The 576,716-nt window shown below is 40.4% G+C and overlaps 4 protein-coding genes and 1 non-coding gene across 8 annotated transcripts in view; 4 read left to right on the top strand and 1 right to left on the bottom strand.

Moving 5' to 3' along the window:
• Positions 1–31,070, top strand: part of TBCA (tubulin folding cofactor A) — a 102,390-nt gene extending 71,320 nt beyond the window's left edge. The window contains exons 2-4 of the mRNA XM_060146132.1: positions 14,157–14,262; positions 28,551–28,637; positions 30,800–31,070. Of these exons, the coding sequence (XP_060002115.1) occupies positions 14,157–14,262; positions 28,551–28,637; positions 30,800–30,880 (274 nt within the window). The 3' untranslated portion in view covers positions 30,881–31,070. The remainder of the gene's footprint in view (positions 1–14,156; positions 14,263–28,550; positions 28,638–30,799) is intronic.
• A 34,152-nt stretch (positions 31,071–65,222) lies between these two features.
• OTP (orthopedia homeobox) lies at positions 65,223–73,171 on the top strand. The gene is made up of 3 exons (XM_060146130.1): positions 65,223–65,259; positions 66,566–66,975; positions 72,641–73,171. Exons 1-3 carry the CDS (start codon positions 65,223–65,225, stop codon positions 73,169–73,171), a joined length of 978 nt encoding a protein of 325 aa, XP_060002113.1.
• Positions 73,172–196,117: 122,946 nt separating this feature from the next.
• Positions 196,118–241,546, top strand: WDR41 (WD repeat domain 41). 2 transcript variants are annotated; one of them, XM_060143158.1, is made up of 13 exons: positions 196,118–196,356; positions 198,749–198,864; positions 209,705–209,753; positions 210,988–211,119; positions 214,062–214,124; positions 219,459–219,570; positions 222,543–222,605; positions 226,172–226,282; positions 232,163–232,347; positions 235,487–235,608; positions 236,442–236,530; positions 237,487–237,620; positions 240,472–241,546. In XM_060143158.1, exons 1-13 carry the CDS (start codon positions 196,306–196,308, stop codon positions 240,622–240,624), a joined length of 1,380 nt encoding a protein of 459 aa, XP_059999141.1. In that variant the 5' UTR covers positions 196,118–196,305; the 3' UTR covers positions 240,625–241,546. The 2 variants fall into 2 exon arrangements, with proteins under 2 accessions (XP_059999141.1, XP_059999142.1); XM_060143159.1 differs by lacking the exon at positions 237,487–237,620 and having other exon boundaries at positions 240,472–240,619.
• A 2,500-nt stretch (positions 241,547–244,046) lies between these two features.
• Positions 244,047–498,486, bottom strand: PDE8B (phosphodiesterase 8B). Of its 3 annotated transcripts, none has more exons than XM_060143155.1 (22): positions 498,148–498,486; positions 393,010–393,069; positions 379,254–379,444; positions 375,939–375,998; positions 373,830–373,887; positions 364,713–364,801; positions 357,886–357,964; positions 341,823–341,963; positions 340,183–340,271; positions 337,994–338,054; positions 276,629–276,671; positions 272,841–272,918; positions 271,292–271,368; positions 269,665–269,829; positions 267,100–267,145; positions 266,550–266,685; positions 265,449–265,647; positions 260,822–261,039; positions 253,255–253,375; positions 251,095–251,262; positions 248,571–248,700; positions 244,047–245,988 (listed from the first exon to the last, which is right to left on the bottom strand). In XM_060143155.1, exons 1-22 carry the CDS (start codon positions 498,484–498,486, stop codon positions 245,879–245,881), a joined length of 2,658 nt encoding a protein of 885 aa, XP_059999138.1. In that variant the 3' UTR covers positions 244,047–245,878. The 3 variants fall into 3 exon arrangements, with proteins under 3 accessions (XP_059999138.1, XP_059999139.1, XP_059999140.1); XM_060143156.1 differs by having other exon boundaries at positions 393,010–393,066; XM_060143157.1 differs by lacking the exons at positions 337,994–338,054; positions 340,183–340,271.
• LOC132518876 (U6 spliceosomal RNA) lies at positions 363,087–363,193 on the top strand. Its single transcript, XR_009540001.1, has one exon. It is a non-coding gene; the product is annotated as a U6 spliceosomal RNA (small nuclear RNA).
• Positions 498,487–576,716: the final 78,230 nt, after the last annotated feature.

The following is a 576,716-nucleotide window of genomic DNA, read 5'->3' as shown; positions in this document are numbered from 1 at the left end:
AAATTGTCAGAGTGTTTTTGTATGGAGATGAAGCAGCTGTGGGAGGTGCTATTGCTTTCTCATACAGACTCAAGCAGAAGCTATCCACAATAGTGTCTTTATAGCCCTTTTATTATTAGTACACACTTTTCAGTCTCACTGACTTTTAAGGGACTAGTTTAGAGGATTAGTGAAATAATTAGTTTTACATTTGTGTTTTTGAATTATTAATTCCTAAGACTTATTAATTTATTAATCACCAAGATCCACAAAATTGCACAAAAAATAGTGATATTGTATTTGGCATGCATCAGTTTAGCTGTTTACAAAATGTCTTTTTTTTTTTTTTTTTTTTTTTGTGGTACACGGGCCTCTCACTGTTGTGGCCTCTCCCGTTGTGGAGCACAGGCTCAGCGGCCATGGCTCACGGGCTTAGCCGCTCCGCGGCATGTGGGATCCTCCCGGACCGGGGCACGAACCCGTGTCCCCTGCATCGGCAGGCGGACTCTCAACCACTGTGCCACCAGGGAAGCCCAATGTCTTATTTATTAAAAGTAATAATGCATATATTTTACTTGAGTAGTGACTATAACTTGAACCATCTTCAATTTAATGGATTAATTAATGGGTACAGGAAGATGATAAGGTAACAAATACCATCAAACTAAACATTTAACTTTTCATTTAGGATACACAAGAAATTGATAACTGTTGCTTCCAGTGTTGGGACTGAGGGGCTCAGGGCAGGGAGTGTGTGTGTTGGGTTGCCTTTTCACTTTGTGCTCTTGTGTACGATTCAAGTTTTGAACCATGGGATGATTTTACATTTGGAACAGGTAAAGAAATTTAAATTTTGAAACTCATTTACTTTAAACATGAGATAGTATGATGTTTAAAAAGTATTGACACTTGAAGTTAGAAGTCATAATTTCAAATCCTAATTTCTCCATTTCCTGGCCAGCTGGCCTTAGATGAATCATTTCACCTCTTTGAAAATGGGGATGGTGATAGCTGCCCTGAATACCACTCAGGGTCATTGTGAGTTCATTTAGTGAACATATCTGTGAGGCACACACTGAAAGGTGCTCATAGGAGACACATTTCCAGTCCTCAGGGCATCTACTTTCAAGTGTAGAAGTCGACAAAATTATAACATATTTAACTTATAATTTCTATGATGGAAATAAACATGCTATAAAAATTCATAGGAAAGATCCATAGTGGCTGCTTGGGGAGTGGTAGAGTAGGGGCTAGAGTGGTCCTTATTGAAGACAAGGACATTTGAGTTAAGTTTTGAAGAATGGGTTGGGAGGATATGGGGGAGAAGATGAAAGAAGGAGAAGGCATTCCACCCAGAACAAGCAACATTTCCAGACCCATCTCATTTTATGTGTGTTTGTGTGTAGCACATTTTTGTTTTATTTATTTTAGGAGAGGATGCTGTAGCAGGTTCTTCCTTAATTTTGCTGACCCCCAAAATCTTGACTGTGATTATTAGTTGAAATTTGGAAATAGTGGAAAATTTCACTTGGAACTTTATAGTGACCACAAAAGAATTAGTAGAGAATGACTAAAACTCACTGAGTTTTAACTTATACATTTTTATATAGACCATAAACACTAAATCATCGGATTCTGATGTCAACCTCCAATTGTTTCTCACTAAGGAACTAGTGAGAATTCTTAATTAAGGCAACTAAAGCAATAAGCCTCTAATTTGCAGTTCACTTGGAGTTCCCAGATGAGATTTTTCTTTTCTTGCATCTTTCTTGGTATCTTTGTCCCCACATACTTTTGTAAAGACATAGTTTCTTCTGTGTGTCTGGGGTCTCATCACTAAACCCTTAGTCTTCAAAAGCCTAAAATTTACTCTAAATACAATGTTTCACTCTGATTTCTGTAAACTGCTTTCTTCCAATATGTTTAGCAGAAAAGCTTGTACCTGCTTTACTTGTTAATTCAAATAGCTTCTTTCCCTAATCTTGAATACTTTTTTCATCTTCACTGGGGAAGATAGGAATTTTAAATTGATTTGACAAGTTATAGAGTTCCAAGCTGTGAGTAGATATACTTTTCCTGCTGCCGTATTGTTTACTTTATAGAGCCATTAAACACCTCAACTCCATAATAGTTTATAGACATTAATATTTAACTATTTAATGCTCACTGTCCTGTAAGTCACAGTTTAGGGGCATTGATATTTTACTATTTAATATTTAACATCCAGTATGTTACAGAAGTACTTTGTAAATTGAAAATACGATATAGATAGAAGATAGTATTATTTATTATTGATATTAGCCTACAGTAAACACCATGATTATTAAAAATAAACACAGATTTTAAAAGTTTTCTGCCAGTTTAGTGTTTGTTGTTTGGTTTGTTGTTTTTAATTTTTTTCCTTGGGTCGTGCCATGCAGCTTGTGGGATCTTAGTTGAATGACCAGGGATTGAACCCAGGCCATGGCAGTGAAAGCCTGGAATCCTAACCACTAGGACACCAGGTGTCAGGGATTTTGCAAAAATTCATGTGAGATATTTCTTAATACAGTGGAAAACATAAAATTGGGTATTGTATTGTATAGGTAATTTCCTCTTTACATTGTATTTATTTGTGTGTGGGAAGGAAAAAAATGAGGCATCTCAATTTCTAAGTGATTTATCCGTTTAGAAGAAGTTAGTCCAAAGTAAGAAAGCATTATTTCTATACCTGCAGAACATTCTTCTGTTGTTAATGACTCTATCATTTCAGATCCTTTTAGCTTCGAAGAAAATAATAATAGAAAATCAAACTATATGTGACTTAAACTATAAGGATGTTTATTATCTTATACAATAGGAAATCTGGAGGTAGGGTGCATTCAGAGTTGGTTAAATCAGTAGTTTAATACCGTCACCAAAGATTCAAGTTCTCTGACTTCCCAGAGTTACCTGTCCTTTTAGGCTGGGTCTCCTCATGATCCCAAGGTGGCAGGTGTCACAGGTGATGTCTAGGGGAGAAAAGAAAATTGTACTTGCTATGTCACATTTAGGAAGAATGACAAACTTTTCAGAAGCCCCTAGCAAAAGCTACTTTAAAAATGCAAATTGAATATTTCAAACAAGTGAGGAAGACATAGTTTGCTCATAGGTCTATTATAAAAGTTGAAAATGAATAAATAGATTATAAATATATATCATTTAAAATATGGTATATATAGGATTACATTTCTTTCTCATTGGATCCCATGCTGCTCAAAGGATACTATTCTTATAAATCCAGGTTAAATTAGTTTTGTTTTTCATCAGTTGCTTCATATTACAACCATAACTATGTTGGGGGGTGGACTGTGGAGGGGGGTACTTTTCCTGGAGTTTCTAATTGTCTTTCATTCTTTCATTATTGGGAGAAAAAACACATAAATGATTTCTACCTTCTTACTCATTCTTCTTCTTAAAGATGTGTCTGTAAGACTCCATACTAAGATTCTCATTTAGATTGATTGTTTTCCAGGCCTACGACACAGTCAATACTGGGATTTTTTTTTTCCTTCATTAGACTGTTACATTACATTGACCATGGTTTCTTTTCTTGATATTCATCTTCATTTTGCTGGAATACATTCTTAAGTAAATTTGTCAGAAAGGAGGCAGAGTAGATGAACTTTTTGAATTTTTATACAAAAAAAAAAGTTCTCCTGGCCTATGACTTCTTTCATCACTTTTCTACATGACTTACTGTTTCTTTCAGATCTCAACACATATCCCATTCTCAAAGAGGCCTTCCCTGACCATCTTGTTTTAAATTGTGAATCCCCTGTATTACCAGCCCTTCTTCACTGCTTTTTCTCTTAGAGCACTTTTCACAATCTAACATGCTATAATATATTTTGCTTATTGTCTTTATTTTCCCACTAAAAATGCCATAGGGCAGAGATTTTTGTGGTTTTGTTCACTGGTATATCCTTGGTACATAAAATGTCTGGCACATAGTAGCCCCTCAGTAAATAATTGCTGAATGAATTAGTGAATTTTCCTCTCACTATTATAGTTATAAATCCAGGTTTTAAATTGTTTTCTCTCAGAAGTTTGAAGGGATTGCTCCCATGTCTTGTGGTATCTAGCGTTATTAATGTGAAAGATAAAACTTTTATAGGTGAACTATTTCTTCTCTGTTTGAAAGCTTTAGTGTTTTTGGGTCTCTGAAAATTCTCAACAATGTACATAGACGTGAGGTTTTTTGATTCCAGTTGGCACTTAGAAATCCCTTTCAGTTAAGATTTTTTTTTTTCCCATCTCTGGGAAAATTTATTTTTTTTTAATTGAAGTATAGTTGATTTACAATACTGTGTTAGTGTCACGTGTACAGCAAAGTGATTTGGTTATGTATATTCTTTTTTTCAATTCTTTTCCATTATAGTGTGTTACAAGATATTGAATATAGTTCCCTGTACTATACAGTAAATCCTCACTTATCTATTTTATGTATAGTAGTGTGTATCTGTTAATCCCACACTCCTAATTTATCTCTGCCCCCAAGGGAAAGTCTAGTTTTTAAAGAAAAATTCTTCCCCTGATTTTTTACTTTATCACTATCTACAACTCCTATTGGTTATCAGGTTTATCTTCTTTTCCCTTGATGTTCATTTCCCTTATTTTTCTCTTTTTAATTTTACATCTCTTTAATGTAGGCTTTGATATGCTTATTAATATTTCAGCAGTGAAATCTGGCATACTGTTTTCTTTGACTAAGATGAAATACTAAATAGTAGGCTAAAATAGGATAGATTGAATTAATATTTGCATTTTGTTTATGACTACTAATAATGAATGACTAAGGTAGCTTATCATATCAGTAGAAAAAGGAAGTATTCATCAATAAATGATCACTAGTTTACTGGAAAAGGATTTAGTCTAATTTCTCCTCAGACACTATATATTTTAAATATTATATAATAAGAAAATAATATACATCTATAAAATTTAGGAGTAGGGAGGTTCATCACAATATTATTTATATGGGGATGTCCAGATGTCTAACAGCATTTAATAAGCTGTCATACTGGTATTATGAAATGCTTTGCAGCCGCTAACAGCTATATTTTCAAAGAATATGTAATGAGATTGGAAATGGTACACTATCCCATTTATTTATTTATTTATTTATTTATATACAGTTGTCTCTTGAACAACATGGGTTTGAATTGCATAGGTCCACTTATACATGGATTTTTTTCCATAAAGATGTACTGCATTACTTTTTTTTTTTTTTTTTTGCGGTACGCGGGCCTCTCACTGTTGTGGCCTCTCCCGTTGCGGAGCACAGGCTCCGGATGCGCAGGGTCAGTGGCCATGGCTCACGGGCCTAGCCGCTCCGCGGCATGTGGGATCCCCCCGGACCAGGGCACGAACCCGTGTCCCCTGCATCGGCAGGCGGACTCCAAACCACTGCGCCACCAGGGAAGCCCCTGCATTACTATTTTTGATCCATGGTTCAAGGATGCAGAACCAGATACAAAGGGTCAACTATAAAGATATACATGGATTTTTGACTGTGAGGAGGATCAGCATCCCTAACCCCTGAGTTGTTCAAGGATCAATTGTGTGTATATAATATAAATTTTCGCACATGTTTAAAAAAAACTAGTGAAAAATATTCAAAATGTTAATACAGATTTCATAATCCCTTATATGAAACTGTTGGGCCCATATGTATTTCTGAATTCCAGGTGTTTTAGATTTTGGAACAATAATAAATGCATTTACATGGTAGTGTCTAAAGAAGTACTCTATAATCAAACACATTCATATTTCTGCAGTGAAACATGATTGTTCACATTAAGTAGAATACATAAAGTCTATAAATATTTTCATGTCAGTTGAGGTCACATTTTGCTGGTAAATGAGTTTATGCCAAACTTAATTTTTAAATTCCAATTTTTTTAAATGTTTTTGGAATTTTAGAATTATGTCCATTTTGGATCAGTAGTAGTTAGCTTGGGCAATGAGATTATGACTGATTTTAAAATTTTATTCTTTATAATCTTTCAAGTGTTCCTGTACTTATAGGAGCATATGCATATGTATGTTACAGAAAAATATTTTAGTAACAAATTTAAGAACTATGACTATATATACTTGAGTTAAGTTTTCTTATTAAATCTTAGCCTTTCCTAGAGAAAGGAAGAAGAGTCCAATTCACCAGAAGCTATTCATTCATAGATTTAACAAATACTTATCCAGTAACCATACTATTTTAATAAACATAGATAACCTTATAAGTTTTCAGGGAAGTTAATATTTCAAACATAATATAATACCATTTCACACTCTTCTTATTGTCAGAAATTTAGTAACTCATACAATTCCAGTTGTTCACCAGGATGCCAAAGAGAAGCAGGAAATTTCATATACTGCAGGTTGGGTATCAATTGATACAACCATTTTGGAAAGCAATTTGATAATATCTAGTAAAGCTGAAGTTGTGTATATACTCTCTAAAACCTCTTCCATGTCATGTGACTTGTCATCAGTACATTGATTTATACTGTTTGAAAGTGGAACTTTTTCAATTTCTCTTGCATCTTGCCTTAGCATTTTATTTATTGTAATTTTACACGCTGGTATTACTGGGTTCTCACTAACTGTGATTTTTTTCCTTTTGGGGGACAGTACGTTTGCTCTTCAGTAACTTGCTTCCTGAGCCTTTTCACAGTATGGCTTTTTATTTTTTTAAAACAAAAACTTTACTTATGCTTGTTTTGATATTCTAATAGTCATGTAAATATTCAGCACCTTTACTTGTCAAGTGTGATACGTAGTTGACTGTCTTGTCAATTTTGCTGAGGCGATGACTGCTATTTTCCATGGAGAAGTACATGGAGTAGGATGACTAGGATTACCAACCAGAACTGTCAGTGGATCTAGGCACAGAATTTCTCTCTTTCATTGTATAGTTTCTCAGAAATCACTGTAGTTTTCTTATTTCTCAAATTTTGTGGATCACCTTTGTTCCACTTCAGAATTGTCTCATGTATCTCTTTAAATTGAAAATGTTAAAAGGCAATAGTGAGATTTTTAGACTCAACTTTTCATTCAGCAAACGTTGAGTGTCTACCATGTGTTAATTACAGATCAGGAATACAGTATGAATACAACCTAATCCCATCTTCAAGGAACTTAAGACCTAGCAAGTAAGACTTGGTTTCAGTGTGGTGTGGTAAATGCTAAGATGGTTAAGTAGGGGTTGGATAGAGTTAAGTCGAGGTCTTCCAAGTCAGGGGTCAGCAACCCTTTTTTGTAAAGGGCCAGGTAGTGTATATTTTAGACTTTGTGAGCCATATTGTCACAACTACTCACCTCTGCTATCATTACGTGAAAGTAGCTATAGAGGATACATAAATGAATAAGTGTGGCTGTGTTCCAATAAAACTTTATTTATGGACACTGAAATTTGAATTCCATATGATTTTCACATGTCACAAAATATTTTTCTAATATTTTTAACCATTTAAAAATGTGGGGCTTCCCTGGTGGCGCAGTGGTTGAGAGTCCGCCTGCCGATGCAGGGGACACGGGTTCGTGTCCCGGTCTGGGAAGATCCCACATGCCGCGGAGCGGCTAGGCCCGTGAGCCATGGCCGCTGAGCCTGAGCGTCCAGAGCCTGTGCTCCGCAACGGGAGAGGCCACAACAGTGAGAGGCCCGCGTACCACAAAAAAAAAAAAAAAAGTGAAAACTATTTATAGCTCTCAGACCATACAAAGACAGATGGCAGACCAAATTCAGCTCACTGGCCATAGCTTGCCAACCCTTGTTCTAGGTCTTTGAATTACAGGATATTGTTAAATGTGCTTATTTCTGATAGCTTATCCAGTCCCAGCTACTTTCGTTTACTAGAGGAGTTTAGTAACCTGTCATCTTTAGAAATATTGAAAGTCTTATTGCTAATCCCGGTGGTTTCTGGTTATCCCTGATATTCTGAATACTAATTGTGATTCTATTAAGGTAATAAAAACAACAATAATAGTTCTACTGCATTAATGATATGCAAGTTTCCCAGCCCACAGGTTCTAAACTCAGTTGCCTACAGGGTCAAGGAAAAGGCTTGAGTGTTTGAGAAACAGGGAGTCGTGTGAGTTGGGGCACAGTGAACAGCAACACATGCCTCATCTAAAACAGTCAACAGCCACTACTTAGTTCCATCCAGTAGTAGGATGCAGCCCTTATATTCCCTGATAAAAAACATCTTAAGAGAAGCCAGAAAGCCAGACTTAAATCTCCCAGTTGTTAAATTTGGTAACAAATATGTTGTTGTTTTTTTAATTCTTTCTGTGAATAAAATGAAACCATCTTTAGGTCCCATTTAAGCAGGCTGGCAACTTGCCATCTCTGTCCTAGCATTTTCTGTGTCAAAGGAACTTTTACAGAAATATCTATAGTGATATGCATTAATGATTTTATTTTGAAATTTTAAGCCTCAGAGGATATTTTTATCTTAATACTGAAAATATTGTTAAAGCAGTTTTAAACTAGAAGTCAAATGCAAATTTCTATACATGATGTTCACATGTTCAACTCTCATTAAGTCCAGGTTTGAATGTATCCAGTACTACTTACAGCTTTCCCCTATAGCTGAATTTATGGTCACAAGCTTTTTTTCTTTTTCATTTTGTTAACAACTTTATTGTGATGTAATTCAAATACCCTATAAGTCACCCACTTAAAGTCTACAATTTGTTTGTTTTTAGTATATTCACAGAATTGTGCAGCTATCACCACAGTCATTTTTAGAACATTTTTATTACCCCAAACCCTTTAGCTATTACCCTCCACATTCCCCCATCCTAGGCAACCTCTAATTTACCTTCTGTCTCTATAGATTTACCTATACTGGATATATCCTATAAATAGAATCATACAATATGTGGCCTTTATGTCTGACTTCTTTCACTTAGCATAATGCTTTTAAGGTTCATCTAGATTGTAGCATGATTCAGTACTTCATTTCTTTGTATGCTGAATATTATTCCATTGTATGATATACCATATATTGTTTGTCCATTCATCAGTTGATGGACTTTTAACTTGTTTCCACATTTTTCCTATAATGTATGCATAATGCTGCTATGAACATTCATGTACAAGTTTTCATGTAGACATACGTTTTCATTTCTCTTGGGTATATACTTAGGAATGGAATTACCGAGATATATGGTAACTCTGTGTTTAAGCTTTTGAGGAATGACCAAGCTTCCAAAGCAGTTGCAACAGTTTACATTTCCACTAGCAGTGTTTGGTGGTTTCAGGTTTTCCACATTCTTGTCAGCAACACTTGTTATTATCTGACTTTTTGATTATAAACATCCTCATGGGTGTGAAGTGCTATCTCGCTATGGTTTTGATTTGTATTTCCCTGATGACTAATGATGTTGAGCATCTTTCCATGTTCTTGTTGGGCATTTGTATATCTTCTTCAGAGAAATGTCTATTCAGCTAGCCCATTTTAAATTGGATTTTTAAAACTTTTATTATTATTATTATTGAATTGTTCTTTATATATTCTAGATACAAGTTCCTTATCCAGTATATGATTTGCAGATATTTTCTCTCATTCTGCAGTTGTCTTTTCACTTGCCTGACAGCGTCTTTTTTTGGCTACTTGGACCCTCAGCAGTGAAAGTGCAGAGTCCTAACCCCTGGACCACCAGGGAATTCTCTGATAGTGTCTTTTTTTTTTTTTTTTTTTTTTTTTTTTTTGTGGTACGCAGGCCTCTCACTGTTGTGGCCTCTCCCGTTGTGGAGCACAGGCTCCGGCCATGGCTCACGGGCCCAGCCGCTCCGCGGCATGTGGGATCTTCCCAGACCGGGGCACGAACCCGTGTCCCCTGCATCGGCAGGTGGACTCTCAACCACTGCGCCACCAGGGAAGCCCTGATAGTGTCTTTTGAAGCACAGAATTTTAAAAATTTTGATGAAAGCCAATTTTTTTTTCTTTTTCTTGTGCTTTTGTTGTCATATCTAAAAAGTTATTGCCAAGTCCAAGGTCACCAAGATTTACCTCTGTTTTCTTCCAAAAGTTTTATAATTTTAGCTTTTTAGATCTTTGATCCATTTTGAGTTAATTTTTGTATATGGTGCAAGGTGGGAGGGGGTGGAAGTCATAGGCTTTTAACTTCAAAAATCAAACCAAAGGTAAAATATCTGAAAATACTAATAAAGAAATACACAAATAAGTGGCAAGAGATACATGAAACAAGATTGCCAAAATATTAATAATTGTTGACTGAGTGATGAGTACCTGGGGTTTATTATGCTATTTTCTCTACATGTTTTGTTTGAAAATATCCATATAAAATGTTCTTCTAAATATCAATTTTTTAAAAAATATCAATTTATTACAGTTTCTTACTATCTTTTTTTTGCGGTACACGGGCCTCTCACTGTTGTGGCCTCTCCCCCTGTGGAGCACAGGGTCCAGACGCGCAGGCTCAACGGCCATGGCTCATGGGCCCAGCCACTCCACGGCATGTGGGATCTTCCTGGACCGGGGCACGAACCCTTGTCCCCTGCATCGGCAGGCGGACTCTCAACCTCTGCGCCACCGGGGAAGCCCTCTTACTATCATTAATCGCAGGCTTGTCATTGTATCTTTAGCATGGCTTGGTGTTGGGCTGTTAGTTACTAGATGGCCATAAGTACAAATTCGGTTATAACTATGAAAATCTTATTTAAAATATTATGAGAAACTGTAAAATCAAGATATCAAATTAAGCTAAAACTTTTTTATCCCAAGGTTTCTTAATTCTTGATTTACCCCCAAATTTTATTCTATTTAGAATTTTATGAACAGTATATTTAAATGTGTTGTATGCAGATTTGTGTAAAGTTTATAGATTACTACAGTGTACTTCTCAAACTTGTGTTGAGAGGCAGCTGTTCTGGAGAATGCTGAGTGGGGGAAAGTTCATTTTTGCCTCAGGTAAGCTTGCAGTTGAACAAAATTAAATTGATTTTCTTACTACAAGATTTCTCAAGACCCTTTAATGTGCAAGTATGTATCATAAATTTTTAAGATTTGGCAAGCAGTGTTTTTTAAGCTTATTTGACTACTAATGTACTATGGAATAGTTTGTAAAACACTGGCCTGCATATTTAAAATCACGTTATGTCCGTACATAGACAGTTAAGTAGTTTGTTATCATTTGCTTATCATTACCTCGATGGCTGTTATTTCTTAAAATTTCTCCTTATGTCTATCCTTTTCTGTTGCTTTTTCTTATTTCTTTATTTTACTCTTATATATTTGTCTAACTACTAAAAGTGACCAGATTTTGAACTTACTATGTTTCTCTGTAGGTGTGGGGTTTGTAAGACTAAAAAATATTTTCAGTTAATTATGCATTTAAAATATAATAAGTTATGACTTTATTTGTACTTGTTATTTTTATAGCATTTGAAAAACTAGCAAAAGATAGCAATGTTTAGAGAATTACAACTATTAGGTATATTTTGGTATCTTTCTAATTGAATTTTGCTTTATTCCAGAAAATATAGCCAAAGGAATAACTAGCAGACTTTAAAATCATTCAAAATTGTGCCACTCAGAGATAATTATAAGCATCTAAATTTTTTTGATAAAAGTAATACTTATACATGGGGGAAAGAACCCTGGAACTTTATTGAGAGGCATAAAATGAAAGCCTCTCTATTTACCTCCCAGCTGACCATCCCTACCCCAAATCATTAGGGCTTTTCTCCTCAGGTAACCACAAATAATAGTTTCCCAGGTATCCTTTGTTATTTGTTTCTTGAATATCCTTTGTTGTTTGTTTATATTCAGGGCAACATAAAATTTATACCTATTTTGTTTTGTTTTTCACTTTGAGATATTTTAGGATAAGAATTTGAAGGTCACATATTATATTCTACCGTAAATACTGTGAACTTTTTGTCATGTTTCTTTCCATCTATGTCACTAGTGCAAGATCATGAAGGACAGGATGAGCCTTGCTTGCACAACTCAAAATTCCAAACTGGAACATTTTAGTATTTTAATATTTAGTATGCAGTTTATGTGGTGATTTAAATCCAAACTAAAGCTGACTTAAAAGCCTTCCAAGTAGTATGACAAAAGATTTTTTAGATTTGTGAACTTATGTTAAGTCCTATTAGACTATGAAAATTAAATTGTCTTTTGAAATACACTTAAAAATCTTTATTGCAAATGATTAGACAAAAGCCATGCTCTAATATGATTTTTAATTCCATCCCAGTAACATAGGTCTAGAAGTAAGTCAGCAAGCCAGATGGAAAAAGCTGCTTTTAATAGCTATGGGACTGTGAAAGTTTTTTTCTTCTGTTCCTTAGGAAATATGTACATAGGAATATTAGTGTTTTCTTGGACTGCACTTTTCTTTTACATTAAAACTTTGATTAATGAGAATTAGGGGAGATTGCACTATTATGGTTAATTGAATTTTGGTTATCTGAGGAATAATTAGTAGAACTTCGTATTGCTCTGTTCCTTATGGTTGAAAATCTTCCTGATCTCTGTCAATACCCTTTCTTGCTTTAGTAATTAAATACTTGTTTGTTTCCACTATTTGTCTGTGAGAGAACCATGTCTAAATTATATATCTCCGCCCGCAAAAAAATGCCCTCGGGCTTCCCTGGTGGCGCAGTGGTTGAGAGTCTGCCTGCCGATGCAAGGGATGCAAGGGATGCAAGGGATGCAAGGGATACGGGTTCGTGCCCCGGTCTGGGAAGATCCCACATGCCACGGAGCGGCTGGGCCCGTGAGCCATGGCCGCTGAGCCTGTGCGTCTGGAGCCTGTGCTCCGCAACGGGAGAGGCCACAACAGTGAGAGGCCCGCGTACCGCAAAAAATAATATAAAATAAAATAAATTATATATCCCGGTCCCTCGCACAGGAAGGTCAGACACAAAATTAAGTGCATAGTAAATACTTTTTAAACACTTTGGTTGTTGAAAATAACCTAGTCTTTCTTTGTTTTGGATTTGGCATGCAATATACTGACTTTTTTCTCAGTAAGCTGAGCTTTTACCGTTATGTTGTTTCAGATACATGTATAAAAGTTTGGATAACATATATCAGTTAAAAAAAGACATTAGAGCCACGAAAGGCCCCGAATAGCCAACAATATGGTACTGGCCCTAAAAACAGGCACACAGATGAATGGAACAGAATAGAGAGTCCAGAAATAAACCCACACTCAGATGGTCAATTAATCTATGATAAAGGAGACAAGAATATACAATGAGGAAAAGACAGTCTCCTCAATAAATGATATTGGGAAAACTGGACAGCTACATGCAAAAGAATGAAACTGGACCACTTTTTTACACCGTATTCAAAAATAAACTCAAAATGTGTTAAAGACTTAAATGCAAGACCTGAAATCATAAAACTCCTAGAAGAAAATATAGGCAGTAACCTCTTTGACATTGGTCTTAGCATTTTTTTTTTTTTTTTTTGGTTACTCCTCCTCAGCAACATGGATGGACCTGGAAGGTGTTAATGCTAAGTGAAATAAGTCAAACTGAGAAAATACTGAATGATTTCACTTACATATGGAGTCTAAAAAACAAAACAAAACAGAAACAGACTTGTAGGTACAGAGAACAAACTGGTGGTAGCCAGAGGGAAGATGGGGTGGGGACACAGACAAAATAGGTGAAGAAGATTAAGAGATACAACTTTGTGTGGTTACAGATAACGTATGGTTATTGTGGTGATAATTTCATAATGTATAAAAATATCAAATCACTATATTGTACACCTGAAACAAATATATTGTACACCTGAAACAAATATATTATTAATGCAATTTTAAGTAAATAAATAAATAAAGCAAACAATAAAGAAATGTTAGTATATAATAATTTTGAATGTTATTTTTACATTGTAAATACAGTTACTATAATGGAATGTTTTTAATTAAAAATTTAAGAATTCCATGCTTTGATAGATTGGCTTGCTTTAGGCAGGTATAAAACTTAAGGTCATGATGTTCATACATCTGTGGCTAATGTAGTTTTCTTCCCTTCCCTTCTCCTCCCCATCTAGTACATATGCTTTTTAAAGTATACTTTATATTTACAGAGTTTCTTTGTTTTTTTATGGTCTGTTGCTAGAGAGAAAGTTAATTCTCTGAAACAGTTTTTGGTTTATTTATAGATTGGTCAAAGAAAAAATGATGTATGAGAAAGAAGCAAAACAACAAGAAGAAAAGATTGAAAAAATGAAAGCTGAAGATGGTGAAAATTATGCTATTAAAAAGCAGGTAAAATTATATCTTAAATAATAACAGCTAACATTTACATAATACCATATTAACAATGGATTAACAGCCCTCTGAGAAGGTCCTACTAAAGGTCCTATTAAAATCTCCATTTAAAAATAAGGAAAGTTACCATCTAAAAATAAGGAAACTGGGGGCTTCCCTGGTGGCGCAGTGGTTGAGAGTCTGCCTGCCGAAACAGGGGACATGGGTTTGTGCCCCGGTCCAGGAGGATCCCACATGCCGCGGAGCGGCTGGGGCCGTGAGCCATGGCCACTGAGCCTGCGCGTCCGGAGCCTGTGCTTCGCAACGGGAGAGGCCACAACAGTGAGAGGCCCGCGTACTGCAAAAAAATAAATAAATAAAATTAAGGAAACCGAAACACAGGTTAAATAACTTGCCCATGGTCACACAACTCCTAAGTGGCATACCTGGGATTTGAACACAGGCATTCTGGCTCTGGAATTTGTGCTCTTAGCCATTAAGCAGTACTGCCTCTCCGGTTTTAAGTATTAAATATAAAATGGCCTAGTCTTATAATTAAATATACTTATATTTACAGATATTTTCCCCAAACTGATATGAAAACCACCAAAATTATACACACACACACACACACACACATATACACATTATGCATTTCAGTGGCTACTTCTGATTATCCTCATGACAAGTTTCAGTCTCCTTAGCATTGTATACATGGCTCTTCTTAATTTTGGTACCTCCTTATCATTCCAGCCTCATCTTTTGCCAGTCCCTATCTGGACCTCTTAGGTCCTGCCTTTTAGTTTCCTGAACAAGTCCTTTCTCCTTTACCTCTGAGATATTGCATATGTCTGGGATGTTCTTCCTACTGGTCCTACCTACCCTCTCCTTATTAATTCCTACTTATTCTTTAAACCTCCTCTACACTCCACCCTAACACTGAGTTAGGTGCCCCTCCTCTGTGGTTTCATAACACTTTATTTATTCTCATCATTACATCTAATTTATATTCACTCCTGGTTGACACTTCTTTTGTAATAGCTTGAGAAAATAGAGGCTGGCAAGGGAACTTATATTCCCACCACAAAATCTGTCAATCTACCTGCACCTGTACCCATACTACCCACCTTCCTTCCTGTTAGAGTGGATTATGTGCCTCAGCCCTTGTTACAACCATCAGTGACATTGTTATCACTTCTTTCTTACATAACCTCTCCTTGGAATGCTCTTTTATGTTGGCATCTTTGATAGAATGGTCACCAGGACCCTTAGACCATTTTTTCTCACTCTGCTTTGCTGAAACTCTCCCTCTCCCAGCTTGCTGTCTCTCTCCCATCTCTCTCTATGTGTCTCTTTATCTCTCTATCTTTAAAAAAATTTTTTTAACCTTAAGAGTTCTAGCTACAATTCCTCTGTAGGTAATTTCATACCATCCTTTAACTTTAAGTACCATCTTTATGCCCATTCATTTGTTTGCACAGAACATATTAATTGAACCCCTGGCTACTTGCCAAATGCTGTTCCAGGCACTCTTAGACATGGCATTAAAAGCAACAACAAAACAGAAAAACCCAAAATTCCTGCTAACTTGACATTCATTCTGGTGCCAGTATCTCCCAAATTTCTATCTCTGGGCCCAACCACTCCAATATGTATCAGTATATTCAACTGATCACCAATTTGACATATCCCTTGTGTGTTCAATACAAGAATCTTGGTCTTCCCTCAACCCAGCTCACCTCCCTGAAACAAGAAGCTAGTCTTTCTCTTGTTTCCCCCCTCTCAATAAATGGTACGTCTACTTATTCAGATACCCAAACCAAAACTTACGGGTCTTCTCTTGATCACCAAGTCCTCTTTCTTTTTCTTTACATTTCTTTCTCTACTGCCACTATCCTAGTCCAGTCCACTATCACTTCATGCCTGTACTACTGCAAAAGCCTCCTGGTTGATATCCTCTTTGTCTCTTGATAACTCTCCATTCCTTTCATACCACAGTAGCCAGGTTGATCTCTTTAAAAAGTATATCAGATTACTTATCCCTTTACTTAAAATCCAGTGTCCAGTGCATTTGGAATAAAATCCAGATAACACTAAGTAAAAGGAGAATATAAAATAACTTATACAGATTATATCTCAAGACTTATTTTTTAAATCAACTTTATGAACTCACAGTGGTTTTCATCACATAAATTATGTTACAGATGGTAATGCACACTTAACCCAGACTTTAGTTAAGTAAAATTAATCACTTAAAGTGGATTTTTCTTTTTTTTTCTTTTTTTTTTTTGCGGTACGCGGGCCTCTCACTGCTGCGGCCTCTCCCGTTGTAGAGCACAGGCTCCTGACGCACAGGCCCAGCGGCCATGGCTCACGGGCCCAGCCGCTCCGCGGCATGTGGGATCCTCCCAGACCGAGGCATGAACCCGCGTCCCCTGCATCAGCAGGCGGACTCTCAACCACTACGCCACCAGGGAAGCCCTAAAGTGGATTTTTCTGTAGGTAGTTGCTTTCTGTTGTGCACAAGGAATGCAGTGGCACTTGAAATGTCTCCTTCAGGTTATACAAAAGAGAACTTTCTTATTTTCTTGAGCTTCCAGGAGAGCCTCCCTTCCTCTATGTATGATCTAACAAAGGACATTCGTGTGTCAGATATTCTTAAATTGAGAGAGGATTTGTAAATAGGTGTGCAGATACAGTATGTCCCCCAAAATGTTGACTTTTGTAAACTAACTGCCCTTCATAAGGATTTACATATGGAATGTAACTTTTTGATTCTTAACTTTATGTTAAATGCTTTTTAAATATATACTTCCATAAATATTCATATCATTTTTGTATCTCTCTCACTTTAAGGTACTCTATTTTTTTCCCACATTTAGTGAGAAACATTATAACGTAATGTATCACTTATTTCACATAGGTCCTTCTTAGACCCCATCTGGTTTATTTTCCCACTTGTGTAGTTAGTGACCTTGTTTAGTTTTTTCTTTGCCTTTTTCTTTTCATCACCAATAATGTATTTTAAAATAGTCCTATAGCTAGAATATGAGTTGTAAGTTACTTGGAATGGGGAATGTGTTTCCTTTCTAAATAAAATTCTACAAATAATGTCACAGATTATCACAGAATCTGTTTTATTTCATTTGTATTTGTATATTATCTTTCAGTAAAATTACTACTTGATAGGTAAGGATTAACTCTTTATTGAATCCTATGTTCTAATTGTTACTTAAAGATATTAGCCACTCACATATATATGGAATCTAAAAAAAAAAAAATAGTTCTGAAGAACCTAGGGGCAGGACAGGAATAAAGACACAGATGTAGAGAATGGACTTGAGGACATGGGGGTGGGGGGGAGGGTAGGCAGGGGAGAAGTGAGAGAGTGGCATGGACATATATACACTACCAAATGTACAATAGATAGCTAGTGGAAGCAACCACAGGGACATAGCTCAGTGCTTTGTGCCCACCTAGAGGGGTGGGATAGAGAGGGTGGGAGGGAGGGAGGGAGACGCAAGAGGGAGGGGATATGGGGATATATGTATAGATGATTCACTTTGTTGTACAGCAGAAACTAATACATCATTGTAAAGCAATTATACTCCAATAAAGATGTTAAAAAATAAAAAAAATAAAGATATTAGCCACTTACTGGTTATATCATTGACTACATATGCAGATGTAAAAGGGGAAAAAATTTGTTCAAAAACCCTTTCTAAACTCAACCATGTTAAAATTCTTTTGTCACAGTGATCATGGTTTATAACATGATTTTCTAGATTCATAGTCAGCCTAGTACTTAAATTCAAGAATACCAACCCATGTCTAATTACAGAGCAATAAATTGTTTTGTTTTCTGATATTCTCAACCTGCAGTGTATACAGTTTTCAGTTGCAGTTTTGTTTCAGGGTCTCATGAAACCTTGTCTTCAGCCCAGTCTACATGCTTTTCTCAATTCCTTTTCCTGGCTTAGCTTTGCAGTGGCCAACCTTACATGTTTTTTCTTATGTGCAAGGGGAGTTGCATTGCCAGAAGCACTGCTCTTTTCCTAATTGCCTACTACTGTGAGGTCAGGAATTGTTTCATGACATTTGCTGATGCCCCTCGTAAAAAATATGGAAGCCAAGTGCCAGATTTTGTGGGTTCTCTACTCTTCTCCCTGTATTTCCTCCTCTTCTGAGCTAAATGCCATCCCCAGTCACTGTACACTACCTTGACTTTTCTCTCACTTGGTTCCATTTTGCTCTGGCTTTCCTAGATCTTCTGAACGAGCCCTAATATTTTATAACATACACATACAATGCTGTCTCTTGGTCCCTGTCAAACTTCTTACCTGAAATTGATTGCCAAAATTGTTCTCTCTTGCACTGGGCTTAATTTTGGTTGTTTTAAAATAAATAACTAGGCAGAAGTTTCAGGACCCTAATAAGCCAAAATAGCAGTCAAAGAGTTATTCTATAACACAGCATTCAAATGTTGACTCGATATTGATTTTAGCCTTCTGCTTATGATATTCCTCTTGTCCTCCAATATCCTCATCCCCCGATTAGGGATGGTTACAGAGGATTTTGCCCTCAACTGGTGAAGGTATTCTCGTCTTTTTTTGTTTTTTTTTAAAAGCCTATTCTGGAGCAGAAATGATTGGTAATAATGACAATCAAACATATCTCAGTTATTTTACATAAGGCATGATACATCTCTTACCTTCCAGAAGTAATATTAAAGGACAAACTGGTTCAATTTTCAACCAAGGTTTCTCACAAAAACCTTACATTTATTACATATAATTGCAGTATTGTGAAATTTTGCACCACATTTTTTGTGATTTACTTGAAACATGAGTTAACGTTTACAATTTGATATTTCTTTTTCCTAAAACTGAAGGGGCAATTTTTTCATTAAATATATGGAAAATAATAGGAGGTTTCAGTCTACAAAGAGGAATTTGACCAAGGGTCTCTTACAAGGCTGCAAGAAACACCAGAGTTTTTTAATCAATAACTAAAATTTTATTGTCTCTTGGTACATATAATCAGGTTTATAAATGGTGTTCTATTTATACACTTGCTTTTTTTGTTTTTTGTTACAGACTCACAGGGAATTGCAAAATATTTTCAGGGAAGTCTCATATACCCTTTACCATTCCTATTACAATGTAGCATCTTGCATAATTATATTACAGTATCGAAACCATGAAACTGACCTTGGTACACCACAGAGCTTATTTACATTTCACTAGTTATACATGTACTCATTGTGTGTGTGTATAATTCTATGCAATTCCATTGCATGTGTAGCATGTGTAACTACTGCACGATCATGATGGAGAACCATTCCGTCACAAGACTGCCTTTTGCTATCTCTTTATAGCCCCTGTCCTCTCCACCCCTTAAATCCTAAATAATTAACACTCTTTAAAGAATGTTATATAGCATGGAATGGAATCACACAGTATGTAACCTTTTGAAATTGACTTTTTCCACTTAACAATTTCTTGAGGTCCATCAAGGTCATTGAGTGTATCAATAATTTGTTCCTTACTATTGCTGAGTAGTGTTCCATGGGATGAATGTACCACATTTTAACCATCGAAGGACACTTGGATTGTTTCTAGGTTTTGGTTGATACAAAAAAAGCTGTTATGAACGTTCATATTCAATTTTTACATGAACATAAGTTTTCATTTTCTGGGATAAATGCCCAAGCAATTGCTGGGTCATATTAGTACATTTTTTGTTTTAAAAGAAACTACCAAACTCTTTTGGAGTGGCTGTACCATTTTATGTTCCTACCAATGATGTTTGAATGGTTTGACTTCTCCACATCCTCACCAGCATTTGGTGTTATCACTGTATTTAATTTTAGCATTTAACCATCACCTACATGATAAGTGTGTAGTGATAGCTGATTGCTCTTTTAATTTGGATTTCCCTAATAGCTAATAATGTTGAACGTCTCATTTGCTTATTGCCTGTCTGTATATCCTCTTCAGTGAAATGTTTGTTCATGTCTTCTGCCCAGTTTCTAAATAGATACTTTATTTTTTTACTTTTTGAATTTTGAGAATTTTTAATATTTTCTAGATAAACGCCCTTTGTTGGATATGTGGTTTGCAAATATTTTCTTTTAGTCTCTAATTTGTCTTTTTACCCTCTTAACACAATCTTTTACTGAGCAACAGTTTTTAACTTTGAGAACACCTTATTTACAGCTAATGCTTCCTTTTGTGAATCATACTTTTGACCTCAAGTCTAAGGCCTCCTTGCCTAGACCTAGGTCCTGAAGATTTTCTCTTTTTTTCTAAAAGTTGTATGGTTTTATGTCTTACATTCAAGGCTTTGGTTGATTTTGAGTTAATTTTTATGTAAGGTATGAGGTTTAATTAAAGGTTCATCTTTTTGCCTATGAGTGCCCAGTTGTTCCAGCAGCATTTGTTGAAAAGGTTATCCTTCCTCCAATGAAATGCTTTCATGCCTTTGTCAGAAACCTGTTGGACTTATTTGTGTGGGTCTATTTTGGGGTTCCGTTCTGGTCCATTAATGTGTCTAACCCTTTACCAGTACCACACTATCTTGATTACTATAGCTGTATAGTGAACCTTAACACAGGGAAGACTGAGCCCTCTCAGTTGCTTTTCTTTTCTTTCAAAATTGTTTTACCTATTGTAGTTTCTTGGCTTTTCCATAAAAATTTTAAAATAAGCTTTTCTGTATCTGTAAAACACTTTGCTAAGATTTTGATAGAAATTGCATTAAACGTATATAGATCAACTTGGGGAGATTTGATATCTTTACCACGTTGAGTATTCCAATCAGTGACCATGGTAAGTCTCTCCAGTTTATTTAGGTCTGACTTTCATAAGTATTTTGTAATTTTCAGCATACAGATCCTGTACATGTTTTGTTAGATTTAAACCTAAGTATTTCATTTTCTTTGAAGCTACTGTAAATGGTATTGTTTTTAGTTTCAGTTTCCAATGCTGTATTTGTTGTTAGGTATAAAAGTGCAGTCAATTTTTGTGTGTGGATCTTACAACCTGTGACCTTGCTGACCTCACATATGAGTTCTGGGAGTTTTTGGTAGATTCCTTCTGATTTTCTACATAGACAGTCATGTCATTTGCAGGTCATTTGCAAATAAGAACAGTTTTATTTCTTTTAAATCTGTATGTCTTTTATTTCTTTTCTTGCTTTGTTGCACTGGCTGGAACTTACAGTGCTATGTTGAATAGGAATGGTCAGAGTGGACATCCTTACCTTGTTCCCAGTCTTAGGGAGATAGTTTTTTATCATTACATAAATATTAGCTGTAGGGGTTTTGTAGATGGTCTTTTTCAAGTTGAGGAAATTCTTCTCTTTTCACAGTTTTGCTGAGTATTTTTGTCATGAATAGGTGTTGGATTTTGTCAAATGCTTCTTCTGTGTGATTTCGTAAGATCACATGATTTTTCTTCTTTGGCCTGTTGATACTGTGAATTACATGGATTAATTTTCAAATATTGAACCAGCCTTGATTGTGTTATATAATTCTCTCTTTTTTTTTTAAACATCTTTATTGGAGTATAATTGCTTTGCAATGGTGTGTTAGTTTCTGCATTATAACAAAGTGAATCAGCTATATATATACATATATCCCCATATCCCCTCCCTCTTGCGTCTCCCTCCCACCCTCCCTATCCCACCCCTCTAGGTAGTCACAAAGCACCAGCTGATCTCCCTGTGCTATGCAGCTGCTTCCTACTAGCTATCTATTTTACATTTGGTAGTGTATATATGTCCATGTCACTCTCTCACTTCGTCCCAGCTTACCCTTCCACCTCCCTGTGTTCTCAAGTCCATTCTCTACGTCTGCATCTTTATTCCTGTCCTGCCCTTAGGTTCTTCAGAACCATTTTTTTTTTTAGATTCCATATATATATGTGTTAGCATACAGTATTTGTTTTTCTCTTTCTGACTTACTTCACTCTGTATGACAGACTCTACGTCCATCCACCTCGCTACAAATAACTCAGTTTTGTTTCTTTTTATGGCTGAGTAATATTCTATTGTATATATGTGCCACATCTTTTTTATCCATTCATCTGTAGATGGACATTTAGGTTGCTTCCATGTCCTGGCTATTGTAAATAGAGCTGCAATGAATATTGTGGTACATGACTCTTTTTTTTTTTTTTTTTGCGGTACACGGGCCACTCACTGCTGTGGCGTCTCCCTCTGCGGAGCACAGGCTCCAGACGCACAGGCCCAGCGGCCATGGCTCACGGGCCCAGCCGCTCCACGGCACGTGGAATCCTCCCAGACCGGGGCACGAACCTGCGCCCCCTGCATCAGCAGGTGGACTCCCAACCACTGCACCACCAGGGAAGCCTGGTACATGACTCTTTTTGAATTATGGTTTTCGCAGGGTATATGCCCAGTAGTGGGATTGCTGGGTCGTATGGCAGTTCTATTTTTAGTTTTTTAAGGAACCTCCATACTGTTCTCCATAGTGGCTGTATCAATTTACATTCCCACCAACAGTGCAAGAGGGTTCCCTTTTCTCCACACCCTCTCCAGCATTTGTTGTTAGTAGATTTTCTGATGATGCCCATTCTAACTGGTGTGAGGTGATACCTCACTGTAGTTTTGATTTGCATTTCTCTAATAATTAGTGATGTTGAGCAGCTTTTCATGTGCTTCTTGGCCATCTGTATGTCTTCTTTGGAGAAATGTCTATTTAGGTCTTCTGCCCATTTTTGGATTGGGTTGTTTGTTTTTTTGTTATTGAGCTGCATGAGCTGCTTATAAATTTTGGAGATTAATCCTTTGTCAGTTGCTTCATTTGCAAATATTTTCTCCCATTCTGAGGTTGTCTTTTTGTCTTGTTTATGGTTTCCTTTGCTGTGCAAAAGCTTTTAAGTTTCATTAGGTCCCATTTGTTTATTTTTGTTTTTATTTCCATTTCTCTAGGAGGTGGGTCAAAAAAGATGTTGCTGTGATTTATGTCATAGAGTGTTCTGCCTGTGTTTTCCTCTAAGAGTTTTATAGTGTCTGGCGTTACATTTAGGTCTTTAATCCATTTTGACTTTATTTGTATAATTCTCTTAATTGCTGAATTAGATTTGCTAATATTTTGTTGAGGACTTTTGCATCTAAGTTTATGGGAGATAATGGTCTGCAGTTTACTTTTTTTTATACTGTATTTGTTAGGTTGGGAAGTGTTCTCTCTTTTTTTTTCTTGAAAGATTTATGTAAAATTGGTGTTGTGTTTAAATATTTGATAAGGTTGTCCAGTGGAAGCATCTGTGCTTGAAGAGTTCTTTTTCAAGAACTTTTTAATTACAGATCCAATTTCTTTAATAATTATAGAACTGTTCAGTTTATCAGTTGCATTTTGGTGGTTTGTAGTTTTCAAGGAATTGGCCCATTTCTTCTAAGTGGTTGAATTTATGAGCATTATGAACAATATTATAAAATCACTTTCAGTATTTTTCTCCTTTTGTTGGTTGTGGGGTCTGTGTTGACATTCTGTATTTTGTTACTGATACTGGTGATTTGTGCCTTCTTACTCTGTATTTGTCAGTCTTAACTAGAGGTTTATCAATTGTTTTTCCAAAATAAAGCTCTTCATTTCACTGCTTTTTTTTCCTCTGTTCTTTTCCTGTTTTTAATTTCATTGATTTCTGATTGTGTATTTATTCTTTCCTTTCTTCTGCTTGTTTTAGGTTTCTTTTGCTCTTCTTTTTCTAGGTTCATGAAGGAAAAACTTAGGTTTTTAATTTGAGATCTTTCCTCTTTCCTAATCTAAGCAGTTAGTGTTCTAAATTTCCCTCTCAGCACTGCTTTAGCTGAATCTCACAAAAGTTGACATTTTGTATTTTCATTTTCATTTATCTATGTATTTCTCTGTTCCCTTTGAGACTTCCTTGTTGACCCATCAGTTATTTAGAAGAATGTTTAATTTCTAAGTGTTGAGTCCTGCTATCTTTCTATTATTGATTTCTAATTTTATTCCATTATAGTCAGACATGTTCTGTGTGTTATTTCGATACTTTTAAATTTGTTGAGGTTTTTGTTTGTTTTGTGTTTTGATCCAGGATATAGTGTACTGCAGAGAATGTTTCATGAGTGCTTGAAAAGTGTTTGTATTAATCTTTCATAGGTAGAGTGTTCTATAAATGTCAGTTAGATCTTTTGGTTGATGGTGTTACTCAGTTCTTTTATATCTTTGCTGATTTCTTTCCTCTAGTGCCTCTGTCAGTTGCTAAGAGTAGTGTATTGAAATCCTCAACTGTATTTGTGGATTTGTTTGTCTCTCCTTTTAGCTTTATCATTTCTTGTTTTATGTATTTTGAAGCTCTTTTGTTTAGTGTGTACACATTTAGGATCACTGTGTTTTCTTGGTGGATTGATCTTTTTTTTTTTTTTTTTTTTTTTTTGCGGTACGCGGGCCTCTCACTGTTGCGGCCTCTCCCGTTGCGGAGCACAGGCTCCGGACGCGCAGCCTCAGCGGCCATGGCTCACGGGGCCCAGCCGCTCCGCAGCATGTGGGATCTTCCCAGACCGGGGCACAAACCCGTGTCCCCTGCATCGGCAGGCAGACTCTCAACCACCGTGCCACCAGGGAAGCCCTGGTGGATTGATCATTTTAATATCCCTCTGTGCCCCTCATAATTTTTTTGCTCTTAAGTCTATTTTATCCAATATTAATATAGCCAGTACTGCTCTTTTTTTAATGTTTGCATGATGTATTGTTTTTCCATCCTTTTTTTTTTTTAACCTGTATTTCATTATTTTGAAATGAGTTTCTTGTAGACTGGTTTTTAGCTGGTAAATTTAGACCATTCATATTTAAGTAATTATTGATGTGTCAGGGCTTAGAGCCCAGATTATTTTTGACTCATAGAATTCTTCTTACATCCTTAACCATCCATCAATAACCACAAAACACAAGTCAAATGAATTTCTTTCTTTCTTTTTCTTTTTTTCTTCATGGCATGGTGACTGGGTCCTAAGAGAAGTGTTTCCCAAAAGTGATCAATCCAAGCGGCCCATGTGGAAGCTACAAGGCTTCTTAAGACCCAGCTTCAGGTCTTCAGTCCCAGAATGCCATTTCTGCCACATTCTGTTGGTCACACAGTGCCAGACCAAATTCAGTGTGGGAGGCGACTGCACAAGGGTAGGAATACAAGGCGGTGAGGATCATTGGAAGCTGTCTTGGATACTGACTGCCACTACCACTAATTCACATGCTAGGGTTGAAATCAGAATCATGGACTGTAACTCACCTGTTAACTAGCTAATCACTTTGGGACTCAACTTTATCATTCGTAGGCTGAGGAGGCTGGACTAGATGACCACTTATGTCTCTTCTGACTTTATAATTCTATATTTCTCAAAGTATCTTTATATCTTTTTTCCCCAGCTTTATTGAGGTATAATTCAAATTGTATATATTTAAGGTATGTAGCTTGATGGTTTGATATACATATACATTGTGAAATAAATATTCACCATGTTCAAGCTACTTAACATATCCATCACCTCACAGTTACTGTTTTCTTTCTTTCTTTCATCAAATGGATTTCTTAACTTGTTTATTATCACATTACCATTTTGCCACCATGTAAAAGGAAAGACTTAACCATTGTTCCAGTAATCTCTGAGCTACTCTAAATCTCAGCTTGACAAACTAATGCAGTTACCATGGGTTCCAGAAGCAGCCAGTATCTAATATTAGAGCGTTTATAGATTATTATAGGTATAGCCAGGCCTGGGTGTGATCTGGATCACGAAAGAAGCTGGAAACCTTATCCCAGTTGATCAGTACCAAAAGGACTTGACATTGGCTAGATTATTTCACACTTCTTTCTGAAAAAATAAAGATCTGCCAATAAGGCTTTTCCTTTCCAATGTATGTATGTTTTGATTATTAAAAAAATTGATCATATTTTAGGTCAGTAGTTTATTCATTGCTATAATGAGCCTTGCTACGCCTCCCCCAACATCAGTTTTACCTGAATAACTTGCCCCCAAAAAATCATAACGTGTTTTAAAAACAGTAAGATATCAGTAGGACTGCATCCTGTTGTGTTCTCCTGAGCTCCTTGTACCTGCATATCTGTGCCAAGATTCTTACTTAACCTCAGTCCTGTCATAGTAAGCACTAGAATGAACTGACAGTTTATCCAGATATTTTAAACAGAGGCCCCATTCATTCGAATGACTCCTTCCCAAGGGGAACACTTTGAATGATAATACTTTTTTAGTTTATTCAGGTATTTTGAAGGGTGTCTTTACTGTATAATCACACCTTATATACTGTCTTTTTAAATTATTCCTGACAGTTGTAATTCATTGTAGGAAGGTAAAGTATATGATTTATGGCCTTGATTAAGGTGTGGTTTATGGATTCCAAATCATAGTTACCACTGTACTGTATGCCTTTGGCTCCCTGTGGCATGATCTTCTTGAAGCAGTGTTAAGTGCTTATTTTCATGTTTATTCTCCTGTATGGATTGGAGGATGAGACCTCTTTTTCGTCTTTATATCCCCTATACCTGGCATCCTGCAAATATATAGTAAGCTTATTGTATGAAATGAGGCTGGTGTATGGGACAGACGGAGCTTTAGCCCTACTTAAGTCAGAGTCCTGTTTTGATAGACTAATTGAGGAGTTTTGCTCTATAATAATGGATAGAACAATAATGACTAGAAATTATTTTGGACATCATTGTTTAAAGTTCATTTCAGTGACAACACTAAAGCTTGCCAAACAAATTTTACAAGTGTACATTTTGGCTTATCATGTGTTTGACCAAATTCTTTATATTCATTTCATCTTGTTTAATTCCTGTAAGCTATTTTCAAGTGGAGTCCATAGGGGAGGAAATATGAATCGCTTACCCAATGAAACATCCCTGTCACTGATTTTTCACATGTATTCAAACTAACCAGTTACACAAAAATAAATTAGTGGCAATGATTGAATATTTAGGCATAGGATGAATAGCTGTAAAATAAAGTCATGATCCTGTGTTTGAAATTTTCAACATGTGCCTTATTAGTAAAAGAATTACAAGTTCAGCAATAGATTTCACCTGAGAAAAGAGATGTGGATAGGGAGCATCCTTGTATATTATAATTTTGATTTTTATTTACATTGTGAACTATGACAAAACTTTTGGGAAAAGGAAGAGGTAGTGGGATTTATTAACGTTTCTATTAGAATGTAGTATGATTACCATTAAATTATGTCTTTTGTTTTTATGTGAGCTAGGTAATAAAGCTTCTAGGTTAAAGTTTAGATTTTGCACTCACGTAACCAAAGGTGTTTGACCAAACATTACTTTTTGGAAATAAATGTTTTAATGATCACTGTGTCTCTTTCTGAGACTAGTTTAAGGAAATAAAGCTTCCTACTTCCTTAGGAAGTAGACTTATTTGAGGTCTGACATCTGACACTAATGTATTTACCCTCTTATTGATTGGGTTTCCCAGTCATCTCTTTGATTTTTTTTCTTTTTCTATGATTTGATATGTTACAGTCCTTCTTCAAACGATGGATTTTTAAGTCTAGAAATATCCTCCAAAATAAAGATTCCCGTTTTTAATTCTGTAGTGTCTGTCTTCAGGAGGAATAGACAGAAGTAGAAGTTCACATTCAGAGGGGTGCCAGGTTGGTAATTTGGATCAAACTGCATGGGGAGAATAATCTCTCTCCTAAAATGAAGCACAAGGATAAGTAATAACTTTTTATGCATGATAAGCATCAAAAATATGAGCCTGCTGGTCTTTGCTTTTCATTTTTCTTTACCTCTGTCTTTCAGTGAGAACCTCCTGCAGTGTGCACACGATGTGATCAATAACTCAATAACTTTTTTCATGCAGTAATTATCTCCGTGTGATATTATCTGAACACTGTTTTTCTTTATTACTGAAAAGATGCAGGAGATATTTATATAACCAGCTGATCCCATTTTGGATAAAGGTGCTTTTTGACAGCAGGAGAAATAGTTTATTTTAAATAGCCCTTTTAAATAAATGCTCTATGAAAAGCTTTTTGAGTTAATTTTTGCTTAGCATGAGAGGGTGATTACCAAAGAGGTTTAGATGTAAAACTTGTACTTTGTATATTTTACATTATGATAGTCATTCTTTCTAACTTATAATAAACACAATTAAAATTAAAATATTGAAGAATTTAACATAACAGTAATTTTTTTCTGATTCCTCTAAATCATTTTATATATTTTCAGAGGTATGAGCTAAATGCATAAGTTCTACCATTTCTGCATGTCTCACAGAGATTCTCATTATAGGCAGAGATCCTGCAAGAGTCCCGGATGATGATCCCAGATTGCCAGCGCAGGTTGGAAGCTGCATATGCTGATCTTCTGCAGTTATTAGTAAGTAATACTTATCTGTCTTATGTTTCAATTTTTTTTCAATCTAATACACGAAAGGCCAAAATTTTAAATGTTTAACACTGAAAGCTAGTTGGTGACATTTTGTTTACTTGCTCAGTGTACCAGTTTATTTTTAAATAATTAATGGAGTTTAAGTGGTGTTTTAAGTTATACCTCCCGTAAAAGTACTGTGTCTAATGTGTTTATTTATTTAAACTTAATTAATTAAATATATTTGAGTTATCATGGTAGGTATTCATAGTACTAATACTGTCCAGCAATATCTTGAATGATTTGGTTTTCACACATAAAGATCTTTTTTGACACATTAAAGGTGAGTAGTCTGTTTGAAATTTTAAAAGATCCAAATGTTTCAAATGAATTTGGGCTGTTTTAAAAAGGATTTGGAATTCTTTCCAATTCAAACCTAAATCGATTTGAGAGAGTAAAGAAAACCCTGTACAGTAATATTTAGGCAGTGCTCTCATATTAACTTGGAGCTGTATAACACTCTTATCATACTTGCTGGTATAAATGTCTTGTGATACAGTGGCAGAATCATTTTAAAAAGCGTTCTAAGAAAAATGCAAAGTCATCTTTTTTATTTCTTAATAGAGATAAAAGCATAACACTATATACCAGCCGATTATTATTGCTGTTTGATGATAATTTGATGAATTCTATCATTTCCTTTATTAACCTCATTTTATGTTTCTAGTTCTTGAGCTAATATTAATTACCAGCTACATAGCTGTCTCCTGATTCATAGTTTTCCCTATGTAACAAAAGTAGTGTGAGGCTTTTTCAGTATGATCATGTATATGTATTCTTGGAAAGAGAGTGAGATTTGTTTTCCCACCAAAATAATATTAGGACTAAATCTGTAGAAAAACAGAGAGAAATACTTACATTTTACTTTACTTTTGACACAGAATTCATATTTATCTATAGGAACCTTTTAAAGGCAGGAAAACTCTCTTTAAAGCCAAAAATGAAGCTATGGTTAAAAGACAGATGAAATAAAAGATAGATGAAAGCAGGAAATAATTACTCTATTAAAATATTACCCAAAACAAAAGCATCATTTGTATTTCCTGAAAATTGAAATGCTTTTTTGTCTCATGAATGTAGTAGCTGAGAAAGTAATAGAAACTGCTTGAAAAAAATAATACTGTCTTTGGATGATATACTTGTGTGTGAGGATATATTCAGCAGCATCTGTACCCTCGAAGAGCTTATATTTTCTGACAGAGAACAAAGACATAGTTTAGGTGTAATACAGAAGTTTCAGAAATTCTTACTTGTAGTCTGAATTAAGCAAATCCTCAGTCTTTTTTGCTTTAAAATTTCATATTAAATACATATACACACACTTTATTCCCTCTGCCCTGTAACTGTTTGTATATATCCATCTTTTATTGCCTTGAATTGCTATCGCTTTATTTATTTATTAAAAAATCAAAATTTGCTATGCACAGTAACTTAGATGATATTATTTCATTTCTCTGTTACTGTTACAATATGTTAGTAAAAGTTTTCTGTGTAAAATACCAAGGAAAGACTCAATCTTTGAATCTTTAATCAGAAAATGAAAGCTGTCAGGCTGTTTCCTTGTAGTAGTGTATATAATACTCAATACCAAGCAGACAGTTCACTTTTCTGATTCAAAGATTGTACTTAACTCTGGTGTGACACCAGTAGCCGCCTTTGTCATTGTGAGTAGTTGGAGGATTATTTTGGTCTGAATGTCATTGTATATGTAACACACTAGTAAATAATTTTTTACTTTTAGTGCATTACTAATAATAACTCCATTTGTATGGTGATGTGTTGACCAAGTGAGAATACAGTGTTTTAAAATTTTTTCTGAGGTTTTAATTTAATTACTTAATGCCAGTACCTTTAGATGACCATGTTTTTCACTTATTGTATGAGTATATACAATGAAACAAAACCAAACCTGTTATTTCTTCCCTTACCTGTAATGAAAGAACAGAATTGTTCTTCAGAAATCTGTGGAATTATACTATATTTAGGTGAGGCTTGGGATCCTTTTTGTTTTAATTTTTGAGCTGCTTATGTTGATGGTTTGTAATATCTGAGTAATTAAAGTACTGAAGTTCGAGAAGGATAAACCTAATTTTTATTATATTTAATTTCAGGAGAGTGAAAAAGACTTGGGAGAAGCTGAGGAATATAAGGAGGCACGTTTAGTACTGGATTCGGTGAAGTTAGAAGCCTGAAGGTTTTCTATACAGGGTGTTTTTTTGCATTAAGTCCTGGGATCCATTCCACAATTCATTATTTTTGACCACTGCTATGTGTCCAAGTAGTATGAGAATGTGATTCTTTTTATGCAGTGCATATGTTTTTCTTTGCCTGATTTAATGTGTCAAATAAATGAGTTCATCTAATAAAATTGCTTCTTTCGTACTTTACAGCGTATTTTAATGAACCTTTTATCATTAAGTCATAGCCATTTTTGACAGAGAATTAAAATCTGTTAGGTCCTATTTAAAGTCTAGATAGTTTGCTGCTTAAGCGTGGATTAAGTTAAAAATAGGTTACTTTTTTTTTAAGATAAAAATCCAAATTTTGAATATTTTATTCTGAGGAGGATACAACTCCCAGGTAAGAGAGTAAGAACCTCTCTGTGGATACAGCCTTACATATTTATTTCTTCACAGTGAAAGTCCAACATTTCCATCACTATGAACTAATGAGAAACATATAAATCTTTTTACAGAAAGTCAGATTTATACAGAAAACACCAACCATTTAGATCTTCAAGAATAAGATTCTTATGAACAATAAAGAATTGAATTGTATTTTAAAGGAATAATGGCTGTTGCCAGTGGTGTGCTGGGAAATGTTTAGTGGCTTTTCAAAATGGGAAGGGAACCTCTGGTTTGTAGCTTTTGCTGATTTCTGTAGTGTAAATACTCCCACTGTGACTGATTTCAAGTGACTAACGTGACATCAGCCAAACAGAGCTGGGAAGATACAAGTCAGCTATAGCATGCACTGGCCATAGCCAAACCTGGATTGTCTGGATTGACAAGAAAAAAGGGTATTGTTGCATCACAAGCTTTTTCCCAGTACTACTGTAAATCCATAACCTAATCATTTGAGTTTATTTCCCAAAAATAAATGACAACTTTAGTTTTCTTATATTTCTAGAAAATGTATATGAGCCTTATGTCACCTACCTAACATGAGTCATGATCTAATGAACCAAACTAGTAATAATAACATTTAAACTTTAAAGCTCATAATTGAAAAAATAAGAGAACTTGAATTTTTGCTGCTATAAAACACATACTTGTAGTATGGTGGGTCTGATTTTGGAAATTGCAAATGATCACTAGAAACTATAACATTTCTTGAATCTGTCAAAAAGATCAAAGAGAAAAATAATACTATTCTTTCCTAATGTTATTTCTGAAGGCTACTCTGTTTTAAAGCACAGAATGTATCATTTATAAAATAAAACACATTCAGAAAATTACTTCATCAGAGAATAACATATCTGAAGCATTTCTAAATTGAAATGTCATCATTTAAAAACATATTAAAAGGATAGGGAGGGTGGGAGGGAGACGGAGGAGGGAGGAGATATGGGGATATGTGTATATGTATAGCTGATTCAGTTTGTTATAGAACAGAAACTAACACACCATTGTAAAGCAATTATACTCCAATAAAGATCTTTAAAAAAATAAAACATACTACATGCCATTTTTAAAGTATTTGAGGTAGAAGAGGGGACAAATGAGGAAATAAAAATTATAATTACAATGTAAAGTTTTATACTAAGGTTCACTCTTAGAGATTTGAGTACCAGGAGAATTGAACTCTTCAGATTTAGATTATTTTGTGGTTGGTATTAAGAACAGAACAGGTGGGCCTTTTCTGGTTTGGGGCTTATTTTTTTGTTTTGGCATATTGAGTTTTTAAATATTTTATTATTTTAATGTAAAATATCTCATTTCATCCTTCTGCCAAATACACAAATATCATATATATTCATAGCAAATGGTTTCCTTATCAGCTAAAACTTGAAAAGAACATATCTCCCTCCTGAGAAGAGTAATACTGAAGGGTAAGTTTTGCAGCCATGACCCAGATCTTGGTTACTGAAAAAATTATTGTCTTGCCAAAAAGCCTAATAAAGAAGAAATCAACAAGGTAGATGAAAAGAAGTATATCGTTAGAGAATTCCTATCTCAACTACTATAGATTTTATACTGGCTCTCTCCAGGGATTGATGAGAAGCAGCAAGAAGTTTAACATTCTGGGAAGGCTTATTCCTGAGAATTTTGACACATTCCACTTGTTTTTGTGGCCAAGAGGCACATTAAGAACAGTTATAATCAATTTAGCATTAATTTGTTTTTAAGCTTTTATTTAGAACCTTACATTGTGTAACAATAAGTAGAAATTCCCTAAAGTAATGTTGCCCTTTTTCTCCCTGTACCAATACCTGACCCCCATTAACATACAGCAGTTGCTCAATTAACATTTGTAGAATAAGTGAAAAGCAAAAACATGTCTAACTTCTAGAGTGAGACAAAGAATGCTGTGAAGGATTCCATCTCATCACAAACAAAATACATTTAATACAATGCTTTTCAAACTGTTTTGACCACAAAGCACAATAAGAAACACATATTTGATTGTGACCCAGTGCATATATATATGGGGGTCCATATATACATAAAATAAAAAGCATCCTTAATATGTACAATTCCTCAGATGTTTTCTGTTCTCTTTCATCTGATCATGACCACCTGCTATTGGGTTGTGAAAAACACTACCTTAATATAATAATTAAAGTAATATTTATAAAATTTATATATTATTCTCATATATATAAACTCATTTTATATAGATATATATGCCATATAGATATAGATATATATAAACTTCTTTGATATATAGCTATCAACTTCTTAGGTCTCAGAGCAGTTGTCTCAGTGAATGTGTGCAAATTTACACACATTGCAGGCATGAAGTGTCATGGTAATATGTAATTATTCAACATTTGTTAGGTGCCCTTAGTCCTTGCACAGACCAATACAATGGCATCCATAGATTAGACAGGCAAAACGAAGACAAGTGGCAGAATCAAGTAGTAAACCTAATTTTTCTGTGTTTCTTTGTATAGCAAAGGTCACATCATTTCTAAGTAAGTAAGAATGTACATAGGATAAACAGACATAACATATGGAATGAGTAAAGTGACCAAATCCAGGCTGATTTTAATGCCATTGAGAGGATTCCCAAGTTTCAGCATTTTCACTTGGACATGTCTAATAGGGATTCAGTCCTAGTAAATCAAAGTACTCTCCCAAAGTCCTGGAGCTTTCTGGCTGTGTTTTTGGGACATTCACATTTTAGATGAGTATTAACATCTCAAGAACTAGATTGTCCTTCCTTTATCCTATTTTGTACCATCTGGATAAGTCATGTAAACAGCTACTTGGGAGGATTAAAAAAAAAAGTGATAAGCACGTGTTTATGAGTAATGAAAGCTGGTTATAGCAATATATTGAAATGTTCATTTCACTTTTCATGAATTTCTGGTGAGGAACAATCAAAGCCTAATATTTAAAAATTGTCTCTATGCCTGTACCTGTGCACTGAATCACTTCCAAATTGAGCAGTCAAACCTGGTTAATCTAAATTACTTTGCAAACTTCATTACATTACTTGGCTTTTAAAAAATCCTATCAAATTTAATAAGGACATATCCTACAGCTGGTTATCACTTTAATCTTATTATTTGGTCATTTAAATAAACCAAGGACAGATTAATCCTTTCCTTGATGGTGAGTTGGGGCCTTTAAATGTCAGTGTAAACTTGATAGTATGTGAGCAAGGGCTGTGAAGCATTTGACATTAAAGGGTTAATCAGATAATTTCGTCCTTGAGACTCGTTTGAGTGCTTTAGCTGGAAAGAAATTGAATGGTTTAGAAATGGTGCAGTATGAAACAAGTTTTAAGTATTAGAGTACTTGAAATTTTCAAGAGTGCTTCTACATTGCACTTCACTATTAGTCTTATTGCTCTTATGAGAGGTATTTGTTCATGTATTAGACTGTTGCACAGAAAGCTATGATTAATTTATGTTACAGTAGATCTACACCCTTATATTTTTTGTGCTTTGTGTTGACTGTTGGATAGGTGACAAGGTGCTTTCAAAGTCTTGGGGGCAATATATGTCACCAAAGATTAATATTTTTAATGCTCAAAAAGACTTTTCAAATTAATAAGAAAAAATTCCTAGTACAAAAGATAAAGGATGAAAACACAGAGTTCACAGAAGAATAAGTGCGAATGAATGGGGTTTTTTAAAAGATGAATACCTGTTGACTAGGTATGATAAAGTACTAGCCAATGAGCTTAGATAAAAGGATGAAATAAATAAATTGAAAAGAGGCATTATTTACATGATATGCAGTTGATATGTATTGATACTAAGAAAACACAAGGACGTGATCTGTAAAATAATTAGAAGTATTGAGGAAATTAAAGTGGGTAGCTGCAAAATGAATATGTAAAACTGTAATGGGTTGAATTATGTGCTCCAAAAAGATACGTTGAAATCCTAACCCCCAGTACCTCAGAATATGACCTTATTTGGAAATAGGGTCCTTGCAGATTTCATCAGTTAAGATGAGGTCACACTAGTGAGTAGGGTAGGCCCTTAATCTAGTATGACCGATGTGCTAATAAGACAGCTTTAAGAAACAGCGAGAAGGCCACATGACAACATAGGCAGAGGGTGGAGTTATGCAGCTGCAAGCCAAGGAATAGCAAGGTGGCACCAGAAGATACGAGAAAGGCATGGAATCTCCCTTAGATTCCTGGAGAGACTGTGGCTCCACCAACCGCTTGATTCAGACTTCTAGCCTCCAGAGCTATGAGATGATAAATTCTGTTGTTTTAAGGCACTTAGTTTGTGCTACCTTGTTACAGCAGTCTTAAAAAATAAATACATAGAACCCAAAAGCTTTTCTATATGCCAGCAATAACTAAACATAATGGAAAAATAAATCCCTAAGAAGAGTCATAGAAGATGACATTTTAAAAAATGACTTGTACTACATATGGAAAGTTGATATTGTCAAAATGAGGTTTCTCCATATGTCCATCTGTAAATTCAATGAAATAAAATACAACATGGTTTGGAGAGAGGAGGGGAATGTTAGGAAATGATCCTAAAATGCAATTAAAAAAATTTTAACAGGAAAGAATATCTGGGAGGGGGATATGAAAAAATAGTAAATGAGGGAAAACTAGCTCTGCTCAATATTAAAATTTATCAAGTTGTGATAATTAAATGTATGGTAAAAAATAGAAAATCAAAGAGAATAGAGTCCAGAAGCAAGCCCAAATATATATATATATATATATATAAATTTAGTATATGATAAAGGATATTTCAGACTTATCAGAAAGATAGATTATTCAATAAATCGTATTGGGATAACCAGCTAATCATTTGAAGGAAAAATAAAGCTGGATTTCTATTTCACCTCTCACACCAAAGTAAATTTCAACAGAGTCAAAAATTTTGATATAAAAAAAAATTGGTGAAACTAATAGATTAACAGAATTTTTAATTGATACTATGCAGTAAGAGTATAGGGAAATAGACAATCTAATACGCTGTTGGTGAGAACATTTTAAAGATGGCAATTCTCCACAAATTAATATATAAATGTAATGTCACAATTATCAAAATAGAGAAAAATAAATGGTGAGACTATGCAAGAAAATCTTGAAAATTGAGAATTGCTAAGGGGTAGAGGGGATAAGTGTAGCAGGTAGTGCAGTTGGATGTTGAAACTTAAAATTACTGCATTTAAAACAGTGAAACCAGCATACCATTAAACTGTCAGTCAGGGGCTTCCCTGGTGTCGCAGTGGTTGAGAGTTCGCCTGCCGATGCAGGGGACACGGGTTCGTGCCCTGGTCCAGGAAGATCCCACATGCCGCGGAGCGGCTGGGCCCGTGAGCCATGGCCGCTGAACCTGCGCGTCCGGAGCCTGTGCTCCACAATGGGAGAGGCCACAGCAGTGAGAGGCCCGCGTACAGCAAAAAAAAAAAAATCTACATTAAACTGTCAGTCAGTAGAATAGACTAGAAAACCCAAACCTACCCTAAGTATGTGTATCAATACATAAGTACCTGATAGAGGTGGCATCTCGAGTTAGTGGTAAAAGGATGGATAATATATATATGGAATTAAGAAAGTCTGAGAAAAATAAAAATTGATTTCTATCTCATTCCACACAACAAAATACAGCTTAAATAGATTAAAGAATTAAACTTACGTATCAAGCATTTCTTGAGCCTGTACTATTAGGCACTATTTTGAAGCTAGGATGCCATGGTGAGCAAGACAGACAAAGATCTCTTCTCTTGAGGAGCATACAACTCATGGATACTGACAATAAGTAAACAAGAAAATAGCAGTAATGTGTTCTGTGCATAGAATTAACATTAAATGATGCGCTAGAGAACAATTGGGTGATCAGGGAGGGCTTCCTGAGAGGTGACATTTGAGCTGAGCTCTATATCAGAAAATCGTATTCCAAGCAAAAAGGAACAACTAGTGTGAAACCCAAGACAAAAAGGTGCTAGGTGTATTCTAAGAAAAGAACTAGTGGGGCAGGAGCCAAGTGAGTGATGGGGAAAGTAGTAGAAAAACTTGTGGGGCTTTGTAAGCTAAGGAAAGAAATTAAGGTTTTGTTCTAACGAGAGTTCACCACGATTTTAACCCAGGGAGTAACATGTTTTAATTAGTATTGTTTAAAGATCTTGTTGTTCTGTAGAGACTGAGTCATACCAAGCAAACCAGCTTCTCCCCGGACTTCCCAAGTGTGCAGATCTCCCAGCAGGCTGCTAACAGCGCCCCCAGCTGGGCAGATTCCAGGGAGAAGAGCACAGCTGGCGTCTTCTCCTCCCCACTGAGGGATGTGGCTGTCAGCCCCACAGCCTCCCTTCCCCATCAGAAAGCCCCGAGGAGATGTAAAGCAGGGCCTCTCTAGGTGCTCTCACCAGTGGCCTCCTTTTTGAAGATTTAAGGTGTGAGTATCCTAGACGTGGTCACTCAGCCTTGGGTTGGCCTTGGGAGGTCTGTGGCCTACTCTCCAGAGACTTAGCTCAGCCTCGCAGGGCAGCTGACACCACTGCACCGATTCCTCCACCCTCCCCTCCCTCCAGACCCTTGGCAGAACATAGTTTAGTGTTCAGGTTAATTCCAGTTAGGGGTTGCTCTCTTCTGAATATCCACCTTTCACATCCACTTTCACCAAAGACAGAGATGTGGACATCCCAGGAGTGGTGGGAAAATTATGATTTAGAGCCAAAGCTGCATGCTTCTGTCAGGGGAAAAGCTACATTGAAAATGAAAGTATTGCATTGTTTATAAGTAGGGAATTTAGCAAACTGTGCGGAGAGGAAATAGCTGGGCCTCTAGACAAAATAAGAGCAGTAGCCGCACGCTGATTTGTAACACGGGCACAGAATTAGAACCTATTCTTCATCCATTCATGACAGCCATGCACTCAGCACCTGCTGGGTGCCAGGCACCACGCTAGGCTCTGGGAACGCAGAGTTGAGAAGCTCATGATCCGCTAACTAATCCTTACAGTGTAGGGGACCAAGTGCTGTTATAAAGATCAATGTGATGTTGAGATTTATAATAAGAAATACATATTCAAAAACAAAGTCATAGAGAAAGAGATCAGATTTGTGGTTACCAGAGACGAAGGAGGGTGGGAGGTAGGGGTGGGGGAAGGGACAATTGGATAAGGACAGTCAAAGGTACAAGCTTCTAGTTTATAAGATAAATGAGTGGTGGTGATGTAATATACAGCATGATTAATATAACTAACATTGCTGTATGTTATATATGAAAGTTGAGAGTATATCCTGGGAGTTCTCATCACAAGAAAAAAATGTTTCTATTTCTTTAATTTTGTACTTGTATGAGATGATGGATATTTACTGGGTTTAGTGTGATGGTCACTTCATGAAGTATGTAAATCTCATGCTGTATATCATAAACATATACAGTGTTATGTGTCAGTTATATCTCAATAAAACTGGAAGGAAAAAAACAATCATTGTTCTACCAAAAAAAGAAAGGTAGGAGGGAAAGGGGAGAGAGAGAAGGGAAGGAAGGAGGGAGGGAGGGAGGAAAAGAAAGAGAGAAGGAGAGAGAGAAAGAAAAAGAAAGAAAGAAAGAAAGAAAGAAAGAAAGAAAGAAAGAAAGAAAGAAAGAAAGAAAGAAAAGAAAAAGAAAGAGAGAGAAAGAAAAGGAAAGAAAAAGAAAAGAAAGAGAAAAGAAAGAAAGAAAAAGAAAGGAAGGAGAGAGGGAGGAAGAAAGGAGGGAAGGAAGAAAGAAAAAGATTTATTTGGTCTTCCTCCTGTTTCTGGCACAGAGCTCCTGAAACCCTTGAAATTTCCTAAGTGATAAGAGCGATAATATTCATAACAAGCCCCTTTCAATCACACCTGAGTTTGTGTTACTGCAGTGATTTTTGGAAAGCACAGACGGATGGGGCTGGTTGCCAGAGGAGCCAACTGTATGATTGGACGGTTGGAAATTTAGTCCCACCCCCTGACTTCCAGGGTGGTGAGAGGGGCTGAATGATTTAGTCAATGATGCCTGTGTAAGGAAGCCTCCATAAAAACTCAATAGGAGGAAAAAAAAAAAAAAACAATAGGAGAGCGTTCTGAGCGCTTCCGGGTTGGTGAGCTCTTAGAGGTTGGGGAGAAGGCATGGAAGCTCTGAGCACTTTTCCCATACCTTGCCCTATGCATCTCTTCCATCTGGCTGTTCTTGAGTTAGATCGTTTTACAATAAACCAGTAATGTGGTAAGTAAAATATTTCTCTTAGTTTTATGAGCCACTCTAGCAAATTAATAACTCAAGGAAGGGGTTATTGGAACCTCCAATCTACAGTCAATTGGCAATAACCTGGGCTTGCAGTTGACCTCTGAAGTTCTGGGGTGGGGGAAGTCTTATAAGACTGAGCCCATAACCTGTGGGATATAATGTTATCTCCAGGTAGATAGTAACAGAATTGAGTTGAATTGTAGGACACCCAGCTGGTATCAAGAACTTCTTGGTGGTATGTGTGGGGGAACCCACACATCGAAACTGATGCCAGAATCGGAGTCATAGAAGGTCTTATTGGAGCCCAGAGGAAGGGACAAACAGAAACCTTTTAGTCTGGATTTTGTTTACTACACCACAACTATCCAAGTCATCTCAAGCAGGAAATAAAATGAAAAAACTGAAGAGAGTTTTCAGAAGAGCCCTGGATCACATAGCATGTGTTCAGCTGCCAGTAACAGAACACCTGACCAATACTGATTGAAGCAATAAAGGTGATCAAGAGTCCCAAACAACTAGAAGTCTGGGGGTAGACGGTTCAGAGCTCAGAACAGCACAGCTCAGTGATGTGATTTAGGGCTCAGGCCGTCTCGATCTTTCTGGCTTTATCATTTTCAGCTGGTAGGTACTGTCTTCCCTCTGGTACCAGGATGGGTGCTGTCACCCTGGTAAGCAAGTCATTTAAATTTCCTGGGTCTCCATTTCTCCTCTATCAAAATGAGAGATGTGATTAGATGATGAGTAAGGTGCCCCTCCCTTTTTTTTCTTGGCTGTTAACTTTTTAAATTTAATTTTTATTTTATATTGGAGTATAGTTAATTTACAATGTTGTGTTAGTTTCAGGTGTACAGCTGATTCAATTATTTATACACATATATCCATTCTTTTTCAGATTCTTTCCCCATATACGTTATTACAGAACATTGAGTAGAGTTCCCTGTGCTATATAGTAAGTCCTTGTTGGTTATGTATTTTATATATAGTAGTGTGTGTATGTTTAATCCCAGACTCCTAATTTATCCCTCCCCCCACATTTCCCCTTTGGTAACATACATTTGTTTCTGTGTCTGAGTCTGTTTCTGTTTTGTAAATAAGTTCATTTGTATCATTTTTTTTAGATTCCACATATAAGTGATATCATATGATATTTGTCTTTCTCTTTCTGACTTACTTCACTTAGTATGATAATCTCTAGGTCCATCCATGTTGCTGCAAATGGCATTATTTCATTCTTCTTCACGGCTGAGGAATATTCCATTGTGTATATATACCACATCATCTTTATCCATTCATCTGTCAACGGACATTTAGGTTGCTTCCATGTCTTGGCTATTGTAAATAGTGCTGCAGGGCTTCCCTGGTGGTGCAGTGGTTAAGAATCCGCCTGCCAATGCAGAGGACGCGGGTTCAAGCCCTGGTCTGGGAAGATCCCACATGCTGTGGAGCAACAAAGCCCGTGTACCACAACTACTGAGCCTGTGCTCTAGAACCCATGAGCCACAACTACTGAGCCCACATGCCACAACTACTGAGCCCGCACGCCTAGAGCCGGTGCTCTGCAACAAGAGAAGCCACCACAATGAGAAGCCCGTGCACCGCAACAAAGAGTAGCCCCCACTTGCCGCAACTAGAGAAAGCCTGCGCACAGCAGCTAAGACCCAACACAGCCAAAAATAAAATGAATAAAATAAATAAATTTTTAAAATATAGTGTTGCAATGAACATTGGGGTGCATGTATCTTTTAGAATTACGGTTTTCTCTGGGTATATGCCTAAGAGTGGGATTGCTGGGTCATATGGTAGTTCTATTTTTAGTTTTTTAAGGAACCTCCATACTGTTCTCCACAGTGGCTGTACCAGTTTGCATTCCCACTAACAGTATAGGAGGGTTCCCTTTCCTCCACACCCTCTCCAGCATTTATTGTTTGTAGACTTTTTGATGATGGCCATCCTAACTGGTGTGAGGTGATACCTCATTGTAGTTTTGATTTGCATTACTCTAATAATTAGTGATGTTGAGCATCTTTTCATGTGCTTTTCGGCCATCTGTATGCCTTTGGAGAAATGTCTATTAAGGTCTTCTGACCAGTTAATAAAAAAACGGTCAAAGGCTGAGCTAGAGAGATAGAAAGTTATGGAGAAGCAGGAAATGAGGCAGAAGTGACATGGCTCTTGGTAGGAGTAGGCCAGAGCTTATAAAAACAAAGGTTAGAGGGCTTCCCTGGTGGCGCAGTGGTTGAGAGTCCACCTGATGATGCAGGGGACACGGGTTCGTGCCCCGGTCCGGGAAGATCCCACATGCCGCGGAGCAGCTGAGCTCGTGAGCCATGGTCCCTGAGCCTGCGCGTCCGGAGCCTGTGCTCCGCAACGGAAGAGGCCACAACAGTGAGAGGCCCGCGTACCGCAAAAAAACAAACAAAAAAACCCCCCACAAAGGTTAGAAATACTGTTTGCAAAAACACTCATTGTAGTATCATCATGGATGGACGTAGGCAAGGTAGAATGCATTGGTTAGAGGTAGCTTCCTCATACAGCCAGGAGTCTGGAGGTACAGTGAAGGTCTGAGACAGCCACTCAAGGAAGCCTCCCGGGGTCCAGGCTCCCTGTCACTTCCTGTTCCACCAGCCTTTACCTGTGGCTTTTGTTCATGTGATGACAAGATCCACCTGCCTACAGGCACCGAGTCCAAGTCCCAAGCAGGAAGAAAGAGAAGGTGAAATGACAGAAGGCAAATTCCAGCTGACATTTCCCCTTTTTATCTGGGAGACAGTAGCTTTCCTGGAAGTCCTACCTTATAGATTTCTGCTTACATTTCATTGACCAGAACTGGGCCACTTGGGTTTACCGCAAGAAGCAAGAGTTCTGGGAGAGGTAATTGTTCTAGCATTTACATTGCTGCCTCAAGCAACACTGAGGTTCTACTGGTAAGGACGAACCCATATGTGAATGAATTCTATTTAGCAGTGTCCACCAGACAGGGAAAAAGAAAATATGAGCTTGTCTCCTTCCACTAGTTGAGACAAACCATATAAAGGATTTAGCACAATGCTTAGCTTAGAGTATGTGTTCAAAAGAAAAAAAACGTTTGCTGCTGCTTCTGCTGCTACTCCTACTACTAACGTCAATAAAACGTATTACTTCACCATCTTGATTTTTCAGTCCCATTCATTCAACAAATGTTTATTGGACTCTTACAATGTTCAGCCTTTAGGAGCTGGGGGTCGAGAAAGGGAATAAAATCTGATTCCTGCCTTCTAAGAGCTTACATCTGTGTAGCTAAATGCACGATAAATTGAGGGAAAAAGAAAAGCTTCAGCAGAGACAGCCTTGGAAGTTATTGGAAGTGGATGGAACTTGTGATCACACGGGTCCACGTGAATCCCTCCTTTCACAGATGAGGAAAGTGGGAGCCCCCAGGGACATGATGGGCTGACTGCAGTCACCCTGCCCTCTGCACAGATAATCAGGCCTGAACCCAAGCCTCCTGATGCCCAAGCTGTTGCCCCTTCTATCACACTGCCCTGTTGGAAGTGATTTGAAAATGCAAAGCTGGATAAAGAGACTAGAATAACCTGCCCTTGCCCTTTGTGGGGGAGGGCGGGGGGGATGGCCATGCCATCTCACAGAAGCGTAGCCCTTGGCCCATGAGGAAGCATGACCAGCGGGAAATTAACTGAACTCCCAGGATTGTGATGATGTGTGTGTGCTGGCATGAAAATGAAGCTCCCTCTGAGCTGCAGATAGGAGAATTCCTCTGGGTCAAGACTTTTATTCACTCTGTGGTTTTTAATTAGCAATCCTGATTTTCCCAAGGATTGCATTAGATCAGCAAATGCTTCTTGCACAACTCTCTACCCACTGATCTACTACTGGACAGCCCAGGTCACAAAAATGTAGAAAAAGAAGGGAAATTTGGGATCCTGGTGCAAGATGAGATGAGGGAAAGAGCCATGAAATGTCATTCACAAATATTTTAAAGATGTTAAATGCACTCTGTTCACTACAATGACCACTATATTTGTTTAATTAAAGAATACTTTGTCCTGCTTGGCATAAAGTATAGCACTAGCTTTTGCGGGGGTTGTTTTTCGCTGTTGTTGTTGTTGCTTAAATGATGAAGTTAATGAAAATCACAGACTGTCTGCCTGCAGAAACAAAATAAAGTCACATCTGGAAACAACTGCACTAGTAATTCAATGGCATTTAATGTGACTAATATCAAAAGAGTAGGCTTTTCTCCCCCCTAGCACTAGGGATGCAAAATTCAAGCTTCTGAGTGGGTCTATTATAATAGTTTTGAGTCAGTGGGTGTTTAGAAGTCATTCTGATACTTATGAAGAAAAACCCCCAGTGAGCCACAGAAGGGAAAAAAAAATGGACAAGATCTGCGCAGTTTGAATTTTGAAAACTGGCATAAATTTGACAGTTTTCTTTTTCCTAAGCATCCAGTGTTTCAGTTCAATGAAATAAAGGCCTCTTGTTTCCCATACCAATCAAGTGACCTCCTGCCTCGCTGTAATTACTGGTAAACTTCAATATGCAAGCTAAAAGACCACCTAATTAAAAAGTGTAATTAATTTACATAGATCATTCAAAATGGCTAGATTAGATAGCTTATGGAGATAATGTAAAACTCTTTGAGATGCTTTTATTGGCTTCTTTCCCTGCTGTTCCTCAGGTTCTGAGAATTTTAATGGGAATGAGTTTATCAAAGTGGGAAGGGCTTCGAGGTGATGGTTTTAGCTAATCACTGCTAAACGTTTAAAGCTGTGCAATTATTTTTATCAATTACCCAAGTATAAAACAACCAAAAAAGACGGCCTTATCATCCTGTTTGGTGTTGAGTGCCCTAATGTTATTAGTGAATATTTATTAAGTGCCTATTGAGTGCTAGATGCCACTCAAAACACACAGTTATTTTAGAGCTTGTCATGATTAGCAATGACTCCCCTCTCTGGGCTAGACAGCACTTTGATTCTTCTGATCACAGTGACATGGCTGCAGGACCCAAAAGAAAGATACTGGCCAAAGGGTTTCTCTCTCCCTTTACTCACAATTCACAATGCCAAGAAATGTCCTCTATCATCTACTCTTCAGTATAAACAGTGTTGGACTCCAGAGCTTGAGCAGGCCCCTGGGTGACAAGCAGGCAGCTGTTCCAATGGTGCGATAGATAGGAGAGTTCTTCTTTCCATGGTGCAGAAAGTGTGGCCCTGAGGTGATATCCAGTTGTAAACTTCTCTCCTTTTACCTGAGTTACAAAGGAAGAAGTTTCTCCCCAATTTATGTATGGAGGCAATATATCAGAAAATTAATCCTGCAGGGGACTTCCCTGGTGGCGTGGTGGTTGAGAATCCGCCTGCCAATGCAGGGGACACAGGTTCAAGAGCTGGTCCGGGAAGATCCCACATGCCACAGAGCAAATAAGCCCATGCGCCACAACTACTGATCCTGTGCTCTAGAGCCCACGAGCCACAACTACTGAGCCCGTGTGCCACAACTACTGAAGCCCACGTGCCTAGAGCCCGTGCTCTGCCACGAGAGGAGCCACCACAATGAGAAGCCCGCGCACTGCAACACAGAGTAGCCCCCACTTGCCACAACCAGAGAAAGCCCGCGCGCAGCAACGAAGACCAAACACAGCCAAAAATAAATAAATAAAATAAATAAATTTATATTAAAAAAAAATTAATCCAGCAGGGCTTCTAAACAAAGATGCTGCAGACAATAGATCTGTTAATACAGCCTGTTCTGTGGGGGAGAAGTCCAGGGACCTTGGCAGCACCTTGCCAAAGGACAATAGATACATCATCACCCTTTTAAAATTTCATCTGCTTCTCCTAGGAAGGAAAAATTGTCATGGCGTCAGATGATCTTGGCCTAACTCTACAGAGTTAACCTGAGTGCATCTCATAGCAAGAGCAAATGCCAATATTTTTCTCAATATACTTCACATGGTATGTCATTGTGAGATGAACTGTATTAAGTCCTTAGTATTTGGGGGCTTTGAGCCATTTGACAAGGAATCTTCCCCTCTCCATGAGATAAGATGTTGTATTATTCTTGTTGGGACCTGAATTCTATAGCTTGACTGCTTATGTTGATTAAATGTGTAGCTCCTAAAATTTCACCTTTCTGTTCTGTGTAAACATAATCCAAGTTCCACTTCTCTTTCCACCTCCCTCAGTTTCCTCATTATTATGCTTCAGATAATTGCATCATAATTAAGCATCTCAAGACTTTGACACAATCAGTTAGAATAATAGCAAACATTATTTAAAATAGAGGTTCTCAAACATTGCTGCACGTAAAAATTTCCTGCGAAGTTTTGGGGAAAAAAATCCATATGCCTAAGCTGCCTCCCAGACCAATTAAATCAGAATCTCTAGGAGGAAGGACCCAGGTAACAAGATTATTTCTTGTGTGACTGAGCAATGAAAGCTTCTTGTTGGGGCTTCCCTGGTGGTGCAGTGGTTGAGAGGTCGCCTGCCGATGCAGGGGACACGGGTTCGTGCCCCTGTCTGGGAAGATCCCAAATGCCGCAGAGTGGCTGGGCCCGTGAGCCATGGCCGCTGAGCCTGAGCGTCCGGAGCCTGTGCTCCGCAACGGAAGACGCCACAACAGTGAGAGGCTGCGGACCGCAAAAAAAACAAAAAAAAAAAACAAAAAAAAAACTTCTTGTTATATGCCTCTGAGTTTTGAGGTGGTTGGTTACGAAACATTATTGTGATTGCAGCTCTGTGATACACCTACTCATTTGTTCCTTTATTCTTGAAATACTGATTGAGCACCTACTATGTCCCAGGGGCTTGCTAGTACTAGGGATACAGTGGAAAACAAGAATGGCCAAGATCCTTGCCCTAGTGCAGTTTATGATCTTGTGCTAAACAAAAAACAAATGATCAAACACATAACTATATAAAATCATTTCAGGTATCAGTTAGAGCTGTGGTGACAAATACTTCCACAGCAATGTGAGATCAAGAAAAACAAAGTGTATCCACACCCCGTATCTTACTCAGGATAAATTCCAAATAGATTAAAGACTTCAATTTTAAAAATGAAGAAACCATGGGAGACCCAGAAGCCAAAGAAGAAAAGATTGATAAACCAGACTACATAATACTATTGATAGAAACAAGTATAGTTGATTTACAATGTCGTGTTAGTTTCAGATGTACAGCAAAGTGATTCAGATATATATATATATTTCAGATATATATATATTTTTTCAGATTCTTTTCCCATATAAGTTATTACAGGATACTGAGTATAGTTCCCTGTGCTATACAGTAGGTCCTTGTTGTTTATCTGTTTTATATATAGTAATGTGCATGGGATGGTTCTTCAATATAAGAAAAAACACTCCACATGTAATAATAGAAATGCATACTGAAACTGCACTGAGACACCATTATTCACTCATCAGATTGGCAACAATCCAGGAATTTGATAACGTGCTGGTTGGCCAGGGTGTGGGAAAATAGGCCTTGTCATATATTGCTGGTAGAAGTACAAATTGGCCCAACTTCTATGGATGGCAATGTGCTATAAACACTTTGTCCCTGTGCTTCCTTCCACTTCTAGGAATTTATTCTACAGATACATTTCCATGTGTATGAAATGATGTGGTATTTTTAATGGCAACAGATTGGAAATACCTAAATGTTCATCAATAGGGGATGGGTTAAATGAATTACGGCACATCCATGCAAGGGAATACTATGTAGCTGCAGAAAAGAATGAGAAGACTCTTCATATACTGATGTGGAAAGACATCTAAATTATGCTGTTAAGTAAAAATAAAATACAAGGTGTGAAATAGTGTATATAGGTACGCTACCATTTGATAAAAAAGCACATAAAAAGATAAATACATGATAGATACATACATAAATAGGCAGTGAGTGAAAAAAGTTTAAAGGAATATAGAGACGTACATACAAATATTTGTATATGCTTAAACTATGTTAGGGAGCATACACAAAAGACAAGTAATTTTTGTTGCCTGTGGGAAGAGGAACTGGGTAGCTTTGGGACATGAGCAAAAAAGAGACTTTTCACTGTTTGCCTTTCTCTAATTTTAGAATTCTAAGCCATATATTTATCTACAAAATTAAATTTTTTTAAATACTAAAAATGCAGTATAAATGTGTTTGTAATTAAATACATTTAAAATTTGAAAGAAAATGTTTAGAGGACAGACTGTGCAGCATAGACAGGACTGATGAGACAGACTCTTCAGGGAAGGACTTGCTGCAGGGGTGACATTTGGTAAAGAGCTGAATGAAGTGAGGGAGTGAGCTCTGGGACTGCTTGGGGGGGGGCGGTGGTAGAAAGCATTTCAGGCAGAAAAAAAGCCAATGCAGAGGCCCTGAGGGGGATGCCTGGGATTCGGAGCAGCAGAGGAGAGGCCGGTGTGTCTAGAGTGAAGTGAGAGGGGAGAGTGTTTGGAGATGTGGTCTGAAAGGGGCCACAGCTCTAGCACGCGGTCCTTGTAAGTTATGGCAGGGGGCTGGAGTTGATTGTGTGTGATGGGAAGACATTAGAGGTTTTGAGCAGAAGGGTGACCTAATCAGCCTTCCATCCCCCTCTAGGCCAGGAGTAGCCTGAAGGGAGGCAAGGGAAGAGGTAGGGAGAGGAGGAAGGAGGCTACTCAAGGTGTATGGTGCTGGCTTGGACTTATGGTGGTGAGAAATGGGCAGATTTGGGGATATATTTTGAAAGTAGAGCCGAGATTTGCGCTGCATTGGATGATTTGAGAATGACTTCAATTCTTTTGGCTTGAGCAACTGGGTGAATACTTAGTGAGTACCTATTGAATTCTGAGCACAAAACAGACATGGCCCTGCCCTCATGGAGTACAATGGGAGAGACAGACAATAAACCAGCATGTACTTAGAAAACTCAATAATGACACTGGAAGAGAGCGTCAAGGCTTTAACAGGGAGCTGAGATGGAGGGTAACCACAGAGAGGAAAGGGTGAATTTATTTTATTTTATTTTTATTTATTTTTTTAAATTGAAGTATAGTTGATTTATGATGTTGTGTTAATTTCTGCTGTACAGCAAAGTGATTCAGTTATACATAAATATACATTCTTTTTCATGTCCTTTTCCATTATGGGTTATCATAGGATATTGAATATAGTTCTCTGTGCTATACAGTAGGGCCTTGTTTATCCATTCCATATATAATAGCTTACATCTGCTAACCCCAACTTCCCACTCCATCCCTCCCCCAGGAAAGGGCCAATTTAGAGGGTTAAGGAGATCTGAAATCTGAGAAGCAGCTATGTGAAGGATGGGGGAGGAACATTCAGGGCAAAGGGAGCAGCAGGTGGAAAGGCCTTGAACTAGAAGGAAAATGGCTTTATAAATTTTCACAAGGCCAACAGGGCTGGTGTGTACCAAGGGGCAGTAGGGAGATGGGTGATGATGCTTACTGCCTAGGATACGGAGGAGTTTTAGTGTGTGTGTGTGTGTGTTTATTTCTGAAAAGCAATGGGGATTAAAGTTTTGTGATTTGATACACCTGGCCTCAGAATTCTGGAAACAAAGGAGGCAGACATGGTTTCCTGCCAAGATGTGACCTAAACAGATTTGGTGCTGGTTACTGTATTATTCCACCAGCACACTCCTTTCTTTCCTTCTAAAACTGGGTCCCCAGTCTTTTCTTTTCTTTTTTTTTTTGGTTTCAGATACATTTTTTTAACATCTTTATTGGAGAATAATTGCTTTACAATGGTGTGCTAGTTTCTGCTTTATAACAAAGTGAATCAGCTATACATATACATATATCCCCATATCTCCTCCCTCTTGCGTCTCCCTCCCACCCTCCCTATCCCACTCCTCTAGGTGGTCACAAAGCACAGAACTGATCTCCCTGTGCTATGCGGCTGCTTCCCACTAGCTATCTATTTTACGTTTGGTAGTGTATATATGTCCGTGCCACTCTCTCACTTCATCCCAGCTTACCCTTCCCCCTCCCTGTATCCTCAAGTCCATTCTCTACGTCTGCGTCTTTATTCCTGTCCTGCCCCTAGGTTCTTCATGACCTTTTTTTTTTTAGATTCCATATATACATGTTAGCGTATGGTATTTGTTTTTCTCTTTCTGACTTACTTCATTCTATATCCCAGTCTTTTCTTGAGATGAACAACTTTCCCTATCTCCAGATCCTCTGGTGCCCCAGAAAGACAGAGAACCTGCAGTTCTTTGATAGCCCAGATCAGCTGGTGTCCTGGGCCCCCTTTCATGGCAACTTTTCTTGGCTGCCGGTCAGCCCACTCTTCACCGTGCCCTCTTGAGGTGGAGCGAAATTTGGTGGCTGTGCATAGGGGAAAAAGAATAGGGAAAACAAAATATTAAAATCAAGAGTTCCCAGCCTCAGGCTGACTGAGTGGTGACAGGAAGCGGCCTGAGCACCTGGGCGCAGTGCTGTGTGGGGCGGCCCCCTCGTCTATCACGTCACCAAATTTCAGAAGGGGAAGAAGAACGACTTAATGGTGCACTGATGAGCTGATCAATATTCTCAACTTACCTCTTTAGCTCCAGGGCCCAAATTGAAAACGGGACTGCGAGAATCTCCCAGGACTGCCTTGGGGCACATCCCTGCCCCTGAGGAGCAGCGGCTTCTTGATAAGGAGGTTTGGGGCACCCGCCCAGGCGCTCCCACTGCTTGGGCGCTTATAGATCTGTCCACAGCTCCTTCAGGTGCCAAAGGCATTGGGCCTGGTTAGACTTTTACCCCTCGTGGACACCCCCAAACCTCTACCCTGGATTAGGCCCAATCCTATTGTTTCCAGAATCACTGTGGTCAGTAATACAACTTCTCAGAAAGAATATGGGAGATTTGAACACGAATGGATGGGAATTAAAAGGGTAAATGACCAGTGCTTAGGACTCCTTCCACAGCAGGGAGCCTGTGTTCGACCCCTGGTTGGGGAACTAAGATCGCACAAGTCCACGCAGCAAAAACAAAAACAAAAAAATGGTAAATGACAAACATAGCAATAGCTATCACAGAAATAGCCTTACTATAGGTGTTCTACATTAAGCCCCTTAAGTCTCAGTGTCATGAGATGAGTACTATGACTACCCCCATTTTACAGATCATTTAGGGAAGCTCTGCAAGTAGAGATTCTTTTAATGAGACTATATTTAATGCTTGATGGAAATTTCTTCCTGATACTAGAGGTTTCTATGAAATAAATTGGGGTTAATACAGGAGAGTGGAAACAGACCTGGGGGTTTGAAACTGGACCCCCAGCCCTAATTCTCCACTAGCCGCTCTGAGACCTTGGCTCGTCTGGGCCTCAGTTTCTCATCTTTAAAGATAGAAATGTTAGGGCTTCCCTGGTGGTGCAGTGGTTGAGAGTCTGCCTGCCGATGCAGGGGACGCGGGTTCGTGCCCCGGTCCAGGAAGATCCCACATGCCGCGGAGCGGCTGGGCCTGTGAGCCATGGCCACTGAGCCTGCGCATCCGGAGCCTGTGCTCCACAACGGGAGAGGCCACAACAGTGAGAGGCCAGCATACAGCAAAAAAAAAAAAAAAAAAAAAAGATAGAAATGTTAGGCACTAATCCCTAAGGACTCTTGTGGTTCTGACAGCATAGGACACTTCTTACAGCATCCTCTATTTTGTCTACATTAAATTCCAGTGCCCTGTCCAAACACTGAGTCCCCCACCACGGATGAATCACATGGGCCCACTTTCCAGGACTTTAACCTGAGCGTGGAGCTGGAGAGGGAGAGCCCGACTTCATTCGCAACAGCTGTGCTGGGCTCGTCAACGACAGGGCCTCTGTGACACCTCACCATCGGTCTCATTCTGGACTGCTCTACGCAAAGCTGGCCTGGTTAACCCCACCCTGAATGAGGGGCATGAATTCCAATAGTAATGAACTCTCCTTCATAATCCAGATTGCTTCATAAGGGTAATTTGATTCGGGAAATCTGATTCTCAACTGCTATTGACCATCTAGGCCATTCATTCATTCTTTTCATTCATTTATTCATTCATTCAACATTTTTTTCAACATTATTATGTATCAGGCACTATACAGGGCTCCAGGGATACTGAGGGAAGAGGACAAAGTTTCAGCCCTCACGGTGCTGGAATTCTACTCAGGAAAGAGGCAATAACCACATAAGCAGGTAGCACCATTTCAGGTAGTGATAAGTGCTATGCTGAAAAACTAAAGCAGGGTAAGGTATGAAGGATAAAGAACGATGGATATTTTGACTCTCTGGGGGGACTTCTTCAGGTTTGGAGAGGGGATTTGGGGAAGACTTCTCTACAGAGGTAACATTTAAGCAGAGACTTGAATGAAGAGAGAGACCTAACCAGGTGAAGGTTTCAGGAAGAAGGAACAAATAAGGTACGATGGCCCTGAGGTGGGAACAAGGATGGCAAACCTGAGGAACCAGAGGCTAATATGTGTGCCTCTGGGTAGTGAGCGTCCCTCTGGGGATGGGGGCAGGGGCCTGCCTTCCTAATTGGACTGGTCAGAGGTTGCAAATTACAAGTATGAGCTGCAGGGAAGGAATCTCATACAGTGTGGCTTTAAAAAGACAGGCTTACCCCTAACATTTGCAGGATCTGGAGCGAGAGCCCAAATAGGAGACCAAATACTATATGTCTAAGTATTTTAAAATTATCAGTCAAGCTAACAAACTTTTCCGTGAAATATGTTCTATCTTCTTATCTTGACAAATATATCTTCATAACAACCTATGAGTTCAAGTTCAGGTTTATAGTTTTTGGAGTCCTAGCCCCCAAGCTCTGGGCTTGCCCTGTCCTCCCTTCCTACTCACCAGCTGCATCCAGTGCAGCAAGGGGCCTCCCACATGCACAAGTGGTCACCCTCACCCCATTGTCCAAGCTCCGGCAGCATCCCACCACAAACAGCTGCCCCTCAGGCCCAGGGCTGAGCATACTGCAGATGGACTGGCATAGGAAGAGGCCCACACAAGACCTGGAAGCAGGAGCAGGACTGTTGGGCAAGGAATTCTTTAGCTCCAGGTGGTCCAGAGGGAGTAGAGCAGGCTCTGCATGGGCTGCAGCTGGAGAGGGTCCAAGGGGGCCATTTAAAGCCAAGGTCCAAGGCAGGGGACATCTTCTTGGCCAGGTACAAGGGTGATACTGTAGGTAGATCCTGAATGATTATTGTTTTTTTAAAAAAGGCATGCTTCATGCTGGGATCAAGCTGGGAACCAGGGAATGAGGGATGTGGTCAAGGTGTCAGAGAAGGCTAGACCTTTGGGACAAGAGTGAGGAAGAGTTGATAGATATCTTGGACTTTTTAACCTGAGAAGTTTACAAGTTTCTTATATTCTCTGTGTTTATTTCTTCTTTGTTCTCTTGACACCTGTAGGAAACTCTTTGAAAGTTCTATTCACTTTTGGTTAAGGGAACCCGGGGAAAGGTCTCCATCTTTGCTTGAGCCAGAATATTTGTTTTTGTTTTTGTTTTTGTTTTTGTTTTGCGGTACGTGGGCCTCTCACTGTTGTGGCCTCTCCCGTTGCGGATCACAGGCTCCGGACGCGCAGGCCCAGCGGCCATGGCTCACGGGCCCAGCCGCTCTGCGGCATGTGGGATCTTCCCAGACCGGGGCACGAACCCGCGTCCCCTGCATCGGCAGGCGGACTCTCAACCACTGCGCCACCAGGGAAGCCCGAACCAGAATATTTAAGGGAGCAGCACCACCTGGAGGGATGACAGGAACTCAAGTGGAAGACCCTAAAGAAGAAGGTGAAGCTTGTGTGGGTCTCCCAGCCCCTCACCTCCACGCACACTCCTGAAAACGTTCTTTCCAGCGCTTACCTTGGAGATGCTAAGAAAAGGGACCCTTGAGTGCAATGAGACTACTAGAGGCTCCCAGTGTCTGCTCTTCCTTTCTCTCTCTCAGTAACAGAACCCCAGTGTTACCTGGAACACGAGTGTCCAGTATAAAGACTCTGTTTCCCACCCTTCCTTGTAGCGAGGTCTGATCATTTGACGAAGTTCTAGTCAATGGGATTGAGTAGAAGTGATGTGCACAACTTCAAGCTGTTCTTTTAAAGGAAAGAGGTTCCTCTCCTCTTCTTCCTTCTCCCTTCTTGCTGGCTGGAATGCGACACGGTGGTGGGCCATCCTGAACAACATCGACAAGGGGACACCCTAGCAGTCAGAATAAGAAAGAAGGAACTGGGTCTATGACACCATAGACCTATCAGGGCAGTCTTTGCTTTCTTACATCTGGACTATTAAATGAGAGAGAAATAAACTTCTATCTTATTTAAGGCACTGTTGGTTTCGCTGTTGTTGTTTGTCTCTTTTATAGTCGCTGAATCCTCATCCCAACAAAGATAGTACTTTTACCACCTTTGGGAGGAAACAAATTTCACAAGTCTAATCTCCCCTGTATAAAGGACTTCCTTTTATTTGTCTTGAAGGCTGTGGGTTGTCTCCTAATTCATGTTTATTCTCTTGTAATTCTTCCTGAATTATATAGACTTTGATCACATCACCCCTCAGCACATGTCTTTCTAGTTGACATTCTTTGAGTTTTAGTCTGACCTCATGGAGAATGCCTCTGCATTTCCTAAAATTCAATGACTTCCATTTTATTATCTGCTTTCAGTAAAATGGTACCATGGGCTATTGTTTTGGGGCTGGGAATCTGGCCCAGAATCGACAAATGATTACTGAATTGAATTAAGTTGAATTGAACTTCAAAAAGCAGTTTCTCTTTAAAGAAACAAAATGAACTAAGTTCAAGTTTCCAGACTCCATAGCCCAGATTTTCATATGCTATCTCAAGTAGACAACATGAGGCCATGGAAGGAATTAGGACATGGAGAAAATTCCTCTACAGGAACACTCTTCATCTTCTGCCCCCATCCCACCTCCATTTCCTGGCTAATTCCTATATACCCTTCATGTCTCAGCTTAAATAGCACTTCCCAGGCTCCTAGACCAGGTTGCTTTCCTCTGTGTTAGTATCTCATAGCCTCTGATACTTGCTCTTTATTATATAGATCATGTTTGTATTTATTACTCTGCTGGCTATCATTTTTGGTCAACTGTAAAGGCATGACTACACCCATTGTGTCCATAGGTCCCAGCCCAGTGCTTGGCTCCCAGTCAGTGCTCAATAACAATTTGGGGGACTTCCCTGGTGGCGCAGTGGTTAAGAATCCGCCTGCCAATGCAGGGGACACGGGTTCGAGCCCTGGTCCAGGAAGATCCCGCATGCCGCAGAGCAACTAAGCCCGTGCGCCACAACTACTAAGCCTGCGCTCTAGAGCCCAAAAGCCACAACTACTGAGCCCACATGCCACAACTACTGAGCCTGCAAGCCACAACTACTGGAGCCTGTGCTCCGCAACAAGAGAAGCCACTGCAATGAGAAGCCCGCGCACCACAACAAAGAGCAGTCCCCGCTCGCCGCAGCTAGAGAAAGCCCACACGCAACAACGAAGAACCAACAACAGACAAAAATTAATTAATTAATTAATTTAAAAATAAATAAATAACAATTTGGTAAGTGAATGATTGAATGAACAGCCAATGAATGAATAGATGAGCGATGAATAACATTATCCTGACTCCTCTCATACCCTATATCTAGAAGCAAATCCTAGGCTCTTCCTAAGAAAAACGTTTAGATTCCAACCACTTACCACTTTCTCTACTGCTCTCATTCTGGTCCAAGCAACCATCATTTCTCCCTTGGATTATTGCATTAGGCTCCTAACTGGACTCTCTACTTCCACTTCCCTTCTCTCCTCCCCTCCAAAACACACACCAATCTTTCAGTACAAATTCAGAGGAAGTGTGAGGATGAGGGGCAGGTCACAAGTGAAGGCCATGTTGAAGACAGCGGTTATGTGCCTCCCAGAGCAGGAAACCCATAGAGCCACCTTTTTAATGTTTTAACTACTTCAGGTAAAGACTACAGTTCTTGGTCTCCATTGAGATAGATTTTGGTCAATGCATTGTAAGAAGAGGTGATAGATACATTTTTCAGCCATACCCTTTCTAAGGGTATGAACCTTCCTCTTCATCTCCCTTTCCAGCTGCCTGAAATACAGAGGTGATGGCAGGAGCTGGAGCAGCCATCTTAGACCACAAGATGAGAGCCAAATGTTGAGGAAGACAGGACAGCAATAAAGAAGGCTGGGTTCTCAGTCTTTTGGAGCTGCTTTGGAAAGTGAGCCTTGGATATCAGCCTTGGAAAGTGAGAGAGAAATAAAATTCCATCTTGTCTAAGCTATTGTAATTTGGGATGGCTGTTACAGTAGCCTAATATGTATCCTAATACATCTTCCTTTCCCTAATGCAGCTGCTTCATGAGAGTGAAAAAAAGATTATGTTAGGAAAGTGTATATGGAAAAGTCAGTATCCCTTCTAATGGGTAACTTGGGGACCTCTTGAAAATTAAGGGAGAGGTGGAGAATAAACCCTTGCTCTGAAGCAGCCAGATGAGAACTATCTTCTGCCCAGAAAAGACTCTCTGGTTCCATATGTTAGCATCTTGGGAAAGTGTGGGAGGGCGGAGAAGGCAGCTCTGCTGCTTGGTTTCAGGCCCTAATGTGTAAAATGCCTTTGGGGAGTGAATAAGAGAATTAGCTTAAGCTCTGGATTCTGGGGCTTTAGTGGGCTTAAGACAGAGTTTTAATCACCCGTCACTCCCTGTGGTCCCAGTGTGTGAATTTTAATCACATTCACTTGCATCACCACCCAGGACCAGGTCTGTGTATTTATGACCCACCATTGTGTGAGGCTGCTGCCCTCCCCAGCCAGAGTGTCAGCTGCCCAGGACCTGCATCTGGGACGGCAAGATGCTACCCACAAGAGCTGCCCACCGACAAGGTAGTTTTCCTGAAAATTCTCTCCAACATGAAAACATTGTGTGTAAGTGTGGATTAATATCAACCTATATTTGAGTCAGATGGAAGATGTGAATTTGTTATAAATTTGTTAAACTGCACACATCTGCTAACCAGTTGTTTTCTTGGAACTTACTGGTCTGGCAATTCAGTTTTGATTCTTGACCCAGCTTCTCCCTAGGTTCAGATTTATTGATAGAACTCCTCTGGATACCTGTCTTATTTCTTCTCCAAAAGTCTTAATCACAAATATTAAGGATTCACCTGCATACCACTCTTTCACAAACTGGGGCAATTGGGGTGCCTGAACCCCCCAAGTTGTTTGCAAATATATGCCTTTTAATGGGAGGAGGTGCATAGCTTTAATCAGATTCTCAAAGGGATCTGTGACCTAAGAAAAAATTTTCTTTTAAATGCAAGAGTTACGATCAGAGCTAGGGAGCTGATTAGGAAAGTAGTAATTTTGGATACGCCCAAATCCTCCTCTCTCAAGCTTCCCACTCCCACCAGAGAGATATGGAAGTCGTTTATCTAGGCAATTTGCCCTGCCTTGCATTCCCCTTTTAAAATGGGAACATTCTATAAAGGGTATTACATTAACTCCTAACACCTAAGAAAGTTAATTTATCAAATTACTTTCTTCCTCAGGATCCCAGGTTCCTGGGTAGAAAAAGAATATTGATTGAGAAGGTGGGAGGGTCAGAGCACATTAACACAAGCTACTTCTCGGGTTTACCTCTGCCTCTCACAAGGTGTAAATGCCTGATGGCCACAGTCCACCAAGGCTGAAAAACTCAGTGCAGAGAATGCTGGACTGTAAGCCCCACTAGGCCAAGGTTGCATCTCTCTGTCCACTTCTCACTCCCCAAGGCCCATCACCGTGCCTAGCTCATAGCAGGCGCTCAGCAAATATTGGTTAGATGAATAAGGAAAGTGCCTCAGCTGCCTAATTAGTCGCTTTGTGTGGATAATGTGTTTCCTTGTCCAACTGAGAATGGTTCTAAATGATAAAACTGAATCAAGAAGGTTAACAATCTAATTAGAAATAAGTACTGAAGTATCACCGCATCCAGACATTGGAAACATGCATGTGTACACACCTTGATGTAAAGAAGGAATTCAGAGACTGTCCTAAACCTAATAAACCAGAAAGGTCAGAGCTACCCATTTAAGAAATCTTTGGAATAACTTATTCAAATCTTTTTTTTTTTTCCTGTGAGGCGCTTAAAGCAGAGTTGGTACCTTTTCAGTACTTTAATAAAGTTTGGAAACAATACGGAGAGACTGAGAACCCCAAGGCCCTTCCTCGCCAGGACTCTAAAGTCAGTGAAGACGCGGCGTTTGCCGCGTGCAGACGCGCCCATGGTGATGCCCTCCTGCCCCGGCACACACGAAGTCACGTCCACCCGAGAGGCTTCTACCTGCCCCCACAGGTTTCCTGGACGGCCCTTCGGCCTCCGCTGCAGCCAAGGGCTCCTCGCTCCGACCGGTTCCTCCAGCGACCGTTGTCCTCGGAGCAGTTGGCGCAAACCCGGCTCCCGACGCCGATCGGGCCGGGCAGCCGGGGCCTCGGAGCAGCCGGCCGCCCCCTCAACTTGCACGGCCGCCTCTGTCCGCCCCGGCCGGCCCGACGGCGCGGCGGACCCGAGAGGAGGCCGCGCGGCCGGCGCTGCGCCCCCTGGGGGCCGGGCGGGACCGGCCCGGGTGCCCCTCCGGGACTGCGGGACCGCGGGACGGAGGCCGGTTTGGCGGCGGCCACCTCGGGCGAGCGGGCCGGGCCTGCAGAGGAGTTGGGCTATTTTGTAACTGCACCATCCACCCAAGCCTCATTACCACCTCTTAATGAGACCCCTTTACTCCGTGACGTGCAACCGCTCCATCTCATTAAGGAAATCGCTCTTCAATGCTGATTATTTTATTTGCAGCCATAATTATATTTCTTTCAGCTAAATCACGGTTTAATCGAGCCCACATGGAGGGCAGCAGCACTAATTACGGCGGGGGATGCGGTGGCGGCGGTGGCGGGCGCCGGCCGGCTTGGGGGAGCGGGTAGGGGGTGCCCGGGCGGCGGGCGCGGCCGGGGGTCTGCGGGCGGGGAGGGGCGCGGGCGAGGGGCGGGGGCCCGGGCTCAAACACAACAACTTATTACTTCTAATTCCCCAACTGTCACCAAATCACCTGCACGAAACAAGAATCTAATTTGTTAAGCTGGCATGTCTGCAGATGGAAGATCGATCTTCTCTGTAGATTTCTCTAATTGAGTGAATATAGACGCCCGGAATTAGCCGCACTCGGGCCGCAGGGAGGGGGCAAGGGAAGGGGCGGGTAGAGAGAAATGGGGGGGGAGGGAGAAGAAAGAAGAGAGGAAGGGGAACAGAGAAAAGGGGAGAAAGAGAAAGGGGAGAAAAAGTGCAAGAGGCGACTGAAGGATGGAGGCAAAGAGTAAGAGAGAAAGAGAGGAAGGAATGGGAAGACGAAAAGGTAAAAAAAGAGAAAGAAGAAAAAGAGAAAGAAGGAAGCTAGAATAAAGGAAAGAGAAAAGGGGGAGTAAAAGGAAAGAGGAAAAAGGAAGCAAAAGGAGGAGGAAGGGCAGGACGGTAAAGGAGGGAGAAGACCGGGGAAAAGAAAATTCTACTTGAAGAAGGCTCACTCCCCGTAGAATTATATCTCCCTCCCCCAAACCTTCCCCCACCAAAGTGTAAAATAGCTAGAGAAGGCTTTCGCCGTGTCCCTCTTAGGTTGGGACTAGCTGCTTGTGAAAAGAAAAAGGTTGGGACGGTGGAGCAGGGCGGGGAGAGAGTGGGGAGGGGGCGGGCCCCGGCGGCTCCAAGAAATGGCTCACGGAATTACATTTGTTTTTCTTGTGATTTTATTAAAAGTCACTCCTCATCTCCAGAATGCGTGAAAATATCTACTTTCCACTCAGATACACCGCATTAACTTGTTGGAGGCGAATTTGTTTGTTTGTCTATTTTATTTATTTGCTAGATAAGATTGATGCAGTCTTATTAGCGCTATATCTAGTTATAGAAAGAGATAAGGATGAGATGTTTTTCTTTTTATTCCAATTACTAGCCTTGTCACCTAACTGAATAACTGATATATGATTATTTATCCTGAGTAAATAGAAATCAGAAAAGCAGAGAACTTAACACATTTAAACAAAATCTCTATGTCACTTATTATATGCCGTGTGGCTGATTGGGGCCACTAAAATTACAGGGCTAAAGGCAAAAAAGAGGAGATACGGAGTCAGCGGGCGGGTACTGATCCGTCATTGTTTTGTGCCGAGCTTTCGGCGTTGAGGGCCGCGGATGCTAGTTGTTAGAAGGCAAAGATTGAAAAAAATAAGCAAGGGAGCGGTTCCAGCACCCAAGAAGAGTCATCAGGTGGACTGCATGGCTGTAGTTTGCAAACTCGAATGTATGGGAAACTGTTTACTGCAGCGGAAAAAAAAATTATGTTGACTCGTGTATCGCCACAGGCTTCTGGGAAGGGTAGGAAATCAGACTCCTTGGGAGCGAGTTTTCGGCCCCTCCGCCAGCGCCGGTACAAGCCCGCCGTTCGCGTGAGCAGGCAGTGGACACACACTGCCCACACAAACGCGCACACAAGTACACGTGTCAAACACACGCAGCCCCCGCTCCCTACGCCAAAAAAAAAAAAATGAAGCCTGGAGTGTGGGTCCTTGGCTTTTAGCTCCCAGGCTGGGGAGCCAGGGTCCCGTAAGCAAGGAGTTTTTTCGGCCACAGGCTCCGCGGCGACATCAGTGGGACAACCCTGGCTGGAGCGGCCCGGAGTCCCGGCACTCCTCGCCCGGAGAGGACTGGAGAGTGCACTTGGGGGCTGGGCCCAGGCCTGTTTGGCTAGGGGTTAGAAGCGCTCACTCGGCCCCTGGGGAGCTGCGGCCCAAAGGCGAGCCAAGGGTGCTTTCGCAGTGGCCGGGCCGGAGTCCTCAGCCAAAGCCTCTGTGGTTATGGTCTCTTTTGCTGGGGACCTCAAGAGTGTTCTTTTAGGCAGAGAAGTGTGGAAGCGCCTGTCACCTCTTCCCAGAGACTTGACTGCCCTCCCAGATCCTTTCCCTTCCACTCACCCCATCCTCTCATCGACTCCCCCCAGATGAGACATCAAGCCATTCCAAACTTCAGTGTGGCCAGAAGTGGACCACTGACCCCTTTCCGGGAAGAGGGTGGGGCGGTGACGGTGAGGGCTGGCAGAGCAACGGTTCCAGGCACCCGGGGATGTGAAAGCTGTGGGAGAAAGTGGTCACCATTGTTTCAAGCAATGAGAGCTTCCTGGGTTTTTTTCCTCGAGTATTTGCCCCTACTCTTTATTCTGTTTGAGGTTTTAAGGTAGGCCTGAGGAACACGATCTGATTTGCCATTGCGTTTGGGTTATTGCATATCTAGAAAAGTAAACAGGAGTGTTCAAGTCACTTGATTTGTTTTCTGTAAGCAAATAATACCCAAAAGCATGGCTGTAATTTACCACGAATTAAAATTGATTCTTTTCATCAGGCAAGAAAATAGGAAAATGTGAGATCGTTAATTATTGAGGGAGGCGCTCCTCATTAAATGGAACAATGTTACAATTCAGCATTTAATAGCAGGAATGTGAATAATAACGCGCCATATTTCATCCCACTGTCTGCAAAAAAGAGAGAGAGAGAGAGACAGAGAGAGAGCAGTTTACAAACAGCTCAGGCAGCCGAAAGTTACGTTTAATCAACACCCAAGGCTTCTGTAAGTGGAAAAAGCAATTAGGGCACTGGGCACACTACCCAATTCTTCTGGAGCATCTGGTATATATTTTTATTCTCTCTGTGTCTCTACAAAGGATTTGCAATGAACGCAGAAATACAAGTAGAGAGGAAAATCAGAATTACAAACCTAATCAGCATAAACCCATCATTAAAGCACTTGCTGCATGGATCTCCCATACCATCCCACCTCTCGATCCAGCCACTGCTATGTTTCTAAATCTTGCTCTGGACCAGGATGGCAAAGCAGGATGAAAGGAACCGATTTTGTAGTTGCTGTGTTTGTAGTTTACATAATCAGCCTTCAAGGTTTTGTTTTGTTTTGTTTTGTTTTAAAAATATATATCTCCCAGAAAGCCGCCTTCTTTCAAAACTGCAAAGTTCTCTGGCTCTGTCTGGGCGCGCGGCCCGGCGGCAGTGGAAACGGATTGCCTGGCCTTTAAATGCTCTTTGTGCTTCGTTAAAAAGTAGAAGGGGGAAAAAAGAGAAAGAAAAAAATGATTTCCCTGAGCATTGCCCCTTGGCAGGCTCTTGTACAAAATTCAATCTCTATTTTTTATGAGAAGTAAACTGTCTAAATAAATTTTATTAGGGGCAACCAATATATTTTCTAGTAGTTCCCTTTGTTCCGCTTCTACGTGTGTGTAACAATCTAAAACCTATTTATTGAGGAAAAATCACTGGATCCGTCATAGAAAATCCTTCTACTTTGCTTTGAAGTGATTTCTGAAGACATTCTTGTCATTCCGAAGATTTGGGGGCCATTGCGCTGAAGCCTCGCCTTGTTAGGGACTCCAGTTCCCATGATCGCGTGGGAAATGCCTTAAATTATCAACAGCAATGGGCCTGACCGGCACTTTCCCGGCTGCCCGAGGAACGTGGGAAGATGACGAGGAATAAAACTCTGTTAAATACATCTCAGGCGCTGCCCAGGTGGATTCAGACATTGGCCAAAATGAGCTGCAGAGAGGGAACCGGGCGCGCGGGCGAGGATTTTACGTCCAGACTATTGTCATTTTCCTCGCCACACCTGCTGGTAGCCGGCTCCTGACTCGCGGTCCAGCTCCAGCTTGCGCTCGACGCCCCCATAACAGCCCCGTCACCCCCTCCCAACTCTCAGATTTCTCTCTTTTTTTCTCTTTCCTTTTTCCCTCTCCCCCCACCCCTACCCCCAGATGCTTATGCTCTCAAGTCTCGGAAGAAATGATTTAGTTTGTTTATACTGCTATAAAAATCAAGACCAATAGAAAAGTCATAAAATGAAGCGAGCTATCAATCACGCCGCAACATTGTTATTCAGCGGTTACTAACAGAGATGGATAATCCTTTGATTTCGTCCCATTGTTATTACTCTGATGTCTTCACATTAACTATTACACATTTATTTATCGACTTGAAAGATGCAACAAAACAGAATATACGAGCGTGTGCGTGTGGGAGAATGCTGCACGGTCCGCGGCTGTTCTGGGGGCGGCTGTGGGATGAGGACACGAGCGCTTGTGTGCACACACGTGTAGGCCCCGCACCCGTCTCCTTCTCTCTCCAGGTGGCGGCCTCTCCTCCCTCTCTCCAGACAGGGTGCCGAGCCAAGGCTGTACCGCCTTCCGCGGACCTGCCGGTTTGAAGGATTAGGGTGTTGCTGCCAGGCCTCCAGTCTCTAACTCTGACACTTCTCCCCACCTCTGCCCCTGCGTTCTGGTCTTAGATATCCCCAAGCCCCACCACGGTGGGCACAAACCCCCTTCGAGTCCCCGGGAACTTGCAGCCAGGTGCGCGTTCTGGAACCACGTCCAGGGAGCACGCCGCCCCGCCCAGGGCCGCTATCCTGCCTCGTGCAGCGCTCACCGCGAGCCGTAGCTTCTAGATTTGGGGCTTTGTTTGGGGAAAGGAAAGCTTTTATTGGAGGGACTCTATCTGCTTTAGGTCTAGGTATTCTCCTCCCAAGCAAAGCCTTTCTCGCTAGGACACTAAGAGCTTGCCGAACACCCTCAAGGCTCCCAAACTAGCCGCCGCCGCCGCTCGGACTCCGCCGAACCGCAGCCCCCGTCCCACTTAGACCGCTTTTGCAGCAGCTTCGGCGGCCGCTGAAGCTCGGCCAAGCGCGCAGCTTCGGCGGAAGCGGTCTCCGCTGCTCGGAAAGAACGGCTGTGGCTGATTCCCGACACTCACACGTGTGTGTGGATGTGCGCGCGCGCGCGCACGTGTGTGTGTGCATGGGAGGAGGGGAGTGGGCTGCAGGAGAGAAGAGGAAGGGAAACTGCCCCAGAGTTCGGCTTGCCGCCTCCTTTGTCTCCTTGCTCGGTCCCTGTCACATACACATAGCTAAGGACACACACACACACACACACACACACACACACACACACACTTCCTCTCGCATCTGCTCTCAGGCAGCATTTCCAATGTTTTGTGTAAGTCAATTGGACGGCGAACAAAAAAAGCCATTTGCTCGGTATTATTTAAAACAGACTTCATAGGGCCACCCTTTTGTGGAAGCTTTATTTGCACTAAATGACTGATCTTAATTGCATCACTCTCGAATTAAAAATCAATGTTAATCAAGTTGAGAGTAGTAAACATCAGTTTTCATTGTGCCTGGGAAGAGGGCATTTTTCTTGTGTTGCAAATAAAAATAGAAGTCAAATAACTTTAAAAGGGCATTATGTTCTGCTACAAATACAATTGAAACGGATTGTTTAGGAGCAGATCAGAAATGGTACAGAATTTTGCACTTAATTTCCTCAGTTATCATTTACAATAAGAACCTCCGGTCTTGACAGCCAAGTCTAAACAGTAGTAAATTAGTACAAATTTATACTGATTTTACTCTAATAATCGTAATAAAAGCTTATAGATTTGGCACTAATTACATAAATGCCTAATGATCTTGAAAATTACTCTGGTTAGAAATATATTACTAATCTAAACTTTGTTGTTGGCTGGCTCTGAAAAATCAGAACATTAGAAATGGTTCGCTTCACTTGTGCAAAGCACTTTAAATTGTTCAAGTAGTTTAACACATTCGAGAGGAAAATAAAGAGCATTTAACTTTATTTACAGCCTAAGGTGGAGTTGGAAGCCGAGCTGAACTCAGAAACTTTGACCAAAGGAGCGGGCTGTGGGCCAGGATGCAAGCGTGGGCCAGGCGGAGCAGCAGAAGCCGGGCTCGAAACGTGCAAAGTGCAAGAATCGGCACCGCGCACGGGTCCTTGAAGCAGACGTCGGGGCCTGGCAGCGCCGGGGGAGTCGACTGCTGTTTTGCTCTCTAGGCCCTGCCGGCGGGGCTGGGACTCTGTAGGCCCGGGGTCCCAGCCAGGGCGTCTGGACCCTAGGCGCAGGCCTGCTGGGCGGCAGCGAAGTCTAGGCGCGGTCTGGAGGGCGCGGCGTGCCCTTGTTGTGCTCGGGATCGGCAGGCCTGCGCCAGCGGCAGGCCAGTGTTGCCCAGCGCGCTGGTGGGGGCTACTCTCGGGTCACCAGGGGGTCATGCCCTGCTCTGTCCCCTGCCCTGCCTCTTTCCCAGGAAGACCCTAGCTCAAAGAGACAGAGCTGCGCCTTTGGAGCGAGCAGGGCGGAACAAGGAGAAGGAAAGGTGTGCCTGGAGGAAATCCCTGGGAAGAACTATCGGAGGTCGGGCCGAGAAGCCCAGGGCGAGGGCAAGGCGGCCGCCGCTGCTTTAGCAGCTGCTCGGGGCTGGAGCCGCCAGGGCTGCCGCTGCCGCCGCCTCCTCGGGCGGGCGCGGGCGGGCGGGCGGGCGGAGTGGGGGACTCTCCGGGCGCTGACATTTGCAGGCTGCCCTCCTGATTGGTCCCCTCGCCGAGCTGCTCACGGGTTCATTCAACTGTTAAGCACCTCCCCGTCTCTCTAAAGGACATTATAATGCAAGAAGCCCCCTTTTTAACCACAAACCGAATTTTCTTTCATTTAGGTGATCTATATATATCTATATCGTATAGCTTATAGCTTATATCTATTTTAAATAACTTAAAACCGCTAAAATTTGGGGGGGAACAGCTTTCACCCTGGAGCGGTGCGCGATGCTGTCTCACGCCGACCTCCTGGACGCCAGGCTAGGTGAGTGCGCGTCTCTCGCCCAGGCAGCCAGGAGAAGCCCCGGCAGGAAATTGTCAATTTGTTCCTTATTTTACCTTAATGTGCCCTAAATGGACTAATTTCTTTAAAAGTAATTGTGCTGCATTAAAGTTTAATTTGATTTAACATCGTCTTTTTAAAAAATCTATGGAATACGTAGATCCAGAGGAGTTGGGAAATGTTGTTACTTTTTGTTTTTCTTATTTTCTCTCTTTCCCCCTCCCCCTTATTATTTTTTTTAAGGGAACGACCTACCCCGTGATAATTTGTTTGGAGGCATTTTTCTTTCTCTCTTTTCACCTCCTATTTGCGTTAATTTGAGATTTCTTTCTTCTCTTTTTCCCTCTCTTCCTCTCTCCCCACTACCTCTTTCTCTCTTCCTCGTCTGAGTATGGTTGAATTTGTAAAAATCGGTCTTGAAGGAGAAGCCGCTGCAGTAGAAGCGGATTTGCTAAGTGTGCTCATTGAGAAAGGAGAAAAGCCAGATTCATCCTCACGGGCATCCGGCCTGCAAAGGGACTCGTCATTGCCAGTGGCCGAGAGGAATGCGCCTTTTATTTCTCCGGAAAGAAAAGTTGAATTCTCTAAAGCTTGATTCACTGTTATGTCTAGAGAGTTTACTTGAGTTTCCTTAAAGCTGTCTGGGTTACTGGACTCAGGATTTCCGGTTTGGGAATCTTTGGTGATGGATGTGACTCCATTTTCCAAACACTTTCTCAGATTTGAGGGGGAGGCGGAGCTGATTTGGGTTGATTTCGGGAGGTGGAAAGCTTGGAGACTAATTCATCTTCCGAGAAAGTGAGACGGAATCAACTGAGGGCCGGAGGTAGAGTTCGTCAGGCTGCCTGAGCGCAGGTGGGGCAGCAACGAAGGAATCGTTTAATTTTTCTTCTTTCTTTTCTTTTCTTTTCTTTTTTCCCTCCTGGTCGAAGGATATGCTCTCGGGTTGCTGGGGCACCAGGGGTACGGTTCATGAAAGGGACTCCGAGGCATGTTTCATTGCCGGGACTGGGAGTGTTTCATTGTGGGAGAGAAGAAAGCATGTGCTGTTTACTATGTTTACTATGGGACCCCGCGGCGGAGAGAGGGGAAAGGGCCGGGAGACGGTATTACAGCCTGGCTGTCCAAATCCTGGGGAACCCAGCTGAGCATCCCGGGAGATTGCTCCGTAGGGCGACCGCGGGCTCAGAGGGAGCCGAGGATGGGGCTGAAAAAGGACCGCGCGGGGAGAACAGTCCCTCCTGGCATGGCCAGGACAGTAGTGACCACCATCCTTTTGCCTCCTCAGGTATGAAAGATGCTGCCGAGCTTCTGGGCCACCGGGAGGCGGTGAAGTGTAGGCTGGGCGTGGGGGGCTCCGACCCCGGGGGCCATCCGGGGGACCTAGCGCCCAACTCCGACCCAGTCGAGGGAGCCACTCTGCTGCCCGGGGAGGACATCACCACAGTGGGCTCTACGCCGGCCTCTCTGGCGGTGAGCTCAAAGGACCCGGACAAGCAGCCGGGGCCCCAAGGTGGCCCGAACCCCAGCCAAGCAGGTCAGCAGCAGGGCCAACAGAAGCAGAAGCGCCACCGGACGCGCTTCACCCCGGCGCAGCTCAACGAGTTGGAGAGGAGCTTCGCCAAGACTCACTACCCCGACATCTTCATGCGCGAGGAGCTGGCGCTCCGTATCGGGCTGACGGAGTCCCGAGTGCAGGTACGCTGGGCTTGGGCACCAGGGCAGAAGACAAGGAGGGGGCGGGTGGACTTGGGCAAAGGAAGCAGGGTCTTTCCTTCCCTTGCAGGGATCCTGGGCTGCGCTTCCTCTACCTATGCTTTCCTGGGTCAAGTTAGCTCCTCTGCCCGCAAACTGGCCCCATCGATGGACAGACAGTGCCCCCATCTCCTGCCAGTATAGCCACATCCCCGCAGAAACTCCTCAAAAGCGAAGCCGGCGTCGTTCAATTACTAGGTCTCTTCCTTCCTCCTGAGAAGGGAACCTCCGGGTCTCCCACCTTCTGTGTCTCCCAGGCGGCTAAGTCCAGCACGCGATTACACTCCAGCTCTCGTAACTGACAAGCATTTCATTACCCCCTAATGAGTTTGTGTTAAGAGTCTGGATAAATGGGAGAATGCAACAATTATACAGAAAACATGAAAAAGGAGTAAACAAGGCGAAATGGGCACATTTCATAAAAGATCTACACCTGGGTTTTACGGTGTAGCTTTATTCTCCTGCTTATCACACTCCTACCGCTCTCAGGCAAAACACCCCTAGCCTTTTACAAAGGCTTTGAACTTGGCGGCCTACCAATGCGCTGGGAGAGGCTGAAGCGATCCCCCACAGACTATGAGTCCTGGTTTTCCCTAAGGTAACTTGGGGAGTGGGGAGGGCTTTCTTGTAGATCTCCGATTTGAAGAAAGGACATTTGGGGCAGGAAAGATTGACCGGCAGTAGACAAAATCATTACTGACCCCTTGTTCTCATCCAACGCCGATCCAAGTTGTAAGTTACATGTGACTTAGAAAACCACACCTGTAAGTTTTTTGAAAATCGGGGAATAAAAGTATAAGTCCAATGCATCTCGGATTTTTTCTGCTTTTTAGAAGAATGAAAACATTATGTCAAATATTTTATGTACAGGTGCTGGAGGTGAAAGTCCAAGGCGCGCGCTTAGTCTTGAGCTATCCAGGGTTCTGAAACCTTCCTTTCCTGTCTTGGACGTGGTATTTTCTGTTCCTTACCCTGGGTGTTGATCTCAGCTCTAGCTGCTTTTACAAATTTTAACTATCTTCGCTTTACAAATTTTAAACATCAAAGTTTAAAGATCTCAGTTACTTTACATTTGATCTAAGAAGAGACAAGAGTGTCCTTAATCACAGTGTTGAGTTTTTCTGTCTCCGTTCTGCTTTTTAAAGATAGTCTAACCTGGAAAAATAGCATATGCTTCTGTTTTAAATAGAAAAAAATGTCATTAGGGACTTAAAGTGGTCAAATTAATATAGTAATATTCAGGGTATAATATAGATTAACATTTTTACTCAGTGTAAGTCTGGGTGGTTTCCTTAGTGAACTCTGGAAGCCCTGAATCATGGGCCATTGAAATTAAGCAACAAAGGCATGTTAATTGCATTGTGCAGAAATATATTACTAGTGCTCTTAATTTTTTTTTTACCTCACACCTCTTTTAAATCTTTTGAAATTGAGTTCAAATCTTAACAGAAATATACAATTTCAATATTTCCATTACCGTTCATAATAGTACTGGCTTGTTAAAATCCTGTCGGTTCAAAACTCATAAATTTTTTGTCACTCAAGAGAAATGCTATATAATAATTTTTATTTTAAAGACTAAAATGCTATTGCTTAACCTGCTTACTAGTAATTAGTTGGAATTAAAATAGAACTTAGAACCACAAATAAAATATAATTGGACAACTGACTTTGTGAAAAAAGAAAATGAGGTCTATTAAACTTTATTAGGTCTTCCAAAGGTTAATGGCAGTGATTCTTTTAATATAAAAAGTTGTAAATGAAATAAAACACAAACTATGTAATAGAAACAGTTATTTTCAAGAAGTACACAGAAGAATAATCAAGAAGAATAGATACAAAGTACATTAATTGTTCTAACATAATGTTCAACCAAAGATAATAGCTTGATGCTGCTGATAGGAACAATTTAATAGAATGGCAATTTCAATATTTTTAAAAATAATGTTCCATAGTTTAAAAAGTAATCAGATCAACATAACCTTCTTAATTAACATTTCAAAATGATTAACATTATGTAATGTAATGCAAAAATAATTTATGTAAAATGTATTTACTTCACAATTCATTGTATCGTTGCTCCTTGACCAAATTCAAATTAAATAGTAATTGGTTTATGTTCTTATATGATGAGTACTTCATAGTTTTCTTTATAGTTAACAGATTGCCACACATTCTTTTCAGTACATGGGGCCACTGCACTGATTAAAAATGATCTAAACATTTAATTTATTGCAATTGTATGTTTTTAAAGATACTTTTTGATTCTAGACTAAATGATCTCAAATACTTATTTTTATCTATATCTGGCATATATCATACTTTTAAGTATTTATTAAAGCACCTCTACTCACACGGAGGCCAATTCCATGTCTGATATCGCTCCTCTTTTCTGGCTAGTATAATAAAACCATTCCTTTTATAGCATGCCATTATTAGAAACCAATTTCAGAATTATTTATAACCTGGAATGGCTTATTAAGCAGCAATGCGAGAATCATGCAAATTACGCGATCAAATGCAATATAATAAGCATAATCATTAGTCTCTAGCACGGATTAATTAACTTTCAATATTTTATTTACATAAAAACCAAATCAGTGAAATAACTTCTGCACAGCCAGTCTTGCCTTTCAATATTTTATACGAACAAAAATAATGTGCTGTAATTCCATTGACCGTGTCCCCCAGAATGGCCCTGTCACCTGCCACATCTTAATAGGGGGACAAGCCAAGAGTATTTTCTAGTTTTCTAATGGAATGAGAAATTGCATTTTCTTCCTCTCCCAGCACTATTAAAGTGTAATGAATTCGGCCCAGAGTTCACGGCTGGCTGATCGAAATGAACCTGAGATCTGGGCTTTAATACAGCTCCCCAGATTTCCTCCCAAATCTTCACATTAATCATTTGCTGGATTCCAATGAGATCTTCATAAAGCATTTACTTCGAGGGGGAAAAAAGTAATATTCTCTCTTTCTCCCTCTCTCTATTTCTGAGCCATTTATAGGTGGGGAATTAAACGGGCTATATATTTTAAAATACATTTACAGTATGTCTATATTACTGTAACAGCAGATATCATGAAAGTGGATTTTTAAATTCCAACCTCCATTAGATTCTCACTGTTGTATTAAGCATTTTCTGAGAAGAGCTGCATTTCAAACTGAGTACAAATTTGGCCATGGCTGCGGTTAATATATTTCCTGGAGTTGTCATCTCTGTATTCTCAAAATCTCCCTTAGGTTTTACCTGCATTTTAATCTGTCATGCTCTAGTTTTCAAGTGGAAACATTCACATTTTTAAAACATATGCATCATAGCTTGGAAGGGAGGTGCTCAGACCCCATGCAGGTTTTTTTCCCAACCCCAGTAAGCCATGAAACATAAAAAATTTTGTAGCCATTATTTGACTACTAACCCTCAAACATAATTGAGCACGATTTTTCCATTATTTCTATAATATTTAGTTCTTCAACAGCTGTTCTTTTCCGCTTGGGCCTGAGATTCAGAAACCTTTCTGGCAGGCGTGTTTTTTACTGAGATTCTTCGGGGCAATTTCTCCCCCCTTTCTTCTGCTTTTTTCCCCAGTCCCCCACCCCGTGCCCGCCCCAAACATTCAAACATTTCGGGATTCACTGACATTAGCAGGGTGCTAGGAACCGGTATTCATAGATATCTTTAAAAATGTATCCGGGTGCGGAGTGTGAGGTGTGGGGACCGTCTGGACACAGACACCGTCCCTTGTCTAGGGCTCCATCCGGTCCAGCCTTGGATGGGTAATGCAAAGCGACCTCTGGCAGCAGGTCTCCTCGCTATGCTTTCCTGGGCTCCTGCGGGCTGCTCTCCGCAGAAGGCCGCTAACAGCTCAATCCGCGGCCTGCCGCATTGATCCCAGCCTCCACCTAGGGTTCTGCTGCCTCATTAATCCGCCGCGCCACCAGCTCAAGGGGCTTTAGCAGGGAAAGGACCCAACATCTTTACCCAATCCGGACACTGGAGTAGGCGGAAACATGGGAAGTGGGGTAGAAACCAGAGAAAGATAAGGTGGTGGGCGATGGGGTAGAAAGGCCAGGGCCAGCCCAAAAGCGGGAGAGGATTCTAGATTGCAATGCCTTTCACATGGGTAAATAGAGAGTGCACGGGTGTGAACAAACCATTGTGCATAGCCGGTTTACCGGGAAAGGCGGTCAGGTACTCATACTCATGATGCTTTAGTTTGCGGAATAAACACTGAATAGCTTGGATTAACGCATTATCTTTTGGCCATGAATATGGTGGTCAAATTGCGTTGGCCAAATTATGAGAAAATTCAATCAGTACCTGAGCTGTGTCCCACATCATTTATATTTATGCATAGTAAGCCTCCAACTGACTACTGTTAAACTGTAAGCCTGCCAAGTGGGCATGCTGGCATTTTTTTTAAAATAAAAAGATCAAATTTAAATATGGGGCAAAGGGATGTTATCTTGGTCAGGCAGTTTACTTGATATATTTCAGGAAGAACCCTTCCTTCCCCTGTGGTGGTGAATTTGACATTCATAGACAAATTTGTCTGGTAAGGTCTGAACTTCCAGGGTCACTGTTAAGAAAGAACTAATAGGCTCACTTTGGAGTATACTTTATAAAACACATCTCCTTTAAAAAGACATCTGGGTTTGTTTAAGCAAAATTAAATTTGATTCATACCTATTGTGAGCTTTACACTTGACTTCTTTTAGTTTGTAGTGATCAGAAAATTTGCTTTTAGTTTATAGATGAAACGAGGGGTGGGGTGGGGCTGAGGGAATTGGAGGCCTGGTTATTTGGGATCCTCAGTAAGTTCCTGAAAATAATAGATTTGAAGGCCCTGAGGCTTAGGGCTCCGGCAGCAGGTTCCAGCACACTTGCACAGCCCAGATAAAGGTACCCTTAGAGGGGCTTGAGAGCAAGGCACGGATTTGTGGCAGCAGTACCAGTCGTCACGAATCAGAAGTCACGGTGGCGGCCCAAACAACACTGTAACTCAGTGGCGCTCGCTTTCCCACACGGATCACTATATTAACCTCTCTGCTCTGTCATCCATGGCGTTAGGGGTTCTCCTTTGTCTTTCGATTTTGGAACTGGCTATGTCATCCACGGCCCTTCATCAATTTCCAAAGTTACAGCGTTTCAGAAAATTCTATACCCCATCATTGTTATAAGGCACGCTATTAAGCCACATGGGTACGCAAGTTTATCTTCATTTGTACACCTGTGGGTCCAGCCTTGACACATGCCTGCCTGCAGACCTGTGCATCTAAGCAGCGAACAGAAGGTGCCAGCGTGCAGGGGCGTGGTGAATACTGCGCATGGTGTATGTTTGCACCGTGTGTAAGCGCTCCGGGGCACGATCACTCAGGACCCCGGGAGCTGGCGCCCGGTGGATGCAAGGGGCGCCGGTTGATTCCAGCTGGTGGAAAACCAGGGTCACCGGCTGGGTGCGGGGGGCGTGCCGGGCCGATGGCACTTGTTCGGCCTGGAGCTGAGTGGGTGGACCTGACGCGGGTTTCTAGGGCTCAAGCCCCCGCCCCTCCTGGCCCGCCCGCCGGCTAACAGCGCCCTGTGTGTCTCCCGCCCTGCCCGCTTCAGGTCTGGTTCCAGAACCGGCGAGCTAAGTGGAAGAAGCGCAAGAAGACCACCAACGTGTTCCGTGCGCCGGGGACGCTGCTGCCCACGCCAGGCCTGCCTCAGTTCCCGTCGGCCGCCGCCGCCGCCGCCGCCGCCATGGGCGACAGCCTGTGCTCTTTCCATGCCAACGACACCCGCTGGGCGGCAGCCGCCATGCCGGGAGTGTCGCAGCTGCCGCTACCGCCGGCGCTGGGCAGGCAGCAAGCCATGGCACAGTCGCTGTCCCAGTGCAGCCTGGCGGCCGGTCCGCCGCCCAACTCCATGGGCCTGTCCAACAGCTTGGCGGGCTCCAACGGCGCGGGGCTGCAGTCGCACCTCTACCAGCCTGCCTTTCCCGGCATGGTGCCCGCCTCCCTCCCCGGCCCCAGCAATGTCTCCGGCTCGCCCCAGCTCTGCAGCTCCCCGGACAGCAGCGACGTGTGGCGGGGCACGAGCATCGCCTCCCTCCGCCGCAAGGCGCTAGAGCACACAGTCTCCATGAGCTTCACTTAATGCAGCCGCGCCCGGCCCGCTCCGCCCCCGGCACCGCCCCCAGGTCCGCCCCGAGGCCCTAGCGGCTAGCGCCCGGGCGCCCCGCCCCCGGCCCCGGCCCCCAGCTCCTTCTCCCTCCAGGCCTCTGCCACCTCTCGCTTGGTCCTTTCCCTTGTCCTCCACTCTCCCGGGCTCACCCCAAGCCCCAGACCGCGAGGCCACCCCTCCGCCTGATTTCGCTCTCCCCAGCCTCCCCAAAGACCTCCTCCCCGTCTCACGCAGCTCCTCCCTCCTCCCGGTCTCTAGCGCCTCACCCCACCCTTTCCCGCTACCCCCGGCCTTGCCGCTCGCACTCTTCGTGCTCGCGCCCTCCTCACGGCCTTCTGACTGGCTGCATTCCCATCCACACCTTCTACACGACGCCTGCGGCCCCCTCGCCCACCGCCTCCCGTCCGGTCCCTTCTTTGCCCGCACCTCACGCCCCTCCTCCCGCGCCCTGCAAAGAGCATCCTTCCCGTCATTTTACTTACCAGGGAGTAGACTCAGGATCTGAAATTAGACACCAGTGGACTGGTTTGTGGGCAGAAACACACACACTCGCACTCTCGCTCACTCTCAGACACTACACACACGCGCGCACACACACATACACAGTGCACCTAGGTCACACACGGACGTGTTCAAGGGACAGCACAATGTTAGGGATTTTTGTCTTAAAGGAGGACAAGCATCTACTACCAACCGCCTCATCTGAGGACCCAACAGATTACAATTTGATTTATCCTTGTATTCTTGCTCCGAACTCCTTTCTTTCTTTCCTCTCCCACCACCCGTTCCTTGCCCTGTGTACTCAGTCACATCCATGCAGCCCTGTACTGGCTTGCAAAAGAACGCTTTTATCTTTCTTTTATTTTCTTAAGCACAACTGTGTGCGGGTATTGAGGGAAGGCTTCTCAGGAGGAACATAACAGTGGATTGGGTGGCTGGAGTAGACTAAAGCAGTCATGTGATGAAGAGGTGATCTTACCAATTTTGATAAGTCTTTATAAGGAAGATTAAAATAAACGTAAGAAAATTTTCCTTTTGTAAAAACAAGCCACATATCTTTTCTGGATCCTTCAGGACTGGGGTTTGTTTGCTTCCTTTTTCCGTTTCTCCTTCCTCGCTGCTCTGTGCCCTTGGTTGTTTTGTGGTCGTCCTGTCGTTCCTCGTGCCCCTCGGCCACCCCCCCCACCCCCCGCCCCGGCCCCTGCTGGCCGCCGATGGGTGCACTCGGACATCTACAACCCTGCAACTTTGTACAGAGAAAACACAATCAGCTCTTTCTGCATGTGCTGGTCAAATCCAAACCCAGAGAACAGAAGCGCTTTCGAAGAATGAACAAACATGTGAAATAGGATGTTTTGTGTAGATAAAGCATTCTTGTTACATACTGGTCAATTTGTGATATGTTTTAACTTATTGTCTGTGCTTATTTATGGAATCTGGTTTTCTTAATAAATGTTTGAGCTAATATAAAGCATATTATTTGACTTTTCCGGACAAGTTTATATCAACTTAAATGTAAATGGATAAAATAAAATCATTTTCAGTATGTGATATGGAGAATAATGGGTTTTGGTGTGACTTGGAATGGCGGAAGGGTCTCGTGGTGGGGGAAGGGAAGAGAACTCTTCCAGGAGGTTCTCAACTCGCGCTCAGTCGGCAGGATCCCCACTTTTGGGACGCGTCCGCTTTTCAGTAGGCTTGGGTTCAGTTCCCTGGTTGCCCAGCAGCCTAGGCAGCACGCACCCACACGGCGTCCGGCACCTCAGGCCCGGCTTGGAGTCGCGCGGCCCGCAGGCCGGAAGTGAAAAGCCGCGCAGTGATTTCCTCACGCGAGTTCGAGGCCTCGCGAGGCTTCGGGTCGACCCCAGTGCCTCCCGAGCCCGAGATGGGCCTACAGGCGGAGCTTCCCGTACCAAACGCAGGGCGCGAGAGTTGATATGCTTCTGGCGTGAACTGTTTCCCTCGGACAAAGGAGCTGACGGCAACCCTCGCCGGGCTGCGTCCGGAAGGACCACCGTGAAGGAAGCGTGGAGACCGGGAGCTCTGCCGTCTGGCGTCGCCCAGAGCCGCGTGTGACCCCAGGTACGCTGTGGACGAGAGAGGCCCGGGGCTCCTCCGTTGGCGCCTAGGCCTCGAGGCCGTCCGAAAGAGGCGGCCCGGCCCCTTTGCTTCGGCGGATCCAAGTGGGGGCAAACGGCATGGCGGGAGAAGGGTGTCCAGGGCGACCTGGATGCGGGTCGGAGCTTCTCAGGCTTTCCCCTGCGAAACTGCTCTGGTTTTCTCAGGGTCCAACTTTGGGTCGAGCTAACCTCAAATTTAGCCACGTGCTCAGTTCAAACTAAGTGGTAGTGAAAAATGGCTTTTTTTTTTTCTGTAGAATGAGCTGGAAGGTTGCAGGTGTGTTTTAAACTTGGAGGCGAGTCGGTATCACGGGCTTTCTTTGGAAGACTAACCAAAATCAATCTTGTGGTGTGAAATTTAATGGTTATTATAGGTATTAGAATGTACCTTTTCCCATGGGAAGATTTCTCAATTGGTTGCCACAGAATGGAAGCCCTAAAAACACCCTTGTCCTAGAATACCATTTCATACCATTGGGAGCTGTTGTAGTTGTTACTCAACTGTATAAGGAACTGTTGTAATTGTTACTAAACTAAGAGAACACAGTGGAATCTCCTGGAAGGTGAGGACAAAAACGCATGATTTTCTATGATAATGAAAAATCATTTGTTCATGTTACCTTAGGAATTTTAATTAGAGATATTCAATAAAATTGGTGAGTGGGTTCACAGACTATTTCAGTTCTACATTTTCTAAGGGTATATTTAATATAATGTTAAAATATTAAAGAGGATAAAAACAGGCTCATTTGGGATTTCATATAAAAATGGAACATTTCTATGTTTTAGAACTCACCCTAGATTTTAATTTGGCAGCATAATAACCAAATTTCTAAAATATCTGTAGATGAAAAATACTTTTCCTTGTTTTTACATTTTGTCATATTCTCCCTTGGCTTAGATTAGTGCTCTTTTTTTTAAAAACTTGAAGTTGTGGAAAGTGTAATCTCAAGTCCCATTTAAGAGATCAGTACAAATCACAGATTGCTTCACCAGTGAGCATGGAAGGTTGTTTACAAGGATGCTAATTTTACAGCTTTTTTATGCTGCTATAAAACATAACTTTATGATGTAGGAATGCAATAAAGGATGCTGAGTGGGATCTTTAAAAATCGTATTTCTGAAAGGCAAGGGAAATGGGATCTTTCATTTAAAAAAAATGGGCCAACTCAGAACACTGATGAGAAGTTGCAAATCAACTGAAGTGATAGATGCTTTCAAAGATACTTATATTTCATAATATAGTGGTTATTTATCAATATTATAATGAAAGTGTACAGAGTTTTTCACTTGACCTGACTCTGGAATAATATTTGTTTCTATGGCAATAGATTTTTGTATTAAGAATTCTGAACATTTTAATGTCATATATGCCATTAGCATAAGGGAAGGCAACCTGGTCTAAATTGTTAAGGTTGACAGTTTAGCAAAGATAAAAAGCAGTGAGAATCACAATCACAAGCCTGAAAGATTTCTGTATTTTGAGGGAGAAAAAAAATAGCAACAGAGTGATGCTTCATATTATTTTTTTACTCCTTATCAGCAGCAATTCTGACTCAAAACTATTAAAGTCATAAAAATAATTACATTTAATAAGGTAATAAGGTAATAAAGACAATAATGATGAATAATATCAGAATACAGGGTAGGTAAGTACAACATGTTAGATGTCCTGCATCTAATGAATTGTGCTTTTTGCTGAGTAGTCTTTTTGGCATTGAATACTGTCACCACCACATGCTAGCTAGAAAAAGTCAAAGTCTATTATGATGTAACTATATGATTGATTTATTTGAGTACACATTTTCATCCTTGTATCTTTATTTTCTCCTCAATATTGGTACTAAATATCATACATGGCATGCAAAGGATGTCATAGTGATGTTGCACTTAGTTTACCTTTTGTTGATGGTGGAAGAAATAGGTTATAGGAATTTAACCTACTAAAGATGATGTTAGGTATTGAATAGAAAATAGGATGCAGAGCAATTTGGGTAAATCAAGGTAGTCGTAAATGGAAAATATAGAGGAAGTTCTAACTTTGGGGCAGTTTATGTTTGATGTTGTCAATGACTGCTTACCCTGAAACTGAAAATGTTTTTAATTTGTGTTGTGGACTTTACATATTAATTTTTAGGATAAAGAAAAAAGTTAGCCCACAAAGATGTGTCTTCTAGTAATGGCAGTAGTTAACCTGTCAGTTGAAAGAATGTAACCTTTCTTTTCTCCCTTTCATGACATAAAGGTAATCTCATCTGAGGGCATTTATGTGAAGAAGTAACAGCATGGCATAGTGAAACTACTGGCTCATTAATCCTGGCATCTACTTCCTACAGGCTTCCTTGATTAGTTAGATTCATTCATCGGGCCTTTCGGAGTTTTTGATTTGTCACCATTGGCTAGGTTCACTGACTTCAGGCTAAATTGAGCCAGAAGCAATGTTTATTAGTAATTTTGTAGTACAGGCTACCCTAATAATTCAGCCCAAATATCTCATCTGAAGAATATCCATTCACCCTCGCTTTTAATGTGGGTTGCAGCTGTGTTCATAAGGAATTGAAAGAACACAAGTGATTGGGCATGTATTTTCTAAATTAGTAATATGATGGCTAATAGCTGTAAACCCATCTTCGTATCCAATGCAGAAATTATGATTCATTTTTAAAATGAAAGCAGCAACAAAGGCGGGCACCCCCTGCCTGGCTCTGTGCTAACTCTCATCAGTGCAGAGCATTTGGTACAGGAACCATGGCCTATTTACATGTGATCATTACAGAGAGAACAATGCTTTTCGCTTTTCCTCATGCATGCTCTATCAAAACAATGCATGGATTTATAAGACTTACTAGAAAACGCTTTTAAGGAATTTCAGGCATGAGCTACACAGAGGGCCCTCTTTTGATTTTGACGATGTCATAATCAGTCTTTAAGGGGGCATAATTAGTTGTTTGTGCAGTTAAGCTGCATCTTCCATCCACATGGTCAAATATCCCATATATCCAAGTTTCCATCTTTAAAGCCACCTTGGATTTGAGATACACTTGCTGCAGTTGCTCCTGCTGCCACAATTCTTCTTAATTCTGAGTTGAAGTAATTCACAAGTACCAGGAAATATATAATTAACCCACATGACACATGTAGAATATGTTCTTTATATCTTTCATTGAAATATCACAGGACTTTACATGCTTTTATTCACAGTCCTTATTGAATCTATTTAAGATGAACCCAAACAATGTCTGGTTAAGAACCCCTAGAAGCCCTTAGTAGTGAAAAGATTATATGTGATTCTTATGAAATTAGAAATACTAAATTGTAAAACACAAAACATAGGTATACTGAAATTAAATAAGTTCTTTCTAGATTTTCTAGTTGCAGAATTCTGAATGAGTTCAGTGAAGCTGAATTGGTCTCTCTTTTTGCTGCCCTTGCTTTATTAGTTATCACATGCTTAGTCTGCCTAGTTAGGCAGCTACTCCAACACTGATTTCAGAAATAACGTTTTCTGATGGTATTTATTACTTTTCCTCCAGTATGTTACATTTGAACCCCATTTTTCAGTTTGTAGAGAACATTATCTCATTACATCATCATGGCATCTTTATGAAGTAGATATTGTAATCTGTATTTTACAGATGAAGAAATTGAGACTCATAGAGGTTAAGTAACTTGCCCAATGTCACATACCTAGTAAGTGGGAGAGATCATTCTTTTAAGGTGGTCTTCAGATCTTTTAGCAATAATATTGTGTATGTAACATGTAGATGCTGCTCTTATTCTTAAGGGAAGAAACTAAATAACTTACCTTACTTAGAAGTTTAACAATCCACCCTTGTAATTTCAACAGGACAGATGCTTTTTGATGGGACATGATAACTGCATTAAAATTAAACATGGTTTCAAGAGTCTAGAAACACTCATTTCCTTCTGAACTTTACCCTCTCTTTAGTGGTTAATTCAAGATAGTTCTAGTGTGCCACTGAGAAGGCTCTTTATTGTGTGAGCAATCTTTATCAATGGAATTGTCTCCTTGTGATATGATCTCTGGGCTGAGATGGTAAGAAACTTGGGAACTAGCTCTGGGAGTTCTTTGAGGTGGATGGCATTGTACATGGAGAGAGGATGGTTTGACTGTTCACAAGGGAGAGGATCCTTGAATCCCTTGGCCCTTCAGATGTGTTTCTTGTCTGTCCCTGCAAGATTTTATGGGAGGTCTTTTGATGTTGCTTCTATATAATATTAAGTAGTCACAACACAAGATAAGCTATTTCCCATTTTCCTGTTCTTCACATATTAGAAACCCTCAATCATAGAATTATAAAATCTTAACATTTGAAGGGATCTTTGAAGTCACCTCATTCAAATTCCCTGACCGCAGTTGTTCCTTTTTTCTTTCTCACCAAGGGGACTGACAGATTCTGGTTGAACACAAAACCTCTATTATTGGCCCAACTGCCAAGAAGTACTTCCTTTTATTGAGCCTAGTTGGCCTCATGCTCTTCCTTCTATAGTCTTGCCTCAGCGGGGACTTTATATTACACCTCTTAGTGCTAAAATGATTTTTCTTTTTAGTCTTTTTTTAGTATATCAGTCAGTATAACACCAGGCTATGCTGCGGTACCAGATAAACCTCTTCTCTCTGGCTTAACATAACCAAGCTTTGTTTCTTGCTTACACAGATTCCACTGTAAGTGAAGTGATTCTCCTGGACACCTTCCCTTCATGTGTGACTCAGTGATCCAAGCTGTTTTCATTTTGTGGCTTGACCACTTAATTGTGGGGTTTCCATCATCTTTGGGGAAGGAAAAGAAAGAACTGGAAGGTGTGAATTGACTCTAATGCATTGGCCCAGAAACTTGGGCTCAAGGTCCAATAAACAAGAAATACTTAGGTGGCTTCCTGTAATTGCAAGAGGGCTGGCAAATGTAGGGGAGCACATGGATGGTCAGTGAGTAGAAAATATCTCTGCCACGATCTTATTTTCCCTATGATAAACACCTCTAGTTCCCTTATTTGACGCGTTTTTCATACTTATAAGTCAACAACTGTTTTTTTGTGTGTGCTTATTGGCAAGGCATGGAGGTGGGGGTGCTAGAGAAATTGATGATGTCCAGGCTCTTGAGGAAGCTACCGTGTAATTAAGGGGACAAGACAAATATATTTTGAAAAGAAAAATATACAAGGCAGCTTTTAATGGTTTGATCAAGTGTTAAGTACTGTGATCCATATCATAAATGAAGTGGAAATTCAAAGAAGAAGGAACTCATTGGAGATAGAATTTCTGGGCAAGGCTTCCTGAAGGAACTGGGCCTTAGAGGATAGCAGTGTCATCCTTAGGATTTTTTTGTCCGCTTTAGTGGAATTGTTTTGACCTTTCCTGTGACTCTTATTTTTAAATCAGTAAACTATGTTTGGTATGTTTATATTATTACTAAATTCTTCACTTGCCTTCTTAAATTTGAAGCCATTGATCAGATTCAGGCCTCTAATGACCAGGACAAGTCATGGTGGACCATCTGCTATACTCATATTAGTAGCCATTCATAATCTTATATAGTGTTATTGGAGTATCACTGATACTCTCTAATTGGATAAGTTGTAGCAATATAATTCCCCAACACCTAGCATAGACTCTGGAACATAGTAGGTGCTCAGTAGATGTTTATTAAGTTGAATTTCAGATGTGTTGGTGTTAAGGCTCCCAACTTATTGCACTTGCTGCTTGTCTGTTATATCTCAGGGAGTAGTTAGCACTTTTAAAATATCATATATTAAAGGGCTTACATTAAGGTGAAAAATAAATGAATTACTCCTGACAACAAGCAAAATAATATATTCATTGCCACCAAAAGAGACCATGCTCATCCTATGGTGAGCTCATTGCTCACTTGGAGTAAACTAGTCACCCATGGGAGGCTAATTACCTTTTCCAAAGAACTGGGGAACCACGTAGCATCTTCAAAAAGATAATTTAGTAAATGATGCTCAGGTATATTGGAAGAGTTAATATGCCACTCTTAGAAACTCCAGTGACTGGATTGTTTCCTACAATAGAGGGAGGATCACATGCTTGCCAGGAAACCAGCCATCTTAAATTTCCCTGTTGGAAGACTTAAGAGCTTCATTTTCATTTTAAACTTAGTGGCTTCTCTGAGAACTGATTGTATGCCATGAGACATTTCAGGTTTGAAGAGTTATGATGAGAATTTTCTCCTTAGGCAGAAGAACTCCAAAGGAGGACCGTCAGGTTCTGGTAGGGGTTGCTCGTTAGGAGATTGCTGCTTCTCAGGGAGATAGTTTTTTTTTTTTTTTTTCTCTTTGAGTTACAGAATAACAATCTTTGTCCTGTTCCTACTCTGTTATAGTTGGGGACCTTGAAGAAATGCAGCGTGGTTTGGAAAACATAGTTGTAATCCTTGGTCAGCCAATATCTGACTGTATGGTCTTGGTCCAGTCACTTAACAGCTGTGTGGTTCTGATTCCTCCTATAATATCTGAAGTTCTTTCCCAGTGCTAACCATTTCTAATACATAATGTTATAACTCTGTATGGCTGACGGGTGTGGGGCAAGTCAATTTAAAAATACCTGTTAATCAGAGTCCTAGGCTGGTTTTTGTCTAATCTGTTTCTTTTCAAGGTATTGTCCTTTTATCTGGCAGGAGGGGATCTGAATCTGAGTCAAGTCAGCATTGTGTTAAAGGGAGTGAAAAGGTAAGCACAAAAATCTCAGTGTTCTGCTGAAGAGTACTGCCACTGACAGTAACCTCCTTGTAATAGGACCAGGGAAGAGGTTGGGGCTGCAGTGGAATTATTTTCCAGAGTGGGAAAGGAAGATTGGAACATGGAAGAATTTAACTTTCTATAGACAAATATGGCTGTGCAAAGGAATCCTCATCCCTGTCCTTAAATCATTAGTGCCATGGGGTTTGTATATCATCCAATAAAGTATGGTTATCCCATGCACTTAATTGAAAAGGAGAAATGAGAAAAAAGACAACCAAGACATAGTCTCCTATAGGAAGCACTCTGTGTTGTTTTGGTTGGATTGATTGGATTCAGATAGTGCTAGTGTCTTATGTAAAGTTAGCAATGCAACTGGACAACTACTTAGAAGCTAGTGTGATACAGTGTCAGCATATTTATTCAATTGCCAAGGAAATGCCTCGTGTTTATAACCACATGAGAGAATGAAAAGAATGGGCAGCCTAGAACTGTTCAGGTGAGCAAATGTACATAGGCCAGGAAGTATCTCTGTTCATAACCTTTTTTTATGTATGGATGAAGGCAAATAATTCAAGTCCGGGGGAAACTGGTAAAGTATGTTGAGCTTTTTGGGAACCTTTGGCCTTCTTCCCTCCTCTGATACTTTTAGAGTCAGGACCTTGTCTTTCAAATCCTTTTCCCCATTCAGAATAGGAAATTAGCTGGTAACATTTACATTTTGACTGACTAGATTAAAGCAATATGCTAATTCATTCATTCAAAACCCTTTAATTTTATTGTAGAAAAAATGTCTTTATCTTAATCCATCTAAAAAAACTTAAGCATGAGGAGACAAATGAGCATGTTGTTGGAGATCGTTTCCCCTGGGCATTCTGCAATTTAAGGAAGTTATACCACACCTGAGACTGGCCCCCCAGATAAATCTACTTTAGTTTTTTAGGGCTGCTCCAGGAGTTGGAGAAAAAGGAGTAAAGAAAAATAGTCTTCATTTGGGAGGCAGGAACACAGGTGTTTTTTAAGTTATTCTTCAAATGGCATATATACTCTTTGTTGGACTTATTTCCCAATAAGAAGATGACGACAAAAGTATCAGTTGTAATTTTCTCCCTCCCTCAGTATCCCATCTTCAAACATCAGTTTTTTTAGAGTTGCCAAGATTTTACAGATTCCCTTAGAGATTGACTGCCTAAAAGCTTCTAAGTACACAGAGGCACCTTCTACATTGTTGGCTTCTCTTAGGTGAGCTCCAGTGTCACTTGAGCTCCAGTGTCACTTCAGTCATTTACCTGTCTCCTGGCTTTAAAGAAGTCCTCTTCCCTCACCTGTCCCTTGAAAAAAAAAACCCCTCACCTCTTTCTCTTCCTTAATTTCTCGGCTTTGAAATCCCCAGAGTCCATTTTTTATTGTGTAATATTCTGCCCTGAGTTTCCTTCTTCCTTCCCTATGGTAATCCTCTTGTTTCTTCTAGACAGGCAGTACGCATGCTCCTGCCCCCAAATTTCTTCTGTCTTAGGGACATGTGGAGTTGGGGTCAAGGCTGGGGAGAAGCAACAGCTGGACATGTTGCCCAATTACCTCAGGTAATTGGAGTGGGGAGAGGAAGGAAAATGGAAGCTTCATTGAGTGTAATACAGGAAAGTATGACTTGGAGCATAGGGTAGGTTGAGATAGTGAAACCTGGGTTTGCCAAGAATCAGATCCAGGACTTTTGCCTCTTAACCTGTGTGTATTGATGATTAGTTTAGCTATTTCCTGGCCTGAATGCATGGTTCCTGACACTTACTAAGTGGCAAAAAATATTTGTTGAATAAATAACACTGAGGTGGTAATGAGGAGAAAACACCACACTGACTTTGATTTTAGGTATGGAAAAGTGAGAGAGGAGTCAAATGATTTTCAGCATAAAAGTGAAAAATCATATTGATGTGAGCTGCTTATCTAATTATCATGAGTCACTGAAGCAGTTATACGTCCAATAAAATACTTCTAAATGAACTTCGAGTTCTCTTTTGTGACAGTGGTAAAGTCTACTAGATGTTAGGTAGGCTGTATCAAGGCAGGAAGGTCAGTCCCTAGTCATTTAATCTTATTATTGCTGGTTAAATTATTCACACAGATTATGTGAATGACCAATCGTCATTTAACATCATCTTCAACATCTCCAAGAGACAGGAAACTCACCACCTTTTATGGATCCCATTTCTTCTAAAGCATTCTTATATCAAACTAAGAACATCCCCTGTAGGGATTATCCTTCATGTCCCACAAAACAAGTCTGCATCCTTTATTACTTGACAGGTCTGCACATGTTTAAAGACAGCTTTTCTATTCCCCTTCCTTTCCTAAAATCTATGGAAAGATTAGAGGCTGTGGTCAGAGGTGCTAGGGTTTCCCAAGTTATCAAAAAACTTGCTTAGCCGTCTTTATTAAATAGAAGACAGATTTTATCCATAAGGAGTATCAGGGCATCTTTATTCTTTTTCCTATCCCAGACATTTAAAGCAGGGTTTTTTTTTTGTTTTTTTAAATCATCATTTCTCAGTCTCTAGGGATGGGGTTTAGGAATCTCATTTTGAAGTTTGAGAACCGCTGTTTCAGTCGCTGAAGCTATCCAGGTGAATTAAGTGTAATTGATGCTAATCTCAGGAATGGGTCACACCTAGAAAGCAATGTTGAGCCTTTCTGGCCTCTCACCTAACAGCCTTGGAACAATCTTAAGTCTTTTACTGATTAAATATTAACATTGACCTGCATTAGGTCTCTTCTTCTCATTTACAAGCTCACTCTTTTCCCTCTTTCCCTCAGTCGTAGATTTCTCAATTCTAGTTACACCTTTCCCCCACAGCACACAACTTGAGTTCTTTTCAGTCTCCTTATCCTTCTTATGCTGCTGGTATAGGATAGTCATCTGCTCCCAACATTCAAGTTTTATGAGATTATTCCTATGCTCTATCATTTAGAGCTCATTGCTCTTCAACGTTATTTTGTTTTTCTAAAGCTTTATTTGTATACAAACATTAATGCAACTCAACATGAATGAAATCCACTTATTATCTCTTCCTCCGTCTGATTATTTTCATTGGTTTGTGATGCCTTTCATTACTTACATGTGTGCATTTAGTTTTTTAATATTTGTGACCAAAAAAAATAGATGATATTTTGTATTCTGCTTCTGTGTATTTTTCATATTGGGTTATATCTTCCTACTTATAGGTTTGATGACTATAGTATTATAGTCATTTTCTGATGATAAATATTACCTGTTTATTGTAAGAATTGTTAAGTATAAACACATATTTATTCATTCAAAATATATTTGAATGCCTGATTCTGTAGCCCCATCACCCAGTTAAGCACTATTAAGATTTGATGTATGAATGTGTAGGGGTGTGTGTGTGTGTGTGTGTGTGTGTGTGTGTGTGTGTGTGTAGATGAGAGAGAGAGAAAGAGGATTTTTTAAAGATATATTTTGGCCGCTCCGGGTCTTCATTGCAGCACGTGGGATCCTTCTTTTTTTTTTTTTTTAGTTGCAGCATGTGGACTTCTTAGTTGCGGCATGCAAACTCTTAGTTGTGGCATGCATGTGGGATCTAGTTCCCTGACCAGGGTTGAACCCAGGCCCCCTGCATTGGGAGCATGGAGTCTTATCCACTGCACCGCCAGGGAAGTCCCCAAAGAAGCTTTTAGATAAGGTTTTAAATTGGATCCATATGTAAATTTGGGGCTATACTTTGGTCATTTAGAGTGGGTATATGAGGGATGTAGTGAGGGTTCAGGAGTATATCAACTATGATTTGAAGCAGTTATATACACACTGAGATTCTCCTCCAGCTATGTCATAGCTGTTTGAGGAAAACGACTGTCTTACCACTTACTGTTTATCCAGTGCCTGATCTGAAATTAGCTATACTTTCTCCCCAGAGTTTCTTCAGTTCCCTGCAGATCTCAAAAACAGTTATACATCAAACCCTGTGGACCTGGTCAGATGTGCTGTTACATTAATTATAATGCAGATCATGGTTGTGGATTCTGTATGCAGATGTGCATAAAAAGCCTGCAGATATGCACAAAGGAAAAGCTGTTGAAAAGGCTTGAATACATTGCACTGGGGCCAGGCATATTTATCACAGGGTTGTCACTAAGAATCCTGATGGATTTATTTCATGACCTGGGCAGTGTCAAGTGCATAAAGAGCGGAGATTCAACTGAGCTAATAGAAAAAAAAAAGTATATATATCCAGTTCCTCCTCCTACCCCCCCCCCAAAACAGAGTATGTTTAAACATTTTTTTGAAGTTTTAAATGGTGATTTAAAGGTAACCAATTAGTTTTTACTATGGGGACTTAATTTTAAAACTGAAACTTATTAAAATGATAATCTGGTATCTTCATTGCTGACAATATTGGGGAATCACAAACTCATCATTGACTTGGTTTATATAGCATTGACTGTGAAAGGGTGTTACTGTAGAATTTAATGTTTTTAAATTATAAAAAATTTCAAACATATACAAATGTAGAGAGAACAGTGAACTCCCATATATCCATCACCCAGATATAATAATTAAGATTTTTATTCCATCTGCTTCATTCATTCTTCATCTTTTTACTCTGTTTTGTATATTAAAGCATATTTCAAGCATTGCACATATTTAAATATGCATCTCTAAAAATATGAACAGGTAAGCCATTTACACCAAAAAAAGTTTTAAGTAATTTTTTGTATCATCTAGTCTATGATCACATTTGACTATCTGAAAAATGTCTTTCTAGAGTTAGTTTGTTAGAATCAGGTCCAAACAAGGTCTATACATTATAGTTGGCTCTATTTACTTCTTTTTAACAATTCAGTAATATTTAGTGATTTTATAGAGTTGGGCAACCATCACCACGAACCAGGTTTAGAGTATTTCCACACCCCCCAAAATTTCTTCTAGACCATTTGTAGTCATTCACTCCTTCAACTTCCAGCCCCAGGAAACCACTGCTTTCTTTTTGTATAAATTGTCTTTTTCTGGGCATTTCATACCTTAAGTCTTAAAATCTAAAGTAGTTTTCTCCTCTCTCTTTTTCCCCTGCCATCCACTTACTGTTCTGTAGAATGCCCTGTGTCTTGTCTTTTTGCTTTGTTCTAGTGTCATTTATCCCTCTCCCTCTCCATGTTTCTTGTAAATGGAATTTAGCTCCAGAGCATCTTTATACAATAGAACTTATTCAGTGATGGAACTGTCCTGTACCTGCACTTTCTAATGGCTGCATGTGGCTTTTGAGCATTTGCGATTGAGAATTTTTAATTTTACTTTTTAAATTTAGCTACATGTAGCTAGTGATTGTCATATTAGTGCAGCTGTAGAGGCTTAATCAGATTTAGGTTCAATTTTTTAGGGCATGAATATTTCATAGGTGGTGCTGTATGCTTCATATTGGATCATACCAGGAGGCACACAGTGTTTACTTGTCTTTCAGTAATGCAGTGGTTGACCAGTGGGTTCAGGTGGTGACAGCCTGACCTCCATTGTACAGTTCCCCATCAACGTTTTATCTAATGGTTTTGTCCATTTATGAATATTGCCTGAAGCAATTAGTTCACCAGGGCTTACAAAATGGTGATTTCCTAATTCTGTCATTCTTCGCACATTTATGAGCTGGAATTCCTTCATCAACTACAGTTATTTGGTTATCCTAAAATATATTTTTACAGAAAAGGCAAGATAAATGCCTAATTTTTTTGCCTTTTAACTGTCAGTCTTCAGAATAAGTCATGTATGCCCTAGTTGTTTCCAGTAGTGTTCAATGAGATTTTTTTTTAGTATCATTATGAACTTTAGGTTTATATATTCAGTGTTTTTTAATCAGTTGTATTTATATATATTTTGATGCTCAGAGTATCCGATCTTTGGCCAGTAGGAGCTCTTTATGTTGGCTCATATGTTCTTTTTTTGTGTGTGTTTTTTTTGTTTTTGTTTTTGTGGTACGCGGGCCTCTCACTGTTGTGGCCTCTCCCATTGCGGAGCACAGGCTCCGGACGTGCAACAGCGGCCATGGCTTACGGGCCTAGCCGCACTGTAGCATGTGGGATATTCCCAGACCGGGGCACGAACCCGTGTCCCCTGCATTGGCAGGCAGACTCTCAACCGCTGCGCCACCAGGGAAGCCCTCATATGTTCTTTTGATAAAACCATAGAGAACACTAATCATTATGGAAATACAAATCAGAACCATAGTGAGATACCACCTCATACCCATCACGATGGCTACTATGTAAAAAACAAAACAAAATAACAAGTATTGGCCAGGATGTGGAAAAATTGGAACCTTGTATACTGTAGTTGAGAATGTGAAATGGTACAGCTGCTATGGAAAACAGTACAGTAATTCCTCAAAAACATTACTGAATGGTCCAGCAATTCCTTTTCTGAATATATACCCAAAGGAGTTGAAAGTAGGGACTTGAGGAGATGTCTGTTTACTCATGTTCATAGCAGCATTATTTGCAGTAGACAGAAGATGGAAGCAATCTTTTGTGTCCGTTGATGAATGAATGGATAAATAGAATGTGGTATATACATACAATGGAATATTATTTAGGTTTTAAGAGGAAGGAAATTCTGATACTTGCTACATCTTGGATGAACCTTGAGAACATTATGCTAAGTGGAATAAGCCAGTCACAGAAGGACTAGTACTGTATGATTTCACTTATGTTAGGTACCTAGAGTAGTCAGATTCATAGATATAGAAAGTATTGGGTTGGCTAAAAGGTTCGTTCGGTTTTCTCCATAAGATGGCTCTAGTAGCGCTTAGTTGTCTTTAACTTCATTCAAAACAATTTTGTTAGATTGTATGTGACAACTGTCATACCAGTGTGCATTAAAAAAAGACATTAAAGTTGGTGAATTTTTGTGTAGCCATTTTAATATTGAAGATGGAAGAAAAAAAGGAAAATTTTTGGCGTATTGTGATTTATTATTTCAAGAAAGGTAAAAACACAACTGAAATGCAAAAAGATTTGTGCAGTGTATGGAGAAGGTGCTGTGACTGATGGAACATGTCAAAAGGTGTTTGCGAAGTTTCGTGCTGGAGATTTCTCACTGGATGATGCTCCACGGTCAGGTAGAACAGTTGAGGTTGATAGCAATCAAACCGAGACATTAATTAAGAACAATCAATGTTATACCACGCGGGATATAGCCGACATACTCAAAATATCCATATCGGGCATTGAAAATCATTTGTACCAGCTTGGTTATGTTAATCGCTTTGATGTTTGGGTTCCACGTAAGTTAAGTGAAAAAAACCTTGACCATATTTCTGTATGAAATTCTCTACTTAAAAATAATGAAAACGTTCCGTTTTTAAAACAAATTGTGATGAGCAATGAAAAATGGATACTGTTCAATAATGTGGAATGGAAGAGATCATGGGGCAAGCGAAATGAACCACCACCAACCACACCAAAGGCCGGTCCTCATCCAAAGAAGGTGATGTTGTGTATATAGTGGGATTGGAAGGGAGTCCTCTATTATTTCCCTCCTTCTGGAAAACCATACGATTAATTCCAACAAGTACTGCTCCCAGTTAGACCAACTGAAAGCAGCACTCGATGAAAAGTGTCCAGAATTAGTCAACAGAAAACGCATAATCTTCCATCAGTATAACGCAAGACCGCATGTTTCTTTGATGACCAGGCAAAAACTGTTACAGCTTGGCTGGGAAGTTCTGATTCATCCTCTGTATTCATCAGACATTGCACCTTCGGATTTCCATTTATTTCGGTCTTTATATAATTCTCTTAATGGAAAAAATTTCCATTCCCTGGAAGACTGTAAAAGGCACCTGGAACAGTTGTTTGCTCAAAAAGATAAAATGTTTTGGGAGGATGGAATTATGAAGTTGCCTGAAAAAATGGCAGAAGGTGGTAGAACTAAAGGGTAAATACGTTGTTCCATAAAGTTCTTGGTGAAAATGAAAAATGTGTCTTTTATTTTTACTTAAAAATCGAAGGGGACTTCCTTGGTGGCGTAGTGGTTAAGAATCCACCTGGCAATGCAGGGAACATGGGCTCGATCCCTGGTCTGGGAAGATCCCACATGCCGTGGAGCAGCTAAGCCCATGTGCCACAACTACTGAGCCTGTGCTCTAGGACCCATGAGCCACAACTACTGAGCCCATGTGCCACAACTACTGAAGGCTGTGCACCTAGATCCCGTGCTCTGCAACAAGAGAAGCCACTGCAATGAGAAGCCCGCGCACCGCAATGAAGAGTAGCCCCCACTCGCCGCAACTAGAGAAAGCCTGTGTGCGGCAATTAAGACCTAACGCAACTAAAAATAAATAAATATTTAAAAAAAAACCACCCCAGAAATGAAGGCACTTTTTGGCCAACCCAATAGAATGGTGGTTACCAGGGCTATGAGAAGAATGGAAGTTATTATTAAATGGGTATTGGGTTTCAGCTTTGCAAGATGAAAAGAGTTCTGTGGGTGGATGGTGGTGATGGTAGCACAACAATACTTTTTTTTTTTTTTTGGCTGTGTTGGGTCTCTGTTGTGGTGTGTGGGCTTCTCATTGCGGTGGCTTCTCTTGTTGCAGAGCACAGGCTCTAGGCATGTGGGCTTCAGTAGTTGTGGCACGAGGGCTTAGTAGTTGTGGCACACGGGCTCTAGAGTGCAGGCTCAGTAGTTGTGATGCATGGGCTTAGTTGCTCCACAGCACATGGGAGCTTCCCAGACCAGGGATCAAACCCGTGTCCCCTGCATTGGCAGGCTGATTCTTAACCTCTGCGCCACCAGGGAAGTCCCAACAATGTGAATATACTTAATGCTGCTGAACTGTACACTTAAAAATGGTTAAGATGGTAAATTTTGTTATTTGTATTTCACCATAATTTTCTTTGAAAAAGTGGTTTCATGAAGTTTTAAATGGGCAAAAGCATGGTTGGAGTGCATTTAATTGAGAAGGGAAGGAGAATTGGAGAATCTAGATAAAAATAATTTGAAACCTTAAAATATATACGAAATCAAAAAGCATTTAAAAATTCATTTATATGCTACTTAAAATTAAGCATTGTTAGTTTTATATATTTTCTTCATATATGTGTATATTGTTAAAGAAATTCATGTCATTAAAAAATCCATAGGAAACATTTTCCCCCTTAGTATTCTTTTACATTTTAAACACATTTAAACCAAACTTATCTTGGAGTGTCAGATCTGGAAGAGTCATGTAGAGCATCTAATTTAATCTCATTTTTCTGCTCATTGGTGGGTGGAGCTGGGGCTTGTCCCTCTGGTGGGCAGGGCCTGCTCAGAGAGAGTTTAATCCGCTTGTCTGCAGATGGGTGGGGCTGTGTTCCTGCCCTCTTGGTTGTTTGGCCTGAGGTGACCCAGCACGGGGCCTACAGGCTGTTTGGTGGGTCTAATGGCGGCCTCTGGGAGGGCTCATGCCAATGGGTGCTTCCCAGGACTGCTGTTGCCAGTGTCTTTGTCCCTGCAGTGAGCCACAGCCGCCCCCCACCTCTGCAGGAGACCCTCCAATACTAGCAGGTAGATCTGGCACATTGTCTCTTGGGGTCACTGCTTTTTTCTCCCCGGGTCCTGGTGCACATGAGACTGTGTGCGCCCTCCAAGAGTGGAGTTTCTGTTTCTCCCAGTCCTGTGGAAGTCCTGTGATGAAACCCTGCTGGCCTTCAAAGGTTTGATCTCTGGGGACTCCTCCTCCTGTTGCCGAGCCCACAGGCTGGGAAGCCTGACGTGGGGCTCAGAACTTTCACTCCTGTGGGATAACTTCCGTGGTATAATTGTTTTCCAGTTTGAGGATCACCCACCTGGTGAGTATGGGATTTGATTTTATCACCATTGTGCCCCTCCTATCAGCTCGTTGTGGCATCTTCTTTGGATGTAGGGTATCTTTTTTGGTAGGTTCCAGTGTTTTTTTGTCGAGGGCTGTTCAGCAGTTAGTTGGGATTTTGTTTTTTTCTTAAGAAGGGGATGAGCTCACATCCTTCTACCCTTTCTATCTATCTAATTAATCTCATTTTTAAGAAGAGACATGGAGTCCAGGAGGTTGTGTTTGTTCAAGGTTATGCAGCTAAGTGGTGGTACAGCTGTCAGAATACCTATCCAGTCTGATGTTCTTATCACTGCACCATAGCTGTTTCTAGTTGCCCCCTTGAAAACTGGTTCTCCCTCTTGGTTTCCTTATCTCTGTCAGTATTGTCATTACTGCTCTAGCTATAAGGCTTGAAATACGGGGGTAATCATTAACTCCTATTCTCTTCTCTCCTCTGTCTCATATCCAGTAAATTAAGTCCTGTGGAATTTTTCTTTGTAGCATTTATCACATCCTCTATTCTCTCACTTTTAGTGATGCTGTAATTGATCAATGGGTTCAAGTGGTGACAACCTTACCTTCATTGTTTAGTTCCTTATTAACTTTTTATCTGACTGTTTCATCCATTGATGAATATTGCTCTTATCCTAATTCAGAGCCTTATTCCTTCTTGCTTGTCCTGAGCTTTTTGGCTTTCTCTCCATCTGCACTACTACTTGGTTTTTCTTCTTAATATATCTTTCTGATCCTGCTTCCTTCTTACTCAGAAACTTTTCTGTGGCCTTAGCAGAAGGCTGTGGTCTGCAGACTTTATTTTGTGACTGCAAAGTGCTTTTTGTTTTTGTTTTTAATTTGAATACTTTCAGGCAAAGCATAGCCTCACCCCAGTTAGCATGATTCTATTGCTTTTATCAGCTCACTTCACTCATTTGCACTTCCTATTTGTTTCTGTAGCCATTTTGAGTTTGCCACCCTTCCTGATGTTTAGCATGGTCTTCAATGCCCAGAATAATGTCTGCAGTGTATTTTACCAATTTTATTTCCTACTACTCCCCTATAGGAAACCTTTATCCATTTTTCTTATACTGTTGTTCCTTTTCTTCTCTCTTATCCTTATCCAAATACCTTGAAAATCGGCTCCTATCGTACTTATGACCAGTTTCTAGCACTGTGTGTGGAATTAATGGATGAACGAGTTTTTCTGGCACTGGTTAGTCTCATAAAATCTCTCTTTGAGAAACTCAGAGACAGGGAGACTATGGGAGACTCTAGGACAGACTGGTATATAAACAGCTAACTATAACAGTAAATAGAAAAGGACAGTTGTAAAGAGTAATGAATTCTGCTTGGGAGGGCACATATGGTAATTTCTACCTGGGAGAGCCATATTATGTAGCATTCCCTGACTACTCCAAATCATTGACTTCTTTTCTTGTCCTCTGACTATACCCTTCATTAACATGTGTTTTAGTTCTTTATGTCTCTAAAACTAGATTATAATCTCCTTGAGAACAATGATTGTATTTTATACTTCTGTATCCTTCCCTGTTCATAATAGGTACTCAAATTTTTGTTGAAAGTATATCAGTCAAGGGGTTTTATGATAAGAAACAGAAAACTTTCTTACTGTTTTAAGTGAAAAGATTTCCTAGAAGGATAATGGAGGCTCACAGACATGATAGGAGGCTAGAGGAGTAGGCTTGGAAAATGGGCAGGAACCAAGAGGGCCCCAGAATGTAGGCAGCCATAACTGTCTGTCCAGCTAGATGCTGTCGTCTCTGGATACTGCAGTTCTCACTGCATTCCTCCATAAGTCAATCCTAACTGAACTTTTGACTTTGGGTCAGTTCTCCCAAACTTAAGAGTTCTGAACAGTTCTACCTTTCAGAGAGTAGAGAAAGGAAGGATCTGTTCCCTTCGGCACCTCAGACCAAAATATCTCACAGACTATCCAAAATAGATTCCCCCAAATAGGAAAAATAGGAACAGGATTGATGGTGGACAGCCACCCCACCCCCTGCCCATATTCCCACTCCCAGGGGGAAAAACCAACAACAAATATTCAATACTAATGGATGAAGAATGTATGTAACCTTTGCCTCGGGAAGTTTGGAGAGAGAGTGTGGCAGAGAAGTGAATTATGGTGAGGACCCTTGGGCATGTCAGGTACGGAGAAGGGGGTCAGTAATAAAGACTCTGAGAACTTAGGGTAGACAGTGGTAAGGAGCAGACCGAGTTTGTACTAACATGGGGGAAACGAAGTTAGACAGGTAGGATGAGGATCCCGAGGACAATCTGCATCATTTTATTTAGGGCTAGTTCTAGTCAGTAGCGTGTCTTTGGTGGCTCATCCAGGAAGTAAAACGTGGCTCCTCCAGTTGGAGAGGCTAGATTTTTTTTAAGTACCTAATACATCCATATGGTAAAGAATTAAAACATGGGGCTTCCCTGGTGGCGCAGTGGTTGAGCGTCCGCCTGCCGATGCAGGGGACACGGATTCGTGCCCCGGTCCGGGAGGATCCCACATGCCGCGGAGCGGCTGGGCCCGTGAGCCATGGCCGCTGGGCCTGCGCGTCCGGAGCCTGTGCTCCGCAACGGGAGAGGCCACAACAGTGAGAGGCACGCGTACCGCAAAAACAAACAAACAAACAAACAAACAAAAAAACACGAAAGGATCTGTAGTGTAATAAAAAGCCTTCCTTTCACCCTCTACATTCCCCTAAACTTGCAATCTAAATTGTATGAAAAATTAAACATTAATATTATGCACAGTTTCTCTGCTTTATTGACATGCTTGCAATTCTTTCTGATGAGGATTTTAAAAAGATAAAATAGCATTATATCATTTTCATCCCCTGGAAATCAGCAATTGACTGACTCCCAGCAGTTGGAAAATAAAATGATTTCCAACTTTCAAACCCAGTTTAGTTTGGGGTTCATCTCAGGTAGTATGTCTTGGCAAAATTAAAATTCTGTGAAGTGTCAAGATTTCATCCTAAAATTTTCCTTCTGATAAAAAAAATATTTTAGGCAATAATACCATCCCCACTCTGTTATCAGTTCCATGCCTCATTTTTCGTTCACTTATAATTCCTTTGATTTCAAAGGGAACGTTTCCCCTAGCCACCCTTAGGAACTTTCAGAACTCCAGTGTTTGAGTTTTGCTTGAACCCCTTTTTTGACAACGTCTTTGTTGAATTTACCCTTGCCTTGGGTGATAACCAGATACACACTGTTTAAGGCCTTTTTTTTTCATATGTAGGTAGATAATACATAGAGGAAATTTTATGTAGTAAAAGTCACGCTTTTTAGATGTACAGTTCTGAGTTTTGACAAACATATACAGTCCTGTAACTACCACCACAGTCAAAATACAGAACATTTATGTCATCTTCAAAAGTACCCTCATGTCCCTTTTAGTCAGTTCTCCTCTCAATCCCTGATCTATTTATTGTCCTTATACATTTTATCTTTTCTAGAATATCAAATAAGTGGAATCATGTAGTATGTAACCTTTGCATTTGGCTAATTTCACTTAGCATAAAGGTTTTGAGATTTATCCATATTGTGGCATATATTAGTATTCTCTTGCTTTTTATTGCTAGGTAATATTCCATTGTATAGATGTACCAAGGGCCATTATTTTTAGTGTCTTATTTAGAAGAGTGATTTGAGCTGATTGGTAAGGTTTGAGTACGTAGGTCAGTAATTTCAGTTCATCCATGGTCAAGCCCAGGTTATTCTATCAAATTTCAGCAGTATATTCTGGCATAAGAATCTTAACTTTTTTTAGTATTAGGCTATGTAGAAGACATCACTTGAGTTATACTCAGAGGCCTGAGGAAGAAGCATGCCATGAGAGAATGTTACAGGGCAATAAGTGAGCATAACCACTAGACTCTTGAGTTCCTTGAGGAACTTGTCTTGCTCTTTTCTATACCTTTCACTCTCCAGTGCTATTTTAGGCCTTCCACAGTTATTTGTTAAGTAAGGTGAATTTATAAATGCCGTCAGATTGTGATTTTAATGTACTTTGCCCCTGAAGCATAGTGCCCTTAAAACCACCGTACACTTAAAAGAATTATGCTCTATCCCCACCCCCAATGGCTGTAAAGAAAGAGGGCAAGCCTCTTACATTCTGTTACATTAGTGTTTCTGTTCTTTTCATCACAAAGTGCCAAAGTCCTTTTTATCCTTCACCCCTCTTCCCACCATGGGACCCTGTGTCTTGGAAGATTTTATCTATCATATAGCATTTATTAAATAATTTACTCATTTGGAAAATCAGTCAAGGATAGCTACCTAGCTAGCTGTGTATGTGACAGTAAAAGAGCTTCTGATTAGCAAGAGATAACCACTGTTAACTGCGTAGAGTACACATAATTCCTGCCAAGAGCAAATAAATTTATCTTTTAGTTAACTTCATTAAGGAAACATGTGCAACAGGCTTTAGTCTTTTTAGAAGTATTAGTAATAGCTAAGGACACTCATTACTACAGTTACATGTCTAAAAAGGTCTGGAGACTTCCAGGTTTGGAATTACTATGTGATTTCTTTTTCAGGAATACCCGATCTAAATATTAACCATGTGCTTTGAGAACTGGACCTGTGTCTTACTTAAGGCCATGGGAGTTCCAAAGACCTAAGGACAGACTTTGGCATTATGCTTCAGCCTTCATCAGCAACATTAGCATTTGAACCATAATTGTCTGTGCAAATCTAGGTTGGGCCTTAGGGAACAGAAAAAAATACTACATCAGCCTGCATTTTTCCTTGTTAATGTCAGGAAACTTAACCCAAACTAAGGAAAAAAGGCAATTTATTGAAATATAATTCTAAAGGCTAGATTGACTTCAGATGTTACTTGATTGGAGCTCAAGCATTGTTTGGAAAACCTAGTTCTTCCTTTTGTATCTCTCAGCTCTGACACTGCTATTTGGGTTACATTCTCAGTCAGATTCTTCCTTGTGGTTCTAGGTTGCCTGTAGCAGCTCCTGTCTGAGTTTTTCCAGGTTCAAACCAGGTGGAAAAGAGAGAGGCTCTTCCCAAAATTTCCCAGAAAGAATTTGAGTCTCCTTGCCTCTGACTGAAATATGTGGTCATTTTATATAAGTGACTATGCTCAGGGAAATCATGCACTGATTGTCTAGGCTCAGGCTAATAAATCTAGGTCTGAAGCTCTGTCCAGACATAGGGACTGGGAACTGGGGTGGGGCATTCAGCAGAGACAACCTGGGATATAGTTATCAAAGGAAGCAGGAATAGATGTATGGTAGCCCAGTACCAAATGTCTATGCACTAGCATTTATACATTGCTTGTCGTTTCCTATTTGCTAGGCACTGAGTTAGATACTTTCACAAATGTAGTTTCATTTAATTCCATTCTCACAATGCCTCTGTGAGGTAGTTATTTCTCTCTCTGCTTTAAGTTAAGAAGATAATCTCAGGTTAAGTCATTACCCAGTTTCATATCAGTGGCTATTGCTGGAACCAGGATTTTAGCCGAAGTCTTTCTGAATCCAGCTGCAGTGCATTTCCAACACTTCCTCTCTGGTGTTCAAAAAACATCCTGAGCAACAGCTGCAGCATCACTGGAAAATGATTGTAGTCTCTCTAATTATTTTGAAGATTGAAACACTCATCTGGTTGTGTTTGTAAAATGATGAATTATATTATTTCTAGTTTACTCCTTGTGTAGGCTCATAAGGACTGCTTTCATTTATCCAATAAATATTTGTTGAGTGCTTATTATGAGTCAGATACTGTTCTAGGAACTGAGGATAAAGCCGTGAATCAAACAAGTACCTCGTCTCAAGGAGCTTATATTCTGGTGTAGACAAAACACATAAAGGGATGTATAAATTCAGATGGTCATGAGGCTTCCCTTTTTATTTAGATTACTGAAGGGGCATTAGCCCTCACAGGCATTTATTTGCTGGGGCAGGCAGAGCCATGGAATTTCATAGTTTGCCAAGTATTGACTCTTGATAAAACTACTCATTGAGGGAATTCCCTGGTGGCGCAGTGGTTAAGAATCTGCCTGCCAATGCAGGGGACACGGGTTCGAGCCCTGGTCCAGGAAGATCCTACATACCTCAGAGCAACTAAGCCCGTGTGCCACAACTACTGAGCCTGCGCTCTAGAGCCCGCGAGCCACAACTGCTGAGCCTGTGTGCCACAACTACTGAAGCCCATGCGCCTAGAGCCCATGCTGTGCAGCAAGAGAAGCCACTGCAATGAGAAGTCCGCGCACCGCAACAAAGAGTAGTCCCCGCTCACCACAACTAGAGAAAGCCCTCACTCATCAATGAAGACCCAATGCAGCCAAAAATAAATAATAAATAAAATTATAAAACAACAACAAAAAACTACTCATTGAGGCCAGTCTCAGATCAGGGCCAGAAGCAAACTAGAAAACTAAATGAAGTTAACTGTTTAAAATCAGTCAAGCTATAAGGAAAGCCAAATGAATTAAACATTTATTTATATTGAGAACACATTTTCCTCAATTTTGGATTGTTTTTAGAAGGAGTTTGTCACTCTGCCCCCAACCTCTACCTTCCCTCCATACACATAGATTTGTAGACTCTTGAGAGCAGTGGTCCTCAAAAGGTAGTCTGCAGATATATGGGGGTCCCCTTTTAGGAGGTTTGGGAGGCTAAAACCATTTTCATCATAAGACTAAGATGTGATTAACCTTTTTCACTGTGTTGACATTTGGTCTGATGGCGCAAAAGCAATGGTAGATAAAACTATTCATGTTTTAGAGTGAATCAATACAATGACACCAGACTGTACTAGTAGTCATTATATTCTTACAGTAAAAAAAAAAAAAAAAGAAAAAAAGTTTCACTTAAGAACATTTTGATCGATAAAAATTGTCTCAACTCTTGAATAAATGTCTTTTTAATATTCTGGGTGATGAAATGGGAAATGTGCATAAAACACTTTTGCCTGCATACCGAAGTACAGTGGTTCTTGAGGAAAAGCATTTGTGCGATTGTTTGAGTTGTGAGCTGATCTAGCTACCTTCTTCATGGGATACTATTTTTACTTGCAAGAACAACTGACAAACTGTGGCTATTCGGAGTTGGCTGTTTGACAGATATTTTCTCAAAAATGAACAAAGTGATATTTCAAGGAAAACAACTGAAAGTATTTGTTAACAGTGATAAAAATTTGACCTCTCAAGTGAAAACTAGAAGTTTGGAAGACTTGTATTGATATTAGCCACTGTGAGCTTGACAGTGTCCCAGTATTTTTAAAAATTAATTAATTAATTAATTTATTTATTTTGGCTGCATTGGGTCTTCGTTGCTGTGCGCGGACTTTCTCTAGTTGTGGCGAGCAGGGGCTAGTCTTCATTGTGGTGCGCGGTCTTCTCATTGCGGTGGCTTCTCTTATTGCGGAGCATGGGCTCTAGGCGCGTGGGCTTCAGTAGTTGTGGCGCGGGTGCTCAGTAGTTGTGGCACACGGGCTTTGTTGCTCTGCGGCATGTGGGATCTTCGCGGACCAGGGATTGAACCCGTGTCCCCTGCGTTAGCAGGCGGATTCTTAACCACTGTGCCACCAGGGAAGTCCGACAGTGTCCCAGTATTTAAAGAGTTTTCTCATGAGATTGGTATATGTGTTTTTTAAATACTGTATAATGAAATGTGTCAACATTTGAAAGGTCTACGTAAGTTAGTGAACTAACGTTTTCCAAATAACCAATACATGGTGGTACAAAATCATGCAACTTGGAAGATCCATCCAAAGTGCAAGATAAACCAGTATATTTTTAATGTAAGAAAGTATGAAAATTTCATTGATATGGTTTCAGATTCTGTATTGCAACTAACATTTTTTTAAAATAGATCTTTATTGGAGTATAATTGCTTCACAATACCATGTTAGTTTCTGTTGCACAACAAAGCGAATCAGCCATATGCATACACGTGTCCCCATATCCCCTTCCCTTGACCCTCCCTCCCATCCTCCCTATCCCACCCCTCTAGGTCATCGCAAAGCACTGAGCCGATCTCCCTGCTATGTTGCTGCTTCCCACCAGCCAACTATTTTACATTTGGTAGTGTATATATGTCGATGCTACTCTCACTTCGCCCTAGCTTTGCCCTCCCACCCCATGCCATCAAGTCCATTCTCCAAGAAACTATCACTTGACACATTTTGGTTTTTTATCAAAGCAGCATATCCACAATTATCTAAAATGACTATTAAAATAACCTCTTTTCCAGCTGCATATCTGTCTGGGGCTGAATTTTCTCTATAAGTATACTTCAGTCAAAACAACATATCGTGACAAATTGAAGGCAGGTTCATTTATGAGAATTCAGCCATCTTCTATTAAGACAGTCTTTTCATTAAATTTTTTTGGAGGGAATACATTTACAGTTGACCCTTCAACAACACGAGTTTGAACTATGTGGGTCCCTTTATATGCAGATTTTAAAAAATAGTAAATACTATAGTACTACACTATCCATGGTTGGTTGAATCCTCAGATGTGGAACCGAGGATCTGGAGGGCCAACTATAAGTTATACTCAGATTTTTGACTGTGCAGAGGGTCAGTGCCCCTAACCTCATGCTGTTTGAGGATCAGCTATATCTTTAATAACCTATGTTATTTATGTTAACATGCAGTGGGTTTACTTTTGTTTCAAAATGAATCAATATTTTAAACTTTTTTCAGTTTTAATTTCTAATAGCACAGCTTTTGATATAACTTGTAAACAAATGCTGTTTGAGGTCCTCAGTAATTTTTAAGGGACCAAGAAAGTTTGAAAACTCAAACATTGAGAACTGCAATCTTAAGGGCTGTTTTTTATTCTAGGGATCAAAAGATGTCTCTCAGTTCTCTACTTTTTCTTCGTAGTGAACGTAACCAAAGAGTTCCCCACAAAAGTGAAAATTTATTATGGAATTATGTTATGTGGTAGAATTTGCAGATCCTCTCAATCAGAGTCTTAATTTCTAATAATTGAAACCTTGGAATAGAAATCAGTGGAGCTTCTTATTAAAATTAGAGGATTTGGGGGCTTCCCTGGTGGCGCAGTGGTTGAGAGTCCACCTGCCGACGCAGGGGACACGGGTTCGTGCCCCGGTCCGGGAAGATCCCACATGCCGTGGAGCGGCTGGGCCCGTGGGCCATGACCGCTGAGCCTGCGTGTCTGGAGCCTGTGCTCCACAACGGTAGAGGCCGCAACAGTGAGAGGCCCGCGTAACGCAAAAAAAAAAATTAGAGGATTTGGTTTCAGAATTAGGCTGAGGTCTGTCTGGATAGGGAGCAAACATAGGGCCAAGAAATATCCCTGGTATACACTTCAACAAATGACTCCTGCTTCTAGAGCCCCTCCTTTGCAGGTGAAATTACCTTTTTACCTCAAGCTCCCTCCTTTAGGTCCCTTCCCCTAGCCATTGGTGCCAGAATCAGTACGATACAGTAGGAGACTCCCTAAACTCCCTGGCAGGTGGCAGGAGAGTGGGAAACCATAGCTGAAAGACAGGTGTTTTTGGTTTAAACTGTGAATGCTCTTTTCTATAGGAAATGTAACACCAGTTATAGCTAGCTTCTATGATGAACTTACACATGGATGGGATAGGCTTCTGTGGGCTTCCCCCGGAGCCTTAGGTGCCCTGAGTTCCAAATAAAATGTTTAGGATATAACTTGCTTCCTAAATTGGGAACTGCTTCTACTTTAAAAATTATACATCTTAAATCAGGATAAATGTTATTTTATTATAAGGACAGATAAAATTAAGGATGGTCTTAACAGTGGTAGAAAAGGGTCATTTTGCTCTTTATGAGACTGCATGATGAGATTTGACTCATAGGCTATGAAATGAAGCCCACAGGCAGTACTTAAACACAACAGAGGTAATAATCAAGAAGTACCTGAATTCCCACATTTTATAAAATGGCATCATATTCCTCAGGGCTGCTGGCATTCAAAGAAAAAAATAGACATTCCACAAAATTGTCTATTTTCTAGTTAAACTGAGGTCTTATAACTGTAGCTGAAAAGCTAAGTTGTAATTTTGAGGACACCATGGATGAAAGAGAAAAAACTACTATCACTAGTAACAGATGTGAAATTACATTAGATAAATATAATCATTAGTTTCAGTCTCACCCTGGTTAATTTGTTTGTGGAAATGTGCAACCCATTATTCATTAGATAATTTTTCACACATTGATTAGGAAGCCATGTCGAATTGTGACCCTGCACATTTGGACCTACCTATCTTGCAATGAAGTATACTGCTTACAGTAGTGGAAATGGGGGACAAAATGTTTATCTCAGGCTGATTTTGTGCCAATAAATAAAGTAAATCTATAGCCAGTGAAGTGTGAACAACATTTCTCTGCTGTATAATATGGTTTTGGGGGCAATTTGACATGCTACAAGGGGAAACAAGGGTCTTGAACATAAAGGTAATAAAAGCAAATCATGCTGGTAACTGTTATTGAAGTCCTGTATTTTTCTATACTTGGGCAGCTTTAAGGTGTGAAAAATAACGCACATAAAATTATAAAAATATTGAGGCAACTTTCCCCCATATTTATAAACATTCTCTCTTATAGCTGAACTTGATTTTATTGGTCATGCACTCTATACCTGTGACAAATCTTTTCTGTTTTCTATTTGATCTAATTTAGTACACAAATTCAGATAACTTTAATGTATTTATAGCAAATACAACACAAAGATCTTAAATTTAAAATAGACTTGATTAGCATTCAATAAGACCCCATCTGAATTTTACTCTTCACTATTCAGGTAACTACTTACAATAGTCAAAAATCTCTCAAATTAAAAATTATATTCTCTGCTCTGCAAAAAGCTTCAGGGAGAAACCCCCGTTTTCTCATCTTGTACCTTTCTTACCATTCTAAGCCCTGCAGATCTTCTTGCCAGTTTGGACCTCAGATGTCTTTTAAATTAAGATGAAAGTAACACATTTTTTCCACATAATGCAGGCTGTATTCAAGTAATTAATGGTTAATTAACAGCAGGTTTTTTTCTGTAGGTCAGATAGTGAAGGGCTATGCTATATTACCATAGAAAGGAGGTTAGGTTAGGTTATTTGGTTTCTAGAAGGTGCCTCTGGTCTCCTTGGTCTAAAATAAAATCATAGCCAGGGAAACCTGCAGATTCAAAGGAGAAATGGTTACTGGTGTCACAGAAACAGTGTTTTGCTGTCCAGGAGTGTTATTTCCTTGACAAATTCTGTGTACCATTGTTAGAATTAAAAAAATTCTCTGACCACAGATATTTTAATAATGTGTGCTGACATGAAGTATATTTATTTATAGTCAGTGACTTGATTCATGTGAAGAATTCTACAAATATATGTATGCATATATATATGTATATATTTATGGCTTATTTTGAGATTATCCCTCTCTCCTGCCTTTTTAAATTTGGACAGGGTTTCTGTCTATTGTAGATTAATTTTTAAAAATCTAAATTTAACCATACTTACATTATATATAACATAATATGAACAAAAGAAAAGATTCTGTTCTAATTTCATATTTGAATGCCAAACTAGCAGAAGTATAAGTGTTTGTGAGAGCCAATATAACGGAGAGACCATGGGTGATAAAGAGTAAGTGTTAGTTTGAGAATTAGGTCTTTATTCTCATCCTTGCTGCTTTAAGTTCTGAAGCTTTTCTGGTTTTGGTAGACTAGGTGAGCTCTAAGTCTTCCAGCTTTAATATTTCATGCATATTATATTTTTTATAAAATAGCATCATACTATATACATGGATGAATAAATTTTATGACTCAGATAATAGTCTACTTTTATATAACCTGCTTTGTTTACATTTAATATAAACATTTTTCTATGTCCTTATGTATTCTTTTATATCATTTATAATGGACATCATTTATAATGGCTGTATCATATTCCATTATATGAATTTACTGTGATTCATTTAACCATATCTCTGTTACTGGACACAATCAAAGCCATCATATCTTTCTTGTAATGCTGCCATAGTTTATTAATTGGTCTCCCTTTTTTTGCTTTTGCCCCTTACAGTTTGTAATCACTAACTAGATAGATCCTTTTCTTTTTAGTGGAAATCAAATACAACTCTCCAACCATCCTTAGAATAAAATCCGAAATCATTACCTGGCCTATAGAGCACTGTGTAATCTGGCACTTACCTACTTCTGGAACCTTATTTCTACACTCTGCCTTGCTCACTGCACTTCACCCACTGTTTTCTTGGCTGTTTTCTACTTCTGACATTATTCCTCCCTCCCTCCCTTTCTCCCTCCCTCCCTGTCATTAGTAGGTAAACTCCCTGAGGGTATGACTGCATCAGTTTTGTTCATTTTTAAAATCCCCAGCACCAAGAAGTATGCCTAGTTTACAGAAGGCACTTGAAAAATATTTGTTGAATGACTGAAGGTTTTGTTCAGCATTTTTCTGTTATAAATGTAGTAGGATAAGGAAAGTTATTGTTTTGTCAATTGTCTTTGTTTGGATAAACATCTTGATTGGCCTCTTTAGATGGAAAGTGTGGCCCTGAGGAAATGGATTGAAAGAAAAAAAACAGAGCTACAAGTACCTTGAAAAAAAATGAATAATAATTTGGGGGGTAGCAGAGAGGAGATGAAGAGGATAGGAAGATGAGTGTGGAGAGAGGGGGACAAACTAAGGACCAAGGCTGAAGCATGAGTAGGCAGAAATGACTGAGGGAATTTTTTAAAGTACAGGGGTATTTCATATTTGTTTTTAAGTTATGCACCAATGTAAGCCTTCTCCCATTAACCCCAGAATCTTCCCAGCACACAGCTACCTCGTGGCAGTGTTTTGTTGGGGGAAATCAAGAAAAGCCATGTCTTATGTTTTAGTCAAAACCCAGGTGTTGATAAAGGAACAGTTTGTACAGTAGAATGAGAGTTCAGCAGAATCAGAAATGAAGCCAGAAGTTACAGGGAGGCCACTGGATTGCTCACTGCAAGTAGGAAGGGGAATTGAATAGATCTTATCTAGCTTAGAAGAGTGAGTTACAAAAAAAACACGGTGGTAAATATCTTTGTAGCTAATTCTTTATATGGTAAACATACCCATGGTTTACTTAGGGTAAATTTCTAAAAGTGGAATCACTAGATCAAAGTGTGTCGCCATTTTTAAGGCTTTTGTTATGTGATCATATTGCCTTCCAGAAAAATGGTACCAACTTAAAATCTGAAACGTTTTATGAAACAAGAATTATTTTAAAAAACAACACCATTAGAGACCTACTAGTCTGTCTATAATTTTAAAAATGGAAAATAAGAGTTGTTGAGGATGTGGAATAATTGGAGCTCTCATATATTGTGGGTGACATTGTGAAGTGATGTACCTCCTTTGGAAAATAGTTTGACAGTTTCTCAAAAAGCTAACATAGTTACCGTATGACTCCAGCAGTCGCACTCCGAGGTGTATACCCAAGAGAAATAAAAACATACATCCACACAAAAACTTGTACAGAGATGTTCAGAGCAGCATTAATTATATTATCCCCAAAGTAGAAACAATCCGAATGTATCCAATAACTGATGAATGGATAAATAAAATGGGTATATCTATACAATGGCATGTTATTTGGCAATAAAAATAAATGAACTGATACATCTTATAACATGGGTGAACCTTGAAAACATTACCCAAGTGAAAGAAGAGAGTCACAACAGCCTGCATACTGTACAGTTACATTTTTGTGAAATGTCCAGAATGAGCATTGGTTATTCAGTAGCATGTTGTTTAATCTTCACATATTTGTTAATTTTCCAGTTTTTTTCTTGTAATTGATTTCTAGTTACATACTGTTGTGTTCAAAAAAGACACTTGATATGATTTCAGTCTTCTTAAATTTTTTAAGACTTTTGTGGCCTAAACAGTTTTTAATTTTGATGAAGTCCAATTTATCTATTTTTCTTTTGTTACTCATGCTTTTGGTATCATATCTAAGATTCCTTTGCCAAATCCAAGGTTATAAAGATTTATCCTATGTTTTCTTCTAGGCATTTAAAAGTTTTAGCTCTTATATTTAGGTTTCTCATACATTTAAAAAAAATTATTTATTTTTGGCTGAGTTGGGTCTTTGTTGCTGTTAGCGGGCTTTCTCTAGTTGCGGCGAGCAGGGGCTACTCTTTGTTGCAGTGCATGGGCTTCTCATTACAGTGGCTTCTCTTGCTCTGGAGCACGGGCTCTAGTCGTGCGGGCTCAGTAGTTGTGGCGTGCGGGCTCAGTAGTTGTGGCACGCGGGCTCAGTAGTTGTGGCTTGCAGGCTCTAGAGCACAGGCTCAGTAGTTGTGGTGCGTGGGCTTAGTTGCTCAGCGGCATATGGGATCTTCCCGGACCAGGGCTCAAACCCATGTCCCCTGCATTGGCAAGCGGATTCTTAACCACTGTGCCATGAGGGAAGCCCAGTTTCTCATACATTTTAAGTTACTTTTAGTGTATAGTGTGAGGTAAGGGTCCAACTTTCATTCTTTTGCATATGGCTATCCAGTTGTCTTGGTGTCATTTGTGAAAAGATTATTTTTTCCTCATTGAATGGTCTTGGCACTCTTGTTGAAAATTAGTTGTCCGTAGATGTGGGTTTTTATTTTTGGGCTCTCAATTCTGATTAATGTGAAATGAGTCTTTGTTTTATTAATTTGCATCTCTTGATTACTACTGAGATTGGGCAACTTCTTGTATCTTATTGGTGATACTTATTTCCTGCTTTGAAAATAGTGCCCACTTTTCTTTCTTTTTTGTGGGTGGTGTGGTGTGAAATGGGGATATTGATTTGTAGGGAATATTTTTATATCGTGGTACCAATTGTTTGTTGGTTTTATGGGTTGCAAATTAATCCTTCCAGTTTTGGACCATTGCTGACTGACCTGCAGGTGACACATGACTCTAGTTGGGCCAATATAGTTCTTCCCCTGGGAATACAGAAGAAACTTAGAACACAGAGAGAGCCAGGGATTGTGTTTGTGGCTAGGCTCTGGAAAAAAAGATCATCTCCTGAAGTCTCCAGGAGACTGGATGTCCTGGTCCCTTTACTTCCAATGTCAGCTCTTCCTTTATGTGTGTGAAATATCCCAGAATCCTTTCAATACTCACTTATGTAAAAAAAATTATGCAGTCTGGGGTCGATTTCTTTTTGCTTCTAACCACAAAAACAAATTAAAAAAACCAACTTGAATACAACTCCCAAATTTCTGGCTTGGGTAATTGGTCTGATAGTGGTGCCATTAAACAAAATAGGGATTATAGGAGAGGAGGAGGGAGTAATGTTTGAGGAAAGGTGATTGTTGCAGTTTTGGACATGTTGAGTTGTGATACCGGTAGAGTATCCAAGTCAGGAAGAGTGTGGGGTGTGAAAAGAAAAAGGACTAAGAACAGAAATCTACCTAACACTAACTCTTAAAGGATAGGAAGAGGAAGAATAGGCAGTAAAGTGATCAGAGTTGAGGTAGCCAGAGCTCTAGGAGGAGAACTCATAGAATCTAGGGGTGAGAAGAGCATCAAGAGGGAGGGAATAGTTAAACAGAACGAATAAAAGGCCTGAGTTTCAAGGAGGGAGTAGTTAATAACGGGTCAAGTAAGATTCGGTGGTGAGGGGTCATAAGTGACCTTGGCCTGGTCAGGGGTTGGAAACTATACTGGAGAAAGTCAAGGTGTAAATGGCATGTTAGGATGTTGAAAGTGAGGGTAGAATATTATTTTGGAGAACTTGATGTGAAGGGAAGCAGAGAGAGAAGATAATATCTAGAAGGGCATATGAGGTTGGAGAGGGGGTGATTAAAGATGTGGTAGACTGTACATGTTTACATTTGAAGGAAGAGACCAAAAGGAGAAGTAAGAAAGATAGGCAAAACAGAATATGACTTCCAGGAGACAGGAGGGAATGGGGCAGAACACAGGTTCTTCTCAGAAGGAAAGAGAATAAGGATGTGTTCTGTCACACAGCAAATAATTATACACTGTTTAAGACATGCTATGACGTATGTACAAAGAGATGAGAGGTTATAAAGGAGAGGGCTACTAAATCTTTGTCTGTGGTATCTGGAAGACTTCATCCATTTGATGAAGTTCATTTTGATCTGAGACAACTGACTGCCTATCTGTGTAGCCTGAATACACAGGGAACCACAGACATGAGCTTTGTCACTTCATTGTCCTTGGGATCAAGGATATTGTATACTTGATGCAGTTTTTTAGGCACTTCTTACTCTACTACATTAAAATGTGGCAGGTGGTACGGAAAAGAAATCTTGCTAACTTTTTTCCATATCTCTATACACCGTTCCATGTGAATAGTCTCAGTTCGTCAGCAGGGTTACCCTGTGAATCGAGAAGTTTCTCTTGCAATGCCTCCCAGCCTTTTTATACATCATGACATACAGGGAAAAAAAGGATAGTATTTATCCTGCACACTGGTGTGAACGACTTCTCACAACTGGTACCAGGGGCGCCTGCCTGACTGCTAGCCTAAGGGCTGCAATATCTTGAACACACCTGAACACACTTATAACTCATTTGATGTGCAGTGGCATACCAATTGAGATCTCTGCTCAGTTCTCCCACACTTTAAAGTGTGGTGCATTCTCCCACACTTAAAATTTTTTTCAGTTTCTGCTATATGATAAAAGACTTTTCCCTCCTACCATTAAAATCCTTACCCAAACTATTCAACGTGTAATATGGAAGGGTGCTTAATATGCTAAAAATCTCATGGTTTGCTATTTCCTTATATATCTCCTTCATAAATGTATATAATATCTTAAAGAACCATCTACATTCAAATATATTTTATAAGTCTCTAAATTATCTCATTGTGAAGTTTCTGTTTCTCACTATATCAAATCTGGTATAGGTGTCATAGCTTATTCTTTGACTTTTTTTTCTTTCAGAAACTATAGTTATTTCTTTCACAAGTTAGAGTAGTGTAATGCTGGGAGAAAATATGTTCATTATATCAGACATTATACTGCAGTGTATACTTACTATACTTAAGTTTATTAATATATTTAAATAAGTTAATAAATTAATAAAATCATTCATATATCCTAGTAGGAAATAAGTTATCTTTATTTTTTAATTTCCTAAATGCATTTTAGGCCATTCTTCCATGGACAGAAGCTTTTATTAAATGTTATTTTTTTTTATTTTTATTATTTTTTTATTTTTATTTTTTTTGTGGTACGTGGGCCTCTCACTGTTGTGGCATCTCCCGTTGTGGAGCACAGGCTCCAGACGCGCAGGCTCAGCGGCCATGGCTCACGGGCCCAGCCGATCCGCGGCATGTGGGATCTTCCCGGACCGGGTCACGAACCCGCGTCCCCTGCATCGGCAGGTGGACTCCCATCCACTGCGCCACCAGGGAAGCCCCTAAATGTTATTTTTGTAATTAAAAAAATTCTCATTTCCAGTTGTGCATAATTTTAAGTTTTGTCTCTGGAGATTAAGAAGTATCATTAACTGTATATGCCATTTGTATTTAGAAAAGTTGTAGGAAGATAAGAACTTGGCCTTTCTCATTTAAAGTGTAACAAGAAAAACATAGGAATGTATCATGTAAGGAAGTGTTGAGTTGTATGGGAAATTGTGTTTTAAGACCTACTGTAGATCTATGTCGGTGTCTGTGAAAGAGAGGATAATTAGTGCCTGCACTCTCAGTCATATCAGACTAAAGGTAATGGGGTGTAAGAAATGGTTCATTAGGCCCTCTCAAGTACTTTTACTGTGTCCATACTATTTATACCAGCAGAAAAAATTCAGTCTTTAAAATCAAGTCAAAGCATTAGCCTTAGATTTTTCAATATGAGAAATAACATTGAGTAATGATCCCTTAAAGTCAAATGAAAAAATGTACATAAAAAACCTACTCTTAAAAAAGAAACATAAAAAAACCCAAAAACCTACTCAGTGTTCATCAGCTTATATGTCACCCACACTGAATACTTGCAATATCTGACCTCCTCCCTTCTTGACTGCTGGCTCTACTACACCTGCTGTATCTCTGGGAATTTGGAATGGAGGAAGAGGTGAAGTCAGAAACCAGTTTGCTTAACACAATCACTGTCCACATAGGAATTTTAATTGAAAAGGAGCTTTGTTGCAAAATGTCTCTTTACCTGGGGTGGATGGGGAATAGATGGGGGAAGTAAGCAATAATGAGGCCTTGGTTCTCACTCCTAGAAAAATTGCCTGTGATGCTAGATATGAAATTTGAGTCAAATAACATAGATTATAGGGTCTTCCCACAACTTGTTCAAATGTTGCTCAGAGAGGTTTTGAGGGAGAGGTATTGGAAAGGGGAAGGGTGGATAGTGTGTTTGATGCTGCCTAGACCACATCTAGTTCTGATGGAAATTTCTGAGGTCAGTCTCTTATAAACCTTTCCCCGCTCTGATTCTTCCTAATTCCCATAAAACTGCTGAGCTGCACTTCTGAGCTTTGGAGTCAGTGCTGGGTGGGCATTAGCTATAGTTGGAAATTCTATGCCCGCTTGCAGAACAATTCTTCAGCCTCCAGAAAGAAGGAGGCACCATGAAGAGTTGGTGGAGGAAGATCTACCACAGTTAGCAATTTGGGGTAAGTTGTATATTTGATTGTTATGTAAGTCCCTTCTGCAATTTTAGAAAATTGAGATAAAGTTGAATAATCTGTAATTTCTCTATTGAGTGGGGCCTATGAGTGTTCTGGTAATGTTCTGAAGATTAGGAGAATCTTGCAGTAGATAAGGACAGGTCCAGAACTTGACTTGTGCCTGGTTTAGTTTTTTAAGGTCCCATTAGTTTCTAGAAACCTCTAAGGCTTAGAGGTAGGTGGATAAAAGTAGTAGAAACAGCTCTATCCTGGGTAAGAAAGGACCTCTGATTGTAAGCTCTTTGAGGGCAGTGACATCTGAACAGTGGCTTTGTGGTACCACAAGCAATTATGGTACCACATGCTTTTTTGGTTTGATTGGTATAGGAGAGGAAGATTAGTAGAGAGGAAGAAAAAGCACAGCAAATATAAGGGAACTGCTCACTCTTCTGTGCACACAAAAAGACCCTAGTTTATACATCACTTTTCGGGCTGGATTGATCTAATGGAAGAGATATGCAATGAAGATCAAATACTTATGGTAACTGAAAAACTCAATTGCCAGCAGATATTTTGGTCAAATAAGTGCCAAGCAACTAGCTTGAGGAATTTTTAAATAAAGTTGACTACTTTGAGAAATTTTGCCTTGCTTGAAATAAATGTTTCTGAAATGGTTAAGTGTCAGAATAGCAGGAAAGATGTTTCTTGATAGGCAAAAAAGAGCTTTCAGTACTTTTGATGATTGACTACCTATTACTTCATCCTCTTTAGGACTGGCTTTGTCTTCATTTACCCTCAAACTATGTCAGGAAATTAGGAAATGGTTAGGTAAAAATTGTCAGTGGGAAATATCCATAATTACTCAATGTTACTTTTTAGATGTTAAGAGTTCCAAATTGGATTAAAAGTCTATAATATGAAACAAGAAAATAAAACTCGCTTGAACTAACATATTTAATAGTTATAGCTGTTGTAAAGCAGCAATACCTACTGAATACTCTTATATAATTTTTTTCCCTGCTTTATTGAGATATAATTGACATTTAACATTGTGTGAGTTTAAGGTATATAGCATGTTGATTTGATACATGTATATATTGAAAAATGATTAACACAATAAGGTTGGTTAACACATCCATCACCTCACATAATTATCATTTTTTGTGGTAAGAACTGTTGATTTACTCTCTTAGTAAATTTCAAGTATACAACACAGTATCATTAACTATAGTCACTATGCTGCACATTAGCTCTTAGAACTCATTTTTATACCTGGAAGTTTGTACCCTTTGACCTCCTTCACCCCTTTCCCCTATCCCCCCACCCCACAGTTACTAATCTACTCTCTGTTTCTATGAGTTTGAATTTTTTAGATTCTACATATAAATGAGATCATACAGTATTTGTCTTTCTTTCTCAACTTATTTCACTTGGCATAACACCCTCAAGTTTCATCTATGTTGTCACAAATGGCAGGACTTCCTTATTTTTTTCTTTTTTTTTGAAAATGATTTTATCAGTTTTTTAAAAGAGATTTATTAAAAAAAATTTTTAAATTAAATTTTATTTTTTTATACAGCAGGTCCTTATTAGTCATCCATTTTATACACATCAGTGTATGTATGTCAATCCCAATCACCCAATTCAGCACACCACCATCCCCACCACTTCCCCCCCCTTGGTGTCCATACGTTTGTTCTCTACATCTGTGTCTCAATTTCTGCCCTGCAAACTGGTTCATCTGTATCATTTTTCTAGCTTCCACATATATGCGTTAATATACGATATTTGGTTTTCTCTTTCTGACTTCACTCTGTAGGACAGTCTCTAGATCCATCCACATCTTTACAGATGACCCAATTTCATTCCTTTTTATGGCTGAGTAATGTTCCATTGTATATATGTACCACATCTTCTTTATCCATTCATCTGTCGATGGGCATTTAGGTTGCTTCCAGGACCTGGCTATTGTAAATAGTGCTGCAATGAACATTGGGATGCATGTGTCTTTTTGAATTATGGTTTTCTCTGGGTATATGCCCAGTAGTGGGATTGCTGGATCATATGGTAATTCTTTTTTTTTTTACAATTGAATGCTTTTTCTTTTTTTACCATCTTTATTAGAGTACAATTGCTTTACAATGGTGTGTCAGTTTCTGCTTTATAACAAAGTGAATCAGTTATACATATACATATGTCCCTATATCTCTTCCCTCTTGCATCTCCCTCCCTCCCACCCTCCCTGTCCCACCCCTCTAAGTGGTCACAAAGCACCGAGCTGATTCCCTGTGCTATGCGGCTGCTTCCCACTAGCTATCTATTTTACATTTGGTAGTGTATATATGTCCATGCCACTCTCTCACTTTGTCCCAGCTTACCCTTCCTCCTCCCTGTATCCTCAAGTCCATTCTCTAGTAGGTCTGCATCTTTATTCCTGTCTTGCCCCTAGGTTCTTCCGACCATATTCTTTTTTTTTTTTTTAGATTCCATGTATATGTGTTAGCATATGGTATTTGTTTTTCTCTTTATGACTTACTTCACTCTGTATGAGAGTCTCTAGGTCCATCCACCTCACTACAAATAACTCAGTTTCATCCCTTTTTATGGCTGAGTAATATTCCATTGTATATATGTGCCACATCTTTTTTTTAAGATATATTGTTTTTATTTTATTTTTATTGTATTTTTTTAACATCTTTATTGGAGTATAATTGCTTTACAATGGTGTGTTAGTTTCAGCTTTATAACAAAGTGAATCAGTTATACCTATACATATGTTCCCATATCTCTTCCCTCTTGCATCTCCCTCCCTCCCACCCTCCCTATCCCACCCCTCTAGGTGGTCACAAACCACCGAGCTGATCTCCCTGTGCTATGCGGCTGCTTCCCACTAGCTGTTTTACGTTTGGTAGTGTATATATGTCCATGCCACTCTCTCACTTTGTCACAGCTTACCCTTCCCCCTCCCCATATCCTCAAGTCCATTCTCTAGTAGGTCTGTGTCTTTATTCCCATCTTACCCCTAGGTTCTTCATGACCTTTTTTTTTCCCCCTTAGATTTCATATATATGTGTTAACATACGGTATTTGTTTTTCTCTTTCTGACTTACTTCACTCTGTATGACAGACTCCAGGTCCATCCACCTCACTACAAATATCTTAATTTCGTTTCTTTTTATGGCTGAGTAATAGTCCATTGTATATATGTGCCACATCTTCTTTATCCATTCATCTGTTGAAGGATACTTAGGTTGCTTCCAAGTCCTTGCTATTGTAAATGGAGCTGCAATGAACATTTTGGTACATGACTCTTTTAGAATTATGGTTTTCTCAGGGTATATGCCCAGTAGTGGGATTGCTGGGTCGTATCGTAGTTCTATTTATAGTTTTTTAAGGAACCTCCATACTGTTCTCCATAGTGGCTGTATCAGTTTACATTCCCACCAACAGTGCAAGAGGGTTCCCTTTACTCCACACCCTCTCCAGCATTTATTGTTTGTAGATTTTCTGATGATGCCCATTCTGACTGGTGTGAGGTGATACCTCATTATAGTTTTGATTTGCATTTCTCTAATAATTAGTGATGTTGAGCAGCTTTTCATGTACTTCTTGACCATCTGTATGTCGTCTTCGGAGAAATGTCTATTTAGGTCTTCTGCCCATTTTTGGATGGGATGTTTGTTTTTTTAATATTGAGCTGCATAAGCTGTTTATATATTTTGGAGATTAATCCTTTGTCCGTTGATTCATTTGTAAATATTTTCTCCCATTCTGAGGGTTGTCTTTTCGTCTTGTTTATGGTTTCCTTTGCTGTGCAAAAGCTTTTAAGTTTCATTAGGTCCCATTTGTTTATTTTTCTTTTAATTTCCATTACTCTTGGAGGTGGGTCAAAAAAGATCTTGTGGTGATTTATGTCAAAGAGTGTTCTTCCTATGTTTTCCTCTAAGAGTTTTATAGTGTCTGGTGTTACATTTAGGTCTCGAATCCATTTTGAGTTTATTTTTGTGTATGGTGTTAGGGAGTGTTCTAATTTCATTCTTTTACATGCAGCTTTCCAGTTTTCCCAGCACCACTTACTGAAGAGACTGTCTTTTCTCCATTGTGTATCCTTGCCTCCTTTATCAAAAATAAGGTGACCATAGGTGCGTGGGTTTATCTCTGGGCTCTCTATCTTGTTCCATTGATCTATGTTTCTGTTTTTGTGCCAGTACCATATTGTCTTGATTACTGTAGCTTTGTAGTATAGTCTGAAGTCAGGGAGTCTGATTCCTTCAGCTCTGTTTTTTTCCCTGAAGACTGCTTTGGCTATTCAGGGTCTTTTGTGTCTCTATACAAATTTTAAGATTTTTGTGCTCTAGTTCTGTAAAAAATGCCATTGGTAATTTGATAGGGATTGCATTGAATTTGTAGATTGCTTTGGGTAGTATAGTCATTTTCACAATATTGATTCTTCCAGTCCAAGAACATGGTATATCTCTCCATCTGTTGGTGTCATCTTTAATTTCTTTCATCAGTGTCTTATAGTTTTCTGCGTACAGGTCTTTTGTCTCCCTAGGTAGGTTTATTCCTAGGTATTTTATTCTTTTTGTTGCAGTGGTAAATGGGAGTGTTTCCTTAATTTCTCTTTCAGATTTTTCATCATTAGTGTACAGGAATGCAAGAGATATCTGTACATTAATTTTGTATCCTGCAACTTTACCAAATTCATTGATTAGCTCTAGTAGTTTTCTGGTGGCATCTTTAGGATTCTCTATGTATAGTATCATGTCATCTGCAGACAGTGACAGTTTTACTTCTTCTTTTCCAATTTGTATTACTTGTATATGTTTTTTTTTCTCTGATTGCCGTGGCTAACACTTCCAAAACTATGTTGAATAATAGTGGTGAGAGTGGACATCCTTGTCTTGTCCTGATCTTAGAGGAAATGCTTTCAGTTTTTCACCATTGAGAATGATGGTTGCTGTGGGTTTCTCTTATATGGCCTTTACTGTGTTGAGGTAGGTTCCCTCTGTGCCCACTTTCTGGAGAGTTTTTATCATACATGGGTGTTGAATTTTGTCAAAAGCTTTTTCTGCATCTGTTGAGATGATCATATGATTTTTATCCTTCAATTTGTTAATATGGTGTATCACATTGATTGATTTGCGTATATTGAAGAATCCTTGCATCCCAGGGATAAATCCCACTTGATCATGGTGTGTGATCCTGTTAATGTGTTGTTGGATTCTGTTTGCTAGTATTTTGTTGAGGATTTTTGCATCTATATTCATCAGTGATATTGGTCTGTAATTTTCTTTTTTTGTAGTATCTTTGTCTGGTTTTTGTATGGGGGTGTTGGTGGCCTCATAGAATGAGTTTGGGAGTGTTCCTTCCTCCGCAATTGTTTGGAAGAGTTTGAGAAGGATTGGTGTTAGCTCTTCTCAAAATGTTTGATAGAATTCACCTGTGAAGCCATCTGGTCCTGGACTTTTGTTTGTTGGAAGATTTTTAATCACAGTTTCAGTTTCATTCCTTGTGATTGGTCTATTCATCTTTTCTGTTTCTTCCTGGTTCAGTCTTGGAAGGTTATACCTTTCTAGGAATTTGTCCATTTCTTCCAGGTTGTCCATTTTATTGGCATAGAGTTGCTTGTAGTAGTCTCTTAGGATGCTTTATATTTCTTTGGTGTCTGTTGTAACTTATCCTTTTTCATTTCTAATTTTATTAATTTGAGTCCTCTCCCTCTTTTTCTTGATGAGTCTGGCTAATGGTTTATCAATTTTGTTTATCTTCTCAAAGAACGAGTGTTTAGTTTTATTGATCCTTGCTATTGTTTTCTATTTCATTTATTTCTGCTCTGATCTTTTTGATTTCTTTCCTCTGGTAACTTTGGGTTTTGTTTGTTCTTCTTTCTCTAGTTCCTTTAAGTGTAAGGTTAGATTGTTTATTTGAGATTTTTCTTGTTTCTTGAGGTAGGCTTGTATAGCTATAAACCTCCCTCTTAGAACTGCTTTTGGTGCATCCCATAGGTTTTGTATCGTCATGTTTTCATTGTCATTTGTCTCTAGGTATTTTTTGATTTCCTCTTTGATTTCTCCAGTGATCTCTTGGTTATTTAGTAACGTATTGTCTAGCCTCCATGTGTTTGTGTTTTTTACGTTTTTTTCCCTGTAATTCATTTCTAATCTCATAGCATTGTGGTCAGAAAAGATGCTTGATATGATTTCAATTTTCTTAAATTTACTGTGGCTTGATTTGTGACCCAAGATGTGATCTGTTCTGGAGAATGTTCTCTGCACACTCGAGAGGAAAGTGTAATCTGCTGTTTCTGGATGGAATGTCCTATAAATCAATTAAATCTATCTGGTCAATGTGTCATTTAAAGCTTCTGTTTCCTTATTAATTTTCTGTTTGGAAGATCTGTCCATTGGTGTCGGTGAGGTGTTAAAGTCCCCCACTATCATTGTGTTACTCGATTTCCTCTTTTATAGCTGTTAGCAGTTGCCTTATGTATTGAGGTGCTCCTGTGTTGGGTGCATATATATTTATAATTGTTATATCTTCTTCTTGGATTGATCCCTTGATCATTATGTAGTGTCCTTCCTTGTCTCTTGTAACATTCTTTATTTTAAAGTCTATTTTATCTGATATGAGTATAGCTACTCCAGCTTTCTTTTGATTTCCATTTGCATGGAATATCTTTTTCCATCCCCTCACTTTCAGTCTGTATGTGTCCCTAGGTCTGAAGTGGGTCTATTGTAGACAGCCTATAGGTGGGTCTTGTTTTTGTATTCATTCAGCAAGCCCATGTCTTTTGGTTGGAGGATTTAAGCCATTCACGTTTAAGGTAATTATCGATATGTATGTTCTTGTGACCATTTTCTTAATTGTTTTGGGTTTGTTTTTGTAGGTCCTTTTCTTCTCTTGTGTTTCCCACTTAGAGAAGTTCCTTTAGCATTTGTTGTAGAGCTGGTTTGGTGGTGCTGAATTCTCTTAGCTTTTGCTTATCTGTAAAGCTTTTGATTTCTCCATGGAATCTGAATGAGATCCTTGCTGGGTAGAGTAATCTTGGTTATAGGTTCTTCTCTTTCATCACTTTAAGTATATCATGGCCCTCCCTTCTGGCTTGTAGAGTTTCTGCTGAGAAATCAGCTGTTAACCTTATGGGAGTTCCCTTGTATGTCATTTGTCATTTTTCCCTTGCTGCTTTCAATAAAATTTCTTTGTGTTTAATTTTTGCCAATTTGATTACTGTGTGTCTTGGCATGTTGCTCCTTGGGTTTATACTGTATGGGACTCTCTGCGCTTCATGGACTTGCGTGGCTATTTCCTTTCCCATGTTAGGGAAGTTTTCAACTATAATCTCTTCACATATTTTCTTGGGTCCTTTCTCTCTCTCTTCTCTTTCTGGGACCCCTATAATACGAATGTTGTTACGTTTAATGTTGTCCCAGAGGTCTCTTAGGCTGTCTTCATTTCTTTTCATTCTTTTTTCTTTATTCTGTTCCACAGCAGTGAATTCTACCATTCTGTCTTCCAGGTCACTTATGCGTTCTTCTGCCTCAGTTATTCTATTGATTCCTTCTAGTGTATTTTTCATTTCAGTTATTGTATTGTTTATCTCTTTTTGTTTGTTCTTTAATTCTTGTAGGTCTTTGTTAAACATTTCTTGCATCTTCTCGATCTTTGCCTCCATTCTTTTTCCGAGGTCCTGGATCATCTTCACTATCATTATTCTGAATTCTTTTTCTGGAAGGTTGCCTATCTCCACGTCATTTAGTTGTTTTTCTGGTTTTTTTTGTTTTTTTTTTTTTGCAGTACACGGGCCTTTCACTGTTGTGGCCTCTCCCGTTGCGGAACACAGGCTCTGGACGCGCAGGCTCAGTGGCCATGGCTCACAGGCCCAGCCGCTCTGTGGCATGTGGGATCTTCCCGGACCAGGATACAAACCCGTGACCCCTGCATCGGCAGGCGGACTCTCAACCACTGCGCCACCAGGGAAGCCCTTTCTGGGGTTTTGTCTTGTTCCTTCATCTGGTACATAGTCCTCTGCCTTTTCATCTTGTCTATCTTTCTGTGAATGTGCCATTTGTTCCATAGGCTGCAGGATTGTAGTTCTTCTTGCTTCTGCTCAGGACTTCCTTCTTTTTATGGCTGAATAATATTCCATTGTGTATATATACCACAGTTTCTTTTTTTAATATAAATTTATTTATTTTTACTTATTTTTTTGGCTGTGTTAGGTCTTTGCTTCTATATGTGGGCCTAGTTGTGGTGAGCGGGGGCTACTTTTCGTTGTGGTGCATGGGCTTCCCATTGCGGTGGCTTCTCTTGTTGTGGAACACGGGCTGTAGCTGTGCGGGCTTCAGTAGTTGTGGCATGTGGGCTCAGTAGTTGTGTCCCACGGGCTCTAGAGAGCAGGCTCAGTAGTTGTGGTGCACAGGCTTAGTTGTTCCGAAGCATGTGGGCTCTTGCCGGACCAGGGCTCGAACACGTGTCCCCTGCATTGGCAGGCGGATTCTTAACCGCTGCGCCGCCAGGGAAGCCCTGTGCCACATTTTCTTTATACATTCACTCGTCGGCAGACACTTAGGTCATTTTCATGTCTTGACTATTGTTCATAATGCTGTAATGGACATGGAGGTGTAGATATGTCTTTGAGATATTGATTTAATTTCTATCAGATATATATCCAGATGTGGAATTGCTGACCACATTGTAGTTTTGTTTTTAATTTTTTTGAGAAACTTCCATACTGTTTGCCATAGTGGCTGTACCAATTTACATTCCCACCAACCGTGTACAAGGGTTTCCTTTTTTCTACATCCTTACCAACTCTTTTTATCTCGTCATTTTAATGACAGCCATTTTAACGGGTGTGAGGTGATATGTCACTGCGGTTTTGATTTGCATTTCCCTTATGCTCAGTGATGTTGAGCACCTTTTCATTTAAATACTGAATACTCTTGGGATCTTTTTAAATTGCTGTTAATTCACATAGCTAGAGCAGATACATGTTAAAAAGTTTTGAACACGAGATTTAGAGTCAAAAGACTTGGATTCATATTTCAGCATTACTGCTTCCTAGCCATGTCTCTTAATTTCTGAGTACTTCACTCATCTGTGAAATGGGTAGAATAACATTAAAAAATAGTATGTCTCACAATGGAAGTACACTGTTAGTTCTAAAGTGCTGTACAAACAGTAATAGGAATACTGGTTGATGTTATTATCATTAAGAGAGCATTATAAAGTGAACCTTCTCATTCCCTTTTTAGCCTGTCTTCCTTGACAATTTTTCACATTTTGGAAGTTTCAAGATGCACTTAACCTTAAAATATTAATACAGTGAGCCTAGAGAAACTTGGTTTTAGACCTTCCATGGCTGCTTGCATAATTGTGTGGCCCAGAAGCGTACCATTTTTCTTGCTTATTCAGATCTTAAGAATGCAAATATTAACCCAGTTTTTTCCACTGGAAAAACACTTTACCCTCCTTCACTGAGAATTGGGATTTAAACACATTAACGGCAATTAGTACTTGAGCAAAGAATTCAGGTTTTGATAAAAACTATGGTTGACATTTGCTCATGGAAGAGAGAGTGAAAAATGATCCATAAAGCTTCTATTAACTTCAAAAGCGGCAACATCTGCTGCAATCCGCAAAGCTTCAGGGTCTATCATGGAGGAAGAGAGTGCTGTCTGCAAGCTAAGGATACAGTCAGCAGTTGTGTCCACAGTCTTTCTAGCATGGCATTAAAACATCAGTTACAGCAAAAACTTGGAGAAGTCTTATAAAGAAAGATGTGAACAGTGTTATGCTCTAGACTGATTGAGGAAACTTGGAAGTGCAGCCATCTGAAACAGGTGCTGCCAAATGCATTTATTTCACAAATGTTATTTCAGTTTCTCCTCTTCTTCCTCCTTCTCTTCCCAATCCTCTTCCTCCCTTTCCTCTCCTCCTACTCCTCATCCTCCTTCTTCTGGCCTCCTACCACAAATATTTGCATAATTCATTGTAGGAGTTTGTATCCTATAACTCCTTAGGACTGTTTGCTGATAGAGTCACTATCTATCTATTTTTGGCTGTGTTGGGTCTTCGTTGCTGTGTTCAGGCTTTCTCTGGTTGCGGCGAGCAGAGGCTACTGTTTGTTGCGGTGCGTGGGCTTCTCGTTGCTGGGGCTCCTCTTGTTGCAGAGCACGGGCTGTAGGTACGTGGGCTTCAGAAGTTGTGGCTCATGGGCTCTAGAGTGCAGGCTCAGTAGTTGTGGTGCACGGGCTTAGTTGCTCTGCGGTATGCAGGATCTTCCCAGACCAGGGCTTGAACCCATTTCTCCTGCATTGGCAGGCAGATTTCTTTTTTTTTTTCCTGATTACATTTCTTTTTTTTTTTTAACATCTTTATTGGAGTATAATTGCTTTACAATGGTGTGTTAGTTTCTGCTGTATAACGAAGTGAATCAGCTATACATATACGTACATCCCCATATCTCCTCCCTCTTGCGTCTCCCTCCCACCCTTCCCTATCCCACCCCTCTAGGTGGTCACAAAGCACCGAGCTGATCTCCCTGTGCTCTGTGGCTGCTTCCCACTAGCTATCTATTTTACATTTGGTAGTGTATATATGTCCATGTCACTCTCTCACTTCATCCCAGCTTACCCTTCCCCCTCCCCATGTCCTCAAGTCCATTCTCTATGTGTGCGTCTTTATTCCTGTCCTGCCCCTAGGTTCTTCAGAACCATTTTTTTTTAAGTTTGCGTATATATGTGTTAGCATACGGTGTTTGTTTTTCTCTTTCTGACTTCACTCTGTATGATGGTCTCTAGGTCCATCCATCTCTCTACAAATAACTCAATTTGGTTTTTTTTATGGCTGAGTAATATTCCATTGTATATATGTGCCACATGTTCTTTATCTGTTCATCTGCCGATGGATACTTAGATTTCTTCCATGTCCTGGCTATTGTAAATAGTGCTTCAATGAACATTGTGGTACATGACTTTTTGAATTATGGTTTTCTCACAGTATATGCCCAGTAGTGGGATTGCTGGGTTGTATGGTAGTTCTACTTTTAGTTTTTTGAGGAAACCTCCATACTGTTCTCCATAGTGGCTGTATCAATTTACATTCCCACCAACAGTGCAAGAGGGTTCCCTTTTCTCCACACCCTGTCCAGCATTTACTGTTTGTAGATTTTTTTTTCTTTTTTTTGCAGTATGCAGGCCTCTCACTGTTGTGGCCTCTCCTTTTGCGGAGCACAGGCTCCGAACGCACAGGCCCAGCAGCCATGGCTCACGGGTCCAGCCGCTCCGCGGCATGTGGGATCTTCCCAGACCGGGGCACGAACCCATGTCCCCTGCATCGGCAGGTGGACTCTCAACCACTGCGCCACCAGGGAAGTCCTGTTTGTAGATTTTTTGATGATGGCCATTCTGACTGGTGTGAGGTGATACCTCATTGTAGTTTTGATTTGCATTTCTCTAACGATTACTGATGTTGAGCATCCTTTCATGCGTTTGTTGGCAACCTGTATATCTTATTTGGAGAAATGTCTATTTAGGTCTTCTGCCCATTTTTGGATTGGGTTGTTTGTTTTTTTGTTATTGAGCTGCATGAGCTGCTTGTATATTTTGGAGATTAATCCTTTGTCAGTTGCTTTATTCGCAAACATTTTCTCCCTTTCTGAGGGTTGTCTTTTTGTGTTTTTTATGGTTTCCTTTGCTGTGGCAGGCAGATTCTTAACCACTGCACCACCAGGGATGTCCCTAGAATCACTATTTAAAAAACAAAAAACCCTTTTCCAAACAACGCTGTGGTTTTCTCGGTTACGTAAGTCTCTGTCCCAAAATTCAGGGGAATTCCAGACCATTTTGCAATTAGTTAAGGACTATATTCCCTTATTTTTATTAATTTTATGTAAAGTGGGATTTGTCAGTGGAGCATTCATTGACACTGACTTCAATTTATTCTGATGAAACTGACTGACATCTGTGTGTGCTGTTCATCAGTCATAATTTAAACCATTCTTAATTGCATTAAATGTAAATTAAGACATTCAATTTCAGCCATTATTTTTCATAAAACACTGTGAACTGAGTTTTAGTGGGTCATGAGAGCTTACATTCAAGATAAATAGGGTAAATTCAAAACTTACCATTGATGTTCATATTTCACCCTTTGTCGACCATTTCTTTTGTTGCTTACTAGATTGGAACAATTAAGTAGCTCTCTGAAGAGATGGATGGCTAAGGGAGATGTAGCTGAAGTTTTTAACAAATGATTTTATCATTTTTAGAGCTTGCTTCTGTTTTAAATATGTGATTTTTAAAAATCCTTAACTGTTTATCTAAAGTAAATTATAATTTGAAATGAAAGTGCCAAACTAGTTTCTGTGATTTGGAACTTGTACCTTTAAGTCCTTGGATTTTAGGAATATAGGATTATATTTTCTTTAAAAAATTGCTTAGCTATGCTTATATAAAATTTCAGCTCTATGGATTAGATATACTAATGTAAAATTAGCAACATCTGTGATATGTTACATACCATATGACATAATAAAGCATAACCTCCTCTCTCCCACTACTTGACAAGTAGTGTTTTTTCCATGTAGTTATTCTGGTTTCATTTGTAAGTAACTGTCCTCAGTGCCTAAAATTCTCCCCATTGAATGAGAACAATAATCTTTTAGTCATTTAGTGATTAAGAGTGACTATGATAATCATTAACAGTAGATAATAATAGGTATTTGCATGATAAAATCCATTGATAATATGTACCCCTAAAGAAACATTCAAATAGTACAGCCCATGTTGGAGAGCCTGAGAGAAATCAGGCCCAAGTGAAAATCATGCTGTTAGCAAGTATTAATTTCTAACAGACTACAGTATCAAATAGCTGTGGCTGAGAGATTGGATTTGGCTAGGTTCCTGTTGCTTATTTTTATCTAGAGAGAGATGGGAACACTTTTATGGGTGGTGGTTTTGTTTCATTTGTTTTGTTTGTTTTTTTATATGTTTGTCTCTACCTGTATTACTACACACTGGATTATTCTGAGATAGAAAAGAAGTTCCCAAGATCTTCTGGATCTGCCCATATACTGAGGCTATATTGTACTGTGCAATGAGCTCCCCCTCAGGATATATAGATTTATTTAAGAGAACATTCTGCTGCTGCTTACCCCACTCGATGGTGTAAGATTTCCTTCAGTAACAAACTAGCTAGAACTTTGCCATGTCATTAAACCCCTTTACTTTCCAAATAAAAGTTGGTCAACAAAGAGGAGGAAACTGTTACACTTGCTTAAGTCACTCATGTAGTAAAATTTTATATGACTATTATATACGACATTTACATTCCCATGTTAGTTCAACTGATGGAGAATGAAGTGTTGCAATAAGTCTGGAGATGGGTAGTGATGCAATCATCCTACCAGTTTCTTGCTATTAATATATGTCTCTTATTCATTTTTAAAGATAGCATAAATGAGAGTACTGAATATAAATAGCTTTTGTAAGTCATTCAGGTCAGTGAAGCATGTCAGTGTTTGCAACCTGAGTTCCATGAGAGCGCCGGCTGGTTGATAGGCACACCATATACTTTTCTCATAAATGAAAAACACAAACAGTATTCACAGTGTTTAATAAATATTATAAAATAATACAATGTGAGTTTCCATAGAAAAAACTAGTTGCATATACTTAATAGTGTGACCTTAGCATGTCATCTTTAGAATATATAAAGCCCATATAGAAAGGCATTGTATAATTTACTTCTCCGGATGTAACATTAACAAACATTTTATTATGATTTATTTTTTGGCTCCTTGAAAGATGAAGTAAGTTCTTTAGTATTAGCATTGCTAATGATTTTAATGAGGCATTAAAATGTTGCAGTATTGTAGGAACATTTTTCTTTTTTTAAACATTATTTCATTAATATTTCACAGGAATTTTAATGTTAAATTGATGAAAGAACCTGAGAGCATAATCCACAACATGTCAAAGTGCTCAGATAGTGGGAAAGAACCAGAGAAAGGCAGAGCACAGTGATGTGGGGAGGTCTGATGAGATGCCTCTGCCTGGAAACACTCCATGACATTACAGTCTATTATTGCTGAAATGAAGACAAACAATTTTATTTTCTTTCTCAGGGTTTTTCTGCCACAGTCCACAGAAATCTAGTACACATAACATATACTGTTTGTATTCCAGATTAGGCATGGGGAAGCCAAACACACGAAGAGGAGCTTTTCTAGGAGAGCACAGTCTGTTGATTGACTTCTGTATTAGAGTAACGTTCCTTGTTGAACGTTTACAGTTTGAATCCTTTCTGCTACATGCTATTTAATAATTTCTAGTGTTTTCATGGCATGTGAGAGTATGCAGAATGCTTTCATGGGTATTACATTGTTTAATCCTCACAAAGACCCTTGTGAACTATGGGAATGTTAGGGGAAATCATCTTCTCGCCCAAATCATAGTGCCAGTGCAAGGAGTTGTTATTTGGGTAATTTACAGTTACTACTAAGTGACCATTCTTCAAAGTATATGGACCAGAGGAAATAGAGGCCAGAAGTTTTGTCCCCAGCTAGCAGAGTTATCATATGAATCCATAATTCTGGGAAGAATGACTAGCTTTATTTTAGACGTTTGAGGAAGCTTAAACAGCAGATGAACCAGGGACTAAGCAACCTTTGCAGCTGTACAGTGGAAATCCTGGCGCAAAGTGGAACTGTTCTTGAATAAATTCTTCAATGTCAGGCAGAAATAGCCCTTGTCATGGTTTGGCCTCAGCAGCTGCTTTTTATGCCTGGATCAGAGCATGGCAGAATCATATTCTGGCTGGACAGTGTCACTCTCTTGTACATTTCATTATCTGTAAGCCTGATCTTGCCCTTAAGCAGCCCTTGAGGCTACACTTTAAACCTTCCTACACCCAGTATGTGAACACTTTAATCACCTCTTGCTTTAGAGGAAGTGTGTATTGGATCTTTAACGTGGTCTGTAAGTCATCATAGCTGATCTAGACTCAACTCACTTGGGGGTTATAGGACCAGAAAAACAACCAAAAAAGGATCTCTGGCTTATGGAACTAACTCTTTTTTAATGTCCTATGCAGTGATTTTCAAAGTATGGTCTATGGGCCCTCCATACCTAAATCACTAGGGTGGGAATAGGGGTGAGAAGGGTGAGGTACTTATTAAAATGCAGATTCTTGGGCCCAAATCTACTGTGTCAGGCTCTCCAGAGGGAAATTTGGGGAATCTTTTTTTTAAACAATATTCTTAGGTGATTCAGAATAGCAGTAGTTCCAAGCCTTGAATTTTCTTTTTTTTTTTTTTGATAGGTGGTTTAGGGTTCCTGTATCATATTTACTTTAGTACATAATCTGTAAAGATGCCACTTGTAAGTGATTAAAAATAGTTCCATTCATGAAATATTTATACTGTTATTTGGAATGAGAGGTTTACACTAACTCTGCAATGTTGCCATGTTTATGGGTCAAGCAGCTCTGTGAGGATGAAAAGTGGCTGTCCTTTTTCAATCCCGGCATAAACCAGCCATCTTGCAAATGCATGGACAGTAGTTAGTTGGTCATAGTGGACAAGGTGGGAGTGCAAATCTCTTTTCCAGTGGCTCAATAACACCTAACCAAGAACGCTAGAAGGTGTACAGAAAAGACTAAAAGGTGAAATGCAAGTCAGTCAGTTATGTTGTTCGTTAACTAATATAAAAGCTTCATTGAGGGGGAGATGACTTAATACCTTGACTAAAATTAAATTTTGGTATTATCTGTGGATTTCAATTATTCATGCTATTCTAATACTTCAAAGCATGAAAAATCTAGAGCTGCTTATTGCTTGTTCTAGTAGAGCCACCAATAAGTATGTGGAAGCCAGTATCAGAGTAAATAGAGCAATGGTCTCTTGTCTCTCTACCTCATTTGTTTTCAGCATTTTAATAGGACTCAAATTTTCAACATGTCTGGCCCAAAATATGAAATCCGGTTGATGTACTACCATATTGGACTCACCTCTGAATGTTGGAACTTATTTTTTTCCCATTGACATGAGCTGACAGAAGTGTCTTATTCCATCACATGGAGTGCTATTTAATTCTAGTGACTTCTGGTGCCCCTCAGATCATGCTGACTGTCAGGAATACCATACCCCCAGGCCTAAACACGTGCATAGACTTTGATTGCAGTCAGTTCATGCACCCTGAGGTATAACAGGTCTGTGTGTCAGAAGTGTGTTAGAAGAAGTACACAACATATAAACAGGAAAACAAGTCACTTATTATCGTGACATAAACAAATTTTGATGTCTACTTTCAAAAGCATATTCTTTAAGCCCCTATGTCCCCCACCCCACTACCAACTAAACACACACACACAACCCCAACATGCTGATTTAACAAATCCCTACTTACAGAAAAAAAAAAAAAGGCAGCAGAGGCCCAAAAATACTGAAAAGGAAACCCTCTAATGAAATATGTCTTGGCCTGCTTTAATGCCCTTTCAAAGTGGACAGTTTGATTCAGTGGGGATTTTTATTTGTCATAGATTTTGTTGGTACTCATCACTGCAACTAATATGTATACATTTAGAGTCATCCAAAGAGTTATGTAGTATCAATATAAGCAGAGACGCAGAGAGACCTACAGGACATACAGGAAAGTGAATAGAGAACAGGTGCTTTTATTTATTTATTTTTGGCTCTGTTGGGTCTTCGTTGCTGCGCACGGGCTTTCTCTAGTTGTAGCAAAGGGGGGCTACTCTTCGTTGCGGTGCATGGGCTTCTCATTGTGGTGGCTTCTTTTGTTGCGGAGCACGGGCTCTAGGCGCATGGGCTTCAGCAGTTGTGGCACGCTGGCTCTAGAGCGCAGGCTCAGTAGTTGTGGTGCACAGGCTTAGTTGCTCCGCAGCATGTGGGATCTTCCCGGACCAGGACTTGAACCCGTGTCCCCTGCGTTGGCAGACGGATTCTTTTTTTGTTGGTTTGTTTGGTTGATTGGTTGTTTTTTATTGGAATGGGAAAGTTTCCAAAAGAAATTCAGGGTCCAAAATTCCTTAAAAGATTCCTTGGTCTAAGCAAATTTTTGTTTGTTTCTTTATTTTTTCACACACACTGTATTTTATTTTTACAAGAGATAAATAAACTGACACCAAGCATTGTAAATGGATGACCACAACAAAAGCAACAATGGTTGCAATTACCAAACATGAAACACACTCATACTATGTCATAATATTGACATTCAGTCCAGGAATCCTCCACTGTAACAGCTCCTTTACTTTGCAGTGAAAATTGATTTGTATATTTTTTGGCAGACGGATTCTTAACCACTGTGCCACCAGGGAAGACTCTGATACCTTTAAATAAACAAAAATAAAGGTTAATAAATAGAAAAATATCTTCTTAATAATAAGCAGATGAGCTAGATGGCCACTAAAGCTCCTTGTGGTGCTAACGTTCTATGATTCTGTGGTTTGTTGGTTAAGAACTTAAGCTTTGGAAGGACTACCAGGGTTTGAATTTCAACTCTTCCACTGGTGAACTGTGTAAGGCTGGTAAGTTACTTAACCTCTCTGTGTTTATTTCCTCATCTAAATCTGAGTTTTATGTCGAAACTCTCTGGGCATGAGGCCCTGGACTAGAGCCACAGCAGTAGGAGTTGAAAGGACTATTCAGATGTGAATGATGTGTTAAAAAGGAAAGAAACTGGTGGTAGGTTAATTATAGAGGACTAAAAAAGAGAGAAAAGTCAATGATTACTTCAGAGTTTCCACTCTGAGGATGACAGGTAGTTTGAAGGAAGGTATGCTGAGATAAGTTGTGAGCCAGTTGAGCTTGAGTAGATGGCAGTTCATTTAACAGAGCATTGTCCTGGACCCAAGTAGAACCTGAAGACTGAAGTACAAATCAAAGGTCAGGACTGGAGACAAAGATTTTGAGGTCGCTGGCATAGTGTTGGTGATTGAAGCCATTAGAATGAATGCTCCCACTAGGGGGGAATAAGTGTAGAAAGAGGAGAGATGAGTGCTAAGAGTGGAAGCTTGGTTTGATACCTCTCCACTGGAGAGAGAGGCAGTAAAATGGTTTCAGCCAGCAAGGGAGACAAAGTAGTTAGGCTATTTAGAATGTGAGATGATTGAACTTGGAGGCTTTTGAAAGTTGAAAAAGTAGTGACAACACTATGTAGATCATCTGAACAGTATCCATGAAGCCTTAATGGGCTATTCTACACACAGAATATGAATTTATTGTGAAAGAATGCAATTTGATGGTTAAATTATTATATCGGTTGTCCAGTGGTTCAAGTGCAAGGATTTGAAGCAGCAGACTTGCGAAATAAGGACATCAGGATTTGGTAGGTCTCTTTTAGGGGATGAGTAAAGTTCCCAAAGGAAGGAAGTGGGAAGGAGAAAAAAGTCATTAGGTAGTAGGTGCTGTCTTTGCACTGTACAAGTATTAACTTGTTTAACTTATTTAAACTTTACAATTGCCCCAGAAGGTAGGTGTTAATATGTACATTTTTATAGATAGGAACAGTTAGGTACATAGTGATTGAGTAGCTCACCCAGTGAAATATAATTAGAAAGAGGAGTAATTAGGACTCTAATCAAGACTTCATTATTCCAAAATATGTGTTCTTTCATACAATTTATTGAAAAATTTCAACTGCATTGTCTTGAATGGCAGAAGAAATGTGAATATGCAGGGGCATCAGAAGCAGTCTACTGAAAGTGGGAACTTTTTGAATTCTTGTGGTTTAAAAATTCATGTAAATTTTGCATTCTATTCCTTACATTATCTGTGCTGATTTTAATATAAAAATAATGTTTTAAATTACTTAATTTCCCTATCCAATAAGATGTACCCCCTTTTTTTAGTGGCTTCAGGTATTCCATGGCACAGTGCCCAGTACCTCCTGAGGGTGCACAGCACTATATCCTAATTAACTTTTAGCGCCTGGAGCATAGTAGGCATTCAATAAAGAGTTGGTGAATTAATGTATCCAAGTTTCAGTGAAAGTAGCTGAATATACTGAGAAGGCATCTCATGGTATGGTTTCAAAGATTTGTCAGAGATGGGTGGAGTTTATATCATTTGAATTACCACGTGATCAGGTGAAGGAATCTAGGGATATTATACATATAAGGGATCTGAATAGTATGTGTAGAGGAGTGTTGGTTTGGTGATCTTGGCTGTAGATCTGTCTTAGATGATAATAAGGTCTAGCATGTGGTTTTGCAGATGGGAGTCAGAGTAAGAAATCGGAAACTCCAAAGTGAGATTTCTGAGTGTTTGAGGGTCCAGTCACCTGTGTGTGGTGATTGAAGAAGTGGAGATTTAGGAAGTCAACCAGGCATTAATGATGAAGTCTGATAGCTTTAAAATTTCATCAAATTAGAGACTGCTACCATGTTGTAGTCATGTATTTATCATTCGTTCATTCAGCAAAAACATATTGAGCACTTATGTCAGGCACAGGGCTAGGTAAAGTGATGGTTATAAAAATAAAATAGGGGGCTTCCCTGGTGGTGCAGTGGATAAGAATCCACCTGCCAATGCAGGGGACACGGGTTCGATCCCTGGTCTGGGAAGATCCCACATGCCTCAGAGTAACTAAGCCCGTGCACCACAACTACTGAGCCTGTGCTCTGGAGCCTGCAAACCACAGCTACTGAGCCTGAGTGCCACAACTGCTGAAGCCTGCGTGCCTATAGCCTGTGCTCTGCAACGAGAGAAGCCACCACAATGAGAAGCCAGCACACCGCAACAAAGAGTAGCCCCCGCTTGCCGTGTGCAGCAACCAAGACCCACGCAGCCATAAATAAGTAAATAAATTTATTAAAAAAAATAAAATAGAAGTGGTATTTGCTCTTAAGGAGCTTATAGTCTGTTGCAGGAAATGAGAGAATATCTATTATAAAGGTAAAGAGCAATAATAACAGTAAAAAATGCACAAATCAGATATCAGTAAGAAGTTCAAGGAAGGAGAAATTAGTTCTTGGGGGAATCAAGAATTGCTCATTTGAGCTGAGTCTTGAAGGATGAATATGATTTGGTAAGTTATAGATGTACTACCAATGTGTTTGCTAGCCTCTTGGCATGAATTATTCTCACCTAAGCCAGAGCAAGTAACCTGTAGATTTAGAAGGCAAAATTCACGTACGTGTGTGTGTGTGTGTGTGTGTGTGTGTGTGTGTGTGTGTGTTTTAAACTGCGTATCCGAAACAGCCTTCGGTGGTCAAGATGCCTAGGCAAAAAGACACATAGGCCAAGATGTTATATTTTGTCTCTAAATTGTCTTTTCCTATAACAATTATCATACCATTTTGTGTTTTCTTAAAAGGAAAAAATTTGGACATACACAATTTTCTGTTGAAGACATCGTTAAGTAGCAGAATTTATTAGCAACTATAATTGAACCAAAGGACATACCAACTGATTGTTAGTTCCCTGCCACCAAATGAAGATATATTATCAGTATTTGTGTTAAATATTCCATTTTAACAGTACAGATACATATTCATTAGCAGGCAGAATAACCTTAGAGTTTGTACTTTGCAAATGCTTGTTATTTTATGAACTCAGAGCAGGTTTTAAAACTTTGTATTTCCTCCTGCATGTAATCTCATAGTCTGTCATTCTCATGTAGAAAACTCACTTCTCTATTTAGCCTGTGGTTGGTGAGAGACGTTTACAGGGCCCCTCTGCCCTTGAGCTGTTCCATTAGTGCATGGAAAGCACCTTGCAGCCTGTGACAAGCGCAGCAGATCGGCACTAAATCAAAAATCAGTGCCAGCCAGGGATCTAAGCCACCATGAAGGTCACAGCCGTCAACTGCATGCCATCTCAATCCAAACAAAACACATTGGATACAGGGGGATTTTCACAACTCACAGTAGGTGACAGAGATTTCATGTTAGAGTAATCCATAGCAATGAGACTGGGAACTGACCTTTTAAATACTTTTGAGTATTTAATCAAACTTTGAAAAAGCTGGAGATAATTTTTGGTAATAGTTTACATTTCCCAGCATGGTGTTACTGTAATCAGGATTTTGATGGAAAAATTCTTTTTTGTTTTTGCTATTCATGTGTGCTTTTAAGAAACAAAATCATCAGAAACTTTATATAAAACTAGTTTTCATTTGCTTTCTTGAAGTATGTGCCTTTTTTTTTTTTTTTTTGCGGTACGCGGGCCTCTCACTGCCGTGGCCTCTCACGCTGCGGAGCACAGGCTCCGGACGTACAGGCCCAGCCGCTCCGCGGCACGTAGGATCCTCCCGGACTGGGGCACGAACCCGTGTCCCCTGCATCGGCAGCCGGACTCCCAACCACTGCGCCACCAGGGAAGCCCAAGTATGTGCCTTTGATCCAGTATGAGAGAAGCAATTGTTGTGTTAAATTACCCAGTTTTGCTTATTTTGAGAGTTTATAATTAGCATTTATATTAGATAGGAAGTATTAGGACTAGTCTGAACTTCAGTACAACTTTACTTTCAGCATCCCAGTTCAACTGAATTTGAGACTAAATATTAATAGGATTTCTGTACTGTCCACGGAAGATTTTGAATAATATAAACATTATTTAAATGTTATGGGTCAAATTCCCTTTTCACCTCTAACTCCAAAAAAAATATCCAAGAGGAAAAATGTTTCAAAATTAAATTATAAATCTTTTACCTATTTGATGGGTTTTCTTTTATGGCATTCTGAGAAATAATTGCCTTGGTTAATAAGAATAATTGGATAGCCTAGCAGATCAAGCCAGATTTTGCTAAATTACCTTGGAAAATGCCTATGCTTTACAAAAATGAAAAGTTTATATGCAAAAATTATTTTCACAATGGAACTAGCATATTACTGTGATCTAATTGAATTATATCCACTACTATGGGGGTGGGGCAAGGCAAAAGCTTAGTTCTTCTCCCTTTGATGAAATAACTGACAAGGGGTTAACATTAGGGATATATACATTAGCTTAACAAATGTGCTTTTGTGAATGATATTCAACAAAGCAGTGGATACAGAGAGCAGAGGAAAAAATGAAATACTATTTATAGTCTGATCAGGTTCACGGTGACCAAGACTATTTTGAGAATATGCCATTTTAGAAACAAGTTACTGGGCCCAGCCAACTCTACCATTGAGTAAATTCATGGTTAATTTACACTAGCTGGTGAAGTTTCATGAAACTGAAATCAAAGCAATCCAGCAGGAGTGTATGTAATGGAAGAATGCCATCTGCTGGTGAACCCTATCAAATCCATATTTAATTAGGAAAACCTGAGGACACAAGCGCTGCAGATGAGGAAGATTTAAAGTTTGTGGAAGCATCTTTTTGTTGTTGAGAAATCTGCTCTCATTAAGCTGATGCATACCTTTGATATACATTATTCATTTTAAATTAACTTGATTACTAATTTCACGGAATCGCTTGTCAGGAAAGCCTTGAAAGGAAATGGGCGCAAAGGGTTTTTTTCCCTTTTTGCCAATTTACAAAGTTTTTGTATTCATCATTCATCAGTAGTCAGCCAGTGAGTCTGTTCTGTTTAAAAGCTCTGGCTTTTCACTTAATGCATCCCATCTGTTTCTGAAATAAATTGCAATAATCCGTGTTTAATTTTAATCAGTGTATTACTAAATATGCAAATTATATTAAAAGCCGTGGTTTGAAAATGCTTTCATTTGTAAATATGGTAGCTTAAAACAGGAAGCATATCTAAAAGCCATTTAGCTACAGTAGCCTAACTCTAACACTGTAGCTGATTTATAAAGCAGATCACAAGTTGATCTTTCTCCCACAAGGGGATATGTAAAACTGTTGCATATCAGATTTTGTTAACATCTGATGGGCTAGTGCTAACAGTGTAAGAGACTCATATATCAGCAACCATGTCTTTTACATTTAAATTAAGGTAATCTTATTCCATTCTACATCTCTCTAATTTTTTTTCTTTTACACAACACATGAATTTGTGTGATTGGTTATGAATCACAGTTAAAGCAATTTGAGCAAGCCTTTCAATCAATCTTAAATTTTTAGTGTCTAAATTACTTGTGATTTGCATAATTAATTGTGGAAGGGATCCTTTGGGAGTCTCTGTTTTCCCCCTTTTCCTTTCCTACCTTGTGTCTCATTCACCGACTAGACAGAGTGGGAATGATAGTGGAGTTTTTTCAGGCCTGCTATATGACTTAGTTAAGAATGCAGAAATTCTCTGTTAAAAGCTCAGTCTGATCTGTCTGGACTAAGGGGTAAATTCTGAAAATTAAGTCTGGTGTCTGCAAAACAGCTCACTAACATTGCTGTTACTGCATTGTGTACGTACTTTACCAAGCAGTTACCTTAAAGGAGAATTTTGTAACACTTTCTTATGTACAGGTCATAAGTGTATAGGAATGTATATACAATATAATCATGTTCATGTCATTTAGTCATGTTCAGGTCATAAGTGTATAGGAATGTATATACAATATAATCATGTTCATGTCATTTAATTGTTGTACCAGTTTGGGGACATCAACTAGAGTGCAGACTAATCCTGGTAAGCTGCAACAAAGTTTCAGGAATTTTGCCAGCCTGTTGTTAAACACAGTGATTATTAAAATCACATAAACTTACATTAAAATAAGCTATACTAAAAACAAAGGTAATATGTGCTCAAACATCACTTCCCAATTATTGTGCTACATTTTGTTGTTATCTATGCCCTTAAGGTTATTTACATCTATTATATATGTATGGTAAAAATACTAGATAATGATGTGCTACTGGGCATTTCTTCCCAACTCCACATTTAGTAACTTCAAATTGGTATTTTGTAATTGGCTGTAGTGGGAGTATTCACAATAGAGAAATTGGCAAATACTACAAATCAAGACCGCCCCCCCCCCAATAGAACTGTTAACCATTTACCAGCATACCACTATCTTTAATTATAGTACACAGCAACTCAATGCATGTTGTGTTATTTATTCTTGACCTCTTCTAAGAGAGTAACAATACTTTTCACAGACGTTTACAAAAAACAATATATATATATATATATTTGATAAACGTTTGACTCTCTAGGAAACCTTAGCTCTAATTCTTGTTAAACTTTAAAAATTAAGTTTTTCCTTATAGTGTAATAGATAATTTGGAAAATACAGAAAAATATTTTTCAGTGACTTCATTATTTTGAAAGGAGGAAAGTTATCACATATTCATAATTTACTTAGTAGTTTGTGTCTTCCATATTAATTTACCAGACAGTTTATTGCTGAGTTTCAGGGGCTGCCAAGCTGTCCTGAGACTGAATGTGTTAGAAAACTGGTTTGTGGAATAAACTCACTGCAACAGTATAAATAGTAGAGTCATGCCAAGGACCATTTTTGTTAAAAATGTTTATTTCTCTATGTAGATGATTTATTAATCATACTTCAGGATGCTTAATAATCAGTATAAACAAATACCTCAGCTTGTGATACAAGGTCATTTCCTTTTTTTTTTTTGTGGTATGCGGGCGTCTCACTGTTGTGGCCTCTCCCGTTGCGGAGCACAGGCTCCAGACGCACAGGCTCAGCGGCCATGGGTCACGGTCCTAGCCGCTCCGCGGCATGCAGGATCTTCCCGGACAGGGGCATGAACCCATGTCCCCTGCATCGGCAGGCGGACTTCCAACTACTGTGCCACCAGGGAAGCCCTCTTTTTTTTTTTTTTTTTTTTTTGCTACACCATGCAGCATAGTTCCTGGACCAGACCAGGGCTTGAACCTGTGGCCCCTGCACTGGGAGAATGGAGTCTTAACCACTGGACTGCTAGTTTTCTATTGGGTTTTATGCCTTTTTCTTATTGATTTATGGTGATTCTTTATATATTCTGGGTACAACTTTTTTTGGTCACTTAGTGGGTATTACAAGTAACTCTCCCAGTATGTGCTTCATCTATTTACTCTTTCTGTGGTGTTTTTTGAAAACAGAAGGTTTTTTTCCCCTATGGTGTGCAGTGCTACTTCTGTCAAAAATGAAGTCTGTTTCTGGGCTGTCTTATTCTGCTGGTTATTTTGTCTGTTTGTGTTGCCAACTCCACTGTCTTAACTGTCTTAGCTTTATAAGTATACCATCTCATATCCGGTAAGGTAAATCTCCTCATTTTGTTTTTCCTCCTTAAAAATGTCTTGGTTCTCTTTATACAACTTTTAGAATCAGCCTGTTTCCACAAGAAATCTTGTTAAGATTTTGATTGGAATAGCATTGAGTCTTTATATCTTTATGAACTTAAGTCTTCCAATCCATGAGTATAAGATATAGCTCTATATAGTAGTTCTTTAGTATCAACAAAATTTTATAATTTCTCCATAAGAATCTTAGACATTGTTTAGAGTTATAGTAGGTACATTATATTTCTTTTTAAAAATTTTATTGAAGTTAGTTAATTTACAATGTTGTGTTAATTTCTGCTGTACAGCAAAGTGATTCAGTTATACATATAGGTACATTGTTTTTTATATTTTTTCCATTATGGTTTATTACAGGATACTGAATATAGTGCCCTGTGCTACAGTAAGACCAAGTTGTTTATCCATTCTATATATAATAGTTAGCATCTGCTAATCCCAAACTCCCAATCCATCCGTCTCCTACCAGGCCTCCCCCTTGGCAACCACAAGTCTGTTCTCTTTGTTTGTGAGTCTGTCTCTGTTTTGTAGATAAGGTCATTTGTGTCATATTTTGGATTCCACGTAAAAGTGATATCATATGGTATCTGTCTTTCTCTTTCTGACTTACTTCACTTTGTATGATTATCTCTAGGTTCATCCATGTTGCTGCAATGGCATTATTTCATTCTTTTTTATGTCTGAGTAGTATTCTGTTGTGTATATGCACCACATTTTCTTTATCCATTCATCTGTTGATGGACATTTAGGTTGTTTCCATGTTTTGGCTGTTGTGAGTGGTGCTTCTATGAACATAGTGGTGCATGTATCTTTTTGAATTATAGTTTTGTCTGGATATATGCCCAGGAGTGGGATTGCTGGATCATATGGCAACTCTATTTTTAGTTTTTTGAGGAACCTCATACTGTTTTCCATAGTGGCTGCACCAGCCTACATTCCCACCAACAGTGTAGGAGGGTTCCCTTTTCTCCACACCCTCTCCAGGGTTTGTTATTTGTAGACTTTTAAATGATGGCCATTCTGACTGGTGTGAGAGTGATACCTTATTGTAGTTTTGATTTGCATTGCTCTAATAATTAGCGATGTTGAGCATCTTTTCGTGTGCCTGTTGGCCATCTGTATGTCTTCTTTGGAGAAGTGTCTGTTTAGGTCTTCTCCCAGTTTTTTTTTTTTTTTTTTTTTCCCAGTTTTTGATAAGGTTGGTTGTTTTGTTGTTGAGTTGTATGAGCTGTTTGTGTATTTTGGAGATTAATCCCTTGTTGGTTGTATCATTTGCAAATAATTTATCCCAGTCTGTAGGTTGTCTTTTCATTTTGTTTATGGTTTCCTTTGCTGTACAAAAGCTTGTAAGTTTCATTAGGTTCCCATTTGTTTATTTTTGCTTTTATTTCTATTGCTTTGGGAGACTGACCTCAGAAAACACTGGTACGATTTATGTCAGAGAATGTTTTGCCTATGCTCTCTTCTAGGAGTTTATGGTGTCATGTCTTCTGTTTAAGTCTTTAAGCCATTTTGAGTTTATTTTTGTGTATGAAGTGAGGGTGTGTTCTAACTTCATTGATTTACATGCAGCTGTCCAACTTTCCCAACATCACTTGCTGAAGAGATTGTCTTTTCTCCACTGTATATTCTTGCCTCTGATGGAGAGGCAAGAATTGTCAAAGATTAATTGACCGTAGGTGTGTGGGTTTATTTCTGGGTTCTGTATTCTGTTCCACTGATCTATATGTTTGTTTTTGGGCACATTATATTTCTTGATGCTATTGTATTTAATTAATGTCTTTTTTTAAAGATAATTGTAAATTCATATACAGTTGTAAGAAATAATACAGAGGGGTCTTGTGAACACTTTGTCCATTTTCCCCCAATGGTAACCTTTTGCAAAACTATGATATAATATTACAACCAAGAGATTAATGTAAGCCACTGATTTTATTCAAATTTCCTCAGTTTTAATTGTATTTGCATGTGTGTGTGTGTATGTGTGGGTGTGTAAATTCAGTGTATCCATTACCACTGTTGAAGATACTCAATATTTCCAACACCACAAGGATCCTTCCTCTTGCCTTTTTATAACTGCACCACCTTTCTCCCTCCCCTTGCCACTTTTTACCATCTGGTAATCACTAATCTGTCCTCCATTTCTAAAATTTTGTCATTTCAAAAATGTTATGTAAATAGAATGTACGTTATGTAATCTTTTGGGGATTGGTTTTTTTTTAAATTCAGCATAATTCCCTGGAGACTCATCCAAGCTGTGTGTATCAATAGTCTGTTAATTTTGATTGCTTAGTAGTATTCATGCTATGTATATATCACAATTTCTTTAATCATTCACCCATTGACTCCAGTTTTTTAGCAATTACAAGTAAAACTGCTTATAAACATTCACATTCAGGTCCTTGCATGAAAATAATGTTCATTTCTCTGGCATAAATGCCCAGGAGTACAGTTAGTGGCTTTATGATTGTTGCATGTTTAGTTTAAAAAAAAAACAACTGTCCAACTGTTTTTTAAAGTGGTTGTACCATTTCACGTTCTCAGCAGTAATGTATGCATGAACTACTTTCTCTGCCTCCTTGCCAGCATTTGATGATGTTATTTCTTATTTTAGTTATTATGATTTGTGTGTAGTAGTATCTCATTTTGGTTTTAATATAAATTTCTCTAATGGTTAATGATCATGAACATCTTTTCATGTGCTTATTTTTCATCTGTATGCCCTCTTCAGTTAAATGTCTGTTCATCTTTTGCTCATTTTCTAATTGTATTGTTTCTTTTTTACTGTTGAATTTTAAGAGTGCTTTATATAGTCTAGATATGAGTCCTTTGTTAGATATGTGGTTTGCAAATATTTTCTCCTGGTCTGTAGTTTGTCTTTTCATCTTCTTCACATGGGCTTTCACAGAGCAAAAGTTTTTAATTTCAGTGAGGCCCAATTTATCAGTTTTTTTTTAATGGATCATGTATTTGGTGTCAATTCTGAGAACTATTGGCTTAGCCCCAGATCCTGATAATTTTCTCCTTTGTGTTCTTCTAAAAGGTTTACGTTTTATGTTTGTCTGTGATCCATTTTGAGTCAATTTTTGTGTAAGGTGTGGAACTTAGGTCGAGGTTCTCTCTCTCTCTCTCTTTTTAGCTTGTGGATGTGCAATTGTTCTGGCATAATTTATTGAAAAGGCTATCCTTCCTTTATTGAATTGGTTTTGTGCCTTTGTCGAAAGTCAGTATAGCATGTTTGTGTGGGTCTGTTTCCGAGTCTTTTATTCTGCTCCACTGATTTATGTGTCTGTCCCTCGGCCCATATCACACTGTCTTGATTACTCTGCTATATAGTAAACCTTAATATAGACAGAGTACTTTCTCCCACTTCTTTGTTCTCATTCTTTTTTGTCAAGATTGTTTTAGTTCTTCTGAGGCCTGTGCCTTTCCATGTAGATTTTAGAATAATCTTGCCTGTGAAAAAATCTTACTAGTTTTTTGGTATGAATTGCATTAAACTATAGTCCAATTTGGAGAGATTTGACATGCTTATGACTATATTGAGTCTTCCAATTCATGAACATGCTATTTCTCTCAATTTAAGTTTTCTTTGACTTTTTAAAATGGGTATTTTGTAATTTTTAGCATTTTTAGCATATAGATCCTGTATATGTTAAGTGTATATGTAAGTATTTAATTTTCCTTGGAGTGATTATAAATTGTATTGTGTTTTTTTGTTTTTGTTTTTTTGCTGCGTTGGGTCTTTGTTGCTGCCTGTGGGCTTCTCTAGTTGCAGTTAGCGAGGACTACTCTTCGTGGCAGTGCACGGGCTTCTCATTGCGGTGGCTTCTCTTGTTGCAGAGCATGGGCTCTAGGCGCACGGGCTTCAGTAGTTTTGGCACACGGGCTCAGTACTTGTGGCTCGTGGGCTCTAGAGCGCAGGCTTAGTAGTTGTGGCGCACGGGCTTAGTTGCTCTGCAGCATGTGGGATCTTCCTGGACCAGGGATCGAACCCATGTCCCCTGCATTGGCAGGTGGATTCTTAACCACTGTGCCACCAGGGAAGTCCCTGTATTGTGTTTTTTTTTTTTTTTTTTTTTTTGCGGTACGCGGGCCTCTCACCGTTGTGGCCTCTCCCGTTGTGGAGCACAGGCTCCGGACGCGCAGGCTCAGCGGCCACGGCTCACGGGCCCAGCCGCTCCACAGCATGTGGGATCCTCCCAGACCGGGGCACGAACCCGTATCCCCTGCATCGGCAGGCGGACTCTCGGACCACTGCGCCACCAGGGAAGCCCTGTATTGTGTTTTTAATTTCAGTATTGGTATGTTCATTGTTAGTATAATTGATCCTGTGTGTCCTTTCATATTTATTTAAATTACTGATATAGTTTTATTTTTAATTTTATTTAGTGATTTTTATTTGTTCTACCTTTTGTATATTTCTTTCTTTTTTCTCCTCTGAATCAATTGCATATTTTTTTCTCGTTCAATTTCTCCCCTATTAGGAAATTTTATACTCTATTATTTTTATTTTGGTAGTCACTCTAGAATTAGCTTTTGAATTCTAACTTATAAAAATCTAACATTAATTACTATCTTTACCCCTTTTCTTAAACATACAGAGTCCTTAGAATATTTTAACTGTTATCACAGCACTCCTGACTTGCATGCTTTGATTTATATGCTGTTGTTGTCATGTATTATAATTTTATCTTTTTTGTTTAGTTCCACAAAACATTAATATTGCTACTTTATAAGTATCGGTGTTTGCTTAAATTTAATCACATATCTACCGTTTTCCTTGCATGTAAGACCTTCCATTTGAGATTACTTTCCTCTGTCTGAAGAATGTACTTTTGAATATAACTTATCCTCTGTCATTCTCATTTCATGCATGTAAGACTTTCTCAGTCTGTATTACATATCTCTTAACCTTTCTTTTATATTTTCTGTTTCCTTGTCCAGATATGTAGATACATGATTCTGCAGCATTCTGGACAAATTATTGAAATATATCTTCTAGCTCACTAACTCTTTAGTTCTTAATCTACTATAGAACTTACTCATTGAGTTTTAAATTTCAATTATTATATATTTGTTTATTTTTCAACAGTTTAGTTATAATTTATTTTCTCTTGGTTTTTACTCATTTTAATTCTTTTATTTTACTAAGGATACTAAAATATATATATTCTGTGATTGATATTCTGATATCTGAAGTTTTCATACATTTGATTCTGTTGTCAGTTATATCTGCTGTTTCTTACAGTGCCTTGTTTTCTTGTGTGTTTTGTGAATTTTGGTGACTGGGAGTTGATATTTGGTAGAATAGTGGGAATTCTTTAAGACCTACCTTGAAGGTGGGTTGCTTCAAAGAGGATTTATATTTGCTTCTGTTGTATGTCTGGGACCACTTTAAATTCCTGGCTTGAAGCTTTTCAGACCACCTAGGTAGTATGAATTCAGGATGCAGACCATGAGAAAGTTGTTGTGGATATTAATACTCGGGATTTTTTTTTCCACTTTCATTTATTTTACACTAAGGTCAGGAGATTTTCCCTGCATTTCTCTTTGGAGGCGTGGAGGAAGGGGATTGGGATCATTTTTAGTGTAACTTTACACAGGAGGTGTAGTGCTTTGTGGTCTCATCTTTATTGGAGGAATCATTTATTATGCTTTATACCTTGTGCACACCCTGATCTTTTTCTTCTCTCTCTCAACTCCTAACAGGCTGTGAAAATCTCAGCTCAGGGTCGTTTAATTAGGCATATACAGTCATCCTTTGATGTCCTCAGGGGATTGGTTTTAGGACCCCCCCTTGAGGATACCAAAATCTGAAAGTGCCCAAGTCCCTTGTATCAAACAGTGTAGTATTTACATAGAACCTACTCACATTCTCCTGTATACTTTAAATCATCTCCAGATTACTTGTAATACCTAACACAATGTATATGCTATATGAATAGTTGTAAATACAATGTAAATGCTATGTAAATAGTTGTGTGTTTGGCAAATTCAAGTTTTGCTTTTTGGAACTTTCTGGGATTTTTTTTCCTTGAATTTTTTTTTTTTTTTTTTTTTTGCGGTACGCGGGCCTCTCACTGTTGTGGCCTCTCCCATTGCAGAGCACAGGCTCCGGACGCACAGGCTCAGTGGCCATGGCTCATGGGCCTAGCCGCTCCGCGGCATGTGGGATCTTCCCGGACTGGGGCACGAACCCGCGTCCCCTGCATCGGCAGGCGGACTCTCAACCACTGCGCCACCAGGGAAGCCCCTGAATATTTTTTATCAGAGTTTGCTTGAGTCTGCGGATGTGGAACCTGAAGATATGGAGGGCTGACTGTACTGTCAAGAGAAGAGTAGATTTCAGTGCTACATCTACTCTCTTGATTCCCATGTTTACTTAGTTTTTGACTTCTGAATATTCTTTAATATCTTGCCAGGTCATTGATTCCTCTAAAAAGGAGGTTTTAATACTTTATCAGAATTTTAATGTTTACATTAGGAGGTCAGACAGGTATCTAGCCCACCATACTTCCAGAAATGAAAGTTCATTTTTCTTTTTCTTTTTTTTTTTTTTGTGGTACGCAGGCCTCTTACTGTTGTGGCCTCTCCCATTGCGGAGCCCAGAGCACAGGCTCCGGACGCACAGGCTCAGCGGCCATGGCTCACGGGCCCAGGCGCTCCGCGGCATGTGGGATCTTCTCGGACCGGGGCACGAACCCGTGTCTCCTGCATCGGCAGGCAGACTCTCAACCACTGCACCACCAGGGAAGCCCTCATTTTTCTTTTGAAGGTAATTAAAGTGAAGGTTATAGTCATCCTTAATAGTGTTCACAATGACTTAAAATCATTGCTGTACCTAACATAGTTTATTTAGTTACATGCCCTTAGTTTTGACCCAAAGTATCTATGTGTTATATTGATACTGAGTGTGAGGGAGATATCCTCTATAGATGAAGTCACAAAAGTAAATATTAAGCCAAATGAGAACATTTGACTGTTACCGCTTCTCTCCCATTCTTGCACATTTTTTTTTCTTGGCTGCATTGTGTGGCATGAGAGATCTTAGTTCCCCGACAAGGGATCAAACCCATGCCCCCTGCAGTGGAAGCGTGGAGTCTTAACCACTGGACCACCAGGGAAGTTCCTCACAATTTTTCATCATAAAGTATGAGATGTTTTTTGAAAACAGTGCAATGAAGTTGTTATTTTCATTGTATTATCAGGGTACTGTAAGACTTGAAGCTCGTAATGACTGAGTAGTAATAGCTGGATTATATTACATTGAATTGATATATTACTTATTTTAGTTGTTAGTATTAAGGTTGGTTTCAATGTGTTTTTGTTGTTGTTATAAATACTGTGGTTATGAACTTCGTTGATATGAGTTTTTTGCTCTCTCCCTCTTTTTTTTTTCTTGTAAGAACATTCTTAAAAGTAGGATTTCTGGGGCTTCCCTGGTGGCGCAGTGGTTGAGAGTCTGCCTGCCGATGCAGGGGACACGGGTTCGTGCCCTGGTCCGGGAAGATCCCACATGCTGCGGAGCAGCTGGGCCCGCGAGCCATGGCCGCTGAGCCTGCGCGTCCGGAACCTGTGCCCCGCAATGGGAGAGGCCACAACAGTGAGAGGCCCGCATACCGCAAAAAAAAAAAAAAAAAAAAAAGTAGGATTTCTGGGTAATAGAGTATAGAAATCTTTAATTATTAAGACATACAGGTGGCCAACAGTCACATGAAAAGATGTTCAACATTGCTAATTATTAGAAAAATGCAAATCAAAACCACAATGAGGTATCACCTCACACCAGTCAGAATAACCATCATCAAAAAGTCTACAATTAGGGACTTCCCTGGTGGTGCAGTGGTTAAGAATCTGCCTGCCAGTGCAGGGGACACAGGTTGAATCCCTGGTCCGGGAAGATCCCACATGCCATGGAGCAACTAAGCCTGTGCACCATAACTACTGAGCCTGCGCTCTAGAGCCTGTGAGCCACAGCTACTGAGCCCGTGTGCCACAACTACTGGAGCCCACACACCTAGAGCCCGTGCTCCACAGCAAGAGAAGCCACTGCAATGAGAAGCCCACGCACCACATCAAAGTGTAGCCCCCGCTCGCTGCAAGTAGAGAAAGCCTACTCACAGCAGCAAAGATCCAACACAGCCAAAATTAAAAATAAATAAGTTTATTTAAAAAAAATCTACAAATAATAAATGCTGGAGAGGATGTGGAGAAAAGGGGACCCTCCTACCCAGTTGGTGGGAATGTAAATTGGTACAGCCACTATGAAGAGCAGTATGGAGTTTCCTTAAAAAACTAAAAACAGAGTTACCATATATCCTACAGTCCCACACCTGGGTATATATCAGGGAAAAACTCTAACTTGAAAAGACATATACACCCCAGTGTTCACAGCAGCACTATTTACAGCAGCCAAGACATGAAAGCAATCTAAATGTCCATCAACAGATGAATGGATAAAGAAGATGTTGTACATATTATACAATGGAATATTATTCAGACATAAAAAGGATTGAAATAATGAAATAATGCCATACGCAGCAACATGAATGGACCTAGTGATTATCATGCTAACTGAAGTAAGTCAGACACAGAAAGACAAATATCATACATACATATCACTCATATGTGGCATCTAAAAAAATGTTGCAAATGAACTTATTTACAAAACAGAAATAGACTCACAGATATAAAAAACAAACTTATGGTTACCAAAGGGGAAAGTGGGAGAGGGATAAATTAGGAATTTGGTATTAATAGATATACACTACTATATATAAAATAGATAACCAACATGGACCTACTGTATAGCACAGGGAACTATATTCAATATTTTGTAGTAACTAATAATGGAATCTGAAAAGAATACATACCTATAGCATATATCTATGTGTATCTGAATCACTTTTCTATATACCTGAAACACTGTCAGTCAACTCTACTTCAATAAAAAAATTAAAATTACAAAAAAGTCTCATCTAGGTATGTTAACTTGAGATATTGTATTCCTCAAGTTTAGTGTAATAACCCTTAGAGAATCACCAAAAACTTGATAAAGGTTGTGGTTGTAGTGGTAACCTCAGGATCTTTACCAGTAGAGGTCTTGAAACAATTTTTTTTTTCAGGACTTTGACTCCTCTTACATCTGCCAATTTGTAACAAGATTTTTTCCTTTTAGTTGTCAAACTGTCTCCTTCATTAGCTGAAGCCCATAGGCCTTAAATGTGAGACAGGTTTGTACAACTTGATTGTATTGCAACAGTTTGAATGTAGACGTGAAACTGTTTGAAATGTCACAGGGTCATTAGCTCTTAGCAGTGTATTTAACAGGCATTATTGGCTTATTTGGGCCCGGACAGCATGGCCTCTAAATGTCTAGCCACTCTTGAAAAGTTGTAATAGTTGAGATTTAAAAATTGAGTTTCTTTGACCATTTCCCCGAGGCAGCTTGAGGCAACAAGACCAGTTCGGGATCTTGGTGCTGCTGCTGCTGTACCTGCGGAGAGATGTCAGCAGAATTACCAAAGCAAGACTCATTCCATGGGGTCCTGCCAGCTGCTACAGGGACATCCACCCCTGCCCCCGCTTTCTTTTACGTATATGGAGAATTCTGTCGGGAGTGATGAGATACCTTAACTATTTCCCTTTCAGCTGGGTATCTTCCTATTTTCCTCCTCACTGGATTACGGGAGGCTAGGAGTGAATCTAGGTACTCTGTGTAAAGGTCTAGTTATGTAGAGGAAAAGAACCTTGTTTTCTCTCTGGGAGGAGAAAATTAATCAGAATATCATAAATATTCTTATCGACAGGTTTGACCATTTTTAAGTCTTATTGGATCTAAATTGGGTTTCTGAGGACATTCTGAATATTATCATTGTTACCATTCGTGCCATTATTATTATATTATTATATTGGTGTATTTTAGAAACGCTTCTGTTTCTAGGGGTCTGCAAGTATAAACTTCTTCCTTCATGATGATCATTTCTCTGTCTTCGTGTCTTACCATACCTGATTAAAACAAATACCTGGTACATTTTTAGAATACGGCGATTAATAATGGTTTCTCCCAAGGAACCTACATTCTAGAGGGGGAGGACAGAAAAAAAAAAGATGTAGGTAAGGCTAATTGGTATTCAGCAAAATGTCTGTACTGATTATAGCCAACATTCATTTTGATTGGTCAGTGCCCATACAAGATGTTCAAGATTTTGAATAGCATCTCTATTAGGTAAACCCTAATCCCATTTTTCTTATCAATTAAGTTTCTGTAGAGAGTCAGAGATGAGGCAGGAACTAAAACCGTAGTCTTGGAACTTAAAGTCCAATGTTCTTTCTCTTTTAAAGTATAATTCTGAACTATGTAACTCTTAAGCTTTTTTGACTTTGTTTATAATTCCCTTTTTCTTCCCTTCTCTGACTTTAGAACTGTTATTTTTAGTTCAACTACTACACTTTCCATGGAGACTTCTCTGGTGTCCCCAGGTAAATTTCAGTACTTTTTTTTTGTACTTGTTTATGTATCTTTTAAACTCCTTATTTCATTTTGCTTCATTTATATCTATGTCTCTTTTATTACTCTCTAAGCTCTTTGAGGTCAAGAAAGATATTTATATTATTATCCTCAGTACCTAGTACAGCACTGTGCACATATAATAGGATCTCAATAAATGCTGAAATGAAATGACTGATTAATCATCAGGAGACTTTTGGAAGGGCTTGCTCTTTCGAACCTGAGTCCTATTCCTCATGCTAGCATAAACTTATATGTGTACATAGTGACTCAGGTAACCACTGTGGGAACTACTTGACTGGTGGGATGTGGCAGAAAATAAAGTCTTTGTTATTAGGCCTCTGGACTAGTCATCCTTGCCTCTGAGCTGTGCCTACATGGAGGTGTTTTACACATTACAGACATAACTGACATCAAAGCAAACGTAATGCAATAGCTTTCCAAGAGAAAAAGCTTTGTTGTTAGGGTCTGACATTACTTTTGACATTCTAAATATCAGGGTTTATGAGAAACATCAATAATAATAACCACACTTTGCATGGGTATAGCACCTTTCTCCCCAGGCTCTGAGTGTTTCATAAGCATGAAGCATTCTGTGCAGAAGGGGAAGCTGGAGTGGGAGAATCTGGCCCCAGAGATTTAAGAGCTAAAATTCCTCTCTACAGTGAGCAGGGAACATAAGGGGAACAATTTAGGATAGGAAATGAAGAGACAAAAACAGCAAACTCAGTATCAGTGGATCCATGAATAGCTCTGGTATTTGCCCTAAATAGTAAAAGTACTAGATAAAGTTTAATTGTAACTGCTGGCTTCACAAACTCATCCAATATATTCAGAACTAAATATTTTGTCTTAATTTGTACATATTTTATAAATACAGTGAAAACATTCCTTTTTGTCTGGGGAGTAAAGACACTGAAAACACCACTGCCGCCACAGTGCATCATTTATTGTTTTTCGACTTTGGTCCTGAGGGCAGGACCTATGCCTCACATACTTCTCCATATCCTTACCTTATGCATTTAATGCATAAATTTATTGAAAAAGGGAACCATATTACTGTAAGTTCTAAATAAGTATTTGAATTCACATCTTCTACCTGAATAACATATTTATAAATCTTGGATTGCTTGATGAACTAGATGTAAGCAGAAAGACCCACTTCTCCAGCCAGAAATACAAATGTGATCATATCTTTTCTATTTCTTTAATTACTTGACTCCTCTTCTATATCCCTTAGCTGTATTAGGCAGAAGTCCAGAATCTCCCTCTTAGGACACCATTGGGCCATAAAATTATTGGGGCTTACTCAGGTCCAGAGTTGTTGGAGCTGCTTCCAAAAATGAGATGGTGAGCAGTGGGACATTTTGATCAGTTCACTGTAGGTCTCTGATTTACCTTGCCTCTGTTTCCAGAGGTAGATTTTTTCCCCCAAAATATTTAGGAATTTTCAAGTTATCTTTTAAAATATTGACATTTAGCTTAGTTGCAGTGTGGTCAGAGAACATCTCTGTATGATATCAGTCATACTCTGTATGATTTCATTTCTTTGAAATTTGTTGGGATTTGCTTTGTTGCACATTTTCAGACATTTTTGAAACTGTTATTTATGCTTTTGAAAATATGGCCAAGAAAGGAGCCATATCAGGGATACAGATACAAGCAAACTCAATTTTCACTTTTGCATTGACAGGGAAGGAAAATCTAGGTTTATTGGATTATGATTGCAGTTACATGAATCACACAGTGCCATATGTGTGTGTGTGTGTGTATATGTGTGTGTGTGTATCTGAATCTGAAACGTGATTTTATCTGTGATATAAAAGGGACCTTTTTAATGGGGTTTTACTGTAATTTGATTAGACTAGAGAAAATAATAAGAGAGCCATAGCTTATGTAAGTTGGGATGAAAAAGCAGGAAGGATATCTGAAGTAATTATTCAGGTTTTAAAAATATATTGAGGGACTTCCGTGGTGGCACAGTGGTTAAGAATCTGCCTGCCAATGCAGGGGACACGGGTTCAAGCCCTGGTCCAGGATGATCCCACATGCTGTAGAGCAACTAAGCCTGTGAGCCACAACTACTGAGCCTGCGTGTCACAACTACTGAAGCCTGCATGCCTAGAGCCTGTGCTCCACAACAAGAGAAGCCACCATGATGAGAAACCCGTGCACCACAATGAAGAGTAGCCCCCACTCGCCACAACTAAAGAAAGCCTGCGTGCAGCAACAAAGACCCAACACAGCCAAAAAAAAAAAATTATATATATATATATATATATATATATATATATATATATATATATATGGGGAGATACTGGGATAAGGGTTGGGGAGGTGTGCCTGAAGTTAATGACTTATGTGTAAGACCCTTGTAAGTAAAGTACAAGTTCAGAATAGAAGTTTGTAAAAAGCAAGAAAAATAGGATTGTTGAATAATGTTTTGTAGTGAAGTAGAAATAAATATTTAAAATAAATATTTTAAATGGAATAACTATAAGAAGACATTTTTGAGATAAATAAGGAAATTTAAATATTGATTGGCTATTAGATGTTGTTAAGGAATCATTGTTAATTTTGTAGGTATGACCATATTGTAGTGATGTAAGAAATTGTCCTTGTTTTTCAGATATAAACATAGAAGTATTGGGGGTTGAAATGACATAGACATGTCAGGGATTTACTTTAGAATTTTTGGTAACAAAGAAAGAAGAAAAGGAGAGGTAAAGTACATGTGCCAAAATGTTAAAAGCTATTCAGTTTGATCGATAGGTTACATGACAGTGAAATTAAAAAATTGTAATACAATTTTTTAAAGAAAAAACATATTCCTGGAAAAGCACGGTATCACCTGAAAGTTAAAAATTTAAGTGTTTTTGTGATGGATAAAATTTTTATATATAAGATTTAAAAAATGACTAGAGGCTAGAAAATGAACCAGAGAATGCTGAAGACGGAGCTGGCAGTTGTTAAAGTGCAATGAGCACTGGCTTCAGACCACCTCTAACGAGCTCCACCCCATTTGGCAGGATCATTTACCAATCTGGGCCTCAGGGTTTTTTTGTTTTTAAGATGAGACATTGGCCTAAATGAGCTCAAAGTCTTTTTCAGTTCATTTCATCTGTGGTTCTCAATGTACTACATTTCTGCCTCTTCTTAAAAATTTGATGTTTCCTTTTTTTTGGCAACTCTCCTAGGAAGAGTTGGTCTCTCTGTGCTCACTGTGTAGAATTATTTTTATAGCTCTTACTCTGTTGTACTGCATATCCCTTCCCCCAAGACTGTGAGATCCTCAAGGTAGGGATTTTCTGTTTCATTTTCGTATCTTTAGTATCTAGGACACAATCTGGCATGGAAAGGGACATAATACATATTTGTTGAATGAATGAATGGATGAATGAAGGAATAGGTGAATGAAGGAAAGCAAACTGAAATAATTTTGTGGCATTTAATTTCATGGGACATAATGAAAAGAATATGAATCCTTCTTTACTATTAAGTTTAGAAAGTTTTGGCTCTTCAGTGGAGTACATTTACATTGCCCACTCACTCTCTATGTTGCCTCCTTACTCCACCCTCCTCAACAATCCTCAGTAGTATGTTGTCTCTTCTTTTTTTTTTATAAATTTATTTATTTATTTTTGGCTGTGTTGGGTCTTCGTTTCTGTGCGAAGGCTTTCTCTAGTTGCGGTGAGCGGGGGCCACTCTTCATCACGGTGTGCGGGCCTCTCACTATTGTGGCCTCTCCTGCTGCGGAGCACAGGCTCCAGACACGCAGGCTCAGTAGTTGTGGCTCACGGGCCCAGTCGCTCCGCGGCATGAGGGATCTTCCCAGACCAGGGCTCGAACCCTTGTCCCCTGCATTGGCAGGTAGATTTTCAACCACTGCACCACCAGGGAAGCCCTATGTTGTCTCTTGAAAGATTCATTTGATCAGAAAACATTGTGTCCTCCCCTCATTACCTAAACTCCTATAGCTATAGTTCTAAAACTGAGGCTGAGAGGCCAGTAAGTTGGGAAGCCATTGGATTTGTGGTGCATCTTCCTTGAGGGTTGATTTTACTCAAATATTAAGAGAAATGTAATGTAAGTGGTAAATAATCTGGAGCAATATTTTATATTAAAAAACATGACTGTATTGTGGGGTAGAATGTTCAGTTAACACAAAATTCTAAGATACATCTTGAGCTTGTGGAGAGCCTTTTCGGCTATTAATGTCCTTCCTACCCCAATTCCTGGGTAAGTGTTTTATTCTTTTTATGGTACTTTGGTAGAAAATGCCTCAGTTGCACTAACCTAAAAAACCCTATATAAAAACCCTAGAGTAATAATAAGAGAAAACAAGTTATTTATTCTATTTTTAAATGGCCATATTTTCTTTAGAAATAACCTGATTGTTTTGTCCTTGTGTATGAGTACAGGTACCCTGCTGTTTTAAACTATGAGATGTAACTTATAAAAAGTGTAAGAAAACAAGTTTATTAAAATCTTAGCATATATTTTTTTGAAATAGCAAATGAGTTGAAACAATTGTCAATTCCTCAGATAATTAGATGCCCCATTGCTCTTTAATAAAAGGATTGCATATTCAAATTCTTAGTTCTTTCAGGTCTTTTTTTTCCTCCTGTTTTCTTAGGTTTCAAATGAATGGGCATTTAGTGAGTCAGTGGAGTCAATATTTAATGTTCGTAATTCTTACTGAACTGTAATTTGATCTTTATTCTCCCTCCCTCCCTTCCTTCATTTTTTTGGGCTGCGTTGGGTCTTAGTTGCGGCACACGGGATCTCTTTGTTGAGGCACGTGGGATCTTTTCTTGTGGCATGTGGGTTTTCTCTCTCTAGTTGTGGCACACGGGCTCCAGGGTGTGTGGGCTCTGTAGTGGTGAGCGGGTTCCAGAGCGCGTGGGCTCTGTAGTTTGTGGCACGCAGGCTCTCTTGTTGAGATGTGCGAGCTCAGTAGTTGTGTGTGTGGGCTTAGTTGCCCCATGGCACGTGGGATCTTAGTTCCCCGACCAGAGATCGAATTCGCATCCCCTGCATTGGAAGGCGGATTCTTTTTATAAATTTTATTTATTTATTTATTTATTTATTTATTTATTTATTTATTTATCTATTTATTTATGCGTTGGGTTTACGTTGCTGCGCATGGGCTTTCTCTGGTTGCGGTAAGTGGGGGCTACTCTTCATTGCAGTGCACGGGCTTCTCACTGTGGTGGCTTCTCATTGTGGAGCATGGGCTCTAGGCACGCAGGCTCAGTAGTTGTGGCTTGTGGGCTCTAGAGCGCAGGCTCAGTAGTTGTAGCGCATGGGCTTAGCTGCTCCACGGCGTGTGGGATCTTCCCGGACCAGGGATCGAACCCATGTCCCCTGCATTGGCAGGCACATTCTTAACCACTGTGCCACCAGGGAAGTCCCAAAGGTGGATTCTTTACCACTGGACCACCAGGGAAGTCCTTTGATCTTTATTCTTTATATTCAGTTTTTTTTTTCTGGTATATATGTGGGTATATTCAAATCTGTTTCTTACCATTTGCAAGACGGTTGAACTAAGAAAGAACCTGGTACTCCAGAGGGCTTATAGTGACACTAAATTTAAATATTCCTAATTCAACACAGTTTAAAAAAAAGTTACTAAGCACTGAATAATGCCAGGCACTATAATAAGCATGGCACTGGTATAGCTTTCTGAATATGGTAGGTAATCAATGAAAGCTTACTAACTAGGAATAGTAATAATAATGAAGAAAGTACTTAAACCTGCCTTTACTCCATCTGCAAAATATAGTTGTTTCTCTTCATAAAAGTTATAAAGCAGAGTAATAAATTAGATACTTTCCAAGCACTTGATAAATATAAAGTTTGTGCTTTAAAGAGATAAATGTTATTTAGATTATTCTAAAAAGTAGAAAATATTCCATTTTATTTTTCAGATGCATGAGTTGTTTACCATTATTTACTTTTCTGATTTTCCTTTTCTTAGCTGACTACTACAGTTGTTTATATTTTTTCTCAAATGAGTGCCCTGATCTGTTACCTTCATTTCCTCACCATGCATCACACATTCCCTTATAGTCTTTACTGAAACCACACTTTCAAAATCTCTAGTGGCTTCCTTCTAGTCGAAACGATTACCCTTTGCTCAGACACCTCATAATCCATAATCTTTTCCCAGCGTTTAATTTTTCTGATCAACCCCTTTGGGAAACTCTGTTTTACTTTGGCTTTTATGGTGCTGTGTTCCTTGGCCTTCTGTCTCTTGGATGGTTCTTTCTGTTTCTTTTAAAGACTGATTTCTTTCCCTCTGGCATTCTCTAGGACTTTTCTTGGGACTTGTTCTCTGGAATTAGCTGCTGTCTCAAAGGTCCAGTTTTTAGTTCTGTTTTCCTCAACTCTGTAGCTCTTACTCCAGCATCCATCCACTAGAACTACAGTCTATCTGTACATCTGCTAGAGGGCATCTTCATACATTGCCTCAAATGCCAAAAGATGTGTAATTGATTGCATCTCAGGCCTACTTCTCCTCCTGACTTCTCACCTTTAATGTTTTAGTCACCTGTAGGTCATGAAGTTCTGTTGATTCTTCTGCAAAAATAACTCTTGTAAGTATCTCAAACTTAGTAAGAACCAGATGACTTATCCACAGTTACTGAGCTAGAAGGTGGGGCCAGGAATCAAGCTGAAGTCTTAAAATCTGAAGGACCAGAAGCCTATTTCTTATAAGGCCCACGGTGCCTAATCTGAAATCTTTGGTACCAGATGAATTTCAGAATTTAGAATTTTTTAGAGTTTATAAAATAGTAATGTACATATGCTATTTATAATACTCTTTGGGGGCAGCACAGTAGACATGGTCAAAAACATTAGTGTTTCTGCAGTGAAATGTGTGAATATTCACATGGAATGTGCTAAAACAAGACTAAAAAAGCCTCACATCAACTTAGGTTAGGTTTTGCCACAAAATATGGTCAAATGAAGTTTTGCCACCAAATGAGTTATACATATTTTTCTTTTTTGAGAGCTTTTTGGATTTTGGAATTATGGATAAGGGATTATGGACCTGGAAGATTAATGACTTGGAATTAATGTTTCCATTTTTGATATATCATTTTCATTGGGCAGATGGGCAGTTTCTCCCTTAATTGTCTGGGGAACAGTTATTTTGTACCCTAAAGGGAACTTTAGGAGACAGAGGGGAGTCTAGGGGCAATACTAGTTTGTTTGGGCTAGACTCATAAGGTAGCTGGAGTCTCCTGGCATGTAAAACTCCCACAGGTTAGGGACTGAGGACTAGAAACTTAGTTGGTTTAATGAGTTCCAGCCAGTAAGATGTCCTGGAGTCATGGGAACTTATAAGAATGAAGGATGTATGTTTTCAGGTAGTTATCAGGACTCAAATGGAGAGTTGCCCAGGCCATGTGTTCTTTTTTTAAGCTCTCCTCCCCCCTCTTCACCTCTGTCTACCTCACCTCACTTCGCTTTATCATGTTTGCATACTAGAGGTCTTTAATGTGCCTTTGTAGTGAGGAAGTAAGAAAAGATATCAAGTGATGAAATTGAATAGGTAATGGATTACAGCCTCAGTTCTAGGTTTGCGCATAATTTAGTCTCCGGTGAAAAAGGAGATTCAGTGAATTATTGCAAAGGTCTCTTTCACTTCTCAAATGCTGTGACTATGTCTTGTCATTCCATCCATAAATTTTTCCTCATAGTCAGCCCATATGCCTTACCAGAATCCTTACCTCAAATTCCTAAATTTTGGTAGGTTATACCAGGCTGAGAATTTAGTTAGGTGGGAGCAGTGAAATAAGGGCATATAGAAACAGGAAGGGTTTGAGCTGATGAGGAGAGGACAGCCTTGTGCATTTTTTCTCAGTACAGAATGGTTATAACAACTAATCATTTTTCTTCTATATAGATAGATGAGCAGAAATAAGTTATGACAGTGATAAGTATATAGACTTATATATAGTAAGTTCTACATTAAGAATATAAAATGGAAAACTAAGTAATTATCTAATTATTTGGGACAATATAAGTTAGCAAAATATCATGACCCAGAGAAGGATTTTTTCCTTTCGTTTTTTTTTTTGAAGTATAGTTGATTTACAATGTTAATTTCTGCTATAGAGCGAAGTGACTCAGTTTATACTCATGTATACATTCTTTTTAATATTCTTTTCCATTATCGTTTAAGGAGATTGGATATAGTTCCCTGTGCTATACAGTAGAACCTTGTTGTTTATCCATTCTAAATAGTTTGCACCTACTAATCCCAAACTCCCAGTCCATCCCTCCCCCAATCCCTCTCCCTTGGCAGCCACAAGTCTGTTCTCTATGTCTGTGAGTCTGTTTCTGTTTTGTAGATAGGTTCATTTGTGCCATATTTTAGATTCCACATATAAGTGACATCATATGGTGTTCGTCTTTCTCTATCTGACATACTTCATTTAGTATGATAATCTCTAGTTGCATCCATATTGCTGCAAATATTATTTTGTTCTTTTTTATGGCTGAGTCGTATTCCATTGTATATATGTACCACATCTTTTTTATCCATTCATCTTTTGTTGGACATTTAGGTTGTTTCCATGTCTTGGCTATTATGAATAGTGCTGCTGTGAACATAGGGGTGCATGTATCTTTTTGAATTATAGTTTTGTCTGGATATATGCCCAGGAGTGGAATTGCTGGATCATATGGTAATTGTATTATTAGTTTTCTGAGGAACCTACATATTCTTTTCCATAGTGGGTGCAGCAACTTACATTCCCACCAACAGTGTACGTGAGTTCCCCTTTCTCCACACCCTCTCTAGCATTTGTTATTTGTAGACTTTTTACTGATGGCCATTCTGACCCTCGTGAGGTGGTACATCATTGTAGTTTTGATTTGCATTTCTCTAATAATTGGTGTCATTGAGCATCTCATGTGCCTACTGCCCATCCTTATGTCTTCTTTGGAGAAATGTCTCTTTAGGTCTTCTGCCCAGTTTTTGATTGGGTTTTTTTTTGTTTTTCATTTTTCTTTTGCACAGGCTTGTCTAGTTGTGGTGTGTGGGCTCTAGAGCGAATAGGCTCAGTAGTTGGTGGTACATGGGCTTAGTTGTGGCATATGGGATCTTAGTTCCCTGACCAGGGATCGAACCCGGGCCCCCTGCATTGGGAGTGCGGAGTCCTACCCACTGGACCACCAGGGGAGTCCCTTGTTTGGTTTTTTTTTTTGTTGATTTGTATGAGCTGTTTGTATATCTTGGAGGTTATTCCCATGTCGGTCACATCATTTGCAAATATTTTCTCCTATTCCATAGGTTGTATTTTTGTTTTTGTTTTAATGGTTTCCTCTGCTATGCAAAAGCTTGGGCTTTTTAAAATATTTATTTTATATTGGAGCATAGTTAATTAACAGTGTTGTGTTAATTTCATACGTACAGCAAAGTGATTCAGTTATACATACACATGTATCTATTCTTTTTCAAATTCTTTTCTCATTTAGGTTATTATAGAATATTGAGCAGAATTCCCTTTGCTATACAGAGGTCCTTGTTGGTTATCTGTTTAAAATACAGTAGTGTGTACATGTCAATCCCAAACTCCCAATCTTTCCCTCTCCCCCCACCCTTCCCCCCTGGTAACAGTAAGTTCAAACTCTTAAGTCTGTGAGTCTGTTTCTGTTTTGTAGATAAGTTCACCTGTATCATTTTTAAAAATATGATAATCTCCAGGTCCATCCATATTGCTGTAAATGGCATTATTTCATTCTTTTTAATGGCTGAGTAATACTCCTCTGTATACATGTACCATATCTTCTTTATCCATTCATCTGTCAATGGACATTTAGGTTGCTTCCATGTCTTGGCTATTGTAAACAGCGCTGCAATGAACATTGGGATGCATGTATCTTTTTGAACCATGTTTTTCTCTGGATATATGCCCCGGAGTGGGATTGCTGGGTCATATGGTAGCTCTGTTTTTAGTTTTTTAAGGAACCTCCATACCGTTTTCCATAGTGGCTGCACCAGTTTACATTCCCATGAACAGTGTAGGAGGGTTCCCTTTTCTCCACACCCTCTCCAGCATTTATTGTTGGTAGACTTTGATGATGGCCATTCTGACTGGTGTGAGTTGATATTTCAGTGTGGTTTTTTTTTTTTTTTTTGTGGTACGCGGGCCTCTCACTGCTGTGGCCTCTCCCGTTGTGGAGCACAGGCTCCGGACGCGCAGGCTCAGCGGCCGTGGCTCACGGGCCCAGCCGCTCCACGGCATGTGGGATCTTCCCGGACCGGGGCACGAACCCATGTCCCCTGCATCGGCAGGCAGACTTGCAACCACTGCGCCACCAGGGAAGCCCTTCAGTGTGGTTTTGATTTGCCTTTCTTTAATAATTAGCGACGTTGAGCATCTTTTCATGTGTCTACTGGCCATCTGTGTATCTTCCCTGGAGAAATGTCTATTTAGGTCTTCTGCTCATTTTTTGATTGGTTTGTTTGTTTTTTTGGTATTGAGCCACATGAGCTGTTTGTGTATTTTGGAAATTAAGCCCTTGTCAGTCGCATTTCTTGCAAATATTTTCTCTCATTCCATAGGTGGACTTTTCGTTTTGTCTATATAGTTTCCTTTGCTGTGCAAAAGCTTTTGAGTTTGATTAGGTCCCATTTGTTTATTTTTGTTTTTATTTCTATTGCCTTGGAAGACTGACCTAAGAAAACATTGGTATGATTTATGTCAGAGAATGTTTTGCCTATGCTCTCTTCTGGGAGTTTATGGTGTCATGTCTTCTGTTTAAGTCGTTAAGCCATTTTGAGTTTATTTTTGTGTATGGTGTGAGGGTGTGTTCTAACTTTACTGATTTACATGTAGCTCTCCAACTTTCCCAGCACCACTTGCTGAAGAGATGATTTTTTCCCTCATTTTATATTCTTGCCTCCTTTGTCAAAGATTAATTGACCATAGGTGTGTGGGTGTATTTCTGAGCTCTGTATTCTGCTCCATTGATTCGTATGTCTGTTTTTATACCGGTACCACATTGTTTTGATTACTGTAGCTTTGTAGTATTGTCTGAAGTCTGGGAGAGTTATGCCTCCTGCTTTGTTTTGTTTTTTCCCCCTCAGAATTGCTTTGGCAATTCTGGGTCTTTTATGGTTCCATATACATTTTTGGGTTATTTGTTCTAGTTCTGTGAAAAATGCCATGGGTAATTTGATAGGGATCGCATTAAATCTGTAGGTGGCTTTGGGTAGTATTGCCATGTTAGCAGTATTCTTCCAGTCCAAGAGCATGGGACATCTTTCCATTCTTTGAATCCTCTTTAATTTCCTTTATTAATGTTTTATAGTTCTTAGCATATAAGTCCAAAGAAAGATTTTTGTTGAAATAATTCTATTTGTTCAATTCTCCTGAGAACTGCTGGATTTTTAATGAAATTACAGCAGTGTGTCAGGTACTTTATATAATCCCCATGCTTTATATAATCTTACATAATTATATTAACAAACTTATGAAGAAATAGAACTGTTGCCATATTACAGATGAGGAAGCTGAGATTCAAAGAGTAATCTCAAAGAGTACAAAGAGTTAAGTAATGTGTTTCAATTCACAGTGAGTGTCAGAGCTGGATTAATACCCAAGTTTGTCAGACTCTGAACTCCATTCATTATCAAACCAAGTTGTCTGCCTTTAAAAAAAAAAAGTAAATAAAGACTGGTTGGGTCTTGCTGTGTTAAATAGTACCAAGCATAGTCTGAACCCACCTACCCACAAGCAGTTCTTTTGAACAGATATAGTATACTTCATAATGATTGGGAACAGGTAGGTTTCAGGTGTGAAAGGAAGTTCATTTCCAAGGTGGATCAGCAGCAGAGGAGGAGCAGGAGGGGCGAACGTGAGGAAAGTCTCGATTATATGGGAATATGTATAGTAAATATAGTGATAGAGATGGTCATTCTGTGTGCACTAGTGTGTAAAACACCTCCTGCTTATTCAGTTGAGTTTCTGGGCTTTGAGCTCAGTTTCATCTGTTGGCATTGCATGTGTGATTTTTAGCAAATTTATTTCTTGGTGATTTGTTTTTCTCATGTGGAAAATTAAACTAACCATATTTACCTCTGACTGCCTCACAGAGAAAGTGTGAAAATTAATGGGTTAATGCTGGAAGAGCACTTAAAGATCTTTAGACAAAAGTGCTGTTACCAATTCTAGCATAGAATCATTTGGACTCTAGAATAATGCATCTAAAGAGATTACTAAGATATTGTCAATGCACATTTATTAGAGTAGATGTTTTTTCACGTTGTATCTGTGGTTCCTAATTTAACAAAGCTAATTTTATTTAGTCAGTCCATTCTAAATGGGCCTGGAACCCAGTCAGAGAGTGATCATACACCAAAAGGGCGAGATAGATAATTATCCATGTTTTCTCATGTGACTGTTAGTTCTCTATGCAGTTTTTCCCAGTGAGCCTATGCATGGGCCCTCTGAAAACAACACTGTAAGTGATTTAAAGGAAAGTCATGAAGAGGCCTAAAGTTTTAAAGTTGTTTTTATTTTACTAAAAAAATACAAAATTTTAATGTACTGGAAGAGTGTATCGAAGTAATATATTACATTGAAAAAATAATGTTCTTTAATATTTTCAGTGAGTAATCAGGGTCTTAGATGAATTAATCTTCTGGAATTTTGAATATAAACACTTTCTTTTGTGTATCTGTGTGTGTTAGCAGAAAAGATTTCATGGTTTTTGTTACCATTAAAGTTATATGTAAACTCATGAAAAAAATTTAATTGCATACCTAGAATTGGAAAAATTTTGGCATGGGCTTTACATTTAACATAAAAATGCAAATTCATTTAATAAAGATGAAAATTATAGGTTAAAAAGTCTTTTAAATTATCTAATCTAGATGCAAACTAGGCTGTTTGTATCAATATTGTTTTAGAAAAAAATTTTAAATCTGGCATGTCTTCACAAGAATCTATTTTCAAGTTGAATCTTAATTCTCAATAAATATAATTTTGTTTGACTTGCTTAGTACATTAAGTTAGAGATAATTTTTTCTTTTTTTTAATTGAAGTATAGTTGATTTACAGTGTTTCAGGCGTACAGCAGAGTGATTATTTTACATATATGTGTGTGTGTGCGTGTATATATATTCTTTTTCAGAGTCCTTTCCATTATAGGTTATTCCAAGATATTGAACTTTTTTGTGGTATGCAGGCCTCTCACTGTTGTGGCCTCTCCCGTTGCGGAGCACAGGCTCCGGACGCGCAGGCTCAGCGGCCATGGCTCACGGGCCTAGCTGCTCCGCGGCATGTGGGATCTTCCCGGACAGGGGCACAAACCCGTGTCCCCTGCATCAGCAGGCGGACTCTCAACCACTGTGCCACCAGGGAAGCCCTGAAGTTAGAGATAATTTGATACAGCAGTGGGTAGATTAAATTTGGAAAGAACAAAGACTAAGTCTTGGAGTTAATTGCAGCCTGAACCTTCAACTTAATTATGTTGATTATTTAGTAAATAAAGTATATATAAAAATTTCATATCCTTAGAAAGTGATACCGTAGAATTGATATGATGTCTGCTACTCAATTATAGTTTGATAAATTTCGTATCACGTACTTTCAAAATAACTTTTATGGAAGGTTGTGGTGTTAAAAACTTATATATGCATGTATATAGAGCTGCAATTTAAACAAGTTTATTTTGCTGAATGTAAATAACTGGGAAGCACATTTTAATAAAAATTATTTTCATTTTAGTATTCATTACAGTAATTTACTGTTAAATTACATTGATCCCATGCCTGACATTATATTTATTGAATACACAAATTCCATTATTTAATATTAGCTGAAAAGCATGCCTGTTCACACCTACTCCTAGCATTTAGCTAAAGATTTCAAAGGTGTTTTTCAGTTTAAGAAAAGTAGTGTTCTTGCTTTGAATTCAGAGAAACTGAGTCTAAGAAAATTAATAATATTTCAGAGGTTACAGAGAATTAGTGACAGTTGCTAATAAAGTTCTCTTTCTCACTGAGATTATTCATTTGGGATTGAATTTATATTGTGCATACATATTTATTTAAACTTATGTTATTGGATTCTTACAGATGAAGTAGTATCCCTGAAAAAAAAATTTACATTTTGTTCTTTCAGGAAGTTTTGGTTTATGAACTATTTTATTTTGAAAAATGCTTTCTCTTAATCAAAACACAAATTCATAAGTACTTCAGAATTGAGAACCTACTCAAAGTGAAGAATAAACAGATTAAGAAAATAGTATTTTTCATATCCATATTTATCATTGGAGTAAAGGGAATTTCTTGTTAAAGTAGATTCTGATCTGTGCCATATGAAAACAAATGACTTAGGAAAATCAAAGCTATAATGCCATCTGGGGGCTTTTAGGGACATCACAGTTCACTAGAACTAAGAATCCTACAGGGTAATTTACAGTTACCTCCATTTGTCTTTCAGAAGCATAATTATCATTTATTTTTCCCTTTTCCTTGATTTTTGTAGTAATTACACAGAATAATGGCTCAAAATATCTTATTTTCTATAATCTACCTTACCAAGATGTTTCTTTCCTGTATGTAGCCAGGCAATGTTTTTTTCTTCTCAAGAGGCAGGATATGTACAACATAAAATGTCTAAAATTTTACATTACATTATGACGTGCAATAGGATTATAGGGTGAAAGCAAATAAGAACAAACTTAACAAAAAGGCATATAGTAATATGCATCTATGGCAGTGAAAATATGTCCTTTTTGGGTTAACCTTAAAAACCCATAGAAGGGTTAGTCACACTGACAGAGCGACCTTAGAGTAAAGGTAGCATTTGAGAAGTGATTGCAATGCAATACCCATTTTTTTTTTAAATTTATTTTTGGCTACATTGGGTCTTCGTTGCTGCGTGTGGGCTTTCTCTAGTTGCCGTGAGTGGGGGCTACTCTTCATTGTGGTCCGTGGGCTTCTCATTGCTGTGGCTTCTCTTGTCGCAGAACACAAGCTCTAGGCATACAGGCTGGGTAGTTGTGGCTCACGGGCTCTAAAGTGCAGGCTCAGTAATTGTGGCACACGGGCTTAGTTGCTCCACAGCATGTGGGATCTTCCTGGACCAGGGATTGAATCCGTGTCCCCTGCATTGGCAGGCGGATTCTTAACCACTGTGCCACCAGGGAAGTCCCAGCAAAACCCATTTTTGAGGAAGTTCATTCGCATCGATCAATTAGTAGTCCTAACTGAATGCCAATTTTTTGCTGAATATTGTTAAGAAAAAAGATTTTGCTGTCAGGAGGTAGTATATATAATACACATGAGGTAAAAACACGTAAGACCTGCCAGTGTCTTTATTTATAGAATTTTTGTTTGTTTATTAATAAATGTTTATGTTTTTACAATTCCATGAGTGATTTTTGCTATCTGATGCTTTAACTATGTCTTTCCCATTTGGGTGGTTTTTAAATCCCTGTTGCTGTAAACAGTATCAAATTTAATTTGAATCTCATTATTCTATTTGTCAACTTATTCACATCTTTTCTTGTTTCTGCTAATTACCTATTAGCCTGATATATAGTAGATGTTCAATAAATGAGAATAGATGTCAATTTTGGAGTTTTTCTAATTGTCCCAACAGAAAATATGTATTATAAAGGAAAAGAAAAAAGTTGAAATAGACAGTGGCTAGATTTGTGGGATGATGGATTTGGTCCATTGTTTGCAGCCTGACTCTGTGGCTATTTTATGCACATGTTCAGAGGACTCAAAGAAGTCTGGTTGTTGCAGGGGCATTTAAAACAAGGAGAATAAATTTGTGATGAAATTTGATCCATGTTTTAGTCAACTGGTTATGATTGCATCTGCAGAAGCTCTGGTTAGAGTTGATGAGATTTGTAATATTTAAAAATGAACATCTGTAAGTTATTTGTAGAGTATTTGAACTGTATTACATTACTGTGGCAGAGGCTAGTAGTAGTTCCTCAGTATTCATCTTTGTCATCAGAAATAGAATTTTTAAAAATTTATTTTTATTGAAGTATAGTTGAATTATAATGTGTTAATTTCTGCTGTACAGCAAAGTGACTCAGTTATACATATAAACATTCTTTTTCATATTCTTTTCCATTATCGTTCATCACAGGATATTGAATATAGTTCCCTGTGCTATACAGTAGGACCTTGTTGTTTATCCATTCTGTATGTACCAGTTTGCATCTGCTAATCCCAAACTCCCAATCCAACCCTCTCCCACCTTCCTCCCCCTTGATAACCACCAGTAGAAATAGAATTTTAATTGGGCATTTGACTACCCCAAATAGAGGCTGTATTCCTTAGCTTCCCTTGCAGCTGCCTGTATTCCTGTGACTAAGTTCTAGCCTATGGATTGTCAATAGAAATACCTTGTGGCAACTTCTGGAAAACGTTAAAAAAATTTTTTTTCCACATCTTTATTGGAGTATAATTGCTTTACAATGGTGTGTTAGTTTTTGCTTTATAACAAAGTGAATCAGCTGTACATATACATATATCCCCATATCTCTTCCCTCTTGCACCTCCCTCCCTCCCACCCTCCCTATCCCACCCCTCTAGGTGGTCACAAAGCACCGAGCTGATCTCCCTGTGCTATGTGGCTGCTTCCCACTAGCTATCCGTTTTACATTTGGTAGTGTATATATGTCCATGCCACTCTCTCACTTTGTCCCAGCTTACCCTTCCCCCTCCCCGTGTCGTCAAGTCCATTCTCTAGTAGGTCTGCGTCTTTATTCCTGTCCTGCCCCTAGGTTCTTCATGACCTTTTTATTTTTTTTTTTAGATTCCATATATATGTGTTAGCATACGGTATTTGTTTTTCTCTTTCTGACTTCTCTCTGTATGACAGAGTCTAGGTCCATCCACCTCACTACAAATAACTCACTCAATTTCGTTTCTTTTTATGGCTGAGTAATATTCCATTGTAAATATGTGCCACAATTCTTTATCCATTCATCTGTTGATGGACACTTAGGATGCTTCCATGTTCTGGCTATCGTAAATAGAGCTGCAGTGAACATTGTGCTACATGACTCTTTTTGAATTATGGTTTTCTCAGGGTATATGCCCAGTAGTGGGATTGCTGGTTCATATGGTAGTTTCTATTTTTAGTTTTTTAAGGAACCTCCATACTGGTCTCCATAGTGGCTGTATCAATCTACATTCCCACCAACAGTGCAAGAGGGTTCCCTTTTCTCCACACCCTCTCCAGCATTTATTGTTTCTAGATTTTTTGATGATGGCCGTTCTGACTGGTGTGAGATGATATCTCATTGTAGTTTTGATCTGCATTTCTCTAATGATTAATGATGAGCATTCTTTCATGTGTTTCTTGGAAATCTGTATATCTTCTTTGGAGAAATGTCTGTTTAGGTGTTTTGCCCATTTTTGGATTGGGTTGTTTGTTTTTTTAATATTGAGCTGCATGAGCTGCTTGTATATTTTGGAGATTAATCCTCTGTCAGTTACTTCATTTGCAAATATTTTCTCCCATTCTGAGCATTTTCTTTTCGTCTTGTTTATGGTTTCCTTTGCTGTGCAAAAGCTTTGAAGTTTCATTAGGTCCCATTTGTTTAGTTTTGTTTTTATTTCCATTTCTCTAGGAGATGGGTCAAAAGGGATCTTGCTGTGATTTATGTTGTAGAGTGTTCTGCCTATGTTTTCTTCTAAGAGTTTGATAGTGTCTCGCCTTACATTTAGGTGTTTAATCCATTTTGAGTTTATTTTTGTGTATGCTGTTAGGGAGTGTTCTAATTTCATTCTTTTACATGTAGCTGTCCAGTTTTCCCAGCACCACTTATTGAAGAGGCTGTCTTTTCTCCATTGTATATTCTTGCCTCCCTTATCAAAAATAAGGTGACCATATGTGTGTGGGTTTATGTCTGGGCTTTCTATCCTGTTCCATTGATCTATATTTCTGTTTTTGTGCCAGTACCATACTGTCTTGATTACTGTAGCTTTGTAGTATAGTCTGAAGTCAGGGAGCCTGATTCCTCCAGCTCCATTTTTCTTTCTCAAGATTGCTTTCGCTATTCGGGGTCTTCTGTGTTTCCATAAAAATTGAGAAATTTTTTGTTCTAGTTCTGTGAAAAATGCCAGTGGTAGTTTGATAGGCATTGCATTGAATCTATAGATTGCTTTCAGTAGTATAGTCATTTTTACAGTGTTGATTCTTCCAATCCAAGAACATGGTATATCTCTCCATCTGGTTGTATCACCTTTAATTTCTTTCATCAGTGTCTTATAGTTTTCTGCATACGGGTCTTTTGTTTCCTTAGGTAGGTTTATTCCTAGGAATTTTATTCTTTTTGTTGCAGTGGTAAATGGGAGTGTTTCCTTAATTTCTCTTTCAGATTTTTCATCATTAGTGTATAGCAATGCAGGAGATTTCTGTGAATTAATTTTGTATCCCGCTGCTTTACCAAATTCATTGATTAGCTCTAGTAGTTTTCTGGTAACATCTTTAGGATTCTCTATATATAGTATCATGTCATCTGCAAACAGCGACAGCTTTACTTCTTTTCCAATTTGGATTCCTTTTATTTCTTTTTCTTCTCTGATTGCTGTGGCTAAAACTTCCAAAGCAATGTTGAATAATAATGGTGAGAGTGGGCAACCCTGTCTTGTTCCTGATCTTGGTGGAAATGGTTTCAGTTTTTCACCATTGAGGACGATGTTGGCTGTGGGTTTGTCATATGTGTCCTTTATTATGTTGAGGTAAGTTCCCTCTATGCCTACTTCTGGAGGGTTTTTATCATAAACGGGTGTGGAATTTTGTCAAAAGCTTTTTCTGCATCTATTGAGATTATCATGTGGTTTTTATCCTTCAGTTTGTTAATACAGTGTATCACATTGATTGATTTGCGTATATTGAAGAGTCCTTGCATTGCATTCCTTCGGATAAACCCCACTTGATCATGGTGTATGATCCTTTTGTGCTGTTGAATTCTGTTTGCTAGTATTTTGTTGAGGATATTTGCATCTATGTTCATCAGTGATATTGCCTGCAGTTTTCTTCTTTGTGACATCTTTGTATGGTTTTAGTATCAGCGTGATGGTGGCCTCGTCGAATGAGTTTGGGAGTGTTCCTCCCTGTGCTATTTTTTGGAAGAGTTTGAGAAGGATAGGTGTTAGCTCTTCTCTAAATGTTTGATGGAATTGCCCCCTGCAGCCATCTGGTTCTGGGCTTTTGTTTGTTGGAAGATTTTTAATCACAGTTTCAATTTCAGTGCTTATGATTGGTCTGTTTATATTTTCTATTTCTTCCTGGTTCAGTCTTGGAAGGTTGTGCTTTTCTAAGAATTTGTCCATTTCTTCCAGGTTGTTTGTTTTATTGGCATATAGTTGCCTGTCGTAATCTCTCATGATCCTTTGTATTTCTACAGTGTCAGTTGTGACTTCTTTTTCATTTCTAATTCTGTTGATTTGAGTCTTCTCCCTTTTTTTCTTGATCAGTCTGGCTAATGGTTTATCAATTTTGTTTATCTTCTCAAAGAATCAGCTTATAGTTTTATTGATCTTTGCTACTGTTTCCTACATTTCTTTTTCATTTATTTCTGCTCTGATCTTTATGGTTTCTTTCCTTCTGCTAAATTTGGTTTTTTTTTGTTCTTCTTTCTGTAATTGCTTTAGTTGTAAGGTTGTTTGAGATGTTTTTTGTTTCTTAAGGTTGGATTGTATTGCTATAAACTTCCCTTTTAGAACTGCTTTTGCTGCATCCCATAGGTTTTGGGTCATCGTGTTTCCATTTTCATTTGTTTCTAGGTATTTTTTGATTTCCTCTTTGATTTCTTCATTGATCTCTTGTTTATTAAGTAGTGTATTGTTTAGCATCCATGTGTTTGTATTTTTTATAGATTTTTTCCTGTAATTGATATCTGGTCTTATAGCGTTGTGGTTGGAAAAGATACTTGATACGATTTCAGTTTTCTTAAGTGTACCAAGGCTTGATTTGTGACCCAAGATATGATCTGTCCTGGAGAATGTTACACGAGCACTTGAGAAGAAAGTGTATTCTGTTGGTTTTGGATGGAATGTCCTATAAATATTAATTGTCCATCTTGTTTAATGTATCATTTAAAGCTTGTGTTTCCTTATTTATTTTCATTTTGGGTGATCTGTCCATTGGTGAAAGTGGGATGTTGAAGTTCCCTACTATTACTGTGTTACTGTTGATTTCCCCTTTTATGTCTGTTAGCATATACAGCAGCTTATGTATTGAGGTGCTCCTAAGTTGGGTGCATAAATATTTACAATAGTTATATCTTTTTCTTGGATTGATCCCTTGATCATTATGTAGTGTCCTTCTTTGTCTCTTGTATTAGTTTTTGTTTTAAAGTCTGTTTTGTCTGATATGAGAATTGCTACTCCAGCTTTTTTTTTTTGTGGTGTGCGGGCCTCTCACTGTTGTGGCCTCTCCCATTGCGGAGCACAGGCTCTTGACGCGCAGGCTCAGCGGCCATGGCTCACAGGCCCAGCCGCTCCGCGGCATGTGGGATCTTCCCGGACTGGGGCACGAACCCGTGTTTCCCTGCATTGGCAGGCAGACTCTCAACCACTGCGCCACCAGGGAAGCCCTCCAGCTTTCTTTTGATTTCCATTTGCATGGAATATCTTTTTCCATCTCCTCACTTCCTGGCTGTATGTGTCCCTAAGTCTAAAGTGGGTCTCTTGTAGACAGCATATATGTGGGTCTTGTTTTTGTATCCATTTAGCTAGTCTATGTTTTTTGGTTGGAGCATTTAACATTTACATTTAAGGTAATTATCGATGTGTATGGTCCTCTTACCATTTTCTTAATTGTTTGGGGTTTGTTATTGTAGGTCTTTTCCTTCTCCTGTGTTTCCTAGAGCCTAGAGAAGTTCCTTTAGCATTTGTTGTAAAGCTGGTTTGGTGGTGCTGAACTCTCTTAGCTTTTGCTTTTACGGTACAGGTTTTAATTTCTCCGTTGAATTTGAATGAGATCCTTGCTGGGTAGAGTAATCTTGGTTGTAGGTTTTTCCCTTTCATCACTTTAAATATGTCCTGCCACTCCATTCTGGCTTGCAGAGTTTCTGCCGAAAGGTCAGCTGTTAACCTTATGGGGATTCTCTTGTATGTTATTTGTTGTTTTTCCCTTGATGCTTTTAATATATTTTCTTTGTATTTAATTTTTGATAGTTTGATTAATATGTGTTTTGGCATGTTTCTCCTTGGCTTTATCCTGTATGGGACTCTCTGCCCTTCCTGAACTTGATTAACTATTTCCTTTCCCATATTAGGGACGTTTTCAACTATAATCTCTTCAAATATTTTCTCAGTCCCTTTCTTTTTCTCTTCTTCTTCTGGAACCCCTATGATTTGAATGTTGGTGTGTTTGATGTTTCCCAGAGGTCTCTGAGACCGTCCTCAGTTCTTTTCATTCTTTTTCTGTATTTTGTTCTGCAGTAGTTATTTCCACTATTTTATCTTCCAGGTCACTTATCTGTTCTTCTACCTCAGTTATTCTGCTATTGATTCCTTCTAGAGAATTTTTAATTTCATTTATTGTGTTGTTCATCATTGTTTGCTCTTTAGTTCTTCCAGGTCCTTGTTAAACGTTTCTTGTATTTTCTCCGTTCTGTTTCCAAGATTTTGGATCATCTTTACTCTCATTATTCTGAATTCTTTTTCAGGTAGTCTGCCTATTTCATCTTCATTTGCTTGGTCTGGTGGGTTTTTACCTTGCTCCTTCATCTGCTGTGTGTTCTCTGTCTTCTCATTTTGCTTATCTTACTGTGTTTGGGGTCTCCTTTTCACAGGCTACAGGTTTGTAGTTCCCGTTGTTTTTGGTGCCTGCCTCCAGTGGCTAAGGTTGGTTCAAGTGGGCTGTGTACGCTTCCTGTTGGAGGGGACTAGTGCCTGTGTTCTGGTGGATGAGGCTGGATCTTGTCTTTCTGGTGGGCAGGTCTGTGTCTGGTGGTGTTTTGGGGTGTCTGTGACCTTTTTATGATTTTAGGCAGCCTCTTTGCTAATGAGTGGGGTTGTGTTCCTGTCTTGGTAGTTGTTTGGCATGGGGTGTCCAGCACTGGAGCTTGCTGGTTGTTGAGTGGAGCTGGGTCTTGGTGTTGAGATGGAGATCTCAGGTAGATTTTCGCTTTTTGATATTACATGGAGCTGGGAGGTCACTGGTGGACCAGTGTTCTGAACTCAGCTCTCCCACCTCAGAGGCACAGGTCTGACACCCGGTTGGAGCACCAAGACCTTTTTGGGTGGTCTGCATTCTTCTGCCAACGTTCAGTAGGTGTTTTGTAGGGATTGTTACACGTGTAGATGTAGTTATGATGTATTTGTGGGGAGGAAGGTGATCTCCATGTCTGCTCTTCCGCCATCTTGAAGCTCCTCCTTGGTAAACATTCTTAAGAGACAGGTGGCACACACCATTTGCCTCCTCTTCTTCATCCCTTTATCTTTCCTGCTGCCTGGAGCAAAGATGCTGCTGTCTTGGGCTGCAAGGTAGATGCCACACAGAGTACATCTATATGGAAGGAGCCAGGGTCTGTGGAGTGCCATAACAGCTCTAGACCACTTACCTGGGAGAGAAATCAACTTCTATTATGGTACAGTTACTTTGGGATTTCTACAACTTGTAGCTGAATTTAATACCAAGTAACAAAATTGTCATGGAAAGTACAGATTCACTTGATGATTGCAGTAACTGAAAGTGTATTCATGTTTTCAAATTGATTTTTGTATAGCACATCCATGTATTTATCTACTGCATTAGTTTAGTCCATTCTTGTAATACCATCATCATGATAGTATGGTAAATACTACAAATAATACACATAAGAAAAATATTCAACCTAAAACTAAAAATGCAGATTAAAACAATAAAATATCCTGTATCTATTAGTAACTTAACAAAAACCTTTTTAAAAAAGGCAATTGGTACACCAAGTTATTGCTTGTGGCAACATAAATTGGAAAACATTTTGTAAATATGTGTTAGGTGCCATAAGAATGTGTTTGCCTTTTGATCCAACTGTTCCTGGGAAAGTGTTCTAGGGAAATAATTGTAAACACTGAAAATGTTATGCACACAAAGATACTCATTGAGGCATTATTAATAATGGTGACAGATTGTAGATGATCTAAATGCCCAACAATAGGGATTGGTTAAATGATATATGATAGTATATATCCGACAAATTGTCAAATGACCATTGAAAATGAGGATTACTTATTCAACAGGTTATATTTGTTGGCACACAGTGCCATGTCAATAAATATTTGTTGAATGTGAATGTCTGCTACATTACAGGGTTTGTTCACGTTGTACAATGATGGGCAAAATAGACAGACATGGTCTTGGTTCTCTTGGAGCTTATAGTCTTGTGGGAAAGACAGATGATGAAATAATTACACTATGGGGACTTCCCTTGTGGTCCAGTGGTTAAGACTCCACACTTCCACTGCAGGGAGCATGGTTTTGATCTCTGGTTGGGGAACTAAGATCCCGCATCCCGCATGCCTCATGTGGCGTGACCAAAAAATTAAAATAAAATAAAAAAAAGAAATAGTTACATTATGTTTAGTGCTATGTAGGAAAGGAACATGGTTCTATGAAAGCAAATAACATAACGTGACGTAGTAGACTGAGGTGTTAAGATAGGCATCATTAGGGCTTCTGTGCTGGCGCAGTGGTTAAGAATCCACCTGCCAATGCAGGGGACACGGGTTTGAGCCCTGGTCTGGGAAGATCCCACATGCTTTGGAGCAGCTAAGCCTGTGCACCACAACTACTGAGCCTGTGCTCTAGAGCCCATGAGCCACAATTACTGAGCCCATGTGCCACAACTACTGAAGCCCACACATCTAGAGCCCATGCTCCACAACAAGAGAAACCACCACATTGAGAAGCCCATGCACTGCAACGAAGAGTAGCTTCTGCTTGCCACAACTAGAGAAAAGCCTGCACACAGCAACGAAGACCAAATGCAGCCAAAAATAAAATAAATAAAATAAATAAATTTATTATAAAAAAGAGGATAGGCATCATTAAAGATGTGACCTTTGAATTGAGATCTGCAGAATGGGAAGATGTTAACCAGGAGAATGGATAGAAACATTATGTAGTAATAACATGGAAAATGTTTAGGTTGTAGTAACTGGAAAACACAGGGTACAAAAATGAATCTACAGTGTGATTATGGGCAGTAGTGTACAGAAAAAAAGACTGGAAGGAGTACATCAAAATGCTAAGAATGATTTAAATGATGGTAGGATTATGTGATTTTTTTCCCCCTCATAAATTTTCTCAATTTTCTACATGGTGCTGTAATTACTTTTATGAAATTTTTTTAAAAAAAGCTATTTTTCCATTATATTAACATATAAAACTAATAGCATAACACATGTCGGGAAGCTTTGACTCTTACAGTACAAGAAAGAAAAAAAAGCTTTTGTAGAACAAAATAAAGAAAAATGTTTGATTAAGCAATCCTTGATGAAGAAAGGTTTCTGTGGGCGTGTGCAAAGGAGTTTAATAGTGGAGAGGGGAAGGTTTTCTATCATTCAGAGGGTCTTTCCTAATCAAAGGAGCTAGAAAAATGAATTAGGCTCGTGAACATCTAAAAACCATATGTAAAATCTGGCAAATACTATGTGGAAATGATTAACAGTGTTTGGAAATTGTTCTGTTAAAGTATGTTTAAGTTTTTATGAAGGAAAAAAGCATAAGTAGCCCTTTTAAAGGACTAGTTTGGAAAAACTGGGCAACTTCTTTATGTCATCTCTGTTATCGTTTGCAAAATACTTTTTATACCTTCACTGAATGCAAGGAGGAAGGAAGCAGAGGGATGAATGGGGAATAGTAATTTAGTTCCCAGGGAAACGTTTTGTTAATTGGAAAAAGGGGCAGGATCAGGATCTGTGGCTATGGCAGTGTGTCTAGACAGCTATGAATTTTTCTGCTGTTATTTTCTAATCTTGAAAGAAGGAGGTTGCATTACAGATTTTGAGAGCTAATTTAGTTATATGGTGAATGCTGACCACTAGCAACATAAGAAAGGCAATGCCAGTGAAGAATTCAGGTTATCACTGGCAGATGCACAGATCTGTAGAGTGCCAAGCAGTAATAAGACACTGGAATCTATGAATTAAGCTCAGGAATCTTTATAAGATTTCCTTAAACAGGGGACAGCAGAAGAAAATGTAGAGAAGTACATATGCCATGTAGTTCACATGTAGTTGCTCACTCCAAGAATATAGAGGTGGAACAAATCCATGTATACTGAAAATATGACAGAGACTTAAGAGTGTTTTAGCTAGCATCTTTGGAATAAAAGCATAATTATTATTTATTTATTTTTTTGTGGTACGCGGGCCTCTCACTGTTGTGGCCTCTCCTGTTGTGGAGCACAGGCTCCGGACGCACAGGCTCAGCGGCCATGGCTCATGGGCCCAGCCGCTCCGTGGCATGTGGGATCTTCCCGGACCGGGGCATGAACCTGTGTCCCCTGCATCGGCAGCCGGGCTCTCAACCACTGCGCCACCAGGGAAGCCCTCATAATTATTTAAATTTGGCCTTCAGGCTGCAGTCAAGTACGAAAAAGCATAAGCCTTTTTATTCTGTCTTAATCAGAAAGTATCCACTGCTACTTAAGATTCCCTGAGGGCTAGAAACAGGGCTTGGCATCTAGTAAGAATATTATATGTGAGTGTTCAATATGATAATGTACTTATATATTAATTACTGATTTCTATTTTCAGAATTTAAAAACCCATTCTGCTACTAGGGAAGTTGAGGTCTCCACCCCAGTTTTATGTCCCAAAGACTTCTACTTGTTCTCCCTCTCATCTTAACAGCTCCCAACATGCACACTCACACACACAGATACACAGACATACACACAATTACAAACCTTCGCTTTTCTTAACTTTAGGTTCATATTGTAGTCATTTGGGGAATATCAAAAAATCTGATGCCCAAGCTGCTCCCTATGCCAGTTACATCAGATTCTGGGTGGGATACAAGCATCAATATATTTTAAAAACTTTTCAGGTAATTCTAGTGTGCAGCAAAGTTGGGAATCACTGTTCTAGATAAACAACTAAACTAGCAAAATTATAAATTCATTTTAGTTTTTCCCCCTTCAGTCTTGCTAAAGGCATAATACTGTTGTTCTGTATCAATAGTTACTGGCTGTGTATGTGCAATGGAATATTGTATTCATTGATTGATTAACTGCTTAAATCCCTAAGGATGGTAAAAGTGGAATAGGTGGTAAAGTAAGTATAATATACATTATGTATTACTGATTTATGAAGTGTCTTAAATGTGCTTATCTGTAGTATTAATAATTAGGATGGCTTCTGGGTAAGAATCCAAACTTAAGTAATGCTTGTTGGTAACCTAAATGGAGATTTAGTATCTCAGAAGTTTTATGTACCAGAATTCTAAACAATTACAGTGATAGTAACAATAAAGCAATTAAGCTCATCTCTTCTTGCACTTTCTAGCTGCTGACAGTGAACTAACCTAAGCTGACCTTTACTAATAGAACTGCAGTTGTAATGGAACTGTGGATGGATGTTTGAACAGATTCATATTGTTAAAGATTGCTCCATGGGTTACATGGAGAGAAAATAAAAATTCTTTGCTTGTGTTGTTCAGAGAATTAATATGATATACTATTGACTGACTATGGTTGATTAATAAGTCATTAAATAAGAGTCTGAAACTAATGCAGACAGTGGAATACCTTATGGTGGATTTCTGTCATCACCAATACACTCATTACAAACACTGTAATTATGAATGAAAAGCCATTAGAGATAGAGACTGAGAACTCAATTTAAAATTCTGCTGCATTCTGCTTAATTCCATAAAATATACAATGGACTCTTTAGTGGGAATGCAACACCCTTAGCTGAACAATTCCTTGTTTGAATGAGAGCACAGGATATATTGATGCAATGGAGCGTGTTGAAAAGAGGTCAGCTGGAGAAAATGAACTAACTGGTTGTGTTTGTTGGAGGGGAAAGTAAGAGCTTTAAATAAGAATTGTGACCTAAAGGATCTTTCAGTGGGAAGTTCTAAAAGTTATAAGTGATGCTTTGTTTAGTGTAAATCCTAATTAGTAGGGGTTTGGTTTTTAAAATTTTAATTTAAAGTCTTGAGTCAGAAAAACCTGGGTTTGAATCCTAGCTCCATCGCTTAACAGGCAGTGTAACCATGATTAAGTTACTTCACATCTTTGAGACTTAGTTTCATTATCTGTTAAATGAAGCTATTTTTCCTGCCAACTTCACAGGTGGTTATGAGGAAAAATTAGGGTAGTGGAAAGAGATTGAAACCTGAAAATGCTAAGTAAGTGCATGGCAAACATTACTGATGTCTTATGCACCAGCCATTTTCTTCACTGTTTCTGGCAGAACCTTAATTTTATTTAGGAATTGACCCATCTCCCATGGGGTAAATCGTGATCCAGTCTGGTGATGCCAGTCCCATACTAGTGATAGGGTTAGAAAGGGGAAACAGACCCAGTCCTGATCAGTGAGATATGAAGGGGAAGTTTCTCAGGAGGTTCTATTAGAGACTCACTTTCTTATGTTGGCAGAGTAGCAAGATTCAGTGACAACTTCAGGTAGCCAATAGATATCTTAATGACTTGAATTTTAAAAATAGCTTTATTGAGATACAAATCACATATATTAACCCATTTAAAGTGTACAATTCAATGCTTTTTAATATCTTTACAGATACATGCAACTGTTACCACAGTCAATTTTAGAATGTTTTTATCACCTCGAGAATAAACTTTGTATCTTTTAGTTACTGTTGCTCTGACCCCCTTCCCCCAGCCCTAAGCAATCGCTAACCTACTTTCTGTCTCTATAAATTTCTCTATTCTGGACTTTCATATGAATGGAATTATGTGGTATGTATGTAGTTTTTTTGTGACTGACTTCTTTCAACTTAGCATAATGTTTTCAAGGTTCATCCGTGTTGTAGCATGTATCAGTACTTAATTTCCTTTTATGTCTGAGCAATATTCTATTTTAATGGATATACCATATTTTGTTTATTCGTTTGATGATAACCATTCTGACCAGTGTGATGTGGTACCTTATTATAGTTTTGATTTGCATTGCTCTTATCATTAGAGATGTTAAGCATCTTTTCATGTGCCTGTTGGCTATCTCTATATCTTCTTTGGAGAAATGTTTTTGATATTGAGCTGTAAGAGCTGTTTGTGTATTTTGGATATTAATACCTTGTCAGTTGCATCGTTTGCAAATACTTTCTCCCATTCCATAGGTTTTCTTTTCATCTTGTTGATAGTTTCCTTTGCTGTGCAAAAGCTTGAAAGTTTGATTAGGTCCCATTTGTTAATTTTTGCTTTTATTTCTATTGCCTTGGGAGACTGACCTAAGAAAACATTGGTACGATTTATGTCAGAGAATGTTTTGCCTATGTTCTCTTCTAGAAGTTTTTATGGTGTCCTGTCTTATATTTAAGCCTTTAAGACACTTTTAGTTTATTTTTGTGTATGTTGTGAGGGAGTGTTCTAACTTCATTGATTTACATGCGGCTGTGCAGCTTTTCCAACATCACACATATCTAGAAAGATATTACTAAGAGTGATGTCAAAGAGCATACTGTCTATGTTTTCTTCTAGGAGCTTTATAGTTTCAGGTCTTACTTCATGTCTTTAACCCATTTTGAGTTAATTTTTGTGTATATGTTCTGAGATAGTGGTCTATCTTTTTTTTTTTTGCATGAAGCTTTCCAGTTTTCCCAACACCATTTTTTCTTTCTTTCTTTTCTTTTTTGGCGCACCACACAGCATGCGAGATCTTAGTTCCTTGACCAGGGATTGAACCTGCGCTCCCTGAAATGGAAGTGCAGTGTCTTAACCACTGGAGTGCCACGGAAGTCCCCCCAACACCACTTATTGAAGAGACTGTTTCTTCTCCATTGTATGTTCTTTGTTGTAAATGAATCATCCATGTAGGCATGAGTTTATTTCTGGGCTCTCAGTTCTGTTCCATCGATCTATATATAAAACCATTATATTTTGATTACTATGGTTTTGCCATATAGTTTGAGATCAAGGTGTGTGATACTTTCAGCTTTGCTCTTTTTTTCAGGTTGCTTTTGTTCTTCAGGGTCTTCTGTGGTTCCATATACATTTTATAATTTTTTGTTCCATTTCTGTGAAAAATGTCTTTAGGATTTTTATAGGAATTGCATTGAATCTCTAGATTGCTTTAGGCAATATGGACACTTTAACAGTGTTAATTCTTCCGATCCATGAGCACAGAATATCTTTCCATTTATTTTTGTCTTCTGTTTCTTTCAACAAAGTCTCATAGTTTTCAGTGTATAAGTCTTTCACCTCCTTGGTTAAATGTATTATTACTAGGTGTTTTATTCTTTTTGTTATAATTATAAATGGGATTGTTTCTTAATTTCTCTTTCTAATAACTCATTGTTAGTATATAGAAACAACAGATTTTTGTGTATTGGTTTCTTGCAGCTTTCCTTATTCATTTATTATTTCTAATAGTTTTTGGTGGAGTCTTTAGGGTTTTCTATATATGAAATCATGTTTTCTGTGGGTATTGACAGTTCTATTATTTTCTTTCCAATTTGGATGCCTTTTGTTTATTTTTTTTTCTTGCCTAATTGCTCTGGCTAGGACTTCTAATACTGTTGAGAGTTTTTATCATGAAAGAATGTTGAATTGTGTCAAGTGCTTTTCTACATTTATTGAGATGATTGTGAGTTTTATCACTCATTCTATTAATGTGGCATATCACATTTATTGATTTGTGAACGTTGAACCATCCTTGCATCCTTGGAAGAATTCCCACTTGATCATGGTGTGTGTTCCTTTTATTGTGCTGTTGAATTTGGTTTGTTAATATTTTGATGAGAATTTTTGCATCTGTGGCAATCAGGGATGCTGGTCTGTAGTTTTCTTGCAGTGACTTTATCTGGCTTTGGTGTCAGGGTGATGCCGACCTCATAAAATGAGTTTGTGAATGTTTCCTCCTCTTCAGTTTTTTGGAAGAGTTTGAGAAAGATTGCTATCAATTTTTCTTCAACTCTTAGATAGAATTCACCAGTGAAACCATTTGGTCCTGGGCTTTTCTTTGTTGGGAGGTTTCTAGGACTTTTCCTATTTATTCTAGATTATCCAATTTGTTGGCATATAATTGTTCATAGCAGTCTCTTGTGATCCTTTGTATTAATGTGGTATCAATTTTAATAGTTTCTCTTTTACTTCTGATTTTCTGTGACTCCTATTTTTTTATTAGTCTAGATAAAGGTTGTTAATTTTATTTCTTTTCCAAAAACCAACTCTTAGTTACATAGATCTTTTCTATTGTTTTTCTGGTCTCTGTTTCATTAATCTCTGTTCTATCTTTGTTATTTCCTTCCTTTTACTAAATTTGGGCTTAGTTTATTCTTTTTTTGTCTAGTTCTTTGAGGTATAAAGTTAGGCTGTTTATTTGAGATCTTTTTTTCTTTTTTTTAAATTTTTATTTTATTGGGGTGTAGTTGATTTACAGTGTTGTTGTTAAGTTTCAGGTGTACAGCAAAGTGATTTAGTTATATATATACTTATATCTATTCTTTTTACAGATTCTTTTCCCGTACAGGTTATTACAGAGTACTGAGTAGAGTTCCTTGTGCTATACAGTAGGTCCTTGTTAATTATCTGTTTTATGTATCATAGTGTATATATGTTAATCCCAACCTCCTAATTTGTCCTTCCCCCACCACCTTTCCTCTTTGCTAACTATAAGTTTGTTTTCTAAGTCTGTGAGTTTGTTTCTGTTTTGTAAATAAGTTCATTTGTATCCTTTTTGTAGATTCCACGTATAAGTGATATCATATGATATTTGTCTTTCTCTGACTTAATTCGTTTAATATGATAATCTCTAGTTGCATCCATGTAGCTGCAAATGGCACTGTCTCATTCTTTTTTTATGGCTGAGTAATATTCCATTGTATAATATGTACCACATCTTCTTTATCCATTCATCTGTCGATGGATATTTAGGTTGCTTCCATGTCTTGGCTGTTGTAAATAGTGCTGCTCTGAACATTGGGGTGCATGTGTCTTTTCGAGTTAGAATTTTCTCCCGATATGTGCCCAGGAGTGGGATTGCTGGATCATATGGTAACTGTATTTTTTGTTTTTTAAGGAACCTCCATACTGTTTAACATAGTGGCTGTACCAGTTTACATTCCCACCAACAGTGTAAGAGTGTTCCCTTTTCTCCACAGCCTCTCCAGCATTTATTGTTTGTAGACTTTTAAAAATAATTTTTTAAAATTAATTAAATTATTTTTGGCTGTGTTGGGTCTTCTTTGCTGCGTGTGGGCTTTCTTTACTTGTAGCGAGCAGGGGTTACTGTTTGTTGAGGTGTGCAGGCTTCTCATTGAAGTGGCTTCTCATTGCAGAGCACAGGATCTAGGTGCATGGGCTTCAGTAGTTGTGGCACGTGGGCTCAGTAGTTGTGGCTCGCGGGCTCTAGAGCACAGGCTCAGTAGTTGTGGCTCACGGGCTTAGTTGTTCCGTGGCATGTGGGATCTTCGTAGACCAGGGCTCGAACCCGAGTCCCCTGCATTGGCAGGCAGATTCTTAACCACTGTGCCTGTAGACTTTTTATGTGGCTGTTCTGACAGTTGTGAGGTGATACCTCATTGTAGTTTTGATTTACATTTCTGTAATCGTTAGCAATGTTGAGCATCTTTTCACGTGCTTTTTGGCCATCTGTATGTCTTCCTGGATAAATGTCTGTTTAGATCTTCTGCCCATTTTTTAATTGCAGTGTTTGTGGTTGTTTGTTTGTTTGTTTGTTTTGATATTGAGCTGTATGAGCTGCTTGTATATTTTGGAGGTTAATCCCTTGTTTATTGCATCATTTGCAAGTATTTTCTCCCAATTTGTAGGTTTTTTTTTTGTTTTGTTTATGGTTTCCTTTGCTGTGCAAAAGCTTTTAAGTTTAATTCAGTCCCATTTGTTTATTTTTGTTTTTATTTTCATTGATCGAGGAGGTGGATCCAAAAATATATTGCTGCGATTTATGTCAAAGAGTGTTCTGTTTTCTTCTAAGAGTTTTATAGTTTCTGGTCTTATTACATTTAGGTCTTTAATCCATTTTGAGTTTATTTTTTGTGTATGGTGTTAGAGAATATTCTAATTTCATTCTTTTACATGTAGCTGTCTAGTTTTCCTAGCACCACTTATTGAAGAGCCTGTCTTTTTCTCCATTGTATATTCTCGCCTTGTTTGTCATAGATTAATTATAGGTGCATGGGTTTATTTCTGGGCTTTCTATCCTGTTCCATTGATCTATAAGTCTGCCTTTGCACCAGTACCATACTGTTTTGATTACTGTAGCTTTATAGTATCATCATCTTTCTTTTTTAAATATTTGTGTTTACTACTATAAAGTTCCCTTTTAGAACAGCTTTTGCTCCATTTCATAAGTTTTGGTTTGATGCTTGTTTTTTCATTTGCTTCCAGATATTTTTAAATTTCATTTTTGCTTTCTTTGTTGACCTATTTTTTATTCAGGTGTGTGTTGTTTAATTTCCACATATTTGTGAAGTTTGCAGTTTATATCCTGTTCTTGTTTCTAGTTTCATAGTATCGTGGTCAGAAAAGATACTTAGTATGATTTTTTTTTTTTTCCAGTACGCGGGCCTCTCACTATTGTGGCCTCTCCCATTGCGGAGCATAGGCTCTGGATGCGCAGGCTCAGCGGCCATGGTTCACGGGCCCAGCCACTCTGCGGCATGTGGGATCTTCCCGGACAGGGGCACGAACCCGTGCCCCCTGCATCAGCAGGCGGACTCTCAACCACTGCGCCACCAGGGAAACCAGGTATGATTTTTAAAAAAAAAAAATTTATTTATTTTTGGCTGCTTTGGTTCTTCATTGCTGTGCGTGACTTTCTCTACTTGCGGTGAGCGGGTGCTACTCTTTGTTGTGGTGCGTGGGCTTCTCATTGTGGTGGCTTGTCTTATGGAGCATGGGCTCTAGGTACGCAGACTTCAGTAATTGCGGCACATGGGCTCAGTAATTGTGGCTCGGGGGCTCTAGAGTGCAGGTTCAGTAGTTGTGGCACACAGGCTTACTTGCTCCACGGCATGTGGGATCTTCCCAGACCAGTGCTCAAACCCGTGTCCCCTTCATTGGCAGGCAGATTCTATTTTTAATATAAATCTATTTACTTATTTATTTATTTAATTTATTTATGGCTGCATTGGGTCTTTGTTGCTGTGCACAGGCTTTCTCTAGTTGCATTGAGTGGGGGATACTCTTCGTTGTGGTGCACAGGCTTCTCAATGCGGTAGCTTGTTGCAGAGCCTGGGCTCTAGGTGTGTGCTACGCGGGCTCAGTAGTTGTGGCTTGTGGGCTCTATAGTGCAGGCTCAGTAGTGACGCGTGGACTTAGTTGATCCATGGCATGTGGGATTTTCCCGGACCAGGGCTTGAACCCATGTCCCCTGAGTTTGCAGGCGGATTCTTAACCACTGTGCCACCTGGGAAACCCACTTGGTATGATTTTAATCATATTTGCAATTTCAGTGTTAAATTTGCCAAGACTTGTTTTGTGACCTAACGTATGATCTATCCTGGAGAATGTTTTGTGTACACTTGAGAAGAATGTGTATTCAACTGCTGTTGGATGGAATGTTCTGTATATGTCTGTTATGCCTATTGATAAACTATAATTCAGGTCCAGTGTTTCCTTGTTGATTTGTTAACTGGATGACGTGTTGAAAGTGGGGTATTGAAATCCCTTACTGTTATTGTATGTATAGTTGTATAATTTCTCCCTTAAGATCTGTTAGTATTTGCTTAATATATTTAAGTTCTCCAATTTGTGTGCATACATATTCATAATTGTTATATCCTCTTGATGAATTGATCCCTTTATTATTATATAATGACCTTCTTTGTCTCTTGTTAGTTTTTGACTTAAAACCTGTTTCATCTGATATAAGTATGACTACTCTTGCTCTCTTTTGGTTTCCTGTTGCATTGACTATCTTTTTCTGTCTTCACTTTGAGTCTGCGTGTCTTTAAAGCTGAAGTGAGTCTTTTGTTGGCTGAATATACTTGCGTTTGTTTGTTTCCTAAAAATCTGTTTAGCCACTCTATGCCTTTCGAGTGGAGAACTTAGTCCATTTACATTTAAAGTAATTATTGATAGGAAAGAACTTACAAATGCCTTTTCCTTTCTTCCTTTTTGCTGTCTTTGTGATTTTCCGTACATCTTTTTCTTTGATTTCCTTCTCTTTATCATTGTGTATCTACTGTAGGTTTTTGTTTTGTGGTTACCATGAGGCTTACATAAAACATCCTATAGGTATAACAGTCTTTTTTAAACTGATAATAACTTAACTTCAACAGCACACAGAACTTTACCCTTTTACTACCCCCACATTTTGTTTCTGGTGTCACAATTTACATCATTTTATATTATGCTTCCATTAACAAATTATAATAGCTATAGTTGTTTTTAGTACTTTTGTCTTTTGTTTAGAGTCAAGTGATTAACACACTACCATATTACAGTAGTGTGCTGAATTTGACTATATATTTATCTTTACCAGTGTGTTTTATACTTTTCTCTGTTTTTCTGTTACTAATTAGTGAAATTACGAAAACTAATTTCCTGTTTCATTTCAACTTGAAGAACTCCTTTCAGCATTTTTGGTAAGGCAGATATAGTGGTGATGAACTCCCTCAGACTTTGCATGAATGGGAAAGTCTTTATTTTTCCTTCGTTTCTGGAGGACAGCTTTCCCAGACCCTTGCTCTGTATACTTGTGCTTCACACTTGTTTCCTCTTGGGTTGGGGGGATTTTTCAGATTGTATGCCATGCTCTATCCTGCAAAGCCAGGCTGTGTGCTATCAGTGTTCTGTTTACTTTCTCTAGGGCAATGCTGATTGTTCAAGTTTGTGTGCTTTCTCCCAATCCTGCAGTCAGGCTGGCTTTCTGTACATTATCACTAAAAAGGCTCCCACCACCATCAGGAACATATGTAGATAGCCAGTCATGAGGTGTGAGTGAGCATTGGGAGGGCCTTTCGGCCAGTTGGGGGATCTACAGGTGAGGCCTCCCCAGCGGCTCCTTGGCAGGCTTCCTGATCAAGTTTGTGGAGCAGTTAATAGGATCCATGTTCCTGGTGCTGTCCTCCCAGCCACTCCCCAGCCCCTAGTTGCACAGCACACGTCAGTATTTTACCCTCTTGTATGTATTCAATCTTGGATTTTTTTTTTTGCTTCAGCAGTATACTGGAGCTTCTCTGCTGGACTCCCAGACTTCCACAAAGGTACTCTCCTCCATGGGTGATTGTCTGAGTCACTGTTCTTTGGGGGAAAGATGTTAGAAAACTCTTTATTCTGCCATGCTGATGATGTCATTGCCTATTTTTATTTTTTATTGTGGTAAAGTACACATAATATAATACTTAACTATCTGAGCCATTTTGAAATGTACAGTGCAGTAGTGTTAAGTTCCTTCACATTGTTGTGTAACCAATCTTGGGAACTCTGATAATTTTAAAATAAGATTCCATTAAAACTTACTCCTTGAGTTTACTCAGTACTAATTTGTATGTCATCGTCTGTTACCCTTCATTTACTTCTTACTAACATGCAGGAATCTCCTCAGGGCTAATCTAAAGTCTACTATAACTTCCTTGAGATCAGGTACTATAATGTTCAATTTAAAAAATTGTGAGTATCCTTCTCAGTTCCTAACAGTGTCTCACAATGTATTCTATTTCCTTTGTCCTTCCTTATAAATTTTAGAAGCAGCTTGCCCATCTGTAGGAAATATTCCTGGGATTTTCATTAGTATTTGCCACCTGGGCCTGGAAGGTTTTTTTCAGAACATTTTAAACTATGAATTCAGCATTATTAATGTTTACAGGACTACTTATGTTATTTATTTGAGCTAGAGTGAGTTTGGGTAGTTTGTGATATTTGAGAAATTAGTCTACTGTGTTGAAGTTGTTAAATTTATGTTTGTAGAATTGTTTATAATATTCTTTTATTTTTTTAATGTCTATCCTTTTAATGTTTATAGGGTTTATAGTGATATCCCCTTTTTCATTCCTTTATTGCTAATTTGTGGGGTTTTTCTTCTTTTTTTTTTTTTTTGGTCAGTTTTGCTAGAGGTTTATCAATTTTATTGATCTTTTAAAAAACTCCAGATTTTGGTTTTATTGATTTTCTCCATTCAAATTCACTTTTTTCTCTGTCATCTTTATTCTGCTTTTGAGTTCATCCAGTGAGTTTTAAATTTTGATTACTGTATTTTTAATTCTAAAATTTCCATTTGGTTCTTCCATTTTATATATTGTGTTTCTTTGTGATACTTTCCATTTTAACATTTGTTTCAGGAGTGTTCAGAGTTGCCATTTGAGCAGTTTTATAATAGTTCTTCAGAGTCGTTGTCAGATAATTCCAGTGTTTGTATCATCTTGTCATTGTCATCTTTGAATATGTTTTCCCACGTGGGTTGAGGTTTTTGTATTTTTTCATATGCCAAGTAATTTCAGATTGAATTTCTGCACCTTTGTTGTATGACACTAAGAAGCTGTGTTAAAAGTCCTCTAGGGAATGTTGGTATTTTTATTTTAGTAAGCAGTTAACCTGGCATGTTCCAGCCTTTCTCCTGTGACTGTGGTTCCAATGTTGGTTCAGTTTTAAAGCCTTAGCTGTAGTATTTGAATTTGTACCCTGTGTGCCACTGAGTAGTTAGCCTTGGACCTGAGTGAAATTTTATGTTAGCTTAGTTCTCAGTGTCTTTAGTATGCTAATTAGGATAAGATCCATGCATATTCAGGTGAGAGGAGTGAGCTCAGGAGTTAATATAAAATTTTATGTGGCTCTTTTCCCCTTTCCACTATGTTTTTCAGTGCTTTCTGGTTCTTTGGGGCTCCTGCTTTTGGATCTCTGATTAGAAACCACGTATTTCCACAGTTGTTCCACCTCTGGTGCCAATTGATGGGAGGTACACAGAGGGAGAAAAAAAGATACAGGCTTTGGATCTACTATCTTGCTGCCTTAACTCCATCAAATGAAGAGGAAGTGTTTGTTTTCCTTTAGAGTTTTGGCTCCTGCAGTCTCCTGTTGTTAGCCTCTGTTGCTGCTGCCACCATTGCTATTGGCTATCTTGGAGTCTATGGTATGAGAGAATGGAGAAAAAGGAGCAAACCCTTCTACACCCCAGGGATGCTTCCATTTTCTCTGAACTTTAAGGGTTCCTTTTCTGACTCTTCTAGCCAGAAATTGAGAGCTTTTCCTGTATCTTTCTCTGTCTCCCTGACTGTGCTCATTTCTAGATTTGAAGCTGCATTGGATTTAGGCTGGGGGTGGGAGTTACTGGAGGAAAAAGAAATGCTGAGTTGGTAGTGTTTTGAATTTTCTTTTCCCCCCTACTTTTTCTCTGATCCTCAAATAGCTGCAGTATCCAAGTTTTATAGTGTTCACTTGGAGAGAAAGGGTATTGTGTGTTTAATCCATCTTACCCAAAATTGGACCCCTATTATGTTTTCTGAGAATTTATGTTCTGGGTATATACTCTTCATCAGATACTGATTTATAAGTATTTCCTTCAGTTTATGGCTTATCTTTTAATTCTCTTAACAGTGTTTTCTGAAGAGCAGAAATATTAATTTTGATGAAGTACAGTGTCATGCTTTTGAAGCCATAACTAAGAAATCATTGCCTAATTCAGGGTCACAAAATTTTTTTCTATGTTTTATTCTAGAACTTTTATAGTTTTAGGTTTTACATTTATGTCTGTGATACATGTTTAATTTTGTATATGGAGTGAGATGCAGATTGAAGTTTATTTATTTGGGTATGTATGTCAAAATTTTAACAGCACTTATTGAAAAGAAATCTTTTCTCCATTGACTGGCTTTATACCTTTGTAAAAAATTGGTTTCCGTGTGTGTGTGTGTGTGTGTGTGTGTGTGTGTGTGTAGTTCTATTTCTGGATTCCAAATTCTGTTACATTGTACTGTTTGTTTTTTCCCCCGGTAAAATAAACATTACATACTATTTATCATTTTAGCCATTTGTAAGTGTACAATTCAGTGGCATTAAATACATTCACAATGTAGTATAATGATCACCGTTATCTATACCTCAAGCTTTTAAAATTTTTTTTTACCATTCTCAACATAAATTCTGTATCCATTAAACAATAACTCTCAATTCTCCCTTCCCAGCCCCTGGTACCAGCCCCTGATACCAGCCGCTGGTAACTTTTATTCCACTTTGTCTCTATATGAATGTGTCTATTCTAAGTACTTCATATAAATAGAATCATACAATATTTGTCCTTCTGTGTCTGGCTTATATCAATGTAATGTTTTCAAAGTACATCATGTTGTAGAAATACAAACATTTCATTCCTTCTTATGGCTGAGTACTATTCCATTGCATGCCTATACTTAGAGGTCAATGAGCTTCTTGGATTTGTAGATTTATGTCTTTCATCAAAATTGGGACATTTTCAGCCATTATTTCTTCAAATATTCTTTCTACGCTTTTCTCTTTTTCTTTACCTTCTGGGACTGTTACAGTTTGTATGTTGATCCACTTGACAGTGTTCTGCAGGTCCCTTAGGCTCTGTTTACTTTTCTTTATCCTTTTTTCTTTCTGTTCCTCAAAGTTACTAATTTCAATTGTCCTATCTTCACTGCTTCTTTCTTCTGTCTGGTAAAATCTGCTTTTGAACCTCTCCAGTGAATTTTCCACTTCAGTTGTATTTTTCAGCCTCAGAATTTCTTTTGATTCCTTTTTATGTCTCTTGTTTTTATTGATATTCTCATTTTGTTCATATATTGTTTTCCTGTTTTTGACCGTGTCTTCCTTTTGCTCTTTGAGCCTCTGTAAAACAGTTTCGTTGTTTTTTTTAAGACAGTTTTTAAAAAGTCTTTGTCTAGTAAGTCAAATGTCTGGGCTTCCTCAGGGTCAGTTTCTGTCAGTTAATTTTGTTCCTTGGAATGAGCCATAGTTTCCTGATATTTTGTATGCCTGTGATTGTTTTTTAAACTGCACATTTGAATTTTTCAATATGTTAACTCTGGAAATCAGATTTTCCCTCTTACCGGGAATTTTTTGTCTTTTTTAATTCTTCAAAGGTGTTTCTGTGGTGGGGATTAGCTTGAGATGAAAGCTTCAAGGTCTCTTCAGGTCTTTTTTGAGCCTCTGTCTTTCCCTGGGCATGTGTGGTAGTTTACTAAACTCCTCTCAAATGGGGAAATGTCTCAAAAGGGGGAAAAGGTCAGGTGAAAAAAACTCAAATGTGTGCTGTTCCTTTAAATCTCCTGGAGGCAGTTTCTGTCAAGGTGGGTTGAAACAGTGGTGGCCAGACTCTGTGCTAGCCAAAATTTCCCATGGAAGTTACAAACTTTTGAATTTTATTTATTTTTTATACAGCAGGTTCTTATTAGTCATCCATTGTATACACATCAGTGTATGCATGTCAATCCCAATCTCCCAATTCATCACACCCTCACCCCCCCGCCACTTTCCCCCCTTGGTGTCCATACATTTGTTCTCTACATTTGTGTCTCAATTTCTGCCCTGCAAACTGGTTCTTCTGTATCATTTTTCTAGTTTCACATATATGTGTTAATATACGATATTTAATTTTCTCTTTCTGACCTATTTCACTCTGTATGACAGTCTCTAGATCCATCCACGTCTCTACAAATGACCCAATTTCGTTTCTTTTTAGGGCTGAGTAAATATTCCATTTTATATATCTACCACATTTTTTTTATCCATTTGTCTGTTGATGGATGTTTAGGTTGCTTCCATGACCTGGCTATTGTAAATAGTGCTGCAATGAACGTTGGGGTGCATGTGTCTTTTTGATTTATGGTTTTCTCTGGGTATATGCCCGGTAGTGGGATTGCTGGGTAATATGGTAATTCTATTTTCAGTGTTTTAAGGAATCTCCACACTGTTCTCTGTAGTGACTGTATCAGTTTACATTCCCACCAACGGTGCAAGAGGGTTCCCTTTTCTCCACACCCTCTCCAGCATTTGTTGTTTGTAGATTTTCTGATGATGCTCATTCTACTGGTGTGAGGTGATACCTCATTGTAGTTTTGATTTGCATTTCTCTAATGATGAGTGATGTTGAGCATCTTTTCATGTGCTTCTTTGCCATCTGTATGTCTTCTTTGGAGAAATGTCTATTTAAGTCGTCTGTCCACTTTTTGATTGGGTTTGTTTTTTTAATATTGAGCTACATGAGCTGCTTATATATTTGGAAGATAAGCCCTTTGTCCGTTGATTCGTTTGAAAATATTTTCTCCCATGCTGAGGTTTGTCTTTTTGTCCTGTTTATGGTTTCCTTTGCTGTGCAAAATCTTTGAAGTTTCATTAGGTCCCATTTATTTTTCTTTTAATTTCCATTACTCTAGGAGGTGGATCAAAAAAGAGCTTGCCATGATTTATGTCAAAGAGTGTTCTTCCTTTGTTTTTCTCTAAGAATTTTATAGTGTCTGGTCTTATATTTAGGTTTTGAATCCATTTTGCGTTATTTATTTATTTATTTATTCATTCATTCATTCATGCATGCAGTACGCGGGCCTCTTACTGTTGTGGCCTCTCCTGTTGCGGAGCACAGGTTCCAGACGTGCAGGCCCAGCGGCCATGGCTTATGGGCCCAGCCGGTCTGTGGCATGTGGGATCTTCCCAGACCGGGGCACGAACCCGTGTCCCCTGTATCGGCAGGTGGACTCTCAACCACTGTGCCACCAGGGAAGCCCATTTTGAGTTTATTTTTGTGTATGGTGTTAGGGAGTGTTCTAATCGCATTCTTTTACATGTAGCTTTCCAGTTTTCCCAGCACCACTTATTGAAGAGGCTGTCTTTTTTTCATTGTTTATCCTTGCCTCCTTTATCAAAAATAAGGTGACCATAGGTGCGTGGGTTTATCTCTGGGCTCTCTATCTTGTTCCATTGATCTATGTTTCTGTTTTTGTGCCAGTACCATATTGTCTTGATTACTGTAGCTTTGTAGTATAGTCTGAAGTCAGGGAGCCTGATTCCTTCAGCTCCGTTTTTTTTCCCCTCAAGACTGCTTTGGCTATTCGGGGTCTTTTGTGTCTCTATACAAATTTTAAGATTTTTTGTTCTAGTTCCGTAAAAACTGCCAGTGGTAGTTTGATAGGCATTGCATTGAATCTAGATTGCTTTGGGTAATATAGTCATTTTTACAGTGTTGATTTTTCCAATCCAAGAACATGGTATATCTCTCCATCTGGTTGTATCACCTTTAATTTCTTTCATCAGTGTCTTATAGTTTTCTGCATACGGGTCTTTTGTTTCCTTAGGTAGGTTTATTCCTAGGAATTTTATTCTTTTTGTTGCAGTGGTAAATGGGAGTGTTTCCTTAATTTCTCTTTCAGATTTTTCATCATTAGTGTATAGCAATGCAGGAGATTTCTGTGAATTAATTTTGTATCCCGCTGCTTTACCAAATTCATTGATTAGCTCTAGTAGTTTTCTGGTAACATCTTTAGGATTCTCTATATATAGTATCATGTCATCTGCAAACAGCGACAGCTTTACTTCTTCTTTTCCAATTTGTATTACTTGTGTATGTTTTTTTTTCTCTGATTGCCGTGGCTAACACTTCCAAAACTATGTTGAATAATAGTGGTGAGAGTGGACATCCTTGTCTTGTCCTGATCTTAGAGGAAATGCTTTCAGTTTTTCACCATTGAGAATGGTGTTTGCTGTGGGTTTCTCTTATATGGCCTTTACTGTGTTGAGGTAGGTTCCCTCTGTGCCCACTTTCTGGAGAGTTTTTATCATACATGGGTGTTGAATTTTGTCAAAAGCTTTTTCTGCATCTGTTGAGATGATCATATGATTTTTATCCTTCAATTTGTTTGTATGGTGTATCACATTGATTGATTTGCGTATATTGAAGAATCCTTGCTTCCCAGGGACAAATCCCACTTGATCATGGTGTGTGATCCTTTTAATGTGTTGTTGGATTCTGTTTGCTAGTATTTTGTTGAGGATTTTTGCATCTATATTCATTAGTGATATTGGTCTGTAATTTTCTTTTTCTGTAGTATTTTTGTCTGGTTTTAGTATCAGAGTGAGGGTGGCCTCATAGAATGAGTTTGGGAGTGTTTTTTCCTCTGCAGTTTTTTGGAAGAGTTTGAGAAGAATGGGTGTTAGCTCTTCTCAAAATGTTTGATAGAATTCACCTGTGAAGCCATCTGGTCCTGGACTTTTGTTTGTTGGAAGATTATTAATCACAGTTTCAATTTCATTACTTGTGATTGGTCTATTCATGTTTTCTGTTTCTTCCTGGTTCAGTCTTGGAAGGTTATACCTTTCTAGGAATTTGTCCATTTCTTCCAGGTTGTCCATTTTGTTGGCATAGAGTTGCTTGTTGTAGTCTCTTAGGATGCTTTCTGTTTCTACAGTATCTATTGTAACTTCTCCTTTTTCATTTGAGTCCTCTTTCTTGATAAGTCTGGCTAAAGGGCTATCAATTTTGTTTATCTTCTCAAAGAACCAACTTTTAGTTTTATTGATATTGGCTATTGTTTTCTTTGTTTCTATTTCATTTATTTCTGCTCTGATCTTTATGATTTCTACTAACTTTGGGTTTTGTTTGTTCTTCTTTCTCTAGTTCCTTTAGGTGTAAGGTTAGATTTTTATTTGAGATTTGTCTTGTTTCTTGAGGTAGGCTTGTATTGCTATGAATTTCCCTGTTAGAACTGCTTTTGCTGCATCCCATAGGTTTTGGATTGTTGTGTTTTCATTGTCATTTGTCTGTAGGTATTGTTTGATTTCCTCAGTGATCCCTTGGTTATTTAGTAACGTATTGTTTAGCCTCCATGTGTCTGTGTTTTTTACATTTTTTTCCCTGTAATTGATTTCTAATCTCAGAGTGTTGTAGTAAGAAAAGGTGCTTGATATGGTTTCAGTTTTCTTAAATTTACTGCAGCTTAATTTGTGAACCAAGATGTGATCTATCCTGGAGAATGTTCTGTGCGCACTTGAGAAGAAAGTGTAATCTGCTGTTTTTGGATGTGTCCTATAAATACCAATTAAATCTTTTTGGTCTATTGTGCCCTTTAAAGCTTGTGTTTCCTAATTAATTTTCTGTTTGGATGATCTGTCCATTAGTGTAAGTGAGGTGTTAAAATCCCCCACTCTCATTGTGTTACTGTCGATTTCCTCTTTTATAGCTGTTAGCAGGTGCCCTATGTATTGAGGTGCTCCTGTGTTGGGTGCAAATATATTTATAATTGTTATGTCTTCATCTTGGATTGATCCCTTGATCATTATGTAGTGTCCTTCCTTGTCTCTTGTAACATTCTTTATTTTAATGTCTATTTTATCTGATATGAGTATTGCTACTCCAGCTTTCTTTTGATTTACTTTTGCATGGAATATCTTTTTCCATTCCCTCACTTTCGGTCTCTGTCCCTAGGTGTGAAGTGGGTCTCTTGTAGACAGTATGTATATGGATCTTTTTTTTGTATACATTCAGCGAGCCTGTGTCTTTTGGTTGGAGCATTTAATCCATTCACGTTTAAGGTAATTATCTGTATGTATCTTTTTATTACCATTTTCTTAATTGTTACGGGTTTGTTTTTGTAGGTTCTTTTTTTGTCTTGTGTTTCCCACTTATAGAAGTTCCTGTAGCATTTGTTGTACAGCTGGTTTGGTGGTGCTGAATTCTCTTAGCTTATGCTTGTCTGTAAAGCTTTTTATTTCTCCATCGAATCTGACTGAGATCCCTGCCAGGTAGAGTAATCTTGGTTGTAGCTTCTTCCATTTTATCACTTTAAATACGTCATGCCACTCGCTTTTGGCTTGTAGAGTTTCTGCTGAGAAATCAGCTGTTAACCTTATGGGAGTTCCCTTATATGTTATTTGTCGTTTTTCCCTTGCTGCTTTCAATAATTTTTTTTTGTCTTTAATTTTTGTCAATTGGTTATGTGTGTTTTGGCGTTTCTCCTTTGGTTAACCAGCCTGGGACTCTCTGCGCTTCCTGGACTTGGGTGGCCATTTCCTTTTCCATGTTAGGGAAGTTTTTCACTATAATCTCTTCAAATATTTTCTCTCTCTCTTCTCCTTCTGGGACCCTCTCCTTCTGTCCCCTTCTGGGACATTGTTGTGTTTAATGTTGTCCCAGAGGTCTTAGGCTGTCTTCATTTCTTTTTATTCTTTTTTCTTTATTCTGTTCTACAGCAGTGAATTCCACCATTCTGTCTTCCAGGTCACTTATCCGTTCTTCTGCCTCAGTTATTCTGCTATTGATTCCTTCTAGTGTAGTTTTCATTTAAGTTATTGTATTGTTCACCTGTGTTTGTTTGTTCTTTAATTCTTTTAGGTGTTTGTTGTTTAATTTTTGTAAGTCTTTGTTAAACATTTCTTGCATCTTCTCTATCTTTGCCTCCATTGTTTTTCTGAGGTCCTGTATCATTTTCACTCTCATTATTCTGAATTCTTTTTCTGGAAGGCTGCCTATCTCCACTTCCTTTAGTCGTTTTTCTGGGCTTTTATTTTGTTCCTTCTTCTGGTACATAGCCCTCTCCTTTTTCATCCTTTCTGTCTTTCTGTGAATGTGGTTTTTGTTCCACAGGCTGCAGGTTTGTAGTTCTTCTTGCTTCTGCTGTCCGCCCTTTCGCTGCAGGCTTTTTAATAGATTTCAGAGTTCCAAAATAGTTCACACAGTTTCTACCAGTATAGTTGTCTAGGTGGAGAGATGGATTCTTAGTGCTTCCCACTCTTTCAGCTTTCTAAGGTTACTCTGATATACTCTTTTATAAAGTTTTTCTCAGCTGTTCTAAAAGGAAGCAAGGGAGGAATTGTTCTTCCCTGGACTAGTGCTTTAATGATCAGAAGAATGTTCCTTAGATCACAGTAATGAGGCAGTGGACAAACCCTCAAAGAATGTGGTAAATCAGAAGAATAAAATTTAGGCTACCAGGGAAGCCATGTTGCCTCACTTGAAGATTGTCCATCCAGGACTAAAATTTTGGTGTTCTTGGGTTGTTGTTTAACTTATCTTATATCCCCCTTTTCCTAGGGCTAGTCTGTTTTGGTCTTGTCTTCAAATGTGTGCAGACTCCAATTTGGGAATAGCACACTGAAGGCAACCTTCTTCTGACCCTTGGGAGTGTTCCTTCATCAGGTGCACTCAAAATGAATACAGAGAATCATGGGAGATCCTAGTTCTCTAAGAACTGTCAGTTAGATTGGGTAGCTGCGCATAACTAACATACCTTAGAGTGTATGGCCTTCTCTTATTGGTGTGCAGTACATTCTGCCTTGATCTTAAAGTGCAGCAATTTTATATGATTTCTTTTTGCATCTCTAGTGAATCTGTGACCAGTAATGTTTATTGAGTTCATGCATTGGTTGGGATACTTGTGGTAGGTTCTCTATAAGAATTTATTGCTACACCTTTATTTGAACCTAACAATCACATACGGAAATATATATATGAACTTTTACCGACATATGTAGTCCCTAGACCAGTGATTCTCAACCCTTGCTACTCTTGAGAATAACCTGAGGAACTTTCCCCAAACCCTGATTTCTATGTTCTAACCATAGACATTATTTTAATAAATCTGGGGTGGAAACCAGGAATATATATTTTTCAGAAGCTACCCAGTAATTCTGATATGCAACCAGAGTAGAGAACCACAGCCCTTTGAGTACCTGTGGAAATCTAGTAGTCAAAATAGAGAATATGAGCAAATATAGAAAGAAGAACAAACAAAACCAAAGTTAGTAGAAGGAAAGAAATGAAAGAGATCAGAGAAAAAAATAAATGAAATGAAGACTAAAAAGGAATAGAGAATACTAATGAAACTAAAAGCTGGTCATTTGAAAGATAAACAAAATTGATAAACCTTTAGCTAGACTTACAAGAAAAAAAGGGAGAAGGCCCAAATCAGTAAAATCGGAAATGAAAATGGATAATGCCATGTGCAGCAACATGGATGGACCTAGAGATTATCATACTAAGTGAAGTAAGTCAGAAAAACAAATACCATATGATATCACTTACACGTGGAATCTAAAATATGATACAAATGAACTTATCTATAAAATAGAGACTTACATATATAGAGAACAGACTTGTGGTTGCCAAGGGGGAGAGGGGTTGGGGAGGGATGGATTGGGAGCTTGGGATTAGTAGATGCAAACTATTATGTGTAGAATGGATAAACAACAAGGTTTGACTGTATAGCATAGGGAATTATATTCAATATCCTGTGATAAACCATAATGGAAAAGAATATGAAAAAGTGTGTGTGTGTGTATAAAACTGAATCACTCTGGTGTACAGTAAAAATTACCACAGCATTGTAAATCAACTATACCTCAATAAAATAAAAAAATGAATAAGAGGTTATAACCAACACCACAGAAATACAAAGCATCATAGGAGACTACTATGAGCACCAATTTATACAACAATAAAATGGACAATGTAGAAGAAATGGACACGTTCTTAGAAAGGTACAATCTCCCTGGACTGAACCAGGAAGAAATAGAAAATATGAACAGAACCATTACCAGTACTGAAATTGATTCAGTAAACTCCCAACAAAGAAAAGTCCAGGACCAGATGGCTTCACAGGTGAATTCTACCAAACATTTAAAGAATAGGTTTTGAAACTATTCAAAAAAATTGCAGTGTAAGGAACACTTCCAAACTCATTCTATGAGGCCACCATCACCCTCATACCAAAACCAAAGATATCACAAAAGGAGAAAATTACAGGCTAATATCACTGATGAAAATAGACACAAAAATACTCAACCAAATGTTAGCAAATTGAGTGCAACAGCACATTAAAATGATCATACACCATGATCAAGTGGTATTTATCCCAGGGATGCAAGTATTTTTCAGTATCCACAAGTCAATCAATGTGATACACCACATTAACAAATAGAGTAAAAGCCATATGATCATCTCAATAGATGCAGAAAAAGCTTTTGCTAAAATTCAACGTCCATTTATGATAAAAATTCTCCTAAACATGGGCCTAGAGGGAACATACCTCAACATAATAAAGGCCATATATGACAAACCCACAGCTAACATCATACTCAACCATGAAAAGCTGAAAGTATTCCCCCTAAGATCAGGAACAAGACAAGGATGCCCACTCTTGCCACTTGTAGTCAAAATAGTTTTGTAAGTCCTAGCCACAGCAATCAGAGAAGAAAAAGAAAGAAAAGGAGTCCAGATGGGAAAGGAAGAAGTAAAACTGTGCCTGTTTGCAGAGGACATGATACTATACATAGAAAATCCTAAAGATGCCACCAGAAAACTACGAGAGCTCATCAGTGAATTTGGTAAAGTTGCCTGATACAAAATTAATATACAGAAATATGTTGCATTTCTATAAACTAACAATGAACTATCAGGAAGAGAAATTAAGGAAATAATCCCATTTACCATCACATCATAAAGAATAAAATACCTAGAAATAAACCTATCTAAGGAGGCAAAAGACCTGTATTCTGAAAACTATAAGATGCTGATGAAAGAACTTGAAGACAGCACACACGGATGGAAAGATATACCGTGTTCTTGGATTGGAAGAATGAATATTATTAAAATGAGCCTACTTTCCAAGTCAATCTACAGACTGAATGCAATCCCTATCAAATTACTAATGGCATTTTTCACAGAACTTGAACAAAAAATTTTAAAATTTGTATGGGAACACAAAAGACTGCAAATAGCCAAAACAATCTTAAAAAAGAAGAATGGAGCTGGAGAAATTACCCTTCCTGACTTCAGACTATACTACAAGCTGCAGTCATCAGAACAGTATGGTACAGACACAAAAATAGACACATAGATCAATGGAATAGGGTAGAAAGCCCAGAAATAAACCCATGCACTTATGGTCAATTAATCTACAACAAAGGAGGCAAGAATATACAGTGGAGAAAAGACTGTCTCTTCAATAAGTGGTGCTGGGAAAACTGGACAGCTACATGTAAAAGAATGAAATTAGAACATTCTCTAACACCATATACAAAAATAAAAATGGATTACAAACTTAAATGTAAGACTGGATACTATAAAACTCTTAGAGGAAAACACAGGCAGAGCACTCTTTGACATAAATCATAGCAGTATTTTTTGGGATCTGTTTCCTAGAGTAATGGAAACAAAAGCAATAATAAACCGGACCTAATTAAACTTAAAAGCCTTTGTACAGCAAAGGAAACTATAAACAAAATGAAAATGCAACCTACGGAATGGGAGAAATATTTGCAAATGATGTGACCGAGAAGGGATTAATTTCCAAAATATAGAAACAGCTCATACAGCTCATTATCATAAAACTCAAACAACCCAATCAAAACCTAAATAGACATTTCTATAGAGAAGACATACTGATGGCCAAGAGGCACATGAAAAGATGCTCAACATTGCTAATGATTAGAGAAATGCAAATCAGAACTACAATGAGGTATTCCCTCATAGCAGTTAGAATGGCCATCATCCAAGTCTACAAATAATAAATGCTGGAGAGGATGGGGAGAAAAGGGAACCCTCCTACACTGTTGGTGAGAATGTAAATTGGTGCGGCCACTATGGATACAGTATGGAGGTTCCTTAAAAAACTAAAAATAGAGCTACCATATGATCCAGCAACCCCACTCCTGGGCATATATCCAGAGAAAACTCTTAACTTGAACACATGCACCCCAATGTTCATAGCAGCACTATTTACAACAGCCACAACATGGAAGCAATCTAAATGTCCATGGACAGATGAGTGGATAAAGAAGATATGGTATGTATACACAATGAAATACTACTTAGCCATAAAAAATGAAATAATGCCATTTCCAGCAACATGGATGGACCTAGAGATTATCATACTAAGTAAGTCAGAGAAAGACAAATATATCACTTATATGTGGAATCTAAAAAAATGATACAAACTTATTTACAAAAGAGAAATAGACTCACAGACATAGAAAACTAACAGTTGCCAAAGGGGAAAGGGGGAGGGAGGGACAAATTAGGAGTTTCGGATTAACAGATATACACCATTATATATAAAATATTGAATAAACAACAAAAACCTGAACAGCACAGGTAACTATGTTCAATATCTTGTATAAAGGAAAAAAATCTGAGAAGGAATATATATGTATAACTGAATCACTTTGCTGTACACCTGAAACATTGTAAATAAACTATACTTCAACAAAAAAAGTCAAAAAAAGAGGATGTGTAGTGCCTTCTATTCTTTAGGGAGATTATGTGAAACAGTATAGCATACAGTTAAGAGCACTAATTTTGGAGCTAGGATATTTGGTTTCAGCGTGTGTAGCCACTTTCTAGCTGTTATCCGTAGACAAACTACCCAGTCTTTCAGAGGTCAGTTTCTTTATAAAATAGGGAGTATAGGCAGTATAGGGTTACAGTTAGGATTTATGTAAAGTCTTAGCACAGTACCTGTACTACAGCACACAATAAATACTGGCCAGATTTATTCTGGTGTACACACGTGCCACTGGGATTAGCCCGGATGAAAAAGCCTACTGAAGTTCACTTTCTCCAGGCAGCTCTTTAGGAAACCGCCGGGAGATGGAAAGGCTTCCTGGTCCCCAAGCTTGCCAAGTGAAAGATGCAAAAGCCATCTAAAAAGGGAGGGGACTATTTATTCTTGGCAGCACTTGAGCAACGACGGGCTCCAGTTGCTGCGTTCCGCGTGTCCACAAGGGGCCGCTCGAACTACCCAGGCTCTGTGCGCAAATCAGGCGACGCCCCGCGCGTGCTCACTCGGTGCCGCGCGGGCCTCTGAACCTCCGCGGACACCCTAGCTTTCGGCTGCTGCTGCTCCCCTGGCGGCTCCCCTTAACCAAACCTCTTGCGGGTGGGTACGGCAGCTCTCTGGGGACAAAAGTCTTCCCTCTTCGTTGCGCTCTGCTTCGTACTTCGTATTTTGGGCAAATCTGAGAAGGCAGGTATTAGCGCCTCCATTGAGCTGCTACCAGAGAGGTAGGAGAAAGGCTGAGCCTGGCGCGGAGTGCGGGCTGACTGGGGCCTAGGCCCGCGAAACGCCGTCGCTGCCCGGATGTTGCGATGGCTGATCGGGGGAGGCCGAGAACCTCAGGGACTGGCCGAGGTAAACCCCGGGGTGGACCCTGCCTGCCAACGCAGAGGCTTTGCTTGCCGTAGCTGCGGCTTGTGTGAGCCGGAGAGCTGACGGGATGAGGAAGACCCGGCGGAGGCGGGGCCTGCGGGTTGCGAGGGCGGGGTCGGCGGGGTCGGGTTTCGGGGGCTCTTTCCCTGAGAGGTAAATCCATGTTCCACTAGGTGTGGAAACTGAAACTGACGTAGTTCAGCAACAGGCTCAAGGAGCCTTAACTGGTCTCCCCACGTAAACCAGTCTCACTTCAACAGAAAAAGTATCCGGTTTGGTAGAGACTAAGAAACGGTGACTGCAGATTTACACTTCTGGTTTGTTTGATATGGTGTCGCTTCCCAACATCAACTGATGCTTGCTCATGGAATATGAAATTAATTTGATTATTTATATAAAACCAAAAAAGATAATTATTTTAAAAAATAATTTGCTTAAAAGTAAAATAAATTATGTTTTAGCTGCTATTTTGGGTTCCATAGTCACACTTTCTTCATGGGCCTGAATAACTGACCAGACTAATGAGATTTACATTTGAAATGTTGCGAATAAAATAATTTTGGAACCTGAAAAGTGTCGAGGTCTGGAATTTATTTCATATGCCACTGAAGAATAGAATTTATGTTGAATTCCCTTTTATTTTTAATAGAAAATAGTTGTTTTGATTGTTAAAAAAAAACTTGGGTGGTTGTAAGCTAAGCAACGTTATTTCTCCGTTTTAACTTCCTCATATTTTTGCAGTTGAGGCTTATTGTCTAATTTTTAAGAAGTATTTCTTATTTAAAATTAGGCTTATTTCAGATAGGCTTGAATTCTAAAGATTATGAAAGAATTGTGGAAAAGTGATTAGTTCATTTGTGATATATATGACAATTATGTGTTAACCCGATTATTTGATAAGTTGTAGAATTTGATTAACTAATTCTGCCGTGCTTGGCAAGCTTTCATTTGGGGGAAGTGGTATACAGTTTTCAGATTTCTTGCCTTTACTTTTCTCATCAGAACCACTGCTAGAAGGGAGATGGGATAAATAAAAAATTACTGCTTTGAAGGTGAATTAAAAAAAATTCATGCGTGTTAAATTGTACATTTGTTCATGTAAAAGTACTTCCGTTTTAGAACTGCTGTGAATCTGTACATTATCAGAACCAAAGATTTTCCCCTAATTTTAAGCAGTGTTTGTCTGCTGGGATGATTTTGCCCCTTAGAGGACATTTGGCAATGTCCAGAGATATTTTTGATTGTCACGATTTGGGGGTGGGGGGAGAGGTTGGATTTCTATTGGCATCTAGTGTGTAGAAGCCAGGGATGATGTTGAGCATCCTTCAATGCACAGGAAAGCCCTCAACAAAAAAATTACCTAGTCCAAAATGTCAGTAGTGTCAAGTTTGAGAAACTGCAGTTCAGAGGTTAAGAACACAGGTTTTTTTAATCTGAAATAGTACTGGGTTTGACTATAGAAATGGGGTTGATAAGATCTACCTTACAGAATTATTGGGTGAGTTATAAGCCATATGTGCTTTACCCAGTGTGTGGCATATGGACTGCCGCCCACCTGTTTGCAAATAGGGATGAAGGTGTGTAGGTTTAGGACTGAGCTTAATACTCTGTAAATGTTACCAGTTATCTTTATCAATGCTACTGTCTGAAGTTGAATTTATTGAATTCATTGACTGAATTATTTCATTTCTTCCTTTATTTATTCAGTAAACATGTGTTGAGTGCCTGTAATGGCGTAGGCACTGTTTTAGTCTATATTTTACCCCTTTGACCTTCAGTTTTGTTTCTGCCAAGTTTTAATTGGCAAACACCCATCCTAAAATATTGTGTTGGTTTGGCCCATTGATTTTTTTTTTTTTTTTTTTTTTTGTGGTACGCGGGCCTCTCAGTGTTGTGGCCTCTCCTGTCGCGGAACACAGGCTCTGGACGTGCAGACTCAGCGGCCATGGCTCACGGGCCCAGCCGCTCCGCAGCATGTGGGGTCCTCCCAGACTGGGGCACGAACCCGTGTCCCCTGCATCTGCAGGCGGACTCTCAATCACTGCACCACCAGGGAAGCCCCTGGCCCATTGATTTTTTAGGTCAGGTTTATTGAGGTGTAATTTCCATGAAACAAAATACACCCTTTAAAAATTTATTTTGAGTTCAAAATTTAAAATTTATGATGTGGATTTGTGGTAAGAGAAATGTTTTATGTTAAATTGGCAGTTACTTGATGTTAGGGGAAATAATATATAGTATTAGAACATAATATCTTACAGTTTTTTAAAACTTGTGTTCTTAGATGCATACCATGTGTTTTATTCGAATGTGGTCTTTTATCATAAATCATTTTATCTCTTTTTTTCTCTCTTTTTTTTCTCCCCATTACAAGCAATCTCCTTTACAGACAATAGGTGAAGAACAAACCCAGAACCCCTACACTGAACTGCTTGTACTGAAAGCTCATCATGATATTGTACGGTTTCTGGTACAGTTAGATGATTACAGGTAAGAAACTCTAGTTTTCCAATTGACTACTGTTTGGAAAGAGTTTTTAGGGAATTGTATGTTAAAAACAACTTCAAAATTAATCCAGCTTTTCTAAAAATTTCAAAACTGATCATTAATAACATTTAGTAGAAATTGACCTCTGCCTCTTGATGAAATATGTGTCTGAAGTCTTTTTGCCCAAAAGTTGGGATATCATTTCTGGTGATCTTATTTTTGTTTGTTTGTTTTTTTTTGGTCTTTTTGAATACTCACAAATATTTTCATTAGTTTAAAGGAAGTGTATGACTTTAAAATGTTGATGGGAGTTTTAACTATGTTAAGGTGAAGCTAAATTTGAGAACCAATATGGGAAATGTTTAAATATTAGGTACCTTCCAGGAATGTACTGTTTTTAGTGGAAGGTAAGGTAAGGATTTAATCTGAATTTTTTGTTATTTGTGAAACCCTTTAAAATGTACATTATTCTGTACTTCCTTGCTAACATGTATAATGTTGTGTTTAATATATTTGCAAATAGAGATGAAGGTGTGTAGGTCTTAGAACTGTAGATTTAGCTTATTATTGATCTGTATATCTGTTTTATTAAGACTTTGTTCAATTATACAGTTATCCTTTGTAGCCTTAATAACAATTACACAATTAATTGTGTAACTGTATAATATTTATCTTCCTCTCTAGATGAGAGTGAGGGCCATGTTTTTTTTTTATTCACCACAGTATCTTTAGTACCTGGTACAGTGCCTTACATGTAGCAGGTTATTAATAGTTGTTAAATGAATGAATGATTCCCTCAACTATTAAGTGTACATGTTGCATGCCATCCTAACTCTCTAACTCCACTTCTCTTGTCCTTATCAGTTATTCCCCTATCATCTCTTAATTTTCTCTTTTGCCTTTGATACTGTCTTCTTTTCCTTCCATTTTTGACTCAATGGGTGACTGCTACTGTGATTTTTTCTAATTCTCACTATCACTATCATTTTTGACTCAATGGGTGACTGCTACTGTGATTATTTCTAATTCTCACTATCACTCACTATCACTGTTTTTTAACCTTGTCTTCTCTTTGCTCTTTTTATGTTTCTGGTATTTAGTTGCTTTTCCCATGTGCAGTGCAATTCTGGCACTACCTGGAGTTAGGTTGAATTTTAAAGGTTAAGGGCACAGTCATGTACAACAGTCCCTTCACCTCAGTCACAGCTGCAATCTCCAGGGTTCCCAGGCCACCTGCACTTCTGACCAATTAACTACAAATTTCTACTACCCCCTCAGGTTTGATAATCCTCTAGAATGACTAACAGAATTCAGGAAAGCACTATACTTATGATTACAGTTTTATTATAAAGGATATGATCGGGATTAGCCAAATGTAGAGATGCATAGGGTAAGGTCTAGGAGGGTCCCAAATGTAAGGCTTCTGTGTCCTCAGGACACATCACCCTTTCAGCACATCAATGCAGATCACCAGTGAGGAAGCTCACTCAAGCTCTGGGTGTCAAGAGTTTTTATTGGGGTTTCATTACATGGGAATGATTGTTTCACTTATTTGCCTCATGATTGAACTCAATTTCCAGCCCTTCTCTCCCTGCCATCCCCTCCTTGCTCCCCCAGGTTGGGAGGTCAGGATGATACCCCATGGCTCAAAGCCCCAACCCTCTAATTGCATGGTTCATATTCCCCACATGGCCAGTCCCCATCCTTAAATTGTCTAGGGGTCCACCATGAATCATCTCATTAGCATAAACTCAGGTGAGCTCTGAGGGGCCCGGCTCTCTTTTAGAAACCAGGGACAAGTCCAGCCAAATTATTATGAAAATATGCTCCTCAACTTTTGCTTGAAAGGATTTGCCTTTTTTTGGTATTACTAGCCTATTAACACAATTTTCTTGTTGTGATGTGAGCCAACCAAATTATAGCATGTCAGCCATAGTATAATAATCTTCACCCTTTTTGGTAATACTTACTGTTGCCATGTCCTGAGAGACATTTACTTATTTATTTAGTCAGTCATCTTTGAAACTAAACATTTTTGGAAAGATAGGACATTTGGACTACTAAAGTTTTCTGGTACCGTCTTTTACCATTGTAAGATGCTAAAACGTAAGTTAAAAAAACCAAAATGATTTCTTAGACCATAATCCCTAATATTTGGGCTTTAAGGAGTCCTCAAATAGTTTTGTCTAAGAAAGCTAAATACAAAATATACAGTATACTTTCAGGATGTGGTCTTTAAATTTTTTTTTAATAGATTAACTGTTAAGATTCCATGTTGATTGCTATCTGTCCTTTAAAATATCTTCTTGATTATTCTTACTACATAGTTAGAAGAATCTGCAGAAAAGGCCATCTTGTAGAGTAATGATCATTGTACAGGTACTGATATTTGATTACATTTTCCCAAAGTAGTGCTTGTGTATACTGCAGTTATTCAATGATACAGTAAATGTTACGTAAACAGTAAAAAGCTGTAGGTGAGTATATCAGTAATCTGTTGTCCTTGTCAAATATCAGCCCAAATTTAGTAGTTTAAAACAAACACTATTTATTTATTTCACTATTCTGTGGGATGGCATTTGGGTTAGGCTCAGCTGGGTGGGTTCTTTTGTCTCTGCTGGGATCAGCGGATCTTGGTTAGGTTCGCTTATGCTTTTGTGGTCACCAGGTAGATGGGGTTGGCAGGTTTACAGTGGTCTCAGCTGGGATGACTGGGGTCTCTCTCCATGTGGTTACTCAAGTGCTAGTTCCCATAGGGATGGAGTTCAAATACCAGCAAAAGGGCAAGCCCCAGTGTAAAACTCTTTTCAAGTCTGTTTTCATCATGTTTGATGTTGTCTCATGGGCTAAAGCAAGTCAGGAGCTGGAGTGAATTCAGTAAGTTGATAAATAAACTCTACCTCTTGATGGGAGAAGCAACTAAATCCTACTGCAAGTGGTGGTGGAAATAGGGAGATTGGTGGCCATGTTTGCTGTATACCACAGTGAATCTAAATGTCTAGAATAGATTTTTTTAAAAAGCCTACTTTTTGGCTTTTGCTGTCAAGTGAACATATTACTACATGAACCACATTTAATTCTTTGTACTGAAGTCATGACTTTGTCAAAAGTTACATATAATTAGGTATGAAGTTTTTTACTCAGTTGCAGACCTGAAGAACTTTCAATCTGTTTTGTTTTAAAAGATTTAATTCTGTAGTGTACTAGAAAAACAAAACAAAACTGAAAGAGTCATTATTGGTAAGAAATACATTTAAAAATATACAAATGATGTAACTATTATAAATAGTAGAGCTCAGTGTTTTCATTCTTGATTTGATAGTTTAGATAATTCAGATATCTTTTTACTGTTACATATGTATATTATATATGCATTGTCAAATTATAGAAATATCTTTCCAGTTTTTAAATAAATATTGTTATACTTTTCATGTTTTTATTTAGTTTTTATAGACATCACATTCTGGGTTTTTGGTCAGCTGTTGTAATCCAGGTTTCACGCTTCAGGTCTTTAGATAATATCATTTTATTGAGAATTTTGCTGAAGGATTTTCTTGTTTTCTCAGTGGCTCAGCTAAAAGCAGTGAGTGGAAAATTTTCTCAGGTTGGTTTTTGAAGATACCAAATAAATCCTGTATAACCTAACAGACAGCAGCCTTTTCTTATCTTCTTTAGTATTTTTTGAACATAAAGTGAGGGTCATATTGATTGGGAGATCACTAAAGAAGGCTAAGCCTCAGCAAGAGTCATCCAAAAAGTGGACTGTGCTAAAAATTGCATGTAATACTTTAGCATTTGACACATTAAACTAAACTGAGTTCATAACACATTTTAAGAATAGTTTTCTCTGTTGCTCATTTGACCATCCCTTGCTCCTCCAGGAAACAGACAAGGTTATGTAGGATGGTGATCATGACTGGAAAAGAATCAGATGACCCATGAAATGCCAGACTGAAGAAAAAAAATGTACTTTAGGTTGACTGGTGAAGCTGTACATTCACAAGAATCTAGACAAACTCAGTACAGTTTGATAATTCACTAACAGCAAACAGTATGTTATATCTTTAAGACAATGTTCTAAAGCTAAGAATATCTTTTTCACTAACACTTAGAGAATAGAAATCGGTAATCAAGATCATTTAGATCCTCCTAATACCTGGTTTCCCTGGGAAGTAGACAGTAAAATGGAATTAAGCATGCAAAAGGTTTATTAGAGAGAAATACCATTGAAGGGAAAAGGGAAGAAGCAGGATTGGACAAGGGGAGCTGTCTCAAACTGTGATGCAGATTTGACAAAGTCTCTGTAAGCCCAATGTGGAGCTCTGGAGGAAAGAGTGCTCTTTAGATGAGTCCTGCATTAGGGAAATAACTAGGAGTGTTTGCCTGCAATGCTTAGACATTGGCTGAGGGCCATCCAAGAACGTGCCCTGGCTTCCACCAACTTGCTTATATCCCAGGGGCTGGGGGCCAACTGAGATAGTTTGACTTCAACTTGAAAGCTGAAATGGACCCTGAAGTCAACAGCTGGAGGCAGATAACCATATTCCTCATAGCTGGGCAGCAAGTCCTCTCTTGAAGGGGTATCTGCAAGTCAAGATCTATACTGCCTTTCTATACAAACTCTATCTTGAGATCAGTAATGTTGGATGAGAGGACATTTTCTTTATAGAAGAATTCAAGTTAGGAAGAATCATGGAATTGGAATATTATAATTTCGCAACCTCTAATATAATAACAAATTTAGGCAATGGTTATTGATAGCTGTTAACATCACACACACACAAAAAGATTGCTGGAAATTGTATTTCTTGTTGGGGTACATAAACTGCTTATGAAGTGGTCTTACCAAAAAGTCAAATTCAAATATGATTAAGTCTTTAGATCTCTCAATTTACTAGAAACGCAGGGGACAGAGGTGTATATCAAATGACAACATAAGAAGGTAGCTAGCAAAATCCAGAACTCTGTAAGACAAATGTTTAATTGCAAGGAAAAACATACATGAAGAAAGAATCAATAGAACAAGAGAGACTTTAGAGATCAGTTGCAGCGTATGAACCTTACTTAGATCCTGCTTCTAATACACTTAAAAAACATTGTGAGACAGGGAAATTTGATTACACTGTGGTGACATTAAGAAATTAAATGTTAACTTTAGTTGTGATGTAAATATATATTGAAATATTTATTGATGAAATGAAATACGGTGACTGGGATTTGCTTCAGAATAATCTGCAAAGGGGGGATTGGCTGTGGTACAGATGAAACAGTATTGGTCATGAGTTGATAATTATTGAAGACATGTTACCTGGAGATTTTTCTTATACTGTTTTTACTTTTATATATACTTAAATTCTTCATAATGAAAAGTTTAAAAATGATATATATTTGATATAGAGAAAAAAACACCAATTTAAAAGGTATTTTTGTTTCAGTGTAAAATAAAATTTTTTCTTAGATATTATTAGATGCAGGAATCAAACAGTTGGACATGAACCCATCAGCTTAATAAAGTAATAACTATCAAAAAGCTGGATTAAAGGATGTAGCTTTGATGTATTATTAGATGCAGGAATCACACAGATGGACATGAACCCATCAGCTTAATAAAGTAATAACTAGCAAAAAGCTGGACTAAAGGTTGTAGCTTTGATATACAACCACAGTGGGTTTCCTGATTTTCACCCTGAGTTACGTAGACGTCACTGAATCACGGGTACTGCTGGACATCTGCAAGCCTCCCACTTGGATGTAAGTTTACCTCAAAAATAAGAGCAGACCAGAATGTTGCCTCTTTATGAACAGTCAAGTCTCAGAGAAAACCCAGAAGGGTCTGAACTGAGCATACTCAATTCATTCTCTTAAACTCATTTATTACATCAGTGGGACAGAGAGAGGCCAAGGAACTTTCTCTAGTAGAAGTTTTTCAACTTTACTACATTGTAAAAACTATACTGTTTTAGTTGCCTCATGATTAGAAAGTACTTGTCGATTTGGTGGGAAGTTAGTTAACCATGGGGACTTCTGTATTGCCATGATAATACTCTATTATTTTTCCAGTGCTTTATGGTTATGTAAATATTGAATACAGGAAAGTTTATGTTCAGGTTTATGGATTATATTTTTTATGTCCTTTAAGGTTATGTTTGAATCTGTAGCACCTTTGACTTAATTGAAATAAATTCTTTTGAATAAGGACTATTAAATAAGCATGTAGGTAATGGACATAGGAATTACATGTGGAAATATTTTATTTTATACAAATCTTTGTGAACCTTTGCTGTACTTTAAGCCCACAGTTGGCAAGAATGAGAGTGCTTTCTCTGAGCTGTCCAAAGGAAGGTGTTTAAAGGAAATGATTTCTATAAACTGAAATGAGTATAACTGAGAATTCTCAATGGATTCATAATTTGGACCCTGTAGCATTCCATAGTAATGTAGACTGTGAGCTTTTCAAGGGCAAGAACTATCTCATTGATCTTTACCCTCAGGATCAAGCATATAGATATATAAAGTTAATGCTTAATATATAGTTAATGCTTAATATTTCTTGAATGAGTGGATCATTGACTCTCACAATTCTCATAATGAGGGGAAGAGAGGATGGAACATTCTAGAAGCTCTGCTATAGGTCTTCATTAAATCACACTTCATGTTTTTAAACTTTTTTCATGCGTATAGTTTTTGCTTATTTAATTAAATGTCACTAAATTAAATGTACAGTCTCAATGAGTATTTTTAAAGAGTTGGTTTCAAGTTGAGAAAACTTGAAGGTTATGCATAAGAGTGGGATAGGAGGGGCTTCCCTGGTGGTGCAGTGATTAAGAATCCACCTGCCAATGCAGGGGAGACGGGTTCGAGCCCTGGTCTGGGAAGATCCCACATGCTGTGGAGCAAGTAAGCCCATGCGCCACAACTACTGAGCCTGCACTCTAGAGCCCGCGAGCTATAACTACTGAGCCTGTGTGCCGCAACTGCTGAAGCCCACATGCCCAGAGCCCGTGCTCCGCAACAAGAGAAGCCACCGCAATGAGAAGCCCACGCACCGTAACGAAGAGTGGCCCCCGCTCACCACAACTAGAGAAAGCCTGTGCACAGCAACAGAGACCCAACATAGCCAAAAATAAATAAAATAAAATAAATTTATAAAAAAAAAGAATGGGACAGGAAAATGAAAAAATAAAAGGAATTTATTTTTGTATGTGGTGAGATTCTGGGCTTCACATATTTTGAATTTCTAGTTTTGTTTTGACAGTATGTTGGTATATTAGTCATGATTAAAGGGGAAAGTGAGGTTACATTAATACTATTAATCTATTTTACAGAGCCCTTTTTTTTTTTTTTTTTTGGGCGGTACGCGGGCCTCTCACTGTTGTGGCCTCTCCCGTTGCGGAGCACAGGCTCCAGATGCGCAGGCTCAGCGGCCATGGCTCACGGGCCTAGCTGCTCTGCCGCATGTGGGATCTTCCTGGACCGGGGCACAAACCCGTGTCCCGTGCATCAGCAGGCGGACTGTCAACCACTGCACCACCAGGGAAGCCCTACAGAGCCCTTTTAACACTTAAGTGTTTGCTTATTCATTTATTTACTGAAAAAGCATTTCTTCAGTCCTTTAAACCTGCTAGACATAATCAGAAATTTGTTGGACTAGAAAGTGCCATATTAGAAAGATCAATAAATACAATTACTAAAATTCATTGATTATAAAAAGCTTATATTTTCCTATTGTAACATCTTAAAATTTGGATACATCGTATAATTGATGGTGTCTTTCATTAATAATTGACATCATTTTTTCCTTAATAGTACATAAAATAATAGTATGTCTTATATTTGATGAAATATAGTACATTTCTAAACAATCACTAAGTTTTAAGATCTTGAAGCAAGAACAACATGTAATTGATCTTGGCAGTTCCCTGACACATGACATGAAATCTCACTACATTTTGTGTTAATCAGTAAAGAAGGATTTCTCTTAAAATCTTATCTTTAGATTTGAATCTTTGGATTCTATTAATTTAGAATGTTTAAAAGTTTGTTTTGTATATTATTATATGACAGTATAGCCACTATTCTTCCTTCCATTGACTAGATTAAACCTTATTAATATCTTAATTCCTTCTTTTTTATGGTTCATTACTTCTTTTAATCAATTACAGTATATCTTACTGTTAGGGATTCTTGAGTTGAATTTTCATTTCTAAAAATTTGGAGATGGTTGGAGTGTGTGCTTGACTGATGAGGATAAACTGATTAAGATAAACTGATATAGTGCTGCTAGTTTTCAGTTATTCATCCTAGGAGAATGGATAATTTGCAAATGATCTCCCACCCTTTTATTAGTTTATGATTGGTACTAATATGTAGCAAAGTCATACTGGTTTACATTTTAAAGCTTCATGTTTCCTCTTTAGAGCAGGTAATAAGAAATACTGGAATGGCAAAAAAAAAAAAAAAAAACCCAAACAATAGAATATATGAGAATTGAAAAGCTTGAATAATATACACACTGGGTAATTGACCTCTGAACAATTAAAAACAAAAAGGGCTGTGATTTCATGCATTACTATTGAGCATTGTTTAGATTTAACTTTTGTTCACCACTGATTGAATTAAAGTTTGAGGTGAAATGCTCTGTATCTCATTTCTAAACTCTCAACCGTTCAGTCATCTCTCATTGTGAAGTCATGAGATTCAGACATGATAAAACAATAATGAGAAGTTAACAATCAGGGTTAGAAAAAAGTATGTATTTTAAACCTGCACTCTTCTAAAAGAGAGAAAAGCAATTATAAGAGTTTCAAGAATCAATAGAAATTGATGTTTTATACCAAAGAAATCTTAAGACCTTGAGTTCTGCCCTGCCCACCATCATGATACAAATAAAAAGAAATCAATAGGCCTAGAAACATAAGCTATTAAAGATTTACATCCAGTGACTATTTTTGATACTCAAGGCATTGTTTAGTGTTTTGATTCAGAAAATCTATGTAATTAAGCATAAGAAAGTACATTTTAAAATATAAAATGATTGTTTTCTTTTTAGTCTCTATATCTTTTATATTTCATTTTGAAAATAAAATAAATGTTAGGTATGGATTTTAAAATAATTCTTTATATGATTTCTGTCTAGTTAACTAAGACGTTTTAAAGGTCCTTTCTGTTAAAAAGATACGTAGCTCTTTATTAAAAAATTACTAACGGACTTTGTCAGACTGTATTAGGCCAGTTTCCCATCTCCTGGATAATCTCTTAGCTCATGCAGTAGAAAATGTAAGCAAAGGATTTTGAAACGAGTGCTGGGTATGGGAATTGTCAGAGCCAGTGAAGACAATAGCTATGTGTGAGGCTTTGAGCATGAGAAATTTGAACTTGAAGCTCAGTTTGGAGTGTTAAGGAAAGTGTTACATGACTGAAGTAGTGAGATTATATGGATATCTATAGGGTAAAATTCAATAGAACACATACTCTAAGGAACAAAGTAATTCTTGTATCCTAATGTATCACTTCTCTGCTTTTCTCCTAATGACACACATAAGGCTTACAATGATAACTTTAATGAAGCTGTTCAAGGCATGCCCAGATTTTTGTGAAAACACACTAACAGTCTTGCAAGGAAGTAACACGTTTTCTAAATGCCATAGCTGCTAACAGAGTACCATTTATTAGTGGTTGTTAACCATCACTGCATGCAGTTCATAGCTGGCTCTCTACAATACCACTTCTTTCTCTCCTATTCAGAAAAGCAAACCTTGAATTCAAGTGAATGAAAGTGATATTATGGGAACAACTGAATTGATTTTGATTCCTTAAAGAATGATTTACAGCTCTGCAGTGACCTAAATGGGAAGGGAATGTAAAGAAGAGTGGATATATGTTTAACTGATTCACTTTGCTGTACTGCAGAAGCTAATAAACATTGTAAAGCAACTATATACTCCAATTAAAAAATCATTTACAAACTTGTGTACTACATTATTAATAACAAATTACTTGACATGCTTACAATGTGATTGCTGTACACCACTGTGTTGGGACACTGCTTGAGAGTAGTGTTTGATTTTATTATAATGCAGGCACTATGGATGAATAATCCTGTACAAGTGATTTTTCTTGATAGTGTTTGTGTCATGGTTATCTTCTACTCTACAAAATATAGATGATTGTTCCTTGACATGTAGTGAATGGGTGGTAAAGAGGGGAGAGAAGCTATAATTTAGTTCATCACAGCTCTTTTCTCTTGCCATGAAGCAACTTACCTTTACCTCTTTTCATTTCAAGAATTTTCGCTGAAAAAAACAAAACAAAACAAAAACCAAACCTTCCAAACCAAAGAACACAGTATTTATGTGGAAAGACCACAGAGCTGAGGGGAGCAAAGGAGAGAAACTGGCTTTAAATAGTAGAGTTAAAATATCTAAATATCTTTACCTAGAAAGTAAGGAATCTAAGGACATGATTCCTTTGTTCCACTCCTAGAGTATCATTTCCTGTCACTGTAGCTTTTCCTCAGCTTGGTTTCATGTCACTTAAGTCAGGGTTTAATCATGATTTTAAAGCAAGGAAGGACTTTAAAGATCATTGATCTCCCTTATTCTTAGTCTAGCAGTTTATTCATTTTAACTTTCTGAATGGTCTTACTTATCTTTGGATTCTCAGTACCTGGCACAAAACTTAGAAGGTATTCTGTAAATATTTGTTAAATTAGTTTAAAGAACTTAATCTGTATTGATATTAGTAAGTCAAAATACTATTAATAAGGTCTGATGGTATCTTTGTAATCTTAGCACTTAAATGTCATCAGTGATTTTTTTTTTCTTGACCTTTTTTCTCTAACCAGATTTGCATCTGCTGGTGATGATGGAATTATAGTTGTGTGGAATGCCCAGGTGTGTATTGTTGCTATGTGGATTGTGTAATAAAGACATGACTGTATAGTTGAGTATGCGTTCATAAACATTATCTGGAGATACACCTGCGTATCAGTAGGTTGAGACTAGTTAATGCTCGAAAGGGCTGCTTAGGATGAATGCGTTTAAAATGAGGACCAATGTTCCATAATAGAGTTTTTTTATTTAATATTTTTTCCGATAAACAAATGCTAGGTTATGAAAATAAAAGTTTTAATCTTAATTAAACAAAATTTATCAGCAACTATGCACTGATTCTGAAAATGAATCAGATGTTGACTTTTGTGGAAGACAATTTTTCTGTCAGAATCGTTTGATAGCATAATATAGCATTCTTATCATGTTTGACTATAATAGTAATATAATAAAAGGTTTATTTTTTCAAAAATATTTAAGGCTTTACCAGATTTCTCTAGGACTTCTCTTCTTATCCTTGGATTCTCAAATTATTCTCTTTTGAAGCATTTATCTTCTTGCCCTTGTTTGGATTGTTATCTGGTCTGACTCAGTCAAGATCCTCATTTTTCGGTGGCTTTGCCTGTGATTAAAGCAGTTTTTTTAACATTATGTTCATCACGTGCATCATGAAATCCTGCAACCTTGGAGAGATTTGCAATTTATCTTATACTTACATTGCATTTCTGTATGTTTACTACTTGGGAAATCAGTGAGAAACTGATAGATGAAGACGTTGGATGGATGGGAATAGCTGTTGATGTTAGAGAGAAGTAGAGTCCATACTGACTTTACGAGTGGTTGATACATTACTGGATATATATATCCAATTGTTGTTACTGTTATGCTGACTTTTATTTTCTTCCACAGCGTTATAACTGTGAAGACTTAGATAACAGATGCTTGCATAATGAAGACTCCTTATTTTTTTCCTGCTGATTAAGTTACAGATATTTTTATGCTTAATTTACAGTTATAATCTTAAAACCATATGGAAAGAATACTCTTTTAAACTTCCTGTAACAATCTGCTAAAAATTAGTATTTTCTATTAGAAAATAATTAAAATTAATTATAGCTACTCTCTTAGCACCTAATGTTTAGATACTGTTTGATTGTTTAAAGTTAAATTATAAAATCTAAGTAATTTCAGATGGAATGTATATATTTTCTACCTGGTGATTTTTCTAAATGTTGTCATTTAAGATTATTTAAGTTATGAAATATGAAGTACTATTAACATTTTATTGATATTTCAGACAGGAGAAAAACTTTTGGAACTCAATGGACACACTCAAAAGATAACAGCTATTATTACATTTCCTTCTTTGGAAGCTTGTGAAGAAAAAAATCAACTGATCTTGACAGCCTCTGCTGACAGAACAGTTATTATATCCTTATAGAACCAAGTGGCATAGCTATGGTGATTCAAGGGACCAGTACATATGTTATTAGTCTTTATCCTCTTGGGGTCTGTCTGTACATTCTGTTTTAGCAAAAATGATTTTGTTCTAGCCTTCATAAGACACTTAAAAGTATTAGGCGTCTGAAAAGTATTAGACTGGAAATTGCAAGTTAAGGCTTATTGTTGTTGGAAACTTCATAACTAAAGCTGTTTTTCTCAGAGTTACTATTATATCAAATTACATAAAACAGGAAATGGGAGAATGTGGGCTTAAAATATTTTTCATCTCAGATTGCTTTTCAATTTAGAGAAACAAAGATGAGTTGAACTGGAGAATAATTCACATTTTTTTTTCTGTTCATTGTACAGCAAAAGAAACTTAATGGCCCCAACCCATAAGAACTTTTTGAGGATATGAGTCTGGCAGAAAAGCGCATTACCATCTGCTCAGCGTTTAATATATGTAGTATTTTATTTTATTTTTATTTTTGGCTGAGTTGGGTCTTCGTTGCCACATGCAGGCTTTCTCTAGTTGTGGTGAGCAGGGGCTACTCTTTGTTGTGGTGCATGGGCTTCTCATTGCGGTGGCTTCTCTTGCTGTGGAGGACGGGCTATAGGTGCATGGGCTTCAGTAGTTGCAGCACACAGGCTCAGTAGTTGTGGCACACAGGCTTAGCTGCTCTGCGGCATGTGAGATTTTCCCAGACCAGGGATCAAACCCATGTCCCCTGCATTGGCAGGCAGATCCTTTGTTTTTAATATTTATGTTTCCTTTGCCTTTTTTTAAAAAAATTATTTGATTTATTTTTGGTTGCATTGGGTCTTTGTTGCTGCGCGCGGGCTTTCTCTAGTTGCGGTGAGCGGGGGCTACTCTTTGTTGCGGTGCGTGGACTTCTCATTGCTGTGGCTTCTCTTGTTGCGGAGCATGGGCTCTAGGCGCGTGGGCTTCAGTAGTTGTGGCTCATGGGCTCTAGAGCACAGGCTCAGTAGTGGCACACGGGCTTAGTTGCTCCACGGCATGTGGAATCTTCCTGGACCAGTGATTGAATCCGTGTCTCCTGCATTGGCAGGCGGATTCTTAACCACTGCACCACCAGGAAGCCCCATATTTAGTATTTTCAAACAATTAAAAAATGTAAATGATCTTTCCTCCCCATACTTTCAATTGAAAATTTAAGATGTAGTAGCCATAGTAAAGTGTTATAAATTGCTTATATGTGCCAGGCATTGTTCTATTTTACATTTATTAACCCATTTAATCCTTATAATAAGTATTTCTATTATTTTCATTTATAAATAAGAAAAGAAAGGCACAGAGAGGTTAAGTAACTTGCCCAAGGTCATGCAGCCAGTATAGGGCAGAAGGCAACAGACTGACTGCAGAGTCAGAGCTCTGAATCACTATGTAATACTGCTTTCATAAAATATTTTTCTTAAATAAATAAATTTTTCTTAAATAAATTTAGCCCTTTTATATTTGTTTGTGGAATTGGGTCTGTGAAAGCCATAGCTAAATGCTATGGATAGCTAATCTTTCATTACTTTTTTTTTTTAAGGAATCATAGATTAGCTTTAAAAAGTCTATGTTTATCTGAGAATTCTCTTTAAATAGCTTCAAGCATTACTGAAGTTAAGTTTTGGAGTAAGTCCAAAGGTATAGGTGTTTCTTAGGCTTCTGTAGAACCAAGACATAGTTTATGACACACTTTAAATGAGCTCATCAGCTGAAGTGATTTCTAGACAGAGTGCCAATAGGTGAAAGAATTTGAAGAAAAGGTTTAAGTGGAGATAAATGATATTTTATGGTGATTACAATATTGCATAAACAGGGGCATAATATGCACTCATATGTTTAGGTCAGAGTAGCTTTACTACTGTTGCTCTGTTGAGGCAAGTGTTATTTTATGGACTAAAGGTCTCTTTTTGGGGTTTGTTTTCAGCATCAGTATAATCTCTGCAAAAATAGAATATCAAATACTTTTTATTAGACTGTTCCTAAGGTACTATGATACTATTTAGAGCCAATTATTAAAATTACTATTACAGTGCAGACGTGAGTAGCTGGGACAATATCAGTATAAACTTTAACTGTAAATGATAGTATAGAGTTATTTCCTTCGCTGAATGACGTTTTTTGTTAAAAATAATTTCAGGTTGTTTTGTTGGCAGTTTCTTTTATTCATATCAATTCTAAATTTACCCTGCTTGGGTCTCTGCTGTTAACTAACTTCATTAATTAAATGCTGAGGGTAGACTTTATTTCTTTGTCAAGTGATGGTCTTAAGAATCCATATATATGTACATATTTATTTGTATGTAAATGTGTTCTCAGATATGATATAAAATGTATATCTTACCATAGGAAATGGTATGAAAAATTTGAAAATCATTATGCTCCTTAAGTCAAACTAACCTTGGACATTTTATGAGAGGTCCTGTAATTATTTTAAATATGTATATAGTTAATAGGAATACACTGTTACTGTCTTCTTTCAATCAAGATAACAGTAGTAAATGATGCCAGGCACATTGAAGGAGCTTTCAGTAAATGTTAATTAATGGATGTGATAGTTTTTAGTATAAATATTTTATGTTCAATGTTTATTAGATTACGGTAGATTGTTTTGGAGAATAAAACTTAAATTTTATATAGTTGCAATATTTAATGCCTGTAAACATTCAGTATTCAGACCATTCATTCTGTTGGTATTTTCAAATGGTTTGATAGTAAAATTTACCTCAGACTTATTTTACATTATAAGTCTGCTATGCTAAGTTGATGAATTGATTTTTGTGGTAGTATAAACATGAAATATTTCATGCTTTATATATTTTCTATGTAAATGTGTAATATTTGTGATTTATTAGAAAAATTATAATTAAGGTTTAAAAATTCTGCTGAGAAATTATTTCTTAACATAAATTTAGGTATGGGACTGTGATACTGGCAGACAAGTTCAGAAAGTGTCATGCTTCCAGTCTACTGTAAAGGTAAAATTTTTTTTTTTTTTTAAGGTAAAATCTTAATCAGATACTTTACGGTAATAATCTTTTTGTTTCAGAAAAAATTGTTTAATGACTTAGCTGAAATTACTTTTGTAGGTTTCAAAAATTACTTCTTCCACACATACACAGTCATTTGATTCTTCTAACACTAGATTTTGGGGAGTATATATATTAAATGCTAGAATTTTGAATTTTAAATTAGAGCAAGAGGTGAATCTCTATAGTAAGATAAGGAAAAAGGTAGTAGTACCTAGTATGTTTTTAGTAGGTAATTCTAGGAAGAGATATTACTTTCAAAGTGACTACAGCAATAGCTAGTCTCTTTTTTGTTTGTTTGTTTTAGCTTTGAACTAAAACATGGAGTTATTTGTCCCTCACCATCTATCTTCCATAAAATGATAAGGGTAAGATATAGCAATTACTTAGTTCCAGAACAAAATCTTTTGTGGCTAATTGGCTGCTACTGTTAGGTTCATTCATTTTATAAACAAATATTAATCGGAGCTTATTACTTGATAGGAACTCTGCTACATGTTGGAGAAACAAACTTGGATAAGACTTGGCTACATTGATTTCTGTAGAAGAAATTACCTTAAATGTTCTCAGAAAGTACACTGTTTTTCAATAATGTCAACAAGTTTGGGGAAATATACTAGTAAACTGAAATAGTGTTTCCTCATTTGCTTTGAAGATTACTGATCTCTGTATTGGAGCTAACACTTTCAATGTAAAAAAAAAATCAGTGTGCCAATAGTCAAAGTATTTCATTTTTTTCCCTAAAAGGCAGCATCTCTGGTAGCCATCTTATGCTACTATGCTATTCTGATTATCAATTTAGAAAAGTTTCTGGGAAAGAAAGTGCCATTTACTATATACTGGTATCCAGTTTTACAATGGACTGTCTTTGAAGTCAATAAAATATTGACCTGATCAAAATCTCTACGCTTTATGTGAAAAGATGCTCCTATTAAATCCCTCAAAAAATAGTCTTGCTTATTTGACTGAGGTAATTAGGATTCAGATGAAAATATATGCATTGAAGGAACAGGGAAGGAGAAAAAATTTAGTGTATTTGGGGGAAATTCCTTTGGTGAGCTGTTTCATGAACTGGTCAATAAAAAGTATCTTATTTCGGGGCTTCCCTGGTGGCACAGTGGTTGAGAGTCCGCCTGCCGATGCAGGGGTCGCGGGTTCGTGTCCCGGTTCGGGAAGCCTGTGCTCCGTAACGGGAGAGGCCACAGCAGTGAGAGGCCCGCGTACCGCAAAAAAAAAAAAAAAAAAAAAAAAAGTATCTTATTTCGGTATGGTGAAAGGACTTCCTCTTTCTTTTTTAATGAGCAGCCTCCTTTCCCTTGAAAGTACTTCTTAAAGGGGTTTTACTGTACTGTTAATCAGCTAGATAGTTGTGTTTATTCCCACTGTGATCCTGTTTCGCATTAAAAAAAATCGTTAAATACAGCATTTCATTCATTTTAGTTCAGTGGTTCAATTGTTCTTGAACTGATAGTTTATCAGAGAATTTCAGATCCTTAATAAATATACGAAATACTATTATTTATTTTTTGAACTAGTAAAGTTTCTTTATAAGAGATGATATTAGCAAGGAGGTGCTGAAATTGGCATTTCTATTGTCATTGAGAGTATAATCAAAATGATCTTCCTGGAAGGCAGTTGGCTTTATGAATGAATCTTAAAAAATTATTATATGAATTGACCCAGTGATTCTACTCCTAGAAAACTCTTTAAAGAAATGATAAAAACTTGGGCAGCGATTTATGAACAGAAATATATATTACAAATATATTTTATAAATGGATGATTGACAGTATCCTAAATGTCTTATAGGAAAATAGTTAAATTATGGTAGACATATATGCTAAAAATGGTTTCAGAAGAACACATAGCTTTTGGAAAATGCTAATGATAAGATGTTAAATAACAAAAGCAGTATAGTATCCTCAACAAAACACTAGCAAACCAAATCCAACAATATATAATAAGGATTATGTACCATCATCAAGTGAGATTTATCCTAGGAATATGAGTTTAGTTTAACATCTGAAAAATCAATCAATGTAATATACCATACATGGTAAGAATAAAGGATGGAAAACATGATCATCTCAATAGATGCAGAGAAAGCATTTGACAGACTCCAACATCCTGTCATGATAAAATACTCAACAGACTAGCAGTAGACGAGAGCCTCCTCAACCTGATAAAGGGTATCTAGGGAAACACAGCACCTAACATCATATTAATGGTGAAAGACTGACTGAATACTTTCCTCCTGAGTTCAGGAACAAGACAAGGATGTCTGCATTTGGCATTTCTCTTCAACATTGCACTGAAGGTTCTGAACCAGGGCAGTTAGACAATAAAAATGAAATAAAAATCATCCATAGGGGCTTCCCTGGTGGTGCAGTGGTTAAGAATCTGCCTGCCAATGTAGGGGACATGGGTTCGATCCCTAGTCCGGGAAGATCCCACATGCTGCAGAGCAACTAAGCCCGTGGGCCACAACTACCGAGCCCGTGCTCTAGAGCCTGCAAGCCACAACTACTGAGCCCAAGTGCCACAGTTACTGAAGCCCGCGTGCTTAGAGCCTGTGCTCCACAACAAGAGAAGCCACTGCAAGGAGAAGCCCGTGCACGGCAACAGAGTAGCCCCCACTTGCCACAACTAGAGAAAGCCTGCGCGCAGCCCCGAAGACCCAACGCAGCCAAAAATAGATATAAATAAATAAATAAATTTAATTTTAAAAAAGCATCCATATTAGAAATGAAGAAATAAAACTGTTTCTATTCACAAGTGACATGCTCTTCTATATAGATCATCCTAAATCCATAACAAAACTATTAGAACTAATAAACGGATATAGCAAGATTTCAGGATACAATCTCAATATACAAAAAATTAACTGTATTTCTTTAAACTAGCAATGAGCATTCCAGAAATAAAGAAAATTTATTTGCAATAGCATCCAAAAAATAAAATAGAAATAAATTTAAAGAAGAGCTATGAGACTTGTATACCAAAAACTACAAAACATTGTTGAAAGACACTAATGAAAATATGAATAAATGGAAAGAAATTCATGGATCAGATTTAATATTGTTAAGATTGCAACGTTACCCAAATGATCAACACTGGACAGAATCTCAGCAGGCTTTTTTCCCCTCAGAAATTGACAAGCTGATCCTAAAATTCATGTAGAAGTAAAGGGACCCCATAATAGCTAAAACAGTTGTGAAAAGAAAGAACAAAGTTTCAAGATTGAAACTTACAAATTTCAAAATTTACTACAAAGCTATAGTAATCAAGACAGTGGCACTGGCATAAAGGTAGATGTACAGATCAGTGGAATAGAACTGAGAGTCCAGAAATAAAACCTCACATATGTGGTCAATAGATTTTTGACAAGGGTGTCAAGACCCTCCAATAAGAGAAAGAATAGTCTCTTCAGCAACTAATACTGGATCTAGATATCTACATACAAAATAATGAAATTGGATCCCTACCTCATGCTGTAACCAAAAATTAGTTCAAAATGGGTCAAAGACCAAGATATAAGAGCTGAAACTATAAAACTCTTAGAAGGAATATGAGTAAATCTTTGTGTCCTCGGGTGATACAAAGTGTCGCCTTTGTGTCCTAGATGTGATAGCAAAAGTATAGCAACAAAAGAAAAAAATGATAAATTGGACTTCATCAAAATGAAAAGCTTTTATACCTCAAAGGATACCATGAAGAAAGTGAAAAGACAACCAATAGGATGGGAGAAAATACTTGCAAACCATATATCTGATAAGGAACTTGTATCTTGATTATATAAAAAGAGCTTTTACAAATTAACAATAAAAAAGACAACCCAATTAAAAACAAAGAATTTGAAAGACATTTCTCTGAAGAAGGTGAGCAAATGGCCAATAAGCACATGAAAAGAAGCTCAACATATTAGTCATTAGAGAAATGCAGTTCAAAACATAATGTGACACTATTTCACATGCACTAGGTGGTTAATATCTAAAAGACAGATAATAACAAATATTGGTAAAGATGTGGAGAAATTAGAACCCTCTTACATTGTTGGAGGGACTGTAAAATGGTACAGCCACCTTGGTAAATAGTTTGATAGTTCATCAAAATGTTAAATAGAGTCATTTGACCCAGCAATCTCACTCCTAGGTATTCCCAAGAGAAATAAAAATGTCCACACAAAAACATGTACATGAATGTTCATAACAACATTACTCATACTAGCCTAATGGTGGAAACAACTTAAATGTCAATGAACTGATGAATGGATAAAATGTGTATAACCATACAGTGGAATATTATTTGGCAATGAAAAGGAATATAGTACTGATATTAAAAAATCAGAGATTAGACACAGTAGGACGTCTTGAAGTACAAACTGCACTGATTATTTTTAACCCTTTTTATTCCAGCAGTTTAAAAAGCAACCCCATCCTCAGCCCAGGGAAGATTACCAGAACCTTTTCCTTTTTATTTTTTAATACATATTCTCTCTTGCCCTTGTGTTCACTCAGAGTTAATGGGTGGGGAGAGAACTATGAAAGGTGTGGACTTTAAAGTACTGTTAAAGGTAAAGGACTTCTACCAACCTTGAAATAATTTCCTGAGTCAAGAATTAGGAGGTTTGAATTTGAAAGATACATAAAAACTAAGGTCATATTTTCAGTTTTATTTAAAAAGCAGTTTACGTTAAGCTTGTGTATTAGTTGTCTATTACTGAGTAACAAATTACCTCAAAAGTTAGTTGTTTAAAACAATATCTCAGTGTTGGTGGTCAGGAATAGAGAGCAGTTTAGCTGGATGGTTCTGTCTCAGTGTCTCTCCTGAGGTTGCTGTCACCTTCAGGTGACTGGGGTTGGAGGTGTTAGGGGGTCAGATGCTAGGTGAGTTAGTGTTGGTTGGTGTCCAGAGGCCTCACTTCCTTGCCTCACTTCCTTGAGGGTAAAAAAAAGATGCCAGCCACAATTAAAAAAAAAAAAAAAGATGGATCCTTCTCCATGCGGCTGCTTGTGTGTTTTCAGAACTGTAGAGTGAGTGATCTGAGAGAGCAAGGAGGTAGCCACCATGTCTTTTATGACTTAGTCCTTTAAGTCACACACCATTCCTTCTGCCTCATTCTGTTCATTGGAAGCCAGTGACTTAGCAGAGCCCACATTCAAGGGGAAGAGAATCAAGCTCCATCTCTTGAAGGGAAAGGGTATCAACTTGTGGACATATTTTAAAACCACCGATGAATGCTTGAATTTCTAAACTGATAACTATTTCACATGAATTTTGCAGTGTTTAGCTCTTCTTCAGAGACTAGATGTTTGGCTTTCTGGTGGGAATGACCTCTGTGTGTGGAACCGAAAATTAGATCTCCTGTGTAAGACTAGTCACCTTTCTGATACAGGTAAAAACAAATCAAGGTAATTGTGAACCATGATAGACTCTAAAAAGACACAGTGAATCTTCAAAGAGACTTTCCATGAATACAAAGGAAATATAGATTTTCTTTTTAATTCTGAATATAAGATGTAGCCGTATTTCTCCAATTCAGGTTAAGGGTTGTGTAAAATATATTTCCATCTCAAGTTGAAAGGAAAAGATCCCCCTTCCTTTGGCTTCCCCTTCCTTTCTAACAGAATTTCTCAAAAGTGATCAAGAAAAACCCTTTCATATATGCTTCTGGGCCATGTCTTAAACTGAGTTTGATGAGCATGTTGACACCTGGAAGCAGATCTTTATGACTTTACAATAGCATTTTCTTTCTTTATTTGTAGGGTCATCAGACTTTGAATAGATTCCTAAGGATGACCTCATTTTACAGTTGGTTTTACTAAAGAAACTTCACTCACGTGCAAACTTACTAATAAAATTCTATTTTCTCAGAATTCTGTTGACATATACTTTTGGTTTTAATAGAAGAAAAATCAGTTTTGACTTATATTGATATCAAGGAACTTAAAAAATAAAAATTTATTCAGAGTAAAAATATTTAAGTATAAATGAGTAAATTTAAATGACAGTAACCTTGAAGTCATGTGATACACTATTATTTTTGTTTCTAAAAGTAGTGAAATGAACCCATGGACATCCTAGAAAGAATACAGGCATACCCTGTTTTATTGCACTTCGCTTTATTGGGCTTTGTAGATACTGCATTTTTTACAAATTGAATGTTTGTGACAGCTCTGAGTCATGCAAGTCTATTGGCACCATTTTTCCAACAGCATTTGTTCACTTTGTGTTTCTGTCACATTTTGGTAATTCTTGAAATATTTCAAACCCTCCACCAGCAAAAAGATTATGATTGGCTGAAGGCTCAGACAGTGGTTAGTATTGTTTTAGCAATGAAGTATTTTTAAATTAAGGTACTAATATGTACATTGTCTTCTAGACATAATACTTTTGCACATTTAATAGATGACAGTATAGTGTAAACATAACTTTTATGTGCACTGGGAAACCAAAAAATTTGTGTGACTTGCTTTATTGTGAGAATTGCTTGATTTTGGTGGTCAGGAACCAAACCTGAAATATCTGCAAGGTATGCCTTTGTTATTAAACTTCATTTACACTTCATTATTGGAACTAGTTTATCTCCACATGGGTATTATAAAATACCAGAAAAATAATATGATGTCTTAGCAAAACTAAATCCATACCTTACTAGGATTTACAGTTTAACTTCTCAATTCAGTGTTCAATCACTAGTAATCTTGTTTGAATCTAGAGTGTATTTTCGTGTTTACTATTATCATGAGTTATATCTCTTTATTTACATATACATTTTCCTTCCTATTTCTTATACTAGCCTGTGGGTATCTGTGAATTTTTATTTCATGAATTATTAGTAATTATGTTGTGAAATATTGAAATCAGGGCTAAAAACACCTTTTGTATGTTAATGGAAATAACCACCTATTATTGCAGTCCCCATTCCTGTTAGGAGTTATCTTTGAGTACTGTACATTAAGTAGTCAAAGTTTGCCCTGTTTATCAGTGTTTCAAGATATAGCAGAAATCTTTGAGGAAATCAGTTAGAAAGCTTTGAAAAGGCCTTAGGTTGCCACTGGTGAGCTTTTCATGATTTGGATTTAGCAGTACTCTTAGACCCTTATCTTATAAAGCTCCTTTCAGTAAGCCTTGCTTGATTTATGGACTGGCAGGGCTTTTAGAACAGTTATTACGTATTTGGAAATAAGCAAAGATAATCTTAGTCAGTCTGATGCAATGGAAGGAGGCTTGGACTAGAAAACAGGACATCCATGCCCTTTCCAGCAATATGTTCTGTGATTCTGTGTAATAAGTTGCTACTTCTGGATTAATGAGTTTCTAGTATTTTTATTTCATAAATAATTTAATAAACATTTTTTTAAACAAGCTGTTTTCTGCATCTGGAATTCTCCTCTGCTACCCCTTCCCCTGCTCTCTCTCTTCTACTTCTTGTACCACTCCTCCTCCCCTTTCTCCTCCACCACACCATCATCCCCCCGTCTTAAACATGGGAAAATAGAAACATACTGTTAAAACAGTATGTGGAGAAAAGATTTTGGCCAGAAATACTCCCCAAGTGGGAAGGTAAAGTAAATGAGTAGAATACTTTCCAAATTTGTGTATATGTTATAAATTACATATATATAAAATTACATATATTTTATAATGGAGAAGTGAACTTTTAATAAACAGGGTTTTTTGCCAACACATGTGGTGGTTCTAAATCTAATACATGAATATTTTTTGCTGACAGAAGTAATGTAACATATTTTATAGAAAGTAACGTAACATATCTTATAGAAGTTATGGTTACCCTAAAATCATTTCATGATTCAGCTATAAAAAGATACTTAGAATTGTATGCTTAATAAATGAAATGTGATGGAATGTTGAATCTGATTATTCTAGTAATAGAAGGAGTTTTGTAAATGTGTTGATTGATTATAAACATATTATTTGAAGGCCACTTTCCTAGCTGTTGACGGTTGGCTCACTCATTTACTGCCAGGGAGCCCACCCAGGCTTCTTAAATTTACATTGAGGAGCATGCCAATTTTATATCTCATTTGAGCTAGCCATCTTGTAAATGGTGATGATGATTATCTTAAGGGTTCCCTGGTAAATAAGTTCACCACAATAGTAAAAATATTCAAAGAGCATTTCCTACTCTTAAATCAATAATGTCTTCCAGAGGTCTCACCTACTTTTCACAAAATCATTTTCCATATGTAAGCAAGCACGGAAGTGTGATGTAGCAAATTGTGTGTGCTTTATAGTTACCATCCCCTTTATAGGAATGACCAACATAAATCTGAGAATGTTTTTGTTTTTGATGTAATCCATGAAGAAAATAATTTAACCTTCGTTTTATATGTTTTTGTGAAGGGATCAGTGCTTTGATTGAAATACCTAAGAACTGTGTTGTGGCAGCAGTTGGCAAAGAACTGAGTGAGTATGACTCTTTTTTTCTTTTATTTCTTCTTCTTTTTAAAAATTTTAAACTAGCCTTGTATACACATTTCAGAAAGACTAATTCAAGGGACATCTTTCCCGTCCCAGTCTTGGCCTCCTGGGATTGTCGAAGTGATGTGGAACCCAAGACATTTTCAAGATCTTAGGTCAGTTTTTTACCACACTTGGTCTAACATAGCCAAGTGGGCAAGGTAACCCCATTCCTCTGATGCTAGATAAGGCCATTTACATTCCACAGTCCTCTCTGTTGCTGATCCACACTCACACACTTACTTAGCAAAAACTTTAGCCACATAAAACAACTATCAACATTCTGGAAACTAAAAGCTTGAGTTGGGAGTGTTGGAGGAGGATTATTTGGGGAGTTCACTAAGATAGGAACTGTGGAGGTTTTGCCTCAGGAAGCCAGAATGGGGCCCATTTTCTTGTGGGGGAGTTTATGCCATTTCCCTCAGACTAGTGGGACAGCAGAAGGAGGGATAGCAACAGGAATTTTGTAAATGTATTAACTGATTATAAACATGCAGTTTGAAGGACACTTTCTTAGCTGTTGACTGTTGGCTAACTCATTTACTGACAGGAGCCTGCAGTAAAAAAAAACCTTCTATGTTCATTACCTTATGGATGAAATTTGGGTGCTGAGAAGTGATAGAGTAAGCACACTTCTTAAAAGCTGCTTTTTTCTTGAAGAATTTTTGTAGCCCAGAGGGCATTTGCTATTACTTGTGCTGCTGCTTCTAGAGACCAGCCTTGAGATTTGCTATGACCATCAGTTGGCATGTTTGCAGATACCAGTGAGCCATGAGTTAATTGTTCACCATTTATAAACTGTTGTCTGCAGGCTCTACTGCTTTGCAGTCACATTTCTCTTTCTTCAACTGAACTTTCTGTGTGTAATCATGTCTGAGAAGTAATTTTCTAGACCCTATGCTTATTCTTTCTTTACATAAAGTAATTTCTAAAGATATAATTCTGTGTTTAGTTTTTTTTTCTTTTTCCTTCCTTGCAGAAATTCAGTTTTCCCATGTTCTTTATTGACCTGGAAAGACGTCTAGCTTTTCCCTGCCTTTTTCCTCTGTGTCAATCACTTGTGTTTTGCTGGTTTTACTCTAACTCAGTGGTTCTTACATTTTAGTGTGCGTGAGAATGACTTGAGGACTTGTTAAAAACACAGATTACTGGGCCTTACTCCCAGAGTTCCTAATTCACTAATTCTGGAGTGGGGCCTGAGCTTCTGCGTTCTAACAGGTTCTCTGGTAGTGCTGAGGTTGCTGGTGTGGGACCATACTTTGAGGATGGCTGCTGTAAATATTTTGATCCACTTCTTTCCATCTCAGTACTGTTGCTCTATTCAGGTACTCATCTCCTTTTTTGCCTGCTCTGTTGTGATAGTCCCCTAACTTGTCTTCCTTCCTCTACTGCTTCTCAAATGCCTTCTCCTCTAGTTTAGTGCTTCCCAGATACATTTTCTAGTAGATGCTAGAGGGATCTATCTAAAATACAGGCTTCAAGACGATACAGATGCACTTATTTGCAAAGCAGGAATAGAGACACAGAGGTAGAGAATGGATGTATGTATACGGAGCAGGGGGCGGGGGATGAATTGGGAGATTGGGATTGAAATATATACACTATTGATGCTATGTATAAAGTAGATAACTAATGAGAATCTACTGTGTAGCACAGGGAACTCTACTCAGCTCTGTGGTGACCTAAATGGGAAGGAAATCCAAAAAAGAGGGGATATATGTATACGTATAGTTGTTTCACTGTGCTGTATAGCAGAAACTAAAACAACATTGTAAAACAACTATACTCCAGTAAAAATTAATTTAAAAAAAAAATGCAAGCTTCAAAGCTTCAGTGGCTTCCGATTGCCTACATCAGTTGTTTCTGAACTCTCAAATTTCTGATTAGTACAAAAGGTCAAACTTGTGGAGATCAACATAGAGTTGCCAGTTTTTATTTTGTTTAGTGAAAACATTAAAAATCCCAAACCAGAAACCAAACTACCATTTACCACCCTGATTTTATAAAAATAAGTTTTAAACAACAAAATATGAAGAACATGATCTCAGAAAAAAAGAATAGGACTTTAAATTGAATACATTTAGTTTTATAAAAAAAACTTATGTAGTCCTTATTTTTTCTCATTTTTGCTCCAGATGAAAGAAATCTTTGCCCTAGGGACCCATGTAAGGACACGAGTAGCCTACAAGTCCAGATTTTTCAACATATCAAATCATGCCCTCCATTATTTCCCTCCTGCTTCCTTTGAGTCCTGTATCACTTGCTTGTTAACACTGAATTGCTTGGGATTCCCCAACCTCTATGCCTTCATTTCTGTTGTCACCGTGTATTGGACTTGTCCTCCTACTTATTGTCCTCTTCGATCTGGCTAATTTCTAAAATAAGAGATTTTTATTGAATGAATTAGTGAATTCATTGAAATAGTAATAAAAGCAACACTAATGCCTCAACGGAAGTTAGAATATTAGCTAAAAAAAAGGAAGAAATGAAAGTTGGTTTTATTCTGAAAATAATTTATAAAAAATACAAATATTCTTTAAAACGAGGTTCTGCATTTTACTTAGTCTTATAAAATAAATATGTTGTGCCATTTTTCCTTATAAAAATAAGTTTTATTCCTTTAAATGTGCTATCTTTTCTAAGACTAAGCTTGTGCCCATGTACTTGGTTTTAAATGTTCCATACCAATTTCTCTTTTTCTAATGTGAGGGTTCCCCTCAACAGGAAATAGAATTTCTGTGTGCACTAGCTGCAGTGACTTTGAGGCTTTTATTATCAATAGCTAAGCAAGGCTATCAGCTCTGAGTACTCATCCTGGTTCAGAAGTCCAGGATTTTTCTATTAATCCTTTTTTAGAATTGACTATTGCTTCTCTTTTTTTTTTTTTTTTTGGTGGTACGCGGGCCTCTCACTGTTGTGGCCTCTCCTGTTGCGGAGCACAGGCTCCAGACGCGCAGGCTCAGCGGCCATGGCTCACGGGCCCAGCTGCTCCGCGGCATGTGGGATCTTCCCGGACCGGGTCACGAGCCCGCGTCCCCTGCATCGGCAGGCGGACTCTCAACCACTGCGCCACCAGGGAAGCCCTATTGCTTCTCTTTTATCTTCTGATCTAATTCATATTTGTTTTATTTCCTCGAAGTTATTACATATGTGACCCTTGTGAATACTTGTCTATAGAGACTATATTTATGGACTCATTGAGCAGTTTCACATTATCTTTTGTACTTTGCATGTTTTTGTTCAGAGGCTTCACGGTTGGTAGTGGGTTTAGAAGAGTTTTAATAAAGGAACAGAGCTCTGAGGACACACTCACTTGGGATTTTAGGAGATCATTTCAAACATCTCAAGCATTTGAAAGAAATATTTTAAAGTAGTATGAACAAGGCTGTCTTTGGAGATGGGTTTTTCAGTATTTTAGGTATTTCTCACTTAATGAAATGCTAGTTTTTGAGCAGAAATATAACTTTAATCTTTGACCATTTTAATAAAATTATATCTGTCTTTTCATTTAGTAATTTTCAGGCTGGTAGCACCCACAGAGGGATCACTAGGATGGGATATTCTTCAAGTTAAGCGCCTCCTTGATCACCAGGATAATATTCTCTCACTGGTTAATGTCAATGGTAAGGTCATTGTGTACGTGTTGATATTATGTAAAAATTTTTTAACTTTTTAACCTGTTTTGAACTTTAGTCTTGTTTTGTTCTAGAATTCTGGAATTACCATGATGAAAATAATGCTATTAATTAGTAGGGATTGGCAGTCTTTTATTTTCTGAGGTTTAAACCAGTGGAATTCATCAAGTTTCATAGATTGTTAGGTCTTAGATTTAGGCACAAGGGGAAGAATAGAGTTGGGCAGAGAAAAGGGATGACAGAGGAGAGAGCATACTTACCTCAGGTGCTGCTTGGTAGCTGTGGGATGATTGTTGTAGGCTATCAGTACTAATGCTTGGTAGCATTTTGACTTTTTTGTGTGTGTGTGTGGTATGCGGGCCTCTCACTGCTGTGGCCTCTCCCATTGCGGAACACAGGCTCCGGACACACAGGCTCAGTGGCCATGGCTCACAGGCCCAGCCGCCCCGCGGCATGTGGGATCTTCCCGGACCGGGGCATGAACCCGTGTCCCCTGCATCGGCAGGCGGACTCTCAACCACTGCGCCACTAGGGAAGCCCAACATTTTGACTTTTTTGGCAAATGGTCCTGGCTAGTTTCTCTTTGGAAGATCACACAGTACAAATTATATAGCACTCTACTTACAGTAGAATGAGCTGGATTCAAGCCAGTTGTAATTATGATTGAAGAGTCAGAGAATAACACCAAACTAAAGGTCTGCAGAAAATGGGTCATATCTGCCCTTCCTCATGGATGTGTGTGTTGGTTGTTTTTTTTTCTTTTTTTTTACTTTTTGGCCGCATGGCACGTGGGATCTTAGTTCCCCGACCAGGGATTGAACCGCCCCCCCCCTGCAGTGGAAGCACACAGTCCTAACCGCTGGACTGCCGGGGAAGTCCTGCCAGACTTTCTATTTGGCTTTATAATGATTTTAATGAGTTAGCTCCTGTGAGCCGAACCTGACATCAGATGACAGGATAGGATCACAAACCACAAATCCTGGGATTTAGCTACTTCACTTTCAAATAAAGTGACACCTTATATCATCAGAGCTTTCCTGGGTGATCTGTGTTCTGAGGTCAGATGGGAGGACTCCTGGGTGGCTTCAGTTTGATAGTCTGGAGGACACTATAAGAGGGTCCTGTAAGGATGCCATGAATATGATGTTGTAAGGGGACTGGACTGCACCCCCTGATCTGAGATCTGGGTTGGCTGTTTTTGAGCAATACTTTGTAGAAACATGAGGCAGAGGGAAAGGGGAACAGACAGCACTAAGTGTAGTCTCCGTTTGTATGCTGTTCAGTCACATTTTCAGATACATCAGTGAGAATGTCCCTTCCAGTTCCAAAATTTTCCTCTCCAATAGCCATTTGCTTGTTCAACCCAGCTGCAAGTCTTTCTGACGACTATATTATTAGAAATAATAATATTAGGAGCACCACTTTATTTTTCTCTGGGGGCTCCTTTTCTTCTAGCCATGATGGCAGCACAAAAGGCAGGTTCTTATTTGGAAGTCCCTCTGACACTGAGCCAGAGAAGCTCCAAGGCCCTAAAGCTGTTGAGAAAAGCACAGCAGTGTTTTGGCCATTACAGTGGTCATGCCTAGTTGTCCCATTTTAGAAGTGAAGTATTGGTACCAGGACCTGGCATGTTTCCTTAATGAAGGTGATGGGATGTTCCTGAGGTAGCCTTAACCTCATGGCACTTCTTTTGCTGTGTGATGTACAGAGAAGCTTATAACAGTTTAACCAAGAAAGCTTTCTTCAAGTATTTCTTTGCTAGCTTTTTAAGGGAAGGAAAATGGAAAGCTAAAGCAAAAAAAAAAATTGTTAATAAAAATTACAGAAAACCCCTAGTGCTTTTTAGTTTATAAATTCCATGATTATAAAATTACACTACAGACTATAAGTAAGCCAAAAGCATATTTAAGAATCACATATGGACAAGTAGTCTGGTAAAATTTGAGAATGATATTGTGACAGTCTTACCTCGTATATAGACGCATCTGCCATGCTGCAGGTTTTGGCAATCCTGAAATGATTATGTTGTACAAGTCCCAGTTCCACTTTCAGCCCTGCTTCTTTATCCCCACCAATTACCAATGAAAGATGTGGCCAGTTACTGGGTTTATAACTCACAGGAAAAGTGCATTTTCATTGAGGTGGCCCTAGGGCAACCTTAGAATGGTACAACAGAGAACTCCTACAAATGTGGATAATGAATACCAGGTTTGCCAGTGAGGTCTGAATGCCTGTGCAGAGATTTTCTAAGACAGACATACAAGATAACCTTGCTTATCTCTTCTGGCAAAAGGCTCTGGGTGCTGCTTCTTTATTTTATTCCTTTTCTTGTTTTGTACTGACAGCATGGTATGGTAGTCACAAAGTATTAGTACTTCTGAGGGATGGGTAGACAGGTATCAGGTGAGATTTTCATACTAAGTGACTTTTGATAATTGCATAGGATGAAAATCCATCCCTATATATAAAACACATCGAGGTTGTTTGGTGTGAAACATTTTGAATGACTAGTTTGGGATAATTTACATAGCAAACTATACTGACTCGGGTCAGTGCCAGCATTTTATTTTTAGTGAAAAATTCTAACTGGGCTCAGGTACTTTGCTATTACAAAGATGAATTACAGACACTTGGAGGAGATCAGAGCAGGCAGCTGTGTGGTCTCAGTAGGTTAACTCTATTATAATGACGCATGCAGAATTGGAATCTAGAAGGATCTTCACTTGTTACCGTCTCTGGTTCTTTTGTAGTTTGAGTGAGATTGGAAAGAGGAGGGAAAGGGATGGAAAAGAAGGTCATGGAAAGATTACTACTGTCTTAACGTTCCCACTATTAGAACTAGGAGCCTGTTTCTCTCCACAGATGAGAAATGAACTTAATTCTTCACAGAGAGAATTCTATAGAGTCTGTTAATAAACTATATAGAAATTGGACTTGGAACCAAGACAAAATAATATTTACCTGTATGATTGGTGGTAATTCTTTATTTCTATGAGATTGTTCATCTAGTTATTAGAGATTTCTGTCCTGCTGGTTTATTTGATAAATGGGATAATTAAATCGTAATTACTCATCCATGTATTCCTAAATTACAAGTAACTGGATGTTTTAATACCATTAATATGGAATAATACCAGGGGCTCAAAATAATACCAGGGACTCAAAGATAACATTTGATGTCTTTTTAAAATGGCTACACATTATTTAATTTGATTTTTACAATCAGCTTCATTTAATGCCTGAGAAATCCAAGATAGAAAAAGATTAAATGACTTTCTGAAGACCAACCACATGGCTAGTAACAGGCAGAGCCAAAATTAAAACTAGAGTTTCTAGACTCACAGTGCATTGTTCTGTTCCTCCTAAATATAAAGGAATTAAAATAAATTGCATTTCTTTAAGATAGTTTTTAGTCTCAGCAGTTGTACATTTTCTATTAAATGTATAATTTGTCAACTGTCTTAGTTGGCCCACTAATTTCATTTTTATTAAAGGCTTTAAAAACTTGTTATTGTGCAAATAATACATATGAGGAAACAGAAACATAAAAATGTAAAAATGAAAATGAAAATCATCCTACCATACAGCATTAAGTACAGGTTCATATCCTTCTAAGTGTTTTTCTGGGTGTATATATGTATGTATATGTGTATACATATGGTGTGCTTTTTGTAACAGTATGTCATGAATATATTTCTGTATTAATATAACATACTTTTACAACTTAGTTTTCAATAACAGCATAACTATTTCATTTCGTGGATGTTATTTATTTATTCGATCCCCAGTTGGATGTTTTAGGATACCTTTAGATTTTTAATACTATGTGTAACAGCCTTGTCACATATGTCTTTTATGTACTTTCCTCAGGATAAATTCCTAGAAGTGGAATTGTTAGATCCGGGTTTACAACTTTTTAAGGTTTTGATGTATATTACCAAGGATTGCAAAGATTACACCAGTTTATACTAGGGCATGAATAGTACGTGAGTGTGCTGATTCCTTATGCTTTTGCCGGCATCGGGTGCTTTCGTGTTTTATAATCTTTCCCGATTTGCAAGTCAGTAAATAGTATCTCATTGCTTTTAGATGTCTTTGATTATTAGGGAATTGAACGTCTTTTCACATGTTTACTGGCCATTTGTATTTCTTGTTTTGCCAGTTCAGGTCCTTTGCCCATTTTTCTGCTGGAGTGCTTATCTTGTTCTTAGTGATTTCTAAGAAGTGCTTATGTATCAAGTATAATCAACCTATTTCGACATCTAAATTGCAGACTTTTCCCAGAGTTTTGTCATTTAAATGTATGATTTGGGGGGACTTCCCTGGCGGTCCAGTGGTTAAGACTTCCCTTTCCAATGCAAGGGGTGTGGGTTTGATCCCTGGTCAGGGAGATTAAGATCCCACCCACATGCCTTGAGGCCAAAAAACCAAAACATAAAACAGAAGCAATTTTGTAACAAATTCAATAAAAACTTAAAAAATGGTCCACATCAAAAAAATCTTTAAAAAAAAAAGTATGATTTTGTGCTAAGCAGGTGTTTATTCATATCTCTTTCCCCAGCCTCCACTCTGTCTCCTTGAGAAGCCTTTTAGCACTCCATATTCATAAAACATTCACCTTTATTTTCCTCAGTTCTTTAAATACCTTTAATGTTTTAATCTGTTTGAAACTTATTTTGGTATATGTGAAATAACAGAAAATATATATATTGGTCGTTGCCCCCAGTTCCTGGCACAGAGTTCCTTAAAACTCTTGTAATTGCCCAAGAGATAAGAGCACAAGGAACATCTTTTGTTCTAATATTTGGTCTAATATTTCCTGACAGAGCTCCTTGGAATTTCCTGGGTGATAGGAGTGTCTTTTGTTCTAATGAGGCTACTCTTTCTTGATGGGCTCCTGGATGGGGGCTGGTCACCAGAAAGACCAAGCCATTATTAGAAGCTTAGAATTTTTGGCCACTGGCCACGCACCCCCGCGCAATTCTCCAGAGAGGGGAGAGGGGCTGGACGTGAAGTTAGTCATCGATCATGCCTATGTGATGAAGTTTCCATAAAAATCCCAACTGTACGGGGTTCAGAGAGCTTCTGAGTTGCCAAACACGTGGAGGTGCTGGGAGAGCAGCATGCTCAGAGAGGGCATGCGTGCTCTGCGATCCTTCCCACATACCTTGCCCTGTGCATCTCCTCCATCTGGATGTTCATCTGTATCCTTTATCATATCCTTGTATAATAAAGTAAGTAAACTTTTCCTGAGTTCTGTGAGCCATTCTAGCAAATTAACTGAACCTGATGAGGGGATGTGGGACTCTTCGATTTATAGCCAGTTTGTCAGAAACACAGGTAACAACCTGGATTTGCAGTTAGTATCTGAAGTGGGAGAAGTCTTGCAGGACTGAGTCCTTAACTTGGGGGATCTGACACTATCTCCAGGTAGACAGTGTCAAAGTTGAGTTGAATTGTAGGGACACTCAGCTGGTGTCGCAGAATTGCCTGGTGTGGGAAAACCCCACGCATCTGGTGTCAGGCATGTGGTGAGTGTGGGAGTAAAGGAGAAACAGAAGTGTAGCTTCTCTTCACTGTGTATGATCCAAGGTAAGGTTCTTTTGTTTTTATTCCCCAAATACTTAACCAAATAGTCCAGCATGAGGTATTTCTTTCTTCGCTGAATTGAAATGCAATCATTATCACATACTAAATTTCTAAGTAAGCTTGAGTCTATTTCTGATAATCTTCCTGTTTGGCTTGTCTAGTTACCTCACTGTTCTAAACATTGTGATTTTATAGAGCAATACTACTAGGCAGTTCATTCATTTTTATGTTTAGCTTAGGTAAATGGTCAATAATGAGACATCTATGAACTCTGCCTAGATTTGAGTTTTGTAACTGGCTCCCATGTTGGAGAGCTCATCATCTGGGATATCCTGGACTGGACTGTGCAGGCCTGTGAACGCAACTTCTGGGACCCATCTCCACAGCTGGACACTCAGCAAGAAATAAAACTCTGTCAAAAGCCAAATGACGTTTCTATTCATCATTTCACATGGGATGAAGAGGTAAAAAAAAAACAAAATTGAGAAAAATATCTATAATCTTGTCTCTTTTAATAAACCGTTTCTACTTTTAAAAATTTAATCTCATGATCCTATAGAAAGTTATCATTCCGTGTGTTCACGTTGTGCTCTAAAATGTTTTGATATTTTTCAAAGATTGCATCACTTGCTTTAAAAAAGAATTTTAATCTTAGCTCTTATCTTTGAGGCAAGGAAGTGATTAAATGGCCACAGATTTAAAAACCCTATTGAAATTTTGAGTTGGAGTAAATATTCCCACAGGATTTGAGGATAATGCTTAAAATTGTTCTAAGAAACACTTTGAGAAAGAATCCTTTTGAAGATTCTGGTGCATTTCCTGGAGCAGTAAAGGAAATTAAAAATTTCAGGAATGCCTTACTTTTAGTCTGCTGGCATCATGGGGCAAGATGATTGTGTGAGAATTATTGACTTCAATCCTTTAGGCCTTGGCAGTGATGCTCTTGAAGCACTTTACATCCTTTTTTGCAGTAGTAGATTAGTACCAATGGATTTCTGAATCTTGGCTCTGATCTGAACATCTCTTCTTTTAGCTTCAGGGGCTCAGAAAATATGTTTAAAATGGGGGTTCCTTTTCTAAATATAATCACAAGAAATGTTTGAGTTATAAACTTTGAGGAGAGGGGTTAGAGGAGGCTTTTACCTCACTTTATTTTGTGCCTTCCTGTACTGTTTAAATCTTCTAATTGTATGTGTTTTGTTATTTTTATTTAAAAATTCAGTAATAGTGTTCTGGATGGGGAGAGCATGGTCTGTTTTTTTGTTTTTGTTTTGGCTTTCTTTGCACCTCTCTTACCTTAAAAACAAAACAAAACTAAAACAGAGTAGGGTAAGAATAGGTTAAAGAACACTGTTATACCTAAAGATTAAGTTTCTTTATATCCCAATTTTATTTTTTTTTAAAAAAGTGAATATGATAGAAGACAGTAGTCTCAGAAAAGATGGAAACTATCTCTAAGAGTTGTAGCCCTAAAAATTTTATATGTATATATATTTTTATCTTTCTTTTTAAAAAAATTATTTATTTAGTTTTGGCTGTTTTGGGTCTTCTTGTTGCGTGCAGGCTTTTCTCTAGTTGCGGCGAGCAGGGGCTACTCTTCAGTTGTGGTGCGCGGGCTTCTCATCGCGGTGGCTTCTCTTGTTGCCGAGCACGGGCTCCAGGCGTGCGGGCTCAGTTGCTGTGGCTCAGCCTGCTCCGGAGTGCAGGCTCAGCAGTTGTGGCGCACGGGCTTAGTTGCTCCGCGGCATGTGGGATCTTCCCTGACCAGGGATCGAACCTGTGTCCCCTGTATTGGCAGGCAGATTCTTAACCACTGTGCCACCAGGGAAGTCCATATATATATATATATATATATATATATATATATATATATATATATTTTTTTTTTTTTTTTTTTTTTTTTTTTTGCGGTACGCGGGCCTCTCACTGCTGTGGCCTCTCCCGTCGCGGAGCACAGGCTCCGGACGCGCAGGCTCAGCGGCCATGGCTCACGGGCCCAGCCGCTCCGCAGCACGTGGGATCTTCCCGGACCGGGGCACGAACCCGTGTTCCCCGCATCGGCAGGTGGACTCCCAACCACTGCAACACCAGGGAAGCCCCATATATATTTTTAATTTGATACCTTTTTCTCACTTTTGTAAAAGTGTTTAAAGTTTTGCATTTTGTACTCTTTAATCTTAAAATTTTCGATTGGTGTTATTAACTGCTATAAATGCTTAATAAAGCATTAATAAAGCACTCACTTTTCCCTAATTTTCTTTGTTTTATCGGAGTTTTTTTCTTTCTGCAGGCGGGCCATTCATTGTTGATGACAAGTGGTTGATAGAGTGATTCTGTTGAGTAAAGGCTGCCCCAAAGCTTATTAATTCTCTAGTTGTGTTGATAATTTTCTTTGTGACTTTGGATAAATCATTTAAACTCTGCACAGATTTCCTGGTCCATATAACTAGTTTCTGAGGTTTCTCTGCATTGAATGTCACCCAGGACACTAGATTTTAGCAAGTTGGCTAGCTGTTCTCATTAATGCTCATGGCACTGGTCTTCAGCTTGCATTGCTACATGCAGAATACCAATCCTGAGGGTCAAGGGGATCATTCCAGATTTAAACTCTGGTAAGCCTTGGGGGGCATGTTTTGGTCGAGATGCTGTAGGTCTGAGTTGGCGTTGTAGCCTTTGAGGCTGCATGAGAAGTATTCTTTGGTGAGAACAGGTAGGCAAAAAAAAAAGGAGTTTTGAAAGGTCTTTCTACTGGCATACCAACTGAGTAAGAATGAATGATTCTAAGACAAGAGCTACCAGAAGTCTAGTGACTTGCAAAATAATTTTGGAAGCTAGGTGGTATGGTATGAGGCAAGAGTAAGGGACTGGAGTAACATGACCTGGATTCTAATATCAAACTCTCACGTCTTAATTTTTGTGTGATATTAATCTTTTTTTATTTTGACTTATTATTCTGGAAAATAGCTTTTCCTGCATTAATGAGATGTTGTGAGGTTGAAGTAAGGTAAGTATTGGTGAAAGTACTTTCAAAAGATTAAAGCTGCTTTAGTAAAAAGGTGTTTCTAATACTACATTTGGAAAAATGTTTTTGTGAAGCCACTGTATATATGCCACTATAGTATATGCTTTTTTGTATCCTTTATAGGTCTTGTGATGCTTAAGATGTGGAGTGCAAGTAATTTTGCTCACATTTTTCAGGCAAAAGAAGCTAAGTAGTTTTCCCAAGGATATAGTATTACGTGGATGAAAACCTAGGTTGTACCTCAGCAGCTCCACCTCCACTGCAGGCCAGTCTGTCAGCCACAGCTCCTTTCTCTGTCACATTTCAACGAGGAAGAAAGCGATGCTGTGGGGTATAATATACAACGCTTTCTCTGTATTAGCAGTTGTGTCCTTCCACCTTCTAAATGCTGAGCTTTCCTTTGTGCTTTGATATTTTTGGATTTCAGAGGGCAGTACAATAATTTGGGCTGAAGGCTAGGAATAGGGAAGGTAACAATGGCTTTCTGATCTCACACCAGGCCTGGAAATCTATTACACCAGGTAGTGGTAAGTACTAGTTTTATGCCCATTACTGAACTTCTCCCCCTCTCCCCCCGCCAGAATGTATTTGTTGCAGTTGGAAGGGGTTTATACGTCTATAACCTTCAAATGAAGCGTGTGATTGCCTGCCAGAAAACTGCACATGACTCCAATGTCCTGCACGTTGCCAAACTTCCAAACAGGTACAAGTTTCCGTCAGTTCTGTAACAGGTGAAAGAAATGCATAGTTCCCAGGGCCACCAGTGTAATTTTTCAAGGGGCAAAGTCACCTGGCTCCGTGGCTTGACCTGTTATGTTCTTTTGGAAATGGAGAATACCCCATGGCTATCTTAACAGAAGAGTTGGTGGCATTATATTATGAAATTTACAAGAAGCAAGGTTCAAGTGAATTACATTGAATTTCATTATAAGAAGAGATAATTTAAAATTCGGTATTTATTTTAAAAGATAAAAGACTTTTGGGCACTGACTGTGTACTAATTTTTCTTTTTATATTTTCCACAAACCCACCTTTTTGGTGGTGGTGTTTGATTACGGCTTCAATTAAATGGTAGTCTCCTGTTGGCTAAGGCTGCCAACTGAGGGCTTTCCCCTCAGGGTAGATTTGGCTTTTGAGTTTCTAGGGATGAATTATATGAAGGAAATAGAATTATTTTCTATGCAGGATACTTTTAGAGTGAGAGGCGCCCTGAGAAGAGATACCGTGAGAGGAAGGAATGAGACTTCTCAGGATATTGTGAAACTGTAATTCGTAACCTGTTTCCTGAATGCATTTTTAAAAATGGAAATGATACATATTTATAACATTTGAACCAATGTAACAGTATAATGTGTGCCTTTCTTGAGGAGTGCTTTTACTTTGCATTGTAAAGCCATATTGATAAATTGTGATTTTTATTGGCTCCTGCCAAGAGCTGAATAAAAGCAGTTGCGGGCTCCACTGATTTCTTTCACTGCAAATTTAGCATAGGCCTTCCATGGTGCTCTTTTTATCACTGATTTTCTCTTCTGACAGGCAGTTAATCTCATGCTCAGAAGATGGAAGTGTACGCATTTGGGAGTTACGAGAAAAACAGCAGCTTGCAGCTGAACCTGTACCAACAGGTGAGTATCTTTTCTCAAAAAGGTAGTCTTGCTTTTTTTTTTTTCTCATATGCAAGACAGAAGAAAGGCAGTGGTATGTAACCACAAAATAATATACAGTGTGCTCCAAATAAGCATCATATGTTTACATGAAGCATTTGGTAATTGGGATCTAGGATTCACATTTAAATATTGCTTTACTGTAGAACTACCTGTTTATTTCAGTTCAAGTCAACTAGGATTTTTTTTGTTTTGAGGGGAAACTATTATTCCTGGTAATCTGACTAAATGGCCTAATGAACTATTTACTCATTTATATTGTCTGTAATTATGTCTGGTATACAGACAGAATTTGTATCATCAGGTGTCAAAGTTCTTTCAGCCTTAAAGCATTATCATTAACATAGAACTCAATTTATTTATAAACATTTTTGTATTTATATCATCTCATGAACTCTTTGATTTTCAGGTGTTTGATTTGAAAAACAAAATCCCTGTTAGTTAGCAGCCTTTGCATAAGAAATCAGATGCTGGTACCCCTGGAATTTCTTCTGGTTATTTGAAGTCATAGGGCATTGCTCTGGGACATCCCTATGTTGCTTTTTGCCTACCCTTTATTGATAAATCTGAGTTGTGACCTCCCCCACCCCCGCCGCACCTCATTGCCATTCAGGCCTTTCATTTCTCTCCTCTTTGATTCCCATTGCCTTTTCCTCACGTTAACACACCTTCACCAGTGCGTGAGTAGGGACAATAAAAAGAGATGAGCAACAAACCTGGGTAGCTAAGAGGAAACAAAGTAACATATTTAAAAAACCCTAGTATAGTACCTGGTACCATCTGCTCACTAAGCCCTTGACTAAAATAAGTGGGGAACACTTTTTGCATTTAAGTTTTGTTTTTCTGATCTTAGATTATTATTATAAGAAAAGAGCACAGTAATTTCGAAAATGACTGAAATGGCTGTGTTTTTCTAGGTTTTTTTAACATGTGGGGATTTGGAAGAGTAAATAAACAAGCCAGCCACCCTGTTAAAAAACAACAAGAAAATGCCACTTCATGTTCACTAGAGCTTATTGGCGATTTAATTGGACACTCATCATCTGTGGAGGTATTATTTTTAATAGGCATATAAATGTCCAGGGAATTCCTGCTTTTTGCATCTCACTGCTCTTCTTTCATTTGGTCTCATAAAGACCTAAACTTTCTCTTATCTGTAGGTTTTTGTGGAATCTAAACATGGAATGGGATAGGTTATATAGTATGTGCCATTAGGAGCTCTCTTTACAGAGAAATGATTTGAAGAAGGGATGTCTTGCTTCTAAAAAATCGCTTAATTACTATTACTTATGAGATGTAGATAGCTGACAATAAGGATGGTGTGAATAATGTTGAATATGTAACAGTAGTAAATAGAGGGTACATGGAGGGTTGTGTTTATGTATGTAGAGGTAAAGCCTTATAGAATCTAATTCCAGGGAAGTTTATCAAATTCATGAACAGTACTGTTTTTACCTCCCTTTGGAGGATAATAATTTGTTAGCGTTAGTAAAACCCAGTGTCTTGACTGTCATTGTGCATATATGAAAATAATAGTTGAGAATTATAGGATGCATAAAGTTCTAACTTGTTATAAATATATTCAAATACTTTAATATTTACTATAGGCATTATTGCCTGTAATGAAGAAGGAATAAGACCAGTCGAGGTAAAGAAATGATTGGAACTGGTAACAGTATAAGCAGAGCCCTAAGTCTCCCTCCCTTCCCCCCTCCCTCCCTCCCTCTGTGCTGGTCTTAGTTGTGGCATGCGGGATCTTTGTTGTGGCATACGGGCACCTAGTTGCAGTATGCGGGATCTAGTTCCCGCGTGCTGCAGGCCCCCTGCACTGGGAGCATGGAGTCCTAACCACTCGATCACCAGGGAAGCCCCATGAGTTTCTTAAATTGTTCTTCCCTGTTTCATAGCCAGGGAGGAACAAATTGTTTTTCATTTGAAAGTGCATTTATACTTAGAAGCAACAGCACAACACTTGTTATTAGCATTTCCTGTATTTCAGGCACTACACTAGACATTGGCGTTTACAAAGAGATATAATATAAAAATATTATGGTCCTGGATATGAGCTGAACCTTGATGCTTAGGTAGGATTAAGATAGTCTTACGACCATAAGCTCCCTGATTTTGGGTACTTACATCTTACTCATTTTTGCCTTCCTCTGCCAGGTAGCCCAGTTGTTTTCATTTTGTTTTTTAACTTTGGGAGTTGTGCAGATGGAATGTGGTAGACAGGAGGGCAAAGATAGAATCTACTTGGTGGCAAGGAGCAGGTTGGCTAGGCTGGAGGACTGTGTTCCGATGAATGGACACAGTAGGAGATAAAGCTGGGAAAGTAGTTTGGGGTCAGATTACTGAATGTAAGGCTAAGGAGTTTGGACTTTTTAAAAAAATTCATACATACATACACAAAAAGTTTATGTATTTATTTTGGCTGTGTTGGGTCTTTGCACACGGGCTTTCTCTAGTTGCGGCGAGCAGGGGCTACTCTTCGATGCGGTGCGTTGCGGTGGCTTCTCGTTGTGGAGCACAGGCTCTAGGCGTGTGGGCTTCAGTAGTTGTGGCGCACAGGCTTAGTTGCTCTACGGCATGTGGTATCTTCTCGGACCAGGGCTCGAGCCTGTGTCCCCTGCATTGGCAGGTGGATTCTTAACCACTGCACCACCAGGGAAGTCCCTGGACTTTATGTTTTAAATAGTAGGAACCTATTAAAGGTTTTTAAATGGTGTGGCACATTTGTCATTGTATGGAAGTGTTCAATTCTTAGAAATTTTCCTGAGTGGAAGTGTTGACATTTAATTACTTTTTAAAAAAATCTTGGCTCTTTCTTGAATTTTCTCATTCCTTTTTTCTTTTGATCCTTACTCTCTAAGCCTAGTCCTATCTACCTGTATTTATTGAATTCTAACTTTTCCATCTCCTGAGGAGTTTTGCTCTGCTAGGTCTCCACCCCTCACTCCTACATCATCAGCTGAGCCCTTCTCCTACTATCTTCAGAAATGTATGAGTTATGTCTTAGAAAACTTGCATCCTATTTCTCTCCTATATTTCACTCTTTCCCTCAAAGAGCTCATCCTTTTCATTTATCTCCTCTCTACTCCATAGGATGCATGCTGCCTTCTCATCAACATTCCATTTTCCTATTCTTACCTTCCAGCCTGTTCCTTCACTGGGCATGACCTTCCTTTTATTTGGAGAGTTTTATGTTTTTGAAGCTTTTTCTGACAACTTCATTCATTATTGATCTATGCCTCCTTTTTCTGCATTTCTGTGGCAAATCATAGCCTGAACTATGCTATTTAGTACCTGATTACATCATTTTTAATTGGTACCCTTATTGTTTCAACTATGATTTGGTTTTCGCAACTGAATTAGGACCTTTTTAAGGGTAGGGACTATAAGCATATAGATGACACTCAGTAAATGCTTAAGGATTGATTATGTCTCTTTTTATAGAGAGCTAAAGCCATTGTTTCTCTTGGAGAATTTGGAATTCAGACATTTTATTGGTGGCCATTTTTGCATAAATAAGGCCAGTAAAAATGATTAAGTAAAGCAGGTTTGTTGGGACTTCTGACAAAAATCTTAAAACCAATACTTGAGGAATTAATTAGATAATGGTAAAATTTAGACGATACTTTGGGACTTCATGTACTTTACAAAAATAGCTGTTATTTATAGTTCTGTAGTTGAGTAGTATTTACTAGTCTAGCATTTGTATATTTGTATGTGATTATCACTCACACTTAAAAATAACATTTCTCATGAAAGATACAGAGTTTTACGGTCAGATCCAAAGAAGTCTCCAAGGTACACATTTTAACAAGCACCTGTCTTAATCTAGTTAGTATTAGCCTCTTCTCCTTGAAGTTCCTATAATCAGTAATTAAAATTTTTTTTTACAGATGTTTCTGTACTTTGAAGATCATGGACTAGTGACATGTTCTGCTGATCATCTCATTATTTTGTGGAAAAATGGAGAACGAGAATCTGGATTGCGCAGCTTAAAGTTATTTCAAAAATTAGAGGAGAATGGTGACTTATATCTTGCTGTCTAGTTTAAGGAATTTGAACACCTGTGCATGAACCTTGAACAGCAAATATAGGGGTAATACTCTGAAAACCATTACCATATTAATCACTTAAATTTCGTAATTTTTTTTTCTTGTTACTCCATAAAATTCCAATTGTTTGAATTCTTTTTTCTGGGGCTGCAAACCAGCAACAAGTTGCTTCTCAGGTATTAGTACTTTCACCAAAGAATATAGCACAAGTTTTTCATTTGACTTTTCACATAACAGTTACCTGAAACCATTGAAGGAATGGGTCTAATTTCAGCAGTGAATTTTCAGAAAGTGAAGTTTTCAGAGTTCATCACATATACCTGTTGAAGCAGAATTAAATTATACCACAGTGTCCTCACAGAGATAAATTTTTTATGCTTTGAAAAAACTCTACACCAGAAATTATATGAGTTTATGTTTAATGAGGAGAAGAGTACTTGGAACCTCTCACTCTCTCTAATGTAACTATATTGCCTCTAATTAAATTTTTATTCATCAAAAGGGATTAGATTTTTAAAATATTACATGTAATTAATTTCTTTCATTTAGCCTTTTTGGATTTTGAAATACCTGACTTTGTTCTCCAAAGTTGTTAGTATTTTAACTATACCTGTCATTCTTTTAAAGATTTATTCAAGGAACCTACTTTTATGGAAATAAATATACATGATCATTATAGACGATATTTTGGGAGAAAAATGAAAAATCCGGTGAAGAGTAAATAGGTAGGATGTAGCATATCTTGAACTTAAACCTTGAGATATCCAGAAAACTGATGCCTCCCTGTAGGAAATGAAGATTCCATAATAATTGTACTTTGTGCTGCTATTGAAGTGGTGAGTGCTGTGTTTTAAGCTTCTTAATTTGAACCTAGACCCTGGGAGGAGGTAGAAATAGAAATAACAGTATTTTTTTATTCTTTGGTTTTCTTTAGAGCCTGTTTGATTAAGAATTCTTGTGATAAATTTAAATATATCCTTTCTCCTACAAATCCCCCTGGTCTTTAGTAACTCTCAGTATTCTAAATATGAAGCAAACCTGAGTCTCTCACTGTTTTAACTACAGCTTTTTTTTTTTGGTGCCAACTAATTTGTTTAAATCCTTTTTTTTTTTAAATTCTAGCTACTAAAATCCCTATAAACACAAATCAGGAGGAATCTTATTACAGTGTATTTTTTCCCCCTAGCCTGAGCAGCTATTGACTAGATTCTTGGTAATAGACCAGCAGCAGCCCCTCATATATGCCAGAGATGAGAGCTAGATCAGTAAAGTTACAGTGTTTTCAAAGTGCCTGATTCATCTTACCATTGGCTCAAATATGAAATGCTTGAGACAGGCATCACTTATGAGTTTCTTGCAGACCACTGAGATTTAATCATCTTCATCACCCCATCAGCCTTAGAGCATTCTTTCTCCCTTTTGGTACTAAAGAATAAAAATTAAAAAGTGTTCCATACATTAAAAAATGGGTGGGTTTAATTCTGGAGTTAATCTTAAACTGCTGATGAAAGAATTGTATTGAAGTAAACACCAGGTGGCTGATGTGTCAGAGGACTAATCCTTCTCAAAGAACACTTTCTGGATTTATTTTTTCATCACACACACCCTAATGGAATCTTTGTAAATTGTTGTCACTAGTGTCACTAGTTTTACCTTTGACAGTTGTTGTTTCCTCAACTACCTACAAAGTCTGGAAGAGCTATGGTCATCTATGCCAGACCAGTGCCATAATGTTATAAATAAGGAAGCTGAAGCCCAGTCAGGTAAGGCCTTCCAGTTAGTTAGCTCAATTCTCATTAGCATCAGTAAACGAATTTAAAAACAGAAATTGAACATGACTGGAATGAGAGAGAAGGGTTGTATGATTACCCCTTGAGCAAAACCAGATAATGTTCATAGTCATTGTTTCTGTTTTAATTCACAATGAAAATACCTTTATGGAGAAATATAATAAAATTTATGTAACCACCATTACATAATAGAAGAATGTGAATAGAAAAATTAGCACTGCCTCTTAGCCGACAGATTGTTGTTATCGTGGCATACGTATCTGAGCAGTCATACTGAGGCATTGCTAATCTTTTATCCTGAAATTGGAACGTGGGTAGGATTCCTAAACCAGGCAGACATGCATTTTGGGCTGAGTGCATCAGATTATTGATCAGAGTCATTGTTAGGCTTTTAATTTTCTTCCATAGATGGACTTTCTCTTATTACCAGCTAGCTTTTTCTTTGGAGATTCTACTATTAGGTCATGAGTTTTAAAGTTTTCTTGAATTGTATAAGATAGTCAATGAATTATAAAAGGAATTCATAGATTCTTAACTGCTTTTTTCCCTAATTTGTTCTGGATTAGTATTATGTAATAGTAATCTATTCACGTGAATGAGACAAACCACAGGTGAGTTGGGGGAGCAAATAGTACTGATGAAAGTACCACTGTGAGTCCCTCTGTTATTAAAATCTAGAGGAAAACCTCCAACCCATTCATGGGAACTTGATGGTTTTTGCTTTCATGAATGCCCTAAGGTCAGAGATGGAGTAAAACAGTGAGATGGGAAAATCTAGCAGAGACTCAGACTTTGATGGCTGCTTACTAGTTGTATGCAGAGTGCTGCAAAAAGTTGAACTTTCAAACTAGAAGACTACAACTATAACTGAGGTCGATAAATATTATGTGCATTTTTTCCATTTCCCTAGCTTAGCTTTCAGTGCTGTTATATTTGCAACACCAGAAGTAATACTATGCAGTGGGCCTTGTCATTTTTATTTAAAAATACCCTTATTACCTCATTCTCTGGCTTACTCACATAACACAATCAAGAGCCTAAACTTGAGGGACATTGTATTTATCTTTCTCAAGTTGAGTGCGTTCTGATTAATAGATGAGGCTTGTTCTTTGTCCACAAGACTAAGCAGTCCTAACTCTGAAGGTAAGCATATTTTAAAATCTTAAATTGGAAGTAAAGAATAACCTAATTAAATTATAGGGTTATTCTGGTCCCGGTAACAGTGTTTTATAACTAACTTCTGGTTAAGTAGTAGTAGTAATGTGACTTCTCTCTAGTTAGATCATGTTATATTTTCCTAAATTAATAGGGTTCCCCTCAACACAGACTTATGCTCAGTATGAGAGACAATTATAATAGTTTATACTCACTCATCTGATACACATACCATCTGAAAGACTATTTGGAGGAATGCACTATTTAGTTAGCAACTCAGTAGAAGATTACACCATAGTAGATTACACTGATAAAGAGCAGAGCTATGCTAAAGCTTTAGTACCTGGCAGTGTTAATATGAAATTAATTTGAAATTATACTGAGTCAGTTTTAACAAACATTCACATAGAAAAATGTCAGACATCTGATGAATGTCACTTACCAAATGGAACCAAAAGCGAGATGGTCAAGAAAAGATTGTCGTTGCTTCAGGCAAGCTTCTGAAGCCTAGGCAAATTATTTAGCTCCTTAAAATGGGATTCTGACATCCTGAATTTAATGTGTTCTGAAAACAAAGCGTGTGACTCATGAAATAAAGAACACTAAACCGAAATATTGAAATTATGAAAAATTTAGGCCAAAGAGGTAAAATAAAAACAGCTGTTAGGAATGAAAAATGGCTGTAGGAATTTAGTTACAAGTACTTCACAAAAACATTTTCATCACATTTACTTAGTGCAGCATTACAATACAAAGCTAGCTGCTGTCCTGACCAAGCAAGTTCTCTTACCATCTAACAAAAATAATTTAGGTACATTTCTTTGCATGGAATTGTCATATATGTTTCCATTTGTTGGTACAAAACATAGAAAAAAACATTGGCATGTTTTGTAGTGATAAGTAATTTTTGCCCCCATGTACTAGGTCCACGTGTTCTGCATTCCAATTTTCATTTGAAAAAAGTAACTAACTACTGGTTCAGTTAATTTAGTCTCTGTTTATACCTCTTAGAAATGCAGCATGAAGTACAGAGAATTTGAAAGAAAAACAAAGATTTTGTTTACAGAATCTCTAATTTATAATACATAGAGAAGGGTTGGCTGGTAAAAGAGAAAAGAAAATCTCAAGTCTGACTTCATGTAGACCACAGAAAGTTGTGAAAAGAGCTGTATAAAAATATGCACTTGTGCTTTAGAAGCTTTTAGCATACAATTAATAGCTTAAAATAGTATTTACTGCTTCCCCATATGCTATTTTCTGATATATTTACACACCTTGCAATCTTTTTTTCATCATTAAAGCAAAATGGCATGATCTTAAATATAGATAGGTTAAAAACATCTGAACCTTGAAACTTCCTCTGTCTCCTCAGTACTCGGCACAACGTACTCCATGGACTTAAACCCTGAAAATTTAGATTGCTTTAATAAAAATTTTAAACAGCAAATGTATATAAATTTTTTTTTAAAAAAAAGCTTGTCCAAGGGCATTCAGATTAATGGCTTGTATATAATACCTACTGTAGTGCCTTGTAACTGCCTCTGTAAACCAGAAATAAAGGGAGAAAGCTCTTGGATTCCCCACAGACAAGATGTCACTTCCTTCCCCATCATGGTTGACTTTCTGTTAAGATGAATCCCTTTTGTAGGAGAGAGGACTACACAGGCTGCTGATACCAGTCTAGAGAAGGCACTCACCAGGCCAAGACAGACTATGTTCTAACTTGGGTGTTACACCATTGATCAGAACCACCTAGCCATGGAGGCTCTGAAGCTAACTAGTTTATCAGCAGTTTCGTCCTAGTTGTTTTGCTCACTTTATATGGGTTTCTTTTCTTAGATATTCTTATGAGCCTTTTAGATTGATGCTCTTGAGGAAAATAGTCAAGCTAAACAGTGATGGTGACTTTCATGGTAAAAGATGAGCTAAACCACTAGCTAAGCTACATGGTCCATCATCCACAGAGATGGTGGGCTCGTGGGCACCAAGTCTTTGCTGCATGTCTCCTGCTCGTTACAGTGAATCAGCTGCAGGGTTTGATGAGGGCAGACAGGATGACAGCAGGGCAAAGGATTTTGCCATGTGTTTGTTCTGTCACTAAGTGATTGTTCAAAATTTTTCTTCATGGAACATAATTTTCTAAAAATGAAATTTGGGAAGTTGAATGATTAAAAGTCAGATATTAAACATTAGCTCCTTAACCTACACCTGTCATTTTCATTATGAAGGAAAGCCTCTTGTTTACACTACTGTGATTCACAGTGCCCTTTGTAGATCAAGAGGTCACCTTCTCTGTCTTGGCTTTAGCTGTCAGATGGAAGCCTCAGACTTTTGCACTTTAGGTCATCTAACGTCTTCCAGTGTTTGTAGTTATCGGCCAAATGTTGCATCAGGGTTGGCAGGTGTGCAAAGGCTGCAAGGATATAAGAGAATAAAAAGAAGCCTGTTAAATTAGATTCCAGGAGCATTTATAAGGTTGGGGCTCTGTGGGACAAATTTGGGATCACAATTGGAGGAGAGGTACCCTAGGTTAGGCCTAAGGTGAACACAGAAGCATGAGAAGGATGAGTTACTAAACACTGGTTTCTGAAATATGAACAGGTCCTTTTAACTAAAAATTGATAACAACAAAAGATCAGAAAGAGAAATTAAAGAAACAATCCCATTTACCATCACATCAAAAAGAATAAAATACCTTGGAATAAACCTACCTAAGGAGGCAAAAAACCTGTACCCTGAAAACTATAAGATGTTGATGAAAGAAATCAAGGATGACACAAACACATGGAAGGATACCATGTTCTTGGATTGGAAGAATAAATATTGTGAAAATGACTATACTACCCAAGGCAATCTACAGATTCAGTGCAATCCCTATCAAGATACCGATGACATTTTTCACAGAACTGGAATGAAAATTTTTTTAATTTGTAAGGAAACACAAAAGACCCTGAATAGCTAAAGCAATCCTGAGGAAGAAAATCAGAGCTGGAGAAATCAGGCTCCCTGGCTTCAGACTATACTTCAAAGCTACAGTAATCAAAGTGGTATGGTACTGGCACAAAAACAGAAGTATAGATCAATGGAACAGGACAGAAAGCCCAGAAATAAACCCATGCATCTATGGTCAATTAATCTACAACAAAGGAAGCAAGAATATACAATGGAGAAAAGATAGTCTCTTCAATAAGTGGTGCTGGGGAAACTGGACAACTACATGTAAAAGAATGAAACTAGAACATTCTGTAACACCATACACAAACTCGAAATGGATTGAAGACCTAAATGTAAGGCTGGCTACTATAAAACTCTTAGAGGAAAACATAGGCAGGACACTCTTCACCATAAATCACAGCAGTATCTTTTTGGATCCACCTTGTACCTAGAGTAATGAAAATAAAAACAAAAATAAACAAATGGGACCTAATTAAACTTAAAAGCTTTCGCACAGCAAAGGAAACCATAGACAAAACGAAAATACAACCCACAGAATGGGAGAAAATATTTGCAAATGAAGCAACCAACAAGGGATTAATCTCCAAAATACACCAACAGTTCATGCAGCTCTGTATCAAAAAAAAAAAAAATCAAAAAATAGGCAGAACATCTAAATAGACATTTCTCCAAAGAAGACATACGGATGGCCAAAAGCACATGAAAAGATGTTCAACGTCACTCAATGAGAAATGCAAATCAAAACCACAATGAGGTATCACCTCAAACCAGTCAGAATGGCCATCATTAAAAAGTCTACAAATAACAAATGCCAGAGAGGGTGTGGAGAAAAGGGAACCCTCTTACACTGCTGGTGCGAATGTAAATTGGTGCAGCCACTATGGAAAATGGTATGGAGGTTCCTTAAAAAACTAAAAATAGAGCTACCATATGACCCAGCAATCCCACTCTTAGGCGTATACCCAGAGAAGACTGTAATTCAAAAAGATACATGCACCCCAGTGTTCACTGCAGCACTCTTTACAGTAGCCAAGACATGGAAGCAACCTAAATGTCCCTTGACAGATGAATGGATGAAGAAGATGTGGTGTATATATATATATATATATATATATATATATATATATATATATATATATATACACACACATACATATACATACATATACAATGGAATATTACTCAGCCATGAAAAAGAGTGAGATAATGCCATTTTCAGCAACATGGATGGACCTAGAGATTATCATACTAAGTGAAGTACGTCAGAAAGAGAAAGACAAATATCATATGATATCACTTATATGTGGAATCTGAAAAAAAGGATACAATTCAACTTATTTACAAAACAAATAGACTCACAGACTTTGAAAACAAATTTATGGTTACCAAAGGGGAAACACGGGGGGAGGGACAAATTAGGAGTTTGGGGTTAACATATATACACTAAATAGATAATCAACAAGAATCTACTGTATAGCACAAGGAACTCTACTCAATGTTCTGTAATAACCTATATGGGAAAAGGATCTGAAAAAGAATGGATATATGTATAACTGAATCACTTAGCTATACACCTGAAAGTAACCCAACATTGTAAATCAACTATACTCGGATATAAAATAAAAATTAAATTCAAAAAAATTAAAAAGGATCTCAAAAAAATGAAAAGCTGTTTATCAACTGATATTATGAAAAGAATCTGTGATTCAGAGTAGACTTAGTATATTTTATGTTCTCTCTAGAATTTCCTCCAACGACAGAATAAAACTCCTGTAAGCTTTGGAAACATGTCCTTGGAAGAGTTGAACACCTGTTTATCCAGTTACCAAACATCCACTGAGTCTTCCATACACATGGTTTGTGCTGAGGACACACAAAGTGTTCATGCACCCCCACCACACCTGGCCACAAGCAGCTGACTTTTTCTTTTAAGTTACATTTCATTTACACCTTTAGGCCCAGCCTCTGTCATTAAAGGTAACCATCATAATGTATAGCAAAATATTCTGTTTGTGGGTAACAAAACAGGAACTGTCTTACCATCCCAAGCATCAAACATGTCTGTTATGAAGTAGTCAATAAAGGAGATCTGGGACTTGGGGATGCTACAGGTATTCCGGTCGAATACTGGCATCACTACAGGTAGCCCCTGTCTCTTCTCTTCATCAGTCTGTAAGAAATAACACAGGGCTGTAGGGCACATAAGGAGCTGTCACAGTAACATCTAGTTTGTCAGAACCACTCTGTGAAAATGGGTCATAATACAGTTGTATCTGTGAAGAAATTGGCTTGGCAAGGTCCTGAGGCTTATATAAGACAACCACCTGATGAGCTCCAGTGACTGGATTCAGGTCTTCTGACTCTCAAATGTGTTATGCTATCTTACAGCACCTCCTGAAGCACTTATCTCAGGATTTGTAGCCCCTTTTCTGAGATCTGTTTTCATGATGGCAAGGTCAAGACTATTTTCAAAGTAACACTAATAATACTAAGTGGCGTTTATACTGAGGGTACAGGAGCGATGGTGTGTTTAAAACTGCTGACGCCTTAGCGTGAATCAAAGAACTGGCACCAAGCTGTACAAATAGTCATTGTATTATTCACTGTCATATGCTTGCACTTAAAAAGAAAGCCAGTTTCACTTAAGAATGTCTTCATTAAAGTAGTAAGAATTATTAATCTTATTTAAACTTGACCTTTGAAAATACGTCTTTTTAATATTGTGTGTGACAAAATCGGAAGTACATACAAAGCCCTTGTGCTGCACATCAACGTATTATGGTAGTCTGGATGAAAAGCAGTTAGGCAGTTGAGCTGAACTAGCTTCTTTTTTTCATGAAATAACTAACTATGTTTTACTCAAAAGAATGACAAACTGAGATTTTTCAGATTGGGGTATTTGGTCATGCAATTCTCAAGATATGTGTAAATCTGAGTATTTTGCACATTAGAGTGTATGTTTTATGCATAAGGTCATAATTCACTGGGCTGAAATTGAGATCCACATTTACTGGTAGTATGCTGAACCGGAGGCTGGCTGATCAGAGACCTCATTTGTAACCTGATTTTTAGGTCACATTGTCTTGTGAACATTAGTACTTTCCTTTCTGGGAAAAGGACACCTAAACAGGGAGATTACCTTAAAGAACTTAAAAGTGGTTCTTTCCCGTTCCCCATTCACATACTTTGAGAATAACTAGGAGTAGGATTTTAAGTCTTCTCTGTGGGTCCTGGGAAGCCCCGATAATGGCCTCCTACCAGTTTTTGGCTCAGCTTGCTCATTTCAGGTCAGTAGATTAGGCAGCCTTAAAATAGCCACTGCTGTTCAAGGAGTAGTTTGGGTTTTTTCCCCTCTCTTTCTGGCAAGCTCAGAACTGCTTGTCCTATTTTTCTTTATTCATGGGGTCTCTTCCCATCCTTGAAAGCTGCACCTAACTTACTGGGTCCTCGGCTGCCCTTTGCCCCTGCCAACCCTTTTAGACATTATCAGCTATTCTTTTATTCTGCCTCAGCGGTATGTTCCAGCCATATAGGCACACAACCCTCCCCCCCCGCCCCCCGTCCCCAAATGCATTACTTGTAGCTACTTGTGACATGTTTGTCTATCACAAATAATAAACATTAGTCCTTAGAGCCTCTTCTTTGAAAGTAGGCCTCTTTTAAATGGCATCTTGTGGTCTACTACGTTATTCTCCTTTAATTCCTCTTCACACTGCCAAAGTTGCTGTTTTCCTTATATAAAAATTTTGGTTTTCCTCCCTACTAATTTTGCTCATAACCCTTTGTTCTCCCAGAACTCTCCCAGAATGTCCTTTCCCATTTCTAAATTTTGAAATCCTTCAAAAACAAAAACAAAAACACCAGCTCTAACACCTTTTCCACAAAGCCCTTTTATCTAGAAAAAAAAACTCTTTCTGAACTCTTAGGACTTAACATATACCTCCTTTAGAAGTGTTTTCATTTTTTTGTTTGTTTTTTTTTTTTGCGGTACGCGGGCCTCTCACTGTTGTGGCCTCTCCCGTTGCGGAGCACAGGCTCCGGACGCGCAGGCTCAGCGGCCATGGCTCATGGGCCCAGCTGCTTCGCGACATGTGGGATCTTCCCGGACCGGGGCACGAACCTGTGTCCCCTGCATCGGCAGGTGGACTCTCAACCACTGCACCACCAGGGAAGCCCTTTCATTTATTTTTAATTTACCAATGTATGGACCTGTTTATGTCTGTCTCCCTCCCCTACTGTATTATGAGCTACCCATGGTGCAGTCTGTTCCCCAGACTGCACCATGGAGATGATAATCTAGTGAATGAATGGAGGATTTCCCAGTTTTTGTGGAAATTCAGGACCTAAAAATTTGAGGATGAAAAGATACTTCCAAAGGCTCAGTTTACCCCCCTTCCCTAGAGAGAGTTTAGTTAGTGCCCAGGCACATCATAGTCTCTTGAGGGACCAGATTTCTGTTCCAGGCAAGGGTGAGCCATTGCTTTCCAGGGAGGAGTCATTTATTTACTGTGACCTGGGGCCATTCCCAGAAGGGAGGTGGAGCTTCCCTAGAGAGGCAGCACACCTGTGCAAAGTACTCCTCGGAGATCCTTCCAGCCCATTCGATACATAGGTCCAGGGGGCGGCATGGATTGGCCACGTCAGCACACTTAATCATCATGCGCTTAATCAGGATTTGATTTTCAGGAAAGTTCTTCCCAGTAGGGTTGCATTCACAGTCACTGCCTTCAATCTGGAAAACAGATAGTCACATCAGGGTGGTTTCAATATGATGGTGAAGCCCACAAGGGCCAGCTGACCAGATATTAGATGGCAGTCACCCAGGCAAACTTAGGCATGAGACTTGATGAAGGAGGCCTTCCCATCCTTAATTCCATATATGTTACATTGATATATTCTTGGGGACGGGGAGCAGTCAAACAATACAAACACACAGAGCTTAAAAGGCCGAAGTCCCTATCATCACCCATCCACAACCTCACTTTCATCCTCTTCCCCAGAGGTAGCTGCTACAAAGCAGGTTTTGTTTTGTTTTTAATGATTTGGTGTGTAATCTTAAGGAAGGAGAGCTTTTCTCCCAGTTTTATCAGGAAATGTGTAAAAGCACAAATTCCACTTTCTTAATACATTAAAGATGGGGAAATGCCACATACATGTGACCCTTCAATTATTTCTTGATTTCTTTCTACTTAATATGCCTGACAGCTCCCTCTCTCCTGTGACCTTCTGTCCCACCCCCAGTTACCCACCTCCTCCCACTTTGTTCTTTCTCTTCAGGTATGTGTCCACTCATGCTTTCCAGGCTGCTCTTCTGGCTGGGTGGTAGGGAGGGTGAGACATGTAAGTGTTGGGGGTACTAGGAGCAGAAAGCGGGCCAGGGCAGGAGCAGGTATATTCAGCCATGTTAAAAAGACTGGTTGTACACTAATACCTACCTAGTGATGGATGTCAGCGGTCCAGAGCCAAGTGGACAGGTCTGTGAGTAGGCTTATGTAAATGCGACAACAGGTCAATTATACAAAACCTAGAAGACTACGATTCCCTGATTTCAAAGATACCATGGAACTGACTGTGTAAACATCTAATTAGCTCTCCAGAGCTCTGCCAAGCTGAAGGACTGTATGACATTTAAGGATTTTTTTGTTTTGGGACTGGACCTATTAAACCATCAATGGGCAGAATTATATTCTGAAGGTTGGTATTTTGATTACTTACCATTGGGAAGATACTGCTTGCTATAGTTACTGCAGTACATAAATCTCAACAGAGTTGGGGGCTTACTTGGATAGATGACCTTCCTAACTCTAAATTCTATGATTCTGTTTAATTTCCCCCTCTTAAATCCCCAGATCCTTGCTCCCATAAGTCCTCTGTGGAAGGAGAGGGTCCTGGCATTGTGCTGTGGAATCCCTGGGGGATGGAGCAGAACACAGGTGAGGTGGACACTGTTCCTCCATCCAGGCTGGTCATGTGATGGGTCCTACACAGATAGTTTCCTTACTGATCATCAAGTTACATCTAAGACAACCATTCCTCATTCATCCACATATGCAACCCTCATACAGGAATGAGTGAAAAGCTTTTCTAACTTTATGGGGCTATGAACAGCCTTACAGTATAAGAGGGCAGTTGATCTCATTTTAAACAGTAAGAGATGTGAACTTATGTCCATGTTCTTAAAACCCAAGTTTGTAGGGACCTTAAGGCAGGTCTAAGGCACATCAGTAAATTTTAAAAAGGAGAAAGACTTGTATTTTTGTTTTCAACTAGTCACTCCCAATTTAACTTTCTATAGTCTTTAGATACTGACAGGCTTTTAATGCACATCAGCAGGATTATAGTTTTTTAAAACATCTAATTTTGAGGTCTCCCAAGAGCTCAAAGACCAGAGAACTAGAAAGGCTCTGAAACCCCTAAAATGACACCATTTATTCCAGTCTCTGCTGTCTGCAGGCTCCTTTCATCATAGACTTTGGGCCTACTTTTGTCACTGCTGGCTTTATCTCAGTCAGGGCCTTTCTTTCAAGGAGCTCAGAGTTACTGTGGACACTCTCAATCTATTCTTGTCCTTAGGGAAAACAAGTGACCAGTACTTTCAGCCTTCTTTACCAACTCCAAGCAAATAACCATCTTGCATTCAAGATGGAGAGAAAATGCTTTGAGGCCAGAGTAGGCTCTAATGGAAATACATTCTGGTGTATCTTATTACATGGGAAATGCTTACCTCAGCTGCCATTGGCTTGTTGATGCTGTTCACAAATTTGTTCACATGTTCAAAGTGTTTTGTCATCTCTGTTGCTAAAACCATATCAATAATAGCCTGGCGCAGTGTTCGATAATGGTTCCTAAAATAACCAGAAGACAAAGCGCCTTGTTCACATCATGTCCCGAATTAGAACTGTTCTACCATTTCACCACACTTCCCACAATCTAGGAGGAAGCTAGGGGCACAGAGTTAATGAGTGAAGATCACAAAAAAGTTTACCTGCTCATCTTCCTACTCAGCCAGGACTTGGTGACACTATTCCATTTTCCCCAGTGACAGCTGACCTTCGTATGATTTATGAGTATATAAAAAAAAAGTGTCCCAAGGGTACTTATTTCACAAGGTGATTCCCTTCTACCTTCCCTTGGCAATATCAAAATAGTGAAGTGAAAGGAAATGACAAGTTCTTTCCCTACAAGGCTAGTACAGCAACCTGGTGAGCTGTCCCATGGCATTCAGTGCAGACACAGTGATTCCTGTTACAGAGAAGTGTCATTATTTCTTTTGATGATGGCATTGGAAGAAAGTTTTCCAAATAATGAGCTGTTCTCTAGATTGCAATTAGATAGAAGTTATAATGGAAGGAGCAATAACCCTGCTCAAAATCACCCAGTTCCTATCATCTTTTTCTAACTTCAAGAGCCAGAATGGGGAACTGAATAAAATTGGCTATTGGCAAGAATTCTTCCTATGAAAGTTTTAAAAACAATACTTGATACTGATGAAGCCTTCAGTTGAAGGTGGAATAACTGGTCTCCATATTTTCTCAGGTTTCTGGAGACCAAACAGATGGCTTCGGGTTCATGTTGACAAGTCATCCTTGAGGCTTGAGTGAGCTCTGAGCTCCCTGTATACTGCCTTTTCTCAGGGGTCTGCACTCCAGCCTGGTTGTTGCTATGTAGGAAATACTCATAGCTTGATGGCAGGGTGGTGGCTGGCAAGAGGAATTGCTCCTATCTGTTCACATTTGGCCAACTCACCAGAGGGGGAAACCTGCCCTACCCTGTGGACTCCAGGAGCTCTGCTGGGAGCATGGAACACTGTCTCCTCATGAGTTAGGATTTTAAGTGACCGAAAATTGAGCTGGGGAAAGATGGGTAAGGATACATTTTCCTCAGGTTACACCAAAGACAGGATGTCCTTTTGAGAGGATAAAAATATCTGCTATATTTGTTAGTAGTATAATCAATATTTATAGAGTGCTTTGCAGTGTATAAAACATTTTCATGAACTCACTGAAGACCAGATGGAGTTTAAAAAGATGAACAGTCTAAGCAGAGAATGGAGGAGGGCTGGCTGCACATCAAAGAAATCTATGTGGTCAACGTTTGTGTACATCTTTATGAAGATGTTCTTGCAGCACCTGTGAACATTTAGCAGGCAGTGCTCGCCTTGTGAAGCAGCTCAGGGTAAAGGCACGGCCACCAAAGTAGGAGTGAGAGCGACGTGACGCTGGGAGGGAAACCCCAAAGAGGCCGCAGCTGCAGGAGGCCAGAGTCCTGGCCGCTGTTGGCCTTCCCTGAGGGCTTCGACCAGGCCCTGCAGGCTGCACAGCAGCTGAGCGCCACCCGCCTCACAGACCCCGTCCTGCCTCACGTTGCCAACCCAGTTGCCCTGTTGCCAGAATGAGCTGAAGTGTGAAAATTGCTCAGCAGGACCAGGCATAGCACGGGCCTCTTCTCTTGTGGTTTCACTTGCCAAGACCACTATCTTGATAATTCTGAGCTCTTCCCACAAGTGTTCATCTAGGGGTATCTACCCCAGCCATGTGGCTGACAGGGTCTTGGTGCTCCGGCCTGGTGTCAGGCCTGAGCCACTGAAGTGGGAGAGGCGAGTTCAGGAAACTGGACCACCAGGGACCTCCCAGCCCCACGTAGTATCAATCAGCGAGAGTTCTCTCAGAGATCTGTGTCTCAACGCTATGACCCAGTTCCACCCAACAGCCAGCAATCTCCAGTGCTGGATGCCCCATGCCAAACAACTAGTGAGACAGGAATGCAACCCCACCCATTAGCAGAGAGGCTGCCTAAAATCATATTAAGTTCACAGACAATCCAAAACACACCATTGGATGCGGCCCTGCCCAACAGAAAGACAAGATCCAGCCCCACCCACCAGAACACAGGCACTGGTCCCCTCCACCAGGAAGCCTACACAAGCCACTGAACCAGCATCACCCACTGGGGGCAGACACCAAAAGCAACAGGAACTATGAACCTTCAGCCTGCGCAAAGAAGGCCCCAAACACAGTAAGGTACACAGAATAAGCAGACAGAAATATGCAGCAGATGAAGGAGCAAGGTAAAACCCACCAGACCAAACAAATGAAGAGGAAATATGCAGTCTACCTGAAAAAGAATTCAGAGTAATGATAGTAAAGATGATCCAAAATCTTGGAAATAGAATGGAGAAAATATAAGAAATGTTTAACAAGGACCTGGAAGAACTAAAGAGCAAACAAACAATGATGAGCAACACAATAAATGAAATTAAAAATTCTCCAGAAGGAATCAATAGCAGAATAACTGAGGCAGAAGAACGGATAAGTGACCTGGAAGATAAAATAGCGGAAATAACTACCGCAGAGCAGAATAAAGAAAAAAAAGAATGAAAAGAATTGAGGACAGACTCAGAGACCTATGGGACAACATTAAACGCACCAACATTCGAATTATAGGGGTCCCAGAAGAAGAAGAGAAAAAGAAAGGGTCGGAGAAAATATTTGAAGAGATTATAGTTGAAAACTTCCCTAACATGGGAAAGGAAATAGTCAAGTCCAGGAAGCACAGAGAGTCCCATACAGGATAAATCCAAGGAGAAATACGCCAAGACACATATTAAACTATCAAAAATTAAATACAAAGAAAAAATGTTACAAGCAGCAAGGGAAAAGCAACAGATAACATACAAAGGAATTCCCATAAAGTTATCAGCTGATTTTTCAGTGGAAACTCTGCAGGCCAGAAGGGAGTGGCAGGATATACTTAAAAGTGATGAAAGGGAAAAACCTACAACCAAGATTACTCTACCCAACAAGGATCTCATTCAGATTCGATGGAGAAATTAAAACCTCTACAGACAAGCAAATTTAAGATAATTCAGCACTACCAAACCAGCTTTACAACAAATGCTAAAGGAACGTCTCTTGGCAGGAAACACAAGAGAAGGAAAAGGCCTACAAAAACTAACCGAATACAATTAAGAAAATGGTAATAGGAACATACATATCGATAATTACCTTAAATGTAAATAGATTAAATGCTCCAACCAAAGGACACAGACTGGCTGAATGGTTACAAAAACAAGACCCATATATATGCTGTCTACAAGAGACCCACTTCAGACTTAGGGACACATAAAGACTGAAAGTGAGGGGACGGAAAAAGATATTCCATGCAAATGGAAGTCAAAAGAAAGTTGGAGTAGCAATTCTCATATCAGACAAAAATAGACTTTAAAATACAGACTATTACAAGAGGCAAAGAAGGCCACTACATAATGATGAAGGGATCAATCAAAGAAGAAAATATAACAGTTGTAAATATTTATGCACCCAACATAGGAGCACCTCAGTACATAAGGCAAATACTAACAGCCATAAAAGGGGAAATCGAGAGTAACACAATCATAGTAGGGGACTTTAACATCCCACTTTCACCAATGGACAGATCATCCAAAATGAAAGTAAATAAAGAAACACAAGCTTTAAATGATACATTAAACAAGATGGACTTAATTGATATTTATAGGACATTCCATCCAAAACCAACAGAATACACTTTCTTCTCAAGTGCTTATGAACATTCCCCAGGATAGATCATATCTTGGGTCACAAATCAAGCCTTGGTAAATTTAAGAAAATTGAAATCTAATCAAGTATCTTTTCCGACTGCAACGCTATGAGACTAAATATCAATTATAGGAAAACTGTAAAAGATACAAACACTTGGAGGATAAACAATGTGCTACTAAATAACCAAGAGATCACTGAAGAAATCAAAGAGGAAATCAAAAAATACCTAGAAACAAATGACAATGAAAACACAATGACCCAAAACCTATGGGATGCAGCAAAAGTAGTTCTAAGAGGGAAGTTTATAGCAATACAATCCTACATCAAGAAACAAAATCTCAAATAAACAACCTAACCTTACACCTAAAGCAATTAGAGGAACAAGAACAACCCCCCCCCAAAGTTAGCAGAAGGAAAGAAATCATAAAGATCGGATCAGAAATAAATGAAAAAGAAATGAAGGAGATGATAGCAAAGATCAATAAAACTAAAGGCTGTTTTATTGAGAAGATAAACAAAATTGATAAGCCATTAGCCAGACTCATCAAGAAAAAAAGGGAGAAGACTCAAATCAACAGAATTAGAAATGAAAAAGAAGTAACAACTGACACTGCAGAAATACAAAGGATCATGAGAGATTACTACAAGCAACTATATGCTAATAAAATGGACAAACTGGAAGCAATGGACAAATTCTTAGGAAAGCACAACCTTCCGAGATTGAACAAGGAAGAAATAGAATATATAAACAGACCAATCACAAGCCCTGACACTGAAACTGTGATTAAAAATCTTCCAACAAACAATAGCCCAGAACCAGATGGCTTCACAGGCCAATTCTATCGAACATTTAGAGAAGAGCTAACACCTGTCCTTCTCAAACTCTTCCAAAATATAGCACAGGAACACTCCCAAACTCATTCTACGAGGCCACCATCACCCTGATACCAAAACTAGACAAAGATGTCACCAAGAAAACTACAGGCCAATATCACTGATGAACATAGATGCAAAAATCCTCAACAAAATACTAGCAAACAGAATCCAACAGCACATTAAAAGGATCATACACCGTGATCAAGTGGGGTTTATCCCAGGAATGCAAGGATTCTTCAGTATATGCAAATCAATCAATGTGGTACACCATATTATCAAATTCAAGGATAAAAACCATATGATCATCTCAATAGATGCAGGCAAAGCTTCTGACAAAATTCAACACTGATTTATGATAAAAACGCTCCAGAAAGTAGGCATAGAGGGAACCTACCTCAACATAATAAAGGACAATATATGAAAGGCCCACAGCCAAATTCGTTCTCAATGGTGAAAAACTGAAACCATTTCCTCTAAGATCAGGAGCAAGACAAGGTTGTCCACCTTCACCACTATTATTCCACATAGTTTTGGAAGTTTTAGCCATGGCTATCAGAGAATAAAAAGAAAGAAAAGGAATCCAAATCGGAAAAGAAGTAGTAAAACTGTCACAGTTAGCAGATGACATGATACCTACCATACACAGAGAATCCTAAAGATGCTACCAGAAAACTACTATAGGTAATGAATGATTTGGTAAAGTAGCAGGATACAAAATTTATGCACAGAAATCTCTTGCATTCCTATACACTAATGATGAGAAATTGAAAGAGAAATTAAGAAACACTCCCATTTACCATTGCAACAAAAAGAAAATACTTAGGAATAAACCCACCTAAGGAGACAAAAGACCTTTATGAAGAAAACTATAAGACACTGATGAAAGAAATTAAAGATGTTACAAATAGATGGAGAGATATACCATGTTCTTGGATTGGAAGAATCAACATTGTGAAAATGACTATAGTACCCAAAGCAATCTACAGATTCAATGCAATGCCTATCAAACTACCACTGGCATTTTTCACAGAACTAGAACAAAAAATTTCACAATTTGTATGGAAACACAAAAGACCTCAAACAGCCAAAGCAATCTTGAGAAAGAAAAACGGAGCTGGAAGAATCAGGCTTCCTGACTTCAGACTATACTACAAAGCTACAGTAATTAAGACAGTATGGTACTGGCACAAAAACAGAAATATAGATCAATGGACCAGGATAGAAAGCCCAGAGAGAAACCTATGCACATATGTTCACCTTATCTTTGATAAAGGAGGCAAGAATATACAATGGAGAAAAGACAGCCCCTTCAAGAAGTGGTGCTGGGAAAACTGGACAGCTACACATAAAAGAATGAAATTAGAACACTCCCTAACACCATACAGAAAAATAAACTCAAAATAAATTAAAGACCTAAATGTAAGGCCAGACACTATAAAACTCTTAGAGGAAAACAGGCAGAACACTCTATGACATAAATCACAGCAAGATCCTTTTTGACCCACCTCTTAGAGAAATGGAAATAAAAATAAATGGGACTTAATGAAACTTAAAAGCTTTTGCACAGAAAAGGAAACCATAAACAAGACGAAAAGACAACCCTCAGAATGGAAGAAAATATTTGCAAGCGAAGCAACTGACAAAGGATTAATCTCCAAAATATACAAGCAGCTCATGCAGCTCAATATCAAAAAACAAACAACCCAATCCAAAAATGGGCATTAGACCTAAATAGACATTTCTCCAAAGATGTACAGATTGCCAACAAACACACGAGAGGATGCTCAACATCACTAATCATTAGTGAAATGCAAATCAAAACTACAATAAATTTTGTCACAATGGCTATCATCAAAAAATCTACAAACAATAAATGCTGGAGAGGGTGCGGAGAAAAGCGAACCCTCTTGCACTGTTGGTGGGAATGTAAATTGATATGGCCACTATGGAGAACAGTATGGAGGTTCTTTAAAAAACTAAAAATAGAACTACCATATGAGCGAGCAACCCCACTACCGGGCATATACCCAGAGAAAACCATAATTCAAAATGAGACATACCACAGTGTTCATTGCAGTACTATTTACAATAGCCAGGACATGGAAGCAACTTAAGTGTCCATTGACAGACGAATGGATAAAGAAGATGTGGCACATATATACAATGGAATATTACTCAGCCATAAAAAGAAATGAAATTGAGTTATTTGTAGCGAGGTGGATGGACCTAGAGTCTGTCATATATTGTGAAGTAAGTCAGAAAGAGAAAAACAAATACCGTATGGTAACACATACATATGGAATCTAAAATAAAATTTAAAAAAAGGTCATGAAGAACCTAGTGGCAAGACAGGAATAAAGATGCAGACCTACTAGAGAATGGACTTGAGGACACTGGGAGGGGGAAGGGGAAGCTGGGATGAAGTGAGAGAGTGGCATGGACATATATACACTACCAAACGTAAAATAGATAGCTAGTGGGAAGCAGCCGCATAGCACAGAGCGATCAGCTCGGTGCCTTGTGACCACCTGGAGGGGTGCGATAGGGAGGGTGGAAGGGAGTCGCAAGAGGGAGGGGATATGGGGATACATGTATACATATAGCTGATTCACTTTGTTATATAGCAGAAAGTAACACAACATTGTAAAGCAATTATACTCCAAGAAAGATGTTTAAAAAAAAAAAAGATGAACAGTCTAAAAAGTACAGTTCAGTTTATAAGGTTATTATTTTACTGTCGATAAAATGGTACAGCCTTCCCCCTAAGAGGAAGCTAAGTACTTGGAGAAGTTAGGGAAAACTGAGTTTCCCACTTACATTTTACAAACCTGAGCACAAGAGCCCGAGCACACAAACCTGTCAATATTCTTGAAAATGTTGCATTTGCTGTCCTTGACCGTGAGCTGGAAGGCCAGGGCTGTGTGGTGACTCTCCAAGACAGCAGTGTCATTATAGAGCACGGCGAGTTCACTGCCTGCGTTGCACAGGAAAGAGTTGGTCCTTCCTGGGTGATCCACGTCATGGACTGTGGCAGCAATCAGGGCAGCCACCTCATCTAGCTGATCGAGGCTTCCCTGGGGTCAGGGGGAGGCAAGGTTGAGCATTACCCACTGGATGTAGGAGACCTACACTCATCCCAGTCTCTCTGGAGGGGATGAGCCAGGGGGTCCTTCTCTGACTTCCTAGAAGTTAAGAGGCCACCTAGGGTATATCACATCACCTTGCCGTACTGTGGATTATCTGGAGGGAAACAGAAATCTGAGTAGCAGTTATAATGGATACCTAAATTCTTTCTCCAGAGTTCATCCACTCTAGTTCTTCTGCAGGAGGATGCCAAACAGGCCTTTTCAAATGTATGCTGTGTGGCATACTGCCATGACTCTCTTCTGTGAGTGGATAGAGAAAAAAGTGGCCTAGGATCACAAGTGTTACTTTATTTGCCTACTTCTGAAAAGATTTTGAGAGTATGGCAGTAAATGGCACAGATACAACAAAACTCTTCACACAAAGATAAAAGGATTACAGCCAAGCAACACAAGAGGATCAAGGGCAAGAAGAATTTTCCCAGGAAAACTGAGGGTAAGGGGGCTGTTACAGTGAAGAACACAATTCAGCTCTGGGCTAGCAGGTGGGAAAGGCTAAAAGGGAGACCCTCTTTCTAACGTTGTCATTATGTAGTTAAAGAACACAAACCAGAGCATCAGGGGATACAAATGTTTTTTCAGCTCACAGCTTTAGGAGGAAGTTGTCAAATGGGCTACTGTTATATAAGAGACACTGTACTTTATGAATTCATTCCTTTAGTTATCATTTATTGGATGCTTACTGGGTGCCAGTTGTCAGGCAGAGTGCTGGAGTTACAGTGATGAATTATACTGGCATAGCCTGCACTAATGGAGTTGGTAGTTTACTGGAGAGGGCACAAATAAGGAAACACACAAACAAAATTAACTTACTGTGAGATGGGTTAAGAAGGGAAGTACAGGTGGTTTGAGAGTGTAACCATGAGGCTTGATCTAGTTTAGGGCAGTGCTGTCCGTTCAACTTTTCTGTGGTGATGGAAATGTCTGTACGTGGGCTGTCCAATATCGTAATCCCTAGTCACAGCTCCTGGACACTTGAAATGTGCGTGCAATTGAGGAACTGAATGTTTCATTTTATTTAATTTTAATTAAATGTAAGTAGCCACATGTGGCAAATGGCTACTTATGGACAATGCAGGTCCAGAGGGTGGGCAAGAATGGGTTCTCTAAGTAAGTGATTTTTATGCTGGAACCTGAAGGATAAGCAGGAATTAGCCAGGCAAAAAATGGCAAGGGAGAGAAATCCAGGCAGAAACATCAGCCTATATGATGCTCCTGATGTGAAACAAACGAAGTGGCTTATTCAGGAAACTTAAAGAGCATCATTGTGGCTGAAGGGTAGTGAGTGAGGGGGAAACTGGTCCCCAGGATGAGGCTGGAGGGGTGGGCATGATTTTTGGTTTTCCTGAGTTGCTTTCCTAGGCTGTGGGAGAAAAAATTGCAAGCTGCTTCTCAGATGCTAATAGGTAAGGAACAGTGAATCTGAAGCTCAGCCCTGAAAACTTTCCTGAAAGCTGTCCCTACCAGAAGGAGGCCATTTCCATTTCCAATCCTGACCTCCTGGAGCTGGTGGGCAATCCTGGCTTGCCTCTAGTCCACATGAACCGGTTTCCTGAGGGGGGACAGCAGTTGCTGCCATTCTTTTCAGCTCTTCTCAGAGACTGATTTTGTAATGCCCAGGGCAAGCAAACATGCCTAGCCCCCTTTTGCTGCTGGTTAGGAGAGGCCATGGTAACCCACAGGTACAGTCAGAATCCAGAGCTGCCCTGACTTGGCCTCCACTCTCGCTGATTCTACCTGTGCAGTGAGGACCCATGAGGGCCAAACTTTGGAGTATGTTCAATCTTGTTTGGAGTATGGGGCCAATTTATTTTTAAATTCTTCAATGACATAGATTCAAGTAAGTGGAATAGACAACAAATAGCACTAGACGAGACATGTCTTTCCTTCCAACTTACACTGATTTAGACCTGGAGCTTTTACAAAGATACCAATAAAGGGCCATGCCCTGTAGTTTTGGTGGGCACTGTCTAATAATGCAATGTCTGATAAGAAATGCAGGGAGGCAGGGAAAGCAGATCCGGCTGCTCACTAGCAGATGGGAGAAGCAAGGCTCTTCCCATGGCAGGGAGGGACTGTCTGTGGAAGAAAACTTCCCCACCAAACCCACGGCAGAAGTTCCCCAAAGCCTTGGAGGTGCAGGCATTTCTGTATAGTTTTTTCCTCCTTTAACCAGCAGGAATAGATTTGGATCACACTGAAGCAGACTGGCCAGAATGGACTCCATTCTAGATTAGCCTTTCAAACAGTTCCTTTTCTAGGACAAATAGTCACTCAGAGAATAACAAAAGAATTCTGGCTGTCCTGATCTCTCCACTTGCAGTGGTTCTTGGGAACTGGTAAGAGTGGGAAGGGGATAGGGTGTGCAACAAATTGAAGGGGAATGTCGCTCTGGACATGTTATCTATATGGCTGGGTTGAGGATGTGGAGCTATGCCATAGTGACATTAAGAATTGTAGCCTTATAAAGAAATTAGGGGTGACAGATGACATGGATATTTGGTAAAAACATTTTTCTGACTCTCTTTGTCAGTGGCAGCAGGTCTGGTGAAAGACACCTCAGGAATAAATCCCACTCGAAGCGCCTCGTGGTGGACTAACTAGTGATCTTGGGCTGCTACTAAACCTCTGACCTCAGGAGTCCCTTCCAGCCCAATTCTCCAGGGTTCTTTGCAGCTCTAAATTTTCTGATTCTGTGGCCTCTTAGAAAATGTCTTTTGGATTATAAGCATATTGTATCTAGTCTTCGACTTGTTTGTGTTGCTGCTATTTGAGAATTCAATCAGACTCTGAATGTGCTAGCAGAACAAACAATTTAAAGAAAATTTCTTATTTTAGGGGAGGGAGAGGAAAGGAGATAATAAAGTGACTAAGCATTCCATAATTTTTCAAGCATTTAATCTATATTTTTCTAGCGTGCTTCTGCTTAAGTGGGGTTCATCTTTAACTCAAGGCTGCAATGCCTATAGGTCACTTTGGTCTCAGCGTTAATGCCCAGGTCCTGTCCTCATTTGGCAGTGTGCAACCTAAGCTGTATATAATATCTCATGTAACGTAAAATGGAGGAATGTGAACCTGGAGTAGGAATCTGGAAGTATCTTAGCCCCTCAAAGAAAAGCACTATAGAAACATAGGCTGTTATCACCTGTGATATCACCTTTTTTAAAAGTAGGAGACAAAAATCTTCAAAACCATCATTCTTTTTTTTTTTTTTTTTGTGGTACACGGGCCTCTCACTGTTGTGGCCTCTCCCGTTGCGGAGCACAGGCTCTGCACACGCAGGCTCAGCGGCCATGGCTCACTGGCCCAGCCGCTCCGCGGCATGTGGGATCTTCCCAGACCGGGGCATGAACCCGTGTCCCCTGCATCAGCAGGCAGACTCTCAACCACTGCGCCACCAGGGAAGCCCAAACCATCATTCTTGAATGACACTCTGCTTTCTTGCTGATGAAAGTAAATGCCAGGATCAGTCTTTGGCAAAACTGAGAAGGGAACATTCGCCCTCCCCATTTTGGTGCCGTTTCTGCTCTGTCTACCTATCCCACTACCACTTGTCTCCTTAAGTACCTAGGGTCTTAAGACTAAGTCAGAAAATGACTGAATGTTAAGCATTTGCAGATTGATGTGAACCTGTCTCTATACAGCACTTGTCCCAAGGGTATCTATATTCTAAGCTTCACTTCTAATTGTAGCCAAGGAATTACAAGCTTCACTGTGAAAGTGATGGTAGTTGGGGAAGAGGGGAGATGGGGATCTTTTGCCAGCTATCCGTGGGGTATACATAGGACTGCCCTACAAATCAGCACCTGTAATGACAGTATTGACTTCTAAGACTAAGGAACTTGGAACTCTTGCAGAATTATACAAGTCATTAATATACAGATACACACATTCATACCTACACAAAACACACATGTATATGTATGTAAATCAGTAGGATGCTGAACGGCTCACTACTGTCTGGATTGTAATATACCAATGACAAAATTCTGATCCTAAAATTTAACCTCCAGACCTAGTAACCATTTGCTCTAATAATTAAGTTCTGTCCTCTAACCCAAAGGGCTCCTAGTGAACATTTGGAGAATGGGTTCATGGATCAGCCAGACATGTAAAAGAGTCTCTACAGTGGCATAAATTATTATTTTAAGCATTTGTGGGAAGGGAGGGCTAGGAGGAAATGCCATGTCTTTACAACACCAAAAGGACCAGTTTGGTAGCTCAAAAACTCTGTCAAAATTGGTTCCAAAATAGTTGTTTGCCTAACATATCTATTAAGATTGAGTTCTTAGATCTCTAAAATCTATGCAGGTAACTAGATTGTGATATCAAAATTCTACCTTCACTCTTTCTTTTCCGAGGAAGAAGGCAGTGGCGTGCAGGACATCAGCGGCATGAGTGGAGTTGTGGTAAGCGTTGGAGGAGTGGTAGTTGGATTCAATCACTTGGAGCCAGGCCCGAAGGGTAGTTTCAGAACAGTGTAAAAATTCACATACTCCAAACCGGGAAAAGACTTTTAAGCCCAGGTAAACCAATGGCCTGGAAAACAGGGGGAAAAAACTCTGATTCATTGTATTCACCGCTCCAGAAGCTGCTTTCTTTGAAGCTACTGGGAAATTGAGTCATTTCTTTCCTGATGCTTCATAGGCACAGGGGTATAAAAATATGTCGTCTCCAAATTAGAAGGTGATAGAGCATCTCCTCCTCACTAGCCACTTCTTTAAAACTAGGTGCCTCACGGTGGTTAATCCAAAGGACTTCTAGACTGTCTTAAGTCATCTGCCCTTCAGTGGCTCTAACAACCGAGAGGTCCCTGACAGTCCCTGTCTCTGCTTCCACGTAACCTTTGTACTTCCTGTGTCCCCTGAGGAAGTTACTGAGCTTAAGGACAAAAGGAATGGCTTGTGTGGGTTCAGCAAAGTCATGTCATTTAGAATTAAGTTACTTATTTATAGTTATCATTCATATCCAACATCCCTGGAAGAAAATGGACTTCTGTAATAGAAGAGGACTTTCTGTGTTATCTAATCTTTCCCCTGCCTATAGGATGGATCAAAAGAAAAGTCTACAGTGCTCTCAAACTCATTTTGTAAGGTGGGACTTGAACAAGTTTGGGGCTAGGAATACTTCGAACTCTTGGCTCACTGGCGCAAAGGAATGACCTGGGTAGATCTGAAGAAGACACTCAGTATTTCTTCATCCTGGGTATCACCAGGCTGATCCCACATCTTAGCCTCCAATACTCTCTTCTCCATAAAGGAGCTCACTCAAGGGGCCACAGTCTCTCTGCGCATTTGACACTCCTCCAGCATGGCATGAAAAGCAGAACCTGGGAGGTCACTTGTGGCAAGGACTCACATCTCCCTCAAAGTTTCCAGATGTGAAAGTCTTGAGTGTGTCCATCAATCCTCCCCCTGCCTACAGCCAGAGAAGCCACATACCTTTTGTGTGTCACAGCTTCCAATTCAAATATGTTGAACTCCCAGCTTTCCTCATTATCAAGTAATTGAGCGATAGAAGGGGGGACATCGTTGATGGTTACCGGCATCCCAAGGTGACTGTGACTCTGGGGCACATCTGAGCAAACAGATGGGGCAGGAAGGGTGGGTAACTGTGGAATCTTGAGTGCTGCTAAGCATTTGTCATCTTCATGGTTGCTACTAGAAAGAAAGTCTTGAACTTCCAGGGGTAAGAAGATTTTTCCCTTCAGGGTTCTCTTACATTATTAAACTTCAGGACCCCCCAACAGAAAAATAATTCAGTTTAACTGTTTAAATATAGAGAGATTTGCAATTCTTATTCTGACAGCGCTCAGAGAAGTAATTTATATTAGGAGACCTGGTTTCAAATGTAGACCATAGAGATGCTTAAACTCCAATGAGACGAATAGAAAGTATCACCAAGGCCCTTCCCAAACAATAATCACAACACTGAGGAAGACAAAAGGCCAGAGACAGGTTATCAGTGACAAGTGGATAGAGGACAACTTACTCTTAGTGAACACATACTCGTTTCCTGACAACCTTCTCAAGCCATCCTGGAATAAAGAAAGATGCTATGAGAAGCATGCTTTATATGCCATTATCATTGCTCTCTCATTTCTTTTATTAGCCAAAGAGATCTGAATCCTGAATAACCCAGTCAATCTGGAACTCCAAGTTGAAGCTCAAAATCAAGTGAGAACAATGGCTACAAAACAGTGGATACTCTCCTTTCCAAGGCTGTTAGCCCCAGGAGATGGAGAATTGAGAATTAAGTGGCTATGACTGCATTCAAGTCTCACACCTGAACTGTGAGTTAGCTCTGTTCTCATGCCATCTTTCTCTTGTTGCATATTGAAGCCACATAATGAAATCACAGAAGTGATCTTGCTTCGGGTGCCTGTTAATTTGAAAGGACCCCAATTACCCTCACAAGGACTGTGTTATTCTTGTGTTCTTAGATTTGCATCCTGGGGAACCAGAGCTATGGGCCACATCTGGGGGATGATTTAATGTAAAGCCTTTAAAAGGTTGGGCTAATTTTTGACTAACATCTAAATTAACTCTTTTCCAGCTGTAGTTTCTGTCTTATAACATGAGCTTCACTGTTAGCCTTTAAAGGAAGTTTCTGGATTTGAGGTCTTTGGAAGGGCAGCATAAGGGAGTGAACAGAATTTCGATGTTCTGCCATTTAGTAGGCTCGTGAACTTTAGTCCCCAGCTGTTCTTGCATCTCATTTTCCTGCCCTCTACCTTCTACCCCCGAGTACCTAATTATTTAGACCTCTGCTTAAAAGCCATTTGTAATTGCTTATTTGTCATCCTCAGAAAGTATGTGCTAAGGTTTAAAGTATTAATGAAGGGCTCTCCTGAAGTCACACTCTGGATATTTAGGCCAAGAGCTTAATTTTCAAAACTGGATAAATTGATAAGTAACAATGGCCATAACCTTCCTGCCTCTAAGGCAGGTATCACAAGGAACTCCTCTGTTCTTAATCTTTCTTTCTTCTCTTCCCTAATGCTACATAAAAAAGGGGGAATCTTGTACTGGTTCCTCACACCATTTCCTGGAGAGGAAGCCCAACATGGTATGGCAGCAGGGGAAAGGAGGGCAGATAACTGGTTCTAGGAACCAGAATGGTTCTGCAGCTCTGCAGTGGCCAGCCTCCTGACAGACCCTTGGCAGTGTTCTATTTTTTTTTTAATTGCAGTATTTTTGATTTACAATGTTGTGTTAATTACAGGTACACAGCAAAGTGATTTGGAGATATATATATATACCTTTTCAGATTCTTTTCCATTATTACAAGATATTGAATATAGTTCCCTGTGCTATACAGTAGGTTCTTGTTATTTACCTATTTTATATATAGTAGTGTATATCTGTTAATCCCAAACTCCTAATTTACCCACCCTCCCCCCAACATTTCCCCTTTGGTAACCATAAGTTTGTTTTCTATGTCTGTGAGTCTATTTTTGTTTTGTAAATAAGTTCATTTGTATCACTTTTTAAGATTCCACATATAATTGATATATCTGTCTTTCTCTGTCTGACTTACTTCACTTAGTATGGTTATCTCTAAGTCCATTCATGTTGCTGCAGATGGCAAACACACACACACCTTGCCAGTGTTCTTTAGAACTAAAGTCTACACTGCATTCGGATCGGGCAACCAAGGCCAGCCGAGGGGCTCAAAAGGATCAGGAGGTCACTCAAATTACAGGCTCACCAGAAGCCTTTAGTAGGAACAAGGAGGATGGACCAGAAAGCCAGTCAACACTCAGCATTTGGTGGCAGGACTAGACAGAAAACTTCAAAGTAAAACTCTTCGATGACTCTTGGACTTTGTTTTTCTCCCAAAGAATTCTTCCAGCTTCAGTCTCCAATAGGGAGCACAAATGAATAATTTGAATTTTCTCATTTTTCTTCACTTGCTGATTGATTATGATTACAGCCAAATAGATCACAGCAAAAACACTAGAAGAGGATGACTCCTTAGAAATAAGCTACTTGTAGTGGTTACAAATGGTGGTATTGGAGTGCCAGCATGGGGCGGCTCCTCCTCCCCTCCCCATACTGAGCCACAGCAGCTCCACTCTGCTTTTATTGATTGTAAAGGGAACTCTATATAAAGGTTTTATTTAAAGAAAGAATTCTCTATATAAAGGTTTTATTTAAAGAAAGAATTATTTAAAGAAAGAATTCTACAGCTAAGATTTTGGAAACTAGTGCTGTCATCTAAGTACCAACGCTTTCATTATATAAAGAGCCTGAGGTCCAAGGAATCCTAGCCATAACCCTCAATGGAATACTGTACCAGGTCAAGGGAAAGAAGTACAAAAGGGCTCCATTGTGATATTTAGCCTTCAATCAACTATTTACTCCTTACTGTAGTACAAATTCAGAGGACAAATTAGTCATTTGTGCTCCTGCAACTGCTTCTGGTTATGCTGATGTTAGCCCATACAGCACGTATTTCTACACCTAAAGGTAACAGTTTATATGTTACATGTTACATGTTCTCTGGAGTGCACTTAACATTGTCCTGCATTTCTGGGTTTTCCTCATCACTCACAGTCATCAGGCCTCCCACGAGATCACTGGTGTGGGGATCTTCATCTTTGGTACCCAGCTGAGGGGAGTACAGTTCTGTGGTCCGTAAAATTTCTAAAACTCTGTCCAAGGCTTCTGCTACTGTGACAGGACTGTTTTCTTGGGCTGCATTGATTATATTTATAACCTAAGGAAGTAAAGAGAGAGAAAGAATCAATTTGAGGACATTAGGATTCTTCTTTTCAAAACTCACTCATGTGCCTAGAATCCAAAAGAAATCAGATGATAACACATCTTACTGTTCAAAATGACCAGTGCTTTCACGGCACCACCCTCTTTATACTGAAGCATGCTTCTCATCCCACCCTATCCCAGTGTTTCTCTTACTTCAGGGACTACATTTTCTCAGGCTCCTTTGCTGATCCTTCTCCTTTAGCTCTCTTCTACAGGTTGCAGTTCCTCAGACTAGTGCTGGACCTTCCTCTCACTCCACAGTCCTTTCAGAGATGAGCTCTTTCATTTCCAGGACTTTGGACACATACGATCCACATGCCCAGGACTCTCAAATTTATATCCCAGCCCTGAACTCCTTTTTGACTTCCAGATTTATATATTCAGTTGCCTGCTTGACATGTCTATTGGAATATCTTACTTACATATCCAAAACTAAACTCACACCTTGCTCTCCTCTTCCCAAAGCAAAGCAAGCAAGTAAACCAAACAGAAAATGAAAGACAAGAGCTGTACTCCTCTGGTTTCTACATTGCCGTGAAAAAAAGATATTACTCTTGTGCTCAGACCAAAACCCTGGGAGGCCCTGGTTGACATATCACTTTCCCTCAATTCTCTCCCTACCTGACAGTATAATTCATCATCAAGACGAACTGAATTTACCCCCAAATATTTCCTGATCTACTCATTTCTCTCCACCTCCACTGCTCTAATTCTAGTACAGCTAACACAATTTCTTGCTTAGAATTCTGGAAAAGGTCCCTAACTGTCCTCTCCTCTTTCACTCTTGCCATCTCCAGTCCATTCTCTGCATGGCAGCTTGGTGTTATTTTCAATAAACGTATCTGGTCATGTCACTCCCCTACTTTAAACTCTTCAGTGGTTTCCGTTGCACATGAACTAAAATATAAACTTATTACAGCTCTATTGGCCAGAATGAACTGAGCCCGGCACAACTCCATGTCACCATTTCTCCCCTCTGCTCTCCAAGCTCCAGTCACACCTGACTTTCTTTCAGGTCCTCGTTTGCTCCATTCCCTCCTTTTCCCACCTCGGTGCTCATGCCTTGCTGTGCCTGCTGCCTAGAATCCTCTTCTCCTAACATCTTTGTATCCTTCAGGTCTTACTTCAAACATTACTTCCTCTACAGAGAGACCCTCCCTGACCAGCCCTCTCACCCAACCAAACTAGGGCCCTAACCTAATTTTCCCTCATAGAAACCTGTTGTTTTCCTTTACGGCAGTTATTGCAATTTATAACTACGTATTTATTATGTGTTTGTTTAATATCTGTTTCCTTTACTAGACTGTAAACTCCATGATATAGGTATTAGTACGCCATTCATCACGTTATCTCCAGAATATAGCCTAGTGTTCAGTGGCCCTGATTGCAGAGTCGGGGCAGCAGCTGCTACTCACCTTTGTGATGGGAGCCTCGATGGTCATGGAATGGATCCTTGCCATGGATGGGTAGCGACGATTCTGTAGGCTTGGTGCTGGAGAGAAGTCAAGAAAGTTGTATCTGGTTCTAGTGGCTCAGCTGCGCTGAAGTGCAGCAAAGGAACCCTGCACGGACTTGGGGGCCTGATTCCCACAGGACTGCTGTCCTCCACTGCTCCCCATAAAGCAATGAATTCACCCATCTCTTAGTCCTAAAAGGCTGAGAGCTCAGCCACTACTTGCCAGGGACTGGAAAGGGTGGTCTGGCCTGGAACATTGATGACAGGAAGGCTTTATGAGTCTCAGGTCCACAGGGGGATTTCAGAGAAGGTTGATGGGATCCGGAGGCCTCATCCCAACAGCCTAATGATCCCCCAGGAGTTACTTTCCCGTAAGTCACTAAAGCCCAACTTGGGCAGTTCCGTCACTTTCAGTCCTCAGCCACAGGCCGGGTAACTGGATGACTGTAGTGTAGGAGGGGAGGCACGATCCGTGGCCAGGGTGGGGTGGGCAGAAGAATGAGCCCCTCTTATTCTGAGTTAGGGCCGGGCACTCCTAAGACTTTAGGTTCTTAGCACCAGGAGCCCACGGTGGGTCTAGCTCTCATCTGTAAAAACTGAGCTAATCCCGTTGAAATTCCTTCACCCATTATCCTCTCCATCTAAAATGTCCTATCTTTACATGTGGTTCAAAATCCAAAAGGTAGAAACTTTATTTGAAAAGCATTGTTCTCCTCAGATCTTCCTACCCCTCCCTGAGAGGCAGGCAGGAGGGAATAGAACTCGCATGTTATAGAGCTGATAACTTAATGTAGCTGATGTCAGCAGAGCCTGCCTGCCGGTCAGCCATCTTTGTAGCCATCTCCACTGCCATAGCAGCCACCATTGCTGACCTTCTATACTCTTCAGCCTTCACTTCTCCCATGCTCTGGAGAGAGAATGGATGATCCCATCTCAAACTCTATTCTGAAAACTGAACTAATCCAGTTGAAATGCCCTCATCCATTATCCTCTAAAATGGATACCCTCTTCATCTATCTACACCCTCAGCCCATCGGGAAAAATTTCAGTCCATTTTCTTCCTTCACGTTCTTGGTCCCAATCCCTTGCATGCCTTGTGGTCTATCCATCTTCCTCTATGAATTATACATCTTATCCCTAGAGTCTTTGGTCCTTGCTAGTTCAGCCACTTCTCTCAGGCTCAGGTTTCCCATTGTGACCTGAAGGACCTGAAGGATAGCAGCTAAGAGTGACCTAGCTATTGAAACTGAGCTGCTCTAGTGGTTATGTGGCCTAACACACGTTAGGCCATAAAGGAACAAGCATGGAGTCATTTCACAGAAAAGGCAAAGACTATATAAAAAGTAAAAAAAGAATAAAAAGGCCTAAAATTTTTTCCATCTACAGGAAAAAAGCCAGTTTAGTTGTAATCCTATTCCTTGGGGTTTTGTTTATATGCTGAGGAATTCTTAAATATATTCCTGTGTCATTTTCTACACTTTAAAGTCAAGGAAATCTGAAAAACTTACCATCACTGCCTCGAGATGATATTGATTTCACATCAATGGACTCTTTCCTCCTGTTCTTGTGTCTGAATGAATGAGACTCTAAGGATTTCAGAGTAGTAATTGAGAGTGATTAGTTTTCAAGCTTATTCACAGGCAAAGTTTAGACATATTTTTTCCCTCATTCTCCAAAGAAAACGAGGTTACTTTTTAAGCACTGTAAAATATTTTTAAGAAATAGTGAGCCACTGTCTCTTCAAATCATCAACACACACAGAATTATCAGTCATATTAATTGTAAAATGACATCTTTTCCTTGTGGTACCACATTACATTGTAATGGAGCTTATTATTAAGGGTTACTTAGTCCCATTAATAAATATCTTCTTGAAAATAAACATTAAAACTTGGGGGAAGGCTTCCCTGGTGGCGCAGTGGTTGAGAGTCCGCCTGCCGATGCAGGGAACGCGGGTTCGTGCCCCGGTCCGGGAAGATCCCACATGCCGCGGAGCGGCTGGGCCCGTGAGCCATGGCCGCTGAGCCTGCGCGTCCGGAGCCTGTGCTCCGCAGCGGGAGAGGCCACAATAGTGAAGAGGCCCGCGTACGGGAAAAAAACAAAAACAAAAAACAAAAAAACAAACGGGGGGAAATTTTGAGGGATTCATTTTGACATGAAGGACAATACATTTCCATGGGTGGGGAAGGCTTCTATGGGGATATTTGAGGAAATAAAATACTAGTCAAGTTCACAGAGAGTAGAGTTTGAGAAACTAATTTGGACCAAGTTTAGGTCCCTCTGTAAAAGACCTCTTGATGGTTTTCTAGGTTCTCCTGAGGATATGATTTCATCAAATGATGCAGACTGTTGATCCCAGGAATGAAGAGAAGAAAAAGCAGTTTTCTAATCCGAACAAATTCCAACAATTTAACTCTCACTTTTGTCCTTGTTTTCTGAGGGAAAAAAAATCTGTGTAAGTCTTTGCAGACTTTGAATTTAATGCTTAAAATGTGCTGTCACATTAATGTGAGATCTAATCAAACGGTGCATGCTACCAGTGAGGACCAAAGGATAAAAATGTCAGGGCAGCAGAGGTGGCTTCAGAAAATTGCATTTTCAGGGCATTTGCTTCTTGTAGGAGTAACCCATGAGCAAGGAGAGAAACTTAGCCATAACACAGAATTTCTCCTCACTGTGCAGAAAGGAGGCAGATGTGCAGGTTTCAGCAGGGGGATGCTTTTCTTAGACACTGATAAATGATCATATTCCAAGAAAGAAAAGAAGATGCAATGCTTTTTAAAGAACTGTCTACTGACACCAAAAAAAGTGCAAGAGAGCATAGTAACTAAGATAACCAGTTCCAGAGCCAAATTGCCAAAACTCCAATCTCCACTATGCCATCTAATACTGTGCAACTTTGGGAACGTTCCTTCTCTGTGTCTCAGTATCCACACCTGCAAAGTGGGGATAGTTATAGCACCGCATTCATAGGCTGTTGTGAGATGTAAACAAGTTAATTCATAGATAGCACTTAGAACAGTGCCTGCTACATAGTAAATATAAAGTTCATGTTTGCCTATTATTAATTACATTTGTTCATCTGCATGTATACCTCTTTTTAAGCAAATGTGGGATCATGTTATAATATTATTCTACTACTTGCTATCACTTTATAGTATGTCTTAGATATTTCTTTAGCTCACCTTTTTAACCATTTACTTTAATGTCATTAAACATCTGATTCAATTTTAAAAAGGTTAAATCAGTAATGAAACTTGAATTATATTTATATAGCATAAAGTGGAAGGCAGAACTATTATAAAGTTAATCTGAACAACATAGCCAGCCATAAGACCTTGTCTTAAATACCTAACTTAAACTATTTTACTACCCCTTTGCCTAATTTTCTTTCAGACCCTGACTTAATAATTTTCCTAGCCTTGGATTTGAGTTTCAGTACTTCTTTATAAGATACCTATAAAATTATATTGTTAAGATCATATTATATCTTTCAAACCCTGAGGAAATAATAGTGGTCACTTGCAAGACATTGGATTTAGCCTATTACATTTAGGAATGTAATAATCATACACATTCCTAACAGTTGTTTACCAGATAACAAATTAAATCTAACTTATTAAATATTTAAGATTAAATTCAGGATTAAAGAGCACAAGAATTCCTCAAAATGTAGTTTCCAAATAAAACTAAACTAGGGAGGCTATAGCCCAGGCTGGCTGGTTGAATTCTAAATCATTCACTAGAAATAATTATTCAAAGATGGATAATGCTTATTCTTTCTTTTATCTCAGCTAAAATTAAGAAAATCTATAGCAATAGAAAAGACTAAAAGTTTGGAGAAATTATTTATTCAATAAAGGCCATTTAAATCAAAGAATTCATTTATTCATTCTCTCAAAAGATGTTGTGGAATGAACTTTAAAACCAGAGAAAAGAAGGATAAGAGAGATTCAAATAGCTATACTCAATGGCAAAAAAGGATACAGTGTCATCAATTAAAAAAAAAATAGCTACCACTTACTGAGCATCTACTATGCACCAGACATTGTGCCTTACTATTTATTTTAAATATAGTAATTATCTTACATAATCATTACAATTCTGAAAGCTACATAGTGCAATCCCCATTTTACTGATGAGGAAATTTAAACTTGGAGAGATTATGTGGGTAGCTTAAGGTCCAAGAGTTAATAAATGGTGGAACTTATGCTTTCCAAGATGGGATGGTTTCAGTTAATCAATGTTCTGTATTTATTGAGTGTCTATTATGTGCAAGGCAATACTGGGCACTGTAAAGGATATGAAAATGCTTATAACAGTTTTTGACACTCAGAAGCTCTTAAGTAAGTTAAAATAATACTCTCACTAGGTTAAAGAAATAAACTAAAACATCTGTGAAAGAGACAGAGAAAAAGTGTAGAGGGAAGAGGAGAAGGATACCAAACAGTTAAACGCCAGGTACTGCTAGACATTATATACATTTTCTCCTTTAATTCTCATAGGCATTGTTAATTCATTTTACAAATGAAGAAACTGAAGCTCAGAAAGAGCAAATGAAATCTTTCTGAGTAGGTAAAAATATGGTCCATTTTAGAATCCAGGAAAGGCACTAAAGTAAGTAGCCCAGGGTCCAACTTTATGCCTCAGTGGCTGGGAAAGCCACCAACAAGGGAGAGAATGTGTGGTGTGTGTGCAGGAACGAGAATTTTAAATCTTTGGTAGCAGACTGATTTTCCCCTCTAACGATCAAAGAATTCTAGACCTTTCAAATGTAGAAGTCATTAGCAGCCTCCTCTTTTTATGGCAGAGGAAACCAGGAGTCAGGCAGTGAGAGTCTTGCTCAAGGTATGATGTGAGGATGTGGGCAGCTGAAATGGTGATTTGCTGCTCCTGACTGCCTGGCGAGGGCCCATTCACATCTTCTAATTGTATGTAGTCACTGACTGCTGCAAAGAAAGCGAAGACTAACTATGGTATAATAATGTGTGTCCCCTGGACTTTCAGGCCACTCTCTATTTTCAGTTTATCTTGCTCTCCATGGTTTCTAGTCAGCAAAAGAAACCAGGATGAAGAAGGCATTCAGTAGAAAAGGTTGCCGTGAATGAAGATTCAAAGCTTTTTAAGGGATCCTGCTTTTAACCTCGCTCTCAGACCTTTCAGTATCAGCACTCAGATATCAGCAATCCAAGTTCTGGGGTGGTGACTGTCAATCCAGACTTCTTCAGAGTGATTCATAGACTTGAACCCACAAATTCCACCTGAGTATGTATGAGTGAAATTGAAGTATTCTCACCTGTTTGAGAATTATCTCCTGAGTCACGATGAACCTTGTGAATCTAAAGTTGTTCAGAAGTTTGGTAAAGCAAGAAAAAGAGATTTAAAATATGGTATTAGTTACATTTCCAGCCAAACAATTTCATTAAAAACTCTGAAAAATTCAAGAAAACAAGAAGTTGCACAGATAATATGAACAGATGAAAGATGGACACCAGCTGATAATACGACAAATTCTCTGTTACATCCAGACACTTATAGAATGCTTGAGCCTGACAGCAGGGAGATACCCAAGGGATACACTTTCTAAGCAAGACGTCTAGATCTCCAGTCAGCTGTTCTCATTTTGACAGTCTGCAGAAATGCAGAAAGACAAAAAACCAAAATTTAAAACAAAATTTAAGATTTTTATATGTACTCTGTTTATATTTCAGACATGCTATACATTTTTCCTGTAATATAAAAGCAATCTAAATTTAAGCCTAGGATATTAAAAAACTTTCCCCCAAAGCTCTTCAAATGCACTTCAGTTATAGACAGTCAATTTACTAAATGTTTCTTCATAAAGTCTGAACTTTAGATTCAATTTTGCACCTAGTTCTTTCTCGGTATCAATTTTTTTGGGCTAATGCTCAGTACATATCTGTCAAATGTTTAGTGCAGTTATTAACATTAGAAATAATAAATATGCTTTCTTTGGGGGTTCTGTATTTCTGGTGTTTATAACTAAGACACTGTTACTGGGGCACACCTAGCTTTATCATGATTATAATCATACTGCTTTGCTGCTAAATCCACCTACTTCCAGTTTCTCAAACCATCACACATTTGTAAGCACTGAATGAATGGAATAAATTAACCTGAAAAACAAGACAGATGAGTATGTAGGACTGTTTATGGGGGGAAGATTAGTATGTTTAGCAGCATCAGCTGTAACAGCCAGAAGTCCCATATATTTCAGATACAGTAAAATGTTCCAGCTTGATTGAACCATTGAAAAATCATCATGTAAAACTGAAGTGTTAAAATAGGGGTTTTGTATGAATTATTCTGCACAGTTCATTCCACATAATTACAGAAAAAATTACACAGCCAGCCTGTGTGAGATCTTGGCCTTATATGTGACTAAGGGCTGTGGCTTATTTATCCCGTAACTATGGGAACTTTTTATTTCTTCTGTGAACAACTGTTTTATGTTTTTTCTTTACAAATAAAGATCATTTGCTACAAAGCTACTGAGTGCAGTATGAATTTCTGATAACCAAATGAATACAACTTTTTCTCAGTCAGCTTCAGCTCAAAAGCAAGTGATCTTTAAATGCTTAGCTTTTCTCTTTGACTCACAATACATCTCTCCTTTAGGAACAAAGCCCCATGGCCACTTTCTTGTCTTTCGTTGACTTCTGCAGGCCAGCTGATTGAACTGTGGGCCTCCTAGGAGGTCAGTGTAGGCTTTGTGCTCCATCTAGTCTTGACGGAACTAGATGAAGCCCAAGGTCCAGCAGATGCACAGTCCAACCCTGCCTTTGGGTCGGAAATGTGCACCTGCCCCTGAAGGGAGAAGAGGGGACAGGGAGGAGGGGAGAGGAGAGGTACCGGGTCTGTCTGCTGAGGTGGCTCTGGACTTTCTCCACACAGGATGTTGCATTCAGCGATTTCTGAGCTGAGCACGCTGCATCCCCATAAACCTGTGGCCCTCAATTGGCTCATCTGTCTCTGATGGGCTCTTCGTTAGGGACAGCAGCAGAAACTGGAAGTACTCCTCAAACAACCAATCACCACTTGCTTTGCACGCAGAGGTTCTGCAGGGCTGTGTCAGGTCATAATTCCCTTCACAATCCTCTGTGGTAAGAGCAGTGCCTGAGGACAGTTTGCCCATCACACCCCAGCAGTGCTAGGTTTTTACTGAAGCTTCCAACTCAGGTTATCTTCCTGCCTCTCCCAGATACCTCCTTTTACAACCAAAGATTCATGTGAATGAAAACAATTCTTTTAGAATTACAATTTTCTTCTTGGAAGGCTAAACCCACCCATCATTTATAACTTGGTATGAATGCTTTTATTAAAATTATTTCCTCAGGGCTTCCCTGGTGGCGCAGTGGTTGAGAGTCCGCCTGCCGATGCAGGGGACACGGGTTCGTGCCCCGGTCCGGGAAGATCCCACATGGCGTGGAGCGGCTGGGCCCGTGAGCCATGGCCGCTGAGCCTGCGCGTCCGGAGCCTGCGCTCCATCCGCAATGGGAGAGGCCACAGCAGTGTTTTTTTACCGCAAAAAAAAACAAAACAAAAAAACCCAAAATTATTTCCTCATAATTCTCAGTCAGGTTCACTGAAGAAATACAGAGAACGAGTGGTCCTGTAGTTTGGCACTCTCTGGTGGGCAGCCAGGAGAGGCCTGTGGGCAGGAACAGAGGAGGAACCACTTCTCCTGTGACCAAAGCAGCCATCTCTTACATGTCTGCACGGTGCTAGCAGCTCTACATTTACAATCTAGTCATTACAGCACCCTTGAAAGGAGGAAAGGTTGTCATTCCTTCTGACAGATGCAGAAGCTGAGGTTTCGAGAAGTTGAGGGGCTTGTCTGAACCACACAGCTAGCACGCAGCAGATCCCAATTTCAAACCCAGCTCTCTCCATCTAAAACCACTTCTCTTTGTCACGTTGCTCTCTATAGTCAGGCCCCAGAAGGGAAGCCCCGGTGCAAGCTTGTTAAACTGGGGTCTGAGGACAATATCCCTGGGTTCAGTGAAGGGCATGTGTCTGAATACAATTTTCTGTGTAATTTTGGGGAGGGTTTCAATCTCTGCTATCGATAGGTTTTGTCACATGCATGCTAAAGCAAAGAAAAGAAATCGTAATTCAATGGTTACACGTCAGCCAATCTCTCCAGAGTGTAGTGTTTTTGTTTTCCCTTTTGTAATGGAAATGCATACAGTAATGACTAAGAATTCTGATATCATGTGTCCCCCAGGCTTCAGCACTAAGGTTCTGCAATGTGAATACTGCTGGCCTTGCCTGTGCCACTCTTGCCAGAGCTCAAAGCTGGAATTTCTTAGCAAGGCCTTGGAAGCTTATAGCCTGTTTTTGGGGAAAAAAAAATCATAATTCCAATCTTTTAATTCCTTAAAATACTATAGGTTCCCACAAGTGTTACTGTCCTTGTGCTAAATGCTTTGTGTACAGATACCTGATTATGCTTGGCTCAAAAGCACTACGAATTCTGGGTGTGTGTGTGTACACGTGCGTGTATGTGTGATTTCAGGGTCATTTGATTGTTTTCCTCTTAAAGAATAATCATTTTAAGACGATATTTTCTTTACACATCCACCAGAATGTCTAAAAAGGAAATTCTGTCAAGTATGTGGAACAAGTAGAACTCTCACATGTTGGAGGGTGTATAAAGTGTACAGACACTACGAAAAAGGTCTGGTAGTTTATTACAAAATTAAACATATGCCTACACTATGACCCAACAAATAACATACAAGGGAATCCCCATAAGGTTAACAGCTGATCTTTCAGCAGAAACTCTGCAAGCCAGAAGAGACTGGCAGGACATATTTAAAGTGATGAAAGAGAAAAACCTACAACCAAGATTACTCTACCGAGCAAGGATCTCATTCAGATTCGAGGAGAAATTAAAACCTTTACAGACAAGCAAAAGTTAAGAGAGTTCAGCAGCACCAAACCAGCTTTACAACAAATGCTAAAGGAACGTCTCTAGGCAGGAAACACAAGAGAAGGAAAAGACCTACAATAACAAACCCCAAACAATTAAGAAAATGGTAACATAGGAAGACACATATCGATAACTACCTTAAACATAAATGGATTAAATGCTCCAACCAAAAGACACACACTGGCTGAATGGATACAAAAACAAGACCTGTATATATGCTGTCTACAAGAGACCCACTTCAGACCTAGGGACACATACAGACTGAAAGTGAGGGGATGAAAAAGATATTCCATGCAAATGGAAATCAAAAGAAAGCTGGAGTAGCAATTCTCATATCAGCCAAAATAGACTTTAAAACAAAGACTATTACAAGAGACAAAGAAGGACACTACATAATGATGAAGGGAATCAATCCAAGAAGAAGATATAACAATTGTAAATATTTATGCACCCAACATAGCACACGATAAATAAGGCGAATGCTAACAGCCATAAAAGGGGAAATCAAGAGTAACACAATCATAGTATGAGACTTTAACACCCCACTTTCACCAATGGACAGATCATCCAAAATGAAAATAAATAAGGAAACACAAGCTTTAAATGATACATTAAACAAGATGGACTTAATAGATATTTATGGGACATTCCATCCAAAAACAACAGAATACACTTTCTTCTCAAGTGCTCATGGAACATTCTCCAGGATAGATCATATCCTGGGTCACAAATCAAGCCTTGGTAAATTTAAGAAAATTGAAATCGTATCAAGTATCTTTTCTGACCACAATGCTATGAGACTAGATATCAATTACAGGAAAAAATCTGGAAAAAATACAAACACACGGAGGCTAAACAATACACTACTTAATAAGCAAGAGATCACTGAGGATCTCTTGCTATGAGATCTATATATGCTATGAGACTAGATATCAATTACAGGAAAAAATCTGGAAAAAATACAAACACACGGAGGCTAAACAATACACTACTTAATAAGCAAGAGATCACTGAGGACATAAAAAAATACCTAGAAACAAATGACAATGGAGACACAACAACCCAAAACCTATGGGATGTAGCAAAAGCAGTTCTAAGAGGGAAGTTTATAGCAATACAACCCTACCTCAAGAAACAAGAAATGTCTCAAATAAACAACCTAACCTTACACCTAAAGCAATTAGAGAAGAACAAAAGAACCCCTAAAGTTAGCAGAAGGAAAGAAATCATAAAGATCAGATCAGAAATAAATGAAAAAGAAATGAAGGAAACAATAGCAAAGATCAATAAAACTAAAAGCTGGTTCTTTGAGAAGATAAACAAAATTGATAAACCATTAGCCAGACTCATCAAGAAAAAAATGGAGAAGACTCAAATCAATAGAATTAGATGAAAAAGCAGAAGTAACAACTGATACTGCAGAAATACAAAGGATCATGAGAGATTACTACAAGCAACTATATGCCAATAAAATGGACAACCTGGAAGAAATGGACAAATTCTTAGAAAAGTACAACCTTTCGAGACTGAACCAAGAAGAAATAGAAAATATAAACAGACCAATCACAAGCACTGAAATTGAGACTGTGATCAAAAATCTTCCAGCAAACAAAAGCCCAGAACCAGATGGCTTCACAGGCGAATACTATCAAACATTTAGAGAAGAGCTAACACCTATCCTTCTCAAACTCTTCCAAAATATAGCAGAGGGAGGAATACTGCCAAACTCATTCAACGAGGCCACCGTCACTCTGATACCAAAACCAGAGAAAGATGTTCACAAAAGAAGAGAACTACAGGCCAATATCACTGATGAACATAGATGCAAATAGCCTCAACAAAATACTAGCAAACAGAATCCAACAGCACATTAAAAGGATCATACACCATGATCAAGTGGGGTTTATCCCAGGAATGCAAGGATTCTTCAATATATGCAAATCAATTAATGTGATACACCATACTAACAAACTGAAGGATAAAACCCATATGATCATCTCAATAGATGCAGAAAAAGCTTTCAACAAAATTCAACACCAATTTATGATAATCCTCGAGAAAGTAGGCATAGAGGGAACTTACCTCAACATAATAAAGGCCATATTTTACAAACCCACAACCAACATCATTCTCAATGGTGAAAAACAGAAACCATTTCCACTAAGACCAGGAACAAGACAAGGTTGCCCACTCTCACCACTAATATTCAACATAGTTTTGGAACTTTTAGCCATGGCAATCAGAGAAGAAAAAAAAAAAAGAAATCCAAATTGGAAAAGAAGAAGTAAAGCTGTCACTGTTTGCAGATGACCTGATACTATACATAGAGAATCCTAAAGATGTTACCAGAAAACTGCTAGAGCTCATCAATGAATTTGGTAAAGTAGCAGGATACAAAATTAATACACAGAAATCTCTTGCATTCCTCTACACTAATGATGAAAAATCTGAAAGATAAATTAAGGAAACACTCCCATTTACTATTGCAACAAAAAGAATAAAATACCTAGGAATAAACCTACCTAAGGAGACAAAAGACCTCTATGCAGAAAACTATAAGACACTGATGAAAGATATTAAAGATGATAAATACAGATGGAGAGATATACCATGTTCTTGGATTGGAAGAATCAACATTGTAAAAATGACTACAGTACCCAAAGCAATCTACAGATTCAATGCAATCCCCATCAAACTAAACAATGGCATTTTTCACAGAACTAGAACAAAAAATTTCACAATTTGTATGGAAACACAAAAGACCCCAAATAGCCAAAGCAATCATGAGAAAGAAAAATGGAGCTGTTGGAATCAGGCTTCCGGACTTCAGACCATACTACAAAGCTACAGTAATCAAGACAGTATGGTACTGGCACAAAAACAGAAATATAGATCAATGGAACAGGATAGAAAGCCCAGAGAGAAACCTATGCATATATGTTCACCTCATCTTTGATAAAGGAGGCAAGAATATACAACAGAGAAAAGACAGCCTCTTCAATAAGTGGTGCTGGGAAAACTGGACAGCTACATGTAAAAGAATGAAATTAGAACACTCCCTAACACCATACACAAAAATAAACTCAAAATGGATTAAAGGCCTAAATGTAAGGCCACACACTATAAAACTCTTAAAAGAAAACATAGGCAGAACACTCTGACATAAATCACAGCAAGATCCTTTTTGACCTACCTGCTAGAGAAATGGAAATAAAAACAAAAATAAACAAATGGGACCTAATGAAGCTTAAAAGCTTTTGCACAGCAAAGGAAACTATAAACAAGATGAAGAGATAACCCTCAGAATGGGAGAAAATATTTGCAAGTGAAGCAACTGACAAAGGATTAATCTCCAAAATATACAAGCAGTTCATGCAGCTCAATATCAAAAAAAAAACCCAATCCAAAAATGGGCAGAAGACCTAAATAGACATTTCTCCAAATAAGATATACAGATTGCCAACAAACACATGAAAGGGTGCTCAACATCACTAATCATTAGAGAAATGCAAATCAAAACTATAATGAGGTATCACCTCACACCAGTCAGAATGGCCATCATCAAAAAATCTACAATTAATAAATTCTGGAGAGGGTGTGGAGAAAAGGGAACCCTCTTGCTCTGTTGGTGGGAATGTAAATTGATACAGGCACTATGGAGAACCATATGGTGGTTCCTTACAAAACTAAAAATAGAACTACTATACGACCCAGTAATCCCACTACTGGGCATATACCCTGAGAAAACCATAATTCAAAAAGAGTCATGTACCACAATGTTCACTGAAGCACTATTTACAATAGCCAGGACATGGAAGCAACCTAAGTGTCCATCGACAGATGAATGGATAAAGAAGATGTGGCACATATATACAATGGAATATTACTCAGCTATAAAAAGAAATGAAATTGAGTTATTTGTAGTGAGGTAGATGGACCTAGAGTCTGTTATACAGAGTGAAGTAAGTCAGAAAGAGAAAAACAAATCCCGTATGCTCACACATATATATGGAATAAAAAAAAAAATTGGTTCTGAAGAACCTAGGGGCAGGACAGAAATAAAGACGCAGACGTTGCGAATGGACTTGAGGACACAGGGAGGGGGAAGGGTAAGCTGGGATGTAGTGAGAGAGTGGCATGGACTTATATATACACTACCAAATGTAAAATAGGTAGCTAGTGGGAAGCAGCCACATAGCACAGGGAGATCAGCTCGGTGCTTTGTGTCCACCTAGAGGGGTGGGATAGGGAGGGTGGGAGGGAGACGCAAGAGGGAGGAGATATGGTGATATATGTATAGCTGATTCAATTTGTTATAAAGCAGAAACTAACCACCATTGTAAAGCAATTATACTCCAGTAAAGATGTTAAAAAAAAATGAGTCAAGGCAAGGATCACAACAATAACAAGCTAACAAGCAAATAAATACTAGATACCTCCTTCAACATTCATTTCAGAATCACCTTGGGAGAGTGTGAAAAGCATTTGGTAGAAATATCTGAATCTGCTTTTGTCATTACGGAATGACAGTCATACGAGGCATCAGTCGTAATTAAAATCACCAGGTTCCCAGTATGTGAGCCTGGGGGTCATCCGTGATGCTTTCTTTTCTCTCATCCTCATGACTAGTCCATCATCAAATCCTGTAAAATCTCACCTCTAAACACCTCTGGGATTACCCATTTCTCTCCTCTGTCAGAGTACAAGGCTACCATCAGCTCTCGTCTAACTCTAACCTCAGCAATAACCCTCACAACCTAATCCATTCTCAACTGTTCAATGAGTGTAATCTTGCAAAACTGTACATTTAATCCTGTCATTCTCCTGCTTAAAACTCACACTTCCCAATCAGTCTCAGGGTCAGCCCCATTTGACAACCTGGCTATGAGGCTGTGCTCACCCTGGCCCCTGCCAGCTCCCCAGATGCACCACTGACCCCTGCTACTCTGTCCTGGGCTTTCAGCTTGCAGGCCACACTGCCATCCCTCTCATTTTTCCATGTTCTTTACTACCTCAGAGCCTTTGCACATGTGACTCTTGCTCAGAAAGCTTCCCAACCCATTCTCTTCCTTTTGCCTATTTATCCTGCAGATCTTAGCTGAACGGTGGTTTCTCAGGGAAGCTTTCCCGGGTATTTCCTGCCCATCCCAGTCCCTCACGAGGTTAAGTCCTAGTGTCCTATGTTCTCAATGGACTTTTCCTTTATTGCGTTTTTTTTACAGTTCATAACTTTGTTCTTATTTGATTGTTTGTTATCCTTCCCAACTGTAAGTCCTACTTTTAGCAGGAGCTGTGTCTCACTTGATTACCTTTGTATACTGAGTGCTAACATACTACTTGCACATAGAAGTTCAGTAAATATGAGTCCATAAGAACTGAGGTTAACCAGGTTCTTTACCTTATAGCTTGTGGTGAAAACACTGTTGTTAATGATTTGACCATCATATTGGTCTTTGTTGATTATACTTAATACGGATGGCTCTAAAGCATTTCATGGTAGAATACTGATAAGGAAGTTTTCCATAAAATGAGTGTTTTTTTTAAAAAAAGCAAATACAGTAGTGATTTAAAAAAAAATCCATGTGCTCTGATAGCGTCAAATCTATGACAAGCAAAAGAGCTGGTGTGATGGTGAGAAATCAAGGCTATCAAACACCTGAGTGCACCCTCGTCCCTGAACCAGTTGCTGCGCCTCTGAGAGATTCTTTGTTAAGTTTCTCATCGTAATCAATGCAGTGATAAAACCCAGTAGATATTATTTAAAAAACAAAATGATTGTTCATATCTGTACATACATTTGTAAAGGAATGATAAGTGACTTTGAAGTATTTCTTGATTATACAGAAGAGTGCTGGCTTTGATCAGAGTTTTCAACCTTTGGCTTTGTGTTGTTTGCTTGTTTTTTGCGTCTTCCCCACCCCAAATATGATGAAAAGGGGTAAAAACCTGGTTAAGATGAAGAAAAGCACTATTCTCTTAAATAATCAGTGTAAGAAATCTTTAAGGGTGAACATTCTTGACCAAAAACTTCATGACAAAACAACGCTTTCACGTATAATGACATGACTTCAGTAATGCAGTGGAGTTTGAACGCTGGATGAGAAACTTGATTATGGGAACTGAGTCATTCGAGACCCTCCCTTCATTTACATGCAAGGAAAATGATAGTGTGAGTGGTCTAATACAGAATTTCTTTGATCATCTTTCTTTACTGAAGATACTCTGATGAGTATTTCCTCAGAAGGTATGAATATCTGATGCATAGATCAAAGATCCTTTCTATCTGCTCTATTTTCAAAAACCACTTGAAGATACACTTCTCAAAATTCCCAAACAGCAAACAAACACCAACAGTGTTCTCCAAACACTGAAAGCAAACGCCTCATGCAACATTCTGGATCCCTGTCCTCAACGGTTACCTTTACATAAGCTCCCAAAGCCATGGACAAGTTGTTGTCGTTGTTCTCACGTACTCTGAGTCTGGTTTCTCAAAATACTATAGCACCGAGACAGAGGAGAAGTTGCCTGGATACCAATTGATGCTCCGTGTCAGATCTCCGCACTTCAGTTAATTTTATGAGCCTTACAGACTCAAAGTAACATCATCTCTGCTCTTTTATCTTGATGGTAATTTAAAATGTTACTTATATCAAAGCAACATGCATTGGTTTGATATAAATGAAAATGCATATGAATATTTAAGATTACACAAGATTAAAAAGAAGGATCTCAAGCTGTTTTTTTTTTTTTGTTAATTTGCTGAAAATAAATATCTCCTGTGCTGTTAGGTATTTTCTTGGAAAAACTTAAACAACCTTTTGTGCAGTCTCCGATCTAGCATGTTCAGATATGGCTGGTATCCCTTGGTCAAAACTTCTCTTACTTCTCTCACTAGTGTCCACTGGCCCTACATTCAACAGGCACTTGCAAAAGCCTTTACACAGAGAAGGACTCTCATGATGTAGCCCAGTGATAATCATTTTTCTATGCTTATCTCATGGGAAAACACCTAATGCAAGCGACCATTCAGGCTTAGATGTTTTATCTTTTATCCCTTGTCCAGCTTCTCTTTTAATTGCTTTCAAATACCTACCACGTAAGGACCACTTTGCTTCATACCTGGTAAATACTGAGTTTTCTAATATGGAAATATGATAGTGATTCTCAAACTTCTGCCTAGAATTGGATCTCTAACAATTTCCCAGGTGAGGCCAGGGCTGCAGGTCTGGGGACCACGCTGCCATTCCTGATGCCTCCCCACTCAGAATGCTCTGTACCAGCAGCACTGGCAACACCTGGAGCTTGTTAGCTTGTTAACTCCACCCACTCCCAGGCTCACTCCAGACTCTGAATCAGAATCTGCATTTTAACATGTAATCTCTAAGTGATTTGATTACACATTACAGTTTGAGAAACACTGATTCAAGCTGAAAAATCATAGGATTGCCAACAGATCTTCTGATAGCTCCATTTTTAGTTGTGTAAACGTATGAACTTCACTGAGTCTCAGTTTCCTTATGGGTAAATGGGGACCAATGCCTACTTTTTAGGATCTAAGAGGATTAAAGGAATGTGTACAAAATGCCTAGCCTACTAGCTCTCAGCCTGGTCTTTTATGTCAGAGTCACATAGAAGGCTGGTTAAAACCACACTGCTGGGACTTCCCTGGCGGTCCAGTGGTTAAGACTCCGTGCTTCCGCTGCAGGGGGTACGGGTTTGATCCCTGGTTGGAGAACTAAAATCCCACATGCCGTGAGGTGCAGCCAAAAAAGAAGAAAAATCACACACACAACACACACACACACACACACACACACACACACACACACACACACACAACCACACATCTGTTGTGCTGGGCCCCCATAATTTCTGTTTCAGTAGGTGTAGGTCAGGGCCTGAGAAGTTGCATTTCTAACAAGTTCTGTAAGGCTGAGGCTGCTGATCCAGTGGCCATACTTTGAGAACCACTGGCCTAGCAAATGGTGGGTGCCCAGATAATGCTGGTCCCCTCGGCCTGCTCTTTCGTAGATGTATCCTGTTTGTTGAGAATATGGATGCAGCACGCTTGCTTTTTCAGGATGGATTTTAGTTTACAGAAATCATTTCCTTTAAGGTAGACACATAAGCAGCACATCTGTGTTTCTCACTTCTGTGCCATCATGCCTCTAGCCTGTGTCCCCTCACTGCTCAGTGACAAAGGGAAACATAGATCAAACTTATATATAAACTTATATGAAAGAAATTTCATTTTGCTTAACGTTTCTTGCTCTCAAAGAACTATCCATGACTGATGGCACTTTTGCTAAATGTTCTATTGTGTAAACTCAGAGGCCTGCTAGGTTTTGTCAAGAGAATGAGGGAACTGCAATGATCTAACATTTTCTCACTCCTGTTACCCCAGCACTCAACAGAGATTCATTAAACTGCTTAATGACAGCCAGACTTTGCTTGCACTGAGATTAGCGTAAGATAGAAGCAATCAGCAGGACCTTTGCTTAATAAATCAGGCCCTTTGAAAGCTACCCAGAGGTGGGACAGCACAAAGGAAAAATTAGCAATGAGAGGACAGAATTGTAAAACAGCGTTATCATTGTGTGTCCTGAGGTTCTGAAAATGCTGTTCATTAGAATCTTTGCTTACATTTTGTGAACAATCACCCCCAGGAGAAAAAGGGCATCTCTAATTGATACCTCATCTTCTAATTCAATTCAAGAAATATTTATTGGGCCTGTGAGACAAAGGTGGTTAGGACCTAGTCCCTGCTCTCAAGGGATTTACTAATAGGGGACAAAAAACAAGTCCTGTCACAATGAACTTATTCACTCTGTGTTGAGCGTGTACTATGTGTCTAGGTAATGTTCCAGACACTGGGGATGTGACAGAAAACAAAACAGATAGTTTCAGGAAGCTGGTTCAAAAGTGCCAACATAGCATTTCACAAAGGGTATGATGCTGAGGGGTTAAAAGGTAAGTTAAGGGCATTCCAAAATTTGATGCTAAATAACCTGGAATCATATATTCAAGTCATTTGTCCTTTAATGTTTTTCCAAGCCTTCTGGGTTTATCAAGGAGAAAGCCTCAGGTTGGTGGGTTTTTAACACCTACCACTTTCCAAGGAGAGGGGGCTCAGTCTCCAAACTTTCAACCAACAGCCATAGCTTTCTAGATTTACTAACACTGTGGGGTTTTTTCCTACTACATCTGTTTTACTGTTAACCTTTCATTATGGCTAACTATTGTGGTATTCCATTTTATGGTAGCAATTACTGTGGTGATATAAAGTTTTAAAAGTGACTCCTTCTTGGAAGAGGTAAAACTGTCACTCTACGCAGATGACACGATATTATATATAGAAAACCCTAAGGACTCCACACAAAAACTACTAGATCTAATAAATGAATTCAGCAAAGTAGCAGGATACAAGATTAACATTAAAAAATCAGTTGCATTTCTTTACACTAACAATGAAATGTCAGAAAGGGAATGTAAAAAAAACAATACCTTTTAAAATAGCAACAAAAAATAAAATACCTAGGAATAAACCTGACCAAGGAGGTGAAAGACTTATATGCTGAGAACCATAAAACATTAATAAAGGAAATTAAAGACAATTCAAAGAAATGGAAAGATATTCCATGCTCTTGGATTGGAAGAATTAACATTGTTAAAATGGCCACACTACCCAAAGCAATCTACAGATTTAATACGATCCCTATCAAATTACCCATGGTATTTTTCACAGAACTAGAACAAATAATCCAAAAATTTATATGGAATCATAAAAGACCCAGAATTGCCAAAGCAATCCTGAGGAAAAAAACAAAGCAGGAGGCATAACTCTCCTGGACTTCAGACAATACTACAAAGCTACAGTAATCAAAACAGTGTGATACTGGTATAAAAACAGACATACGAATCAATGGAGCAGAATACAAAGCTCAGAAATACACCCACACACCTATGGTCAATTAATCTTTGAAAAAGGAGGCAAGAATATAAAATGGGGGAAAAAATCATCTCTTCAGCAAGTGGTGCTGGGAAAGTTGGACAGATGCATGTAAATCAGTAAAGTTAGAACACACCCTCACACCATGCACAAAAATAAACTCAAAATGGCTTAAAGACTTAAACATAAGACATGACATCATAAACTCCTAGAAGAGAGCATAGGCAAAATATTCTCTGACATAAATTGTACCAATGTTTTCTTAGGTCAACTCCTAAGGCAACAGAAATAAAAACAAAAATAATCAAATGGGACCCAATCAAATTTACAAGCTTTTACACAGCAAAGGAAACCTTAAAAAAAAAAAAAAAGAAAGAAAAGAAAGAAAAGACAACCTACGGAATGGAAGAAAATATTTGCAAATGATGCGACTGACAAAGGCTTAACTCCAAAATATACAAACAGCTCATACAACTCAACAACAAAAAAACAAACAACCCAATTGAAAAATGGGCAAAGACCTTAATAGACATTTCTCCCAAGAAGACATACAGATGGCCAGTAGGTACTTGAAAAATGCTCAACATCACTAATTATTAGAGAAATGAAAATCAAAAACTACAATGAGGTACCACCTCACAGTGGTCAGAATGGCCATCATTAAAAAGTCTGCAAATAACAAACGCTGGAGAGGGTGTGGAGAAAAGGGAACCCTTCTACACTGTTGGTGGGAATGTAAGTTGGTGCAGCCACTGTGGAAAACAGTATGGAGGTTCCTCAGAAAACTAAAAATAGAATTACCATATGACCCAGCAATCCCGCTCCTGGGCATATACCCAGAGAAAACTTTAATTCAAAAAGATACATGCACCCCTATTTTAATAGAAGCACTATTCATGATAGCCAAAACGTGGAAACAACCTAAATGTCGACAGATGAATGGATAAAGAAGATGTGGTACATATATACAATAGAATACTACTCAGCCATAAAAAAGAATGAAATAATGCCATTTGCAGCAACATGGATGCAACTAGAGATTATCATACTAAGTGAAGTAAGTCAGAAAGACATATACCATATGATATTACTTATATGTGGAATCTAAAATATGGTACAGATGAACCTATCTACAAAACAGAAACAGACTCACAGACATAGAGAACAGACCTGTGGTTGCCAAGGTGGAGGTGGGGGAGGGATGGATTGGGAGTGTGGGATTAGCAGATGTAAACTATTATATATAGTATGGATAAACAACAAGGTCCTACTGGATAGCACAGGGAACTATATTCAATATCCTGTGATAAACCATAATGGAAAAGAAGATAAAAAAGAATGTCTCTATGTGTATAACTGAGTCACTTTGCTGTACAGCAGAGATTGGCACAGCATTGTAAATCAACTAGACTTCAATAAAAAAAATATTTTTTAAAGTGACTCCTTCTCAAGAAAAATTAAATATGAATAGGTCAGGTGGTGCCTGAATATGGAAATAATCAAAGTCTAGGAGTGAAGTAGGGGAAACAGTCATAAGTGATGTGCCCATCCTCGGCCCCTGAAATGCCCTGGCTTCAGCAGGGAGGAATCAGGCCTGGTTGGAGGATGAGGTTTGGTGGGAGAGATTGAGAAGCATGGGTAGGGCTTGTGGATGCGGACAGGGCAGGTAAATAGCACATACTGACAATGATAATGACTCAGTCACCTCCGGCTCTGGCATTGATCACACTGGACAGGGGTAGCGCCACACCAGGGTTTAGCTGCAGAAGGCTTTCTTTGAATTAACTCTCCCAAAATATAAAACAGGTAAAGCAGAGTGACTTCAGTTGGAACAGCAGGGGGTGGGTAGAGGTCTGGAGCTCCTCATACCTGGCCCCTTTCTTCTGCTGAAGAAGCGGAGGACTTCCTTTAACAGAGAATGAAAGCAGACCCAGACAAAACCCTGGTTTTAGAGGTGAGTGATCTGCTACTCAGGCTGATGGTGCTGGGGAAGGGCTAGGCAGCACTGCGTCAGCTGGAGAGGCGGTAGGAGTCACCCTGACCAGCGAGCAGCTAGTGGATCTGGCAGGCCAGTCCCCTTCGGAGTGTAGTTTCCTCGTGTGTCAGATGGGTGGGCCTATGCTCAGCAGTGTGTGACACAGTTCCCAGCAGCCATTGCTGTCTCCTAATTCTCTGCACAGCTCTGCACTGCCTACGTCTCCCACTTCTGTGTCACTGCATGGAACACTACAGCCATTTCCGGTCCTAAGCTGCACGTCTAGGGGCTGATGCCACCTGTTAAGAAATACTAGTAAGTGAGACCATTAACTTAATTTGGTCTGAAAACGCTCCTTTAGGAATGAAGGCACAGAAGGGTATTAAACACCACCTCTCCACCCTGATTAAGGGTAACCAGATGGATGAATCAAGCAGCATTTATAATTTTTAAAAAGTATACAACTTCCATATGGCATGGACAGTTTTCTCCCTTCCAAACACAATAAAAACGCCAATTAAATCCAAGCAGGAGCAACATTACTGGAAGGCTGTAATTGTAACTTTTCCTTCGAGTCATTAGTGGCTATGAGTGGAGTTCTGTGATGACAGGCCAGCTGCAGGAGGATATTACAGAGAGATTTCATTTTCTGGGGTGGCCTCGCTGATGGAAGGGAGATAGGAACAGATGGCATCAAATCGAGTCATGAGATACATTCTCACTCTAAACAGAGTGTTATTTCCTCTATCCTAGCTTTCAGTTTTACAGACTCCGGTACTATTAATGCTTAAAATGTACAAGAAAAACATATCTGAAATTCCTGTCTGAAAAGCAGCTGGACACCCACATAGATTTAAATTTTAAATACTTTTTGTTACAGTCTTGGTCCTGTCCAGGTAACAAATTATTTGGGATCATTTGGACTGGTCTACCTGTCTAACCTGACCCTCTGTGCCTGGGGCTGTTCATGTGGAACCTTCATCACCAGAAGGTTCTCACAGCAGCACAAATACCCTTGGGCCCCCAGGCTTCCTCAAGAGATGAAACTACCCACCGTGACACTCACTGTGCAGGTGGGCCTGCTTCAGGACAGAAGGCACTGCAGTCCAAGTGTAGGGGACAGTTCGTCACCGTATCAAGAAATCTGTCAGTAGAGGGGCCTTAGAGACACAGCTGGAGCTTCCTTAGTGACTACATCAGAGGCAACAGCACAGCATCTAAAACATCACCTATGTGGCAACTATTTTGAAAGCTCCTAGTAAGGAAACAGCTTTGTCCACTGAGAACAGTTTCAGTGTCAAAAAATCCATATCAAGAGAGCAACCTCTCAAGAATAAGACACCTAGAGTTGAGGTGTATGTGGGAGAGACTGTCTGGTTCAGTCCACAGCCTATAGGCAGTTAAAACAGCTATTGACACGTCATAGAGGGAGGCACTCAGGCCAAGTGGTGAGGTTTACCCAAGGGCACAGAACTGGAAAGAGATAGGGTGAAGGACAGAACAACTGTGCACGCTGCCTTCTCATCAATCTTCAGCACTCAGAAATGGCAAATACTTAGGTAAATACTACAGAAAAGTTTCTCTTAATTTCTTTAGTACGCGTGTTTAAGGCAAAATCATACCATTGTCTTATGGGGTTTATAATGTATATAGATGTAATATATATGAAAACTACAGCATATAGAATAGGAAGGAGAGGGGTAAGTGGAACTTATAGTTGCTAGGTTGCTATGTTTCTCATGCATGGTATAATATTAGCTTAAGTAGCTTGTGTAAAGTTAAGGATATATATGATAATTCCTAGAGCAACTATCAAAAAATGAAAAGAGATTTAACAAAAAGCCAATAGATAAAACAGCACTTAAAAAATTATCCAAATAATCTAAAAGAAGACCTGTATAAGGAACAGAGAAATAAAAACAAAACAGAAGGACAAACAAAAAGAAAATGATAAAATGGTAGACCTGAATCCAACCATATGAATAATTACATCAAATGTTAATGGATTAAACACTCCAATTAAAATAGAGATTGTCAGAATTGATAAAAAGTCAAAATCTAACTATATGCTGTCTATAAGAAATGTATCTTAAATAGACATACACATTGAAAGTAAATGGATGGGAAAAGATACATCATTCAAACTAATAAACGTAAGGCTGGAGTATTATTAATACATTAATATATATTATATTATAATATAATATATATTATATTAATATATATTAATATTATATTATATTAATATATATTAATATATTATATTAATATATCAATATATTATATTAATATATATTAATATATAATATATTAATATATATTATATTAATATATATTAATATAAAAATATAATAGATTTGAAGATAAAGAGTATTATCAGATATAAAGAGGAGGGACTTCCCTGGTGGCACAGTGGTTAAGAATCCGCCTGCCAATGCAGGGGACATGGGTTCAAGCACTGGTCTGGGAAGATCCCACATGCTGCAGAGCAACTAAGCCCGTGTGCCACAACTACTGAGCTTGTGCTCTAGAGCCCACAAGCCACAACTACTGAGCCCTCGCACCACAACTACTGAAGCCTGCACGCCTAGAGCCCAATCTCTGCAACAAGAGAAGCCACCGCAACGAGAAGCCTGTGCACCACAACGAAGAGTAGCCCCCGCTCATGGCAACTAGAGAAAGCCCGAGCACAGCAACGAAGACCCAACACAGCCAAAAATAAATAAATAAATAAATTTATTAAAAAAGATATAAAGAGGAACTTTTCATAATGATAAAAGGGTCAATTCATCAGAAAGATATAATAATCATAAATGTATATTACTTAACAATGGAGCTTCAAAACACATGAAATAAGAATTGATAGAATTAAAGAAAGAGACGAGCCCATAATGACAGTTGAGGATCTTAACACTGTTCTTTCAGAACCTGAAAGAACTAGACAAAATTAGTAAAAATATATAAAATATGAAGAAAACAATCAACCTCTTTGACCTAATTGGCATTTATAGAACACTACGCAACAGAAGAATACACATTGTTTTCAAATGAACTTGAAATGTTGACTAAGATGGACATTTATCTGACCATAAAAACAAGTTTCAAACAACTTAAATGGATTCAAATCACAAAAAGTATATTCTCTGACCACATAGAGTTAAATTAAAAACAAATAATAGAAAAGTATCTGTAAAATCCCCAGATATTTGGAAACTAAAAAGCATACTTCTGGATAGCCCATGGACCAAAGTAGAAATCAAAAGGGAAATTGGAAAGCATTTTGAACTAAATGAAAATGAAAATACGCAGTGCAAGAAAGAGTTCAGAGAGCAGGTCTGAGGTTGTAATCTTCAGAGGAGTCTGTTTTCAGGGTTGGCCATTGGCTGGTGTCTGTGAACTTGACTTTTGGAATGTTCCCTACAATGATAAGACTGTTTAGCCCATTTGGGGTATGACACCTGCTTTCCTTCTGGGAGATAGGAATTTTGATATTTGTGGCTGGCTCTTGTGTTACTGGGACCAGCTCCCAGTAAAAGCCTTGGACTTTGAGTACAGGGGTGAAAATACTGCACACACATTGTTACATTCTGCTGCTACAGAAAGGAGCTTATTCTGTGTGACATCATCTGGGGAAAGGAAGGGCAGAACACTGGAAGCATATGCCTGTTTTCCTCCAGACTCTGCCTGATATCTTTTCCCTTTTATGATTGTTGTAATAAACTATAGCCATGAGTACAACTGCCTCTGTGTCCCTGAGTCTTTTTAGTGAATCTCCAAACATATGGGTGGTCTTGGGACCTCCCAAACAACAACATATCAAAATTTTGGGATGCACTAAAGCAATACTTAGAGGGAAATTTATAGCAGTAAATATTTATGTTAGAAAAAATAACCTCAGCTTCTATCTTAAAAAATCAGAAAAAGAACAGCAAGTAAACCTGAAGTAAGCAGAAGAAAGGAAATAATAAAGATCAAAGCAGCAATCAATAGAATAGAACACACACACACACACAAATAGATAAAATCAGTGAAACCGAAAGTTTCAGGCCCAGATGAGGAATTCTATGAAACATTTAGGGAATAAATAACGCCAATTCTCAACCTCTTCCAGAAAAACAAAGAGGAGGAAATATTTCCCCACTTATTCTATGAGGCCAACATTACACTGGTTCCAAAACTAGACAAAGACATTACAAGAAAAGAAAACTAGAAACTAATATCCCACATGAACATAGATGCAAAAATTCTTAACATGTTAGCAAATCAAATCTAACAATGTGTAAAAAGGATAATACAACAAATGGCATTTATGCCAAGAAGTGAAGGTTGATTTAACATTTGAAAGTCAATAAAATTCTCCATATTAACAGACTAAATGGGAAAAGAAGGCATCTCAATAGATTTAAAAAAAAAAGGCAAAACACTTGACAAAACCCAATATCCACTCCTGATTAAAAAAAAAAACAACTCTCAGCAGACTAATAATAGAAAGAAATTTCCTTGATCTAGTAAGTATTAGATACAAAAAACTTATAGTTAACATCATATTTAATGATGCTCTCCCCCCAGAATTAGCTATGAGGCAATAATGTCTGCTTTATCACTTCTATTCAACACTGTGATGAGGGCTCGATTCACTGCTATAAGGCAAGAAAAAGAAATGAAATGTATCCAGAACACCCTCTGATGTAAGTTGTAGCAATATTTTTTAATCCCTGTCTCCTCAGGCAAAGAAAACAAAAGGAAAAATAAACAAATGGAACCTAATTAAACGTAAAAGCTTTCGTGCAGCGAAAGAAACCACTGACAAAATGAAAAGACTGAATGGGAGAAAATAATTGCAAATAATATGACTGGTAAGAGGTTAATATCCAAAATATATAAACAGCTCATACAACTCAATATGACAAATATAAACAATCCAATTTAGTGGGCAAAAGACCTGAACAAACATTTTTCCAAAGAAGATACACAGATGGCCAACAGGCATATGAAAAGATGCTCAACATCACTAATCATCAAGGAAATGCAAATCAAAACCACAGTGAGATAACACTTCACATCTGTCAGAATGGTTAATCGTCAAAAAGCCTGCAAACAACACATGTTGGTAAGGATGTGGAGAAAATGGAATGAACCCTAGTACGCTACGGTTGTCGGTGGGAACGTAAATTAGTGCAGCCACTGTGGAAAACAGTATGGAGATTCATCAGAAAATTAAAAATAGAACTATCATATGATCCAGCAATTCCACTCCTGTGTATTTACCTGAAGAAAACAAAAACACTAATTTGAAGAGATATATGCACCCCAATGTTCATAGCAGCTTTATTTATAAAGCTTCCAAGATATGGAAGCAGTCTATGTCCATCAACAGATGAATGGATAAAGAAAATGTGGTGTATATATATATATATATATATATATATATATATATATACACACACACACACACACACACACATATATACATACATACATACCTACTATGGAATATTAGTCATAAAAAGAATGAAATTCTGCCATTTGCAAAAACATGGATGGACTTGGAGGGTATTATGCTTAGTGAAATAAGTCAGAGAAAAATACTGTATGTAATCACTTATACACGGAATCTAAAAAGTAAAACGAATGAATATAACAAAACAGAAACAGAGAGAGAGCAGCCAAGATGGTGTAATAGAAGGATCCTGAGCTCACCTCCTCTACAAGCACACCAAAATCACAACAATCTGCATAATAACCATCATTGAAAAAGTCTGAAACCTACCAGAAAAGATCTTCCACAACTAAAGACAAGAGAAGGAACCACAGTGAGACCAATAGGAGGGGTGGACTCGGGATAATCAAGTCCCATACCTCACCTCCCCCTGCCCCCGCCCTGCGTGGTGACCCACAGACTGGAGAATGATTATATTAGACAGGTTCTCCCACAGAAGTGAGAGTTCTGAGTCCCATGTCATGCCCCCGAGCCCAGGAGTCCGGTACTGGGAAGAGGAGCCCCCAGAGCATTTGGCCTTGAAGGCCAGCAGGGCTTGATTGCAGGAGCTCCACAGGATCAGGGGAAATAGCAACTCCACTCTTAAAGAGTGCACACAAAATCTCATGTTGCACCAGGACCAAGGGCAAAAGCAGTAATTTCATAGAGGCCTGGGCCAGACCTACCTGCTGGTCTTGGAGGGTCTCCTGGGGAGGCAGGGGACAGCTGTGGCTCAGCCAGGGGACACAGATACTGGTGGCAGGTATATTGGGAGTATTCATCTGCATAGACTCTCTTGGAGGCCGACATCTTGCTTGGGTCCTTAGCACCAAGTCATGGCCCAACCCAACAGCATGTAGGCTCCAGTGTTGGGATGCCTCGGGACAAACAACTAACTGGGTGGGGACACAGCCCCACCCATAAGCAGGCAGGCTGCCTAAAGACTTCTGAGCCCTCTAGACATGCCCCTAGACATGGCCCTGCCCACCAGAGGGCCAAGAACCAGCTCCAGCCACCAGTGGGCAGGCACCAGCCCCTCTCACAAGGAAGCCTGCACAAGCCTCTAGACCAGTCTCACCCACGAGGGGGCAGACATCAGAAGCAATAAAACTATGGTCCTGCAGCCTGCAGACGAATCTGCAAATGCAGGCCAGACACTACCCTGGGACCAGCTGGCCCCTGGCCTTGGTGATGAGAGGAGAGTGCACTGCGGGGATGCACAGGATGTCTCCTACAGAGGGACGCTTCTCCGAGGTCGAGAAATGTAACCAACCTACCACATACACAAAAATAGAAATAAAAATTTAAACAAAATGAGACAACAGAGGAATATGTTTCAGAAGAAGGAACAAGACAAAACCCCAGAAGAAAGTGACATGGAGATAGGCAATCTATCCAAGAAAGAGTTCAGAATAATGACAGTAAAGATGAGGCAATCTTTCCATGAAAGAGTTCAGAGTAATGACAGTAAAGATGATCAGAGAACTTGGGAGAAGAATGGATACACAGAGTGAGAAATCTGAAATTTTTAACAAAGAATTAGAAAATATAAAGAACAACCAAACAGAATTGAAGAATACAATAACAGAAATGAAAAAAACACAAGATGGAATCAATAGTTGGTTAAATGAAGCAGAAGAACGAATCAGTGAGCTGGAAGACAGAAGAGTAGAAATCACTACCACAGAGCAGAAAAAGGAAAAAAGAATGAAAAGAAATGAGGACATTTTAAGAGACCTCTGGGATGACATCAAGTGCCCTAACATCCACATTATAGGGGCTCCAGGAGAAGAGAGAGAGAAAGGGCCCGAGGTAGTATTTTAAGAGATAATAGCTGAAAACTTCCCTAACCTGTGAAAGGAAACAGTCACCCAAGTCCAGGAAGTGTAGAGTCCCATACAAGATTAACCCACAGAGGAACACACCAAGACACACCGTAATCAAAATGACAAAGACAAAGAGAGAACATTAAAAGCAACAAGGGAGGGACCTCCCTGGTGGTCCAGTGGGTAAGACTCCACACTCCCAATGCAGGGGGCCCAGGTTTGACCCCTGGCCACAACTACGAGCCCACATGCTGCAACTAAAGATCCCGCATGCCCCAACTAAGACCTGGCGCAGCCTAAATAAATAAATATTAAAAAAAATAAAAGCAACAAGGGAAAAGCAACAAAAAACATACAAGAGAACTCCCATAAGGCTATCAGCTGACTTTTCAGCAAAAACTCTGCAGGCCAGAAGAGAGTGGCATGATACACTTAAGCTGATGAAAGAGAAAAATCTACAAACAAGAACACTCGACCTATATCCATTTACAATGCTTGGTGTCAGTTTATTTATCTCTTGTAAAAATAAAATACAGTGTGTGTGTGTGTGTGAAAAAAAAAAAAAAGAAACCAGCAAATTCCCCAAGGCAAAAAAACAGGTCAAAGAAGTAGGCTCATCTCTCCTGAGTTCCCTTCTCCCCAGCCTCTTGGCCTCTCAATTTCTGGTTGTCTCAGCAGCTCTGTGATGACTTCAAACTTAGAACTTTGTGTTTTATCTGGCTTCTCTCATTGTTCTTAGAGGGGGTATCCTTGTACTGCCATGTGCACAACACAACCTGTGGTAGAAACCCTGGCATGACTAACAAACATTTTTACTCAGCTTTTCTGATTGGTATTTGCAGTGTTAAGACCCCTTTTTAATCAATAAAAGGTGATTTTATGATCTTTTAATTATAATTTGGATGAATATTATATTGCACAAGGTAATGGTGAACATATATTGTCTAAGTGTATAAACAAGAGTCTAGAAAACTTACAGATTTCAAATATGATATATCCTTGCATTTGTAAAATTCCAATCCGTATGTATATAAAACCATTCTAGTTACAGAACTAATTTCATGAAAACAAATTTTTAGTAAAAAGCCACATATAGACTTTCTATTTTGGGTTATTATTATTAAAACTATATTATCATTGAAAAAAAAAAAAGAATACTCGACCTAGCAAGGCTCTTATTCAGGTTTGATGGAGAAATCAAAAGCTTTACAGACAAGCAAAAGCTAAAAGAATTCAACAGTACCAAACCAGCTTTACAACAAATGCTAAAGAACTTCTCTAGGTGGAAAAGAAAAGGCCGCAACTAGAAACAAGAAAATTACAAAATGGGAAAGCTTACTGGTAAAGGCAAATATACAATAAAGGTAGGAAATCATCCACATACAAAGTTAGTAGGGAGGTTAAAAGACAAAAGTAGTAAAATCATTTGTATCCACAACAAGCAGTTAACAATTAGATGTAAAATATATCAAAAACAGTAATCATGAGGGGAGGAGAGTACAAATACAGGGTATCTAAAATGCATTTGAAACTAAGAGATCAGCAACTTCAAACAAGCATACATATATATACTGCTATACAAAAACCTCACGGTAACTGCAAAATAAAATCTATAATAGACATACACACAAAAGAGAAAAAGGAATCCAAACATAACAGTAAAGATAGTCATCAAATCACAAGAGAACAAAGGAAGAAAGGGGGAAAAACACTCTATAAAAACAAATCCAAAACAATCAATAAAATAGCAATAGAAACATACATACTGATAATTACCTGAAATGTAAACAGACTAAATGCTCCAACCCAAAGACAGAGACTTCCTGAATGGATACAAAAACAGGACCCGTATATATGCTGCCTACAAGAGATTCACTTCAGATCTAGAGACACATACGGACTGAAACTGAGGGTTTCAGGTATTCCACACAAATGGAAATCAAAAGAAAGCTGGAATAGCAATACTTATATCAGACAAAATATACTTGAAAATAAAGACTGTCACAAGAGCCAAAGAAGGACACTACATAATGATCAAAGGATCAATCCAAGAAGAAGATAATACAAATGTAAATATATACGCAACCCAACAAAGGAGCACCTCAATATACAAGGCAATTGTTAACAGACATAAAAGGAGAAATTTTTTTTTAAAAAAGGAGAAATTGACAGTAACACAATAATAGTGGGGGACTTTTAACACCCCACTTACCTCAATGAATGGGTCATCCAGACAGAAAATCAATAAGGAAACACAGGCCTTAAATGACACATTGGACCAGATGGACTTAATTGATATTGCTTCCATCCGAAAGCAGCAGAATACACATTCTTTTCAAGTGCACATGGGACATTCTCCAGGATAGATCACATCCTGGGCCACAAAGCAAGCCTCAGTAAATTTAAGAAAACTGAAATCACATCAAGCATCTTTTCCACCCACAACACTATGAGGTTAGAAATGAACTACAAGAAAAACACTGCATAAAAACACAAACATGTGGAGTCTAAACAATATGCTACTAAACAACTAATGGATCACTGAAGAAATCAAAGAGGAAATAAAAAAATACCTAGAGACAAATGATAATGAAAACACAACTATCCAAAACCTATGGAATGCAGCAAAATCAGTTCTAAGAGGGAAGTTTATAGTGATACAAGCTTACCTCAGGAAACAAGAAAAATCTCAAATAAACCATTTGACCTCACACCTAAAGCAACCAGAAAAAGAAGAACAAACAAAACCCAAAGTTAGTAGAAGGAAAGACATCATAAAGATCAGAGCAAAAATAAATGAAATAGAGACTAAAAAATAATAGGAAATAATAGAAAAGGTCAATGAAACTAAAAGCTGTTTCTCTGAAAAGATAAACAAAACTGGTAAACCTCTAGCCAGAGCCATCAAGGAAAAAAGGCAAAGGGCCCAAATCAATAAAATCAGAAATAAAAAAGAAATTATAACTGACACCACTGAAATACAAAGGATCACAAGAGACTACTATGAGCAAATATACACCAATAAAATGGACAATCTAGAAGAAATGGACAAATTCTTAGAAAGGTTTAATCTCCCAAGACCAAATCAGGAAAACATAGAAAATATGAACAGACCAATTACCAGTACTGGAATTGAATTAATAATTTTAACCTCCCAGCAAACAAAAGTCCAGGACCAGATGGCTTCACAGGTGAATTCTACCAAACATTTAGAGAAGAGTTAACATCTATCCTTCTAAAACCATTCCAAAAAATTGCAGAGGGAGGAATACTTCCAAACTCATTCTATGAGGTCACCATCACCCTGATACCAAAAACAGACAGAGATATCACAAAAAAGAAAAGTACAAGCCAATATCCCTGATGAACATAGATGCAAAAATCCTCAACAAAATAGTAGCAAAACAAATCCAACAATACATTAAAAGGATCATACACCATGATCAAGCAGGATTTATCCCAGGGATGCAAGGATTTTTCAATATCCACAAAGCAATCAATGTGATACACCACATTAACCAACTGAAGAATAAAAACCATATGATCATCTCAATAGATGCAGAAAAAGCTTTTGATAAAATCCAACATCGACTGATGATAAAAACTCTCCAGAAAGTAGGCACAGAGGGATCATACCTCAACATAATAAAGGCCATACATGACAGATCCACAGTTAACATCATACTCAATGGTGAAGAGCTGAAAATATTCTGTCTATGATCAGGAACAAGACAAGGATGCCCACTCTCATCACTTTTAGTCAACATAGTTTTGGAAGTCCTAGCCACAGCAATCAGAGAAAAGAAAGGAAATAAAGGGAATCCAAAATGGAAAAGAAATAAAACTGTCACTGTTTGCAGATGACATGATGCTCTACATAGAAAATCCTAAAGATGCTACCAGAAAACTACTAGAGCTCATCAACGAATTTGATAAAGTCACTGGATACAAAATTAATATACAGGAATCTGTTGCATTTCTATACACTAACAATGAACTAACAGAAAGAGAAATTAAGGAAACAATCCCATTTACCATCACATCAAAAAGAATAAAATACCTAGAAATAAACCTACCTAAGGAGGCAAAAGACCTGTACTCTGAAAACTATAAGGTGCTGCTGAAAGAAATTGAAGGTGACACAAACAGATGGAAAGATACAACAAGTTCTTGGATTGGAAGAATTAATATCATTAAAATGACCATTCTATACAAGGCATTCTACAGATTCAATGCAATCTCTATTAAATTAACAATGGGATTTTTCACAGAACTGGAACCAAAATTTTAAAAATATGTATGGAAACACAAGAGACCCCAAATAAGCCAAAACAATTTTGAGAAAAAAGAACAGAGCTGGAGAAAGCTTGCTTCCAGACTTCAGACTATACTACAAAGCTATAGTCATCAAAACAGTATGGTACTGGCACAAGAACAGACATATAGATCAATGCAATAGGACAGAGAACTCAGAAATAAATCCACACGCTTATGGTCAATCTATGACAAAGGATGCAAGAATATACAATGGAGAAAAGACAGTGTCTTCAATAAGTGGTTCTGGGAAAATTGGACTACTACATGTAAAAGAATCAATCTAGAACATTCTCTAACACTATATACAAAAATAAATTCAAAATGGATGAAAAACCTAAATGTAAGACTGGATACTATATAGTCACAATAAAAGCTTTTGCACAGCAAAGGAAACCGTAAACAAAATGAAAAAACAACCTACAGACTGGGAGAAAATATTTGCAAATGATGCAACCAACAAGGGCTTAATTTCCAAAATACACAAACAACTCAATAATAAAAAAACAAACAATGCAATCAAAAAATGGACAGAAGACTTAGATAGACATTTCTCCAAAGAAGACATACAGATGGCCAACAGGGACATGAAAAGGTGCTCAACATTTCTAGTTATTAGAGAAATGAAAATCAAAACTACAATGAGGTACCACCTCACACCGGTCAGAATGGCCATCATTAAAAAGTCTATAAACAACAAATGCCGAAGAGGGTGTAGAGAAAAGGGAACCCTCCTACACTGTTGGTGGGAATGTAAATTGGTGCAGCCACTATGGAAAACAGTATGGAGTTTCTTCAAAAAACTAAAAATAGAGTTGCCATATGATTCAATAATCCTACTCCTGGGCATATATCCAGAGAAAACTCTAATTTGAAAAGAGACATGCACCCCTATGTTCACAGCAGCACTATTCACAGTATCCAAGACATGGAAGGAACCTAAATGTCCATCGACAGATGAATGGATAGAGAAGATGTGGTACGTATATACAAAGGAATATTACTCAGCCATTAAAAAGAATGAGATAATGTCATTTGCAGCAACATGGATGGGCCTAGAGATTATCATACTAAGTGATGTAAGTCAGAAAGAGAAAGACAAATAGTATATATCACTTATATGTGAAATCTAAAATATGACACAAATAAACTCATTTATGAAACAGAAACAGACTCACAGACATAGAAAACAAAGTTCTGTTTACCAAAGGGGAAAGGGGGTGGGGGAGGGATAAATTAGGAGTTTGGGATTAGGAGATACAAACTACTATATATAAAATAGATAAACAACAAGGTCCTACTGTATAGCACAGGGAACTCTATTCAATATCCTGTAATAAACCATAATGGAAAAGAAGATGAAAAAGAATATATATATGTATAACTGAATATATAAATGTATACATATATATGTATCACTTTGCTGTATACCAGAAACTAATACAACATTGTAAATCAACTATAATTCAATGCAAAAAAAAGAGAAATTTACGAATTGTTTATTTCTGAAATTTTCCATTTAATATTTTTGGACTATGGTTGACTGCAGGTAACTGTAACCATGGAAAGTGAAACCATGGATAAGGGGGACTACTGTATTGTGCTTCATCATTTTCAGGTGTAGTGGGTCACTGTGGAATCACCCTGGATTCCTCTCTCCTCTGCATATCTACCAGCCCCCAGATCCTCAGCCCAGCACACCCCATCCTCCTTGCTTCTCTTGTCCAGCAGAGGCCTCCCTCTGGTGCCCCATGACCTCCCTTCCCACCTCTGAATTTGTGGTTGTCCATGAATGCCCGGGCCAAAGCCCTGGCCACCTATTTGGAGCCATCTTTTGCTCCCCTTTCTGTCTCACCCCCCACAATACCTCATTTGTCAGAGAATACGGATAATTCTTTGATCAAAACAACTCTTATGCCCATCTTTTCTCCATGCGTCTTTAAGATGGAGTCTACCCATGCTCCTTTACTTTTCTTTGTGTTCCTATATCTGAGTATTGTTTACTTGACTTAATAAAACTAGAATAGAACAGAGGGTGTTTTTTTCCTTCTGGGTATCTCATCAAGTCCCTTTCCAGTGATTAACTTGTAAGATATGATGCTGGTAACTTAAGTATGAATAACTTCAGATAACCTAATTTAATCTGAGTGTTATCAGTCACCTACCTTGCACTGCATAAAGCCCTTCAAGGAAGGAGGAATCAGGATGGAGAAGAAACTGAAAGCTGCTTGGGGTGATAAGTGTAGCTGGACAGAAACTGACCAAGGGCTGGGCTGTGTGATGCATCAGGAAGTACAGCCACGGCCCAGAAAGGCCAGAGGCCACTATGAAGGGGACAAGTAGATTCCTATATCTGCCTTTGAATATGTAACTGGCACTTTGGAACCAGAACAAAAAAGGGCGCCAAGAAGCTGAGCCTTCTAGAGTGTAGGCTCTAGGGGGAAATCATGTCACAGGAGTGACAAGGGGCCAAGTTCTGGAACGGTATCACCCTGACAGCCCTTACAGGCAACAGAGAGCCACTGGAAGTTTTTAAGGTAGAACTGAATGATCCGAGTGGCATCTTGGGAAGATGAATCTGGCAGGGGGTGCAGGATGGTTAGGGAGAGAAGGAGTAGCTTCAACTCAGTGGAGAAAGTGAATGTCCTTTTGGAGGAAGAAGAGAGCTGGACCTGAAAGACCGTCCTGAAATTGTGCTTTCTTCTCTAAAGGCTGCTGCATTTTCTTCTCTAAATACAGCTGCTGCTGTATTTCTTTTATAAAGGTCAAGACTTCTTCAGGGAATCAAATTATTTTCACACGTGAGGAACCCAATCCTCCCGTGGGGGAACATTAGTCGCAAAGGCCACACCAGCTTCACTGGCCCCTGCCGATGAGCTGGAGGTGACAATCGCGTTGTAGAGGGACAGCCAAGGGGGCCAGCTCATGAATGAAAAGACACACAGATGACCCACTTAGGTCTGTGACCAGTGTTGTCACAACCTCAGCAAAACGTAAAACTCCCTAGGCCACCACTGGTATTTCCAGAATTAAAGGTCAGGGTGCTGCCAACAAGACTAGCTGGAAAGTGTGCTTTGGGCCAGAGGTGAAATCACCACAGACAGGGTAGCTCTTCTGCACAGTGCACTCCACAAGGGGTGACACCCACTCTCTGCACCACCGAACCAAGAGGAACACAGACCTCATCCCAGAAAGTACATCAGAACTCTGGCTCACCTTCAGCAGCTGCATAAGGAGGAGATTCATTCTGAACAAAATGAGGCAAGTTCTTTTCCTGTCCTCCTTTCCCTTCCCTTTTAGGAAAGACACTTGTTTTGTGTTTTCTTGGGAAGTCAAATTTCAACACCCCCTCTTCTTTGTAAGTTCACAAATAGCAGTCAATATTGTCTAAAAAACCACTTTTGAAAGGTCTTTTTTCCCTAGCAGTTTACTCTCCTGCTCCAATAGAAGCTGATGAGTCAGGAGGCCCCAGAGGGCCTGGATTCCCCTGGTCCCCAGCAGCTTCCGGCCTGCTCTGGGCCTGACGCTGCACGCCTGCACTGAAGGACCCTTGCTGGCCACCAGGAGACTGCCAGTCGCGAGCAAAGCCTAGAACCCTGAAGCCCCCAAGTCTTGATTAGATATTTGAAAGATGATATAGTTTTAACATCACTTTAAATTCCTAATACAGAAAACAACTCTGGAGCAATCACTGAAACAATTCCCTCTGAGTATTAACTGATTTATCTAAAGGTAAGGTAAGGCAACGTGTACAGGTGCTGGCCCAGCCTCCCCACTTCCCACCAACTGGCCTGGAAAGGCTGTGTTTCTGCAGCAATCCGGTCCCCAAGCACAGGTGCTGAGGTTCTCAGGCCCAGAAGGAGAGGCAGGACCGTGGTGAGGGGTAACGACCTCCTCTGAAGCAGAAAGCTCCCCGCCTGAGCCTTGCCCATCGGCACAGGTCACCTCCCTGGGGCAGCAGCTCCTGAGAGCTGAGACCCACCCTGTAGCACGTGTCTCAGGCTCCTCCCGGGGGAGTACGAGACCTTCAGCACCACTGTGTGATCCTGGAACGTGATCTGCACGGTACCCCTTACTTGGACGCTTACATGGAGCCCTGTGCTCTGTGGCTAATGGGGGCAGCCTCAGCAGGGGGCCCACAGTGACCAGGAAACAAGACTTGGAGTTTCAGCCCTGTAGAGCCATAAGATCCACGAGCTACTGAAAACGACTTTTTAAAACAATAGTCATTGTCATGGCCTAAAGGGTACTGGGTGAATTTCTCACATTTACATTGAAACAGAAAACTAAATGAATCCCATACACACCATTACTTCCCCTACCAGATCTCCTAGCCATGAAACATTAATGTGGAAGAGAAATGGGAAAAAAAGAATACTATCAGTTGAAACAGATAACAGGGCTTGGGACATAGACCGCGGAATTAATTTCTATTGCGTATGTCCCAAGTCTGCCTATAATAAGGAAGTCAAGTGCCTTTGGGGCAGGCCCTGCAGAAAGAGAAGCTCCTGTGCCTGGGACCAACCCTAGGTGGGGGGACTACTGCCCAGAACATCACCTGTCCATTCTGGGAGGACCCCTGTCCCTGCTCCGTGTACCAGGCTCTAGAACAGGTGCTTGCTGTGAAGACAGGTAGGGTCTCTACCTCCATAGTGCTCTCAAGCCAGCAGGGACAGTGATTTTCTCCATCAGCCTTCTCTAGGGCCAATGCCTGTCTGAGAAGCTCTTCCTGCTGACTTGCTGGAACTCAGCATCGGTGCTGTGCCCTGCGCTCCCTAGTCCATCTGAAGCCTGTGGACGAGCCCACGCAGGAACCTCACTGCTACCCAGACACCGAGGCTTCCTTCCCACAGGATGCAAACAGCCATTCCACAGACATTTTCTGTGTGCCCAGGCCCAGGAGGGACATACAAAGATGATGAAGACTTGGTCCCACCCCTGGCAGTTCCACTGTGGCCTGGCCCTCCCTGTGTGAATTACACAGAGGCCATCCTCTTCGCCTGCCCTTCCATGATCCTCTGGTCAAACCACACTCCTATCCCCCTATAAAACGTCCAGCAGGAAACTTCCCTAGATGCACCTAACCAGTCACACCAGATCCAAACCACTCTGTAGCCTGGTGGTTCTTGACCTTGACAAGTACGTTAAAGTTCCCTGCAGAGCTCTTAGAAACCCTCATGCCCAGTCTATACCCCAGACCCATTCCATCAGAGCCCCTGGGGTTCAGGCATCACTGTATTTTGTTTTTTTTAACTCTGCAGGTAATTCCAACATGCAGCCAAGGCTGAGAACCACTGCATTAATCTCACTTTTCCACGTTCCTCACCGTTTAGTATGAGTGCTTACAGGTGCTGCCGTTCTCCAGTGCTGGTGGGTAACTGTAACATTCCTCCTGTAGGGATGTCCATGGTCCGGCGTTCCTTACGGATTACCCTCTGCTTGTTCTGAACCTGCCAATGCTCTGTGCTTAGGCACTTAAATTCACTTTGATAGTTCTAATGATCAGAAACCTGACCAACCTCTCCTAGACTCAAAGCCGCCTGGGAGCAGGCTGCACCTGTGGTTCTTCTGCATTGTACCGTAGCTCTGGTTCGTGCTCAGAATGAAAGAACTCACCTAGCACCTGTGGTATATAAATGGCACCGGGCTGAGAGGGGCCGTTCACTTCCTCCTCTCTTGCCCCTGGGTACGTATGTCATACCTGTCAGTCCCCCGTCCACAGCCATCTTGTTTGATGAAAGTAATAAGGAAAAGTTTTATTTACCCCACTCCTCACATTGTGATTCTAAGTTTCGGGATGGGGTGGTCATGGAGAAGATGAGTAAATGCATGCTTTCTTCAGTCTCCTGGAGCTGGGCTCTGAAATCACAACCAGAAGCTCAGCCTTCAGCAAACCAGAGTCGATTTCTGCAAGAGTCAGATTTCTCCAAAATGGGGCAGAGCAAATCTAATGGAAAACAGGCCAAATTCTTCCTCCTCCTTGCTTCTCTTTCCAGCAATGGCACTACAGGAGGGCATACTCACTGGAATCTTCTTCTTAGAAATTATTTAAAAGAGGCACCACAGCCGTGAAGGTCCAGAAGCTGGAATAAAATCCTCAGAGAAAAACTCTGCTTTGACTATAGTTGAAACAAATGATCTTTTAGGCAAAGGAGCTGATGGCATTATGGTCGGGTATTAAGTTTGTTTTTGTTTTTAATTTATTTGGCTGCGCTGGTCTTAGTTGCGGCATGCAGGATCACTGTTGCCATGTGGGATCTTTTAGTTGTGGCATGTCAACTCTTAGTTGTGGCACGCGGGATCCAGTTCCCTGACCAGGGATTGAACCCAGGCCCCCTGCACTGGGAACACGGAGTCTTAGACACCGGACCACCAGGGAAGTCCCGGGTATCAAGTTTTGATTGGCTGCATACGTCCAAAATATGATGGGAAAATGAATTCTGAAGCACTGCAGTTAGAACTGACAACATTACTACATGCCTAACAAGTATCCAGTCCTGGAGCTCCAATAACCTTCACAAGCAGTGGAGATACCAGGTTCCAGCTTTTCCTAAGAGAGTCCCAAGGCTCCTCCGTGGACAATTTGCTACCTTACCTTCTCATTCTACATGGACCCCCAAACTGCCCTGATGTAACTTCCTTTCATGACACATCAAATGCACACATAAACTTGATTTCATCGGTACACGGCAGGTGGATTGCGGCACAGAACACATGGTATAATCTACTTCGATCTAAACACCCATCAGGATGGCTCCAGACCCTGAAGCACCTAGAAGAGGGTATGGACTGTCAGATGAAGCCACACAAAGGCAGGTGGGCAGCTGAGAGGCTGCCTCAGCACCACCTGCCCTGGCCTACAGCACATCAAGGGGGCAGGCCAAACCTGACCATTCTCGCTTCTCTTGCCTCTGGTTATCTTTTTGCTTCTGCATGGGCTGCTTCTCCCACAAGGATAAATTCTATCCAGTCTCAGTCAACACCTCCTCCATGAAGCTGTCCCCCCAGGTTACCAGGTAAGAGTAGCCTTTCTCTCGTGTGACTGCCCATATTATGCACTTGTATTTCTTTTATAACCTTATTGCTGACTCCTCTAGGGTGTGCATCCTGGTTCTGTCACATATCACCTATGTGCAACCACTCCGAGTCTCAGTTTCCTCATTTGTAAAATGGGGATCATCATATCTACCCTCATGAGTTGCGGTGAGGATTACAGGAGTTAATGTATGAAAAACACTGGCAGAGTAAGGGATACAAAGTCTTCCATGCACGATATACCTTATTATGACTCTTAAAACATAAGATCCTTGACAAGCTCCACGGATCAAGAATTTAATGAGTGAGTTCAGCAGCATCAGCGGGAGATCGGAAGGCAGGACACTGGGACGGGAGCTGCCCTTGATGAGCGGGGTCTAGTATGGGAAGTGCTAAATGCACTGAGTAGAGAGGAGGAGAAAATGGCCAGGCGAAGAGCACAGAGGAAAAACTTGACCTGGGCCAGGTGAGCAAGAGTCCTTCAGGAGGACAGGAGAAAGGAAGAGCAGGCTAAACAGAGAGAGCAGTGAGTGCCACGCCCAGGGGCATGAAAAAGCCTGGTGTGCTTAGGGAACTAACGAGAGCCTGGTGTGGCGGGAACAAAGTGGCGGTGAAAGAGGTGGAGAGCACGCAGGAGCACAGAGCGCTTTGTTTGCTCCTAAAAGATTCCTGATGATTGTAGTTTAGCCCATGAGAAGCCACTGGGGAGCCCTTTAGAACGAGGACTGTGGACTGGTTGGGATGATAACCACGGCGTGTGGTAAAGGTTTGACAACTGGCTTGCTGAAAAATGTATACATACCCATACCTACGTTTATTATAAATTTTACTGATAAAAAGCAGAGGTAAGTAAACTGGTCCAGGGGCTAGTCATCTGGTTTTGTCAATATAATCTTATAGCACAGCCTTGCCCATTCATTTACATATCACCTATGGCTGTTTTCCAGTGGCAGAGCTGAGAATGAGTAGTGGCAACAGAGACTAGGGTCTAAAATATTTACCATCTGGCCCTTTAAGGAAAAAAATTGCCGACTTTCTATAAAGGATGTGCAGCACACAGTTTCTAAATAATACTAAAATATAAAATACTCTTCTCCATAAGTTCTTTTAGTCAGTTGATTCTCACAAAATACTTTTTAAAAATTAATTAATTAATCTATCTATCTATCTATCTTTGGTTGCGTTGGGTCTTCGTTGCTGAGTGGGGCTTTCTCTGGTTGCTGTGAGCGGGGCTACTCTTCATTGTGGTGCACAGGCTTCTCATTGTGGTGGCTTCTCTTGCTGCGGAGCACTGGCTCTAGGCGTGAGGGTTCAGTAGTTGTGGCACGTGGGCTTCAGTAGTTGTGGCTCGTGGGCTCTAGAGCGCAGGCTCAGAAGTTGTGGTGCACGGGCTTAGTTGCTCCGCGGCATGTGGGATCTTCCCGGACCAGGGCTCGAACCCATGTCCCCTGCATTGGCAGGTGGGTTATTAACCACTGCGCCACCAGGGAAGTCCTCACAAAATACTTTTGTTGACTTTTTTGCTGAATTCTTGTCTGGGTAGCCTAACTATGGTTGCAATGGATAAATGAGTGGCGTTTCGACACGAATGGGAGTGGATACTTTCACATTGAGCAGGAAGATGAAGGTAAAATACCAGGTGCGTAGGAATCCCGCTTACTCATCAGTGATGTGAATAACTTCTTTGTTGATGCATGTAATAGTTTTTGAATACTGGAGGGATATTTCTTCAATTTTTTTTGAGCTATTCACAATGAAACTGCTACAGACTTGACGCATATTTAAATTTACTCTGTATTATTAACATTTTCTCTCTTACTTTCTTAAATCTAGAAAATCATCCAAAAAATAAATCCTGGAAATTTTTAGGTTCAAGATGGTGACATAGGAGGGTCCTGAAATCACAGACACACCAAATCTACAACAACATAGGAAACAATTCCCTCTGAAAGAAATCCAGAAGCTAGCTGAGCAACTCCTACACAAACAGCGAATGAGAAAAATCCCACACTGAAGTGGGGAGGAGAGGTTGAGAAACCATCTTGTCATAAACCCCACCGCAGCATGGCAACACACAATCAGGTGGAAATTCCCAGCTTCTCTTAAGAAGGGTTTGGACACATCTGGCACCCCAACTCTTAAGGTTTCCACCTGAGATATGGAACGCCCAAACATCTAGCTTTGAAAGCTAACAGGGCTTGCGTCCATGGGAGCTGAAGGCTACAGGAAGCTAATAGTTCTTAAAGGGCTCATGTGGACTCACCACGGCTAAACCCCAGGGCCCCGTGCAGAGACAGCAAACTGAAATTCACCCAGGCTTTCTGTGAAAGAGGCCTATTTGTTTACCTTAAAGCTTTTTTTTTTTTTGCTGTACGCGGGCCTCTCACTGTTGTGGCCTCTCCCGTTGCGGAGCACAGGCTCCGGACGCGCAGGCTTAGCGGCCATGGCTCACGGGCCCAGCCGCTCCGCGGCATGTGGGATCCTCCCGGACCGGGGCACGAACCTGTGTCCCCTGCATCGGCAGGCAGACTCTCAACCACTGCACCACCAGGGAAGCCCTACCTTAAAGCTTTGACCTGAAGGGCAGGCTTCTAATTTAACACACATCTAGGGACAAACTGCAATGCCATCCAGAGATTGGGAGGCCACAGATGCCATTTCTGCACTCTCCCTTTGCCTCATGCTGCTGGTAGCTCCCTGAAAGGAGCTTGTGCACATACATGGCACCCTGATTTTTGTGGCTGCCAGCTAGGAGTCACCCCTTGATTGCCTGGCTCTGGTGGCCAGCAGGGCTTCTTTCCCAGGTTCCACAGGACTGCAACAAACAGAAAGATAGTTCTCAATAGGCTATCCCCCAAGGGCATGGCACAGAGGCAGCACAGAGCAATACCCAGTCCTACCCTTTAAGAGCTATATTTCCATACTTTAAGAGCTGCTGCCTGAGGATCCCGCTTCCAGTCAGCCTCCATCCAGGTTCTGACGGGATCCTCTCCTTTGGGACACTGACAGGTCTTGGCACACCTTCAACTACTAGGAGCCACTAAAACAAAGTAGGCTGCCTGGACAATCACAAAGGTATGAGAGACAACCAAGAGCTAGGGCAGGGCAGAATAATAAGTTTCATCAAACTTTTTTTTTCTAACACACAGAAACCAATACAGAGCATCAAGTAAAATGAAGAAACAGAGGAACATGTTCCAAATGAAAGAACAAGATAAAACCTAAGAAAAAGACCTTAATTAAGTGGAGATAAGTGATTTACCTAAGAAAGATTTCAAAATAACAGTCATAAATGTGTTTACTGAGATCAGGAGAACAATGTCTGAACACAGTGAGAATTTCAAGAAAGAGAGAATATAAAGAAGTACCAAACAGAAATCACAGAACTGAAGAATAGATAACTGCACTGAAAAGTCCAAAAGAGGAGTTTCAACAGCAGCCTAGATGGAGCAGAAGAAAGGATCAGTGAACTCAAAGAGAGGGCAGTGGAATTCACCCACTCAGAGCAGCAAAAAGAAAAAAGAATGAAAAGGAGTGAAGATAGTTTAAGGGACTTAAGGCACAACCAATATTTGCGTTATAGGAATCCCAGAAAGAGAAGAGAGAAAGGGGCAGAAAACTTAGTTGAAGAAATAATGGCTGAAAACTTCACTAACTTAGAGAAGGAAACAGATATCCAGATCCATGAAGCCCCGAAAGTTCTAAAGAAGATGAATCCAAACAGACCTACACCAAGACCCATTATAATTAAATTGTCAAAAGTTAAAGACAAGGGGTCAATCTTAAAAGCAGCAAGAGAAAAACAACTCATTTTGTACAGGGGAACTCCCATAAGACTGAAAGCAAATTTTTCATCAGAAACTTTGCAGGCCAAAAGGGAGAGGCATGATATATTCAAAGTGCTGAAAGAAAAAAAGTGTCAATCGAGAATTCTCTACCTGGCAAAGCTGTCCTTCAGAATTGAAGGAGACATAAAGAGTTTTACACACAAGCAAAAGTTGAAGGAGTTCATAACCACCAGACTGGGCTTAGAATAAATGTTAAAGACACTTCTTTAAGGTGAAACAAAAAATCACTAATTAGTAACAGGAAAACAAAGTATAAATCTCAAAAAAACTAATGTTGTAAAGGTGATAGATTAATCACTTATAAAAGACAAAAGTAGTAAAAAATAACTATAATACAAAAATTCATTAATAAATACAGAAGATAAAAGGACGCTAAACAGCCACATGCAAAAGAATAAACCTTGACCACTATTTTACACCATACACAAAAGTCAACTCAAAATGGATTGAGGACTTGAACTTCAGACCTGAAACCATAAAACTCCTAGAAGAAAACAGGAAGTAAGCTCCTTGACACCGGCCTTGGTGATGATTTTTTAAAAATCTGACACCAAAAGCAAAAGCAACAAAAGCATAAGTAAACAAGAGGGACTGCAGCAAACTAAAAGCTTCTGCACAGCAAAGGAAACCACCAACAAAATGAAATGACAACCTACTGTGTGGGAGAAAATATTTGCAAGTCATATCTGATAAAAGGCTAATATCCAAAATAGATAAAGAACACATATAACTTAATAGCAAAAACCCAAATAATCCAGTTTAAAAATGGGCAGAGGGCTTCCCTGGTGGCGCAGTGGTTGAGAGTCCGCCTGCCAATGCAGGGGACACGGGTTCGTGCCCCGGTCCGGGAGGATCCCAAATGCCACGGAGCGGCTGGGCCCGTGAGCCATGGCTGCTGAGCCTGCGCGTCCGGAGCCTGTGCTCCACAACGGGAGAGGCCACAACAGTGAGAGACCCGCGTACCGCAAAAGAAAAAAAAAAATGGGCAGAGGATCTGACTAGACATTTTTGCAAAGAAGATATACAGATGGCCAACAGGTACACAAATAGGTGCTCAACATCACTAATCATCAGGGAAATGCAAACCAAAACCACTACGAGATATAATCTCACATCTGTAAGGATGGCTGTTATCAAAAAGTAACGGAACAACAAGTGTTGGTGAGAATATGGAGAAAAGGGAACACTTATGTACTGTTGATGGGAATGTAACTAGGTACAGCCAGTAAGGAAAACAGTATGGAGATTTCTCAAAAAGTTAAAAATAGAACTACCATATAATCTAACAATTCCACTTCTGGGTATTTATCCAAAGGAAATGAAATCACTAACTAGAAAATATATATGCATCTCCATGTTCATTGCAGCATTAGCTACAATAGCAGTACATGGAAACAACCTAAGTGTCCACCGATGGATGAATGGATAAAAAACGGTGGTATATATACACAATGGAATATTATTCAGCGAGAAAAAGGAATGAAATCTTGCCATTTTCAACAACACGGATGGGCTTTGAGGGCATTATACTAAGTGAAATAAGTCAGACAGAGAAAGAGAAATACTGTAAGATCTCTCTTCTATGTGGAATTTAAAAAACAAAACAAAACAAGCTTATACTACAGAGCCAGTGGTGGGGGTTGGGGGTCAAAAAGTAAAAAGAAAATAAAGAGGAAAAAAAATCTTGTTCTCTTTGTCAAGTATATTCGAGGGTCCTATACCTAGTTTCTTCACATGTAAGACAGAAATGTTAATCATAACGTTAGTACAGATGGTACCTGACTTACTATGGTTTGACTTATGATTTTTCAACTTTACAATGGTGCAAAAGTGATACACTTTCAGTAGAAACTGTAGTTCGAATTTTGAATTTTGATCTTTTCCCAGGCTAGCAATACATAGTATGATACTCTCTCGTGATGCTGCAGGCAGCAGTGAGCCTCACAATCACCATGGTAAACAACCGATACTCTGAGAACCATTCTGTACCCATAAAACCATTTTGTTTTTCAGTTTCAGTACGTATTCAATAAGTTACATGAGATATTCAATATCTGATTATAAATTATGCTTTGTGTTGGATAATTTTGCCCAGCTGTAGGCTAATATAAGTGTTCTGAGCATGTTTAAGATAAGCTAGGATAAGCGACAATGTTTGGTAGGCTAGGAGTATTAAATGTCTTTTCAACTTATGATGGATTTATTGGGACGTAACCCCATTATAAGTCAAGGAAGATCTGCAATAATAATGAGAGTTCTTATTTATTGAATATTTACCATGAGTCAGACACTGCACTAGGCACTTCCCATGAATTATCTCATTTGATCCTCATATAAGCCCAAAGAGTGAGGGGCTCATTATGTCCTTGTTAAACAGATGAGAAAATTGGGGTACAGAGAATGTGATTAGGTTACTCATGGATGCCCAGACAGTGAGTGGTAGAGCCAAAGTGACCACAGTGTAATAGGATAGGCACTGGTTTGGGATCAGAGCCTTGGATTCCAACCTCGATTATCTCATTAATTCCATGACCTTGGAAGTCATCCAATATCTCTGGGTTTCAGGGTTTTATTGTTGTTTGCTTGTAAATGAGGATGTTGGAAAGCATGGACTTTATTTAAGCCCTTTCTATCTCTGACATTTGGAATACAAAAATAAATAAAATAAAACAAAACATAACTTTTTGCTTTAAGTAATAATAATAATGTATTGGGTGATTATAGAATATGGGAAAGAAAATAGAGTCAATGAGATCATTAAAAAATAGATTAAAACCCATTGAATAAAATAGGAATCCATGAGTCCATACTCACATAAACTAACAAATAAATTGAAAGTCTGATGATTAACATGATATTTACAAAATCCCAAAGTAACTTCCCATAAAATATTCATTAACTATAAAGAGGAGAAAAGTAACTTTACCGTGGAGAAGCCTGAGAGATACTATCTGAATCTAGTGATCAAAATTAACATCATCAGTAATGGAGCAAATTCAAATCTCATGCCTTTCAGTAGTCAACATCACTTCTGGAATATTCTTAGCAAAGATGTATAACTTAAATCTAATCACGAGGAAACATTAGTAAACCCAAACTGAGGGATATTATACAAATAGTTGGACTCGTTATTCTCAAAACTGTCAAGATTGTGAAAGTTAAGGAAAGACTGAGGAACTACTCCAGTCTGAAGGAGATCAAGAGACATGACTGATTCTAAACTAGACTCTCTTTCTACAAAAGACTTTAGTGGGGAAATAAGTAAAACTCAAATGGAGTCTGAGAGTTAAATGGTAGTAATGTATGGCTGTTAATTTCCCGGTTCTGATGATGGTCTTCTGGTTATGTATAAAAGGGTCTTTGTTTGTAGAAAATACAAATAAAGGTATTCAGAGTCAATGGTGCATCATGTTACCAACTTACTTTCAAATAGTCAAGGAAAAAAAGAGGTTCTTTTTACCATTCTTACAACTTTTCTGCAAGTTTGAGAAAGAGAGATGGAAGGAAAGAGAAAGAGACAGACAGGCAGGCAGACCAGGGCTAGGATCACCTATATGAAGTTGACAGCACTGAAGTTCATGGTCTAAGCAATGCTGCTGAGTCCAGGAACTGCCTAAGTCATCCTGCCCAGTCTCTGAGCTAATCCTGATTAAGACCATGATGCATGTACCAGGAGCATAATTCTACAGTGGATTCTTGTTTCCCCTCTATTTACCTGCTCAGCCCACAGCCTGCTTGACTAGAACTTGGAAACACTTCCCAGCTGTAGCCAGGCCCCTATACCCACGGAAGTACCCAAACCCTGCTCTCCAGAATTTCTACCTAGCGGCTGGGTCTTGTTCAGAAGTGGGTGGGGCACCCAGAGCCCCAAAGTTAGCAGCCACCTGACTCTAAGTATCTTTACTATCTGCAAATATAGGCTGACCTGCCCCACCCACCATATCTCCCCCAGAATGTCTCTGCGAGTCTGGATCAAGCTTGAGTGTGCAACAGCTTTTTACCCTGTCATTTGCTGAGGTCCCAACAGCCTTCCCAAACTCCCCTTTCTTGGCCAAAATGGAAGGAATGGGTGATACCTCTGAAGAAGAATTTAGGGGATGTACAAGGAGGAAGAAGAAGGCAAATAAGGAAAGGGTTGGGAGGGATGACTGGGGCAGTAGCATGCTGTGCAAACCAAAGGAGTTTCACAGAGAGCAGGGGTTCACCAAGGTAAGGAAGTACAATGAAAAAGTCTTTGGACCTGATCCTTGGGAGGTCACTGGTGAGCTCTGAGAGGGCATCGTCCATAGAGTCTGAGGCAGAAGTCAAGTGATGAGATGTTGGATATCAGGGGTAAAGGCAGCAAAGAAGTTTTTCAAGGAAAGGCAGAGGTGAGATAGTTTTGCAAGATTTAAACAATGAAGTATTGGGGGCATATGGAGAACCCACACCATGTTTGGTAGGCTTTCAGAAGAAACTATGAACTAAAAATAAAAATATGGGAAAGAGTGGTTGGGGTACTTGGTCATGGGATAGGATTAAGCGGACAGGTAAAAGATTTGACTTGGAAAGTGGAGACTGTATGAGACCCAAAAAAGGGGTAGAGGGGGATAGAAAGAATATATAAAGATAGTAATATTTTTAAAAGATGCAAACTGTGACATCAAAAACATAAAATTAAAAACTTAGGGCTTTAGAATGCATTTAAACTTCAGTGTATCAACTTAAAACAGACTGTTATAAGATGCTTTATGCAAGCCTCACGGTAACCACAAGGCTAACCGAACAGTAGATATATAAAAGATAAACAGAAAGGAATCTACTTATACCACCATGAAAAGCAACAATTCACAAAGGAAGAGACCAAAAGAAGAAGAAACAAATGAATAATAAAACAGCATAAAAACAATGAACAAAATGGTGGTAGGTCCATACTTATCAATAATTACTTTAAATGTAATGGACTAAATTCTCCAATCAAAAGACAAAGTGGCTGAATGGATAAAAAACAAGACCCAACTATACACTGTCTACAAAAGATTCACTTCAGTTTTAAGAACACAGTCTGAAAGTGAAAGGATGGAAAAAGATACTCCATGCAAATGGAAACCAAAAGAAACCTGGGGTAGCTATACTTATATCTGACAAAATAGACTTTAAGACAAAAAGTGTAATAAGAGACAAAGAAGGTCATTATATAATGATAAAGGGGTCAATCCAACAAGAGGATATAACATTTGTAAATATTTGTGCACCTAAGAAGGAGCACGTAAATACATAAAGCAAATATTAACAGACCTAAAGGGAGAAATTGACAGCAATACAAGAATAGTAGGGGACTTGAATACCACACTTTCATCAATGGATAGATCACCCAGATAACCAATAAGGAGACAATAGACTTAAACTATGCATTAGGCCAGATGGACTTCAGATATTCACAGAACATTCCGTCCAAAAGCAGCAGGATACATATTCTTTTTAAGTGCACGTAGAACATTCTCCAGGACATATCATACATTAGGCTACAAAACAAGTCTTAATACATTTAAGACGACTGAAATCAAATCAAGCATCTTTTCCAACCATAATTGTATGAAATTAGAAATTAATTACAAAAAAAATTGAGGGCTTCCCTGGTGGCGCAGTGGTTGAGAGTCTGCCTGCCGATGCAGGGGACACGGGTTCGTGCCCCGGTCCAGGAGGATACCACGTGCCGCGGAGCGGCTGGGCCCGTGAGCCATGGCTGCTGAGCCTGCACGTCCGTGCTCCACAACGGGAGAGGCCACGACAGTGAGAGGCCCGCGTACCGCAAAAAAAAAAAAAAAAAAGAAAACTGGAAAATTCACAAATATATGGAGATTAAATACCATCTACTGAACAACCAATGGTCAAAGAAAAAAAGGGAATTTAAAAATATCTTGAGACAAATAAAAGTGGAAATACAACATACCAAAACTCATGGGATGCAGAAAAAGCACTTCTAAGAGGCAAGTTCATAAACACCTACATTAAGAAACTAGAAAAATCTCAAACAACTTATCTTTATACCTCAAGGAAATAGAACAAACTAAGCTCAAAGTTAGTAGAAGGCAGGAAATAAAGATCTGAGCAGAAATAAATGAAATAGAGACTATGACAATAGAAAAGATCAATGAAACTAAGAACTGTTTGCTTTTTAAAGAGATAAAATAGTCAAATCTTTAGCTAGACTCAACAAGAAAAGAAGAGAGAGGACTCAAAATCAGAAATGAAGGAGATACTGCAGAAATACAAAGGATCATAAGAGACTACTATAAACAATTATATGCCAAAAAATTGGACAACCTAGAAGAAATGAATACATTCCTAGAAACACACAACTTACCAAGACTGTATCATGAAGAAATAGAAAATCTGAGCAGACAAATTACTAGGGAGGAGATTTAATCAGTAAGTCAAAAACCTCCCAACAAAGAAAAGCCCAGGAGCAGATAGCTTCATTGGTGAATTTTAGCAAACATTTAAAGAAAATTTAGTGCCAGCCCTTCTCAAACTTCCAAAAATTCGAGGAGGAAGGAGCACTCCCAAACTCATTTTACGAGGCCATCACTACCCTGATACCAAAGCCAGACAAAGACACTAACAAAAAAACTACAGGCCAACATGTGTGATGAACATAGATGCAAAAATTCTCAAAATATTATCAAAGCAAATTCCACAGTATATTTAAAGGATTACATACCATGATAAAGTGAAATTTATCACTGGGACGCAAGGATGGTTCAACATGTGCAAATCAATGAATGTGATACACCACATAAACAAAAGATAAAAATCATATGATCATCTCAATAGATGCAGAAAAAGTGCTTGACAAAATTCAACATCCATTCATGATAAAAGCTCTCAATAACTTTTCAGAAAGATGACACCAAAAGTGAAGAAGGAAGACCCTGTCTCTTCCAAAGCTAAGACTCTGAAGGCTAAGAAAGCAGTGCTAAAAGTCATTCCCAGCCACAAAAGAACAATACACGTCACCCAGCTTCCAGTGCCTAAAACACTGTAGCTCTGAAAGCAGCTCAGATATCCTTGGAAGAACACCTCCAGGAGAAACAAGCTTTTACTATATCATTATCAACTTCCCCCTGACCACCCAGTGAGCCATGAGGAAGATAGAAGACAACACCACATTCGTGTTTATTGCAGTTTTCAAGGCCGAAAAACACCAGATCAAACAGGCTGTGAAGAAATTCCATGACACTGACATAGCCAAGATCAACGCCCTGATCTGGCCTGATGAAGCGAAGAAGGCATTTGTTTGACTGGCTCCGAACTTTTGTTGCCAACAAAACTGGGATCATCTAAACTGAATCCAGACTAATTCTAAATATAAAATTTTTCACCATGAAAAAACTCTTAAAAAAGTGGGTATAGAGGGAATGTACCTCAACATAATATAGGCCATATATGACAAGCCCACAGCAAACGTCATACTCAGTGGCGAGAAACTGAAAGCTTTTCCTCTATGACTGGAAACAAGACAAGGATGTCCACACTTGCCACTTTTATTCAACACACTACTGGAAGTTCAAGCCAGACAAATTAGCAAAGAAAAAGAAAAGTCATCAATTTGGAAAGAAAGAAGTAAAACGGTCTCCATTTTCAGATGCCATGATCTTATATGTAGAAAAGCCTAAAAGATTTCTAACCTAATTTGTTAGAATAAACAAATTCAGTAAAGTTGAAGGATACAAAATCAATATACAAAATCAGTTGTGTTTCTGTACATTAATGATGAAATATCAGAAAGAGAAAAATTTAAAAATCCCATTTACTGTTGCATTAAAATACAAAGAAATAAATTAAACCAAGGAGTTAGAAGGCTTGTACCCTGAGAACTATAAAACACTGATGAAAGAGATTGAGGAAGGCACAATTAAGTGGAAAGATATTCCATGCTCATGAACTGGAAGACTTAATACTGTTAAAATGTCCTTTGTACCCAAAGCAATCTACAGATTCGATGCGATCCCTATAAAATTCCAATGGCATTTTTCACAGAAATATAACAAACAATTCTAAAATTTGTATCGAACCACAAAAGACCCTGAGTAGCCAGAGAAACCTTGAGAAAGAAGAACAATGCTGGAGGCATCATGCTTCCTGATTTCAAGCTGTATTACAAAGGTAGAGTATTCAAAACAGTATGGTATTGGCATAAAAACAGACACATAGATAAATGGAGCAGAAAGCCCAGAAATAAACCTATACATATATGGGCAATTTATGTACAACAAGGGATCCAAGAACACACAATGGGGAAAAGATAGTCTCTTCAATAAATGGTACTGGAAAACTGGATAGTCACATACAAAAGAATGAAACTAGACCACTGTCTTACACCACACATAAAAATCAAATCAAAATAGATTAAATACTTGAACGTAAGATCTGAAATGACAGAATTCCTAAAAGAAAACATAGGGGACAAGCTCCTTGATCCTAGGAATGACGTTTTGAATTTGACATCAAAAGCAACAAGCAAAAAAAAAAAACAAGTGGAACTACATCAAACTAAAAAGCTTCTGCATAGCAAAGGAAACCACCAACAAAATGAAAAGGCAACCTATTGAATGGGAGAAAATATTTGCAAATCATGATTCTGATAAGGGAGTTAATATCTACAAATACATAAAGAACTCATACAACTCAATAGCAAAATTCTCCCCACAAAACCTGATTAAAAAATGAGTGGAAGGGGCTTTCCTGGTGGCGCAGTGGTTGGGAGTCCGCCTGCCGATGCAGGGGACACGGGTTCGTGCCCCGGTCCGGGAGGATCCCACATGCCGCGGAGCGGCTGGGCCTGTGAGCCATGGCTGCTGAGCCTGCGCGTCCGGAGCCTGTGCTCCGCAACGGGAGAGGCCACCGCAGTGAGAGGCCTGCGTACCGCCAAAAAAAAAAAAAAAAAAAAGAGTGGAAGATATGAACAGACATTTTTTCCAAAGAATACTCACAGATGGCCACCCAGTACACAAAGAGGTGCTCAACGTCACTAATCATCAGGTAAATGCAAATCAAAACCACAACAAGATATCAACTCATACCTATTAGAATGGCTATTATCAAAACTACAAGAAATATCAAGTGTTGGCAAGGATGAAAAGGGAACCCTTGTGCACTGCTGGTGAGAGTGTAAACTGGTACAACCACTGTGGAAAACAGTATGGAGACTCCTCAAAATATTAAAAATGAACTATCATATGATCCAGCAATTCCACTTCTGGGTATTTATCCAAAGGAAATGAAATCACTATCTTGAAAAGAGAGATGCACCCTCATGTTCACTGAAGCATTATTTACAATAGTCAAGACATAGAAGCAACCTATGTGTCCATTGATGAATGAATGGATAAAGAAAATGCAGTTTATATATACAATGCATTATTATTCAGCTATAAAAAGGGAAATCCTGCCAGTTGCAATAACACGGACCTTGACGGTGTTTCATGATAGGTGAAATAAGTCAGAGAAAGACAAATACTATAAGATATCACTTATATGTGGAATCTAAAAACAAAAAACCCGAGCTCATAGATACAGAGAACATATTGGTGGTTGCCAGAGGTGGGGGATTGAGAGGTGGATGAAATGGGTAAAGGTGATCAAAAGATACAAGCTTTCAGTTATGAGATAAATAAGTCCTGGGGATGTATGTACAGCATGGTGACTATAATTAACAATACTGTATCGTGTATTTGAAAGGTGCTAAGATGGTAGAGCTTAAATTTTCTCAGCAAAAGAAAAAAATATTTCTAACTGTGTTGTGATGGATGTTAACTAAACTTACTGTGTTGATCATTTTGCAATGTACATGTATCAAATCACTATGCTGTACATTTAAAACGAATACTGTGTTCTATGTCAATAATTCTTCAGTTTTAAAAAGTCTGAGCCAAAAATAATAAAAGTCTGAGCCAACGCAGGTAAATTGTGATCTAGACTAAGTCACAAATGTGGATTTAAATTTTTTGATTTTTATCCATGTAAACCATGCCTTGCCTGAATATTTTTCCTACAATGAATTTCTCTGTTCAGAATTTTCCATGGGTTTATGATATTGTAGAAAGAATTTTAAGATGTGAGCAGCTAACAAATACGTAAATATTAAATTAAACAATGTTTGGAGGGGGAGGGGGTTCTCTGTTTTCACCACAATAATATTAAGAGCGCTTAAAATAATAAACTGTGTTTTACTAAAAAAAAAAAAAAAGAGTCCAGGGCTTCCCTGGTGGTGCAGTGGTTGAGAGTCCGCCTGCCGATGCAGGGGACACGGGTTTGTGCCCCGGTCCGGGAGGATCCCACATGCCGTGGAGTGGCTGGGCCCGTGAGCCATGGCCGCTGAGCCTGCGCGTCCGGAGCCTGTGCTCCGCAACGGGAGGGGCCACAACGGTGAGAGGCCGCGTACCGCGCAAAAAAAAAAAAAAAAAAAAGTCCGAATTTGTAGCATTTGCTGATTTCCTCGATCTGATTTCCACCATGGCTCTTTGAAGCTACCAACATGTCACTGAACATGCGGGGTTGGGAAGATGCGTGTGCAGCACAACTTTATATTGTATTTCCACCATGCAGATAAAACAAAAGTTAAGTAACCTCAACAGCATAGTTAACAGTAAAATGTAGTAACACGGTAAGTTGTAGATTTTGAGTCCTTATTACCTATTTAAAACTTTATATAATTGTGTGCTTCTATAATTTAATTTTAATAATGCCTCACAAAACTCCAGAAAATTAAACAGTCAGCTCTCAAGAGCCTGCAGCAGTTAGGAGGCTAGTGCAGGACAACCAGAGGCCGCCATGGGATGAAATGAAGTGGGACGGGGCTGGAGAAAAGGCCATGAAGTCAAGCGTTGTTAGGAAGACAATCTTCAGAACTAAGTGGCTCTGAGGATGCAGGGGGATCAGGAAAGCAAGGTTGCTGAAGGTGGTTCCCAGGTTTGGGGGGCGCGAGGCGAGGTTGAGTGGAATGGGTGGTCCCATTAGCCAAGCCACGGATTTCCGCCGATATGGGGTAAAACATGGTGACCTCATTCTCATCCACCCTTGTGTCTTCCACTGGGCCAAAGTGCTGGAAGGGAATTGCTGCTTAATGAATAGAGGAACGAATGCCCAGCTTACGCTGAGCACGTGTCCCAGCCTGAAAAGTTCTCAATGTGAACTGAATTAATGCCTTCTGAGGAGACAGACACCAACTGCTGCTTTGGAAAAAGAAAACTTTCCTATCAATTGCTAATTCCCATAAATTGCATAAAAATAGGTAAATAAGTAAAACTTTAACCTAGATCAGCTCTAAGGTAAGATAAAATCTTCTTGTGCTGAATTATTTTAAGTCTCCACAGTGAACAGAATATCTTTCAATAGTCTGAATGACACAAATCATACAAAAATACAACCTTTGGAATTTTAGTTAAATTTGGGGGGTGGGGAACTCCTCCTTCCCAAAGGCCAACATAGAATCTCCTCCTTAAATCCTAGTTGTCTTAAACGTGTCAGAGATAAAGAGCTAACGTTAATTTTTAAGAAACCGCTCAGCTATGTCTGTTTATCAGCAAACCTATTTTACTTTTCTTAAGTCAAACGAATTTTTCTTCACGTTTAGGCCTCCCGTCCTGAGGCTCACCTGAGTGGGGCCTCGCCATCGGGGCATCCTGTTACAGGTGAGCAGGCAGGAAAGGTTTCACACAGAGGGAACCGTGATTTCCGGCTCAGGACTTTGAGTGCCTTCCCCTGTGTTTTTCCCATTCTCTGCCTCCTAGCTGTCCCCACCACAGGTCAGGTGCCTTACAAATACCTACACCATGGCGGAGAGAACAGGAGAAGAGACCAGCCGGGACAGAGGAATCCCACCCCCGTGCAGGGCAGACAACCCCAGGTCTGCTGCCCCGCTAGCCACGAGCGGCAGAGCACGTGTGTCTACCTGAAACGAGGCAGCCTCCTTTCCCACGGGGCTCAGGGTAGGTACACGCGCCCAGAATGTTCTCAGTCAGTCCCCTCCCTTGTCGGCTAGGTGGCTCTCTCAGCTTCAGACGTGTGGGGTCTCATGAAGTTTGTCGTGCCCAGCTACAACAGCTGCCAGCAGCGCCAGGCCTGCGGTCGCCTCTCTCTCCTGTGAGCCGAGACTTTCTCACACATGTAATCGCATCGCTGAATTCTCAGCGTGCGGGCCTGTTCCCTGCTGGGACCTCCTAGTTGTCTTACGCTCAGACACCCCGCAGGTACTCCATTCCCATCTGCTCGGGGTTTGGCTGTTCAAACATGGTTTCTCAGGAAAAATTGTGGTTTTGCAATATTGGAGCCCTTTCTTTAAATAGCTCCGTGTAAATATGTACTAAAGCTAAATGGAAAAATGTTGTTTACTTAGTGGTTTTACCAAATCTATCAACAAATATTTGGGGCACCTACTGTGAGTAAGGTACATATGTACAAACTCAGTACCGTGGTAGTACACTGATTAGATAAAATACATCTCTAAACATGAACAGCCACTTTCAGTGCAAACTGAAGTCATGTTTTCAGTGGCAGTGCCCTTTTTCTCCCTCTTCAGGAAGTCACACTTGGACGTGAGCCTTGGGAGAACACAGCAAATACTCTTTGCAATGGCATGTGATATGTATATTGGCTACATACAGATGAAAACTCTACATGTAATAATAATTTGGGACTAGACAGAGCTGTATCTTTGATTTCTTATGCCTTCCAAAGGTTACTGTATTAGGGAATAAAAATTAGCTTTCAAAATATCTTCCTGTTATCTACTGGGTACACACAGTGGCCGGAAGTGAGAACTTACCCAAAGCAGCATAAGATTAACAGTGGAATGGACGATGCAGAAAAACAGTGTCACCGTCACCTTCACTGGTGGGGAGAGAGATGGCGGGCAGGCTTGGGGAGATTCTTGGAGGGAAAAGAAGCTGGACTGAGTCCTGAAGGACGAGGAAGCTGCAAAGGGTCTACATTATTCAAAAACATGCGACATAGATAATCTAGACAATAATCATTTTAAGATGACATATATTACATATTTGGGGGGGAGAAATGGGCTAGACAATCTTCCCAACGACTCTGTAATTATGTGTACTTATGGGCAGGAGAAGCACATCTTTGAGCACATTTGGATTATTTGATATATTTTCCATGTAATGCAATATTAAGTAAAAGTGAGGATAAAATTGACACGCTAACAAAATCCAAGTTGAATTAGTTAGATGCTGAGGTTCTAGATAGACCAGAAACCTGCAGAATGTATTTTTAGGATGCAGAATTATAATGGTGTTAGAAATACAAAGTGGCATCAGTAATAAATGTATTGAGGCTACAGAAAAAATTCTCCCCACCTTGTTTCTATGGATACTTTTTATATGTTAACACAAGAAATAAAAAAAACAAAACGAAACAAAACCCCCATGGGACACATCTCAAATATTGGGAATTTAGGATACACTGAAACTTGTTTTTATCACCAGGGATCAGCAATGAAAAGAAACCAGCAAGTGATTCTACCCATCTTTCTCTCCTGGTTGCCTGCAACAGCCATGCTCTTCCTGTTTTACCGAGAATGCAGTGGGATGAGGCTCTCTGAGCATTAAGGCCCCTATTTTGTGCACGCTGGGGGGAGGCCCCCAAATCATGAAGAGGGCTATCAGCCAAGCCACCTGCTGGGAAGGAAAAGATGAGGGGGAGCTGACCCTGGCAAACGTGGGGAGAGTCGAGGCCTAGGGGCAGCGAGACTCACACAAGAGAAGGCCGGTCTGGGGCGGGACTACAAGGGCCACAGGGGCAGTGGGTGGGAGGGCGTGGTGCCCAGAGCTCCCACTGTCCACCCGATAGCTCTAGAAAGTGACAGCTAACTTTCTGCTGTCAGCTGGAGAACTAATGGAAGGCGCCCCCCACACCTCCCTGAACAAAAATGGTCCCTGAACGTCTGCTTAAGCACCCATCATGGAAGAGGAAAGCACTCCTACGGGCCTGGGTTACAGCCTCCTCTCCTGGGAGGCTCAGTAAGTCTGCAACCGACTCACTGACAGAAGCTAGACTGTGTGTGTAGCTCTTTGAGCCCCTCTATTGCCTGCGAAAGGGTGCAAAGAGCTGGATTCGGGGTAAGATTTGGCCTGGAAGGCAAGGGCTAGACCCCCAACAGAAATAATGTGAGAGCCACAAATGCAAGCCACATACGTAATTTTAAGTATTCTAGTAGCTGCATTAAGGTGACAAGAAACAGGTGAAATTAATATTTTAAGTACAATATGTGCGAGATGTTATCATTTCAACATGTTATCAACATGAGACTGAGATGTTTTTAATAAGCTAATTTACATTCTTTTTCAGACTAAGTCTCTGAGATCTAGCACGTGGTTCACGCTTGGAGCACATCGCCATTTGTTGAGCCACATTTCCATCTGGGACGTGCAGGTCTAGGGCACAAGCTGGGCATGCCTGGGGCAGAGCTGGGGGTCCTCTGCAACACAACATTCTGAGCAGCCTGGGTCAGGGGCCTCATGCTCAGGAGGGGAAAGCTGGAGGGCCAGAAGTGAAAACAAGCATTCCTGACTATATTAAACCAGGAACAGCCTCTGCTCATGAACCAATATTCCAAATTCACATTATCAGGGTCTTGAAGTCATTCATCTTATCCAGTATCTCATAAACTTCAGAGTGAATTAGAAGCACCTGGAAGGCTTATTAAACAGACTGCCCAGGACCACCCCCCAAATTTCTGATTCTGTAGTCTGGTTTTGTAATTCTAACAAATTCCTGGGGCCACTGCTGCTCCAGGGAACCACACTTGGAGAACCACTGATCTAGTCTAACCTCTGGCCAATGAGTGACCTCCCTAGACAGCTTTTCCCACTGAAAGCTCACGCTACTGCTATTTGATTACCTCCCATGGTGGTGAACTCACTACCTGCTAAGGCTACAAACTTTGGTCAGTTCTAATAATTCTTTCCTATATTGAGCCTAATCGGATCCCTTAAAACTTTCTACTGCTTTTGCCTTCAGGACCCAGTCCCTCCTTCTCTACTTGAAGCCTTCACAAAACTAAAGACCTGTTCCTTCCCCTTTCTTATTCCCTGACACTCTATGTCCTTGTATCTTGTTTTAGGCACTTCTGACAGGTTTTGTCTTAAGCATTATTATTACAGTAAAGTTCTATTTTCCCCTAATCTTTACAACAATTTCAAGATTAAATAGTTTACTATAAAACAAAATACAGTCATTCCTTGTTATTCATGGGGGATTGGTTCTAGGACCACCCTCCTAGTTGTCCTCTGCTCTCATGGATATCAAAATCCACGCACCCAAGTCCCTTGTACAAAATGGCATAGTAGTATGAACCCTAAAAAGCTTATCTCAAAGCAAAGTTTCATTACTGCAAATTTGGCCAACTCAGCCTTTATTTCTGCCTCTTCTATCCCCAAATAAGTTACAAGCGTGAAACTGCTTTTAAAGCAGTGACTTCCAAATGCCTGTCCCCATACTGATGTCAGGCTGTGACGACGCTTACGTAGGTTTTCACTGATAGAAACAAGGTTTCAACTAAGGCAAACTGATTCATGTTAAATAGCTATTCTTCATTCAGAGATTATGTCCTTCCTGTTTCTCAGGGCTGAAACAACCTTCCTGTCATGAGGGTGAGGTGGTGGTCAATGAAATTCCAAAGACAGGAACCCCTGTTGTCTAGCTCTGGAAAGCCCTGTGCAAAATCTAGGTCAGATTCGTCTCAGTCTGCTCTCAACCAGCTTTTGTCCTGGAACGCTGATTAGTCAGAAAGCAGACCACTTCCTCTGAGCCTGGCTATGACCTTCTCCTGCTATAGCCCCATTGACCAAGGGAATATTTTCGGGAGCTGCTCATTGGGTGGGCTGTGCTTCCTGACTTCACAAGAGAACGACTTCCTCTTACTGGACACGAGACACGTGCATCTCCCTGAAGCTTCTCTGTGGCCTGTGTGTCACCCCCCACCCCCCACCATGAGAACAGAGACCAGATGATACAGTACGATGGACACCACCAGCTGCAACCCCACACTCGCTCCAGGGCTCCAAGCCTGCCACTGGCTGCTGGCTTTTGAGAGTGCTGTGCTCCCCATATTCTAATGGCCAAGGCTTGGAGAAGTGAGAATGGGGGCCGTACTGCAACTGGGCTGGGGATGGGCACTATGGGGGTGGCAGTGGGGAGATCCCCTCTCCTTGGACCAGGCCAGCTTAGGAGGAGCTGGTTTAAAGCTGGGATCCTGGAAGCCTCCTTCCCCTGTGTGAGTCCAACTCCTGGACCGTGCTTGTAGATGTCTGAAATTCGAGTTTCAGCCATGCATTTGGATTTCGACCTGGACCTCATGAAAAGGCAAAGCCTCAGGGGAACTAAGTTCTCACACTGGTATAAAGGGGTTGTGACAGGCTCTGAACCAGGGTGCAGGAGATGCCAGGAAGGCAAAGGGTGTTCAAAGAAGTATGTGCATGCATGGAGGCGGGGGAGGCCTTCCAGAGGGCGGGGCAGATGGTCTCTGACCTAAGAAAGTGGGAAATTCAAGAAAGAAAATTATCTTTTAGAAATGAGGTTGGCAATTTTTTCTGTAAAGGGCCAGAGTACATATTTTAGGCTTTGCTGGCCCCATGGTCTCTGTTGTACCTGCTCAACCCCGCTGTTGTAGAATGAAAGCAGCCTCAGGTGCTACGTAAAAAAGAATGTGGCTGTGAGCCAATAAAACTTTACTTACAAAAACAGACCACATTTGGCCTGTAGGTTGTAGCTTGTTGCCCTTTGTCCTAGATGACACCTAAAAAAATCCTAGCCAGCCTCCTTCAGTCCTGCGTTCTGTGCTTCCGCAGCACCTGTTTCACACCTCCCAACACTGTGCTCTAGAAATGTGTCCTGTTTATTTGTCTGTGGCCCCATAGCTTCTGGGGCAGAGACTTCGTGTCCCTGGCGCCAGCACAGAACAGGTGTTTAATGCATATCTGGGGAGAAAATGTGTGAGTGCTGCAGGGGGTGACAGTGTTTACAGCAGACTAACCTCGCAGGGCATTTCCAGCCTTTTGGCAAAAAGCTACAGGGTTCACATAGGAAAAAAGATCTTTGCTGATGAAAAGCACCACCAGCAGACAGCAGCCTGGCTTCCAATTTCATTCCTTGTTAAAATGCAAACCCATGGGTGGATTTTGACTTCAGGGCTAAACCCCAAAGCCGCGCCACTACAACCACCTGCAGACGGGCTGCTCCCACCCTCTAGGGAGCGCTTCCCATCACAGACCCATCACCATTCACTTCAGCCTCCTTTAATGAGAAGGAAAAACAGTGTGTCTGGCCAGAGATATAAAAATTCTTTGTTATTGGAAAATCTAAGTGTCTCTCTAGGCCAGTGCAGCACGATTAGGTGACGTCAATGGCTCAGGATATCTGAGCCCTGCGTTTCCACCCTTCTCAGAACAGCAGCTAATTTACGGCAATAAAGACATTTCTATTTAGAGCCCCAGAAAAGAGGAGGTGGCCCCTCTTCTTCTGCATCCCTGAGTCCTGTGCTAAGGACTTGCCCGCTCTCCCTGTGAAGCAGGAAGAGTGTACAGGTGGCAGGAGGCCAGGACCGAGACATTCAAGTCCACTCCAGCTCACCAACAGCTTGAGGGCCTACTACGCACCAGGCAGCATGGGCACACAAAGACAAGCACAGCCCAGGGACCCTGCTGGAGAGGAGAGGGCAGTGAGGCCCACAAGTAGCCATCACGATGGTGGGTGTGATACACAGCAAAGAAGGTACTTTGGAGGCTCGAGGAGGGAGATGGAACTTGATGTTTCTTGGGCTGGACCATGGAGGGCTGCTAGAATTTGGGCACATGGAGCTGCAGGGAAATGGTGACAGGAGACGGGGTCCATTCACTAAACAGCAAAGCGGGGCAGGAGGAGGAGGAAGGCTAGGCTGGTGGGGGAGGCTCTGCTTGGTTTTGGACGTGGACTATACTCGACTCATTTCTGGATGGGCGTGAACAAGCCCAAGTGGGCCTGGGTCCTGCATTGTGGCTTCACAGCTCATAGCAGTTGGTTTGCACTGCTTGGGTTCACTAGTTTGTCTCTAAAAAGCCATCAGAATGTCATGTGATTCTCCCGCTACCCATGCCACCTCTCACATGGACTTCATTCTTCCTCCTGTGATGTCTAAACTTTGCTGTTGGGAGATTTTTTTTCCTGTGAAAGTCAGTTCCCCTCCTTTCCCAGAGGTCTCCAAGGACTTGCCTCTCTGCATGAGTTTATGTTATTAAGTGAAAATTTCCTGATTCCAGACGAAACACTCAGTGCTGAAGGAGGCGTTTTATGTTGAACTAAATCTTACAAAAAAGTACATGATTCCTTTTGCTATTCTAGAATATTTTTCCAATAGTCTTAAGAAAGAAGAACAAAGCTGGAGGCATCACACTCCCCAATTTCAAACTATGTTACAAATCTATAGTAATCAAGACAGTATGGTATTGGCATAAAAACAGACACATATTTATCTGCATAGATAGTTCAATGTATCTAATGATGTAGATCAATAGAGAGTCCAGACATAAACTCACATATATATGGTCAATTAATTTATGACAAAGGAGCCAAGAATATGTAAGGTGGAAAGAATAGTTTCTTCAGTAAATGGTGTTGGATTAAATAGCTACATGGAGGGTTTCCCTGGTGGTGCAGTGGTTGGGAGTCCACCTACCAATGCAGAGGACACAGGTTCCATCCTTGGTCCGGGAAGATCCCACATGCCGCAGAGCAACTAAGCCCGTGTGCCACAACTACTGATCCTGCACTCTAGAGCCTGCAAGTCACAACTACTGAGCCCACGGGCCACAACTACTGAAGCCTGCACGCCTAGAGCCCGTGCTCCACAACAAGAGAAGCCACCGCAATGAGAAGCCCGCGCACCACAACAAAGAGTAGCCCCCACTCGCCGCAACTACCGCAACTAGAGAAAGCCCGTGTGCAGCAACAAAGACCTGATGCAGCCAAAAATAAATAAATTAATAAATTTTAAAAAAATAGTCACATGGAAAAGAATGAAACTGGATCACTATCTTACACTATACACAAAAATCTACTCAAAATGGATTAAAGTCTTGAACTTAAAATCTGAAATCATGAAATTCCTAGAAGAAACCATAAGGGATAAGCTCCTTGATGTTGGTCTTGCAGTGATTTTCTGACACCAAAAGCAAAGGCAACGAAACCAAATATAAACAACTGGGACTACATAAAACTAAAATGCTTTGCATAGCAAAGAAAACCACCAACAAAATGAAAGGATATCCTACCAAATAGGAGAAAATATTTGCATATCATATGTCTGATAAGGGAGTTAGCATCTAAAAAAATATAAAGAACTCATACAACTCAACAGCAAAAAAACAAACAATAAAAAAATGGGTGGAGGATCTACATAGATAGTTTTCTAAAGAAGACAAATAGATGGCCAACAGGTATACAAATAGGTGTTCAACATCACTAGTTTTCAGGGAAATACAAATCAAAACCACAGTGAGATATAGACTCACACCTGTTAACATGGCTATTATCAAAAAGTAAAAAAAATAACAAGTGTTGTCAAGGATGTAGACAAAAGGGAACCCTTGTGCACTGTTGGTGGGAATGTAAACTGGTGCAGCCACTATGGGAAACAGCATGGAAGTTCTTCAAAAAGTTAAAAATGGAACTACCATATGATCCAGAAATTCCACTTTTGGGTATTTATCGAAAGGAAATAAAATCACTAACTTTAAAATATATATGCAACCCCATACTCACTGCAGCATTATTTACAATAGCCAAGACATGGAAACAACCATGGATGGTTGAATGGATAAAGAAAATGTGGTATATACACATACAGTGAAATATTATTTAGCCATAAGAAAGAAGGAAATCTTGCCATTTGCAACAACATGGATGGCCCTTGAGGACATTACGGTAAGTGAAATAAATCAGATAGAGAGAGGCAAATACCATATGTTATCACTAATATGTGGAATCTAAAAAAACCCTCAAACTCATACACACAGACAACAGATCGGTGGTTGCCAGAGGTGGGGGTGGGGGGGTTAGGTAAAAGGGATGCAGGAGACTTCCCTGGTGGCACAGTGGTTAAGAATCCGCTCACCAACGCAGGGGACACGGGTTCGAGCCCTGGTCCGGGAAGATCCCACATGCCGTGGAGCAACTAAGCCCGTGTGCCACAACTGCTAAGCCTGCGCTCTAGAGCCTGCGAGCCACAACTACTGAAGCCCGCATGCCTAGAGCCCATGCTCTGCAACAAGAGAAGCCACCACAATGAGAAACCCACGCACCGCAACAAAGAGTAGCCCCCGCTCGCCACGACTAGAGAAAGCCCGCGCACAGCAACAAAGACCCAAGGCAGCCAAAAATAAATAAATAAATAAATAAATAAATAAATAAATAAATTTTTAAAAAGGGATGCAGGAGGTCAAAAAGTACAAACTTTCAGTTATAATGAATAAGTCCTGAGGATGTACTGTACAGCATGGACTATAGTCAATAATGCTATGCTGCATATTTGAAATTTGCTAAGAGTAGATATTAAAAGTTCTCAAAAAAAAATTTGTAACTACATATGGTGATGGATGTTAACTAGACTTACCGTGGTGATCATTTCACAGTCTATACAAATACTGAGTCATTATTTTTTTAAAAAAGTAGATGGACATGGATACCTTCGATGGGCTGAGGCACCAGCTGGAAGCTCACTGCACTGAGTCTCCTCCCCTCTGGAGCTGCCTTCTCACTGGGAGGAGCCCAGGCACCTTGGGTCTGCCATGGCCCAGCTTATTTCCTTGCCTGGCCAGGCTTCCTCCTGATCCCACACCACTTCCCAAGCCTCTGACATGTTACACTAAAATGGATTATGCCCTGAAGCCCTTCATGTCCCTGAGAGACACTGTCCCTTCTTTTAAAATCTTCATCTAAGTCAAAGACCATGTTTCATAGATATTCAAAAATAGATCACTGGAGGTACACACACACACACACACACACACACAATGGAATACTACTCAGCCATAAGAAAGAATGACATTTTGCCATTTGCAACAACATGGATGGACTTGGAGGGTATCATCCTCCGTGAAATAAGTCAGACAGAGAAAGACTGTATAATATCACTTATATGTGGAATCTAAAAAATAAAACAAATGAATGAACAAAAAAGAAACAGACTCAGATATAGAGAACTAGTGGTTACCAGAGGGGAGAGGGAAAGGGGGAGAGGAAAAATTGGGTAGGGAATTAAGAGGTGTAAACTACTATGTCTAAAATGAATAAGCTACACAGATATATAGTATAACACAGGGAATATAGACAATATTTTATAATAACTATAAATGGACTATAACCTTTAAAAATTGCGAATAACTATGTTGCACTTCTGAAACATATAATATAGCACATCAATTATACCTAAATAAAATAGATTTGTATTAAAAATAGATCATTGGTAATTATGTTTGTTGAATACTTTTTAATCAACAAACTTTACAGCATGAAGTGACAATACACACAATCCAGTACTAAAGTATAAACCAAAAAGAAAAAATATCACAGATCCTTTTTGACCCACCTCCTAGAGAAATGGAAATAAAAATAAACAAATGGGACCTAATGAAACTTAAAAGCTTTTGCACAGCAAAGGAAACCATAAACAAGATGAAAAGACAACCCTCAGGATGGGAGAAAACATTTGCAAACGAATCAACGGACAAAGGATTAATCTCCAAAATATATAAGCAGCTCATGCAGCTCAATATCAAAAAGACAAACAGCCCAATCCAAAAATGGGCAGAAGACCTAAACAGACATTTCTCCAAAGAAGATATACAGATTGCCAACAAACACATGAAAGGATGCTCAACATCACTAATTATTAGAGAAATGCAAATCAAAACTACAGTGAGGTATCACCTCACACTGGTCAGAATGGCCATCATCAAAAAATCTACAAACAATAAATGCTGGAGAAGGTGTGGAGAAAAGGGAACCCTCTTGCACTGTTGGTGGGAATGTAAATTGATACAGCCACTATGGAGAACAGTATGGAGGTTCCTTAAAAAACTAAAAATAGAACTACCATGTGACCCAGCAATCCCACTACTGGGCATATATCCCGAGAAAACCATAATTCAAAGAGTCATGTATCACAGTGTTAACTGAGGCACTATTTACAATAGCCAGGACATGGAAGCAACCTAAAGTGTCCATCGACAGATGAATGGATAAAGGAGATGTGGCACATATATACAATGAAATATTATTCAGCCTTAAAAAGAAATGAAATTGAGTTATTTGTAGTGAGGTGGATGGACCTAGAGTCTGTCATACAGAGTGAAGTAAGTCAGAAAGAGAAAAACAAATACCGTGTGCTAACACACATATATGGAATCTAAAAAAAAAAAGGTTCTGATGAATCTAGGTGCAGGATTGGAATAAAGACACAGATGTAGATAATGGACTTGAGGACATGGGGAGGGGGAAGGGGAATCTGGGATGAAGTGAGAGAGTAGCATTGACATATACACACTACCAAATGTAAAATAGATAGCTAGTGGGAAGCTGCTGCAGAGCACAGGGAGATCAGCTTTGTGACCACCTAGAGGGGTGGGATAGCGAGGGTGGGAGGGAGACGCAAGAGAGAGGGGATATGGAGATATATGTATACATTTAGCTGATTCACTTTGTTATACAGCAGAAACTAACACAACATTGTAAAGCAATTATACTCCAATAAGGATGTGAAAAAAAAAAAAAGTATCAATACCGTTGTTCTCTGTGATAAAACTACCTAAAAAAGTTCTTAAATACAGCAACTTACTAAAATTCTGTTACTTCAGAAAACACTCAAATATATTGTTCTACATGATATAATGGTTTAAAAAAATCATAGTACTCATTATAAATGATTTTTGTTTTTGACATGAATTTATTGGGGTGAAATGCTCAAATGCACATATAATTTTCACTTAAGAAATTAAGGTAGCAAATTAGAACATTTTTTATTTGGAGGAAAAATTTTATGCTCTCATAAAATATATTGGTCCTGAGCTGCACAGTCACAAGCTAAATCATTTTTTCTTTTACTATTTGTCTAAGGGCCTAATTTTGCCATAAAGCTTCTTAATTGGCAACTACGGTAAGATACGGAGAAAGACAAGTAGAGAACCGTGGTGAGAATGTAACGAACGCATGGTCAAGCCGAAAAAGTAAATGAAACAAACTCAATACCATACCTGCTTATTTTTGTCAGTGGTACAACACAGTTTCTTGAGGGAGACAAAATGCCTAATTTTCCTAATAACATAAATAATCAGTTATTAGTGAGTCAGATATGAGCTGATTCAACAAATTAGCAAATGAAAACGTCAACAGAATCTTCTTCAAGTAAAACTCCAGGGTCCATTCTGGGGCAGATTTTAAATTCTGACAAAACACAGTCTATAAAAGATGCATTTTTTTTTCACACACAGCCCACACATGGCTTCAGAAACTGGGCTTCCCTTTTAATCACAGCTGGCTCAGAAACACTTTCCTAATGGGTACTTCATTTTCTAACCAACTCCTGAGGCCTGGCTCCTAGATAGCATCAGTGACAGGATGAAATGCTACTCCAGACTTTAAGTTAAAATGGGATTTAATTCTGCCGACACTCATACTTTTACAGCTTATATAGAAGGCAAAGACTCATTTGGACAATGACCAAAGTTCATGGTTGTTGTTTTTACATTTAATATTCCACATTCTTTCACAGCCCGGTCATCATAAATGATGGCATTTTTTCAGGCACAGAAAAACCCTCTTGTTTTAAGATCATGGACAGAATCCCAAAACAGCCTGGGGTGTTGCTCATTACCACAAGGACACCAGGGAAGGACAACAGGTGCCTTAGTCCTGCACAACGATCAGCTCAAGGTAGATTTTCCACTGAGTGAAGCTAGAATTACAGAGGACTACGTTAGATTTTATAGTAATGAATCTCTTCTCTCTGTGTCTCTGCTTCTGTCTCTCTGTCTCTGTCTGTCTTCCTCTTTGGTTCAGTTTTCTCTGGAGGACTCTGAAGAGTCCTGGTTATTCTGTAGTGAGCATCACTAAATAGGAAGAGGTAAATTTTTCCTACTTTTAGTTAAGAATTTCCTTTGACAGCTCACTGGGGGAAAATATTGGGGGAAAAAAATAACACTGTCTCTGGGCTCTAGAACTTCTTGCTCTTATCTGTCACATCAGAAAAATCAGAAAAACTCAATCTGACAGAAATAACCAAACAATAACTCGGTCTCCTCCACCTTGTTACCTAATAATTCTGGTCACACACACACACAGTGAATCTTAGCTTGAGAAGACGGTCTAAGGATGATGGTTGGAAACGATAATGTGATGGCCATCGTGGCCTCAGAGCTCTGACCGCTGGTGGAAATGGCCACACGGAAGCCTGTGCGCTCAGGAGGGATTTGGGGGCCTCTCTCTGTGTGCTCGAAACCCCTGGTCAGGGCTACCAGTGTCCCCACCACGCGGAGTGAAGCAAAGTAGCAGGAAACATGAGACAGTGGATTCTGAACGGAGGGGGGAACAATTTTGAAACTAACAGATAAGTAAAATTGGAGCGGAAACAACCTACAGACACTTTGCTGACTACAGAACGTTTTCTAACCACACAATAAGAGTCACAGACAGGGCTCTCTTTGCTGGTTATTCGCACCATAACTGCTCCTTTTCTATTTCCAAAACATCACCCAACAGCGTGTGTCCCTTGTAAACCTGTACCATGACGCTGGCTGCTTGACCTTCAGGCTTGTTTACAAAGGCTCCTCAGTGATGTACTGTTAGGGGGTCCTGTTTGGCTCCATAAACCTTCTCACAAAATGTAACTGGGAGAAGGAAAGGGAATTGAGCATTTTCCTTATCTCTCTGCAAATGAACAGGCTCCTCCGGTAACCTGAGATTCACATGGAATCAGATGTCTCAGCTTCTGGTCAGACACCTTTTTCTCCTAACCATGACCGCCAGGGTTCTGTCTTCCTTGAGGAACAAGCCCCAAGGACTGGAGAGAATCATCACAGAGCCGGTGCCTCAAGGAGAGAAGCTCGGCCCCCAGGTGGGGCTGAGGCAGCGAGCCCTGCTGTTCTGTGGTCTTTGTGATGACGGGGAAAGGCCTAGAAACTGAGCTCCTTGCGGCGTGGGGACAGTGGACCCACAGACCATCAGGCGGAAGTGGACAGTCGGGGCGATGCTTCATAAAGCCCACAAGCAGAAGTAGAGCCTGTGTTGTTTTGGGGCTGCTGCTGACCACACGGAGGTGTCCTCGGCAGGTACTATGTACAGACCCAATCCTACTATTTGTGGGTCTAACACACTTGCATTTCCATATACAAACCCAACGCCCACAGGGGCCCCTCAAAACAAGAGTTTAAGAGTTGGCGCTCACCCTCCTTGGCCAATCACTGGAGTGATCTTCACATGCTGTTGGATGCTGTCGCCGGATTTCCGTCTGGCATAGTAAACCCCCTGCCACTCCTACATAAAGAGAGCTCTTAAAATCCTTCTGTCCAGGCATTCGGTGGCTCCTACAGAGGGTCTCATCAAGTTCAGCCATGAAGTTCCCACATGCTTTTGTTACATTCCACAAAATACCGCTCCAGAGTTGCACCCACCACGATGGTGACTACGTAAGGCTCATGGTCACAGTGCACGGAGCCCACCAGAGCAATGAGCCCACCACCAGGGGCTGCCCCTCCTGGTTCTGGGACACTTGAGCAGTGGATGCCATTCCTGCTCTCAGCCCTGTGGGTGTAGGGGCACCAGGTCAAGGGGTTCTTCTGAGGTCTTTCTCGAGATCTTTACAACAACCTGTGAGCTTGATATTATCACCCTTCATTTGCAGATAGGTAAACAGAGGCTCAGAGATGCTGACTAATGTGCCCACGTGAGAAAGTGAAAAATGTGGTTATAAATTTATCTCTTAACTTTCCTTGAAGCCCATCATCCTTCTAGTATCCTATCGGGCCTCCAGCCAAGCCTTCTCTGGGCTTAATCTGGCTCCTGGCAGTTTCCATGGATGGGGAGTGTGAAGGGGAGTGTGAAGACTTGCTGTGGCCCGACCCTGAGGAACCGGCTAGGATAAAGAGCCCGGTGACCTCAAGGCGGGGGGCCTGTGGCACCTCCACTATTTCTGGGAGGAAGTGGTTGAATTAGACCTGAGACTCTTTGCAGCCTTTTTCTGCCCGCACACTCACACAGGATGGCTAACTGGTATGCATGTTGGGGTCACTAGATGTGTGGCAGTACTCTCCAGGCAGATTTTTTGGAGGACTTGACAATGTCCTGTTTCCTTTTCAGTCTCACTGCCCTAATGTTCTTTTCTTTTACTAATCTTGGCCATGATATATAAGCCAAACATTTTATTTCTATAAAATGGTCCCCCATTAAATAAATACAATGCTTATCTAACTACTTCACATCAGAGAAAGCATCTGAATGATTAAAAGAAAGGCAGTTCCAGCTATGAGAGCAATGCTCCTCTGGAAAGGAAGGCTTGTGGAGAGATGCCCACTGCACCTGCACCACTGCCTTCATCTGCTGGGATGCAGTGGAGGTCGCTGGACAAACTGAACTGTGATGGGTAAAGAGAGCAGAAAAAGGAAAACTGACCAAAAACTGGGCCTGTAAGACACGTAAATACTGATATTAAATGCTCTTGGTCCCCCAAACACTGGATAAACTAAAAAATATAGAACAGCTCTCCTCAGAGATAGATATGAAATTCCAGCCATGACAGGTGAGATTCATTCATGTGAAGGAAGAAATTTCCTTACACAAGATCACCAGATTCTATACCATCGGGATAAGCACGAGGTTCGCTTGCTATCCAAAATTAACTCAGAAGTTAACTCATCTTGCAAACATAAAGGATTTTTCACTTAATTGCAACGTTATTAAAGAAGCCAACGTTAAAGACATGACATAAAAACTCACAGAAGAAAAAATGCATTGGGGAAGGGTTTGTGGACTGCTTTGGTTTCACCCACCTTGCCCTTCTCTTTTTTCTTTCTTTTTTTTTTTTTTTACCTTGCCCTTCTTGATGCAGGTGTTGATGGTGTCAAGAAGGTCCGCCCGGTTCTTGTCACTTTTGGGCAGCTCGGCGAGTTCTTTCCCCAGGAGCTCACCTTTGTGGTAGCCCATCATCCTTTCGAAGGCTGGGTTGACATACTGTGAACGGGAAGCGGTTAAAGGTCAGGGCAACGTGCTGTGTGCCTCGCAGGAACGCTTGTTGGGACACAGAGGAAACGTGCCCTGGACGAGCGCTCTCCGATGGGGGTGCTGACCCGACCCCCCAGCCCCAAATGCCCCCGGAATAGGTGCTTCCCTCCTGAGCAGCAATGCGTTCATTCAACTGCCATCCCAGCACCCCGGGCCCTCTGGGAAATCAGAAGACATTCTTCAGCAGAAAAAGAGCAAGAAGCTTTTATCTGCTAGTGCCAGCCTCCAGTGGGCCTTACTCATCACCTACCACCCATGAAATAAGAAAAAACTCAGAAAAAAAGAATAAAAATTAACTAGAACTCCATTCAACAGATTGTGGCTTCTATTTGTCACCTCTCTACAAAGAAGCAATTCGATCTCTCGCACCTAGATATTATTAATAGATAATTGCCACTGTCTATTAACCAATGCTCTAGCTTGGGGCCGCTTCTAGTCTAACTGAAGAATAAATTAAGTTAAAAGCCTTGGGCAGGGGCTTCCCTGGTGGTGCAGTGGTTGAGAGTCCGCCTGCCGAAGCAGGGGACACGGGTTCGTGCCCCAGTCCGGGAAGATCCCACATGCCGCGGAGCGGCTGGGCCCGTGAGCCATGGCCGCTGAGCCTGCGCGTCCGGAGCCTGTGCTCTGCAACAGGAGAGGCCACAACAGTGAGAGGCCCGCGTACTGCAAAAACCTCCCCGCCCCGGCCCCCCAGCTTGGTACATGCTGGGACCAGCAGACTCAGAGGTTTCTTTCCAAAATTCTGCCCAGGGCCCTGGAATTTAGAGCTATCACCTTGGCTGGTTCCTGGCTGCTATCCCCACCCTCCAATTTCTTCTCAAAGAACAGAGTCACCAGATGAGCAGCTGAGTGGAGGGGACAAGTGACGAAGAATATGGGGAAAACATGAGCGCACTGTATCTAGGTCACAGATTTCTTTGGGCATAATTGATATCCATCTGCTGTTTCAGAAACGGTCTTGCAAACTGTAATCACTCTTGCCCTCCACGGGGATGACAGCAGTGAGGAACTGAGTGATGCAGGGACATCTGGGGAGCTACTCTCTGGCGAACACAGCTTCTGCTAGTACAATTACCCCTGGGAAGTGGACGAGTCGGGAAGTTGCTCTGGGGCCCTTGGCACCAGGCCTTATGGAGGTCGCTGAAGAGGAGGAGGCGGTGACACTGTCTTCACTGATCTCCTACCACTTCACGTGGTGATCACGGTCCTCCCTGGGCTGGGCAGCAGGACCCCTGCTCATCAGTTCAGCCCCACAGCGCCCTGGCCCAGCCCTGCACGCAGCTGAGCAGTGCGCGCTTGTCTCCCACGTGTGGGCATCCGCCCAGTTGCTCTCTGCTTAGAAAGCCCTTCCCCATCTGCTGGTCACGTCAACTCCAATTTTTCCCTCCCCTCCTCCAGCAAGCTGTCCTTGAGCCCCTGCCCAGTCTGAGTTTGTGCCACTCCTACAACTCCCACTCTCTCCGGTGCAGGCTTCTGGTGACTTATTACGCTGAATCTATATTTTTCTCTCTCTCTCTCCCCCACGAGACATGAAAATCCTCAAGGGCAAAGGCTACTTCGGATTTTCTTTGGATACTCAGAACTGTTTAGTAAATATCTGAGGAATGGATAACTTGAGAATGTATTATTTTCCTTATTTGTTGGCTAAATTCTCATACATTTTCACATGTGTTTATTCTGCTTTTGCTACTAGGTTGCAAATATGGGTAGAAATCATAGCTCTACTTTCATGCCAGGTGACCTCACAATGCAGCAGATACTCCAGGACATGGATTATGGAGCCAAGGCACCCAAGTTCAAATCCTGGCTCTGCCCATTACTAGCTACATGACTTGTGGGCAGGTTGCTTACCTTCCCTGGTCCTCAATTTCCTCATGTGTAAAATGACTACGACAGTGGTACCTGGTTCATAGAATTGTTTTAACAAATAAATGAGTATGTATAAAATGTTTAGTACTGGGACTTCCCTGGTGGCACAGTGGTTAAGAATCCACCTGCCGGGAGACCATCAAGATGGCAGAAGAGTAAGATGTGGAGATCACCTTCCTCCCCACAAATACATCAGATATATCTACATGTGGAACAACTCCTACAGAACATCTACTGAATGCTGGCAGAAGACCTTAGACCTCCCAAAAGGCAAGAAACTCCCCACGTACCTGGGTAGGGCAAAAGAAAAAAGAAAAAACAGAGACAAAAGAATAGGGACGGGACCTGCACCAGTGGGAGGGAGCTGTGAAGGAAAGGTTTCCACACACTAGGAAGCCCCTTCACTGGTGGAGACGGGGAGTGGCGGGCGGGGGGGAAGCTTCAGAGCCACAGAGGGGAGCACAGCAACAGGGGTGCAGAGGGCAAAGCTGAGAGATTCCCACACAGAGGATCGGTGCTGACCAGCACTCACCAGCCCAAGAGGCTTGTCTGCTCAGCCACTGGGGAGGGCGGAGGCGGGGAGCTGAGGCTTTTAAGTTTCATTAGATCCCATTTGTTTATTTTTGTTTTTATTTCCATTACTCTAGGAAGTGGATCAAAAAAGATCTTGCTGTGATTCATGTCAAAGAGTGTTCTGCTTATGTTTTCCTCTCAGAGTTTTATAGTGTCCAGTCTTACATTTAGGTCTTGAATCCATTTTGAGTTTATTTTTGTGTATGGTGTTAGGGAGTGTTCTAATTGCATTCTTTTACACGTAGCTGTCCAGTTTTCCCAGCACCACTTATTGAATAGACTGTCTTTGCTCCATTGTATATCCTTGCCTCCTTTCTCATACATTAGTTGACCATAGGTGCGTGGGTTTCTCTCTGGGCTCTCTATCCTGTTCCATTGATCTATGTTTCTGTTTTTGTGCCAGTACCATATTGTCTTGATTACTGTAGCTTTGTAGTATAGTCTGAAGTCAGGGAATCTGATTCTTCCAGCTCCGTTTTTCTCCCTCAAGACTGCTTTGGCTATTCGGGGTCTTCTGTGTCTCCATACAAATTTTAAGGCTTTTTGTTCTAGTTCCATAAAAAATGCCATTGGTAATTTGATAGGGATTGCATTGAATCTGTAGATTGCTTTGGGTAGTATAGTCATTTTCACAATATTGATTCTTCTAATCCAAGAACATGCTATATCTCTCCATCTCGTGGTATCATCTTTAATTTCTTTCATCAGTGTCTTATACTTTTCTGCATACACGACTTTTGTCTCCCTAGATAGGTTTATTCCTAGGTATTTTATTCCTTTTGTTGCAATGGTAAATGGGAGTGTTTCCTTAATTTCTCTTTCAGATTTTTCATCATTAGTGTATAGGATTGCAAGAGATTTCTGTGCATTAATTTTGTATCCTGCAACTTTACCAAATTCATTGAGTAGCTCTAGTAGTTTTCTGGTGGCATTTTTAGGATTCTCTATGTAGAGCATCATGTCATCTGAAAACAGTGACAGTTTTACTTCTTCTTTTCCGATTTGTATTCCTTTTTTTTTTTTTTCTTCTCTGACTGCCATGGCTAGGACTTCCAAAACTATGTTGAATAATAGTGGTGAGAGTGGACATCCTTGTCTTGTTCCTGATCTTAGGGGAAATGCTTTCAGTCTTTCACCATTGAGAATGATGTTTGCTGTGGGTTTGTCGTATATGGCCTTTATTATGTTGAGGTAGGTTCCCTCTATGCCCACTTTCTGGAGAGTTTTTATCATAAATTGGTGTTGAATTTTCTCAAAAGGCTTTTCTGCGTCTATTGAGATGATCATATGGTTGTTATTCAATTTGTTAACAGGGTTTATCACATTGATTCACTTGCGTATATTGAACAATCCTTGCATCCCTGGGATAAATCCCACTTCCTCATGGTGTATGATCCTTTTAATGTGCTGTTGGATTCTGTTTGCCTTTTAATGTGCTGTTGGATTCTGTTTGCCAGTATTTGGTTGAGGATTATTGCATCTATATTCATCAGTGATATTGGTCTGCAATTTTCTTTTTTTATAGTATCTTTGTCTGCTTTGGGTATCATGGTGATGGTGTCCTCATAGAATCAGTTTGGGAGTGCTTCCTCCTCTGCAATTTTTTGGAAAAGTTTGAGAAGGATGGGTGTTAGCTCTTCTCTACTTGTTTGATAGAATCCTCCTGTGAAGCCATCTGGTCCTAGACTTTTGTTTGCTGGAAGATTTTTAATCACAGTTTCAATTTCATTACTTGTGATTGGTCTGTTCACATTTTCTATTTCTTCCGGGTTCAGTCTTGGAAGGTTACACCTTTCTAAGAATTTGTCCATTTATTACAGCTTGTCCATTTTATTGGCATAGATTTGCTTGTAGTACTCTCTTAGGATGCTTTGTATTTCTGCAGTGTCAGTTTTTACTTCTCCTTTTTCATTTCTAATTCTATTGATTTGAGTCTTCTCCCTTTTTTTCTTGATGAGTCTGGCTAATGGTTTATCAATTTTGTTTATCTTCTCAAAGAACCAGCTTTTGGTTTTATTGATCTTTGCTATTGTTTTCTTTGTTTCTATTTCATTTATTTCTGCTCTGATCTTTATGATTTCTTTCCTTCTGCTAACTTTGGGTTTTGTTTGTTCTTCTTTCTCTAGTTCCTTTAGGTGTCAGGTTAGATTGTTTATTTGAGATTTTTCTTGTTTCGTGAGGTAGGCTTATATAGCTATAAACTTCCCTCTTAGAAGTGCTTTTGCTGCATTCCATAGGTTTTGGATCGTTGTGTTTTCACTGTCATTTGTTTCTAGGTATTTTTTGATTTCCTCAGTAATCTCTTGGTTATTTAGTAACGTATTGCTTAGCCTCCATGTGTTTCTGTTTTTTACGTTTTTTCCCCTGTAATTCATTTCTAATCTCACAGCGTTGTGGTCAGAAAAGATGCTTGATATGATTTCAATTTTCTTAAATTTACTGAGGCTTGATTTGTGACCCAAGATGTGATCTGTTCTGGAGAATGTTCTCTGCGCACTTGAGAAGAAAGTGCAATCTGCTGTTTTTGGATGGAATGTCCTATAAATACCAATTAAATCTATTCTGTCATTTAAAGCTTGTGTTTCTTTATTTATTTTCATTTTGGAAGATCAGTCCATTGGTGTCAGTGAGGTGTTAAAGTCCCCCACTATTATTGTGTCACTATCGATTTCCTCCTTTATAACTGTTAGCAGTTGCCTTATGTATTGAGGTGCTACTATGTTGGGTGCATATATATTTATAATTGTTATATCTTCTTCTTGGATTGATCCCTTGATCATTATGTAGTGTCCTTCCTTGTCTCTTGTAACATTCTTTATTTTAAAGTCTATTTTATCTGATATGAGTATAGCTACTCCAGCTTTCTTTTGGTGTCCATTTGCATGGAATATCTTTTTCCATCCCCTCACTTTCAGTCTGTATGTGTCCCTAGTTCTGAAGTGGGTCTCTTGTAGACAGCATATAGATGGGTCTTGTTTTTGTATCCATTCAGCAAGCATGTGTCTTTTGGTTGGAGGATTTAAGCCATTCACGTTTAAGGTAATTATCGATATGTATGTTCCTGTGACCATTTTCTTAATTGTTTTGGGTTTGTTTTTGTAGGTCCTTTTCTTCTCTTGTGTTTCCCACCTAGAGAAGTTCCTTTAGCATTTACTGTAGAGCTGGTTTGGTGGTGCAGAATTCTCTTAGCTTTTGGTTATCTGTAAAGCTTTTGATTTCTCCATCGAATCTGAATGAGATTCTTACCTGGTAGAGTAATCTTGGTTGTAGGTTCTTCCCTTTCATCACTTTAAGTATATCATGCCACTCCCTTCTGGCTTGTAGAGTTTCTGCTGAGAAATCAGCTGTTAACCTTATGGGAGTTCCCTTGTATGTTATTTGTCATTTTTCCCTTGCTGCTTTCAATAATATTTCTTTGTCTTTAATTTTTGCCAATTTGATTACTATGTGTCTTGGTGTGTTGCTCCTTGGGTTTATCCTGTATGGGACTCTCTCCACTTCATGGACTTGGGTGGCTATTTCCTTTCCCATGTTAGGGAAGTTTTTGACTATAATCTCTCCAAATATTTTCTTGGGTCCTTTCTCTCTCTTGTCTCCTTCTGGGACCCCTATAACGTGAATGTTCTTGCGTTTAATGTTGTCCCAGAGGTCTCTTAGGCTGTCTTCATTTCTTTTCATTCTTTTTTCTTTATTCTGTTCTGTAGCAGTGAATTCCACCATTCTGTGTTCCAGGTCCCTTATCCGTTCTTCTGCCTCAGTTATTCTACTGATTCCTTCTAGTGTATTTTTCCTTTCAGTTATTGTATTGTTTATCTCTGTTTGTTTGTTCTTTAATTCTTGTAGGTCTTTCTTAAACATTTCTTGCATCTTCTCGATCTTTGCCTCCATTGTTTTTTCGAGGTCCTGGATCATCTTCACTATCATTATTCTGAATTCTTTTTCTGGAAGGTTGCCTATCTCCACTTCATTTAGTTGTTTTCCTGGGGTTTTATCTTGTTCCTTCATCTGGTACATAGCCCTCTGCCTTTTCATCTTGTCTGTCTTTCTGTGAATGTGGTTTTTGTTCCACAGGCTGCAGGATAGTAGTCCTTCTTGCTTCTGCTGTCTGCCCTCTGGTGGATGAGGCTATCTAAGAGGCTTGTGTAAGTTTCCTGATCCAGAGGGACTGGTGGTGGGCAGAGCATACTGTTGCTCTGGTGGGCAGAGCTCAGTAAAACTTTAATCCGCTTGACTGTTGATGGGTGGGGCTGGGTTCCCTCCCTGTTGGTTGTTTGGCCTGAGGCAACCCAATACTGGAGCCTACCTGGGCTCTTTGGTGGGGCTAATGACAGACTCTGGGAGCGCTCTCGCCAAGGAGTACTTCCCAGAACTTCTGCTGCCAGTGTCCTTGTCCCCACGGTGAGCCACAGCCCCCCCTCCCCTGCCTCTTCAGGAGACCCTCCAACACTAGCAGGTAGGTCTGCTTCGGTCTCCCCTGGTGTCACTGTTCCTTCCCCTGGGTCCCGATGTGCACACTACTTTGTGTGTGCCCTCCAAGCGTGGAGTCTCTGTTTCCCCCAGTCCTGTCGAAGTCCTGCAATCAATTCCCACTAGGATTCGAAGTCTGATTCTCTGGGAATTCCTCCTCCTGTTGCTGGACCCCCAGGTTGTGAAGCCCGACATGGGGCTCAGAACCTTCACTCCAGTGGGTGGACTTCTGTGGTATAAGTGTTCTCCAGTCTGTGAGTCACCCACCCAGCAGTTATGGGATTTGATTTTGCTGTGATTGTGACCCTCCTACCTTCTCATTGTGGCTTCTCCTTTGTCTTTCGATGTGGGGTATCTTTTTTAGTGAGTTCCAGTGTCTTCCTGTCGATGACTGTCCAGCAGCTAGTTGTGATTCTGGTGTTCTCACAAGTTGGAGTGAGCGCACGTCCTTCTACTCTGCCATCTTCTTTTTCATTTATTTCTGATTTGATCTTTATGATTTCTTTCCTTCTGCTAACTTTGGGTTTTTTCTTCCTCTTTCTCCAGTTGCTTTAGGTGTAAGATTAGCCTGTTTATTTGAGTTCCTCCTCTCTTTGGGAGAAACGATATATATGTTTTTCTCCTTTTGCTCTTTTTATGAGTGTGTATGTGTATGTTTCTGTGTGTGATTTTGTCTGTATAGCTTTGCTTTTACCATTTGTCCTAGGGTTCTCTCTGTCCGTTTTTTCTTTTTTTTTTTTAGTATAATTTTTAGCGCTTGGTGAATTTGTTTTTTTGGTTTGGTTGTGCTCTTTGTTACTTCTTTTTTTTTTTTTTACTACTTTTAAATACTTTTTTATTTTTAATAATTATTTTAATAACTTTAATTAATTAATCTATCTATTTATTTATTTATCCCTTTTATTCTGAGCCGTCTGGATGACAGGGTCTTGGTGCTCCAGCCGGGTGTCAGGCCTGTGCCTCGAAGGTGGGAGAGCCGAGTTCAGGTCCACCAAAGGCCTACCAGCTCGACTTAATATTAAATGGAGAAAATCTCCCAGAGATCTCCATGTCAACGCTAAGACCCAGATCCACTCAACAACCAGCAAGCTACAGTGCTGGACACCCTACGCCAAACAATTAGGAGGACAGGAAAACTACCCCACCCACTAGCAGAAAGGCTGTCTAAAGTCATAATAAGGTCACAGACACTCCAAAACACACCACTGGACGTGGACCTGCCCACCAGAAAGACAGGATCCAGCCTCATCCATCAGAACACAGGCACTAGTTCCTTCCACCAGGATGCCTACAGAACCCACTGCAAAAACCTCACCCACTGGGGGCAGACACCGAAAACAACGGGAACTACAAACCTACAGCCTGCAAAATGGAGACCCCAAACACAGTAAATTAAGCAAAATGAGAAGACAGAGAAAAACACAGCAGACGAAGGAGCAAGGTAAAAACCTACCAGATCAAACAAATGAAGAAGAAATAGGCAGTCTACCTGAAAAAGAATTCAGAGTAATGATTGTAAAGATGATCCAAAATCTTGGAAATAGAATGGAAAAATACAAGAAACATTTAAGAAGGACCTAGAAGAACTAAAGAGCAAACAAACAATGACGAACAACACAATAAATGAAATTAAAAATTCTCTAAAAGGAATAAATAGCAGAATAACCAGGGCAGAAGAACAGATAAGTGACCTAGAGGATAAAACAGTGGAAATAACTACCACAGAGCAGAATAAAGAAAAAAGAATGAAAAGAATTGAGGAAAGCCTCAGAGACCTCTGGGACAACATTAAATGCACCAACATCCGAATTATAGGGGTCTCAGAAGAAGAAGAGAAAAAGAAAGGGACTGAGAAAATATTTGAATAGATTATAGTGGAAAACTTCCCTATTATGGGAAAGGAAATAGTTAATCAAGTCCAGGAAGTGCAGAGAGTCCCATACAGGATAAATCCAAGGAGAAACACAGCAATACACACATTAATCAAACTATCAAAAATTAAATACAAAGAAAAAATATTAAAAGCAGCAAGGGAAAAACAACAAATAACATACAAGGGAATCACCATAAGGTTAACAGCTGATCTTTCAGCAGAAACTCTGCAAGCCAGAAGGGAGTGGCAGGACATATTTAAAGTGATGAAAGGGAAATACTTACAACCAAGATTACTCTACCCAGCAAGGATCTCATTCAGATTTGAGAGAGAAAGTAAAATGTTTAGAGACAAGCAAAAGCTAAGAGAATTCAGCACCACCAAACCAGCTTTACAGCAAATGCTAAAGGAGGTTCTCTAGTCAGGAAACACAAGGAAAGGAAAAGACCTACAAAAACAAACCCAGGACTTCCCTGGTGGCGCAGTGGTTGAGAGTCTGCCTGCCAATGCAGGGGACACGGGTTTGTGCCACAGTCTGGGAGGATCCCACATTCCACGGAGCGGCTGGGCCTGTGAGCCGTGGCCGCTGGACCTGCACGTCTGGAGCCTGTGCTCCACAATGGGAGAGGCCGCGGCAGTGAGAGGCCTGCGTACCACATAAAAAAACAAAAACAATTAAGAAAATGGTAATAGGAACATAGATAACGGTAATTACCTTAAATGTAAATGGATTAAATGCTCCAACCAAAAGACACAGACTGGCTGAATGGGTACAAAAACAAGACCCATATATATGCTGTCTACAAGAGACCCACTTCAGACATAGGGACACATACAGACTGAAAGTGAGGGGATGGAAAAGGATATTCCATGCAAATGGAAATCAAAAGAAAGCTGGAGTAGCAATTCTCATATCAGACAAAATAGAAATTAAAACAAAGACTATTACAAGAGACAAAGAAGGACATTACATAATGATTGAGGGATCAATCCTAGATTAAGATATGACAATTGTAAATACTTATGCACCCAACATAGGAGAACCTCAATACATAGGGCAAATGCTAAAAGCCATAAAAGGGGAAATCGACAGTAACACAATCATAGTAGGGGACTTTAATACCCCACTTTCACCAATGGACAGATCACCCAAAAAGAAAATAAATAAGGAAACACAAGCTTTAAATGATACATTAAACAAGATGGACTTAATGACATTTATAGGACATTCTATCTAAAAAGAACAGAATACACTTTCTTCTCAAGTGCTCATGGAACATTCTCCAGGATAGATCATATCTTGGGTCACAAATCAAGCCTTGGTACATTTAAGAAAATTGAAAACATATCAAGTATCTTTTCCAACCACAACGCTATGAGACTAGATATCAATTACAGGAAAATATCTGTAAAAAATACAAACACATCGAGGCTAAACGATACACTACTTAATAATCAAGAGGTCACTGAAGAAATCAAAGAGGAAATCAAAAAATACCTAGAAACAAATGACAGCACAAACATGACGACCCAAAACCTATGGGATGCATCAAAAGCAGTTCTAAGAGGGAAGTTTATAGCAATACTTCCTACCCTATGAAACAAGAAACATCTCAAATAAACAATCTAACCTTACACTGAAAGCAACTGGAGGAAGAAGAACAAAAAACCCCAAAATTAGCAGAGGGAAAGAAATCATAAAGATTGGATCAGAAATAAATGAAAAAGAAATGAAGGAAGCAATAGCAAAGATCAATGAAACAAAAAGCTGGTTCTTTGAGAAAATAAACAAAATTGATAAACCATTAACCAGACTCATCAAGAAAAAAAGGGAGAAGACTCAAATCAATAGAATTAGAAATGAAAAAGGAAGTAACAACTGACACTGCAGAAATACAAAGGACCACAAGAGATTACTACAAGCAACTATATGCCAATAAAATGGACAACATGGAAGAAATTGTCAAATACTTAGGAAAGCAAAGCCTTCCGTGACTGAACCAGGAAGAAATAGAAAATATAAGCAGACCAATCACAAGCACTGAAATTGAGACTGTGATTAAAAATCTTCCAACAAACAAAAGCCCAGGACCAGAGGGCTTCACAGGCGAATTCTATTAAACATTTAGAGAAGAGCTAACACCTATCCTTCTCAAACTCTTCCAAAGTATAGCAGAGGGGGGAACACTGCCAAACTCATTCGACGAGGCTGCCATCACCCTGATACCAAAACCAGACAAAGATGTCACAAAGAAAGAAAACTATAGGCCAATATCACTGATGAACACAGGTGCAAAATCCTCAACAAAATACTAGCAAACAGAATCCAACAGCACATTAAAAGGATCATACACCATGATCAACTGGGGTTTATCGCAGGAATGCAAGGATTCTTCAATATACACAAATCAATCAATGTGATACACCATATTAACAAATTGAAGGAGAAAAACCATATGATCATCTCAACAGATGCAGCGAAAGCTTTTGAGAAAATTCAACACCCATTTATGATAAAAACCATCCAGAAAGTAGGCAGAGGGAACTTACCTCAACATCATAAAGCTCATATATGACAAACCCACAGCCAACGTTGTCCTCAATGGTGAAAAACTGAAACCATTTCCACTAAGATCAGGAACAAGACAAGGTTGCCCATTCTCACCACTATTATTCAACATTGTTTTGGAAGTGTTAGCCACAGCAATCAGAGAAGAAAAAGAAATAAAAGTAACCCAAATCATAAAGGAAGAAGTAAAGCTATCACTGCTTGTAGATGACATGATACTATATATAAAGAATCCGAAAGATGCTACCAGAAAACTACTAGAGCTAATCAATGAATTTGGTAATGTAGCAGGGTACAAAATTAATGCACAGAAATCTCTTGCATTCCTATACACTAATGATGAAAAATCTGAAAAGAGAACTTAAGGAAACACTCCCATTTACTATTGCAACTAAAAGAATAAAATATCTTGGAATAAACCTACCAAAGGAGACAAAAGCCCTGTATGCAGAAAACTATAAGACACTGATGAAAGAAATTAATGATGATACAATCAGATGGAGAGATATGCCATGTTCTTGGATTGGAAGAATCAATATTGTGAAAATGACTATACTACCCAAAGCAATCTACAGATTCAATGCAATTCCTATCAAAGTACCACTGGCATTTTTCACAGAACTAGAACAAAAAATTTCACAATTTGTATGGAAACACAAAAGACCCCGAATAGCCAAAGCAATCTTGAGAAAGAAAAATGGAGCTGGAGGAATCAGGCTCCCGGACTTCAGACTACACTACAGAGCTACAGTAATTAAGACAGTATGGTACTGCCACAAAAACAGAAATACAGATCAATGGAACAGGATAGAAAGCCCAGAGAAAAAAACCCATGCACATATGGTCACCTTATTTTTGATAAAGGAGGGAAGAATATACAATGGAGAAAAGACAGCCTCTTCACTAAGTGGTGCTGGGAAAACTGGACAGCTACATGTAAAAGAATGAAATTAGAACTCCCTAACACCATACACAAAAATAAACTCAAAATGGATTAAAGACCTACATGTAAGGCCAGACACCATCAAACTCTTAGAGGAAAACATAGGCAGAACACTCTATGACATAAATCACAGCAAAATCCTTTTTGACCTACCTCCTAGAGAAGTGGAAATAAAAACAAAAATTAAAAAATGGGACCTAATGAAACTTAAAAGCTTTTTAGAGCAAAGAAAACCATAAACAAGATGAAAAGACAACCCTCAGGATGGGAGAAGATATTTGCAAATGAAGCAACTGACAAAGGATTAATCTCCAAAATATACAAGCAGCTCATGCAGCTCAGTATCAAAAACACAAACAACCCAATCCAAAAATGGGCAGAAGACCTAAATAGACATTTCTCCAAAGAAGATATACAGATTGCCAACAAACACATGAAAGAACGCTCAACATCACTTATCATTAGAGAAATGCAAATCAAAACTACAATGAGGTATCACCTCACACCAGTCAGAATGGCCATCATCAAAAAATCTACAAACAATAAATGCTGGAGAGAGTGTGGAGAAAAGGGAACCCTCTTGCACTGTTGGTGGGAATGTAAATTGATACAGCCACTATGGAGAACAGTATGGAGGTTCCTTAAAAAACTAAAAATAGAACTGCCATATGACCTAGCAATCCCACTACTGGGCATATACCCTGAGAAAACCATAATTCTAAAAGAGTCATGTACCACAATGTTCATTGCAGCGCTATTTACAATAGCCAGGACATGGAAGCAACCTAAGTGTCCTTCAACAGATGAATGGATAAAGAAATTGTGGCACATATATACAATGGAGTATTACTGATTCATAAAAGAAACGGAATTGAGTTATATATAGTGAGGTGGATGGACTTTGAGTCTGTCATACAGAGTGAAGTAAGTCAGAAAGAGAAAAACAAATACCATATGCTAACACATACATATGGAATCAGAAAAGAAAATGGTTGTGAAGGCCCTAGGAGCAGGATGAGAATAAATACGCAGACCTACTAGAGAATGGACTTGAGGACACAGGGAGGGGGAAGGGTAAGCTGGGACAAAGTGAGAGAGTGGCATGGACATATATACACTACCAAATGTAAAATCAATAGTTAGTGGGAAGCAGCCACATAGCACAGGGATATAGGTCAGCTTGGTGCTTTGTGACCACCTAGAGGGGTGGGAAAGGGAGGGTGGGAGGGAGGGAGATACAAGAGTGAAGAGGTATGGGGATATATGTATATGTATAGCTGATTCACTTTGTTATACAGCAGAAACTAACACACTATTGTAAAGCAATTATACTCCAATAAAGATGTTAAAAAAATAAATTAAAAAATAGAAAAGTAAAAAAAAGAATCCGCCTGCCAATGCAGAGGACATGGGTTCGAGCCCTAGTCCAGGAAGATCCCACATGCCGCGGAGCAACTAAGCTTGTGCACCACAACTACTGAGCCTGTGCACCTAGAGCCCGTGCTCTGCAACAAAGACATGCCATCGCAATGAGAATCCCGCGCACCGCAACAAAGGGCAGCCCCGCTCAACCGCAACTGGAGAAAGCCTGTGCGCAGCAACGAAGACCTAAGGCAGCCAAAATAAAAAAATTTTTTTTAATTAAAAAAAAATGCTTAGTACTGCCTCTGGCACATGGTAAGCACCATGTAAGTGTTTTAAAGCAAACAGATAGGTAGTTTCAATGGATGGATGGGTAGGTAGCTATTGTTCCTAAATGTTAAGTGCTACTGCCCGACCTCTGACCATCTGCACTAAGGGGCACGTTCCCTGTGAAGCGGCACTGCCCCGAGAAGGACTCTGGTATTGAGTAGGAACATACATGATGGATCTCATTCATGATGACTCATCTTAAAATCTATAGCACAAAGGCCTTTTAAATTTCCCCCTTACATATAATATCCTCTATTCAAGTTCTTCCTCCTTGTTCTTGAGTTTTATATTCAGAAAGCAGGTAGGTTTTTAAAGGGGTCTGAGAGGGCGCCCCAAGAAAAAGCCTGCAGTCAGGTCAGTTTCCCTTTTAATACAGGGATTCCCCTTCCCAGGCACCCACTGTCCTCAATCCCTGCTTCTTCCTCTTCAAGGTAAAGGCCGGCAGGTGATTCATGTGACACCATCGCCACATCACGTCTCCTAGAGATACAGGTTTCTAACCACCAGGAGCTAACTGTAGAAGGAAGGACTCAGTTGCCTGTTAAAGGACTGTATGCAAGATTACAAGGCTGGTAGAGAGCAGAGACGCCCCTCTCCTCATCACTAAAATCACAACCCGGCTTCCCCGTAAAAGAGGGAGGTGCGAATTATCTCCTTTTCCCTGGATATCTCCCTGGTATACAAGTACATATGAATAAATTTCTGGGTTTTTCTTGTTAAAAAAAAAAGAGAGAGAGAGAAGTGCAAAGCAAACGTGTTTCAAGAACAGAATTGACTGTTCAAGTCCAGGTAGAAGTGGGAGAGCTGTGGGGTTTGTGCTCAGTCTGTAACAGAAACATGTCTGATTTCACTGTGGTTCAGGGCAGATCTGTGGGCAGGTGGGCCAGTAATAGGCAGCAACATGAGGAAGCCTTCAGACCCAGGTCATGGGACAGCCAGAAAAACAAATTCTAACAATATAGCCCAACACGGAACCAGGTAGGAAGGCTTTGGAGTCAGAAAGACATGGCTGGATGTTTTGGTTCCAGTATTTATTATTGAGGCTTTCCTTGGATAAGTTCCTTGGCCTTCCTGGGCCTCTGTATTATCAGGCCCTATGTCTCTTTCATAGCGTTCCTGAATGCAAATGAGATAATCTCATGAGCGTGTTGATGACAGGGCCTGGGCACGGTGGGCTACTGATGTCATTGACCCCGTGTGAGGGCAGGGTGTCTGTGTGTGCAATGGGGGTTTCACAGGAGCACATGTGTGAGGCCCTGTTATGGGGCCACTTTGTGTTGGACACTGTCTTTGGTCTCTTCAGATGGTAGCAAATGGTCCTCACGCTCGGTGCCACTATGCAAACCAAGGGCAGTCAAGTCAGTGCCCATCAGTGGAAGGTCTACATTTCAGAGTATTTTTAAAGTGTAAACGTCTTACCTTCCAACAAATAATAAGATAACTTTAATTCAATAAAGGTTTGTCTGCTATACACATTTCCTTAGGAAGATGACTTTAGTATTATATAAGAGTGCTTTATAACTGGAATACCAACTGTAGGCAGATAACTGAGGACTGTTCACAACATTTTGTTCCCAAGGCGTGTGTAAGCAGTTACTCTACAATTCTGACATACTTCTGTATAAACAGTGCCTTCCTGCATAGTCTAAAGAATTTACCTCATCTCTGTGAAAGAAACCGCAGGCTCCAATCTCAACTAATTTTTATTCTTCTTGAGTATCTAATTCTTAGCTTAAGAATATCAGTTTTCCTTGCATACTCTGATGTTCCTTTCTCCAAAGAAAATGTGCTGAAATGTGAGAATTACAGCAAAGTGCTTGAAAAAGGATAGCGCAAACTAGAAAGGCTTTATTTTGACACCTAAAGATACAAAGTTTCCCCATACCTGAATCACGTGGTCATCGCTTGTGATTTCTATGGCTTCATGACAGTGGTCTAATGCTGTAAACACTGAATTACAGGCCCTGAAAGTTGCAAAAGATTGATGTTAGTTCTGCTGGAAAACCATAAGCATTTCATCTGTTCATTTATCAAAGTAAACAGTTCCTCAGGTTCATTAAAACCAAGTACCTTCCGATATGTTTTGGGGAAAAAAAAAAGAAACCTAGCCTTTCAAACTAAATGAATAAACAATAGCATGCATTTCTATGCATATCATACAGAGAGAAGAATGTAATCTGGCAAAATCATCATGGATTGTGGAATGAGCTCCGTATGTGCTGGATGAAACCTTCACACTGACACAAGAGAACAAAGGTGCAGCAGATGGTCTCATAGGCCCCTATGTTCTATGTCAATGACATTCTTCTGTTCCATTCACGGCCGCAGTCATGGAGAAGTCCCATCCCCATCAATTAGAAAAATCTAATTAAGCCCAAATTAGATCTGAGGTATTCTGGCCTTTTGCAACAGACACAGAAATATTTTTTTCTTTTCTTACTTTTACGACCTAGATAAGCAAGCCTTTACGGTACTTGCTACACCCACCAGCCTGATGAAAGGCAAATACGGCTGAATTCCCCTTGCCTGGTTCATTTTACAGCTCTCCTGGTGGGCACTATTCTTGATGACCTTCCTTGTATATCTGGAATACTTGAAATCATTTCTCAATTTCTTGGGCAACATTTTAACTACCTTCCAAATTTAGAGCAACTCCAAATACAGTAAGTTATTTACTATCTAACCCAGCAAGTATGTGGCTACTTACTAGAGCTTTGTTATTTGTACTGGCTGTTTAAAGAATCCCAGTGAAGGCTTTCTTATACATTACCGAAAAAATGTTAATCTACTGGATTGATGTTCCTTCTTGTAAAACGAACTCTTATAATGTTATTCATTTTTCCCTCTCATAAGGCATCTAACTTTGCCATTCTATTTTGAACTGTTTACAAGGGAGAGGGCAGAAGAAACTGGGTGAAACTTGGTTCGGTATTTGGCCAGTTATGGGACCTTGGGCAATGTTTTCTCTCTGCTGGCCCTCAGTTTCCTCATCTATAAAATGAAGATAACACATCTTACAGGTTGCTGTAAGAATCAAAACAGTTTATGTGAGGCGTGTCTCAAAATACTTGGGATGATATAAGAATTCAAGACATAGTACTTGTTATTTGTAAGATCTCAGAATAATATTTTTTGTTCTCTAAAGCTTTCAAAGGCTGTTGGTGAGAAGAAAAGTAAATTATAACCTATCTTTTCTCATGAGTGTATCTGAAATATCAAACCAAGAACTGCTTTCAATAATAGCAAGGCAGCCTGCACAGAAAGGGAAGGATTTTAGCCCATTGACGGGTAGTGCTCCTGTCGCTGCAGAGATGAAGACACAGGTGTGGGAGGGTAAGTAAAGTAAGTAATCATGATGCAGGTGAGTGGAGGAGAACATAACCCTAACCCCACTGATATTTCTGATGGGTGTGGGATGTTTTCTTATTTAAATGGCTCCAGTCTAGGGGTCTCAAAAAACTAAAAATAGAACTACCATATGACCCAGCAATTTCACTCCTGGGTATACATCCGAAAAAAACAAACACACTAATTCAAAAACATACATATACCCCAATATTCATAGCAGCATTGGTCACAATAGCCAAGATATGGAAGCAAACCAGGTGTCCATCGACAGATGAATGGATAAAGGTGTGATATATATATATATACAATGGAATACTACTCAGCCATAAAAAAGAACAAAATTTTGCCGTTTGCAGCAACATGGATGGACTTGGAGGGTATTATGCTAAGTGAAATAAGTAGACAGAGAAAGACAAATACTGTATGATATCATTTACATGTGGAATCTAAAAAAAAAAACAAAAAAACCCCAAACTAGTGAATATAACCAAAAAGCAGACTCACAGATATAGAGTACAAACTGGTGGTTACCAGGGGGGGAGAGGGAAGGAGGGAGGGGCAATAAGGGGTAAGGGATTAAGAGGTACAAACTATTAGGTATAAAATAAGCTATAAGGATATATTGTATAACAATATTTTATAATAACTATAAATGGAGCATAACCTTTAAAAATTGTAAATCACTATATTGTAACCTATAATATTGTACAGAAACTATACTTCAATTAAAAAAGTAAATAAAATAAAATAAAATAAATTGCTCCAGTCTACCTAATGTGAACTGTATACCATCCTATTAGCATTGCTGCATTTGTAAACATGATCATTTAAAATGTGAAAAAGAATTCAAAGAGGACTTTAAAATTGTTACCAAAGTCACTACTGCATCACCTCTCATGAAGAGGCAAGGAAGAGCTAGTCTTATCCCAAGTCTGCTCCAGGCACTTGGGTCCAGAACCCAACTCGGCACAACGGGAAAGCGTTCCCTGTCCTCCAGAAGTCTGATGTGGAAAAGCACCATCTGTGTGGGCTAGTTCCTTAGCTTTGGGAGCTGGATAATTAAGTGTTAAAACGTTTGATCAAATGATAAATTCCCCTCTTGCCCAGGTATTTTCTTAAAGTACCTATGTGGCTCAATTAAGTACGTAAACAGCTGCTTCAGAGTATGACTGTTCTTGTCAATTCAACAGGCTGCCTCATACAAGATGTTAGCTCCAACTGCCAAAATGTAGCTATTAGATGTTCACTGCAAAGCTATACACTATCCTGTGAGAGTATAATGCCCAATGGGACAAAGCAGATCCTTATTGACAGTGAAAGTATATTGGCAGGACAAGTAGATTATTGCCTCGGTGACAAACGCTACTGGACTGCCATGTGTAGATCTAGGCTTTAAGCCAATTTGGTTGATGGTTCTATTTAAATAAACCTGCAGCAAAATGAGGTAATCAATTTGAATCATGTTCCTGAAGTTTGGGAATTCAATTGCTTGTATTAATTATTAATATTCTTCATGCAGAAGAACCTTAGCTTTATTAATTTTCTGTTCTTGGGAAACCACGTAACTCTGCACCTCAACTGTATTTTAGTAGCCTTCAGTTTGAGAAGCTGGAAAATTGGAAAAAGCACAAGGGAACCAGAGCCCATGTAGCGCTAGTGATGTAACCATTTCCCCTTCATCTTCTTAAAAGTCCGTGAAGGTCTGCAGGGAAAAAGTAAATATTACAGGGACCCAGGTAGAAAGTCTACAAAGAACATAGTGCTCTGATGGGGTGCAGGGTGCATCCGACTTAAAGCAGGGTGCCTGGATTCTACTCCAGCGCTGCCACCCACATGTTGAGTAGCTGTGATCGTGCCCAGAGTCTTCCCGGCTCTCAGCGTTCCTCTGTCAGTTGTCTGGGGCGGTTGGGTTACATGACCTCCTGTGTCCCTAACAAAGGCACCCCGGAATCTACTCAAACAAAACACAAACACCCCACCGCAGACAGACACACACACACAAGGGTAGGACTGGGCAAGGTGGTAGCGTGCAGGGAGAAGACTCTGAACACAAAGCCACATCCCAGCAGGGGTTCGGGAGCAGCAGGGAGGGGGCTGTGGACTTGCTATCCACCAGCACTGCTCCTGGGCAGTGACGCAGCAGGGGCCGGTTACTTTAATCCATCACAGATCAGTTTCTACTCCCGTAACACAACGGGGCTGTCACGCAGAGCCCACGTGAGGATAAAGTGCTCTATAAATATCAGTTAATAATGAGAGATGTAGTGTTCCACGGAATACTAAGGTTTGCCCATCAGAAACTGATTCTAAAATGAAGCACTGCTACTGTCTTAAGATTTGGAGTAAAATAAACATGATGATTTGGGTGTAACCCCTAGGTAACAGATATCAGACTGCCTAATGATGAAATAATAGCTCATACTTGATTAGTGTAAACTCATCAGCTTAAACTCTCAATAAATAGCCAAATCCTATCTGTATTTTGGTTAACATAGTTCTTTTCATGATAAAGAAGCATAAGAACATAAACAATAAATGGTCATCAGTTAGCCCATACTTCCCTAGACATTCCCCCTTTCATGAGTTCTGTTCAATAAAGTAATTCATCACATGCACACAGAAATGTGATTTTGTTCTGTCTTTAAAAGTTATTCCTATATAATGGAATTTTTAAATCAGGTATGTTATGTTTGATCACATGATCTTTTTTTTCTTGGTTAAGTTAATATGGTTACCATACATGAAGACTGGACAGAAGCGTCTGCCTTCAACATTCAACATCATCCTTGCAGTACAGACTGTCCTTGCAGAATGCTAGTAATGTCACATATTTAGCTGCAGCTGGGGGTGGAATTGCAGGGAAAAGTATGATATAATTAGACTATAATTATTCTGGCATTGTATAACAAAGAGCCTCATTTTCCCCGTCTGCAGCAAGTGACAACGTTGCCTGCCAACCTCTGGGGTGCAGGTAGATGCTTTAGACATCCTTGAATGCCCTAAGGAGCTGGGAAGGCCACGGAGGGTCACTGTCCACCCCCATCCGCTGGGCCCAGATATCATACACCCAGGGAGAGTCAAACCACACACACACACCATACTCCTCCAAAAGACAGAAAAGAAGCTGGAGACAGTTGAGGTCAACCAGCCAAAAGGCATCAAAAGAAACTGACCATGTAATCCTCCTCTGTCTTCTCCTATGGAGAACTCTTGCCTTCCCTCCCCCTCTGCAGGGGTTGCTCTTGTGCTCGTTGCTTGGGGAGGTCCCAACCAGCCAAGCTGAAGCTGATGCGGAAGGTGAGGGGACTGGGCTTCTGGGCAAACCCACCTTCCTGGGACCGCTGCTGCCTGGGCGAGGTCCATTCATCAGCTCTACGTTGATTTGTATTAAGAACCTGAGCCTTTTCAACGAGCCCAACGCTCCCAAACAGCTCATCACGGAGGGGTGAGAAGTTATGGCACTCACAGAGTGTTGTGTAGTTAGAACCTTGCCGAGTTCTGAACCTAACGTGTCCTTGAAAAGTTTTCAGTGCCCTGGCTCTAAGCAGATTTCATCAGCAAGGTAACTTGAAGCCCTTTCATTTAGCCCTGGTGCTGCCTGGGGATGTTTATTTCAAACGGCCAGACCTGCCTTTGCCACGCCCCCCATGGGCAAGGCGCCTTCGGACCTCTTACATGTGCCATCACATTGAATGCTGCCTAAGAAAACTCAAGCAGTCATTTAAAATAAAAGGAGGAGTGCTTGCTTCGGCAGCACAGGTACTAAAACTGGGACGATACAGAGGAGATTAGCATGGCCCCTGCGCCAGGATGACAAGCAAATTCGTGAAGCGTTCCATATTTTTATAAAAAATGAGATACTAAAATAAATAAGTAAATAAAATGAGGGAATTACCTATCAAAGCAATAAGGCGTCTGCTGTTCATTTTTGTTGTAGAAAACGCACGGTTGAAGAATTAAACCAAAATGAAATCTCTCTTTTCCTAATCCTATTTACTGTGAAAACATCTAAAATAAAAGTACAAAGTCTTTTTACCCTAAATAAAAACAGAAGAGAGCCCCAGGAATAAAAACAATTAATGTACAATTAAAACTCATAAATTGCTATAGTAAAGGCAATGCGGTTTTCTTACGAAATTCTTTGAAGTTCTCTGCAGGTAATAAATATAATGGATACAAAGAAACCAAGGGATTTAACTGACACTCAAAAATCTTTGGCAATCTTCCTTACCAACGAATTTCCACTGGTTTGAGATTCTTTTTTTAATACTTTCCCACCTCAAAAGGGACTGTTTATCCCCACACTTAATTTCTTAGAGCTCTCTATCCACCAAACAGTTGACTTCCCTGAGCAGGGTGAACCCCAGAAGGACCTGCCTCTGGGGGTTCATGCCAATCCATTTTTCTTCCAAGGGACAGAGGAGGGCTCTGAAAAGTTAAGTTTAGAAAGGGTTCTGTTCCCTTTGAATGCAAATTCAGTAATCAAGGTAAGAAGTATAACCATTTCAATGAGATGCTATCCTTATTTTTCACCGAGCCTGAAAGCCTTGTGACCCCTCAGTGGGCCAGAGAGAGAAGCCAGAGCCCTTCTGGCATCCCATAGCCTGGAGCCACTTGGGACTGGTCTCCCAGAGGCCGCGGGCTATGAAGAGCCTCTTCTTTCCCCTGCTCTCTCTGCTGAAGCGGGGCAGGTTGAAGAAATCAGGGTCCTAAGAGTGTGCTGGAGTAGAGCCTGAGCAAAACCAGGCATGGGCTACAACTCTGATACTCCAAGATGTCCCAGAAGCGGAGCATCCTAGCACCGAGACGCTGAGAGAATCTGTTCATCTCAGAAGTAAGCACCAGAGAGAAGTTCTTAAAGCACTAGGCATGCGTAAAGAGACTTAAAATCAGTTTCTTGAAGATACTCCATGCATATTGAGGCCACAAGCAGGCCTCATGAAATTGCTATCATGGATACGTAGCAATTACCATAGTTAGCATAATAAATAGTCCCACGGGTTTGCCCCTATCTATAACAATCCAAGTAGGAATGTATAAATGTTGCAAGTACAAAGTCATCCTCAAAGGCTATTCTTAATCTCGATCTAATTGTACAGAAGTCAAACAGTACTTTTCCTAGTGTATAATTTTAAAACTGCTGTAAATAGTGGAAAATACTGTCAAAAGAAGAAACGCCTCCAACTTATTTCATTATACCAATGGGCTCCCAGTTTAGACTCTGCCATTTACCAGCTACGGTTACTTGTTCAACAGCTTCAGAATCCCTGGGATTCCGCTAAGAACCAGTGAACCTCAGCCTGAGGACAGACAAGCTTTGCTACAGAATGGTTAACCTTGTATTCATCCTATTTTGCTACATACCTTAACTTGAACTGTGAGCGAACTTCCCCATGTTCTATTTGAATCAGTTCATTATAGCAAGCAATTATGCTGCTATTCTCCATAAATCTCTGGAAAAAAAGCAAAGGTAATACATAAGACATATACAATTACTTCTTAAATAGTCAAAGAAGCTTAACAGTTTCTCCAACCTCAGGTAACTCTGTTATATAAGACAACTAGTAGGTAAGATGAGATTAAATAAAACAGTTGTCAAGTGTTTGAAATGCTTGTTTAAATGTATAACAAACAAGACAGGAGAAACATTGCAGTTATTTATAACAAAGGTGGGAAAAACATTATTAACACTCACAGGAAAATAAACACACAAGGGATAGAACACCTCCCCCAGCCTTGCTAATTACTGAAACACCTGTGCTTCTGTTGCACTAAGGAAAGTCTTCTAAAACCTGAGCCTAGATGTGTTCACGGCATACCACGCTACGAGTGATGTCTTCTGGTGGGGAGAGGCAGTCTTTGCTTCCTTCCTCATCTTCTGAGTGCCTAACGCATCCTGCCTCTTCTCATGTCTGTCTGTCTGTCTGTCTGTCTCTCTCACATACACACACACACACTTTCTTCCACACATCTAGCATGGATGGCTTCTCCCTGTGGAATATCTGAGAAGCTCCCTGACTTTCCCTGTGCCTCTGGTCCCCACCAGCCCAGGAGGAAGCTGGGAAGGGCTAAGGACAGAGGGGGAACCATGAACACACACAGAGGGAAATACTTTCTATTTACAAAGCAAAGTTAAACATGGTGAGGTTCTGGTTCAGCTTCTGGACGGGTGGAGATGATGTGTCAGTCTGTAACTGAGCTCTGAGTGGTGTTAGCTGATGCTTCATGAAGTACAAAAAAGGATCTGTGATAAAATAAGTCTTTGAAAAGGTTGGGATAAACAGTTTCCTTTGTTTTAAAACGAAAACCTCAGAAGTAAACTTTTGTTGACTAAGTCTAATTTATTTGCCTTAGGCTTTTATTATGCCTCTGTGTCTATGTGTGTAGGTGTATATTTTATATGTATATATTTATATATATATATAAAATCATTCTATATTTTCACTTTCATATTTACGTAGTAACGTTTTTCCTTTTTATTTTATTTGTTTATTTAACATCTTTATTGGACTATAATTGTTTTACAATGTTGTGTTAGTTTCTGCTGTATAAAAAAGTGAATCAGCTATACATATACATATATCCCCGTAACCCCTCCCTGTAGCGTCTCCCTCCCACCCTCCCTATCCCACCACTCTAGGTGGTCACAAAGCACTGAGCTGATCTCCCTATGCTATGCGGCTGCTTCCCACTAGCTATTTTACATTTGGTAGTGTATGTATGTCAATGCCACTCCTTCACTTCATCCCAGCTTATCCTTCCCCCTCCCCGTGTCCTCGAGTCCATTCCCTACATCTGCGTCTTTATTCCTGTCCGGCCCCTAGGTTCGTCAGAACCATTTTCTTTTTTAGATTCCATATATATGTGTTAGCACACGGTATTTGTTTTTCTCTTTCTGACTTACTTCACTCTGTATGACAGACTCTAGGTCCATCCACCTCACTACAAATGACTCAATTTCGTTTCTTTTTATGGCTGAGTAGTATTCCATTGCATATATGTGCTACATCTTCTTCATCCATTCGTCTGCCGATGGACACTTAGGTTGATTCCATGACCTGGCTGTTGTAAATAGAGATGCAATGAACACTGTGGTACATGACTTTTTTTTTTTTTCTTTTTTGCAGGACACGGGCCTATCACTGTTGTGGCCTCTCCCATTGCGGAGCACAGGCTCTGGACGCGCAGGCTCAGCGGCCATGGCTCACGGGCTCAGCCGCTCAGCGGCATGTGGGGTCTTCCCAGACCAGGACACGAACCCGTGTCCCCTGCATCAGCAGGCGGACTCTCAACCACTGCGCCACCAGGGAAGCCCTACGTCTTCTTTTTTTATTTGGATTCCTTTTCTTTTTCTTCTCTGATTGCTGTGGCTAAAACTTCCAAAACTGTGTTGAATTTTCTCAACAGCTTTTTCTGCATCTATTGAGATGATCATATGGCTTTTCTCCTTCAGTTTGTTAATATTGTTTATCACATTGATTGATTTGCATATATTGAAGAATCCTTGCATTCCTGGGATAAACCCCACTTGATCATGGTGTATGATCCTTCTAATGTGCTGTTGGATTCTGTTTGCTAGTATTTTGTTGAGGATTTTTGCATCTGTGTTCATCAGTGATATTGGCCTGTAGTTTTCTTTTTTTGTGAACACCTTTGTCTGGTTTGGGTATCAGGATGATGGCGGCCTCATGGAATGAGTTTGGGAGTGTTCCTCCCTCTGCTATATTTTGGAAGACTTTGAGAAGTTTTGGTGTTAGCTCTCCTCTAAGTGTTTGATAGAATTTGCCTGTGAAGCCATCTGGTCCTGGGCTTTTGGTTCATTGGAAGATTTTTAATCACAGTGCTTGTGATTTTTAATTTCAGTGCCTGTGATTGGTCTGTTTATATTTTCAATTTCTTCCTGGTTCAGTCTCAGAAGGTTGTGCTAAGAATTTGTCCATTGCTTCCAGGTTGTCCATTTTATTGGCATATAGTTGCTTGTAGTAATCTCTTGTGGTCCTTTGTATTTCTGCAGTGTCAGTTGTTACTTCTCCTTTTTCATTTCTAATTCTATTGATTTTTCTTCTTTTTTCTTGATGAGTCTGGTTAATGGTTTATCAATTTTGTTTATCTTCTCAAAGAAACAGCTTTTACTTTTATTGATCTTTGCTATTGTTTCCTTCATTTCTTTTTCATTTATTTCTGAGCTCATCTTTATGATTTCTTTCCTTCTGCTAACTTTGGGGTTTTTTTTTGTTCTTCTTTCTCCAATTGCTTTAGGTGTAAGGTGAGATTGTTTATTTGAGATGTTTCTTGTTTCTTAGGGTAGGATTGTATTGCTATAAACTTCCCTCTTAGGACTGCTTTTGCTGCATCTCGTAGGTGTTGGGTTGTCGTGTTTTCATTTCTTTCTAGGTATTTATGATTTCCTATTTGATTTCTTCAGTGATCTCTTGGGTATTTAGTAGTGTACTGTTCCACCTCCGAGTGTTTGTATTTTTTACAGATTTTTTCCTGTAATTGATACCTAGTCTCACAGCATTGTGGTCGGAAAAGATACTTGATACGATTTCAATTTTCTTAAATTTACCAAGGCTTGATTTGTGACCCAAGATATGATCTATCCTGGAGAATGTTTCATGAGCACTTGAAAGTGTATTCTGTTGTTTTTGGATGGAATGTCCTATAAATATCAATTAATTCCATCTTGTTTAATGTGTCATTTAAAGCTTGTGTTTCCTTATTTACTTTCATTTTGGATGATCTGTCCATTGGTGAGAGTGGGGTGTTAAAGTCCCCTACTATTATTGTGTTACTGGCGATTTCCCCTTTGGCTGTTAGCATTTGCCTTATGTATTGAGGCTCTCCTATGTTGGGTGCATAAATATTTACAATTGTTATATTTTCTTCTTGGATTGATCCCTTAATCATTATGTAGTATCCTTCTTTGTCTCTTGTAATAGTCTTTATTTTAAAGTCTATTTTGTCTGATATGAGAATTGCTACTCCAGCTTTCTTTTGATTTCCATTTGCATGGACTATCTTTTTCCATCCCCTCACTTTCAGTCTGTATGTGTCCCTCAGTCTGAAGTGAGTCTCTTGTAAACAGCATATATACCCGACTTGTTTTTGTATTCATTCAGCCAGTGTGTGTCTTTTGGTTGGAGCATTTAATCCATTTACATGTAAGGTAGTTATCGATATGTATGTTCGTATTACCTTTTTCTTAATTGTTTGGGGTTTGTTATTGTAGGTCTTTTCCTTCTCCTGTGTTTCCTGCCTAGAGAAGTTCCTTTAGCATTTGTTGTAAAGCTGGTTTGGTGGTGCTGAATTCTTAAGCTTTTGCTTGTCTGTAAACCTTTTAATTTCTCCGTGAAATCTGAATGAGATCCTTGCTGGGTAGAGTAATCGTGGTTGTAGGTTTTTCCCTTTCATCACTTTAAATATGTCCTGCCACTCCATTCTGGCTTGCAGAGTTTCTGCTGAAGATCAGCTGTTAACCTTATGGGGATTCCATGTATGTTAATTGTTGCTTTTCCCTTGCTGCTTTAAATATTTTTTCTTTGTATTTTATTTTGATAGTTTGATTAATATGTGTCTTGGCATGTTTCTCCTTGGATTTATCCTGTATGGGACTCTCTGAGCTTCCTGGACTTGATTGACTGTTTCCTTACCAATATTAGGCAAGTTTTCAACTATAATCTATTCAAATATTTTCTCAGTCCCTTTCTTTTTCTCTTCGTCTTCTGGGACCCCTATAATTCGAATGTTGGTGCGTTTAATGTTTTCCCAGTGGTCTCTGAGACTGTCCTCAATTCTTTTCATTCTTTTTTCTTTATTCTGCTCTGCAGTAGTTGTTTCCATTATTTTATCTTCCAGGTCACTTATCTGTTCTTCTGCCTTGGTTATTCTGCTATTGATTCCTTCTAGAGAATTTTTAATTTAATTTATTGTGTTGTTCATCATTGTTTGTTTGTCGTTTAGTTCTTCAAGGTCTTGTTAAATGTTTCTTGTATTTTCTCCATTCTATTTCCAAGATTTTGGATCATCTTTACAATCATTGCTCTGAATTCTTTCTCAGGTAGACTGCCTATTTCCTCTCCATTTGTTTGGTCTGGTGGGTTTTTATCTTGCTCCTTCATCTGCTGCATATTTCTCTGTCTTCTCATTTTGCTTAGCTTACTGTGTTTGGGGTCTCCTTTTCACAGGCTGCAGGTTCGTAGTTCCCATCTTTTTTGGTGTCTGTCCCCAGTGGGTAAGGTTGGTTCAGTGGCTCGTGTAGGCTTCCTGGTGGAAGGTACTGGTACCTGTGTTCTGGTGAATGAGGCTGGATCTTGTCTTTCTGGTAGGCAGGACCATGTCTGGTGATGTGTTTTGGGGTGTCTGTGAACATATTATGATTTTAGGCAGCATCTCTGCTAGTGGGTGGGGTTGTGTTCCTGTCTTGCTAGTTGTTCGGCATGGGGTGTTCAGCACTGGAGTTTGCTGGTTGTTGGATGGAGCTGGGTCTTAGCATTGAGATGGAGATCTCTGGAACAGCTCTCGTCGACTGCTATTACATGGTGCTGGGAGGTCTCTCGTGGTCCAATGTCCTGAACTCGGCTCTCCCACCTCAGAGGCCTGACAGCCAGCCGGAGCACCAAGACCCTTTTGGGAAGTCTGAGGTCTTCTGCCAGTGTTCCGTAGGTGTTCTGTAGGAGCTGTTCCACATGTAGATGTATTTTGTTTGTTTGTTTGTTTTTTGCGTACGTGGGCCTCTCACTGTTGTGGCCTCTCCCGTTGTAGAGGACACGCAGGCTCAGCAGCCATGGCTCACGGGCCCACCCGCTCCGCGGCATGTGGGATCTTCCTGGATCGGGGCACGAACCCGTGTCCCCTGCATCGGCAGGCGGACTCTCAACCACTGCGCCACCAGGGAAGCCCTGTAGATGTATTTTTGATGTATTTGTGGGGAGGAAGGTGATCTCCACGTCTTACTCCTCTGCCATCTTGAAGGTCCTACCGTAATTTTTTATAATTCTTATTTTTCTTTAGGTCTCCTAAGAACTTCCAGTGTGGTGAAGATCAGCCTTCTGTTAGGTGATGGTTTCTAAACATTGGAGCACTTTGTTTGCACATAAGTGGCACTCAGTAAGTGTTTTGTAGACTAAGGGCAGTGGGAAAATATTTTGGGAAGTTTTTAGACTATCATTAACCCCGAAATCTGAAATAAATTGAGTGAACCAAGAACAGTGGTCTTCAAACTTCAACATGCTAAGAATAACCTGGGTGTTTGGTTTAAAATGCAGCTTCCTGGGCCCCGCTTCCAGAAACGTAGGCAGGTGTCTTTAGTATAGGATTTCTCCATATGCTTGGGTGCGATGCTGCTATCATGCACTGTACCTTCTCAGAGGCAAGAGGAGGAGAATCAGAGTCTTCACTGATTTTCCACACTTACTCGACCACAGAAGCCTTTTGTCATGGACACCTATTAAAAGCTTTGGGACACTAGTGTTCCATGGAACACTTTGGGAAACGTGACTTTGGTGGACCCGGCATGAAGTTGGGAGTTAAACACCAAGTATTTGCATCTTGACTTCATATGAGTATGAGCTCTGCAAGGTAGTCATTTTGAGCCTGTTTCCTCCTCTGCAGAAATGGAGAAAATACCAAACCTCTCATCTGTAGATGAGGATCAAGTCAGTCCCCTAGAATGGAGCCCGACAAATAATAAACCTTGGTTCTCCACTTCTTCCCCCACACAACGTCTCTTCAGGGAGGAACTGTGTCTGACTGCCATATCCCCGACACGCCTAGCACACCACCTTGCACAGAGTAAGTGCTCCATGAAGACTTGCTGAATGAACTTGTAAACATCATTCCAAATAGCAAAGGGGTACACAAAGGCTCACACAAAAACAAGTTGCAATCGCCCTTTGCTAAGATGCTCTTTCTAAAAACTCAGAGTGGGCTGAGCACCATGCAGTCGGCCACTCACGCACAGCTATAGCGGCTTCAAGAGGAGCTGCTCTGGGATATTTGATGGTACAATGTGTTCCTGGATCCCCACTCAGGGACCCATCAACTGAGGCACTGGTCAATTAGCTAGTAACACAGAGCCGAGTTTCAGCAGATGATTTAATACAATCACAACAACTCAGAGATGGGAAACAACTTCACAGAAGGCAAGAAGAATAGCTGGCATATTTGGAAGGGTGTTTGGGTAGAAAGTTGCCAGAGACAAGATTTTGCCCAAAAACAGGAGACCAGCCACCTGGAGAGCAGCCTCAGCTGATTCTGTGCCACTGTAACTCAGTAGGGAAAGCCTGTTAGGTGCGGCAGCTTCTCTCGGAAAGAGCCCCAACTCCTTGGGGGCAACCTGACCTGGCTGGCAAATGGCCTTGATCAGACCCAGCACTAAAGACTATGAGGTGGCCCCTGACAGGTATTGTTTTTCATGCTTCCACAAAGGGCTTTACTCACCATGGCTGCCTGCAAAAAGCAGCATCATATCAAGACAGAAACGAAACCTTCCAGAGCAGCACAGACAGGTTACAAAAAAGAATAAAAAGGAACAATGGTATTTTCCCTCCTAAATTCACTTAATAGCATTTGCACCCAAACAGGGCAGATGTCTCTCCTAAGCTTTTCTGTGAGTAGACGTGCAATCTTAGCCCCCCAGACAAGACGCTATCACTCCTAATGACACCAATCTCCACACCAGTTGGTCAGAGGCAGGACTGGTGAACTAAAAGCTGAATTCCAAAAGGGCACTCAACAGCACCTATGGCAACGGGGGCTCATGGCCATAACCCACGGCGTGTCTTGCCTGCCCCAGCCCCTCCACAGGTCATGTGGAGAACCTCCATGCTCACATTCTGAGAGGCCCTGCCTCAGATGTGAAGGACAGCCTTGGGCTGAGGTGCATGGGTGGTCAACGTTACATGGAAGATTTATGAAAACTGAGTAATTTTAAGTCATTCCTCAGAAAATGAGTAAGTAAAGAAAAGACGTCCCAGCCACACGACTTCTTGGATGACTTTCCTTTTGCAACTCTCTATTCCGAAACTCGGAAGCGTTGTCTCATTAAGCTGTGGCAAGCACGCCAGAACGGCGTCTGGAACCGAGTGCCAGCCTCTGAGAGATGCGATGACGGACAGGAGGGAAGAGTGAAGGGAGTGAGTGATACTGCTGACCGGAAACATTCATTTCTATCACACTTGTGAACCGCAGCACTGCCTTCAACGTTTTATACAGCACTGCTGCTTCTCCACGGAAGCACACCAAAGCACAAAACAACTGCATCCCGTGGGCAATTTCTGCTTCTCTGTGATTGACAATAAACAAGGGATCTTTTTGAATCCAGAGTAGCCAACCACCATTGCTTAAAGCACCCAAAGGAATTTTCATAACTTACAAGGCACTGGCAGTCTCCTATTTTTGAAGGAAAAGGACGCATCACACCATCTATTTGAGATTCAGATTACTCCTATCAAAAGACCTTGAGATACCAGGTAAACCTAGTTATTTAGGTTGTTGGTAAGTCTCCTTAATCAATCTCAATCTTCTAGTTGAGTATCAGGGTCAAAGAACTTTTCTTTGCTGACGTTTTTGGTTTAAACCAGGAGTTCACAAGATGCCACAAGTCACTTGCTTGAGTTTAAATTACCCGCAAAAGTTGCCCAAGTCAACTGTGACCTCTACCTTATTTTTTCCAAAGGGTAATCTTTTATTTTTTTAATAGAATATATGCTTGTTATTTAAAAAATTCAAGCATATAAAGTGAGGCCCTCCACAATTTCTCTGTAAGGGTTTGTAATATTTTAATATTATGAAATACATTTCCTTTAAACAGTCATGTTTTGATTATCTTTCTCCACCCCTTTTCTTCTCTCTTTCAAATCCATCATGTTTTGCATGCACACGGCCTCACCTCCAACCAAACTTTCAGACTGCCCTTACCCTGAGATACTGGGTAAGCCTAGGTATTTAGTTTGTCAAGTTTCCTTGGAGTAATCAGTCTTCATCCCCAAGTTGAACATCAGTGTTATTCATGTAGTTGTCACTCAGAATTTTTCTTTGCTGACATTTATGGCTTCAATGAGGGGTTCCCAAGATGCTATTGCTGTCATGGGCCTGTCCCCGGGGTGTAAGCTGTGGCTGGGCCCTTGATGAACACAGAGCCCTGGGTGCCGATCTGGTGGACTAACTATACGTAATCACACACATACACGCTAACTGACCGGACTGATTTAAATGAGATTACTTTGGGACTAGAGAATTTCGACCTGATATAAGAAGACAGGTTTTTTACATCATTACATATCTGTAGCTAAGATATATGAAGTTATGAGAGAAAAAGGAAAAAAGCCTGACCAGCAGGTGCTCGTCACCATCCCATGAGAACAACTGCTTCCTTTCCCTCACAGTTCTGGGGCTGAATGCCTATAACAGTATGCTTAGCTGTTTGGCTAAGGTTAGGTACCTGTATCTGAGAGCGGTGCTAGTTCATCTTTTACATACCCGGTTGAAGCCTGCGTGCAGAAGAGGGAGGACGGAGGCCTCTTCATAGTCGCCGGATCTGTAGCAAAGCAGAAAATGTGGTCACTCAGCAGATATACAAACCGGGATTCCTCACACTGAAACTCGGAGAGCGCAAGGCAAGCAGGGAGACGGCTGTGAGGGTGCCTTCCTGCCCAGCACATGCCCGCAGGGTGCACCTGCCTTGTAAGAACCCAGACTCCCACGTCCGCCTTCAGGTGCAGAAAGAACACAGACAGTAGAAGGAACTCCAGCAGTGTGCGTGAAAGGTGCACACGACAGGCCCCCTCCAACTCTGGGCTCCTTGGGAGTTGGAGCAAATGTACCGGAGCAGTCCCATAAAGGGACAAGGAAGGTGCAACGCTCATCCCAGAGACCACTGTCCTCTTTGAGATCCCCAAACCTTCTGGAAGCACGACTCCCACCCCAAGACTTAGGTGGGTCCAACTCTCAGGAAGACAACTGGCATTAGAGGCTGCAGCACCCCAGGGCCAATGGGGAAGAAGTGTCATCAGGAAAGCCAAGTGAGAAGGGAAGAAGACAGAAGTTGATTACTGGCACTCATCTCAGGGGAGGTTTCCTACACTGAGCCAGCAGCTGGGTCTCAGAACTTCAGTTTGAATACAAGGACGGGGCGGGGGTCAGCTGGTCATGAAGTCATGCTGCAGCTCTGCTGCCACCTTTATGAGAAACGGTGTCCCCGAGACAGCGAGCAAGTAGCATGGCGTACATACCTTAGAAAACAGGGAAGAAAAATGGGACAATGGGGACTGGGTGGAGAAGCAGAAAGAACAGGAAGAGAAATCCCAGTGCCTATTTGTGGCATTACCTGTGGCATTTTCCCAGCAGGGAAAAGCTGTCCTCCCTACCCCCTTTCCTCCTTAGGAACTCAAGGTTCTACCCTCTCTGAACAATAATCAGTAGGGGCACAAAAGGGCTCCAAGGGTATTAATAATGTTCTATTTCATAAGCTGGGTGGCACAAGCAGCATTAATTTTATTATTAACTTCCTCTATAAATGAAATACTTAAAAAATAGGGGAAAAAAAGTGAAAAATAATAACAAGACACAGCAAGCCATTACTTGTCAAGGACAAGTACACATGAATAAGAAAAAAAATAAATGTTTTGTCTTGGGCCCATGGAATCAGCCAGGCTTGGGGAAATGCTGTGTGTCTTGGTACCCTTCTGGTACCCATGTCAAGACCCTAAGACCCTGTTAAGAGCTCACATCCCCAGAAGATAAAATATAAGCAAGAGGGCTGAAGAAGGCTAGTCTCACATCTCGGTTCCCCTCGCTCTTTCTTGCTGAGATCCCATCCCCCACCAAGATGGTAAGAAACCAATGGGACAGTTTCTTCACTTTCCTGGGCCAAGAGCCTGTGGTAGGTGTCCAAGTGAAGAGACACAGCTCCTATCAAGAGACTCAAGGAGCAGCAGGTGAGGAGAAGTCTTTGGTTAAGGCAAGACTTGGAAGCCAGGATTTCCCACTGTTCCAATATGGCTTTGGAATGGATATTTCAAATCTCCCCTGGGTGGGGCCTGCCTGAGGGAGGCTGAAACTCTGAGTTGCTGGCCTGTCAGCTCCTTCAGGGCAGAATCTGTGCCAATCACCACAGTGGGGCCATCCTGCTGTCCTGCTTCTAGCCACGTAACAGTCCCAACATAAACTGCACCATCCTTTTCTTGCGGTGGCCTTAGCGCCTGCTCTCATGCTATAATCTGTTTCTTCTTAAGTGAAAAAAATAAGCATTCTCCTATCTCTTTTCTTCAAAGAGAAAAGATAAGCTGGAACGATGTTCTCTCCAGACCTCCTCCTCCCCAGATTCTCTACTCATTTCCAGCATATAATGAGTAACCATTTTTTTCTTGAAGTGTGTATGTGCTGACAGAAATTAGAGAGGGTAAAGAGAAAAATCCAAATATTTCTAGAACCTTGCAAAACAAAGAAAATCCCAAGTAAGATCTAAGGTTGTTGCTGTGAGGCCAAAGACCTCCCCCTTGCTTTGCCAGCTCAGAGGCTGAATTACAACAGACCAATGTTTCAGGAGGAAGAGTAGTATTCCCAGCTGGGAACGGGAGGTGAGCTTACGCTTGTGAAACCACTGCAAGAATCACCGTGTGCTCCGAGGGATTTGTGGCCCGGATCGACCTGCAAGGAGAAAGCTCCAAGTCAAACCAGTGATTACGCCTTGTTCCGTTACCAGAATACAGGACTTCTTCACAGTGAAAATGGCACAAAATCAAATGTCCCTGTAAAGAAGAAGTCTGAAAACACATGGAAAACAACAAAAAAAGATGCCCTTGTGGATTAGGACAATCTCTTTCTTTTACTAAAAAAAAAAAAAAAAAAAAATTTTAACTCCCAGGCAATTCTCCAGTAGGTCAGACCTGCCAATTTTCCACTTCAAAAACTGGCAAATTCCACTTAACTTCCATGTTTTCTGATTGAAATTCCACTCTGCAAGAAAATTGGCAGTCCTACAATTCTCTAGTTATCAATTTGTACTTGGGGAGCTAACTGGGATGGATCTTTTTTTCTTTTAAAATAGTAGATAGTTCAGAAAGTTGCCCTGAGAAGGACTGCTGGCAGATGGATGTACATGTGCAGGTTAAGGTCTTTTAAAAATTTCACAAAGAGCCATCTCAATTTTTCAGTTGTACTGTTATTTGTGCTCAAATACTTTAAACAACTGAGTCATCAACTAGGGCTGAGAAATGGTCAACACAGTAACTGTCACTATAATGATATTTGTTGTACCATGACCGCCTGTCTATAATTTGTTTATTCCCTAGGAATTTAACAGGGTTAAAATATGTAAGGATATAGAATTTTGAGGTCCGTGATGCCAGAAAATGTGCTATGCTGCAGCTCAGATTCTGGATTATTTTGGTCAGGGGTCATGAGTTGGATGAACTCTTAATAAAGGGCCACATGCTTGAGTCTTAGTACAAATAAGCATGCTTGTTTCCATCCATCTCCTTGGTCTGACCTCTCTTTATTTCGAGATCCTTCAGATGGGAACCAACACCTCTAAGAACAGAAGGCTGAGGAATTTGTGAAACAACCTGTATTTGCTTCTTTCTAGCTACTGGCATTTCTGCCCCGCTCCCTTTTTTTTTTTTTTTTTTTTTTTTTTTTTGGCGGTACGCGGGCCTCTCACTGTTGTGGCCTCTCCCGTTGTGGAGCACAGGCTCTGGACGCGCAGGCTCAGCGGCCATGGCTCATGGGCCCAGCCGCTCCGCGGCATGTGGGATCCTCCCAGACTGGGGCACGAACCCGTGTCCCCTGCATTGGCAGGCGGACTCTCAACCACTGCGCCACCAGGAAAGCCCCCCTCTCCATTTTAAGGTGTATGCATTACTGCTCCCCCAGGGACAGCCAGCTCATACTGCTTCATCCTCTTTGACTAAATTTCTTCACCTTTCTCTAAAAATGTACCTTCCCCATGTCCTATTCCTTGAGACCTCACTCTATGTGAGTAGAAGGCTCAAGAAAAGACCAGCTGCTGTCTTCCTGGGAAATGAAGGTTCCCCTTGTGGATAAATGGTATTTGAACGAGCTCCTTTGGAGAGATGCCTGAACTCACTATGGGCAGCAGGGGTAATGCCAGCCCAGACCACTTCCCACTCAGACACCCTACCCCCTACCACATCCTGGTAACATGAAGCTACACTTATCTCCTACTTAGGAGCCTACTGAAATCTCAGCAGAAATACCAGGTGCACCTAATGAAAAAAAATGTACAGAGTTTCAGAGGTGCACTCTCATCTCTAGGGAGATGCTAAACACCTCTCACCTTCCTTCAGCCTCTTCCACGCCCAGGAGGTGTCATGGGTACACTGCTGGGCTGCATTCTAAGCGGTGGGGCTTAGGCAAGAGAAAACACGTTATGAACATAACTGGGCTGGAGCTCATGCTTGCTTAGCTTCTTTTGAGATTGGCTTCTGTGTTTTAGGTCCCTTCCTGCTGCTGACCTCTTCTCTCTCATTCCTCCAAAGGAACTGGTGTGGCCAGAGAGACCTGGACCTCTTCCTGGTTGAGAGGACTAAGGGGGAGGTGGGCACAGGTGAGGCCAGGGTCCAAGGAAGCATGCTAAGCTAAGGTCCAGTCCAGCTCAAAAACCAGAGATCTTGGGCCATAGATGACAATGAAGAAGGCACATCTGCTGGGAATTGCCTGAATTAAAAGAATTCTTCCTATTCATTTCTTCTTTTTACATCTGAAGCCTGTCTTAAATCATTCTATATATGCACAAAGGATTGTGCTATTTCTACTACAAAATCATGTAAGAAGAGTAAGTGGAGACCAAGAAAAAGCAGACCTGCTTAATCATAAGAGACCCAATTCTAGCCTGAAAATCATTTTATACACACACATGCACACATACACACGCACATATATATATATACATACACATGTATCTATTTCTTAACACTAAAAATACCCAAATATTTTGTGACACATTTTAGTATTATATACTTAAATAGGCAAATGTTTCTATGCAGGAAGATAGGATTATTTGGGACCAGTAAGACATTTTAAAAAAGGTTCCTTAAGAAAGTTTCTTCTTTGGAAAACTGAAAATGGTCCAAGAATAGCAAGGTGACGCCGTGACAAGAAACTTCTCTTAACGCACTAACTCCTTGTCAGGGTACCAAAGGGTCTAAGGAACCATTTCCCTATCTTTCATTTCACTTGCTAATATTCAAGGCAATTCCAGCTCCATACGTATTTGGAGTTTGTCCTGGTCTAGCATTTAATTAGTGACCTCTTCCCATCCAGCTTCAAAGCATTCCACTTGCGCTAAATGGATCAGTTCATCCAGAGCGAACTCTGATGACTGCATTTGTTTATGAACAGGCAAGCATTTCCTCCCCAGAGCACAAGCATTTCTGTAAACAAGCAGGGGGTTTGGATCCCTGGAAGATTTTCTGCTGCTGCAAAGTAGCTGCCTTCCCTCCACGACTGCTGTAGAATCCACCCATCTGTGTCAGGCAGAGAAAAAATGGTCTACTTCACACATTTCTGATGTTCATTTTGGGACAGAATAATTAAGATTAAAATATCTGGTGTAAATCCAAACTCTATCTCTGTAACAAGAACTGTGTGAATTTCAATTTTTCTTTTGGGTGAAACATGAGCCATACTCAAGGGGAGAAAACACCCTGAAGTTTTCAGTGGAGACTAGCTCACACCTCTAAATTCATCGGAACTCAAATGTGGAGAAATAGAAAAGGCCATAGGAGGAGGTACAGCCTTCACCGCAGAAATCTGTATATACTACTTAGAAACATCAACACATATTTTAGAAATATGTGGGCTAGAACTAAAGACATCTTTAAATGAATTTCATTTTAAGCTGTTAAGTGGACATTTACTAACACATTAACATATCTAAGGTACCTGCACACTGCTTCTGCATCAAAGTTTCGAGTTTGTCTGTGGTCGATCACAATAATCTCATGATGTTTATCTAGAAAGCATTCCAGGGCTGACTCCGGAGTCCGAGCAATATTACATCTGTAACCGGCTCTGTCACAGGCCCACCAGAATCCATCACTCTGACTGTCTTCCTTTGCAAAGATCAGCAAAACCTGGAACACAAAGAAAAGAGAATCTTGACAGTAATCATCATCCTTAGAGAGTAGTACTGTATGCTAAAACATATATATGGAATTTAAGAAAAAAACATGTCATGAAGAACCTAGGGATAAGACAGGAATAAAGACACAGACCTACTAGAGAATGGGCTTGAGGATACGGGGAGGGGGAAGGGTGAGCTGTGACAAAGCGAGAGAGTGGCATGGACATATGTACACTACCAAGCGTAAAATAGATAGCTAGTGGGAAGCAGCCGCATAGCACAGGGAGATCAACTCGGTGCTTTGTGACCACCTAGAGGGGTGGGTTAGGGAGGGTGGGAGGGAGCGAGACGCAAGACGGAAGAGATATGGGAACATATGTATATGTATAACTGATTCACTTTGTTATAAAGCAGAAACTAACACACCATTGTAAAGCAATTACACGCCAATAAAGATGTAAAAAAAAATAGAAAATAAATTTTTTTAAAAAATTAAAGAAAATAAATAAACAGCCAAAAAAAAAAAAAAGCGGGTCTACAAGATACTGGTTTAAAATGCAGCCTCTGGAGAGAAGCTACCTGGGTTCAAATCCCGGCTGGTCCACTGATTCTAGGGTGTCTTTGAACAAGGTAGTTCATCTATTCAGCCTGCAGCTTCTCCAATGTCAGATGTGCTAAGAACGGTGCCCTGTAAGTTAGCTATGAGGCCTGAGTGAGCACAGAATACATGGTCCATCGCTCTGCTGGTGGTTGTTACCCATGTGTAATTTCCTAACTGGCTTTGTGTTTAAATAGACTGAGCACTATGAAAATAGGCTAATCAACACAAGTTAGACTATGATTCACGTACACACATATTTGGGGCCAGGGCAGCTGGTGTTCGTCTCCAGGTACCTGGCCACCTCTCTAAACTTAGCACTGAAATCCTTATCCAGACACAGAAGGGACGGGAACTCAAAACAATCTCAAAAACTAATTCCAACACCTAGCGTTTGCCAACTCTAGAAAGAACAATCGTGAAATGTGAAGCTATTGGAGCTAAGGTGAGGCAACGTGCCTCTTTTTTCTTCATTGAAAAGTGAAGCCCCGCTCCCCAGAAAGAAGGTAGCCATACTTCCCACCATGTTACCCTCTTCATTCCCTGGGCTCTGGGACCCAGATTCCCTGGTGGCCAGAAAGCCAGAGATGGCGATACCACCACCTGAACTTGTTCATTTATTTGTTTGTGGTCTATCTTCCCCACTAGAATTGAGCTCCAGGACAGCAAGGACCTGCCTGTCTTGTTCCTGCTGTGACCCCCTGCCGGTCAGCACTTACTATCTGAGTGAAAGGAGGGTTTCTGCAAAATGTAAGAGGGTTTTTACTGTCAATTGGAATAAAACTACGTCACAGCAATAGGTCTAATAAGAAATACATATAATAATCTCAAGATACTGATAAGGCATTTAATATTCTTCACCAACCACTTCTGGTTTAAACAGGAACAGAAGGGAAGTTTCTGGTCCTTTAAGCCCATAGCCGATGCCATTCTTCATGATGAAATTCTGAATGTGTTTCATTTAAAGTCAGAAACAAGACAAACTGTCCAATAATTACCACTACATTTTTAAAATGCTTCATTAATTGACAATACATAGAAAAACAGAAACAACAGTATAATCACCCTCATGTACCCATCACCCGGCTTCAGCAATAACCAACTCCTGGCCAATCCAGCTTCAATTCTCTCCCTAGCCACTTTCCGACTCCTGTATCAGCTTGCAGTAAATCCCACATATTTCATCCATATGCATCTATTAAAGACTCTTTTAAAATCAAAAAAAGAAACCACACCACCATTTCATACCTAAACCTCTCCAATAATTCCTTACTGTTAAACATCTGAATGTATGATAAATGTCATTTGTTCTACACTGTTTGAATCATTTCCTGTTTTCTCAAATGCCATGTTTCCAGAAGAGAAATAATATTTTTCAGTATGATTTTGACATTTACTTCTTAGCACATGGCTTGAAATCACATGCCAGTAACACATGAGGCAGCCACAGTTATTAACGGCTCACTCCGGGCACGGGTCTGTCACTCCTCAGGTCAGTCTATCCCCCAAAACCTCAGCTACAGAGCTACTTCTAGGAAGAAACGGGAGGTGGCTCTTCCAAGAGAAGTGAGGGGCTCAGCCTTGTGGATCTTAAGAGTGAAAAGAAAGCCTTCAAACAGAACTGTTAACAATGGAGCTACAATGAAAAAAATCAGGTAGAATAAACTGGCTTGTACAAAAAGTCACTAGCCCTTTACTTGATGTAGCTGTGGCATTAGCATGAGAAACTCAATAAGCAAAGCCTAGAAGTCAGAAAAGGTGACAGAACTTCTTCTCTCCTCTGTCTGGCTGAACTATGATTGATAAGCAAGAATCTCAACACTTTATATTTCCTTTATACCATTTATGCCTCAATATTTGACGAATGCAATAAGAACCTGACTGTATTCCCATATTGGACATTGCTACAGTTATTAATCTCATGTCTTAGATGTCCTTAAAAGACGGAGTGCTCCACTTTTGGAAAAATAAAGTCATTATTCAAGTATTTCCTGAGCACCTACCATGTGCTTACCATGTGCACCTACTATGTACCTACTCTGTTTTTAATTGCTTGGAGTACGCTGATGAACAAAATAAAGACCTCTTGCATTGTAGGGGTAAAGAAACAAACAACAGGCATGAGAAATAAGCAAATGATATGGAATGGTAAAAGTGGTAAGTGCTAGGTAAAGACAGTAGGGTTGAGTAAGAGGGATCCGGAGTGGGTGCTGGGACCAGTATTAAGTCAGGTGGTTAGGGTAAGCCTCACCGAGAAAGTGACATGTGAGCAAATGCCTGAAGGAAATGAAAAAGTCAAGTTGATAACTGAAGAAAAAGCATTCCACAAAGAGGGAACAGATCCACTGGTTCCTATAGTGGGACTCATGCCTGATGTGTTCAAGGAACTCAAGGAAGCCAGTGTGACAGAGAGGAGTGTGAGCTGGTGGGAGAGGAAGTGGAGCTCACAGCAGAGGGCTCGATCTTGGTAATGCCTGGTTTAGGAACTTACACCAGATTTCACTTGGAAACTTAAAAACCAATTCAAAGTGGGGAGTTGTATTAATTATGCCTCGTTAATTTTGATATTTCTGATGCTTTGACATCTGGAGCCTTGATGACCCTGGAGGGATGCCCCAGAGGGATAACCAGTTCTCCAACCCCTAGAGAAAGCAAATGACTTGCCTAGGAACGCACTTTTCCTATGCAAACCAATCCAGTCCGTACTCCTACCACCTCTATCACTTGCTAACCCTCTGGACCACTATCTACCTGCTCTAATCACTGCAGCGCCAGGCACCAGACAACTAGGGACAGCCCTTCTGCCCAACACTCTTCTGGAATGACTCAAACTAGCTAAACCTGTCTACCCTGCTTTCCCTGCCTCACAGCTTCCCACAGAAACCACAGTCAAGGCTCTGGCCCACATCTGCCCCTTTAGGCTCCCTGCCTCCAATCAACCTTAGTGCTTCCCTCTGTGGTCCTGCACTGACCGCCCTTCCTCTCAGAAACGGTAACAAACTATCTTTCAGTGACAGTCTCTCCTAATCTGTTGGCCTCCCCCTACCTGAATAAAAATTAAAATCTACATATTGAAACAAGAGTATTTATATTACAAGAGTACTCACTAGAAAATCTCTCTAGGTAGTATTCAAAATTTTTTCCATTTATAAAAAAATAATTCAGAAAGACTACTTTTCAATAATCCAACTCCTAAGCAAAGTGAAAATCTATGGGAATTAAAAAACTATATATATATTTTAGAGTAAAGTACTAGAGTAATCAGTTCTTTTAAAGTCTGCCTATCTCTGGAAAATTCTATCTTCTTTAGGAAAGCAACCCACCCAAGTAACCAAAGCTGTACTCTCTGTCCCCATCTCCTAGGCCACAGCTGGACTAATAATGTTGTTTCCGGGAATTTGAGATGTGAACAGAGAGACACAGAGGCTGGGAATTAGGACCCGTGGCTCATTAATAGTAGAGATACTGAAGGAAGAAGCTTAAATCCCTTCTGTCAAAATACTCAGAGATGGCTCATTGTCACCCTTTCTAAGCCATGGCTTTTCAACTCTTCCTTGGATTCTGAAAAAGAAAACACACTATCTATTTCTTACTCATTTACTATTTTGTGTAAGACAGCTGTTACTTAAAACCAAAGAACATAACCCCTCAAAAGCCTTTTGTGATACAGTCCCTCTTCAGATTTATCATTCCATGTATCAATATTTAGTTTCTTTGTCAAACATGTCAGTTTGTAAATGTTTATTGACCATTCACTGAGGCAAATCCCATAAAATGATTTTGTAAAATATATTTTAAAAAATAATAAATAGCTGAACTTAATTTATAAAGAGTAAAAACTGACTCTTACTTGCTCTAAATAGTATGTGGAACATTCCTTCAAAGAATACTTTTTGATGACCTATCATGTACGATGTTAAGAACTGAGAGTAAGAAGCTGACAGAGACAACCATAGTCCAGTCTCTACCCCTAGGACGCAAGCAGGGGAGAGGTTCAGGTAAGCAGATAAGTACAAGAGATGCTCTAATAAGCAGTGACCGAAGACAGAGCAAGGACATGGCATCCAGGGAAAGAATCTAGGCACAGGAGAACGGGAAGAAGGAAGTGGTTTTGTTATATCAACCTCACTGTACGGTTGTAAACACAGCGAAAGAGAAGATTAAAAGCAGATCTGGGGTGAAGCCTGGGGCAATGAGGAAACATCAACTTCTGGAGCAGATCTTGGCCAGTTTGGGCTTTGTCCAGGATCAGAACACAAACACAGGCAGTGCTCACTTTGCATGGCAGTGTCAGACCATATAAATGACCACGCAAAGCAATCTTAATGAAGGATGGTGAAAACGGAGGTTCCATGACATTTCGAAATTTTGTCAAAACATAAAAAACTTTTATTGTTGGTTATAAATGTATAGCGGAATGCAAAATGTAAAATTAATATTTATTCAGTACACTTACTTTAAAACATTAGAAACTGTGAATTAAAAAAATTTTTAAGCTTATTGAGTAGTTTGAACAGCGCTTGCCTTCTTCCAGTTGTATAAATTATGATACAGAATGAGCCTCTTTTCTACGCCTTGGTGAATTATAAACTCTTAAGTTTGGATCAGCTTCCAACATTTTATCCTCTGTACTTTCAATGTCATGAAATGTCCCCAGAGTTCCTTTAATTACTGTGCAGTTTTTTGTTGGCATCACTTCATCTTTTTCGTCACAACCACTTTCTTCATTTAGCTCAATAAACTTGCATTGATTAACTTCCTCTGGCAACCCTCTCTCACAGGCAGCAGTGTCAACATTGCCAGTCAGCTTTCTTCTCTAACTCCATTTACATTGCTGTTTCACTTCCAGCATTATCGCTTTCCATTCCTTTGCTACACTTCTGTCTTTGTGGGCTAGCTCCTTCTTTCAATGATACACTTATATATATTTTGTAATGCCGTGTGAGTTATCACGGAGAGATAAAGGGGTGACACAACTGCACACTCTGCTGTCTGTGCTAGAACAGGTAGAGATTTCAAAAAAAGTGATGTGGTTCGTCACTGCACAGGCTGCACATTTGTTATTTATGTAATGACTTGTGGACTGAAGAACTAGCAGCAAAGTTTGCACTTGATGCAATCATCACAATTAAAACACCAATGTGACTGCAATCTTTGGGCCTGGTGTTATTTAGTCCTGGAACTGTGCAAAGCCAGGGCTACCTGTACAGCTTTTCAAACGTAGCTATGAATACCTCAAACTACCATGCAGGGTCTCCCTCTATTTCTACCTACACCTTCTTAGAACCACAAAGTTTATTTATTTATTTGTTTTTATTTTTGGCTGCGTTGGGTCTTTGCTGCTGTGCGAGGACTTTCTCTAGTTGCGGTGAGCAGGGGCTACTCTTTGTTGCAGTGCGCAGGCTTCTCATTGTCATGGCTTCCCTTTGTTGTGGAGCACAGGCCCTAGGCGCGTGGGCTCAGTAGTTGTGGCTCGCAGGCTCTAGAGCCCAGGCGCAGTAGTTGTGGCACATCGGCTTAGTTGCTCCGCGGCATGTGGGATCTCCCTGGACTAGGGCTTGAACCTGCATCCCCTGCATTGGCAGGTGGATTCTTAACCACTGCACCACCAGGGAAGTCCGGAACCACAAAGTTTAATTCATCTTTCAACCCAAGCCAGAATAATGAAGTAAGGGATGACCCAGAGAATGAAGTGTAAGAGGCTGCAGGGGGTAGCACTCAGATTCCGGGGGACTTGGGGCGGGCGGTCCTAGTGGCCATGACAAGGGCAGGGACCATGACTCTCAGGAGTTCTCAGAGCAGGAAGGGACTCTGGGGGTGATCCATCAACCCCCAATCAACAGATGAGTTCAGCAACTTCCCCAAGCAGAGCAGCAGCACAGCGGGACCCACAATTCCCAGCTCCTCCTTCACTAATCTTTCCTGATGTCCTCTTGCTGTGCTACAAGTACTGTAACCATTCCTTTGACATGTTTTTTCAAGAAAGTACTGAGAACTATCTTTTTGAGGACAGCAATAAGCGGTCTTTGATAGCTAAGTGAGTATGAAACTATATTCTCTGGTGAAGGCTAATTATGAAAAAGATGAAAAAATAAAACCCTAGCTTTTCCTTAACTTGAAGACAATGTAAGTGTTCGTTATTATTAGTGTTCTTTCTAGAAAGCGTGTGTCTACATGTCTCCAAATGGATCATCAACGTCTACTATTAAACATCTAACTTTCAGAATACTTGGTTTGGCTTTAAGCAAAAGCCAGGTTAACAAGTAGCTTCTAGAGTAGATCACATATATATCTGCATCATACTAAACAGCTGGCCAATCTGATCATAGGTGGGGTCGATTCGGTTGGAAAAAAATGGTTTGGGAGCTTTCCTCCAATGTCCCTAAGAAAGTAATGCTAATACGTCTTGTTTAATACATCTTTTTGGTGATCTGATGTTAACTAAACTCTGAAATTTGCACACACTGGAACTACGCAAAGTAAGGGCTTTGTCGAGCAGCTACAGTTTAATGAGAATTTAAGGGCCAGCCATGACACTGAAAGGACTTTAAACATACTATCTCATTTAATAACCCTTCACAACTCTTTCGAGTTGGGCATCATCCCCACTTACAGACGTGGAGACTGAGATATGGGATAATTAAGAGACACGCCCACAGCCACACAACTAACAAGATTTGAACTGAGGTTGGCTGGACCCCTGAGCCTGGGCGATCATTAAGTAACATACTCTATTTTACCCCCAAAATATTGGACCAAAACCCCTAACAACTCTGTGGTTCCATGAAATTGGCTGGGCCAGGTAGAGGACCTGACTTGGTACCAGCAGTAAAGACAGACAGGAGGGGAGGTGCTGACCACAGCAAGTTACTGAGTCTGAACACCTCCATCACTCGGTCATTTCATTTACTATGTGAAGAACAGCTTCCCACAAGGCCAAAGGATCTCCAACATAAAGTCTCCAATATATAATGGTTCCAGAAAAAAATCCATGTCCACACAACATAGAAGTTTAAGTTTTAAAGGAAAGTGCTGTCTTGCTGGGAAAACGCTTAGGCCAGAGCAGTGAAGATCTGTTTCCAAGTCCAGTCGGAAAGCTCTGTGAGGGGCAGGGGCGACAGCACTCTAAGCAGAGACAATTCCACACACGGGGAAGTAAATATGCTCCAGGCATTGATGAAGAAAAGACCTCTTGATTTTCAGATGGTATCATGCTGATAAAAATCTATTGCCTCATAATATTTCCCCTTTTTTTTTTTTTGCTAAGACTGGAAAACATGCCCTGCTGTGAGTCACAGGCACTCACCCAGGAGAGCTGTCCTCTACAATACGACGAGGCACGTCCACCCGCTCCACTCCCAACAGCACTCCCACCAGGCCACATCACACCTCCTGGTCTCTACACGGGAGCAAATTTCCCCTGGTGACCTCAGAAGTGCACCGTCAAAAGCAACCACATCCTGGAATACGCTTGTCAAGTAAGTTCCTCCCAAGTCCTAAGCGTTCCGGTTGATGTAGTTAACATTTTCGGCATGGCAGTGAAGTTACAGAGTAGATATTTTTCTCCAAGAAAAAGAAAATTACAGAATTTTGCTCCAAGAAAAAAAAAAAATTTAAAAACTAAGGTTCTAGGCCATTTCGAAGACAGTTGCAATGGCAGTATCAGAAGCACAAGAACACTTGACTAGATATCCCTGCCTTTCAAGTTAGAATGTAGTAGACAATAAAACCAGCCAGCCAGACTCCCTGGGTGGTCAGGGGTCATTGTTCAGCCCCCTTCCCCTGCAGCACCTGGTGCAGAGCCTTGAGCACATAGGTACTCCACAGACTCGAACTGGATGGATCAGTGAGTGAAATTACATTTGAATGAGACCCAGGAGTAAAGACATCCTTGGTTCTAAGTTGAGCTTATTATTTTTTTAAAAAAGAGTCTCTTAATTATTCTGTCCCTCATTCAGAGAGGGACTCTTGACCACTTGTATCTGCTGTCATGGGGGCCAAACTCATGTGACAGGAACCAGGCAGGGTACACGGTAGCAGTGGAAACACTCCACCTCTTATGCTGGGTGGTAGGTTCACGACATTAGTTTTACTATTATATTTCATAGCTTATGAGCACAAATTTAAAATGTGCGTTATGTTTTAACATACCAAATAGAATAAGCCCAAAATTACAGACAATTGTTTTTGTGATGAGGGAGTGAGTCCGTTATGGGATATTTAAATACTGCAAAGGACTATATCGTATTTGAGAGGATAGAAATACAGTACACTTGAGACTTTGTTATAAAATTTGACTGCTAAACAAACATATTAAAAACAAGCTAAGGGTAACCACTAAAATAGAAGCGTAACCTACAGTTTCTAAAACAGAGAAAATAAAAGGTAATTCTGAAAACTATGTCAACTTAACAAAAAGTAGAAATATGAGAAAAAGAAAAAGGGCAACAAATAGAAAATCAAGACTAATTGTATCAGTAATCACACTCAGTGTAACAAGATTGCACTCACTTATTAAAGTCAGATTATCAGAATAGGTTTTAGAAAAATAAAACTATGTGCTCCTTATAAGAGGGATAAAGTTATAGATAAAACCGAAAATGAAAAGATAGAAAAAGATATACCAGGAAAATATTAACCAAAGAAAGCTTGTCCAGCCATATTACCAACAAATAAAATAGAAATTAAGGCAGAAGTTTAAAGAGGGACACTACATAATAATAAAAGGATCAGTCACCAAGAACACACAACAATCTAGAACTTGGATGTACATTAACATGACAGACTCAAAACATAAGAAAATATTAAGAAATATTGAGGATATTGACATATCCATTACAATAGAAACTAACAGAACACAAAAAATTAAGATAGAGATGATTTGAATAGCATCATTAATAAAGTTGAATTAATTTCACAGATATAGAAACCTGTATTCCAGAAATAGAGATACATCTTTTTTAAAGTTTTTGTGGAAAATTTCAAAACTGGCTACATTATTGGCTACCAAACAAGTTGCAACAAGTATGAAAGAATCAGGCATCAGGTAATTCAATGGAGCAAGGAATACACAGTCATTTCAACAAATGGAGCTGCTCATTCAACATGGAAGGAAAAAGAGCCTTGACCTCTTTATTCCACCATACATAAAAATGAACTTGAGATAGATTATAGATCTAAAATTAAAATTTAACAATAAAGTTTCTAGAAGAAAACGAGAAATAATCTTCAACCTGGGATTAAGGATTCATAGACCACAGAAAGTAATAACCATAAAAGGAGTGATAAATTAGACTATATCAAAACTAAAATTTTTGCTCAAAATCCAAGTTTGTGAAAATGAAGACAGGAGCCACACATTGGAAGAAAATATTTTCAAAATCTGATAAAGGACTTGGGACAAGAATATATACAGAATTCCCACAACTCAGTAGTTTTTTAAAAGTCAACCCAACTAAAAATGGGCGGAAGACTTAACTAAACATTCACAGAAGATTTTAAAAATGGCTAATCAGCGAACAAAAAAGTGCTCACATTATTAGTCATGGAGAAATGCAAATTTAACTTACCGTAAGATAGAACTACTCACCTACTAGATGAGCTAAAATTAAGAGACTGAAACAAACATTACCAAGGATTTGAAGTAATAAGAACTCACATTGCTTGTAGGAGTGTAAAATGGTACAACCACTTTGAGAAAAGATCTGGATATATCTTATAAATAGTATCTAAACACACTATTGTTTTGAAGGTTCTAGCAGGACAATCAGGCTAACGAAATAAAAGGCATTCAGATTGGGAAGAAAGTAGTAATGTTATGATCCTGTATATAGAAAATCCTAAAGAATTCACACAAAAATGTAAAAGCTAATAAATGAGTTCAATCAATATACAAAAGTAAATATATTTCTATACACTAGCAATGAACAACCCAAAACTGAAAGTAAGGAAACAATTCCATTTGTCATAGCATCAAAAAGAATAAAATATTTCAGGAATAAATTTAACAAAAATATAAAACACTACACTAAAAACTACAAGACATTGGTGAAAGAAGTTAAAGAAAATCTAAATAAATGGAAAGACATCTTATGTTAATGGATTGGAAGACAAAATGGTTAACACAGTAATATTCCCAAATTGATCCACAGGTTTAATGCAATCACTATCAAAATCCCAGCTGGTCCCCCTCACTCCCCAAATTAACAAGCTGGTCCTGAAATTCATATGAAGATTCAAGGGACCCAGACAGCAAAAACAACCTTGAAAGATAAGAAAGTTGGGAGTCTCACACTTCAAAGCTACAGAAATCAAGATAGTGTGGTACTGGCATAGGACAGACATATATCAGTGGAATAGAAATAAACGCTCACAATCATGGTCAGCTGATTTTAGAAAAACATGCCAAGACAATTCAATGGGGAAGGAATATTCTTTTTAACAAATGCTGCTGCACAACTAGATATCCACATAACAAAAGAATGAAGCCCTACCTCACACCACATACAAAAGTTAAACCAAAATGGATCATAGAGCTAAATATAAGAGCTACAACTATAAAACTCTTAGAAGAAAACAAAGGAGTAACACTTTGTGACCTTAGATTAGGCGATAGATTCTTAGGTACGACACTAAATGATAAAGAAAAATTTCAGAATGATGCCTGCTGCCTGACACCTTTCAAATAAAGTTTAAAATATTCAAGACAAAGTAAATATTAATGGATACATGGGACTTCCCTGGTGGTCCAGTGGTTAAGAATCTGCCTTCCAATGCAGGGGACACGGGTTCAATCCCTGGTCGGGGAACTAAGATCCCACATGCCGCAGGGCAACTAAGCCTGTGTGCCACAACTACAGAGCCCGCGTGCCGCAACTACAGAGCCTACACGCCACAACTACAGAGCCCATGCACCACAACTAGAGAGCCCATGCGCCATGACTACTGAGCCCGCACACTCTGAAGCCTGTGCACCACAACTAGAGAGAAGCCCGTGTACTGCAACGAAAGATCCCACGTGCTGCAACAAAAGATCCCGTGTGCCGCAACCAAGACCCAATGCAGCCAAAAATAAATAAATAATTTTTTAAAATGGATACATAAATATGTAGAAGAAATATACAAATACCTATCATAATCAATCTCCAAACAGTGGTTACTTTTAGGGAAGAGAGAGGAGGGCAAAGGGATAAATAGGGCTTAAAGTATCTGTAATCTCTTGTTTCTAAAAAGAACTCTGAGACAAATAGGACATCCTTGACAAAATAAATGTCATGTTTGATAAAATAAAATTAGCATATTTCATAAAAGTGGATATGGGTATACACATGTACTTTTATGAGTATTTAAAATACTTCACAATTTAACAAATTATATTTTATAAAAATGAGACATCCTTGGGGACGTCCCTGGTGGTCCAGTGGTTAAGACTTTGCCTTCCAATGCAGGGGTTGCGGGTTTAATCCCTGGTCGGGGAGCTAAGATCCCACATGCCTCGCAGCCAAAAAACCAAAACATAAAACAGAAGCAGTACTGTAACAAATTCAATAAAGACTTTAAAAATGGTCCACATCAAAAAATAAAAATCTCAAAAAAAAAAAAAGATTTAAGAATGAGATGCCCTTATCATGAGCATTCATTGCCAGTACAACACAGGGTGAAAAATGAAGGTAAATTAAAGTAACTGATCTAAAACCACACTAATCCCAAGAAAAATTCTGGAAATTACTTTGGGAATAAATACTGATATCAGAAACTTTGTCACTGCCTTCATTCAAAATGGACTACAAAGTCCATGCCCCCAGAATGAATACTGGAATTTTCCACTTGTTTGTATTCTATATAAATAGTTGTGGCTTATGTTTATTTTAATAAATTCTCTCTTCCTCTCTCTCTCTGCTCCTAAATTTGTTTTCATCCAATTTTCCCAAGCTTAAATCTCTTGTTTTTTTCCTTTCCCTAGATTTGCATTTCCTTTTCCGAGCAACAGTAAATTATTTTCTTTTCCAACCGCTCTTAAATCAAACAGTACATTTCTTTGGTTGGTTTTTCACTTTCATCTACATGTTAATTGGTTTATTTACATCTTCTCTACATCTTCACTTGTCCAAAGTGCAGCACAAGTTTCCAGGTGCTAACAAGCTACAGTTTTACAAGGAGGAAGGTGACTCATCTAGGTCTACCAGGAAGATGCAGATGCAGATGAGGACTTAACAAACCCTTCTCATACCTATTTCCTCACAGGGCGCACAGGAAGCTGGAGGGGTGGTGGGGAGGACATGGGTACTGCTGATGTTGGAGGGTGGTCAAGGCTGCAGGCGCTGGCCCCTTCTCTCCCTGGAACAGGAGCCTTGGTGCTTCAGAGCCCAGTAGGCTGCCTGCCTCTAGTCACACAGGACAACAATTACCATCCCTGAGCACCTTCTACTGCCAGGCAGTGTCCCAAGCACCTGATGCTATTTCCTTGAGCTCATAATTTCCTAAGAGAGAGACATTACCGTCTCCACTTTACAGACAAGGCACTGGGTAGAGAAGTGAAGCAATACATGCAAGGTCACAGAGCTGGTAAAGGCAGAGCCAGGATTCCCACCCAGCCGTGGCTCGTGGCAAAGCCCTGCCCTTTACCACACACGGCTTCTTCCCTTTCCAGCTGCGGAAGCAGCATGTAGAACAGACGCGTTTTTTGGGGAAGAGTTGTTCTCCCTCACGACCTACCATGCAATCGCTCTACCTATTATATTATTTATACTCAAAATGGGGCAATATTTGTCTTCAAGAAAGCAATCTGATTCCTCGTTTGACATTAATAAAAACAAGCCTTTGCACACAGGCATATACACACACACCACGTATGGATATGTGGGCATGCACGTCAGGGCAAGGATGGCCATCTGCTGTATATGAAAGAGGCCCTCGCGTAGTGCTTCTATAACCACTTGCTCTGCAAACCAAGTCCCTACAGAGGAACGGAGGTGTACCTGGATAGGATCCTGCGTCAGTCTCATGGGCCCGATGCGTACCTCTGCAGAAGAGACCTGCTAAAACAAACAAACAAACAAAAACAGCACATGAGATGTGTCAAGTCATAAACAGGAATTGACAAATTCTTCCTTACACTGGATATTATGTCATGCCCCTTTGCAGCTAAATAAAAGATCCAATTTATTGACATGGAGACAGTTTATAAAATATCACATACAGTACAATTCTGGTTTTGTAAAAGAAGATATACATTTATGTGCATTGAAATGTCTGGGAGGATATATCCTCAAGGCTAAGTGGTAGGATTTCAGGTTATTTTTACCTTAAGTGCATGGATTTTTATAATAAGCACATATTATTCTTTACTCTCTCTTTATGGGAGAAAACAACTCAATAATTATTTACTGAGCACCTACTATTCTGGGCATGATGCCAGGCTGTTATTATTCCGAAATTTCCAAAGAGTAAAAATTCCTCTCATATGTGGAAGGTAAAGCATTTTGATGGTTTAAGAGTGTTCCTATATTTAGATCTTTTTTTATCTTCATGTTTTAGTATGAGGAATAAACAGCTTACTTTTACCTGTGTTGACCATGACTAAATTATTCATTTCAGTTGTACCTCCTCAAATAAACTGAGTAACCTCACACCAGGACCACAGGAAGCTGAACTCTGTCCCATAACTCTAGGAATGAGCTTAGGTGTTCACTGGCCAACACCATCTAACTGCCTTTGGCTGCAAGCAGAGAGAAAATATTTCTCTTTATTTTTAATTACTTTACTTGGATTTCTAAAAATAACTTTTCTCTAGACAATCGGATTGAAGGTCTTGGCCTCACCTCCATGGATCCAGGTTTGTTTTTCTCTAAGAGGCTGCAATCATTTTGCCTCTACTTAGCAGCTTATCCTGCATTCAACACACTAGGTTGGCCCCCATGAGTCAGACAGGACAGCTTCAGCAAGCATCGGAGTTCACAGGACCAGAGACATTTCAGTGACCCAAGGGTCAGAGGAGGCTTTATCAGTTAAACAAGAAAGGCAGAACTTTCTTTACATTAGACTCGAAGACTACTAATTTCCCTTTCTCCTTTCTTGCCCTTTAACTGCAGGTGGGCATGGTGTGAAGCTTCTCCGAAACATAACCACGAGTCGCCGATGTCCTTTTCCTCTGTCAGGCGGATTCCTCCAGCCCGCTCTGCGGTGAGCTCTCAGGAGAGCAAAGCTGGGCTCTCCTGCCCTGCTTGGGGAAGCAGCCTCCCCACGGTGAGTCCTTCCAGCAGGGCTGGAATGACTCCTTGGGTCCCTGAGCCTGTGGACCTGCGACAAGTCCCTTCAGTGTTGCACTGCGGTCCTCAGGCCTAAGTGACACACTCTAGTTGCTTTTCTCTAAGCAAAACAATGCCCTGTGAGGGGTCTGTACTGATACGTGCACAGCCCCAAGAATTCCCCTGGAAGGAGAACGTCACCAGGTCTCCTGCATCACTGGGACTCTGGCCACCACACAGCTTCACCCTAAAAGCAGTTTTTATAGTCTGAAATAGACACCCTCCCTCAAAACCAGTGCAACCGCCAGAATTCTGCTACAAAGTTAACGACTGAGAAGTGAAACCAGTTTGGTTCAGAAAGAGAAATGTGACTGAAAATCTGAGGTATCTTTGTGCTCTCTGGTCTCTCCTGGCAGAGCCCCTGCGACAGGGCCTCCTGCACTTTCTCCAGCAAAACTGGCCCTGCACAGGGGCACCCAGGGGCAGAAGACAAATGAAACAAGAAATCAATAAAAGTTTAAAAGCAATCAAATAAAAAGTGGCTCGCTTTGGAAGGCTAATGGACTGGGGCAAGGGCAGAGACTGCCCCCAAAGTGATAATTCCCTCCTAACCGACGCATTCCTGTGTACTTTGAAGGAAGGAACGTATGCACGACGTTGTTAAACAGGCCATGTTCAACTCTGCCAGCAAAGCCGCTGATGACTGCGGGGGCCCTCCTGTCTCCAGCCCTGTGCTAGGCACTCTCACACGAGCGACCTTGGCAGGAGAAAAGCAACAGGCACGGAGTGACGGCATGCAGTTTTAGAAGCAAGCCTCAATCTAGAAGATCCTTCTCCTGCTGACAGACAGGAAACACCCTCCAACTTTCTCCTGCAGCACGAGAGTTCCCTGCCCGCATCCAGCATTTTAACCTCCTCCGGACCCAAGTCAGCAGGAAGCTGCCACCTGAGGCAGAGCCCAGGAGAGGAACTGCAAGGTCGCTGAGCTCTCTCCAAGACCCCGGCCTCTGCCATCCCCTCCCATCCCCCCCAGCCCCACGTCCCTGTGCTGCCTCCCAGAGAGCACAGGTCAACTTCACCACCAGCCTGGGAGCCTCGGTTTCCCAGCTCCCCTAGTCCTGACCTACACGTCACTTCTTGTCTCTTGGTGTGCCTTCTCCTTCTTGGTCTGCGCTCCAGTCATCAGACTTTCGCTTCTGTGTCCAACAGAGGTCAACTATCCCAGCAGAACTGGAACCTCTCCTCCTGGCCTATGAGGGATGGCCCAAGGCCTGACCAGCAGCAGGTATGGGCACAGACAGCAGCAGCGGCCTGCAGAGTTCTCCTTCTAACATGGGAGTCTTATTGCCTGCATTTCACCCATTTCTAAGAGAACAAATTATGAACAGAAACAGGAGACCATTTACTGATGTCTGTGTAGTCAAGCCAAGATCCTCTACTACAAAGAGTGAACTTTGAGCAACTGCAGATACACAGATCCTCAATTAGTGTGTTAGCTCTGATTCCAGGATGCGACCACATTTGCCAAGGACACAGAAGCGAGAAGGAGGTGGGGTCATAGGTATTACAATTCCAGCTCTGGAGAGGAGAGGAGGATAAGTTGAGAGTGTGAAGAGAGACACGCTTCCTAGTGACTCCGACCCTCATGGCTCTCTCCAGCAGCCAAATGAGGAAGCACTGCTGGCTGACAGTGCAGTTTTAACCATCCAACATTAATAGTGTGTCGAATATTTATGTGTACACACATGTGTGTGCATGGTCACCTACACACACACACATACATATATACATGTAGCAGGGTCACCAATTCACACTCAGATGAGTTGGCTCTTCAGGAAAAAAGAAATGTCCTATTTTGTATCAGTTACTGATTCCACGGTGTAAATACTTTCACCTTGGCTGATCTCAAGGTAGCAACCTAGGTCCCTGAACATGCAACTGGGAGTATATCTTTTCATTCTGAGAGGGTCTATGAGAGGCAAACTCATTCAGACTTGTTTGATAGGCAAATTTCTATCACTTGCTTTTGTTTGAGAATTCAGTGAGATATAGAATTCTGATCGATAGACATTTCCCCTCAGACTTTGAGGCTGAGAGAAAGGAGACCATCTTTCTGGTTTTGAAGGTGGGGAGATCAAGGAAGGCTTTATGAAGACAAGTGGGTCATGGATGGGAAGAAGAAGAGACTGGGCTGGGAGAGGAAATTCCAGGCATAGGAAACAGAAGCAAAGGCACAGAGGCAAGAATGCAAAGATGCTCGTCGGGGAGAAGACAGGAATCTAGGGAAGGTAGATTACAGAGCATGAAAGGGAAGACTAGGTTGTGGTCAGTTCCTTAGAGGATTCTGGAAAGGAAATCCCTTTTGATTTTGTAGGTACCAACCACATTGCAGGTTTTTGAGCGGAGGATTAACAAGATCAGATTTATGACTCAGGGAGAAAAACCATTTGGTTTGCCTACTTTCTGGATAGTCAAGAACAGAAATTTTGCAAAAACAAAACAAAGACACTGCTGTGAGTAGGAACTACAGCAGTGAAAGCAAGTGGGTAAAATACACCACAACAATCAAGGAAAAAAAAAAATTACACCCCTCCCCACCCGCCAGCTTGGTTTCATATCCAAGGAGAGGGAACTCCAAGATGAAAACCAGCTGGTGCAGGGGAACCAGATGAAAGAGACTAAGTCTTGAGAGAAATCACAGCAGTTCAGGCAGCTGGTCCACCTGTAACTGCAGCATACTCTCTGGTGGTGGTGGCCACAGCTCTCGGTAGCTTCAGGAATTGTGCTAAATAACTTGGACTCCGGTTTTAGAGCTTCCCTCAGATATGAAGGTGGTGAGAATTCAGGCAAAGTGACTGAGCTGGAAGGCCTTCCTCCTGCATCTGCTCAGCAGAGCTGACTCGGGCTTGGAGGGCCGCTCAAGTGCCCCCCACTCTCTGAAGGCTGTCCAAGTCCAGTTGCACCCAGACAGGACTCACCACTCTCTCTGCTCAGTACTCCTCCTGTGTGCTTCTTAGCATTTACTTTACTACCCATTTAAATATCTTTCCCCTGGGCAAGGTTGTGAGTGTCCTGAGGGACACAGATACTGTCTTTTTCACTCTTTTGTCCGCAGACTCTAGAAGGTGCTCAGTAAATGCTGGTGCTCAATAAAGAAATGGAATTGAATGAAACGGCCTAAGATCACACAGATTTTAAGTAACAGACTCAGGACTGAGACTGCATTTTTCCCGACTCCCAGTGCACTGCTCTTTCATTATGCTCCAAATTGTAAAGCATTCATTCTGACTGCACTCCCCATATTTCTCTTATGGGTTTCTGGACTCTATTCCAATTTTGCAGATGGATTCAGCACCTGGCAATCTCTGCTCACACCCTAGTAGTCTGTGCTGCTGCGAACAGGGCTGCCACCAGAAGGAAGAGTTCTGTATGTGTGTGTCTCTCTCTGTCGGGGTGGGTAGGGAGTTGCCATAACTTCTACCTTCCAAAAACAAGCTCAGAGACTGAATCCTCCCCACTTCAACAATTCCTTGGGAATCCATTACTCCCCACCACCTGCAGTACTGAGTGTTCACACCCAGGTGTATACACACGCACAGCTCAGGGCCAAACCAACTTCACTTCATGAAAGGGGTACCCCATTGTAAAGATCATTCTTATTTTTAAATATCCTTAATCAACCCTGACTGCTGCCCTGTTGGCTCTGATTTTAAAACAGTAGTTACATCTCTCAAGGGGTCCCCTGTCTACCCTCCATTCCCAGGCCAAACTACTTTCTTTATTCCTCTGAGCTCTGGGTAAGCAAAGGTGGTATTTGACTCGTCCCTTTTAAATGAGCCCACGCCTGCCCCCTGGCTTCTGGTCAGAAAGGCACCAGCAGTGCAGCCTCCACGTGCCCCACCATGAGGCTGCTGGGCATCGCTGCTCTGGACTGGGGACCACTGACTCGTCCTGCCTCACCTCCCAGGCCCACTGTCCACCGAACACCCAGAATGCTTCCTTCCTCCTCCTGTGTCTGATGAGCCACAGGCCCCAGCGGTCAGCTCTGGCCTCACACCAGCCTCCAGCCTTCACCTCACTTTGATTCTCGCCATGTTCCACTGCCCCCTGGACCTTTCAGAGCCCAACAGGCGGTCCCAATCCTCCCCTCCCCTTCCTGCTTCCAATTATCTTACCTAGAAGTTCTCAACCTGGGCTTCTTATTAGAATTACCTGAAGGACTTTTTAATTATATGAATGCTTGGGTCCTACTTCAAACCAAGAGAACTGGTATCTCTAAGGTGCAACCGGGGTTGAGAACCACTAGTCTATTCTTTGAGCAGACATGTCTGTTGTCAACTTCAGACGCTATTACATATTCATTTATGCAACAGATATCAACGGAGCACTTACCTGGTGGAAGTCACCAAAACCCACCCAGACTCAACCATCATACCTGAACCCAGCTACCCACAGGATTTTTTCCAGATAAGCCACTCCAGAAACCCAAGATGATCATTTAGGCAAGAGGAAGATACAGTCCTTCACATTTGATGAGTTATTCCCCCCAAACAGTATCCCTAAACTAGAATCAAAATAAAAATTTTTATAGTCTTTTTTGGTACATACACACACATTATATATATGGAAGATTACTCATAGTCATGAGATGCTCACAGTGGGCGACAGATCTACCAACTCCGTGTTTTATGCTCTGCTGGTTAGAATATTAATTTGGCAGCATGAGGTTTTATCACAAAAATACAGACATATAAATGTCTACTCATCAAAATATACAACCATAAAAGAAAAGATCACTTTGACTTTAAATTTTAAAACTCCTATTCACCAAAAGCAAAAGCAAAAAACACTCTAATAAAAGGGAAAAAAAGGTAGGTGCTAGCCCAAGAAATGACATCTACAGTATAGGAAACCAGCAAGTATTGGTAACCAGAACATAACAAAATCCTTAAAAACAATAAAAAAGACAACCAGAAAGAAAGCTGGGCAAAAGATGTGAAAAAGAAATTCACAGAATAGGAAATATGCGTATGAAGAGACGCTCAATATTTAGTCATCAGGAATATAAAAATTTCAAATTACAATGAGATACCATGTCACAACCAGCTGTTTTTTGATCAACAGAACAGTAGAATTAAGAAGTCAAACACTACCTAGCATGGCAAGAAGTAGACCCACAGGAACTCATACATTGTTGTTAGGAGTGTACATTGGCTCAGCCACTTTGAAAACATTCTGGGGATTTCTAGTAAAGATGAAGTTTACATCCTACCTACAATCCACCTCCTATGTGAATGGACCCCTGGGGTAGATGAGGAAGCACTTACAAGAACAATTGGAGCAGATTTGGAACCAAGATTTGGAAACAGCCTTATCCAGAATCCATTAACATCCATCACCAAAAAAAATTTATATCAAGAAATACCCATACAACGGAAACTATACAACAATGAAAATGAAACAACTCGAGCTACCCATTCCAAATGGATGAATCTCACAAACATCAAGTAAAAAAAATAAGTCTCAGAAGAACACATACCTTAGAGGTTTTAAAGTATTTAAAATAATACTGAATATAGTTTAAGAGTATATTATAACGGTACAAAGAAATGCGTATAAATTCCCTATGGAGGCAAGTGGTCCTACTGGTGGAGAAGGAGATGTATTCAGGGACTTCAAGTATTGTTCATCGTTGATTTTCTTTTTTAAGCAGTGAATACTGAGTCCATAGGTGTTTACTGGATTATACGTTCTGGTTTGTTGATATCTTAAATATCACAAAATAAATTTACGATATATTTAGTTTTATGGGAAAAGCCTATTTCCTATTTTGGGGTTAACATTAATTAGCAAGTAGTCACTATATAAATTTTCTACATATACTTTTTTTTTTTTCCCCAGTAAGATCTTTATTTGGTAAAATAAGATGCTGTATTTAAAATTCCTCAGAATACAGACAGAGTTTCCCTGAAACTTGGTAAAATGAAACCCTAGGAAATGGGGCTGGGACTCGGGGGACCTTGCTCAAGGTTACTAATTGCTCTGTGCCCCAGTAAGACAAGAGGGGATTGAGGACACACCCCCCCCATGTGCATCATCCCATGTAACAGGCACAGCAAACCCACAAACTTAACGCTAAAGAAGTTAAAGCTCCAGAAAGGTTACTCAACTCACCTGAGGGCAGGAGTTGAGATTTAAGCCCAGACCTGCCTTTCTTGGAAGGAAGGCCATGTTCTTATTTACATAACTTATATCTTGATTTGTTCCAGAAAGGTCTTAAGATGGTACACAAAGAGACTCTAAGTAAAAGTTGTAAAAAACTTACACATAAGATGTGAGAGATCTGGCTGAGCTTGGGGAAGGTGAAGCAAGTAGCGAGATCAGTACATACCACGTGTGTCACAGCCGACGCAGTCAGAGCCAGTGAAAGCAAGATGCGACCCAGAGGCGCCCCGAGGCGCTGGACCAGATGCCGTGATGGGCTTTCCAGCACGGTGTCTTATGATGCCCCCTGCCCTCTCCCATTCTCTACTGTCGCTGTTGGGGACAAGGCTGTTCTTTCTTAAGAAGTATTGTCATTACACTCAGTGACTCTTACTGGGCGAGTGGAGAAGAGGATGATATATCCCACCATGCCTGGAAAACACCACAGTGACAAAGGACAGATCCACCCTCTGGTTAGCGCTGAAATGGTAATTAAAAATAAACTTAAAAATAAAGGGCTTCCCTGGTGGCACAGTGGTTAAGAGTCCACCTGCTAATGCTGGGGAAACGAGTTCAAGCCCTGGTCTGGGAAGATCCCACATGCCGTGGAGCAACTAAGCCCATGAGCCACAACTACTGAGCCCATGAGCCACAACTACTGAGCCCGCATGCCACAACTACTGAAGCCCGTGCGCCTAGAGCCTGTGCTCCACAACAAGAGAAGCCACCACAATGAGAGGCCTGCGTACCACAATGAAGAGTAGCCCCTGCTCGTCACAACTAGAAGAAAGCCTGCATGCAGCAATGAAGACCCAAAGCAGTCAAAAAATAAATAAATTTATTTTAAAATAAATAAATAAAAGGCAGAAGACATCCAAGATGCCAACAGATCCATGCACAGAAAATGTGGCCAGCATAGTCTAATGGAGAAACCATCCCACTCCCCATAAATATCAGATGAAAGAGAGAAATTATTTAAACACTGGAGTCATTTCATCTACAGCCATCAGAAAAGAACTGTCTGAAACAGACTATGTGTTAAAATGGGGGCGGGGGGAAGGTCTAGAATGCAATCCATGAAATGGTGAGTACACCTGAAGGAGGCTAGCACAAGAAAGCCCTAGAGAGAATTAGCTTTGGGCGGGGGAAACCCTAATTGCACTTCAATATTATGATTATGTCAAAAAGCTTTACATCATACATGCCATGCAAGAATCAAGGCATCAAGCTTTCATTAACCTAGCAACTCAGCTGCAGTGTCACTGGGCCAGGCATGTGTGTCCACATAACCATTCCCAGATTCCAAAGGTCAAACCCAGGGCGTGACCTGGAGAACAGAAGAATTTAAAGGCAATTGAAAAACGTGACATCCCTCAACTAACTTCCTTCCTTTTATTGGGAATATTGCTGATAATAGAAACAGCTAGATGACTTCAAGCACTCAAAATTACATTGTGTAACAGAGGATGAGCAAAGAATGTCGATCTCTGATTATTCAGAAGGCAATTACTCGGACTGTGGAAAAACCCAAGCATTTCTGATGCCCTTCCACCCTGCTATATGCCTTCTCCTTTAACATTAAATGAAGATGGGACAAAGTGGGGAGGGATGATATTCAAATCCGTCAGTTCTGTTACATGGTCAGCAGTTCTGGTAAATAGATTTGATGGGCAAGAAAACAGAAACCACCTGCTGAAAATGAGTTTTAGAGATATCCTGTGGATTTCAATTATCTATGCTGCCTCTGTCCTCAGTTTTATCACTGAAAAGCTAGAACCGCCTTAGAGAACCAGTAGCCAAATGTCTTCCCTGTTTGACTCCAGGAGAATCTCACACTAGGGCCCGGGTGGCCCTGAAGCAACACTGGATTTTTAGCCACAGCTGGCACCACACCAGAACTGAACCACGCTCGCTTTCCTGACTCTGGCGTATGGAGGCCACTCACACTGGGTGAACTGTCACCGTCAGACCCTGAGTCCATGGACCGTGTGGACGTCAGGGGTGATGAATCCACGTGGAATGTTGACTCCACTTAAAAGCTAATCCCATTTCAACGAATCCCATGTAAAAGTAACAAACTCATGAGAAGTAACCCGCAAAATGCAAATGCCCACTTTTTTGAAAAGGAATTTTACTTAGCCGGCAAAAACAATGATTTCCAAACAGTTATTCATCATATGCACAGTTCCCATCCTAAAGACGTAAAACCTAAGTGAAGCACTATACAATTAGCAGCTCAACATTTTTAGAAGCTTAGCATACGGACAGCCGCCCCCGACACCAGCAGGGCATACCTTGAAGGTCCCCCCACTCCCCACCCCCGAGCCCTGTGCCCCTCCCCTTTATCTAACGAAGGTGCACACGTTGGGGGCAGGTCTCTGGGTCTCTGCGCTTGGCCCTCTGGGTCCACCGTGGCTTCCGTGAAAAGCCAAGGTGTCAACACCCTACAACCTTACTTCTTTTTAAAAAATAGTATTTTTTTGGGCTTCCCTGGTGGCGCAGTGGCTGGGAGTCTGCCTGCCGATGCAGGGGACATGGGTTCGTGCCCCGGTCCGGGAGGATCCCACATGCCGCGGAGAGGCTGGGCCCGTGAGCAATGGCTGCTGGGCCTGCGCATCCAGAGCCTGTGCTCCGCAACGGGAGAGGCCACAACAGTGAGAGGCCCGCGTACCACAAAAAAAAAAAAAAAAAAGTGTTTTTTAAGAGTTAGGGAGGAGGACAGGGGAGCACCGTGAGGGTGGAAGTGGCCTGTTTATGGGCGTGTGGCTGAGCTGAGGAAGGGCGCCTAGGGCAGCATCTTCCTCCTTCTCCCAGAAACCCAGAGAGTCAGAAAGGGGTAGCCAGTGAATGTGTCCACTGGGGAGGAAAACACCCAGAGAGCTCCCAAACACAGCAAAAGATTACTTAAGTCCACAAAGACCATTTTCTATTCAATAAAAGTACATTTCTTTAAAAAGGTGGTTCCAACTCACAACCTATCTTGGATTCCCGCACATGTCCCTCTTCTCTTGGCTGGAGAACAGGCTGAATAACACACTCTTGTCTGACAGTGGAATGGAAGCGAAAGGCTCCCTTTTGTTCTTGCTCTAAAGCTCCGCCCACTTGCGTCTTCTGATGAACCTCTGCGTACTCAAGGCATTAAATACCTTCATCTGAGAACACAGCGCTCTGCAAACAATTCAATAATGGTGGTAAGAAATAAGCCAGAGGTACCCGCAGGGTGCTATGGGAACTCAGGCAAGATGCATTAAGCCCCCTCTGGGAACTCATGCAAATTTCCAGGAGATCACAGGAAAGCTCAGTGATGAAAGAGGAGTGAGGCTGAGGCAGGTGAAAACCATGGAAGGGACATTTCTGGCCTACGGAATACCACGAGGAAAGGCAAAGAACAGAGTTCCTGTGGACAGCCCCGCACAGTGTGGGTCTGGGGATGGGGATGGTGAGGCTGACCAGGGAGGAAGGGGCCGGCTCGCAGCCTTGCCCTGGTGAGAAGCTTAGGCTTACCGTAGCACTGCTGGATCAGTATTGAGCTGGATCATTCTGGCTGAAGTGTGGATAGATTAAGTGTGGATAGACTGGAAGACCAGAGACCAGAAAGGAGCTGCCGCTGCAATGATCCGGGCCTGTGGTTCTCAAAGTGTGGTCCCTGAACCAGCAGCAGCAGCACTGGAACTTACCAGAAATGGAAACCCTCAGGCCCATCCCAGACCTGCTGAGTCAGAAACTCTGGGGGGTGGGAGCAGCAATGTGTGAGCGGATCGGCCCTCCAGGTGACTGCAATGCTCGCTAAAATTTGAGAACAACTGGTAAAGACAAGAGTTGATGGGCGCCTGCGCTAGGAGCAGCGTGGGGGGTAGAAGAGGACGAGTTCGAGGCTAACACAGGGCATAAAATCAACTGAGACATGTGTGGGCAATGGAGGATAAAGAGAGGAAGTTCAAGGATTTTGGTTTGAGTGACTGGTTGGAGCTGTCAAGAATACAAGAGGCCAAGCAGGCTTATGAGGGCTGATGAGTTACGTGCTGGACGTGCAGAGTTTGAGATGCCTCTGGGCCATGCAACTTGTCAGGCTGTGGGATATGTGAGTAGGAAGCTCAGAGGAGAGGCAGTGAAAACCATGCCACCACTCAGAGCACGAAACCAAAGACAGAGCTCTGGAGACACCAGTATCAGAGGGCTGAGGAGAGGCAGGAAAGTCCACAGAAGCCCCAGAAGAAGGAAAAAGAGAAGGAAAAGGAAAACAAGCTGGTTCTCCCAGAACCTCTGGTACTGCCACAGGGCACTGCTAAGTAGGTTTTGTTCTCCTACCTTAATATTAGGGTATCTATGTATATAACTCACCATCATCAGTAAGAGTAAACCAATACTTGGTCATCTCAAGAGATGCTTAGATGGCATTTTGATAAAGTTCAACCTTTTTTTTTTTTTTTGTGGTACGCAGGCCTCTTACTGCTGTGGCCTCTCCCGTTGCGGGGCACAGGCTCCGGACGCACAGGCTCAGCGGCCATGGCTCACGGGCCCAGCCGCTCCGCGGCATGTGGGATCTTCCCGGACCGGGGCATGAACCCGAGTCCCCTGCATCGGCAGGCGGACTCCCAACCACTGCGCCACGAGGGAAGCCCTCAACATTCATTTTTAAAATTTCTTTCTTGATAGCCTCCCCAACATCCACTCCTTCCTTCTCTCTTCCCAGGGTTCACTGACTGACTCCTGTTTGGGGACCTATGTGGTTCTAAAGAAAAAATGTGAATTTATATGAATATGGCTAAGCATTTGACTTCCCTGGCTACAGTGACTGGCTAGAGGTAGTTAAGTGACTTAGGCTGGTCCAATCAAAGTTTTAGCACAGGATTTTGCTAGGAATGCTGACAAAAGGCTGTTTTCTCTCACTCAGTATCTCTCTCTCTCTCTCTCTCTCAGTGTCTCTCCTTCTCCCTCTTTCTCTCCCTCTCGCTTAATTCTCCCTGGTTGTCAAAAAAAAATTTCTTGAACAAATGTTTGCTCACTTCCCACTATATTCCAGTCACTGGGGGAAAAAAATGCTCATTACTAAACAAGTAAATACACAGCTCAATTTGGATTTGAACTCAGACTCCCTGACTTCAGAGCCTGTGCTTTCACATAAGATATCATACACCAGACTACCTGAGTGTCATCAAAGAAGACTGAAATAAATGGAATGATATGTGCCTTCCCGGATGGGAAGTCAGTATTTAAAAAGTGTCGTCTCCCCTAAATCAATATATTAATTACTGTAGATATCCTGACACCAACTTTAATTTGTAAAATTCTCAAATCCATGTAGAAGAATAAATGGCAGCAACTGGCTAACAAAATTATGAAGGAAGAGTTATTTTGCTCTGCAAGATGTACCGATAGACTCCAAAGATACAACTACCAAAACAGTGTGGTTCTAGCAGAGAGGTCAATGAAAGGTAACAGAAAGCTTAGGAACACACACACACAAGAATATATATATATATATATATGAATATATATGTATATTTTCTCAGTTCCTAGGCTTTCTGTTATCTTTCATTGACCTCTCTGCTACAACCATGCCGTTTTAGAAGTATGATTTTAGTAAATAGTAAAAGTGTCATTTTATATTAGTGGGGAAGAAGTTGATAATTCAATAATTTCAAGAACGATAGTATAATTGGTTAACATGTGGGAAAAAATCAAGTTAGCTCCATGCATCATGACATATATCCAAATTACTTCCAGACAGATTAAACTTTTAAATTAAAAAAACCCATGAGAATATTGGCAAAATATGTAAGTGAACACTTATATCATTCAAGGGCCTGGAAGGTCTTGCTAAGAATAACATCAAAGACATAAACACTGAAGGAATGATTGTTAGAGTTTTACTAATAAATATATAAAAAGCATAATAAATATAAAAATACCAAAAAAAAGAAAAAATATTAGTAATATATGATGGAAAAGGAGTTGGCATCCTTATAAGAGTTTGTAAAAACTCTAATAAGACAATTAGAAAAAAGGCAAGTATCCCAATTAAAAATGTGACAGTAAAGAAAGGACAGGCAATTCATAAAACAAACACACGAAAATAGGCTGTAAAAATTATGCAACAATGCTCAGTCTCTCTGGCAATCCAAAACAATTTTTTTGGATTGATTACAAAACTAGATTCCACTTCTACTCATCAAATTCCAAAGATTTTGCAATGATAAACCCCAGTTGCTGTTAAAGGTCTGGGGAAATCAGTATTTTCCTGTCTGGAGGGAGAGAAAAACTGTCCCAGTGACTCTTATCCCATAACACACACCAAATGCCTTCCTGGATCTGGGTACCTTAAAATTTTTGGAGACTCTTTAAATTGCTGTCCTCTTTCCTCTGTTTATACATCTACCATAATACAGGCATACCTCATTTTACTGCACTTCACTTCACTGTGCTTCGCAGATATTGTTTTGTTTTGTTTTGTTTTTTTACAAATTGAAGGTTTGTGCCAGGCCTGCATTGTCAGATAATGATTAGTATTTTTTAGCAATAAAGTATTTTGATTAAGCTATGCACTTTGTTTTTTAAGACATAATGCTATTGCACACTTAACAGACTACAGTATAGTCTAAACTCTTTTTGTTGTTGTTTTGTTTTGTTTTGTTTTTTTGCGGTACGCGGGCCTCTCGCTGCTGTGGCCTCTCCCGTTGCGGAGCACAGGCTCCGGACGCGCAGGCTCAGCGGCCATGGCTCACGGGCCCAGCCGCTCCACAGCATGTGGGATCCTCCTGGACCGGGGCACGAACCCGTGTCCCCTGCATCGGCAGGCGGACTCTCAACCACTGTGCCACCAGGGAAGCCCTAGTCTAAACTTTTTACACAACTTTAATAGGCACTGGGAAACAAAAAAATTTGAGTGACTCTATTGCGATATTCGCTTTATTGAAGTGGTCTGGACAGGAATCTGCGATATATCAGAGGTATGCCTGTATTTATCATGTTATAATTTTGTCACCATAACCACAAACTGTTGAGGGCAAGAGGACCCTAGGAGACAAATGCCAACTCCATCCAACCACAGTCAGAGAACCAGTAAATGATCAGCTGCGACAGGATGCATTCCAGCACCCAACGCCCAAATCCATCTGCTACAACCAAAACTCACAGATATTTGGTGACTGGGTGTTTAATACATCATTAAAAAGCTGAAGAAGCCCTTGGTAAATGGAAGATTACTTTGCTCCTTGGCACAACATGTGGGCTTCTGGAGAACGAAAGCTGCCAGCGTTGCTGTTCATTTTTCAGTGGAATTCCTTTTCCCCGTATGTAACTAAGGGGTAATAACACATGCCTCTTGGAGAGGGCAGATGTCGGCTCTGCGCTATTCATGGATATACCTCCAGTGCTTGGCACATCAGGCAGGTGGTAAACGATACACATCATTAAGATCATCTCTCATTCATTCTTTTGAAAAATCCTTACGGAGCCCCACAGTAAGCCAGAAACGAAACATTTGTAATCTAACTTAATAAGCTGGATCATCATAACATAAGCTCTTTCTCTAGCTTGCATCAAAATGTATTCCCACATGTGAACTGCTTACATGAAAACACAAATGTCTACTTCTATATTAGCTAACTTTACCACCCCTGTCCCCCCAATATCACAGAAAACCAAGAACTGCTTTACATTCTCACTTTCATTATTACAACATAGTCTCCTAGATATTGACCTCCTGAAGGATGATTTCCTACAATTTGCGAATTGGAAGGCTTCCAAGGGGTCATCTTCTTTAACTCTTTCATTTTACAGACTGCCAAATAAGGCCTAAGAGGGTACTGTTATGTCCAAGGTCGTACACAAGTCAGATGTCAAAGTGGGATAAAATCAAGGTCTCCAAGCTGCCAGGCCAATGATACTTCCACCCTGCCCCCACTGCTGCTTCCTGGTAGTCACAAAATGCTTTCCCTTCAAAAACAGAAGCACAGAACACCACATCTGCAGGCCTTTTAAAGAGAAGATGTTGGGGCTTCCCTGGTGGCGCAGTGGTTGAGAGTCCGCCTGCCGGTGCAGGGGACACGAGTTCGTGCTCCGGTCGGGGAAGATCCCACATGCCGCGGAGAAGCTAGGCCTGTGAGCCATGGCCGCTGAGCCTGCGCGTCCGGAGCCTGTGCTCCGCAACGGGAGAGGCCACAACAGTGAGAGGCCCGTGTACCGCAAAAAAAAAAAAAAAAAAAAAAAGGTGTTGGAATAGATTAACTTGTGGTCAGCTTTATCTCTAATTCCCTACCTCATGATTCTGCTTATAATTTAACATAAGGACTTATAAATATATACCATGTGCTTCAGAGAACGGCAGATAAACCACAAAAGTTAAAAGCCTTTGTTAGAAATTCTGAAAGAGATTCTGACTTATTTTTAAATAAAGGGGCTAATCATGAGTTTAAAAATTTCCTCAAATGCCCCATTTTATCATTTTCCTCTATATCTTCTTCTCCAAAGCCTTTTGCAGAATCTGACATAATATATATATCCAGCCATGAAAGAAGGCAGACTAATTAAGCAGACTCTGAAGCCACTGTACCAGAAGATATGTCTTTCAGTGTGGACTTACCTATTAGTCAAAGAAAAGATATAAGTGGCAATGTAAAAATCTAGAGGAAAAACTAAAGCAATGAAGGAGGGTAGGGGAAAGTGAGTAAGAGGTGACCCTTGTATACGGTTAGGTAAATCAAGGACAATTTCCATAAACTAAGAAGGATCCTCTGGACCACTGAGCTGTCTTGCTAAACCTGAGATGGAGGTATGGGTCCTTGAGTAATAATAAACAATAATAGGAGGGCGCGTCCCTGGTGGCGCAGTGGTTGAGAATCCGCCTGCCAATGCAGGGGACATGGGTTTGAGCCCTGGTCCGGGAAGATCCCACAAGCCATGGAGCAACTAAGTCCGTGTGCCACAACTATCGAGCCTGCACTCTAGAGGCTGCCAGCCACAGCTACGGAAGCCCGTGCTCCGCAACAAGAGAAGCCACCGCGATGAGAAGCCCGCGCACCGCAACGAAGAGTAGCCCCTGCTCACCACAACTAGAGAAAGCCCGCGCGCAGCAACAAAGACCCAACGCAGCCAAAAATAAATAAATAAATTTATTTAAAAAATAAACTCTATTTAAAAATAAACCACTTACATAATGTAAAAGATATGCAAAAAACTTGTATTCTCATCAATAATCTATCCATACTTTTATTATTAAAACACATTTAAATGACATGGAATTTAATAAATTCCTAGTCTGGGAGAATGTGGTGTTTATCTGGCTTCCTGATGCTGCAGGCCCAGCTTGGATAGCTCTGCGGCAGGCACGTCCTGCAAAGGAACCCACAGTGAGCATCTTCTAAGGTCAGTCTACAGTTTAGGTCCTAATTCTCATGACACATCCCTTTGCTTGGCATTTTATGGTTCCCCCAATTGGGGATTCAGAACAGGCTGATCCAGGAAGCCTTCTGAGGAAGCGTGGCTCTCCTGCCACATCTGGCTCCTGCCTCTGGCTACCAGGCAGAGTTCTCGATTTCCAACTTTCCTGAGTCTGCTGGACATTGCCCCACCGGCACTCAGAATTTGCTGGCAGGGAAGATGACTCACAGCCTAACAGCCTTTCCCCAAACTCCAGTTGCTGCTGTACCAGCGAGGGTTGCCAGCACTGCCTCCTAAATGGAAGCAAAAGGCCCCAGAGAGTCCCAGGGCCGCCAGAGCAGGGCAGCCTCTCAGGAGCACAGGGTGTGAGAATGCCCTCCAGGGCTCTCTCCTGTCTGACTTTTAGCCAGGAATGCTTCAGGACATATCATGACAGGACCTGCAAACAAATTCAAACTCAGCCAGCAGTGGCCGACTGCCAGCTCTATTCCTGTCCAAAGGGCAGGTGACAGCCAGGCTACCTGGAGGAGTAGGGGCTCTTCTCAGTCAGTCAGTCAATTGGTCCTGGAGCTCCTGGTGTCCTTCTGGGAGAGAGTGGAAGAGTTCTTCCTGCCTGTCCCTTCTCGGGAAGATACATCCTAGAGCCCGGAGGGGAAAGGAAGGAAGCTGGGACTACAGGGCCAGGCTAGGGCGCTGGCTCTGCCACATGGCTGGTGCTTGCGGGGAGGAGACGTGCTTGTAGCCCGCATCTCAGGGTCTGCGGCTGTCCAAGGGCAGCCTGGCGTAGGGGTGAGAACTCCAACTGTGGAGCCACACTGCCTGGGACTGCGTGCACCTCCCCCATCTACTCGCCAGGGACCTTGGGCAATTAACTATCTAACCTCCTTAAGGTTCTATTTCTTCATCTCCAAGTTGGATGCCACAGAATCTCTTGGGTTGTCACAAGTATTAAATGGGCTAATCGACAAAGTCCTTAGCAGAATATCTAAAACGCAAATTACTCAATAATTATTAGCTGCCACACCAGTGCCCCCAGACTCTGAAAACCTCAGACCCTAGAAATGATTCCACCCGGTAGATGGCCCAGTGTGTATGGGGGAGGGGAGGAGGTACACAGCAGAAGGAAAACATACAGTGGGTCAGATGACAATGACACGAATCCCCAAATCTGGAGATGGTGAATAACGTCCTCCAAAGAAATCCAGGTCGTCATCCCTGGAACCTGTGAATGTTATTATATGGCAAAAGAGTCTTTGCAGATGTGATTAAGATAAAGATCTTGGGCTTCCCTGGTGGCGCAGCGGTTGAGAGTCCGCCTGCCGATGCAGGGGACACGGGTTCGTGCTCCGGTCCGGGAAGATCCCACATGCCACGGAGCGGCTGGGCCCGTGAGCCATGGCCGCTGAGCCTGCACGTCCGGAGCCTGTGCTCCGCAACGGGAGAGGCCACAGCAGTGAGAGGCCCGCGTACCACAAAAAAAAAAAAAAAAAAAAAAAGATAAATCTGGAGATGGGGAGATTAGTTTGGATATCAGGGCAGGCCAGAATGTAATCACAAGTGTTTTCCTAAGAAGGAGATTTGACCACAGAAAAGGAAAAGGCAATATGACAATGAAAAGCAGAGGTTAACGGGGCCACAAGCTAAAGAATGCTGGCAGTCACAGAAGCTGGATAAGGCAAGAATGAATTCTCCCCTAGAGCATCCAGAAGGAACCCGCTCTGCCAATGCCTAGATTTTACTCTGCAAGACTAATTTCGGACCTTCTGGCTTCCAGAACTCTAAGAGAATAAAGTTCTGTTGTTTTAACCCACTAAATGTGTAGTAATTTGTTACGGCAGCAATAAGAAACTGATAAGTTATCTTGGAATCCTGCCAACGACTGTACATCCAGACAGCAGAATGGAGGCCTTGGGGGAGAATACCGGTAAGACCCTCTCAGTGCCACAGCATATCAGTCAGGGCTCAGGGCTGAGCTCTAGGACCCAGAGAAAACAGGAAGAAACCAGGAGCTGAGGCATGGACCAAGCCTCAAGGGCAGAGCTGTGATGGAGGACAGCAAGGGACTGGCATTCCTCCACACCCAAGCATTCCACACACAGGCTGACGGCAGCAGGCACCAGTCCAGACCTTGGCAGGAGGACCTGCACCCACACATGTACTGCCAGCCTCAATCAGGGTGAGCTCTGGGCCAGCTTCTCAAAGTGTCCTCTGCAGGCTGGTACTGGTCTGTAAACTGTTACTCGACAGCAATGAGATAAGGACAGAAAATTGAGAATAAGTGCTTAGAAACTTAGAGCAATTTGGCATTGCCTTGACATTTTTGGAAATGTAGTTTTATTGCTGTTGAATCTTCTCATAAAATATTTTGGCTTGCGTTTTATATGCCTTTTTTAAAAAGTCATTTTTCTAGTAATCCATTTTGATTGTATTTTTGAGTACTTGTTTGAAATAAATTGGAAATTACACACACACACACACACACTCATAACATTGGTTGTTTACCACCAATAGGGCTCTGGAGGACCACAGTGCAGGTGGCAGGGAGGAGGCTTCTGGACACCCAGGTGTGATTTGCCAGCTTTTCCAGCAGAGGGATTGCATATGACTGCCCGAAACACGAAGGCCAGGTGCCTAGAGGGCAATATGATGCACGGGCTCCATGGCGAGCGCTTCGGCACCCTGCTTAACACCCGATCACCTGCGCTGCCGTAGCCTTAGGGATGGTCCCATCTATCAGATGATAAAGAGCATGAAGTATAAGGCTCTCAAGGGCACGCCTTTCCTCACCACTGCTCTCCTGCTTAATTAGGCGTTTCCAGTTTATCTGCACTTCCTCAGCGCATAACAACCCAGAGCCGGGATGCATGCTGGGTGGCAGGGTAAAGGGTGCCCAGTGGGAGTTACTGCTACCCATAACCCAGAAAGGGGAAGTTTACTACCCATGCTGTACAAGCAGTGCCCACGCTGCTCACGGACAGTACAGAAGGCTGTTCTGCATTCTTTTTCTCACTCGTGCCTCCAGAAAACCCCATGAGACTAAGATTGTCACTCTTGCTGTACCGAAAACCCAAAGTGGGCTCAGAGAGGCACGTACAGGGTAATGAGTCAAGCGCAGGCTTTGGAAGTCAGACCTGTATTCAATTCTCATCACTAACCAGCAGGGTAACCTTGCAGTTACTTAACTTTCTGGGCTTGAGCTTGCATATTTGTAAAATATGGATACTAATACCTTCATCACAGGGTTCTCATAATTAAGTAGGTAGAGCAATGTCTGGAAAACACCTGACACTTAGCACCTACCTGGCCCAAAGTTCCCAATAAACACTGACTTAAAAAAGGGGGGGGAGGGGGAGACGGGAGCCACAGCTAAGGCATGAAAAAGCTCTAAGGACAGGGATTAAAAGAACATAACATCAAGAACATCAAGAAGGAAAAATACAGAGTAAAATAAAAGTAACTGACATGAGAATAGCAATTGTGGCTCGTCACGCACCACGTTTTGTAATGCAATTTAAAACATTATCCTGTTTACAATCAAATCATCAAAGAGCTGGAAATTCAGAATTAAGCACGTTTATTTTTTTTGACCCTCCTGAATCTAAATTCCCTCTTCTTATTTTTATTACATATACACACTCATCAGAGCTCCACACAATCAACAGTATTTAGCGAAATGTGACATTAAAATATAATTACGGATGGAACAAAAACAATTTAAGAAAGCAATTAAAATGATTTCACAAGCTGGAGTACATTTGTTTTATTTCAGATGTTTACAGTAATCAAAGTACAGAACCAAGCACTGTCACGGTCAAGAGTAACAGAAGCCACACACTTCTTATCTTCATATTATGTATTTCAGGGTGTGCGTATTTCATACTCTGTATGAATGGGGCATTTTGTGAAGTACTGACTTAAATTAAACAGGTATTTATTGGAAAGAGAGAAATTAAAATGATGAAGATTGATTCTACACTGTTTTCAGTATTAATATGCCAAACTATCTATTCAAATATTCGAAAAGCTTCTCTCTCTTTAAAATAACATGAAGTCTTGCTATATCTCAAGTAGAAGTTTTCAAAGAGACTTGGCCCCATTATTTCCATCTCATGGGAACACAGGAGACAAAAAACCAAAATGGACAGTCCTGAGTAAGACCATCACTAGGGCTAAGGGATGTGGGATGACAACTTAGAATGATGACACCCTTTCCTCTTAGCCCGGGGTCAGGGAGGTCGGGAGGTCAGCTTCCTACCTACCAGAACGGCAACAGAGCACAGAAGTGCAAGACAAGGGCCCAAGTTTTGAACAGAGGGTCACACAGGGGGCTTCCTCTATAGAAGAGGTGACGGTCGACTTGGGCCTTAACTCGGCCAATTGTGTTTACAGTGAGGAAAGACTCAGAAGCCACAAAGACCCAGTGATGGTCCCAGGAGATGACAGCTAGAGTGGTAAGCTGAGATACAGAGAAACAGAAGAGCATTTGGTGCCCAGGCGAACAGCTCTGGTGACCTCAACAGCCTCTAAACCATAGCTTTCCAGCCTTGGACAGTAATGGAGGTTCACCAGGCCGGCCTTGACTCAATAAGGACAGGTGTGTGTTCTGCATAGTCTGCGTAAGAAATAAGCTCTTCAGAAGAACTCTACAAACAAATGAAGTAGAGGCTTGAGTTAACCACTTAAGTAATTTGGGCAATTCATCACACAATAACTATACTCATATTTTGAACTTCGTTGTTTTACATAATTAATTCAGCACAAAGGATAACATGCACATGCTACTTGCTTCAGTTCCAAAGATAATAGTATAGATACTTATACTACATTTTATATTGTTTTTAAGTACCTTTTGGGGTTTTCATAGGATAATGATTGCTTTTAAGATTTCCAGTCTTGTGTGGTTAGATTTTTTTTTTTTCCTTGTTGAGATACTTAAATGAAACTCAACGTTTTATAAAATGTCTTGGAAGCACTTTGCATTTGGGACACGAAGAATTGTAATCCTCATAACAATTCTCACAATGTGTCAAATCCAACTTTTACCGTGGGTGGATTCTTACAAGTCCACAGAGTAACTAAGGAGAATTGTGTAGCAATTAAAGCAATGAAAAGCAAATCCATAACTTTTTCTTTAGAGTCACTGGTAGTATTTCAGTTGAGTCAAGATACTTCTCTTTTACTCTCAAGCTTCACATACTGAAGAATGTTGCCCCCAAACTGACCATAAGGCCACCTTCCCAGCCTTTCGTACAACTTGCTGTTAACTCAATGTTTGCACCCTCGTGGGAGAAACTTATAGATGTTCTCTTAAAAGTCAAAGATAAGTTAATTACTGGGCCCAAAGTTACCTTAAGTTTAAAAAGGGCAAATGGCAGAAAAATTAAAACAGAGGAATGGTCCTGTTTTTGTAAAAAGAATAAAATGAGGATTGTATGTAGAAACGAAAATGGATCTGTCACTATGGATAAGGAGTAAGTAAGGAGTCACTATTCAGGAAGGACAAATTCCAAATTGCTAATGGTGGTTACCTCTAGCGTGGGGCTGCAGGAGTAGGTTATCAGGGAGAGAGGCTCCATATGTATGCATGTATGGGACAAAAGGGGAAACAAGTATGTATATGGGTATATATGTTTTATATATATGTATACTATTTAACTGATGATAGTATGAGTGACTTTTACTTTACTGTTTGCATTTCTCAGTTTTTTGAAAACATTTTGTTTAAAAGTAGGCCAGCAGATGAAATTTCTGAACACCTAATTTCACTGGGTCCTCAACAAAATCTCCCTCTCTCCGCCCCCCATCCCTTCCTCTCTCGCTCTCCCCCACCCTTCCCTGAAACACTTTTATTGGACTTTTATTGGTATCACAATCTGCACGGCTTAGGTAAGGTATGCTTTTGGGCACTCAGGTCTATCAACTGCTAAGATCCTAACTATTATTTCCTAATATTTTTCATAAAATATTTAAGTTGTAGATCTTCCAACTATGGCATCGAAATATTCTTTATTTTTCCATCTATTATTTCTCAGTGAGCACTGTGCCTTTTCTAATTATTTGATGAGGGTAATCAATTAAGATATTTGATAAAATCAAAATTAATCCTCTAAATTTACACTTAATTGGAAACCTTAATGTCCCAGAAATGTCAAGGTGCTATTTGTTTCTCCACGTGTCCCATACATTTAGCAGGGAGCATGGCTGTGTTGCCGGGAGGACTACCACCATAGCTCATAGCTGCAAACCCAGTGCCTAGCATGGCACCTGGGACATGTTCAATACTCAATTACTCTTTGTGGAATGAATGAATGAATGATTGGCAATCTGTGAACATGTCTACAGGAAGGCAGCAGGAAGCAGTGGAAAGAGCATGAGCTTTGGAATGAGATAGATCTATGTCTGAATCCCAGCCCTGCCATGTACTAGCTACATGACCTTGAGCAAATGATTAACTTCTCTGAACATCAGTTTCTTTACCTGTTAATGGGGATAACAATACCTCCCTACTTCATCAGGTTTTTGTGAGGATCGATTGAGATAACACACATGTACCTAAACATTAGCATTCATTAAATGGCAGTTCCTCCTTTTTGTGGATACTTAAACTATTATCTAGAGATGGAACCATCTAGCACAACAATGTGTTTATGAAAATCAAAATTTATTATTTTATAATATTTTGTCCATCTAGAATGCCTTTTGTCCTATTTTTTCCTATCAAACCCAACCTCAAGGTCAAGCTGAACCACTGTCTTTGCCTCAAAGCTTTTATCCCCTACTCCCACTCCCAGCCAAAAGCGAGTTATTCTCCCTCAACGAGCACAGTGTCTCACCTCTCTTACAGCATGACTTACATTGTTGAGTTTATAATCATTTCTACCTGTGATGTCTCCCCTCCTAGGCTGTCAGCTCCCTCAAGGACAAGGATAATTTCTGGTTCATGACTGCATCCCTCAAAAAGCAATGTTTGTAGTGCTTTCCAGGTAACAGATGTTTAGGAAATTTTTTAAAATTAAAGTAAGAAACTTGATCCTATTTTCTCACAGGAAGAATGATATAATAGGCTATTACATACCTGTTCAAGAAACTAATTTGAAATAAATTATAGATAAAATTAACAGGATAGAAACAAAGATTCAATCACTACGAAAATAACCACACATTAATAAAATAAAAAATATCAAAAAATAACTATACAAATGGTAAAATTAGGCTTCAGGTTCCATAAAATGTATGTTAAAATGGGAGCTATACAGTACATTGATCACCCAGGCTTCAGCATAGCACAGAGACATATCTGTAAACAAAAAGAAAACTCTGCCCTATCATACAAGTGTTCCAACTCCTACAACCAGCTATAACAAATACAAAGCTTTCTTATAAGTAGAATGATTTGGATGAGCTAGTTTCCTTAAAATGAGGCCTTCTTTCTCCCCCACCTTATAACGACCCTTATAGCAAGCAGGCCATTCAAAACCACTCCACTGCCTCTGTCTTGCCTTCTCACCCTTTCCTTCCCAGCACAGAAAATCCTTAGTCACCACTTCAGTATGGCGCTTGCTGGGATCTCTGGTTATTTTTGCCCCCTGTATATGGTGCCACTCCCTCTCAACCACATGTCCTACTCTCAACTACCTTTATTCCTACTCCCGGGCTAATAATAGACCGTAGTGCTTACTGAGCACTTACTGCGTGTCAGGCACCATCCTAAGTCCTTCAAAGATCACGTACCAGCCACCGCCTTGCAGATGGTGATTGGGAGCCCAGAGAGAGTGGTAACCCAAATCACACAGGGGCCCGGGTGGGCAAGGAGGTCTTTCCAGAAGGAGGTTTTAAAGGACAAGTCAGTCAAAGAAGAGAGAGAAGGAATCACATGTACTTGGGGCACTGAGCTACGAAAAAACAGGCCGCGTTCAAGGCACTGCATGTCTTTTGGTAATAAATCAGCCAGCTGTGCTATGATACTCCCAGGAGACTGGATAGCTGAGAATATTACAACAACCAGAGTAAACCGATGTTACTTGGGTATTCTCTCTGGAAAGCACAATTACATGGACTTATTTGAAGCCGTTACCCAGTCTAGCCTTAACCTGTGAATTAACACATATCATAACATTTTAGAAGTTTTCTCTTAATACAGCCCTTCATATTCCTATGACTGCTGTTCCACTCCTCCCTCCAGCCTCTCCCCGCTAGTCCCGTGCTCCCCTGACCTCTCCCCTCAGCAGGGAGCCAACAACTCATACTCATGGATAGCAGGGGGCCGAGGTTCAGACCAGGGTTCTCAAATTCTAACTTGTATACACACCATGAGAGGATCTTGTTCAAACGCAGGTCGGGTTCCTTCGGTCTAAGGATGGGGCCCAGGAGTCTGCATTTCTAATAGGCTTCCAGGTGCTGCCGTTCCAAGGACCACACTCTGAGTAGCAAGACTCCGGTTGAGCAGATTCTGCAAGTCACACTGACTGGAGTGACACCTCCCTCCCCCACATGCCACCTGAATAACCTGCTCTGAGCCCCAGTTTTCTCATCTTAAAATGTGAAGCGGCTGCTGTGAACATTCAGTTAGAATGTATAGGAAGCATGTGGTACCTGGTCAGCCTTCCAGAAATGGTGGCTCTGGGACTTCCCTGGTGGTCCAGTGGCTAAGGCTCCACGCTCCCAATGCAGGGGGCCCGGGTTTGATCCCTGGTCAGGGAACTAGATCCCACATGCATGCGGCAACTAAGAGTTCACATGCCGCAACTAAAGATCCCATGTGCTGCAACGAAGATCAAAGATCCCGTGTGCTGCAAATAAGACCTGGCACAGCCAAATAAATTAATTAAAAAAAAAAAAGGAGGGCTTCCCTGGTGGCACAGTGGTTGAGAGTCCGCCTGCTGATGCAGGGGATGCGGGTTCCTGCCCTCGTCTGGGAGGATCCCACATGCCGCGGAGCGGCTGGGTCCGTGAGCTGTGGCCGCTGGGCCTGTGCTTCCGGAGCCTGTGCTCTGCAATGGGAGAGGCCACAGCAGTGAGAGGCCCGCGTACTACAAAAAAAAAAAAAAGGAAATGGTGGTTCTTACCGGTAGTAGTGAGTACCTTCGGAGATGTCCAGCCACTGCCTTAGTGTCTTTTCCTTTCACTTCCTTCCACCTATTCTTTTTTTTTTTTTAATAAATTTATGTATTTTACTTATTTAATTTTGGCTGCATTGTGTCTTCATTGCTGCGTGTGGGCTTTTCTCTAGTTGCAGTGAGTGGGGGCTACCCTTCATTGCGGTGCATGGGCTTCTCATTGCGGTGGCTTCTCTTGTTGCAGAGCATGGGTTCTAGGTGGGCAGGCTTTGGCAGTTGTGGCAAACAGGCTCAGTAGTTGTGGCTCGCGGGCTCTAGAGCGCAGGGTCAGTAGTTGTGGCACACGGGCTTAGTTGCTCCGTGGCATGTGGGATCTTCCCAGACTAGGGCTCAAACCCATGTCCCCTGCATTGGCAGGTGGATTCTTAACCACTGCGCCACCAGGGAAGCCCAAATACTTAACTTTTAAAAACTCATGATGACTATATACATTTTGATGTTTTATTTTTAAACAATGTTTTGCAATAATTATTACTTAATTCCTACCAAACTTTCTTATTCCGGAAGACTCTTTAGAGAGAAAACTAAGAAAACAAGGTCTAAGGCTATAAATGGCCCTACAGAAATTCGTAAGTGAACTCTCTTTTTCAGCCCATTCAGAGGCTTCTGCATTGGAGACCGTGAAATGATTTGTTGCATGAACTTAGTTCACTAAATATGATCTTCATCTCTTAAGGTTTTATTGTTAACAATTCTCTCTAGATTTATAATGTTGTATAATTCAATGCCCAATAAACCATTCTATAAGTTCTGCAGCAATATGTATTTTTCCACATTATGAATTCCTAGTAAATAAAAAGAGGAGAGGAGCTTCAAGATGGTGGAAGAGTAAGACGCGGAGATCACCTTCCTTCCCACAAATGCATCAGAAATACATCTACATATGGAACAACTCCTACAGAACACCTACTGAACGCTGGCAGAAGACCTCAGACTTCCCAAAAGGCAAGAAACTCCCCACGTACCTGGGTAGGGCAAAAGAAAAAAGAATAAACAGAGAAAAAAGAATAGGGACAGGACCTGCACCGGTGGGAGGGAGACGTGAAAGAGGAAAGGTTTCCACACACTAGGAAGCCCCTTTTTGGGCAGAAACTGCGGGTGGCGGAGGCGGGAAGCTTCCGAGCCATGGAGGAAAATGCAGCAACTGGGGTGCGGTGGGCAAAGCGTAGAGATTCCAGTACAGAGGATTAGCGCCGACCAGAACTCACCAGCCCGAGAGGCTTGTCTGCTCACCTGCCAGGGCGCGCGGGGCTGCGAGCTTAGGCTCAGGCTTCGGTCAGAACGCAGGGAGAGGACTGGGGTTGGCGGCGTGAACACCGCCTGAAGGGGCTAGTGCGCCACAGCTAGCCGGGAGGGAGTACGGGAAAAGGTCTGGAGCTGCCGAAGAGGAAGAGACTTTTTCTTGCCTCTTTGTTTCCTGGTGCGCGAGGAGAGGGGACTAAGAGCACTGCTTAAAGGAGCTCCAGAGACAGGCGCGAGCCGAGGCTACAAGCGCGGACCCCAGAGACGGGCATGAGACGCTAAGGCTGCTGCTGCCGCCACCAAGAAGCCTGTGAGCAAACACAGGTCACTATCCACAACCTCCCCTCCCGGGAGCATGTGCAGCCCGCCACTGCCAGGGTCCCGTGATACAGGGACAACTTCCCCGAGAGAACGCATGGCGCCCCTCAGGCTGCTGCAACGTCACACTGGCCTCTGCCGCCGCAGGCGCGCCGCGCATCCGTACCCCTCCTCCGCCCCCTCCCCCCCCCCCGCGGCCTGAGTGACCCAGAGCCCCCTAATCAGCTGCTACCTTAACCCCATCCTGTCTGAGCGAAGAACAGACGCCCTCAGGTGACCTACATGCAGAGGCGGGTCCAAATCCAAAGCTGAACCCCGGGAGCTGTGCGACAAACAAGAGAAAGGGAAATCTCTCCCAGCAGCCTCAGGAGCAGTGGATTAAATCTCCACAATCAACTTGACGTACCTTGCATCTGTGGAATACCTGAATAGACAAAGAACCATCCCAAATTGAGGAGGTGGACTTTGGGAGAAACGATATATATTTTTTTTCCCCTTTTTCTCTTTTTGTGAGTGTGTATGTGTATGCTTCTGTGTGTGATTTTGTCTGTATAGCTTTGCTTTTACCATTTGTCCTAGGGTTCTGTCTGTCCGTTTTGTTTTTTTAGTATAGTTATTTTTAGCACTTGTTATCATTGGTGGATTTGTTTTTTGGTTTGGTTGCTCTCCTCTTTCTTTTATTTATTACTTTAAAATTCTTTTTAATAATTATTTTTTAATTTTTATTTAATAACTTAATTTTATTTTATTTTACTATAGTTTATCTTCTCCTTTTACTTTCTTTTTTTTCTCCCTTTTCTTCTGAGACATGTGGATGACATGCTTGGTGCTCCAGCCAGTCATCAAGGCTGTGCCTCTGAAGTGGGAGAACCAAGTTCAGGACACTGTTCCACCAGTCACCTCCCAGCTCCACGTAATATCAAATGGCGAAAATCTCCCAGAGATCTCCATCTCAATGCCAAGACCCAGCTCCACTCAACGACCAGCAAGCTACAGTGCTGGACACCCTATGCCAAACAACTAGCAAGACAGGAACACAACCCCATCCATTAGTAGAGAGCCTGCCTAAAATCATAATAAGGCCACAGACACCCCAAAACACACCACCAGACGTGGGCCTGCCCACCAGAAAGACAAGATCCAGCCTCATCCACCAGAACACAGGCACTAGTCCCCTCCACCAGGAAGCCTACACAACCCACTGAACCAACCTTAGCCACTGGGGACAGACACCAAAACAATGGGAACTACGAACCTGCAGCAGGTGAAAAGGAGACCCCAAATACAGTAAGTTAAGCAAAACAAGAACACAGAGAAACACCCAGCAGATGAAGGAGCAAAGTAAGAACCCACCAGGCCTAACAAAATTAAGAGGAAATAGGCAATCTACCTGAAAAAGAATTCAGAATAATGATAGTAAAGATGATCTAAACTCTTGGAAATAGAATGAAGAAAATACAAGAAACGTTTAACAAGGACCAGGAAGAACTAAAGAGCAAACAAAGAGTGATGAACAACACAATAAATGAAATTAAAAATTCTCTAGAAGGGATCAATAGCAGAATAACTGAGGCAGAAGAACGGATAAGTGACTTGGAAGAGAAAATAATGGAAACAACTACTGCAGAGCAGAATAAAGAAAAGAGAATGAAAAGAATTGAGGACAGCCTCACAGACCTCTGGGACAATATTAAACGCAACAACATTCGAATTATAGGGGTCCCAGAAGAAGAAGAGAAAAAGAAAGGGTCGGAGAAAATATTTGAAGAGATTATAGTTGAAAACTTCCCTAATATTGGAAAGGAAATAGTTAATCAAGTCCAGGAAGCACAAAGAGTCCCATACAGGATAAAGCCAAGGAGAAACATACCAAGAAACATATTAATCAAACTATCAAAAATTAAAGAAAAAGAAAAAAATTAAAAGCAGCAAGGGGAAGACAACAAATAACACACAAGGGAACCCCCATAAGGTTAACAGCTGATCTTTCAGCAGAAACTCTGCAAGCCAGAAGGGAGTGGCAGGACATATTTAAAGTGATGAAGGAGAAAAAACTACAACCAAGATTACTCTCCCCAGCAAGGAATTCATTCAGATTTGACAGAGAAATTAAAACCTTTACAGACAAACAAAAGCTAAGAGAATTCAGCACTACCAAACCAGCTTTACAACAAATGCTACAGGAACTTCTCTAGGCAGAAAACACAAAAGAAGGAAAAGACCTACAAAAACAAACTGAAAACAATTAAGAAAATGGTAATAGGAACATACGTATTGATAATTACCTTAAATATAAATGGATTAAATGCTCCAACCAAAAGACATAGACTGGCCCAATGGATACAAAAAGAAACCCTGTATATATGTTGTCTACAAGAGACCCACTTCAGACCTAGGGACATATACAGACTGAAAGTGAGGGGATGGAAAAAGATATTCCATGCAAATGGAAGCCAAAAGAAAGCTGGAGTAGCAATTCTCATATCAGACAAAATAGACTTTAAAACAAAGACTATTACAAGAGACAAAGAAGGACATTACCGAATGATCAAGGGATCAATCCAAGAAGAAGATATAACAATTGTAAGTATTTATGCACCCAACATAGGAGCACCTCAATATATAAGGCAAATACTAACAGCCATAAAAGGGGAAATCAACAGTAACACAATCACAGTAGGGGACTTTAACACCCCACTCTCACCAATGGACAGATCATCCAAAATGAAAATAAATAAGGAAACACAAGCTTTAAATGATACATTAAACAAGATGGACTTAATTGATATTTATAGGACATTCCATCGAAAAACAACAGAATACACATTCTTCTCAAGTGCTCATGGAACATTCTCCTGGATAGATCATATCCTGGGTCACATATCAAGCCTTGGTACATTTAAGAAAATTGAAATGGTATCAAGTATCTTTTCTGACCACAACGCTATGAGACTAGATATCAATTACAGGAAAAATTTGTAAAAAATACAAACACATGGAGGCTAAACAATACACTCCTTAATAACCAAGAGATCACTGAAGAAATCAAAGAGGAAATCAAAAAATACCTAGAAACAAATGACAACGAAAACATGATGACCCAGAACCTATGGGATGCAGCAAAAGCAGTTCTAAATGGAAGTTTATAACAATACAATCCAACCTTAAGAAACAAGAAACATCTCAAATAAACAACCTAACTTTACACCTAAAGCAATTAGAGAATGAAAAAACCCAAAGTTACCAATAGGAAAGAAATCATAAAGATCAGATCAGAAATAAATGAAAAAGAAATGAAGGAAATGATAGCAAAGATCAATAAAACTAAAAGCTGATTCCTTGAGAAAATAAAAAAAATTGATAAACCATTAGCCAGACTCATCAAGAAAAAAAGGGAGAAGACTCAAATCAACAGAATTAGAAATGAAAAAGGAGAAGTAACAAATGAAGCTGTAGAAATACAAAGGATCATGAGAGATTACTAGGAGCAAGTATACGCCAATAAAATAGACAACCTAGAAGAAAGGACAAAATATTAGAAATGCACAACGTTTTGAGACTGAACCAGGAAGAAATAGAAAATATGAACAGACCAATCACAAGCACTGAAATTGAGACTGTGATTAAAAATCTTCCAGCAAACAAAAGCCCAGGACCAGATGGCTTCACAGGCAAATTCTATGAAACATTTAGAGAAGAGCTAACACCTATCCTTCTCAAACTCTTCCAAAATATAGCAGAGGGAGGAACACTCCCAAACTCATTCAATGAGGCCGCCATCACCCTGATACCAAAACCAGAGAAAGATGTCACACAGAAATAAAACTACAGGCCAATATCACTGATGAACACAGATGCAAAAATCCTCAACAAAATACTAGCAAACAGAATCCAACAGCACATTAAAAGGATCATACACTATGATCAAGTGGGGTTTATCCCAGGATTGCAAGGATTCTTCAATATATGCATATCAATCAATGTGATAAACCACATTAACAAATTGAAGGAGAAAAACCATATGATCATCTCAATAGATGCAGAGAAAGCTTTCGACAAAATTCGATACCCATTTATGATAAAAACCATCCAGGAAGTAGGCATAGAGGGAACTTTCCTCAACATAATAAAGACCGTGTATGACAAACCACAGCCAACATTGTCCTCAATGATGAAAAACTGAAAGCATTTCCACTAAGATCAGGAACAAGACAAGGTTGCCCATTCTCACCACTATTATTCAACATAGTTTTGGAAGTGTTAGCCACAGCAATCAGAAAAGAAAAAGAAATAAAAGGAATCCAAACTGGAAAAGAAGAAGTAAAGCTGTCACTGTTTGCAGATGACATGATACTATACATAGAAAATCCTAAAGATGCTACCAGAAAACTACTAGAGCTAATCAATGAATTTGGTGAAGTAGCAGGATACAAAATTAATGCACAGAAATCTCTTGCATTCCTATACACTAATGATGAAAAATCTGAAAGTGAAATCAAGAACACTCCAATTTACCATTGCAACAAAAAGAATAAAATATCTAGGAATAAACCTACCTACGGAGACAAAAGACCTGTATGCAGAAAATTATGAGACACTGATGAAAGAAATTAAAGATGATACAAATAGATGGAGAGATATACCATGTTCTTGGATTGGAAGAATCAACATTGTGAAAATGACTATACTACCCAAAGCAATCTACAGATTCAATGCAATCCCTATCAAACTACCAATGGCATTTTTCACAGAACTAGAACAAAAAATTTCACAATTTGTATGGAAACACAAAAGACCCCAAATAGCCAAAGCAATCTTGAGAAAGATAAAAGGAGCTACAGGAATCAGGCTCCCTGACTTCAGACTATACTACAAAGCTACAGTAATCAAGACAGTATGGTACTGGCACAAAAACAGAAATATAGATCAATGGAACAGGATAAAAAGCCCAGAGATAAACCCACGCACATACGGTCACCTTATCTTTGATAAAGGAGGCAAGAATATACAGTGGAGAAAAGACAGCCTCTTCAATAAGTGGTGCTGGGAAAACTGGACAGCTACGTGTAAAAGAATGAAATTAGAACACTCCCTAACACCATACACAAAAATAAACTCAAAATGGATTAGAGACCTAAATGTAAGGCCTGACGCTATCAAACTCTTAGAGGAAAACATAGGCAGAACACTTTATGACATAAATCACAGAAAGATCCTTTTTGTCCCACCTCCTAGAGAAATGGAAATAAAAACAAAAATAAACAAATGGGACCTAATGAAACTTAAAAGCTTTTGCACAGCAAAGGAAACAATAAACAAGACGAAAAGACTACCCCTCACAGTGGGAGAAAATATTTGCCAATGAAGCAACTGACAAAGGATTAATCTCCAAAATTTACAAGCAGCTCATGCAGCTCAATATCAAAAAAACAAATAACCCAATCCAAAAATGGACAGAAGGCCTAAATAGACATTTCTCCAAAGAAGATATATAGATTGCCAACAAACACATGAAAGGATGCTCAACATCGTTAATCATTAGAGAAATGCAAATAAAAACTACAAAGAGACATCATCTCACACCGGTCAGAATGGCCACCATCAAAAAATCTACAAACAATAAATGCTGGAGAGGGTGTGGAGCAAAGGGAACCCTCTTGCACTCTTTGTGGGAATGTAAATTGGTACAGCCACTATGGAGAACAGTATGGACGCTCCTTAAAAAACTAAAAATAGAACTACTATACGACCCAGCAATCCCACTACTGGGCATATACCCTGAGAAAACCATCATTCAAAAAGAGTCATGTACCAAAATGTTCATTGCAGCTCTATTTACTATAGTCAGGACATGGAAGCAACCTATGTGTCCATCAACAGATGAATGGATAAAGATGTGGCACATGTATACAATGGAATATTACTCAGCCATAAAAAGGAACAAAACTGAGTTATCTGTAGTGAGGTGGATGGACCTAGAGACTGTCATACAGAGTGAAGTAAGTCAGAAAGAGAAAAACAAATGCTGTATTCTAACACATGTAAATGGAATCTAAGAAAAAAAGAAAGAAAGAAATGGTCATGAAGAACCTAGGGGCAAGACGGGATTAAAGACACAGACCTACTAGAGAATGGACTTGAGGATATGGGGAGGGGGAAGGGTAAGCTGGGACAAAGTGAGAGAGTGGCATGGACATGTATACACTACCAAGTGTAAAATAGCTAGCTAGTGGGAAGCAGCCACATAGCACCGGGAGATCAGCTCGGTGCTTTGTGGCCACCTAGAGGGGTGGGATAGGGAGGGAGGGAGACGCAAGAGGGAAGAGATATGGGGACATATGTATATGTGTAACTGATTCACTTTGTTATAAAGCAGAAACTAACACACCATTGTAAAGCAATTATACCCCAATAAAGATGTTAAAAAAAAAACCACATCCTCACATTTACTATATCCTGTGAAAATACTAAGGAGAGAAGCCTAAGGAAAGGCTGAGTTCTCCATCTGATTAAAGACTGATTTAATGTGTGGTTCAAAAACCTTGCAGATGACTTTGACTAGGCTTTCAAAACCTTATTCAACATTACATAATATTTGTAATTTGTCAAGCAAAATTCTCCAGAGGAAAGAGATCCAAGAAATAATAAGCAAAAAGGAGGGAAAAAAAAAGAAATAATAAGCCCATGTTTCATCCTGGAGGGCTGAAGGCAGGGTCCTACAGACTTGAATTATGAGGTTAAGAAGAGAGAGGCAGTTGATTTTCATCATTCACAGTAGTTATGGTCTATAAAGTCACCACAAACACTGAATTAATAAATACTGAACCACTGCTCCTAAGGGAAAGCCAGGGTTAGGTGCCTGCAAGCCTCTTCTCATAACATTTTTGTCAACCCATCTATACATAACCTTGTTTTACGTGTGTTTCTGATGAAAGACATCTTGTTTAATATGTTGTTGATTGATTAACACTGGACCCACGGCCAAGAGCACTGGAACTCATGTCTGAATGAAGCTTATCTAACACACATATTTTCTTCATGAGGCACACCACAGCTTTCTTGCACTTAGAAACACTAGACAGCACTTCAGCACGATGTTTAGGCGCCCATTAAAAAGTGAAATCACCAATGAAAAGCACCAAAATGTGAAAACATCACACTAAGTAGACTATGAGACACGGACACTTGCTTACATTCTGCGAGCAGAAACAAGAAGGCAGAGAGCCCCCATTCAACCTCAGCTGGGGACATGCACGTTGGAGGACCCAAAGTTTTCACTGCTCTGCCCATGTCCACAAATGACCACAAAAGCAGTGCGAGTATTGACTTTGGGATTACAAATATATTTTAGGGAGTAGGCAAATACAGAATGCACAAGTAGTCAGGATTGACTGTACCTCTCTTCCACCTCAGGGACACTATTGCTACGTGGCAGCTACTCAAAGGCACGAGGCCCCTCTGAGGCCCCCCACCATGCTGGGGTGATGTCCCCATATTCGCTGAGCAGCCCAGTCAAGGCAGAGTTTGAGGTGGGCTCTCCGAAAGGCCTTGGGAGAGGAGCAGTTCTCACTCCAGTTTCAGAGGAGGTACTTTTACCTGTTCCGCAGAAAAGAAGGGGAAGCAGAGAGACTATTCTATGTCTACACATCTTAATCAAGGACAATATGAATTATCTCAGAAGGGCTTGCAGTGTAAACTTCAGCCCACTTTCCCTGCAGGATATTTAATCTTGAGATGAGTGCCTCTTTATCAAGCATTCTGCCTTTTCTCATTAAATTCTGGAAGAACACCCAAAGAGCTACTCTCCTTATACTTTCCGAGCATGAACAAACACGGGATGAACCAGATGGAAGACATCCCTGAGAGAGAAGGCACCACTTAGAAGGGCCACTTAACTAAATCAAATCATGAGATTTTTCAAGAGGCCTACAATTTTGGAGAGAAAAGACAGTGAGATTTTACAAGTGGAAGTTTTTAAAAATTGAAAGGTGGCTGACAGTGTTAAAAAAAAAAAACCCATAAGCTTAGGACAATAAGAAATACAGGACTTCCCTGGTGGCACAGTGGTTAAGAATCCACCTGCCAATGCAGTGGACATGGGTTTGAACCCTGGTCCAGGAAGATCCCACGTGCCGCAGAGCAACTAAGCCCGTGCACCACATCTACTGAGCCTGCGCGCCTAGAGCCCGTGCTCCGCTACAAGAGAAGCCCGCACACCGCAACAAAGAGTAGCCCCCACTGGCCGCAACTAGAGAAAGCCCACGCACAGCAATGAAGACCCAACGCAGCCAAAAATTAATTAAGTAATTAATTAAAAAATGTATATACAGTTTAAGAAACACTGATGAGGCTCAGAAATTGTGATATTAAAGATATTAATGAAGCAGTTACTATGGTTGAACCAAAAAACTCAGCTCTGAGCTTTCTAGCAGCAAATAAGAAAGGAAAACTTTTTTTTTTTTTTTTTTGCAGTACATGGGCCTCTCACTGTTGTGGCCTCTCCCGTTGCGGAGCACAGGCTCCGGACGCCCGTGGCCATGGCTCACGGGCCCAGCCGCTCCGCGGCATGTGGGATCTTCCCGGACCGGGGCACGAACCCGTGTCCCCTGCATCGGCAGGCGGACTCTCAACCACTGCGCCACCAGGGAAGCCCAGGAAAACATTTTGATACATAAGTTTCATCAATAGATAAAAGCCAACACACCAGACCATCTCACCCAGAGGAATACGTTTTGTGGGTATTAGAGTCCAGCAGGTACTTATTGTGCCCAAATCACCATTATTTATGACGTCTTGGTTTCTGGGTCAGTTGATGTTCTATATGGCATCACCCCAGTCAGTCCACAAGTGTACCAGGAGCTAGTGCTAGATGGATGAGTCAATTGCCACAGTGGCTCCTACATAAGGTAGAGGGCTAGAGATCCCCTCATGAGACATCTCACAAAAACACTACCAGCTGGTCACTAACAGTATAAAAAAAAAGAATCGGTTGACAAAAATCCGTAAGACTTGAAGATGTAGTGACCTGCGCAAGCAACCAGCAGAGGCCCATTTCAAACGTCAAAGATGCATTTCAACGCCAAAAGAATGTCCCTGGTAACAAACTACAGTAAGCTGAAGGTCTGATTCTCTTTCTTATTACATATTTGCTCCTGGGAACCAAGTTTGGACAAAATGGCTTATGGTTCACCTGGGTGAGTTGTTTTACCTGTTGAGCAAAGCTGATCTACTGTTGTATCTTACTATTAAGAGTGATAACATAATTGTACCCTGTAATAATGATTTTAAGGGCCTTGATTCTTTTCCAAATAAATGTAGGTTTGATGATTAGAAGTAGTAACAACTATGCACAGGACACCATGATAAACCTGGTCGTGTTCTCTTTGTTGAATATATCTAACTTTCTGGCACTTGGCACCACACTTCCCAAAACGTCCCCCACATGCCCCTCTTCTGCTACTCTTAGCAGACCCCCGTTCCCACTCCCAGCCCCGTTCCCCAGGGTGCTAGGGTAATCTAGCTTCGTGGTCAGGGTATTCACACCTGGTTCATACCTGATGTGATTAATAAGTGCTCATTTCCATTCTTAAAATTGTCCCCACTACAAAAAAAAAAAAAAAGACAGTAACAAGTGTTGACAAAACTGTAGAGATATTGCAACCCTCCTACACTGCTAACGGGAATGGAAATTTGTACAGCTGCTTTGCAAAACAGTCTGGCAGTTCCTCAAAAGGTTAAACATAGAGTTACCATATGGCCCAGCAATTCCACTCCTAGGTATATACTCAAGAGAAACTAAAACCCATGTCTATATAAAGCTTGTACATAAATGTTAATACCATCATTACTCAGAGTAGCCAAAAAGTGTAAACATCCCAAATGTCCACAAAATGATGAAGAGATAAATAAAATGTGTGATATCCATACAATGAAATATTTTTCAGCAATAAAAAGGAATGAAGTTCTGATACCTGCTACCACATGAATGAACCTTGAAAACATTATGCTAAATGAAAGAAGCTGGACAGAAAGGGCCACACATTATATGAGTCCATTTGTATGAAATGTCCCAAATTGGTAAATTCACAGAGACAGAAAGTAGACTTGTGTTTTTCCAGGGCCAGAGGTGGGGTGGAAGTGAGGTAATGACCACTAATGCACAGGGGGTTTCTTTTTGAAGTGACAGAAATATTCTAAAATGGATTATGGTGATGGCTATACAACTCTGGGAATATACTAAAAACCACTTTAAATGAGTGAATTGTATGGCAGGTGAATTATATCTCAATAAAGCTGTTAGAAAAGGAATAATAAATCAAATAGTAATATAACAATAATAACCACCCCAATAAGGAGATTAGCTATATGGTCACTCTACAAGGCACCAAATACAAGGTACTCAGACACCAAGGGGGAAGAGGGGGCTTGGACACCTTTAGCAATGACATAAAGTAGTGATAAGCTAATTACCGTATTTTCAAATCATCTTATTTCAATAGGTGGAGGAGGGAAGCAGGATCATGGGTTACTGTAATTTATTCTTTCAGTACAGAAGAATCAAATTTGTTTCCACGAAAAACTACTTACCAGAATCTAAAACAGCATTTCAGAAACATAAAGCTCTGAGTACTAAAGAGTAAAAACCTTTATTCACTTAAATATGATCCAAGGAACAAAGGTTTTTATTTACTTCACTATGTTGCAAGAAAGCACACTGTGACATTAGAATATATTATTTAACCTACTGCAAGACCAGCATTTGAATAAAATTTCACATTGATGTTAACTCACTGAAGACAAACATTTCCTCTTCTCTCACCACTGAGCTCTCACTGAGTCTTTGCCCCCTTTTCTGCTTGCCAGTAATCACTCCAACATTCTCCCTGATGGCATCTGTATGATCCACTAATCATTTTGCTTTGTTTTCTCCATGTTGCTTCTATTTTGGTGAAAGTTTACAGCACATGTCTTAGAGTCAATTAGGTCGATTTCTATGAAGTGACACCCATGCCCTTTCCAATTAGTCTCCAGGAGAGCCTTTAAAAATTACCATTATATCAGAAAAAAAAAAGAGTGAAGTCTTCTGTTGAGGATATTATATCACATGCCAAGTGAAATGAAAAACTGACAAGTACTAATTCTTGTGAAATCAGTTGGAAGCGCCTACGTGGATGGAGCAGGCGCCCACTCCTAAACAGAGAAGAGCCTACACCTTGTGGTTTGCAAAACAGATTTGGGGAGAGAAATCATGTGCCTCCTTCCAGTCCATCTGGCCTCCTCTGTAGGATGTGTCGTCATGGGTTACCGACACCAGTATGTTACAACAAGTATAGTAAAGACAGAAGTAGAAAACCAGAGGGCACAACTAATTCCGGACATGGAATAAGAAAGGTAATACGAGGCGCCAAATGAAATAAAATCGAAGTTTATTTTGCACACAAATACTGCTTACAGATACACAGTGTCCACATGTGGTAAGGTATAACTATAAAGTATGGAAATCAATTTTCGTGTAAGGGGTGTGTAATCAACCCTGTTACTTTCCACTCCTCCATAATCATGTGTTTTGAAAATGAACACCAGCGTGACGCCTCCAGCAGAGATTAGTTCTGCAATATTTCAGTAGGGGTTCAAAAGGAGATGGACACCTGTTTTCCTCTCTCAGGTCTATTTTTGCAAAATAATACTGATTATGCTTAATAGCCACATAGAGAGATTGTGGACAAGCTAATCAATGACCATTTTAGTACTAAAAAACAGGTTAAAAAACGTATGGAGGCCCCTGTGTCTCCCTTTTTCTCTGTGTGCTCTTCATTCATCTGTCCTCCTGTTTCTCTCCATTTTCTGTCTTTTTTGATCTTTTTTCTCACCAGATGCTTTCACTAGCCCCACCCCCATTCCCACAGGCAGAATTTTTCCATCTTAACTGGACACAGTGTAGAAATGGAGTATATTGTTATTATGTATACTGTATAAAGTAAAAAAGACATGCATTTCCTGCTACTACTTTTAAGGCACAGTAGCCTCATTTAAAAAAAAAAGTTTTTTGTGTACAAAAAATTGTAGCCCGACTTATTTTATCTTAAACAAAGATGTGGAGAGGAAAAATGGAAAACAGGAGGCTGTCAGCAACCTGCAGAGGAATACCAACAAATGTTACATAGGAATAAAAACGATTTCACTGTGAACATAAGACACGTCTGTGAATCCACACATGGAAAAATCCTCTTTGCTGCTGAAAGCAAAGTTGGGGTAAATTTCTAAAAATTAGGCATAGGGCCCAGCCAAACATCTGGATTCAGAGGCCAAGAGGACAATCTTTCTCCCTCTTGCACACCCTTGCAAGGGACCTTACTGGAATCAACTCAGGCATCACCCAGCACATTACAAGTCTAGTGTATGGAGCAAATCCACTGGGCGAAAATCTGGGTGGCTCCCATGAGACAGAAAGGGTATCCGGCAATGAACAGACAGATACCCTCTAATGTGAAGAGAGGACTGAGGGTCTAGTTGATAGCCATCAATTACACTATTTTATTTAAATGCTAGTGATTAATTAGAAACAAAATGGCATAGGTGAGAGCAAAATGTAGAAAAATAAATGTGGTTCCCAGAGTCGTGCCGAACCATTATCAATCAATGCTTAACTTCATTTTGGTTTCGAACACGTATTAAAGAGAAGTATTTAACAACCTCTCAGAAGGCCTTGAGCTTACATGCAGATCTGAAGGGATTAGAGCTATCTTTTCCCCTCTCCATGGAGACAACATTCTCCCCATTGCATCTACATGTATTGTACGGCCAGTTCTTTTCATAAGGACTGCAGGCTGGTTTTATTACCTTCCTGGGAGAATTCTAACAGGATGGCTTCTGACTTTTTTAAGCCCTTAGACTTTTTCTAAACTTTTTAAAGATGTCAGGCCATTTTAATTTCTGGATATTTAAAAGCAACAAAATACAGCTATCTTTGAAACAGACAATCAGTGGTTTCTTCACAACCCCACAGAACTAAAGAACAGTCTTGATCAGTTGTTCCTAATTTGTTTCTCCATCTTTAGTCAATATTAGAACAGTCATAATTTCATTTTTTTTTTTTTACCACTTTTCTGATGAAGAAACAGAGTACTTTGGGAAAGTGGACCAACAACTGATTAAGAAGTGAGCCTCAGTGGAAATCATTAATAAAATGCCTGAGAATATATTTTTTATTATGAAATTAATTAATAATCAAATCCTAGGAAACTGATATCTATAGAGGTACTTAATATTTCTTAATTTACCAAATCATTAAATTGTATATAAAATTTTTTCAGAAGCATTTACATAAATGGTGGCTAATTTTTAAATGTCACTTTTAAAAATGCTCCTTACAGAAAGAGGCCTCTTATTTTCCAAACCAGATAGTAAACTGATGAGCTGATTTCCAAGAAACACTTTGAATTCAGCAAGTTCTTAAATTTTTATAGTCATATTAGAACTTTTCAAAAGATTCTTAAACAAAGTAGCTTTTTTTTTACATTTCATTTGTATAAATAAGTGTAAATGAGAGCTTTATTCGTATACTCAAACTTTTTTGCACGTGTAACAGGATATTAAGTAGCCGAAAGCTGAAATAAAAGTCACCACACTATAGAGGCTCATCTATAGAAGACTTGACAGCGGGTAACCAAGGTACTCCAGGAGAGAAGGTATTTAGTAACCAAGGGAACGTTAAAAAACCCAAAAAGGCCCAATGTCCCATTTTTTACCTCTCATTCTCTCTGCCCAGACCCTGAGGAACCAGAAGTCTGTGCAGGAGGGGGTGGGGCAAGGAGAGCAGAGATAAAGGCCACACAGCTTTTCTCAGCTGCAGGTTTTCAAGACAAGGTCAGCCTTGAGCTGAAGGAAGCATAGAAACATTGAATTGGATGATGGGGGATGGGAGTTTTGATTAAGATCGGATTTGGCTTTCTAATAACAGAAAACGAGACTCAAAATCTATGACAGATCCTTGAGATATAATCCAGAGACGCAGAAGAAACAGCTAACAGAACAGGTTTGAAAGAGGTGATGGGAGAGAAACAAATCTGTTTCCCTGATGGTATCCTATCAAATCCAGCCTGTTCTTCAATGTGTGGGGCTCTGTCATCTATTGTTTTCAATTTTACGCCATGGAGAAACCTAAGAGCCACCTAATGATTAAATATTAAAGTTACAGTATGAAGTAAACATTTTTGCTCCCCAATCCTGTTTTGTGTTTTTGTAAACCCCTTACCATTGTCCACAAGGTCTTAGTCAATCAAGCCCCTGCCTGCCTCTCTGGCCTACCATGGACCATGCCTCAACTCACTCTGCTCTAAGCACACTGGACTGCTTTGGGTTCTTCCAACAAGCAAACTCTTCCTGACCTCAGGACCTTTGCATATACCTTTTCTTCTTCCTGGTACAGTCTTCTCCAAATTATTACTGAGAAAAAGGTGTGGAAATCTCTGGCTATAAATGTAGATTCATCTCTTTCTCCTTTCATTTCTATCAATATATTTTGAAGTCCTATTATTACATGTGTAATCTTTTAGTATTGTCATATTCTCTTTATTTTTTAAAATAGTTTGTCATTTATTTGGCTGCATGGGCTCTTTGTTGCAGTCCACGGGCTTCTCTCTAGTTGTGGCGTGTGAGTTTTCTCTCTCTAGCTGTGGCGCGGGCTCCAGAACACGTGGGCTCTGTAGTTTGTGGCACGCAGGCTCTCTCGTTAAGTAGGGTGAGCTCAGTAGTTGTGGCACACAGGCTTCGTTGCCCCACGGCATGTGGGATCTTAGTTCCCCAACCAGGGATTGAACCCACGTCTTCTGCATCGGAAGACAGATTCTTTACCACTGGACAACCAGGGAAGTCCCTGTCATATTCTCTTGATTCATTGGCACCTTTCTGATTATGGAATGATAATATTTATCACTGGTAGTATTCTTAGTTCCAAAATTCATTTTGATATTAATATAGCCACTTCAGCATTTTTGATTAGTGTTAGTATGGTATATCTTTTACTTGTAACCTATTTGTGTCTTTATATTTAAGGTGGGTGTCTTGTTGACAGCATATAGTTGAGTCTTACAGTTTCTTTTATCCAATCTGATCATCTCTGCCTTTTAACTGAGGTGTTTAGACCACTGACATTTAATGCAATTATTGATATGGTTAGGTTTAAACTATCCACTTGCTGTTTGTTTTCCACTTGACTCCTCTGTTCTTGGTTGCCATTTTCCCTCTTTTTCTGCCTTCTTCTGGATTTACTATTTTAAAAATATCTTCATATTATTTTATTAGGTCTCCCTCTCTTTTTTTGGTGGTTGATTTAACTTATCAAATTCTTTGTCCACTATTGTTCAATTCATTTCTATTACCTTAGCATCTGGAAAAATGCCTCAAACCTAGCTGAGGTTCAATAAATTGTTACTGAATAAGTTGATAACAGAGCTAAGAAAAATACAAATTGTGGGCTCAAAATATGGAATATTCTGGTTAACTGAATTTCTAATCAAATGAGGATTATTCAGAAAACTATATGCTTCAACGCTTTTTTGGTTTGAGATATTTTCTAAAATGTAACAATTGGCTCTTCATGTCTTACAAATTTCGTGTACTAGAAATAACTTTTTGTTACCTCATTTTCATCATTCTGAACACCTGTGATGTTGATGTCTGAACAAAGAAATGGCAGAGAAGGTACAGAACGGAATAAACCTGTACTGAGCTCAGGACACACTATAGAAATTATTTATTTAGTTTCACTGTTTTTGAAGAAAATCTTAATGGGGCATGCTTTCTCTGTAATATGCCTTTGTCCTTGACACAAAGAGGAAAAAAATTCTTTCAGTTGTGGAAGACTAAAGGAGCATATTTACTGTATGGATAAATAGAGTAAGAGGGCAAAAACATTTCTGTGTCAGACTTATAGAAGACACTACAGAATTTTAGAAATGAAATTGAATCAAGTGAGATTACAATAAGAGCAGTAACGCACTACTAAATGTTGAAGGCACAATGAAATTGCCCACACACTTAAATGCAGTCAGGGCATGAAAAGTAGACCAAACAATGCATTAGAACAGCTCCCACAAGGGCTACACTTCTTTTGTGGTACATAAAAACAGGACCCCATCATTGCTCTCATGGATTATTACCAGTTTACGATTCTCTAGCAAAAACTATTCTGACGATGTGAAAATAAATTGATTATTGTAACTAATAATTAAATGATGATAGAAGGCAAATAATTATAAATAATCATTCCTGCAGAGGTAAAGGACACTCACGAATTTAAATCATACCTTGTCTGAACTAAAGCTTTTAAAGAGTGATTAATAACAAATACAGATCACCTTCTAAATCTGCAAATCCTGGTACAAAGAGAACCCTCTATAAACTGAAAAATTTCAAGTAATCAGCTGAACTAGCATTTTCTCTGTAAACCACAGCAATGATGAACATCATTAGCCAGTAGGTATTCTCATGGAACTTCTGGAAGATGGGATAAAGGGATATCAAACAAAGTCCTTGAGCATTGGTCTCTTTAGGGCTTATTTCTCCCTCATGATTGGGTTCTACTGGTGTGACTGTATATAGTACTTGTACAGTAATATGTATTTTACAATCAGCATTGAGCCTGTGTGTGTATGTGTGTGTGTGTGAGGGGGGGATATATGTACATATGCATACATAGATCTACAGAGGAAAATAAACATAAGTATAGTCCTTCATTTACTGACAGGAATATAGAACCCCTCCTGATACCACTAAACTCCTAATCAAACACATGCCAGGTCCCAAGTTGATCTATATTATCTACACCTATACCACCTATTCCTTCCCAGCATAGTCAGACAGGCAAAAGGAGAAAGTAAATACTCAAATTAGAAATCAACAAGGAGATCCCCAACTTCCTATCTCTGAACTCACTAAATGACTCTAAAATAAGGAGAACAAGAGTAAGCCTTTTCCTGAGGCCTAGAAAGCATGGGGCAGCTGAGGCCTGGAGTTCTTAAGAGGCTAGAATTGGTCCTGGCTTTGTAAGCTGTGGTATATGACATGAGGGGGCCAAGAAGGCATATGATGTACATCTATACATGCATGGATATGCATGTGTGCATGTGTTCTGGGGAGGGGGCCTGCATCCCCCAGTCTACTTACAGACTGGAAAAGGCTGGTTCACCCACCCATTCATGTCAAGGCTGGAGAATAAAGGCATTCCTCAACCATCACTGGAACAGGTATGGTTTCTTCTCCTTTTTGACCAAGGGTGGCCCCTAGCAAGGATTACCAGGTCTTGCAGCCCCTTCAAGTTTGGCACTGCCTGAGAGCCTGCATAGCCTCAATGTACTGGTGCTGAGGGCATCTGTGTTAGAAAAGGCAAAGAAAACCTGCAATCCCTGAAAGGGGACTCAGCCCCTAAGGGGAAAAGACCAAACTGAAATTGGATGGGTCTCACCAATAGAAGAGATGAAAGAAAACATTAAAGAACAGATGAATGCAAATCCTCAAAGTGATGTAATTAAAACAAAAAATATTTACTGAAACTAAAAAAGTTTTTTTAACTTTTTTCAAACTTTAAAATAGGGGCTTCCCTGGTGACGCAGTGGTTAAGAATCCGCCTGCCAATGCAGGGGACACAGGTTCGAGCCCTGGCCCAGGAAGATCCCACGTGCCGCAGAGCAACTAAGCCCGTGCACCACAACTACTGAGCCTGCGCTCTAGAGCTTGCATGCCACAACTACTGAAGCCAGTGCGCCTAGAGCCCGTGCTCCGCAACAAGAGAAGCCACTGCAATGAGAAGCTCACGCACCGCAACAAAGAGTAGCCCCCGCTCGCTGCAACTAGAGAGAGCCCACGCGCAGCAACAAAGACCCAATGCAGCCAAAAATAAAAAATAAGTAAAAATTGAAAGAAATTTTTTAATAACTTTTATTCACTTTATTTTATTTTTTTTTCTTCCAGTTTTATTGAGATTTAATTGATATTTTAAAAAACTTTTAAAGTTCAATAACCTAACTGAAAGAGAAACTTCACTCCCGGGAACAAAATAAGTAGTCTGGAACAGGAGTTGGCAAACCTCCTGTAAAGGTCAAGTTAGTAAATATTTTTGACTTTGTAGGCCATATAGTCTCAGTTGAAGTTGCCCAACTTTGCCATTGTAGCATGAAAGCAGCCATAGATGATACATACATAAATGGGTTTGGCTGTGTTCCAATAAAATTTTATTTCTAGAAACAGGCAGCAGGATGGGTTTGGCAAGCAATCTGAAGTTTGTAGATCCCTGGTCTAGAAGGTCAAATAAAAAAATCCATCACAACACAGGAGAAAAAAATGAAAAAGAAATAGATCCAGATATAAAAATGAATAGTCTTCCTCTATACTAACATTAACCTTTAAAAAATAAAAAGCCAATTCCATACATGATAGCAACAAGTTATAAAACCCTGAAAGGAAACTGATACATATTAAGAAAATTATACATTTTAAAATTAATATTTAAACCTTAATTAATGCATAAAATTCCAACCCAAATTCCAACATAGTTTTTAGGAGAAATGGAAACGATTATTTTAAAGTTCTTATGGAACAGTACATTAGAACTGCCAAAAAAATTGCAAAATAAAGAATGGTGAGGGGAGATTTTCTCCACCAGGTATAACCATATTATAAAGCCATGCAATGGTGGCATGCCCATGAAGCCTGCCTTGCCTATAGCATAACTAGGAGATGGAGTATACTAGAAATTTCAATTAATACACAGGGAGGGAAATGAACATCTGAAAGTAGCAGAAACCTTTTCAGAAAAGAGAGTCAGGTGGCCACACCTGGTTCTGGCAGCAGAACAGATGAAAATTACCTCCAGAAAGAGCTTCCCACCCTAAGTGTGGAAATACTGAAAACAAGTCTGATGCTTGGGCACCAGGTCAATGAAAGGAAGGGCCAGAAAGTCAGTGGGACCGAAGATGGAGGTCTTTGGAGACATCACTTCTGGAGGGAGGGAGGCGAGTTGGAGGATCACATGCCCTGGATGCTTGAAGGTGAAGAGAAAAAAAGAAGCAAGCCAATAGAAATTAAGGGTCCTATGGAAACAAAAAGGACTCACAAAATCAGAAGACACGTCCACCTTTCCCTCTCTTCCCAAAAGGCACCAATTATTAAAGAAACTACTCTTCCCTGTACCAAGAAGACACACACAAACTGAGAAACCTAGCAGGCATTCACCGTTGCCTACACAGAATCACCAGCTATTGCTGGTCACAGCCATGAAAACATAAGACGCTTCAAGATGAACAGAAAAACACAGGCACACGTGAAGTCAGTCAATGCTGAAGAATTTATAGTGATGAAAAGAAATTAATTCCGATTATGATTCTTTTCACTTCAAGTTACAATGAATGTTCCAACCATTATTTAACTGTATTTCAGAAGTAGCAACTAGATACAAAAGAAAAACAAAACAAAACCACTCAGATAATAAAAAGATCAGCTCCTTTCTGAGAAAGGCAGAAGGAAACTAAGTGTGTCATTACACACCTGGCTTTGGGGGTTTGCTGTAACAATACAATGACTAGAGAAAAGAGGCAGTGAAAAACCCATTAGAGACAGGAATCTTAAAAGGGAGCACCAACTTATCATTCTTTGGAGCAATTATTTCAATTTTTTTAATGACTGAATTTTCTAAATTGGAAAGCATTTATTCAAATAGTTCTGAGGTCTTTTCTATCTACTTCTGAGACAGTTTTTCACTGTGATTCTTTTCTGAACAAAATTCATACTTACTTTTAAAATTAAGAGATTCACAACATCCAAGGTCTCTCTCAATTTCGAGAGATAAGACTTAACACTTAAAGTTCTTTCAGGGAGTTCAATCATATATAATCTGGTTGCTAAGCAACAGGATTGTTTTAGAACTGTAATCACAATAGATAAGGACTGGATCTGAAAGGTACATTGTAAAATTTTTCAAGTAAAGATACAATTGTATAGATCATTCTAGTTATTGATCCCACACAAATTTCCAATGCCTTATTTCTTTTTGGTAACCTTTTAGGCTACATTAATGAAAAGAATATGATGGCATACTTCATATGATGGTAACTAAAACACATAAAATATAGAATACTCAAACTTCATTAGAGTCCATTCTACAATCATATTAAATCCATTCACTTAGGAGTTAGGCATATGTTAATTAAAATAAGAGAAAAATATTTTCTTTTCCTGTTATGCATTGTGTGACCAATGATATCATGATATCAAGATTGCCCTCCTGTCAGGTTCAATACCAAGTTTCACATCAGGGCTGTGCAATTACAACATCAGGTGTCCCCAAGATTTTCCTCCAAAATTTTTGCTCTAGTCTTCCAGGCCATCTTTGGAGGATAACGTCAAATGAAGAATGTTAAAACATAACTATGTTCACTGTAAGTTGTCTTTATGCCAATGAAATTTCAAACGACTAAAATAAATATATAAACGGGGCAATCTTCAATTTCTTTTTCTCTCATCGTTGGAAGATTTCTCTAAGAAGCAGAATGAAAATGTTAATATTTTGAGTGGCTTTTGCTAATCATTTTGAAGACTTATGCTTTGGAGACAGGAATTTGGAATATGAAGATGTGAAGGGGAAAAACTTAAGAAAAATATATAAATAACAACAAACAGCACCTCTCACAGTCAATTATTTTTCTCTCCAGGCTCACTTGTATTAACAATTGATCAGGTGCCTCCAGGTAAAAAACATACTTTGCCATTGGTACCTGACTACTGCAATACCTTATCCTTTAAAGTGTATACCATTTATGATAAGATTGCAACACACTTGGAACTGTTGGAATTGTTTTCTTCATAATTACCTTGAGCCAACATATTCATATACGAAAATACAAATTGCCCTCAGAAGAGCCCCTGATGTTTCTCTAACCCAGATATTTACCCAGTGAGCCAGGCGCCTGCTGCCTGCTCCTTGCACGCTGAGTAACCTGCTTGCTGCCTTTTCTGGGCCTGTGTTTATAGAAAAAAAATCACTTCTATCACTTAAACGATATTTGCTCTCTAAAAATATGATGCTTTACTCAGTAATAGGATATGATTCATCAGTGGAGAGACTAGACTTGGTAACAAGTGACCTCAGTGGAATGGCTGAAATAGAGAATTATCTGCTCAAATTCTAATGCCTTGAAGATGGTAACAGAAAAAAGAATGGAAATATTGATCAGAAATAGTCTTCTTTTCTACTAAAGCACCAGTTTTCAATCATCAAAAACTTCTCACTCCTCAAAGGCTACCTCAGCCAGAAGGAAGCATGAGATGGTTACATCTACACCTCCCTTCCAAATAAATAAATATAGTGCCACCCCCTTTCCACTCATTCCCCCAAAGGGAAATGTGCAGAAAAATGGCTCCGAAAAGTATCTTCCTCAAACAAACAACAAACAATAGGGCCACCGACCTTGTTGGATCAAAGTCAGACACTCTAATAGTGGGAAACAGTAGGAAACTAAGACCCACTTTCGCAAGTACAACTAAAAGTACTGAATACTGAAAACATCCTCTTAAAAGCCTCAGAGAAGTATCGACAGTGTGAGGAATTACCAGGCCCAATTCTAGAACCTCAGAACCCAGTTGGGTACATGTACTACCCAGGAGCATTTGCTAATTTAATATAAAGGGCCGTGAAACTGAGCTTCCTATTTTAACAGCTTCAAGGGGAAATGGGGACTAATGTAAAAGCCAGGGCCCACCAAAGGTAGAAAACAGAATGAACTGCTCTTGGCTCGTCTGCAGCCCCAGCAGGCTATGACTGGGGTAAGGAATGAACCCAAAGTAAGCCATCCTTGGGCAGACTCGCAGCTAGTTTTCATCAGCTAGGTCATCCGGGGAGTCTCAAGCCGCAAGCTCAGATTAAACCAGTTACCACCTCCACCTCCCACCCTCGGCAGAAGTGAAAGAAAAGCTCTCTGAAGTATAACGAGGCACATGTGACAATATAAGTGACACCCAATAGCAACCACAGAAAAAATTATAGCCTTCAAATATTGAAATGATCAGTTATGGACTCTAACACAACTATACTTACAACATTCAAAGAAATTAAAAACAAAGCCTAAATTTTCAGTAGGGGAATGGGAAATGATTTTCTTTAAATGATTTGGCAGACTTGAAAAAGAACCAAATAAAAATTCTAGAATGAAAGAAGAAAGTAATAATCAAAATCAATAAATCAGCAGAAGGATTTTTTCTTTTTTTTTTTTTTTTGTGGTACGCAGGCCTCTCACTGTTGTGGCCTCTCCCGTTGCGGAGCACAGGCTCCGGACGCGCAGGCTCAGCAGCCATGGCTCACGGGCCCAGCCGCTCCGCGGCATGTGGGATCTTCCTGGACCGGGGCATGAACCCGTGTCCCCTGCATCGGCAGGCGGACTCTCAACCACTGCGCCACCAGGGAAGCCCCAGTGGAAGGATTTAACAGCTGATAAGATATAAGCAAACAGAGAACTAGTAAACCACAAGATGTCAGAAAAACTATGCAGAATGTATCACAGAGAGACACAAAGATAAAAGAGGTGTGGCGGAGGCAGTGAGAAAGTCTAACATACATTTACTTGGAGTTCAGGGAAAGGAGTGAGAAACTGAGGGAGAAGCATCGCGTAAGGAGTCATACCAGAGACTATTTTAGAACCAATGAAAGACATCAATCCATGGACTCAGAGGACTTACAATTCTCAAGCAGTATAAATAAAAAGAAATCCACACCTACACATACCACCGTGGAACTGCATAAAATCAAAGACAAAGAAAATCTTAAGAGCAGCCAGAGGGAAAAATACGGATGACCTTCAAAGAAATCATCCTCAGAGTAGATACTTCTCAGCAGCGACAAGGAAGCCAGAAGACAGTGTGATGATATGTTCAGTATGCTGAAATAACCACCACACTAGAATTTCATATGCCGCAAAAATATGCTTCAAGAGTGAAGGTGTGAGCAACCTAGGTGTCCATCAACAGATGAATGGAGAGAGAAGATGTGGTACATATATACAATGGAATATTGCTCAGCCATAGAAAAGAATGAAATAGTGCCATTTGCAGCAATATGGATGGACCTAGAGATGATCATACTAAGTGAAGTAAGTCAGACAGAGAAAGACAAATAACATGATATCACTTATATGTGGGATCTAAAAATTGATATAAATGAACTTAATTACAAAACAGAAACAGAGTCACAGACATAGAAAACAAACGTATATATGGTTACCAAACGGAACAGGGGGAGGAATAAATTGGGAGTATGGGATTAACAGATGCTCACTACCATATATAAAATAGATAAACAACAAAGGACTTACTGTATAGCACAGGGAACTGTAGTCAATATCTTGTAACAAACTATAATGGAAAATAATTGAAAAAAAAGAATATAGATAGATGTATGTGTGTGTGTGTGATATATACATATGTATAACCAAATCACTTTGTGTACACCTGAAACTAACACAATATTGTAAATCAACTATACTTCAATTTAAAAAAATGAAGGTGTAATGAAGATATTATTAAACAAAAATAGAGTTTGCCAAAGAAGACCTACACCAAAGGAATTAAGGAGTGTTCTTCAAGCAGCAGAAAAATGATCCCAGATGGAAGCAATATAAGAAGGAACAACAAGAGTGGAACATATGTGGGTCAACATAAATAATACTGACTTCAGAATGCATTTATAGTATCTCATGGGGTTTACTACGTACAGGGAAATAACATACAGGACAACAGCAGCAGGTAAGTCAAAAGGGAGATAACCCTTCTACGCTCTTGGAGGCAGGAGCCATGCTGATACAGTTTAGACTTTGTAACGTTACAGGTGACTCTTCTGATTTCTCTGGTAACCAAGTAAAGAAAAGAAACACACTAGTGGGAGGGAGGGATCAAATGATTTTTTAAATGTAATCCATCTAAAAGAAGGCAAGAAAGGAGTGAAACATAAAACAGATGGGACAAACAGAAAACAAAAAAAGTGGTAGATTTAGACCCAAATATATCATTGATTAAAATATAAATAGAATAAAAGAAAGTTGGTACAATTCATGGAGGCTTTAAAGTTATTTTAAGTTCCAAAGTTCACCTCACTCTCCTGTTTAACCCCACCTTTATTAGAATAACATTTAAATTCCTCAGCCCAGCCCCTTGTAAAGGGCTGCCCACCTCTCCTGCCTCAAACTTTACCCCTCATGGTGCTCCCACGGCTACATGTGGCTCGTGGCTACCATACAGGACAGGGCAGCTACAGATTCTATCTGAGGGGCTGTTAAACGTTCACTGAGATCTAAAAGAGGAGAAAAACTTTAATGACACTGAATGTTTTGAGATTATCTTGGTAAACTTTATTTGAAATATCCTATTACTGGATAATTAAGCAACTATTGTGTGATTTCACAAGAGCAGAATCACATCTGTTTCATTCGTTTTTCCATTCTTGATACCAAACACAGTGCCTGGCACATAACAAGTGCTCAGCAGATAATGAATGTGTGAACTATGTTAATGTGGGACTCTGGCCAACTAATGATTCTCATTGGCCTACATTAACTTGCAAGTATGTAAATTAGGGCTGATGGCCTGAAAATGCTAATACCAATATTCTCGATCTTCTCCGGACAGGACCACCACAATGGCTATCACCATCCTAGCCGACTGTCTACACTGTCTTTATGGGCAAGGCTATATTCCTAGGAACTTTTCACGTATTGAGTCATTTAATACTCCTAACAACTCTGTGAGGGAGGTACTATTACTATTCCCATTTTACAAACAAGGAAATGGAGGCACAGAAAAGTTAAGAAGAACTTGCTCAAGGTCAAACAGCAAACAAATGGGATATGAACCTGGGTAGTCTGACTCCAAAATCCATGCGCTCAGCTACTATTGCTAGACAGCTTCCCCAGCTTTCAGAACGGTCTGTAAGAACCCACAGTGTGGCTGAGCGATGCTACTATAGATGGCTATTTAATCAGGAGTACCTATATTATGTATTTTTATAACTTGACCTAGAAAGAAAATACATCTCACGATGTTCAGTCAAAATGCATTTGCAGAATCACGGTGTGACCCCTGTAGCCCTTCACATCCTCTCCCTGCACTTGTGAAGAGGGTACTCGTTGGCCCAGGAAACCAGCCTTGTTCTCTGGAGGTGTCAGGGAAGCCAGAGCCCACTGGTGAACCAGCCTGAGAAGTCAGTGCAAAAATGATTATAAACCATCCAAAGCTGTAAAGAGGCTGAGACCTCCCACACCCCACCCAGACTGTGGACCATGGAAATGGAGCTATCAAGATGGATAGCTCAAGCTATCTGTCTTGGGCAGGCAAGAATGCAGGTTATTGCCACATGGGAAAGCAAAAAACCTCTTCTGCTTTCACTAAGAGAGAGCCAAGTTGAAGAGGGGAAGGCACGCTAGAACCTCAAGAGGACTTGTTCATTAAACAGCAAAGATGGACATTTTACCCTGGTCCCCATCCTCATACAGTTAGCAGCAGGAGGGCCTTGCCTCTTCCCTGAATCATCAGAGAGGGAACAAGGAAAGGGGAGTAATTGGGCCCCATCAACAGTGAGCAAGGATTTCTGACTCATATGACCTTGTTTCAATTCCCAACTTTAAAAGAGAAAAACCTTGAACAAGTTATTTTACTACTTATTTATTAATTTGTGTCTACATCACAAGGTTGCTATGAAGACAAAAATACAATAAACCCACCTAAAGAGCCCAGCATGGAGCCTGACATCGAGCGGACATGCAATAACTGTGAATTTCTTATACTGCCTTCCAGTCTGATGAGAAAGAAGTAGCTCACAGGTGCACGCTTTTCCACTTAGATATTAGTTTTATCGTGTTGCTTGTGCTTATGCTGATTTCTTTTTAAAATGGAGGCAACTGAGAAAAGCAGTAATTATATAACGGGGATGTGTGCACACAGCCTGACCAACAGAAGGGACCTCCGTACACATCTTCTTATACGAGGCCTGCACCAGCTTGTAACTGCTGTTTTTGTTTTCACAAACCTTCATGTTTTCCAAAGAATCCAATCCACGCTTGCAGACACTTCAGCCAAATGAGTTCTTTTGTGCTGAAATGCTTGCCCCCCCCCAAAACTTAATTCTTCTAATTTTCATCAGTGGAAAATGAAGTGTTTCTAAAGTGGCATGCTTCAGGTGACCAAGAGCAAGCGGCGTTGACAGCTGATGGTCCAGAGGCTGCTAACACCTTCCCCAACTCTTCTTATTCTGCCTCATAATTGCTGCAAATGTGGCATGTTCCACCCCACACAATGGATGTGTTGCATCCCACACATCCATGACTTCAGAAAATGCTGTCAGGTGAATTAAGGACAAAGACAAACCTTGCTTCTAAATGTGCCTGATTTCTCCTTGAGTTAAAGCACTTTATTTTGAGCTCTTTTTTGCCACTTGGTAGATATGACCAAGATAGGTCAGAGATTCTGAACGATGTCCCTAAGTGTAAACGGCCCTGTCGAAGAGTCACAGGCCTGTGCTGGGGTTCAACTTTGCCACTCATACGCTGTGTGGTCTTACACACTCATTCAACCTCTCTGAGCCCAAATTTCCTTAACTTGCACAATAGCACAGCACAACTATGAGAATTAAAGTGTATGGTAAACATTTTATACAGAAAAGAATTAAATGCAGTTTTTCCAGTTGTAAAAATATGGACCACTATACCTACTACTTATTTGGATACAATTTATTAAGTATTAGTGGCATCATTTGGAGAATTCTGCTTCTGCTGTTGAAGATGTAAAGACCTTTCCAGCCAGATCCTAGTTATGTCAATGGATGAATACTGAGAAACCATGTGTATTGGTCAGCTCAGGATACCGTAACAAAAGCCACACACTAGGTGGTTCGAACAACAGAAGTTTACTTTCTTGTAGTTCTGGGAAGTCCATATATTTTTTTTAAGATTTATTTATTTATTATTTATTTATTTATTTTTGGCTGCATCGGGTCTTAGTTGTGGCACATGGGATCTTCGTTGAGGCATGCAGGATTTTTCATGCGGCACGTGGGCTTCTCCCTAGTTGTAGCATGTGGTTTTCTCTTCTCTAGTCATGGCGCACAGGCTGCAGGGCGGGTGGGCTCTGTAGTTGTGGCATGCGGGCTTTGCTGCCCCGCAGCACGTGGGATCTTAGTTCCCCGACCAGGGTTCGAATTTGGGTCTCCTGCATTGGAAGGAGGATTCTTTACCACTGGACCACCAGGGAAGTCCCTGGGAAGTCCATTTTTAAGGTGTCATCAGATTGGGTTTCTGGTGAAAATCCTCTCCCTGGCTTTCCACCTTCTCACTGTGTCCTCACACAGCAGAGAGAGCCAGTGAACACTCTGGTGTCTCATCTTATATGGATACTAATCCTACTGTATCAGGGGTCCACTTTTACGACCTCATTTAACCTTAATAACCTCCCTAAAGGCCCCAACTCCAACAGAGTCATGGTGAGGGACAGGGGCTTCAACACATGAATTTTGGCGGGGACACAATTCAGTCCATAGCACCGTGTTTGATGTGTGAATTTCCAGAGATTTGGATATCCCTTTCCCCACAGACAAAAGGATTCTGCAAGTGCATCTAAGGGGCTGCCTGGGTGGACATAACACCCTTTGCTTCATCACAGAGTAGACACAGAGTTTTTCCTGCCTTGACAACATATAGTGGGGTGAGGAAGGTTTTGTCACCCAAGGCCAGTGATCGTGTTGTGGATGGGGAAGAAACTGCAGCTCATTAAACAAGCTAATTTAATTTGCAGTTTCAATTTAATTATTGAGGATATAAAGCATCCCACTCAGTGTACAGCTATGCTCTCTCCCATGCTCCCTGTCCAAATAGGAAGCTTCGAGTTTCTCTGCACCTTGGCCAAACAACAATCACTATGACTCCAACCAATACTTGTTGAGAGCTGATCACAAACCCAGTACTGCTCTAGGCCCTCGGGATCCAACCGTGAACAAAACAGGCAACAATCCCTGACCTCATGGAGCTGGTGGTCTAGTGAACACTTATAACCCCTTCACTTTCCATCTCTGCCAGGAACCTTCTTTAGTTGCAGAGTCAGAGCCGGGTTTGGAAGGCCAGCTGTAACAGGGAGTGCCACTTCACCTCTCTGCAACTCTGTTTTTTCAGCTCTCCAATGTGGAAGGGCCAGGTATGGCCTAGCTGTGCTGTTAACCCAAACAATGTCATGTAACATGCCTTGGGTTTTTCTCTGTTTGCTTACTTGCAACCTCAGAATTTCCTGCATGGGTCCCTGGACAGCATATTATAGGGATGGGTGAATAAGGCAGCCAAGGGGAAGGGGCAGAAAGGAACCACAGTTGTCAGAATGAGGACATGAGTTCTACCTTAACTGAGGGAAACAAAACCTCTACAGAACACTGGGCCCCAGGGAGGCCATTTTTTAGCCTAGATCCAAGAGAGGGACTCATCCCAAGTGTCGTGACACTCCTCCCCAAGATAAGTATAGTGCAACTCTGTAGGGATTTCATGAGGATTAATGATGTTGTGAGTAGAACACCTAGCCTAAGACCAGGCGTGTGGTATGTGGTCCATAGAAGAGATAGTGATGAATATGTGGGGCAGCCCTCACACATGACATGGGCCATAAAGCAAAGCTCTATCTGCCCACAGGACTAAGGGTCATGGCTGTGGCCCCACAGGGCCAAAAGGGATGCAGTCATTGCGATATGACGTGGAGGGAGGTCCATGTGAGAACAACATAGCCCAAGTTTGGGCCCCAGCATATGACTGAAGTACCAACATCATGGCTCTCAGTGGGGCCCTGGAAGAGAGCCAGGAGCCTTATGGAGGGGCTGGGGTAGGGAGCTGCTGGCCCAGGAGAAAGGGCCACCAGAGTCTGTGCTGGGGACAAAGGGTCTCAGGGGGCCAGAGAGTCTCATAATTCTGAGTGTGGGGTGCTAACCAAAGAGGCCAAGTTTTGGGGACTACTAGGGGCCTGCTGTACTTTGCCTAGAAAAAATGTCCATGACACAAGGATGAACATTAATCATCTTTTTTGTGCATTATATTTATATGTAAAGCATTGTTTAAATACTTTGCATATAAATATAATCCTTATAACAACATTTAAGGTGGGAACTATTATTATCCCCATTTTACAGATACAGAAACAGAAGCACAGACAGGTTAAGTATCTTGGCCAAGGTCACACAGGCTGTCACTGGTGGAGTGGAAATCAAATCCGGAGCCCGAAACACTCTTACCAGGGAGTACATCATGCTGCCTGCTGCCTCACTCTGTTATAAAGCTCAGTCCCTCTCCTCCAGAAGCTCATCGTTCTCCAATCTCCTCCAGTAGACCATAGGCAGGCAAACTTTTTCTGTAAAGGGCCAGATAGTAACTATTTTTGGTTTTGCAGGCCACTTGGTCTCTGTCACAACTACTCCACGCTGCCATTGTAGTGTGAGATCAGCCATAGACAATATGCAAATGGATGAGTGTAGCTGTTTCATTGAAATTATTCATGTTCACTGAAACTTGAATTCCATATAATTTTCACCTGTCACAAAAACATTCTATTCTTTTTTTTCAAAAGAAACGTAGAAGTCTTTCTTAAGTCATAAGCTGTAAAACAATTGGCAGCGAGCCAGATTTGGTCCTCAGCTGCAGCTGGCAGATCCCTGCAACAGAAGCATCTAAGTATGGTCTGTGCCATGTCCCCTGAGTGACACGCTCAGCCATCTGGGGTCAACAAGGTAGGTCTGTAGATTGAGCATGAAGTGCAAAAAATCCATCAAACGACCTGAAAAACACTGTTGTTTTTATATTATGACCAGTTGAGGAGGAAAGAAAAGGTGATGGGACATCGCTCATCAGCAGGGAAATGCAAATCAAAACCACAACGAGGTATCACCTCACACCTGTCAGAATGGCTATCACCAAAAAAAAACAAATAACAAATGTTGACGAGGATGTGGAGAAAAGGGAACCCTCATATACTGTTGATGGGAATGTACGAAGGTTTCTCAAAAAACTAAATAGAGAACTACCATATGACCCAGTAATTTCACTCCTAGGTATGTATCCTAAAAAAACAAAAACACTAATTTGAAAAGATACATGCACCCCCGATATTCACAGCAGCATTATTTACAAATTGCCAAGGTATGGAAGCAATCTAAGTGTCCATCAACAGGTGAATGGATAAAGATGTGGTATATATAAACAGTAGACTACTACTCAGCCATAAAAAAAGAATAAAATTTTGCCATTTGCAACAACATGGATGGACCTGGAGGGCATTATGCTAAATAAGTCAAACAGAGGAAGACAAATACCGTAAGATATCACTTATATGTGAAATAAAAAAATACAACAAACTAGTGAATTAAAAAAAAAGCAGGGGAGGAGTCAAGATGGCGGTGTGAGAAGACGAACAGTTAGCGTCTCCCCACAACCAGGGTGCCTGCCAGCTGCTGGCAGGGGACTCTGACCCCCAAGGAGACCTGGGAGGAACCCCAGAGTGAACCGGTAGGATGCCGGGGGACCAAGGTGGGAGGAGAAGTGGAGGCCAGACAAGATCGGCACCCCTGAGGCCAGGGAGATCAGTAGAGGCAGATGGGAGGGACTCTCCAGGAGGAGCTGGAGAGGAGTGGAGGGCGATCGCCTGGCCCACTTGGGCCAGGGAGCCTGCTGAGCTCCCAAGCCGGTTCCCCCACTCCAAAGCCCCCTTCAGGCTGCATGAGTCCTGGGGGCATAGGAGGGAGGCCAGGGAGATCAGGAGAGGCAGGCAGGAGGGGCCCTCCCAGACCCCAGATCAGAGGAGCAGGAGAGGAGAGGAGGGTGTTTGCACCACCCCTTCAAGCCCAGGAAGCCTGCTGGGCTCCCAGGTGAGGTCCCCTGCCCTCTGAGAACAGGGGTAGGGGGCACACCTGGGCCCCTTCTGTTCCTTGAGCCTAAGCCCCACCCCCCACAGCCCCCAGGGCCTTTTCCAGCCCTGTGGGTCCTGAGCATTGGCCCCACCCACTGCCCAAACCTCACCCTTGCTTAGGCCCTACCAAGGCCTTCCCCCCCTCCCTTTTTTTCTTTTCCCTCCTCCGCTTTTTTACTATTGTGGTACTGATGTACCTTCTGGTTGTTGATTCATCTACATTTTTATTTTTACATTCTTTCTAACATATCTGCTAGTTTCCTAGTCTAATTTTACTTTTTACTTTGTTATTGTTCCTTTTTTCTTTTTCTGGCCACCCCACACAGCTTGCAGGATCTTGATTTGCGAGCCCAGGTTGGGCGGAAGCTCCTGTGGTGGGAGCTCTGAATCTGAACCACTGGACTAACAGAGAGCCTCAGACCCCAGGGAATATTCATGGCAGTGAGGTCTCACAGAGTTCCTCATCTCAGCACCAAGACCCAGCTCTACCCAATGGCCTACAAACTACAGTGTTGAAAGCCTCAGGCCAAACAACCAGTAAAACAGGAACACAATCCCACTCATTAAAAAAAAAAAAAAATGAGACGGCAAAAAAATATGTCACAGATGAAGGAGCAAGGCAAAAACCTACAAGACCAAATAAATGAAGAGGAAATAGGCAGCCTACCTGAAAAAGAATTCAGAGTAATGATAGTAAAGATGATCCAGAACCTTGGAAATAGAATGGAAGAGCGGATTGAGAAAATACAAGAAATGTTTAACAAAGATCTAGAAAAACTAAAGAACAAACAAACAGAGATGAACAACACAATAACTGAAATGAAAAATACACTAGAAGGAAAAAAAAAAGAAAAATACACTAGAAGGAATCAATAACAGAATAACGGAGGCAGAAGAACGAATAAGTGAGCTGGAAGACAAAATGGTGGAAATAACTGCCAAGGAGCAGAATAAAGAAAAAAGAATGAAAAGAATTGAAGACAATCTCAGAGACCTCTGGGACAACACTAAATGCACCAACATTCGAATTACAGGGGTCCCAGAAGAAGAAAAGAAAAAGAAAGGGTCTGAGAAAATACTGGAAGAGATTATAGTGGAAAACTTCCCTAACATTGGAAAGGAAATAGTCACCCAGATCCAGGAAGCACAGAGAATCCCATACAGGATAAACTCTAGAAAAACACACCAAGACACATATTAAACAAACTAACAAAAATTAAATTCAAAGAAAAAATATTAAAAGCAGCAAGGGAAAAACAAAAAATAATATACAAAGGAATCCCCATAAGGTTATCAGCTGACTTTTCAGTGGAAACTCTGCAGGACAGAAGGGAGTGGCAGGATATACTTAAAGTGATGAAAGAGAAAAACCTACAACCAAGATTACTCTACCCAGCAAGGATCTCATTCAGATTAGATGGAGAAGTCAAAAGCTTTTCAAACTAGCAAAAGCTAAGAGAATTCAGCACCATCAAACCAGCTTTACAGCAAATGCTAAAGAAACTTCTTCAAGCGGGAAACACAAGAGAAGAAAAAGACACACAAAAACAAACCCAAAACAATTAAGAAAATGGTAATAGGAACATACATATTAACAATAACCTTGAATGTAAATGGATTAAATGCTCCAACCAAAAGACACAGGCTGGCTGAATGAATACAAAAATAAGACCCAGATATATGCTGTCTACAAGAGACCCATTTCAGACCTAGGGACACATACCGACTGAAAGTGAAGGGATGGAAAAAGATATTACATGCAAATGGAAATCAAAAGAAAGCTGGAGTAGCAATACTCATATCAGATAAAACAGACTTTAAAATAAAGACTGCTACAGGAGATAAGGAGGGACACTATATAATGATCAAAGGACCAATCCAAGAAGAAGACATAACATCATAAATGTTTATGCACCCAACATAGGAGCACCTCAATACATAAGGCAAATGCTAACAACCATGAAAGGAAAAATTGACAGTAACACAATAATAGTAGGGGACTTTAACACACCACTTACACCAATGGATAGATCATCCAAACAGAAAATAAAGAAGGAAACACAAGCTTTAAATGACACAATAGACCAGATAGATCTAATTGATATTTACAGAACATTCCACCCAAAAGTGGCAGAATACACTTTTTTCTCAAGTGCACATGGAACATTCTCCAGGATAGATCACATCTTGTGTCACAAATCAAGCCTTGGAAACTTTAAGAAAACTGAAATCATATCAAGCATCTTTTCTGACCACAATGCTATGAGACTGGAAATCAATTACAGGAAAAAACTGTAAACAACACAAATACATGGAGGCTAAACAGTGCACTACTACATAACCAAGAGATCACTGAAGAAATCAAGAAGACCTAAAAAAATATGTAGAAACAAATGACAACAAAAACACAATGTCCAAAACCTATGGGATGTGCAAAAGCAGTTCTAAGAGGAAAGTTTATAGCAATTCAATCTTACCACAAGAAACAAGAAAAATCTCAAATAAACAATCTAACCCTACACTTAAAACAACTAGAGAAAGAAGAACAAAGAAACCCCAAAGTCAGTAGAAGGAAAGAAATCATAGCGATCAGAGAAGAAATAAATGAAATAGAAATGAAGAAAACAATAGCAAAGATCAATAAAACTAAAAGCTGGTTCTTTGAGAAGATAAACAAAATTGATAAACCCTTAGCCAGACTCATCAACAAAATAAGGGAGAGAACACAAATCAATAAAATTATAAATGAAAAAGGAGAAATCACAACTGACACTGCAAAAATACAAAGGGTTATAAGAGACTACTACAAACAATTATATGCCAATAAAATGGAAAACCACAAAGAAATGGACAAATTCTTGGAAAGGTAAAATTTTCCAAGACTGAGCCAGGAATAATTAGAAAATATAAAGCGACCTATCAAAAGTAATAAAACTGAAACCATAATTTAAAACCTTCCAACAAACAAAAGCCCAGGACCAGATGGCTTCACAGGCAAATTCTATCAAACTTTTAGAGAAGAGCTAACACCAAAACTTCTCAAACTCTTCCAAAATATTGCAGAGGGAGAATCACTCCCAAATTCATTCTACGAAGCCACTATCACCCTGACACCAAAACCAGAAAAAGATATCACAAAAAGAGAAAATTATAGACCAATATCATTGATGAACATAGATGCAAAAATCCTCAACAAAATACTAGCAAACAGAATCCAACAGCACATTAAAAGGATCTTACACCATGATCAAGTGGGATTTATCCCAGGGATGCAAGGACTCTTCAATATACACAAATCAATCAATGTGATACCCCACATTAACAAATTAAGGATTAAAAACCATATGATCATCTCAATAGATGCAGGAAAAGCTTTTGACAAAATTCAACACTGATTTATGATAAAAACTCTCCAGAAAATGGGCACAGAGGGAACCTACCTCAACATAATAAAGGCCATATATGACAAACCCACAGCAAGCATCATACTCAATGGTGAAAAACTGAAAGTATTTCCACTAGGATCAGGAACAAGACAAGGATGTCCACTCTCACCACTCTTATTCAGCATAGTTTTGGAAGTCCTAGCTATGGCAATCAGAGAAGAAAAAGGAATAAAAGGAATACAAATTGGAAAAGAAGAAGTAAAACTGTCACTGTTTGCTGATGACATGATACTATACATAGAAAATCCTAAAGATGCCACCAGAAAACTACTAGAGCTAATCAATGAATTTGGTAAGGTTGCAGGATACAAAATTAATGTACAGAAATCTCTGGCATTCCTATATACCAACAACGAAAAATCAGAAAGAGATATTAAGGAAACATTCCCATTTACCACTGCAACAATAAGAATAAAATACCTACGAATAAACCTGCCTAAGGAGACAAAAGACTTGTACTCAGAAAACTATAAAACACTGATGAAAGAAATCAAAGATGACATAAACAGTTGGAGAAATATACCATGTTCTTGGATTGGAAGAAGCAATATTGTGGAAATGACTATACTACCCAAAGCAATCTACAGATTCAATGCAATCCCTATCAAACTACCAATGGCATTCTTCACAGAACTAGAACAAAAAATCTCACAATTCATATGGAAACACAAAAGACCCCGAATAGCCAAAGCAATCTTGAGAAAGAAAAACGGAGCTGGAGGAATCAGGCTCCCTGACTTCAAACTATACCACAAAGCTACAGTAATCAAATAGTATTTTACTGCCACAAAAACAGAAATATAGATCAATGGTACAGAATAGAGTTCCCAGAGATAAACCCACGCACATATAGGCACCTAATTTATGACGAAGGAGGTAAGAACATACAATGGAGAAAAGACAGCCTCTTCAATAAGTGGTGCTGGGAAAACTGGAGAGCTACATGTAAAAGAATGAAATTAGAATACTCCCTAACACCATACACCAAAATAAACTCAAAATGGATTAAAGACTTAAATGTAAGACCAGACATTATAAAACGTTTAGAGGAAGACATAGGAAAAACACTCTTTGACATAAACCACAGCAAGATCTTTTTTGACCTACCTCCTAGAGTAACAGAAATAAAAACAAAAATAAACATATGGGACTTAATTAAACTTAAAAGCTTTTGCACAGGGCTTCCCTGGTGGTGCAGTGGTTGAGAGTCTGCCTGCTGATGCAGGGGACATGGGTTCATGCCCCGGTCCGGGACGATCCCACATGCCGTGGAGCGGCTGGGCCTGTGAGCCATGGCCGCTAAGCCTGTGCGTCCGGAGCCTGTGCGTCCGGAGCCTGTGCTCCGCAACGGCAGAGGCCACAACAGTGAGAGGCCTGCGTACAGAAAAAAAAAAAAAAAAGCTCTTGCACAGTAAAGGAAACCATAAATAAGACAAAAGGACAACCCTCAGAATGGGAGAAAATATTTGCAAAGGAAACCACAGACAAAGGATTAATCTCCAAAATATACAAACAGCTCATGGAGCTCAATATCAAAAAAACAAACAATCGAGTTAAAAAATGGGTGGAAGATCTAAATAGACATTTCACCAAGGAAGACATAACAGATGGCCAAGAGGCACATGAAAAGATGCTCAACATCACTAGTGATGAGAGAAATGCAAATCAAAATTACAATGAGGTATCACCTTATGCCAGTCACAATGGCCATTATCAAAACAGCTAGAAACCATAAATGCTGGAAAGGGTGTGGAGAAAAGCGAACCGTCCTACACTATTGGTGGGAATGTAAATTGATACAACCACTATGGAAAACAGTATGGAGATTCCATAAAAAACTAAAAACAGAACTACCATACAACCCAGCAATCCCACTACTGGGCATATACCCAGAGAAAACCATAATTCATAAAGAGACATTCACCACAATATTCATTGCAGCACTATTTACAATAGTCAGGACATGGAACCAACCTAAATGTCCATCAACAGATGAATGGATAAAGAAGATGTGGCACATATATACAATGGAATATTACTCAGCCATAAAAAGAAACAAAACTGAGTTATTTGTAATGAGGTGGATGGACCTAGAGTCTGTCATACAGAGTGAAGTAAGTCAGAAAAAGAAAAACAAATACCGTATGCTAACACATATATATGGAATCTAAAAAAAAAAAATGGTACTGATGAATCTAGTTGTAGGGCAGGAATAAAGAGGTAGGCATAGAGAATGGACTTGATGACATGGGGTGGGAGGGCGAAGCTGGGGCGAAGTGAGAGTAGTATCGACATATATACACTACCGAATGTAAAATAGTTGGCTGGTGGGAAGCAGCAGCATAGCACAGGGAGACTGGCTCGGTGCTTTGCGACGACCTAGAGGGGTGCGATAGGGAGGGTGGGAGGGAGGGTCAAGAGGGAGGGGATATGGGGACATATGTATGCATATGGCTGATTCACTTTGTTGTGCAACAGAAACTAACACAGTATTGTGAAGCAATTATACTCCAATAGAGACCTATTAAAAAAAAAAAAAGCAGACTCACAGATATAGAGAACAAGCTGGAGGTTACCAGTGGGGGGGGCACTACAGGGGTAGGGGGCAAAAGGTTATTATGGGATTATATAAAATCATGTGTGTGAAACTTCTGAAACTTGTAAAGCACTATAGAATTTAAAGAATCTTTATTCAGTAAAAAAATATTTTAAAAAGGTGATGGGAGAGAGAAAGAGGGAGAAAAAAAACACTATAGAATTTAAAGAATCTTTATTCAATCAAAAACAAAACTAAAAAAAAAAAGGTGATGGGAGAGAGAAAGAGGGAGAAAAAATACATAGTGGTAAAAACACAGATTCTACTCAGAATGACCTTGGATAAGTTAGGTAAACTTTAAACCTCAGTTTCCTTTTCTGTGAAATGAGGATAATAATGTGCCTATTTCCCACGACTGATATGAAGATCAAATGAGATAATGATACAGCATGTAAGTACACACACAGCCTCCCTAGGAAATGAAGACCAAAGAGAAAGGGAAATGAGGTAGGCAGAGGAGGCCCAAGGATGATCCCCTCACTCCATTCTCTGACCTCTTGAGTCCCTGAAGGCTGGGCATTATCTTCTTTATGATCAGATGGACAATGGATGCTCAATAAATAGTCACTATTGATGAGGTCGATAAGGAGGAGAAGGAGATTACCCACATGCCTCCTTAAGGAATCTAATATTTTGTGTATAAAGTCATTGAAATGTCACCAAGTGTTGATGGAGATGCTTTGGTTTCAACATACTTTTCTATTTCATTTTAACATTCCCCAAACCAAAAAGATAATTTTATTTTATTTTATATACTATTCATTCTTTAAACTTTTGTTAGTCTGTACAACATCTTGCTAATCTGGTAGGAGAATATCCTACTGAAACCAACAGAGTAGTTATAATCATGCAAAACCTACATGGAAGGTTCTAGTGCATTACTATTGGAACTATCTTGGACACGACTCAAGTAGTAGTTACAGAGCTTGAGAGATGAGTTTTGGAGGTTTGTTTTAAGCAATTTAAGAAATATTCCACATAGGGCTCCCTTTACATTTACCATTTCCTCCTTGCTCTATGCTTATACTGACTCTCGGGTGGGATCCTGAGAGGGAAACTGTGGCCTATGCCTCTGGGATTTTTTTTCTGTTAAGTTTTCAACAAGGGTCTTGTCTCTCCTGACTCAAGCTTTCCAGCCCCTCACTGTGGTCAGTAATGTCCTGAGCTGACCCTGGCATAGGTGACAAGGATGACGAGAGGAGGTTAGCTTAGTGGTTAAGAGGATGGCCTCTATTTGAATCCTGGCTTCGCCACTTACTATTTGGGTGACCTTGGGCAAGTCACTTAACCTCTGCTTTAGGGTCTTGGTTAGCAAAAATAGGACCCATCTATCTCCTGGGTTGGTGTGAGAATTAAATAAATTTATATGTAAAGTGCTTAGAACAGTACTTAGTGTAAAGTAAGTACTATATAAATTTTGGTTGCCGTTACCACTGTACTATTATTATATCAAAGACTCAGCTCTCTATCCAAGGCCTGCTGGGTCACTTAAACCAGTAAGAAGCTTGTCTCTACAGCATCTTCACTGCAAGCTGACCCAAGGCAGTCCCTGGGGCCTGTGAGGTTTCCTAGGTTCAGCACTTTGATGTTTCCTCCCCGACCTGGTTCCGTCCCTGTATCTGACCCTGTGGATATTCTTACTCCGACCCTCCCCTTTGTTCGTGTGGTCCAATCTGACTCCCCAGCATCCTTGTTATCACAGTGGTGCTGGTGGTAGAGAGTCTTCTTCAGCTCTCCTCCACACCATACTTCTTGCTCATAAGTTCACCATTAACCATTTATTCTAGTAAAAACTGATGCAGTGGTTGGGATGAGAATGTAGCATATTACAGGCACTTTGGAAAACAATTTGGCAGTGTCTTAAAAAGACCAATATACTTTTCTTTTTTTTTAGAATCTTATTGTTTAAGGTCATATTTATTTATCCCAATTTCTTTTCTATTTTCCTATTAATCTTTTTTTCTTTAACATCTTTATTGGAATATAATTGCTTTACAATAGTGTGTTAGTTGCTGCTTTATAACAAAGTGAATCAGTTATACATATACTGTATACAGTTATACATATACATATACATATGTCCCCATATCTCTTCCCTCTTGCATCTCCCTCCCTCCCACCCTCCCTATCCCACCCCTCTAGGTGGTCACAAAGCACCGAGCTGATCTCCCGGTGCTATGTGGCTGCTTCCCACTAGCTATCTATTTTATGCTTGGTAGTGTATATATGTCCATGCCACTCTCTCACTTTGTCCCAGATTACCCTTTCCCCCTCCCCGTATCCTCAAGTCCATTCTCTAGTAGGTCTGCATCTTTATTCCCGTCTTACCCTTAGGTTCTTCTGACCATTTTTTTTCTTTTTTTTTTTAGATTCCATATATATGTGTTAGCATACGGTATTTGTTTTTGTCTTTCTGACTTATGGAGCCTCATGCTGTAGCCCACGCCTTTAACTAGAGTGCTTCTGTGCCCAGGAGCTCATGTCAGATGTCAGCAGCCACCAGCTGCTTCACTCTGTATGACAGACTCTAGTTCCATCCACCTAACTACGAATAATTCAGTTTTGTTCCTTTTATGGCTGAGTAATATTACATTGTATATATGTGCCACATCTTCTTTATCCATTCATCTGTTGATGGACACTTGGGTTGCTTCCATGTCCTGGCTATAGTAAACAGAGCTGCAATGAACATTTTGGTACATGACTCTTTTTGAATGATGGTTTTCTCAGGGTATATGCCCAGTAGTGGGATTGCAGGGTCATATGGTAGTTCTCTTTTTAGTTTTTTAAGGAACGTCCATACTGTTCTCCATAGTGGCTGTCTCAATTTACATTCCCACCAACAGTGCAAGAGGGTTTCCTTTTCTCCACATCCTCTCCAGCATTTATTGTTTGTAGATTTTTTGATGATGGCCATTCTGACTGGCATGAGGTGATATCTCCCTGTAGTTTTGATTTGCATTTCTCTAATAATTAATGATGTTGAGCATCCTTTCATGTGTTTGTTGGAAATCTGTATACCTTCTTTGGAGAAATGTCTATTTAGGTCTTCTGCACAGTTTTGGATTGGGTTGTTTGTTTTTTTGATATTGAGCTGCATGAGTTGCTTGTATGTTTTGGAGATTAATACTTTGTCAGTTGCTTCATTTGCAAATACTTTCTCCCATTCTGAGTGTTGTCTTTCCGTCTTGTTCATGTTTTCCTTTGCTGTGCAAAGCTTTTAAGTTTCATCAGGTCCCATTTGATTATTTTTGTTTTTATTTCCATTTCTCTAGGAGGTGGGTCAAAAAGGGCCTTGCTGTGACTTATGTCATAGAGTGTTCTGCCTATGTTTTCCTCTAAGAGTTTGATGGTGTCTGGACTTACATTTAGGTCTTTAATCCATTTTGAGTTTATTTTTGTGTATGGTGTTAGGGAGTGTTCTAATTTCATTCTTTTACATGTAGCTGTCCAGTTTTCCCAGCACCACTTATTGAAGAGGTTGTCTTTTCTCCACTGTATATTCTTGCCTCCTTTATCAAAGATAAGGTGACCATATGTGCGTGGGTTTATCTCTGGGCTTTCTATCCTGTTCCATTGATCTGTATTTCTGGTTTTGTGCCAGTACCATACTGTCTTGATTAGTGTAGCTTTGTAGTATAGCCTGAAGTCAGGGAGCCTGATTCCTCCAGCTCCATTTTTCTTTCTCAACATTGCTTTGGCTATTCGGGGTCCTTTGTGTTTCCATATAAATTGTGAAAATTTTTGTTCAGTTCTGTGAAAAGCCAGTGGTAGTTTGATAGGGATGAATTGAATTTGTAGATTACTTTGGGTAGTAGTCATTTTCACTATGTTGATTCTTCCAATCCAAGAACATGGTATATCTCTCCATCTATTTGTATCATCTTTAATTTCTTTCATCAGTGTCTTATAATTTTCTGCATTCAGGTCTTTTGTCTCCTTAGGTAGGTTTATTCCTAGGTATTTTATTCTTTTTGCTGCAATAGTAAATGGGAGTGTTTTCTTAATTTCACTTTCAGATTTTTCATCATTAGTGTAAAGGAATGCAAGAGATTTCTGTGCATTAATTTTTTATCCTGCTACTTTACCAAATTCATTGATTAACTCTAGTAGTTTTCTGGTGGCATCTTTAGGATTTTCTATGTATAGTATCATGTCATCTGCAAACAGTGACAGCTTTACTTCTTCTTTTCTGATTTGGATTCCTTTTATTTCTTTTTCTTTTCTGATCGCTGTGGCTAACACTTCCAAAACTATGTTGAATAAGAGTGGTGAGAGTGGGCAGCCTTGTCTTGTTCCTGATCTTAGTGGAAATGGTTTCAGTTTTTCACCATTGAGGATGATGTTTGCTGTGGGTTTGTCATATATGGCCTTTATTATGTTGAGGAAAGTTCCTTCTATGCCTACTTTCTGGAGGGTTTTTATCATAAATGGGTATTGAATTTTGTCAAACGCTTTCTCTGCATCTATTGAGATGATCATATGGTTTTTCTCCTTCAGTTTATTAATATGGTGTATCACATTGATTGATATGCATATATTGAAGAATCCTTGCATTCCTGGATAAACCCCAGTTGATCATGGTATATGATCCTTTTAATGTGCTGTTGGGTTCTGTTTGCTAGTATTTTGTTGAGGATTTTTGTATTTATTCCATCAGTGATATTGGCCTGCAGTTTTCTTTGTGACATCTTTGTCTGGTTTTGGTATCAGGGTGATGGCAGCCTTGTAGAATGAATTTGGGAGTGTTCCTCCCTCTGCTATATTTTGGAAGAGTTTGAGAAGGATAGGTGTTGGCTCTTTTCATAGAATTCGCCTGTGAAGCCATCTGGTCCTGGGCTTTTGTTTGTTGACGGATTTTTAATCACAGTTTCAATTTCAGTGCTTGTGATTGGTCTGTTCATATTTTCTATTTCTTCCTGGTTCAGTGTCGGAAGATTGTACATTTCTAGAAATTTGTCCATTTCTTCCAGGTTGTCCATTTTATTGGCAGTCCAATATACTCTTACCATACAATCCTGACTGCACTCGTATGTATCTACTCAAGAGAAATAATGACAACATATGTCCACATGAAAGGTAGTATGCAACTGTTCATAGCAGCATGATTTATAATAGCAGAAGACTGAAAACAACTCAACTGTCCATCAGCTGACAAATGGATAAATAAAATATGGTATATCCTAACCATGGAATACTACTTGTCAATAGAAAGGAACAAATGACTAACACCTGGTATAATGTAAATAAACTCTGAAAACATGTGAAGTGGAAGGAGCCATGCAGAAAAGACTACATATTGTATGATTCCATTTAAATGGAATTTCTAGAAAAGGCAAAAACAACAACAGAAAGAGGTTAATGGTGGCCTGGGTCTGGGGGTGGGACAAATACTAGGGATCTTTTAGGGGTGACAGAAATGTTCTAAAACTTGATTGTGGTGATGTTTGCATAAGTATATAAATTAAAATTCATGAAATTATAGACTTAAAATGGATGAACTATATAGTATGTAAATTATACCTCAGTGAAGATATTTTTAACATAAAAAATGCAATGATAACTCCTAAAAGGCATAAAATTTGTCCCAAATATAGAATATCTATTTTTTTTGGTAGTACAGATGGCTCTACCCCACTATATTACATTTTATTCTGTGGCTATACTATAGAAGGCATCTTCTGAGAACCTCTCCCCACCCACACCCCCACAAAAAGTTAGACTCAAGCTTAGTAACTATAAGTTCACCATGAATATCTCCCACCAACTTCACTGCAATCTTGATTAAAAGGCACCACTTGAAAAAAATAAAATAAACATGTTATAGTGAGTATAAAGTACAATTAATTTCTTGTTTGACATTTTTTAGAATGATTAAGCTAATGAGCAAAAAGAAATTTGACTGATACCTTAATAGAAAACTGATGTCTTACCTGAAGTCTCACTAATAAAATCTTTTACCTGAAGTCTCACTAATAAAATCTCAACATGATAAACTGGATCTCCAAATCATACTTACTATTTTATCAAATCAAAAAGGTATCTAGTAGGACTTCCCTGGTGGTCCAGTGGGTAAGACTCTACCCTCCCAATGCAGGGGGCCCGGGTTTGATCCCTGGTTGGGGAACTGAATCCCGCATGCACACCATAACTAACAGTTTGCATGCCGCAACTAAGAAGTCCTCATGCTGAACTAAGAAGTCTCATGCCGCAACGAAGATCCCGCATGCTGAACTAAGAAGTCTCATGCCGCAACGAAGACCCAGCACAGCCAAAATAAATAAATAAACAAATATTTTTTTAAATGTATCTAGCTTCTTTTAATGGCTTACAAATGGCTTCATTCAAGACAGCTCTAGACCTCCCACTGTTTTGTTTGTTTTGGTCTAATATCCTGCACAACTAGTGTTCTTTGAAATACACTTTAAAACATGCTGATGTGGATGAAATATGTTTAGTTACTATTTGTTATCTTCTCCTTCAGCACCTTTGCTAATGATATCTGGTCACCTTTCTTTTCTCTAATTCTCTGTGTAATTAAGGGGTCTGCACCAATGTTTTCTCTCCTTTAATGGATAATTTTAGTGTGGAAAATAACAGCCAATCTTTCTGAAATTAAAATTCACACTTTCAATGAAAATAGCCCAGGGCTTCCCTGGTGGCGCAGTGGTTGAGAGTCTGCCTGCCGATGCAGGGGACACGGGTTCGTGCCCCGGCCCGGGAAGATCCCACATGCCGCGGAGCCGCTGGGCCCGTGAGCCATGGCCGCTGAGCCTGCGTGTCCGGAGCCTGTGCTCCGCAACGGGAGAGGCCACAACAGTGAGAGGCCCGCGTACTGAAAAAAAAAAAAAAAAAGAAAATAGGCCAATCTTCTCCTATCCCTGTGTAATTTTAAAACTTTCCACATGTCTTTGTAACAGACACAGACTCCTCCAGCTTCAGATCTATTGTGAAGATCTCAGATGAGGTTAAACACGTTCCTCTTCGGAAATCTCATTCTTGTAATAACCCAGACTTGTCTTTCCAGAATGCTCTTCTATTTGGGTGGCTTTTAAAGCATGTTTATCTATCCCTGCTACTGGTCCATTATCCCCTGGGAACACGATGTTTTGTAGGGGGTCCTCGAGCTGAGGAACACGACAGCAGCACTTGGACTTCAGTCTATCCAAGTGCATCCAAATATAAGTGGTTTTGCTTCCTACATCAATACTTTTTCTGTGATCCTTCTGTTTCAACAAGCTTTCCAATGACAGCACAGAAGTCAAAATAAAGACATTTTCTACATTTTGTTTTAGTCAGTCAACTGAGAGTTTTTCAGAAAGGCAATTTAAATTTTAATTAAAACTCGGGGCTCACAGGAAGGCTTGTGCACCAGATTCTACTCATGTGGAAAGAAAATAAGCATAACCCACAGAAAATCCCAGTGTACTTCTGCCTTGTAATTGGTCAAATAATATTATGCCAACATTTTCTCCATCAATAGGGGCTAGTTATTAATTTATTTCTGGCAAAATAGTCAATATAAAATGTTATAACCACACTAAAAAAATATTCAAACGCATTTGAGTTCCAATTAATTAAACAATTATGTAAAATTTTATGCAAAAGACCACTAGTGTGTGAAAGGAAGTAAAGAAAAATATTAATTCTTACGTCCAAGAGCTCCTTGATTGCATTTCCACAAAATAAAAATATTTTGCCTTCCAAATATGCAGGAATAAAATATTTAAGAAGCCTTTTGAATAATATGTAGTTACAACCAAGCAGCATTTTGATAAATTTTGTTTACAAAACTTCCTAGGAAGTGACCAGATAGCTGTTCATTTCAGTAAACACATTGACTTTTTTTCAATATAAAAATAAAGAATGAAGAAGAGAAGAGTAAGACAGTTGCAAACAGGAATTGCCATCAACAAAGGAGATGGTGGCCGCTTGAAAAGAGGTCTTTTTCTAGAGCAGTCACTAGTACAGCACCATCAGAGGAGCAGCTCTTGGATGAAACATCCAGAATACTGAGCGATATACTTACCATGACTCCAACCCATATATGTCATTGGTCTTTGGTTAAGTACTGAAAGTAACTCACGATATTTATTCAAATACTTTCATTAGCAGAAATACCATAGTTCAGAGTGTATTGTTCTTGAGGGATTCCCTAGTGGCACGGTGGTTAAGAATCTGCCTGCCAATGCAGGGGACACAGGTTCGAGCCCTGGTCTGGGAAGATCTCACATGCCGTGGAGCAACTAAGCCCGTGAACCACAACTACCAAGCCTGTGCTCTAGAGCTCACACGCCACAACTACTGAGCCCGCGAGCCTAGAGCCCATGCTCCGCAACAAGAGAAGCCACCGCAATGAGAAGCCCGAGCTCCACAACGAAGAGTAGCCCCCACTCTCCGCAACTAGAGAAAGCCCGCACGCAGCAAATAAGACCCAATGCAGCCAAAAATAAATAAATAAAAATAAATTTATTTTAAAAAAGTGTATTGTTCTTGAATCTCAAGAAATAACTTTAAATGATGTTCAATATGAATTGAAATACTGAAAGAATAGTGATTAGATGCCATATACTTCAAGGGATTAAAAGTAATTTGAGGAGCTAAATAGGTACATTTTACTTATGACACAAAAACAATCATAGTAAGAATAATTGCTTACATTTATCAACAGTATATGAACAGCATTACCTACATTACCTCACTGAATCATATATTGATAGCAACTGTATCAAGTAAGCACCATCATTATTTATCTCCATTTTACCCATAAAGGAATGAAGGTTAAAGAGGTTCAGCAGCTTGACCAAGGTCACACAGTTACTAAGTGACAAGGCCGAGGCTGGAATTCAAGTCTGTTTGATGTCCAAGGCCAGCTCCCAACCACCTTCCCTAACTCTCTCACAGTATAATGTGTTGTTAAAGCAAAGTTCACAGTACCCTTGGATGATTTCTCTGGGGAAATGGGAAAGCTAAATTGATTTGCTAAAAAATCACAAGCGTCTGGCCAACTTGCATTTCAGATTTTGCATTTAAAAGTTCTGACGTTATCGTTTAAAAAACAGATTTGCTATAGCTGCTAAAATGTCTCTGAAAAAGGCACCAGCAAGGACACCTCACCTCGCTCACTACCACCACAAGCAGCAACAAAACACTCTCTTATGGTTCAAAACCCTCCTTAACTTGTTTCAACACCAAACTTATGCATGGCCCACGCCAATGGGCCTCCTATAAAATATCCAAAGGTTCTGGTTCTGGGTAAGGTACAGTAAGCACACTCCATTCTGTCTCTCCAACCTAATGCAATTATAAAACCAGAGAGAATTCATGGAGCAGTTATTTGAGAACCTTGAAAAGTAAATAGGAGCAGGTGGACTGGAGAAGACAACCAGAATTCAAAGTACCTTTGAACTGGTAGTGAATTGACCATTTTTCCCCCATTGGTACACTTGGCCCATATTCAATGCAGACTGAAAACCATCAGTGCTCTCAAAGAAAACTCCAGAAGAAGCCCTAGTTCTGGCTCAAAGAATGGGAAAAGGGTCTCCTAACACTTGGAGGGGGAGGATTCCCCATTTTTTCCATCTTTTTCCATTTTCTCTCATCCCAGCCTTCAAGCTGTCTTGTGACCATAGCAGCAGCAATCCATTCAAGACTAAAACTCTAAGGGAAGAGAACTTTCCTCTTCAGTCTGAGAAGCTGTGGTCTGGAGAAGGTGATCAAATCCCTGTTACTCTTTTTTTCTAACTCCATCCCCTCATCGCTTGGCTCCAAATGTGGCCACAGTCACAGGAAGTTTACAGTAGAATGAGGTAAATAAAGTCCCAGATTCCTGGCCAGAAGACCAAAAAGGGAAGCCCTGGGAAATAGAAAAATACCAAGAGACTGCAAAGAAGGAAGAGCTTGGAAAAGCAAAACCATAAAGCTGTTTATGTACTCCTGGGGTCACCTACAAGTTGCACACACATGGATCTCACATTAAACAGCATACCATAGACTTTGAGAACTAAACTATGAGATAGATCACCTCCCAGGTCACAGGCTGGCCACTGGGTGGCATAAACACCAGACACAAGCAAAGAGCACTGTAAAGGCTTTGAAAACGAAACTTACAGGGAAACTGCAACCCATCTAAGGCTGATAAGAACTTGTAGCCTAAACCCAATTGGGTTGATTCCCTGTTGAAACAAAAATATCAGAATCTGACATAAGATTTAATCAAGATACAAAGTCTCACAGTATAATACAATCCAAAATTCCTGGACATAAGAACCAAGAAAGTCACAACTTGAGTGGGAAAACAGAATCAAAAGATGCTAATGTCAAGTGACAAAGATGCTAGAATTATCTGACAAAGACTTTAAAGCAACTATTATAAATATGGTCCAATAGGTAAAGGTTAACACTTGAAACAAATAGAAAGGTAGAAAGTCTCAGCAAAGAATAGAAGATATAATGAAGAACCAAATAGAAGTTTTAGGATTGAAAGATAAAATAACCAAAGTAAAAAACTAATTAGACAGGCTCAATATTAGAATGGAGGTAAATGAAAGAATCAGTGAATTTTAAGATAGATCAATACAAATTATCCAATCTGAACAACAGAGAGAAAAGACTGAATAAAAAATTAACAGGGCTTCCCTGGTGGTGCAGTGGTTGAGAATCTGCCTGCCAATGCAGGGGGCACAGGTTCGAGTCCTGATCTGGGAAGATCCCACATGCCGCAGAGCAACTAAGCCCGTGTGCTACAACTACTGAAGTCTGCGCGCCTAGAGCCCGTGCTCTGCAACAAGAGAAGCCACCGCAGTGAGAAGCCCGCACACCACAACGAAGACACAACACAGCCAAAAATAAATAAATAATTTTTAAAAAAATTAACAGAACCTCAGCGACCCGTGGAACAATAACAAAAGGTCAAACATAATGCCATGGGAGTTTGAGAGAAGACAGAAGAAGTCTTGAAGAAATAATGCCTGAAAGCTTCCCAATTTTGGTGAAACCTACATATTCAAGAAGCTAAGCAAACTCTAAACAGGATAAACCCAAACAAATCCATGTCCAGAAACACTGTAATTAAACTACTGCAAAAATTCTTAAAAGAATTCTTAAAAATTCTTAAAAGAATTCTTAAAAATTCTTACTATGAAAAATTCTTAAAAGCATCCAGAGAAATTCTTAAAAGAATTCTTAAAAATTCTTACTATGAAAAATTCTTAAAAGCATCCAGAGAAAATTATGCATTCTTTATAAGGGAACAATGATTCAAATGACAAGATTTCTCATCAGAAACTATGAAGGACAGAAGGAAGTGAAGCAACATTTTCAAAATGCTGAAAGAAAAGAACTGTCAATCCAGAATTCTATATTCAGTGAAAATATCCATCAGGCACTAAGGTGAAATAAAGACTTTCTCAAGCAAAGGAAAACTAAAAGAATCAGTTTCCACCAGACCTGCTCTAAAAAAAAATTCTAAAGGAAATCCTTCAGACCTAAGGGAAATGATACCAGATGGAAACTTGGAAGATTAGGAACAAAGAAAGAGTAACAGAAATTGTAAATATCTAAATAAATATAGTAGACTACTGTTCTTCTCTTGAGTTCTTTAAAATATGTTTGGCAGTTGAAAGATAATTTTACAACATCTGATGGAGTTTTTAATGTACACAGATCTAATCCATAAGATAACTATAACAGAAAGAGGGTAGGATAAAAGGACCTATAATGAAGATGTCTTCATACCACTTGAAGTAGAACAATGTTTCTAAGTGGACTTTTCACATGCAAACAAATATTGTCGAAAACATAACATATAAATTTAAAGTGAATACTAACAAGTTTTCAATAACCCAAAGAAAGCAGGAAAGAAGAAATATAGAAATAAAAAAACAGAGGACACAAACAGGAAGCAAATAATAAATTTGTAGATCTAAATTGAAACACATCAATAGTACATTAAATGTAAATGGTCTAGACAAATCAATTAGAAGACAGAGATTATTATAATGGATTAGAAACACATGACGCAACCATATGCTGTCTACAAGAAATGCACTTCAGATATAGGTAGGTTAAAAGTAAATGGATGGAAAAAGATATACCATGTGAATTCTAATCAAAAGAAATGAAGAGTGGCTGCATTAACATCTGTCTAAGTAAACTTCAGATCAAAGAAAATTACCAGGGATTAAAAGGGGACATTACATAATGATAAAAAGGTCAATTCACCAAGAAGACATAACAATACTAAGCTTGTAATCAATAAATGACACTGCTGCAAAGTACATAAAGTAAAAACTGACAGAACTAAAAGGAAAAATAGACAAATCTGCAATTATAGTTGGGAGCTTCAACACTCCTCTTTTAGTAATCAATAAAAGTACTAGACAAAAAATCAGCAAGGATATAGAAGAACTGAACAACACCATCAAAGAGCTGAACCCAACAGACATTTATAGAACACTTTCCCTAGAAGACATCCCATTTCTTTGCTTTGCAGAAAAACTTCTCAAAATAGTTTTCTAAATTTGCTGTCTCCAATTTCTCTCCCTTATTCTCTCTTTAAACTGCTCTAAGTAGATTTTTGCCTCCATCACTGTACTGCAGCTGTCCTGGTCAAGTTCACCAATGACTTCCACTTTTCTAAATCCAATGGTCTAATATCAGTCCTCATCTTACTTAATCTATTAGGAGCACCTGACACAGTTGGTGACTCCCTCCTCTTTGAAGCACTATTTTTCACTTGGCTTTCAGGTAACCGCACTTTCTTCCTCCTACCCAGTGGCTACTCATTCTCAGGAACTGGATTCCTCCTCATCAACCCAATCTCTAAATGCTGGGTGCCTCAGGACTTAGTGCCTCTTGGATCTCTTCTTCTTTCTGTCCACACTCATTCCCTTGGTGATCCCATCCAGGTTCATAGCTTTAGGTGTCATCTGTGTACTGATGACTCTCAAACTTATGTCAATGGGTAGGACCTTGCCCCTGAACTCCAAACCTGTATATTCCACTGTCTTTGCAACATCTCCACAGAACTATCTATAAGCCAACTCTAACTTAACATATTCAAACTTTATCTGGCTACTATCATTTCTTTTTTAAAAAGTACTTATCACCACCTCAGTGGTTTTCAATTACTCAGGGCAAAAATCTTAGTTCACATATGACTCCTTTCTTTTTCTCAGCTTAGTGGCAATAAAATGTAGTAGTTGAAAACATACTCTGGATCCAGACCACCTGGGTTAGAATCCTATTTTCACCACTAGCTAGTCTGTGATACTACACAAACTACCTAAACTTTCAGTGCCTCAGTTTCCTTATCTATAGGATAGGAATAATAATAATACTTACTTCCTCGTAGGGCTGTTACAGGGATAAATTAAATTAACATGTATAAATTATTTAATGAGAATATACAAATGTTGGCTATTGTTTTTCATATCATCATCACCATGTCATACTATCAAACTTAATCCATCAGAAATTATGTCATCTGTGTCTTCCAAATACATATGGAATCTGACCACTTCTTACCATCTCTTGCCATTACCACTCTCATCCAAGCCATGGACATTTCTCTCCTGAATTATTCCAGTGAGCTCCTAACTTGTCTCTTTCAGACTATTCTCAATGCATCAGGCAGAATGATCCTAGTAAAATAAATCACTCCTCTGGTTAGAAGGTGGTTCAAACTAAACACCAGAGTCCTTAAGATAGATTAAACTGACACATGATATGCCCACAGGTCATCTCTCTGACCTCACCTCCCCTACCCCTCCCACTCACTTATTCCACTCCAAAAATACAGACCTGCTTGTGGTTCTCTCAAAATGCCAAACCCATTCCAGACTGAGGGACTCCCTCTGTCTGCATCACTCTTCCTCCAGACATCCTCATGGCTTGCCCCTTCACCTCTTTCAAGTCTTTTCTCAAAAGTCACCTTCCCAAAGACCCTCTCTGGCAATACATCACAGCAGTTGAGAGCCCAGACTCCACAACCAGCCTGGGTTCCAATCCTGACTTTGCCACTTCCTTCAGTAAATTACCTTCAGTAAATTACTTAATCTCTGGGCTTTCAGTTTCCTCATCTTTAAATGGAGAATAATAATAATACCAACCTAAATAAGGTTGTTGGGAGGATTCAACGAATTAACAAATTGCTTAGAATGGTACCTGGTACATGGTAAGGGTCATATTTATTAAGTCTAAGAAGCTATGCATTATAAGGCACACCATTATTTTATCTGCCATTTTAAATACTGTCAATTAAATTAGTAAATGCTATCAATTACAAGATACATACCAATTTTAGAGCTGCAAAAATGTTTTTTGAAAAAGTGCATCTTAACATCAGTGAAATGTGATATGAAATGTGATATAAGTGTTGGCTATTTCAGGAGGTCATTTCCTTTCCTCTTCCCTGAATTGTTTTCCTCCCTAAGACTTATCTCTAACTAACATATTTGTCTTAGACAATCTGGGCTGCTATAACGAAGTACCATAGACTGGGGGGCTTATAAACAAAAGAAATTTATTTCTCACAGTTCTAGAGGCTGGAAGTCCAAGACCAAGGTCCCAAGCACAGTCGAGCTCTGGTAAGAGCCCTCTTATGGGCTGCAGACTGTCAACTCCTAATTGTGTCCTCACATGGCAGAAAAGAGGGTATGAGAGTTCTCTGGGGTCCCTTTTATAAGGGCACAGATCCCTTTCATGAAGGCTCCACCCTCATGACCGTATCAATTCCCAAAGGCAAAGGCCCTATCTCCTAATACCATCACACTGGGGGTTAGGATTTCAACATATGAATTGAGAGGGAGGACACAAACATTCAGTCCATAACAATATTTATATTTCACTTACTTGTTTTTTCTATTGGTAGTCTCCCCCAACCAGAATGTAGCTCTAAGAAGACAGAAAGTTTTGCCTTTTTTTTTTTTTTTTTTTTGCTGCTAGAACCCAGTATCTTGGACATTGCCTGACACATAATCGGCCCCCAATCAATATTTGCTGAATAGATGAATGAAAGTATAAGTGAAAAAAAAGGACATGAAAGAAATATTTCTCATTGATCAGAAGATGAACACAATTTCAAGATGTGCTGAATGCATGAATGAAAATGGTGACTGAATTATAGCAGAGTAAAGACCTTGTTTGTAGTCCCTGAACTGAGGACACAGTAGGTACTCAACAAATACTTGCCGCATAACTGAATGAATGAATGAATGCCCTGTATGCAATCTCCTGGTCCTTGATCGGCAAGAGTGAGCCCCTAATAGGAGAGCACAAGCATAGCCCAGAGGATCTTATTCCCATGCTGACAGGCCAAGTGCTGAGGTACACACAGGAAATGGGGATAAAATGCTGAACATTTTACAGCAAAGGTTACTCTGACTACTTCACCAATTGAATGATGTACTAAAAGATCGATAAACAGCCATTTTTAGTCTATACCCCCACTTTTATGTTTCCCAACTTGGAGTTCATACATGCACACATGCACACACACACAGACATCACATCACAACATACAGATAAATACTGGAAGGAAGGCAGGGCCATGGGTTTACTCTGTGATACAAGAGGGGCCCTGAGGAAGCCATGGCATAGGACAGTGACTATCATAGTCATGCTGAGGCCAGGAGCACTAAGGATGGTCCTTATAGATGGGGGTTGGGGTGATGGTGGAAAATGACTAGAAGGGGAGGTCTTTGCAGTAATGTGGTGATCACAAGCATTTACCAAGTGTCAGGCACTCCACTACACTTTGCATGCATACTCTCGTTTAATCCTCACTGCTCCCAAAGGACAGAGGTATCACTCTTACCGCGTTAAGCAGATGAGAAAACAGCCTAAGCAAGAATCATATATTCTCAAAGATGACACATATCCTAGGAAAGTCTTAGTCTCATCTAGTCTGGACTTTAGGGGTCTAGGAATCTGGGGGAGGATTCTGGAGGAGAAAGGATAAAGGTCAAGCTGCTACGGAGGGGCCCTGGGAAGGCAAGACCAGCCTGAGGCCTCTGGTAGACTGAACAAGAGCTGCCATGACCCGAGAGCAAACCAGAGGGTCTGGTCTCTGAGCGGCCACTCCGCTTGTTCTCTTTCGTCATTCCTGAGTCTTCAACCAAGTCCTCTTGAATATGACAGTCTTGTCTCATCTCCACTCTGGGGAAGCACAGACAGAGCCTTAAGTGTATGGGTTGGCTAGACTCTTAAAGTGGGGAGGAGGGCCCCACTCCCACCCTGAGGCCCGCACAGAGGTGGAAGCAGTGCGGATCAAAGCAGAAGACAAAACGCCATGGGATGCAGTCAAGAGCCATGCAGTCCTTCGGGTGCTAGGTTCTGGGCGCCATTTTATCAGTAAAGGTGACATTCCCTACAGAAGGTCAATACTGGAAGGACATAAAGAAATGCTGGGCATGTGTTCCACCTTGTCATCAAGGGCTGCAGCCAAGACTCTGGAACTGGAGAAACAGCCAAAATTATAAGAAGCAAGTCATGGGAATGCAGGGACCTCAGCAAGGGGATCCCAGTACCGCTGCCAGATGGCACCCTCCTGGCTGTGGCCACTCTGGACAGGCCTTGGGCTCTGGCTAGCCTCTGCCTTCAGTTCCTCAAAGGCACCTCCTGACACCTGACAACTGTTTTGTAAAAACAATAGATGCACCGGAAGTACCCAAAACAAAGTAGGTACTCATTAAAAACATATATATGCTATGAATGAATGAACAAAGGAAGGAATGAATGAAAATAGATTTGGGTCTTAAATGCTGCTCCGTGAAATACTTATTTAAATTGGCTTATTTCCATTGTCAATCTAAGGACTCATGTCAAACTTTTCCCCCTTAAATGCAAAACACTCAAATATATTAAATTTGGAAATATTAATAAAAGATATTTTGCAAAGGTCGAAAACAAACAAGCAGATTTATTCCAATGCAACAAAAGTCTATTACACACACACACAGCTGGGGAGTGGGAAATGAAATACCAGGAGCTCAATCTCCATGGAGGCAGGTGAACCATTAAACACAGTATAAAGTCTCTTTTCAGTTCAGTTCTCCTATCCTAAGTACTTTCATTTGAAAGTTTATCCTAATAAGCTAGTGATCAAAATATAAGCAGCATTCATCATACCTACAACACTAGAAGGTTCTGTCCTCAATCTGCAGAAGAGGAGGATCTTGCTTCGTTATAGGGCCCTTATAACAACCACAGGAGGTCAGGGCAGACTCTGCTCCAGGATCTGCTCCAGGGATGTGCGGGTATCTGAGTGCTTAGCAAAGAGCAAGTAGGGCTATCACCGTCACCCCACAGGCCTGTTCTTGGGGGAAGGGGGCTGGACAGCGTAAGGGAGATGTAAAACCAATCAACCAACCAAAGAACCGACCCTGGCAACCTCGCTGGCACTCACAGTGTGGGTGTGCTGCCTTCTACCTCGCATAAAAGCTCAGGAGCTGGAGTTGGTAATAAAACCCCACAGCAAAAAGCCACAGGGTGAAATCATGGTTTTTCTTACTCTGAAGACAAGAAGGAAAACAAACTGATTAGCTCCCATCACTTCACACAGCCAAGCCCCGACCAACGTTGAATTACACTGCCAGTGAAATCTTCCGACTCAAAAGAGGTGCTACTTGCAGCAGCATTCCCCCTCAAGTTACAGGTTTTATTTAACATTTCACTTCTTTATCATTTTTAATCCCTTAACCCTGGATTACAATTTTGATCATTAAAAGATACATTAGTCAGACAAGGCAATGATGTACTTGGTTTCCATGACAACCCTTCACAAAAAAGTTCAACCTCCTGCATCACCATGAAGCACTTTGAAACCCATTTCCTAGCAACCCCATAGGCACCCAGAGACACAGACCTTCATCTGCCCTTTACTTAGACCTAGAAGAATTACATACAGGATGAGAGAGAAAGCAGGTCACTAGGTTACCACCAACACTGCAAGTCAGCATATCTCATCAATGTATGAAGCAGAATAGTTCCCAGCTGGGTCTGCAGGGAGACACATGCGGCTATCTGGATGTCTTTAACACACTGCATCTTCCCCTCAGCTAGGGGTTACAAAAACGCTCAATTAAATTCCACTTTGACTCATTTGACTTGAAGACCAGTGAACACCTTAGAATAACTCACTAATATCTATGCATTCATCTGAAAAGGGAAATTTAAAAATCACCCCCTGCCAATTATGAAAGCATGGCACCCTCTGTTTTAGGCTTATCACTGTATAATGATATGCACAAATGTATTAGGAAAATAAGAAAAATGTGCAAAGTTTAAGAGACTTCATAACAAAGTTACGACCTAGAAGATAAGAAGCTTCAGCTGGAGTAAATGTAAAATAGAGTGGAATTTTTTAAAAATGAGAAACAGACGTTTTTCTATACTTGCACTATTTCTCAACTTTCTCCAAAATAACACCTTCTAAAATTAACAAAAAATAGAATGTGCTCACTGTAAAATAGTTGGTTATTGTGCAAACTGGTCTCCAACTGCAACCCACCACCCCCGTCCACTGCTCTGTACCCGGGGAAGCTCACCTCTGCAGCCTGCACCCCCAGCCTCCTTTCCCAGCTGGCTTCACGCTGGCAAGGCAGTGGAGGACGAGAGGAAACTGAGGTTGAGGCATTTCTTCCCCACTCCTCCCTGCTTCAGTGCCCTGGCCTGGAAATAGCTGGTGCTATCATGAGCACAGCTCCTGCCAGGGGCCCTACGGCCCGCAATGCTCTCTCCTCTCTTGGCCCCTTCGGCCCTAGATCTGGTGAGGGCTGCACACGGTTGCTAGTCGGGGCACCTCACTGTTTCCTGTCTTCACTAATCTCTGCTTACACCTTTTCTCCATTTAAGTCTTTTCATTGGAACCATCTGAGTTGAATTGTTTCCCTGACTGATGCAACTTTGACAACTGCAATCAATTCTGAATTAACATGCAGCAAAATCTTTTGTCAGAGCTCCCTTTTGACATTATTACCATTATCATTCCTACCTTCTCTGATTATCATACAAAAGAAGCTAGAAAAGAAGGTGATTTTAAATTCCCTCCTTCTAAGCATAAATCCAATTCATTCCACTATAACCCGGGAAAAGGCAGCCTAAAGAAAGACAGAATGTTTCCTTAGGAACTTTATTTCCTTCTACAAAGCAATGCTACTTAATCAAAATAAGAACTGGAAAAGTAGAAAGGGCAGTTTTCCACAGACCGCCTCCAAGTCTTTTTTAGCTGGGTCTTCACAGCCTGGCTTGTTTAACTTGTTGTATTGGGAATTTCCACAGCCGGCAGCTGCATCTGCATTCACAGGAGCAGGTAGAATACGCATTCCAAAACATCTACACATGAATTTTGCATGAGCCACCATTTGGGAATTATCTTTACCTCCATTCCCTCTAAATTAGCAAAACAAATATCAAGAACCAACACACAATGTGTGGCTCATTGTGCCCAAACCGGAAACCTGGCCCTACATTTAATTCCAGCGTTCCAAAGATTTCATACTGATACTAAGCTCCTGAACCAAATCCAAACCTTAGTTTCTGCACTTGTAAAAACGGTGACTAACCCTCTCAGGTGTTACTGTGAGATCTGAATGGCATGTACTCAGTGGCGCCTCCTGTGGCAGCAAAAGAAAGTGCCACTTAACCCCAAGTTGTTTGCCTTTCCTCAAAATCCTACCAACTACTTCTCTTAGACGGGAACTGGGGCAGTGATTCAAATGTGTAGGTTTTTTCTAATGCACAGGTTGGGGCCCGTTAGACTTTTTTTTTTTTATCTAGTTTTTAAACTTTTTTTTTTTTGTCTGCGTTGGGTCTTCGTTGCTGCACGCGGGCCCTCTCTAGTTGCGGCGAGCAGGGGCCACTCTTCACTGCGGAGGTCTCTCCCGTCGCAGAGCACGGGCTCTAGGCGCACGGGCTTCAGCAGTTGTGGCATGCGGGCTCAGTAGTTGTGGCTCACAGGCTTAGTTGCTCCACGGCATGTGGGATCTTCCCGGACCAGGGCTCGAACCCACGTTCCCTGCATTGGCAGGCAGACTCCCAACCACTGCTCCACCAGGGAAGTCCCGGCCCGTTGGATTGTGATTCTAGAGCTCTGGGATAGAATCCACAGGGGATTCTGGCATACTTGGGTATATGAATATATTACATGAGCATAAAGCCCAGTGTGGGTGTTAGGCCTGTGCTCTGCCTTCCTGAGCTAAAAGGCTACAGAGCAAATAAAAATGACAGGAAGCACTAACACAGTTATTCTGGGAGTTCCCTGAATCTAGCATAGAACTGAGACCCAAATTCGTATCAGATTTCACCTACGGTGTCTTGTTTAATTCTTTAAAACAACCTTGAATTAGCCACTAGGGGAATACAAATCAAAACCGCCATAAGATCTACCTCACATCCACCTGAATGTCTCTAATAAAAAAGACAGGGAACAAGTGTTGGTGAGGATGTGGAGAAACAGAGACACCCCCCTCCATACCTGGTAGTAGAAATGTAAAATGATGTGGCTGCACTGGAAAACAGTTTGATGGTTCCTCAAAAAGTTAAACAGAGAGTTATCATATGATCCAGCAATTCTACTCCTACTATATACCCAAGAGAAATGAAAGTATATGTTCATACAAAAACCTGTACAGGATGTTCATAGCAGCATTATTCAAAATAGCCAAAAAGTGGAAACATCCCAAATGTCCATCAATGAATAAATGGATGAACAAAATGTGGTATATCCATACAATGGAATATTATTGGGCAATAAAGAGGGATAGAATACTGATACACACTACAACACAGAAGAACCATGAAAACGTTATGCTAAGTGAAAGACGCCAGACACAAAAGGCCACATATTGTATGAGTCCATTTATATGAAATGTCCAGAATAAGCAAATCCACAGAGACATAAAATAGATTAATGGTTGCCAAGAGCTGGGGAAATAAGGAATTGGGACTGACTGCTAATAGGTATGGAGTTCCTCTTGGGTCGGATGGAAATATTTTAGAATCAGACATTGGTGATAGTTGCACAACATAATGAATGTACTAAAAACCACTATATTGGGCTTCCCTGGTGGCACAGTGGTTGAGAGTCCGCCTGCCGATGCAGGGGACGCAGGTTCGTGCCCCGGTCTGGGAAGATCCCACATGCCGCAGAGCGGCTGGGCCCGTGGGCCATGGCCGCTGAGCCTGCGCGCCCGGAGCCTGTGCTCCGCAGCGGGAGAGGCCATAGCAGTGAGAGGCCCGCGTACCGCAAAAAAAAAAAAAAAAAAAAAACAACCACTATATTATACACTTTATAGTGGTGAATTTTATGTTATATGAATTGTAACTCAATTGAAGAAAAAGTCAGTGACATGACACTTTGTACCAAGTGTTCTGGAGTAGTAGTATTTTAAGTAGTAGTACTTACAATGTTCCAAGCACTAGACAGGACTGGACAGGGGGCCCCACCTGCGGTCTAGGCTTACTAAAATTCTAACACCAACTTTTCTTTTATCAAACTGTTTGCAAGGAAAATGAATTCTGTATTTGATTCTACCTCCTATCACTGAGGCATATGGTTTGACTAGAAAGTAAATTTACATAGTTACACTGATTACATTGAGAACATAAACATTGTAAAGAATATTTGGAGTTAAGCTCCTCTGCAGTCAGTCACTAAATCTACAAACCTACATAAATTTACAAACACACTTTATAGACCTCTTCCTTCCACCCATCCTTTCTGTCTTCCCATTTCTCTCTCCCCTGCCCCCAGCAAGGATGTTCTGACAAAACTACGCCAAAACTTGGGCATCACTCCAGATTATTCCATCTCCCACCTCTGCCTTATCCAAACATCAAATCACTTCCTAATTTAAAAAATAAAAATGTATTCCCTCCACTCTATTGCCACTACTTTAATCCAGGCCCTTTTTATCTCTTGCCTGAATTATTGTAAAAGCTATCAAAGTCAATCTCCCACAATCTTCCCAGATCAAGAAACCACAACCCTATGTCACTACCCTGCTTAAAACCTTCCCTGTGATCCCCTTGATAAAGTCCTCATTTTTTTAGCCTGTCAAAGGAGAAACCTCCAAACTGGCCCTTGCCTTATATTTGACTCTTTTGCATGTCTTCCACCCACAGTTTACACTAAACTGTTGGATGGTAGCCCTCAGACGTACCATCCTATTTCACCCACCCAGCTCCCATGTCTGTGCACACTGTTCCTTCTGTTTTAAAATTCCCTCCTCCTCTCCCTATTACCATATACACACCAAGTTAATCCTTATTTGTCGTTCAAGGTGACACTCAAGTTTGCATTATTTGAGAGGCCATTTCCATGCCAGGCTGGGTTAGATGCTCTTCCTCTTGCTTCTGCGGAACCCTACTTCTCTCAGACATTAGCAAACTATAGTAAACACCTGTATGGCAGGCAGACTCTAACATCTCCCGCAACGATTCCCACCTCCTAGTATTCATACCCCTCTGAATCCCATCCTCTTGAGTGTGGGCTGGCCTAGCGACTTGCTTCTAATCAATAGAATACACCAGAGATGACTGGCTATCACACCTGTAATTAAGATACACAGGATTGTGACTGACATCTTACTAAAAGACGGTCTCTCTTGGGACTTCCTTGATGGTCCAGTGGCTAAGACTCCGTGCTCCCAATGCAGGGGGCCCGGGTTCAATCCCCGGTCAGGGAACTAGATCCCACATGCCGCAACTAAAAGTTTGCGTGCTGCAACTAAGAGTTCACATGCTGCAACTAAGGATCCTGCACGACACAACTGAAGATCTCACATGACGCAACTGAAGATCCTGCTCATGGATCCTGCATGTGGCAACAGAGATCTCACATGCTGCAACTAAGACTGGTACAGCCAAATACATAAATTAATTAATTTAATAAAATAAAAGATGGTCTCTCTTGCTGGTTTTGATGAAGCATGCTGCCATATCTGACTGGTCCACGTGGCAAGGAACTGAGGGTAGCCTATGGCCAACAGCCTGCAAGGAACAGAGTCTCTCAGTGTAAGATGCATTGAAGAACTGAATCCTGCCAACAACCATGTCAGTAAGCCAATCAAACCTTCAGATGAGACCTAGCCCTAGCCAACACCTTACAGGCTTGTAAGAGACCCTGAAGTAGAGGACACAGATGAGCTGTGCCTGGATTCCTGACCCACAGAAACTAATAACAAATTTGTGTATCTTAAGCCACTTAATCTGTGGTATTTTTACACAGCAATAAATACAGGCATACCTCATTTTACTGTGCTTCACTTTACTGTACTTCGCAGATATTGTGTTCTTTACAAATTGAAAGTTTGTGGCAACCCTACACTGAGCAAGTCTATCAGTGCATTTGTTCACTTCATGTCTCTTGTCACACTTTGTAAATCCTCGCGCTATTTCAAACTTTACATTGTATTTGTTATGGTGATCTGTGATCAGAGATCGTCAATGTTATAATCGCAAAGTGATTATGACTTGAACGCTCAGCTGATGGTTAGCATGTTTTTAGCAATAAAGTGTTTTGGTTTTTTAGACATAATGCTTTTGCACACTTACTGGACTACAGTATAGTGTAAACATAACTTTTATAGGTACTAGGAAACAAAAAAATTCATGTGACTTGCTTTATTGCAATAGTTACTTTATTTCAGTGGTGTGGAACTGAACTTGAGATATCTCCAAGGTATGCCTGTACCTGTTTGTATGTCATTCCCCATCCCAACTAGAATATAAACTCCCCTAAGGAAGGGATCATCTTATTCATCTTTGTATCCTAAATCGAACACAGGGGCTTGATGCTCAGTTAGACTCTCAATAAATATTTATGAACTGTTGTTGAATTGCACCAACCTACCCTAACCCTTCTGCATGTTTGACGACCAAGCTGCCCTAGTTTGACAGCACCAGCTGATGGCCCACAGAAGGAACCGTGACCCAACCTTGCTTCTCTCTCCTAAACTGAGGCAGGTAAACAACTCTGTCTTCCTTCTTTCGTGACACACAATAAAGTTACTCTACCTTCAAGAGTATCTCTTCTGGACATGCACAGGCACACAGCCACTTTTTATATCACTTTCTCCATCTTTCAGTTTCTAATCTGCACCCCCAAAATCTGTCTCATTCTGACACGTTTGCTCTCTCTCTTGATAGTGCCCCTGCTTCTCTCTTTCTTCCCCTGCGCCACCCCAACTTCATCCCACTTTCTCATTCACTCATATACAACTCAGGAGCCACCCTAAGCATTGCTCACTGATAAAGCTGATATATCTGTATAAGGAAAAAAAACAAGATCAATTTACAAATGATATTAACATAAGAAAGCACTTCAGTAAAAGTATCTGTAGATCAGATATGAGATTCTAGCACAGAAAAGAGAATCACATTTTTAAACATACGAAAGAATACACATCTGTGCATTCAATTTCTAAACTGGAAAAAAAAAAACTTGATTTTAGGTCTTGGTGACTAAAAATTAAGATAAGGTATTTATTATGTTCTAAGTCCTCATGAAGATGCAAGGGAATTCTTTAAAACAATCAGTGATGCTCAGCCTCCTGTGGGTGTATTCTGTGGGTGTTGACAGGGTTAATGATAATGTAACTGCTGAACTTTAAGGTAAGTGGAGAGACAGAAGTGAAGGTGAAAAGGCAGTCGCGACTCTTCCGAAACCATTTTGCTGCCATGAAAAGGTGAGGGGAATTACAGTATCCAACAGACATTTACCATTGAGAGGACCAACCTCCTCTAAATTTTTCTCAAAGATCTCACACCTCCATGAAAGCGAAACTATAGCTGGGGTAAGAACAGAAAAAAGCAGGTTTTACTCACAAAGAACCCTCTGCTAGAGATTTTACGCTTGAGAAAAACTACATTACGGGCTTCCCTGGTGGCGCAGTGGTTGGGAGTCCGCCTGCCGATGCAGGGGACACGGGTTCGTGCCCCGGTCCGGGAGGATCCCACATGCTGCGGAGCAGCTGGGCCCGTGAGCCATGGCCGCTGAGCCTGCGCGTCCGGAGCCTGTGCTCCGCAACGGGAGAGGCCACAACAGTGAGAGGCCCGCGTACCACACACACACACACACAAACTACATTACTATTTTACAATTTCTAGAGAACTAAAGGGCCCAAAGAAATTCTCTATATGATGGGCAGAAGTTAACATCCCAGATTAGATAAATAAGCCCTTTCTGGAAAAAAAATTAATTCATTATTGCACTAAAAATAAGATATCACAATATGAAAAGATATCAGCATAGGATCATTCTCTTCAGCAACAGTTATAATAGCAAAAAATAATTCAAAAAATATCTATAGCAGACTGGATGAATAAGCTATTGTACAACCATACAATGGAATATTATACAGCTATAAAAAGGAATGAGGAACATCTTTATGAATTATGGTGGAGTGATCTCTAGGATATATTGTTAAATGAAAGAAGCAAAATGCAGAAAAGTGAGTTAGTATGCTACCATTTATCTAAGAAATGGAGGATATAAACATGATTGTATGTAATTAAAACAATATTATAAAAAGCACAAACATTTTAAATACAGTTACTTTTTGATGGAGGGCATACTATGTAGAAGACAGGGATAAAATCTAAACTTCTCTGAATATACCATATCATAAAGATTTTACTTTGTAACATGTAAATCATTTACATTATTATTAAAAAATCAAATTTTTAAAAAGAGCAAATCAAAAGTAAAATGAAACAAATGAATGTAACTGTATTGAATTAATCACCATTCCACTGTTAATAGGATTGCTAACATAAAAAGGAACATTCAAATGACTTAAAACACAATAATTTGCCTGTTCATCCCTAGTAGGATATACTCTAATGTAAAAAATTACTGGGAAAAAATACTAAACTGTTTTCAGCGATGATTCTGAGACTGTTGCATGTGTGTTGTGGGATACAACAAATGAGGAATTATCTTGGTGGTGTTAAGAACCAGGATTTATGTTATGGGAAGACGAAATAATGTTAAGACTGATGAGGTTAAAGAAAAGGTCCTAAATCTGAACTGGAAGTGTTAGTATAAACTCATGATGCATTTTATCTTTAAAAACATTTATCTTCTGTCTATGTCCACTTAAAAAGCCAGAAGACAATGACCCGTCCATTAGCAATGATCACTCCACTGCCCAGATCATGTCTCTAAGTACCATCTTTCAATAAGAAGAATTAGGGTCCTGAGAGAAATGACTAACTCCATAGCAGGGAATGAACATGATGAAACTGGAATATCCTGTCACACCATCAGGCAAACGACCTATCAGAGATAACTAGGAGACAACATGGCTATTTCCAGTTGCCAAAGATAGATGAGTTGAGCATCAGTAGGAACAATAACTGGAACTGACTGGGACACAGCTGACATTTATAAACTGATAAGTTTATAACAATACTAAGAGCATCACTGGTTATCTTTGGAGGATGCTAGGGAATCAAACCACTATTTTGAAAATTGCTAGGTAGAAGAGAAGTCTCAGCATTTACCCCATCTTTCCCATATGAACTGTACCTCAGGACAGTCAAATCGTTGATGAGGGGAGTTTCTCTTTATAGAAGCATTCCAGAAGTTTTGTAGAAAGAATGGACCACAGACTTTTGCAACGCTAATGAATTAATGGATCTAGGCATCAATCATGAAACGTCACAAAAACAGAAAACCAGACACTATATGCCTCCTAATGGACGTACACAACACTACCTATAAAGAAGTCTGAATAAATAAGCCTGAATCCAACCAACCAATATACCTCTGGATCTAACTGACAATATACAGAGAATATAGGTCCAGAAGAATGGGGTACATGATACCACAGGACTGTAATCAGCAAAATCCAGACTACGGGAAACTGCCAGACAAATGACCCGATTTCTTCAACAAACAAATCTTAAGGGGAAAAAAGAGAAAGGGGTACCTACAGATTAAAAGATACTTAAGAAACATATCAACCAATTGCAATGGGTGGGTCTTATTTCAACCATGATTCAAACAACATTTTTTAAAAACAAAAACATTTATGAGCTAATTAGGGAAATTTGAGCATTGTCTTGGTATCTGATGATATCAAGCAATTATCTTAATTTTTATACATGCTAATAGTATTATGGTTGTTTTTCAAACAGTCCTTAACTCAAAGTTACGTGCTGAAATAGTTACGGCTGAAATAAGATGATGTTTTAGATTTGCTTTAAAATAATCCCAGAGTAGGGGGAAGAGTGGGTGGTATATATAAAAGAATAGCCTTAATTTTATAACTGTTGAAACTGGGTAATGTTTGCATGAAGTTTCATTATACTATTCTATTTTTGTATATATTTGAACTTTTCTATAATAAAAAAATGTTAAATGACGAGCCTTCAAAAATTGGTCTGTGTCTTGCAGACACGTATTGAGAGTTATGTTCAAAGCTAACAACATGTGTCTGTGTGTGTGTGTGTGTGTGTGTGTGTGAGTGAGTGTATAATATATTCATACAACTCTGTGAGGCAGTTACTTCTACGATCCTCCTTAGACAGAGGAAGAAACTGAAAATTAAAGAAGTTAAGCCACAGAACAAAGTAAGTGGTACAGAGATTATAACCTAGCTCTCTCTGACCTGAGACTCCAAGTGTCCAGTGGGAGAAATGGAAATTCCTCTACATATGTAGAAGGAGATTGGTGTAGAGAATTGTTTACAAGGTGCTGGAAGGTATAGAAGAGCAAAAAGGAGATGGAGATAAAAACTGGAGAAACAGAGGATGAAAGGGTAACATCCAGAGACCAGAAACTGTTAACACCCTGGGCTGGTACCCACAAGCCCATACTTGTACTCATCAGTGATGATGGTACCATCACTGTGAAAGTTGTACCACTGCCACTGAGAAGTAGCCACTGCTATTGTCTCCTCCTTTCTCCCACATCCCAATTTCCTACCAGTACCTCCTACTTGCAGAATCTAAGAGTAGACCAGCTGGCAAAGAAGTCTGGAAGATGCAGTTTGCAGGCTTCTAGCCCCCCATAATACAAAGGAAAATATGGAAGAGCAGGAATGGAGCTGAGACCCAAGAGACAAATAACCAGCACAACTACTGGTTGTGTACTTCTTGTGAACTACTGTGCTGTACTTCTTGTCGAGTTACAATGTCAAATTGTAATTTTTTTTTTTTTTTTTTTTTGTGGTACGCGGGCCTCTCACTGTTGTGGCCTCTCCCGTTGCGGAGCACAGGCTCCGGACGCACAGGCTCAGCAGCCATGGGTCACGGACCCAGCTGCTCCACGGCATGTGGGATCTTCCCGGACCGGGGCACGAACCCGTGTCCCCTGCATCGGCAGGCGGACTCTCAACCACTGCGCCACCAGGGAAGCCCCAAATTGTAATTTTTTGATTTAGAACTCACGTGTGGGTGAAATAGGTGAAGGGAATTAAAAGGTACAGACTTCCAGTTGTAAAAAAAAATAAGTCATGGGGATGTAATGTACAGCACAGGGAATGCAGTTAATAATATTGTAATAACTTTGTACGGTGACAGATGGTTATGAGACTTATTGTGGTGATCAATTCATAATGTATATAAATATTGAATTACTATGTTGTACACCTAAAACTAATACAATATTGTATGCCAACTCTACTTCAATTAAAAAAACAAGAAAATGGAAAAGAAAGAACTCTAACGTGAAGTTTTACTTTCTTCCTTGCTTCTTCCATTTTAATAGCTGCCACGTGGCCATTAAGCACTTGAAATGTGCTGATCCATATTGAGATGCCCTGTTAAGTGTAAAATACATTCTGAATTTCAAAGACTTAGACTCACACACACACATATTCATGAGAACCTAGAAGGTCTACAGGGACCGTACGTCTGTTACAGCTGTACCAATCCTTTTGACAGTGTATTATTCCCACCATACAAACAGTTAGGCAGCATCTCCAAGGCCACACAGCTTGTGTAGGGCAGAGTTGGAACTCAAGCCTGGGTCAGTGAGTATCTTTCCATCACACCAGGTTGCCTTTTTATAGCCACCAAGATTAGGAGCTGGAGCCTAGGAAAGGAGCTGCAGCCAGGCCTTGTGCAATGGCTCCCCTCAAAATCTCCATGATGTTTGAGGCTTGGTATGACTAGGGCTGGCTGGGCAGACACCAAGTCATGCCTCCACCTCCAGGTGGTCAGCAAGCCTCATCTACAAAGAATGTTTATAAAAGAAGAACATAACTTAGTCAACTTGGCTGGAACTATTTCTTCAAGAAAAATGCCTCAGGTGTCCCTGGTGGTGCAGTGGTTGAGAATCTGCCTACCAATGCAAGGGACACGGGTTCGAGCCCTGGTCCGGGAAGATCCCACATGCCGCGGAGCAACTAAGCCTGTGCGCCACAACTACTGAGCCTGTGCTCTAGAGCCCGCGAGCCACAAGTACTGAGCCCATGTGCTGCAACTACTGAAGCCCACGTGCCTAGAGCCCGTGCTCCGCAACAAGAGAAGCTACCACAATGAGAAGTCCGCACACCGCAATGAAGAGTAGCCCCCGCTCGCTGCAACTAGAGAAAGCGTGCAAGCAGCAATGAAGACCCAATGCAGCCAAAAATAAATCAGTTAAATAAATTTATAAAAAAAGAAAAATGCCTCACCAACTTGAAAAAGCTCCCTCCAGCCAAAAATGGACAACTTGAGCATCCAAGTATAAGAACTGCAATGGGTTGACACACATCAATTATATGTGTTAAAATAAGCTACAAGGATATATTGTACAACACAGGGAATATGGCCAATATTTTATAACAACTATAAATGGAGTATAACCCTTAAAACTTGTGAATCACTATATTGTATACCTGTAACGTATATGATTAGTACATCAACTATACTTCAATTTAAAAAAAGTATATGTGTGAGCCCAATTGATTCATAATGTTACTAAGCAAGCAGAGGACCAAGTGAAACATCCTTGTTACCTTAGGAGAATGGTAGAGAATCAACTCATTATTTTGATAACTGGAAATAAGAGGGAAGATTGACGCATTTAACCTGCCTTTCGCATATAAATTGTATCCCAGGGAAACCAACTAACTGATGAGGGGAAGTTTTTCTTCTTAGAGATATTGCAGCTAATAAGTGAAGGAAAGGATGCAACAGGAATATCACCATTTGACACCCCCAATGATAAATGGATGTAAACAAAGATCGTTAATACTGGTTAGCATCACAGCAAAAAGACAGGCACAGTGAAAACAAACAAAACAAACAAACAACCCAAGAAACAAAAAAAGCAAACATTGTGTATTTCCTGCTGTAAGAACATGGTATCACTGAAAATGTATTCTCGCCCCACTTCCACCCCTCAAAATTGAGCATAATTGAACCAAAACTCTAAAAATAACTGCAAGTTTCTAACAAACAGAGAAGGCAGGGAAACATGTTAGACACATGGCACAGGAATGCAAAAAGCAAACTGCAGACTGGGGGAATATCCACAGGACAAACAACCCAAGGTCCTGAACAAAGTAACCGCAAGTGGAAAAAGAGAGAGCGATGGGGAACCTATAGATTAAGAGAGACTTAAGAAATAAACCAACCAATCGCGATGAATGAGTCTTATCTGGATACCAACAAATTGTAAAAAATAATAAGACAATTAGAGACAATTAGAAAAATGTGATTGATATTAAGTAGCTGCTGTAGACTGAATGTTTGTGCCCCTCCCCAGTTCATATGTTGAAATCCTAACCCGCAATGTGATATTAGGAGGTAGGACCTTTGGGAGGTGATTGGATCATGAGGGCAGATGCCCTTATAAAAGTGACCCCAGAGAGCTCCTTCACCCCTTCCTCCATGTGAGGACACAATGAGATGATGGCTGTCTGTGAACTAGGAAACAGTCCCTCACCAGACGCGGAATCTGCTGGCACCTTGACCTTGGACTTCCCAGCCTCCACATGTAAATTTCTGAGTCCATAAGCCACACAGTCTATGGGATTTTTGTTATAGCAGCCAGAACTAAGACAGTAGCTATTAAATTTTTTGGTGTAGAGTGGTTTTATGACTTTTTAAAACAAAGAATTCTTAGATTTTAAAGATACAGACTGAAATATTTGTCGATGAAACAGAAAATAAGTGCCTAAAAGAAACGAGACAATTCAGTGCCTTTGGAGGTGAAACAGCACAATGAAGAGTACTGGCAGTAGCTCTGAGTCCCTAGCTGCAGGGTCCTGGTCAAGTCACTACAGCCCCCGGCACCCCAGCTCTCTCCCTACCAATGTGGGGCAAAAACACCACCTGAGCCCCTCACCTCCTCAGAACACCGAGGATCACTTAGGATAACGACTCCCTGAGGGAACTGCACAGGTTCTTCCTCATCTGCTTCATCACCTTCTAATTAAACCCACTTCTCCCAAAGGACATGCGTACAAACGAAACGCTAGTTCTAATTCAATTTTGTTTCTCTCACAACACTGTAAATATATTCCAGCCACATAATGGGCTAACTACTTTTTTTGAGCTAACCTAGAAACCTAAATGCCACGTATAACACTGTTTCTATATGAAAACCCTTTCCCAATACCAACTGGATTCTTTACAAAGTATGTTTGTCATATAATCTGCATATAAGAGTGAGCGTTACATTTTACATTAATCCAAAGCATTTCCTGATTCTTTTTTCAGATTCAACTTTCTCACCTTTGACACACAGAATTGGTTCTAGTCTTGGGCTCCTCCTCCGTTTCCCTTCTTGAAAATCTCAACCAACAAAGGGGAGAGGGGAATGTGCCTGCAATACTCCTCCCAGCCATGGCCACCCCCGGGAGGTGAGGGGAGTGGACAAAGCTCCCTTCCCCTCACCAGCTCCTCCCAAAGGGATGAAGAGGAAGCCTCCACGATCAGAGTCAGCCAGTCCTGCCATCTCACTGTCCTAGTGGGCCAGATCACTGCAGGCAAAGGTGCTGGGCTTTCACCCAGGTGGCAGCTCACCTGGGTTCCGCGTACGGCGGAGTACATGGGCAGAGAGGCCGACCACAGGGACAGAGGGTCTGTGGTGGTTCAGTGTGTAAGGAGTCCCGGAATTGACTTTGCAGACCCTGCCTTATAGATTTGGGTGGAAGAGGGCAGGAAGCCTCATGCAACCCTGTCTGCCTAAGCCTCCGGTACAGAGCAAGCCACCACTTCCCAGAGCACGCACCAGGCAATTTCACCTGGGCTTGCCCAGCCACTGACAAAGCTGATCCTTTGCTCTGTTCTCTCTTTATTTGGCCATCACTGTCTTGAGAACCACTCTCTCGAGGGAACTGTGCAAAGGAGATCGTAGACAGAGTTTGTATCAGATCGTGGGGAAAAGAGAAACTTTCAGCTCCAGCTACCGCTCAGTTCAAAGTGCTACTTATCCTTCTAAAACATCACCCAGTGGAACACCTTTTGCTTTCCTCACAGTCACCCAGCTTATAGGCCAAGACTGTCAATCAGTTTCTTAAGTTGAAAATGAAAAGGGCTCATATGACCCAAAGACCACTTGGTGCGGGGTTTGGGCCGTTGGGTCATTATTGGCCTTCATAAACTGGTACCTTCCTCTCCATCCGGCCACTGCTTTTGAAGCTTCCTCAGCAGGAACTCGGAAGAGGACAAAAGCCCCATCAACCCTGAAGTCATCACCTTCCAGGTCCAGAGCTTTAACGTTATTTATGGCTCTGATGTCAGAAAACGGCACTTTTCTTTTTATCCATGTTAACCTGTGTGATAGGTTACTAAGAAGTTTTCCTATAAAAAGTTCCAAAATTTGGGGTCTTCCCTCCTTTTTGTGACTCACACAGGCAACTGGATCCCTGTAGCTAATCATTATACCTTCTCTAAGAGGAAAAGGTGTTAGATTTACAGTGTATCATTTTCCCAACAATATACTACATGTGACAGCACCTGAAATGCCACAACATAAAAACCAACAGAGCTTTTCCAAAATGGCTTTAAGTCCAATTATAGACTAAGATTTCAGGTTACATGTTTACACCAAAGAAGAATTCCACATGGAACCACCCCAAGATAACACGAAGGCCCTGAGCTTTCAAGGCAGAAGCCTGATGCAGGTCCAACAGTCAAGGAACCCAAACGCCAGCTTGGGCCTTTGACTGGCTAGATGCTACTGTGTCATCTCCTTTGGAAATCCAATTGACTCAGACCACACCCAGCGGTTTCCAAAGCTTCAGGGTAGCATGTCTATATATAAATCCAGTTAGTCACCTACATTGGCCAAATCAATCTACTTGAAAGTGGGATACATTTTCCAATAAAAAACAAACTCTGTGTTTCAAAAATATCTAAATCTAAATAAGCAAACTTTCATTTTAATTACCAAAACAGAAATCATAGCAACCACAAGCTTAATAGCAGCTAATATGTGTACAGTACTTAACAAAGTGCCAAGTCCTGGGCAATATGTTCTACCAAAGCTTTCTCCATTTTACATTCTCCACTCATCTCAAAACAACACCCCAGTGTGAGCTAATAGAGAGGGTGACGGTGAATCTATACAGGAAAAACCTCACCCGCAAGGCCCTCTGATTGCTCCCCACCTCCCGTCCTACCACTCTATTCTAAATAACTGTGATTCCAGCACCAGCTACGCTTGGGCCTTCAGGCCTGCGTAAAAGGCAATAAAGCTCAGTGGTTAAGAACTTGGGAGTTGGATTCAGACAACCTTGTATTCAAATTTCAGCCCCCACCTTGAGCAATGTATTGTACCTCTGCAGCCTTCTTTTCCTCCTCTGTAAAATGGGAATGATAATTTGTGGCTCACATATATAAAGTACTCCACAAATAGCAAGACTTTAATAGCTAATGTTACTACATCTACTCTACACAACTTGTTGCAAAATGTACAAACCACACATGAAAACTGGAATCTCCTTGGAAATATGAGACAACCATGACAAGTTTTCTTTCAGTGATGGATTATCTGAAAGCAAAATCATCTCTTGATTTTCATTAAACCAATCACAAGCTTCTACACTATTTTTCTGTGACCTGTCCCTGAGAAAGCAGAAAGGAGAAGCTGAAAAAAGTTGATGGTAAAGAATAAAGCATCAAAATCCTGAATAAAGCCTGGCTTTTATCTGCCAGTGGGAGAAGAGAGAAAATGGGGGAAAAGCTATTAGCAACCAAATCTAAACTAATCTATATTGCAACTTATTAAAAAGTGGTGTTTTCAAAAAAAAAAGTGGTGTTTTCCATTAAAACATAAGTATCCAGACTTCCATTGTAAGATAATGGTGACACCTATTTTTTTTTAATTTTTAATTTAATTTTTACTTTAGATTGGTATATAGTTGATTTACAATGTTGTGTGAGTTCCAGGTGTACAGCAAAGTGATTCAGCTATACATATACATATATCCATTATTTTTCAGATTCTTTTCCCACATAGGTTATTAAAGAATATTGAGTACAGTTCCAGTCCTTGTTGATTATCTATTTTATACATAGTAAGGTAACATCTATTTTTAAAAATGAACTCCTGAACACATTAGAATATTTTTAAATGTTTTAAATATACATATTCTTGAGTGAAAATATCAGCTTATAAACACATAGTAAAACTCATTAATGTTTTGAGGCTGTGGAGAGAAGGTGTAGAGAGCAAGAAAGTAAAAACTGAGCAAAAATAGAATAAATTGGCTAAGCTAGGTTCCTACTTAAGGAACTTCTCACCTAGAAAGAGTGCTATCACCCCCAACCCCTATCTCTGGGCTCTGAGATCGTGGGGAGAGGGGTCAGTGGGCAAAGAACAGAGGAAATGATAGAAACATGTCTGTTACACACTGAATGTTCGTGTCCTCCAAAATTCCTATGCTGCAGCCCTAAACCCTGACAATATTTGGAGGCAGGACTTTTGGAAGGTAATTAGGTTTAGATGAGGTCATGAGGGTGGGGTCCCCATGATGGGATTAGTGTCCTTCTAAGAGGAAGAAGAGAGAACAGAGCTTGCTTGCTTTCTGCCATGTGAGGACACAACAAGGAGATAGCTATCTGGAAGCCAGGAAGAACGCTCTCACAAAGCACCTTAATCTCGGACTTCCCAGCCTCCAGAACAGGGAGAAGGAAATGTCTGGAGTTTAAGTTGCCCTGTTTATGGTATTTTGTTATAGCACCCCAAGCTGACAAAGAAAATGTCTAAGCAGAGTCAGGGTGGAGAGTGAACTGAAAAGAGGAGGAGATATTTTCAGCAATATCTTGGAGGTCTCCACACAAGACAAGTGGGCATTCTTTAACATCATTAGTCATCAGACAGGAAATATAAACAATAAATTAAGTGGCTATTTTAAAAATGCCATTATTTTAGAAAATGATCAAAATTACTCATCTCAATTTGAGCTTCCCAGGGTATCTCTAATGATGTTGACCATCTTTTAACACTGGTTACAGAGGGCCTTCTGGGGGATGGTCAGGATATTCTCTCCTGTTCTGTAAAACCTCAATCAATGGGCTCCCTTGCCCTCTGGTTTCCAAGTGTGTTTGGACAAAGATGGTACCTCCTGAAAAGGAGAACAGTAGCATGGAGGTATTTACTCCCTTGGCTCCCCCTGCCAGGCCATAGGCCTCCAGTCACTGCATTCTTCCTTAAGACCGCAGCTTAGGGGGGCTTCCCTGTCCTATAGGCTTGGTTTCTCAGGTTCCCATAACCATTCCCTCCTGTGGCTTCTTTTAGGTGGTAACAGCACCCTCTTTTTCTAGTCTTAGGGTGCTTCATCATCATTTGCTGATTTCCTTTCATCTTGCCAACACATCTGAATCAATCCCTTCATTAGATTACTTTTCTTAAACTTTTGTGGATATGCAATCTGTTTCCTGTCCAGATACCATCTTATCGGGTGTCAGGAAGGCCTGGTTGGTTGGTCTTGCCTCACCTAGGTGCAGGGTTTACTTACAGCCCTTTGACTGGTCATCAGCATCTCCCTTTTTTTTCCCCAACCAGAAGTCTCAACCCAGTTCAACAGCTGTCATCTTTCTGAGGCCCTGAATTCTCGATTTTACTTGCCCACTTGGCCCCTAAGTACTCACGTGCTCCTCTCCAACCCTGCTGGTTTCCCAGACCCTGGACTCTGTCTTCACACCTGGTGCTACAGGGCTCACTCCCTCCCTCCTATTCTGATTCCTGGCCTTCGCCCATCATAATCTGGTACCACAGGAGCTGTCTGGCCCTCACCAGCATGTCCTGTCCTGCTGCAGCCCAAGTCCTGCCTTGTGTCCACCAGGGTGGGACTCAGTAGAAAAGCATCACCTCTGAAAAGTAGCAGCTTGCTGTGTTACTTTCTGATTTGAGAACTGATTTACCAAAATCCAAAGGAAGAATTATCTGATAGTTCTTAAAAATTAGTGTGACTACTGAAGAAAGCAGTGAAAATTAGGAAAATTTGCTCAATGACTATAGTTCATGTGTTGGAAGAAAGGGAGGGCACTAAATTGTGATGAAATGAGCTATGGCAGAAAATAAACTAGGGCTTTACTAAAATTAAAACAAATAAACATGGTGAAAACGACTAGCAAGAACTCCAAGAGCTGAGAACTGAATAAGCCTGTGGCGTCACATCAGCCCCTGTTTTAAGCTCCTCCCTTGGCTTGCAATTTCCCAGCACGCAGGACACAGCTCCAATGTGAGGGATTGTGATGACAAAGGAAGACATCGGGACCTGCAAATCCCAACAGATCCTGAGGAGAATTTGAACCTCAAGAAACAAGAGTGGGCTACGTGGTCCAGCCCTCTCTCCACTTACAGACTTTCCAGCCAACCTTCCAGGCAGACTTCATGGATAGAGATGACAGGTGGCACATTACAAAAGTAAACTAAGATGATAGCAGGGCTGTGACTAGTAGCCCAAATACATGCAATGTGGTACCATATACTCTGCTGGAGGTGGCCACACCTAATTCATCTGGCCCATAGACAGTCAATTTAATTAATTTAAAAGCAGTGATTCTCAAACTGTGGTCCCCGGATCAGCAAAACTAGCGTCTCCTAGAAGCCCGTTAGAAATCCAAATTCTCAGGCCCCACCCAAGACCTACTAAATTAGAAACTCTGGGAGTGGGACCCACCAATCTGTACTTTAACAAGCCTTCCAGGTAATTCTGTTGTACACTAAAGCTTGAGGATATTGATTTAGAGAACAAAAATGATTTTTTTTTCCAAAATACCTCTGCCCCTCCCCGAAATAAAATCTCATTCATTATTTACCATAAGGTCAGAAAATTATCTATTTATTTTCCCTTTATATATAGTCAACTTGAGATTATCCTCACTGATTCAGAAAACCATGGAAAGAGTACTACAGAAGTAATGAATCACTGGCTTAGGCACACCCTTTTGCAATAGATTGACCATCCTCATTAGGCTTTGCTTACCAAACTTCGTGGATATTCCCTGAACCCCTAGTACAACAGAGTCTGGTACAAATACTGACTGCGTGAATAAATGAGCACAATGAATGGAGGAGATGGGGAACTGGTGAGGCTGCACAAAATCACTTGCAAACTGAGAACGTCCCGCGTCTGATGCACAAAATAGTTAAACTACACAGAGATGGCTGCAAGTTGACTGAACTGTCAACAAAGACTCTTTTCTACAACTGGCTGCCTAGTCCCGGATGCCTCTCCAGCCACAACAGCTGGGAGGAGAAAAGAAGACTTGTAAGAATCCCCAGATTTTCCCGGGGAGAGGTTCAACCGTCTCCTCTGAGGATTTCTGAACAAGAATTACAAAACTGGCACAATATCAGGAGTGAGCATTCTGCAGGATTCTCCTGTTGGAGTTACTATTTTTAAAAAGGCAAACAAGAGGAAGACAAATTGCTAGGAACCTGCATTTTTTACAGCAACTGGAAGACAAATCTAACTTCTTACCAGAAATGGAAATCCACATGATATCACTGTACTGCACATGAATTATTAATGTTTATCTTTTTTTTGGTAAATTAGGTATTCAGGAAGGCTCCTGTCGACATCATGTTTGACATCATAATGCTTCATCATTCTAAAAGCCTAATGAGATGAATTCTTGCAAGAAAACAGAGAGAGAAATCAAGTACACATTTCTGCACTCTGGGGAACACCAGAGACAAAGGAGATAATGAAGATATGGTTTATAATGGATGTACGAAGAGAAAGTTTTTAAAAATCTATTACAACCCCATCACCACTGTAAACAAGACCAAATGGCAAAGACTTTACTTTTCCACCTGAGCATTTTGGAAAAGGGGGGGGGGGGGCGGGGCATGACTAGCAACTATCTCAAACTCTTAAGGTAGAAGAATTCTTCTAAAAAGAAATGAAAGTAATGTCTTTATAAAATTACCTTATCCACAAAAGAACATGGAACATGTGAAAACCGAAAAAGATACTATAACACTGAGTCACACGTCCTAAAAGGATACTATTAAATATATTAAAATAATTCTGTGATAATAATTCTGTGTGGTTTGTATAAATAAGAATTCTGGTCTCAAATCTATAGTTTCTGAGCTCTACACATGCAAATTAGTGTTGAATAAACTGAACCAGCAGTTTTAGTCCAACATTTCCAGCAGTGGGTTGGAATGAAATAAGCTCTTATTTGGAAATCTGGTTGATAAAGCAAAGTACGTTAAATTCGTACCCAGGTCAAGCCTTTTAACACTTCAGCCAAGTAGCAATGATATTTATACAACTTCATACTAGCTGCTAATAATTGGGACTTATTTTCCCTCCAGTTTTTATTTCATTTGGTCTCTAAGTAGCCTCTTGAGAGAAGTACTAAAACATAGAGAATGAGTTCATTCATTATTCTTTCTTTCACTGAACAAACATGGAGTAGCTAGAGGTGCCAGGTACTAAATTGGGATTCTTGCTACTCTGAAAGGCAAAAATACACAATTTCTCTTAAGCAAACCAAAAAGAGTATCACAGAGTTCATAAGTTGTCACCATTCTGAACTACTGCTTCATGTTTGCAAATTTCCTTTTCAACAAGAAGGCAAAGGATAGTCTTTATTGATAAAATTCCAATTTAATTATTTCACCAAATATAACATTTTAATCCCCTGAAATTACTCCTAGTGGTAACTTTATGTGAACTGGTGGGGGTGGGAGGGAGGGGAAACTTAACAAAAGAAAGTGTTCAGCACATACCTTTATAACAAATGTTCAATTAGTAGGTTGTACTGTCATGAGTCCAGGTCTCTAGTTCTTGGTTATTCTATCAATACACAGTTAACATTCAAAAGCTAGAAGAGAAAGCTTACACCTGGTACATAGTAGGTGCTCAATAAATGGTATTTGTATTATAATGAGTACATTATCATATTATATTACATGATTATTACCAGAGAAACTCTACAACTATAAGTAAACATCAGTTAAGCTTCATGTTACAAAATCAGATGCTGTTAAAGTAAGCTCACTAAAAGAAACTTTTGCTCTTCCAGACTGAGGTAAGCACATGTCATCCTTCTCTTAACCCCTCCACTGAGAGCTGACTTTATCCAATGAAGACTAGGAGCCTCCTCACACTAGCCGCCTCCAGTTGCTGAATAACTTTTCAAGTATTAACTATACAATCGTGCCTTTACCAAATAATCAATGGAACGATTCCTGGTAATTTACTGACCATGTAAAAACTGTGATTCTACCTCACATTAACAGTCATAGAGACATACTTCTTTTCCTCTGTACTGTGGGATGTGCCATTGTCCTGTTTGCTATATAAGGATAAAAGGCCCAGTGGCCATATTTACACAATGAAAAACCTCTTGGATTTAATAGTATTTTGAGAACACACAGGAAGGCACTATTAAAATAATCAGTTTTCTTCTGGCATTAAGAAATAAGTAGTGACTGCTTTAATCACTTAATTTTTTCTAGTTCCTCAAAATTCCACTCTCCTGAAAGATGAGATGTATGTGCAGAATGAATCATCTTAAGACAGCTACACTGCACGGAAACCACTTCCCCTCACTGTAGCTCAGCCGACCCTCCTCACTCACGACCCGATTCTCTCAATTATGTCCAAGACGCAGCCAACCCAAAGAAGTGATAAACAACAGGTTCCGCTCAGGTCCTCTTCCTCCATCCCTCCGGAAAACAGAAACACCCTCATTCATTCACAAATCCCACACTCGGTCCCTGTGGCTGAGACTTCATGCAACCTGGCTGGTGTCTCCAGGTAAAAACCTGAACACGAGGGCACTATAGTACCGTTGCACCGAGTCTGCACCATTCACCTACGAGCCACGCAAATCCAACCCGGAGCTCAAATTTCATTCAATGGGACTCGCCACCGAACGCTCTCAATGATGCCCACCCCTCCTCCTGAGTTGACCCAGCGCAGCCTTCTCCACCTCAGTGAGAAACGGGCCAGCCCACCTGCTTCCCTTCTCCACCCGGTGCCCCAGAACCAGCGCCCTGGACCCCTCCAGGGGTCTTTAATGCTCATATTTCCTGGGCCCTCATCACCCCCATAAATGAAAAGTAAACTCCTCCTTAGTGACAACCTCCCCAAACCAACCACGTCACGGCCACTCAACTCCGCCGGAGCCCCCTACCCGCCGGACGGGGCAGGCGGCCCCCTTCCAGCCCGGGCCGGAGCCCGGCGTTTACCTTGACGCTGGTGTAGCTGGTCTGGGTCTCGGCCTCCGCGCTGCTGCAGCAGTGGCGACTCCGGCCCCTGCAGGTGGTCGCCGCGGGGGCCGTGGAGCCCGCGCTGCTGCCGCTGCCCAGCTCACCGCGGGCCCTGCGGCCGCGGGCGGCACCGGGGGGCCAGGACGCGCGGCTCGGGGGGATGGCGTCGGCGGCGTCGGTCTGGACGAAGAGGCCGTGCAGTGGGGCCGCGGGGCCCTGCGACACGCTGGTGGTCTGGCGGGGCGAGTTGGACTCGTCCGAGTCCCGGCAGTAGATCACGCCGCTCTGCGAGACGTGGATGCTGGGGGCGCAGCCCATCCCTCGGCCGGGGTCCCTCGAGCGCCCGCCCGCTCCCCCGGCCGCCGGGCCCCAGCGCCGCGGCGGCCACCTGCAGTGAGGGGGCGGGCGCCTTGGCGGCGGCGCCCGGACCGCTCGCCCCCCGGCCTGTCTGGCCGCCGCTCCGTCGGGCTCGCCGCGGCACCCCTCGCCGAGCCTCCTGGGGCTGCGCGCGTCACCCCAACTTTCCCTTCTGGGCCATCTTCCTCCCCGAGCGGGAGAGCGCGCACACACAGCGCCCCGCGCGCACGGGTGGCCGCCACCCTCCCCGCCGCGGCGCCCCAAACGAGCTCGCTGCGCCTCCGCCCTCCCCTCCGCCCTCGGCCCGCGCCGCCGCCCAGCTCGACCTCGCCGGGCTCCCGCGGCCCCTGGGCCAGAGCACCGCCCGCCCGCCCGCCTGAACCTCTTTCCCTACTTTCGGTCCGCGCGCGCGTCTCCCTCCCTCCTTCCTTCCCTCCCGCCCGCCTTCCTCTGCGGCGCCCTCACTCCGCAGCCGCCGCCACTCGGGCCCCGCTGCGCCCCTCGGCCCCGCCCGCCGCTCCCCGCGCTCTCCAGGGCTGAGCAGAGAGTGCCCGCCGCCCGGCTCGGCCCCCGGGGCCCCAGGGCGCGGCAGCGTGCACCACGCCTCGGCGCCCTCCCCTCCTCTGCTGTCCAGAGGCCTCATCCCTCCTGCACCCGTCCCGGGGCCGACCCCCGGTTCCCCAGCCCCTCTTCCCCTCACGGCACACACCCCGGGCCGGCCCCGAAGGGCGGTGTAGCCTGGGGAGCCCCGCAACAAGCTTCTGGCCTTTCACGAACACTTGCAACATCCCAGTAAAACACCACGATGCCCTGTAGGGACCCTCCAGACCATGCCCACCCATCTGACTTGCTCGCCTCCCAGTACACTCAGAGCATTGAGGAGAGAATTCATGCCTCCATAGTCCCCCGCTTCCCCACGCACTCTGAAGGCTGAGCTGGATGGCGGGCGACCCAGTCTTCAAACGAAGTCCATTCCATGTCTACTCATCATCTGGAGGTCAAGCCAAGGGACGAGAGGCCCTGCAGAGGACCAAGCACTTGAACACACAAATTCTAAGATCCAAAGAAAGAACAGAAAGAAGCTGTTCGCGTGGTTCTTGGATTTCTCCTCCAGAGTTTTCACCCCTTCCTTGGGTGTCACTAAATTTTCACCCTGGCTTCTACTCCATCCAGCCTCCCGTTGTCCACTGCTCTGCCTGACACCCCAGGCTGGGCTGTCAAAACTGCCTCCCCTCACTCCCCTGAGTGAGGCTACACAGCTTCACACGAGGGGAGCAAGAATACCTTCAGAAGAAGGCTGCTTATCATCGTCTCCGCTGTGCAATCTGGGTTAGCGCTTCGAGGCACCACTGCTCATTTATTCATTGGTTTTTTGAGTGGATCCTGCCTGCTGCCACAGCATCGCATGGATAGTCCAAGGAAAGACTCAACAGTAGAGTTGCTTATAAGGTTAAAGGCAAGAACACAGAGTCCTGATGCAAAGCACAAGAAGTATCCCATTTAAAATAATTTTTTTGGTTCCTCCCTCCCTTTCTCTCCCCCTAACATCAAATTTGGGAATGACTGGATCAAGACTTTATCTTACAGCTTCTAACCTTCCTAGAGAAGCAAATCTCAAATTCAGATACACAGAGGAGAAAGAACTAACCTAACCTAGTCTAACTAACCTAAGCTAACCTAAGTCTTCTACTTCTGTTTCTCTTCCCAGTTTAACCCTAGAACTTTCCAACTTTTGGTCTCTTTAAAAATATATATATTTGATGACATGAAAAAGTGTATCTCTAGTTAATGCAGAGAAAGTCTATATTTTCTAATGGACAGGCAAATTGCTCATAAAATTTCTGTGCAGGTTGGGTTTCCCAAGAAGCAGACCCTGAAATGGTGTTTAGCAGGCATAAGGTTTATGAGTAAATACTCTAGGACCCTAATCAACATCTGGAAGGAAAGGAGGGAGGGAGGGAAGTAGGAGGGGGCAGTGGAGATTGAGCAGGGAGAAACTGAGCTAGAATACAGCCTCACTAAAAGCCTCAGGCAACCCTGCAGGGAAAATTCTGAAACGGGATGATGCATCAGAGCTGTCCTGAATTGGGTCCAGGATAGGCCTTTATACTCTTACGTGGATCAGCAGTTACTTGCAGGCCACCACAGTAGCCTTGGGCCAGGTGGCTCTCTCCAGCTGAGGCGATTCCCTTATGAGACTGACAGCTGCGCAGAGGGCGATCTGCTGGCAGCACTCCTCCAGCTGAAGGAATAAGTCCTTCTTTCCTGGCATCGTGGCTTCCACCACAGTTCCCTTCCATGCTCCCTTGTCCCTATCCATGCCTGTAAGAATACCACATTAAATGGTCAAGACTGAGATATAGGGACAGTCGTCCATTTGAAATAGGCCTAAGCCTGATGGCTGACATCTGCTCTACTTCCAAGGGACCATTCAGAATCTGGGCAAACATCATTAGTTAAATTACAAAAGCACTAGTCTCCCTGATGCAATGTTAGGTCAGGAGTTACTGGTTCCTAAAGTTTCTCTATGATTCTCTCATATACTCCCATTTCAGTCATTATCCTTCACAGAGCTACCAGTCAATGTCAGCCTTTTTTGACATCTAGAGCCATGCTAATTCTCAGGCCATATGTCTACTTCTTCAGAGTTTTCTCTAGGAATGTGGTTACTATGATGAAAGCTCCCAGAGAAGAGAAAAGGGCCAGTCACTCACTGAGGCTTTGAAGGCAAGAAGATTATGATAAAACAGAAATTACAACCAATCTTCTGGTGGAGAACATTAGGAGCTGAGTCATGAAGGGACAAGTCACCCAGAAGCAAATTTAGGAAAAAAAAAAAAAATTAGAAGCAAAATTTAAAAAAAAAAAAGATTAAGACTTGAGAGAAGTAAATAACCCCTAGGTGGCTATTGAACAGGACTGAGCTGCTTTAGTATGTTAACTGACCATTACTTATTGGGTTGGGACCGGAGCCTTTCACTGAATATGAGTTTTTGCAGGAGCAGAAGAGGGAACGGGGGAAATGCACTAGCTATAAATTCTTCCTCCCATTCCCAGAGCAGCCAATAGCTTCAGTATCTTTCTCAGACCTAGCTTCCACTGCCAATTCTGGCTTAGTGAAAGGAAAAAAATAATGTATCCCTATAATCTCCACCAAGTGTTCTCAGTGGGAATGTGTAACCTGCCCCCATCGCTGGCACAAATCTGGTCACTGAAACATGCAGAAGCGTGCAAGCGGAGGAAAAATGGTTTAACTGAAATCGTTCCCTAGCTAAGCTCTGAGGCCTGAGTTCTTGCTCCTGTAAGTGATTTCTGGACCAATTCCCATGTCACAATTTCAGTGCATTCCACAATAACCGCGAAGTCTACAAGTTCAGACACTGCAGATAAAATTTAGGCTCAAGTTACAGAATAAGGCCAGAAAAACCAACATTATAAAAAAATTTGAGTTAAGAAAATTTAGCTACAGCCAATGTCCAAGAAAGAAATCAAACAGCAAAGTAAATCAGAAATTTCTTCTAAACCTCAGAAATGTCCAGGGTCAGCTGAACGGCTTCTATGTTTTATACTGATGTCAAACAAGAGCTGATTTCAGAATTATGACCCAGAAGCACTGCAAGACCCTGAACAATTAAGGTCCCTTCCCATTCTAAATTGGTATAACTCTTCCAGAATTCCTCTAAAGAAGAATAAAATGTGACTAATCCATTTTGAGTGATTCTTAACCATAAAGGTTAAAACAATTGCAGCTTTCAGATTAATCTCTAGGTAATCAAACATTTAATCAACCAATCAATCTTACAGAACTCTGAATTCAAACTTTATTCCTAATGGTGGAGCTTACTGGAAGTCTAACCACCTGATAAGTGAAACGATACAGTTTATTAGGTAGCCTGGCACAGTGGAAGGTTCACTGAACTCTGTGAGAAGGGCGAACTTGAACCTTGTGCTGCTTCTTGTAGCTGTGTAACCTCCAGCAAGTCACTTAACCTCTGGGCCTCAATTTCCTACATCATCTTCAACGTCTCTAAATCACCAACATTTGGGGACGCTGTGAATTTTTTCCTTTCTTTTATTAAATTATTTTAAATTTAGAACAGTGGAATTTTTGACCTGAAAGAGTAGTCCTCAACCTAACTGCTCATCAGAATCACCCTGAGGAATTGGCCAGAAACACAGCAGCTTCCTGATCCCATCCCAGAGACTTGGAGGCCGGCGTCAAGGGCAGGTCCAAAGAAGGTGAGTCCAGTGCAGCCTCTCCACAGCCTCCTTTGGGGGACTAGAATAGAAGCTGAAGTCCTTACAAGAGCCTACAAAATCCTACCTGACGTGGCCCCTGCCCGGCCTTTCTCAGCTCTCTCCCCTCTCACCAGCACTCTCTCTTCTCCAGCCACATTGACCTCTTTGCTCTTTCCCCAAGACACCTAACAATATTAGCCAGGAACCCTTCCCTCTGCCAATTACGCTGTCAAAAAGGACAGGGCTACCTTCCTCACTCAGATGCTGCCTTCTGAGCATCTGAGTAACTCTTATTTATCCCTCCACTGTCCCCCCACCACTCCTGATTTCCACCCCCAGCTCTGTTTTTCTTATTCCATAGCACTTATCACTTTCCAATTTATTATATAATTAGCTCATTTATTATTATGTTCATTTTCTATCTTCCCCCACTAGAGAGTAGCCTTCACTTGGGCAGGGATTTTTTGGTTTCCTATTCACTGATGGACCAAATTCCTAGTGCCTGGCATACAGTACATGCTGAAATATTTGTTGAATGAATGAATGATTTTTTCTCATTGCTTCCTTTTCTGTCTTTCTCTTCTCTTAACTGTTATACCTCAAAATGGAAGGGGTTTGGGCTTTTTCTTTATTGAGTAGAGGGTTATGTTCTATGTTTTTGGTTTTTAAAACCGTGAATGCCTTGACCTGATAATCCTCTTTTTGGCAATATACATCAGAAAAAGTCAAAAGAATAAAACAATAACTTATACAAAGATGTTGCAACACTATTTACAATAATGAAAATGGAGATAATCTAAACCAAACACTTAGGGAAGAGCTCAACAAATTACACTAGCAGTCAGAATACCGCTATTGAAATGTGTATGGATTAAATATTTATATATAGTATATGTAGATTGATTACAACTATGGGAAATGCATGTCTATCTGTTGAGGTTCATAAGTGAATGTAAAGTGATATAGATAAGAAGTTGAAGAACGACAAATTTCTTTTTGTGAAAAACTATTTTACTGGGACTTCCCTGGTGGCGCAGTGGTTAAGAATCTGCCTGCCAATGCAGGGGACACGGGTTCAAGGCCTGGTGTGGGGAGATCCCACATGTCGCGGAGCAACTAAGCCCGTGCACCACAGCTACTGAACCTGCGCTCTAGAGCCCGCGAACCACAAGTACTGAGCCCACATGCCACAACTACTGAAGCCCGCGCACCTAGAGCCCGTGCTCCGCAAGAAGAGAAGCCACCGCAGTGAGAAGCCCACGCACCACAACAAAGACTAGCCCCCGCTCGCCGCAACTAGAGAAAGCCCGCGCACGGCAACAAAGACCCAACACAGCCAAAAATAAATAAATAAATAAATGAATAAATTGATTAATTAATTAATTAAAAAAAAACTATTTCACCAAATACACCAATAATGTACATGAATGAGCATCATGTTTCTTAATTCTCTCCTCAAAAATATTTTAGCTAAGTATTTTTTAAAATATTTATTATTTATTTATTTGGCTGTACCAGATCATAGTTGCGGCACACAGGATCTTCGTTGCTGTGTGTGGGACAATTAGTTACGTCATGTGGGCTCTTAGTTGTGGCATGCATGCAGGATCTAGTTCCCTGACCAGGGATGGAACCCGGGCCCCCTGCATTGGGAGCGTGGAGTCAACCACTGGACCACCAGGGAACTCCCTAGCTAACTATATTTTCTTTTATGGACTCCCACTGATTTTTTTTCTTTCAGACAGAAGGTAGAAGATGGAAAAAATTAAAGAAGGAAAAGGATCAGACATAAATGGAGACAGAAATAATTTTTCTGTCTTTTACAAATTTCTCTGTCATTTACAAAGGAAATACAAAACCAGAGGCACAGAGACACAAAGGTACAGAGGCTAAAAGAAAGTGAGAGTCAAAAAAAGACACGGGAACCATTTTCATGGTGAAATATTCCTACCAAGTGGATTTACAGCTCTTTTAAGGAAGTAAAAATAAGTTGTAAGTTGTATGTTTAACTGTAAATGTATCATTTTTTGGACCTTTTACCACAGACCAAGTGAAATTTAGGAGAAGGTTTGGCCCACAGGATAGTTTTCCCAAGCCAGTTGTAGAATGTGCAAAAAGAGATGCAGGAAGGTGATTCAGCCAACATCTGACTTTTTTAGGTTAACGTCACCAAACATGGAATCCACTGAACACTGGGCCCTGAATCCATGTACTCAAAGGTGATCTGACCATTAACAAGAACACCATGGCGGGGGGCCTGGGGGGGCGCAGCGGCAGGCTGCATCAGCCCTGGAGAGGGGCCTCCAGAGTCTTCTTGTTACTCATCTTCAGAATTCTCCTGGACTCAAATAGTTAGGCTATGAAAAATGAAATATTCATTTCCAAAAATCTTGTGAATACATTTCACAAGAGTATCAGGCATAAAAGAATATACAAATGAAGCACGAGGTACAGCCTTACTCCAAAGGAGCTTCTAGAGCAATCAGGGAGATGAGACTTACACACAAGAAGTGACAGAGCATAATACATGAGCTGACACTCAAGGCATAAGAGCAAAACCGAGCAGTACCGGCAATTCTTTTTAGTAGTTATGACAATTGGGGAAGGCTTGCTGGAGAAGGGGACATGTCAGTTGGACCTCAACCAGAGGTTGAGGACTTTTCAAGCAAGGGAAAGAGCATGAGCAAAGGCACAGAGGCAGAATTTACCTTGGTGGATCCAGAAGACAGTGAGCAGATGAGATAACGAGACAGTGTCTCCTGAGGTGGGGATGGTAAGGTTGGAAGGGGAAGAAAGAAGACAGAAAATGGAAGACTGAAAATTCTCCTGTATGTAGTGGAAGTCAATGCAGGTCCTACCACCCTTAAGGAAACTCCCCATGTAAAAATCTAGATTTAGAAACAAATTCTTGTCTTGCAAAATAAGTTTGTGTTTGCCAAATGGTTAAACATTGGCTTTCTAAAAAAAATAGTAGACTGCATGGCTTCAATGAATACTTTTCTACAGCACTATAATTTGGGGGGGGGGGTATTCAGTCAAGGTTTAAATTATTAATTCACTCTGATTTGACTTAAGCTATATAATATATAAAGCAAAGCACATTTGCTTCTAAATTAGTGTGACATTTCCTCAATGCTTCATGGCTAATAAAATAAAAAAAGGTTCAGGATTTTAAGCAGGTCCTCCTCTATGTGTACACACACTTTGCTAAGCTCTAAAAGATTCCATTACACTATGTGATGCTAATGTCATTCATTCACTCATTCATTCCATCAAATATTAACTGAGGGGCTACCATGTATCAGACACTAACTAGGCACTGGGAAACAAGACAGAAACAGTCTCTTCTATAGAGTTAGAATACGATGGGGGGATTGGAAGGACAAACACACACTACAATTCTCTGGTAGTGGTGAAGCTTGTACAGGGATTCAAAGTACATTGATGTGATAGAGAGGGGGTAGGTTATGGATGTTTTCTCAGAGGAGATGACATTTAAGATTCTCAAAAAACCTTACCAAAGGAGTATCGGTCTTGTCATCTATCCATCCACCAATCCACGCAATAAGAAGACTGAGCACCCACCACTGTGCCAGGTCCTGAGAGGGACGCAAAGAAGGAACATCCTCAGTACCCACTCTCAGACAGTTCTATCAGGAACACAGACACACACGCAGAAAAGTGTGTTAACACTTGCTTTGGAAAAATAACCCAAGCGCAGAGAGAAAGATCACTGTGGGTGGAGTGATGCAGAAGATGTCACTGAGGAGTGTGGCACTTGGAAGAAAGGGCGGTATTTGAATAAGTGGAAAAGAGGCCATTCCAGAGAGAATAATGTGAGCAAAGGCCTAGAGGTGGGCACACAAACTGAATGCTTGAAGAACAATGAAGTAGGTTATTCAAAAGGTGTGTGGTGTGGGCGAAGAGTATAGCATTATTTTGGCTGACAAGGTAGGCTCGGACCTACCAGGGAACCAAATGCCAGAGTAAGGAGTTTGGCAAAATTCTAGTCATTGGGAATCACTGAGGTTTTTTCAGTAAGACTGTACCTTAAAAGTGCGAATTTACTGAGGTGAATCTGGTTGCATATTCAAGAAGGACTGGTGAAGGGAGTCTGGAATGAGGATCAGTAAGGCACTATAATAATCCAGGCATGGGATAATAGGGACTGTTCTGGATTTGGAGATAGGGCCATTAGGGAGGTAATTACAGTAAAATGAGGTCATAAGGGTGAGGCCCTAATCCAATAGAACCCATATCCTTATAAGAAGAGGAAGCGACACCAGAGCGCTTTCTCTCTCTCTCCAGGCCCGCACACAGAGAAAAGGCCATATCAGCACACAGTGAGAAGGCATGTCAGCTTCTAGGTCCTCCACACTAACAAGGTCATGGCCCTCCTTTCCCAGTGCAGCTAAGAATACAGTCTCTTTGCCAAGACGTCCTTGGGTTTCCCTACAGTCTGGTCTACACAGGGATATGAGTTTCTTGCTTCATGTCCAGATTGTTAAATTCAGTCTTTTGATACTTCTGCTTCGAGGACAGCTTTTGAGCCCTGGGATTTTCCCTCTTAACTAGCTAAAGGTGCCTCAAGGCTGCAGATCAGCCCAAGGGCCCTACGTTAGCACCTTCCGTGGTTCTGATGTCTTAATCCTCTCCCTTGGGCTGCTAGGGCTGTGAAAGGAGGTGTTCTAGAAGGGATTTTGGCAGAAAGGCTCTTCTTTCTCGGAGTCTGACATTTGCTCAGCAGCGTGGCACTTCCCGTGTTACACCATTAAACATCTCCTAGGCAACAGTAGCTGGGGGTATGACTGATTACTTCTTCATACCTCATATGATGTGGCTTACAATAAATTAAGTCTGCTATAGGAGCCTTTCCAGGGTTCGCCACACCAGCGGCTGTCAAACTTTAGCATACATCAAAATTGCCTCAAACAGAGGGCAGGGTCTGAGAATTTTTATTTGTAACTAGTTCCCAGATGATGCAGATGCTCCTGATGCCAGGTCACACTTTGAAAACCACAGCTATACATAAAATAACAATATTACAAAACAAAAACAACGACCAAAAAAAAAACCCTTTACCTGTGATGTTTTATTTTCTGAAGCATAATATAACCTGTGCATAAACCTGAATGTTTAATTTTACAAAGCAATGTAACAAAGCACTATCATCTGGCAATTTATAACAACTGTAAATTTGTGGGTTTCAGTGATGCCCCTCCAAGCCAGGGACTTCTTAGGACAGGTTCTCAAGACATGGCAGCATGCTGTGGCATGGGCGGGGGGCAGGGGAGCTTACAGAAGTAAACTTTATGTTTAAATGCACACCAGCAGAGCTATATAAATTTCCAGTAGAATACCTGGTTTTCTTTTTCTTGATATACAGTGCTGAAGCCTAGGAAGACAAGCGTTCACTAACTTTTAGGAACAATAAGTAAAGTTCTGGAAAGCAGTGTCCTAGGGAATAGGAGGAGGAAGATAGTGTGAATTCAAGCCAGTGTAACTACACAAAGCAAATAAAATTAGTTTCAGAACACTGGCTGAATAACAATAATACCAATGGCTACTACTTAGGAGGTGGCTTACTATGTAAGTGTTGTACTTTACATGTTTTGTCTCTGTACACAATTTCTGCATGTATGATGTATCTCTGTATACTTCTCTTCTTCTACCTTTGGATATGAAATCTTTCAACATCTCCTTTCTGTTTACCATTAACCTGAAGTCCCACCCAGCATGGCTAAATAATTACTTGCTTTCTGTTGAGCACAGAGTCATAAAATTTTATAAGTTATAAAAATCTTACATAGCCCTTAAATATATGTGTGTGTGTGTGTGTGTGTGTGTGTGTGTGTGTGTGTGTGTGTGTGTGTGTATATATATATGGCTTAGGCAATATGTACTGTATTTCTCACTGAGATCTAAAAGATGAGATTCAGATCCTTCTTAATGGGGGATTTTTTTGAAATCACCAACAAAAACATCAACTTCAAAAGGAAAAAACAATCCTAGATTTTAGAAATGAAAACGACGCATTAGGAGAAATATAGTATGAGAATTGTCTCGTGTTGTTAAATTAAGGAATCAAGCCAGGATTTAAGATTTTCCCTTTCTTAACACTTTTGAGAGACATACAGCCCAGCCACAGTGTCTATACATTTATAAGACATTTTAAGCACTAAACTGCAGAAAGTTTTGTAAGAAATTCATAGCTTATTATAATTCAGATGGCATAAATTTCCACAGTAATTGTACTTTTAATATGTTCTCCTGTATGTACAAGTATAAAACATACATAATAATGAGTTAGAGATGCCGCAACTTCAAATAACCTCTATTCCTAGGAAATGTAGGAAGCAAGACATGAATGGCCATTATTAGAACTCCAGCTATCAGGTGCTTAGACATTTCCCCTGAGAAAGGTCTGAGAGTCATTTCAGAGCCTAAATACTGTATCAGAAAGTCATATGAGCTCTATTCGGAGTGGATGTGTGGGAAAAGGAAAATAGGCATAGAAGCCATTGTGAGACAGACAATTTCACAATTATAAACAATGTAGTGCAGTTCTTCCAAATTTCTTTGCAATATCCATTGTTTATATTTTAAATTATAGAAGAATGAATAAAAAAGAACACAAAATATCAGAGTATATCTTCAAATAGAATTGCATTCAGGATGGCAACCTTAAAAAAAAAAGATGGCAACCTTTTGTGTAGGATCATGAATAAATATTTGTAGCGTGGACTTACTTCTGGCTGTGATGAAGATACAGGGACCAAATTTACCCTTCTTCCATTAACAACTAAAAAAACAGATAACATATACAAAACAATTATTTTCAGATATTGGACAATAGGTAGCTCAGGACTGTCATTCCTGAGAGAAAGAAAACAGATGAGGTATACAATATTACCTTACCTTTTATCCTGAAGACACATTCCATACCTTGGGGCAGGGAAGGAGTCCCAGCCAGAGTCCAGTGGTGTCACTGACTTGAGGTAACAGAAATCAGAGTTTGGAGAGGCTTTTGCAGATGGAATTTATGAGACAGAGTTTCAGAAACAGGAAACTATATATACAAAGAGTACTGAGGGATACTTGAAAGTTTACTAAATACTCAGACAAGCATGAGTAGGGTAAAATTCCACAGACCAGGAAGAGAGTGACTGGAAAGCTGTAAGCTGAACAATTCAGAGCTCACGAAGAACTGGAAGCCATCCAAGTTCTCACCAGCCAGCATAGAAAGTCCTTGCTGATCACTCAAAAATTTACTGGAAAATCCAGTGAGGCGTGCTTTAAGAATAAGGTTAAAGAATGCTTGGAAAAGACTACTCCAGATATACATTTAAAATTTTAAAAACAATTCTTTAAAGGGTCAAACTGAACCAAAATTAACTTAATTGTCTGCCAAAACAAAATCCAACATTCTTTAAAGAAAACAAAATCTAAACACTCAACAATGTAACATTCAAAATGTCTAACACACAATTGAAATTACTAGGTATGCTAAGTAGGAAATATGGCCAATAACCATAAGACCAGCAAATGGAAACAGAAATAAGAGAAATATTGGAATTTACAGATAAGAACATTAAAAGAGCCACTATAACTATTGTCCAATTATTGAAAGGAAAACATAAGCATTGTAAGAAGATAATTTTTTTAAAAGTAGAGATTTTAAAAAGGAATCAAGTTCTAAAAATGAAAAATACAAGTTATGATATCAAATAGTCACTAGATAGGACTAAGAGCATATTAGACACTGTAGTAGAAAAGATTGGTGAACAGGAAAACATGCTAATCAAAACTATTCAAATTAAAGCAAAGAGAGAGAGAAAGCTAAAAGAAAACTAAAAGAGCCTTGGTGGCTCAACAAATATAAGAAATTCAACAAACCTCAAGCAGAATAAACCAAAAGAAAACTATACCAAGACACAATATAATATAATTCTGGAAAAACTGATAAAAAGAAAAAATTTAAAAGCCAGAGAAAAGGGGCATAATAAATACAGAGGAAAAAAGATAAGAATGAAAGACTTCTCATTAGAAACTAAAAAATCCAGAAGAAAACGGAGGGATATTTCAAAGTGCTGAAAGAAGAAACTGTCAACCTGGAAGAAATGGACAACTTCTTAGAAATGCACAACCTTCCGAGATTGAACCAGGAAGAAAGAGAAAATATGAACAGACCAAACACAAGCACTGAAATTGAAACTGTGATTAAAAATCTTCCAACGAACAAAAGCCCCAGACCACATGGCTTCACAGGTGAATTCTATGAAAAGAGCCAAAACCTATCCTTCTCAAACTCTTCCAAAATATAGCAGAGGGAGGAACATTCCCAAACTCATTCTACGAGGCCACCATCACCCTGATACCAAAACCAGACAAGGATGTCACAAAGAAAGAAAACTACAGGCCAATATCACTGATGAACATAGATGCAAAAATCCTCAACAAAATACTAGCAAACAGAATCCAATAGCACATTAAAAGGATCATACACCACGATCAAGTGGGGTTAATCCCAGGATTGCAAGAATCCTTCAATATACGCAAATCAATCAATGTGATAAACCATATTAACAAATTGAAGGATAAAAACCACATGATCATCTCAATACATGCAGAGAAAGCGTTCAACAAAATTCGACACCCATTTATGATAAAAGTCCTCCAGAAAGTAGGCATAGAGGGAACTTTCCTCAACATAATAAAGGCCATATATGACAAACCCACAACCAACATCATCCTCAATGGTGAAAAACTGAAACCATTTCCACTAAGATCAGGAACAAGATAAGGTTGCCCACTCTCACCACCATTATTCAACACAGCTTTGGAATTTTTAGCCACAGCAATCAGAGAAGAAAAAGAAATAAAAGGAATCCAAATCAGAAAAGAAGAAGTAAAGCTGTCACTGTATGCAGATGACATGATACTATACATAGAGAATCCTAAAGATGCTACCAGAAAACTACTAGAGCTAATCAATGAATTTGGTAAAGTAGCAGGATACAAAATTAATGCACAGAAATCTCTTGCATTCCTATACACTAATGATGAAAAATCTGAAAGTGAAATTAAGAAAACACTCCCATTTACCACTGTAACAATAAGAATAAAATACCTAGGAATAAACCTACCTAAGGAGACAAAAGACCTGTATACAGAAAATTATAAGACATTGATGAAAGAAATTAAAGATGATACAAATAGATGGAGAGATATACCATGTTCTTGGATTGGAAGAATCAACATTGTGAAAATGACTATACTACTCAAAGCAATCTACAGATTCAATGCAATCCCTATCAAACTACCACTGGCATTTTTCACAGAACTAGAACAAAAAATTTCACAATTTGTATGCAAACACAAAGGATCCCAAACAGCCAAAGCAATGTTGAGAAAGAAAAATGGAGCTGGAGGAATCAGGCTCCTGGACTCAGACTATACTACAAAGCTACAGCAATCAAGACAGTATGGCACGGGCACAAAAACAGAAATATAGATCAATGGAAAAGGATAAAAAGCCCAGAGATAAACCCACGCACATATGGTCACCTTATCTTTAATAAAGAGGCAAGAATATACAGTGGAGAAAAGACAGCCTCTTCAATAAGTGGTGTTGGGAAAACTGGACAGCTACATGTAAAAGAATGAAATTAGAACACTTCCTAACACCATACACAAAAATAAACTCAAAATGGATTAAAGACCTAAATGTAAGGCCAGACAGTATCAAACTCTTAGAGGAAAACATAGGCAGAACACTCTATGACATAAATCACAGCAAGATCCTTTTTGACCCACCTCTTAGAGAAATGGAAATAAAAACAAAAATAAACAAGTAGGACCTAATGAAACTTAAAAGCTTTCGCACAGCAAAGGAAACTATAAACAAGACAAAAAGACAACCCTCAGAATGGAAGAAAATATTTGCAAATGAAGCAACTGACAAAGGATTAATCTCCAAAATTTACAAGCAGCTCATGCAGCTCAATATCAAAAAAACAAACAACCCAATCCAAAAATGGGCAGAAGACCTAAATAGACATTTCTCCAAAGAAGATATACAGATTGCCAACAAACACATGAGAGGGTGCTCAACATCACTAATCATTAGAGAAATGCAAATCAAAACTATAATGAGGTATCACCTCACACCAGTCAGAATGGCCATCATCAAAAAATCTACAAACAATAAATGCTGGAGAGGATGTGGAGAAAAGGAAACCCTCTTGTATTGTTGGTGGGAATGTAAATTGATACAGCCACTATGGAGAACAGTATGGAGGTGCCTTAAAAAACTAAAAATAGAACTACCATACGACCCAGCAATCCCACTACTGCACATATACCCTTAGAAAACTATAATTCAAAAAGGGTCATGTACCAAAATGTTCATTGCAGCTCTATTTTCAATTGCCAGGACACAGAAGCAACCTAAGTGTCCATCAACAGATGAATGGATAAAGAAGATGTGGCACATATATACAATGGAATATTACTCAGCCATAAAAAGAAACGAAATTGAGCTACTTGTAGTGAGGTGGATGGACCTAGAGTCTGTCATACAGAGTGAAGTAAGTCAGAAAGAGAAAAACAAATACTGTATGCTAACACATATATATGGAATCTTAAAAAAAAAAAAAAAGGTCATGAAGAACCTAGGGGCAAGACGTGAATAAAGACACAGACCTACTAGAGAATGAACTTGAGGATATGGGGCAGGGGAAGGGTAAGTTGGGACAAAGTGAGAGAGTGGCATGGACATATATACACTACCAAATGTAAAATAGATAGCTAGTGGGAAGCAGCTGCATAGCACAGGGAGATCAGCTTGGTGCTTTGTGGCCACCTAGAGGGGTGGGATTGGGAGGGTGGGAGGGAGGGAGATGCAAGAGGGAAGAGATATGGGGACATATGTATATGTATAACTGATTCACTTTGTTATAAAGCAGAAACTAACACAGTCTTGTAAAGCAATTATACTCCAATAAAGATATTTAAAAAAAAGAAGAAACTGTCAATTTGTGCAGAAAAAATATTCAAAAAAATGAAGGTAAATGAAGACTTTTTCAGACAAACAACAATTGAGAGAATTCATCACCAGCAATTATGCAATACAAGAAAAGTTTTTAAAGTTCTTTAAGCAGAAGGAAAATGAGACCAGTTAGAAAGTTGAATACACACAAATAAATGAGTATCATTAAAATGATACAGGCACCCTTTGTTTTATTGTGCTTTGCTTTACTGCACTTTGCAGATAGTGAATTTTTACAAATTGAAGGTTTCTAGCTACCCTGCAACAAGCAAATCTACCAGTGCCAATTTTCCAGTTTGCTCATTTTGTGTCTCTGTGTCACAATTTAGTAATTTTAGCAATATTTCAAATGTTTTCATTATTATTATATTTGTTATGCTGATCTGTGATCAGTGATCTTTGATGTTACTATTACAACTCACTGTAGGCTCATCTGATGGTTAGCAATTTTTAGCAACAAAATATTTTTAAATTAATGTATGTACATTGTTTTCAGACATAGTGCTATTGCACACTTACTAGACTACAGTATAGTGTAAACAGAAATTTTATAGGCACTGGGAAACAAAACAATTCATGTGATTCGTGTTATTGCAATATTCGCTTTATTGCAGTGGTCTGGAACCAAACCCACAATATCTCCAAGGAATGTCTGTAAATATGAGGGTAAATATAAAATACTTTTTAAAAATTTTTATTGCTTTTAAAAGATAATTAACTTTATAGCAAAAATAATAGCAATATATTGTGGTATTTATAAAATATGTAGGAGTAAAATGCAAAACTAGCACAAAGAATGGGAGGGAGTACATGGAAGTATACTGTAGGATTCTTGAATTAAACACTAAGGAGCATAATATTATTTGAAAGTACATTATGATAACTTTAAAAGTATATACTATAAATCTAAGAGCAATTACTAAGAAAAGAAACAAAGAAGTAACTAATATGAAATAAAATCATTAAAATTACTCAACACAAAAGAATGCAGAGAAAGAGGGGAAAAGAAAGAGCAGATGAAAAAATTGAAAACAAATATTAATGTGATAGCCTTATATCATACCATAGAGATATTTTAATTAAATTATTGTGATTACTAATTACATTAAATGTAAATGATCCAAGCACAATAATTAAACCAAGTATATATTATCTTAAAAAATCTACTTTAAATATAAAGACACAGATTAGTTAAAAGTAATAGGATAGAATAAGACATACCATGCAAATACTAAATATAAGAAAGCTGGAGTGTCTATAATGATATCACATAAAGTAGATTTCAGAACAAGCTATACTCAGGAATACAAAGGGCATTTCATTATGATAAAGGGGTCAGTTCATCCAGAAGACATAACAATCCTAAATATGAAAGCACTCAATAACAGAGCTTCAATATACATTAATCAAAAACTGATAAAACTGAAAAGAGGAATAAACAAATCCACAATTATACTTGGAAACTTCCTCTTGCAGAAACTGATATAACAAATAGAAAAAGAATCAGTAAGTATATAAAAATACCATTAGTCAACTTGGCATAATTTATATTTATCTCACTACTCAGTAAGAGCAGAATGCACATTTTTTTAAGGTACACATGTAACATTCACCAAGATATACTATAGGCTAATCCATAAAAAAGTCTCAATATATTTAAAATATTGAACTCATACACAGAATGTTCTCTGATCACAGTGGATTTAAAGTAGAACTCAATAACAAAATTATCTGAAAAATCCAGATATATTTGGAAATTAAACAACATACTTCTAAGTAACCCATAAGTCAAATAAGCACAAGGGAAATTAGAAAATATTTGAACTGAATAAAAATGAAAAGAAATTGAACCTTGTAGATGCAGCTAAAGTGGTACTTAAAGGGAAATATATGCTTTAAAAGCTTTTGTTAGAAGAAGGGTCCAAATCCAGTGAGCTAAGATTCCACTTAAGAGTCTAGGAAAAAAGAAAGAGCAAATTAGATCTAAACTTAGAAGAAAGAAGGACATAATAAATATAAAAGCAGAAATTAACATGTAGGTGACAAATAAACAATAGACAAACTCAATGTATAAAAAAGTTGGTTTTTAGAAAGATCAACAAAATTAATAAACCTCTAGCAAGATTGGCCAATAAAAAAAGACAGACACCACCAGTTATTGACATCAGTCACCTTATAGGCATTAAAAGGGTAAGAAGAGAATATTGCAAACAAATTTATGTGAATAAATTAATAATTTAGATAAAATGGACATATTCCTATAAATACTCAAAGAACCAAAACTCACTCAAGAAAAATTATTTTTAAATCTAAATTTCCCTAAAGGAACTGAATTTGTGTTTAAAATTTGCTTACAAAGAAAACTCCAGTCTCAGAAACATTCTCTGGTAAAGCCTATAAAACTCACAAGGAATAAATAATACCAACATTACACAAACAGTTTCATAAAATTGAGCAATAGGAAGCCCTTCATAATTCATATTATATGGCTTGAATTATCCAGATACCAAAGCAAAAAAAATTAAAAAATAGAAACATAGACATTATAAGAAAAAAAGATTGCAAATATATCCCTGAACATAGATGCAAAAACCCTAACAAAATTTAGCAAATTAAATCCAGCAATATATTTTAAAAACTAGTATACCATGACTAAGTTGTATCTATCCCAGGAATGCAAAGTTAGTTTCACATTCAAAAGTCAATCAGTGTGCAAAAGAATGAAGTTGGACTCTTTCCTCACACCATATATAAAAACTGAAAATGCATCATAGACAAATTTAAAAGCTAAAATTATTCTTAGAAGAAAGCATAGAGACAAATCTTCATGATCTTGGATTTGGCAAAGGTTTTTTAAATACAATACCAAAAGTACAAGCAACAAAAGAAAAACTGATAAATTGGACTTCATCAAAATTAAAAACTTTTGTACATCAAAGGACACTATCAAGGAAGTGAAAAGACACTCCACAGAATGGGAGAAACTATTTGAAAATCATATACCTAATTAGGGTTAACGATCCAGAATATATAAAGAACTCTACAACTCAACTACATAAAGACAAACAACCCAATGGAAAAGGGGGCAAAGGACTTGAATAGAAATTTATCCAAAGAAGACATACAAATGGCCAACAAGCGTATTAGGGAAATGCAATTCAAAACCACAATAAGGTGTCACTTCATACGAACTAGGATAGCTAAAACTTTTTTAAAAAGAAAAATAACAAGTGTTAGTAATGATGTGGAGAAACTGGAACCCTTATACATTGTTGCTGGTGGGAATGTAAAATGGTGAAACTGCTATGGAAACAGTTTGGCAATTCCTCAAAAAGTTAAACACAGAGTTACCATATGACTCAGAAATTCTACTCCTAGGTATACATCCCAAAGAACTGACAGCAGATGTTCAAAAATCTTTTCATGAATGTTGATAGCAGCACTAGTCACAACAGCCAAAAGGTGGAAACAACCCAAATATTCATCAACAGATGAATGATTAAACAAAACGTGGTATATCTATACAATCGAATATTATTCAGCCATAAAAAAAATGAAGTGCGGATACATACTACAACATGGATGAACCCTGACGACATTATGCTAAGTAAAAGAAGTCAAACACAAGGACCACATACTCTTTTTCTATTTATATGAAATATCCAGAGACAGAAAGCAGATTAGTGGTTGCCAGGGGCTGGAGGAAGATGTGAATGGGGAGTGACCGCCTAATGGGCATGGGCTTTCCTTTTAGAGAGAGCAAAATGTTCTGGACCTAGAGAGTAGAGGTGGTTGCACAACATTGTAAACATACTTAACAGCACTGAGTTGTATACTTTAAAATGGTTTAAATGGTGAATATTATGTGCATTTACCACAATAAAAAAAATCAACCAATATAATTCACTACTTTAATAGAATAAAAGAAAAAACATACCATCATCTCAATAGATGTAGGAAAAGCATTTGACAATTTGCTACGTATTCATGATAAGAACTCTCAATAAATCATGTGTAGAAAGGAAATTTTTCAATCTGATTAAAAAAAAATCTATGAAAAACTGACGGCAATCATCCTACTTAAAAGTGAAATGAGGAACAGAGGATCAGGAACAAGGCACAGATGTGCACTATCACCAAATCGATACTGGAGGCCTTATCCAGCACAATAAAGAGATAAAAAAAAAAGAAAAATACTCAGATTGGAAAGGAAGAAGTAAAACTTTATTTATTCACAGACAACATAGTTGTGCACATAAAAAATCCTAAAGACTCTACAGAAAAAGCTACTAGAACTAACAAGTGAATTTAGCAAAATTACAGGATACAGGTCAACAATCAAAAATCAATTGTATTCTATATACTAACAATGAACAATTGGAAATTGAAATTTAAAATACTATTTACAATGATATTAAAAAGTATAAAAGTTTCTCTCTAGATCTCCACATTGAAAGCTATAAAACACTGCTGAGAGAAATTAAGAAGTCCTTAATAAACAGATACATATACTATTCTTGTATCAGAAGACTTTATATTGCTGAGATGTCAATTCTCTCTCAATTGATCAATAGATTCAATACAATTCTAATCAAAACCCCAGCAGGTTTTGTTGTTGCTGTTGTTGTTAGAAACTGTCAAGGTGATTCTAAAATTTATGTAGAAATGCAAAAGACCCAAAATAGCCAAATGAATTCTGAAAAAGAACAAAGTTGGAAGATAAACAATACTTGATTTTGAGATTTAATATAAAGCTATAGTAATCAAGACAGAGTGGTATTGTCATAAGGATAGTGTCCACATACAGACTCAGGTTATGAGAGTCAATTAATTTGCAATGAAAGTGTCAAGACACTTCAATGGAGAAAATACAACCTTTTCAACAAATGGTGGTGGAATGACTGGATATCCATATACAAAAACAAAACACAAACAAGCAACCCTCATCCCTTACCTTACACCAAACACAAATATTAACTAGAAATAGATCATAGAACTAAAGAAGCTAAACCTAAACACAGGAGAAAATCTTTACGAACTTCAGGGAGGCAAAGATTACTTAGAAAGAATGTAAAATGCATAACCCATAAAAGAAAAAAAACTTGATAAACTGGAATTCAACAAAAGTGTAAAAGTGTGCTCCTTTGAAGATAATTTTAAGAAAATAAAAAGGCAAGCCACAGACTGGAAGAACTATATGTTCAAAGATGTATCCAGAATATATAAAGAATTCTTACAATCAATAACCAAAAGACAACCAATTAAAAATTGGGCAAAAAGTTTGGAACAGACACTTCACAATACAAGACATTAAAATAGCCAGTAAGCACGTGAAAAAAAATGCTCAGCATCATTATTAGTCATTAGTGAAATGCAAATAAAGCCACAATGAGATACATCCTCTAAAATAGCTAAAAATGGAAGAGGCTGACAATACCAAGTGACAACAAGGATGTGGAACAATTGGAACTCTCATACATTGCTGTTGGGAAGGTAAACAGTCTGACAGTTTCTTATTAAACATACACTTACCTTACAACCATGAGATTTCAATTCTAGGCACTCACCCAAGAGAAATGAAAATATATGCCCAGAGGCTTGTCTAGAGCAGCGCTTAAAATAATAGCTCCAAACTGGAAATAACCCAAATGTTCATTACCAGGTGAGTAAATAAATTGTAGTACATCCATAAAACAGAATACAACTCAATGATAAAATGTGACAAACTAATTGATATACACAGTAATATGGACAAATCTCAAAATCATTACACTGGGTGAAAGAAGACAGACACAAAAGGCTAATGTATGATTTTCTTGATATTAAACTCTAAAAAAGATAAATCTAGTCTACTGGAATAAAAAGAAGACAAGTGACTACTTGAGGTCTATGGTGGCGTTGAGAACTGACTGGGCAGGAGCACAAGGGATGGGATGACAGAACTGCTCTATATTTAGACTGCGGTAACGATTCATGGGCATATTCTGTAATTGCATACTTTGCCCAAACCAGCAAGCTGTACACTTCAAAGGTATATATTTATTTTTTTAAAAAACTTGCAATATTTGCCTGATGTTATAGACTGAAGTGTGCCCCCCAAAATTCAAAGGTTGAAGTCTTAACCCTCAATGACTATACTTGGAGATAGGGCTTTTAAGGAGGTAATTAAGATTAATGAGGTTATAAGGGTGGGGCCCTAATCTGATAGGACTGGTGCCCTCAGAAGAAGAAGAGACACCATAGAGCTCTCTGTGAGCACACAGAGAAAAGGCCCTATAAAGACATAGCAAGGGCTTCCCTGGTGGCGCAGTGGTTAAGAATCCGCCTGCCAATGCAGGGGACACAGGTTCAAACCCTGGTCCAGGAAGATCCCACATGCTGAGGAGCAACCAAGCCCATGAGCCACAACTACTGAGCCTGTGCTCTAGAACCTGAGAGCCACAACTGCTGAAGCCTGTGCACCTAGAGCCTGTGCTCCACAACAAGAGAAACCACCGCAATGAGAAGCACTGTAACTAGAGAAAGCCCGCGCGCCGCAACAAAGACCCAACGCAGACAAAAATTTAAAAAAAGTTAAATAAATAAATTTAAAAAAAAAAGACACAGCAAGAAGGCAGCCATCTACAAGCCATGCAGAGAAGCCTCCCAGAAACTAACCCTGATGGCACCTTGGTCTTGGACTTCTAGCCTTCAGAGTTGTGAGAAAATAAACATCTGTTGTTTAAACCACTCAGCCTATGGTATGAGAAATATACCTGAGTATCGAGCACAAGAAAATAAACTCACCAATCCTTACTAATCATGTTATTCTTGAGCCTATTTTGCCTTTAGCTGATTGAAATTTTTCTGGAATATGTATTGAGAGGCCAGCAGTTGTTTTAATTCTGTAGAAGGCCTTGGCCAACAGATCAGACAGCTGATGCATATGTTAGACCCAAAGTGATGGTGGGATTTTCGGACCTGTGAGAGCAGTCATTGAAACGACGGATATCGTTGGGACCAAGTGAAAGGAAGCTCACAAGAGCACCTCTGTCACACCCAGGTGTGTGTCAGGTCATGTATCAGGGAAAGACTTGCTTTCTCTTGGCTTTTGGTTGTGACTCACTTAGCAATGGCACCACATCCATGGATGGTGGGCTTCTCTTTTTCTCTCTACCATCCCATTTATCAGATACATTTCTGCAACCAATGATTCCATCAGTTCTCATCTGTCCACTGATTAGGTTCATTTATTTAGAGTGATATTTTTCAGCTAACAAACTATGATCCACCTTTCTCCTTTAAAACTATCTTAGGGGCCCTCAAAGGTTGGTTATGAGGAAAGGCTTCCAAGTGGAGGTGGACCTTTATCTGGACCAACGCTTCACCCTGGCTCCCCTCAGCCTATTCTCAATACAGCAGCCAGCATGATCCTCCTACAGCTTAAGTAAGGCTCCATCGCTCCCACCTGGCTCAGAGCCTTTACAGCAGAGGACAAGGCGCTCAGTGGCCTGACCCTCTGTGACCTCTCTGACCTCAGCTTCTACCTGCCACACTGGCCTCCTTGCTGTACCTTGAACATGTGGATGCTCCCTCAGGGCCTTTGCACCCGCTATTTCTCCTGCTTGGAACACGTTTCCTCACTATCCACGCGGCTCACTCTCCATTTCCTTCGGGCCTCGGCTCAAATGTTACCTTTCCAGGGAGGCCTTCTCTGACCTCCCTAGTGAATAAACCAACATTCCCCACCCCACCTCAGGGAGTCCTTTCCGGCTTTACCTTCGCCCTGGTGCTCTTTCTCCCTAGCACATACTGCCCTCTGACTTGCTTGCTTTCTCTTGATTCGCTCTCTCGTTCTTTACCAACTCCCCACACCAGAAGGTAAGCACCAAGGGAGAGAAACTTTGTCTGACACATGCGGGAGGCTCAGTAATAACTTGTCACGTGGACAGTGGAAACCTGCTCCTTTTATAGAATAGGAGTCAGAGGAAAGAAGCTACCATCCTCGGCTGCCTTCATCCTCCTCTGCCACCCACAGCTCTCCCTGGCCTCCAGATCTCGCTCAGACAGAAACTGAGAAAAGTCCTGCAGACGAGCATATGAGGCAGGGCTTCGGGATGAAATAAGAAGGTCAGCTACGGGCTTCCCTGGTGGCGCAGTGGTTGGGAGCCCACCTGCCGAGGCAGGGGACGCGGGTTCGTGCCCCAGGTCGGGAAGATCCCACATGCCGCGGAGCAGCTGGGCCCGTGAGCCATGGCCGCTGAGCCTGCGCGTCCGGAGCCTGTGCTCCACAACGGGAGAGGCCACAACAGTGAGAGGCCCGCGTACCGCCAAAAAAAAAAAAAAAAAAGAATGTCAGCTACATGCGGGCCGAGGCAAGAGGCCATCCGGTGTTTGAGGGAGGTGGGTAGGATAATCCAGTGGCCCCTGGGCTCCCTCCTTCCCTCCTCCTGAGGGCTACACTTTCCACCAGGGCTTTCTCAGATGGACTGACCGAACTGGAATAGCCTGACAAGAGACTGGTTCTCTCAGCCCTCAGGCCACCCATGCAGGGCCTGGAGCAAACAGAGCCTTGTCCACCACCTCCAGCATCCCAGACAACATCATCATTGCCCTCTGTGTGCTGTGATGCAAAAGGGTTGGGACATAGAGCTTTTCCCTTCCTCCAGATGCCTTCCCCTCACCTCCTTCCACTCTCCTCTCCCATGTTCCTGCTTGTTTTCCTTTCTTGTGCAATCCCTGCAGCTGTGCCGTATTTTCTGCTATTGTAGAGATCAATGGGGGAGCTATGGCCCTTCCAATAGAATGGATTCCCACAATGTGAGTGACAGCATGTTGAGAACTTCCATGCCGCCGCATTAAAAGATCTGAAATGCCCTTCCTTAAACAGAAAAACCTGCTCCACAAAAGACGGTGAAAATACCTCAGTGGCCACTGTCCCTCGGAAAATGCCATTCTGAGATAAAACTGCGCTTTTCCTCTTTGAAACATAAAAATGTGTATTGCAAAACGATGCTCTTTAAGCACATATGCCATTCAATGGGTTGTTTGACAAAGAGGCTCATAGTAAATGCTTTGTCGATATTATTTCTTAGTCTTCCTCATATCACCACCACCAGCCAGGACAGGATCTAGAACTCCCCAGCCTTCTAAAGCACTCTTGGGTTACTAAGAAGATCTTTGTGCAGTTTTCAAAATAGAGGAGACTTGATGAGGAATTGAATTTTCCTCTTCACATTCCATTCCTTTGCAAGAAAAATGGCCTTGAATTTTCCTTTTAAAAATGCTAAATGGGGGCTTCCCTGGTGGTGCAGTGGTTGAGAGTCCGCCTGCCGATGCAGGGGACACGGGTTCGTGCCCCGGTCCGGGAAGATCCCACATGCCGCAGAGCGGCTGGGCCCGTGAGCCATGGCCGCTGAGCCTGTGCGTCCGGAGCCCGTGCTCTGCAATGGGAGAGGTCACAACAGTGAGAGGCCCACATACCGCAAAAAACAAACAAACAAAAAATGCTAAATGGAACTAGAACAAAAGATCCTAAAAACTTAGAAAAATCATTTGTTTTCCTATTATTTAATCAGCCATGGCCTCCTAACACATGTACAAGGGTAAGGAACTCATGCAGTGTTAATGCATTTATGAGGTCACCTTCTTAGCAACATCCCAACCACTCTTGGTAATGCTCTCCATAGATCTCACTCAGGAGCACTCATATTTGCAATGCAGGATATTGGCTGGCCATGTGTTTTAGATGATTGCCTTTTCATCCATTTATACTTCCATTTAATTTTCCTAATCATCTAGGGAAAAGTTCGAAATCCCTTTCAAAGATCAGAACCGGGGCTGGGACTAGGACAAGGCAGCTAGACTGCAATTTTTTTTTGTGGTACGCGGGGCTCTCACTGCTGTGGCCTCTCCCGTTGCAGAGCACAGGCTCCGGACGCACAGGCCCAGCGGCCATGGCTCACGGGCCCAGCCGCTCCACGGCATATGGGATCCTCCCGGACCAGGGCACGAACCCGTGTCCCCTGCATCAGCAGGCGGACTCTCAACCACTGCGCCACCAGGGAAGCCCTAGACTGCAATTTTAAGGAGGCGCTCACTCTCAGATGCTGGCCCTGCCCTTGAAGACCTCCTTAAATTTTGCAGCCTAGGCTTCTCACTCTCAGGGTCATGCAAGTGACTCTGTCACCAATCTGGAAGCTGGGGTCAGACAATACCTTGGTCAGGGAATGTGTGTGCAGGGGAAATTAAACTGCTTGGGGGGGCAGGAGACCTATGTTCCAGTCCCCTCTTTACCACTTTTGCCATATTCCATCAAATCTAAGATACCACTGATTGTACAAACACCATCGCTTGATGTACCATTACGAAAAAAAAATGCTGCCCATTAAACTATGACATAATGGCATAATGACAATTGTGTAAGATACAAGAATTGGCCTCACTAGCCTCTCATAGCCTTGAATTTTTTCATCTGTACTGAGGGATTAGACAATTTCTCCTGCCTTCAGTTTAGTTACTTGACGTGATAGGTAATCCTTTTGCACGTATCTCAATAATGAAACATAAATCTAGCTCTATGTACTTGTGGGTATATTTTCTTTATTAAAATCATTTGGCTGCTACTTTGCAAAAAAAAAAACACACACAAAGAAAACAGAACTGAAATTGCGTCATTCCTCCAATGACAAATATTTGCTTTATCAATATCAAATTTATACCCCATGCTCTACTTCCCTGACTCTCTTTGTAACCAGGTAAACAATAACTTTTTGTTTCAGTGCCAAATCACAGTGTAACCTTTTTGAAGTCATCTTAATCAGCGATTAAACTCGACATGTATTACCAACAATGTACCTATCTCATTGAAAAGTTGAAAACATCAGAAGCTAAAACTCAGTAGATGAATTCACAGGCAATGACAAATACATCACAATCACTGTCAGGCCAACAGCAATTGATAAGGTGCTGCCCCACCAGCAGCAGTCACAGATCCAGATAGGTAATCAATTCACCACACACTTGACTTTCATCCAGCACTGCCCTTCCTTAGCTTCATAGTAGGAAAAAGGATGGGAAATACAGTATGTATCTGCTGTCTCGTAGGAAGGCCAGCAACTACGCCCGATGCAGAGTCTTGGCCTCCCTCTACCACAGCAGGGATGAACACAGTCGCTAGGGATGATGTGTATGGTTCACCCTGCCCCAAAGAAGCCACAGCCTTGGTTTCCTATTGGCCTCTATATCGCTCTAGTCCTGCAGGCCTAAGGCCACGTGACCGCTCCACGTTCTCCCAGTCCCAGGGCAGTTCCAGGAATCTAGAGTTTCACAATAATCAAGACAAATAATCCACCCCAGGTATAGAGAAATCCACACTTACCTTAACCCCTTATGTTTCCAAGGAAAAGTTGCTGTGAGAAGGTAAGTCTGCGGTCATCTTCCCAGGCAGGTTAAAGGGAAAGGTTCCTAACTCTCAGGTGCCATTGACTGCAAAACACACTCTGATTCCAAGGGCATTAAAATTGGCAAGTGTACATCTTAGAAAAACTGAAATGCTGCTTTTACATATCATTTTAATTGCCAACCCTAGTTGCCACAACTGAAATGGGGATGATCATTTTAATGAGCTATTTAAGGGAATATCTCTCGTGTTCCTTTTCAGCTTTCAAATCGAATTATGAGCCCATGACTTTAATGTGTGTGAGCTGTTGGATTCTGACAATGGTCATGCAATGACTATCATACTAGGGCACACATGGAAGCCCTGGGAGCTCCAGGAACAGAGCCTCTGGGTTGTCTGTGCCTCTGGCGTGCAGCCTGGGGCAGGGCACCCTGAGCCTGAAAGGCTCCGTGAGCTTCTGAGTTGCAAAATAATAACAATCAACCATTTTTGACTCCCCTAGTATATGCCAAGCACTTTACATACATCATCTCATTTAATTGGCACAATAACCCAGTGAGGTAAATATTACTCTTCCCATTTTACAGATGAAGAAATTCTGCTGGTGAGTGATGGAGCTGGGATTAGAAGTCAGGCAGCCTGCTTCAAGATGCAGGCTCTTAACCACAATGCTTACTACCACCTCTCACCTACAGTCACCCTGTCTCACATGAGATTCACTGTCACTGATGAAAGGTTACTTGATACAAGTAGTCATATTGAGCCCCTTTAAAGAACACCCAGGGAATTTAAAAAAAAACACTTTTTTTTTAGGCAATGGGGGACATGCAATAGGAAGAGAGAGAAGATTCCATGATGTAGCTTCAGAAACATATTGCCCTCAAATAAAAACAGGGTGCCTACACCTCAGTAGGTGCCATCTGACAGAGACAGTGTATTATGGGCTGAAGTGTGTCCCCCCAAATTCACAGGCTGAAGTCCTAGCCCCTACTGCCTCTGAGTGTAACAGTATTTGCAGAGAAGGCCTTTTAAAAGATAATTAACATTAAATGAGGTCATTAGGATAGGTCCTAATCCAGTACAACTGGTACCTTTATAAAAAGAGAGTAGGACACAGATTTGCATGTGAGATAAGGCCACATACAAATCAATCTCAGAAACCTGGGGTACCAAAAATGGGTATTTTAGGAGTTCATGTGTCATAGGCGAACCCATGTTAAACTTCTGTTTGTGTAGGTAAAAAAATGATCAAATAGGGACAATTTTGTTCATCTTCTAATTATACATATTTGCAGAAAAGACCTTGGAACCAACAAGTCCTACCACCCCTAGTTTATAAATGATAGACCTGAGACCCATTCAGATGCACTGATTTATCAAAAGCCCAAAAACGTGTTAGCAGAAGAACTGGACCCCAAACCAGAAATTACATTTCCTTTTGTGAAGGCAAGTTGGCAGTATCTATTAAAAAGTACACATCAACTAGGAACCATGCTCTTTCACATAACAATTCCACCCCTAGGAATTGATCTAACAGAAACATCTGAATAGGTGCACAGAAATATATAGATAAGAATGCCAGCCCCATATATGGTGTGAAAATTTCGAAAGAATCCAAATGCCGACTCACGGGGAATTGGTTAAATCTGTGATGGTTCATCCAGCTGCACTCAAATCTATGTACCAGGGAATTCCCTGGTGGCGCAGTGGTTAAGAATCCGCCTGCCAGTGCAGGGGTCACGGGCTGATCCCTGGTCCAGGAAGATCCCACATGCCGCAGAGCAACTAAGCCCGTGCACCACAACTACTGAGCCTGTGCTCTAGGGTCTGCGTGCCACAACTACTGAGCCCACAAGCTGCAACTACTGAAGCCCATGCACCTAGAGCCTGTGCTCCACAACAAGAGAAGCCACTGCAAGGAGAAGCCCACGCACAGCAACAAAGAGTATCCCCCGCTTGCCTCACTTAGAGAAAGCCCGTGTGCAGCAACGAAGACACAAATGCAGCCAATAAATTAATTAAAGTAAGAGTAGTAATTAAAAAAAAATCTATGTACTAAAGTTAAAAAGAAAGAGGTCACTCTCTTTGCTCATGTTAAAAGATGCCCAAATCATATTAGAAGCAAGAAAGGATACCTAGAAAAAAGGAAATAAAAATACAACTCACAAAAGATGTATTAATATCCATGCACTGAGGGGTATAAAGTACCCAACACTCAGTAGGCACTTTTGACCCTCCCCACCTCCTCCATCTTGCATATCGTTTGAATGATCGCAATGAGCTCAAGGAGCTGGTCCGTTCTACCGCCTACCAGCTAGGTGATGGTAGGTGATCTCGGGCAAGAAGCTTCAGTTCCCCCGCCTGTAAGGTTGAAAGAAATTATAGCACTTCCTTCAGAAGTTGTTGATAGGATTTCGTGAGACTAGGTACATAAAGTGCTTAGAACAATGCTTGGCAGACAGTAAGTGCTTAATAGATGTGCACCATTACGGTAATGATGATGTTATTCATCTCTGGAACCTGAAGAAACAAGGTTTCTTTAGTTCGTATTGTATTTACTCTGCTTTTTTTAATCTCCTTTAAAAAATTATCTTGTAAGAAAACATAATAAATCATCCTGCTTATTTCCCTGCCTGAAATTAAATAAAAAGGCAGTGCTTTTTAAAGCAGCGCTTACCCCAATAAACTCTAGCAATCTTAGGCATTCTGATACTTAATGTAGCCTCTAAAGACAATTTCATTACTAAACTGATAAACTGCTTTTCTGAGAAGTTAATATTAACAGCGTCATTCCCAGGTAAATAAGTTGTTTATCAGGTATAACCCAAGATGCCTCCACGGACTACGCAGTATACCCAGCCCTCTTCTGTGGAGGGATCAGTTTGGGGCTTCTCCTCTACTCATTTAGGTAACAGGGTGGCTATGGCACAGGTCTTTCAAAGGCACAGAAAGAACCTTTTATGTAACCATGCTGTAACTTAAAACAGGACTTTCTATTTGAGGTCCTTCCCGGGGCATTCTAAGTATTAACTGAGCCAGCCAGGCTTATTTCCACAGACCTTAAACCTGAAAGATTTGTGCAGCCCTATAAACAAACTGGAATTAAAATACAGCTCACCCACATTCTGATTCTGATCTAGTATTTCTTTGGTCCATGGATGCTCTGTGGAAGCAAGCGCAATTTAGACTCCGAAGAACCACCGAGCATGGGAAGGCTATGTAAGCTTGCCAAATTACTGCTACAGAAGCTCCCAGAATGCAAGGGTCTTTTCGAGCTTTTTGTGCCGGCGGAGGCCCAGACAGGTTGTGTCTTGCCCAAAGTTTCACAGCTGGTCAGCAGTACAGGTAGGGCTGGAACCCAGGTAGTAGCTTTCCAATAGAGATGCTCCTTCCACGGCTGGTAAATTATCATTCTTCCGTTTTTGCTTCTTGGAAAACCGAGCAAAGTTAAAACAGGGCATTCAGTGTCAGAGGGGCAGTCAGGTAGAACCGGCGATGCTAACCAGCAGATTATAAAATCCCAGAGGGCGGGTCCTCTGCCCCTCATCTACCCCCACGGGCCCTGTGTAAATGTTTTTGCTGATTGTCTCCCAACACACAGTTTAGAGGAAGTTTCTCGTCTAGGTTAGCACTATGCGTTTAACTTCAGGTTCTGACACACGCGTCTGTGATTATCAGAGCAGGCACGCCCCCCAGTGCCCCGACCTGGCGGCCCGCAAAGGTTTGCGGGGACCATAGCCACCACCCAACCGCGGTGGTCTTGCAGCCCTAGCAACTCGAAGCTCGCCCATAGCGACTCGTCAGCGACGTTTCTCTGGTTTTGGCAACCTGGAGACGGTAAACTGGTATCAGATTGAGCCGGAAGCAGAATGGTTGGGCACGACTAGTCTTGGGGGTACAGAGCGCCTTCTGAAGGCGAAGACCTCTCGGCAAGCCTTTATAAATGCGGGTGCAAGCCTCCCCTCCCGCAACAGTCCAGGGACCGCGTCTACTTGATCCTGGTAACTGAGTGCGCTTCAGGAGACACTCGGACGCCCAGCAGGTCACCCCCAAGTTCGGAGAGGCAGCTCTCCTGCGCAGCTTCCGCCTTGGTCGAAACGCCTCTCCTGCATGGAAGCGCTTTCTCACCCGCACTTTCCTACGCCCCACAGCGTGAGCCCCTTCTCTGCACCCACATTCCATCTCCCCCACCGGAGGAGGGTGGTATAAACATGCTCCGTCTGGGTGCCCAGCGAGCGCGGTCTGGGGAGCTGCGCACGCGGGTGGGAGTGGGTCCCCCGGATCGCGGAGTCCCGGGCACCGAAGTGCCCTGCCCTCCACCCACGCCAGAGGGCTGGGGCGGTGGGCTGTTCGCTCTCCGGGAGGGGAGGCAGCTTCGCAGCCACGGCAAGCGCGGAGGAAGGCAGGGGCACCGCGATCGCGCGGAGACGGCGTGGGAAACTCGGGGCGCAACAGGAGTCAGTGCAGCTGGCCCGACGTAGCAGCAGGTCGGCTAGTGCCAGGGAAAGCGCCACACATATGCCGACCGCGCCGTTGGCGGGCGATTGGTATTATTCGGAATTATAAACCGGGAGGTTACAGCAGACACTCGAGGTGCTCCCCTCCTGGGAAGGAAAAAAGAAGTTGGGCACCAGGACACGGAGAGACCGGGGGTGGGGGGAGCCTCTCCCTGGCTGCGGGGTGTCTAAAGGGGTGTGGGGACAGCTCTGGACGCGGGGGTGGGAGGGGGCGGCGCGCAGGATATGCGGACCCCACGCGCCGGGCTCACCTGGCGCGCACTCGGCGGGTCCATGCCGGTGGCGGGCGGCTGCTGGGCGCCCCAGCGGTGCCCTTGGCCCGCGCCGCAGCGCCGCACAGAGGGCACAGGGCTACCGCACCCCGCGCCGAGGGGCTGGTCGTTCCGCGGGACTCTGGCCGCGAGCCTGAGCCTCTTTGCGCCTTCACTCCCCAGGCGCGTCCCGAGCCAGCGAGTGCCTGGGTCCTAGCGCCCCTCTCAGGGTGTGAGCCCCGACTTTGAGCCCGCTTAGCGCCCCCCCCCACCCCTACCCCCCGCCTTTAGCTATTCCGATCCCTGCAGCGCCCCTCCCGCCCCTCGAGGGAAATCGAGTCTAGCCTGCTCTGCCCAGTCTGGCGTTTCTTGGGACTCGGAATCTGGACACGGAGCTTCCACCTCACCATGCCCATCCTTTCCACTCTCTTCTCCGTGCGCCTCTATCCCCAAGAAAACACTGAAGGATCAGATTTGCCTCATTCCTCAACTCAAATTCGTATACACTATCATTTTAAAGAGACTCTAATGTCAGAGACATTAGTCATAGATAGATAGATAAATGATAGATAGATAGATAGATAGATAGAGATCGTTCTTCCTCAAAGTTAAAGGAGGACTTTTGTATTCAAATGAATTTGTAAAGGACACCTGATTATGTGCCTGTTGCGGGGCGGGATAGGCTGGTGAGGGGGTGTTGTCCCTCAGCCTTAATTGTGCGGACAATTTACCAACGCGAGTCAAACGTGGATCAAGCCAAAGTTACTGCTACCCTTACTGCCCCTCCCAATGTATTTTGGGAGCTGGAATCAAAGGCCTGGGCAGATACTCTTAAGCTTTCAGGCACTTTGAAAAAGTGATGAATCGGGCCCAATTAAATCCTTCAGCTGTGAATAAGCCTGGCATCCAGCTGTGGTTATTATCACACCTGCCCCATACCTGGCTCCTCTAGGGGGACGGATTTCTAACAAAGACCTAGGGAGCATTTACAAAGGCCTTTCCTCTCTCAACTACCCACAGGGCTGAGTCAGTCCAGCCAAAACCAAGATCAACAACAGCCATCTTTTCTGGCTGACTTTCTCATCCAGAGAGGCTGATGCGATTTCTAATGGTAGAAAAGGGAAACAAGTCATTTTTAGAAGTAAAACCTAGTGCATAGGACACGAAGAGAGACATGGAAAAACATTATTATTTTAGTGTTAGCCATAATCTATAAAGGCCAACCATAAGGCATGAGGGCAGTATGAATATAGCCTTTATTGTCTTTTTCTAAGGAGCTCAAAGCCTTTTCCCTCAACAGCACTCCTCTCTGTGTGAACAGACTCTAAGATGGCCTCCAGTTATCCCTACCTCTGGGCGTTCATGCCTTTGTGGACTCCCCTCCCCTTGAGTGTCAGGGAACCTGTGACTTGCTTCCTATACATAAAGTATGGTAAAGGTGATGGGGACGTCACTTCAGTGACTATAGTACACAGTCTCGCTAGGAAACGCTCTCTCTTGCTGGTTTTGATGAAGCAAACAGCCATGTTGGGGAGGCCCTTTGTGGCAAGGAACCGAGGGGGCCTCTGGCCTAGAGCCAATAAGAAACTGAGGCCCTTAGTCCAACAAACTGAAAAGAACTAAGTCCTGCCAACAACCAGGAGAGCCCAAAACTGAACCCTTCCCTAGTTGAGCCTTGAGATGAGACTGTAGCCCCAGCTAACACAGAGGACCTGTATATCCATGCTCAACTTCTGACCCACAGAAACTGTGAGATAATTTGTGTGTGTTTAAGCCACTAAATTTGTGGTAATGTGTTATGTACAACAGCAAAACTAATACACTTCCTCCTTCCACAGACGGAAAAGTAAGGCAAAGAAGATTAGGTATAAGGGTTAAGGTCATTGAAATCAGAAGCATAATCTATCATTATTTCACAATAATAGCCTTTTAAGGCCCTGTATAGACAAGGAGAAGCAGAACAGCAAAGACATCAGAAGGTGAAAGATCAAGTTCAGGTTGAGACTTGGGGGGTGAAGCAACACAACTTTAAGAAAGTCTGAAAATAACCCAGCAGCTAAAAGGACAGTTTGAAGAACTCAGGGTAAGTCAACCCAAGAAAAAGTACAAATATTTTCAGAAAGGAAAGGAAAAGGAAAACGAGAAAAACAATAATAACACCAAATCCTCTCAATCCCTTTTCTCATTATCTATAAAAGAAAAACAAAAGCCATATTATTCACTCCTGGAAGTGCGGGGATTTTCCAGAAGAGCTGCTCAAGAAGTACTAGGAGGCTAGCTGTGCACAGTACATGCCCGTGGCAACCAGCAGGTTGTCTACTGTTCCCGAGATACTGCATAAAACAGACGGTGTCTCAAGACTATTAGCCAGAGTTCTGAGGGTCTGAGTGTATTTGTTAGCTTCTCAGTGTCTTTGGATGCCTACTGTTTAAAAGTTTTCTATTCCATCCCCGCTATAATACAGCAAAATCAAGCCCAACACTTAACCCTGTTGTGTACCTTGAAGGGGATTATGGAGGGATGCATGATTTTTTTTTTTTTTTTGCGGTACGCAGGCCTCTCACTGCTGTGGCCTCTCCCGTTGCGGAGCACAGGCTCCGGACGCGCAGGCTCAGTGGCCACGGCTCACGGGCCCAGCCGCTCCGCGGCACGTGGGATCTTCCCGGACCGGGCCACGAACCCGCGCCCCCCGCATCGGCAGGCGGACTCCCAACCACTGCGCCACCAGGGAAGCCCGGGATGCATGATTTTTTAAGTGAGGAAGAGAGGGAAGGAGAAAAGGAAAGAAAGAAGGAAAGGGAACTAAAGCAAAGGGAAGGAAACCAAGAAGGGAGAGAACAAAGGGAAAAGAACCCAAAGCACAGAGTTCCCAGTCTAGTGGGGGAGTGGCTGGAAAGTCTACAACAACATAACGAAGCAGTGTTCTCACACTTCCTGTTGCTTACTGGACATCTCTATGAGAGTCCCACCAGTATTTCACAATGAAAGTTTCTGAACCAGGAAGCATCACCTCCCTACCAAATCTGATTCCTGGTGGTTAATGCCACTAACAACTCTCCCAATTCAAGCCACAGCCATCTGGCTTCCCTCCTTCTCCGTTGCTCTCTGAACCAACCAGCCACCTCTTCCAGTGTAGTGTCACTGGCCTGTCCCTCCCTTTGCACCCCTATTGCCAGGAGTTAAACAGCGCCCATGTCTCTCCCTGGACTAAGCCAGGTAAGTAGCAATAGCCAACACGGGATGATTTAACTCAGAGGGGCTAGAGTCCAGCCCACCCCCTGCTCATGCCCATAATGTCTCCTCCACCCAGATTTTACATGGCTTATAATTTCCTTGGAGTGTTTTGTTGTTGTTGTTGTTGTTTTGGTCCTAATTGGTTCAGCATTGCTCTGTCCTAAAATTTCAAACTGTAAATATTTCTATCTGTGGCAACTCTTTGTGCCTTTAAAACCTTCATAAGACTGTGTACTGTGTATCTGGTGCTCTCTTCTCTGAAGAGCAACTCAACACCATGCTTACTTAGGAAGAGTAAACATTTCTGGGGTAAAAGGAAATGGGCAGCAAAAACCAACTTCACCCATTCCACAGCTTTGCCTATGGCCCTATGTGTCTAGCTGTTTGGAATATGAGAGGGAGTAAGGCAGCTCATGGCCGGTTGTTGGCTGTTGGCTTTTGGTGGCACCAGATGTGTACTGGCATCTACCTGCTTCAGGTCCATAACCCAACAAGAAGAGATACGTAGGGGGGTGGCGGGGGGGGGGGAGTTGTTTTCTCATAGGAAATAAATAGAAGCCTGACCAGGACTTCCCTGGTGGTGCAGTGGTTAAGAATCCACCTACCAATGCAGGGGACACGGGTTCCATCCCTGGTCCGGGAAAATCCCACATGCCGCGGAGCAACTAAGCCCGTGCGCCACAACTACTGAGCCTGCGCTCTAGAGCCCGCAAGCCACAACTACTTAGCCTGTGTGCCACAACTACTGAAGCCCCAGCTCCGCAACAAGAGAAGCCACCGCAATGAGAAGCCCGCGCTCCACAGCGAAGAGCAGACCCCACTTGCCGCAACTAGAGAAAGCCCACACGCAGCAATGAAGACCCAACGCAGCCAAAAATAAATTAATTAATTAATTAATTTTTTTACAAAAAAGAAGCAGCCTGACCACTCAGGGCTGGAAGAGCAGCAGTTATGTATCGATAACAAGACTTTGGTTCCACTGATGAGGTTAAAACAAATCGGGTGCACCATTTAGGCTCTTCTGAACATAGCACTGGTCATTCTTTGAAGATTGAAGGTGTTGATAGTGCTGACAAGCTGGTACTTACATGATTGCCGCAATAGGAAAGACCAGTACCTTCAAGTGCTACCAGCACGTGGCAATTTCTGGAGAAATTAAGTCCATGGTTTACCTTCTATGGCAATATGTGCATTAAACTCCTCTTGTAATTCTTCCATCCACTTGGTATAGCATTATCCCATTACCACCATCCCTATCCCGAACCAAAGGAATACACAGTAACATTACCGACCTTCTGACAACAGACTTTGAGAGGCCACTTAATGTCACCTGTGGCCTCCCTTACTCTAAATATGTGAGTACATTCAGGATCCTAGCCCCAGTCTTCCCTAATCATATTGAAATCTCAGTCCAACTAGCAAAGCCACCCTAAGGAAACCCAACACACCTCCTACAGAATTCTAGATCAGACATTCTCCAACCTGGGTCCCTCTCCTCAGGAGGGCTCAAGTCAAAGAGACAGAGGTATAGAGAGTTTTGAGTAAACCGGTCTTGTCACACGGATGGGCATTAGCCCTGTGGCTTGGAGTTACAGATCTGCAAAGATTAATGGTGGACTGGGAAGTTCATTACCAAGAAAATCTCTCTCATCATTATTTCTCAGCAGGAGGCCAGAAGCATAAACTTGCACTTGTATCTGAAGAGAGCCCACTGTGCCCAAGTATTCCTTCGAGTGTGTTTGAGAGCCTAACCCCTCCCCCACTCACTGACACTTATACCCAATATATATAAAAAACAGATTGGAAACAAGATGAATCCATACTGCTTACATTCTAGTGGAGGGAAGAGAGGCAATTAACATGAAAAAATAAAAGAAAGAAGAAGATAATTTTAGCATGAGCTGAAGATAATAAAACAAATGATTGCAATAGAAAGAGACGGAGAGAGGTGACTTCGGAAGGTCAGAGAGGGCTTCTCCGGGAGGGAATGTTTGTACTGACACGTGGATTGTCCCAAGGAGCTGGGAATGCAAAGATCTGAGGGAAGAGGGTCCCAGAGAGGGGAATGGCAAATGCAAAATCCTTAAGGCTGCACAAGCTTGGTAAGTTCCAGAAAGAGACAGGAGGCCAGTGTGGGTATGGCCGGGTGCAACAAGCAGCCTGGTGACAGTGTTAGGCAGAGAAGAAACATGATACAATTGGCTTTTTGAAAAGATCACTCTGGCCACTGTGTGGAGGATCCGTGCTAGGGATTCATAGGACAGCAGGAGGCTCTTGCCACGATCCAGGGGGAGGCGGTGATGACTAGGGAGAAAGCGGCGGAGACGGTAGAAATGATCAGGTTGGGGATGCGTGGTTTTGAAAGTAAGGCTGACAGGACTCATGATGGAGTGCATGTGGGGAGTGGAGTGAGGAGAGAGAAGAAACAGCAAAAACCCCCAGGTTTTTGGCCTGAGCAGCTGGGTGGATGGCAGTGCCATTTACTGAGATGGGGAAGGGTGAGGAAAGAGCAGGAAAAGAATGGGTGGGAAATCAAGAGCCCTGCTTTGGCCTTGTTCAGTCTGAGTCTCTATTAGACATCCAAGTGAAGATGGCAAGGAAGCAGCTGGATCTGTGTCCGGAGCTCAGTAGAAAGGTCAGGACTGGAGCCATACATGTGGGAGTCATCAGTGTGTAGATGCTTCTGTAAGCCACGGGGTGTGTAATCAGAAAGGGCGGTGAACCGCGTGCTGGGCCTGCCCACCTTTCGAGGTTCAGCAGAGGAGATACCAGCAAAACGAGGAAGGAGCTGTGGCCCAAATGATAGGAGGAAAACCCACATAAAGAGAAGGAAACTATTTAAACAACTTGTCCACTGATATAAAGAGCTAGGAAATGAAGAACTTCTGAAAGATTTTGCACAAGGACTACACAACATGGAGATTTGTACATAATAAAGATAAATTTGGTGGTGGAGGCAAGCATGGGTTGGAGAAGGCTAACAGAGGCAGGGAGACAACTAATAATCAACCAGAAGAGTGGAGGAGAGCCTGAAAGACAGCACTGGCATCAGGAATGGTGAGGGGGGAAAAACGGGAAAGAAATCCAGCGACAGAATAGGATTTGGAAACCAATGGGCTGTGAGTGGGCAACTCTTGGATGCTGGTATTTCCCACTAAGACAGGCACTGGTTGGGCAAAAGCAAGCACTCTGGTGAGCAGTTTTGAGTCAATGAGGTCTGAGGTACTTGGGGAACACACAGGAGAGATGTCTAGACAGTAAGAGGAAACAGGTCTGCAGGTGATGGGAAACGTTTCGGTTGGAGCTAAAAAGTTGGGCATCATCAACATAAAGATACGAGAGGAAGCTCTGAGCAGGGGAGCTAAGGATCTAGCCTCGAAGGCTTTCAAGAGGTGAACGGAGAGGGCTGGACAAAGGAGACTTCAGTAGAAGTCCAGAAGGTAAGTAATCTGCTCTCCGGCCAGAGGTCCGTCCCAGCCTAACATCTTCCAGGCCAAGGACAACAAAACTCTCCACACCTGAAAGACTGCAAATGGAGAGAGTAACAGAACTTGTATTCTTATCGAAAATGAAATATAGCCTTACACACACACACACACACACACACACACACACACCCTCTTAAACCAACAAAACTTTCTGGGGCTAGATGTTTTATCCTCCGTTAAAAAATCAGTGGAAGGAGGAGGAAGTAAATTTAAAAAACACTTCTATTTTCCAAATTTATCTAAGAATTAGAATGCATTTTAATCAAATTCTCAAACTCTAGCAGGCTTTCTTGAAAAATGAGGGCAATATAGATAAATTAAGACATCCAGGGACTTCCCTGGTGGTCCAGTGTTAAGACTTCGCCTTCCAATGCAGGGGTGCGGGTTCGATCCCTGGATGGGGAGCTAAGATCCCACATGCCTCTGGCCAAAAAACCAAAACATAGAACAGAAACAATATTGTAACAAATTCAATAAAGACTTTAAAATGGTTCACATCAAAAAAATCTTTAAAAACAAATCCTTACCCCTTAGATTTTGACCAACACTCTATTTCTTTTTTCCCCCTCTGCCCCTCGTCCCCAACTTATTTTTTTCCTCCCATTCCTAGTCATAATACTCAAGGGAAAGACAAGAATGTACTGATTAACAAAACGTCTGGGAATGAAGCAAATTTGTAACAAAATTGCCCATGTTTTTTGGTTTTTGTTTTTTTGTTTTTGCGGTACGTGGGCCTCTCACCGTTGTGGCCTCTCCCGTTGCGGAGCGCAGGCTCCGGATGTGCAGGCTCAGCGGCCATGGCTCAGGGCCCAGCCACTCCACGGCATGTGGGATCTTCCCGGACCGGGGCACGAACCCGTGTCCCCTGCATCGGCAGGCGGACTCTCAACCACTGTGCCACCAGGGAAGCCCCCAAAATTGCCCATGTTTTAAAACCAGCCAACCACCTTCATAAATCAGGTGGATCCGCGTTAACACACATCGCGTGGGTCCATAACAACATTTCTGAGACCTTGGACCCTATGTTCAGTTGCTAGGGGCTAAGAAAAAAAAAATAAAAAGCAAACAAATGAGCATGGCTAAACAAAGAACCCTCCGCACACACATTCCATTTGTTTGCAGAGTTAAAGGTAAATAGTACTGATCCTCCAAAAACAATCCTGCAATCAATGAGGTTTGTCTAGACATCCCCCAGCCTCCCTTGCTGCACCTGTTCTCTCCTCTCTCCTGTCCAGACACCGGCTTTGTGCCCTCCTGACCTTTTGCTCCTCTTCTCTAGGGTGAGGAAGGGATGAACCCTCCACCTGAGTTCACTGATTGGCTGATGGCACTTTGGTGTGAATGCATCTGAGTCCAAGTGTTACCTTAGGCAGTAATTTGCATCTCAAGACATTTACTTACTTACTTACTTATCTACTTACTGATACTTTCTTACTTCCTTATTCTGCGGTTGAGGGAGAAGGCATGGGTGGATGCCAGCAATAAACAGGTGGGATAGTCCTTCAGGACCCAACTTTCCTACTGGGAAACCTCCAGCCCGTGTAGGGTGCCCCCCTATTGCTCCCACAGCGGCCTGCATTCTGTGTAGCCAGCAGTAGCACTGCAGTTTCCTGTGTCATGTCTGTGGCTCCTACCAGACTAAGCTCCTTGAGGGCTAAGTCACTAAATGAATAAATGAATGAATGAATTGAGATTGGAATGCAGGAGTTATAATGTTGCCCTTTTAACCTGCTGAAAAAGATTGAAAGATTGAAAGGAAAGATTATCCTTTATCTCCCCAACACCATTAAATGGCCTTTGTTCCTGGGAGGTCCTTTGACCTAAAAAGTACTAGAAGCAGAAAGATAAACACTGTCATTACCTGCTTCTCCTGGGTCTGAGAATGTTAGGTCCTGACCCTACCTTTGGGTTCCCCTGACCTAAGACCCCAGACTCACATTTATGTTGCTTGGTGTTCTTGATGTTTCATCCATCACGTTATTCCAATAAACAGTTATCGGGGTCTACTAAGCTCCAGGCATAGTACTGGTCATCGAGGATTCAACAATGAAGAAACCCAGCCCAATCCCTGTATTCACCAACCTCGCAATCTAGCTGAGTTACTATTTAGTGAATTGTCCCAGCCAAAGACTCCTTCGCCAACCATGCATTCATCTATCCATCCAATCTATTTTCTGTGTTTCTTAATTCTTTTAAATTCCTGAGAACCATAGGGGTGTTTGGAACATATTTGTTAAATGAAGGCTTTTCGTAGTTTGGGTTGTTTTGGAATCATATTACTAAAGCTAAAAATATTCAAAAGCTAAAAAGGATTGTGCTGGATAGTCTCTGTTTGCCCCTCCAGATGGGCTCTCCATCCTTCCTCCCCGACCATGTGCCCTGGGAGGCTGACCTGTAAGGAATACATCATGGGCCCCTTGGTCTCTGGCTTGCGAGAGCTGGGTTCAGCAATGGGAGGTACCAGCATAGGATGGGAGCAGGGCAGTAGCTGTGGGTCTCCATAGCAGCACAGAGCTTTCTCAGTCCCAGCATCTGCTGCATCTCTGCGCCCATGATCGTCCTCCTAGTGGCGTGTTACTATTGGCCTCTGGGTGGTAATAGCTTCTCGGCTCTCACTAGCCCATGGAAACTGCACCATCCCTTGTTGGCTTCCCGGAAGCCTGCCCACACCCATCCACACCTTTGTAGGGCAAGCCTTCATAGTTTCCTGAAGGGACGCCAATACAGAACCCATTTCTTTCAACCTCCAGAGGTAGAGTCACAGATTCCTAAAGAAAAGGGTCTACTTTCAACCTGTGGCCTTTACAGCTATTGGAGCCACATTGAGATTTTACTACTATCAGCCTACACAGACTGATTTTTTTTTTTGCGGTACGCGGGCCTCTCACTGCTGTGGCCTCTCCCGTTGCGGAGCACAGGCTCCGGACGCGCAGGCTCAGAGGCCATGGCTCACGGGCCCAGCCGCTCCGCGGCATGTGGGATCTTCCCGGACCTGGGCACAAACCCGTGTCCCCTGCATCGGCAGGCGGACTCTCAACCACTGCGCCACCGGGGAAGCCCCACAGACTGATTTTTTAAAATATATCCTATGGGTTGGACAAAATTATGCCAAGACAAAGGTTAGGCCTGAGATGCCAACGAAAACAAGCGCATGAGGAAACAAGTGACAAATGCTTGGCATTTCAAATTCCAAGAAGTCACAGCTAGTGGAATCAAGTTCAAACTTTGGTTGTGAGGCTGACATCTACCAATTCTAGCTCTTTCCCCACGTCACACCCTAAATGGGACAAAGTGCCGCTTCCAAGTGACCTCCTTCTCCTTTTGATCACAAACCTGCCTCTGCCTGGAATACCTCTCCCCCTGCCTCGGTTCTGTATGTCCAATCCCTTCCCACCCTACTAGGTCTAGTGCAAATGGTTTCTCCATAAATGGTCAAGCTTTCTATGATTTTCCTGATCAGAAAATAACTTTTTTCCCTCTAGATACTTGGAGCATTTTGTCTGTACTCATTCGTACCACTTACTACTCACTTGTGTTAGAATAAAAACACTACTCAGGTGTTTTTCTCATTCCTAAGGCTTGAAGAGTCCTGAGGGCAGGACAATGTCTTACATATCTTTGTTGCCTCCACTGCAGTGCTCCAAAAACTGAAATTTCTGGGGCTTCCCTGGTGGCACAGTGGTTGAGAGTCTGCCTGCTGATGCAGGGGACATGTGTTTGTGCCCCAGTCCGGGAGGATCCCACATGCCACAGAGTGGCTGGGCCCGTGAGCCGTGGCCGCTGGGCCTGCACGTCTGGAGCCTGTGCTCTGCAACGAGAGAGGCCACAGCAGCGAGAGGCCCGCGTACCGCAAAAAAAACCCAAAAACTGAAATTTCTAGCTAAATGTTTGTCGACTGACTAAATAAATGTATGAATTAACCACCAAAATTATTTTCACTTGGAATAGTGATATAATTTCTTCTGAGTCTCAGAAGACCAAACCATATTTCACATTTTCATCCAGAAATAGCAAATTCATAAAAGCAAATGGCACTATATTTGAAGAGAAATATTTTCAGATTGTTTCCATATGTGTTTCTATATATAACGGTTTATGCAATATTTTAAATCAAACTCAACACCATGTGGCCATGTATCTTAGTAGCTCATAATGACGACTTAGGTCAGAGCATAACACAATAACAAAAAAGTTCTTAAAGATTTGTTCATTTATCCTTCAGTTCTGCTCATTCTCTAGATATTTCCTTTCCAGGCTTGGCTCTGATGTCACTTACTGTCTGTGACCTCCGTCTTCCCCAGGCAGAACTGCTCTCTCTCCTGAGTTTTTATTGCCCTTTGTACAGAACTTTGCTATGGCTTTTATCCCACCGCTCTGCGTTATTTTTGTATCCATGTCCCAGTGAGACTAGGAGCTCCTCAGGAGCAGGGACCCAGGCTTGATCACCTACGAATGTCTTCCCAGCACCTAGCATGGCACCTGGCACAGAGTGAGGACTCAAAAAATGTACTCAGAATTGAATTGGCCTAATGCTAACTGTGCACTTTGGCTCCAGAAACCCAACCCATGCTTTCCTTGGCTTAAAATCCTGCGACATTTATAAATTGCATGAGATGTAGGAAAACACACATACACCTGCCCTTTGGAAGTGGTATCCAGATTCCTTATCTATAGTTATTGAACCAGATCCCAGTTGAGGTACCATGGATTCCTTCCACATGAACTCTTTTTGCTTGCATCTCCAGGACAGCATCAATTTAGCAACATGTCCCTCTAGCTAAAATAGGGAACTTGAGACAGGGCCATGTTTCAAGCCAGGGAATAGAGGGAGGAAAGAATACTAGAATGGACTGGGCATTTGATCTGTGCTCAGCCCTTTGCATACATTATCACATTAGTCTCACAGTACCTCAGGGCCAGCACAGCTCCACTAGCCCCACGTGGCAGCAGGACATCTCCAAGGGTCAATGGAACCATCATCCTTAGAAATGCTACCACTGGCAGTAGCTCTGTTAGGGTGAGTTTCAGGATGGGGATGAGGGTCAGGTTCATCTCTAGCATCACCTCAAGCCACTGGTCCATTAATACACTGCCTTGAGGGCACTGACCGCTCCATTACCTGAAGCTCCCAGATCTTCCCCACATCAGGGCACTGGCACGCGCTTCTCCCTCCGCTCACTGGTCTTCTCCTCCACGCTCTTCACCTGGTTAATTCCTATAGATCCTCCAGGCCAGTGGTTCTCAGAGCTTGGTCTCCAAACCAGCAGCCTCAGCACCACCTAGGAACTTATTAGAAAGGCAAATTCTTGGGACCCACCTCAGACCTACTGAATCAGAAACTCTGGGGGTGGGACCCAGAAACCTGTTTTGTAACGAACTCTCCAGGTGATTCTGATGCACATTAAAATCTGAGCAGCCCTGTTCTAGGCTTTACCTTTACTGTCACTTCCTCAGAGAGACCTTCCTTGACCCCAGCTCCCCAGTCTCTATTATATCCCCACGGTTATTCTCTCTCATGAGAGCTATTCATTTATCACAATCTGCAAATTATATAACTGTTAGCATTTTTCTTTGTTTAAAATCTGTCTTCCTCACCAGATTCTGAGCTCTATGAAGGCAGGGACCATGTCCACCCAAAGCTTTACACTGTGCGTGCCACATAGCATGTACTCGAGCGATGCTTATTCATTTGTCAGTTTTTTCTAACCATAGCCCGCCCACGAGCCAACCTGCCTGCGAGGCTCCAGAGTCCTTCTTGAGCCCACCACGTGGGCTTTTGCCTCTAGTCATGAACGACACAGCATAAAAGACAGCCAAGCTTCACTTACTCACCACATAGAGTGAAGAGGACCCATGACCCCCTGTGTCTCAGCCCCTCTTCTCTTTCCATTGCTGAGAAGCCACATGGATAAGAGGGTGTGTGTGGCAGTGGAGGGGGTGGGGGTGGATCCAGAGATTTAGGTAGTTGTTGTTTATCCGTAGCTTGGGAAGAGAACAAAATTTTTAACTATGTGAGATTTTCAGGGTCTCGGTAGACTTTGACCACTCTTGCTTTTTGCTTGGAGTCACTGAAGCTAGCACAGATGCCTCAGCGTCTCTGTTAACCCCAAAATTCACTCTTCTCTTTCAGGTCTAATGTGTATAATATGGAATCAAGGTTCACTTTCCACCTTGGCTCGGTTAGATAGGTATGATGTTTGGATTTCAATTTCCTCACAAAAATAACTTTTACATTTTTTCTCCCCCTGGCTGATGAAAGATCCCTCCTGACAGCAGCGTCACTAGATGCTTATCCCGGCCGAGCCTTCACATGACGCAGGGACACCCAGAACGACTCCCAGGGGATTATGGGTAGCTGGCTGCTGGGGGCCACGACAGGGGTTGGTGGACAGGAGAAGGGCCTCAGGGCTTGTCCTGGGGACTCTGGCTCAAGGTAGAGTGTACTATGGGCCCTCAGTATTCCCTCCCTCCCACCCACGACCCCAAGACAAAAACAGGTTCACATGAACTTCCAAGGCAGAAGAGTCCTGGCAGAGGCCACCTCACCTGCCCCAACCCAGCTCCTCTGGGAGAGCTCGGTGAGGATCAGGTTAGCCGCGTATGTTTCCATGTCCCTCAGCTCGTCTCCTCCAACACCTACTCATGAAGACAATCCCTCTCCCCACGCTGTGTCCCTGAATCCAGGGGATCACCTGCCCCTTCGCCCCACATCTTAATCAGCACAGTCATATCCATTCTGTCCACACACAGATTCCCAACCTTCACAGCTCATCCCAAAGAGAACTCAGAAAAGTGGAACCACCTGGCTAGGCTAAGACTTAAAAGCAGACCCTCTGGGGCTTCCCTGGTGGCGCAGTGGTTGAGAGTCCGCCTGCCGATGCAAGGGATATGGGTTCGTGCCCCGGTCCGGGAGGATCCCACATGCTGCAGAGCGGCTAGGCCCGTGAGCCATGGCCGCTGAGCCTGCGCGTCCGGAGCCTGTGCTCCGCAACTGGAGAGGCCACAACAGTGAGAGGCCCGCGTATCGCAAAAAAAAAAAAAAAAAAACTTAAAATAGAGTTGCCATATGATCCAGCAATCCCACTCCCGGGCATAAATCCGGAAGATGAAAACTCTAATTCGAAAAGATACATGCACTCCTGTGTTTGTAGCAGCACTATTTACAATAGTCAAGACATGGAAGCAACCTAAATGTCCATCAACAGATGAATGGATAAAGAAGATGTGAGATATATATATATATACACACACACACACATACATACACACAAACATACATATATACGCATACATACACACAATGGACTCAGTCATAAAAAAGAATGAAATAATGCCATTTATAGCAACATGGATGGACCTAGAGATTATTGTACTAAGTGAAGTAAATCAGACAGAGAAAGACAAATATAACATGATATCACTTCTATGTGGAATCTAAAAAAATGATACAAATAAACTTATTTAGAAACAGACTCATAGACAAAGGAAACAAACTTATGGTTACCAAAGGGGAAAGGGAGGGGGAGGAATGAATTAGGAGTTTGGGATTAACATATACACACTACTATGTATAAAATAGATAAACAACAAAGTCCTACGGTATAGCACAGGGAACTATATTCAATATCTTGTAATAACCTATAACGGAGAAGAATCTGAAAAAGAATACACATAGGTATAACTGAATCACTTTGCTGTACACTTGAAACTAACACAACATTGTAAATCAACTAGACTTCAATTAAAAAAGAAAAAAAGCAGACCCTCTGTGGGGCTCTCCCATCCCCAGTCCGAATGCGGAAGGCAAGGAAGCCCATACTACACGCTCAATGCTGCGGACATGCTTGTCTTCCGAATCTCATTCGATCCCCACAGTAATCCTAAGTGACAAGCTCTGTATCTCCTTTTATAGAGGTGGAAACTGAGGCTTAGAGAGTTTAAGTACCTTCCCAAGATCACAGAACTCATAAGGAAGTACTTGAACCCCAGACTGCCTGACTACAAATTTCATGCACTTGTTCCAAACAACCCTCCAATGAGCCTTGGGAAAGGGATGTCTAAGTGACACCAATATCCCAATATGAAACTCAGAGCTTGTCCAGTTATATTCTGAGCCCATGGAGTCCACTTAGGCCTTCCTTACCACCAGACTTTTACTTCCTGCAACCTTGTGTTACTTCCGTAATTTCTGGCTGATGGAAATGGCCCGTGTCTCATTCATAACTCCTTGCCCTTGGCCCTCACCTCCACCCCAGCACCTAGTCGGAAGTGCTTGATATAACCGCCCATGGGAAGCGTTTGAGACAGGCTGCTTTAACAGACACAGGCTTTCAGAAGCGGGTCTTGGGTGGGCTGTTGCAGATGGAATTCTAAAGACCTGGCCCTAAGCTGCTGCACGTGAAGACGGGCCCTTCCGCACCAAGCAACTCCTTCCCTGTGGGTCAGTTAGGGGTGAGATACCAGGAGAGCTGTGGAGATGTTCTCTCTGGCTTCCCACACTGTATTTCTAGACAACAGTTTACTCTGTGCCATTTTTACCTAAATTGACAGAGAAAAGTGACACACAAGTAGGAGGCAACACCAAGTCAAGCTACGATCTACAGTAGATTCAATAAAACACAGATCCAGTTTTGTTAGTGCTACTGGAAACCTTCGCTTCAAAAGCAAAACAAACAAGGTATGGAAAGTAAAGGTAGTGAAAACTCACTGACACCCATTTCTAAAAGTCTTGGAAGATTCCAGGTGACAGGAGTTGGCACTCTGCCACCTCTCAGGGCGTGGTTGTCCTTGGGCTTCTCGGTTTTTAGATCCTCAGACTCTGTTAGTTTACTAGCGTGGAAGGCCTGAGGCCTCCCTTATCAGATGTCTGCATCACGATCCTGAAAAACAAACATCTTCTGAACTGAGTACAAGGAAGCTGAGATTTCTCCGGGGTCAGAGGCTGGAAAACATTGTTGAAAAGCTGGTGGCAGGAGGCCCTACTGAAATAGTGGCAGGTCTGCAGGGACCTAGGCGGAGCTTTCATCTCAGGGCAGGACAGGACCCCATGCTACAGACACTGCGTCTGGAGCGGAGGCCGGGGAGGTAGTGGAGGGAGGCTGTTCGTAGGGTTGGGCGTCCAGCAAGGAGTTGGGGGTACCGCCCACCCTGTTCACTTGCCAGACACATGTGCCACTCTCTCCTCCATCCTAGGCACACCTCCAAAGGTCGCTTTGGCACATGGGGACATAACTCACACTTGCCCCAGTCAAGGAGCCCTAACTGCTCCTGTCATTTCTTCCAGATCCATCTCTGCTCCTGACCCAGCCTTGCCCCTAAGGGACAGAAGGAGTGGGGCCCACCAGAGCACGCGTGGTTTCTGCACAGGCAGCTCTGGATCAGGGACCCGGAGCCACGCTCCTGGCGCCAGAGCCCAGATTCATGTGCAAACAGTGGCCGGGGCTCTGCGCCGGGGCTGCCGAGCGGCCTCACTGCTCCCTGGCCTCCCTCCAGCGTCTGGGCCAGGAAGGAACAGCCTGTCACCAGTGAGGAGTGGGCAGCTGGATGCCTCAAGATCTGACTTCCCGGGGGGGCCGTCCTCTGTAGGAGCATGGTCCCTTCCGCCCTTTGCAGTGGTCAGTTGAGCAGTTCAAGGGAGGGGCGGGCAGGTGGGAAGGCAGAGACACCGAATCTTACAGGGACCCTGGCTTCAAATTAATTGAAAATATTGTTTTCCAGGCCCCGGCACAAATTTACTTATCATCACTCGCGTCCTAACAGAGGAAAAAAATACAATGGAAACTTAGGTCCCGTGTCACAATGTCACGGGTATAAATAAAATGAAAGGCAAGCTTGACGTCAATAACGAGAATTCTCACATTCCACTTCCTCATCATCAAATATGCAGCTCAATTTACCCCACTGGGTGGTGGAAACCAGTTGGTGTAAACAGGTGGGGGCTCTGACGTCACGGGGACCATGTTTCTTCTCCCTCAAGAATCCCCAGTCCCACAGAGCGGGCCTCACTTCCGTGCTGGGGGTTTCCTGGGACGCAGTGGCATTCTTAGCAGATGTCACAATTCCTTCCACTCAACCCCTTAGATTCCCCTAGTCTATTTTCTTCCACTCAAATTTCCCTTTCCAGGGGCAGCCAGCTTGTCCCCAGGTTTCCTGGGAATCAACTGAGAGGACATGTCTCTTCCTGGAGAAGAGAAAGGTGAGTGCAGGAGGGGAGAGCTGAGTGCCCTCTTGCACAGGGCCGGAGCTGGTGTAGATTTGATGGAGGTCTCTGTGGCTCCCTTAACTCAGATGTGCCACTGAAAAGTGGTGTGCAATTCAGCCTGGGGATACTGATTCATATTTTTTTGTGTGTGTGGTACGCGGGCCTCTCACTGTTGTGGCCTCTCCCGTTGTGGAGCACAGGCTCCGGACGCGCAGGCTCAGCGGCCATGGCTCACGGGCCCAGCCGCTCTGCGGCATGTGGGATCTTCCCAGACCGGGGCACGAACCCGTGTCCCCTGCATCGGCAGGCGGACTCTCAACCACTGCGCCACCAGGGAAGCCCTGATTCATATTTTAAACATACTCTGGACTACGAAGATCTAAGGGAAGCCCATGGTAAATAATTCTGTAGTAGAAACATTCTTTCCCACCAAGTTCTATCTTTGTCAATCTAGCTATGCCTTTATTAGGTTTTTCTCAAAGTATTAAGCATCCCTGTACCCCAAAGGCAAAAACAGACATGGTCTGCTGTACAATCTAATACAACTTTGTCATCAAAGGGCATCTGGCTTCAAAGTGCTCTGAGGAATGGTGACAAGCAGTGCCACATTTACAAATAAGCCAATACCTGTTAATACAGGTGCAGGGATTTGTGTCCGCCATTTTCTGTTTTTATGTCTTGACTCTTAAGGGGTATCACTAAATCTAGGATGACTGTGGAGTCTCTTCCCAATTAACTTTCTGTGAGTCAAACACTGAGATGTTGTCTTTGCTCTGAAATCACTATACCTTCAACATGAATTGGTAGAACTCTCCTCTGTGATGGGGACCATTCTGGGGCTGGGTGTACTGAGATGAGTATTACCCAGCTCCGGACATCTCTGGTCTGATCTGTGAAGGACGTGATTAGCAGCCACAGAGCATGGGGAAAAGAGAGTGGCCTTGGTGTCCAATAAATAAGTCTAAAACACAGTTTTACCTGTTCCTGGCTGCTAGACTTTGCCGGCCTCAGAGGCTGGTGAGCACTGCATGGATAACACATGGAAGGGGCCAGGTCCTGAAGGGACTCAGCAGTGCTGGTGCCTGTCTCCCTCCTCCCCCACCCTCCAGTGTGGGTAAAAAGAAAACATAAAGTGGGAAAGAAAATCACTGCTGCATATCCATGCAAGGCAGTGTTCATTCTCTCACCCCACCCTACACGCACACACACACACATGCACACACACACACTCACACGCATGCCTGCTGGCTTCAGATAGGTGTGATTATTCCAGGACACAGATTACAATGTCATTTTTAGAACTAGATTTTTAACTCTGCTCCCACTCAAGAAGTAGACTGGACCGATAATGGGCTGAAATGGCATCTGGTCATTTTCCTTTCCATGTGCACTAAGCGGGGTAGGATTAGTAGGACCCAGGCCTCAGGCACTTCTCATTTTGTGTCTCATTATGGCTGCCGAGGACGGCTCTGTGGCCTGAATTCTGGGAGAACTATCTTACGAGCCATGTTTCTGAGATCACAGAAGATTTTTTTCCTTTACCGTAAGAGTCTCATGAAGGGATGTGGTTCTTCAAAAAGTGTACCAGAACTGACCTAGGGCAGAACTGTGAAGGCAATGGCTTCCTGCCATCATCTTCCTGTTTCCTCTCTCCAGTCTAAGTATCCAGCATCCAAATACCACTCCTGGCTTCTAGAACCTTCTATGATAGTCCCTGTCTGTTTTGACACGCCCAAGCTCTCATCTGCCTTACATCTCAAAGTTCACCCTTCCTGTAACCCTTCCCTCCCATACCTGCTCCCTGCTGGACAGACATGGGTTAACCATGAAGATGGAGATTTTATACCAGCTGGGTAAAGGTTTGGGTTTTTTTGTTGTTGTTGTTTTGTTTTATTCTTTGTTGTTATGATAGTTAAGGAAGCCGAGTTGTTTGTTTCAGACCCACTTTAGGGTTCTTGTCCTGCCAGAGGAGGGGATGAAGTAGGAGGCAGGAGCCTTGTACTCTACTTAGAGGCTGGATATTCCACTAACATTCAGCTTTTTGTTCTTCTCCTTTGGACCCAGCTTGTCCTGGCTCATAGGAACCGAGTGTCAAAATTTCAAGAATTTTTGCCAGATCGTTGTTAAACACTGCCATTATTAAAAGTTATATTACATAGGCATACAATTAAATAAATTATATTAAAAACAGGGTAATCTATACTTAAACCTCATCACTTCCTCATTATTTCATGATACGCTCATCTACACACTTGAAGTTACTTATGTCTATTGGGTCTCTACGGTGCAAACACTACATCTGGTGTGTTACTGCACATATTTTCCCAATTCCGTGTCCAGTGACGTCACACGGGTAGCTTGAACGCAGCCATGGTGTGTGGGAGTACTTACACCAGAGAATTTGGTTCACACTACAAATCAGGGCTTTATTTATTGCCTCTTCCTCCATCAAACCGGTTGTTAAGCATTCATGGGCATCCCACTATCTTGTCCTCACTGGGCTCAGGGGCCAGACCTGTGATCAGCTAGAAGTGTTAATACCCAACGGCATGGATGTGGGGAGAGGTCTTCAGAACCTCCCCAAAGCTCTGTCTGTGCCTTCCCAAAGCCACTTTGCTGGGATAACTTCTGACGCTCTCCAGTCACTCCTGCTTTGTCCTCCCCCCACTACAAAGACACCTGTGCCTGTCCCCAACACCCACTCTCATAGCCAACACATTCTGCTTGGGGTGATTCTGTTAACTCCAACTAAGTTCCGGGGAATGCGAGTCTGCGGGCCTGCGGGTGGGGAGTGGGGTCTGAAGGGGAGAAGCTGCAGCAGTGGAGTGTTTTGGATATAACACACATACCGCCTCTTCTCATTTGGTCCCATGAGTTGACTTCAAAGCCGGGAGCTCAGTGGTTCTCCTCAGTTTTCCACTCTAGACATTATTTGGGCAGATACATACTGGAATTGCTGGGTGAAGGACTGAGCAAGTACAGGTAAACCTATAACTCTGACCTCTGGATTTCAAGGCACTTAGCTTTTTTTTCTCCCTGAGTGAATGGGTCAAAGGGCATCATCCTTAGAAGAATATACATTGTTCTGCATTTTACAAAGCCCTATCACATTTATTATTACATACAGCTTTTAGAATGACACCGTGAGAGGCACAACACACACAGTACTGTCGCCATTACGAACAAAAGGGGTCAAGATACAGACACTATCAGAATGAGCAATGCCCACCTGGCTAGTTTGTAAAAGAACTGGGATCAGGTCCCACAGTGCCAGTTGGTTTTGAAAATGTCATACCTTACAAAAGTAGGAAGCATGACATGCCAATTACTTTAACTGGAAGTCAACCATGGAAGTCAAACATGGGAGTCAAAAATGGGCTATCCGTTCTCTCTTCCTCCTCCAAGGACTTTCCTGTTAGCTTTCCACCTGATTCCATGGCATTGAACTATTTAGAGGTTCATCCTGGTCATGCAGACCATTTATTTACCAGAAAGTGAGATTAGAAGTTGACCTTCAGTGTCCTTAACAGATGACACCAGAGTACAAAGAAGAAGACCACAAGGCCACGGGACCACAAGGCCACAGGATCCATGGGGAAAGCTAGAGCTGGTGCAGAAGCTCTGCTTGTAAAACAGAGTATGGAGTTCTTAAAGTATGAATTCACATACCATAAACATATAAACAATTTTTTTATGAGACTATGGTTTATTAATTCCTGACTCAAAAACTGGATGACATTAAGCCTCATTAATTTGCTGGCCAATTGGGCAGAGACTGTGAAGGGGGAAAGGAGAGAGGCCAGCTTTTGCAAAACAGCTGCTTACCCAGTCCTTGGGCCAGACCCAAAGGACTGGGGAAAAGAAACTCCTTATTATATCCTTGTAAGTGAGACTTCTTGTTTTGTAAACTGTGACTGGGAAAATTTGTACCAAACTGTTAGTAGTGGTTATTCAAGGGGAAATGAAGATTTTTCTAAAAAGTCCCACTAACAACAGTTTTTCAGTAGATAACAACCTTTCTTCAGTCTTCCTTATACTTTCAGAAGCACAATAATGACACCCTTAAATTTGTTAAGCATAAATAAGCCTTTATTAAGTGTTCTTATCCATTACTTCAGCTAAGCCATGTAAACACTCTATATAAGAATCCTATCCTTAAATAAACTAAGCCATAATCTCCCCAAAGACAAATGCAGAGAGTGACATTACACTAACAGGGAAGGGATTGCCATGCAAGCCGTTTCTCCATCTCCCTCTCTGCCTAAGTTGCTGTGTCTGTTTAGGGTCCTCATAATTTTATCTCTGACCCTCATTCTTATTACAAAATTGAGTTCAGAAGGCATTCTGTTTGCTCCTTCTCTTGGTATTTATTCACATGCTTGCCTCATGGGTAAAATCAATGGCACATGGCTACTTTGAAAAGTAACATAGAAATCATTTTAATGTAACTTTCCCATGAGTAAGATTAATGCTCCCTTTTAACCTGTCTTCTTTATTTGAAGTCAAGTGTATTTAGTCTGTAGGTCTGGTTAAAGCAAATATGGGAATCAATTCTTTGTGTAAATAAGTCAATTACTACTAAGAACTATTGTGAATGGTTAATAATTCTCTGGGGCTCACCTATGGACTTGGATCCTGGGAAAGGCACAAATTAGATCTTTGTGATTTAAAAAAACTGGCTCATTTTCTCTCTACTCATTGCTAAGATCAGGGCCACTGAATTAGTGATTAGTAATGGGCTGGCTTCCTATTAGCTTTTTTTTTTTAAATAAATTTATTTATTTATTTTTGGCTGCGTTGGGTCTTTGTTGCTGCACACAGGCTTTCTCTAGCTGCAGTGAACGGGGGCTACTCTTCACTGCAGTGCACAGGCTTCTCATTGTGGTGACTTCTCTTGCTGCAGAGCCCGGGCTCTAGGCACATGGGCTTCAGTAGTTGTGGCATGCTGGCTCAGTAGTTGTGGTGCACGGGCTTAGTTGCTCCACAGCATGTGGGATCTTCCCGGACCAGGGCTCGAACCCGTGTGGCCTGAATTGGCAGGCTGATTCTTAACCACTGTGCCACCAGGGAAGTCCCCCTATTAGCTTTAATACCCCTGTTTCTGTCTTACTCTCACCAAGTAAACATGAACTCATTATTAAAATCAAGAATATTCTCACAGGTGATAAATGTGTTAATTATCTTGGTCTTGGTGATCATTCCACAAGATATATGTATATCAAATCATCACATTATACATTTTAAATACATACAATTATATTTGTCAATTACTCCTCAATAAAGTTGGGAGGGAAAAAATATGTTTTCACTAAATCCAAAGATAACATCAAGATGATTTGGTGGGGAAAGGTGGTTGGCTTAATTGTATTTCAACATACTATTGGGGAAAAGGATGAGAAAGAGAAAAAGAAAGGGGGGAAAGAGGGGAGAGAGAAAGAAAGAGAAAGAGAGAGAGGAGCCAGTATTCACAGGGTACAAAACAGAAAAGAGATTAGCACTGCTAGGAGTGTTCAGCTGTTCCCAAGGCTGAAAAACAGAATAAAAGGACCAGAATTGACCAAAGTGTCTAAACTATTTTAATATTTAGTAAACAAAGCATTTTAAATTGGGGGAGGGGGTGGATGGAATATCAATAAACGGTATTGAGATAATTTGCTAACATTTTTGAAAGGTAATTCAGGTAGATTAAATATTTTAATGTTCTCATTTTAGATTTAATTTTGTTTCAATTTTCAATTAAAATTTTAACACTATAGGGCTTCCCTGGTGGCGCAGTGGTTGAGAGTCCGCCTGCCGAAGCAGGGGACACGGGTTTGTGCCCCGGTCCGGGAAGATCCCACATGCCGCGGAGCGGCTAGGCCCGTGAGCCACGGCCACTGAGCCTGCGCGTCCAGAGCCTGTGCTCCGCAATGGGAGAGGCCACAACAGTGAGAGGCCCGCGTACCGCAAAAAAAAAAAAAAAATTTGACACTATAAAAATGCCAAAAATTATAAATAAATAGTTGTTTAATGTGAGGGATAATAGTGACTTTCTAAGAATAACACCAAAGACATCAGCATTAAGAAAAAGACTGATATGTTTGACTTTGTAAAAACTAGAAAAACTTTTTGTATATTAAAAATATCTATGACACCAGTCCTTTGTCAGATACACATATTAAATATTTTCTCACAATCTGTGACTTGCCTTTCATTTTCTTAGTTATTTAGAGAATACAACAGCATAGATGAATCTCAAAAACATGCTTTGTGAAGTAAAGTACATATTGTATGATTCCATTTATGTCAAGTTCTAGAATAGGAAAAACTAATCTGAAATGATGGAAATTAGATCCATGTAAAATGGCACAAGGGAATTTTTTTGAGATGACAGAAATGTTCTACTGATATATCTTGATTTTGGTCATGGCTACATGGGTACATACATTTATCAAAACTCATTGAATTGTACACTTAAAGTGGATGCATTTTACTGTATATAAATTATATTGCAATTACACTGAAAAAATTTCATTATAAGCACCAAAGAAAATGACAAACTGTGAGAATATTTGCAACACTAAGGCAGACAAATTTGTGAGGTCCTAGCATACAAAGAATTGATTTCTTACAAATCAATGAGAAAAAAATGAACATAGCAATAGAAAATTAGAAAAATCATCCAAAAGAGTAATTCATAAAAGAAGAAATATAAGTGGCCAGTAAGTCTGAAAAAGACTCCAACTCTTTATAAATCAAATAAATATAGGACGAAAACTCTAATTCGAAAAGGTACATGCACCCCAATGGTCACAGCAGCACTATTACAATAACCAAGACATGGAAGCAACCTAAATGTCTATCAACGGAATGGATAAAGACGACGTGGTATATATATATATATATATATATATATATATATATATATATATATATATATATATATACACATACACACCCACAGTGGAATATCACTAAGCCATAAAAAAGAATGAAATAATGTCATTTGCAGCAACATGGATGGACCTAGAGATCATCATACTAAGTGAAGTAAGTCAGACAGAGAAAGACAAATATCATATGATATTGCTGATATGTGAAATCTAAAAAAAAAAAAAAAAAGACACAAATGAACTTATTTCCAAAACAGAAAGAGACTCACAGACACAGAAAACAAACTTACGGTTACCAAAGGGGAAAGGGGGTAAGGGGGAGAGATAAATTAGGAGGTTGGGATTAACATATACATACTACTATGCATAAAATAGATAATCAACAAGGACCTACTGTATAGCACAGGGAACTATACTCAATATTCTATAATAACCTGGGGAAAAGAATCTGAAAAAGTGTGTGTGTGTGTGTGTGTGTGTGTGCGTGTATGTGTATATATATATATATATATATACACATATATATACATACACGCACACACACACACATACATATATATGTATAACTGAATCTCTGTGCTATTCACCTGAAACTTACATGATACGGTAAATCAACTATACTTCAATTAAAAAACTTTTTTTAAAGTGGACAAAAAAAACAATGACCAAAAAAAAAAGACTCCAACTCTTTATAAATCAAAGATATATAAATTAGAATAACAATATCATTTATCAAATTGATTTTTTTTAATTAAATACTTAGGTTTGGTGAGGGCTGGGAGAAAAAGACATTTTTAGATCTATTCTTCCCAGAAGAAAAACTGTCAATATATATCCAAAGTCCTTTTGCTTTCACAGGATGTCTAGACACAGGGACTATGCACGGGTAACACAGATCCATGATGGCTGGAGAGCAAGGGGCGACCCTGTCACCAGCCTGGGGGCCAGCTGAGTCATCTGACTTGCCAGCTAGGTTATATCCTCTCCTCTGTGGTAGAGGACAGTAAATTTGATTAAGTTTTCTCAATTTCTTAGACCAAATAGTGTAGGGGAGGACTTCCCCAAGAGAAGGAATAAGACAGACTGAAAAGATACAGATTTTACTTCAGGGGACAAGCAGGCAGTCTCCTGTCTCCACGCTCAGACTCTCCAACTTCATCCTGCCGGGGCCACTTTCCTGCGTTAGGCAATGAATAAGCCATCAAGTGAGTCAACTCAAGTCTCATGTGATGCTTGCCATTCCATCATCCCTGCATGAACCAGGAGGGATGGTGCCTCCTTCTTGGCTGTAGTGGGATTCTGTCTTCCCCGCTGTGATCACAGGTGATGTGTGAAAAAAAGTAGGAAGAGGCCACTCCTAAAGGAAAAGCTGGAGTCCCAGAAAAGGCCTATTTCAACCTAAAAATATGCATATGTATGAAATGAGTCTGCTATGGGTGTCCAGAGAAGTTAGTAAAGGGATTCTGCCCATGGGCCATCTGTTGGAAGCTCCAGCCACAGGAGCTGGGAGCTGGAGGATTACCCAGATGCCTTTTTACAGTCCATACTAATTGCTCCTTTCTTTAATTCCCTGCTGCAATTTGCATCAGTCCACTAGTGACCTCCAAGTTGTTCTTACATTGTTTCAAAGGAATTCAGCATGTCTCCTTAACTAGCAGGAAACCCCCAAGTCAGAATCTTAGCTCCTTCCTTAAGCTTCCCTTGATTACCCTAGTCCGGGATGATCTCTCTCATTATCCCTACCAGGCAATAATCACGTTCTGGTTTATGGTAGATTTTCTTTTGTTGCCTTGAATTACTTTACATTTTTAGCGTGAAGTTTTACTCTTTATGTATTCACATCTTTCCTCCCCACAGATTCACCTGACATTTCTTTATATCCCCAGCTGCACACAGCATACAGTGCTAGACAGCAAAGTCTAGTGGCCCAGAACCCAGGTGCCAGAGTCAGATACCTGGGTATGAATTCCAGCTCTGCCACTTACTAGCTGCATGACTGTAGCAAATTAGCCAGCCTCTGTGTGTCTTCTTTATCTGTACAAATGAGGACAGAAGTGGCACCACTTCACGGGGCTGTAATGAGGGCTGAGACAAATGCCTGGCAAGTGTTGAGCACAGTGCCTGATAAGTGCTCAGTAAACATCAGCTATTACTATATAAGTGCTTAGTAAATCCCTGCTAATTGAATGGCTCTAATGGGCAAGGACATTCAGTAAACACAGAGCTGCTCTAGCGTGGTGTGAACCCCATGCTGTCCTGAAAAGGGGAAGCAGAGACTCTGTGTAACAGGCTCCGCAGGACAGGTCAAATAGTATCACAGCACCTCGGGTTCTGGTGGAGGGGGGAGAAATGTGGGGAAGGAAGGGCACAACTGAGGTTTTGTAAATGGGCAAAGGAACTGAATAGAAATTTCTCCAAAGATATACAAATGGCCAGTAAGCACGTGAAAATACACTCACTATCATTAATCACAGGGAAACGCAAATCAAAAATCACAGTGACTTACGGCTTCATACGCCCTATGGTGACAATAACGCATAAAAAATTCAGATAAAGCAAATGTTGGTGAGGATATAGAGGAATCAGAACCCTCCTGCACTGCTGGTGGGAATGTAAGATGGTGCAGCCACTTTGGAAAGCAGTCGGGCACTTCCTCAAGCAGTTAAACACAGAGTTAGCACATGACCCAGAAACTTCACTCCTAGGTATATAACCAAAAGAAATGAATACATGTCCACACAATAACTTGTACTAAATGTTTACAGCAGCATGCTTTATAATATCAAAGAAAAGAAAAGCAGTTATTAGTATATTAATTCATTCAACAAATATTTATTGAGCACCTCTTACGTCCCAGGAAAATAAGAAATTTCTTTTCTTGGAGTTAATTAAGAGTGTAATATCTAGGGTGTGTCCTTTCCTCTGTATATCTATCCATCAGGCTGTTATAGTTCAAGCCTCAATGACTTCTGGCCTGAATTGTTGTGGCTGCCTCTTAGCTAGGCTTCGTGCCCACTCTGCTGTTTTCTTTAGCAGTCTGTACTGAGCAGAGTCAGTCAGGTGAGTTTTCTAAATGACCTGCATACTTTATCTCCTTTCTGAAAATCTTCAGCGGCTCCCCATTGCCGGGGTGGTCTGTCCCTCCTGGATCTCCATCCTCAAAGTCTCACATTTCCAAGTGCATTTAGGATACTCTGGATCGACCCAGCATATTTCTTCTTGCGCCTTAAAAACCAGTTCAAGTATCTGCTCCCCTGGCAGCCCTCTACATCCATCAGAGCCCACCCAGAAATACAGAAATGGCTTTCTGTGTTCACATGCAGTGAATTTAGTGTAGGGGATTGGTTTCAAAGCAGGTGATGGAAAACACTGAGTCACCAACCAGGGGACAGTGAGATTAGCACCAGCAAGAAGCTGCTACCACTCCTAGGCTGGAGGGGCAATCGGAGGAGGTGACCAGAGTCCAGGGGCCATAATCACCCTGCAGAAGCTGTACCCCAGTGGGCCTGTCCAGCAGGAAGTGGAGTCACGGCAGAGACCCAGATGCTGTGAAGGAACAGGAGAGATACCCCGACCCGCCTCTCTCCGCTACCCTCCAGTCTGGCACCTTTGCCTCCCATTGGCTGGACCAGCCGGAAGCCAGCTGACACTGAGCCTGCAAGGGTTCCCGCTCCCACCCTCAACACAAAGAGGGCAGAGGAAGAGAGAGGGTTGGAAGGTTCCTCTTCCTGACTAGGCAGATTGTCACTGTCTCTTCTCCACTCTATCCTATCTTTTTTATAACCCTGATCCCACTGGGCTGTGATTTCTGTTTACAAGGCTGTTTTCTTTAGTGGAATCCCACAGGGTAAGACAATGGCCTTATTCATCTTGCTAGCCTGAGCTCCTGGCATAACTCACAGTACGTAATAGGCATTTTATCTTTGTTGGATACCTATGGAGAGGAAACTCCTGGAGTTACCTCCAGTTAGCCCTCCTTTTCCATCTCCTTGGCGTTGACTGTCTGAACTCTCAGCACTAAAGCCTAAACAAGGAGGAGCTTGGGGTCCATTCAGCTCTCTGGGTCTGCAATCCATAGCCTTATATTTAAATGCTCCCAACAACAAATCCCAATAATGATTTATTCCCAGAGCACCATCAACATATCAACCTTCTCTCTTCCCACAGCTACATGAAAATTATCCAAGGAAATTCCCCCAAATCTCAAGATATCTTCCCTCTACCACCCAAGATGTTTCTAGGTCACCTCTCCCTGCTGTTAGTCAGTATGTGCCCAGGGTAAACAAACTAATTTTAAAATCAGCTTAAGCAAAACATAATTAGGAAGATAAATTAGCTGCCCCCAAAAACTGCATAATGCATGCCCAAAGAGAAATTATTTTATTATCCACCATTTTTATTATCTGTGTAACATTTTCTCTTCCATCATTGCAGATGATACTCAGCTGAAAGTGTAGGGAAATACCACAGAACTTAAGTTCTGACCTTGACTGTCTGTACAATGATTACCAAGGAGAAAAACGGGCTGTTTTTGTTTTTCTTATCTTGAATTTATAACACCAGCCTAGTTGTATAACAAGGAGAGTAGAGGAAAAGACCCCTGTAATTATATTCAGACAATCAGGGTCCGACTCTTGATTCTAATTTATTGCTGGACAATATGGGCAACTTAAGCAACCTCTCAGAAATCAGTTTCTTCGAGTGTACAATGAGGGTGAGGATAACATCTACCTCAATGGCGCCGAGAGCCAACACACGCTTACTATCTGGTTTCAAGCATTTCATATGAATCTTTAATCTTTACCACAACTTCATAAATTACCTACTATTATTTTCATTTTACACATAAGGAAACAAGCACAGAGAGATTAAGTAACTTGCTCAAAGGGATGTAAAAATTGAGTGTGATTTTCACAGTGAAATCATTAACTGTCTGAAACACAGTAGGTGCTCAATTAATTTTTCCCTTTACAGTCCTCCTCCCCTCTTGCCAAATTAACTAATCGTTATAAAAACTGGGTTTTTTTAATTAAAGTATAGTTGATTTACAATGTTGTGTTAATTACTGCTGTACAGCAAAGTGATTCACTTATACATATATACACATTCTTTTTTATATTCTTTTCCATTACGGTTTATCACAGGATATTGAATATAGTTCCCTGTGCTATACAGTAGGCCCTTGTTATTATCCATTCTATATATAATACTAATTATATATAGAATGCTAATCCCAAACTCCTACTCCATCCCTTCCCTACCCACACCCCCTGTCTTGGCAACCATAAATCTGTTCTCTATGTCTGTGAGTCTGTTTCTGTTTCGGAGATAAGTTCATTTATGTCATATAGATTCCACACATAAGTGATATCATATGATATTTGTCTTTCTCCGTCTGACTTACTTCACTTAGTACAATAATCTTTAAGTCCATCCATGTTGCTGCAAATGTCATTATTTCAATCCTTTTTATGGCTGAGTAGTATTCCATTGTATATATGTACCACATCTTCTTTATCTATTCATCTGTCAATAGACATTATGCTGCTTCCATGTCTTGGCTATTGTGAATAGTGCTGCTATGAACATTGGGGTGCATGTATCCTTTTGAATTATAGTTTTGTCCGACATACACCCAAGAGTGGCATTGTTGGATCATATGACAAGTCTATTTTTAGTTTTTTGAGGAACCTCCATACTGTTTTCCATAGTGGCTGCACCAATATACATTCCCACCAACAGTGTAGGAGGGTTCCCAGAAAATGATTTTTTTAATGAAGCTCTTTGTTCAAGGGGCCTGGATCCTTCACTCCTAGCTGTGCACTCATTGTACTCTGTACCTCAGTTTCCCCCTGTGTAGAATGAAACAGCAGACTATGTCGGCAGCCCCCAGTCAGCGGCCTATGAGCTGGACCTGGCCCGCAGTTACACTTTGTTACACTGCATAATCTTTACACTTTAAAAAAGTAGTTGCCAATGTTTAAAAATCAGTAGATTTCCCTACTTGTCTCTCTTTCTCTCTCACACCCACATCCACACCCCCAACACACATTTCAGGGTTTTCTTGGAAAATGAGCCCATCTGGCTACATGGGCTCTCATTCCCACAGGTCAATATTCACCTCAAGTTGAGTGCAGCCACTGCCTTTTACAAGGGACAAATATTCCCCAATTTGCCACCATCCCCATTTCTCACAGTTTCATGCAGACAGATGAGTCTACAACTTCTGGACTCAAGGATCATTGAGGTCTCTCCCTTCTACCACTAAGAGTCCATGATTCCCTGACACTTGAAAGCCTTTCTCAGAGGAAGTATCCACTGTAGGGCACCATTGATTTTCACGAATGTTGTTGTCACATAGGGTGACCAATTCATCCCAGTTTAACTGGAACTTTCCCCTTTTAGGCTGAAAGTCCTGCATCTGAAGAAATTCCTTGATCCCAGGCCAACCAGGTTGGTTACCCCATGTGTCATGTCCTAAGCTCACCCCTCCAGCAGCCTCTCCTATCTGGGAGATGAGGATACCATACTACACCCTTGTGCTCCTGAGTCTCCTTGGGCAGCTCTGCGGTGTTAGTAGAGCTTGCCTAGCATCCCCCCAGACAGAGTATTTGTTGGGGGAGCTGGGGTAGGCCAAATGAGAGGGCCTGGACCTGGTTACACGGCTGGGCTCAGTATGACTTTAGGTGGGTCACTCAGTCTCTGGGCCTCTCTGCTCTGCCATTTGTTCATTAAACAAATATTCATTAAGTGCTCCCCATGTGCCAGGCACCATTCAAGGCACAGCAGTGAATAAGTGAGAAGGTCCTTGCCCTTAGAGAACTCACATCTAGAAGAAGAAACAGAGAGTAAAACAAGTACACAATATCTGATAGAATTTCAGGTGGTGACAATGCCATAAAGAAACCATTGACCAAATGGGAGAGGCAAAGTTCACAGAGCCACAGGGGCCATCAGCAATTTTGACAGGTGCCAAGCAGTACCAGAAGTGAGTCCAGGTTCCACCTGGCCTCCTGTTTTGAACAATATGAAATTCTTAAGTTTGGGACTTTTTTTTTTTTTTTTCCCCAGTACGCAGGCCTCTCACTGTTGTGGCCTCTCCCGTTGCGGAGCACAGGCTCCGGACGCGCAGGCTCAGCGGCCATGGCTCACGGGCCCAGCCGCTCCGCAGCATGTGGGATCCTCCCGGACCGGGGCACGAACCCGCATCCACTTTATTGGCAGGTGGCCTCTCAACCACTGAGCCACCAGGGAAGCCCAAGTTTGGGACTTTTTGACTCAAGTGTTACAAGTAACAATTCAATTTTTCAATTATAAAATGTTTCTTTTTCAATGAAAAACAGCTTTATGACTACAATCCATATCAATATCAAATCTGGTTCTCATACAGATGGATCGGAATTCACCAAGTCAAATCCACTCAAATAACAGTGTTAGGGTTGAGGAAAGAGAGAGGCCAACCTTATTAGCAAACTGACATTTTATTAAACAAAGTGTAGCTGGAGTCAGGGGCCCATGTGCTAAAGCCGGAAGCAGAAAAATGAATGAATGAATGAATGAATGGACTGCCTAATACCTCCCTCCCTCCCCCGAAAGAGCTGTATATTGCCTCAGTGAAAGAAGTAACCACTTATAACCAATTAAATAAGGTAAACTAGTACAGTACGTCATTCATTCATTGCACAAATAGGTACTGAGTACCTACTATGTGCCAACACTATTGTAAATAATGAAAGAAGGTGATACTTGGGAAGTCCAACATATTTATCTATATTTAAAATAACTTATTTTTCTGATTATAAAATAATAAATTGCTTTTTATAATTTTGAAACTTAAAAAAAGGAATAAAACCATCCTTCAAGGCAGAGTTTCTCAGCCTCGGCACATACAACATTTGGGGATGGGTAATTCTTTGTTGCAGGGGGCTGTCCTGTGCACTGTAAGATGTTTAGCAGCAGCCCTGGTCTCTCTATCCACTAGAAGCCACCAGCATTCCCCCATCCCCAGTCGTTAATACCAAAAATGCCTCCAGGCTTAGCAAATGCCCCTGGGGGAGCATAAGCAATCCACTTTGCTACACAATAGGGGCCTCAGAAGTCACAGCCTACGGAGAGACCCCCTTTTTCCTGCAGGCAAATAAGCAGGAGCTTACCTCCTGGAGGAGCCCTTGTTAATCCCCTTCTCCCTGATGTCAAGATACCAGCCCTCCAGAGAAAGGCAGTGCTGTCCCGGGTCTGGGTTGGGGCGACAGGGTGAAGGTAGGGATGGACAGTGATTGCCAAGGGGATCAGCGAGCTTCTGGAGCTTTCTCTGTGTGCGTCACCGCTGCTGATCCAAGCCATGCCCCAGACCTGTACTTCTCCAAATGAGCTTTGCTAACAACCCTGGAAGAAAAGCTCCCCCTGTGCAAGGCTTACACACCCACACATAAGTCCATCGGCCTGAGGCTGCTCTAAACAAGGAGGATTAAACTGTGCCTGTCCATCTTGAGCACTGTTAGGAGAGAGTCTCCAAAGCTGGGAGCAGGCATGCCTGCCTGTGCGCCCTGCTATACAGACTGCACAAAGGGTCCCTTGTGCACAGCCTAATCAAAGACAGAACCAAACAACCTGCCTGGCCTTTCAGCCCCAGCTTCGGCTGGTTCTTCAGAACAAACACTACTCACTAAGAAGCGAACATTTTCAGTTGGTAGAAAATGTCACCATGAGCCCAGGTCAGGCACAGTGTTTGTAGGTACATTAACCTGGGTCTTGGCTGATTGGAACAGAAGCAAAATTAGCCTTTTGTGTTACTACCTAGGGACTCAGATTCACTGGTTCCCAATCATAGGAAGGAGAGCTGGAAGAAGAGGGAGCGGGTGGCAGAATCTGAGTTCTGCTTTTATTCATTCATTTCCTACACACTTGTTGAGTTCCTGTTATATGCCCAACACTGTTCCTGGGGAGAACTTAGCTTTAGATGGAACCTTTCAGGGTTCACTAAATCAAAAGCTCCTGGAGCCTGATGAGGAGACAAGCTGATGGCCCACCTAAAGGGGGCGCGACTCCTCAGCTCTAGCTGCCTGTTGCTATCATGGCCTATGAGCCAGATTTGCCAGAATTTCTGGATTTTCAAGAGAAACTGGAAAACTGGATTTCTATGTGAAATCTTTTTATTTTTAAGCATAGTCTGAAATTTTAAAATAAAAACAAAACAAAACATTCCTGCACGGACAAAAATGATCCAGTCTGCAAGCCTTTAAACCATAACTTTGGCTTTGGAGATGGTAGGGAGTACTGATTAAGAGTCAAGTACCTGGAAGGGGTAAGAAGGGTGTCTGGTTCTACCTCTTACTTGCTGTGTGACCTTGGGCAAGTTACCTAACTTCTCTGTGCCCTGCTTTCCTCATGTATTAAATGAGCATGATGAAGTACACTGTAGACTTAAATGAGAGAATGCGTGTACATGCCTGATCTACAACAGATCAATAAACATGAGCTATCATTTTTACAGGTCATCTGGTCCACTCTCCCAGAAATCCCTTTTACAACAGCCTTGGCAGTTGAACATCTGGTCACTGCTTGTGTGCTTTCTGAGACAGGAAGCTCAGGGCTTCTTAGGGAATCCCAGTTGTATAACAACCCCCAAATCTCAGTGGCTTAATCCAGTGTATGTTCATTTATTGCTCATGTCCCAGTCTAGTGTGAACACATCCGGTGCTCTATCCCACCCCATGCCCTGTGGATCCATATACCTTCTATCTGGTAGCTCTGCCATCTCCCAGGACCTTCCCAGAATCCTCTACTGAGTTCTCTGTTTTCAGCTAGCTAAGAGGAAAAAAAGAAAGAGAGAGAGAGAGAGAACATCGGGTGCATCACATCTGCACATTCCCATTTGCCAGAACCCTGGCACATGGCCCCAATCTAATTGTAAAGGAAGCTGGAACATGAAATGTTCTTCTGCATCCAGGAAGAGAAAATAGCGTCAGTGAACATCTAAACAATCTCTGTTATGCTCTGCATTCGTATAAAGACAATTCTGCAGACTCAGAATGTCTGCCTGTTGGTCCCAGTCTTGCCCGTCAGTGCAACAGGCACAGGACAGCAGGAAGACACAAGCTGGGGCACAGGTAGGTGTGGATTTGAAGCTCAGTTCAAATACTTGCTAGTTTTGGACCTTGAGCAAATGGCTTCACCTCTTTGTATCTCAGTTTACTCATTTGAAAGATAAAGATAGTAATTACCTCCCTGGATTGTTGTAAGATGGAATAAGATAATACATGTGTTGGCACACTGCCTAATATCTGATACACAACCTAGAATTAATGCTCGTATCTCCCCTGGTCCTCTTCTACATGAATGCTTTCCAGGAATTTTAAAATGACTATAATTATTTCTGTAAGTTTTCTCTTCTCCCAGTTTCCTCAGCTATTTTCATTGTTTTTATGTCGTGTCATTACCAGCCCCTTCACTCTCTGGATGGTTGTTCCATAGACATACCTCAGTTTGTCAAGGGACCTAATATGCTGCCTGCCTTAATTAGGTTTCCCTGAAAACAGACCCTGAGATAGGACTTGCGTGCAGATAATTTGGGTTGGGGGGGAGTTATCTTAGGAAACAGAAGTCGGGCAAATGGGGAAGGGAGAAAAGTCAACAAATGAGTGGGCTACAGCTCTGGGTAACTGGGGTTCAATCCCATAGGGGCTCTGAGGAATATGTAGAAGGCACCTTAGAACTGTCCACATTCTATGTCCTGTGGGATGAGAAGGCTGGGGCATTTACTTATGAAATCCTGCTCTCATTGGTTTAGAGCTGCCCCCAACCCAGGGGTATTACTTGCCTTAAAGTATGGGTTGTGCCTATATATAGCTGAGCAGACTTTGCAGACTCCTAAACAGCCCAGGGGAGAGACACTGTGACGTGAGCCTGGATGGACACTGGCAAAGTGCATGGCCGTGTTCACCACAGCTACCCTGAAATCTGGTGGCTGAAGGATGCGGCTCAGAACATCACAAGCTCTGCTATGATGCCTCTAACAAAAATGTCTGGAAGACTCCACCCCACGTGTTCATAAAGGTTGTGCCTGAGTGTAGGGATTACAGTGATCGTTATTTTATCTTTTTAATTTGTTTTGTTTGTTTCCCCAAGGAACACGTGATGGCCAAGAATAAATACTATGAGCCAAGGCAGGGTATGACCAGTGTAGAAAAGAAAATATAATAGCTTATTAAAAGTAGACTGAGGGAGGGCTTCCCTGGTGGTGCAGTGGCTGAGAGTCCGCCTGCCGATTCAGGGGATGCGGGTTCGTGCCCCGGTCCAGGAAGATCCCACATGCCGCAGAGTGGCTGGGCCCTTGAGCCATGGCCGCTAAGCCTGCGCGTCCGGAGCCTGTGCTCCTCAACGGGAGAGGCCACAACAGTGAGATGCCCGCGTACCGCAAAAAAAAAAAAGTAGACTGAAGGTAAAGAGAGAAGTAGAACTGCTTATATTCATACATGATATCACCTTGTGCACAGAAAACCCCAAGGAATCCACATACAAGATGACTAGAACTAATAATGAGTTTAGCAATACTGTAGGATACAAGATCAATAGTTAAAAATCAATTGTATATCTATACTAGCAATGACAAATCCGAAAATAAAAAATGTTTTAATTCTACTCACAAAGCATAAACAGAATAAAATATTTAGGAATCAATTTAATAAAAGAAGTGCAAGACTTATACACTAAAAATTATAAAATATTACTAAGAGAAACTAATGAAGATTCAAATAAACAAAGAAACAATCTCTATTTATGGATAGGAAGGCTCAATATCGTCAAGATGCAAATTCTCCCCAAATTGATCTGTATATTCAGCACAATCCCTATCAAAATCCCAGCAGGCTTTCTTTTTTTTGATAGAAATTGACACACTGATCCTAAAAATTATATGGAAATGCAAAATAATAATTTATTATTATAATCAAAATAATTTTGCAGTAGAAGAACAAAGTTAGAAGACTTATATTACCTGATTTCAAAATTTACTATAAAGCCACGTGACTCAATACAGTGTGGTATTGGTGCAAGAAATACATATAGATCAATGAATGAAGTCTGAGAGTCCAGATATAAACACTTGCATTATGGTCAACTGATTTTTGATAGAGGTGCCAAAATAATTCAACGGGGGAATGAATTAGTCTTTTTTCAGCAAATGGTGACTATTGCATAACCCCTACATACAAAAACATAAACTTAGGCCCTTATCTCACATCATATATAAGAAAAGAACTTGAGTGTATCACAGGCCTAAATATAAGAGCTAAAACAATAAAACTTCTAGGAAAAAAATAGGAGAAAATCTTGGTAACTTTGGGTTGAACAAAGAGTCCTTAGATATGATAACAAAACCATGACACTTAAAAGAAAAAGTGATAAATTGGACTTCATCAAAATTAAACTTTTGCACTCTAAAAGATCACTAAGCAAAAATTTTTTAAAATAAGCTATAGACTGGGAGAAAATATACAGAATTATAGATCTTATAAAGGACTTGTATATAGAAGAAATAAAAAAACTCTTACAACTCATTAATAAGACCATCCAATTTAAAAACGGGCAAAAGACTTAAATAGATATTTCACTAAAGATGGTACACAAATGTCTAAAAAGCATGTGGAAAGATGCCCCAATCATTAGTCATTAGGGAAATGCAAATTAAAACTACAATGAGGGGCTTCCCTGGTGGCGCAGTGGTTGAGAATCTGCCTGCCAATGCAGGGGACACAGGTTTGAGCCCTGGTCTGGGAGAATCCCGCATGCCACGGAGCAACTGGGCCCGTGAGCCACAACTGCTGAGCCTGCGCGTCTGGAGCCTGTGCTCCGCAGCAAGAGAGGCCGTGATAGTGAGAGCCCCGCGCACCGCGATGAAGAGTGGCCCCTGCTCGCCGCAACCAGAGAAAGCCCTCGCACAGAAATGAAGACCCAACACAGCCAAAAATAAATAAATTAATTAATTAATTATAAAAACCCAAAACAACACCAAAAACCCAAAATGGTTCTTTAAAAAACAATAAGTAGGATGCTCAGTTAAATCTGAATTGCAATAAAAATTAAAAAAAAAAAAAAAACAAAACTACAATGAGATTCTACTATATACCTCCTGGAACAGCTAGAATGTAAAAGAGAGACAACACCAAATGTTTGTGAGGATGTGGAAGCACTGGAATCTTCATACATTGTTGATAAGAATGTAAAATAGTTCAACCACAGTAGATGACAGTTTGACGGTTTCTTTAAAAGCTAGACATACATTTACCATACAACCTAGTGATTCCACTCCTAGGAATCGACCCAAGAGAAATAAAAACATATGTCTAGATGAATGGATAAAGAAGATGTGCCACAGATATACAGTGGAATATTAGCCATAAAAAGAAACGAAATTGAGCTACTTGTAGTGAGGTGGATGGACCTAGAGTCTGTCACACAGAGTGAAGTAAGTTAGAAAGAGAAAAACAAATACCGTATGCTAACACATATATATGGAATCTAAAAAAAAACCAAAAAAAATAGTTCTGATGAATGTAGGGGCAGGACAGGAATAAGGACGCGTAGAGAATGGACTTGTGGACACGGGGAGGGGGAAGGGGAAGTTGGGATGAAGTGAAAGAGTGGCATTGACATATATACACTACCAAACGTAAAATATATAGCTAGTGGGAAGCAGCTGCATAGCTCAGAGAGATCAGCTCGGTGCTTTGTGACCACCTAGAGGGGTGGAATAGGGAGGGTGGGAGGGAGGGAGATGCAAGAGGGAGGAGATATGGGGATATATGTATACGTATAGCTGATTCACTTTGTTATACAGCAGAAACGAACACAACATTGTAAAGCAATTATACTCCAATAAAGATGTTAAATAAAAAACAAAAGAACAAAAAGAAACATATGTCTGCACGAAGACTTGTACGTAAATGTTTACAGTAGCATTATTTATAACATTCAAAAACTGAAAACAACCCAAATATCTGTTATCTGATAAATGTATAAACACAATGTTATACAACCAATTAAGAGAATACTCCACTCAACAACCATGGTGAACTTTTGAAAGTGCAAATTAGACTTGGGATTTTAAGGTTAAATGTAAAAGAGAGTTGTTGCAACATTGTTAACAGTTTAGAAATATTTAAGCCTGTATAAGTTTATATGATGTTACATTTTGGTACCTGTATAAGTCATTTTGGAGCTGACACACCTTGTTTCTGATCTGCTTACTCACCTCATTGGTGTGAAGCAGCATCCGGGCTTGCAATCGCTCTCCTTCCCTGGATTCCCTTTCAGTTTGTCGGACTCCTGGGCCAGGTGTATGTGTTTAGCCCCATGACGAAGGACTCCAGCTTCCGTAGGACACCCTTGTCAACAAGTTCAAAGACAACAAGAACAAATATGAGTTTCAACCTGTCTGTGGAATTCTGGCTCATGTTCATGGGATACCAGCCTGCTCGTGACCTTCCCTTTCTGCTTACCTGCCTGTGGACTTCAAAAGTTTGACTGGGGTCAGATGCGCCTCCAAGCTCATACAGCTGTTGGAGTATTCAGTTTCTTGCAGGTTGTCGACTGAGGACCTTATTTTCTTGCTGACATCAGTTGGAGGCTGCCTTCAGCTCCTTGCTGATATGGTAGCTCAGGACAAGGCAGTTTGCTCCTTCAAAGCCGGCAAAGGAGGGGAGGTCTCCTAGCAAGACGAATTGCAGTTTTATGTAATATAATCATGTGCACATAATCACACATATCCAACTGCCTTTGCCAAATTCTACCAGTTAGAAGCATTTCACAGGTCCCGTTCACACTCAGGAGGAATCACACACAGGAGGTAGGGAATGTAAGGGCTACCCTAGAGTCTGTCCACCACAGTCTACCCTCTGGTCCCCAGTGATTTGTGTCCCTCCCACATGAAAGATACATTTACTCCCTCCCAATTTCCCCAAGAATCTCATACCTTTATAGCATCTGCTCAAAGTCTAGAATCTCATCATCTAAATCAGGTCCAGGTAGGAATGAGTCTCCTTAAGTATAGTTACTCTCAGTCTACAAAACTAGACAAGCTATCTGACACCCAACCATCCAACACACAGCAGAGGAACAGGTATGTAAAATAGTTATAGACATTCTATTTAAAATGGGACAGGGGGGCTTCCCTGGTGGCGCAGTGGTTGAGAGTCCGCCTGCCGATGCAGGGGACACGGGTTCGTGCCCCAATCCAGGAGGATCCCACATGCCGCGGAGCGGCTGGGCCCGTGAGCTATGGCCGCTGAGCCTGCGCATCCAGAGCCTGTGCTCCACAACGGGTGAGGCCACAACAGTGAGAGGCCCGCGTACCGCAAAAAAACAACAACAACAAACAAAAAAACAAAAAAACTGTAAGATACTTTGGCAATCAATGAGCCAGTCTTCCATCTAATACAATAAAATGGGATGAGATATATGAAAGGTGAAAAGGAGTTACCAATCCAAAGAAATTTTGAAATTCAGCCTAGCAAACTCTTACCAGAGTTCCTCAATTAGATTCTAGGGCCTGGGAATAATCCACAGTAACTCTTGGTTCTGCCCTCTGAGTCATGTTACCTTTTTCATGAAAGGTAGCACATTTGTAGCTGAGTACTTTTTTTTTTTTTTTCCCGGTACGCGGGCCTCTCACTGTTGTGGCCTCTCCCGTTGTGGAGCACAGGCTCCGGACGCGCAGGCTCAGTGGCCATGGCTCACGGGCCCAGCCGCTCCACGGCATGTGGGACCTTCCCAGACTGGGGCACGAACCCGCGTCCGCTGCATCGGCAGGTGGACTCTCAACCACTGGGCCACCAGGGAAGCCCCGCAGCTGAGTACTTTTATCATCCTGCTTCCTGCCAGTAGTTTGGAGATCTAACAGCCTCCTTTATTTTGTACTGTTTCTGTCCCTTTCCATTTAAGTTGGCAGTGCTTTTGCCAAAATTAATTTCTTAAATACTTTGTGGGTCGCCTGTCAATTTCCCTTACATGTGAGTAACAACCACAGTTCTTTTGAGACAGGCACTCCTTTAGCTAGGGTAAAGATGTTGAGATGGTTAAGGGACAACTCAGACAGGCCTTATTATTTGAGAAGTTGTATGAGGCACCCCTTTTATCTCTAGAGAGGGTCCATCACGTGACTGGATACTATTCTGATCCTTAGTTCTTCCTGAGGTTTTAACAAAACCTACTACAATAACCACTTGGCATTCTCCTAGGCCAGGGTTTATCTCTATGCCACATGCTTGAAAGTCATTTCTTACTTTTAACATCTTTTGCCATTTGGAGAGACTGAGAGTTTTCAAAATCATCAAGTCCCAGTTCCTTTTTGTTTAACAGTTCTTCCCCTCATTTTTTCTTTCTCCTCTCGCATTTTACTATATGTAGCAAGAAAAAACCAGGTGGCACCTTCAACATTTTGCTTGGAAATCTTAGCTAGATAAACAAGTTCATCACTTACCTGTTCTGCTTTACATATCATTTCAGGAAACAATTTTGCTAAGCTTTCTGTGACTACCTAACAAGGAAATCTCTTCCTCCAGTTTCCACATTTCTTACTTCCCTTTGAGCCCTCACTGGCAGCATCCTCCAAGTTTGAATTTTCACTAACAGTCTGTTCAAGGCAAATTAGGCTTTCTCTATCGTGCTCCTCAAAATTCTTCTAGCCTCTAAGCAGTTTCAAAGTCAATCCCACTTGTTTTAGGTATTTGTTGTAGCAATACTCCACTTTCAGGTACCAAAATGTAACCTTGTGTTTTTAAGTTTAATTGATTAGATCTGCTAGAATTTTAAGTACATGGGAAGATTTTGTATGTTTGTAAGAAATTTCAAAACCCAGCACTTCCAACCTGAGCTACTCAGAGATGATTTTTTTTTTTTTTTGCTTTTGAGTTTGACAAAATTACTATATCACCAGGAAGGTAAAGAAATATGCATTTTTAAACATACTCTATCCTCAGGAGAGTATAAGAATACTCATAAGAGTAAGTATAGTGATAGACGAGAAATAAAGTTAAGTATATAAGTACTTTATACGTTTAAGTTTAAATATAATAGTAAGTGTTGCAATCATTGTGATGATTCACATGTATGTTTCTGCTTTTAAAGGCATTTGTAGCATTTAAAGGATTCTGATATAGGATACTCATTATTTTAGAAGAAATTCAATTAGCTTATAAATTAATATTTAAATGTCTGGAAAATGTTATATTTGTTAAATTCGTAAGTTTTAATTTTTTTTAGTTGTGTAAGGAGCGTTCAGATTTTCAGAGGAATATTGTTTCATCTATTTATACAATTAGTAAATCCAGCGTTAAAGTACCAACAGCAGTGATTGTGCCTCTGGACGTACAGAGACCCCTCGGACATGAAAGAATTTAATCAGATGTAAGCGCTCCTGAAAGATTCATGGCGGAGACACAGAAGACAGAATTAGGGAGGCAAGAGCCAGGTTTCAGTTGGTATCAGTTGCTATTTAAAGCGCCGGGATGGCGGCTCTGGAATGCTGCTGTCCTGACGCCCTCTAGTGGTTCAGACTGCGAAGCCCACCTTTTCTGAGAACCAGGAGAAAAATGCTTATTGCTAAGTCAGCTCGCTCTCCAAGAAGTTTCTCTTGATTAGCGAGACTTAGGGAAAAAAGAAAAAAAAAAAAGATCCAGAAATTCTTCTGTCAACGTTCTTGTGAGATACTCAACCAGTCTTTACACAAACACTTCCTGCATCACTAGGCGCCTCAATCCTCTTTGACTATCTCTAATTATTATAAAACGCTTCCTTCTTCTCAGCTGACACTCCATCACTGCGACCTGTACCACTGGCTCTGCGTTTCCCTCTGGAGCTGCACGGCACAATTCCAATCTCTCTTGCACCTGACAGCACCTCAAATATTTGAAAATGACTTCTTGTCCTCCTCAGCCCGAGCTTATCTTCTCCAGACCAACACACGTGGTTCCCTCTACTGTTCCTCATTTGACCCAGCTTTCAGTTTCTGTCCCAGTTGCTCTCTTCTGGAGGCATTTCAACAGCCCCTGAAAACACACCGATGGCAAAAATGGCCTCCACCCTGAGAGGTGGCCCATCTGCCCACAGTGCGGAGGGGCTGTCGCCGCCCTCCCAGTGCACACTCTAACTCCAAGGGCTGTCTGGATCAGCCTTGTCCAACAATGTCAAATGATGGATGGATGGAAGGCTACGATCTCCCTCGTCTGGACTTTCCCACTAGCCTTGCTTTACTCTCTTTGTAGCCTTGAAGCATTTTCTGTATTTGGACAGAACTTACCAGTTTCCTACATAATACTGTATGCAAACCACCTGGACAGGTGACCAGGTCTGGGTGAAGTTGGCCTGCCATTGAGCAGAGAGCTCTTGAGAAATCTCAAGAATGACTTCTTCCCTTGTGAGAATGAAGCTTAGTAACTTGAGACTGGATTCTAACCTTCATGTTGCGGACATCTGACCAGACTACATCCCTTCCACTGTAGCTGAAGCTCATTTTCTCTCATATCTCCCTCTATGGCAACAGAGAAGAAAGACTTGGTGTCAATAATGTAACAACCCTCTATAATTTGAAGAGACTGATATTCAGTCTACTCACACCTCTCTTCTCTGAACTAATGTAGACTTTTCCCTGAAGGGCTATTTTTCAAAAGCTTTCATCATTTACTTTGTCTCCCCTGGCTCCTTTCCAACTTCTCCATAACATCCTACCCTTATGGGGCCAAGGACTAAACAGTATGTTTTAATGACTGATATGGGCTATAGATTAAGAATTATATCTGTGAAAATATTTCCATTATAACATAGCTCATTGTACAAAGATTTATATACCTAAGGAGTTCCTGGCTGGCATATAACAAGTTATGTTTCAGTTGTTTGAAAGTTGGGCACATTTTCCCACAGAAACAGTGGTTCCCAGCCCAGCCAAAAAAAAAAAAAAAAGCCAATTTAGATCACACAGCAATAATGATATCAGGTTGAATTTAGGGAATAAGAATTCTCTGATCTTAAGCTTAAGAGATGCAGAAAGATGAAATGAGAATTTCTGTCTCAATTTCTCAGCGGAGGCTGCTCTTCGGGGACATTTTGAAATGGGTGACTCTTAACTTTGAATATCTTCCCACATTCTTTTCTGGCCCTCTCCCACCTCTTCGGGTCCTTATCCCAGTCTCCTAGTTTCCAATATTCTAGTGTTGTCAGAAATCTCCTAGGGTGCTGCCTCACTCAGATCTCCCTACATTCTGCAATTCTCCATGCTTCAATACACCTGAGCTCCCCTTGCCCATGACATCCCCTCAGTAAAGCCAAGTTCAGGTGGGGTTAGAATGACAGGTATCTCATCAAATCAACTGCCATTAATGAATTCTCAATGATGCCTCTGTTTCTAAATGGATATCTTAGATAGTCAAAAGATTCTTATCTGTGCAATTTCAGGCAGTGTCAGAAAATTTTAAAATACAGATTATATGAGGGAAGATTTTGGTGAATATGGAAGCCTTATAGTAGATATGTTCATTCTGCCTAACGGGAGTGTATCCCAAATGATACCTCCTTTCCACAGATTCCCTCCCTCCTCTATTTCTGAATCACAGATATATGCTCCATATTGTTTTTCAAATTGTTTTTGACAAATTGCTGTTCTCTTAAGAAATTGAGTGAAAGCAACCATGCCAAAAAAAAAAAAAAAGCACACATACTGTAGGATTCTATTTATATAAAATTCTAGAAAAAGCAAACTAATCTATAGTGACAGAAAGTAAATCAGTGGTTGCCCAAGTTCAAGGCAGGAAGGAGAAATGAATTACAAAAGGGCCTGAGGAAACTGTTGGAGGTTATGGAAATGTTCACTCTCTTCATGTGGTAAAGGTTTCATGGGTGCATACATCTGTCAAAATTTAACACACTTTATTACACTTTAAATATGTGTAGTTTATTGTACATCATTTATACCTCAATAAAGTTGTAAAAAAAGAAAAATGAAAAAAGACTAACGTACACACACATACATTTTTCTTCTCAGAATTGACACTTATTAATAGTTTATCATATTTGCCTCATTAGTGCTTATATAAATTAAATAAAACAGATAATAGTTAAGTCCCCAACCACTGTTCTATTTCTTCACCCCAAACCCCAGAAGCAACTATGATGAATTTAGTGTATATCCCAACCATCTGTGGTAATTTTACATGCATATATATGTATTCTTAAATAATACGCATTATTTATGTGTTTTAAAATTCATGTAAATGACAACATGTACATTTTATTCCACAAAATTTCTTCTTTATTACATTGTCATGAGTTGACATTACATAAAGATTATTTTACACATGGATATATTATGTTACATATAGGTACAACCCATTCCTTCTAATGGCTGTTATAACAATTCATATCATAATATAATACAATATTATGATCATGCACATCACAATATACTAGGATATTATGATTAAAATCATATCACAGGATAATACGAATATATTTTATTTATCCATTCCCCCTTTGATAGGCATTTCCGTTGTTCTCAATTTTCATAATTACAAGCAATATTGCAATAAGCTGCAAAATTTTCAAAACAAACCTTATGGTATTGGCAGTAGGAGTTACTGGGTAGAGGCCACCAATTAAGTGGACGGGTGGGTTTGTTGAGTCAGATGCTGGTAAGGAGGAGTGTCCTGCTTCAAGGATCTGCGGTCTGTACAGAAATAGCCAAAGTCGGATATGACCCTGTCTCCAAACTGCAGCTGAACAAAGTGGCTCTGTGATGCATCCTGCAGAGTTGGAGATGATTCAGAGGACTTTAGTGGCCCACAGAGTTTAAATCTGAGTTGGACACAGAGGGGATCCAAAGCAGAGGACCTTCCATGACACAGGTACAGCAAATGCCTTTAGCAACAAGCCATGAGCAATTCAACGCTATCCGCTGCTGTTTAAATTCTTGAGGGTTTTAATGTTAAATGAGCATCAGAAAATGTATAGTCACACTTCTAGATTACTGTGTGATGTACATGTAGTAAACCTGCCTTGTTGGTAGTATTATTCGGATCCTTCTTTATGTTTAATTTTTACTTTCTTGATTTGGTAAAGTCTCAACGTACCATGTTAAAGTCTCCACTATGATTGTATTTCTAACACGTTTTGCTTTGTATATTTTGATGCACTGCGATTCAGCATATACAGATTCCCAAATGTTATGTCTTTCTCGTGAATTTTACCTTTCATTATTATAAAATTATATCTCAAAAGTGTGAAGAGAATCTCCAGCATTTCAGTGGGCTGAGTTGATGCAGAAGAGTTCCCCTTCGGCTACTACTACTGAGAAACGCTGGACAGTCGTGTATATATATATGCCATTGACAGAAAGAAAGGGAACTCTCCCTATTCTAGAAACAAAGAGGGAACCTAGAGGCTGAGCAGTAAGTAGGGGCTAATGCCTCTGTAGCCTGTGCAGGGTTTGGACCACCTAGGGATTTTAACACCCTTGCAGGCCAATAAGATGTGTCTCTGGTGTGAGCAAGGAAGCAATGGGTGGGCATTGAGCAATCTGCAAAATCTGAATTGCTGCGCGCTAGGCTACTGGCAAAAACAGGATCAGATAAGTTCCTGCATCCTCAGGCTACAGGTGAAAAAAAAATTCATCCACAAAAACTTGAAACTATACCTGTGTCATACATTGGCACGAGTTCTGCATTTTCACTGTGAGACAGAAATACCAGGCTGAGAAGGAACATAAAAGCAGGTTGAGAACTGGTGATGTCTCTAGGAGTCTAGCAGAAGCAAACTTGCAGCCACAGTGAAGGGACAATCTCACAACCCCAGGCACACAGTTCTTCCCCAAGGGAAAAAACCCTGCTGAAAATAAGCTCACAATAAAAATTACAAATCATAGGAGGAAGTCACCCAGGGCCAGATCATGAAATTAACAGGAGAAATAACGCCCCACGAAGTAGAGAAAACAGATCAACCTATAGATGGCTATAAAATAAGTAGGTTTTAGATGACTTACAAGATGAAAGAAGGAATAGAGAGTACAAAGGAAAACAGGAAATCACGGAAAAAGAAAAGGTAGATTTGGAAAAGGACCAAATAGTTCTTTTATAAATGAAACCTATATCCACTGAAAGTCAAAACTAAATAGATATATTTAATACTTGCATAGAAAATAAGGAAACTGGAACTAAGGACATGACTCAGAATGTAGCACAGAGGTAAAAAGGGGGGGAAAAAGAGTTTAAGAATCACCAAGGACAGAATCATAAATAACAGAAAATATACCCATTAGGAGTTACAGAAGAGGGAAATAGGAAATGGGGAGGAAGCAACAACTGAAGTGATAATGACTGAGAATTTTTACCAAATTGACAAAAGACCGTGTACAGAGAAGTACACTGCATCAGAATATATTGCTATGTAACAAACCAACCCCAAACCTGGTGGATTAAAAACACCGTTTATTTACATCATAGTTCTATGGATGAACAAGTTGGGCTTGGCTCTGCTGAGAGGTTACCCACGCGTCTGTGGTCAGCAGGAAGTGGCCTCACTCACTTTAGCCGAATGAGAAATAAAGGGGAAGAGAACTGGCTGAGCCCCTGAGGGCTCCCTGCAAAGAGCGTATTCTGTTTCCCTCGGCAACAATCGGGCTGCAGACAAGTCAGCCTCACACTGCCCAAAGGCCTCTGTGTTCTGATTTAATGTTTTGCAGCTGGGTTTTCAAATGGGCTGTTGTGTAGCATGTTCTGCCCTTTTACACAGATTGTGACAGACGTCGACTTCCTGGGAACAACTTGGATTCAGGAGGGAACTTGGAGTCATTTTCATGAATGACTTGACATTTCTTTGCCTCTGTTGCAAGCTTGGGGTAACTAATTGTTAGTTTTACCTATGACCACTTCACCCTCTGAATTCAGTTCAAAGTATCTAAATAAAAAACGAAATCAT

This window comes from Lagenorhynchus albirostris, chromosome 3, assembly GCF_949774975.1.
Source record: "Lagenorhynchus albirostris chromosome 3, mLagAlb1.1, whole genome shotgun sequence".
Classification (NCBI taxonomy): Eukaryota; Metazoa; Chordata; class Mammalia; order Artiodactyla; family Delphinidae; genus Lagenorhynchus; species Lagenorhynchus albirostris.
Note: the sequence above shows the minus strand (reverse complement) of the source record. Positions and strands in the feature narration are given on the sequence as shown.

Excerpts from the sequence above, each read along its gene's own strand:
- OTP (XM_060146130.1), top strand. The coding sequence starts at position 65,223 with ATGCTGTCTCACGCCGACCTCCTGGACGCCAGGCTAG. Across the intron at positions 65,260-66,565 it reads CCTCCTGGACGCCAGGCTAG|GTATGAAAGATGCTGCCGAG; the intron begins GTGAGTGCGCGT and ends TTGCCTCCTCAG. Across the intron at positions 66,976-72,640 it reads TGACGGAGTCCCGAGTGCAG|GTCTGGTTCCAGAACCGGCG; the intron begins GTACGCTGGGCT and ends TGCCCGCTTCAG.
- WDR41 (XM_060143158.1), top strand. The coding sequence starts at position 196,306 with ATGTTGCGATGGCTGATCGGGGGAGGCCGAGAACCTCAGGGACTGGCC. Across the intron at positions 226,283-232,162 it reads CTCACTGGTTAATGTCAATG|ATTTGAGTTTTGTAACTGGC; the intron begins GTAAGGTCATTG and ends AACTCTGCCTAG. Across the intron at positions 232,348-235,486 it reads ATTTCACATGGGATGAAGAG|AATGTATTTGTTGCAGTTGG; the intron begins GTAAAAAAAAAA and ends TCCCCCCGCCAG.
- PDE8B (XM_060143155.1), bottom strand. The coding sequence starts at position 498,486 with ATGGGCTGCGCCCCCAGCATCCACGTCTCGCAGAGCGGCGTGATCTAC. Across the intron at positions 271,369-272,840 it reads ATCATCTCGAGGCAGTGATG|CACCAAGCCTACAGAATCGT; the intron begins GTAAGTTTTTCA and ends ACTTCTCTCCAG. Across the intron at positions 269,830-271,291 it reads TCGAGGCTCCCATCACAAAG|GTTATAAATATAATCAATGC; the intron begins GTGAGTAGCAGC and ends TTACTTCCTTAG.